Genomic DNA, 445,340 nt, shown 5'->3' with positions numbered 1-445,340 from the left:
TCTCTGTCAAATAAATAAATAAAATCTTAAAAAAAAAAAAATAAGTTAATGGAACTCTTGAAAAATCTCATTTAGTCCAGCTCAAAACGTGATATAGGAAGATCCTGAATCGACCTCCTCTCGCGGACAGACCGACTCTACAGTGGGTGAGAGGAGAGAGGGAAGCAGGCCTCTCAGAGTCCTTGACATTGCTGCATCCTCCCCCATCCTGCCACGATCGTGGTCTGCGTTAGTCTAGGACAGATGCTACGTGGGCTGGGCTTGGGCGGCTCGCCCTGGCTGTGCTCTGCCTGCTGTGCATTCCTGGGACCAGCCTGCAGCCTGTGAGCCTGTCTGCACCCCTATCCTAGCACACAACAAAGGTATCCAACCACCTGTGCCACTGTACCCAGACCAATGCCATCCTGGCCACCAAGCAGCTTGAAGGTCTGCTGGGCACCGCCAGAAGCCCACACCTGCTCTTACTCTGTGCCATGGACATACTCATCTGCACCATTCCTTCCAACAAGAGCACATTAAGTTCTGCGAGTCTATGTGCAAGTAGGCCCAGAGGCCTGCAAGCCCATCTTCCCCAGGTAAGCCACCTGTGGTCTGAGAGCCACGCCTACAAGGAGCTGCCATTTATGGCTGGGACACGTACATCTTTCACAAGGCCATCATCACCATGGACAGAGTGAATTTCCTATGGATCCTAGTAATGGAAACGGTAGCGGGGCAAGCAGTGAATGCTGCAAATGTAAACCTACTTGGGCTACACAGAGGACCTAGTGGCAAAGCAATTATAACTATGTCATTCAGGGAGGCTACAGGTAAGAGATAAAGACCAAAGGCCATGCTGTGCCTGCACTAATTGAGGTGAAGGAGCTTCTAAGGGCTTCCCTAATAAACATTGCAAGCACACCATTAACCTTTACAGCAATTCTGGCTGCCTATGTCCTCATTCATATCAATGAGTAGTATATCATTACGTGTTATGAAGGTGAGTGATGCTCCAGATTACTCTTGGTGGAAAAATATTGCTGAGAAATGGAAGGGTCAACTTTGTAAAAACTTAAGCACTGGGGTATGAAGCTCTGTCATCTTAGAGTAAAAGTGATTCTAGCCATAGTAATTCCACCCCGAGTCAGACATCTGGCAGGAACTCTAACCCCCTACAAGCACACAGCTAAACCCTGAAAGGCAAGAACAACAGTGAACTTCATATGAAGACTTGCATTGCTGGACTAGCGAAGGAAAATTGTACTGTTGAACATGATAATCTGTTATTTACCATATAAATGGGTATTACCTCTGCTTTTCTCTTTTTTTCTTCCCTTTTTTGTAGTCTGAGTTTGGATCCTTAAATATAATATACACATTCAACTTAACAACAAAAAAATACAATTTATAGCTAAATTGTGAAAAGTTAAAGACAAGGAGAGAATCTTAAAAGCAGTGAGGAAAACAAATTGTTACATACAAGGGAACCCCCATAAGACTATCACCAGATTTTTGAGCAGAAATCTTGCAGGCCAGAAGGGAGTGGTACCATATATTCAAAATGCTGAAAGGAAAATAATTCTGCCAACCAAGAATACTCTATCCAGGAAGCCTATCATTCAGAATAGAAGAGATCAACAGTTTCCCAAACAAAAGTTGAAGAAATTCATCACACCGGCTTATAACAAATGTTCAAGGGAACTCTTTGAGTGGAACAGAAAGACCATAAGCAGGAGTAAGAAAAGGGGAAGGACCAAAGCAGTAAAATTAAGAATATCTATAAAAATCAGTCCAGGGATTCACAAAATAGAAGGATGTAAAGTATGACATCATCTACATGAAATGTGGTGGGGGAGAGAAAATTTTTAGTTTTTATTTTATTTATTTTAGAGAGAGAGCATGCTCGAGTGTGGGGAAGGAACAGCGAGGGAAGGAGAAGGAAAGGGAAAGAATCTTAGGCAGACCCTACACTGAGCTCAGACCTCAGTCTCATGACACTGAGATCATAACCTGAGCTAAAACCAAGAGTCGGATGTCCAACTGACTGAGTCACCCAGGTGTCCCAAAATTTAGTGCTTTTAGAATGGATTCAAACTTAAACAACCATCAAATTAATATAGACTGCTAGATGCATAAGATGTTATGTATAAGTCTAATAGTAACCACAAATAAAAAACTGGTAATAGATATGCAAAAAATAAAGAGAAAGGAATCCAAGAGTATCAATAAAGAGCCAGCAAACCCACAAAAGAGAGCAAGAGAAGAATAGAACAGGGAAGAACTATGAAAACAACCATAAAGCAAGTAACAAAATGGCAATAAGCACATAAGTATAATAATTACTTTGAATGTAAATGGACTGAACACTCTAATCAAAAGACAGAGGGTGATGGAACGGATAAAAAAGCAAGATCCATCTATATGCTGCCTACACGAGACTCATTTCAGACCTAAAGACATTGTAGATTAAAAGTAAAGACATAGAGAAGCATCTATCATGCAAAGCTGGGGTAGCAATACTTATACTGGAAAAAATAGACTTTAAAACAAAGACTGTAGGGGCGCCTGGGTGACTCAGTTGGTTAAGCGACTGCCTTCGGCTCAGGTCATGGTCTCGGGGTCCTGGGATCGAGCCCCACATCGGGCTCCCTGCTCAGCGGGAAGCCTGCTTCTCCTTCTCCCACTCCCCCTGCTTGTGTTCCCTCTCTCGCTGTGTCTCTCTCTGTCAAATAAATAAATAAAATCTTTAAAAAAAACAAAGACTGTAACATGCAACAAAGAAGGACACAACATGACAACAAAGAGAACAGTCCAATAAGTAGATATAACAATTGTAAATGTTTATGCACCCAACATGGGAGCACCTAAATACATAAAGCAGTTAATAACAAACTTAAGGGAAGCAATTGATACCAATACAATTAACAAAGAAGCACCTAAATACATAAAGCAGTTAATAACAAACTTAAGAGAAGCAATTGATACTAATACAATTAATAGTAGAGGACTTACACACGCCATTTACATCAATGGATAGATCACCCAAACAGAAAAACAAGGAAACAGAAAGCTTTGAATAACACATTGGGCCAGATGCAACTAACAAATATATTCAGAACATTCCAGAATACATAATCTTTTCTAGTGAACATGGGACTATTCCCAGAATAGATCACATGTTAGACCACAGAACAAGTCACAACAAATTCAAAAAGATTGAAGTTTTATCATGCATCTTTTCCAACCACAATGCTATGAAACTAGAAATTAACCACAAGAAAAAATCTGGAAAGAATACAAATACATGGAGGTTAAATCACATGTTACTGAGCAATGAATGGGTCAACCAAGAAATCAAAGAGGAAATAAAAAATACATGGAGACAAATGAAAACACAATGATCCAGAATCTTTGGGATGCAGCAAAAGTTGTTCTAAGAAGGAAGTTTAGAGCAATACAGGCCTACCTCAAGAAGTAAGAAAAATCTCAAACAATCTAACCTTACACCTAAAGGAGCTAGAAAAGGAAGAACAAACAAAACCCAAAACCAGTAGAAGGAAGGAAATAATAAACAATAGAGCAGAAATAAACAAAATAGAAACAAACAAACAAACAAAAAGAACAGATCAATGATACCAGGAGCTGGCTGTATGAAAAGATCAAAATTGATAAACCTTTATCCAGACGAGAGAGAGAGAGAGAGATTCTAATAAATAAAATTAGAAATGAAAAAAAAGTAACACCACAGAGATACAAAGGATTATAAGAGAATATTATAAAAATTATATGCCAAAAAATTGAATAACCTAGAAGAAATGGATAAATTCCTAGAAACATAGCCTCATAGAACTGAATCAGGAAGAAATAGAAAATTTGAACAGACCAATTACCAGCAATGAAATTGAATCAGTAATCAAAAAATTCCCAACAAACGGGGTGCCTGGGTGGTTCAGTTGGTTAAATGGCTGCCTTCAGCTGAGGTCATGATCCCAAGGTCCTGGGATTGAGTGGAGCCCCGTGTCAGGCTCCCTGCTACGTGGGGAGCCTGCTTCTCCTTCTCCCCAGCTTGTGCTCTCTAGCACTCTATCAAATAAATAAATTAAATCTTTTAAAAAAATTCCCAACAGGGGCGCCTGGGTGGCTCAGTTGTTAGGCGTCTGCCTTCAGCTCAGGTCATGATCTCAGGGTCCTGGAATCGAGCCCCGCTTCGGGCTCCCTATTCAACGGGGAGCCTGTTTCTCCCTCTCCCACTCCCCCTGCTTGTGTTCCTGCTCTTGCTGTGTCTCTGTCAAATAAATAAAATCTTAAAAAAAAAAAAATTCCCAACAAACAAAAGTTCAGGACCAGATAGCTTGACAGGTAAATTCTACCAAATATTTAAAAGAGGAATACCTATTCTTCCCAAACTATTCCAAAAAATGGAAGAGGAAGGAGAACCTCCAAATTCATTTTATGAGGCCAGCATTACCCTGATACCAAAACCTGATAAAGACACTACAAAAAAAAAAAAGTGAACTATATACCAATATCTCTGATGAACAGATGTAAAACTCTTCAACAAAATATTAGCAAACTAAATCCAATAATACATTAAAAAAATTATTCACCATGATAAAGTGGGATTTATTCCTGGAATGCAGGTGTGGTTCAATATTTGCAAATCAATCAATGTGATACATCACATCAACGAGAAAGGATAAAAACCATATGATCATTTCAATAGATGCAGAAAAAGCATTTGACAAAATACAACATCCATTCGTGATAAAAACCCTCAACAAAGTAGGTTTAGAGGGAACATACCTCATCTTAATAAAGGCCATATGTGGAAAAACCCATAGCTAACATCATAATAGTGAAAAGCTGAGAACATTTTCCCTAAGAACAGGAAAAAGACAAGGATGTCCACTCTCACCCTTTTATTCAACATAGTACTGGAAGTCCTAGCCACAGCAAGCACACAAAAGAAAGGAATAAAAGGCATCCAAATTGGTAAGGAAGAAGTAAAACTGTCACTATTTGCAGATGACATGAGACTATATATAGAAAACCCTAAAAACTACCAAGAAACTAGAATAGATAAATGCATTCAATAAAGTTGCAGGATACAAAAATCAATATACAGAAACCTGTTGCATCTCTATACACTAATAACGAAGTAGCAGAAAGAGAAAGAAAAACAATCCCATTTACAATTGCACCAAAAATAAAATACCTAGGAATAAACCTAACCAAGAAGGAGAAACACCGATTTCTCACCCATTAATCTGGCTGCCCTTTCACCAGTATCAAACTGTTTGAATTAATTAAATAACAGAGTTTGATATGAATCTTTTCATTATTTGATGGTGTATCGCTGTTTCTTCTGAAGGGTTTCAGAACATGCCACCCCAAAATATGCCACTTTGGCACATGGATTATTTTGAGCTGAAGGCACTTGAGAAACCAAGTGTGGAGAAGGGTCTCTGGCTTCCCCCTTTCTACCTAAAAGGACACAAAATTTCCCCATGAGAAAGGTACCCTCCCTGTATAAGAAAAATTCATCAGCAGAGACTGGGAGTCGATGGTAAAATGGGACTTTCACAAACAAGTCTATGAAAATAACCCCGATTTTCCATTAGTTTCCCCATATATTTACTAGTCTCTATTCCACAATTTATCAGCCCTAACCCAATTTATATCTTATCACATTCCCACAATTTAATATTGTTTGTTTATAAAAAAGTATGTAGCTTTTGGGGCCTAAAGCCTTCTTTAGTTCATCATTGTCCTTCTGAAAATCCCCATGTACACATAAAAATATTAAATTTGTATGCCTTTCTCCTGCTAATCTGTCTTACATCAGTTTAACTCTTAGGCCCAGTCACAGGACTTGGCTAAAAGGACGCTTTACTTTCCCTACACTTTTTCCTGAAAGTTTTTATTTTTTTTTTAAAAGATTTTATTTATTTATTCATGAGAGACAGAAAGAGAGAGAGGCAGAGGCAGAGGGAGAAGCAGGCCCCATCCCAGGACCCCAGGATCATGACCTGGGCCGAAGGCAGACGCTTCATCTGAGCTACCCGGGCGCCGCTCCTGAAAGTTTTTAAAATAGAAACTTTCTTTATATTTACTTAGAAAATATTTTTAAGACGGTGAAAATAGAGGAAATGTTAAAGTCAGAAAAAAACTAAGTTTTTATTTTTATCAGGCTGCACATCAATCACTTAAATCAATGAATTCCATTTCAGAAACATGTTGATGGGTTTAGCATTCTTCTATACTCACATTATATATGGAATATATTGATATAGAATACATTTATTCTTGGAACAACCTATCCAATACTGTAGTCTCTATTCTCTTGAGTTTTTGGTGTTCTAAGAGAGAAACATCTAGCCTTTATTAAATTCTTTCTATGGCAGGCAATTTCCTAAGCCTTCTACATGTATTAATTTAAGCTGCCTAACAACTGTGAAGATAAATGCTGGTATCACCCCATTTTACACATGGGGAAACTAAGGCTCAGAGAGTTAGGTACCTTGACAATGTTACCCAGCTTATGAGCGGTGGAGTCAGAATCCAGACCCACACAGCCCACACTGGTGCTGTTAACCTCGTATTGTGGTAAACACTTTGATTTATTGTGGGACTTTCAGGGTCTTTCTGCCTTTCCCTCACCCTCCTTAAAAAGACACAAAAATCTCTAAGTTTTTTTTTTTAATTATAAAAAGTCACTATCTTAACCATTTTGATGTTAGGCACACAGTTCAGTAGTGTTAACTATATTCTCATTGTTGTACAGGAGATCTCTAGAGCTTTTTCATTCTGTAAGATTGAAACTCTGTACCCACTGAACAACTCCATTTCCTTTCCTCCCAGCCCCTGGCATCCACAATTCTTCTTTATAAGCTTGACTGCTTTAGATATCTCATCTAAATGGATTCATACACCTTCTTTTTGTGACTGGCTTATTTCACTTGGCAAAACGTCTTCAAGTTTCATCCATGTTGTAGCATTTGACAATATTTCCTTCCTTTTAAATATTCTGTTTTATGTATACAGCCACATCTTTATTCATTCTACCTCCTGGCTACTGCAAATAATACTGCTATGAACATGGGTGTGCAAATAGGTCTTCAAGATTATTCTGCTCTCGGGCGCCTGGGTGGCTCAGTTGGTTAAGCGACTGCCTTCGGCTCGGGTCATGATCCTGGAGTCCCGGGATGGAGTCCCGCATCGGGCTCCCTGCTCAGTGGGGGGTCTGCTTCTCCCTCTGACCCTCTTCCCTCTCGTGCTCTCTGTCTCTCTGTCTCTCTCAAATAAATAAATAAAATCTTAAAAAAAAAAAAAAAGATTATTCTGCTCTCAATTCTTTTGGATATATATTCAGAAGTAGGACTGCTGGATCATATGGTAATTCTATTTTTAATTCTTAGAAGAACATCATACTGTTTTCCATAGTGGCTGCACCATTTTACATTCCTACCACCAATACACTAAGGTTCTGATTTCTCCACATTCTTACCAACACTTTTTTTTTTTTTAATAGTGGCCATCCTAATGGGTGTAAGGTGGTATCTCGTGTGGTTTTGATTTGCATGGTGTTAACCATCTTTTCATACGCTTGTTGGTCATTTGTGTATCTTCTTTGGAGAAATGTCCATTCAAGTCTGTTGCCATTTATTTATTTATTCATTCATTTCAGTATAATTAACACAGTGTTATATTAGTTTCAGGTACACAATATAGTGATTCAACAATTCTATACATCACTCAGTGCTTATCATGGTAAGTGTACTCTTAATCTCCTTCATCTATTTCACCTATCCCCTCACCCCACCTCCCCACTGGTAACCACCAGTTTGTTCTTTATATTTAAGAGTCTGTTTTTTGTCTTTTTCTTTGTTTGTTTTATTGAATTCCACAAATGAGTGAAATCCTATGGTATTTGCCTTTCTCTGATTTCATTTAGCATTATACCCTCTAGGTCCATCCATGTTGTTGTAAACGGCAAGATTTTACTCTCCTTTATGGCTGAGTAATATTTCATTGTATAATATACACCATATCTTTCTTATCTATTCGTCTGTGGATGGACACTTGGGTTGCTTCCATAATTTGGCTCCGGTAAATAATGCTGCAATAAACAGGGGAGGACAAAGAGCTTTTCAAATTAATGTATTCTTTGAGTAAATATCCAGTAATAAAATTATTGGATCGTATAGTAATCCTATTTTTAATTTCGAGAAACCTCCATACTGTTTTTCAGAGTAGCTGCACGAGTTTGCATTGCCACCAACAGTGTGCAAGAATTCCTTTTTTTTGATTCTAGCCATTCTGACAGGTGTGAGGTGATAGCTCATTGTCGTTTTAATTTGCATTTCCCTGATGAGTGATGTTAAACATCTTTTCATGTGTCTGTTGGCCATCTGTAGGTCTTCTTTGGAGAAATGTCCATGTCTTCTGCTCATTTTTTAATTGGATTGTTTTTTGGTGTTGAGTCATAGAAATTCTTTATATATTTCAGATATTAACCCTTTATTGGATATATCATTTGCAAATATCTTCTCCCATTCAGTAGGTAGTCTTGTTTTGTTATTTCCTTTGCTGTGCAAAAACTTTTTATTTTGATGTAGTCCCAGTAGTTTGCATTTGCTTTTGTTTCCTTTGCCTCAGGAGACACATGTAGAAAAATGTTGCTACAGGGGTGCCTGGGTGGCTGAGTCAGTTAAGCGTCTGCCTTTGGCTCAGGTCATGTTCCAGGAGTCCCAGGATCTAGCCCCATGTCAGGATTCCTGCTCAGTGGGGAGTCTGTTTCTCCCTCTCCCTCTGCAGCTCCCCCTGCTCATGCTCTCTCTCTCTCTCTCTCTCTCTCTCAAATAAACAAATAAAATCTTAAAAAAAAAAAAGAAAGAAAAAGAAAAATGTTGCTATAGCTGGTGTCAGAAATGACTGCCTGTGCTCTCTTGTAGGATTTTTTATGGTTTCAGGCCCAACATTTAGACCTTAAATCCATTTTGAAGTTTTTGAGGTATATAGCGTAAGAAAGTGGTCTAGTTTCATTCTTTTGCATGTAGCTGTCCAATTTTTCCAACATTATTTGTTGAAGAGACTTTTTTTCCCATTACATATTCTTGCCTCCTTTGTTACAGATTAATGGGTTTATTTCTGGGCTCTGTATCCTGTTCTATTGATTTATACATGTATTTTTTGTGCCCATACCATACTGTTTTGATTACTGTAGCTTTGTAGTATATCTTGAAGTCTGGGATTGTGATACCTCCAGTCTTGTTCTTCTTTCTCGGGATTGCTTTGTCTATTCAGAGTTTTTTTTAATTCCATACAAATTTTAAGATTATTTGTTCTAGGTCTGAAAAATGCTGTTTATATTTGGATAGTGATTGCATTTAATCTATAGATGGCTATTATTAAAATGTCCATACTACCAAAAGCAATTACTCCAATCCATGAGCATGGTTTGGATCATCTTCAATTTCTTTCATCAATGTTTCATAGTTTTCAAAGTAAAGGTCTCTCACCCTCTTAAATTTATTCCTAGGTATTTCATTCTTTTTGGTGCAATTGTAAATGGGATTGCTTCCTTAATTTCTCTTTCAGTTACTTTGTTATTAGTATATAGAAACACGATGGATTTCTGTGTATTAATTTTATATCCTACAAGTTGACTGAATTTATTACTTCTAATAGTTTTTTGGTGGAGTATTTAGGGTTTTCTATGTGTCATATGTCATCTGCAAATAGGACTTTTTTTTTTTAAATAGTCACAGCTTAACTTCTTTCTTACAAATTTGGATGAATTTTATTTCTTTTTCTTGTCTGATTGCTGTAACTAGGACTCCTATTGAAATGAATTTTGTAAAACTAAGGGAATTTCTTGAAATAAGTAAGGAAATTTTATTTACAAATCATTATTTTGCTGAACTAATTTATACAATTGCATAAGATTATGAGGGAAAAAAACTGTCCCTCTAAATATTTAGAAGAAATATAGCAAATATATAGATGGCATTTTTACCACCATTTTCTTTTTCTTTTTTTTAAAGATTTTTATTTATTTATCTGACAGAGAGAGCAAGAAAGCACAAGCAGGGGGAACAGTAGAGGGAGAGGGAGAAGCAGGCTCCCTGCTTGGTAGGGAGCCTGATGCAGGGCTCGATCCCAGGACCCTGAGATCATGACCTGAGCTAAAGGCAGATGCTTAACCATCTGAGCCACCCAGGCGCCCCATGTACCACCATTTTCTTTACATGCCTAACAGACATGGCTAAAGAAATATGATATCTTTTTTTGTTGAACCCAGCTGGGCTTTCAAACCCTTCCCAACTCAGAGCTTCCCAAGCAACCACTCACAAGTGACTGAGGCAACATATTAGATGAAATGTATTTTTCATGTTGTCCTTGAAAACATTTACAAAAACACATTAGGTAAAGCAGAATTCCTCAGACATGCCACATTGAGAAAGTCATAGCTGCAGAGTCATAATGATTACAAGCATTTTAAACTCATGGAGAAATCCTCCCAGAAAGAAGTTACTTAACTGATTAATTCAGCATTTCCTAAATTAATTTGACCACAGATCATTTTCTCACATTATTCCTACTATAATACTATGACAGGTTATGAAATGGCTATTTGAAATATTGAAATAGGTCTCTGATATTTCCTATATAATGACCATTTGTAACATTGCTGTCAGTTCTCTGAAAAATGTTAGTTAACTTTAGCTTATTTTATCTCTTGTGGAATTTGGTTTCCACAAAAAGGTCTGATTTTTAAAGGTTAAAAAGCATTTTAAAAAAAAGGGGGTATAAGAATATCACCTTATCTTCAAACTAGGGGTAAAAAAATTTTTTTTAAAGATTTTATTTATTTATTTATTTGACAGAGAGAGACACAGCGAGAGAGGGAACACAAGCAGGGGGAGTGGGAGAGGGAGAAGCAGGTCTCCCGCTGAGCAGGGAGCCTGATGTGGGCCTTGATCCCAGGACCCTGGGACCACGACCTGAGCCGAAGGCAGACGCTTAACGACTGAGCCACCCAGGTGCCCCAAACTAGGAGTAAAATTTTTGATAGCATGAAAAAATTCTAAGACACTGTTCAATTTTTAGTGATTATTTTAAACCAAAAGATGAAAGAGATTGAATAACTAAACAAAAGGGATGTCATCTTTTAAAAAAAGATTTATGTATTTATTTGTCAGAGAGAGCTTGAGAGAGAGAGAGAGAAAGAGAGCACAAGCAGGGGGAGTGGCAGGCAGAGGGAAAAGCAGGCTCCCAGCTGAGCAGGAGGCTGAGCAGGGAGCCTGATGCAGGCTCCATTCCAGGACCCCGGGATCATGACCTGAGCTGAAGGCAGATGCTTAACCGACTGAGCCACCCAGATGCCCCAAAAGGGATGTCATTATTTATAGGATATCCACCTGGTATATTATACAAAGGAGGAACAGGCTACTCAGGCCAACTACCTGGAACCTGGCTCATTTTAGCTCTAGATATTTAGGTATTTACATAGATATGGTTTAGGGGGCACCTGGGTGGCTCAGTTGGTTAAGCAAGCACCTGCCTTCAGCTCAGGTCCTGATCTTGGGGTCCTAGGATTGAGCCCCACATCGCAGGCTCCCTGCTCAGCGGGAAGTCTGCTTCTCCGTCTCCTTCTGCCCCTCCTCACATTCTCTCTCAAATCTCTCTCAAATAAAATATATATTTTTTTAAGATTTATTTATTTGACAGAGAGAGAGACAGTGAGAGCAGAAACACAAGCAGGGGGAGTGGGAGAGGGAGAAGCAGGCTTTCTGCTGAGCAGGGAGCCCGACGAGGGGCTCGATCCCAGGACCCTGGGATCATGACCTGAGCCGAAGGCAGACGCTTAACCGACTGAGCCACATAGGCACCCCTCAAATAAATAAAATCTAAAAAAAAAAAGATGCAGTTTTGGTGAGCACTTATTAAATTGGTCCTTTTCAAGAGATTTTAGGAAATAAGTCATTAAAAATCATAGCAACAGTTGCTATGAACATGCAAGTTTGCAAAACATCTTAAGGCTTAATGGTTTTCATTCTCAGATATGTGTGTTCACAGGAATACCTGTTAAAAGAATTCAATGTAGCTTTTTTCAAACAGTAACGTATTATATGGTACTGAAACATAAGAGAGGATGTCTTAAGTATAACCTAGCATTGAAATAGAAGAATTCATGAAAATTGGTGTATAAATCCACAGTGGTTCTCCATATGTGATCCCAAATAAGCAACATCAGCATCACCTCGGAGCTTGTCAGAAATACAAATTCTTGGACTTCACCCTAGGTCTGATTCAGCATCTCTCTGAACAGATCCCAGCAATCTGTGTGTTTTAACAAACCTTCCAGGTGATTCCAATACACACAAGTTTGAGAACTGTTGCTCTTGTTCCTGTCTGCTACTAGTTAAATTCCCTGAGGCTTGATCACTCCCTGCGATCTTGGTAATAATGGAATTTCCCCACATTTGAGGAGAATACAGAGACAATTTTCCGAATGTAACATCTAATGAGCAATTAGAAATGACCCTCCCTCTGTAGCAAAAATAGAGTACAGAAGTTGTCTATGTATTTTTAGGACACAAAAAGAATTTGCTAGCATTTTCAGGAAAACAACTAAAAACGATTCATTTTCCTTTGTCACTAGATTTAGATGATTGGTCTATAAATAACAAATAAAAAAATAACAGGATAAGAGTATAACTATGAAGTTGACAAGTATCTCTGGCACTTTGAGAAAATAATGGAGCCACTCCCCAACTAAGAAAGAAATCACAACTTATAGAAAGAGGACATTTTAAGTAGTGGGGATGCCTCCAAGTTAAATAAAAGGGCATCTTTGCTCTTCCAGTTGGAGGGACATCCCACACCATGGGCAGATCCCAGTGGCTGAGCCTCTGTGGGAGGCTGTTTGCCATATAGCAGGACCATCTGGTACCAGGCATCTGGTGGCTTGAAGTCTCCAGTCACAACCACCATGTTCCAAGGGGTTCCTGAAAACTACCCACCCTTTTATAGACCTTTACATTCACCTTCATAGCAGTATGTGCTTAAAAAAAAAAAAAAAAAAAGTGTGTTCCTTAGCTAGGCAGGTCTTCAAAATCCTGGGTGATGTTTCCATTTTGAGGGACATTACAGTGTCCCTCTCTAGATTACAGTGACACTCTCTAGAGCAGGGTTTCTCTGCTTTGTCACTAGTGATATTTTGGGCTGGATATTTTTGATGTGAGAGTCTATCACATACACAGTAGGATGTTTAGCAGAATCCCTGGCCTGTACCCACTAGATGCCAGCAACAAGCCTATTTTGACAAAATGTCTCCGGACAGTGCCAAATATCCTGAGGGAGAGGATACACAATCTCTTCCGCATCCCAAGTTGAGAACCACTCCCCCAGAGAGCTATATTCTTTTTGTTAAAGAGGGTAGGAAAAAAATCCTCCCTTCTGTTCTTTAATCTTCATTAAGATGGCCACTCCTCTGATAGCCCTAATTCTTTTCCTATTTATCCCCTCTCCTCATGCTTCCTTCACCCCCTCCACACACAAAATCTTTACTTCCTTCCGTACATGGACCAGTCCTCTAAGGCTATCATTTCACTTAGTTTTTGGTCAATGTTCTACACTTCCTGGCCCCTCTGCCCTTTGATCTCACTTAACTCCAGAAATTCCCAGCTCTGGATGAGTTCAGCTCTCTGACAACCCAATTCCTACCCCAGGTTACCAAATATTGCTTGAGAAAACTGTAGGTCTGCATCAATTCACAATCTACCACTAACGAGCCTCAATGAAGCAACACAACGTTCTTGTTTCTCTTCACACACTTCAAACTTTCCCATCCCCACCTTGAGTGGGGAGCTCTTAATACACATAGAAAAGGTATTTGATATTAACAAAAAGTTTTTATTTGATTTGGTTTAGAGCCTACCTTATTAATACTTCACTTCGAAGAATGGAAAATGTGTGAGTGGAGGGAGAGGATCTTATGGAGAACTAACTATAAGTAGTGACCAACCATGGGGATCCACCCTTACTCTGCCATAATGAGCCAGGAATAGCCCTTTCCCCAGCCTTGACCATGAGGGGCACACTCAGGATGGATTTACTGGGAGAAGAGATGGGTAGACAAGAAAAAAAAAAAAAGGAGATGTCAAGGATAAGTTCCCTAGGGTTTTGTGAGTTCACTCTTCATTAGAAAATTTAAAACATAATAGCTGGCAGGAAAATGGCAGAGTAGGAGGACCCTGAGCTCACTTTGTCCCACAGACATACTAAGATTAACGACTACATCTATACAACTAACTTTGACAATGCACCTGAACCCTGGAAGGACAGATCTTCCACAGCTAGTTGTAGAGAGAAGGCCAGATGGAAAACGAGAGGAGGGGTGTGACACGGATGGGAACCAAACCTCCAATGCAACTAGCCACAAACAGAACATACATCACAAGCAGAGAACAGGATCAGAAATCACACCAGGCACTCTTGGTACAGGGACCCACACTAGAAGGATGAGTCCTCATTATGCCTAGCTTTGAAAAAAAAAAAAATCAGTGGGGCTTAACTCTGAGAGCTTTAAAAATCATTGGGATTAACTCCAGGAGAGCCAGAGGGCAATAGAAAACCAGTCCCTGCTCTTAGAGAGAGCATACTAAATAACTCAGCCCAGAAGATAGCACAAAGCAGCAGTTTGAAAAGCACCTGGGGTATATGTGAAGCAGATTTATTGACTAATCTTAGTACGTGTGCTGGAGGAGCAGGGATCTGCAGACTTCTCCAAAAACAAAAGTGGTGGAGGGCACCATTTCTTTCCCCTCCTCCACACTAGAGACTGGATGTTTTTGGGAGCCAGTGCTAACATTCTCCATCTACCATGCTAGTGCCTTGCTAGCACCACACGCAAGACCCAGGTGTTCCTCTGCAGAACTGTCCACCTTTGCAAATATCCCTTCAAAGTGGCTCCTGTCCCACCACATCTGAAAGGCAGCCATGGCCTGGATAAGGGGCTGGGAGGGGGAGGAGATAACCCCACATACCAGCATGCCTCCAGTTCCTGCAGCTAAGAGGGCTGGATGCTCAAGGAGCAAGCTCTGGCCTTGCTGTGCCTGCAGCTGCAGGCAGCTAAGTTGACTGCCCACCCAGCCCACCAATGAGCCCATGGCATCCACAGCCAGACCTCTCAACAGAATAGGAAGCAAACCCTGTGCTGTGTACTCACAGGAGGCAAATCAGGTCACTGCCATCAGCTGAGCTAAAGGCATTCATGATTCAGTCACAATAGAAGGGCACATAAAATCCCATATAGGGGACACCCCTGGTGCACCTGGTTCTGCTGACCAAGGAATATTATTCTATAGGGCACCACAGGACCTCTTAGGCACAAGACCACTACTTTCAAGACCAGGAGATGTAGCTGACCTACATAATACATAGAAATGAACACAAAGTTAGATAAGATGAGACAGGAGTATGTCCTAAATGAAGGAACAGGCAAAAAAAAAAAAAAAAAAAAAATCAAAGTAAAAGAGCTAAATGAAATGGAAATAGGCAATATGCCTGATTAAGAGTTCAAGGTAATGGCTATGAAGATGCTCACTGGACTTAAGAGTGAATGAACTCAATGAAAACTAAAATGAAGAGAAAATATTTTAAAAATACCATAGAAGAATTCAAACTAAAGAATAAAACACTAAAGGAAATCAACAGCAGATTAGAGGATGTAGAAGAATAGATCAGTGACCTGGAAGACAAGGTAATGGAAAGCAACCAAGCAGAAGAGCAATAGTAATAATAAATAATAAATTAATTAATAAATAATAATAATAATAAATGAGAATAGGTTAAGGGAACTCTGCAACATCAAGCCTAACAGCATTGCAATATAGGGATCCCAGAAGGAGGTGGGGGGCGGGCAGGAGAGGAGAAAACTTATTTGAAGAAATAGCTGAAAACTTCTCTTATCTGAGGAAGGAAACAGACATCCAGGTCCTGGAATCAGAGAGCCCTAAACAAGATGAACCCACAGAGGTCCACCCTACGACACATAATTAAAATGGCAGAATGGTAGTGTTGAGATAATCTTAAAAGCAGCATGGTAAAAGAAAACAGTGACATACAAGAGAAGCCCCATAAATCTATCAGCTGATTCCTCAGAAGAAGCTTTGCAGAGTAGAAGGGAGCGGCATGATATATTCAAAGTGCTTAAAGGAAAAAACCTACAACCCAGAACACTATCTGGCAAGATTATCTATCATTCAGAATTAAAGGAGAGATAAAGTTTCCTGGACAAAAGTTAAAGGAGTTCATCATCACTAAACCAGCCTTACAAAAAATGTTAAAGGGAATTCTCTAAATTAAATAAGGTCATAACTAGAAGAAAATTATGAAAGAGAAATATTTCACAGGTAAAAGCAAACATACCATCAATGTGGTAGATTAACCACTTATAAAGTCAGTATGGAGGTTAAAACTTAAGAGCAGTAATATCAATTATATTTATAAAAATTAGTCTAAGGATAAACAAAATAAGAAGATGTAAAATATGACATTATATGCATAAAATCTGGCAGGGGTGGTAGAAATGTAGTGCTTTTAGAATGTGTTTGAACTTAAGTGACCAGCAACTTAATATAGATTGCTATAGAATACACAAGAATGTTATATATGAACCTAATGGTAACAACAAATCAAAAACCTATGATATACAAAAAATTAAGAGAAAGAAATCCAAGTATAACACTAAAGAAAGCCAGCAAACAAGGGAAGAGACAAAGAGAAGAAAGGAATAGAGAGGAACTACAAAAATAATCAGAAGACAATTAACAAAATGGAAATAAGTCATAACCTATTAATAATCACTTTAATAAATGTACTAAATGCTCCAATCAAAAGACATAGGCTGACTGAATGGATAAAAAACAAAACCCATCTATATGCTGTCTTCAAGGGACTCCCTTCAGATCTAAAGACATACAGACTCAAAGTGAAGGGATGGAAATGCCTTGGAATGGATGATGTCAATGGAAGCAAAAACAAAACAAAAACAGGTGGCAATAGTTATATCAAAGTACACTTTAAAAAAAAAAGATTTTATTTATTTATTTGACAGAGACAGAGACAGCGAGAGCGGGAACACAACCAGGGGGAGTGGGAGAGGGAGAAGCAGGCCTCCCGCCGAGCAGGGAGCCCAATGTGGGGCTCGATCCCAGGACTCTGGGATCATGACCCGAGCCGAAGGCAGCCGCCTAACGACTGAGCCACCCAGGCGCCCCTCAAAGTACACTTTAAAACAAACAGGGACGTTGGCAGATTACAATGATCCTAAGCTAACTTCCTCCCATGAATACACCTAGATAGCACCCACATCAGTGTAACAAACCCAGAAAATGACCCAAATACTGGCAGACCAGACTGTCCACAGCTAATAGTCTAATAGTAGAGAAGAGGCCACATTAAAAAAAAGGGGGGGGGCAGGGCCACAATAGGGAACCAAACTAACCCATGAGACTATCTCCCAGAGGGAGGAACACCAAAAAGTATGGAGAAGAAAGGAGAGGAGCAGACCCCACCCCAGTCCCTTAGGCATGGGGACCCACACTGGGAAGACCAACCTCCATAATATTTGGCTTTGAAGACAAGAGGCACTTAACTTCACAAGTTCTTATAATCAGTGGGGCTCAACACTGGGAACTTGAAAAATCAGTGGGACTGGCTCTGGAGGAGTAGGAGGGCAATAGGAAAGTGAGTCCCCACCCTTAAAGGGCCAGCACAACAAAGAACCCTGCTGAGATACAGCATAGAAGCAGCAGTTTTAAAAAATTACTGAGGTATATAGAAGGAAGATTTGTTTACTAATCCCAGAACGTGTGCTGGAGGGCCAGGGATATCTAGGAGACTTCTCCAAGAGCCGGTCAGTGCCATTTCTCTCCCTCACTCCCCAGACTAGATGCATGGATACCTGCAGGAACCAGCACATCACAAAGACTCTCCACCTAGCTTGCTAACAGCATGCCCTGCCCCCTTGCCCTTCTGTAGACTCATCCCATCTATTCCAGCTTGGGCAGGAGTTCTCCCAGGCAGCTACAGTTCCTCTCCTGCAGCAGACCATCAGGGACCTGGCTGGTACTACGGGTCTTACCCCTATGTTCTCCTGCAGATCTGCCCCCTTCAAACACACTTGGCAGGAGTCCATCCAAAGTGGTGCCACAAACCTAACAGCATGCAAGCAGCCCCAACAAGGGGCCAGTACCATCCCAAAGTGACTCCTGCCCCAGGCACAGGGGAAGATAGTCATACACACTAATCCAACTGCAACCCCACTGCTAGGGGCAAACATCCGGTGACAGCAGGCCTGGCCACCAATGAAGGCTTCTCATTTAACAACATAGGGAGAACACCCTGAGGTTTGGTGCTACTGCATCTCTGGCAAACACCTGGTCTGACTCAACTCAAGGTCAAGGTGGCCCCAGACTAGCCCACTAACACAAGGACCAAACTCTGTCCACAACAGGCAAAGAAAGCCACGGCAGACAACTGAGCAGAAGGCAAATTTGGCTCAGCCACAACAGTAGGGCACACATAACACACAAAGGAGACATGCCTGAAGCGCCAGGTTCTGGTAAACTGGTGACATTATGCAGCAGGGCACTATAGGACCTCTTCTTCATAAGACCACTGCTTTCAAGAGCAGGAGACATAGCTGACTTTCCTAACACACAGAAACAGACACAGAGTTAGACAAAATGAGGAGACAGCAGAATATGTCTCAAAGGACAGAACAGGGCAAAAATCACAGCAAGAGGGTGAAACAAAATGGAGATTAGTAATGTGCTTGATAGAGAATTTAAAGTAACATTCATAAAAATACACTTTGGACTGGAGAAAATATAGAGGATCTTAATGATACCCTCAAAAAAGAGATAGAAAACAAAAAAGAAGTAATTTGGGATGGAAAACTCAGTAACTGAAATTAAAAATACACTAGTGGAATAAATAGACCAGAGAAAGCAGAAGAATGGATAAGTGACCTGGAGGACAGAGTGATAAAAAGCAATTAAGCTAAACAGGAGAGAGAAAAAATTAAAAAATGAAAATAGACTAAGGCAACTCAGTGACACCATTAACTGTAACAATATTCACATTATAGGGATCCCAGAAGGAGAAGAGAGAGAAAGGGAGACAGACAATTTATTTAAAGAACTAATAGCTGAAAAAACTTCCCAAATCTGGGGAAGGAAACAGACATCCAGATCCAGGAGGAACAGAGAACACCCAACAAAACCAACCCAAGGAGGTTCCTCACCAAGACATAGTTATGAAAATGGCAAAAAGTAGTGATAAAGAGAACTTTAAAAGCAACAAGAGAAAAGACATAGGAAAACCACATAAGACTATCAACTGAGTTTTCAGCAGAAACTTTCCAGGCCAAAAGAGAGTGGCATGATATATTCAAAGTGCTGAATGAAAAAAACCTGAAGCCAAGAATACTCTGTTCAGGAAGGCTATCATACAGAATAGGAGAGAGAAACTCTCTTCTAACAAAAGTTAAAGGAGTTCATTACCACTAAACCAGTCCTACAAGAAATGTTAAAGGGAACTCTGACTGGAAAGGAAAGACCATGAGCAGAAGTAAGAGAAGTAGGACACACAAAAGCAGTAAAACTAAATAGATCTATTAAAAAAAAAAAAAATCAGTGAAGAGATTCACAAAATAAAAGGGTGTAATGTAGGACAAAATATACCTAAAATGTAGGGAAGAGAGGAGTAAAGAACGGGTTCAAACTTAAATGGCCATCAACTAAATATAGACTGCTATTTGCAAAACAGGTTATATGAAAACCTAATGGTTAATCATATATTAATACCACTAATAAATAGGCAAAGAATAAAGAAAAAGACATCCAAATATATTACTAAAGAAAAATCAGCAAACCATGAAGGAGAGAAAGACCAGAAAGGATCAGAGAAAATCTTCAGAAACAACCACAAAACAGGTAATAAAATGGTAATAAATACATATCTATCAATGATTACTTTGAATGTAAGTAGACTAAATGCTCCAATCAAAAGACTCAGGGTAACCGAATGGATAAAAAACCAAGATGCATCTACATGCTGCCTACAAGAGAATCATTTCAGACCTGACGTCATCTGCAGACTGAAAGTGAGGAGATGGAGAAACATCTATGAGGCAAATGGATGTCAAAAGAAAGCTTGAGGGGCACCTGGGTGGCTCAGTCATTAAGCGTCTGCGTTTTGCTCAGGTCATGATCCCAGGGTCCTGGGATTGAGCCCCGCATCGGGCTCCCTGCTCCACGGGAAGCCTGCTTCTCCCTCTCCCACTCCCCCTGCTTGTGTTTCCTCTCTTGCTGTGTCTCTCTCTGTCAAATAAATAAAATCTTTAAAAAGAAAAGAAAAGAAAAGAAAAGAAAAGAAAGCTTGAGTAGCAATACTTATACTGGACAAAATAGAATTTAAAACAAAGACTGCAACAAGAGACAAAGAACACATAATAAAGGGGGACAATCCAAAAAGAAGATCTAACAATTGTAAATATTTATGTACCCAAATACATAAAACAGTTAATAACAAAGAACTAATCAAAAATAATAGTAGGGGACTCTAACACCACACTTACAAAATGGACAGTTCATCTAAACAGATAATCAACAAGGAAACAATGGCTTTGAATGACACGATGGAACAGATGGACTTAACAGATATATTCAGAACATTCCATCCTAAAACAGCAGAATATGCATTCTTTTCAAGTACACACAGAACATCCTCCAGAAGAGATCATAGAGGTCACAACACAAGCCTCAACGAATTCAAAAAGATTGAAGTCATACCATGCATCTTTTCTGACCACAATGCTATGAAACTAGAAATTAACCACAAGAAAAAATCTGGAAAGACCACAAATACACTGAGGCTAAATAACATGCTACTAAGCAATGAATGGGTCAACCAGGAAATAAAAACAAAAAAAAAAGTACATGAAAATGAAAACATAATGGCCTAAAATCTTTGGGAGGCAGCAAAAGCTATTCTAAGAGGGAAGTTTATAGCAATACAGGCCCACCTCAAGAAACAAGTAAAATTTCAAACAACCTAACCTTACACCTAAAGGAGCTAGAAAAAGAACAAACAAGACCTAAAACCAGCAGAAGGAAGGAAATAATAAAGATCAGAACAGAAATAAGTGACATAGAAACCAAACCAAACCAAACCAAAACAATAAACAGATAAATGAAACCAGGAGCTGGTTCTTTGAAGGAAAAAAAAAAAAAAAAAAAAAAAAGGAAAGGAAAGAAAACTAATGGCCTCCAGCCAGACTTATAGGAAAAAAAGAAAGGACTCAAAATCAGAAATGAAAGAGGAGAAATAACAGAAATATAAACAATTATAAGAGACTATTATGAAAAACTAAAGAGAATATTATGAAAATGCCAACAAATCGGACAAACTAGAAGAAATGGATAAATTCTTAGAAACATATACCCTGCCAAAACAGAAACAGGAAGAAATAGAGAATTTGAACAGACCTATTACTAGCAGTGAAATTGAATCAGTAATTCAGTAATTAAAAAAAACTCTCAAGAAACAAAAGTCCAGGACCAGATGTCTTCACATATGAATTTTACCAAACATTAAAAGAAGAGTTAATACCTATTCTCAAACTATTCCAAAAAATAGAAAAGAAAAACTTCCAAGTTCATTCTATGAAGCAAGAATTACCTTGATACCAAAACCTGATAAAGACACCACAAAAAAAAGAGAACTACAGGCCAATATCCCTCATGAACATGGATGCAAAAAAATTCTCAACAAAATACTAGCAAACCAAATCCAACAATACATTAAAACAATGATTCCCCACGATTAAGTGAAATTTATTCCTGGGTTGCGAGAGTGGCTCAATGCTCACAAATCACATCCAGAAGAGAAAGGTAAGAACCGTATGATTCATTTCAATAGGAACAAGAGAAGGATGTCCACTCTCACCCATTTTATTCAACATAGTAGTGGAAGTCCTAGCCACAGCAATCAGATGAGAGAAAGAAATAAAACTCACTGGTAAGGAAGAAGTAAAACTTCCACTATTTATAGATAACATGATACTATATATAGAAAACATGAAAGAGTCCAACAAAAAAAATTCTAGAACTGATAAATTCAGTAAAGTTGCAGGACACAAAATCAATATACAGAAATCTGTTGCATTTCTATACACTAATGATGAAGTAGTAGCAATTAAGAAAACAATCCCATTTACAATTAGACCAGAAAAATTAGTATTCTAGTTCTGTAAAAAAAAAAAAAAAAAAAAAAAATGCTGATGGTATTTTGATGGGGTTTGCATTGAATCTGTAGATTGCTTTGGGTAATAGGGATATTTTAACAATATTAATTCTATCAATCTACCATAAGCAGAAAATGTCTTTCAATTATTTGTGTCTTAAATTTTTCTCATCAATATCTCATAGTTTTCAGTGTACAACATAAGTGTGCATCAATAGATAAAAGGGTAAAGGAGAGTGTGTGTGTATACACACACACATATACATATACAAACACACACAGAAGGTGGGCTGGGGTACCTCTACTTACATCAGACAAAACAGGCATTAGGCCAAAAACTATAATAAAAGACAAATAAGGTCATTATATAATGAAGAGGTCAATTCTACTGAAGAATGTGTTCAAGAACTTATAGTGGTTTGAATTTCCCTGATGGCTAATGATGATGAAATTCAAATCAAAACCACATTGAGATACCACCTTACACCAGTTAGAATGGCAAAAATGGACAAGGCAAGAAATAACAAATGTTGGAGAGGTTGTGGAGAAAGGGGAACCCTCTTACCCTGTTGATGGGAATGCAAGTTGGTACAGCCACTTTGGAAAACAGTGTGGAGGTGCCTCAAAAATTTAAAAATAGAGCTACCCTATGACCCAGCAATTGCACTCCTGGATATTTACCCCAAAGACACAGATGTAGTGAAAAGAAGAGCCATATGCACCCCAATGTTCATAGCAGCAATGTCCGCAATAGCTAAACTGTGGAAAGAGCCGAGATGCCCTTCAACAGATGAATGGATAAAGAGGATGTGGTCCATATATACAATGGAATATTACTCAGCCATCAGAAAGGATGAATACCCAAATTTTACATCAACATGGATGGGACTGGAGGAGATTATGCTAAGTGAAATAAGTCAAGCAGAGAAAGTCAACTATCATATGGTTTCACTTATTTGTGGAACATAAGGAATAGCATGGAGGACATTAGGAGAAGGAAGGGAAAAATGAAGGGGGGGGGATATCAGAGGGAGAGATGAACCGTGAGAGACTATGGACTCTGAGAAACAATCTGAAGGTTTTAGAGGGGAGGAGGATGGGGGGATGGGTTAGCCCGGTGATGGGTATTAAGGAGGGCACGTACTGCATGGAGCACTGGGTGTTATACACAAACAATGAATCATGGATCACTACATCAAAAACTAATGATGTATTGTATGGTGGCTAACATAACATAATAAAATTTAAAAAAAAATTTTTTTTCCCTCCCCATAAATAGGAGAGAAAAAAAAGAAGTTATATTGGTAACTTTTCCTGCACTCAATATAGGAGTACCTAAATATTAACAGATCTGAAGGAAGAAATGGAGGTAGAGATATTCTAATCTCAGATTTCAAGATATACTACAAAACTAGTAATCAAAACAGTGTGGTACTGGCACAAAAACAGACACATAGATCAATGGAACAGGACAGAGAGCCCAGAAATGAACCCACGCTTATATGGTCAATTAATCTATGACAAAAGAAGCAAGAATATACAATGGGGAAAAGATAGTCTCTAATAAATGGTTCTGGGAAAACTGGACAGTTACATGTAGAAGAATGAAACTGGACCACTTTCTTACACCACACAAAAATAAACTTAAAATGGATTAAAGACATAAATGTGAGACCTGAAACCATAATACTTCTAGGAAAAAACATAGGTAGTAAGCTTTTGGACACTGGCCTTAGCAATATTTTTCTGGATCTGTTTCCCCAGGCCAGGGAAACAAAAGCAAAAATAAACTATAGGACTACATCAAACTAAAAAGTTTTGCACAATGAAGGAAACCATTAACAAAATGAAAAGACAAACTACTGAATGAGAAGAGTTATTGCAAAAGATATATCTGATGAGGGATTAATATCTAAATATATAAAGAACTCCTACAACTCACCACCACAAAAACCAAATAATTAAAAAATAGTTAGAGGACCTGAACAGACATTTTTCCAAAGAAAACATACAAATGGCTACCAGGTACATGAAAAGGTGCTCAACATCACTAATCATCAGGGAAATGCAAATCAATACTACAATGAGATGCCCCCTCATACCTGTTAGAATGGCTATTCTCAAAAAGTCAAGAGATAAAAGTGTTCATGAGGATGTGGAATAAGAATCCTTGATCACTGTTGGTGGGAATGTAAATTGGTGTAGTCACTATGAAAAACAGTATGGAGGTTCCTTAAAAATAGAATTACAGGGCCACCTAGATGGTACAGTTGGTTAAGTGACTGACTCTTGGTTTTGGCTCAAGTTGTGATCTCAGGGTCATAAGATCAAGCCCTGCCTCAGGCTTGGAGCTCAGTGTGGAGTCTGCTTGGGATTCTCTCTCCCTCTACCCCTCCCACTTGTGAGTTTTCTCTCTCTCTCAATCTCTCTAAAATAAATAAATAATCTTTTTTAAAAATTAAAAAAAATAGAATTACCATGTGATCCAGAAATTCCACTTCCGGGCATATATTTAAAGTTAATGAAATTTAAAAAAATAAAGTTAATGAAATTAGTATCTCAAAAAGATATCTGCATACCCATGTTCATTGCAGTTTTATTCACAGTAGCCAAATGTGGAAATAACCTAAGTGTCCATCAGTGAATGAATGGATAAAGAAAATGTGGTATCTATCATATTATTCAGACAAGAAAATCCTGCTATTTGTGACAACATCAATTAACCTGGAGGACATTATGCTAAGTGAAATAAGCCAGACACAGAAAAACAAATGCTGCATAGTCTCAATTAAATGGGGAATCTAAAAAATGGATAAGTAGATAATAAGAACAGAGAGTAGAATGGTGATTACCAAGGGCTGAGAGGTGGGGAGAGAAAGGGAGATGTTCTTCAAGAAGTATAAACTGTCAGGGGGAGGAATTAAGATGGCAGAGGAGTAGGGAACCCTAATTTCATCTGGTCCCTGGAATTCAGCTGCATGCTTATCAAATTGTTCTGGACACCTGCAAAATCAGGTCTGAGAAAAGAAATACTGCAATTCTACAAATAGAAAAGCAACCACTTTTTGGAAGGTAGGAAGTGCAGAGACTTGAATCTGGGGCAGAATATCAGAGGATATGGCTGAGGGGAGGGAGATGGCTAAAGGAGGCTGCCCCAAAGTATTATAAGAAGTGGAGGGCAAAATCAGAACTTTTAGAAGTCTGTGATAGTGGGGGACATCCTTGGCTTAAAGGTGCTCAAGTGGAGAAGCCAGGCAGAATCCCAGGTGGGAAAGCATGGTCTCAGGATCCCCAGCATCACAAGAAGAACAGGGTGCCTGAGTGCGGTAGAGTTCTCAAGCATCAGAGCTGAGAAGCTGGCTGAAAACTGTGAGTCCAATTATAGCTGAGAACTTCCTTAATCCGGGGAAGGAAACAGGCATTCAAGTTCAAGAGGTACAGAGAACCCCCCTCAAAATCAATAAAAAAGGTCAACATAAAATAGTGAAGCTTGTAAATTTCAGAGAAAAAGAGAAAATCCTGAAAGCCATTCAGGACAAGAGGTCTTTAACCTACAAGGGTAGAAACATAAGGCTGGCAGCAGACCTGTCCACACAGACCCAGTAGGCCAGAAAGGACTGGCATGATATACTCAAAGTGCTAAATAGGAAAAATATGCAGCCAAGAATACTTTATCTCTCCTCCTATTCTGAATGACAGCCTTTCTGGATAAAGAGCTTCCAGGACAAACAGAAACTAAAGGAATCTGTGAACACTAAGCCAGCCCTGCAAGAACTATTAAGGGGATCCTTTGAGCAAAGAGAGCCCAGAAGTACCAAAGACCAGAAAGGAACAGAGACAATCTACAGGAACAACGACTTTACAGGTAATACAAGGACACTAAATTCATATCTTTTATTAATTACTCTGAATGTAAATGGCATTTCACACAGTGTATCAGATTGGATAAACAAAACAAAACAAAACACGACCCATTGATATGTGGTTTGCAAAAGACTCATTTTAGACCCAAAGACAGCCCCAGATTGAAAATGAGGGGATAGAGAACTATTTATCATGCAATGGACATCAAAAGAAAGCTGGAGTAGCCATCCTTATATCAGACAAACTAGATTTTAAACCAAAGACTGTAATAAGAGATGAAAAAGAACACTATATCAAAATTAAAGGGTCTATCCAACAAGAAGATCTAACATCTGTAAATATTTATGCCTCTAACTTGGGAGCAGCCAATTATATAAACCAAAAATAACAAAATTAAAGAAACACATTGATAATAATACAATAATAGTAGGGAACTTCAACACCCCACTCACCACAATTGACTGATCATCTAAGCAGAAGATCAACAAAGAAACACAGGCTTTGAATGACACACTGGACCAGATGGACTTCACAGATATATTCAGAACATTCTATCCTAAAGCAACAGAATACACATTCTTCAAGTGCACGTGGAACATTCTCTAGAATAGATCACATACTGGGATACAAATCAGGTCTCAACCAGTACCAAAAGCTTGGGATCATTCCCTGCATATTTTCAGACCACAATGCTTTAAAACTTGAACTCAACTACAAGAAAAAGTTTGCAAGGACCACAAATACATGGAGCTTAAAGAGAATCCTACAAAAGAATGAATGGGTCAACCAGGAAATTAAAGAAGAATTAAAAAGAAAATACATGGAAACAAATGAAAATGAAAACAGACAGTTACATCATTTTGGATGAAACAAAGGTGGTCCTATGAGGGAAATATAGAGCTATACAGGCCTTCCTCAAGAAGCGAGAAAAATCTTAAATATATAACCTAACCTTACACCTAAAGGAGCTGGAAAAAGAACAGCAAATAAAGCCTAAATCCAGCAGGAGAAGAGAAATAATAAAGATTAGAGCAGAAATCAATGATATATAATTAAAAAAAAAAAAAACCAGTAGAACAGATCAATGAAACCAGGAGCTGGTTCTTTGAAAGAATTGATAAGATCAATAAACCCCTAGCCAGACTTATCAAAAAGAAAAGAGAAAGCGGGGGGGGGGGGGGGGGTGAGCCTGGGTGCCTCAGGCCATTAAGCATCTGACTCTTGGTTGCAGCTTGGTCATGATCTCAGGGACCTGGCATGGAGCCCTGCATTGGGTTCCTTGTTCAGTGGGGAGTCTGCTTCTCCCTTCCTCTGCCCTCCCCACCCCACTCCTGCACATGCTTTCTCATGTGTACTGTTTCAAAATAAATAAAATCTTAAAAAAAAGAAAAGATCCAAATACACAGAATCATGAATGAAAGAGGAGAGATGATAACCCACACTGAAGAAATACAAACAATAATGAGAATATTATGAGCAATTATATGCCAACAAATCCAGCAATCTGGAAGAAATGGATGCATTCTTAGAAACATACAAACTACCAAAACTGAAATAGGAAGAAATAGAAAACCTGAACAGACCCATAACCAGCAAGGAAATTGAAGCAGTAAGCAAAAATTTCCCAACAAGCAAGAGTCCAGGCCTGGATGGCTTCCCAGAAGAATTCTACCAAACATTTAAAGAAGAATTAATACCTATTTTTCTGAAACTGTTTTAAAAAATAGAAATGGAAGGAAAACTTCCAAACTCTTTCTATGAGGCTAGCATTACCTTGAACCCAAAACCAGACAAAGACCCCATAAAGGACAATTACAGACCAATATCCCTGATGAACATGAATGCAAAAATTCTCACCAAGATACTAACTAATAGGATCCAACAGTACATTAAAGGGATTATTCACCACGACCAAGTGGGATTTAGCCCTGGGCTGCAAGGGTGGTTCAACATCTGCAAATCAATGTGACACATCACATTAATAAAAGAAAGGACAAGAGCCATATACAAAAAACCCACAGTGAATATAGTCCTCAATGAGGAAAAACTGAGAGTTTTTCCCCTAAGGTCAGGAACATGGCAGGGATGTCCACTCTCACCACTATTGTTCAACATAGTACTAGAAGTCCTAGTCTCAGCAATTAGACAACAAAAAGAAATAAAAGGCATCCAAATTGTCAAGGAAGAAGTCAAATTCTTTTCACAGATGACATGATACTCTATGTAGGAAACCTAAAAGACTCCACCCCAAAATTGCTAGCACTCATGCAGGAATTCAGCAAGATGGCAGGATATAAAACCAGTGCACAGAAATCAGTTGCATTTTTATACAATAACAATGAGACAGAAAAAAGAGAAATTAAGGAGTCAATCGCATTTACAATTGCACCAAAACCCATAAGATACCTAGAAATAAACCTAACCAAAGAGGTAAAAGGATCTGTACTCTGAAAACTGTAGAACACTTATGAAAGAAATTGAGGAACACACAAAGAAATGGAAAAACATTCCATGCTCATGGATTGGAAGAACAAATATTGTTAAAATGTCTATGCTACCCAGAGCAATCTATACATTCAATGCAATCCCTATCAAAATACCATCAAAATTTTTCACAGAGCTGGAACAAACAATCCTAAAATTTGTATGGAACCAGAAAAGACCCAAATACCCAAGTACTTCTGAAAAAGAAAACCAAAGCTGGAGGCATTACAATTCTGAACTTCAAGCTCTATTACAAAGCTGTCATCAACAAGACAGTATGGTACTGGCACAAAAACAGACACATAGATCAATGGAACAGAATAGAGAGCCCAGAAATGGACCCTCAACTCTATGGTCAACTAATCTTCAACAAAGCAGGAAAGAATATCCAATGGAAAAAAGTCTCTTCAACAAATGGTGTTGGGAAAATTGGACAGCCACATACAGAAGAATGAAACTGGACCATTTCCTCATACCACACACAAAAATAGACTCCAAATGGTTGAAAGACCTAAATGTGAGATAGGAATCCATCAAAATCCTAGAGGAGAACACAGGCAGCAGCCTCTTTGACCTCAGCTGCAGCAACTTCTTGCTAGACACGTCTCCAAAGGCAAGGGAAACAAAAGCAAAAATGAACTATTGCAACTTCATCAAGATAAAAAGCTTCTGCACAGCAACAGAAACAGTCAACAAAACTAAAAGGCAACCTATGGAATGAGAGAAGATATTTGCAAATGATATATCAGATAAAGGGCTAGTATTCAAAAATCTATAATGAACTTACCAAATTCAACACCAAAAAAACAAAAAAACCAGTCAAGAAATGGGCAGAAGACATGAACAGACATTTCTCCAAAGAAGACATACAAATGGCCAACAGACACATGAAAAAGTGCTCAACATCACTCAGCAAACACAAATCAAATACAAATACAAATCAAAATCACAATGAGATACCACCTCACACGGGTCAGAATGGCTAAAATTAACAACTCAGGGAACAAAAGATGTTGGCAAGGATGTGGAAAAAGGGGAACTGTCTTACACTGTTGGTGGGAATGCAAGCTATTGCAGCCACTCTGGAAAACAGTGTGGAGGTTCTTCAAAAAGCTAAAAATAGAGCTACCTACGACCTGCAATTGCACTGCTAGGTATTTATCCAGAGGATACAAACAGTGATTCAAAGGGGCACATGCGCCCCAATGTTTATAGCAACAATGTCCACAATAGCCAAAGTATGGAAAGAGCCCAGATGTCCATGGACAGATGAATGGATAAAGAGGATGTGATATATATATTCCATTCCGTATATATATGGAATATATCATATATATGATGGAATATAATGGAATATTACTCAGCCATCAAAAAGAATGAAATCTTGCCATTTGCAACAATGTGGTTGGAGCTAGAGTGTATTATACTAAGCAAAATAAGACAGTCAGGGAAAGACAAATACCATATGATTTCACTCATATGTGGAATTTAAGAAACAAAGTAGATAAACATAGGGGAAGGGAAGGAAAAATAAAATAGGGTGAAAACAGAGAGGGAGGCAAACCATAAAAGACTCTTAATCCTAGGAAACAAACTGAGGGTTGCTGGAGGGGAGGTGGGTGGGGGATGGGGTAACTGGGTGATGGGCATTAAGGAGGGCACTTGAAGTAATGAGCACTGGGTATTGTATGCAACTGATGAATCACTAAATTCTACTTCTGAAACCAATAATATAGTATATGTTAATTAAATTGAATTTAAGTACAAAATTTTTTTAAAAAGTATAAACTGTCAGTTATAAGACGAGTAAGTTCTGGAGACCTAACATACAACATGGTGACTATAGTTCACAATGTACTGTATATTTAAATTTGCTAAGACAGTAGATCTCAAGTTCTCATCACACACACGAAAAGTGGTAATTGTGTGAGGTGATTGATATTTTAATTAGCTTGGTTATGGTAATCATATCACAATGTATATATATATCAAAACATATACACCTTAAATATATGAAATTTTTATCAAGCATAGAGCAACTAAACTAGAAAGAATTGTTGGAAATATACTAAAAATAAAACCAAAACCAAACAGTGAATCACTTAAATGGTAACATGTGTAATTTACATTTTATTTTAACCTAAAAAGTATGCCTCCATTTGTTAGTCGTCTGAGTTAGGACCATGGCATTTTGGAGGGATCTGTTAATGGGAGTTCTGCAGAAATCACACCAATGATTTCTCATTTGTGTGTCCAGTTTGAATTTCTGTAGGTGAAGCAATATGAGTGCAAAATCCTACTAGGCTTTTTCTTTTTTTTAGATCCAAATGTTTACAGTTGTGTTATCCACACCTACTTTAACAACAAAAAAGTGCAATTTGCCATTTTAAGATTTTTCCAAAGCTTAGCTTTCATAAAAAGAACAATTTTATTCTAAACTCTTCTTCCATCATTCTACATTATTCAATACAATGAGCACAACCAGAATGAACAGGTCACAAAGGGAAAAGGGTTCCTTTGGCAAGAGATTCTATGCAGAGCTCCTGCCACAAGTCCATTTCCTTCCACCAAGCCTACCAGCTAACCTGCATGCACAGCCATCCCTTCCACCTCCTTCCTGTCAAAACGATGGGGGCTCCTCTTCTTGACCGAAGAGCCCTTCGAGGCTTACATCTGGTCTCCCAACACCTCAGATTCTTCAGTCTACATCCTATTTTCAACATCTCCCTCTTTTCTACCCATTTTCTGGAATCTCATTCACTCCTAGAGCTTCCCCACCATGTAATTGCTTGTGATTTTTAAACCTGTGATTCCATCCTGATCTTTCTCTTTAGTTCCAGACCTTTATCTCCAAAAGCCTACTAATTAAATCCACCTATATATTCCAGAGGGACTTTAATCTCCACATTTCCAAAATGTAATTCATCACTTTGCCCTTCCTCCCCAATCAACTCTCCCTTCAGGGTCCCCTATTTTCCTATAGGGTATCAAGATTTACCCAGTTTCCAAACCAGAAACTTTTAAGCCATCACTGACTCATCATTCCCCTTACTCTATACATCTAATCAAATACATCATTTGATAAATATTTCTTGATCTGTATCAATTTGTCACAGGTTAGAATTTCCAATTTAGTAAATAAAAATACAGGACATCCAGTAAAATTTTAATTTCAGACAAATGATGAATAATTTTTTAGAGTAATTATAACCCCTACACTATTTAGGACATACTTTTACTAAAAAGTTATTTCCTGTTAATATGAAATTCAAATTTAACTGGGCATCCTATATTTTATCTGGCAATGCTATTATAGGTTTTCAATTCCAATTACTCATACCACCCTCAGTTTAAGATAAAAAAAATATATATATCAAACAAAAGCCACAACTGCAAAACTGATATTACAACACAAGCTATCTAGGCTCAATTTGTTATAATTAAAACTAGTTCATGCCCACAAGTTCCAAGATAAGTATTTTAACAGTAACTCCACAGTGACCCATGTGTCACAGTAAGATTGCTTACTGTTCTGGAACTGTTGTAACATAGGCTGGCTGCCATAACAAAATACCATAGACTAGGTGACTTAAACAACAGGAATTTACTGACTCACCATTCTAGAGGTTAGGAAATCCAAGATGGAGTTACCAGCATTTTCTGGTGAGCGCTCTCTTCTGGCTTGCAGACAGCTGCCCTATCCCTAAATACTCACACGTGATGAGAAAAGAGATCTTGCCAGCCCTCTGGTGCCTCTTCTTATAATGGCAATAATTCTATCATAAAGCCCCACCCTAATGACTTCATCTGAACTTAATTACCTCCCAAAAGCCCTACCTCCAAATACCATCACATTGAAGCTTAGGGCTCCAACATATGAATTTTGGGGGACACAATTCAGTTCATAAGACAGAAGCTTACCTAGTTTATAAATTGGACCTATCCCTGCCCAAATGTCAATTACTAACTTCCATCCACAAACTACTCATGACTAACCAGCATGCTAACCTCCCTGCTTTGAGACACTACTGGGATTCCATAAAGATGGTATATTCCCTTGCTCAACAGGGTTAATAAAATAAAATCTGATGTAGGGTCAAAACAGCACCATCACCTCTCTGCTTCCTAATGGTAAAGTAGTAGCCTCTTTCCCTCTCCCTACCCTTCTCCCTCTAATCTAACAGATCTCAAACATTAGCTACATCACAGTCACCTGGGAGAGTGTCTTAAAACCCAGATTGCTGGTCCCATCCTCATACCTGATGCAGTAAATGTAGGTTGGAGTTAGGGAATTTGCATTTCTAACAAGGTCCCAAGTGATATGATGCTGCTGGTCCAAAGACCACATTTTGAGAAGCTCTGCCTTAAAGATCCTCTGTGTCTGATGTGGGGATTGAGCATTGGTATTTTTTTTAAGCTCTCAGGTGATTCTAACAAGCAACAGGGTCGAGAATATTGTCCTAAAGCATTTTCCATGCTATAGCCAGTATGCTTTTTGGAAAGCCTAAATCTGAGAAAGGAACTCATCAGTTGAAAACATTGACTGGCATCTCATTTGCCCTCAGCATTAGACATAGCTTCTTACCAAGTCTTACAGAGCCTGTATAATGTGCTTCCATCTTACTTGTTTGCTGTTGCCTCTAGTCTCATGGCAGGCTAGCTCACCATTTCATGACATATAATCCAGGCTTACTGTCAATGGCAGTTCCCTGAAGTTGATCTTGTTCTTTTTCTCCCTGAGTCTTTGCACGTTCTGTGTCTTTCCTGGGAAAGTTCTCATCAACACACCTCTTCACCTGGCTAACCTTTCCTTTCCCTTTAGATCTTTACAACTAAGAAGTGTGATCCATAGACCAGCAGTATCAGCCTCTCCTGGGCACCTGTTAGAAATGCAGAATCTCAGGCCTCGCTCCAAACCTACTGAATCAGAATCTACATTTTAACAAGATCCCAGAGTGATTCATTTTTACATTAAAATTTGAGAAGTACTGTTTTTTTAACTCCTGTAGATGTATTTTCTCTGGCTTGATGTTTCTGATCCCCCAACACTCTGGCAGGTGCCTCTCCTCTGTGCCTGCATGGTAGTCTTCGCTAGCACCTAACACACTGCACCTGCATGCCCCATCATCCACTGGCCTGTGAGCTCTCTCGTGGCAAGACTGTATGTTTACTTGTATTCTCTACAGTAGCACAGGACCTGGCACATAACAGATGCTCAAAAATACTTGTTGATTAAATAAAAGCTTTTTATTTAAAAGATTTATTTATTTATTTACTTACTTACTTACTTATAAGAGAAAGACAGAGAGAGTGGGGGGCAGGAGAGGGAGAGAGAGAATCTTGAGCAGGTTCTGTGCTGAGCAGGGAGCCGGATGCAGGGCTCGATATCAAGACCCTGAGATCAGGACACGAGCCAAAACCAAGAGTCAGACACTCAACCAACTGAACCACCCAGTTGCCCCTAAATTAAAGCAAGTAGAGAAAGCATTAGTGTTCCTAAGAGATTAGGACTTAAATTCTTGCTTTGCCGCTTACTAGGTGTAGAATCTTGGACAAGTGACTCACCTTTTAGAACTTGCTAGTCACTGGTAAAATGAGAATCACATCAACTATCCTATAAAGTTGTTGTCAGGATTAACAATATAATACATATAAACCCAGAACACAATTCCTGCCACATCAGAATTGCACAGGAAGTGGGAGTGGTCTTCTCCCTTAGTTCACCCAAGTGGTCAGACTTGACTGAGCTTAGTAGAATACTACCCATTGATATAGAAAGACGGGCTATACTTGAGTGAAATGCCATTTTTCTTCCTGTTCTTTTCCCCACTGCATAAAAGCAAAAACAAGTCAGTAAAAGTGAGAATTGACCTGGAATCAGTGTTCTTCTCTGCTTTGTGTCAGAAAGACAAAACCCAAACTTGGGCCACCAGACACGCTGGTCTTTAAGGACCTACATAAGGGATCCCAGCCAGGTTCTGGGACCCCTGGATTTAGTTATTTATTTATTTATTTATTATTTATTTATTTTAATTTTTTTTAAAGATTTTATTTATTTATTTGAGAGAATGAGAGACAGCAGGAGAGGGAAGAGGGTCAGAGGGAGAAGCAGACCCCCTGCTGAGCAGGGAGCCCGATGTGGGACTCGATCCCAGGACTCCAGGATCATGACCTGAGCCGAAGGCAGTCGCTTAACCAATTGAGCCACCCAGGCGCCCTGGGTTTAGTTATTTAACCCTCTCTCCCCATTTCTGTCCACCAATGTCCTAAAGAAAAGTAAATAAAGGAACTTTTTATAATGTGATTCAAGGTGGGGCAGCAAACAAATGACCTATAAGCAGAATACTGTGTTTTAGATATATTAGCTGGAGGTTAAAATTTGCCCTAAGAAAAGTCACCATCTTTTTGATAATCCACCCTGAGGCCACTCTTATAACCTGCTCCCTCGTTCTCCAACCACATGATTCCAATCCCCTCAGTCTCTGGCTCTCAAACTTTTTCTAATAGTTGAGCTAATAAGGACAGAGGGGTGAAATTATCAACACCAGAATCAAAGGGTTAAAAGGGCAGAGTGAATTAGAGGAGAAAGTGGATAAGAGGAGAAAGAGAAGGCAAGGAGGGAATACTTTTCATCTACTGAAGACTTGACAATACATTGGCCATAAGGCCACCCCCAATCTTGGCTGTGCTCTTGGTTTTGTATGGGTCAGAAAACTGTATGACCTGACCTGAAGTCACATTCTCCTGAAGTGTTGTGCTAGACTGGCTAACCTGAAGATGGTTTTGTTGTAAATCATGCCACCCCCACTTCCACAAGAGCAGAATATAAAGCTAGAGTGACTAGATGAACCATAAATGTCTGAACAATGTTTCTTTCAACTGCTATATACAAACCAAATACTTTGCTAGGGTCTTGGCATAAACAACATTTGGATACACAAACATTTTATGTTTTAGTTATCTTTATCTGTGTAAGGGACAAAGTAATCCATCATCCACTGCATACTTTTGAAAAATTAATGGGTAGAAACAATTTCACGAGCTTTCTCAGCTACAAAAGCATCTCTGCAAAAAGTAAGTTATTGAAATTAATTATAAATAATATAGGGTGATGGTTAATTTTAGGTGTCATCTTGACTGGCTATGAGGTGCCCAGATAAAACAATATTTTTTTTAGATTTATTTATATTTTTATTTATTTGAGAGAGAGAGGACAAATGGTTGGGGGGTCAGAGGGAGAGAGAGAAGCAGACTCCCCGCTGCGCAGGGAGCACGATGCTGGGCTCAATCTCAGGACCCTGGGATCATAACCTGAGCTGAAGACAGATGCTCAACTGACTGAGCCACCCAGGTGCCCCTAGACATTTCCAAGTGTGTCTATGAAGTGTTTCTGGATGAGATTGATATTTGGATTTGTGGACTCAATAGATTTCCCCTTCCATTGTGTGTGGGCACCATCCAATCCATTGAGGACTGAAAGGAACAAAGGTGGAAGGAGGAATTAACCCCCTTTTTCTGCCTTTCTAAGCTGGACATTTCATCTCATCTTCTCCTACCCTTGGACTTGGATTTACACCGTTGGCTCCCCTGGTTCTCAGGTTTTTGGACTTAGATTGAATTACACTACAAGCTTTCCTGGGTCTCCAGCTTTGTACATGGCAGATCTTGGGTCTTCTCATCCCAAGATTTATTATGAGGAATTGGCTCATGTGATTGTGGAGGATGAGAAGACCCAAGTCTGCCATCTACAAGCTGGAGACCCAGGAAAAAATCCAGTGGCATGATTCAGTACACCAATAGGATAAAACATATATATCCTATTGTTTCTGTTTTCTCTGAAGAACTCTGACTTATAAGACAGGAAACCGCTTATCGAGATTGGATTAAAAGACTGACAGAAGAGAATAATGAGGCTCTTCTCCCTGCTTTGCCTTCCTGGAAACTTCCTGCACAGAAGAAATTTGATTTAAAATCTGTTGTGCCTTGATTGAGTTAAGTATAACTCTAGAGGATTTATGCAGACTTAGTTCTCATCTGCTTCCCTGAAGGGGGGAAATGTTAAAATCCCTGATATAAAGCCATCAAGTAATCCACCGGTGAGACATATTTGTGCCCCCCCCCCCCCCCCTTGCACATTGTAATTCCTTTTCTCTGGCTAGGTACTTCTATTCCTCCCATAGTAGAACCACATTTTTTTTTTTTTAAGATTTTATTTATTTATTTGACAGAGACACAGCGAGAGAGGGAACACAAGCAGGGGGACTGGGAGAGGGAGAAGCAGGCTCCCCGCAGAGCAGGGAGCCCGATGTAGGGCTCGATCCCAGGACCCCGGGATTTACCTGAGCCGAAGGCAGTCGCTTAACCAACTGAGCCACCCAGGCGCCCTAGAACCACATTTTTTAAGAAAAAAAATCAAAGAAGGCAATGGCCCAGTTGACTTAAATGCCTGACTGACTACCTGGGTCTCACATCTCTAGACAAGCCACTTCTACAGAATTTTTCAGGCCAGAGCAGCTGGCTCCATGCTTTGCTGCCTCTTCTCTCTCACTCACCTCTGTCTTTCCTTTTATCGGCCAGCTTTGGCTCCCGGCCGGCCCCTACTCCAACCAGAACAGCCTCTTAAGGCAATCTTATCAAATGCAGCGAGGAATGAATTATGTGGACCTCGTGCAGGGACACAGTGTTCATCCAGGGCTCAGCTCCGTTCCTTTTAGGAGAGAAGTCTATGGAGGTCAGTGCCCCAGGCAGCCTCAGCCAGTGCTGTCCTGAGGGCCACTCAAGGCTGTTGAGCCTCTCTCTAGTGCTGGTTTAGGCCTTATGGCTTCCTTGAGTATGAGACAAGTACCCTATTTCTTCGGTGTTGGCCAACCCCACTCCACCCCACAACCCCGCCCCTGTGGACCCGGCTGGCTTGTCTGATGGGCACCACTTGACCTGACCTCTGTTTCTTCTGATGCCTGGTTTTCACTGAGGCACTTGTGTACTCATCATAAATGTATGTTATCAATTAGCTGAGGCTTCTTGTCTAGATAAGCTTGTTAGAGTCTAACACTACAAAGTTTAGGACTGCTGCTTCAGTATAAATTGCCTGATGGATATGCGGGTCCATTCACATTCATCTACGCGTGCCCCACCCCCACCCCTGGGAGTCCATACTTTAGGCCTTGTAAATTAGCACACGCAGGACTGTAATCCCGGGCCCTCACAGAAAGAACAGCGCTTTGAATCTTCATCTAAGTCTTGAACAGAGACTTCCTTAATTACTGAGGCGATATTAAAATAATGTTTATTGGTGACGGAGTATTCCTGTAGCTATTTAAAAATGGCATTTCAGGCAAATTAAACTGCCATTTACATAAAATAATAAAATTTTAGGCAAATGTTAAGGTAAAATGGGCTAAATCTTTCTAGGTAGAAGTTTCTTGGTATTTTTGTATTACTGGCTTCGTACAGTAAGTACCCCAACAGGATGTCAGTGAAGGAGGTTATCCTCACAGTGAAAGAATCACTGCCCTGAACAATTCCTTGGGGGAAGTAAAAGAGAAATTTTAGAACCTTTATGAGATATTGATATATTCCAAGGAATTCTAGATTTTGATAAGCTTTACAAACAGCTACACTGAGGCTCTCAATAATCTTTTCTCATGTGAATAATAGGAAGATGCAAATACATGTCATTATTTTATTACTAAAGATAGCTATTTACCAGTTGCTCGTTCTTCTTCCAAAATGTAAGATCCTAGTTGATTCTCATTATTTGCAGTAGTTATATTCTATAAAGTCTCTGAGAATGCAGCAATTTAACAAATACTTGACAGTTTTCCTAGGGGAAATACAGGGTTAGGTTCCTGTGAGCTTCTGGTCACAACATTTTCATCAACCAATCAATACATAACTTTGTTTTTTGTGTGTTTCTGTTTAAAGATACCTTATTTAATGTATATTATTGATTCATTAACATCGAACCAGCAGCCAACAGCACTATATAATTCATGCCTGAATGAAGTTTCCTTAACACATGTTTTTTCTCTATAAAGTACACGACAGCCTCCTTGTGTGAAGGAACACCAGACAGCACTTTAACGCTACACTTGAGGGCCATTTAAACCATGAAATCACCAACCAAAAAAAAAAAAAAAAATCACCAATGTAAAAATCGGCACCATTATAGTCTGCAAAAAGGACACTTCATAGTATGAGAGCTGAAACAAGAAGGTAGAGCACCACTTTGTCCATTCTCAGCTTGGAACATGTCAGGTGACTCAAAGTTTTCATTGCTCTGTGAAAACCCACAAATGACCACAGAGCACCAAGAGGTTGATTTGGGGGATTACGAATAAACTTTAGTGAGTAGGTCAATTCACAAATAAGACACTTGTCAATAATGAAGACTGACTGTCTATTCTTGGTCCCCAGGCCACCTCTCCCTTAAATTTCCTCATTCTTGGGCTACTCAGTGGGTTACCTGATGGATTTAAATAACTTGCTTCTGGAACCCTACTGGGCCTGCTTTCCTGAAGCAAAGTCTTTAACAGGATCTCTTCCCTTACCCCAGTTAGTCGCCTAATAAATATCCCTCTCTGCAGCCAGGGGACGCTTGTCAGCTAGCAGGAGTTAGATACGGTAAATTCAGTCACATTTAAGAGGTCATAGCAGATATGACACCTGTTCCAGAGAGCACAATAAATTTGCAAAATCTGTTTGTTCCTTAATCATAGAGAATGAAATTTTAATAGGGTTTCAGAGCAGTGGGTAGATAATAGAGGAAATGAAGGTAAAGAAGGCACATTTCTGATATCATATCATATAAGGGAGCACCTGCTCTGGGAACTGAAGTTTCCCTCCTAGGCTCATGGTTATAAAACATGTCCTGTGAAAGTCCGTGATTCTGGACTTCTGTTTGGTGTCAACAGTCTCAGAACATGAGAATCCACTACCAATTTTCCTGGGGTCCCATGAGTATTTCAAGCTTCCATCCCAGTGTCCAAGGATATTGGCCCCAAGTTTTCAACCAGGCTGGTGCTGAGCATCTATTATACCACAGGAGATGCCTGGCCTTGAGAGTATCTCTTCCAGGAGCTGGCTGGACAGGAAACTGTGTTCCAGGACAGCTTTCAAATGTGGTCAAGATTCTTTAGCATGGTTTGGGCCTCCCACCTATTGTTTAAAGGTTTATCATTATGAAAAGATGACTCTAACCAGAGCCTGCCGAGATAAAAGCCACTGCCCCATCCCATGCTGGGAACTGTAAGTGGTATTTCAGTGGCTCTGTACACAGCTCTGTAAATCTATACCTTGGAATCAAGCCCAGCTAGAGAGTGAAACATTCCCTTGTAGGTCCTCCCTGAAAACCAGTCACATAGGCTCACGCATGAGAGAACAGCCTGGCAGCTCCCCACCTTGCAGAATTTCAGAAATGCCTGTGGCCTCATCAAAATGAACTTCCTGAACAAAAGGAGGTAGAAAGAATGAGAGGAGACTGGATGCTGGCTGATTTCTTGGCCTCTCCTTCCTCCCGCCCCCAGCCTCCTTCGCTACAGATGTTTTTGCTGAGCTTCTGTCAAGCCTTCTTGGCTTACTCTTTGGCTTGCTCCCCGGGGAACTCTACTCAAGCGAGTACGGCAAATCTTGCATGAATCAAGAAGAAAGATTGCCCTTTCCTAGCTAAGTAACTGTAGTTTTAGTTTACTTTCCAAATAACACCATTTTCTAATTACGAAAGTTGTCAGGCCCATTGCGAAAAAAATGTTGAAAAATGAAGATAAATAATGAAACAAATGACAGAAATCAAGTATGATCCCATTATGCAAATATAATAATTGTTGACACTTTTGTGGTTTTCTCTTAGCCTTTGTGAATCAATATGAATAAATATGTTTCCAATGGTATTATATTGGGTATAATGTCTGTGTACTGCCTTTCCCCCCCACTTGGCAATACATTCTACATATTTTCCATGATATCACGTATCTTCAGACCATCATTTTTTTTTTAAATAAACTTTATACTGTAGAGCAGTTTTTAGGTTCAGAGCAAACTTGAGTGGAAGGGGCAGAGATTTATCGTATGGCCCTGTGCCCCCACATATGCGTAGACTCCCTCATTATCAATATTGTCCAGACCACCAAGCTGCATGACCTTCTCATTTCCTAATTCTCTTAATCAATCCCTACTGTTGAGTTTTCACCTGATTTCCAGGGGTTATGCTCAAAACACATAGAAGACATTTAAAACCAACAGGCATAGACCAACTAATCAGAATGACCAGCCCGTCAGACAACAGCTGGGTTCTGGAGGCCCCAGGCTGTGCCAGGCAGGAACTTTAGTTTAGTGTTTAAACAGCAGGGGTCTATAGAGCAGGATGTAGAAAGCAGAGGAGGGCTTGCAGGGAGGGTTTCAAATAGCTCTATTTATCAGCCTAACAAAAGATTTTCAATATTTTAAGAATCCATAGGTGTTAATTTCCTGAATATCAGAATATTTGTTAAAATTTGTTAAAATGACAAATACGACAGCTATGAGCATCTTTGCGCAGAAATATCTTTGTGTTGATCTCTGGTTACTCCTAGATGGACATTTATTGGATCAAAACATGTGATACATTCTTAGGCCCTTTAGGATATACTCCTAAATTGTTTTTCAAAAGCTAACACAATTTATACCTTTACCAAGCTTAGTATCTTTTTTTTTTAAAACTGACTTTATCATTAAAACCTGTGTGCTGTGGGGTACATTTTTGGCCTCTTAATTCCTTTCAACCCAGTATTTCCACTTATAGATATGTATCCAAGAACGTAGTCTTGTATGTACACAAAGAGGCATGTACAGGGACATTCACCGTAATGTTGTTCATAGCAAGAGCAACAACCCAACTTTGTTCTTCTTTCTCAAGTTTGCTTTGGCTTTTCAGGGTCTTTTGTCGTTCCATACAAATTTTAGTATTACTTGTTCTAGTTCTGCGAAAAATGTTGTTGATATTTTAATAGGAATTGCATTTAATGTGTAGATTGCTTTGGGTAGTATGGACATCTTAACAATATTTGTTCTCCCAATCCATGAATATGGAATCTCTTTCCATTTGTTTAATGTCATCTTCAATTTCTTTCATCAGTGTTTTATAGTTTTCAGAGTACAGGTCTTTTACCTCCTTGATTAAGTTTATTCCTAGGTATTTTATTCTTTTTGGTGCAATTGTTAATGGGGCTATTTCCTTAATTTCTCTTTCTGCTACTTCATTATTTGTATAAAGAAATACAACAGATTTCTGTATATAAATTTTGTATCCTGTGACTTTACTGAATTTATTTATCAGTTCCAGTAGTTTTTTGGTGGAGTCTTTAGAGTTCTCTCTATGTAATGTCACATCATCCACAAATAGTGAGTTTTACTTCTTCTTTACTGATTTTGATGCCTTTAATTCCTTCTTCTTGTCTGATTGTTGTGGCTAGACTTCCAGTACCATATTGAATAAAAGTGGTGAAAGTGGATGTTTTTTCTTGTTCCTTATCTTAGAGGAAAATATCTCAGTTTTTCATCATTGATTATGATCTTAGCTGTGGAGTTTTCATATTTGGCCTTCACTATGTTCCCTCTAAACCAACTTTGTTGAGAGTTTTTATCATGAATGGATATTGTACTTTGTCAAGTGCTTTTTCTGCAACTATTGAAATGATCATATAGTTTTTATTCTTTCTCTTGTTGGTGTGATGTAACATACTGATTGATTTGCAAATACTGAACCACCTTTGAATCCTGGGAATAAATCCCACTTGACTGTGGTGAGTGATTTTTTAAAACATACTGTTGAATTCAGTTCGCTAATATTTTGTTGAGAATTTTTGCATCCATGTTCATGAGAGAAATTGGCCTGGACTTCTCTATTTTGTGGTGTCTTTATCTGGTTTTGTTTTCAGGGTAATGCTGGCCTCGTAGAATGAATTTGGAAGCTTTCCTTCCTCTTCTATATTTTGGAATAGTTTGAGAAGAATCAGTATTAACTCTTCCTTAAATGTTTGGTATAATTCACCTGTGAAGTCATCTTGTCCTGGACTTTTATTTGTTGGGAGTTTTCTGATTTCAGATTCAATTTCATTGCTAGTAATAGGTCTGTTCAAATGTTCTATTTTTTCCTGATTCAGTTTTGGAAGGTTATGTGCTTCTAGAAATTTATCCATTTCTCCTAGGTTGTCCAATTTGTTGGCATATAATTTTTCTTAATGTCCTCTTGAAAACAAATTAAATATTCAAGAATATGGAGACTGGATGGTTAAAATACTCTATGGAAGTTGATGGTATGAAATATTACACAATGATTAAAAAGAATGAAGAAGATGTACAAGACTGACTTAGAAGGTTCTGAGACATACTAAAAAAGGAAAGCATGTGTGGGACATAATATACAGTATGAGCACAGTAATATTATATAAAAAGCATTTGAATATGGGGGCACCTAGGTGGCTTGGTCAGTTAAGTGTCTGACTCTTGATCTCAGGATCATGAGTTCAAGCCCAGTGTTGGGCTCTGCACTGGGCAGGGAGCCTACTTAAAAAAAAAAAAAAAAGCATTTGAATATGTAAGGTAATGTATATATGACTACATGAGTATCTGAAAAGAATACACATCAAAATATTGATGTCTCTAAGGAGGAGAAGGATTATAAGGCAAGTTTTCTCATTTTTAGTTTATTTTTTTATAGTGTTTTAATTCTTCTTTTTTAAGATTTATTTATTTATTTATTTATTTATTTATTTATTTATTTATTTATTTGAGAGAGAGAGAGAGTGGGATGAGGGACAGAGGGAAAGGGACAATCTCAAGCAGACTCCATGCTGAGCATGGAGCCTGCCCTGGGGCTCAATCTCATGACCCTGAGATCATGACCTGAGCTGAAATCAAGAGTGGGACGCCTAAACGACTGAGCCACCCAGGCGCCCTGAAATCATAGCTTTTTTTTTTAAGATTTTATTTTATTTATTTATTTATTTATTTATTTTAAAGATTTTATTTATTTATTTGAGAGAGAGAGAATGAGAGAGCACATGAGAGGGGGAAGGATCAGAGGGAGAAGCAGACTCCCCGCTGAGCAGGGAGCCTGATGCAGAACTCAATCCCCGGACTCCAGGATCATGACCTGAGCCGAAGGCAGTCGTTTAACCAACTGAGCCACCCAGGCGCCCTTTTTTAAGATTTTATTTATTTATTTGACAGAGAGAGACACAGCGAGAGAGGAAACACAAGCAGGGGGAGGGGGAGAAGGAGAAGCAGACTCCCCGCCAAGCAGGGAGCCCAATGCGGGGCTCAATCCCAGGACCCTGAGATCCTGTCTTGAGCCGAAGGCAGATGCTTAACCAACTGAGCCACCCAGGCACCCCAAGAAACCACAACTTGAAATGACTGAGGATTGCAGGCAATATATGGGCTCTCATCTTTGCAGTCAAAAGCCTGCCAGTGCTAGAAACATCTATCCCACTTGTGTCTCACAGCCTTTCTTTCCAAATGTCTTCCTGATTTCTGTAGAAATTCCCTAAGATTACAGGTAAAGCCAAAATCTGCCTATGACATAATAAATGAAAACTCTAACTAGAAATCTTGATTAAACTTGAAATGTAATACTCTCATGTTATCTCCTCTCAGAGGAGGTAAGATGGCTGATGTTTCAGGGAGAGGATGACTAAGAGAAAATCTGCATGCTACGCTAGAATTTTTTTTTCCATTAGCAGAAAAAGTAAATTTCCTTTTTATGGCTTACTTTCTGGGGCTTCCAAATGATTCAATTTTTCTCATTCTGTGTCAGTTGAATTGTTAAATGTTTGAGAGAAGATTTTGTGCGCAGAAAAGATGAATTGCATCTGTCATACAAAAGGAAATGAAATGAGTTTCACAGGGCTTGTCTTGGAAAACCCACATCAGTGCCCAGAAACCACTGCTTCGTTTGCTAACAGCTTGCTTAGAAACCATCTATTCCTTTCTAAAACGCTGCCTGAAATTGCTGTGTTCCTAGAGCATGACTTGGGTCATGGCATGTCCTTTCACAGGAATCTTTGCTAATTCCCCATCACGGGCAGGCATGTCTGCCTTCCTTCCTTTCTTACCTCCTCTCTGAAATCTGCACTGGACAGAAAATCACAAAAATTCCCATTATTCCAAAAGAGCCACTTTTAACCTTTGGATGAACATCCTGTACATTATTACTCTATGAAAAGAAAAAGTATCAATATGGCTATAAATACGTATTGACGTAAACGTGTCTTTTATCATTGCCTTCTTTTCTGTTAATTGGTTAAAACAGCAATTAAATTACATCTGGATAAAAAACAATGAAATTTGTCAGGAAAACATCTCATCAAATTCTGGTTAAGCTCGAACTCTCTGCGTTGGCATGCCAACGTGTTTAAAACAGGTCCCACTCCCTAGAAAACTTTCTTCCCTATTCTTCATTTATCGGAACAACATTTGATGCAGTCACACGTATTATGGGAACCTCTTTAAAAGTAGTAGAAAAGGGGCGCCTGGGTGGCTCAGATGGTTAGGCGTCTGCCTTCGGCTCAGGTCATGGTCCCAGGGTCTGGGGATCGAGTCCCGCATCGGGCTCCCTGCTCCTTGGGAGCCTGCTTCTCCCTCTGCCTCTCTCTCTCTCTCTCTGTCTCTCATGAATAAATAAATAAAATCTTTAAAAAAAAAAAAAAGTAGTACAAAAGCCACCCTACCCCTAGGTAGGCGTCCTTCCAACAATCCCTTTGTTCTGCGATGCTACAACAATTTTGTAAATGCCACTCAACATATATTAAATGTTACTGTTTTTATCTTTCTCTAAGCTGAAGGTAAAGACTGTCTGTGACATCCTTTCTTCCTCTGCCTTACTTACCACAGGGCCCTAGATTCAATAAGCAGCTGGTAAATATTTGATAGTAGAGATGAGGATGCTGTTACCACCATATAAGAGGACTTCACACTGATGTTTTATTCCTAAATATCTGGGAAGCTGTAGGCACTACTTTACTTAATCTTTCTCATTATATGTGTTCTCTACCACTTCCTGCAACTCCAAATCTGACCTCCCTCTTGTTTAGGGTCTCATAAGAGAGTTTTGGCTTCTGAGACCTTTCCTGAATATCACAGGACACAGTAGTTTTCCTTTCTTTCTCTCTTTCTTTCAACTTTTTCTTTCTTAAAAACAGTGAGAATCATTTTATTAAAGGGCTGGGAGCCAGGGGTTTCCCAGATGTAGGATGACTAATGCTCTTCTTATCTTGGCGGTCAAGACCTTCACCACCTGAGGTTTCACATATTGTATTCCTCCAAGCTGTCATTTCTCTTTTTCAGTGCCTGCTGAATTCCAGAGATTGGACCAAATGCGTTATACACAATTATCCCGCTTCCTCCTCACAATAAGCCTGCGAGGTAGACATTTCCCTATTTTGTTCATGAGAAAAGGGAAGCTCAGAGATATTAAGTAACTCGCAGATATCTCTCTGTCCTGGCAAAGTTTAAAAAGAGGCACATTCCAGGCAGATTATTTGAGCTGACTACTGGCTTCATAACAATGTTAGTGTGTTAAAATAGTACAAAACCCTCCATGGAAAGGTATTCATTAAAAGGTTCTGATTAATAAACACGTATTTACTCCTTTCTAGGTTTAATTCCTGAAATCTCTGGGTTCTCAATGAGGCCTTTTGCCAATATATTCACAGCGTAGGGTTTTCACAGCAATCTAATGCCCCACACTTTTTAAAAGATTTTATTTATTTATTTGAGAGAGAGAGAGACACAGAGCACGAGCAGGGAGAGGGGCAGAAGAAAAGGGAGAAGGAGAGGGACAAGCAGACTTCCCACGGAGTGCAGAGCCTGACATGGGGCTTATCGTGAGGCTCGATTCCAGGACCCTGAGATCATGACCTGAGCTGAAATCAGATGTTTAACTGACTGAGCCACCCAGGTGCCCCTGTAATGCCCTTCTTGATGTAAGTGTCACATCTCTAGGCTGGAGGTGGCCTGGTGATGGACAGGGAGGTTAAACAAGGATCAGAACCAGAACCTCTTCCTGGGGTGGAACAAATGCTGGACAGTTAGACCTAGCCTCAGGCCTTGGGGGAAGGCTTTTTGAGCATTTAGAGATTATGACACTGGACTAGAAATAGTTCGAGAATGCTGCCCAGTCATGATATCCAAGATGCAACGATGGGGATGCCCTATGACGTCAGTAGTGGTTACTACTGCTTACAAGACCTTCCTGTGTGCCTGGAACTTCACTTACATTACCTATAATTTTTAAAAAGGATTTCCTGAAGTGTGGTTCATGAAACACAGTGCTTTGAGCATGGAAAAATCTCTGGGATCAAATAAGTGTGAAAAACAAAGTGTACTATTTCCACTCATCAAAGAAATTGGATTATTAAAGTAAATGCAAAAGTAAGCATCCAGGGCACCTGGGTGGCTCAGTTGGTTAAGCAGCTGCCTTCGGCTCAGGTCATGATCCCAGGGTCCTGGGATCAAGTCCCACATCAGGCTCCTTGCTCAGCAGGGAGTTTGCTTCTCCCCCTGCCTCTCCCCCTGCTCCTTCTCTCTCGATCACTCTCTCTCTCAAATAAATAAATAAAATCTTTAAAAAAAAAAAAAAGCATCCACTCCACCAAAGAAATTAGATTATTAAAGGCTCTAAAAATACAAAAAAAAAGCAAAAAAACCTTGTAATCAAGAAGCCATATTGGAAACATTTAGGGTAAGAGTATGTAACAAACAATAGAAATAGCAACTATAGTCAGCAACATTTTAAGAAATGCAGTAATGCAGGAGGCTGGGTCACTGCTCACAGAGGGAGCTGGCTGCATTTTGGGAGTGGGGCAGAGAGGGAAAGGAACCAAGCAAGACAGAAAACAGCTGTTGGCCCCATATGTCTGGGAGGCAACAAGAGATGTGTAAAGTTTTGCTGGGTAACAGTGAGAACCCAATGTGAAGAACAGTCATTTTTGAAAGGTGGTAAGAATTGGATTAGGTAATATATGTAAAACACTTAGAAGAGTGCCTGGCATATTAGTAAGTACTCAGTAAGTGTTAGCTGTTATTGTTGTTGTTATTAAATTGTGGTGGAGCCACTCATAAGAATCTTGTGATTTTTCTTTTTGTATCTGGTTTTTTTTTTTAAAGATTTTATTTATTTATTTGAGAGAGAGAACACAAGCGGGGGTGAGGGGCGGGGAGGGAGCGGAGGGAAAAGCAGACTCCCCCAGAGCAGAGAGCCCGATGCAGGGCTTAAACCCCAGGCCCCTGGGATCATGACCTGAGCCGAAACAGATGCTTAACCAACTGAGCCATCCAGGCGTCTGTGATTTTTCTTAAAGAAGCATAGGGTTACTTGGGACAACCAAAGGTATGAGCATAGTAGTGATATGAGGCAGGAACCCAAGACTGAAGATTGGCCCAGCAGGTACTATGGGAGGTCACAAGGTGATAGAGTCTGGGTTTCTAATTAGGTGGAGAGCATAGAAAGCCCAGAAGAAGAAAGGTGAGATATCTGACCTTGAGCTTTTAGCTGAGGAAATACTCAGGGTTATGACAAGACCTAAAATACTGACATGGAAAACATGGCTACCATATATGTATTCATTTCATTTCTTTGGCAAAATTTTTTTGAGTGCCTAGTAGGCAGCCACTCGCCTAGTGCTGGGGTACAGCAGTCAACAAAGTACCAGCCATCGCTGTCTTCATAGAGTCTGCATTCTGGCCAGAGCACTAGCAATCATGCATTATTGCCCTCATTATTGCCTTAATCTTCTTGACAAACCAAGTAGGCAGGTATTCTCAAACATGTTTTTTAGACAAAGAAATTATATTTTGCCACAAACCAAATAGCTAATAAAGGGCAAAGTCAGGTTTGAAACACTGACCTCATTCTAAAGTTCATGCTTATAAAAGTTGTTCTGATTTCATCACCATGCTGCTGAATAATGTTGGTAGTTGTAGAGGAAAACTTTAAGAGTTGGTGGCTTAGGACCCCTGAAGTCAGAATGTTAGCCCCCTCCAATGGGTGCTGAGTTCCCCAAGAATGAGGGGAGAAGACGAGGTGCCAAGGAAAATGTGAACTTGGCACTGAAGTCTTGGAAGAAGTGAAAGTGCGTGGTAGAGAATGGTAAGAGGAAGTATGGATTTCAAAGATGAATAGATGACAGAGCCATAAAGTAGGAGTAGCTCTGGTTTGCCAGATCAATGGCTTCCTCATTCCTGCTAAGTGGGGGGAAATGGGAGAAGTCATGTCCTCTATTGCAGAAGGTCTGTGATGCCTTGTTCAGACAAGGAGATGAAAGGAGCGGGCATGGCAGAAGCAGCTGAAGTTGGAAGAGCATCCCAGAGCATCATGTCGGTAGATAGATGGGCAGAGGGCTGGATTTAGTTTCCAAAGTGTTGGCAGGAGAAGCAAGGAAGCTGGGAGGCAAGCTGGAGATATAAGTTAAAAGAAAGCAGGAGAGCTCTGCACCCCTGGAACCTTGTGAGAGGGGGTTGAAGGGTTGCATGTGCCACATTCCACGTGGAATGTCAGAGAGGGCAAGTCCAACTGCAAACTCACCTGCCTAGGTGTGTACCACTCATAAATGGCCTCACCTCTGCCTTTGGCGCTGGGGAAAGGCGGATCTGGTATTACCAGAACTTTCCAGGGAAACTTAACTGTTGTTAGTCTACCCCACTGAATTGAGAGGTTATTTGTGATTGCCTAATCGGGAAGAACAAGATATCACCAGGCAGAGACATATTTCACAGCTCTACCATCTCACCACCACCTCACTCACCTGGCCAGAAGCCTATGGTGACATCAAATCCTTGATTATTTCAACCATGCTTTAAAATTTCTGGGAACCCAAATTGTCTGGCTAGCAGGTACTGAAGAGGGTGATCTGAGTGGTCAGGCCTGGAGAAAATCCCCCATGAAATGTAAGTTCCAGATTTCACCAGCTGTCTTTTAAAATAGTTTATCTGTTCCTTTTGAATAATGCTTGTCCAAATTTGTAATTTTATTTATATTTTTTAAAGATTTATTTTTTTATTTTAGAAAGAGAGAGATTGAGCATGGGGTCAGGGGAGAGGCAGAAGGGCAGAGGGAGAGGGAGAGAGAGAGAGAATCCCAAGCAGACTCTGCACTGAACATGCAGCCCAACATGGGGCTCGATCTCAGGACCCTGAGATCATGACCTGAGTTGAAACCAAGAGTCAGATGCTTAACCAACTGAGCCACCCAGGTGCCCCACCAAATTTGTAATTTTAAAGGTTTTGATGAGGTTGGGGAAAGGAGGAGGGATTCATTCCGGTTGTACCAAACAACCCTAGAAGTCAATGGTGTAAACATATAGGAATGAAGAGATAGGGTGTAGGATGGAGAAGACAGATTCGAGTTTCAAAGGTCTAGAGTTTGAATACTTCCAAACTTCAATACATATATGAATCACCTGGGATCTTGTGAAAATGCAGATGCTGATTCAGTGAGTTTAGGGTAGAACCTGAGATTCTGGGTGTTTATAGCAAGCTCCCGGATGGTGCTGATGCTGCTGGTCTGCAGACCATATTTTGAGTAGCAAGGATCAAAACTACATAACTAGTCAAGAGTTGACTTCAGGGGCACCTGACTGGCTTGCTGAGTAGCGCATATGATTCTTGATCTCCAGGTCTTGAGTTCAAGCCCCATGCTGGGTGTAGAGATTACTAAAAAAAAAAAAAAAAGGTAGCTTAAAAAGTTAGCTTGTTTTTGAGGTGAGAAGGCTATTAAGTAACCCATTAAAACATATTGGGCATCAAATGTATGTATAGTAGTAGGATAATTGCCACACTTGTAGCCAAAACTTGCAGGTGTAAATCCTGATTCTACCATTTTCTAGCAATAAAACTTTGGGCAAATCATGGGCCCTCTCTGAGTCTCAGTTTCTGCATCTAAAAAATAGAGGTTATAAGATCTGCCTGGGTTGCCTGACCATTCAGGGCAGATGTGAGAATCAAATGAAACAACTTAGTGAAAGTTTTTAATAAAGTAAAGTTGCTGCGTATGTGTAAGCATTATTTATTATTTATTATTTATTATTATTATTATTATTATTATTATTATTATTATTATTATTATTATTCTATTTGGAGTTCAAGAAACCTTACTAATAGCTCCCGTCTTTACTGTTTTTATTTTAATAGATAACATCGCCAAGTGTTTGCATCTATCTGACACTGTTAAGTACAATACGAATTATTTGATTTACTCCTCACAACTCTCTTAACACTAGTGATAGTAATGTTAGCTCAATTCTACCAATGAGAAAAGTAAGACCTAGAATATTAAGATTATGCCCAGCTGCTAAGAGTTGATGCTGTGGTATGAACTCAGCCTGACTCTCCAAAACTCAAATTCTTATTCACTACATCCAGTTGATTCATTGTAGAAAACACCCATCATCACAGAAGAAGGTGATGGTCTAGAACAGGGGTTGGCAAACTTTTTCCATAAAGATCAAGATCGTAACTATTTTAGGCTTTGTGTGCCAAATTTACATCCCTTGCAGCCATTCAACTCTGTCTTTGCAGCACAGAAACAGTCATAGACAATAGGAAAAGGAATGGGTGTGGTTGTGTTCCAATAAAATGTTATTTAGGACAAGTGACTGGATGGATTTGGCCTATAGGCTATAGTTTGCTGATTCCTGGTCTAGAAAATTCTGAGTTGTTCAATATGGTAGCCACCAGCCACACATGGCTATTTGAATTTAAATTTATTCAGGTTAAATTAAAATTTCAATTCCTCAGTTGCAATAGCCACATCTCAAATGCTCAATAGACACAGGGGGCTGGTGCCTACTGTACTGAACAGTATAGAGATTTCCAACATAACAAAGATTTATAGGGGAGCCCTGGTCTAGATCAGGGTGGAGGAGAAACCCCTTACAAGTAGCTGTGAGGACATGGAAATTCTGAGTCCTAGTTTTGCTAGTTAGCCAGCTGTATGACTCTAAGTCAATCACACCATCTCCCAGAGCTCCAGACCACACACACATAAAACAGGAATAATACCTTCCTCACCATGTTGTTGTGGGAACTGAATAAGATAATATGTGAAAAGCACTGTAATCTATTAGGAGCTGTACAAACATAAGCCATCATTAGGATTCTGTTGTTTGAAATAAGAGAGAATATATGGACGTAGAATTTGTGTAGGTACTTGAACTGAGAGAAACAGATTTTCTTTTAAATCACCCAATGGAAGCTATTAGGATGTCAAAAAATTACCAAAATAAGGAAATATTATTTGCACAGTATTCTAATTTTTGGACAGGAAAGAGACATGAAACCAGGCAGATTTCATGGCCATTCATCTTTCAGAGCTTGCATTTGCCTTAGTAATGCTTAACATTTTCAGGAAACAGATGAAACTGTCCAGATAGGAACAGTGATGAAATTGGGCAGGTCACAGTGTCCCTCCTGAAAGAGATCAAATTTTTATTCTTTTTTGTCACACTCAGAGTTAAGAAGGATGGAGCTATCTCACATCAAACATTCTAGTCTTTCCCTTTCCTCCTCCTTCACAGGAGTCCCCTTTGTACTACATCCATTGCAGATCCCCACACTGGTCAAACACAAAACAGAATTTTGCCACTGAGTGATGGACCAAGCCATTAGCTGCCCAGATTGTTCCAAAATCTTGGGTTCCCCAACCCTCAATACTCCTACCATTCCTCTTCCAGGGAAATCCCTGCTATCCCTTCCTTTCCATGAGTCTATAGTCCCCTCGATCCCTCAGGGACCCTGTCTCTTAGGGCCCTGGGGCCAGGCCACACTCCAGAGGAGAAAGTTTCCTCCTGTTTGGTGGTGGGTACTCCCTGTGATTCCTGCCAATAACTAGGAGTTATGTTTCATATGGATCCTTTCTTTTAGCTTTTCATATGAGCTTTCTAGAACCTGTCTCACACCTCTCTACCCCCTTTCTATTTCCTTTCACCTTTATATCTCTCAGCACTTCAGTACTCTAACAATTCACTCCTCTGCCACCTGCTAACACTTGCCTGCCTGGCTGGAACGAAAGTTCCCCTTCTCCTATACAGATGCTGGTGGTGTACAGTGGTTGAAACTTTAGAAAAGTAATTTGGGAATATTTTTCTAAATCTTTACAGGGACACTGGGTGGCTCAGTTGCTTGGGCATCCAACTCTTGACTTCAGCTCAGGGTCATGGGATCAAGTCCTGTGTCAGGCTCCGTGCTCAGTGGGGAGTCTGCTGGAGATTCTCTCTCTCCTTCTCCCTCTGCCCCTCCCCCTGCTCTAAATAAATAAATAAATAAATAAAATTAGAAAAGCATATACACTTTGGGGTGCCTGGGTGGCTTAGTCAGTTAAGTGACTGCCTCAGTTTCAGCTCAGATCATGATCTCATTGTTGTGAGATCAAGTCCTAAATTGGGCTCCATGTTGGGTGTGGATACTGCTTGGGATTCTCTCTCTCTCTCTCCCTCTACCCCTCTCCCCTACCCCACGCCCTCTCCCTCTCTAAAAAAAAAAAAAAAGCATATACACTTTGACCCAGTAGTTTTACTTCTAAAGAAGTATCCTAAGTAAATAATAGAGATGCACTGAAAATTACTAAGCAAGGATATTCATTACTATATTATTTATATTAGTAAAAACTTAGATATAACCTATTTGTCAACAATAGAAAAAGAATAAGACAAATATCAAATTTAGAAATGGAAATAAATACAACACAATATTAACAGTGGTTTTGTCTGGATATCTCCCTGGTGTCTCTGGTTATCTCCAGAGTACCAATGATTTCTAGTTCCTTCTTCTTTTCTATTTTTTTACAATGCATATATATATATGATCAGAAAGAGATTATGAAAGTGAAGTTTCCTGTCTCCCTAGCCTGGTTCTTTTATATTGCTGTCTAATAGTCCCATTCAAAGATTCAAAATACACATTTGCAGGCTCAGACAACCCTCATGTTCACCAGAGACATCCTAAGGAATAGCCACACACAGAAACTTTCCTGTATATATTTGAACAGAGTAACTTAAGAACTTACTCTGGGGTCCCTTACAACTGATGGTCAGTTTGGGTAGGAGAAGGGTTAATACACCTGCTCTCAGTGTATCAGCGAAGGGAATATAGTTGCCAATCCTGTGGTGAAAGCCATCTTGTTGCCATCATTGTCCCCGCAGTGCTGAAGAAATGGCGCTCATGAAGCTAAGTGACAGGACATCTCTGCAGATGATGACAGTTGGGAAGGAACAACAGTTGACCAAGAAAAACAATGGCTTTCTCCAAAATATGGATGTGGCTGAAGGTGCAATGCAGAAGTAAGTGAAGCCTGGGCCCTGGGGGCAGTTTTTGTGGTCCTGTCCGGACACTTCCTCGGGACAGCAGGATGCAAATAATGAGACTGCCAAGTTCAGGGGTGGGTTGACCGTCTTCTCTACGATTCTTCTAATTTTGACCTCATGAATATTTTTTGTGAGACACTAAAGGGGCCTATGGTCATGAACCAGGTGGACATCAGCTGAATAGAAATTGTCAAGGCTCTAATCTCAATTTGCAAAAATACTTTGATTGTTTTGTGCCTTTATTATCTTCACCTGCAAAATATATAAACCATTTTACAATGCTTTGTATAGTAGACAAAGCACAAAGTGTTCATGTAAATATACATATGCATTTGTTAGTACATGATAAAAATGTGTTATAATATAAACCAATGGTTAACAACCTTTTTAAATAGGGTGAAATTTATTAAAGTAAAAGATTTTCCAGAACACTTGTATGTCAAAAAAAGCTATTATGACATCAAAGATGTTTTTATTTTTATTTTTTTAAGTAGCTAAATAATCCTTTAATACAGCATTATGAATTATTAGTAATTATTTCCACAAGTGAAGATGAATCTATCAGTGTCATTAATGGTACTACATAACTTACTGTATTAGGGGAGATAATTTTTTTCATTAAAAATATTTTTTTTATTATGTTATGTTAGTCACCATACAGTACATCATTAGTTTTTGATGTAGTGTTCCATGATTCATTGTTTGCATATAACACCCAGTCCTCCACACAAAACGTGCCCTTCTTAATACCCATCACTGGGCTAACCCATATACATATACACACACACATGCCCTCCAGAAAACAACAGTGATCCGATAGGAAATGGGCAAAGGATATTAACACACTGTAGAAAACGAAATACAAATGAGTTTTATACACAGAGGCAAAGACGCTTAACCTCGCTAATAAAAAAAAGATTAAAACTGAAATGAGATACCAGTTTAAACATACGGAACTGGCAAAGATTAAAAACTTTAATAATACATGATTGTAGAAAAAGAGTGGAAAACAGGCACACTCATCATTTTTGCTGGAAGTGTAAATGGGTTCAACCTCTTTAAGGCATAACTCGGTAGCATTTATCAAAATTTAAAATATATGTATCTATTGACCCAGCAATTCTATTTGTAGGGTTATTCAATAGATATACTTGTACACATATACATCGACACATAGGTGTGTCGGGATGGTCATTACAGCATCGTTTGTAGTAGCAATTAACTGGAAAGAATCTACGTATGCATTAATAAAGAATTGATTCGCAAATTAGTGTATGGCCCCACAATGGAGTACCATATAACCATTTTTAAAATGAGGCAGGGGCACCTGGGTGGCTCAGTCAGTTAAGCGTCCTACTCTTGGTTTTGGCACAGGTCATGATCTCAGGGTTGTGAGATCAAGCCCCACATCCCGGCTCCAGGCTCAGTGGGGAGTCTGCTGGAGATTCTCTCTTCCTCCCCCTTCCCCCACTTGTGGTCTTTCTCTCTCTCTCTCTCTCTCTCAAATAAATGAATAAATCTCAATAAAATAAAATAAAATAAAATGAGGCAGCTCTGCATGTACTGATATGAAATGAACGCCAAGAGGCTGTTAAAAAAGAAATATAGGGTACAGAATAGTGTGTATAATATTCTCTCATATAGATTTAAAAGACATATATATTTACATAAGCATAGCTGCTTATTTAGGCATCGAATCTCTGTGAAAGAAGAAAGAAGAAACCAGCCAGTGTTGTGGGGAGGACATCTGGGGCTAGAGATCAAGATGGGATCGCAGACTTACTCCGTTCTGCATGGCCTTTGAACTACATGGCACTTTTTAACTCTACTTTTTTAAAAAGAGTGTTTATTATTTGTTTATTTTACACACACATTTGCACACACACAGCCACACAGCTGCAATGGCTTTGGAATTTGAAATCTCACTGTTCAATCTCTTCTAGATTCAGTCAGCAAATACTTACCCAGCCTCTCTATTCCCGTTTTGTGCAGCGTACTATGCCCGACGTGATTCACGCGGAGGCAGATCAGGTGGTCCTGGGCCCCGGGAAAGAGTCCAGCGTTCTCCCTCCAGAAATGTTTAGGGCAGGCCTATACTGTGCTCCTAAGGCATAATAACAGCATCTGTTTTGGCTGTGTGGCTTACAGTTTGCTAAGGGATTTTACCAAAATGGACCACATCTTGGACAGATCAGATGATAAGGACAACATTTTCTCCGAAAAGCCGCAAACCGACTTCCTTCATGAGACAGAGACTACAAAATGGGTAAGGGGGAGACTTAAATGTCACGGTGGGTGAAGAGAGTAACTTGCCATCTCCTACCTCAACGCGGTAAGGAAACACCTGAGGGTTTCCCTGGGGTCGGTGCAGGGTGTTCGGAGCTTGAAACCAGGAAGGAGGTAGTGTCTCCTCTGCGGGTTGCTGCTATCACATGAGGGACTTGCTAGCCCTCCCACACAATGACTTGTACATTATATGTTACTTCGGGCCTTGGGATCTGTGAAAACACTGTGACCTTTTCACCTCGGACTAAATTGCCATGCGTCAAATTGCCCCCTGCTCACAGATTGTCTTCCAACAGGAAGCATGAGAGAGATCTAGTTACTCTTCATTCAGTCTGAACATCTCTCGGTCTTTGAAATTCAGTCACCCAGCTGACGTGGAATGGAAGAAATTTCAACAAACGCCTGAGATTATCCTGGAAAGGGTTTATGTTTCCACCACCATTTAGATCAAAGCAAAATCATGGCTGAGACAGACCGAGTTTATTATCATTGAGCAAATCTCTCCATAAATTCCCCAGGCCATTGACCATTGGTTTCAACCAGTCCAAAAAACATGAAGGAAGGATAGTGTGGGAATGTTCACTCCCAGGCCTATGCAGCCCCAAAAGGAAGCTCAGGATCGAGCTCATTGTCTACTTGAGTACTTTGAATATATTTTGGATTCAGGGATGGCTAATTCTGTCAATCCATAGAAGGAAAGGCCACCAAAGAATATCTTAAGTTGGACCTTATCTTTAAGGATTCTTCAGTAAGCAAACAAAGAAATAGAAGGGGCTAGAAGGCATGAGGGGATGGAGTTAGAGATATGGAGAATAGATAAAATGAGACAGACAAGAAGTGAAAGGACAGACAGACAGAGCACCTTCTATGGGAAAAAAAAAATAGGAACTGAATGAGAAGGGGAGACTTAGGATGGGGTTTTTAGGAAGGCTGAAGATGAGAAAAGGAAATAGGGCAATTGAAGTATGAGGCCCTATGATCTTAGGGAACAAATGAAGGTATTATTCTATAAATAATATCATCTGATTTTGGGGGGGTGGGGGCCTCTGGCCTCCACGCAGGGGCTGCTGCCATTAAACCCACTTAGCCAGGACACCTTCCCTGCATGCACAGTGTAATGTGCCCTGCTGAATCCTGTCCATCAGTGAACATCACCTGTTGACCCAGTTCAAATCAGAGTAAGTCTAATTAGAGAATAAAATTATTCACTCTGTAAGAGTGAATTATTTTTACCAAATAGTCCACATTCTCATGGTATAAGGCAAAAAGACTATTTCTTACAAACTTCAAGTCAGGGTATAAGGTTTACCAAAAGGCTTTCTAAAAATTTTGGCTATATTTCTTTATATCAGTTTATTTATGCGGCAAATTCTACAATTATGTAAAAATAAATCACGTGCAATTATATAATTAACAGAAGTATTAATAAACTAGGCTCTTTGCTAGTAAAAGGACAAATATATGACTTCTTGAGAAAGAAATGGTTTCTTATTCTCTGGAAGCAAAACAGAAGGTCTTTAATTTGTATAATCTTACATTTGTTTTTTTTATAAGACCATACGATTTGAAGGTTCAGAAAAAGGACAGAATTAACAGAAGTTTTTTAAAAAAAATCAGTTGGTTTAATTAACAAAATAGACTTTAGCCAGGCTGCCAAAATTGCCATAGCTAACTGTCAAAGCCCCCAACATGTTTAGAAGTGAATGGTTTGCTCTGATTTCGCATTTTCCAATCTCTGGCATGGTATGTACAATGTTGATTTCAGGTGCCCAGTGAGTGAGCAGACTTTCCTATTTCCTGCTTTTGTCTGCATCTCTCACAAGCAGAATGTATTTCCTTACTTATGTAGTCTTTTTATTATTTTTTTTCATAACTGGAAGTTTGTACCTCTCCATTCCCTTCCTCTACTTCACTCCTGCCTTCTGGCAACCACTAGTTTTTTCTCTGTATTTATAAATCTGTTTATGTTTTGTTTTGTTTATTCATTTGTTTTGTTTTTTAGATTCTACATGTAAGTGAAATCATATGGTATTTGTCTTTCTCTGACTTATTTCTCCTAGCATAATACCCTCTAGGTCCATCCATGTTGTCGCAATTGGCCAGGTCTCATTCTTTTCCATGGTTGAGTAATATTCCATTGTGTGTATGTATGTGTGTGTGTGTATACACACACATATATACACACATATATATGTGTATATATATATACATATATATATATACACACACCACATCTTCTTTATCCATTCATATATTGATGTATGCTTAAGTTGCTTCCATATTTTGGCTATTGTAAATAGTGCTGCAGTAAACATTGAAGTCTATTCTAATACCACGTATTGAGCAACCACTATGTTCTAAGCGCTGTAAAGTGTTGAGGATATCTCTGCCTAAAATCCTTTGCCCTCAGTGAGCTCATACACGTGACTGCCTCTGTCTTCACATGACCTCCCCCTCTGTGTAGGTGCTTTCTGTCTCTCATTAGGACACTTGTCATTGGATTTAGGACCCAGGTAATTCAAGATAATCTCATTTTAGACCCTTAACTCAATTACATCCACAAAGACTCTTCCAAATAAGGTCACATTCTCGGGGTCTTAGCATTAGGACATGACCATATCTTTTTTGGAGTGACCACTTAACCCACTACAACATATGACCTTGGACCAATCATTAATGTGACTGACCTAGGGGATTTCAACACCTGACTTTATCCACGTCAAGTCTATCATGGGAATTAAAAGAAAGAAGGCACGTGAAAGAAGTTTGTAAAGAGTTACATGAATGTTAGTTATTCCTGGTGATGTGGCCAGTAATTTATCCAGACATTTCAATAACAGACTGATTTGCACTCCAACTTTTTCTCCTTCCAGTTTAAAAATAGTTTTGCTGAAACACAAGGATTTCAGACCAAACTTCTTCAAAGGACAGAGAAATATTTCACAATGTCATTACTAAAGAAGAGAAATGTTCAAAGATAAATTATTGTCAATTGTGTACATGCATAGAAATGAAATACCAGAAAATGCCTTGAATATTTTTCTAGAACAAGGCAAAGAATAAAGAAACAAAAAATAAATTTTGTGGGTCAAGCTGATAGAGTAGGCTTCCCCTCCCTTATTACTTCTTATTATGAAAAATTTTAAATAAAAAGAAAACTCAAGTGAATTATATGAAGATCAATCATATTCTCACACTTAGATTTTAAAATTGTTACCATGTTACATTTGCTTTATCTTTACATATGTAAATAGATGGAATTTTTTGAACCACTTAAAAGTAGGTCAAAGACAGCATGAGACTTTATCCCTGTTTATTTTCAGACAGCATTTTTAAAAATAAAGACTTTCTTCTACATAGCCAAGATTCCATCATCACATCAGGACAACTAACAATAATTCCATGATGTAACCTAATATCCTCAATTTTTGAGAATTCTAATTTTTTCAAGTGTCCCTCAAATGCCCATACTTTTATTTATTTATTTATTTAAAAATTTTTTTGGTGCCAAAACCCAGGAAATGCCTGTACTTTTAAAATCAGCATCGAAACAAGATCTATGCAATGTATTTAGCTGTTATATCTCTTTAGACTCTCTTAACATAAAACAGTTCCTTCCCCTTTTATTTTCCCTTCACATTGACTTTTTGGGAAACCAGTCATCTGGAGTGGAGTGCTAGAGTCCATGGTCGGGTGGAATTCTGTTGTTCATCAGCACTGAAAAGAGCTCTGCACGAGGACGCTGATGTTCTATGCATCCCTGCCCCAGCCTTCCTCTGTCAGTGGAGCAGGAGAGCATGTCTACTTATTTTATAAATGCAGTAGAAAGCTCCAGCCTCAGAGACGGCTGTGTGCTTGCCCCCAGAGAAAGGGGCATAAATAAGCTAAAGAGATCATCACCTCTTGTTATAACCCTTTTTTTCTGCTTTGCTTCTTTCATAATCTTTATCAGAATATGTTGGAGCTGGAGGCTGAGCATCACCAGGACCTACAGAATGAACAGGATGAACAAGAAACAAATCAGGTTCAACATGAGGATCCTCATGTATCCACATCTTTGCAGTTTTCCAAGGAGAACATCCCTGAACTGTAAGCCTTGACACATGCAAAAGGAATCATTTAATAATATTTTGTGGGTACAATGCTACGTGAAATAAGCCAGAGAAAGACAAATACCATAGGATTTCACTTATATGTAAAATTTAAGAAAAAAAACAAATGAACAAACAAACAAAAAAGACTCTTGAGTACAGGGAACAAACTGGTAGTTGTCAGAAGAGAGGTGAGTGGGGGGCTGAGTAAAATAGATAAATGGGATTAAGGGTACACTTATTGTGATGAGCACTGAATAACACATAGAACTCTTGAATCATTATATTGTACACTTGAAACTAATATAACACTGTATGTTAGTCATACTTTAAAGAAAAAAAGAAAATAATAATATTCTGTGGAGAAAATGAAATTTAGCAGAGCACTTTGGGAAAGCCTGGAAGATTTAAAATCCATATGTCTTAAACCTTTAAGCACTCAAAAAAACAAACAAACAAACAAACAAACCTTTAAGCACTCATATGCACAAGTAACTACCTACATATTCTAGTAAGAATATGGAGTAGAGGTATTTCTAGAGACATAGGCCGAGCCATAGGTTTCTCTTTGCAAACTCTTCTTTGGAGAGTGGAATTAATGCATATCTTGTCACTCTCAGATAATTTTCTAGATATGAAAAGAATTATGGGAGCTCCTCAGCGCAGCTCAGTGGGGTAAGCATCTGCCTTCAGCTCCGCTCATGATCCTGGGGTCCTGGGGTCCTGGGATCAAGCTCCCTGCTCAGTGGGGAGTCTGCTTCTCCCTCTCCCTCCCCCCACTTGTGCTCTCTCTCCCTCTCTCTCTCTCACACTCACTCTCTCTCTCAAATAAATAAGTAAAATCTTTTAAAAAAAAGAAAAGAATTATAATTCTCAATAGAAATGTATTGTTAAACCTTTGTAGACCCTTCGCCCTGTTGCATAGCTCTCTGCTTCTAACAAGAATATTCATTAGGATAGTGTAATTCTTAACATTCATTCCATGCAGGGAAATTAAAAATATATCATTATTTTTTACTAAATGTAAAATACATTTTATTTTCTCCAGTCTTATGAAGATCTGCTAAAATGGATATCAAATAAGTGCTCAAACTTTTTTCTTGAGGCCTAACTGCTTACCTGGCCCATTTTGGTGACAGGAAATGAATCAGCATACCAACTTGCCATTCAAAGAAAGAAGGTTTGGGGTCATTTGAAGATGTTTCCCATTTCTTACCTTAAAACTGATCATAATAATATTTCTGCAGGAGTCAGGAGAACACTTTCTTCCAACTAAACTACTGGAATACACAGATGGGTCTACAAGTGAAAGAACTTGGAGCTGATCACATAGGCTGGATGGAGAAAATCAACAATATTATACAAAAAATAAACCTAACAGAAAACACAATGAAGAGGTAATTTTAGGGTATTGGGTTTGATCAGAAAATATTGAAAATTTTCATAGCTTCAGAAACTCTGGGTTTAAGGTGGTAAAGTCTTTTAGGCAAGCCTTCAGAATAAGAAGTACCAAGTCTTACGTTTTGAAGTCAATGTCACAAAATCTCAAAGCCTGTTTCAAAGTTATCTGCATCTTTGCTCTCTCTTCTCTCAAGGAAAGGACTTCTCTCATTGGCTTTTTTTGGAAACTGTGTTAATGGCCATCCGAGGGAGGACTTCAAGTCTCCAATAACCCCTTGAGCTTTAGCCAGTATTGTCCAAAGGGATCCAACCTGCATGACATGAAAAAAGTATTAAAAAGTATGGTTGTTAAATTAATGCATATCTGAATTTAAGTGGAAAGTTTTAAGATGAAACTGAGAAGATAAGAGTAATTATTATTTTTCTAGTCACTGGTATAAAGAGAAGGGACTTTGGAGTCAAAGAAATTCCTTTCATTGGTGTTTTATATGTTCGGGGTACAGATATATCACATTTTGTTAGATTTGTGCCAAAGTATTTCATGCTTTTGGTGCCATTATACTTTAAATTTTAAAATTTCTAATTATTAATTGCCAGGATATAGAAATGCAATTAGTTTTTGTATATTGGTCTTGTGTCTTGTGACCTTGCTAACCTCATTTATTAGCTCCAAGTAGTTTTGTAAGTTATTTGGGATTTTCCACATAGATAATCATGTCATCTGCAAATAGAGAGAGCTTTATATCTTCTTTTTCTATCTGCATGTCTTTTACTTCTTTTTGCTGCCTTATCATATTGGCTAGAACTTGGGGTATGATGTTGAATAGGAGGAATGACAGCAGACACTAGACATATTTACCTTGTTTTCAGTCCTACAGAAAAAGCATTGTGATGTAAGGTGTTTTGCTTTTTTTTTTTTGAGATTGAGAAAGTGTTTTCTAATCTTAGTTTACTGAGATGTTTTTAAAATCAGGTATTATACTAAATTTTTTCAATAGCTTTTGTTGCATCTATGAATGATCATGTTGTTTGTTTGTTCATAGTCTCTTGATATGGCAAATTATAATGACTGATTTTTCAATGTTGAACCAGCCTTGGGTTTCCAGAATAAACCCCATTTGGTCATAATATATTATTCTTTTTATATATTGTTGGATACTGTTTATTAAAAGGGAATTTTTGGATGAATGTTAATGAGAAATATTGGCCTTTTTCTTTCTTGTATTAGTATCAGAAAACTTGCCTGATAGTAAAAATTGGGGCATTTTCCCACTTGTTCTATTTTCTGGATGAATTTGTGTAGAACTGGCATAATTTCTTCCTTAAATGTTTGATTGAATTCACCAGCAAAGCCATATTGCCTGGATATTTCATTAGAGTAAAATTTTTAACTACATAGTTAATTTCTTTAATGATATATAGGGCCATTCAGGCTACTGAACTGTTGGGTATATATTAGCGGTAGATTGTATCTTTTGAGGAATTTGCCCATTTCATCTTTCCTCAGCTTTTCCAAATGGTAATATCTTGTCCAACTCTAGTGTACCATCAAAACCAAGAAATTGACCTTGGTACTATGAATAGAGCTTATTTAGATTTTCCCAGTTATATGTATTCTCACTTGTGCATGTGAGTGTGTGTATAGTTCTGTGCAATTTTATTATATGGGTAGCCTTACATAACCACCACCACATCAAGAATCTGTTGTACCATTGCACAAGGCTCCTTTGTGTTAGCCCTTTGTAGCCACACCTAAGCTGACCCCTAATCTCCAGCAATGACAAATCATTTCCATATGTCTATAATTATGTTGTTTCATAAAGGTTAGCTATATCAAATCCTGCATTATGTAACCTTCTGAGATTTATTTTTTTCACTCAGCATAATTTTCCTAAGGTTCATCCAAGTTGTTGCCTGTATATCAATAGTTCCTTTCTTTTTGTTGCTGAGTAGTATTCCATGGTATGTGGATATAGAGAGAGAAAGAAAGTTTGGTTAACCATTCACCATCAAAGGACAAGTGTGTTATTCCTAGTTTTCAGCTATTATGAATAAAGCTACTTTGGATATTCATGTACAAATTCTTGTGTGAAAATAAGTCTTCATTTCTCTGGGATAATTTCCCAAGAATGAAATTTCTGGGTCACATGGTAAGTCTGTTTTTAGTTTTGACAGGAAGTGCCAAGCTATTTTCTGGAGCGGCTGTCCATTTTATGTTCCCACCACCAATGTCTGAGTGATCCAATTTCTCCACATCCTCACTAGCAGTTGGCATTATCACTGTTTTGCATCCTAGCCATTCTGATAAATTTGTAGTAATATATCATTATAGTCTTAATTTGAATTTCTCTAATGGCTAATGATGCTGAGCATCCTTTCATGTCTTTATTTGCCATTTATATATCTCCTTAGTGAAATGTCTGTGCATGTGTTTTGCTCATTTCTTAATTGGATAGTTTGGTTTTTTAATGTTGAGTTTTAAGAAGTTTTCATATATTCTAGGTATAAGACCTTTGCCAGATATTGACAAGTGAATCCATTTAACAGAGTCTTTGACCAAACAAAAGCTTTAAATTTTGATGAGGTCCAGTTTATCAATGTTCCCTCTTATAGGTAATGTTATTAGTGTCAAGTCTAAATCTTTGCCTAGTCGTAAGTCCCAAAGATTTTCTGTGGGTTTTTTTTTTCTAGAAATTTAGCTAAGCTTCCATTTTAATCATTTAAATTTTCTGCTCCTGTATCCAATTAGACCTTACATTTCTTTACTATTATCTAGATTATTTAGTGTTTTTTACCTTCTTGCATTGCATTTGTGACATCTCATTCCAACACAACCACAACGCAAGAGTCCTCTTATGTAAGAATAGGATATCATTCTTGAAAAATCACAAAAGATTGTCTATTGGGTGATTTTTCTTAATCCATAGGACTTAGTCCATCTCTTGGTCTGTTTGCAGCTTATTAAATGAGGTGATGTCTCTGGAAGACCAAATTGAAAAGCTGGAGTCACACCAAGACCTTGACCCTGATCAGGGAGAAAACATTGAGGTAAGCTAGAGGCTTGGAAAAGATAATCAGGGAGGTTGTGGGAACTCTGCCACCATTTCCCACCCCTTCTATTATTTAACAGACCACACTAAGAATTGAAACCCATCTTTTGTCATGAGGAGGATTGCTTTCTGGTGGTCAGTTCTGAGCACCTGTCATGTGGGTACCACCACTTCTATTCTCTGACAACGCAAAAAGACGAGTTTTTAATTCTACCTATAAACTCAGTTTGATAGGCTTATATCTTGGTGCCATCTTAAGACCATGATGAGTACCTTAACAGAAGACTTCTCTTCTTGATCTTTGTATCCCAGCACCTAACAGTTCAAGGAGACATCCAGGGATTAAATATTTATGAATAACTGCAACCTTAAAATGTAAGAGATATATTTGTGTTCATCTTTGATGCTTTCATGAAGAGTTCTTGTGTTGGTTTTCACAGTCTCCAGTTTTTCTGTAGTTTTCTTGCCTTGCACTGCCGAGAGACTCTTTTCTGAGAAAGGTTGAATTTCCCTTTTTAAAAGAGTCATAGGATGTTAGAAAGGTAGTGACCAACTTTGGATAAGAATTAGACTTCAGAGCCCTGGCTGACAGTACTTATAAACTTCATGCCTTTGAAAAACAATTCTCTAAGAAAGGAGAAACCCGTGTCTATCTACTTCCTCTGCTTTAGCTCAAACCAAAAAACTTAAAAAGTGAATTTTGGAGGAAATAAAGAAGAAATGTCTCTTTTATTGCAGGAAGGTAATGTTTATTTAGACCCCTCACATACTAAAAGTCAACTACAGATCAGCACAGATTTAACACCGGGGGTGGGGTGGGAGGGGAATACTTTTAGCCACGATTTAGTCCAAAATTTTGAAGTAGCAACCTCATTTTTAGTTAGATGAAAAGTCAAAAGTTTTTTTCACTATCTTTGGGCTTTGGAAATTGCAAATTATGAGAAAAGGGAAGAGGACAAAGCCAAGAAATATTCTGTCTTGGAAAATTTCTCCAAGAGTCAGCTGTGTTACAGGGATGTGGCTTTCAGTAGAAGGTAGGGTTAGGGAGGGATGGGTATCAAAGGAATGAGGAGAAAGATAGAAGAGCACAAAGATAAATGAAAATGAGATTTAAAAAAGAAACCAACAAAGGCTTGGGATAATACGAAAAGGGAAGGCATGACAAATACATATGGAGATTCTCTGGCCTGAAGATGCACAGCTTTGTATGCACTTTAAAAAAAAAACAGCATGACTTAAAAATTATAAACACACCAAATATCCACCAACCAGTATGTGGATAAACTGTGGTACATGTTATAGGATAGAATACTACTCAGCAAGAAGAAGGAATAGACTTCTTACTCATTCAACAACATGAAATAATTTCAAGTGCTTTATGCTGAGTGAAACAAGCCAGATCCAGAAGATTCATATTTCGTGATTGCACTTACATAACATTCTGAAAATGGCAAAACTATAGGAACAGAAAAGAGATCAGTGGTTGCTGGAATTGCATGGGGAAAGGGAGCGGAGGATTGACTAAGGGGCACAAGGAAATTTGGGGTATGATGGAAATATTACATATCTTGTTCTGTTGATTATGTCATAATTCATAGAACAGTACACTTTTAAAAAGTGAGTTTTACTATATGTAAATTATACCTCAGTACACATGGATTTTAAAAATGGACACAAGGTCTGTTCTCAATAAGTCTAAAGGGTGATGGGAAAGGCCCCATAAAAGCAAATGCAGTAATATAATAAGAAACTTCATCTATTTGTTATTTTTTTTAGATTTTATTTATTTATTTGTCAGAGAGAGAGAGCTAGCAAGTGCACAAGCAGGGGGGAGCAGCAGGCAAAGGGAGAAGCAGGCTCCCTGCAGAGCAGGGAGCCAGATGCGGGACTCGATCCCAGGACCCTGGGATCATGACCTGAGCTGAAGGCAGATGTTTAACCAACTGAGCCACCCAAGCGCCCCATAAAATGAATTTTATTTTATTATTTTAAAGATTTTATTTATTTATTTTACAGAGAGAGACACAGTGGGAGAGGGAACACGAGCAGGGGGAGTGGGAGAGGGAGAAGCAGGCTTCCTGCGGAGCAGGGAGCCCGATGCGGGGCTCGATCCCAGGACCCTGAGATCATGACCTGAGCCGAAGGCAGATGCTTAACTGACTGTGCCACCCAGGCGTCCCTAAATAAGAAATTTTAAATATAAGTATTACAGAAGCAAAGTCAGTAGGAATGGCTGTAGTTTCACTCTGGTAAAGGGAAATGAAGAGTTTTAGATATGGAAACAACAACCAAAGTGTGGTGTGGGCAAATTAAAGGAGAAATAAGCTAATAAAGTTAAAATAAAACCACATGTATTGGCTCATTTATATCTTGTGAAGAAATGGAATGACTCAGAAAGGAATGGAAGAGAGAGGAGGGAAAAATCGGTAAAATCACTTAAAAAATACACACACAGCAGAAACAAAATTAAAAGACCTTTAAGGTGAAGAAAGGACTTTGAGGTGGCCTTTGGCTGTTGCCTGATATTTAACCCCCAAATTCACGAAGCTTTCTGAGATCTCCATATCAACATGACTTGATATGAATGATAGACTTTCATTCTGCAACTGACTCCTATCTATTATCTTTGATGCAATTATCTTAGATAAGTACCATGTAAAGATATTTCTATATAAATAAACCAGGGTACCAAGTAAAATGTGATTAGAAGATCACAACTCCTTTCTAAATATTTAAGTCACACAATTCAGGGATTGGGGATGGATGAACTTGGTAAAAGAAGAGTGTAACTATACTTTCTCTGGAAGCTGGGTTTTTTTTTTTTTTAAAGATTTATTTATTTATTTGAGAGAGCGAGAATGAGAGAGAGAGAGAGTACATGAGAAGGGGGAGGGTTAGAGGGAGAAGCAGGCTCCCTGCCGAGCAGGGAGCCCGATGAGGGACTCGATCCAAGGACTCCAGGATCATCACCTGAGCCGAAGGCAGTCGCTTAACCAACTGAGCCACCCAGGCGCCCCGCTGGGTTTTTTTTTTTTTTTGAATAATACATTTTATTTTATCTTATTTTTAATTTTTTATTGTTATGTTAATCACCATACATTACATCATTAGTTTTAGATGTAGTGTTCCATGATTCATTGTTTGTGCATAACACCCAGTGCTCCATGCAGAACGTGCCCTCCCTAATATGCATCACCAGGCTAACCCATCCTCCCACCCCCCTCCCCTCTAGAACCCTCAGTTTGTTTTTCAGGGTCCATCGTCTCTCATGGTTCGTCTCCCCCTCCGTTTCCCCCCCCTTCATTCTTCCCCTCCTGCTATCTTCTTCTTTTTTTTTTCTTAACATATATTGCATTATTTGTTTTTTTTTTTTTAAGATTTTATTTATTCATTTAAGACAGAGAGATACAGAGAGAGAGCATGAGCAGGATGAGAGGCAGAAGGAGAGGGAGAAGCAGACTCCCCACTGAGCAGGGAGCCCAACACGGGTCTCAGGACCCAGAGATCCATGACCTGAGCTGAAGGCAGACGCTTAACCATCTGAGCCACCCAGGTGCCCCTTTCTGGAAACGGTTTGAGGGCAAATGCTCATTACATGTTTCCAACTAGCACAATGCCTAGCTCAAGGGCCACTTAACATAGGATGTGGACAACTGTATCTTGTTGATACAACTTAATATTGATTTTGGAGATCAATACCCAGAGCAGTATCAAGAAAAAACACAAAAAAACCCACAAAAAAAACAGTTGCTATTAAATCTCAAACTTTTTGATCATGAATGAGCTTTCTTCCAAAAATCTTCACTTTGTTTCAATTCCGCACATCATTCATTACAACTTTTGATTTATGCCCTTTTGTTTTAAAGGAGAAGATCATGGAAATTAAAAAGCAAATAGAAGAAACAGATAACAAATATGTCCAGGTAATAACATAATAGTGTTATAATTAAGGAAGAAAACCAGTTCTTCAAGGGAATCTCAGATCTAGGGAATTTTAGTGAATGGAATCCAAAATTGGATGAAAGATAGACTCAGTGTTTTAGACCTAGCAGGGAACTGTCTTGTAGTCTATACTCTCATTTTCAGAGGAGAAAAATGTAACTCAAAAACATGACATGATTTGCCCATATTTCTAGATGAAAAGACTAGTCTCATTCTTGCTCTCCTGTTAAAAAATAAAAATGTGTGTATTTTTTCTAACAAAAGTAATGCATGCTTATTTTAATAATTAAAACATAAAACTATTTCATATAAAAATGAAAAATAATCCCACTCCCTCAATGATAAACACAGTGAATATTTTATTTTTTTATTTTTTATTTATTTTTTTTTTTAAGAATTTTTTTTTTTATTTATTCATTTGAGACAGAGAGAGAGAGAGTAGGAGCAGTGGGGAGAGGCAGAGGGAGAGGGAGATGCAGACTCCCCGCTGAGCAGGGAGCCTGATGCGGGGCTCGATCCCAGGACCCTGAGATCATGACCTGAGCCGAAGGCAGACGCTTAACGACTGAGCCACCCAGGCGCCCCAACACAGTGAATATTTTAGTATATTTATATTCTTCTAAATTTTCCTATACATGTACTTACATGTTGTTGTTATAATTTAAATAGGATTATATTATATATATTGTTTTGCAACTTGCTGTTTTCCCTTAGCATTTTTCTTCAGCAACTTTCTATGCCACTAGTTGCCATTTTACCTTTTCATTGTTTATGTAAATGCAGGATTTGATTTTTGGATTTATTAAATTTATTTCATTGCATACTTGGGGCTTTATAATAAATGTGTGCTATTACAAATTTTGCCTCACCAATCCATATCTTTGCTTGCTTTTGCAAGTACTTGTTTAAGGAAAATTTCTAGAAATGGCACCTCTAGCACCCATCTTTCTTGAATCCCAGAACACTGTTCTTCCTGCTATAGCTTTGCCTTTCAAAGTATCCTGCAAGACTATTATAGAATGATTAATTAAAAACCTTACAAGAGTTATTTACTCCTGACATATGTATATTTGGCATCCTTATCTTAGAAAAGTTGCTTTCAGCCTGTCTCTTGAACTTACTGATAGAAACCAACACAAACCATCTGTTATCTCTACCTCATGACCTACAGGAGATGGGAAGAAAAGAGGAACCAGACATTTTTTATGGATAGCTCTTTTGCTAAACTATAAAGTCCAAATATTCAAACTAACATAACAAGAACTTATATTCATATATTATAAATTTTAAAATACTTAAAAGAAATACAATTTTCTTTTTTCTCTGAAACATACTTTTTCTCCAACTAGTGTCTTAGAAGTTTGTTTTCTTTTTAGAGAGAAGGAGCACGCATATGCACACAGGTGTGGGGAGAGGCAGAGGGAGAAGGAGAGGGAGAGAGAGAATCTTAAGCAGGCTCCACGTCCAGCATGGAGTCCAATATGGGGCTCAATTTTACAACCCTGAGATCATGACCTGAGCCAAAATCAAGAGTCAGACGCTTAACCAACTGAGCCACCCAGGAGCCCCTAGTGTCTTGGAAGATTTTTAAGGCACAAGGAGAGAATAATGAATAGAGAAAAAGATGATTTATCATAAGCTGCTATTGTATAAATTTATACTTCTAAAGTGTTAAAAATAATTATACTAATCTTTTAGTTTTTCTTCCTGCAATTTATCATGATTATATTATGAACTTGCTGTAAGAGGAAAGATTTTACTGAGTAAAAGTAAGCTTCAAAGAAGCCACTTTACAACTAAGTGGTGTCAACATGAGTGAGGTTTTATGGTATAAACCAGAAAAATATATTTCTATTTTACCCAAAATTGTGGGTGTCTTTTCAGGAAGATGCTTGTAATGAAGCTCATGAATTAAAGGAGAAACTCATTGCAAGAATAAAGGTAAGATTTCACAGTTACTCAAGTTCAAATAATGATAAAATCTAAATATAAGGATAATTCTTTTTCTAGAAGTTAGGGTTTTCCACCTACTGTTTTCTTTCTCTTTTATTATCACTTTTTTCTCCCCTTCCTGGCTCTCTGCTTTGGGTGGACAGAACATCTCATGGTCTGCTTCTACATCTCCTCCATTTAGAGCTTAGCCTCTATGTCGACATGTTATGTATTCTTCAAGGCTCAGCTCAAATGTCTTCGCCTCTTCCAGACCTCCCATAATCTGCCCTAGCCAGAAAAATAACTCCATATCTGAACTCCTCCCACAATATGTTGATGTAAATGTGAATGGGTGAAAGAAGCAATGAATGAGTGAGTCAACCTGTCACTTGTTCAGAGGTGCCTAATCATCCCACCTATCTGAAGTAGGTGTCCCACCAACAAACCTCAGCTACCCTATCTCATTGTCTTATTTATTTTCTCTTTAGCATGTATCCTAATCTATAGTATCTAATGTGTATATATATATATATATTTCGTAGTTTATTGCTTTTCCCCCAGTCCCTATAAACGTGCATGTAATTCCTTATCCATTTGGTTTAAAAATGCACATGTAATAGAATACACATTCCTTATCTATTTTGTTAACCACAGTATCCTAGAATAGTGCCTGGTGGGAGTCAATATGTTTTTCATAGATGAACAAATTGAACAGATGAATTCAATATAAGGATAATTATCTTCCTACATGAATAAGTCAGTAGTTAGAGATTAGCATGTGGGTCTACCATGCTGCTACCTTATTTTGTGAATGTGTAAGTCTCTTTCTACTAGGTGAGTATGCACTTGCCAATGATCTCCTCATGTGACTCACATGGGATTGGCAATGTGGGCTCCTGAGGTGTTCTGGAGGAAAACCACTGTGCATCATCTACAATAAGACTAGCAGACCTCTAAAATCATTTTTTAAAGTGACAGTTGATTGCTATTTTTTTTCAGAACTTTTACAAAGACATGACTCTGCTGAGTACAAAGCTGGGAACGTACCAAGGGCAAGAAGGGAAAACAGACTTTCAGAGTCCTGAAGAAATGGATATGGAAGAAATTGAGCCCCAGCTTCCTGAGGCTCCACCACCCCCTGTAGCGCAGAACACTCCTGCCAGCATTACAATGTGGTAAGTCAGAGAAAGGGGGCTTTGGGGCTGGACAAAGGCCCCAAAATGTATGAAGCATAGTATGATGAATTTCTTCAAGGAGTGACTAAAAATTTGTTTTACCTTCCTTTATAAATTATTTCTTCTTGTTCTTTAAAAGTCTATGTGTTTATTGGAGTCATAGTGTTTTTCATATTATTTTTAGCTGTAGATCTATTGCATTAGATATATAGATATAGATTTCTTTATTCTTGCTTTAGGTAACTATGTGTACATAAATCTTAAAAGATGGTGTCTGCAATCTATGATGCAGCCACCTTCACCAAAGGAACCTTCCTGCTAAGCAGATTTGGAAACCTTTGTTCACTGGACAGGATGCCTCTCACTTGTATGGTATTAAAGACATACATCTTAGCAAATTCTGACTCTTTGGATCCCTTTCTGAAGATGCCACACCATCATATATTCCTGGAGTAATACCCTCCTCTAAGAAAACTTTTCTGATTCTTTAGCCCCAACTACCAATCCAAGTAGAATGTTCAGCAATCTCTCTTGTGTGTGCATTCTACCTTACACATAATCCTGATGTAGAACCCACAGTATATTATTGCAATTAAATTATTTCAAATCTGTCTCCTCCTAATAATCCATGAGCTACAAGATGGCAGGCATCTTTATCATTTTGGGACATGAAATATAAAACATCTTCACCATGCTGAGCAATTATTAAATTAATAAGTGAGGAGTGATGTCAATGAAAATAGTGGAGTAAAGACCCCAGAAAATTTCTTCCTCCATAAAAATCAATGAAAGAGCTTGAAAAAAATAGTCAGAATCAACTTTTTCAGAACCCTGGAACTTAAGGATTTAGTATCCAGAATAGATAAAGAAGTCTTATGACTCAACAACAGAAAAGGGAACAACCCAACTTTTAAAATGAGCAAAGGACTTGAATAGACATTTCTTCAAAGAAGATACACAGATGGCAAACAAACACATGAAAAGATAGTCAACACCATCAGTGATTAGGGAAATACAAATCAAAATCATGAGCTACCACTCTACATCTCTAAGATAATTATAATTGAAAGGACAGGCGATAGCAAACATTGGAGAGGATGTGGAGAAATTAGAACCCTCAGACATTGCTAGAGGGATTGTAAAATGGTGCAGCCATTTTGGAAAACAGTTTGGCAGTTCCTGAAAATGTTAAATATAGAGCTACCATCTTACCCACTCCTAGGTATGCACCCAGAAGAATTGAAAATATATGTCCACACAAAAACTTGTACATGAATGTTCATAGCAGCATTATTCATAAAAATAGAAACAATACAAATATACATCAACTAATGAGTAGGTAAACAAAATGTGGTATATCCATACAATGGAGTATTGTTCATCCACAAAAAAGGACAAAGTACTAATGCATGCTACAATGTGGATGACCCTTGAAAACATGATGAAAGAAAGTCAGACACAAAAGGCCACCTATTATATGATTCCATTCCTGTGAAATGTCCAAAATAGGAAAATCCATGTAGACAGTAAGTAAATGAATAGTTCCAAGGCCTTAGGGTAGTGGGAAATAGGGAGTGACCGTTCATGGGTACAGGTTTTCTTTTTGGGGTGATGACAATTTCCTGGAATTAGATAATGGTGATGGTTGTACAACCCTGTGAATAAACTAAAAGCCACGGAATTATACACTTTAAAGGGTAAATTTTATGGCATGCAAATTATATCTCAAAAATCAAACGAGTAAGTAAATCTTTGTGTTTTTCTGGATCTTCCAGATCTTCTACCCTAATCATGTATTGCATTGATCATCACTTGATTGTGTTAAATGGGCAGATTACAATCCAGTTGAGTTGGCCATCTTTCATCACATCATTATATTCTAGTTAAGACCGCCTAAGGATTTGACCAATTTCTTTCTAAGAACTGGAAATGTACTGGTTCCACTGAAGCATACTTATACATTATCTTTTTGAGGAGGTTTATCTTGCAGACTTAGTCTATCATTGTGTCTCGGTTTTGTTGTTTTTAGGCTCAGAAGGTACCTCTTCCTGGCATAATCCCCAATTCCACAGTTCCCTTATAGACTTTCCACAAATAATGTGAACATTTTGGAAAAGATTAAAGGTTTTATGCATGGCTAATCTTGAAAAATAAACTAAATAGATACATAAACAGTATTTAAAAAGTCAAAGGAATAATTTTTATTCTTTAAAGAAGGTAAATTCAAAATGAATAAAATATTTAATGACACTAATATTTGGTTCCACACAAGTGATATGAAAGAAATTATTTTGTTGTTTTTTTCAAAGATTTTATTTATTTTTTTGAAGTCTGAGAGAGAGAGCACAAGCAGGGGGAAGGAGAAACAGGCTCCCCACTGAGCAGGGAGCCTGATGCGAGACTCAATCCCAGGACCCTGGGATCATGACCTGAGCCAAAGGCAGATGCTTAACTGACCGATTCACCCAGGCGTCCCTCAAAGAAATTATTTTGAATTAGTAGCTATGATGTTTTCCAAAGAAAGTCTGCACTTTAAAAAATAAATATTGCACATGTTCTTTTGTTTTATAATAGAAAATGTGAAAAATATTTTATGTTATATTGACTTGTAAATCAAAATCAAATGATTCAGTAGTGTCAAAAAATAAATCTGAAAGATAAATATATATAAATAAATGCATAAATCTGAACTCAACCATACCTAGAGTGTTCAGTGAAGGAAAGAAAAAACTGGAAGAACACACTCTAAGCCAAAAGCAAAACAAACAAAATAAAACAAAAAATTTAAAAAATTAATACAGGGCACCTGGGTGGCTCAGTTGGTTAAGCGACTGCCTTCGGCTCAGGTCATGATCCCAGGGTCCTGAGATCGAGTCCCACATCGGGCTCCCGGCTCAGCAGGAAGCCTGCTTCTCCCTCTCCCACTCCCCCTGCTTGTGTTCCTGCTCTCGCTGTCTCTGTCTCTGTCAAATAAATAAATAAAATCTTAAAAAAAAATAAATAAATAAAAATAAAAATAAAAAAAAGAAAACTGAGCTAATGATATTAGGGTGATGAGATTATAATTTTTTCATTTCTCTGTTTTCCAAATTATCTGTAATTTAGAAAAACTATTTTTCTCTTTAAAAAATATGTTAAAATGTTTCCCTTTGAAAATGTTCCAGTTTGGTATTTCCAGAGATGATTGGTTTTAGAATTTAAGAAGAACAGTGTTTATTTACTAGCTATGTTTTGGTAGTGAGTCATTTTTCTTTTCATAAGAAAAAACAAATCTAGATTTAGCACTTCTCGAGGGCAGGGCATCTCTGCTTCATCTTAGCAGCCCTCAAAGCTTCTTCTGACTAGAGTATTTTTCAAAACATTGGCTCTTTCATAAAATGTGTGATAGGGCACCTGGGTGGCGTAGTTGGTTAAACAACCAATTCCTGGTTTCAGCTCAGGTTATGATCTTGGGGTCGTGGAATTGAGCTCCACATGGTGGTCCACACTCAGTGCAGAGTCTGCTTGAGATTTCCTCTCCTTCTGCCCCTCCCGCTCATGTTCTCTCTCTCTCCCTCTCTCTCTGAAATAAATAAATAAATCTTTAATTGGGGCACCTGGGTGGCTCAGTCGTTAAGTGTCTTCCTTTGGCTCAGGTCATGATCCCAGGGTCCTGGGATCGAGTCCCGCGTCGGGCTCCCTGCTCTGCGGGGAGCCTGCTTCTCCCTCTCCCACTCCCCCTGCTTGTGTTCCCTCTCTCGCTGTGTCTCTCTCTGTCAAATAAATAAATAAATAAACAATCTTTAAAAAAAAAAATCTTTAATTGAAAAAAAATGTGTGAAATAGAAGCAATTATTTGCGTAACTACCAAGAGACAACCAGTGGCAATAATGCCAAACAACTTGGCTCAGGTTTACAGAATCCACTGAGTTGGATCACAAAATAGATCCATAGCTAGCTTTAACTGTGCTCTAAATTTTCTCTTCTAAAATACATTATTGATGGTCATTAGCTCCAGGTAGCTGGAGTATCTGTGACATTTCTTTCCTTCTTTGTGTTTTTCTGGATCTTCCAGATCTTCTACCCTAATCATGTATTGCATTGATAATTAGAAAATAATAATGGAAGGATTTAAAAGCAAATAAATGAAATAGATCATAGGCCCAGCCTAGGAGGAGGAGTCCTGAAAGACTTGAGAAAGTTTATATTACTTTAAAAGGGTAAGTCTGGTACCAGGATAAAACTAGTGGTAGAGCTAGACTCCATTTGTCACATTGCATTTTATATCCCCAGAAAATCTAACTGCCTGGTCCTTTATTTCCCTCTGAATCTGTGTCAGATACCTCACAAGTGAGGAAAAGGTATCAATAGTCTGCTAGAGTGTGAGAAGAGTATTTCAAAGGAAAGAGTCTCATAATTTTCAGGGTTTCATTGTTTCATGGCTATAAAACCTTAGAATTCCAATACCAGCCCTAGGAGGGACTTAAGTGCTCAACTACTCCAAGCTCCTTCTTTTGTGGATGTCAACTGAGGTCAAGAGAAGTTCAGTTACTTCCTTGACATTATAGAACTAACTGGGTGGAGGAACCAGGAGTCTCATCAGTGTGGTTTTCTTCAGAATGTTCTTAACACAGATGTTCGCTTTCCTTGCAGGAAACGTGCACTGAGGATTTTCATCATGTTTTATGTCCTCACCTTCACTGGACTTTCATGTTACATACTATTTTTTGATGCTACATTTATCTTTGAAAGCTTACTCCCAACAATGCTTGGACACCGCAGAATGTGGGAACTACGGGAGATCATTGCTCCTTTCTTGAACTTGGAAGTGGAAGACTTGTTACCCTCCTAAAGTTATAGAAGTTACTGTTTCCCTACTGACTCTCTCCTTAATAAAATTCTGGCTGTTCTTGTATTATGGTGGTTAACATATTTTTCAAAAAATACTATTGGATGTTTGGCAAAGGACACTGTAGTTCTATGGAAATGGCTTGTTCACAGACAGAAAATATGAAAGCTGTTTATCTTTACCTTTATGACTCACAATTACTTCTTGAATCATTCCACACGTTGTTTACACATTTACTTCAAAGCACTAGCCTCTTCTCCTCCAACCCTGAGAACATTGAGACTACCAAGAATTCGCTTCCTTGTTTTTTTTTCCCATTTTCCTCAAAAAGGAAAGCACAGAACTTCTATCATTGTCAGTTTTACTTCAGTTGGATTGGGGCCATATTTTGTGAGTAGTGGACATTTCTTGGTTTTGATCCTAACATTCACTTTCCCTTTTGGTAACAGCACCCTAATTTTGTTTTCAAAGAACTATCTTTACCCAGTGAGCATAATTGTAAGTGGTCTTTCAGTCAGTGTTCCCTGTCTTTCTATTAATAGCAGTTGGGAATATGTTGAATTAATCATTCTCTAAGAATGAGAATTTTGAGAAGAATCATACAAAGAAGGGAAATGATTGAAACTTCAATTTTGTGAACTAGCCTATACCTTTTTTTCTGCTTAAATTAGTCAGAGTTGGTTCTATTGCTTATAACAAAAGGAATTCTAATTGATAAAGAAGTTTGAATGCTAGACTGGAGCATTTTTATCCCTAATTTTGTCGGTAATGGGGAAACAGTAAACTTTATTTGCAATATGAAAAAACAGTTATAATTGAACTGTGCAAGATTAAAAGAACCATAAAGAATACATTGGAGTTAGGAGGGCAGATGGAGCATGAGGGATGAGTTAAAAGGCCATTCAGTGGTTCAGGTGAGCTAATGAGGGGGAGATGAGGCTAAAAAGGAGATGAGGGGTGATGTGGATATTGTAAGGGTGGATTCTACAATATTGGGTTGTATAATGAATGTGGGGTCGGAAGGGTGGTGATAGGGAATGTGGTCCCAATTCTTCCCACATTTGAATGGATCTTGAAGGACAGACAATATTTTCATGGCAGAGATGAGGAAAAGACATTTCAGAGAAAGAAGCATCTGAGTAAAACTTAGAAGCCATGAATATAAGGCAGAGTCAGGAAACTTGCTCAACATACCAGTTTATACGTTCTTTTTAAAAAACTCTGCCTCACTCATTTTTGTGGTCTCTGGAACAGTGATTCCCAAATAACTGGTCCATTGACTGGATGCATTGAAATCACTACAGGAGCCTTGTAGACTAAAGATTTTCAAACTCACCTCCAGATATTTAGATTCAGTAAAGCTAATGTGAGGTTCAGGAATTTTATTTTTAAAAAACTCCATAGGGCGCCTGGGTGGCTCAGTTGGTTAAGCGACTGCCTTCGGCTCAGGTCATGATCCTGGAGTCCCAGGATCGAGTCCCGCATCGGACTCCCTGCTCAGCAGGGAGTCTGCTTCTCCCTCTGATCCTCCCCCCTCTCATGCTCTCTCTCTCTCTGTCTCGTTCTCTCTCTAAAAAACAAAACAAAACAAAACAAAACAAAACAAAAAAAACCTCCATAGCTGGGGGCACCTGGGTGGAGCAATTAGGTAAGCCTCCGATTCTTGATTTCACCTCAGGTCATGATCCCAGGGTTGTGGAATCCAGCCCCACTTTGGGCTCCGCACTCAGCAGGGAGTCTGCTTGAGATTCCCTCTCTCCCTCTGCTCCTCTCCCCACTCACATGTGTGCTGTCTCTCTTTCTCTCTAAAATAAATAAATAAATCTTTTTAAAAAATCTCCCCAGCTGAACATAATACAAATCTAGATTTGGGAACCATGCCCTGGTACACTTTAGGACAATGCTGTGCACATAGTAGATACTCAATAAATACCTACTGAAGTAAATTAAATTATGTGTTTTTATCTTTGTGGTCTTCCTATCACCTCATCCTGTGCTACATTTAATATTTGCTCAATAATTTCCATCATAGCCATTTTCCCAATGGTACCTTCAACTCCTTTACTATCTTTTGGCTTTAGCATTCTAGAAATCACCTGGTCCTTCCAATTCTTCTACAGCAGTTTTTCTCAAACAGCTCCCATTCTTTACATTTATAATGTTTCTATTCTGATAGGCTTTATTATACAAATGGATTACTTCTGGGAAAAGTCAGCCTATTGTTTCCTCCTCCATAGACTATTATACACACAATGCTAGAAAAGAATAGACCCCAAATGCCACTTTCATCCCAACATTCTATGGCCAGAAAACTCTATCAGTTGCTAGAAATGTGAAATTTACTTGTGAGTGGTTCTCAGGCTGTGATACTTAACAGAATTCCACAAAGAGAAATTCAGTTATACATTTGTCTGAGCATCACCTCCAGAAATTCTGAATCTTTAGATCTAGGATGAATCTCTAATATCTCCTGTTGTAATAGATTCCCCTGACAAGTCTTAGGACTCAAAGTTTAAGAACCACCATGCTATGCTATGGGCAAAAGCTACCTGGGATTACAATTTGGCTGAGATCCCATACAAGGTTAATCATGAGGTGACTCCTTTTGCAGAGAGGGAGAAGGAAGTGAGTATGGGTGAGGGAGTTTCCAGGACTAACAGAAAAGGGAAAAAGCCAAAAGCTCTGGGAATGATGAGTAATATATTCAAAAGTTCATGTGATTGTGAGAGAATATGCTAACAGACAGACTTTTATTTTTCAAAATTTTAGATTTATTTACAAATATTAAAGGGACGATTCAGACTAATTGGTAGACAGAACTTGGCATATGTTTTTGATAATCTTCAGGAAAATTCCAATTACTGGATACAGTATCAGCTGCTTTGTTTATAAAACCAAAAAAAGAAGTATTGAGTTTAATTAGCTCAAGTAAACCTAAAAGTCCTACAATAATCATATAACACTAGTGATGAAAGTAAGGTAGGGAACTAGATTCTTTTAAGGATAAAATTAATATTTTATTAACTTCTAAGATATGTTTTATTAATATCTAAACTAAGATGGAATAATTTTCACTAGGGCATGTATAGCCTTAAAGTGGGAATGGTACTATTTTCTCATCGATTTATTTTCAATTTGTCAACATCTCAAGCTGGAAAGCTGGAGGTCACAATGTTCTACTCTACTGAGTAGAGTAGAACATTTAGGAAAGTACCATAATATTAAGATGATATAAATGTCTATATGTGGTAATTCAGTTAACTGCTTTGGTTGGTTGGGTTTTATTTCAGATCTTTAAATACCATATTCAATTGAGTCAACCACTATGCACACAATCACTTACTAAAAATGTCAGAATCATTTTACAAATATGGTCTTGGTTTTGGATTAGGAGAACAGAAAATAAATGGTCACAAAATCTCCATTTGTCACTTTTTTTTTAAGTGAAAACAGCTATATTGTAGTGAAAGGAGCTTTAAATTTGGATTCAAAGTTTACGTTAGAGTCATGATGTGCTGCCAACTGTGTGTTTGGTAGGGTCATCTACTCTCCACCCTCCCCCGCGCTGAAGGTGATCCAAGCACTTGTTCCCCAGCTGCCCAGAGTGTTGGCTGCTGAGAGTTTACAGCTAGGTTCTCCCGTTGGACTTGCCTTTGATCAAAGAGATCTCCTTTGCCTAAGTTCCTCTCCTTTCCCAAGGGTACCTTGCGTCCAACAACTGATCCAGGCCAGGGTACATTTCTAAAGGGCCAACCTGACTCAGAGTTCCCCATGAGACTGGTTAAAGCTCTAGTGCAACTGTGTCACAGCTCAGCTTCTCTGTCTGCCCCATCCTGTCCCCATCATCCCCTTCATGGGGGGGATGTCCCCAATAAATCTATACTTGAATCTGGACTTCAAAGTCCATTTCCCAGGGAACCTGACCTAAGACACCTGTAGAAATAAATGAAGACAAACCAAATGAGGACACCCAAAGACTAGTTATTTCAAACTTGCTATAACAAGGAAGTCAGCCACTATGACTTATATCTTAACAGAGACTCAAGAAAGGCAAAAGAGTGGGAAAACTTTACAGTGAAAAAAGAGGAAGACTTAGGTATGTCCTGATTGAAGGCTATTGGCATGAGGGAAATGTAGGTGGGCTAACTAGAAGGGGGGCGTCCTACATAATGGTTAGGGGTGCATATTTGGACTTTGCTGGTTGGTCCTAAGTTGGAAGTGAGGATAAAAATTAGGGAAGCTGTCAGTTATTAATCTTGTCTTTGTTCACACATGTATAAATAGTGGAAAAATAATACCTGCCTCATGAGATAGTCAGATTAAAGGACTCAACACTTAATAGGTTGTAGGGTATTATTATTATTACTACCGTGGACAATATTTTTAAACATGTGAGATTACCTAATTAAGAACCTTGGATCTGGGGTGCCTGGGTGGCTCAGTTGGTTGAGCGTCTGCCTTTGGCTCAGATCATGATCCCAGGGTCCTGGGATCGAGCCCCACGTCCAGCTCCCTGCTTGGTGGGGAGCCTGTTTCTCCCTCTCCCTCTGCAGCTCTCCCTAATTGTGCTCTCTCACTCTTGCGCTCTTTCTGTCAAATAATTGAAATCTTAAAAAAAAAAAAGGACTTTGGATCTACCTAATAGAGAAGAAGTGAATGTGAATACACTTCCTGATATACTATTTCTAGAAATGAAAGTCACAGGGGGTGCCTGGGTGGTTCAGTCGGTTAAGCACCAGACTCTTGATTTTGGCTCAGGTCATGATCCCAGGGTCTTGAGATCAATCCCCACATCTGGCTCCGTGCTCAGTGGGGAGTCTGCTTGAGATTCTCTCTCCCTCTCCCTCTGCCCCTTCACCCCTTCTCACTCTCTCGAAAGAAAGAAAGAAAGTCACTGAGCCACAGATTTTGATTCCTTTCTTTCTCTTGTTCCACTTGAGCTCTGGCAGGAAATCTTTTGGTTCTACCTTAAAACATATGCAGAATTCAAACACTCCTCACCACCTCCCTGATATCAACCGCCCTGTGTGTCACTGGTATTGCAAAAATATACCAATTCTCTCTTTGATTCTTCCTGATTCCACCCTTGTCCACATATAATTCAGCAGTCAGAATGATACTATTATGAGGTAGGTCAAATCACATCACCCCTCTGCTCCAAAATCCTTCAACGGCTTCCCACTTCTTTTAGAGTGAAACCAAAATCCTTACAATGGCCTTCAACAACCTATACTTGGCCCTCCGTTGGCTCTCACCTCATTCTGCTCTACTTGCCCCCTCGATCACACCACTCCACTTTCACTGTCCATCTTGCTATTGCTGGAGCACATCTGGCACACTCTCACCTCAAGGGCTTTGCCCTGGCTGCCCCTCTGCCTGCCAGTCTCTGCCCTGAATACTCATATGGCTCACTTCCACATTGCCTTTCAATTTTAGCTCAAATGTCATCTTCTTGACTATAATAAAAAAGGTAGATAATAACAAGTGTTAATGAGGATGTGGAGAAATTGGAAACTTGATGTATTACTGATGGCAAAGTAAAAAGAAATAGTCTCTTAAAAACAGTTCCTCAAAAAGTTAAGGTAGAGTTACCCTATGACCCAGTAATTTTACTCCTGGGTATATAGCCAAAAGAATTAAAAACATAAGTCCACACAAAAACCTGTAGATGAATGTTCCTAGCAGCATTTCATAACAGCTAAAAACTAGAAACAATCCATATCCATCAACCGATAGTAAGCAAAATATGGTATATCCATACAATGAAGTATTTGCTCAACCACAAAAAAAGAATGAAGTACTGAATTATGCCACAACATAGATGATCCTTGAAAACATTATGCTAAGTGAAGGAAGCCAGACACAAAAGGCGACATATTGTATGATTCCATTTACATGAACTGTCCAGAATAGGCAAATTCATGGAGACAAGGTAGATAAATGGCTGGGGGCAGGCGGGGAGGGAGTGACCACTAACGAGTACAGGATTTCTTTCTAGAGTGATGAAATATTCTGGAATTCAGTAGTGGTGATGGTTGCACAGCCTTGTCAACATACTAAAAATTACTGAATTTGTATACTTTAGAACAGTGAATTTTATGGTATGTGAATTATATCTCCACTTTTAAAAATGTCACCTTAATGAGACCTGTATGACCATCATGTTTCATATTGCAATCCTCCCATCCCTACTCCATCCCTCCCAATTGTTCTTTCCTGCTCTCTTTATCTTGCTATGATTTCTAACATATATAATTTATTCATTTGTTAGGTTTATAGTTCATCTGTCTCTTCCTGTTGAAACGTAAGCTCCACAAGAGCAGAGACTAAACTAGGACTACATGGATACCACATTACCTATACAAGTAGTATCAGAAAATATGTCCATGTGAAAGTGGGGACACGAGCATCATAATTCCTAAGAAAAATTCCCTGAGAGATTCTTTTGCTCTGAATGCTAAGAGGCTGAAGAGGAATGAGCTGTATCTAGGGTGAAGGAGTCAAAGTTTAAAAAGGATACGTAATCATGAAGGAAGAAAAGGGCTAGATCTGTGAGAGATTTGCACCTGAATAAAGGATTAGAGGAAGATGAGAAAAACATGCTCCATGTAGGGCAAATGAGTTTCCCAGTTAAGATGACTAAATTCATTCACATAGACTATGGAATCACCCTACGCTGGTGAGGAGAGAGCAAATTGGTGGGAACAAATGTACTAAAGTGTCTGGGACTTATTAAGTCCCAAGGAAGCAAAATTAAATTCACTGGCAGGTGGAATTGAGCCCAAGGTTACACTGCTCACCTTGGAGTAGAAGTAGATGAGACAATATCAGCAAATTAAGGGTCCCCAGGCCTGTCGCCCAGCAGAATTAAGGAAACGTAGAGATTTCCACAGGACATTTAGTTTGCAATGAGAGGTGATGTGTGTGAGGCTGGGTGGGTGTGAGAGAAGACAGCCCCTCTGTCAGAGGGCCTGTTAGTCACCTAGAAGATTAGCTTCAATTTTGTCATAACTTCATGAAGTCTGAAATCATCTTAGTATTTAATTATTTATTATTTTTTTTTTATTTCAGTTTTTGAATCTCTTTTTCTACATGTATTTGAGAAGACTCATTAATATTCTATGTCATAGAATAGTTACTGACCAAGTGACACATCAGTTTTGTTTGCTTGGGATGATGGCTTTTTCTCTCTTTCTCCTCAATTTAAAATTGGCTGATTTTACTGGTATAACCTCCAAGTGATATAGCCTAACAAATAAGGCAAAGTTCAGAATAATGTAGCAATGCCTATCCAACCACCACGACTCACTTCCCCTTCTTACTGTTGTGAGAGGTACCCTTGCCCTGTGCGACTGGGGATCAGATCCTAATTGGCCTAAGCAAGCCTCTGATCCCTTTGTTAATGATTGGTTTAGAAGTAAACATGTGATTCAATTCTGACCAGTGAGACCTGAGGGTATATCTACTAGGGGAGGGCAAGTGTCTGAGCAAGTTTCCTTTACCTTAAAAAGAGATAGAAGGAAAAATGTCTTATTTTATTTTCGGATTTCACTGTGCACACATTTGATGCTTGAAATTCCTTAGGTTGTCTTGCAACCATGAGAGGAATGTACAATCTAGTTTGGCCGTACAACCCTTAGGGCGAGGCTGAGGGATACCACAAGAGATAAAAATAGCCTGGATGCTCAATGCCATCAATGAACCACTAACAACCTAATCTACAGTCTATTGTATAAGCCTTCTTATTGTTCCAGACTCTTAGTTTTAGATCCAAAGAGGGGAACTGAGAAGGTGGAGACAGAGGTGGATCAGATAATTAGTTTTCAAAGTCCAGTTTGATTTTTAAAAAAATATATATGTAAATAAAATGAGTGAGCTTTATTTTCTTTCATGAGTAGATCCAGACTAATTTTACTTTATGGGTAACAGCCATCTTGGAATTAAATGGTAGCAAATAAAAGTTTTAATAAGTGTGTCATCAAGTACATAATTAAATGCATTTGAGTGCGATATGGCCTAGGTAGAGGAAGAACCTCTGCATGTTTGAATTAAGGGAGTTCCTTTAGTCCTTTACCAAATGCCTGTGTTGTTTGTGTGGTTATTTTCCTTTCCTGAATAAGAGCAAGGAGTAGTGTCTATTGTGACATTTGAGTTTCCCAAATGAAGAGCTCTTGACTAATAAGCAGTCTCATACATGGCCAAATGTCCTCCTGTACTTGTAACGATGAGATCCAGGCCTTTTCAAAATAATACCACATGTGATATTCTGTCCACACTGCACAGTGAATGTTATGTGTGGATGTAAGAATTTGTTCTCATTTTCTTATTTTCTTCCTCAAAAATATGGTCAGTAAAGCATTAGGGAGAAATAGAAAGATCTTTCATAGCAGATCAAGTGACTGAAAAGCCCCTGGCTTTTGGAATTTTTAATGACACAAATTCCTTCCCAGTGTGAATGGTATTTTCTTTGCATTTGGAAAAGTGCATTGTTACCTCTCAGATGGAAGTAATCTCTCCAGGTAAGAACATGGCTGATTTGAGGAAAGAATAGTCCTAGGGCTTCTGAGACCCTCACAGCCTCTCACACTCAAGCTTTCTTGTGCTTATGTGAAAGGTGTTGGGGAAAAAAGGGTAGTGAGTGCTTTTTGACGGCAAGACTATGAACACATCAACCTAACCTCTTTGGTGGCTTTGCAGATAAGGCTACACTCAGCTTTATGAGCAAAATTCTATCCTTCAGCACAAGAACACAAATGTAAATAGTAACAGTAACAATGATTGTTATTAACTGATAATATAACAATAACCACACATACAATAATAAAAAAATTAAAATAATGTTGCTTATCAATTACTATGTTTTATGCCCTATGTTAAACACTTCATATACATTTTATTATTTAACCCTCAGAGTTAATTGATAAGCCAGGTATTGTTGTTATCCCCATTCTTTTTTGTTGTTTTTTTTTTAAAGATTCATTTGTTTATTTTAGAGAGAGAGCACATGCAAGCAGGGGATGGGGCAGAAGGAGAGGGAGAGAAAGAAGCAGGCTCCCCACTGAGTGTGGACCCCAGTGCAGGGCTCGATCCTACAACCCTGAGACCATGACCTGAGCCAAAATCAACAGTAGGATGCCCAACCGACTGAGCCACCCAGGCACCCCATTATCCTCATTCTTCTACATGAGGTAACTGAGGCACAGGGAGGATAAATCACCTGTCCATGGTCCCACTGTAAATGGTAGAGTCAGGATTTGAATCTAGATCTGAGTGCAGTATCTATAGCCTTTTCATGTGCCACACAGCCTTCCAAAAATGGATTGTAAATTCTGTGAGAGCAGGAACAATGCCATGTTAAGCCCTGTATTTTCAGCATCTAGAACATTACTTAGACCAGAGCAAGTGTTCGATAAATGTTTATTAATGAATCAGGGAGCTAACCTTGACTGTCAAGTGCAGCCTCCAACAGTGCTGTAGCTTTCAGACACCACCTGCCACATTGCCATTCTCTGGCATCATCTCTGCCACTGATCACTACATCCAGAAGTCACACAGACTCAAAGGTCATAGGCTTGGAATGGCCAATGGCCTGCTTTTCACCCAGGCTATATGTGAGACACAGATACTGAGCTACAGTTTTTTCTGCTTCCTCCACTTCGTCTACTCCCCACATTGAATCCCCCTCTGGAAGCCAAAGCAAGTCTAAATCCCATTAATTATTCGAGACTCAGAGGTGCACCAGAGAGTAAGTTTGGCCCTCCCATTCTCAATTTCTGGGCGTGAAGCCCATACCACCTGTCCCAATCTAGAAACTTGTGTTCCCTTTAGCTTCTGGCTAGTGACCTCACCACATGCTCAAAACCCAGATTTGGTCCCATGACTTTTTCTTTTGGAAGAGCTTTTGCTACATGTGATTGATAAGTGAGCAGAGCAAATGGCCACATTATCTTGTTTAAAAATAGAGATTTAACTGTTGGGATACTTTTGGGATTTAACTGTTGGGATACTAAGCAATATTGGCTTAAAGAATAAGGACATTTATTACATCACATGACAAAATGTCTGCCCCTAGGCCGTTTCCAGGGTTGGTTAATTAAGCAGCTCAATGATACCGGTGCTCTGAATCATCTTATTTTCCATTCCCTTGGCTTTCCCTTCATGGTCCCAAGATGGCTACCACTGCATCAAACATCTTTGTGCATTTCAACATGCAACAAAAGAAAAGAACAGGAAAAAATCTTTCCCAGAAGTTTCCAGCAGACTTCTTGAGAACCATTGGCCACAGTAGATTACAGGCCCCCCCAAACCAATTACCGGCCCTGATCTGCCACCCTTCCTACTCCTCCGTCCTTGTGAGCTTAAGCACAATGAACACTTTCCCTGTCCAGCTGTCATGAAATAATTCTTTCCTGTGAAATAAATAAGGTATACATAAAAGGTCAACAGTAATCTCTGGGTGGTGGGATTGCAGGTGATTTTTCTTCAGAAAATTTTGTGCAATGTACACGTACTACTTTTTTTTTTTTAAAGTTTTTATTTTAAAATAATTTCAAACTTACAGAATATTTGCAAGAATAGAATGAGGTACTCCCACATATCCTTTGCCAAATTCATCAATATTTAATATTTTGCCACATTTGGGTTTTTTTTAAGTATTTTTATTTATTTATTTTTTAGAGAGAGGGGGAGAAAGAGAGAAAGAGAGAGAGAGAATGAGCAGGGGGGAGGGGCAGAGAGAGAAGCAGGCTCCCCGATGAGCAGGGAGCCTGAGGTGGGACTTGATCCCAGGACCCTGGGATCATGAGCTGAGCTGAAGGCAGACACTTAACTGACTGAGCTACCCAGGCGCCCCTTGCCACATTTGTTTTATTAATTTCTCTTTTTTTGGGGAACCATTTGCAAGTCTGTATATATCATTCCCTTTATTTCATATTTGAATGTGTTTATCCCAAGAACAAGAATATTCTTTCATAGGCCAATTGTATTGTTATAAAATTTAAGAAATTTAACATTGATACATTTCTTTGATCAACTACCCATGTTTTAATTTTGTTAATTGTCCCAATATTGTCCTTTATAGAAATTTTTCTATACAGGATCTAGTCCAGGATCATGTATTATTTATCTTTTTAAAAAATTGAAGTATAATTGACATACAAAATTATTAGTTTCAGTTGTACAACATAATAATTCAATATTTGTATATATTGTGAAATGATCATCACAATAAGCCTAGTTAACATCTGTCACCTTACATAGTTACAGAATTTTTTTCTTATGATGAGAACTTTTAAGATCCAGTCTCTTAACTTTCCAATATGCAATACATATTATTAACTATAGTCACATATCCATTTCCATGACTTATTTATTTTCTAAGTGGAATTTTGTACCTTTTTAAAAAAGATTTATTTATTTATTTTGGAGAGAGAGAGACAGTGTGGCAGGGCAGGGACAGGGAGAGAGGGAGAGAGAAAATCTCAAGCCGACTCCCCACTGAGCGGGAAGCCCCACGCAGGGCTCAATCCCACGACCCTGAGATCATGACCCAGAGCTGAAATCAAGAGTTGGATGCTTAACCAACTGAGCCACCCAGGCACCCCTGGAAGTTTCTTCCTTTTGACTCCATTTATCCATTTTGCCCACCCCCACCCCCAGCCTATGGCAACCACCGATCTGTTTCTATGAGCTTGGTAGGGTTTTTCTGTTTGTTTGTTTGTTTGTTTGTTTGTTTGTTTTCAAAGATTCCACATATAAGTGAGATTATAAGGTATTTGTCTTTCTCTGTCTGACTTACTTCACTTAGCACAATGCCCTCCAGTTCCATCTAGGATATCACAAATGGCAAGATTTCATTCTTTTTTTTTTTAAGGCTGAATAATATTCCATTCTATATATACCACATTTTTTTAATCCATTTATCTGTAGACATGGAAACACTTGTTTCCATATCTTGGTTATTGTAAATAATGCTGCAATGGACATGGGGGTGCAGATATCTTTATGAATTAACTTTTTATTTTCTTTGGATAAATACCCAGAAGTGGAATTGCTGGATCATATGGTAGTTCTATATTTGCTTTTTTGAGACCCTCTATACTGTTTTCCACAGTGGCTGCCCCAATTCACCTTCCCACCAATGGTGCACAAGGGTTCCTTCTCTCCACATCTTCACCAGCACTTGTCATCTCTTGTCTTTTTGATAACAGCCATTCTCACAAGTGTGAGGTGATATCTCATTGTGGTTTTGATTTGCATTTTTCTGATATTTAGTGATGTTGAGCATCTTTTCAGGTAACTGTTGGCAGTCTATGTCTTTGGAAAAATATCTATTCATATCCTTTGCCATTTTTTTAAATCAGATTGCTTTTTTGCCATTGAGTTGTATGAGGTTTTTTAAATATATATTTTGGATATTAACCCCTTACCAGATAAATGATTTCCAAATATTATCTTCCATTCAGTAGGTTGTTTTTTCATTCTGTTGATGGTTCCGTTTGCCATGCAGATGCTTTTTAGTTTGATGTAGTCCCACTTTCTTATTTTTGCTTTTGTTGCCATTTTTTGGTGTCAAATCCCCAAAATCATCGCCAAGACCAGTGTCAAGGAGGGTACCGCCTTTTTTCTAGGAGTTTGATGGTTTCAGGTTTTACATTCAAGTCTTTAATCCATGTTGAGTTTATTTTTGTGTGTGATGTCAGATAGCGGTCCAGTTTAATTCTTTTGCATGTGGCTGTTCAGTTTTCCCAACACCATTTATTGAAGAGACTGTCCTTTCCCCAATATCTATTCTTGGCTCTTTTGTCATAAATTAATTAACATATATGTGTGGGTTATTTATCTTTTTAACCTGCTTTCATCTGGATGGCTTCCTCAACCTTTCTTTCTCTTTCATGCCACTGACATTTTTAAGAGCAGGTCAATCATTTTGCAAAAGGCCCTCAATTTGGGTTTTTTGATGTTTCCCCATGATGAGATTCAGATTAGGCATCTTGGTACAGAATATCACCTATGTGGCGTTGTGTCCTTCTCAGGGCATTGTATGTGGAGGCATACAAAATCCATCTTCCCCTCATTAGTCATGTTAATTTTGATCATCTGGTCACAGTATTGTATGATTTTTCTAATCTTCCAGGAAAATGTCTTTTTAAAAACTAATAAATCATAAAAGGTCACATTCATAATTGGGAACTGAATATAAATGAAAAACTATATGCCATGCTCTCTTGTTTTTGCAAAGAGAACTTGCTACACCCCATCAACGATACTGAATTTGAGAGACAGGAATGGGACTTGAAAGTCTCATGTTGCAGAAAAGAAGGTTGAAGTCCGGAGAGGTAAAATACCTGCCCAACAATAGCTTCCGGGCCAGGGCTAAGACCAGAGATCTGTCCCTGATCTGCCACCCTTCCCACCCCACTGTACCTGTGAGCCAAAGCACAACATATGCTTTCCCTGCCCAGCAGTCACCAAGAACTCTTTCCTTTAAAAGAAGAAATCTGGTGCCCCACCATATTATAATACTGCCTGAGTCTTTAGTCCGGACTCCAGATCTGCTCACATTCAAACACTATCCATGTCCAAACTGGAAATGGGTTTCCTGTTTTATCATTTAAATGAGTTACCTTACTCCCCAGTTAATCTCCACAACCTCACTCCTCCCTGCTCATGCTCACAGCTTGGAGCCAGAGAAAGAATGAGATAAAACAGTGACACAGTGGTATGTTGGATGTATTCCACAGAGGTGCCTTTGTGTAACTTGTGAGGAGAAGGGTAATGATTTTTTTTTTTTTCCTGGCTAGAAACAGTCATCTGTGCTATTTTGAAATCTACCAAAGGCAAACAGTCCGGAACCTATCATTGTAGAGAGGGCCCATCTCTCCTGGCAGTGGTGTCTGTGTGTGTAGGTTGCGAAGGGCAGTACTGGGCCAGCAGTCGATTCCATGCCAGGAGAGCTGAGGTTTCAACCCAGTGCTGTCATCGTGCTAATACATTTCCTGTATTGCCATTTTGTTTCACGATAGCAAGTACCGACCTTTCTGGGCCTCAGCTTCTACTAGTGATAAGAAGAGACACTCTTACAACTTACATGGATATTTGTGAAGACACATAGAGAGTAATAAATGGAACAAATCTTAGAGTCTCTTCCCCTCACTGGTTGTTATGGGACTGTTATGGGTGGACTTGAGTCTCGGTGCGTCCTCTCCTTACAGCCCCCCCACCCCACCCCATTCGAATGTCAAAGACCTAATGCCTACTACCTCATAATGTGACTCTATTTGGAGATAGGGTCTTTATAGAGGTAATTAAGTCAAAATGAGGTCATTAGGATAGGCCTTAATCCTGAAGACCAGGCGAAGACAGAGAGGGCAGCCATCTACAAGCCAAGGAGAGAGGCTTCGGAAGAAATCAATCCTGTGACACTTTGATAGGACTTCCAGAATTGTGAGAAAATAAATTTCTGTTGCCTAAGGCACCCAATCTGTGGTACTTCATTATGGCAACCCTAGAAAACTAATAAAGGGACCTAGGGAAATTTACTCCTTCTAGAAAGGATAAACTATGTAATTTGTGGGACCCAGTGCAAAATAAAAATGTGGGGCCTCTTAAGGAATTACAAATTTCGAGATGGCGACAGTAGTAGGTTAAACTAAGAATGGGACCCCTCTAAGCAAGGGCCCTGTGTGACTCCACACATCTCCCACTCATGAAGCCAGTTCTGCTTCTAGACTTCAGTTTCCTTATCTGGAAGGTTGTGATAATAACTGCACCTACCTTTAGGTTTGCTGAGAAGATTAAATCAGGTTCTAGGACTAAGTTCTCAGAAAACACGAAAAGGTTACCAACAAAGGTGTTTAAAGTTTAACGTTAAATATCTTACAGAGGTTGAGTCACAGGATCACAAGAAAGAATAGTTTGGGGTTTTTTCTCTATTTATGGTCAGTGAGACAGTCAGTGGGAAGGGAGAGTGTATATGGGGAGTGGGCAGGGACATTTCAGAGCTGAGAGACTCTGCTGGGGTGAACAATGCAGACTGTTTGATAACTTGCTTATTTATAGTCTTAGGGTCCTTGCTGCAGGGCATATGATTTCTTTCTCCTCTCTCCTGCTCTGTAGGAAGCATGCTCCACTGAAAGTGGCATTTGGACCCAGGAGCATCCAAGTTGCTGCCTGACTTTCTGACAAAAGTGTTATTATTTCCACACATATGACTCTTTTATTCTATAAATAAATAAAGCTTTAGAAAGCAACTGAACACAACCCTGATATCTAAAATAGGACAGGACAAACAAAGCTGATCCTTATAAGATTAATCCTCATTAGGAGGTAAGTCAGGGGATTTTGAATGGAAGGGGATGATTCTTTTCTTTTACATGTTTATTACCTTCTAAGAGCATTTAAAAGCCAGTGCATTGAACAAATTACAATAAAATGTCCAGCGCTAACAACTTTTCAAACAATTACATCATACGGAAATAATTTTTAGTGCAACACATAAACTTCTAAATCTTCTACTGGTATTTCAGCAGATTTCAATTCCTTGCAACTCAGTCTAGGCTCCAACTTTTCCCCTTCTTAACACTCTGATGGAAGCACTGATTCACAATATCCACTGATTGCCCTTTTGAAAGCAAACCTCAGAACCTTGCAAATGAGCCCTGCAAGAAAGCATGACTGTCTTCATATCTGTGGTCACTCTCACAAATGTACTCAATAAAAGCAAAATGGGGTTCATTATAATTCGAATAAATCTAAACTCCTTCAATACCCTAAGTAATCTGGTTGCTATTGTGAGAAGTGGTGGAAAGATAAAACAACATTCAAGCTGCTTTTCTTTTGGTCTTTGTTCATTGCCTTTATAATCATAGCCTCTTCGCTCTAGTTGTTTAGGGAAGGAATGAGGTAGAACAGGGTCATGTAATTAATATAATTATATTTAATTAATATGTAATGATAATTACATGTTAAAAACTAACACATTCTAAAATTCCCACAGTGTGTGGAAAAATATACCACCAAGACGGACTGAGCCTGATGCAAAGCTATGTCACAGATCAATGTGATTAAGAAACAAATTCGCTCTTGATCACCAGACCAGATCTTCAGAACTTTCACCTATTTCAGAATAAAGACACTTCACTTTGTCCCATTTATTTCAGGGAAGGTAGAATGCTCTCACATTTATTGTCTCATTTGAAGTCACAGTGCTAGACTATTTCAAGTGTTCAGAATACCTCAGGTGGTGGAGATTTAGTGCGAGACTATCTGGGGAATGAAGGAAATGCAGGAAACCACTGAACCATCAAGCCTCCTAAGACCTAGAGCATGGTTAAATATTCAACAGTAATGCTGTGTCTATTATTCTTGTTAACTCAGCTTTTCTCTTAGCATAGACTTTAGTGCTCAACTGGGTTGAATCATGCTAGCATGTGACTTTGGGCAAGTTACTTAAGCTTTTTGTGGCATAGTTTCCTCATCTGTGAAATGGAAACAGACCTCAGAAGGTTGGAGTTAATATATTTATAGCATTTAAAATAGTACCAGACAGAAATTGGTGTTTCCTATTATCATCATTTTTATTATTGTCATTTTTTCTATTATTTCTGCAGCTACTTTCCATTACTCTTTTGGGGTCTACGGTCTCATGGTTCACTTTCTAGACTTCATGCTTCTACTTACTCATGCTTCTGCTTCTTGCCTTCATTCTATGTCCTTCTCTGCTTCTTTCTGCTTTATTCTATTCTCTGGGTTTTTTTTTTTTTTTTTTTAATATGTCTCACATTCAGTGTCTTGAGAGAGAATCTGATGGAGCTACTCAGTGACTGGTTAGTAGGCAGCTCTGCTGATGAGTTCCCATGCTTGTTTGCTCCAGGCTATTGGCAAGTTTATACTTGACTGTCTTTGATTCAGGTGGGAATCCATGGTCCAGTCAGTACCGTTCAAGGGTCTCGGGCTGTTAACTGAGAATTCTGTGTGTGAAGAACCATTTTGGACTCTGTCAGAAGGAAGCTGTGGGGGTGGCAGCATCCAGGGTTTTGTGGCTCCAGTCTAGTGCTTTCTTTAGCATTATTGTCATCCCATTTATAGATGATGAAGTGATCCTACATCTTATGTCAAGTGTCAAAAATGTCAAGTGATTCTACGTCTTAGAACTCAGCGCTTTATTTAATTTTACCAAAGAAGAGGTGTTATTTCTTACACTTCCTTTTATTCAGGAATGGGTGATGATCTTTTTCAGAAACAGCATCTTGCAGTAGAGAAGGTAATTCTATGGCTATTACACTATGATTAACTCAGAATTCAAGCAATATCAGCTCAAAGGGAAATTATATCAGGAGAAATAAGAGAAACAAGGTTCAAAGCACTTAAAGACAGACATATTGGTTGAGATGGTTGAGATACTTCCTCTTTGCTCCCTTAATACCCTGGCTAGTTTAACAAACCACAGTACTAATTACTGGCAATTCCCATGCTACACAGTCAGCATCCTTCAGTGAAGAGGCCTTTCTGGAGATAGAATCTGGAGGAGCTAGGGAAAGCAGGAGAGAGCCTCATTTTTATAGGATTTGGGAGATAAGATGGTCTAGCTTAAAGATTTGTTAATCTGCAACTTGTTTCAACTTGTCACAAAAGTTCCTTTAATGAAAGCATTTATTGAAACCAGTTGTCCCATCCTCCTTTTACCTCTGTTCTAACTAAAACTCATTCCTCTTAATACCCCTAGAAGTTTCTGGACTGAAATCTAACATGCCATTTAAAATGTAAATTCTAGTTAAGTAGAAAAATTCTAGTTAAGGATTAGGAGAGACTGAATAAAGCAACAGGAAATTAATGATTGTCCAGGTGAAAAGGTGAGTGGGGTAGAAATTAATGGATTAGTCTGAGGCCTGGGAATCATGTGGCACTGGTCCAGAGAATGGGGTACACTACAACTGTCAAGCTGGGTAAATTTTGATTAGTAGTGAGCCACGATATATTATTTAAAAATAATTGTGGCAGGTGAAAATCAAGGTGGGAGTTACTGGTTATGAATAATGCTCTGTTGTTGATTGGGCACATTCCCGGGACCTCTAAAAAGTCTTGTGCACAGTGCATGTTGGTAGCAAGGAATGGCAGTGACTTGTCACCCCTGGACAGCCTGGGTTTGACCTGCTTGGGAAGAACATCTGCATGGAATGGAAGAGAGGAATCGTTGCTGTGTACTGAAAGGACTGACTAGCCATCTTGTTAGCCTCTCTCAGAGTATAGAAGCCAGACATGCTTTTTAGGAAATTCAATTAACTATGTTTATAAACTGGCTTAACTGTTTAAGGGAATTCAATTTGTTTAGTTTAGCCATTAATTGAACATTAGTCAAAGACCAGGAGAAGCAATAGTCTCTATTTTTAATTAAAGTTGTTTTCCATTTATAAATAGAATAATGAAATGGGTAATTGAATGTAGCTGGGTTTTTGGATTTGCCTGGCAGGTAACCAGAGAATAATGAGGGCAATCTGGTTGCAAGGGAAGAGTGATTGAAATAAGACCCTGCTTGAAGAGAGATACTGGTCCTATTTCTAACCTGTCTCCATGGGCAGGAAGGGAATAGAGAGGAATGTTGGGTTCATAGATGATGTCAGTGGTGATAGCTGAGTCGTGGCTTATTATCCAGCCAAAGGATATTAAAATGGTGCCTGGGTTATCACCGATGCCATGCTTAGAATCAGATGGAATAAGCTGCAATTTCCTTTAGAAAGAATTCTAAAGCTAGGCTTGTTTCATTTGAATTTGGGTTCATGATTTATACCATGTGTCCAACTCACTCTGTGTTTAGCAGTGTGATTGGGATAAGAACAGTCTGAGGCACCCAGATCCTTTAAGACAACCCTGGTCCAGTTCTTCCTGAGCTTCTAAAGAGGTAGCTCCTGGCAGGTTAGAAGTTTTAAGCAAAAGACAGCATTCATTCATTCATTCAGTGAATTTCTATTGAATGTCTATAGGATGGAGCAGGGCTTTAGATTCCCTAAAGAACATAAAGATAACACAAATTGGCATCCTGTCCTCAGGAACTTAGTCAGTGAGGGACATAAGCCCTCTCTAAAAATAATAGTACAATTGTTTTGTGGCATAAGAAAAAGGAAAATATGTTTACTGATGTCTTACGTGTCAGGCAATGTGCTCTATCACCTTGCACATGGTGTCTCCTCAAATCCTCACAACAACCCTTTGAGGAAGATTTTACTAGAAATGGGCAAAAATCATCTTTAATTGAAGAAGAAACATTATTAGGGAATATGGGTGCAAAGTCACTCAGTTTGCACAGCATGGGAATACGAAGAAAAGTGGATCACTAAATGTAGAAAGGTAAGTTGGAGACCAGGATGTAAGGGATGTAAGGGCCTTTTGATGCCCAAAGAGAGTTTGGGCTTTGTTCCCTGGGAAAGGCACGTAGTGTTTTGAAAGGAGTCAAGAATGATCAGGACTGTGCTTTAGAGAGCGGCTGAGGGAAGCCTATAAAGACCAGACAGGCATGTGATGTGACCTTGATGAGTCAGGTGAACCTCTCTTGGTATCTGCATCTAAATAAACCAAGTGCGGGATGTGTCCTCATGTCTGCACAGGCTTGGGGATGCGGGAACAAAAAGTCAGCCTGCCCCCTGTTACTTGGGAGGACAGAACTGAAAAAGGGTAGATTGTGGACAAGCAAGGCTTTAGATGTATAAAGAAAAAATGGCTTGAAGTCAGAGACCTTGGTTTCAATTCCAGTTCTGGGTATTCTGGAGCAATTTACTTATATAACCTTGCTGAGTCTTTGATTCCTTATGTTAAAAGGGGGATAATAACATTCACCTTAATGAGTGCTTATGAGGATTAAATGAGACACAAGGCTGAGGTCTTTGGAGGAGAAAATCAGAAAAGCAGGATCTGCTTGCTAGGAGAAAGATCTTGAGTGGTGGGCTACTCTCTGAGTTTGTATGCTCCTTGTGAATCCAAGCAGGGCTTACAAGGAGGCTACTTGTCAGGAATGCTATAGAAGGGCTCCTTGCATCCAATAGGGGGTTGCATCAGATGACCTTTGGGGGCTATTTCAAGTTCTATTTTCGTTACTCTCTGCCGGTTTTCTCCTGCTTTCAAAATGTTGTTCTCCCCACCCACACCCCATAGTGTTAGTATCTGGCACAACTCATAGGTACTAAAGGTAAGGCTAACCGTAGGAATAACTAGGCAGAAAATAGATATCAAGACCTACAGAGCTAATTAGTGTTGAAACCATAAGAGTTGTAAATGGACTTTTCCATTAAGCCGGCTAGAATCCAGGATAGTGGGTAAACTCTGGGTGTCTGCTCACCAGGCATCCTATTTCGCTTCTGCTACATTGTTCCAATCCTTTGGGGCTTCTCAAAGCATATATATATATATTATATACACATATATAATATATATATACACACACACGTTTTTTACAAAAATGAAGCCTTAGGCTGAGCCTAAATGTAGAACAGAGAGAAGCTCTAACTCTCATTAAGGGGGAGCAGGGCGGAGGGTAGGAAGCAGGCTGAAATCTTGCCCACTGGTTCCTTCTCACCCACTCTGGAACCCCTGGTTTGAACACTACTGTTCCAGCCCCGGCCTGTTTTCAGCTTTCCTCTTGACTCTTTTGTTTTCTAGACTCTGAGGCCAGCTGTTATCACTCCAGCTGCAGAGGGGATGGGAGGCAACTTCCTGTTATTCTATCCTGCCATCCCTATGGGGGTGGGACAGTCCCTCCCCCATCTGCTGCCGGTTGTAGAATGTGAGCCTGGGTGCAGCCTTCCTATGACTGGGGCTGGATGAATGACCGACTGGTAGCCATCCGGCCACTGTTCCAAGGCATTTGGGGAGCAAAGCAGGCAACAGGCACTACTGACAAGTGTGTCCCTGACTGAGGGAGGGGAAGGATGAGTGGCTAAGAGGCAGGTCAAGGGGTTTGTGCAGAAAATAAGTTAAGGGTTGTTGCATGAATGATGGAAGAGTGGGAAAAGGGAAGGATTCTGGCCAATGTATGAGTGAGAGAGAGAGAGAGAGAGAGAGTGTGTGTGTGTGTGTGTGTGTGTGTTATGGTGAGATTATTTGGGTTCTGGGTGCATTCAGGTCAGGGGTGATATGATCCATTTTTCTGTAGTCCTATATTTTTAGTGAACTGGGTATAAGGAATACAAAGAGGATTAAGCATGGAGCTTGCTTAATCCTGTGGGAAGATAAGGAAATATATAAAACTGGACATATCTAACCATACGTTTGTACCTCTGGACAATCTCAATAACCCTTACAATTACCTTTGGTGTATTATCAGCCCCATTTTATAAAGGAGGTAATCGAGGTTTCTGATGTGGAAAGTTTTAGCTACTTGCCAGTTATACAGCAATTAAGTGCTAGAACTGGGCAATGGACCCCAAGCTCTTTTTCTGTCCACTATAGCACACAGGGAGGTCTAGGTCTTAGTTAGGGTTTGAGAGAAGGGCAAGACTTAACACACTGAAGAGCGGGGATTCCAGGTAGGCCAGAAGGTGAGAATCAAGCAGGGATCTGTGATAGACCAGTTTGACTATAGCAGAGGGTTTCCCGGGAGTGAAGTAGATTAAGGTGGGAAAGATAAATAGAGACCAGGTTAGGGAGGGTTTTAAACGGCTAGCTAAGAATTGTAGGGAAAGGGGACCTAATTTAGAGGGGAAGATGTCGATGGCCAAAAGCAAACAGTGTTTTAGAAAACTCACTTGGTGGTGATGCATAGAAAGACTTAGAGCTGGGGAAAAATGAAATGAGAAATAAGTTAGGATGTTGGCATAGCATAGGTCTGACACACAGCATAATGGTGATAATAGAAAGTAGATCTGTGAGAGCAGAGGCCTGGGTCTATGGATTTTTTTCAGCATTATAGTGTTTGAATGAGTGTCCATTGTGAGCAATCGCCACTGTAAAGAGAAAAAATGGTTGGGGGGGGGGCGGGGGTCAAATGGATCTTGGTTTCAACTCCAGTTCTGGATGTTCTGGAGTAATTTACTTACATTATCTGGCTGAGCCTTTGATTCCTTATGTTAAAGTGGGGCTAATAACACTTTACGGGATGGTTGTGAGGATCAAGTGAGACACAGTGTTTGACTCTGTGCATCTGTCTATAATTTTTGGCAGACTGGTGAAATGTAGGAGATGTTGTCATCAATCAAAAAACAAACAATACAAACCAACAGAAAACCAATACTTAATTTATTGTACTTCCATAAGATAATGGATAATATGCTATCTATAGCTCACATAAATAGAGTCACGGTTCACCATTCAGTTCTGTCTTATATCAGGTATTAGGCAAACTGAAAGAACCGTCTCCTGAGAATCATTCTGTTGTTAGCCAAGGGGATTATACAGCATGATATCCGTCAGGGGTAAATGTTAGTTAATTCTTAATTGATAGCTCAGCCACTGCAATTGGCTCCATTCAACAGTAATTATTCTCATGTGGCTTGTTGAACTCAATTGTGAGATTCTCCCCCTGCCCCCCCCCCCCCCGCTTTCAGGAGTGCAAGGAAAGCAACAGCTTTAAGGTACTTAAAAAGGTGAATAGTAATTTTTCTTACTTCGGAGATTCAATTTTATTTGCCCGGAAGCTCGTGGGGTGTGATTTTCACCGCTCAAAGCAAAAACAGCACATGGCTGATAACGCCACCAGTTAACAATTCAGAGCTGGGTCGCGGTTTCTAGGATTCTCTTCCCAACCTTTCCGGAGCTTTTGAAGTTCTAAATTCCCCATCTAAAGGAACACCCAGCAGCCCCAAGATAAAAGGGTAGAAGAGCGAGCTGGCGGTTTCCTTTATTTGCATGACTTAAAGCTAGCCATTTTCTGCTCCACGCGCCGCCGGACTCGTACTTGCCCGTGACACAGAGGCAATTGTTTTTCCTTAAAAAGGGGGCCGGGGTGGGTTAGTTTCGTTTCCGATCTGGGATGTAGTAAATGCACCAAGAGAAGTTCAAAACACGACCCGCAAGGTTCTTCCCCATACCATCACCTCCTTTTCTTAGAGATAACAGGAAAGGCAGCATTTTTTTCCTTTTCCACCGCCACCGCCACCCACTCCCAGCCCTGGTCTCGCTCGGCGAGGAATGTATAAAATTAGTTGACTCCTCTGAGTGACGGCCCCCGGGCCCAATCAGCGGGCGCCCGGGCGCGGCCGACCCCACCCCCTTGCGAACTCTCTTTGGCTAATTCCCGCAGGGAGGGAGGAGAGAAGGCGAGTGGGAGGTGGGAGGGGGAGGTACCTGGAACTGGGAGTGATGTCAGCTCCCAGCTCGGTGCCTGCCCGGATTCCTGACATGGTGTAGGGCCGAGAGGGTGGGGAAGACGGGAGCCGGACGGGAAAGGGCTCGGGCTGAGAGCCTGCGGCGGGGCAGCCGTGCCGGGGCTTTGAACTCGGACGGAAGGTGAACCAGAACTTTTGGAAGTAGTGCGGGCGGCTCTCCACCCCCCAGGTAAGGGCGTTTGGCTGCTCTCAGAGACCAGAGGGAAGTGGCACCGTTGTGTGGTTGCAGCTGGGTGTTGCAGCTGCTCCTCCTTTTCCCGGCTCGATTTCCTTTCCAACTCACTCCTGTTTCCCAGGGGGAACGGGAACTTTTTTGGGGGGGGGGGTGTAGGGCTTAACTCCTGGGGCTGCCAACTAGCTTATATGCGAAAAGTACCTCCAGGATGGACATGTAAGGTATTGTCTGTGTCCTTAGACCCCCACACCCTGGTCTCCCAGTAATACTTGAGAACCCCAATTAGAGAACTGTGTGAGTGTGCGTGTGTGTGTGTTGGGGGGCGGTATTTAAAGATGTCGCAAGTTTCGACTCAAAATTTATGCCCTTTGAGAGAGAACGAAAGGTTTGTATTTTTAGTTTCCCTGTGGCCTGTTACATGTTGATTTAAATGAAAGAATATCATTGTTATTCTTAATATTCTTATATATTAACGTAAAAAAGTCCTTTTATATGGTCCGGTCAGGATGTGAGAAATTCAGTTGGGGTATATTAATTATGAGCTGTGGGAAAACGCGTCTCTTGGGGGCACACTTCTAAAACTCCATCTCCTTTTCACTCTGACATTTTAACAGAATCCCTTTCATTGCCAACTTTGTGATCTGGAGAGGTTAGGAAAGCTGCTGAGAATCCTCAGATCTGTTCCCTGTGGCTGCTTGAGGAAAGGATGAGGGCTGGTAGTTGGGTTTTCCAGGATTATTTTTGGAGAAGAGAGTTTTCACAGGGAAATGGGGTGGAAGGCATGGCATACGAACTCTTAATTATAGGAACATGGCTTTTTCAACATGTGGGACCAAAACAATCCTTCCTTTCAACAAGAAGTGCAAAGAGCAATAGAAGAAGAGCTTGATTTAGTGTCCAAGTTCCGAAGTTAGGAAAAGCAACTGGCTGTTGGGAGGAAAAGATATTTTGAGAAGTGGAGGTGTAGAATTCTGGTTTTTGTTTATTTCCTGTTTGAAACCCTTTTTCCTGTTTGGAGATCTTGTGTGCCAGGTCACTAATTGGTGGTGATTGACTTTCTTGGGAAAAGAATTAACTCTATAAACTGATTCAGAACCCTCACTTATCAGTGTTTGAGGCTCTTTCTTTTGGAGAAGGAAAAAAACAAAACAAACACATGAGCTGAGACTTGGGAGTCAAGTTTCTCTTTTCATTCACTACTGTTCCTCAGCAGTGAAGATCCTTCTGTTGCCAGGTCAGGTGTGAACTTCATCGTGAGGCAAAATCTGCATCCCAGGTGCCTTGAGTGAAAGGGCATTTACAGGAGGTGAGGAAAGAAAGAAAAGCCACATTACATCTTATAAACCCATGGAGGGAAAAAGGGAACACAGGACTTCATAGACGGGGTTCTCCATCTTTCTAGCTGATGACAATCAGATTTCAGAGCTAGAAAGAAGTGTTTTGTTGTTTATAAAACACCTGGGTCTGTATTATTTTTACTTCTTGAAAAAATTAGTACAGAGTGGATAAGGAGCAGGCTTTTTGCAAAGGGAAGGTGTGTTTTACTGAAAAGGTCAGAACATTTTAATTTTGGTTTGTGTTTTGGGGCTAAGAAATAATTGCTTACTGGCTCTGAAATAGTGGTGAATGGGTCTTTTCTATTTATGTTCTGTGGGAAGTATATAAAACATACTGTATTTTCCAGTGTACGTTTTCAGTGGGAAAGAGAAGGTAATGTGAAATTCCTGTGGGCTAAAGTGAGCTCACTGGAGCCTTGGTTGATAGAGTGTTCAAACTGCAGTTTGTAATAACCAGTCAAGTAAAGAGCATTTTTATGATGTTGTCCTGATGTGCCAAATTCCAATTTATGCTTTCTTTCCGGGAAACTAGTCCTGGCTTAGGGACTTGAATATGCCAGTGTTTTAAATTTCATTCACAGTTTGAGTAATAACACTTATTTTATGTACTTAGCTTTAACCAATTTATTTCCCTTTATTTCCCTTTCTCTGTGTTTATAAGGCAGATAGGGCATAATAAAACAAAGTACTTTTAAAGGACAAAATTTGAAAGATATTTGAGTTATTGAGAAGTGTAGGATCAGGTTTTAGTTAAATTCTCTTTAACCAACAACTATCCTACTTCCGATAGCTACTTTAAAAAAAATAGGATAAACTGGCCTTTGTGGGCAAATAGATGTTGACTTGAAATGCAGAGCACAGTGTAGTTCCAGATCAATAGTGCCTAATTTCAAGGACATCATAGACATTTTTTGGAAACAAGTTCAGTGAGGGAGAGCTTAACTGCTTATGTAGTCTTTTTGTCACTCACTGTACCAGCATGAGATAAGTCCGAACAAGGTCACTTTTTCCCTGTTACTGACTAGCTGACTCCTTGTTAAAAACGTGCCTTTCATATTCAGGAACTATTTGTATTTTTATAGTTAATTTCAATTACGTTGGTAATTTGTTACATTAAAATTAACTTTTTGAGTTTTTCATCTTCCATTTAAAAAGGTTCCCAGGGGCGCCTGGGTGGCTTAGTTGGTTGAGGGTCTGACTCTTGGTTTCGGTTTACATCATAGTCTCAGGGTCCTGGGATCGAGCCCTGCATTGGGCTGCCCACTCAGTGGGGAATCTGCTTGGTATTCTCTCTCTCCCTCTCCCCCCGACCTGTGCTCGCTCTCTCAGAAAAGGTTCCCAAATCCCAAATAGCATATTGTTCAAACTCTTAACTGAAAGAAGACCTCATTCGTCTGATTCTGTCTTTTCAAAGATACTATTACATGTTTTTGACCTGATTTGAATTATCTTTTCAAAACAATGAGTGAAATAATGACTATTCATTCACATTTGGGTGTGTGTCTTGATTCTTTATTAAAGAAATACTGCTTCAAAGTGGAGACCTAGCCAAGAGATATTGCATAATGATGGCCTTTTTATTCCCAGAGATTTCCCTAGAAAGCCGTATTAGTTCTGAAATTAAGAAAAAGAAAAAGTCACAGTTGAGCAGCCAATTGTGAAATATTTCAGGGAGCTGAAAATTATTATTTTTTACCCATGGTTGAACAGATGGGTATAAGTATGAGATGCAAAGCTGTTAAGATCAGTGACACTGGGTGTTGTTTGGGGGATAAATGGAACAAAGTATCTGTCTTCTGTTCCCTTCAACTAAAGGTTGATAATTTCACAGTTAAATCAGTCATCAAACTGTTCAAAAACTGCTCTGGGCTTGTGCAGTTGCTTCATCTGTGGTGTATTCCATTTTTTCCTCAAACTCCTCACCGTGCATGTCAGAACCTTTTTCCGAGTCAAAAAGCCGACAGCTTTTGTCACATATATTACAGCCACAAAGACTGATGCTTTATTAATTGGAGGTAATGGCTTAAAAAAAACTAAATTGAACCAACCCACCCTACAAAAAATACAAAGACTCTTCTATTTCTTTTACGCTGTTTATTTTAAATCTAGTCATTATTGATCCCAGTTTGGCGTAAGTGGACAATGTTTCAAAAGGCCAAGTGGTGACTTTTGCTTCAATATTTTTTTCCATTTTGAAGGGTCTAAAATGCCAAACAACTGGATTTTAGATAAAAAAATGGGCTCTCCCAGGAGTTTCAGGTTTGCACCCTTGTTAAGCACTTTTGTGGGGGAGGGGAGGGTCTGAGTGAAATGTGTAGTGGTGGATACCCGTTAAAGAGCTTCTATTTCTGAAATGTGGCTTTGGACCCGGAGTGTGGTCCTGGTGGGTGTGGTGTCACAGTTTGTGACTGGACTTGGGTTTTGTGTCTCCCTAGAACTTGCTGTGACACACATTTTGACTGGCCCCCATGCAAATCCTTGTTTTCGTTGGCAAGTGTAAATGAGTTCAGAATAGAAAGATCATTTGGTGGTTTCTGTCCAGGGGTGTACCTGACAATATCCATGACTGAAGGAATTGTACCAACTTGAATTGTACTCGATATCAGTCATTCTGGCAAATGCTCATGGCTTGACTATGAATCCTGGAGGAAGAAGATCAAGTACTGTAACGCCTGGGGCTAGCTGTAGATTTTATGGACACCCCCTGAACTTCAGAGGAAGGTATTTTCACATCCCTTTTAATTTAGGGAAATCAAGCATTTGACATAAAAACAGACGCAAGTTCAAGAGAGCAGGTGGGCTGATTCCGTGTGTGTGTGTGTGTGCGTGTGTGTGTGTTTTAACAAGGGCAAACTTAATTTTACCTGGTAGGAGAGAGTAAAGATGCTGTTTTCATTGGCAAGCCCATTCATAAATGAGTGGCCAAATTCTTTAGGCAAGCAAGGGAGTTCTTGGGAAGAAGTACGAGGCCCGTTGGGAAGTGTATTCATTCATGCTATGCACGTAATACTCTACCATATCACTAAATATGCCTACGTTATCTTGTATCTCTGTATGTAGGATCTAGCTCACCGGATCTAGTCCTTTTTTGCTGGCTCTTTGTCACCTTTCTCTCTACAGTCCTTGCACAAATGTCGTCATCTTGCCACCACAGAGTTTTATGAGGTTTTTGTGAGGACGGTTTATGGAGTTTATTTGGGAGAAAGTGAAAACAAGGCTAGAACTCGATGGCCTACTTTCTTAATATTCTAACTTGTTGGTGTGGCTACCGTGGTTGCATAAGTCATGTTTCTGCGACCATTATCTGTGTCTAAAGATGCTGCTGCTTATAACAGCACATAGTAGAGAGTTTTATTTTGTTTGAATCAGAATTTGGACATTCTCCACTACTGATGAATGATAGAAGAGTTCAATGAGCCTATAGGGTCTCCTCTATATTAACTGGGAAGTGAAGTGAATGGGAGGAAGGGAAACAGTGGAGGACTCCGAGGGAACACTCCCGTTGAACCTGTGAGTTGGCCAGAGTAATTTGTGTGAAGTCACCTGGCTCTCAGTGTTTTTCCTCTGGATCAGCTGCTATGGATGCGTTCACATTCTTCCAGCCCCCACCCCCATCAGTTTGTGACTTTGCACAACCAGAAAGCTTCTAAATAGGGAGTTAAGGTTCTTTCATTGCTTTTTTTTCCTCCCCAGAGTACCTTGATTCTCTAGGGTGACTTGTGCTCTACATCACCGTCTGGGGCAGACCCAGCTAGATGCCAACCAGAATCCATCCCACCCACATCTTCCCTACAGCTAACCCCATTTTGTTTCATTTACACCATGGCCAGTTTAAAACAAAAACAAAAAACTTAATTTTTCCAGAATTCCTTGCAGGGTGTCTAAGTGCTATAGTCTTGGCCAGTGAGATGGAAGTAGGTGGATTGGGGCTCCCTCCCCACTTTCAAAAGCTCTTATAAGGGGATGGCCTCTCTGAGCTCACCTTTTGCCCTTTGTACTTTTTTCTCCTTGGAACATGAAGGCTGTTTTCTTTCTATTTTTTTTAAGATTTTATTCCTTTATTTGAGAGAGAGAGAGAAAGAGCATGAGCAGCGGGAAAGAGGAGGAGGGAGAGGGAGAAGCAGACTCCCCACTGAGCAAGGAGCCCCACATGGGGCTCTATCCCAGGACCCTGGGATCATGACCTGAGCCGAAGGCAGACGCTTAATCGACTGAGCCACCCAGGCGCCCCTGAAAGCTGTTTTCTAACTGGAGAAGCCATCTTGTGACCAAAGACAAGAAGCTTAAGGTTTTTTTTTTTTTTTTTTTTTTTAAAGATTTTATTTATTTATTTGTCAGAGACAGTGAGAGAGGGAACACAAGCAGGGGGAGTGGGAGAGGGAGAAGCAGGCTTCCCGCGGAGCAGGGAGCCCAACGCGGGGCTCGATCCCAGGACACTAGGATCATGACCTGAGCCGAAGGCAGATGCTTAACGACTGAGCCACCCAGGCGACCCCCTTTTTTTTTTTTAAAAAAAAAAAAGCTTAAGGGTTAAGCAAGCTGAGAAGCTGATGGCATTTTGGAACTCCTATACCAGACCTTGTCTGCCCATTTCTTGACTTTCTGGGAGAGAAAGAAAAATCTCTCTTTGGTTAGACCACAGAAGTTGGGTCTGTTACTTGGAGCCAGATGTAATCCTAACTGAGTCTAAATTTTAAAAAGTCATAGTTCATGTTTTCTGTAAGAATTGAAAGGCAGTATTCTGTACAACAAAACAGGGGCCGGTCTGGAGCCACACAGACCCTCGGCTTGAATCCTGACCTCGTTATGTATTATAGTCTAGTATTGGCACATAATTTAACTTCTCTGCATCTCGGTTTTCCCATCTTTAAAATGGTGGTGATGATATTTGTGTCATAGAATTTTTAGAAATAATTTCAAAATAATTAGAAATTATTAATAGAAATAATAACGGCACATTAGGCACAGAGATTTTCAACAAATGGTGGCAGCTACTCCCAAGGGAGAGTGTAGTGGGGAGCCTGTAGAGGAAGAGGCAAGTAGTTCAACTTCTGGCAGGTTCTCAGTAAACACAGATTGAAGGACTGAATGGTAGATTAGCTTTACAGCTGCAACCACTCGCCAGCGTGTCCTCGCCATTCGGCCAGTGCCCCTCTCTTATCCTCAGCCTCACCCACAAACACCAGAATACTTGGAGCTCTTCTGTCTTTAAACTTTGGTTGAAAAAGCAAAGGATGTCCTTATGAAAAATTTATTAGCTATAGCCTGGGGATGAAGAGTGTGGACTCTAGAGTCCGAGAAATGTAGAATAGAATCCCTTGTCCTTATTGGCTATGTGCTTTTGTCTTCTGTGAAATGGGAATACTCGGGTGGTTATGAGGACTCAGTATGATAATGTATGTGTTTAAGGAATTCTTGGCCTTGGTATGAGGTCCTCTTGAAGATGTAAGAACAAAACATGGCCTTTACCCTTGAGAATATTCACATATGGGGGATGGGGGCAGAAAGGAGATGGCACTCCTTACACAAAACCATAATAAAAAACAGATTTAGACTTCTGTTTAGCTGTTAAAATGGTTGCAAAAAAAGCCATGTTGATTTATACATATGTCTGTTATATATTAAGAAAAACTGCCAAGCAGTTATGTATAGTTTATACTTGGTAATGCATGAAAAATGATTAAATGGGGTGATTTATGGGAGGTAGATTAACATGGCAGGGAAGATGAAAGGGGCTTTAATTTTTTTAAAAAGCGTATTGATGTTTATTTTACAACATTCATGCATTAGTCCTGAAATATAAAAGGTATTAAAGTTCAAAAAATCGATTTGTTGGGTCTTTGGGAGGTAGGTGTGGGAAGATCGGGTGAGCTAGATGAGTCACTCGAACAAAGGGTTGGGTTTGGTGGGATCCCTAGAGGAGGTGGGATTTGAATGGGTCTGGAAGGAGTAGGAGATTTTGAGGAGGCAGCGGGGGGAGATGAGCATGCTGGGCTTTTGTATGAAATGTAGAATGTAGTGAGATTCATTTTAGAGGAAGATAAGATACAGAAATCATTATTAAGAGAAGTAAGATGTAATGGAGCCAGCCCTTAGATGATTTTTAAGAGAGTGACAAGATTATGCTTTAACATGAGATTTTTTTTTTTTTAAAGGTGGGGAGAATTATGAGAATTATGTTATAAAGGTGACTTCGGAAATAGTATGTTGGATGTTATCGGAATATAAGTGGTGAGGGGTGGGGAGAGGGGCAAGACATCTTTAATCAAGAAAGGCATCAGGGTACATGGATGGCTCAGTCAGTTAAGCGTCCGACTCTTGATTTTGGCTCAGGTCATGATCTCAGGACCCTGAAATCAAGCCCCATGTTGGGCTTTGTGCTCCGTGCAGAGTCTGCTTGGGATTCTATCCCTCTCCTTCTGACCCTCCCCCCCAACTCGAGTTGTGCACACATGCACAAGTCAAATAAAATAAATAAATAAAATCTTAAGAAAAATGGCACACAAGTGAAAGTTGAATTTTAATGGGAAATAGGAAGGATTAAGAATTGAACACCCGGAGTCTAAGATTCTATCATGACCCACAATAACTTACCTTTGTCTTCATTTCATTATATAAATGGGTAAAATAATAGTATCTGTCTTATTAGGTTTTTAGAATAAAGTAATAGCTATGCTTACACAGCACTTGGCACGTTCCAAGCACTATTCTAAGCACCTTACATATTTTAACTTAGATTTAATCTCTACATCAGCCCTAAGAAAAGATATTGTTATTATTCCTATACTACAGAGGAGGAATCTGAGGCACAGAGAGGCTAGATGAATTTCCCTAGACGGTGCATGTTGGACTCAGTATTTTTTTAAATTTAAATTCAATTATTTTTTAAAATTTAAATTCAATTAATTAACATATAATGTATTAGTTTCAGAGCTAGAGGTCAGTGATTCATCAGTCTTATATAATACCCAGTGCTCATTACATCATGTGACCTCCTTAATGTCCATCACCCAGTTAGCCCATCCCTCTACCACATCCCCTCCAGCAACCCTCAGTTTGTTTCCTATGATTAAGAGTCTCATGGTTTGTCTCCCTGATTTTGTCTTGTTTTATTTTTTCCTCTCTCTCCCTATGCTCCTCTGTTTTGTTTCTTAAATTCCAGATATGAGTGAGATCATATGGTAATTGTCTTTCTCTGATTGACTTATTTCGCTTAGTGTAATACCCTCTAGTTCTATCCACATTGTTGTAAATGACAAGGTTTCATTCTTTTTGATGGCTGAGTAGTATTCCATTGTGTGTGTGTGTGTATACACACACACACACATATATATATATATATATATATCACATCTTTATCCATTCATCTGTGGATGGACATCTGGGCTCTTTCCATAGTTTGGCTATTGTGGACATTGCTGCTGTAAACACTGGGGTCTAGTTGCCCCTTTGGATCACTGCATTTGTATGTTTGGGGTAAATACCCAGTAATGGAATTGCTGGGTCATAGGGTGGCTCTGTTTTCAACTTTTTGAGGAACCTCCATACTGTTTTCCAGAGGGTCTGCACCAGCTTGCATTCCCACCAACAGTGTAAGAGGTTTCCCTTTTTTCCTTACTCTTTATCCTCGCCAACATCTGTCATTTCCTGATTTGTTAATTTTAGCCATTCTGACTGGTGTGAGGTGGTATCTCATTGTGATTTTGATTTGTATTTCCCTGATGGCTAGTGATGTTGAGCATTTTTTCATGTGCCTGTTGGCCATTGGTATGTGTTCTTTAGAGAAATGTCTGTTCATGTCTTCTGCCTATTTCTTACCTGGATTTTTTTGTTCTTTGGGTGTTGAGTTTGATAAGTTCTTTATAGATTTTGGATACTAGTCCTTTATCTGCTAAGACATTTGCAAATATCTTCTCCCATTCTGTCAGTTGTCTTGGCTTTGTCTACTGTTCCTTTGCTATGCAAACATTTTTTATCTTGATGAAGTCCCAGTAGTTCGTTTTTGCCTTTGGAGACATGTCTAGCAAGAAGTAGCTGTGGCCGAGGTCACAGAGGTTGCTGCCTGTGTTCTCCTCTAGGATTTTGATGGACTCCTGTCTCACATTTAGGTCTTTCGTCCATTTGGAGTCTGTTTTTGTGTGTGGTGTAAGGAAATGGGCCAGTTTCATTCTTCTGCATGTGGCTGTCCAGTTTTCCCAACACCATTTGTTGAAGAGACTGTCTTTTTTCCACTGGACATTCTTTCCTGCTTTGTCAGAGATTAGTTGACCATAGAGTTGAGGGTCCATTTCTGGGCTCTCTGTTCTGTTCCATTGATTTATGTGTCTGTTTTTGTGCCAGTATCATGCTGTCTTGATGATGACAGCTTTGTAATAGAGCTGGAAGTCTGGAATTGTGATGCCACCAGCTTTGCTTTTCTTTTTCAACATTCCCCTGGCTATTTGGGGTCTTTAATGGTTCCATACAAATTTTAGGATTATTTGTCCCAGCTCTGTGAAAAAAGTTGATGGTATTTTGATAGGGATTGCATTGAATGTATAGATTGCTCTAGGTAGCGTAGACATTTTAACAATATTTGTTCTTCCAGTCCATGAGCATGGAATGTTTTTCCATTTCTTTGTGTGTTCCTCAATTTCTTTCATAAATGTTCTATAGTTTTCAGAGGACAGACCCTTTTACCTCTTTGGTTAGGTTTATTTCTAGGTATCTTATGGTTTTTGGTGCAATTGTAAATGGGATTGACTCCTTGATTTCTCTTTCTTTTGTTTCGTTGCTGTATAGAAATGCAACTGACTTCTGTGCATTGATTTTTTTTATATCCTGTGACTTTGCTGAATTCCTATATCAGTTCTAGCAATTTTGGGGTGGAGTCTTTTAGGTTTTCTACATAGGGTATCATGTCATCTGCAAAGAGTGAGAGTTTGACTTCTTTCTTGCCAATTTGGATGCCTTTTATTTCTTTTTGTTTGATTGCTGAGGCTAGGACTTCTAGTACTATGTTGAATAGCAGTGGTGGTAGTGGACATCCCTGCCGTGTTCCTGACCTTAGGAGAAAAGCTCTCAGTTTTTTTCTCATTGAGGATGATATTCACTGTGGGTTTTTTGTATATGGCTTTTATGATATTGAGATATGTACCCTCTATCCCTACACTGCAGAGTTTTTATCCAGAAAGGATGTTGTATTTTGTCAAATGCTCTTTCTGCATCTATGGAGAGGATCATATGGTTCTTGTCCTTTCTTTTATTAATGTGATGTATCACACTAATTGATTTGTGGATGTTGAACCACCCTTGCAGCCCAGGAGTAAATCCCACTTGGTTGTGGTGAATAATCCCTTTAATGTACTGTTGGATCCTATTACCTAGTATCTTGGTGAGAATTTTTGCATCCATGTTCATCAGGGATATTGGTCTGTAATTGTTCTTTTTGGTGGGGTCTTTGTCTGGTTTTGGGATCAAAGTAATGCTAGCCTCATAAAAACAGTTTGGAAGTTTTCCTTCCATTTCTCTTTTTTGGAACAGTTTCAGAAGAATATGTATTAATTCTTCTTAAAACGTCTGGTAGAATTCTGCTGGGAAGCCATCAAGGCCTGAACTCTTGTTTTTTGTGAGATTTTTGCTTACTGCTTCAGTTTCCTTGCTGGTTATGGGTCTGTTCAGGTTTTCTATTTCTTAATATTTCAGTTTTGATAGTTTATACGTCTCTAGGAATGCATCCATTTCTTCCAGATTTCCTGATTTGTTGGCATATAGTTGCTCATAATATGTACTTGTATTTCTTTGGTGTTGGTTGTGATCTCTCTTTTTTCTTTTTTTTAAAGATTTTTTATTTATTTATTTGAGAGAGAGAGAATGAGAGACAGAGAGCATGAGAGGGAGGAGGGTCAGAGGGAGAAGCAGACTCCCTGCTGAGCAGGGAGCCCGATGCGGGACTCGATCCCGGGACTCCAGGATCATGACCTGAGCCGAAGGCAGTCGCTCAACCAACTGAGCCACCCAGGCGCCCCAAGATCTCTCTTTTTTCATTCATGATTTTATTCTGGTCCTTACTCTTTTCTTTTTTGATAAGTCTGGCCAGGGGGTTATCAATCTTATTCTTTCAAAGAACCGGCTCCTAGTTTCGTTGACTTGTTCTACTGCTCTTTTGGTTTCTGTTTCATTTATTTCTGCTCTAATCTTTATTATTTCTCTTCTCCTGCTGGATTTAGGGTTTATTTACTGTTCTTTCTCCAGCTCCTTTAGGTGTAAGGTTAGGTTGTGTATTTGAGACCTTTCTTGTTTCTTGAGAAAGACTTGTATTGCTATATACTTCTCTCTTAGGACTGCCTTTGCTGCATCCCAAAGGTTTTGAACAGTTGTGTTTTCATTTTCATTTATTTCCATGAATTTTAAAAATTCTTTAATTTCCTGGTTGACCCATTCATTCTTTAGTAGGATGCTCTTTAGCCTCCAAGTATTTAAGTTCTTTCCAAATTTCCTCTTGTGATTGAGTTCCAGTTTCAAAGCATTTTGATCCAAAAATATGCAGGGAATGATCCCAGTCTTTTGGTACTGGTTGAAACCTGATTTGTGATCCAGTTTGTGATCTATTCTGGAGAACGTTCCATGTGCACTGAAGAAGAATGTGCATTCTGTTGCTTTAGGATGGAATGCTCTGAATATATCTGTGAAGTCCGCCTAGTTCAGTGTGTCATTCATAGCCCTTGTTTCCTTGTTGATCTTCTGCTTAGATGATCTGTCCATTGCAATGAGTGGGGTGTTAAAGTCCCCCACTATTATTGTATTATCCCTTCCTCATCTCTTATTACAGTCTTTGATATAAGATCTAATTTCTCTGATATAAGGATTGCTACCCCAGCTTTCTTTTTATGTCCATTAGCATGATAAATTGTTTTCCACCCCCTCACTTTCCATCTGGAGGTGACTTTGGGTCTAAAATGAGTCTGTAGCAGACAGCATGTCAATGGGTCTTTCTTTTTTATCCAGTCTGATTCCCTGTATGTTTTGATTGGAGCATTTAGTGCATTTACATTCAGAGTAACTATTGAAAGATATGAATTTAGTGCCATTGTATTACATGTAAAGTCACTGTTTCTGTATAATGTCTCTGTTCCTTTCTGGTCTGTGTTACTTTTGGACTCTCTCTTCGATTAAAGGATCCCTTTTATTATTTCTTGCAGGGCTGGTTTGGTGATCACAAATTCTTTCAGTTTTTGTTTGTCCTGGAAGCTTTTTATCACTCCTTCTATTTTGAATGATATCCTAGCTGGATAAAGTGTTCTTGGCTGCATATTTTTCTCATTTAGCACCCTGAATATATCATGCCAAGTCCTTTCTGGCCTGCCAGGTCTCTGTGGATAGGTCTGCTGCCAGTCTAATGTTTCTACCCTTGTAGGTTATAGACCTCTTGTCCTGAGCTGCTTTCAAGATTTTCTCTTTGTCTCTGAGATTTGCAAGTTTCACTATTATATGTCAGGGTGTTGACCTATTTTTATTGATTTTTGAGGGGGTTTCTGTGTGCCTCCTGGACTTCAGTGCCTGTTTCCTTCCCCAGATTAGGGAAGTTCTCAGCTATAATTTGGTCCGGTATACCTTCTGCCCTCACTTTCCTCTTCTTCTGGGATCCCAATTATTCTAATATTGTTTCACTTTATGGTATCAGTTATCTCTTGAATGCTCCCTTCATGATCCAGTAGTTGTTTATCTCTCTTTTTCTCAGGTTCTTTATTCTCCATCATTTTGTCTTCTATATCCAATTCTCTCTTCTGCCTCATTTATCCTAGCAGTTAGAGCCTCCATTTTTTATTGCATCTCATTAATAGCCTTTTAAATTTTGACTTGATTAGATTTTAGTTCTTTTATTTCTCCATAAAGGGATTCTTTAGTGTCTTCTATGCTTGTTTCAAGCCCAGCTAGTATGTTTATGATCCTTACTCTGAACTGTAGTTCCAACATCTTACTTATATCCATACAGATTAGGTCCCTGGCAGTCCGTACTGCCTTTTTTTTTAAAGATTTTATTTATTTGTCAGAGAGAGAGAGAGCAAGCACAAGTAGGGGGAGTGGCAGGGAGAGGGAGAAGCAGGCTTCCCGCTGAGCAGGGAGCCGGATGCGGGACTCGATCCCAGGACCCTGGGATCATGACCTGAGCCGAAGGCGGACGCTTAATGACTGAGCCACCCAGGCGTCCCAGTCCATACTGCCTCTTGTTCTCTCTCTCTTTTTTTTTGGATGTTTTTCTGTCTTGTCATTCGTGTAGAAAGTGGTCGCTTTTCTGTTTGTAGAGTTGCAACTTTTTTTAGCTCTCCTGTTGAGTTCACAGGTGTTCAGAATAATTTAATAGCTATCTAGCTGAATTTCTGGGACCAGATGAAACTAAGGTCTCCTATTCCTCTGCCATCTTGGACTGTCCTCTGTTGGAGTCAGTATTTAAATGCAGGTAGGTACAGTCTCTAGGGTCAGTATCTTCAACCACTTCCTAATACTGCCTCTGGCTTACTTATGTATTTGGCATGTTAAAAGCTATTAAGATCTATCTGTTAGTTGATTTTATCCACGTGAAGATGTTAAGAATTTGAAATTTAGGGGCACATGGGTGGCTCGGGTAGTGATCCCGGGGTCTTGGGATCAAGTCCCACATTGGGCTCCCTGCTCAGCCGGAGAGTCTACTCCCTCTCCTTTTGCTGCTCCCTTTGCTTGTGCTTTCTCTCATTCCCTCTCCCACTCTCTGTCAAATAAATAAATAAAATCTTTAAAAAAAATTTGAAATTTATGTTTAGAGTTTAGGCAAAATCCTAGATTGATGGATGATTTCCATGGAGCTTTTATATAACGAGTAAGATAGATGAACTCAGTAAAGAAGATGTCGAATAAAAAGAGAAGCAAGTATAGAACCTTCAGGGAACTCTTTTTTTTTTTTTTACACATTATATATATTAACATATTTACAATCAAATATTTTTAAAAGACTAGAAAATATGGGGCAAGGAAACATGACAGAACATGGCATGCTGAAGTTGATTTGAATCTAATGTTGATCAGTTTTTTGTAGGCCATGAAAGTTTTTAATATCAAGAAAAGATGTCCTCTGTTATGGATAAGTAATGAGTACAGCTTAATCTTTCATTTGATTTACTTTTGGAAATCTTAGAGAAATGCCCATAATCTGCAGAAACACAGCAAACCATAAGATACTTTAGAAACTAAAAAAGCAAAATTGAAAATTTAGTTATTTGCTGTTTGTTATGCTGTGTACAATATATCAAATATTCCCAATTTTATTAGTTTTATTCAATTTTTTATTGAAAGATAGTTGACATACAACATTATATTATTTTCAGGGGCACGCCATAGCAGTTCTGTCCACTCTGCAGTGCTCACCACAATAGGTGTAGTTACCATCTGTCACCAAACAGTGTTATTACAGTATTGTTGACCACATTCCCTTTGCTGTGATTCTAATCTCTGTGACTTATTTTACCCCTGGAAGTTTGTATCTCTTAATCCCCTCCACCTCTTTTGAAGAAGATGCAGAATAAAAAGAGAAACAAATATACAACCTTCAGGGAACTCTTGACATTTAGACATGATGAGGCTGAAGAAATTTATTAGAGGAGGAAGAGCAGGAGCGACCCGAGAAGGGGAAGATGGTGGTAGCAAAGGGAAGAGGCAGACCAACATACATGGACTGTGCTTGCCATCCAGCGCAACAGACCCGTTAGAAGGATGGGTCTGAGAAACTGCCCCTGGTCCAGCCGCCAGGTCATTCATGACCTTGGAGAGCGCAGTTTATGCAATTCAGAGTGCAAAAAACTGAGGATTGCAAGGGAGGGGATGCACTACAGGTGGCCCTATAGCCCAGCCTTTCAAGGACTCAACCCAGGAGAAGCATGCTGCGATAGATAGGTGTGAAGCAGGCACAGGTGGGGGCGGTGATGTGAAAGCAGCATGAACAATCAGGTGGAGAGTGGCCCATTAGCCCGGAACTCCGTAAGAGCCCTTCTTCAGATGGGCTAGAAGAAAGGATGGGGAAATAGAAACAAATGTGATCGGAAGGGTTAAGAGTGAGTAAGTTCACCGCAGGCAGTCTGCATTTTTTCAGTCGAATAGGAGGCAGTGAAAGGAAATTCATAGACAAGCCACTCAGGCTCCTGAGAGGCTGGCTGTCAGGATTATTGGTGCAGAGGAAAAATTTGAAAGAATGACAGAAGTCTCTCATCTAAACAATACAAACTGACACATTTGCCGGGATGTGTCTCTAGGCAGGAAGTTAATTTATCGAAGTGGAAAGTGGTACAAAACAGAAGAGAATGAACTGAGACAAAGGAAAACTTGACTGTATTTGATGGAGGCCTTTTTAGACAGCCAGACTTAGTGGTTCACAGAACCACTTCCCAGGGGAAACCCGAGCACTCTGAGTGGTGAGAAACAGCTTGAGTTTGGTTAAAACTGCACTGCCAAAGCTCGGGGGAAGCACTCTATAAAAAAGGGAGATGTCCAGCAGGGAGGTCTCTGCCTTAGATGCTACTCCGGGTAAGGTCTTGTGCAGTCTTCAGTTTAACTGATTGTCTCTAGAGCCATCTTTAGTTGGAATGACATCGGCTTGCACTATTTCAGATGTGTTGTTGTAATGACTTGAGGGGCCTGGGGGAAAAGGACTAAAGTGATTCAGTAATTATGAGCATGGAGCTAAAAAATCAGCACCCCCATCAATCCATCAGTGGGCCTTTTGGGGGTTGCTTTGAAAGACATCAGGAGGAACTTATCCAGGTGTTTGTAGTATTTTATTTTTTTTTAAGATTTTATTTACTTATTTGAGAGAGACAGTGCATGAGCAATGGTGGGCGGGGGTGGGGGACTAGAGGGGCAGAGGGAGAGGTAAGAGAGAATCCCAACCAGGCCCCACACCCAGTGTGGAGCCTGTCACAGGGCTCGGTCTCACTACGCTGAGCCAATGACCTGAGCTGAAACCAAGAATTGGACGCTCAACCGACTGTGCCACCCAGCTGCCCCGTGTGTAGCATTTTAGATAGTCATGATATTCTTGACTTCAGTGGTTCTCAGTGGGCTGGCCACATAATTTGTAGAGCCCTGTGTAAAATGAAAATGTGTGGCCCCTTGTTCAAAAAGCAGGAAAAAAAGCAATGTTAAAGGTACAGACATAAAAAGTTTTTCCTTCTACACTCTCTCCCTTGACTTGTCCTCATGTTTGCTCTTTAATATCGTTCTCAGTGAAGAGAAATTAAAAATTTAAGTAATTAGCATGATTTGTACTGTTTATATGCTGTGCAAGGCCAGTGTTAAATGCGAACATAAGAGCATTTGACACATCTGCAGAATTACTGAAATCACACACTTCGTATTTTGTAATTTGTATGTGCATATGTGTATTGTTCCTACCAGAACGTGAAAACACTGCCCAAAACTAACTACTTTTATTCACTTCTTGATACCTGCATTCTATTAGCCTTTGTCTTACAGAAGGAAGGGCTGGCTTTAAGGAAGGACTGAAAAGAAAAAGAACCATGGGTTGCCCTATCTTTCCTTTTCTTTCTGTGCCATTATTTTCACTGTACATGGTCAGCTAATACAGGGAAGTAATAGGAGTAAGAGGATATGATAGGGTTCCTTGGTTCTTTGTGTTTCTTGGAAAGACATTGCTTTGTTTCTACATATGCAAAGTGAGTTGTGGTTTCTTTGAATGGAAAGCATGGCTTCTGGGAGCTGTCAGCACCCACCCACCTACTCACTTAGTTGTCTTTGTAACACACTTACCTTGAACTAATCTTGCTGGACTCCCATGCATCATGAATCCACAGAAATTCTGTGCTTTTGGGTCATGGCAAACACTGTAAGAATGGTGGCCACACATACTAAACAGGATCTCCTCTGCTCACACGCATGCTCCGTTTCCCCATTAGACCGCACTTAACAAACCACAAGTTCAAAGTTAAATTAAGAATCTCAGAATGATGACAGCAGAGCATTAAACCAAGCATGGAGCATTTCTGGGCATGGGGTCCTGTGTGACAACATAGGTCACAAGTCCATGAAGATTTCCCTGTTCTCAGAGGTCAAAGAGCACACTTTTAAGCCTGTTTCCCTCTGGTCCTAAAGACTCCCCTTCATTATCAAAGTTTGCAATGGGTCAGGTTTGTGTCTGGTATCCCAGGGACCCTCTCCTGGCCATCAGCACTGTTATTTTTGCCTTTCATACATTTTTTGAATCACTCTCTATTACCTCTGCCATTGCCTTGGTTCACATCCCTGTCAGCTCTTATGTAGATCCTGTGGTGTCTACGTGGGGTGTCTCTCTCCATCAAATGAGGGCCCCCAAATGTGGGGTGATGATTGGGTCAAAGCCAGTGGTGCAAAAATTCACCTGAGGCAGAACAAAGGAGATAGAAGTTTATTGCATACACCACGGGGGGTTGGGGCAGCCAGGAGAGTAGAGGAGAGAGACTGTCAGCAACGAGGCAGTGGGTGGAGGCTGTTTTTAAAGTGGGGAGATGAGGAGGTATGGTGCTGTATGGAATTCTCCCATTTTTGGTAACTCTGCCTAATTGTAAATAGCCCATTGGTTGGTTAGGGCTGATGGATATATATATATTTTTAAAGATTTATTTATTTGAGAGATTGAAAGAGTGAGTGGGGGGGGGATAGTGGGGGTGGGAGCAGAGGGAGAGAATCCCCAAGCAGACTTCTCACTGAGTGCAGAGCCCAACGTGGGGCCGCATCTCATAACCCATGAGTCAGACGCTTAACCGACTGAGTCACCCAGGTGCCCCAGGCCAATGGATATTTTGAGGTGGGTCACCTGAGGGCCTGTTTGTATTCAACCAGGGGGTCGCTGCGGGCCCTTTCTACATTCCATTGCTCAAGCCTCCTGCCTAAAAGCAGTCCCTACACACCCTGCAGTTAGTTTCTTCCCTGTATTCTACGACACATTGCCAGACAAATCTTCCAAATAATATTGGGTATGAGGCTACCCTGCCTGCCCCAGAAAGCTTTATTTGACCTCCTGTGGGCTATGGCTAATGGCGGGGTTTTTATACTGGTGGTCCTGGGGTGGAGACTGCAGGGAGATAGGTTTGGTTTGACCTACACAGTATTTAAAGAAATTTAAGCCAATACTTAAAGTTTGGGAGATTTCACCTAATTGAAATCCAGATTTTAAAAACATGAAATCTGGCTACTCTGGGCTCGTGGTTTCCTTGTGTTGGGCTGATGCCCATAGAGAACAGGAGGACCTGTGGACTTGGGAAAGAAGACATTTAGATTTACTTTTAGGGCATATTGACTCATTGTTCTGGCACAATCATCACTTTCACTTATGTAAATTTAAAGCAAACATCTGCCTATTGTCCTCAGGGAATGCTGATCTTTTAGTCTGAGAAATTTTCTCCACCTTCATAATGGAATGTATGCTTTGTAGCAGCCCTTGCTTACTTTTTTTTCGGAGAAATATTTCTTAGGTCTCACCTGGTCAGTGTCAGCACAGGTCACCTGGAGGTCACTTTGTGACCTCAACTGGTCTTGACCTTTTTTTCCACGCTTGTCTTCCCCTGTCCTGCTGGGCTGAGACCCAGGCTCTGCCCCTCTGGAGTGCTTTAAGTTCACCCCACCTTTTCTCCTACTCCTACTGGCTCTTCTCTTTGTTTGAACCATTCCTTCTCTTTCCTCCAGGCCCACTTGAAGCAGTTCAGGAAACCTTTGCTGAGAGCCTCTGTCAGAGCTCAGCGCGCAAACTGTGCTGGAGGCAGGTAATGAAATTTTGGGATTTTGAGATGCTCAAGTACCAAGTGGGTGGTGAGTTCAGGGTGTTTCTGAGGATTCATTCCAGCCCGATGATTTTGAGATGTTCTAATCTGTGCAGTGCCGGTGCCTATATATGGCCAGGCATTTGGCATCTAGCTGTTTTTTGAAATCGTATTTCGTGAGAGGAGCTTGATTCGCACCCTCTCAGGGCATCATAAGGGCAACACTAGCATCAGTCTCCATTTTACAGATGAGGAAACCGTTTTCTTCAAAACTGGCACTCCAAATAGCTTTCCACACCTATGTCTTCTTTTTTTTTTTCCAATTAACAATTGATAATTTTTTTTAAATTTTTAAAATTTTATTATGTTAGTCACCATACAATTCATCATTAGTTTTTGATTCATTGTTTTCATATAATACCCAGTGCTCCATGCAGTATGTGCCCTCTTTAATACCCATCACCAGGCTAACCCATCCCCCCACCCCCCTCCCCTCTAGAACCCTCAGTTTGTTTCTCAGAGTCCATAGTCTCTCATGGTTCATCTCCCCCTCCGATTCCCCCCCTTCATTTTTCCCTTCCTTCTCGTAATGTCCTCCATGCTATTCCTTATGTTCCACAAATAAGTGAAACCATATGATAATTGACTTTCTCTGCTTGACTTATTTCACTTAGCATAATCTCCTCCAGTCCCATCCATGTTGATGTAAAAGTTGGGTATTCATCCTTTTTTTTAATCTGTTAGATTTTTTTTTTTATTATGTTCGCACCGTACATTACATCATTAGTTTTTGATGTAGTGTTCCATGATTCATTGTTTGCATATAACACCCAGTGCTCCATGCAGAACGTGCCCTCTTTAATACCCATCACCAGACTAACCCATCCTCCCACCCCCCTCCCCTCTAGAACCCTCAGTTTGTTTCTCAGAGTCCATCATCTCTCATGGTTCATCTCCCCCTCTGATTTCCTCCCCTTCATTCTTCCCCTCCTGCTAGCATCTTCTTCTTCTTCTTCTTTTTTTTTTTTAAACATATAATGTATTATTTGTTTCAGAGGTACAGATCTGTGATTCAACAGTCTTACACAATTCACAGCGCTCACCATAGCACATACCCGCCCCAATGTCCATCACCCAGCCACCCCCTCCCTCCCACCCCCCACCACTCCAGCAGCCCTCAGTTTGTTTCCTGAGATTAAGAATTCCTCTGGAGAGTGTTATGCTGAGCGAAATAAGTCAATCAGAGAAAGACATGTATCCACATCTATGTCTTCTTTCTTCAAATAGGTTATATACTTGTCGAAGGCCACGAGTGTGCTTTTGCCAGACTGTTATCTGTCATCATCCATAAATGTTTACGTGATGAGAGAAACGGTTTACTCGACCAGTGTGCACCAAGGCCGACTGGACAAGGCTCCATGGGGGTGGGTGCAGAGGAGACTCAAGTAGAAAAGATGGGTGTGTCTCATAAGTTATACTAGAAGATAGGCCTCCTGCCTGTGCACAAATACAGTACCGAGTTCTGGATCTCGAGCTTTGAAGTTAGATGGGCCTCGCTGTGTCTGTCTCCTCCTCTGCAAAATGCAGGCAACGAGAGCATGTAATTTGTACCAGTGGTTTTCAGCTGGGGTGATTTTTGCCCTGTGGGAGTCATTTGGCGATGTCAGGAAACCTTCTTCATGTTACAACTGGGGATGGAGGGAGGACCGACATTCAGTGAGTAGAGTCCAGGGATGCTGCTGAACACCCTACGGTGCAGGGGACAGAACAAGGAATTACAAAGAACTACACTGACAGGAGTGCTGAAGTTGAGAAACCCTGCCTCACTGGTTTGTAAAGATGAAGCCAGGTAATGGATGCCATCTCAAAGATTATAAAATCAGCTTTTAGGGGGGTGACCCCCAAAAGGCTCAATTTCCGTGGCATCTGTGATTCTTGCCAAGGAAAACCCTTTGTGATAAGGATTTTGAGCTCTCCTGCTGTTTAGAGGACTCACTGGGGATATTGTTTGTGTTACATTGTGTACTAACATGAGCTGGCTGGATTTATCGGAGCTGTAAAAACAATTGTTAATTTTTAGGGTGTTCCTGGTAAACTTCCTGCTTGCTTAACCAGTTTGTTCTGTGGAGATAATTTTGGTGTGTGGGTTTAAATCCTCTGATGGAAAATGTTTTGGTTAATGAATTTCCAAAATATATTTTGACAAGTGGGAGGTGAAAAGTTTTTGTTTTCACATCAAGACGCCTCATGTTTTTCTAGCCCTAGATTTAAAACAAAGCCTCTCTCCCCTCAGTTTACTGTCTTACCTGCCCACTGCACCCATTTGGGTATTTGTGGGAGTGGTTTGGAGGGCTGTTGGATTTCCATCTATTCTTTGTTGGGTTTGCAGGGGAGATTGTTATTTAAATTTTTTTGTAATTACTAAAGTAATATGCACCTTACAGAAGATTTTAGTAATATAGAAAAACCATAAAGATGTAGTAAAAAAAAAAAAAGTTATCGGTAATCCTACCACACAAAGGTATAACTACGTTGCTGTGTTTCTGTCCATTTTTAAAATTTATATATTTTTTCCATATTGTAATATTCTGAGTCTATGATTTGTGTTTCTGCCTTTTTATTTTACTTATTTTGTCTTTCCCCACACTACAAAAATAACTAAATATTATTTCTAAGGACTGTAAAATATTCCACCTAGGGATGTTTCATGATTAATCCGATTGCGGAGCCTGTTTTCAGTATTTGATGAATATCATATATCATTTGATGAATATCAATTATGCTGTCAGCATTTCCTGTCTTTCAGATCATTTTTATTTTTATCATAGATAACCAGAAGTAGAAAAAAGGATGGGCATGCATATGGATATCTTGATTGATATTGCTATTGGTTGCCAAAAATGTGTATACTGATTTTCGCCACCAGCAGCAGAGTGATAGTCTCATTTTAATAATATTTGGCAGTTTTCTAGGGGGAAAGATATTTCATTTTTCTTTTTTGTTTGATATTAATGAGATCAAATAGTTTATATGACTGTTAACTGCATTTCCTGTTTAACAAACTGTTCATGAACTTTACCCATTTATTATTTATTATTGGGGATTCATAGTTTTCTCATTTGTCATAGACTATGTTATTATTAACCCTTATTAACCTTCTCTCACATATTTTGACCTAGTTTTTTTTTTTCCTCTAATTTTCTATTTGGTTTGTCTTTCAATTTTGTTTTTAGTCGTATAGAAGTATAAAATTTTTATGTAGTCAAATCTTGATTTTTCTTCTTCGCGGTCTTCAACCTTCCTTTGTCTTTACTGAAATGAATGCTTTTCTGTTCTGGAGGTCACTATACTGAATTGTCAATGTTTAAAATTCTGCCCCCACTCTGCACCACTATAGAGTTTCTCAATGAGGATAAATGGGCCTCGAGTGCTTGATCCAATCTGGGCACCCACCATGAAAAAACCTCCCCATCTGTGTGTGTGTGGGGGGGTGTGTGTGGTGGGTGTGTGGGTGGGTGGGCATGAGTGAGTAGGGAAAGTTGATGAGAAAGGGTGGGGCTCCTATTGGGTCATGGCTTGTTTGGTCTTAATTTCCTTTCCCACAGGGTAGACGTGAGCTTCCCTGAAGGCAGGGGCTTCCATCCGTTCTTACATGCCTGAGTAACTGGGACCAGTACCTTGCCTAGCAAACTGTGGCAGTGCCTGGCACAGAGCTGGCCATGACCATTCTTTTATTTCTCTAGTGCCAGAGAAGGTTCACTGAGTAGAGACTGTGGCCAAGTCCCTTCCACTCCTTACGCCTTAAGTTTCATTCTCTTGGGCTCCAGACTCTGTTGCTCAGGCCTCATTAAGGTAATTCACTGCCATGTGGGTGGATTTCCCCTGGTGCCATTCACCAGCTGAAGCTTGAAGAGAAAGGTAATAATAGCAAATACAAATAGTGCTTACTTGTTTTGCAAAGTGCTTCGACTACAGCTTTTTTATATGCTTCTCCCCTCAACCTTAGGAGGTTAAATACTATTTTCATCTCCATTAATTTGGAGGAAACCACCACTCAATAGAAGCATAATTAAAATCTAGAGCTTCAGACCCCAGAGCTGATCCTCTGTACTTAGGAAACAATTCCGTCGTTGTAATTTCTGGTTGTAATTTCTTGGTGGTACTACTGGGCAGGAGGTAGGCAGCAACTTTGGGTTTTGGAGTCAGGCATATCTTGGATGGAATCCCAGTAGAGTCCTGTCTTAAGATTGTAACTTTGCGACTCGTCCAGCCTGAGCTGTGGTTTTTTGTCTGTAAATGGAAGCAACAGTGCCTACCTTGCAGGGATATGAGAAAGATTAAATTGAGGTTATATATACAAGATGCCTAGCACAGCACCTGGCTTACTCATTGCAGGAGCTCAGTAAGGATTGCTGCCTAGTCTTTAAAGCTAAAAATGCTTCTGTTCTTTTTTGTTAAAAAAAATTTTCAGAATAACTGGCAAACCTGCTCAGACTTGTGAAATTTTAGTAAATATTATTATATTTCAGTGCAAGAAACATTTATCTGGCCTATTTATTATCCTGTTGAATAGATGATTTTGTTTTCTGTTATGGATGTCAACTCCTTCTCTGAAATCCTTCTGCTTGGAGAACTTTGTGATGAATCCCCAGCTTAGGACTGTACTCACAGCCAAAATAAAACATGTTTTGTCTACATGTTTATGTAAAAAAGCACAGGCCGTTTTTTTGGAAGGGCCATAACCTAGTCATTCCTTTACACATAGTTGAGATTTTTGGCATCATTCATGTTACTTGTTACTTGCCCCATGTATCATAAACATTCAGGTAACAAAGCACTCTTAAAAAGGAAGTTGTAGGGAAGCCTGGGTGGCTCAATCATTTAAGCATCTGCCTTCAGCTCAGGTCATGATCCCAGGGTCCTGGGATCGAGTCCTTGGCTCAGGTCATGATCCCAGGGTCCTGGGATCGAGTCCTGCATTGGGCTCCTTGCGTAGTAGAGAGTCTGCTTCTCCCTCTGCCTGCTGCTCCCCCTGCTTGTGTGCTCATGCTCACTCACTCTCTCTCTTAAAAAAGAAAAAGTTGTAGAAAATCATGAGAGAAGAGAAAGTTGCTTAGGTAACTCAGGAGAACAGTTGTTACTTAAATTTCCATTTTTCATACCATATGTAAATTGAGTTGGATCTGATTGGTCCTTATGCTGGATTTTGTCATCCACATAAAAAGCCTCCACTAATATTATGAAATTCTGCCTAAAGAATTTCAACATGAGGATGGTCTTGCCATTTAACTTCTATTGTGTTTATTCAGATTTTTTTCACTTTAATAAATTGAACCAAGTAATTATAAATGTTAGCTTAGAGTTCTCTTATAATCCAATGCAGCCTTGTTTCTTACGGAGTTAAAGATAATGCCCTTTGTCAATCTTTTTTAAAATGTGTCTTACATCTTTTTACTTTTGTCCCTGAAGCCATGGTTGCATTTTCAACAATACACCATCTTAGGATTGGAATGGGGAAAGGTTAATGTGAGTGGGGCTTTATTGGGTTAATAACTAACCTCCTTGTTCTTATTCTGGGAGATTTAGTCTGTTGTCCTATGGTTTCTCCATCTCCCCTGGAATGGAGGAGACATGGTGGTAGGAATGGAGAGACAAAGATGGGAAAGCCTCTTTTTAATGTAATTTATAGAAGTTACATAAGTTAGAGTCATAAATTAGTTGCATTTTTATATAATTCATGCCATATGTATATGCTTTACATAACACATGGATACAGTTAAGTATCAATGATTAAGTGAAATTTACGTGATTTCTAAGTTCCTTATTTCTAGAGTTCAAGGACCAAAGTGAATGAACTGTTGGCAAAATCTTGTGACTATTGGGCGCCTGGGTGGCTCAGTTGGTTAAGCGACTGCCTTCGGCTCAGGTCATGATCCTGGAGTCCCGGGATCGAGTCCCATGTCGGGCTCCTTGCTCAGCAGGGGGTCTGCCTCTCCCTCTGCCCTCTTCCTTCTCGTGCTCTCTGTCTCTCATTCTCTCTCTCTCAAATAAATAAACAAAATCTTTAAAAAAAAAAAAAAATCTTGTGACTATTGTAAAGTGAGTGTAGGACATTGTAAAATGCCACACCCAGTTTTAATGGTAGGTAGGCAGTTGTTTTCCTAAAATTCAGGCCTAATGTTTGATTTCTTAATTTGCAGCCAAAGTGGACATTTGGGGGCAGAGGTGGGAGTGTTGATAACGGTAAAGAGAGTAGATTAAGCATGGAAGAATAAAATCGATGCTGATATGACTATTAATTTACAGGATACAAAGGCCTAAAGACTGTCTGTGCTTTGTGTTCTTGAGATAGCAATCTAGTTGGGCCGCCCTGAGCCCATCACTTCAGCCAGATCGTTTTGGCACCAGCCCTCTGAAACAAAGCCTGAGAATGTAGAGAGTTTTACCAGGCATTTCTTGTTGCTGGCTGGTTGGCTTATGGAGTAAATAGAGTAATTAGCTCTCATTAGCACTCCCACAAGCTGTAATGCATCCACCTGAGGCGAAGAGACGCTTGCTTCTGTTCCTGAAAATGTGAAAATCCCCATCTGATCTCTTCAGTCTGAGCATTTTTGCACTGCAGGAACAGAATGCCAACTTGGCAAGAATAAAATCGACCAAGTGTCTCAAATGACAGTAGCAAATCCTACTGACCAGGGTGGAAGGCTTTCCTAAGAGCGATGACTGTGTCTAAGAAATCGGTGAGCCTTAGATAGCCTTTTCTTCTCTCCCCCTCACCCCGCTTCTTGTGTATTTGACTAACACGAACCAGGTTAGTTCAGAGATTGAACACTGGTGGTCCTCTGACTTGATCTCCTTTGCCTCTTGTCAGCTGTAATTCAGAAGTTGTGGTATCAACAGAGTGTCTGGGTTGTTTCAAGTCTTTGAGAAAGAGAGACCTCTGAGGGTGGTTTGTGGCCCTGTTCAGGACCACCTGCCCTGGATAGTCCTTGTTCCTCTGAAATACAGATCTATAGTTATGAAGCTGGGGGCCAGAAGGCACATGGAGGAGGCAAAGTCTTGGGGCTTTGTACACAATCCTGGAGAAATATATCGAAAAACTGCAAATTGGCGGGTTTTATAGGAAAGAACCCTGAACCAAGAATCTGGCAATCTGATCCCAACATTGATTAGGTATGTGATCCTGGGCATAAAAGTGAGCTAATAAAACCAGCCCTGCCCTCAGAGGGAGAGCTGTGAGGGTCCAATGAGACATTGTGTAAAAAGCGATAAAACGTTAAGCAGGAGTGCGATTTTTAAGTTGAGTTTTTCATATGGAGTACGTTATCTGCATTTTTAACATTCTGAACCCAAACCTTTGGCAATAAGATACAGACACTGCAAATACCTGCTATTGCTCTGACTTCTACTTTTGTGACATCCCTCACTCCATCGCGGGCCCTCAACTGGGCTGGAGCCTGAATGACTGGTGGACGGTTCCTCAAGGGTTCCTGGAAGTTGGTACAGCCTCCTGGGCAATGCTATAGCGGTAGCTCTTGATTCTTGCTCAGGCCCGTCTGCCATCTGCTTTCTTGGGGATGCAGTAAATACCGCGACGTCGTCAATAACCTGTCAGCTCCACGAATTGTTCCCTCTTATTGAAAGTTTGAGATGCTGGGGATAAAGTGTTCAGGACTTCGTTTCATACTTCTATGTAGAACTGTTTAAGTAGCTTGAGACTGATTACCTAGTATTTGAGGTCCTGAAGCAAGTATGCCTTATGTGGGGAGGGGCAGGCTCCATTGGTTAAGGTTGAAAACATCAGACCCGGCATCCTGTGATCCGGTGTCAGTTTTCAGTGCCACATGACGTTGTGATGGGCACCTTGCTAGCCTGGCAATGTCTCACCTTACTTGTGACCCTGTGATATTCCTGGGCATTATTTAACTCCTGTCCCTGTTGATTGCCTTGGGTTGGTATTCAGAAAGTGATCTGGGCTATCAAAAACGTAATTATTTAAACCAAGTCATAACTATTTTTCAAAGATTGTTTTCGGCCTTCCTAGGACCTCTGATAGTATGTTGTGATAGAACATGTGTAGGGCCTGTAACTTCCTCAGTAGAATTGAAAAAAATAACTTTCTACACTTAGAAAACAGCAAACAGCCTGTCTTTGCTGAGATACACTGGATGCGTCCTGAGACCAGGAATTGGGTGCTGAGGGATTTTAGGGCTGAGGCAAAGGTAGTAGGATTCAGTGGAGGAGAAGCTGACCAGCAATGCAGTTGCAGTGGAGGCCCCAGCTGCCCTTATGGGGAGCTTTGGGTTGGGATGGCCCCAGTGGAGGCAAGGGACTGGACCTTTGTATTCCTGAATCAGCCCATTGCTGGCAACTGGCCACCCCCTCTGGTGGCTTAACCTTGATGACGCAATGTCCTGCAGCTGGCTGGGGGCCTTCCCGTTGAGCTGTCAGCAGCCAGGATGAGTGCAGCTGGTTCCAAAAATGGGGTTTGGGTGAAGCACACCAATGTCTACTCCCCTGTCCCAAAGAAGCTAACCCCTTAAAAAAGAAACAAACAGTAATAGATGGCACCAAAATAGCGGCATATGTGGTCTCTTTATCTGCAGAGTCAGAAAGTTTGGATCCCTTAGCAAAACCGAAGGAAGAGGTCATAGCCTTCTGTTAATGATAAACAGATCTCTAGTCTTTCAGAAATTTGTGAGATACTTGGGTAATATTTACACCTGATTGCGGTGTAGCCGGGGCCAGCTTCTGTATGTGTGAAATGGCTGGCCTGTAATTGAGTGATTTTTGCCTAAGTATGAATTACTGCAAGTTTAGAATGTTAATCCTGTGTGTACAGAAATGAATTTGTTTCCGGAATATTTAAACTCATGTTGAATTTATAGGATTGGTGGGTCACCACCACAAAAGTCAGGCAAAGCAGGTTAAGGCACACAAACCATCAACCCCAGAACTTTCCAGGGGACCCTGCGGCTGGAGGGCAACTATGGGAGAGTTCTAGCCTCTGCTGAAGTTCCAGTCACCTGATAGGGCTTTTTAATATGGTTGAGGATAATAATTTAGGAGTTATATTGCCAGAGGATAAGTTAATGTGCTTTGAAAAAAAGTGAACCAGTGTTCTGGCATTTCCAAAAGTCAGTTGTACTCAGCAAATGTCTGAAACTGTCTGGCATGGTCTGTGGTGTAAGTGGGGTGGGTAAACAAGGCCAAAGCCACCCTACATCTTTTCCAACCTCAGATTAAGTCATATCTGCAAAAGCGAACACAGTTCTTCCTCAATTTCCGCCTTCTAGTGAGTGAAGGAGGCAGTGGGTTCTGCCGACCCATCGTCTCAGTTTGTGTTGTGGGGCCCGGAGGTAGGGAAGTCTGATGATTTGGGCCTGGCACAGAGCAAAGGTGTGCGTTCTGACCAGTGGACCTCCCTTCCCAGAGACTCCCTGTCCACTGCTACGTAACCCTTGTATTCCTTGCCTTGCCACTCAGGAGCTCCGAAATGCCAAGTCATGCAAGGTGTGCTAACCTGTTTGTATTCCTAGTGGAGAGATAAATAGGTCACTGTTCCTTACTCAGAAACTGAACAGCTCCAGCTGCCTTCGTGGTAGGTTCTGTATTAGACACCCATCTCACCTCTCGGAGGGTTGTGGCAATTTGGTGATTGCACGTGAAGGAGGTGATCTGCCAGCCGGTTGATTGTATTGCCTGGAAATGGGAGATGGCATAAAATAAGCTTTCAAGGTTTCCTCAGATGAGAAGGAAGTTAATGTAGCATAGTGACTCTGCTGCAGAGGATGGGCTGAGGTGAGTCTGTCGAACACGTGCTCCGTGTCTTCTTGAACTCTCCACTGGATGGTCTTTCTCAGTGTGATCCCTCGAGTGGCAGGTGATCTGATAGTGCAGGGAGCCGGCAAGGCAAGCCATAATGTGGTTCGTGTTTTCTTCCGGCTTGTCTGTCTTTCTAACATGCCTACACGTGTGCATTGGCATTCTGGAAAGTTCAGATGGGGAATCTCCAACCACGGCTTTTCATTGTGACTCACATCTGCAAGGGATGAATCAAGAAGAGCTTCTTTGCCAAGAAGTGTGGTACTGTGTAGGGAGAAGTAACTCAACTTTGAAGAGCCAGAATTTTAAAAAAGGAAAAAGGTGGAGGAAGCCTATCAAGAAAAGGGAAAACCGGAGGTGATCTGGAGGGTGTTGCCTGGAGTTGTGGGAAATAAGTCAGGAATAAGAGAAACAGACAAAAGTCAAACAGAAAACATTGCCTGGGAGAGCCTGGGTGGCTCAGTCGGTTAAGCAGCTGCCTTCGGCTCAGGTCATGATCCTGAGGTCCTGGGATCGAGCCCCGCATCGGGCTCCTTGCTGAGCCCGCTCCTCCCTCTGCCTGCCGCTCCCCCTGCTTGTACTCTCTCCCTGTCTAATAAAAAAATAAAAAATCTTAAAAAAAAAAAAGAAAGGAAAAAGAAAACATTGCCTGTTAGGGCTGCCCCGAGTCTGAGGACCAAAGCAGCACCAAGGGCCTTGGAAATGCGCTGCACAGAAAACGGCCCCGCACATCTACCTGCTTTTGCCTCTGTTCACCTGGAGCAAAAGGGTCTGACACACTCCCGGAGAGGATGCTATTTGGTCATTTTGAAGGCAAGACCTTGAAGTGTGGGGGTGTCATGCTTCCTTCTCGAGCTGATGTGGCATCACCAGCCGGAGAGAGGACACAGTGATTAAGGGCACAGGCCTGGGAACCACACAGACTTTCGCCACTTAGGTGTGACTTCAACTTGGGGCCTCAGAAAACAGGCATGCGGATGAAGCTGGTTGTATTTCATGGGGTTATGGCGAAGGGTTTAGCGGAGCATAATGAAGTAAGTGCTTAAAACAAGGTAAGTGTTGTTACATGCCAGGAGTTGTTATGGGATTTGTAAAAGGCACCTTCCTACACTCTCTGGCCCCACTGTCGCGCTTTGATCCTGAGCTCGGTCTCCGCAGGGAGTTAGACACTATCAGGGCTCTGCTGGGGTATTAAGAGCAGCGGCAGGTCCTTGCCAAGGGCTCTGCATGTCCATACGTTGCCCCTCCTGAGAGTTCCTGTACTTAAACCCCTTGATCTTTTCTAGAGCCTTGATCTTTTCTCCAGCAAGGACAGCCACACACATTGGCTTGGAATGGGTCTGGGCACTATTTTTAAATCTCCATGGATAATGGGTTGCTCTGCTAAATATATGTAAATATTCACCTCCTAAGCATCTTTTGTACACAAGACACTGGGCCCATAAGGGTGCAGGATGAAGTGGTATATCAGGGCTGCCTGCTGTGTTAGGGGTTTGCATGATTATGTTACTGTGCCTTCCCACAACACTAAGAGAGGAAGGTGATATTACCAGTTTTCCAGGGATTAAATAACTTGCTCAAGATCAGAGATAATACCCAGTTTCACTGAATGTAAGACATGTTCCAATTTCAGCAGTGTTGGAATGTGAAAAAATATCTTCCAATCAATGAAAGGTAGTAAATAGAAGAACCTAGATGTTCATTCCTGCCTAATTTCAAAGCTTATGTCACACACAAGAACTTGTGGTCGATCTAGTTGGCGAAAATCAAACAAGCACAGATAAGAGGACACCTAATGTGTTAGGACTCAAAAGGGCAACAATATAATAGTTGGTGTTTATTGACTACTTATGATGTGGCAATGTTTTTATGTGCTCTAATTCATAAGAGCGTGGTGCTCTTTACAATTACTCTGAGGTGGATACTGTTCTCTTTCTCACAAACAAGGCAACGGAGATAGGTACTCTTATTCCCATTCAAATGAGGAAACCGACACACAGAAAATGTCCCAAGGTCACACGACTAGTTCTAAAAATAAATTCTATAACATGGTACTTAAGAGTTCAAGTTTATCTATAATCATGACAGATCTGGTTAAGGTTCCAGAAGAGTATAATCTGATAGAAGGCTGCTCATTGTCCTCTAGGAGCATCTGACCCAGACCTGCAGTCAGGAGGAATTCCCAAAGACAGTGAGTGGCACCTGAAAGAAAATGGGAATGTTTTTCTCTCCATCCCTAGCTGCTGTGATGCTAAAAATAATCGTGGTCACTCAAGGTTAGGAACCCCTGCTAGTACCATCTTTCTAAACTGGCACTGGCAAGAGGGAACTGAGTTTATTTATGAATAAAGTTCCAAAGAGCACCTGACGTGGTTTAGAGGAACGTTGTAAATCAGACAGTTGTTTGGGGCCTAGGAGGATGGCTGCATGGATGATCTTGGAAATCCAAAAAAATCGGGGTGAAAATACTCTTTGATGACTTTTGTATTTGAAGTCACTTACAGATGAACAGCCAAGTATTCTTTTTACAGTTTTTATGTCATGTTCTGCCTTCTCAGGCCATGGGAGAGCCCCATCTGTGTTCACATACTGGCTGGCCAAAATGTCTGTGGCAACTCAACTACTTGGCTTTTCATTTGTCTCTAATTCCTTTTATGGAATTAGTGATTTTTATCTCAAGTTGCTGTGTTGCTAAAGGATATGAAGATTGTGTGTCAAGCTGCCATCTAGAAATAAGGCAGAATATTTTTAAGTGGATAGTTTTTCTGTCATTTAAAAATAAATTTTGACAGCATCTGGCCCCTAAGTAGACAGGTGTTAGAAGACAGTGAAGGAGCCTGCAGAACGTGGAATCCTAATTGCTGAGTAGCAGACTGCATTCCAGGTGTGTGTTTGCTTTCTCAGGACTGGCTGACCCACGGTTTCCTTACCTTTAGAACAAAGGGTTAGGTAAGATATTCCCACATGTCTCTAAAATTCTTTTGACTCATACATTTCTAATCCTAGCATGGCTTTTGTTCTGACTAAATCACCTCTAATGCCAAATGTTGAATTTTTGGTCTCTGACTTCTGGGTGTATTTTCAATTTGGATCACCTGCGGATTGTATTTTTTTTAAGATTTTATTTTTTTATGTATTTGACAGAGTGCGTGTGCGAGTGAGAGAGAGAGAGTGAGCGAGTGCATGCTTGCGCACAAGCAGGGGGAGTGGCAGGCAGAGGGAGAGGGAGAAGCAGGCTCCCCACTGAGCTGGGAGCCCAAGGAGCCCAACCCAGGGACCTTGGGTCATGACCTGAGCCAAAGGCAGATACTTAACTGACTGAGAGACCCAGGCGCCCCCAGTGGGAGAGTGTTGTGGACATTTTCCTTGCACATCTTTTAAATAGACAGACTTACTGTTAATGAAGAGAAATGAACTGTGGTAGGTTTTGGGTCAGGGTGCCATTCTGCTGCCTTAATCCCTGACAGTCAACCTCAAAGTCAGCGTCTCGCTGAGTGGTTCTGAACTGTGGTCAGAACACTGACACTGTATATAGGTTTACTGAAGGGATGCCCGGAGCAGAGAACAACTGTTTGGGTTGTTTTGAGAGAGGCCCAGCAGTGGAGCTGTGGACCTCGAGGCTGGGACTAAGGCTCAGATGAGGCTGAGGATGGGGGAGGAAAAGTGTATACCTATCCAGCCCACTGTACCAGCAGCGGTGGGATTCTAGCTGTGGTTCCAAGTCCATGTCTCACAGAGGAAAAAGGGTCTTCTTTACTCTGGCTCAGGGCTGTCTGGTAACACTGAATTTAATCTGCTGTGGCCCGGCCCTGGTCACTGCCCTGGGTGGGGCTTACAGTGGACTTAGAGTGCTATGAAGAGAGCAGAACTTCTTCAAGTGGGTGACTGACTCTGAGCTCGCCCTCCATAATGCTGCCTCTATCATCACTGAGTCCAGCTGGGTTGGGGATTGTGCTCAGCGGGGCCCTGGGTGAATGCTGTTTTGTGCCCTGTTGTGTAGTGTCCTTCCACAGCCTTTTCTGGCTTACTGCTTTCTTAACTGTCCAGAGGCTGAAGGCCGTTGGCTGCCCTGCTGGAGAACCCATCTGCTTGTATGAGCTGACCTCATGCGTCGGCCTGCAGAAACACAAGGGTGCTCAGGAAAGCTTTCTGTGAATGTGACCCAAAATACTGTAGGACATGTGTTGGGAAAGCCCCTGGACCTTGATGAGTTCTCACCAAGGAGCCTTTATGTTCTGTGGCTAACTCTTTCGGGGTAATGGATTTCTGTGAATTGGTGATCTGTGAACTGAATAAAAAACCATTCTTGTCTGCAGAGTTTGTGATAAGGAGAAAGGTCCCTAAGAAAATACATTGATCACTTTGGGCCTTAGGCTCAGAGACTCAACATGCACAAGTCCAGAGAGTACCATTCACATCGTTCTTCTTGCTGGCCCTCATTGGATTCCCTTAGTCATTCTCCATACCTTTGAGAACATTTTCGGGGAGATCCTCTATTGGGACAGGGAGATAGAGCTGGCTGAGGCCAATAATCGAGTAGTTCCTACTTCTCCAGGTCTTCAAATTGAACGAGAGAATACTTTCTGAATTCTGTGTGTTATCTAAACAAATGATGGAAGAGGCACTTGATAAGCAACTCTTGCTTGTGCCTTGGATAAACCTGCTGTCTTACAGAACTTAATAGGACACAGAGAGGTGACTTTTGGGAATACCAGTGTTTCCACAATTTTGATACCAAGGGTGCTTAACAATTCCCGTCTGGTTAACATTTAGTGCTTAGATGTGTATTGATGGTAAATTACTTAAAACTGGCAACTTGTAGACGTAAGCTGGCAGTCCTGTTAAGACTTCTGTTATGTTCTGAAGATAACACATAGCCATGCACAATCAAGACAACTGTGGTGGAGGCATCAATTGAGCTGGTAGAGGTAGTGGTCATGCTCGGTCCAACAAAACAGTTGTGTGTGGTTTTTTTTTTTTTAAAGATTTATTTATTTTAGAGGTGGTGGGAGAGAGAGAGAGCAAACAGTGGGGAGGAGCAGAAGGAGAGGGAGAGAGAATCTTAAGCTGACTCCAAACTAAGCCCGGACTCTGACACCGGGCTTCATCTCGTGACCCTGAAGTCATGACCTGACCTGAAACCAAGAGTTGGTCCCTTAACCGACGGAGCCACCCACACGTCCCCCAACAAAACAGTTTTTTAAATTAATGAATTAACTAATTCATTAATTAAAAAGATTTTGTGAGAGAGCGCGAGCGAGCACAAACAGGGGGAGCGGGAGAGGGAGAAGCAGGGAGCCCGATGCAGGGCTCCATCCCAGGACCCTGGGATCATGACCTGAGCCAAAGGCAGACGCTTAACCGACTGAGCCACCCAGGCGCCCCCAACAAAACAGTTTTAAATGAATTATTACTTTCTTACATATTGCCATTCAGATTTCTCAGCCTCTGCTTAAAATGCTTGCTTTACGAAAACTGGTATTTTCTTTGGTAAAAAAAAAAAAAAAAAAAAGATGTGCAAAATGATTTGGAATTTCGAAGTGCTCACCACAGAGTTCATACTCAGCATTTTTATCAGTGATTGGGAATTGTGGTTGAAACAAAGCTGGGAGAGACCACTGGTGACAGAATTCAGAAAATAACCCTTATGAGAGGACATGGTGAAGTGAAGTGGATACTATTTTAATTAACAGGGCTATATGTTATGTTGTGAATTTACATTTAAAAACGTAACTAAAAATGAAGATGACTTGGTTGGACAAATGCTTCCTGGGGGTTGTCGTTGAGCGCAAATGTGTGATGCTCTGCTAACAGAGAGTTAAGGAAAGTTAACCTTACCATGTTTAGCAGATTTAATGGAAGTTAGTGTCCATTTTCCTGGAGAGAACATTCCCTTTGTGCTCCGTGTTGGAGATTCTTTTTTTTTTTTTTTAAGATTTTATTTTATTTACTCGACAGAGAGATGCAGCGAGAGAGGGAACACATGCAGGGGGAGTGGGAGAGGGAGAGCCGACTTCCCGCGGAGCAGCGAGCCCGATGTGGGGCTCGATCCCAGGACCCCGGGATCATGACCTGAGCTAAAGGCAGACGCTTAACGACTGAGCCACCCAGGCGCCCCCATGTTGGAGATTCTTGTGCTAGACTCCATACACTCCATTTTAAGGAATGTCGCCAAGTTGGAAGGTTGCCAGTGTTAGGGTGGGGAGATAGTACGACCAGAGGTCTGAAAATTGTGACCTAATCAGAGTGGTTTGAAGAACTGGAGTTTGAAGTCCTGGGAAGTTAAGGGAGACAGGGCTGCAGCTATAAAATTTTTGTCAGCTTACCACACAGAAGTATTGTTTTATCCCTGAGGACAGTCCTCATTGGAGATGAGGCTGGGGTGGGGTGGGCAAAATGACTCAGGGAAGGCAGGCCCTTCCAGTAACTGAAGGGGTCTAGCTATTTCAAGGGCGTGAGGGGATTCATTGAGATGTATCAGAAAATATTTAAACTTTGATAAGGTTCTATGATTTTGTAAAATAGCTGGTTCCTTCCGGTTCTTTTCAAAAATTGCTTTATTCAGGTGGAAGAAAGGCATCCCTCTTCCATGGCATAGGTTATAGAAAGTGCAACAACTGCTTGTTTCTGATGAGAGCTGAGAAAGCTCTGGAAATGTCTCTTAACATGGCTTTTCTTTTTCCTTATTTTTGCAGATCCTGCCAGGACTATAGATCCCTTATGCCTTTGTTTTGTTTTGTGTTTTACATGAGTGGGCTACATAAAAGTGACTAATTTATGCACAAAAGATTGCTCTTGGGTTCCCCCCCCCGCCCTCCCCCCTCCATGGGCAAGCTAAGCCTTGTGTCCCTCTGCTCAGCAGAAATTGTGCTTTTCTGGGGAAGAAATCATAAATCAGGATTGAAGGCAAAAGCTATTTTAACCCAAGTCTTCCCCCTTTCTCTAAAGAGTAACAATCTCTTGACTACGAGATAGCACTGCAAAGACAGAATTAAACGTTTTTACCTGTTGGCAAGCTTGTATTTTCACTGACTCACTCTTTTTAAGAAATAGTATTTTTTGGGGGGGGGGGCACCTGTTTTATGTTAATTGTCCTGATCTCTGTCTCCTGACTCCTGTGTATTTATTCTTTTAAGCATTTTGAGCACCATTTTACATAAGATTATGAATAACTTAAAAAATAGCCTTATGTTTGAAAGAGGCTGTGCATTGGGAAAAAAAAATTTTGTCCATGTTAAACTTACATTTAGTGTTGGGGTGCCTGGCTGGCTCAGTTGGTAGAGCGTGTGACTCCTGATCTCACAATCGTGAGTTTGAGCCCCACGTTGGGGGTAGAAGTTACTGAAATAAATAAAACTTCAAAATAAACTTACATTTAGGGTTTAGAACTTAAATTGTGAGACTTAAGTTGAATTATGAGTAACGAATACAGAATATTTTGAAATTAGCAATTAGCCCACCGAATAAAACTGCTTCCTGAACACATCTGTTACTTTTGGAGTATTTTTTGATATGATACCATGCTGGTTTTGAGTCATTTTGTTGTGGTTGATATGCTAGTTTCTGCTGGAGAAATGAAAGGTCTGGTATAGGTTTTTGATTTCCTACATGCCTAACTGTAAGGTTTCTGACCTACAGAAGGCTGATATGGACATCCCCATGGCCATCTGGGAGTGACTGTAAGCATTAACTTTCTGTATTTTAATGAAAGACCTAAATACTGGAACAAATGTTGTACGAGACTTTAATCTTTAACCGTGTTTCTGTTCTCTGCCAATGGTAACATTTGTTATCACGGAGTGAAAAACAAGTTTTGGGATATCCCCAAACAAACTTTGCCGGCAATTCCTAGAACATTGGTACCAGACTAGCTGCTGTTGTGGGCTTCACTTGCATTACTGGTTACACAGATTTTGTGAAAGATTTGGATGAGGTTAGGTTTACAGGAGCTAGGAATTCAAAATGATGTCTTCTGTTGATTGTTTCTTTCTCCCAAGAATTGAATGTTGTCCACAATAGAAATTGTTGTCATTTACTGAAGGAACAGGAACCTTCCATTCTGTCTAAATTTGTATTGTTTTGGAAGAGTTTTCTTCTTGCCTGCCACTCTTAGGCAAACGCAGCCCTAACATCTAGTCCTGACCAGGAGAAAGCCCGTCACAGAATTACTGATAAACCACCTAGCCTCTCTGCTTCAGATTTCAAACTTGTTACTTCTTGGAATTGTTGGAGGAGGCTAATAAATTAATCTGTGTAGGCCTGCATTTCTAAGAGAAGTGATTATTTTACATTTCCTCTGGAATATATATTTGGAGGGAGGGGGAGAGAGGGGTTAAGAGTCTTAAAATCTCAAAGGCCCCTTTTAGGTAACATCCTCCCTCCCCGAAAACTCAACTTTGTCTGAGTGTTTACTGACTTGGCTAAGTGACTTGGATTTTGTTTAATCTCAAAATCTGAAATTGCATCAACTCATGTTATTTGATAATCCTCCATGACTGACTTAATATGTATTTTTAGGAAAAAGAAAAAGGAGCCTGCTTTAGACATCTCATAGCTTAAGTTATTTTTAAATTAACGAAGGAAAATGTTTTCTCCTTTTGCTGAGCTTTTTTGTAAAAGTTTTGAGGAGTAACAATACTTCTACAAGTAAGGGAATATAAGGAAATATAAGGAAATACAAGGAAAGGGAATCATCTGGAAAATTAAAACATGAAGGTGGTTACCAAGTACCTAAAACGTCTGTAGAATGATACTTGACGTAGATTTTTACATGGATATATTTGCTACTTATAAGAGCTCTTTCTTTTGAACACTCATATTACTTTTATGGTTAGGTCAGTTCACAAAAAGCTTCCAACACTGTAGACATATTACATTTTGTCTAAGTGCTAAATGCCCCCCTATATGTTTTATATGAAAAATGAGTAGTGCAAATTTATTGGAGACAAACCTGGAATTACTGGAATGTGAACTGCCTTCTTCTATTTCTAAGCGCTCAGGAAAGTTCTCTCTCTCTCTCCCCTAGAGATTTCCAAATAGGTTCTCTAATTTTGTCTGTTTTCAGATAATCCTGTGCGCTGAGAATTACTCAGTTGTTTAAAGGATTCCATTTTATGTTGAAGCTCTATTCCTTTATTTCCTGGAGTCAATGTTTTGCATCAACATGGCCTTATCGTGCTCCATATGACTTTGGGTATTTGTGTACAATTATACGTTCATGGGATTTTTGTAATGCAGTAGGTATGTTTGAGTGGAAGTTGGCTCTTGAAATATTTTGGAATAAAATTATTAGGCATTTTATATTTTAGAAATGCTTGATTAGCATGTGTACCTACTCTGTTTCTCATAGATTTGTCTTTTCCCTAACACTTTCCTGGTGTTTCCAAGATTATTTGGTGTTTAGAACCAGTAACTGTGATTTTTATTTTTTATTTATTTTTATTATTTTTTGTAAAGATTTTATTTATTTGACAGAGAGAGACAGCGAGAGAGAGAACACAAGCAGGGAGAGTGGGAGAGGGAGAAGCAGGCTTCCCGCCGAGCAGGGAGCCCGATGCGGGGCTCAGTCCCAGGACCCTGGGATCATGCCCTGAGCTGAAGGCAGACGCTTAACGACTGAGCCACCCAGGCGCCCCGTAACTGTGATTTTTAAATGAACAGGGCTACTACCAGTTATTAGATCATACAACCAAGTATTGGGGGTGTTTATTTTCATTTTATTATCTCTCTCCTTCCCAGAATTAGAGCAGTACAGAAAAGTGGGAATATGTGTAGTTAAGCAGAATATTTGCATGTTATGTCTCACTATCCTATATAGGTCAAGAACTGTCTTACTCACTTTTTGAGGGTGGTTGGGGGAAAGCATTTGAGTATGTACTCCTTGCCCTGCCTCCCACCCCCACACACAAACACCACACACAAACACCAACATGCTGCTCAGACTTGAATACGACCTATAAAATGTCTATGTGTTTCATCTTCTGCAAAACGTAAGTGTAAAGGATCATGTGTAGAGTACATTGTGTGGCCTCACAGTAAGGAAGCTGTGTTATTGTAAAATCTTACTAGCATCCCTAGAGGTAATAAGCTTAAGCTGATTAAACTTGCCATTAACCTGTTTTGCTGGATGTAACTCATAGTCATAACAATGATTTTTAAGTATCGACAAGTATGTATGAAAACCTTATTGGTGCAAAATACTAATAACAGTTTGTGTTAGCTAAGTTTTTTGTTTGTTTTTTTTTTAAATTAAAAACACTTTTTTAACTCTTAAGATTTTTCTCATGATTCCTGAGGTTTGAGGAATGTGATAGTTCAAGGGGGGAAAAAAAAGCCAACCCAGTAATACAGTACCAGAACTCTCTGTTATTTTAAATTGGATCATAGGGATACCTATGGTATTTGAAAACCTAATTATAGTTATACCTCCCAGCATAATTATAAGCTCCTTTCCTCCCAGACATGAAAATTAAATGGTGAAATTTCTGTGCACACACACAACCCCAGTGTGGAACAAACCTTGCCATTTCTCTACACGAAAAATAAATGTAATGGGGCCAAGCTGACATTTGCTAGAGAGGACGCATTGGCCAGGAGATGGTAAAGTTCTTTTATGCCTCCTCCTCAGAAAACAAGGCACAAAAATTGTCCTTTAAACTAGAATGTCGAACGAAAGCGGCTGAGGCTTCCCTTAATGATTAAATGAAGTCTGTGTAATATTCTTCTCTGCCAAGAGAATTTGTATTGACATGATAGGTAAATATTACACACGGAAAGTTCTAGGTATTTGAATGTTTTCAAAATTTGTAGTCAGAAGTTTGTTCTTGTGTAAAATATATTATTATTTTTTTTAATCTTTGCAAATCCAGGATTTTTCCCCTCGATTCACAAGTAGCTGTCAGCCTGCATTTTAAGTTCAAATTTTTGGCTGTTTTAGATCACGACTAAAGAGGAAGAAAAGGTTTAAAGGAATAAAAAGGTTTGCCTGAGAGGTGAATTCATAAAATCTAAGGGATGAATTAAATGCAAAATTAGTCTGTTTTGGTGGTTTGGATTTGGTGTTCTTTACTGACAAATGGATCCTGTCAGTTTGGGTTTTGGTAGTTAAGCTACATTAGCCTGGTATTCTTGAGAGCGACTTGCAGAGGATAGATGAAAGGAAACAGCCCAGGTTAACACATGAGCCGTATCCAATGCATGCTATGGCTTACTCACACATATTAGCTGTTCCTTAAAGCAGATATGGTTGGTCTGTGCTTGGAGGTAATATGAGCAGAGACCACTCTGGGCTGGGGTGCTCTTATTATGAGCTGAGCTGAGTATTGAGTGTTTTACTTACATCCAGACAGCAGATGAGGTGGGTACTAGTGGACCTCCATTGAACCTAAATGTACTGAGGTGGACACGTATTAGGCAACTTGATGCATACAAAATCAAAAACTAAATCCAGGGACACCTGGGTGGCTCAGTCAGTTAAGCGGCTGCCTTCGGCCCAGGTCATGATCCCAGGGTCCTGGGATCAAGCCCCGCATCGGGCTCCCTGCTCAGCGGGGAACCTGCTTCTCCCTCTCTCTCCCTCTGCTTGTGCTCTCTCTGTCAAATAAATAAAATCTTTAAAAAAAAAAAAAAAAAACTAAATCCAGCCCTCCTGATCCAGAGCCAGACAACCTAACCATTTGTCCCAGGAGAACCACCCTTAGGGTCACTTTGGTGCACTTAAAAACCAACTTGATATCCTATGCACTGAACCTTTTCTTTTAAAATAATAAGTAAAACTAGGAAATGGAAATTTATAATCACCTCATCAGGAAGAAGTGATGATTATTCCTAGATTTGGTGTTTTGAACTTCAGTTCTTTATTTATGGATAAACAGTGCCGTTTTTCTTTTACGCAGAACTCTGATGGCTTTTCATCTCCCCCAGAAGGAAATCCCATCCAAAGTCTTCCCAGTGACACAAAACTCCTGCATCGTCCTCTTCCACGCCCAGCTTCTCTAACTTCACTGACCTCTCCTCCTCTTCCACACCTTGTTTATTTTGCTGCAGCCACAGTAGCCTCCCTTTTGTTCCTCTAATTCTGCAAGCCCACTCCTGCCCCACTTTCCATACCTTCTGCTTGGAATGCTTTCCCCCAGAGAATTGCCTGTCTCCCTCATTTTCTTCAGGACTGTGTTCTGATGGCACTATGTCAACTCAGCTTTCCCCGACCAGCTTATAAAGTAACATCCCTCCTCTCTGAGCTTCCTCTTTCCTCACTCTGCTTTATTCTCTCCATGGTATTATCACTATCTCTTATATTTTCACTTGTTTATTTATCTGCCGTTTCTAGGCAGGGACTTTGTTTCGTTTATTGCTTTATGCTCAGCAACTAGACAAGTGTCTGGTACATAGCAGATGCTTTGTAAATAGTTGTTGAGTAAAAGAAATAAGTGAAAGCATGTGTGTGTGAACATATACACGCCTGAGCACACACATACATGCACATTCTTCGATGTAGTATTCTGCTGCCTGCTTAGCATTAGCACTTGTAATCCCATGATATTGCTATTTTGTAATTTTTAAAGTTTTAAATTAATAAAATTAAGTTTTAATGTTTTAAACCTCAGTTTGTCCTTTAAGTGGTAGTTGGGTTTGATTTTATGTTGTCCTTCACCTTTAATTTACAGAATCAATTAGTTGCTAAATCCTGTTGGGTTTCCGTCTGTTCTTCTTTAAACATCATTATTCCTTATTCCTACTACTACCACCGAAACCACTCTTTTTTTAAAAGTCATAATTGTGCCATGCTTTCAGAAATATCAAAGGAAATGGGCTTTTTAAGATTGCTGAAACCAGATTTCATTCTGATTCTCCAGTTTCCAGCTCTTGTGTTCCCAGGCTGGTTAACTTCTGAGCCATAGTTTTGTTGATTGTAAAGGTGGTTATAATATTTCTTCAGCAGAGTTATTTGCAGGTTTGATCAAAATAACTCCTGTAAAAGCAGTGCCAGTTCATTATCATACTCTGAAAAATCCAGGTAGATTAGAATCTTTGGGTCAGCCCTTTTTTTTCCACCTCAGAATACAAATGGATGTGGCGGGCATCTTTCTAAAGATGCCCGCCCTAGGATGCCTGTCTTCTGGTTGTTCAGTCAAACATTAGGTACTGCTCTGAAGGAGCTTTGCTGATGGAATTAAGGTCAGTAATGAGCTGACCTTCAGATCGAGAGGGTAGTCTTGATTATCCAGATGGGCCTGAGGTAAGTAAGTAACAAGCCTTTAAAAGCCGAAGATTCAGTCAGAGAGATGGGGCAGAGAGGGAGGCAGTGGAGGGAGGCCGAGGGGGAGGCAGAGAGACTAGAGCATGAGGGGAACTCACTCACCATTGCTGACTTTGAAGGAGGCTGCAAGCCACGTGGTCTCTAGACCAACCCCCAGCCCCCAGCCAGCAAGGGAGTGGGGACCTCAATCTTAGAGCCACATGGGATTAATGCTGCCAACAATCCGAATGAGCTCATCTCCAGAGACTCCAGAAAGGAACACAGCCCTGCCGCCACGTTGATTTCGGCCTCTGAAGCCTGGAGCCAGGGACCCAGCTGCGCCCAGACTCCTCACCCAATGAAACTGTGAGATAACAAATAAGCGGTATCTTAGGCAGCCATGTCTGTGGTCATTTGTTGTGGCAGCAACAGAAAACTAATCCAGGGAGTTTGAGAAATAAGACCAATATTGGGAGGGCGTTTGGGCATAGCTGCGGGAAAAGACATTTAACGACCTTCAGCCGGTCCTGAATGAACATTGTCTCGGAGGGCATTCTCCTTCTCAGGGGTTGACCTGCTGGCAAGACTGGGAAGCTTCCATGGAATCAGTGAATGCATCAGCACTGGAGATAGAGGGACACCGATGCATCTCATAGTCTTAACTCTGCTTGGTCAGCAGCTTTTTCATCTCTGCACTTCCTCGGGACAAATATATTACATGTTCTTGGGTTGAAGTTTATCGTCTACACTTGATGTCCACCTTTTCAGGAAGGAACTTTGGCTTCTGGCTGAAATTTAGAAAGTGGACCTTAGGAACATTGCTGGAGATCTTCTGGAATTCCTGTGTTCAGGAATACCCTTTTTTTTTTAAAGATTTTGTTTTTAAGGAATCTCTGCACCCTACATGCGGCTTGAGCTTACAGCCTCGAGAGCGAGAGTTGCATACTCTACTGACTGAGCCAGACCGGTGCCCCAAGGAACACCTTTATTAGATGTCTTTCTTGCCCTGCCCATCACCTTTCTTTGTCCACATGCAGTATTTTCAGTCACTTCATGGAAGTTGAATTTGGGTCTGTAAGAAGAGAAAGAAACTTGCATGTTGTGGATAGCTGGGCCATTCTGGCTTCCCTTACCAGCCTGGGGACCCCTGCAGCCCTCAGCACACACGATTCCCATTCAGCCTTTGATATAGTCATGCATTAGTTCATGCCTGGGCCTTTGGGGCAGATCTTGAATCTTCAGGTTTGTACCTACCATACCTTTGGCTTTTTTTTTTTTTTTTTAAGATTTTATTTATTTATTCATGAGAGACAGAGAGGGGGAGGGAGGCAGAGGGAGAAGCAGGCTCCCCACAGAGCAGGGAGCCCAATGCGGGGCTTGATCCCAGGACTCCAGGATCATGACACGAGCTGAAGGCAGACGGTTAACCGACTGAGCCACCCAGGCGCCCCATACCTTTGGCTTTTTAATAGCCATCATGCAAAATGTTTTTACAGATTCTAGCTTCATCCATGTAATATTGATTTCTGTTAGCTATTTTTTTAACTTAATTCTTAAAACTCTTAAGTCACCAAAGCAGTCTGTGCTCATTGTGACATTCACATAATACCATAGTATTAAAAAATGAAAATCTTTGCCCTCACTCCTTTCTCATTTCTAATGGTCTGTAATGAACATAAATTAGAAATGGTTGGACTATTCTCCCAGACATGACAGTGATCATACACTCATAGGTATATCCAGAAATTTTTGTTGGCTATGAAACTGCTTTCATACTGAATTTTTTTTCTGGGGGGGGCAGCTTCCTTTTGTCCCCCCTCTAATGTTTTATAATGACAACATAGTTTTCCACTGGGTGGGTGTACTCTATTTATATTTAAATGGTTTCCAATTGCTACCTCTAAAATGTTGCAGTGTGCATCTAGGTACATAGATTGTTTTTTGTAGTCTTACAAGTGGAGTTGCTAGGCAACACGGTATGTGTATTTAAATGTTGATAGATGCTGCTGAACTGTCACTCAGTAACGTGTATCAATTTTGCACTCCTTCCTATGATTTAGTGGATTCTCTGAATGCCAACCAGGAAACTCTTACAGGTAGCTGGTTGCAAGGAGAGGAACTGGGTGTCTGGGGGCATAGGAGAGGGAAGGAGACTTAATTTTGAGAACAGCTTCTTTGCACCTTTTAAGCTTTGTGCCCTGAGCTTGGTGTTATCTATACGAGAACAATAACAACACTGTGAGACTTTCTGTTTTCCCACACCTTTGCAGATATTGTGTTGTAGGCTTTGTGGTATGTGAAATAAAGGGTCTCATTTTGATTTACATTTCTTTGATTCTTAGAAAGGTTGCTTTAGCTTCATTTTATTAAAGTTTAAAAAATAAAAAAAAATTATAAATGCATTCTCACTGTAAAGTAAGTCACTCAAGCATTGCAGATGAAGCTCCAAGTTTCCCCCATCATTCAGCCCTTATTGTTGTCTCCTGAGAGCGGCCAGGTTATCAATCTGGGTGTAACCGTGTAGAATTATTCTCTGCGTTTAACACGTCATTTTGTTTTGTGTGGGTTGTGTTTCCTTTAAACACAGAGGGACTTCGGGAGGGCCCTTTGGGGAGGGATTTAGGGAACCCAAAGGGATTTAGGGACTCAGGCACTTAGGGAACCCAAAGGTTCAGGCACTGGGCAAGCAGGTCATGAACACTGGCTTTCTTCCTTCCCTTATTACACGCATTTGCTGTGTGAGACACTAAGAATTTGCTAAACTTTGAACTTTTGATCTCCTTCCTTCTTCAAACCTCGAGACAATGTATACAGTCCTCTGCATATAAGGACAAAGAAGGAGTGTACTTTTTATCTTCCAAATCATAACTAAGGATGTTTGAAGGGAAGTCAAGTGTGTAGTTTAAAAATGGTCTTCCTCAACATTCACATGGCTCATTGCACAAAAATATAATTCTCTGAACCTATTTCATTATGATTTATGAAGTCTGGTCCTGTGTCCCTGGTTTTGTTTTTGTGTTTTCTTTTTTTCTTTCCATAAAAGAAAAATCTATTCCAGGTTATTTCTAGGAGTTGAATAGCAGGGAGATGAAGAAATACTAATGGTCAATTTTTGCGGGGCTAACTCCCTTTTGTACTAATTCTACTTGCTTTTACTTTCCTCCCCAAGTCTCTCAGCCCTTCCACTTAGCCTCGGATGTATGTCTCTCTAATGTGTTTATATAGGTCTTTCCCTCCTCCTCATCTACTCTTGGCTCCTGGGATGTCTCCCAGGCCACCAGCGCCTTCAGTCTCCTTACCCAGCACCCCCCCCAGCACCCTAGAACCTCTGTCTTCCTGTCGCCCGCCATGACTGCCCCGTGACCTCTGCTTCCAGGCTTTGGGCACTGCCAGGCAAAGTGACGAATCACAGCTCCCTCCATCAGACTAATAGATAACAATCCTTTGATTATTCATCTCCCGCTGACTTCCTAACCATTTCCTTCCATGAGTGTTACAATATTTTTTCACAGTTTCCAAGTCTCCGTCTATAGTCCCCACTTACTCTCTAAGGATGACATCATCGCTGCATTTGATTGAAAAGCTCTGGGTCAGGGGTCACAAACTCCACTGCCACGAGGTGCCATTGAAATTACCACGGTGGGGGGCGCCTGGGTGGCTCAGTCGGTTAAGCGACTGCCTTCGGCTCAGGTCATGATCCTGGAGTCCCTGGATCGAGTCCCGCATCGGGCTCCCTGCTTGGCAGGGAGTCCGCTTCTCCCTCTGACCCTCCCCCATCTCATGCTCTCTCTCTCATTCTCTCTGTCTCAAATAAATAAATAAAATCTTAAAAAAAAAAAAAAATTACCACGGTGGGTGTGGCCACCGGCGGGTTGGGGATACGTTGCCCGGCACCGACCACACCTCGGGTGTGGGCAGCCGCTGTGCTTGTCCTGTCGAAGCTGGGCCCGGTGGTGCCCGTCTTCTGTGTTCTCCAGAAAGATCCGATCTCTGGTTTTCTCGGTGAAATCTCTACAAGCTCAAATCACGTTTTTTGAAACTCTCTGTAGGCCAACAAAACCGATCTGACAGCTAGTCATCTTAATTTTTCAAGCTTTGCTTTCTTTGTTCACCCTCATGTTTTCGGTATTTCACTGGCCACCATTTCTTTGTCTCCTGGGTTAGCCCTTTTCTTTCTTGCCTCGGGTGTTCACTTGGTTCCTCCCCACTCCCTTTTATTTTCATAAAAAATTCAGACTGTCCTTTCCTGAAAATAATGGTTACAGTAGTGCCCACTCATCCACAGGCATACATTCCAAGACCGCCAGTGGATGCCTGAAACCACGATAGTACCAAACCCGTATATACGATGTTTTCTGTTTGCATACATACCTATGGTCACAGTTAAATTTATAAGCTAGGCACAGTAAGAGATTAATAATAATAGCTAATAATTTGAGTGCCTGGATGGCTCAGTCAGTTAAATGTCTGACCCGTAATTTGAGCTCAGGTCAAGATCTCAGGGTCGTGAGATGGAGCCCTGAGTCTGAGTCGGGCTCCATGCTCAGCAGGGAGTCTGTTGAAGATTCTCTCTGTCCCTCTGCCCCTCCCCGCACTGATCCTGCGCTCTCTCTCTAAAAAAGAATAATAACTAATAATAAAACAGGACAATTACGACAATATGCTGTAATAAAAGTTACATGGCTGTGGTCTCAAAGTATCTTATTAAACTGTAGTCCCCCTTCTTGTGATGATGTGAGATGATAAAGTGCCTGTGTGATGAGATGAAGGGAGCTGAAGGATGTAGGCATTGTGATGTAGTGTTAGTCTACTGTTGACTTTCTGATCATACGTCAGGAGGAGGATCACCTGCTTCTGGACCACTGTTAGTGTTTTTGTTTTTTGTTTTTTTAAAGATTTTATTTATTTGAGAGAGAGAGAATGAGAGAGAGAGAGAGCACATGATGGAGGGAGAGTCAGAGGGAGAAGCAGACTCCCTGCTGAGCAGGGAGCCCGGTGCAGACCTCGATCCTGGGAGTCCAGGATCATGACCTGAGCCGAAGGCAGTCGCTTAACCAACTGAGCCAACCAGGCACCCCATGGACCACTGTTGATTGGTGGTAACTGAAACCATGGAAAGCAAAATGGTTGCTAAGGCGAGACTACTGTATGCAACTCTTTCTTCAGTGCTCCTGCCTACACCCCCTCTTTTCTTTATTCTTTTATATTGAGTTATTAAATAAGGGGTCTCCATTCATTGCCTTCACTTCTTCACTCATTCCTTTAACCTCCACAATCTCTCTTTTGTCTTCATGACTCCTGAGAAGCTCTTTCATGCTTTGGATCCTATGATTTGTCCTACCCTAAATAGTTTTCTCTGAACACTACTTCTCCATCTATTTGCACTTGCTGCATCCTACACATACTACTTCTCCAAGATTCTCTCACTGGCCCTTTCTCCACACTCTTCCTGTTGGTGACGGTGGCCTGCTGTGTGTGTGCTGCTGGGACGTCAAAGTCAACATATTCAGAGGAGACTCATTGTGTCACCTCTCTTCCAACCCAGCTCTTTGAACTGACTTACAGTTTTGTTAATGGTGCCACTATTTTTTCCAGACCTTTAGGCTCCAAACACTGGAGCTGACTTTGAATTCTTTTTTCACTTCTGTCATTTCAGTCACCAAGTCATATTCTCTCCATCCACAATATAGCTGGTATTCATAGCTTTCTTTCTTCTGGACTTGACTCAGAGGTCCTTGACTTCTGAATCAGCAAACAGGTGGGCCCCTTGTATGCCTTCACCTCCGTGCATCCGTATTAATTTATATAAAACATGGCTCTGACTGTGCCACTCACTGGTTCAGAAAAACCTCAAAACCTCTCAATTACTTACCAAATCTAGTCCAGCCTCCTTACCACGACTCATCAAGGGCTTTTAGGATCTAGCCCCACTGGATCATTCTAGCCTCCTTTCTCACTGTCCCTTCATGTATCCTACACTTGAGCCAGAGTTACTGCCGTTCCCTAAATACCCCCACGCTTCGGCCCCCCTGCTCCTGTTTCCTTTGTCTGAAATTCTCCTTTTGCTTCTCCTAACCCTTCCTCTGGCATGTGGAAATCCTACACATTGTTCAATCTGTCATCTTACCTATTATCTCCTTTTTAAACAGCGCCCCTTATTTACCTTTATCTAAGTTATTTTTCCCACCTGATTTTTTCCTAGCATTTCATTTGAGACACTCATGGGACACTTATCATTATATTATGTTATATTACATTATAGATCATTAGTATACCTCTCTTCTCTCTTAATGGACTGCAGACTTTTTTTTCCAGAGACTGTGCCCTATTACTAATTTTTCACACCCCCCGCCCCCCCAGCATGTGGCCCAGTGTAGGCACTGAATACATACTTCAAATGAAAACTCTTGGGATGCCTGGGTGGCTCAGTTGGTTAAGCATCTGTTTGCGGTTCAGGTCATGATTTCGGAGTCCTGGGATCGGGCCCCGCATCAGGCACCCTGCTTGGTGGGGAGTCTGCTTCTCCCTGTGCCTCTGCTCCTCCCTACCGCTGGTGCTCTCTCTCGCTCACACTCTCTCAAATAAAATGAAATCTTTAAAAAAAACTCAGGTTATTAATAATTAAAACATAAAACCATTGGATTCCCACCCCCCCCCTTAAACCCCACTAGATTAGAAATCATGAAGTTGCTGGTGCTAAATGCCAGGTTTGGTACACGGTAAGCTCTTAGTATAAGGAAAAAAAAAATCTCTCACTTGAATGCTTTTTAAACAGCCAAGAAGTTTAGTTCTGTGACTGTTCAAGGATAGCTGATTCTCCTGCTGTTTGCAAAATATGGATGACATATCACACAGCAGGGGTGATTGTTCTGAAGTACCATTATAGATTATAGACAGAAATTGTCAAGAGCACAACTAAAGCAAAAAGTCTTTAGGGTAAAACTCAATTTAGAGTCGTTACTTAGTGGGGGAGGAAAAGAGGCAGTACCTCAAAGTTGAGCTTTAGTTTTGAGAGGGAGAGTTTCACTTTTAATTAGAGATAATGATTTAAAAACAATAATGATGACAGTCTTTTTTTTCGAGAGCTTAGCTGTGTGTCAAGCTCTTTCTCTGAATTTATCTTGGATTCTCACACAGTAGGAATGGAGTATGCTATGTCCCTTTTATGGATAAGGACTGTGAAGCACAGAAAAGTTAAGGAAGGTGATTGAAGACCACACGCTGGAGAGTGGTGGGGCTGGGATTCACCCCAACCTGCTTGCTCTGGAGCCCACGCTAATCTCTTTATAGTGTCAAGGGGAGTTGGAAAGGGAAGGTTTGGAACATTTGTTACCTATGCCTGTTCCTGTGACCTAAATACTACTTTATAAGCTCAGGCCCCAACTTCTCTTCCTGTCCCAAAGATAATTTTAGAGCATCCTTAGAACTTGTCTCTCGGTTTGTTTTCCATATTACTGAAGGCCAGCAGAATAGAAAAGCATCCTGGTTTTGTTCAGCGCACTGCAGGATATCTGTATCTATCAACAAGGGGCAGGAAAAAATTTAGCCAACTGAATTTTAAAGGTGAACTAAAACATGTTAAATTGTACCTGCCATTGCAGCCAGACTATGGGATACTCTGCAGGACAAACAACCCAGTTTCTTCAACCTAGTAATTTGCAAGGAGAAAGAAAAGAAATGAAGGGGGAAACCTATAGATTAAAAAATTGTTTAAAAAAATTTTTTTTTTAAAATACTTTGTTTATTTGAGAGAGAGAGAGCAAAAGAACACAAGCAGGGGGAAGGGGCAGAGGGAGAGGGAGAAGCAGGCTCCCCGCTGAGCAGGGAGCCTGATGTGGGGCTTGATCTCAGGACCCTGGGATCATGACCTGGGCTGAAGGCAGACTTTTTTTTTTTTTTTTAAGATTTTTTTTTCTTTTTTATTTGAGAGAGAGAGAGAGAGAGAGCGTGAGAGGCGGGAGGGTCAGAGGGAGAAGCAGACTCCCTGCTGAGCAGGGAGCCCGATGTGGGACTCGATCCCGGGACTCCAGGATCATGACCTGAGCTGAAGGCAGTTGCTTAACCAACTGAGCCACCCAGGTGCCCCGAAGGCAGACGTTTAACCAACTGAGCCACCCAGGTGCCCCGAAGGCAGACGTTTAACCAACTGAGCCACCCAGGTGCCCCAGATTAAAAAATTCTTAACAGAACTATCAGCCAACCACAGTGGTAAACCCTGATGAGAGCCTAATGCAAACAAGCAAATGGGTTTTTAAAATATGACTTTTATAAGACCTTTGGAAATGTGATCATTGATTGACTGGAAATGTGATGGTATTGAAATAGAAATTCCTGGGGCGCCTGGGTGGCTCAGTCGTTAAGCGTCTGCCTTCGGCTCAGGTCATGATCCCAGGGTCCTGGGATTGAGCCCTGCATCGGGCTCCCTGCTCGGCGGGAAGCCTGCTTCTCCCTCTCCCACTCTCCCTGCTTGTGTTCCCTCTCTCGCTGTGTCTCTCTCTGTCAAATAAATAAAAATCTTAAAAAAAAAAAATAGAAATTTCTCTTCCTAACAGTACGAATTATTACTCATTTTAAGATAATAGTCTTACAGTTATGGTCTCTTGTAGAGACATATACTGAAATATTCATGGAGGAAATGGTATCATTTCTGGGACTTGCTTCAAGGTAATATGGGGGTATGGGTGGGAGAGAATACAGATGGAACAAGATTGGCCATAAGGATTCATTATTGAAGCTGGTGATAGGTGCATGGCATTCATTGTGTTAATCCACTTATGTTTGTATACCTTTAAAATTTTCCATAATAAAAATTTTGGGGGGAAAAAAGCTATTTTTTTAGTCCGAGGCAGGTTGTTTAGCCTCCTTGAGGCTAAAATCTTGGCTCAGTATTCAGATAGATATGGTCAGAACACTGACCATAGATATAGATATTCAGTAGATATGGTCAGGACACCGAGACCCAAGATAAAGTTTATATCCCTTTATCATTATGGAGAAATTCCACATTATAAAAAAATTTTAAGGGCATTAGAAACAGTAAAACTTGGCTTTAGTCTAGCTTTTATTTATTTATTTATTTATTAAATATTTTATTTATTTATTTGACAGAGAGTGATAGCCAGAGCAGGAACACCAGCAGGGGGAGTGGGAGAGGGAGAAGCAGCCTTCCCGCCGAGCAGGAAGCCCAAGTGGGGCTTGATCTCAGGACCCTGGGATCATGACCTGAGCCAAAGGCAGACGCTTAACTGACTGAGCCACCCAGGCGCCCCTAGTCTAGCTTTTATATCCCCTTAGGAGAAGACATTGAACAGATCCATAGTTGCCTCAAAACGCCAAAGCCCCTCTTTACATCATGACGGAGGGCATTGGGGTCTGATGCGAAAGAGGAATCATTAGTGTTGGCCAGGCAGTTAAACAAATGTAGCAAGAGTAACATCAGAAGATATTTCTTCGTGTTTTCTGCATCCTAGGGAGGTTTTGTTCTTAATCTCAGAAAGCACTTTTACGTTCTTTTTATTAGATGACTATATAAAATCAAGGTTTTTAGGGAAAAAGTACTTTTTCTAGTAACGACATGATGCATTGTGTATGACAGCTTAATCGTAACGTGATTATGCTTATTCTCGCATTTCTGTAGGATATAAGGCTGCTGATACTATGCCTTTCTTTAGCAAGCTCATCTCTTTTCAACCTCTTACATGTGTAAGGGTAAGGGTAGCAGAGGGGCCTCATTTTGTTTTGGAAGCAGATGTGATGCGCAGGTGGAATCACTGTTGGCATGTGCACGTGGTTGGTCGCTTAGCTGTGTAGCCTTTGCCTTGCCAGCCTTCAGCATGTCGCAATTCCTCAGCCTCCTCATTCCACCCTCTCCTGAGCCTCTCCCATCTCTCAGACTCTTTCTTCCTTCCCAGACTTCTTTAATGGCTTTGCTTCCACGACCTATTCTGTTAATGCTGGTGCCCTTCCCATCAATCAGTCTTTAGGTATTCTCCCCCAGTGCGCTTATCAAAACTTAGCTTGTAAGTGACCACTTGTAAACAGATGAAGAAGCTCAGCCATGACTGAGCCCAGGCTCTTTGCTGAACTTTCCAGACCTGTTTTCCCAATTACATTGTATGCATTTACCCTGTGGTTCCAGGGCATTGTGATCTCAATGGATCAGAGTTTAATTATCATCGCGCCCCCCCCCCCCATATGCTTTGTTTTCTGTTCTCTTCTGAATTCCCTGTCGCCACAAGTCAGAAACTATCGCATCATTGTTGACTTCTGCTCCTTCATGTCTGATAAGTGTCCTAAATGCTTTTCTCAGCTTTCCTCTCCCTCCCTCGTCTCTGCCAGTTCAAGCCTTCAGAATCATAGCTGCACCCCTGCTCCAAATTCATCCCCTGATATTGCCTCCAGATAGGGCTTTTTGAAATGCAAATGTGATTGTTTTCTCCTGCCTTAAAGCCTTCTGCAATATTCTAAACTTTTGAGCAGGGTACTGCTGTCATGAAATTTGTGAGCATCTCCTTCAGTATGTGTATATATATTATAAATAACATACACATTTATCGCACTAATGTATTACATATTGTAAACACAAAAGTAGAAATTAAAAGGACATAAAAGTAGTGTTTTAAAAATAATTTTATATTCATTAATATTCAGTCCTTTAGTTTTTGGCATTTTTTTTTCCAAGTCAATGATAATTTTAGTGAGAATAATATGATTGCATTTGCTTCCTTATTTTTAAAAATCTATTTCCAGTTTGTGATACACTAATTTTAAGGTCTGTGTCAAGGTTCAGTTTATTTATATTCTTATTTTTTTTGGTTGTTACCATTGAAGAAGTTAGTTTATCTTAAGTATATGCAGATCCCAATGGGAGACATGCAGTGTTCACTGCTTGTTCATTTTTATCCACCAGCTGCACAAAGGTTCAGTTGAAATCAGCCAGTAAATTGTAATCTAGTATAGTATTCAGAGTGGGTAAGAACAGACCTTCCATGGTTCTGTTGCCTAGATTAGAATCCTGTCTTGCTTATTTAGTAGATTGGATAATTTGCTTAATCTCTCTGTCTCAGTTTCTCTATCTATGAAGTGAGATGATTATTACAGTCTCTCCATCAGGGATAGTGGTGAAGATTGAGTGATTAACACATATTGAGCACTGAGAACAGTGCCTGATCCATAAGCAGCAAGCCCTCAATAAATGGTAGCTTTATTTTCCTCTTTAAGAAAGAAGTTCAGTCATTTCTTTAAGAAAGAATGGGAACATGCCGCATTTTCCTACTTTTAATAGGACTTTAAAAACTAAGGCTCTTAATTTTGTAAATTTTAAGGCAGATTAGAAACTTCTCCGTCTATTTTTTAGAGAGTACAGATAGGAAAGGTTTTATGGATGTGATATTTTTTGGGGGAAATGACATAATGATGGAAATCTTTTCAAACTTCTATTTTCAAAATGTTTCTTTCAGAAACCTTTCTCACTATGACAATGTCCTCTTTACTTTAGAGGAACAAGGGCTGCTGTATGGTTATGTAGTTTGAACAAGTAGAGGTGTTAGATTCACGAGTGTATGCTCACTTGTGCTTACATTTTTGATGTTCTCATCCAGCTGTGGTTCCTGTAAACCACTTGTCCATTTCATGGGGGTCATTTTGGTTTTATTATAATGATAACATCATCCACCCATCCGTTTATGTGGGTACATGTAAACTGTAATACTTTGCAGTCATTGGAAGGACACAAGGAATGGAGGGTGCCTCATGGCAATGGAGCTCCCAGGCTGCCTTCAGAGACTTCTTTCGTGTGACTAGCTGCCATCTGGACTGAGAGAGGGTGTCATTGGCAATCCATTCATGAAATACTAGTAAAATTTGGTCTTCCTTTCTTCTTTAGAAATAGGAAGTCTGGTATTATCTACCACGCAATGGAAATAGTTGGCATGGCTGACCAACCACATCTTCTGGTCCAACTGCTGAGGGCGCCATGTTGGGCACCAAGCATCACTCTGCTTTTGAACTCACTGCTCCTCGGTCTAGAAGCCTCTCCTCCTTATTCCCCACACGTTTCTCCTCATCTTTTATTCCTATGTGTAGGTCTATATATTTTATATAGGGATAGAGTATAGATATTTTGAATTCTGTTGTTTTCACTTGAAAATGTATCAGACTATTTTGTTTCTCCATGGTCTTCAGTATGACAGTCTGGATGGTTTCCTAATTTTGTTGCTTTGACATGCCAGGATGAATTAAACCATTCACCATTCCTCTAACAGCAGATATTCAAATATTTCCATTTAGTTACTGTTATTTAGGATTCTGTCATGAACACCTTTTTGCATATTATTTGGCTTTAGGCACATTATTTCCTGCAGATAAATTCATTGGAAGAATTACTAACTCTTACTCTAATAAAGCCTAAATGCTTTACTAAAAGATTCATATGAAATATAGTGCTGTTAACAATGGAAGACCAGCAATTTCACTACAACACTGAAACTGTGTTGTGGCCTTTTGTTTGTTTTGGTATATGTAAAGTGGTAACTCAGGGCTGCTAAATATGCATTCTGTTACCATTGCAAAGAAAATTTTTCCCATGTTTTTATGTTTTTTTCTTCTGTGAGACTGGGGTTTGGATTTGTTTTTCTTAAAAGTATAAAAACTTTGGGGCACCTGGGTGGAGGCAGTTGGTTGAGTGTCTGATACTTGATTTCTGCTCTGGTCATGGTGTTGGGGTTGTGGGATTGAGCCCTGCTTGGGGTTCTGTGCTCAGCAGGGAGTCTGCTTGACATTTTCTTTCTCTCTCCCTCTGCCCCTCCCTCTGTGGGTATGCATGTGTACTCTCAAATCCTTTAAAAAAAAAAAAAAGTTTAAACACTTAAGTTTGTGTTTTACATAGTACATAATAATCATTTCCCTTATCCAATATGGAGTTTCTGTTCTTTATTTTTTATTTTTTTAAAGACTGTATTTATTTATTTAATTTAATTTTATTATGTTATGTTATGTTAATCACCATACATTACATCATTAGTTTTTGATGTACTGTTCCATGATTCATTGTTTGCATATAACACCCAGTGCTCGATTCAATACATGCCCTCCTTAATACCCATCACCAGGCTAACCCAGACCCCCACCCTTCTCCCCTCTAGAACCCTCAGTTTGTTTCTCAGAGTCCCTAGTCTCTCATGGTTCATCTAAATATTTTATTTATTTATTTAACAGAGAGAGACACAGCGAGAGAGAGAACACAAGCAGGGGGAGTGGGAAAGGGAGAAGCAGGCTTCCCGAGGAGCAGGGAGCCCAATGCAGGGCTCGATCGCAGGACCCTTGGATCATGACCTGAGCCGAAGGCAGATGCTTAACTACTGAGCCACCCAGGCACCCCTGTTAACTTCTTTAATAAAAAGATGGCTATAATATTATTTTGCCCATTTGTTGGATGGGAAACTTAGGTTAAATGACTTGATCATATAGCCAAAAATTTATGGACTTGTAATATTAAAACTCAGGCTTATCTGTCCCATATTCTATACTCTTAGTCTTCATGCTCTGCTCCCTTTGGCAAAATAATCTTTATTGTAAAATTATAAAATACAGATAAGCAAAAAGGAATATAAAACCACATTCATCCGAAATTCTGCCATACAGAGAATACAATACCACTGTGAGCATGTTGGAGTATAATCGCATATCTCAGAGGAGGGCAGGAGACCCTGACACAGATCCTGGGAGTGAGAGAGGGGTAAATGTGTATATACCTCTTCCTTCATCCCTGTCTAATTAAAGATGTGGACTGATAGACTGCTGTCGGCTCAGTGATGAAGAAGAAAGTGTTCAAAACCAGAGACTTTTTACCTTATGTATATATTTACAAAAGGGATCAATTAATAGGTCATGAATGTCCTTCTGTGTTATTAACCATTGGTACTCACCTTGGCAACCTTGGCCTGCTTAATCTGTCTAAGGGATAGACCTCAGTGGCACTATTGTTAGACATTTAGGTTGTTAGTCTCATAAATAACATTGTGAAAGTTATATATATATATCCTTTACTTATTTGTCCAATTATTTACTTTAGCTTAATTAATGTGGAATGCCGGGTCAAAGCTATTAGATTTTTAGGGCTTTTGATGATCATTGCCAGTGCCATTCTACCCTTGAAGAAAGCATCTTCCCATTTGGCCCTGTTAAAATAAGAAAGAGGGGCAAGGAGGAGAGAGGGAGAGAGGGAATTTTTTTTTTTTTATAATTTCTTACAATTCACCAGCATAATTCTTAGGAAGTCAGTCAGTCAGCCCACATGTATTTCTTTCTAAAACACACATGATGCAGAGATCAGGGTCCTAGTGACAGTGAAAATAAATTTAATCTATGTGGGACAGTTTAAGGGAAAGAGTCCTTGCTGTTCTGCTGGGTCAGCAATGACAGAGTTCATAATAAGCCAACCCACTTTCCAGAGCTGTGATGAGCTCTGTGGGGTATGTTGGTTCACAGAGTTCAGTTGCCATGATAAAGTGTTATATGCCAATGGACTAAAGTCATTGTTTGTATTCAAACAATTACTATACAAATTTCACATTAGTTCAGAATGCTTGTGGGATCAGAGTGGTTTGGCTTCATATTTTTTGAGTGATATTTGCAGTAACACATGAGCTAATGATATAGGTGGAAGGACTTGGTTCTACAAGATTTCTTGGGTATGAAAGCCAAGATTTTAGGGCTGGTGTGATTGTTTCTCCTACACTTTCAATAGGGATAGAACATATTTCAGATCAATTATAGAAGAGTTTTCCTTCCGAGAACATAAACGACTGTAGTCAGCAATCTCCAATTTCTACAAAACTATGCCCGTGCTCCAAGAAGTGTGTAAATAACAGGAATGTCTAAAGTTCTTGCCCAAAATTTAATTGAAATCAACTGTTTACAACACATTCTTAGGTAAATTTTACATTGTAGCTCATAATATTTGTTATATAAAGTTTGAATACATTGTTCTATAAAATTTTCACGATAGCCCATGAAGTATTTGCCACAAAGGAGATTGGTGTGTTAGGAAATTGCGCCATGTTCATTCCCTCCCCCCACCCTCCTGTCTCATGTCACACACAACTGTGCATGTTTATTTTTATATAAAACTTTACAGCAAGCCTTAATCATTTTAATTAATTCAGTCAAAACTTTGAAAGAATAACAACTTTTAAATCCCAAAATTGCTTAGAATCTTTGAATTAGAATCTTTCTCTGGGAAATAAATGATTTGCCAGCATTGGCAAAGAAAGCTGTGCATGAAAATGTTAAAGTTAAAAAGAAAAAGAAAAAAACAAGCCATTACTAAACACTACAAATATGATTGTGAAGCAACATGTTAATTTAAAGCCATGTGGGCTTTATTTGATGTAATATGTCAGTAGACATTGCAAATACTAAGATTTTGGAACCTTGAGGGAAATTTGACTACACTGAATTTGATTTTGGCTTAGAAAATGGGTTCACCAAGGACTTTGGGCCATCAGAGATTATAAGATTATCCTTTCAGCTAGTATTTACCTCATGGTGCTTGGTATTATGAGAACACTGTATGCTGTGCACTGAACCCTTTTAAAGCATAAGAGATGAATTCCAAGCCATTTGTCCAACCTCAGATTTGCAAATGTACTATAACATGTAATTTCTTCAACTCTCTAATGTCTGTTTTTTTGGCTAAGAGCCTTCACTGTCTGGTACTGCTTAACTTGATCTTTACTTCTATCATTAGCCCTAGCCGTGAGCTTTTTTCTGACCATCCCAGAAAGAAATAAGTTTTAAATCTGTTCATATGAGTTACTGGATAGGCAGAACATGAAGCCGTGTTGGAAGACTGATGTTTGTGGTTGGCTGGGCCCCACGTAACTCACCAGACAGCCCACACTTATAATTTAAATTGCTTCTCAGCTCAACTAGCACTACTTGTCAGGGACCTTGAACCTAAAATTTGAAAATGCCAAGGATCTGTTTGAAAGAATCCATTCTTCCATAACAAAGTCTTATTGAGGAGGCAAAACATACTTCTGGAATATTTGAACAGTGGTAATCAATATGTGCTTAAATGCCCAAATGAATGAATAAGTTGAAACACTAAATCTTGTTGGCAATGAGAGAAGGGGAAGACTCCGTAGGGACATAACACGAAAGGTTTAATTATTTGAGCAAGACCTGAGAACTGGATACAAATATGGTTTTGGGCATGGTTAGGCATCAACCTAACTTACTTGATCGTAACTCCTACACGCTCTGTTTATAGTCTGAGGGAGCCAGGATTTTGGACTCAGGCCTATCTGGCCCTGAAGTGTGTGATGTAAACCTTTATCCCATATGGTTACCCCTCCAACTTTATAAACTCAACACTCTGTCAGCTTCCCCCTTCCTTCAAGGTCCAACTCAGTGATGGCCTCTCTCTAACGTCTTTTTAGATCCTGTAATCTACGTCCTGTAGCACTTTCACATCTTTAATTATACAACTTTATTTAGTCTTTTGTGTACCTCTTTCCCCTGAGGGATTGTGAGGATCCAGTCCTCACAGGAAGTACAAATAATATCCCAAAGTATTGAGCACAGAAATTTGGCCTGTACACTGGATGTGGTGTTGGGAGTAGAAGAGAAAATGGAGTAAAGAATGAGTGTGGTTCAGAAGCAGGAGTAGAGGTGATGTGTGAAGGAGAAACAGACTGTCCTTGTTACATGAAAGACCAAAAATAGAAGGAGGTAAGATTGGAAAAGTCGCTAAGGGATAAGATGAGGAAAGCGTTAAATGTCAAAGTCAAGGATTTGGACTTGACTCTGCAGACATTACAAGCCAATGAAATACTAGCTTGACAGAAAAGAAGGTTAAGACCATCTCTATCTAAATGGGAAGTTGGTGATGAGTAACTTAGCAGTATATTTTCCCCTTATTTTATTTGGGTTGTATAAACCTGCCTTTCAGTCCAAAAGAGTACTGGGTCACATTTAGGTGACACATTTCCTCCAGACATCCTGGAGAACTTCAGGAAGTGGTGGGGATGATTCAGCAGGGGATGTCTTCCTGAACCATGCAGCGATTGGTATTTGGATAGAGTTATTCTTGCCAGGCTGTGAAGAAGTCTTTCCATAATTTATGTGGATGCTCACTCAGCCTTTTCCCAGATGGAAACCAGGCAGAGGATAAGACTAGATGGGAACAAATTTGGAATATTTGGGGTCCCTGATAAGTCTTTTTCCTGAAGGCTTTCTGAGGGTCCTGAAGTGGCCTTAACTTACCAAGGGGAAAGATAAGCATTGGTTAGTTAGTTTGGTTCTTTGATTACTTTGGTAAAAAATAGTATTGTGGACTTTTATGTTCCTCATACTCCAGGGTAAGCTCTAATTTTAGAATCAGAAGAACCTTGCAAGTCTATGGAAGTCCATTTATATTCTTATTTTAGGTACTTTGTCTTAAACTGTGCAGAGGTATACTTTACTACCTCTACTTAACATTTCTAACCTACAAACCTTTTGAGATTTCTTTTTATCATCTGTAACTTTTATAAAATTAAAAGTATTATTAGGATAGCACGGAGATTAATAATGCCAGCTCTGCACCCAGATTTCCTGAGTTCTGATCCTGATTTTTCCACTTAATAGCAGTGTGACCTTGGGCAATTATTTAAATACTCTGCCTCCGTTTCTTCATCTGTAATATGGGGAGGATAATTATTTACTTTCCATACTGCATTTTTGCCAGAATTAAATGAATGCATTATTCATTTATTAAAAGTAGAACTGTTAGAATAGTTCCTGGTACATAAGTTCCCAATAAATATTATCTATTGTATTATAAATGAGAAAATTAAAGCAGCTACAGGTTAAGTGACTTAGGAAGTTATCCAACAAGATGACTAAACCAGGATTAGTGTTTATTTCAACATTTAGTCAACTGTGAGTGTGTTTAACTGGTCAGCTGTGCTATACTGATGTAGAGACCAGAGGTCAGGAGACTTTTTCTTAAAGGGACAAATCAGTTAATAAATATTTTATACTTTGCAGGACTTAGAGTCTCTTCTGCAGCTACTCAGTTCTCATTATGTCCTTTAGAAGCAGCTATAGACAATATATAAATGAATAGGTATGGCTGTGTTTCAATAAAACTTTATTTACAAAAACAGGTTGCTGTTTTTTGCAGACCTCTGCTTCAGATACTTCAGTCATACCTGAATAGAGACTTTGGATTCCATTTAGTTTTGTTTTTTTTTTAAGATTTTTTTTTTAATTCATTTGAGAGAGAGCGAGAACGCGTGTGCACTCACGAGTGCCCCAGAGCATGAGCAGGGGGGAGGGGCGGGGGTGAGGGAGAAACAGACTCCCTGCTGAGCAGAGAGCTGAACGTGGGACTTGATCCCGGGACCCCAGGAACATGACCTGAGCTGAAGGCAGACACCCAGACACCCAACCGACTGAGCCACCCAGGTGCCCCTGGATTCCATTTAGTTTTTAAAGTATGAAATAGGTATTATTATAATAAACAATACTTTCACCTCCAAATGATTATGTCTAACATGTTATTCTCACTTATGATGGTCATGCTTTAGAAGATCAAAGGGATTTAGAGAATAAGCAATAATAGTAAATATGTTTTCCCATCTCAAAGGGATATCCAGCAGTCACTTAATGGTTTGGAGGATTATTCTTAGAATTTGAAATCTGATCTGGGCAAGATGCTAAGGGTTGTTTTATTAAATGAACACAAATAGGGGCGCCTGGGTGGGTCAGTCGGTTAAGCGTCTGCCTTTGGCTCAGGTCATGATCTCAGGGTCCTGGGATCGAGTCCCACATCGGGCTCCTTGCCCAGTGGGGAGTCTGCTTCTCCTGCTCCCTCTGCTGTTTCCTCTGCTTGTGCTCTCTGGCTCTCTCTTTCTGTCAAATAAATAAATAAAATAAAAATAAAATAAAACAAACATAAATACAGACTTTTTTGTTGTTGTAGTTAATTTTTGTGTAGGAAAAATGTGTGAGTCAAGTAACAGGCTATTTGTAATTATCCTTGTCATTACACAACAGGTTTTTCTGCTAGGAATGTTGTTTGCATGGGTTTGGATTTTTTGTGGCTTACTTTTCAGTTTAATAAAGTGTTCTTTTTAAATTAAACTTGTCAGTGAACTTCTCTTGTGAGTGGCTGTGTTGGTTAGTTCATATTTATAGCTTACGTCTGTTTCTGAGGAAATGACTAAAGTCTCTTGCATTCGATCAAAACTGTATAACAAAGGACATCTTTGACTTACTTAAACAAGGCTCATGATGGAAATTCAAAAAATCTAATGGTTCATGTTTATAAATGTTTTTATGTATTCAGTCTTGGTTGGTCCAAATAATCAGAGCTCTGTGCTAAGGGAGGGATTGAAAATACTCAGTGTTTCTCAATTGAATGGATTCCTCTGGAGCAAGTTCAGGCAACACTTTCTTACAAGTCTTTAACCTTTTTTATGTTTAGAATTGGGTTTTATAGAATATAGGTATATATTTTTTCTTCTCTTTAAACCATTCCACGGATTTTCTCCATCCTCATTTGTATCCTATAGGCCCTGACCTGTGTGACATCTAAACCTTGCACATGTAATTTCTAGCAAGGAGGCTGATGGGGATTGGAAAGGGGCCCCAGGGATGTAACTGACTCACAGAAACATGCTGTGTCTTGCTCCCTGTGGAGGTCCCTGTTTCCCCACCTCTGGAATATCCTCAGGCTCTCCACATCTTAGTCTTGTCCCCTCACTGTTGGTCCCTTCCTCCTGGCAATGTTGGCATCCTTCCTTCTGCTCTTTGCTCCAGGGCAAGAGATGAAGGCACAGGCTAGGCTCCCGTCTACTCAGACCCAGGTTGACCTGTGCTCTGGGACCCTGGCTAGAACTCACATTCCCCCACAAAGGCCCTGCTAGAAATGGTGGTTGGATTTTGCTATGATTATTGTTCTAGATCAGTTATGTTACACACTTATTGGAGTTTTCTGTGCTGTTAATGTAATCGTTAATTTCAGCCCTTTTATGAGCGCTCAAGGAAACCATTTCTCCAACCAAATCTAGGATCTAAGTCTAAGACAAGAGTGAAATTGCTGTGCTGGCCGTCCCACATCACTCCTCCTGCCTCCGTTCTCAGAAGCACGTATGGAGTAGGGTTCCTGCACACTCACTTGGAAAACTGTTGATGAACAGAACTCATTATTTTTGGAGCATAACTAGTCTTAAAATTGGGCTGGCCTGTGTATACCATTATTGCTTACAGTGCACCCGGATTGGTGTGTCTGTATGGGTTATATATGAAGCCAGCTTTAGGGGCAACCAGATGGAGAGATGCTTACCTGAGTTGAGAGATTTAAGACAGCCTCTATCGCCCATTCATGCCTGAAATTCCATGGCCAGTAATGCATTTTATTTCTGTGTTAAGCACCTGCTTCTTTTGAAGCTCTTTTTCAAAGGAAGATGTCCTTGGGAAAGATATCCATTAAGCCATTTGAACCTTAGCGCCGATCCTGTTGCTTCCCTACTTAATTAAACATCAGGGGTCACTGACTCCTCAAAAGGGTAGATAGAGAAAGAAGGAGCCACACTGCTACTTCATAATTTTGTCTGGGACTGGCTCTGACTATATACACATTTGATAAACCCATGTGAGGTAGCATCTCTAGTATTTAACTTGAAGGTACTTTGCTTTCTTATTTAGATGGAGGTAGTTATGAGGTATTTGAATAGTGAGCACCTCAAAAGGAACTTCTATTCCTAAATATTCCTTTCTACCAAAATATATTTTATTACCGTAATGCGGAGGATATACATGCCCATACATATAGTACTGGGATTTTTTTTTTTCCTGAGTATATGTTATTTACAAGAGGTAAGGAAATCAATCAAGTCTAGTTGTAAGTCTAGAACATGGCGTGTATATATTTCTACCATATTGTCTGCATATTGATTTTTTTATTGGTTGATTTCCCCTTTTTTTGATTAATTGATTTCCTTTTTTTTTTTTTAACCTTAATAACTAAATATTGTAAAACTGTGGTTTGTTTACTTACTCAACAAACATTCATAGAGTGCCTAACAAGGGGCAGGTACTTTGTGCTAGAAAAAAGAATGATGGTGGTTTTCTCCTGAAACTCAGGCTTCAAAGAATATTTGAAGTTGTCCAGCAACTGGGAACTAAGGAAGAAATAGAAGAAGGGAGTGCTGGGGGAAGAGGGGAGGAGAAGAAGGGGGAAGAAGGAAAGAAGGATAATTAGAAGAAAGTTAGTTAAATCTGTTAGTCCTTAACACATTTTTTCTTTTTTTAATTTTTTAATTTCTTTTTAATTTTTAAAGATTTTATTCATTTGAGAGAGAAGAGGGAGAGAGAGAGAGCACAAGCAGGGGGAGCGGCAGGCAGAGGGAGAGGAAGAAGCAGACCCCTCCCAGCTGAGCAGGGAGTCGGTCATGGGGCTCAATCCCAGAACCCCAGGATCATGACCTGAGCCGAAGGCAGACACTTAACCGACTGAGCCACCCAGGCGCCCCACATTTTCTTGTTTTTATTTTTATTTAAAGATTTTATTTATTTGAGAGAGAGAGAATGAGAGAGAGCAAGCACATGAGAGGGGGTAGGGTCAGAGGGAGAAGCAGACTCCCTGCCGAGCAGGGAGCCCGATGCGGGACTCCATCCAGGGACTCCAGGATCATGACCTGAGCCGAAGGCAGTCGCTTAACCAACTGAGCCACCCAGGCGCCCCATTTTCTTGTTTTTAATTACACATGTTACCTAGTTTGATGCTCTTTGTTGCTTATAGAATAATTTATCACCTATAGGCTTTATTTTTTTTCCTGGTGTGCTCTAATTTGAAATTAGTTTTAATTAATCTTTTTTATATTTGTTTCTTTTCAGTATAAAAGAATTTTATGGACCAGTTGGCTAATAAGTACGTGGAAGTTTTGAAGAGCTGAAGAAAAAAAATCAGTATTAGACTTGCTTTTTAAAATGTGAGTAAACTCTCTCTTCTCCATGGTTTATTTCTGATATCTTTAAAGCCTGCAGTTACCTTTCTGTATATTCAGTGTGTAAATTTTTCCCCAGTAGTAAAGTTCCTTGACTATGTCGGTCAACTCATTAAGTCTATGAGAATTGATGACCCACCCCCCTCTTGAAAAGTTTTTTAATTCTTGAAGTACTATGACTAACATAAGTGACTGTAGAATTTAGACGTGTTGTGGCAGTCAGTGGAGCAAATCTATTTGGCATCGAGAAGAAAAACACAGACCAGGTAGCACATGAAAAGCACCACCCTCTTCTCAAATCCTTTATTTGTCCCTCAGACCATTTCAGTGCCACATCGAAGTCAATGAGAATTGGGTCAACTTGTTAATGACCCTAGAGGCTTAGAAAAATGAGATGTTTTCACATAAGCTTATTTACTCCCTTCCTCCTTGCTACTCTTGTTCAGTAATAATAATAGCACTGAACTATTTATTGAGCATCTGCTAAGTGACAAGTACTTGACTCCTTCAAGTATTTAGTCAACAAATACTTTTTTCTGAATGTCTGCAATGTGCCAGGCACGGCTCTGACACCTTGTATTATTGTCATGGCAACCATGCAAGGTAGGAGTTAAGATTTCAGGGATCTACTTGAGGATCCTGAGGTTCAGAGAAAGGTAGGGAGTATGCTGACGGTCACACAACTGGTAAGTGGCAAAACCTAGAGTGTGACCACGGCGCCAACTTTTTCTCATTGGCCATATCCTAAATGGTGTTTAAAGTGCTCTTTCTGGCCCTGCTTTTGGTAGGAGACTGGAACCTTCTGGGTTGTATTCTTAATAGGAATATGATCCTAATCCTTCTAAACCTTGGCCGTAGTCACAACAAGGAAGGAAACTAGAGAAACATCCTCCCACATTTGAGAGGTAGCTTTGGTGCTTGGATGGGGGGGGGAGTTAAGAGATACAATGTCCAGTCCCAGCCCTTCCACGGATTTCCTGTGTGTCCTTGAGATAATTTAACGTACGTGGGAAACAATTACTTTTATTTATGCCAGCTGAGGAGAGCAGACCAGAAGTTCCCTGAGGTCTCTTTCAGTCAGCTTTTTATGGAAAAATGGAGGAAAGTGCACAAATCTTATTTTTAGTATATGTGCTGCCGAAGCGAGCACGGAAAGTGCACAAATCATAAGTGGATGGCTTGATGGAATAATTGTCACAAAGTGGACACACCTTTGTAACAGCACCCAGATTAATGGAAAATTGCCAGCACCCCAGAACCTGCCTCCTCTAATGCCCCTGGGAATAACCGATTGATTAGTTTTGCCTGTTTAAAAAATTCATGTGAATGGAATCATATACTATACTTTTGTGTCTGGCTGATTTTTCTTATTATATTTGTGAAATTTATCTACAATATTTATAGTATTTTTTTTCCACTCTCCTTGCAGTCTCAGTATTCAGTTATATATCTGTTTTACAGTTGCTGGACATTTTGGTAGTTATCCAGTTTGGATGAATAACAACGCTTCAGTGAATATTTTTGTGCCTATCTTCTGGTGATGATTGTATTTTGTTTGTTCAGGGACTACTCAGTAATTTAGATTCTGCAGATCTGGGGAGGGATGTTGGACGAAATAAATGTCTTTGAAGGCAGACACGTTGATTTTAGGTAGCTAGGTGATTTGTTTGCCTCAGCCTGACCGTCTGAGCATGCTAGTCAGGAACAGATGAAGATGTTTTCGCAGATTGCTCTTGAGGGTGTGGCCAGGTAGAACCTTCTCTGCTGTGTGTGGTGTGGGAGGCTTGCTCCCCTCAGAGCAAGGGCTCTGGTTGGATACAGGACGGGGTTACAGAGACGAAGAGAAACTAGATCCAGAAGAGATAGACGTCTGGGCTACCCTAGAAATCATTAGGATATCTCGTCAGCCAGATCAAGAGCTTGGAAAACTGACAACCCGGGGGAAGAATCTCTGCCGTGAGACCTAGAGAGTTTGCGGAGATGAATAAAGAAATAAATATTGATCCAGGCAGGCAGGCTGAATCTCAGAAGGAGCTCTCAAAGCATTTTCTGAACAAATTTACTCTGATTTTGTCAAATTTCTTTTTAAGTCTAATTTTCTTTTAAGGAAGCTTGGAAAAACCAGTCCCTAATGTATGAATCTTGAGCCAAGATGGACTTAATCAGTAGAATTACCAGACTGGGGGGAAAAATACGTATTTTCAAACAAGTGGGCCTGGGGGCCTTGCTGTGTGGCCATTCTGTGTTGTCACAGCTCCACTGCTTTCTTTTCCCACGATCTCTCGGGATTAGCTTGTCCCCTGTAAAACAGGGGTATTAATGTGCCGATCTGATAGGTTTGCTGAGACCGTTCATTGCTGTAGCACTAAGAATAATAGTCATTATTCCTACTATTTTTCTGAATCTTATTATGGATGTTGCCTGTTTGACTCTGTATTTATAGGAGTTTTCAGGTAATTTCTTTTAAAGTATAAGACTAGTTTCTTTTTTAAGTATGGTGAAACTAATAAATATTTTCCTACTTGCCCTGCTTTAAACTGAAATCAGAGGGAAGATGAAAGGAAGCGTTTGTCCATGGGTTCTTGGCAGGTCCCTCGCCAGGCTGAGTCAGTGAAGACACCCTTGGTTGTTGGAGCTGCTTTACTCAGTTCAAGAAGAGGCTGGTGGAGCTGAGAGTCATGGGGATGTCGGGTCATTTTGCACAAAGGAAAATCATAATTTTGTTTGAGAAAAATTGACTCTCAATTCTTGCCAGGCATTTTGCAAACAAGTTACTGGAGGGCTTTGGTGGGAGTCTCTGTGGGTGATTTACTTTTTTTTTTTTTTTAATTTTATTTATTTTATTTGAGAGAGATTGAGAGAACGAGTGGGAAGAGGAGCAGAGTGGAGAAGCAGACTCCCTGCAGAGCAGGGAGCCCGATGCGGGGCTCTATCCCGGGACTCTGGGATCCTGACCTGAGCTGAAGGCAGACACTTAACTGGCTGAGCCACTCAGGTGTCCTCTGTGGGTGATTTACTACACACCACCACACCCAGTATAGGGGACGCATCCTAACTGGTTGGGGTTGGTGAATCTTTTCACCTGTTAGTGATTCTGAACTAGCTGTAGGGGCACATGGTGTAGATTAAGCTCAGTTTTGCCCTCGGTGAGATTATGATCAAACAAGTGAATAATCTAGTGTTCTGAAAAGAAAACTTTTAGAGTGACTTGACCAAAGAGAACATTCTGAAATTCTAGTTCTGACTTTTCTACTAACTAGCTATGGCACTTCTGCTCTATCATTTACCGTGGGCCTCAGTTTCTTTGTCTATCAAATCAGGAAGCTAATTTAGATTGGCATTTTGAGGCAGAGTGGGGTTCTGTGAATTCTCTAAATGTAATACCTAGTTTTGGGTGTATTTGTGTTTTTCTAAGTGCTAGATTCTTTCACAGGTTCATCCCAAACCAGAAGTTCCTTTGACCTCAGATTTTGGTACTTAGGAAAGTGGGGTGGGTAAAGGACTGGTTTCAAGATATGACCTAAGTTCACAAAATAGTTAGTGTCCACAGCAAATAAAAAATTAAATGACCGGAGTCTTGTGACTGACTTAAGGCTATATGATTGTATTTAGATTTATTTTCACACCAACATTTGCTTTAATGAGCTCTAATACACATGCTGTGTTCATTAAAGGGTGTGTATATTTATATATAAGCTACATAAATAAATGTATTTAAATAAATGGCATAGCTGGATTACGAAAGCTGTACTTGGCCTTCTCTGCTATCTGTTTAAATTCTCACTTCCCACATGACACAGTTGGGAGTGTCCCACCCAAAACTGGATTTGTTTTGTTGATCCAGACATCAAAGCAAATGTTAATTTAAAAACATTTGGTAATTGTCATAGAAATGACATTGGATTTATAAAATAAGAATAAATAGCAAATCGTGTTATTACTTAATTATTACTTTTAAGTTCTGACCTCAGTCCTCTTATATCCAGGGGAATCTACATGAAGCTGATGCAGGAGGACATATAGGGAATGACTAAACTAAAAACTTTGGGATGTTTGTACTTCCAGTCATTTAGATGTTCTGGCAATTGATAAACAGAAGAAATAGCATTTGCCTCAGAGCGCAGGTAACACCCTTGTCTCTCCATTGTGTTCATGGTTCTCGAGATCTCGGGTGGTGGTGGCGAAAGCTGTCTGATTCTACCGCTTTGGAGGCTGAGTGGACACAAGAATAAGGTGGGGCCTCTGGTCTGGCTTTGTTGCTGCCTTCCCTTCTTCAGGCTGAGGAAGGCTGTGGGACTGTCCGGGTCATTACTCAGGCCTGCTTATGTCATCACTCCACCTCGTCATGTAGTGGGGTTTTTTGGATTTTGTTTTGTTTTGTATTAGATTTTATTTATTTATCTGAGAGAGAGAAAGAGATCGAGTGAGAGCACAAGCAGGGGGAGGGATAGAGGCAGAGGGAGAAGCAGGCTGCCCACTGAGCAAGGAGCCCGATGCGGGACTCTATCTCAGGACAGTGGGATCATGACCCGAGCCGAAGGCAGACGCTTAACTGACTGAGCCACCCAGGCGCCCTCATGTAGTGGGTTTTGAGCAAGCATTTGGTGTCCCAAAGAAAAGCAGCCCCCATAGCTCTGTTCCTCTGGGCCGTCTTTGTCCATACCCTGGTAATCTTTTTCACTTTAATTATCATACGGGGGTCAAAGTTTTCTGTCTCCCGACTGCCTTTTGTGGACCAAACATTCCCTATTCTAGGTAAATTCCTACTACAGATTCTCAAAGTGCTGCTGGGGGTTGGTGATCTTACTTGGAATCGTGTCACATATGTGTTCTGTCTTGAGCTTTATTGGTTCATTATAACTTGAGGCAATCACGTAAATGAATTTCCATTATGAGACTTACAAAAGATTTTTTATTTCCATTTCCCCCACCCCCTCTAGTCATCTCTCCCTCTTCCACCAAGTATCTAGGATCTCCTTTACAATCAAAGGGAGGTGTGGTTGGGCCTTTAGAATTCTGCCTTTTGGCTAAGATCAAGTGTAGAACTCTGCCTTTAAGCAGATGCTTCCTTTGTGTGTGAGGGTGTGGATGGAGTTTGAGGGCGACTTGAAGCTCTTTGCTCCACTGGGCCAAAGCCACAGCAGTCTTTTTATTCTCAGTTGCTTTGTTTTCTCCCCACCCCTGAGGAAATTGGCAGTTAGTGACTTTGATTTTTTTTCTCCTTGATACAGATATGCAAGGGTGCAACTGTAGACAAAGAAAAAGGAAATGTTTACACATTTAGCAAATAATCAAAATACGTGGAGGGTGTGTGTGCGCACATGCGGGACAGGTGTGTTTTTCTTTCAAGTGCTATGCATGTATGTATGTAATTAGAAGCACTTAGCACTTCTGATAGTACTTAGGCATATAGCCTCAGCAGTTTTTTTTTTTTTTTTAAGATTTTATTTATTTATTTGAGACAGAGAGAATGAGAGAGAGAGAGCACATGAGAGGGGGGAGGGTCAGAGGGAGAAGCAGACTCCCCGCCGAGCAGGGAGCCCGATCTCGATCCCGGGACTCCGGGATCATGACCTGAGCCGAAGGCAGTCGCTTAACCGACTGAGCCACCCAGGCACCCTAGCCTCAGCAGTTTTTTAAGAAGGAAGAGGGTCCGAGGGAACTTCGACTCTCATGTAGTGGATCTGTGGGTTAATATTATGGCATTTTTTGAAAAGCATGGTTCTGGCCCCAGAATTTCAATCAGCCAAGGCTCTCCATGGTTTAGGGAGCAAGGACGTGGGAGAAGGGATTTCAGTAGTTCTTAAATCTAATTTAGCAGTAGCTCAAGGCTTTGTGCATCATGATCAATGAAGTGAGGCTGTGTCCCCAGGGTGTGTTCTGTGTTCCTTGAATACCAAGATGCTGCCCTGTGCTTGACAAGGCACAGCCCTGAGCTTGGTCAGTCAAGAGGAGACTTAAATTAGGGGTGTGGTAATTTACAGCCATTGTAGCAGGACCCATTAGTCTTTAGGCAAAAAGTAAAACATGCTATCTCTTGAGATTATGGTAGCTTTCAGAGCTCGAAATAGCGACAACTTCCTACGACCATTACCTTGAACTGAGGTATAATCCCTCCCCAATGACTGATTTGTCAATACCATGCATTAATTATATTTGTCTTCTGTGTTTTAGTTTGTATTTCAAAACACAAATTGTCACTGTACCATCAGCTTTTCCTATTTTTATGTTTGTTTTTACTTTATTCCTTACATTTGTGGTAGTATTTCTGTGCTTGGTTTTAGATACATAGACTATTTGATACTGTGATATTAAGAGATTTTAGAAGAAAAGGTCATCAGCTGTCTTTCTGGACTATTCTGGGCATTTTGTACTATATTTATTTTGGGTCCAGCTTTTCCTGCCCTTGATTTCTGATTAGCTGTTCCTCCTCCTTGCCTTGGCCTCTCATCTTGCTTGGAAGCTTTTCAATAGGTCTGAACTTGGATGACTGTTTTGTTTAACAAATAAACACGATGTCAATCTTGGGAGAGAGGGAGACACAGGATGGAACTTTCCATGAATGCTTCTGGTTCTAATGCCTGGAATTTCTGGAGCCGGGTTGTTAGCTTCCAATACAACGGTGTCCGGAAGTTGTTTCCTGCTCGAGGGGATTAGCTTTTACAAAGGGAAACGTGAATCCTGGGGCGTTTGCAGAAGTTTTGGATGATTTGTGGGATTTATAGTGTCTTGCAATTTGTAAATTTTTAAAATTAAAAAATGGATTATTTGCGTACAGAAGGGGGCTTTTTGGTTCTTCATAGTGGAAATGGGTCCTGAGTGAGGTCTGGTGTACAACACCCCTTTCTGAGCCTTGCACCCAGATGGAGCCTCTTGTGTTGTTGGGATAGTGAAAAAACAAGCGTCAAGCAGGAAATAAATGGCCTTCAAGGAGTAGCAGACCTTCAAATGTAAGATTTCTCCCAACAGAAAATAGTGACACCCCAAACACCTATTTACATTGACCCACCCACAGCACCCCCTAGCCTGTTGGCCCTTTCTCTGGCCTCCCCTTGTTAGCCAGAGCAGCAGGCACTTCTCTGGGAGTCTGTGTCCGAGTGATTCTAGAGGGACAGAAAATACCCACTAATTCTACTGGAGTGTTGTAGGATTCAGAATGTGGTTTCCTTTTCCTCCCTTTGTGGCCCTCCTGAATCCTCAGAAGGTGGCGCTGAAAAAAATTGATGTGTTATGTGTGGTTGGTTGGTTGTACTCTTTACTTGATAGAATACAGTCGATTCTTGTTATTTGTAGTAGTTACAACGTTCTATAAACTCACCGCAAATACTGAGTTAGTGAATACTGAACCATTGGTTAAACCATGGTTTAATCAACTTAAACCATGTATAAGTTTAGGTTCCTGTGAGCCTCTGTCACATTTTCTCAGTTGATCAATACATAGCCTTGTTTCTTTTTTCTTGTTGTTTTAAAGATTTTACTTATTTGAGAGAGAGAGAGAGAGAGATGATGAGCAGGGGGGAGGAGTAGAGGGAGAAGCAGACTCCCCACTGAGCAGGGAGCCCGATGTGGGACTCGATCTCAGGACCCTGGGATCACGACCTGAGCTGAAGGCAGACGCTTAACTGACTGAGCCACCAAGGCGCCCTCCATAGCCTTGTTTCTGTTTTAAGGCACCTTATTTAATATTGTTGATTCATTAGCATTGAACTCACAATCAAGAGCGCTGTAACCCATGCCTGAACAGAGCTTATCTAACGTGTTTATAGTATAGTATGAAACACGTGTTTATAGTATGAATGCTGATCTGAAACAAGGCAGAGCATTGCCTTGTTCCACCTCAGCTGGGACCATGCTCGCAGGCCACTCAAATGTTTTGCTGCTCTGTGCATGTCCATGAATGTCCATTGAAAACACTGCTCATATTGATTTTGGGGTTACAAATGAATTTTGGCGAGTAGGCACATCCACAAATACCTATTATGTAACATAAGCAAAGTAATCCCAATTATTGCAGCAGGAACCCTTTTCAGTCCAGCTCTGTAGTTCATGTACCAGACTAATCATTTAAGGTAAAAAATTGAGTTACAAGTTGGTATTGTGACCATTACCCAGAACACATTTTTAAACAGCCTCGTGTAAGATGAAGACCGTTACGGACAGCTTGCCCAGTTGGTCATTCCTGTTGTTGAGCAAATGACAACACTTCTGCCAGGCTTTGAACACCTAGAGGAAAGGAACAATGTCTTGTGTATCCCCATGTCCTTGGCCTGGAAGATGATAATGGCAGGCACATGGTGGAACCCCAGTGAGGGAATGGCTACTAAAATGAACAGATGAATGAAAGAGCAAGGAGAAGTCTGCTTGGTAATGCCTGATAGTCTACTTCGGGGCACCTGAAGAGTCTGATGCATCTTTTCAGCTTAGATAATGTCCTGTCTCCTGTGTTTATTAAATTAACTCATGTAAATGCTTACTAATTATCAGAGAAAGTAGTGTCTAAGAGCTGATGTAGCACGGAGGGTGTTGCAGCTGGCCTGAGAGAGGAAGAGCAGGACCGCCAACCATACTGAGAAAACTACTTAAGGGCTAAAACCGCATTTTAGTCCTTCTTCCATCTCACCATGCAGCCTGGCTGGCCGTTTTTTCTTTTCTTTTTTGCTCTTATTCCTACTGCCAGCTTCTCTCCTCTTCAGGCCCATTGCCACACTGCTGTGATTAGAAACCTTTCTAGAACATGGATTTAATCATCTCAATAGCTTGCTTCAAAATCCCATTCTCCCCAGAAGATACAATTTAGAACTCCTTCATGATCTGGCTTCCATCCCAGCACGCTTCCGATTTCTGTCCCTTACCACCCTGTGCTTAAGCGAAACTGCACTTTGCACGGTTTGCCACGCATGCCTTTTAGGACTTTCGCTTTTGCATAGGCTGTTCCCTTTGCCAGTGTTGTCTGCTCCTTCTCCCAGATCTTCCCCTTTGCTGGCAAGATGCCCATCCCTCCGACAAGTATGAATCCTTCAAGGGAGGGGTCTATCTAACCATCTTGGTGCGCAGCCTCTAGCACGTTATGTTCAGTAAGTGTATTTGAATGGGTGAATGAATCTAAACATTATCTGGAGGGTTTGGAAATATGAAGACTTCAAAAAAAATCTTTTTGAAAAAAAGGGACGGTAGAGTGTCAGTATCTACTCAGACAAATAGAAAGATGTGACCGTTCACTAGCTTTGTCTGTTGTACAAAACTGACCTTTTCCACTCGGGAAACATCTACACTATACCACGCTCCCTGGCCCCCAATATAAATATCCAGGGACTAGACTTAATTAAAGTAGAAGCTAGTTAAATTTTATGTGAGAGGAAATGGCATGCAATTTCAGATATTATCTGTTTCAATTATTTCCTGCAGATAACCATTCATTTCACCATTTCATGGAGCTACCATGTCCAAGAAACTGGGCCAGGGGCTTTGGAGCATGAAAAGATAAGATAAGCAGAACACAGTTGCTTTTGTCTAGCGGGAGAGAAAGACAGGGCAGCACATTTCTGTAAAACAGGATAAAACGTACACATATTACAGGGAGAGCTATGGTAGCACAAAGGAAGGTGAGATTATTTCTAGCCTGCTCACTCCTGTAGAAGAGCTTGAATTTAACATGAGCCTTGAAAGGGTGCATTTAGGAGTCGGTAGGTAGCAGGGCAGACTAACATGGTTAGGGCATTTGCAAAGAGAGGGGACAGTATAAGCAAAGCACTCAGGCAGAAAAGTACAGGGTATGAGGGGCGAGTGCGGAGCATTATAAAATAAGACTGGAAAAGTACATTGGGATTTGATTTTAGAGAGATTTAATGACAGTTTGCTTGGACTTAATTCTGTAGGCATAAGGAGCTGTGGCAGATTTTTAACAGGAAGATTTTAAAAAGGAAATATGTGACAGCAGCTAGCAGCAGCTAAAATTTGTAAGCACATACTGCGTGCCAGGCACTTTTTCTAAACCCTCACCACAACACTTTGAGGTTAGTACTACCAGGATCATATTTTATAGATAAAATGGAAAGCCCAGATTGGTTAAGTAACTTACCAGCATCCATAGCAAATAAGAGGTAGACCTGGGACTTGAAGCCCGAAAGTTTTATTTGAGAAATTTGGGTTTTGAACCTGGTATTGAAGAATAGGATTCAAGGAGTCTCTGAACTTTATGAATTATTTGCGAAGTGTTAATATATGTGAATATATCTGATTTGTTTAAGGAAACTCTATAGCTTTAATCCTGTAAGAGGAAACACCAAAAAATGTTAATAAGGACTCTAGAAGCACCCTGTTTTGCTCTCACAAGTTCCCCAGTATATTCAGTGCATTATATGGTGACTGTATGCTTATGCTGTTTCTTAGGTTTGAAAAAGCCAAACACTCTCTCACTGCTGAAAATAAAAGGAAATGTCGAAAAAAGTCTGCAAGAATTAGTACTATAAAGTGACAGGCTGTTCCTTGATTTGTGAAAAACAGAAAACGTCCAAGAAGGTCTTTTTTGAAGGTAAACATGAGCTATCCAGACCTTGGGACTTTTGTGATAACTTGAACGAGAAGAGAGCCTAGCTCTCCATTGGGCAAAAATTATTCTTTTAAATTTCAACAAAAGCTAAAGAAACTTCTGAAATCTGAAAGTTTTTGAAAAATGCCTACATGCTAGTCTGCTTTCAACTGGATCAACTTACAGTTAGAGGGACTTGTGGGGTGAATATTTATTAACCCATGAGACTGAAAATTCCTTGCAGCCCGTGGTAGATCGAAAGGCAGGTGCCAGTATGAATGAATGAATCCAGATTAGAGAATTGCCTAGCCTGTATCATTTAGAAATCAATACCTAAGTTTCGTTTAAAGATTTTAATGCTTTAAATATGTACATCTTTAAGATACTATTATCACACAAGTATAGCAAATGCAGTATTTTATTTTCATAGCAAAGTTCTGGATTCCCTTCTTACTGGAGTTTTTCTTAAAATTTTCGCATCTTTGTTTATCATTTTCTATTTTATATTTTTTTCCTGGTCCATTTGGAAATAAGTTACCAATACCGTGATGCTTCACTCTTAATTTCCTAAGAACTAAGGACATTCTTTTACATAGCCATAATATTCTTATTACGCACAATAAAATGATCTAAGATACAGTTCATATTCAGATTTGTCCACCAATTAAAAATTTTTTTTATCATAGTTTTGAGAATTTGATGAACGATTTATTGAAGGATTATGAATAACAATTGGTCGTCATGTCTCTTTGGTCTCCTTTGTGAATTGTCTGGTCTCCTTGACTTTTTCGTTTTCTCTTATTTGGTATTTCATGATGTTAACATGTTTGAAAAGTCTCAGGTGGTTGTCTAGAAGAATTTCTTATATTCTGGATTCATCTGACTGTTGGATTCCTCATGATGAGATTCAGGGTAAACACACAGGGCTAACAACAGAAGGTACATGCATGATGTTGGTTCGACTGAATTGAATCATTTGGTTAATTAAGCTGGCGTTCACTAGTTCTCTCCATTGTAAAGGTACCTAATCCCCTTGAAAACTAATAAATAGTCTGCCGGGTAGTTCCCCGAGACCATGTGCATGTCTTGTTCTCTAAGAGCCCATTCACCCAATGGTTTTAGCATTTAATTTTTTTAAAGTTGTATTTAAATTCTAGTTAACATACAGGGTAATATTAGTTTCAGGTGTACAATGTAGTGATTCAGTGCTTCCACACAACACTCGGTGCTCATCACAGCAAGTGGGTTAGCATTCTTTTTTGATTCTTATGTGCATCTGTTGTTATGGTGGTAGTTGTGATAGAGTACTAACTTAATTTGTGGTCACTTTACTGGAGAAAAATTCTCCTTTTCATCCCTGTGCCTGTTTGGGGTAAAACCTAGGCCCCAGAGACAGAGGGCAGTGGAGGTGATGAAAGGGAAACATAAAAACAACTCTCCAAGCCTGTATTAACGATGAACTTGAACTTGTCCGGTGTTTTCCTTTTTAAGTGGGTGCACGGGAAAGTTCTGTGAGGAGAGGGAGATCTGTTTAGTTGTGGGGTTTGCACTTAAAATAATCAATCTTTATTGATACAGATGAGGACAAATGAAGTTAAATTGCCATTCTGATTTCCTTCTAGACCAAGAGAATTCAGTAATAATGAGTTTTCATTAAGCAGCCACAATCTGAATAGATACTTGATGTGTGTCCTCCCATTTGAAAATGCCTCAGAAATATTTCTTTGGGAAGCATAGTAGATTGAAATCCAAAGGGCATCAAAACCATGGAATTCCTTTGAAAGGTGGAATAGTCAACAAATTGTTTAGTAGGGGGATTTCTTGATCTAGGTTTATAATCCTTTTGGGAATTCATCTTAAGGCTTTTGTACCCACCTGACTCATGACTGGCTTGCTCAGTGATTCGGTGTTATCTGATGAGGATCTTATTTCACTTTTGTGAAAGGAGAGTGTTGTTCTCTTTGTTGGGGGATGAGGGGGTGAGGGGGTAGTGGGAAAAGGTTGACTCCAGGCGATGCAAAATAAGGCCTCCTCATCCATCTTGAAATTAGAGAGTACACTGCATGCAGTATACCTTCTTCCATATGCAACTCATAATGAAAAGACTTATTTTTGATGCAGTTAGCTATCCCTCCTGCCAAAACAAAACCGTTCTTAACTCTTGGGGTAAAAACCCTACCAGGCAGTCTTAGGAATTCATTTATAATTTGTTTCATTTTTCCTTTCATTGTTTGGTAAGAGGATTTTGGACACTGTTTTTGTGACCAGGTAGACCTAGACCTCTGTATCCTCGGGAGCCATGAACTTTCACATTACGTTACGTCTGAAGAAAATGATTTTGCCTTCATTTTGATGGTACGGTGCACACATTTTTTTCTGTCATGAGATCCTACTGAGTAAGAAATTGACATGGGGTGGGCTATAAAATTTATATTCGTCTATCTGATTCTGTGTGTGGAGAAAGCTGAATACTCTCTACGTTTGCTTGATAAGTTTTCACTGTATTCTGGCTCATTATGATGTTACAGATTCTAGAATATGAATATTTAAGGTAATACTTTGCTAGTTCGAGTAGCTGAGCTTTATGGGTTTCAGGTTGAGCAGTTCACTTGAAGGCATGGTTTTAGTTTTGGGTATTGAGATAATGGGAATCCCAAAATGTATTGTGTCTGGCAAGTGCAATCATTCGATGCTTAAGGTTATAGGAAAGGTAGGATCTTTCAGTGATCACTTCCATTTTGCTCTCGGTCCTTTTGATGTATAGTGGGCCTCCTCCAACCCCAGCCCCATGTATGTGACAAAAAGTGGAGAACCTGGTCATAGTTTAGCATGTAGCTAATAGCCTCATAGCATATTTGACACAATAATGAATGAGGAGGTATTGAAATATTTCCTATTTTTAAGCACTTCGACTTGCTTTCTGAGATGTAGCATGATAACCCTAAAGAATATTTCAAATTCTAATTCTTTACATAGAATATTTGTTGTAAAGGCTTATAAAGGACATTGTTTGGACTTTAGAGCTAAACCTCATACCCGTCAAGCAGGTTTATATAACACTGAAAAATAAGCACAAATATGTAAGAAATCTTGCTAATGAACAGGGCTCCTTATTCACCACGGGCCGTCTTTTGAGGTAGCTCATTTTGGTTGAGTTTTTCTTAGAGTTTGGCTTAATTATTGGAGAAAAAGTTAAAATAGCAGAGCTCTGGTTACTAGTGCTACGGTGGTAGTAGATGTCATCTTTTAGGCATGTCATACATCTAGTCTAAAGCAACATGAAGGCTCCATGTCTGTTCGTTGAATTAACATTTCAGATTAGTCGCTAACTTCCCCTGGTGTTAGGTTTCTCAGCCTGTGGGTCATCACCTCTCTTGACCTTCCACGGATTTCTGTTTTCTTCCTGCCTCCCCTCTTTCTACTCCCATGCCCGCTCTTAACTCTGTCCACCCTAACTTTTAACTTCAAGAATAGCAACTCTAAGCTATTGTATTTCACTTTTTAAAAAATTACATAGGAAAAAGTTGAAAGAAGTAAGATATATTAAAATCATTTTAAAAATTCATATAGCCAGACCACTCCATACCAGACACTGTGTTAGGATCCCGCCATAAAAAGGCACTAAGAAGTTAGTCTGTAGGCAAAATAGTTACATAAAGAGACTGAAAAGTACAAGTCACGGGGTGAAGGTGGCAGGATGGGGACTGGGGGATGGCTTAAGGAAGGATGTGGTCAACTTAAGCTGGAAGGATCGTTCTTGGCCTCATAGTAACTCGAGAGTGGAGTTTTTAAGGAAAAATTCCCCAGGGAGCTGGGGCGGGGGGGGACTTGAAAAGGCAGTGGGGGGGATTCTCCAGAAATGGAGAAAGTAATCCCTGTGTTTCATGTGTTGGCCCTTACTGTTGGGGAATGTGGTGACTATAGATTAAAGGAAGATCTGGAAAGGGCAAGGCTTTGTGAATGCTACTAGATGTGGTGGATATGCTGCAATTGAGGAAGGAGGTGCCTGGGTTGGATCTGGAAGGGACCGAAACTCATGAACAGGGGTTGGTAATGGGACTCAAAGTCTTGGTGAAGTCAAAGAGAAGTGGAGGTGGCGGAGGGCGTTGGAGGGAGCCAGTCAAATGGGAAGATGTTCTCAGAGAGTTGGATGAAGTGAGGAGTCTGCCTGTGAAGAAGCTCAGGATGTGACCATGAGCATATATTGCTAAGAAGGCCCTGTTGTTTGATTTCTTCCCTCCCACCATACTGTCATTCCTTGGGAAATATCATCCCCACTGTCTCTCACACATAACCAGTGAGGACTGCACAATTTAACACCACACCGATTTATCCAGCAGCTTCAAGTCCTCCACCTTTAACTCAAGCAACCTCAGACATGAAACTTTTAACAATCCACCTCCTCGTGTTGAATTGCTTATTTTTTAGTACTCAGTGTGTACCTCATACAGACTATCACCTGTAGCCTGTTCTAGTCATATGTTTACATGGCTTTATCTCTTGACTAATGAGCCACCTGAGCCCCAAGGATGGATTTTGTTTTTGTAAGTTAGAAAAGTACTTGGCACTTCTATGTGCTAAATATTTGTGGTAGGAAGGAAGGAAGAGAAGAAGGAAGGAGAAAAGGGAATTGAAATTGAAGAAAGGGAGGAATTTGAGATCAAAGAATCCCATGCTTTAGGCACATGAACTCTGCAGGTCATGTAGGCTGGTAGCAAAAGCTGAAGAAGGAGGGCTCTCAGGTAAGCCTGTGGGTGGATAAGGAGAGTGGTAGTGGTCGTGGGGAGGGGAGTTGATATCAGTAAGAGGGAGAGGTCAGAGCAAAAGGGTGAGAGATGAGTACAGTCTTCCTTAAAGAAGTTGAAATTTAGAGGAAAGTTTACTGCCAATTGTAAAGGAATTTCAGAAGACACAGTGGGGGAATGGACTGGGAGAGGACTCGCTTGAGTCAAGATCTGCAGAAACCCATAACTTTGGGTAAATATTGCTTCTGTGTGGGAGATATTTCCATGAGAATTACTCTTCAGCTCTCACTCTGGGATGTCCCTTGGATCGAGTTTTCTGGGGGAGATCCTCTGGAAAATGAATAGCGTCAGCAACAACGAAATTATCATTATCTCCGTTCTTGCAACAACCCTGTGAGGTTCATATTATCTTCCCCATCTTCTGAACGAGGAGGGTTAGACTTGGAGTGGTTAAGTAGATTCCCAATCCTCACATTCCGCCTGAGTGAGCCAACTTATTCTAGCCAATGCAACACACACTAGAACCAGTGATGTCCCCTGGGAACATCAGATCCGCCGTCTGAACTCCTGACACACTGCCAAACTGAAATCCACTCCCTGAGTGACTCAGTATCCTCTGCCAATTGTTCGAGCCCTAGAAGTTCAACTAAAACCACACTACCATCGTGGGAATCTGATGGGTTATACTGCTGCCTTCTGAAAATGGGCATTTGGGTTAATATTAAGAGGAAAATATTTAAAATTCGAGTAAAATACAGTAAGAAGGGAGGAGGAGAGCAAGAATGCCTTCAAATTAGGAAGGACAATACTACTTAAAATTCACAGAGAATATTCATCAGTCTTCTAGACAACATACAGACTTTCAGCCTGAGTCAAGATGGTGGGCTGGAAGAGGAAGACATGGATAATAAGAGTATGTGTTATATTTATTAGAAAACAGTTAACTCATGGGGATTGTAGAATAGGGGCTATCAAAAGGTTAAAACATCTGGCGATAGAGGGTGTCTTAATTCGAGGGCGTCTTGAGGTTGGATTCTCTTGCCTCTGTGAGAGAGTCTTTTCTTTTGTGCCAGCTGTTGGGGTCTCTCAGTGGCCTCCTCGGGGTGTGGTCTCCTGAGAAGCGAGGCGAGGACTTGCTGTCTTAGCCAGCGGAAGACCCCCCTGAAGTTCACACAGGAGAGGGCCTGTGTGCTGGAATGAGCGTCCTCCTCCTCTGGCTGACCGGATGAGACCGAGGAGGTCTCTATAGTGCTTGTCCTTTGGCTGCCAGTTGTCTGGCTTATCATCTGCCAAGAAAATGAAGGAGTTAAATATGCATAACCCAGACAACAATGGGGCCAATATTTACCCACTTACCGAATTCAAATCCTTTTGTCAAAAATAATCCAACTATAGGGCGCCTGGGTGGCTCAGTTGGTTGAGCGACTGCCTTCGGCTCAGGTCATGATCCTGGAGTCCCAGGATCGAGTCCCGCATCGGGCTCCCTGCTCGGTGGGTGGTCTGCTTCCCCCTCTGCCCTCTTCCCTCTCGTGCTCTCTGTCTCTCATTCTCTCTCTCTCTCAAATAAATAAATAAAAAATCTTAAAAAAAAAATAATCAACTATAAATGCAAAATTTTAATACGTCAACGAAAAACACAGGGCTGGGGGGTGGGGATGGGTATCATAACTGTTAGTCTTTTCTTAACTTCCCTCCCCTCTTTTCTCCTTCAGTGCTCCTCAGTATTTTCCCTTCAACTCTACCCTGACCCCTTTCCTTGCCTTCTCTCTCCATCTCCGGGCTGTGTCAGACCCTGAGGGAGGCTGGCCTTGCTTCAGAGCAAGTAATGCTCCATGCATTTCAAACTGGCCCCCCCAACCAGGTCCATCCCCTTTTTGCCTGTGAGGCATCTCTCTGCTCACCTCAGCAAGTTCATGTTCCCGAAGTCTTGGAGGAATCTGTGGAAACTGGATGATCCCTTCATGTTGGCAGGCGTGGGGCAAGTCCTGACAAGTATCATGTTCTTGATGACTGACCTGAGCTATGTCTGGAGGGGGGCTGCTGAACAACTGGAAATCTTCCTCCTGAGCAGATCCAGGGAAGGCAGAGTCACCACCTTCCTCGTCTTTCTGATGTTCTAGAAATTTCTCAAGCTTTTGCACTAGACTGTCCAGTTTGCTGAGAGTCAGTTGTGTGTTCTCTTCGGGGTACTTGTCTATCCACTGATTGCTTCCAGTTATGTCCCAACTGGCTATGGAGTCTGAATTGTTAGAGCCTACGTCAACATCCCAGGCCAGGGTGATGCTGAGTTTGCAAAACTGCTTTGGGTCGTCCCGAATTTGGTCTCGTCTCCTCAGGAGTCTGCCTGTACTTTCAGTCCTCCACGTCCCTTGGATAGGAGGGACAAGGATTGAAGGACCCTTGGGAGACATGTCTTCACAGGAGATGGTGTTCTCGTAAGAGAAGGTGTCTTCACAGGGGAAATAACCCACAGAGAGGCTCAGGTTTGATTCAGAGCTGCAGGCTGTGCTGTCTGATCCGTCGTTGCTGCAGGATGAGTATGCCATGTTGTTCAGGGACTCAAATCTCAGGTCTCTCTCAACTCAGGAATCTTCGAAAGAAAGGAAAAAATAGGTGGGACTGGGGAGGAGAGGGAAGTCATGATACTTAAACAATAACATTATTCATTCCTTTTTCTATTTGTAACTATGCCATTCTGGTAGAAGTTCTTCCTATTTTTGTATTCTTTAATGAAGGACAAAAAAGGCCACCCCCTCCCTTGAAGAAATGTCTTTCTTTGTATGACAACCCTCTTGACTAATCCTCCCCACCTGCTACCACTCGTCATCTGTCTTGCTGCAGTTGAAACAACTTGCGTTTTAAAAGAAAAAATGATCATTGTATAAAATTTGAAAAACACAGAAAAGTATGAAGATGAAATTAAATATGCTTATGATCCTACTGTCCAGAAATATGGATAACCATCACTGAAAACATTTTGGTGGATTTCCTTTTCTTTTTCTTTATACGGACATGTATGTGTACCTGTGTATTTGTACATATACATACACATACATATATGTGGATGTCACATCAGGTATTGAAGCTAAGATTATTATATTTTGTGGCATACCCTACAGTAAACATGTATATGGCTATTTTGTCATTTTTAACGACTTTCTTATTGATGACCATTAAGTGGTTGTTATTGTTTTAATAAATGTCCAGTAAACCCCCTTATCAATAAATCCTTGTGTCTCCCTCTATATTATCTGTGGCTTTAATGGATCAAAGATCACGGATAGATTAAACTGGAGTTGATATCAAATTGCTTTCCAGAAAGGTTATAGCCATTTAGATGCCCATCCTCCCACCATCTGTTGGCACTTTTTAGTGCAGCTTTTTCTGTGATGCCCCAGTAGGTACGTGGGGATGGGAGAATACACACACACACACACACACACAGTGTCATGCCCTGCTCTGGTGACTGCCCACATGAAAAAGGTGCTGCCAGCTCCTGAGCCCTAAACTGGGGATGTTAGAAATCCTTCAGGTCCTGACTCACAGTGGCTAGAAGTCCAACTGCCAGAAGTCTGTGTTCTGGGACTGTTGGTTACTATGGCAACACAAGGCCCCAAGTTAGAGTCAGAAATGTGGGAAGAGAAAAAAAAGGGATAGAAAGCCACAAGAGCTATCCCCTTCTAGTGTTCTATTCTGTGCTCATCCCGTCTTGGGCTGAAGAGGATCCCCCTTGAGGGCAGAAGAACAAATGCGATGGCAGGTCTTTCCCTCCCGTCACATGACCGTGGAAGATGGCTCCTGTCTTAAGGGAGTTTAGAGCCTGCTTGCTGAGGCGGACCTAAGCAGCCTGTTATAGGACAGAATGGTAAGTGCAGCAACAGGACGTAAAAATAATGTCAGGGGAGAATGAAAGGAGGTACCTCACGCAGCCAGGGTGAGATTGGGGTGGGGATGTCAGGAAAGGCCTCCTGGAGGAGAGTACTTCTGATCTGAGTATTTATGAGGGAGTAGAAGTTAGTGAGGTAAAAGGGGTAGAGGGGGCGCCCGGGTGGCTCAGTCGGTTAAGTGTCTGACTCTTAATTTGGGCTCAGGTTGTGAGATCAAGTCCTATGTAGGGCTCTCTGCTGAGTGTGGAGCCTGCTTAAGATTCTCTCTCTCTCCCTCTCCCCCTCCCCCTCCCCCTGCTCGTGCTCTTTCTTTCTTTCTTTTTTTTTTTTTAAGATTTTATTTATTTATTTGAGAGAGAGAGAATGAGAGACAGCACGAGAAGGAAGAGGGTCAGAGGGAGAAGCAGACCCCCTGCTGAGCAGGGAGCCCGATGCGGGACTCGATCCCGAGACTCCAGGATCATGACCTGAGCTGAAGGCAGTCGCTCAACCAACTGAGCCACCCAGGCGCCCTCGTGCTATCTCTTTCTTAAAAAGGTCGGGGGTTGGGGGGGAGAGGAGTTGGCGGAGAGGGCCTTTCCAACAGAGGGGACAGCTTGAGCAAGGACACCCAGGTGAAAAACAGCTTATTGTGTGGGGAGATCAAGCATGATGAGGTAAATGGGGGTCAGTGAGATCATGGAAGGCTTTCCACCCCTGTTAGGGAGCTTGGATTTTATCCTGTAAGGCTGTAGTCAGGATGGTGGTATTCATTTATCAGGCATTCTTCCAGGTAATTCAGAATATATTGAAATACTTGGCACGATTAAAACAAAACTTACAGTGAACTTGGCAGCATGGATGTTATTGGTTGACTTTCATGAGAATAGGATCAGTAGGTTTGCACGGCGTTGAGGAATGAATGAGAGGAAAGGATGTGAGAACAGTGAGTACAGACTATACTTTAGAAATGTCTGAATGAGAAAGTAAAAGAAAGAAGCAGAGTCAAGGTTAGTTTCTGCACCCACTCCCCAAATAAAAAAGGGGCAAGGAATCGATACAGGGGGGAGAGTTTCAAAATATAAGAGATTGCTGCTTTTGGAGAGAGTAAGGGTGGGATTCATGGCATGGGTAGAGGGATGGGTTATCCCCTGATATTAGAAGGAAGAAAGTGAAGATGGATATAGAGAAATTTGTAAGAATGCAATGCTGAAGACCTCCATTTTCTTCTTTGAGTTTCCCAGCTAGGCTTTTGTCTTATTGCAAGATTAAGTCTGCATTTTACACCAATTCTGTTAACTGGATAGAACTCTGTCCAGTTCTGTTAACTGCCTCCAGTAACATGAGGTGTCTTGGTCCTTTCTAGAATTGAAAGCAGTATCCCTTCTGTTCACCAAGCCCTCCTACTTCCCAGGCTGCTCTTCCCTTAACCACTGTTGTGAACCCTTCCCTTTCCAATGGCATCATGAAATTATTTGGGAATTGGTCAGATCATAGCTCCACAGTGATCCAGTCTGGTCACTTTGCCTTCACTGCTGTAGTATTCTCAGTGGGTAAACCGTAGTGGAGGTAGTAAATCTTTCATTGTTTCCAAATGTGCAATTCTGAGGACAAATGTGGGTCATATAGGATCAAAGGCTCTCAGTTGCATAGACTAAACCAAAAAAACTTCTACAGCAAAATCATCTTGATAAAGTCAGTATAGCAACCTCCAGCCTGGTGTAAACTGTGAGGCTATATGATACTGCTTTTTGGCCAATTCAGTGATTTTTAGGAAGGGACTAGGGCACCTACTCAGTTTCCTAGAGATAAAGCCTATGTGTACTTTGAACAAGTATATTCTTAAATTAACATTGCTTAGATTTGCTTTTGGTCCATTTTGTAAAAGTTTTAAATAGCGTTAAGAGAAACCATAAGGTTTTTACATTTATCAGAAAAAACACATGGATTTAAACACACACACACACCAAAAAAAAGCCAAGAAATACAAGTCTGACTTAAAAGAACCTCTCAACTCATTGGAATCTATCAGTTGCTTAAGATCCTTTCCAAATATTTTTCTTTATTTCCTTTTAACAAGATTACATTTTTTTTAAAGATTTTATTTATTTATTAGAGAGAGTGTGCATGTGCATGAGCAGCAGGAGGGGCAGAGGGAGAAGCAGGCTCCCTGCTGAGCAGGGAGCCCGATGTGGGGGGCGTGGCACTCTCGGGGCTCGATCCCATGACGCTGGGATCACCAGCTGAGTCGAAGGCAGACGTTCACCGACTGAGCCACCCAAGTGCCCCTAACACGATTACATTTAAAGCTTGCTGTGCCTCAGGTTTTTCACTGTTGTACTGGTTTAAATTTTAGGTTCTGTTAAATAAGATTGTTTTTAGGCAACTGTGTTTCAGGTGATGGAGTTGGGGAGAAAAACTGTATCTTCTACCCAACGGCTGGCGAGTGACCACAACTCCCATGAGTGCCTGGGGACCTGGGTTAATCCCAGGGGGGTGGAATTAGGACCTACAGACTCCCTAGCATTTATTGAGCATTTACTACATGCCAGGTCCTGTGCTAAGCACTTTATATGTGTTTGTTTAATCCTCACAGCAACCCCATCAGCTAAGTGTCATTATTTGTTCTGTTTTACAGATGAAGGAACCAAGGCATGAGCAGTTATGTAACTTGCTCACATTTCAAGATCATAAACCCTAGAACCTGAATTTAAACGTAGGAAGTCTGGCTCTAAAGCCCATACTCTTACTTTCTACACACTCTTGTCTCTCAGGGGGCTGACCGCCTCCCTCCTCCCTGGAAGATCCCTGGGAGAGTTGACACAGCCCAAAAGCAAACCCGTGTTCTGTTTCCATGAAAGAAACCACTTTGAGTGGAGCTGTGTGTTCTAAAAGACGTGCAGGAGTGTGTGTGGTACGTGGGACTGGCCCAAAACAATGGCATCCACATTTGGGGTGGGCTAAAAGATTTAAAATAGGTGTTCAGCTTCCTCTTTGGTATAATGAGACCTGGATCACTGTGCTCTGGCTTTTTCTAAAAACCCCTGTGACTGCCTCCCAGAGCACTGGGAATCTAGAAAAGCATTTGTGAATAGCTTTCTTTCCGTGAAGGTAAGGGAAAAGCCGTTTGTGGTACCGTTACCCATGGAAATGTAACACTTTGAACTAAATATAAACATTTGAATTGGAAAAATTATTTCCCAGCCTAAACCACCAACATTTAGAGTGATCCTGAAGATAAAAGAGTTTCAAATGGGGGAAGCTTCAGAAAAGACTTGAAAGTTTATTTATTTATACACTATTCTCTCTCTCCATGTTTACATATACATGTGCAATTGATACTTGAACAACACAGGGGTTAGGGTACTGACCATCCCCCCCACAGTTGCAAATCTGAGCATAACTTTTGACTCCCCCAAACTTAAATACTAATGGCCTTAAGAGATATTGTATTGGGAAAAAAAGTCCATGTATAAGTAGACCTGTGTAGATCAAAGCTATGTAAAGCTATGTTGTTCGGGCGTCAACTGTGTGTGCATATACATACATATATTTCACTTTAATGTACAACTCTTATAGTGAAAGTGTCTGAAACTCACCTTCTCTCTTGTCCCAGAAAAAAAGGGCATAGTTTGAGATATATATATATATATATATATATTTTATTCAGCTTTTTTTCCAAAGAAGCAGTGACCTAGAACCTCTTTAGGATGCCATGATGAGCAGTGTAGTCAATTCTAAAAGATGACTCAGCTTTCACCTGTAATAAGAGATCAGGGATTTTTGGTTCTTAACTAGCTTGTATTAATTTCTTTAAGGCCTTAATTTGATTTGCTGGTCAAGCTTCTCTTGGATCACAGTTAATCTAAATATGACCTGGCTCATCATAACCTTTTCTCTTAAAGTAAAATCATCCATAGTGAAACCTCCTGAGACTTTTAAATTTTTTTATTTTTTAAAAAGATTTTATTTATTTGAGAGCAAAAGGGAGGCGGGGGAGAGGGAGAGCAGACTGTTCACTGAGCAGGGAATCCAATGCAGGGCTCGATCCCAGGACCCTGGGATCATGACCTGAGCCGAAGGCAGACACTTAGCCGACTGAGCCACCCAGATGCCCCTAAGATTTTTTAAATGATAGTATGTCATGAATTTATAATGTTTTGGGCCTGAAGCTAGTAATAACGGTAACTTTAAAAATTGGAACACTTCCTAAAATCCACTTGGCTTGGTAGGATTTGGACCTGAATATACAGAGTAGGAAGTTTCTAATTTAGAAGTTAAGCTACTGTTAGAGTTCATTTTGTGTGTTGTCTTCACTGAACCATAGGGTACCCAGATATCTGATTAAATATTTTTTTGGACGTGTTTGTGGAGGTGTTTCTAAATGAGATTAACATTTGAATGGGTAGACTGGGTAAGGCAAATAGCTCTCTCCAGTGTGGGTAGCCATCAACCTAATCTTTTAAAGGCCTGACTAGAACAAAAAACTGAGTAAGGAAGAATTTGTTCTGTCTTTGAGTGAGGACGTTGGTCTTCCCCTGCCTTTGGACTCCGACTGGAGCTTATTCTATCAGTTCCCCTGGTTCTCAGGCCTCAGGCCTTGGACTGGAACTATACCACTGGCTCTCCAGCTTTCAGATGGCAGATCTTGGGACTTTTCAGTCTCCATAAATGCATGAGCCAATTCCTTATAATAAACCTGTGTGTGTGTACCCATACCCATATACATATATTTACTATTGGTCCTGTTTCTCTGGAGAACCCAGTCTGATATAGCTGCTTATTTTTTATCTTTTGAAATTATGAACTAGTTTAGCAATACAAAAATTATCACAGACTCTGTGATATGATACACTAAGGACACAGCATCATTTCTGTGGTAGTCTTGCCCATAATGCATAATCACAGCCTAAGAATGAGACGGTATCAGACAAACCCTGATTGTGAGCCGTTCAACGAAATAACTGACAAGTGTTGAGGTCATAAAAGACAAGGAAAGACTGAAAAACTGTCAAAGACTACAGAACACCAAGGAGAAATAACAACTACAAATGTACTGAGGGGAGCACCTGGGTGGTGCAGTTGGTAAATTGTCTGACTCTTGGTTTCAGCTCAGGTCCTGATCTCGGGTTGTGAGGTCCGGCCGCCTGGAGACCTGTGGGCTCTGCACCCAATGGGGTGTCTGCTTGAGATTCTCTTTCTCTCTCTCTGTCCCTCTGCCCCTGCCCACTCCTAAGTAAATAATAAATAAAAGAAAAAAAGTACTGAGGGATTCTGGGTAGGATCCAAGAATAGGAAAAGGACATTAATGGAAAACGTAGAGTGATTTCAATATGTTCTTTATTTAATAGTTTTATAATGGTATTATATCAGTTAATTTCCCTGTCTCATCATTGTCCTTGTTGCATAAGATATTGGTATTAGAGGGAGTAGGTGGGGGGATGTATAGATACTGTGTTTGCAACTTCTCTGTAACTGTAAAACATGGTCAAAAATAAAAATTTTTAAAAAGAATACATAAAAATATAGTAAATAAGAAACACCTATATACTTACAGCTCAGTTCAGTCAAGTCTTAACATTTTTCATATTTAATTTAAATTTTTTTTTAATTTATTTTAAGATTTTATTTATTTGAGAGAGAGCATAAGCTGGGGAGCGACAGAGGGAGAAGCAGGCTCCCTGCTGAGCAGGGACCCCAATGTGGGGCTCGATCCCAGGACCCCGAGACCATGACCTGAGCCAAAGGCAGACGCTTAACCAACTGAGCCACCCAGGTGCCCCTGATTTTTTTAAAGAAAAAACATTCTACATAAAACTTAAGACCCTTTGTATTCCTCCCTTTTCCCTTCTACCCAATTTTTCCCAGGATCACTCTCTTGAATTTGATGTTTATTCACCTTAGACATATTTTAATATCATCTTTACATGTTAATATATGGTTTTATTTTTGGAGACAAAAACCAATGTAAATATGAATTTAATTTTAATACTACTGAACTTTACACTAAAAAATTGTTAAGATGGTAAATTTTGTGTTGTGTGTATTTTACCACAAAAAGAAAAAAAAGTTGGGGGGGGGGACTCAGTGTAAACAGACTACAAGAGATGTTCTTTAGAAAACAGGAAGTCCCCTTCTTCCTTTAGCTTGTTTTGTTTTATAAGAATTATTGTGACAAGAGCATCCTTCTTCTAAACCAAATTCTTAGCTGAAATATTTAGTGTTTATTTTTGGGGGTAGGGAGAGGACACTGTACAATTTCCTACAGTCTAGTTACAGGTTTATTCCCAGACAAAACCTTATCAAAGCTCATGTACCTAATTCAAGGAGAACGGTGTTTTGGTGTAAAGCAAAGTTCAATGTTACTAAGCCTTTACCGATGCTACATACTCTGCTGGGAGCTTTCACATGCTTGGTCATTTAATTTAATTTAATTTAATTTAATTTAATTTAATTTAATTTCCATGACAACTGCCTGAGTTGTGTATTTTTATCCCAATCTTAACTTCTTTTTTTTTTTAAAGATTTTATTTATTTATTTGAGACAGAGAGAATGAGAGACAGAGAGCATGAGAGGGAGGAGGGTCAGAGGGAGAAGCAGACCCCCTGCCGAGCAGGGAGCCCGATGCGGGACTCGATCCAGGGACTCCAGGATCATGACCTGAGCTGAAGGCAGTCGCTTAACCAACTGAGCCACCCAAGCACCCCCAATCTTAACTTCTTGTACAGTTCAGATTACCCAGATCTGCCTTCAGAGTCCAGAGGCCCTCTGGAGGTAGGCTGCTGAGAACTAGCCCCAGCTGATTATACAGCTGGTGGACAGTGGCAGTAGATGAGGGCTGTAGGTCTCCCATATGCAAGCATTCAAGAGCAAGCAGGCACAAGAACTGCACACAGCCTTCTTTTGTAATAAGCTCCATAACTGCGCCATCCGACAGAGCAGCTACTAGCCACATGTGGCAATTAAAATTAAAATCAAATTAATAATTTGGTTCTTCAGTCACACTAGCCACATTTCAAGTGCTCAGTGACTGCCTGTACCTAGTGGCTAGCTTATCACAGGGCAGACAAAACATTTCCAGCATTGTAGCAAAGTTCTGTTGGACAGAGCTGCCTTAGAAGGTCTTTATGCTGTGTCCTTCTGTGTATTTGGGTAGCACTCTGAACAAAAAGTTTCCTTAGAGACAGATGGGACAATAGTCTAGCATCAGGATTTGACTTTCTTGTCAGGATCAGGTGACAAGATTTCCTTCAAAGCATCTAGAAAGAGGACTGGTGTCAATCTCCAGCAAGGCACCATTTTGAAAAGTTTAGACAACTGGGTTGGATAGATTCTTATTCCCACTTCAGCATAAACAGAATATATCTGTACAATACTTATAGCCCACCATGAACACCATTTGATTGATGAAAAATCATTTGTGGCAGCCATTAGACTAAGCAACAACGCCCTGGTGTTCAGCAGATAATTGACTTGATTTTCTGTTTACATAAAAAGAGGGATAGAGAGAGAGGTGGAGAGGTGGTGGGAGGAGCAGAGGGAGAGAAAATCCTAAGCAGGCTCCACACCCAGCACCGAGCCCTATGTGGGGCTCGATCTCACAACCCTGAGATCATGACCTGACCCAAAATCAAGAGTTGGATGCTTAACTGGCTGAGGCCACCCAGGCGCCCCTATATGAGCTTTTGATTAGTCATTCAAATGCTAACTGCCCCCAGAGTGTAGGTTAAAAATAATAATCCCCTTTGTGTCACAAGTGCCTAGGTTGAAGTATTTTGAAAAATAGCAGGCACTGTTAACAGCCTGTGTATATTTCTGTCTCATTCAGTCCTTACAACAGCCCATCTCATTGGTATTGCTGATATTAACTTCATTTGGGTCTGACTTTAATTCCCCAGGGGCCTGTGGCCAGACTCTTGCATGATGGAGACGGTTGCTTCTTTATTTGAGAACTAAATGCAAATTATTTATACAGTCGCCAAACAGATAGGCATGTAGCCTTTCTTGTTTTATTTCCTAATGTTAGGGCTTATACTTACCTTGGGCCAAAACTGGTAGTGCCTCCCACAACACCAAATGCGGGGAATCCATATAGTCTTCTCCTAGCTCTCTGTTAAAATACTTCCTGTACTTTTCCAGTTTTTATTAATTTAACAACTATGTGCCTACCAATTGGGTGCCTGTCAAATTCCAGATCACTTCTAGCAACAGCAAATCCATTTTTAACTTGGCTGTACTTCATCTACAAAATAGAGATAATCTTTTCTTGTAGAGTTTTGGTAATGATTAGAGATTATATATGTGGAATGCATGGTAAGTGTTCTTTTTTTTATTCCATAGTTAAGGAAACTGAAACTACTTCCTCTTTCATTGGCACTGCTTCTCTGGAGAAGATGTTTTTATTTTATTTTAAAATTTCAAACATAGGGGTGCCTGGGTGACACAGTTGGTTAAGCGTCCAGCTCTTGGTTTTGGCTCAGGTCATAATCTCAGGATTGTGGAGACTGGGCCCCTGAGTCTGGCTCCGTGCTCAGTGAGGAGTGTGCTTGTCCCGCTCCCTCCCTCTCTGTCCCTACCCTCACTGCTCATACTGTGTGCTCTCTCTCTTAAATAAATAAATAAAATCTTTTTTAAAAATTTCAAACATAGACTTGTTTCCAACTCTGTGTATCAGAATCCTGTGTGCATTTAATAATTATACTTGTGTTTATATGATTATCTGACCATCTCCTTCCCCTGGGCTGGAGTGTCCACAAGAGAAAGGTGGATCCTTGTGGTTGTCAGGCAGTTTCTACATCCATCAGCTTGGTGACTGGTCTGTGAGCCCCTCCAGGATTCTGACGGTCATAAGGAACCGCCGTAGTTATCATCCTTTCTCAGTGTTTCACTTGGGAACTGCACTGGAGACTTTCCATTTCTAGTACATTTTCCAGTCAGGGTGGAAATGCCTGGAAGGGATCCTTTTGGGGCTAAGCAGAGGCCTGGTGAAATGAATCCCATCCAATCTGGACATTTAGTTCTTCCTTTGCCATTATTCTGAATTGGGTAGATGGTTCTCTTGGTGGAGAGAGTTTTCCACAAGAAATCTTTGGGGTGGAGGATGGGGAGGATGTAGACTACTCCGCAGGTGCTTTTAGTTATCTCAGAGGAAACAAGAAACTACAGAGCCTAGTTGGCATTTTACTACAGTTCCTTAAAAGACTAGCAATAAAATGCTCAAAATGCAAAGGTTTTGTCCTGGTTCTCTGGGGTGTTGCAAAGGAAGGGGGCGGGGGGAGGTGGGAATGAGGTATAGAAATCTAGGGAGATGTGCTCAAGGTTGATAATCCAGAAGGACCCCGAGAGTTCAGAGGTAGAAAGACTAGCATGCAGCTCCCAAACTAAACCAATGGGAGAAAATGTGGGTAGGAGGTGGCCTACATTGTTTTCCTTAAGTTCTGCAAAATCAGAAAGATGGTATGCCGTAACTGGAGAATGAATAAAGAGTGAATGTGGATAGAAGCAGAAAATGTGAATACCTATTACAAATAATGACTAACTTCATTTTAATTAGAAGGGAATTAGGAGAAAAGAAGAATGGGAATAGGTGAGCCTAGTGTGGGGGCTTGGAGGAGATGCAGCTGGGATGTCTTGCTGCCTTTCTCTGGCCACTATCATTAGTCATCACAGAGCTCCCACTGGCAGACATTGCCCGTGGGCCCAAGCTTCCTGTCCTTGCTCCCCCTCCTACCTGTAAATGCTTTTTACATGTCTGTCCAAACTTTTCTTCACACAGATAAAGCTTTCTCTCCACTTCCCTAAAGATAAATAAAATTAAGCTACAGTCGGTTCCCCACCTCTGGCTCAGATCTCCCACAGCATCTTTGAGTAGAGCTGTTGTGTGTTTGCACAGTGGTCTCCATTCAGTTATGAACCACTTGCGCGTGCCTCCTTTGGAAGACCGTTTGTTACCCAGAATCCACTGGTGGTGGCGGTCCTACCAGCATTGGAACTGGTTAATGAAAATGACATTGGTTAATGAAGACTATAGGAAATGATCAGGCAAGGCATTTCCAGATCTTTCAAAGTTAAAAAAAGAACTATTTTTAGAACAGCACAAGATGATTATGGAAAATCAGAAGATAGAAGACAAAAGAGGAAATATTTTTTAGAGACCACCAAAAGAAAGACTTCAGGGTTAGAAATCAGATCACTGGGGCGCCTGGGTGGCTCAGTTGGTTAAGCGACTGCCTTCGGCTCAGGTCATGATCCTGGAGTCCCGGGATCGAGTCCCGCATCGGGCTCCCTGCTCGGCAGGGAGCCTGCTTCTCCATCTGATCCTCCCCCTTCTCATGTGCTCTCTCTCTCTCATTCTCTCTGTCTCAAATAAATAAATAAAATCTTAAAAAAAAAAAAAAAAAAAAGAAATCAGATCAGTGGTTGCCAGGAGCTGGGAGTGGACAAATGATATCTATTGCAAAGGGAGGAGAGGGAGCTCTTTGGGGGCTAGAAATAATCTCTAAAACATGGTCCAGTAAAAATGTAGTTTGAGCTACAAATGCAAGCCAGTAACTTGTAATTTTCTAATAGGCACATCAAAAAAGGAAAAAGAAACCAGTAAAATTAGTTTTACTATATTAATATTTAACTCACTATATGTAAAATATTATAATTTCACCATATATTAATAAGATCTTTTTTTTTTTTTTTTTTAACCAAGTCTTTGAAGTCTGGTGTGTATTTTATACTTACAGTACCTCTAATTTTTGGAGGAGCCACACTTCAGGGGCTCAGTAGCCGCATGTGGCAACTCTAATGGGCAACATAGTTCACTGTTTTGGTGGTGGTCACACAACTGTGTCATTCATCAAAAATCATCAAATCGTATATACCTAAAAAGGGTGACTTTCACTGTATATAAATTATACCTCGATTAAAAAAACAGGCACTTTCCTGTTAGGCAGAATGAACCATACAGGTTCCTTTCATGAGCATCTATTAAAATTATTCCCTTAAAATGAATCTCAGAAATAGAGTTTGGCAGTTTAAAAAAAATGAAAGTGAAGAGCATACATCAGAACCACCCAAGGCAAGTACTTCTCATAGATTTCAGATGTGTGTGTATATGTGCCAGTTTTTCCATTACAAAGTTTAGAAAGAGTGAAAATTTAATTAGACAGTGCTGCAATTTTAAAAACAGATTTGCATGTGTTTGACAAAATAAAGATGAGCACAGATTGTTTTGAGAAAGACCCAATGCTAATTCTAGGAAAGAGCTTGTTGTTTTCCCTTCTGTTTCATAGCTACTTCTCTTGCAATGGTATTAAAAACCGCTTGTCTCTGGACGCCTTTCTGCTTCTATTATGTAACGTGCTTTGTAGTAACTATTTTGGCTGTGGATCTGTCTGCAGGCATTTTTAGAGTATGTGTGGGGGTTGGGGTGGAGCTCACGTACCCACTTGAGAGGAAGAGGTTGTGGGGCAGTTGTGGGGTTGTGGGGGAGCAAGTTTAACTTTCATAACTATAGCCAGGAAATATTTTTGGCTGTGCAACAATGTGTCAGTAGTTATAAATAATTTCATTTGTTATTTGGCAGCTATATTAGTGTTTTCTTTTTGCACCAAAAATCCCCTGTTTAAATTTTGTTGAGGCTAATGTAAACATTCACAATTTACAGTTGAGTAAGTCTAAGAGAAGTAGGTGAAAAGGATATCTTCTAAATGGCCATGCAAAGCTCCGATATCTGGGCTGAACAAGATAAAAAGATTAAAAAAAAAAAAAAAGCTAAAACTCATTAGGTCTGAAAAGCAAATTCTGTAAGAGTAGGCTGGGAAATACATCCTGATAGTATATAGAGAGCATGGAGTGTGATGTGGCTTTAAAACTTCACAATCTACAGAGTACATTTAGGAAGTGGACCACGGGTCAGGAACCAAATAAGCTCTTCTCATTTTGTTTCAACGTAGTTCAGTGTCCTGTGCTCAAGAAGCAGTTAATTTAAGTCTGCAGTTCTTGAGATGGCAATTCATCTACAGCAGGACTGAGCAAACTTCAGTGTGCCTTGAAAATGCATAGCCCTGTGCCCAGAAATTTCTAGCTTAAGAGACTAGAAATGGGGCTTAGTATCTGTACTCTTCCCATGTACTTACAGTAGACTCCACCTTGAGACACACTGATTTAGACCAGACGCTTAGACTTTCATTAGGTTTTCTCTGTATATTAGATACTGATGAGTGCAAATAAAAGGCAGGTCCCTGTCGGGGACGTGCTATAGCTTGCAAAACAAGGCGGTATTCCAAGCCGTGCAGCCGGTATGAAGTGAAGGAACTCGGAGCAGGAGGGCAGGGACATCGACAATTGACTCAATGATATAGGCAGGATTCAGATTAGAGGAGATGAGACTGGGTGTCCAGACACCTTGAAGGAGATAGTGTGGCGGTCAAATGAGGAATGACATCACCTGGGGAAGGAGCTTTACGTAGACACAGACTGCTGTTTTGGAGTTCTGAAGAAATTTTAACAGGAAGAAGGATTATGGGCATTAGGAAGCAGTCGTGAAGGAAATGTAATTGATAGTGATTCCTAAACTTGGGTGTGCACCCAGAGGACTGGTTAAAGCACTGAGTGCTGAGTCCCACCCTCAGAATTTCTGAATCAGTAGGTCTGGGTTGGGGCCCGAGAATTTTAATTTCTAACAGATTCCCAAGTTCTGCTCAGGCTGCTTCCTCTGGGGCCATGCTCTGAGACTCACTGCTCTTAATGAATTTGGTAACTTAATCTGTCAAAAACCCGTAGATGAGGACTGGAACACATTGTGGGGGCAAGTTGGAGGACGGGATGGTAGCCACAGTGTTTTGTGACCTAGAACTCCTACCAGATAGGCTATCTTTTCTCCCCTTTCTTCTGAGATTTACTCTCAGAGCAACTGGTCCAACCAGAAATACTCTAAATGTATAGACAAGAATGTGGTCATGGAGAGTAATTTGAGAACTATAGTCCTAGTCCGAGTATGGCCAGAGTGCTTCTAAACTCTGATTAAAACTGTGTTTCTATGATTTTATAAAAAAAAATATATATATATGGTGTATCATACTTTAGTACCAGTGTTTACTAAAAGACATAGTAACCTGCTGTTTTATGGAAGTCTCAACTCTTAACACTGAACTCATGAGCTTAATCCCTCAAACTTGCTTCTCCTCCATTGTTCTTCACTAACAGCATCATGATCTGCCCAGTTTTTATGGCCTATGCTGGGAATCATCCTGGACATCATTCCTTCTCTTTCTCACTTTCAACTCTGCGTCCATTCATTCACAAAGTCCTGGTGATTCCATCTCCTGTTTTGTCCACCCCATTGCCGTCTCTTTGTCAACCAACTCTTACCTGTACCTTCTACATCCTCTCTCGTTCCATTCTGATTCATTGTCTACATGGAGCCAGAGAGAACTTTCTAGAAACAAAAACTACATCAGGTCACCCCTGTGGTTAAGACCCTTCAATGACATTTCTTTGTATTTAGGATAATCTTTAAATTCTCAAAATGGCCACCGTCAACATCTCCAGCCTCATTTTGAGTCACGCCCTCTTTGTTCTGTAAACTCCAGTCCTACTGACTATTTCACGTCCTGAACTAAACATGTTTAAAAGCATTGCCCTTTGCTCAGGTGATTGTGGACCTATATCCCAAGGATGTCCACGGAGAAGAAGGTGAATGTGGCCCTAGTCCTGAGAGAGCTTTTGTGTAATTAGAAAATGGTGGCCCTGCAGGCAGATACAGCCTCTGGGCCCGAAGAGACCAGATTTCAGCCTCCACTCACCAGGGCAGGGCACCCTGTGCAGATCACAACCTGCACAGCCAGAATGGTGACCCTGATTCAAGATGTCAGGTGGTTTGCTTCCAAATTAAAATAGGTCTGTTTGTCCTATTTAGAAGCAGAATCCTGGACAACTTCTGGAAATCCCTGAAAGCCTAATGATTTAGTAATGATTGCAAATGTGAGAAGACTTTTACCACGAAAGCTATAGAAATTGTTCTTTGCATGAGGAGGATAACGTGTGTGTCTTCCCGAGCTGGCGTGGCTACATCTGTGCTGCTTCTCATCGCTGTGTCTCATAGTTGAAGATCAGGAGTGATTTATAATCTAGAATGTCTCTATCTGCTAACCAGAGAAGCACAACATTCTTTCATAGGGCATGTTTGCTCTTGTGAAAATTACTTGAAGTGTTTGAGACCTGGCAGGAGAAGAAATGGGAGGGGACCTCGTTCTTGCTAGGCATGAATCATCTTATAAACATTTAAATTGAACATTTTATTAAGCAGTTTCATTGTTGGTACAGAACGATTCATCAATCCTAGATTGATGTACACGTTAGATATCCACACGTCCTCTGCCGGGATCCTAGCATAAATCTCTCTCTGAACAAACACTGAAAAAATATCATTATGATAATTTTGCCTTTGATTTGAGGGCAGTTTTGTTTCTTTTTTTTTAAAACTCGGTGTTGAATTTTTTTTTTTTTTTTGTCATTTTTCAGAATTATGGAAGTGCCTAAGTATTATAGGGGTGGGGGAGGGCCGTAAGGGAAAGTATGAAAAACAATCACGTATCTTCAGTACCTTGTCATTTCAAACACTGATGGGCTCTCTCTGAGAGAGGTCATTGCCAGGTCTCTCGGTAGGAATAGAATTTGAATCTGGCAGCAAATAATTGCTCTGTAAATGTTTGCTATGATATTGAAATTGCAAATATGCTGTCTCTAATCAAATTAGCTTCTCACGTACGTTACTGGGTCATAAAGGCAGTTGATGACTGTTGTCACTGAAAAGAATAGAACGTGGCCGGCCCATTGTTGCCTAGAAAACTTATTCTTCAAGGTAGAGCTGCAGCTGGATTTTCCAGGCCAGTTGCACTCTAAACTCCGCCTCATGGGATGCCCTGTGCCTTTGTGATCCTGGGTCATGTCACCCCTGGCAGTTGGCCAACCTGCTGCTGCCACAGCTCAGTGGTTCTTGTTAGGCCTCAGCCCCCCATGATCGTTTGCTGGGGCTGCCAAACAAGGTACCAAAATGAGGTGGCTTAAACAACAGAAATCTATTCTCTCACAGTTCCGGAGGCTGAAAATCCAAAATCAAAGTGTTGGCAAAGTTGGAGCCTCCTGAGGACTGTGAGGGAAGGAGCTGTTCCAAGCTTCTCTCCTTGGCTGGTAGACAGCCATCTTCTTATGTTTTCATATCGTCTTCTGTCCCTGCTTGTCTGTGTGTTCAAATACCCCCCCCCCGTTTTTTTATTGGGATACCAGTTATATTGGAATACGACCCGCTCTAATGATCCCATTTTAACTTGATTATTTCTGTAAAGACCCTATCTCCAAATAAGGTCATGTCCCGTGGTCCTGGGGGTTAGGACTTAAACATAGGAGTTTTGGGGGAGACACATTTCAACCCATCACACCACCTATACTTGAGCCTCCATATACATTAGCCTCAGAAATCTAGCTGCACTTAATTGTGGAGTATTCTATAAATCACCAAAAGAAATCTGTGAACTGCTAAATTTTAGCTCCTCTTTTTCCAATCCAGCATGAGTGCCTTAGTGTGGATGGTGCTGGTTCTGTAGTTCATGGTGCCCTTCCTTCTGTTCATTTCAGGAGTCATTAGATCCAAGTGTTAGGTAAAGGAAAACCAATATGACAGCAGCATCTTTAGCAAGGGGGCTTCAGCTGCTCCCTTTCTACCAGAATCCGTGGCCTATAAAATGTCCAACCCGTTCCAAGTTCTGAGGATCTAAGATATAACACATTGATGTGTAGTGTGTTTTTACTTGACGCCTGTTTTAATTACACCATCTTTGCATATCCTTTAGTTTCCATATAAGCCTGGTTTGGCTGAGTGGTTTTGACACTCACAGCTCTCCAATGCTTTGGACTGACTTTATTCTGAGAGCTTGCAGCTGAATTTTCTGGCAAGTCATTGTGATACTATCCAGTGATTACTTCAAAGATGGAGGTTTTTTGAGCTGAAGGATGTCTTCCTTTTCTCCTCTGGGCCTTTCCCAGTTTCTGGAAGATCAAGGCATCTGCCACGCCTCTGTCTCCGCAGACACCCAGCCCCTGTCATGTTTGTTTACCCCATCTGTATTTTTAGGTTTTCCCCATTTCCCCGTTCCCAAGCATGTCTTATTAGTGTGACTGTTGTGTACCTTCTTAGGCTTCTGGGCTTTGAGTCATAACCCATACTTCATTTCTCCTGGCCTAAGAGACCAGGATGGATGGGAATTTGTCTCCCTTTTCTACTAAATGAGGTAAATTTTGTCTCCCTGCAAGTCTGTTGTAAAATACCAGCAGTCTGGGGGCTCCTGGGTGGCTCAGTCGTTAGGCGTCTGCCTTCAGCTCAGGTCATGATCCCGGGGTCCTGGGATCGAGCCCCATGTGGGCTCCCTGCTCAGCGGGAAGCCTGCTTCTCCCTCTCCCACTCCCCCTGCTTGTGTTCCCTCTCTCGCTGTGTCTCTGTCAAATAAATAAATAAAATCTTAAAAAAAAAATAAAATAAAATACAAGCAGTCTGTTAGTAAAACTGCATATCCTGCAGGAAACAGAATTTGGGGCTGGTTGGATACTGCATGGCATCATTGGTATCCATACTTCTATAAGCTTGTAGCAGTGTGGAAGCCACCAAGGTCAAAGGTCCTTTCTGACTCTGTGTGAAAGTCTCCAGTAATCTTCACTATTAAGATGAAGTAGCAAATTATTTTTTTTTAAGATTTATTTATTTTAGAGAGAGAGAGAGAATGAGCAAGCCGCGGGGGTGGGGGAGTGGGGTGGCAGAGGGAGAGGGAGAGAATCTCCAGCAGAATCCCTGCTGAGCATGGAGCCTGACACAGGGATGCAGGGCTCGATCTCACAAGCCAGATATCATGACCTGAGCCAAAATCAAGAGTTGGATGCTTAACCGACTGAGCCACCCAGGCACCCCAAGGTAAAGTAGAAAATTATAAAAATTTTTCTAAATACTAATACATATATTTCCCTGAGATAAAAGGTCAGTTCTCTATTCCTTCTTTATACAGCCGACGCTCCCTTTTTCCTTCCTGTGCTCCCCGAAGAGTGAAAAACTTCTAAACTGGGAGTTTCTCACAGGTGAAGGTCCTTGGTCAGCTTAAGGATTGCTGCTCTGTTTTTGCCAAGTCTCTTTAAGAAAGGCACCTCTTTGGGGAATTCTCAGTGGAATCGGAACAAACATATGCATCTTTCCTCCACCTGACCTCTTGGTGTTAAAAAAGATTTGAGGAATGAGAGTCATTTTCTCTGCCATCCTCATGAGGGATGGGTTTCTTGGCTGAAACAGGTTTTCTGCCACTTGCTACCCAACCCCCATGCCAAGGGCCACATGTTTAACCAAACCAAGAAGCAATAAGTATATCAACCATCTCAGCTAGCCTTTAAAACGTTGATTTCTATTCCAGAAGTTTGTCTCTGACTGGTTTCTTTTTCTTCATGGAGCCTGGAGCTGATGTTATACCCAAGCAAAGGAAGGCCTGGGACCTCATCTCTCCAGAGGTCCTAGATTTGGATCATTCCAGTGCCAAGAACCAGAACCTCTTTGTGGCTACAATTGGATGCTTCCTGATTGCCATGCCTGGCTTCCCATTGGAGGAAGTCCCAGAGACTCCCAAGAAGCTCCAGAAAGGAGCCCAAGCTTTCCAACATCCGCCTGGTAACCTGATGGTTCTGGCATTTGACCTCTTCAAAAAAGACAAGCCTAAGGGATCCTCATGAATTCCAGTGTCCCAGGGGACTAAAATACTCTCCAGGGACAAGGATGTTTTAAATATTTCACCTAGAGATCTGTAGTATCAGGTAGTGGTCCTTTGGCCCTTGACATCAGTCCTCTGGGCTAGTTTTCCACTTTGGCTTAGAGATTGTCCTTGAGTAGTTATAGCTCCCTCCTACCTCCTCTCTTTTTAGGGAGCGGGGCGAGGAAACTAACTCCCGCTCCTTCCTTTGGGTAAATAGCTACCCCACCCTCTTTGCAAGCTTTGTTGGAGCTCTGTGACTCAGGCCTCACTCCACAGGTCTAAGACATTTCAAGTGGCCGCTGAGGTTTCATTTCTCTTTCTAGTCCCTGGTAAGATGTTTTCACAGAGATTTATCTCTGGCCTCTCTTTCCCTCTTGTCACTGTAGGAAGACTTCCTAACCTCCTTTAGCTTTTCGCCTGCACACTGGAGCCTCTGGCACGTGCAGACAAACTCAGGAAGCTCCTGAACGGTGGCGCTCATATACAGATGACAGTCCAGGGGCATGTGAATGGTTGGTTCTGCTCTAGCTGTGAGACGGGCTTCTCTCTCTCTTCACCGTCAGGGTCCTCGGCCACTAATGCTCCAGTTGTCACAGTTGGGCAAGCATTTAATACAAGTTATTTTCTGCTTTCCATTCTCCTTTTTCTTCCCTATTTCCCTCCTTCCTCTCCTTTTCATTCTTCCTTCCCTTCTTATACTCTTATTTCCATGGTTTTTAAGCATAATATGTAAGGTAGGGGATTTTTCCTGGGGTAGGGGTCTGTCGTGAGAAAATATTTATGGAACCAGCGAAGGGTGCTGAGCTCTTTGTAAAGATCAGATCAGCAGAAGGGGCATACATGAGAGGTTTTCAGTGGCTCCCAGGCAGGGGCAGAAATGGTAGTTACATATGCATTGTTTATTTGAATCCTTAAAATACACGAGGCCCACGCACAAGGCACGTCGCGCACATCTTCGCAAATCACTTTCTAAACTGCAAACTCAAGGAGCTGCTGCTTTCTACTGAAAAAGATCGCAGGCCTGTGCCCTCGTGGTAGAAATTAAGGGAGGACATGGGACTTCTGTCACCTTCAGCAGTAGGATTCTTTTATTTCATGAAACACAGTATTATTAGACCTCTGGGGATGGTTCTTCCCCCCCAACCCCCCGCCCTTTCAGTTTAGTTGTGTTGCACCCATATTCTATGGAATTTCTCTTATATTCTGATAAAAGGTGGTTTTTCCATCTTTGTTTTCAGCTTTTTTTTTTTTAATTGAGGTATAACTGACCACAACATTATATTAGTTCCAGGTGTGCAACATAATAATTCAATATTTGTATGTATTGTGAAATGATCAACTCTTAATAGCTTTCCAGTATGCAATACAGTATTATTAACTATAGTCATCATGCCGGCAATTACATTTCCATGACTTACTTATTTTATAACTGGAGGTTTGTACCTTTTGACCCATTTCGCCTACGCCTCAACTCCTTGCCTCTGGCAACCACCAATCTGTTCCCTGTATCTATGAGCTTGGTTTTGTTTTGTTTTTTTGGGGGGGTTGGATTCCACATATAAGTGAGATCATATGATATTTGTCTTTCTCTGTCTGACTTATTTCACTTAGCATGATACCCTCAAGGTATATATACATAATGCTTTCTTTATCCATTCCCCTGTTAATGGACACTCAGGTAGTTTCCCTGTCTTGGCCATTGCAAATAATGCTGCAGTGAACATGGGTGTGTGTGTGTGTATTTTTGAGTTAATGTTTTCAGTTTCTTTGGATAAATACACAGAAGTGGGATTGCTGGATCCTATGAAGTTCTATTTTTCATTTTTTGAGGAACCTCCATACTGTTTTCCATAGTGGAAGCGATAATTTGCATTCACAGCAAAGCTGCATAAGGGTTCCTTTTTTCTCCACATTTCACCAGAATTTGTTATTTCTTGTCTTTTTGATTCTAGCCATTCTGACAGGTGTAAGGTGGTATCTCTTTGTGGTTTTGATTTGCGTTTCCCTGATGATCAGGGATGTTGAGCTTCTTTTCATGCACCTGTTGACCATCTGTATGTCTTCTCTGGAAAAATTTCTGCCCATTTTTAAAATCAGATTTTTTTTTTCTTTTTACTATTCAGCTGTATGATGTTATATATTTTGGATATTAACCTCTTATCAGATACATGATTTGTGAATATTTTCTCCTGTTCTGTAGGTTACCTTTTCTGCTTGGAAGCTTTTTAGTTTGATGTAGTCCCACTGATTTAATTTTGCTTTTATTGCCTGGAGGATTTTTTTAAAATTATGAGATGAGTAGATGGCAGCCAAACTGGAGTGGGGAGTGGGTGAAGCAGTAGGTGGGGACCATTCGTTTCAAGGATGTAATCGTGAAGAGTCAGAGCTAGGTCTGGAACTTATGAAGGGTAAAGGGAAGGATTTGGGAATTTTTTGCTTTTTGGTTTTGGTTAGGATTTTTAGGTCCAGATTTTCGACATTTTATTGGCTGAGCACAAGGGAATAGGTGAATGGAAGAGATTGAAGATAGAAAAGAAGGAGGGAGCAGTTGTTTAAAAGGCTGGGATGAGATCAATAAAGGTGGCAAGTTTTCTTTCTTTTTTAAGATTTTATTTATTGATTTGAGAGCGAGACAGAGTGAGCACGAGCAGGGGTTGTGGCAGAGGGTGAAGCAAACTCCCCGCTGAGCAGGGAGCCCAACAGGGGGCTCAATCCCTGGACCCCACGATCATGACCTGAGCTGAAGTCAGATGCCCAAGTGACTGAGCCACCCAGTCACCCCAAGGTGGCAAGTTTTCTTATGACAGAAGGCAGCAACAGGCAAGTAAGGTAGAGGAGAGCTCCCCAGGAGTCTCTGTACATTAGGGTATAAAGTAATCTACTGAGATGAAGCGTGGGCAGCAATAGGAATAGATTAGGGGAGAGTTTTGTAGGGATTCTTAGAGACAGCCATCATGAAGAATGTGATAGGGAGGGAACTAATGATGAATACAATACTAACAATGGCTGAGTAACACTAAGTGCCCAGTCAAGATGAGATAGCAGGCATTGGAAGCTGAACCCCCCCACCAGCAGTATTGCTATGGCTGAATCGACACAGCCAGGAATCTCATAAGGAAAAAGACATTTTTGATACTATATTACTTTCTAATTTTGAAGCAAAGTTCTACCTGACATAGTAAAATATGAAAAATCCTGATTATATTGGTCATTTGGTAGCCCTGCCCTAGTCTTTCAATGTATAGCTCTTTCTCTCTTGATGGGTGTGAGTTGCCAGAACTTTTATTAAAGTGAAAACCAAATCCGGGTTGATGATCTAGGACACAAAAGAGCCGAACAAGTCCATTAATGTACCCTTCTTTCCCAAAGCAGTACTCTACAGCATGTTTGGTGGTGACTCATGAATAATTTTGTGTTGATGGATATAAATGGTTATTCGTTTATTTATCCAAACTTTACTTGAGCACTGTGTCCTGAGCTAAGCTTGGTAGAAATGATTAAGGGTGAGACCTTAGTTCTTAAAAAGCTCAGTCCAGTAGAGGTGACATTCCATAGACTTAGTTAAGTGAGCCTGCCTGCCAAGTATAGCATCTAGTAGAGATAACCAGTAGTTCTATATGGTACCTGGTAATAGAGGTTTAAAAAAAAAAAAAGTGCCATGGGAGTGTTTGATGCCATGGTCATGAATTTTGCTTGGGTAATCCGCCACGACATACAGCTTTCATGTACAAGATCTGGGTGTTTCATTAGGCTTTAGTGTAAAGGACAGCGGGTGATGATTTTGTAGTTCTTGCTTCCTTCCTTTGGTGGGTAGTGGAAGTACTTGTCATGCTCAGGCTTGGGAGTGGGCAGGTTAGACACCTCTGTAAATGGCCACTCCATCCTTCTATGGAGTAAGCCACAGCTCTTGACTCCTTTCTTTTTCCCAAACACTGTATCAAATTGTGGTAGCTTTTCCATCAAAACATACGCAAGATGATAAAAGTGTTGATATCTTTTTTTTGAAGATTTTATTTATTTATTTGAGAGAGAGCACAAGCAAGGGGAGCATCAGACAGAGGGAGAGGGAGAAGCAGGCTCCCCGCTGAGCAAGGAGCGCTATGCAGGACTTGATCCCAGAACCCTGGGATCGTGACCTGAGCCTAAGGCAGCCGCTTAACCGACTGAGCCATCCAGGTGCCCAAAAGTGTTGATGTCTTGTTGGGGTTATATTATGTAGGTGTTTGCATTCATCAGGACGCCTCAAACTGCACAGTTAAGACCTGTGCATTGCATTCTGCGTAAATTCCGCCCCCCCTTCCCTCCCTCAAATACAGACTCTTGACCTTTGTACGTTTCTATATGTTGTTTGTTCCTCCATGGAAGCTCTTCCTATACATTCACGTGACCTTCCCCCTCACCTCTTACCAGGCTTTGACCAGTATCACTTTATCATTGGGGTCTTCCCTGATTATCATATTAAAATTGTGACTCCCTGCCATTCCCTTTCTGCACAAAGAGCCATCACAGTGTGTAATTAAGAGCATAGGCTCTGGAGTCGGGCTGTCTGGCTCCAAATCCTTTTTCTAAGCTATATGACTTGGGTGACCTTTCTGTGGCTCAGTTTTTTTTTTAGGATTTTATTTATTTATTTGACAGAGAGAGACATAGTGAGAGCAGGAACACAAGCAGGGGGAGTGGGAGAGGGAGAAGCAGGCTTCCTGATGAGCAGGGAGCCTGATGTGGGGCTCCATCCCAGGACCCTGGGATCATGACCTGAGCCGAAGGCAGACGCTTAACGACTGAGCCACCCAGGTGCCCTCTGTGGCTCAGTTTTATCACTTATAAAATGGGGATAAATATTGTGTCAGTAGGGTTATGGAGAGGATTCGATGGATTAGTACATGAAGAGCACTTAAAACGGTGCCTGGTACATAGTAAGTTAATGTTAACTTAATTCCCCTTCCTTGCTTTGTTTTTCCCATATGTCATTTACTATATATTTAAACTATCTGTGTATGATTTCTTGCCATTGGAGGAACAACTTTTCTTCTACTCTTTTTTCTTTTTCTTCACTACTATATCCTCATTACTTATAATTGTGCCTGATATATAATAGGTACTTAAATAGTCAGTGGGTGAATGAGCAGATAGGAGAGGGTTCTGTGGACTTTCAGGAGGCTGTGGGATGGGTTGGGGCAGGGGTTGGTGCACACTTTTTCTGCAAAGGGCCAGATAGGAAATACTTCAGGCTTTGTGAGTTACAACTACTCAGATCTGCTGCTGGACGAGAAAGCAGCACAGATGATACATAAACGAACGACTTTATTGACAAAAACAGGCAGGGGACCAGAGTTGGCTTACGGGCTGCCGTTTCCCAGCTCTTGGGTTGGGAAATAATTCTTGGTCTTGCTTTCCTCATTCTCTTTACCCCTCCTCTAAGCCATCTCCCACTGCAGCATTTAGTGCTGATCATTCAGAACTGAAATAGAAGTAGTTTGCAAAACATTGTATTACCCATTAATACTTGGCTCAGTATTCATTAACTGTACAAAATTTCTGTATGTCTTTTTACTATTTTAATAATGAATAACAATGTTAAGAATATATTTTGTACTTTTTTTTTTTTTAAGATTTTATTTATTTATTTGACAGAGAGAGAGATAGTGAGATCAGGAACACAGCAGGGGGAGTGGGAGAGGGAGAAGCAGACTTCCCGATGAGCAGGGAGCCCAACGCGGGGCTCGATCCCAGGACCCTGGGATCATGACCTGAGCCGAAGGCAGACGCTTAACGACTGAGCCACCCAGGCGCCCCTATTTTGTACTTTCAACTGTGTCATTTCAGGTCCCTGGTTTTGATTTTTTTTTGTCCAACAGCCAAGGACACATCTATACCGCTGATAATGGCCAGACACATAAATGCTGTTAATGAACAAGTGGACATTCCACTTACCGAGCAGCAGACACTGTAGCTAAATCCTAATTGAAATAGAAGCCAACAGAAATTATCCACTAGACAGTTTCATTGTTAAAATTATTATAGAGTCTTATTTCTCCACAAAACTGTTCCCTAGCCCACAATTTCTACCACTCTTCCCAATCAATTTGGTATGCTGGCAGGATTCTTCCATTTTTAAATACAGTACATTTTTGGTCATGTTGTATGAGTGACAAACTATGACAAGTTAGCATGAACTGCAAAGCCTTTATTGCTATAATGAAATCAAAGTGGATCAGAAATTATGTGTTTTGCTGCTGTGATGCATTGTAATTAGGCATATAAGTTCAAGTATATGACTGCCATTGATATGAATTTTATATAACCAAAATGTTTCTTGTTTCACTTCTTCTGAATTTAACCATATGTCCTTATCAGCGCTAATGGTTTTCCACTTGCTGTTTAATTATTTTCATCATGGGACATGTGTGCAGAGAGAACCTGACCCGTACTCCCCAGGTGTTAGGGTTCTCTTACTCCCTGTGTTGTCTCCTCTCTGTCCGTGACCCACGGCTGCAGTTTCCAATCAAAGTAATATGTTCACACTCCCAAGACACCTGCTCCTTGTGTCCTCCAGAGTGGTGCTTCTCCAGCCACCTCTGGGAAAGGACCAGGTTTTTTCCCCCTTGTTTCCAATTCATCATGGATTGATTCTTTCTGTAAAATGCAATTTAAAAAAATCGAGCGGGCCAGCAAAATGATCACATAATTGGATATCATAACAAGGCCAAGTTGCTACAAAATTTTCTAAATAATTTCTGTACTTAACTCACAGTTGACCATAATAGTGAACCAGTTCACAGACCACATTTTATTTTTTTTAAATTTTTTTTATTTTTAAAGACTTTATTTTTTTGAGAGAGACAGAGAAAGAGCGGTGGGAAGGGTCAGAGTGAGAGAGAGAGAGAGAGAGAGAGAGATGCAGACTCCCCGCCGAGCAGGAAGCATCAGCAGGAAGCCCCATGCGGGGCTGGATCCCAGGACCCGGAGTCCACAACCGAGCTGAAGGCAGACGCTCAACCGACTGAGCCACCCAGGCGCCCCCACAGACCACATTTTAAATCACACTACTTCAGAGCAGTCTTTCTCAAATGGTTTTGGCCCAGTGTAAGGAACACTTTCTTGGGACGCCTGGGTGGCTCAGTCGATTAAACATCTGCCTTCGGCTCAGATCATGATCCCAGGGTCCTGGGATCAAGCACCAGGTCAGGTTCCTTGCTCAGTGGAGAGTCTGCTTCTCCCTCCCCCTCTCCTTCCATCCCTCCCCAGCTTGTGTGCTCTCTCTCTCTGTCCCAAATAAATAGAAAATCTTAAAAAAAAAAAAAAAAGATATACTTTTTTTACATCAATATGCAATACATATGCATGCCTGCCTCCTCCCCACTACACTGAAATCATGGGAATGTCAGCTACCTAAAGGCAGAGGTATTTTTCTTTTTTTTTTTCCTTGTCGTTTTCACTGTTCTGTCTCCCATACCTGGCACATGGTAGGCCTTCAATCAGTATTTATTACATGCAGATGTGTATATATATAACTGAAAAGTTTCACAAAACAGTACTTAACCTTTTCTTCCTGTGAGACTCTCTGATGTTTTCTGTTTTGTTCAAATAAACGTTGATTGCAATCTGCTAAATTTATTTCACTACCTTCTAATTGTAGGGGTCATGACCCACAGTTGAGCAAACCCTCCTTTAGAGGGTGTGTATAGTAGACAACTTGTCCTTTCCCTCCCTCTTAGAGCTCTGAGTAGCTGTGACCCACCCCGCCCTCTGTAGGCGACAATCTGGGTCTTACAGATCCCGGAACTGCTGACCTCTTACCAGCTCAGGCTAGGTTGGTAGACCTGCCAGAAAACTAGGAGACATAGGAATCCCCAGATTTTTAAGAACTAGAAAGAAGAGATGGGTGGAGGTTAGGTTAGAGTAGATGGAAAAATCAGAAGTTAAAACCTGCTCAGACCCCCTAATACTCCTCCATATTCTATTGGGAACTAAGTTTGCAAACTCTTATAAATAAAATCATCACAATGGATTTAGTTTACCTGCATTTTGAAGAGTGTGAAAATTCATTTTGTTAGATTGTAGGTGATAGCAACAATCCATTTCATCCAAATTTATCTTAAAGGTCAGGGTGAGGAGACAGGTTTTTGACACATGCACCTAAGAGGAAGGTCACACTATTCTCTGAAACATATAGGAGACTATGTTTATATACTCCCTATATAAAGAATATATATAGGAATCTGGGAGCTAGAATCATTCCGTCAGAGGTGTGCCTATTCGAAGAGCCACGGAAACACAGCGCCATGCTGAGAGCATGCTACCACATGAGCTGCTGAGGATGCGGCCGTCAGACGTAGTCTCCATTTCACGGAGCTCACAGCTTAGTCAAGGAGACGAATACTACAAAATTAAGGCTCTCATGGACTCATGCCCAGGGTGCTCTGAGAGGGGCAACAAGGCCTTGGCGGCAAGGATGCCTGAGCTGAGTCTTGAAAGTAAGTGTCGCGGGTAGGGGGATGAGGTAACTGGGTTATGGACATCAAAGAGGGCAAGTGATGTAATGAGCACTGGGTGTTATATGCAACTGATGAATCACTAAGTTCTACCTCTGAAACTAAGAATATACTATATGTTAATTAATTGAATTTAAATAAAATTATTTAAAAAGAAAAAAAGTAAGTGTCCCAGGGCATCTGAGGGTGGTCCAAGCAGGGAGGAGCAGCTCTCATGACCACACAGAGGGAAGAGGGCAGGTGCTGCGTGCTCAGGGAAGGGTATATTGTGCAGCGTGACAGGCAGGGATGGGTGCCTTGGAGGTAGTAATTAATCTGGGTTAAAAGCTCATGAAAAGGGTCAAGGTTGGCAGTCCTAGTCAGGGCTGAGTAGCTGTTTGATAAATACCTTTTGAGAACAACATGGGTTTGGGGCTTAAATCATACTTCTTGAGGACCTTGGACAAATTCATAACTTCTTCTTGCAGTCATAATAGCTAATAACAGTAGATAAGGAGAAAGGGACATTCTTTAACTTTCTCAGAAGATCTTCAGATTTACCGATATTTAATACAATCCACTTTTCAAATAGCAGCAGTGTCCTTTTATTCAAGAAGTAAAGGATCTTGGCTTATTGTGTGCACAATTTTATCAATTCCCTTGAGGTTATCCTTCCTAAATATTAATAGCTTTGAGCTGAGAAACTCATTTCCTTTTATCTTGTCCTGTTTTCCCTGGCTGTTTCATTTATCTGAATGCTTACCAGCTGGGCCCCATCATCTTTTGTAGCTTTTCATTTTAGTGAGCAAGAGAAGTAACTTTCACTAAGGTGCAGTCATTAATACTTGCTCTTTATGCTCTGCTTGACAAATTCTCTGTGAGAGGCCGTTTCTGAGCATGTGTTTTTGTTTATGCAGGTGGTTAAAATAAGTATTTTCTTATTTGCTTTGTAAATATTTGGTGAGCCCTCGGTGTGCTTGAGGTCATGATAGAAAAATAAAATATTTAAGACAACATATCATGTTCAAGGGTGTTTGAAAATCCTATTTTCTAAAGATACAGATGAAAAAATATAAATATTTGATTATGGAAATATATAATATAAATATTATGATTATGGAAAATCTCAAATATATAAAAGTGTACAAAGAATAGTATAATGTTACCCCACATACTTATCACCCACCTTCAACAATCATGGCTAATCTTGTTTCATCTATATCTTTACCCTTATTCCCTTCCCTTTATTATCTTAAAGCAAATTCCAGAGGTATCATTTTATCAGGGAATATTTTGCTAATAATCTCTAAAAAAAAAAAAGTAAGAACTCTTAAAAAATAACTATTATAACTTAAAAATTAAAATAATTCCCTAATATCATCAGTGTTCAAACTTTCAATTGTATCATCAATATTACACCTACTTTACAGTTTGACAGATTTTAAAATGTATGTTTTAACATTAGATATCACCCCTGCTGCCAACAGCCCCAGTCTCTTCTGTTTTCAACACTTCCCATGCACCTTGACCTCCACTTCTTCCTTGCCTTTTCAAGTGATTCTGAATTAATTTTCTAGGTATGTTAGAGCAGATTGGAGGTGAAAAGGATTTGAACTAATATAGTAGAGAGGAGAAAGTATGTGATGACAGCTACATAGCAGAGAACCAGAAAGCAAGGAGGATTGTGTAAGAATCATAAAATGTTGTGGACATAAGGACTTAGTAGTTGAAGTTTAAAGGGAGAGAGTTTTCGGGTTGAAACCTGAATTGCTTATTCAGAGCTGTTATTTTGGGATCAAAAGAAACAGTGAGTGGGGAGAGGAGTTCTATCCTTGTTTACCTTGGTAACCAGTTCCAACCTTGTCTTGGGTGGAGCTTGTAGTCCTAAAAGGAAAGATGGCCTCTTATGCTCTAGCACAGTGATTGAGTGTGCACCACGATCATCTGGACAGCTTGTAAAAACCCAGATTGCTGGGCCCTGCCCCTAGAGTTTCTCATTCAGTAAGTTTTGGGTGTGGCCCAAGGATTTGCATGCTAACTAGCTTCCAGGTGATGCTGCTGCTGGTCCAGGAACCACACCTTGAGAACCACTGATAGTCCTAACTTCTCTCTTTTCGTCTTTCCATTTTTTTGCTGCATACATTGGGAATCATTGTATAATTGATGAATGTCCCTAATGAGCATCTGGGGGGGGGAGGAATTGATGAGAAGTCTGTGGGTAATTTATGTGAAAATACATTATTTTCATAATGGCCACATAATAATATGGCACTCTACCCAGTCTAGTGGAATGTTTGTAAACATTCTCTCAAATGGAGGGATTCCTTCTTTTAAGTGCGTTGTATTGGTCTCGGCACTAACTTAGAAGTTCTCTTTCAAACCTAAACATTTTAGCTAAGGAAAGCTGAGAAAGCTAGGACAGATGTCATTTTTGCCCAAGTTTAGAACAAACTTACTAATTTTCTTAGTCTTTTTTTTTTTTTCTTTCTTCACAGAGAGACTGGGCAGCTAGCCTGCCCTAAAACATCAGTCAGTCAGCAACCCAGGAAAAAGTGTGGTTTTCTGCCAACTCTTTAGCTACCACGCCCATTGTTGGAACTTTCCTTAATACTCTATCCCGTACACATCTACTCTAAATGGGTCCTGACCAAGCTTGAAATATACCCAAAACATGCTTCTATTGGGTCTTTCTTTTTATCCTTTACTATAACATATAATATATGACTGTTTCCCTAGGAGATTACTTTTCTAAGACTTCTCTAAACTTTTTTTTATTGAGCCACTGGAATAGGAAACCACCAGACTGAGGACTCCTGCAAACAGAGCTGATCTCTGTTTACATTATCCAACAAATAGGGCTTTCTCAAATTTGAGCTATGACCTTAAACCCAAACCCCACTCCTTTGTTGTGGTGGTTGTATTTTCTGGTACTTTTTCCCTTCAGCAAGTCATTCAAAGAAGTATATTATTAGCTATTTAGAATTCAGAAATGAATTTGCTATCGTATGAGAATTACTAGTTGTTGAAGGTTTAATTTTCTAAATGGTTTTATGCACCCAGAAGGCTAAATTATAATCAGCAGGTTTCTGGGTAAGCAAAGAATTAGAACAAAGGGACTTGGATATTCTGAGTCTTTTATTTTGGGGGCGCCTGGGTGGCTCAGTTGGTTAAGTGACTGCCTTCGGCTCGGGTCATGATCCTGGAGTCCCGGGATCAAGTCCTGCATTGGGCTCCCTGCTCAGCGGGGAGTCTGCTTCTCCTCTGACCCTCCTCCCTCTCATGCTCTCTGTCTCTCATTCTCTCTCTCGCAAATAAATAAAATCTTAAAAAAAAAACCAAAAAACAAAACCGAGTCTTTTATTTTGGACCTCAAGTCTATAATTGGGTTATTCATTATCCTTGATTTATGACATCATTATAAGTCCACGCATTTCCTACTTATTACTAATCCACTTACTTAGTTCATTTTAAAACTACAGTTTCATCTTTAATTACTAGCAGTCTTCATTCCTAATTTTTAAAATTTGAGATGAAATTTACATACAGTGAAATGCACGCATCTTAAGTGTACAGTTGAATGAGTTCTGACAAACGTATAAACTTGTATAGCCAACTACTCAATCAGCATATTGAAGAGGAGGTCCCCCAGGATCATTTGCCACTTCCTGTAAGTAACTGTTTTCCTACTTTCTATCACTATAGATTGCCTGTTCTCGATTCATATAGAAGGGATCATATAGTACATCATCGTTGATGTCTGGCTTCGTTTGTCAGCATAATATTGCCTGTGTCAGCACTTCAGTCTTTTCTATTGTGGAGTAACATTCCACTCACTGTGTTTGCAGTAATATTAAGTATGGAGGGATGTCCAGGGGAATCTTCGTCTCAGAAATGTTTCTGGGGATGTAGGAAAATCTTTATAGAGCATAGGATTTTCTGAAGTCTTTCCATTTAGGCTTTCTATTTTTTTTTTTTAAAGATTTATTTTATTTATTTGACAGAGAGAGAGATAGCAAGAGCAGGAACACAAGCAGGGGGAGTGGGAGAGGGAGAAGCAGGCTTCCCACCAAGCAGGGAGCCCGATGTAGGGCTCGATCCCAGGACCCTGGGACCATGACCTGAGCCGAAGGCAGCTGCTTAACAACTGAGCCACCCAGGTGCCCCTAGGCTTTCTATTTTTAAAAATACTTTGCCCCAGCCATGAAAGTTGACATAGTTTTATCAACACAGATGCTCATTAAATTAGGCTGCCTCTAAAATAACTCAAGGCATGAGCAAGTCAGAATTTTAATAAACAATAAATATGGAAATTCTGTTTTAATATTAGTACTTTACCACTTCAGTTTGCTGTTCTTACTCTTCCGTGTAGTCTTTTGAAGTCCATTTGGAATTTATTGAGACTTTGTTGCTTTGCATATATGGACTATCCTGATGAATATAACATGACTTAAAAAGAATGTATATTTTGCATTTGGGTGTTTTCTTATATAAATCAAATTAGGTCAGGATGGTTGAAGCTGTTGTTCAAATCTTCTATGCTATTGCTGGACTTTTTTCCTACCTTGTACCTACCTTTGCTATTCTGAAAGAGATTTGAAAATGACAGGTGGGACAAAACAAAACAAAACAAAGGACAGGACCATACACTTAAATCTAGCCATATCAAAAATTACATCAAATATAAATGACTTAATGTAATTCTCCTTTAATTGTGTTGGGTTTTGCCTTATATATTTGGAAGTTCTGTTATTAGTTGCAAAAACATTTGCAGTTGTTATGACTTCCTGATGAATTGATCATTATAAAATATCTCTTTCTAGTAATACTTCTCAATTGAAAGCCATTTTTCTTATATTAATATAGCCACTCCTGGGGCGCCTGGGTGGCTCAGTCGTTCAGCGTCTGCCTTCGGCTCAGGTCATGATCCCAGGGTCCTGGGATCGAGCCCCGCATCGGGCTCCCTGCTAGGTGGGAAGCCTGCTTCTCCCTCTCCTTCTCCCTCTCCCTCTCCCTCTCCCCTGCTTGTGATCCTGCTCTCACTGTGTCTCTCTCTGTCAAATAAATAAATAAAATCTTTAAAAAAAAAAAAAAATATATATATATAGCCACTCCTTTCTTAGGCTTACTATGTATATGGCATTTCATTTTGCATCCTTTTATTTTTATATTTCTTTAAAGTATACCTCTATTAACAGCATATAGTTAGGTCTTTTTTTTTTTTGCTAGTCTGGCAGTCTCTGGCTTTTAATAGTGTTCATTCTGTTTATATTTAATATAATTATTTATATGATTGAATTTAAATCTACCATCTTGCCATTTGATTTTTGTTTCTCCCATCTGTTCATTGTTCCATTATTGCCTCCTTTTGAATTGAGGATTTTATTAGTATTCCATTTCATTAACCTAATTGGCTTTTTACTAATACCTCTTTATTTTGTAATCTTAATGGATTACATTGTATATTCTTAACTTATCACTGTCTACCATGAATTAGTATTAAACATCTTTGTTTATAATGTAAGAGGTTTATTTACCCCTTTCTTCCTTTTGAGCCAATAAGACTTTGATATTCTTCATGATCCTAGCTACTCTCCATCCCATGGACTGGGGAGTGCCCACAGGTAAAAGATGTATAAACACGAATCTCACTCATTATGGTTCCCTTTACTCGAGAGCTGAATTCCCTTCCGTTTCTACCAGCTTTTGTTCACTCTCCAGTTTCTTCAAAACTGTTTTTATATTTTATCCAGTGTTTTGTATTGCTATTTGTGGGGTAGTTTGTCCTATAAAATCTACACCGTTATCAGAAGTGGAGTTCTCACTGCGCCTGGGTGGCTCAGTCATTAAGCGTCTGCCTTCGGCTCAGATCAGGATCCCAGGGTCCTGGGATCGAGCCCCGCATCGGGCTCCCTGCTGTGCGGGAAGCCTGCTTCTCCCTCTCCCACTCCCCCTGCTTCTGTTCCCTCTCTCTCTGTGTCTCTGTCAAATAAATAAATAAAATCTTTAAAAAAAGAAGTGGAGTTCTCATTTTGCCATTTTTAATAATGTACTAAGCACTCTTCTGAATCCATTACCTAACTCAAAAACCTGACAGTAATCTTTATTTAACTATGTAACTCTTCCTCTCAGTCTATCCCCCCATATCCCTGACTTGAGGTAGCCATCATTCTGAATTTCATGTTACTATTTCCTCTTTTCTGTTTGTGTAGTTATGTTGAATCTATATGTATTTCTAAAATATATTTATATTTGTATTGTTTTAATTTTAAAAAGTCTCACTGAATTTATTGGAGAGTTATTTTTATTTGCTATTCTACTGCATAGATTTATTCATACCACACATTGCTTTAGTTTGTCTTGACAAGTGTATGTAATTACATTGTGTAAATACACCAGTTTATTAATCTTCTCTGTGTTGGACATTTGGTTTGTGTCCACGATTTTGGCCTTGCAGAGAGTCCTACCATGAACATTTGTGTGTGTCCATGATTATGTGCCTTGGTGTAAATATTGTTAGAGCAAAAATGAATATGTTTAATTTTAGATGACAATGCCAAACTTATTCCAACTGGTTAAGCCATTTTACATTCCCACCGCCATTCTGTAAGAGATTCTTTGAATCAACATCCTCTGTAATACTGGCTAATGTCAAATTTTTTTTTTTTTAACCAGTTGACTAGGTATAAAATGGTATCACATTGTTGTCTAAAATTCCTTGTGTTGATGACATTAAGTCTCTATGTGTTTATCGGCCAAAGATATTTTCTGTTATACATCTGTTCATGTCCTCACCTCTCCTCTTTTTAAATCAATTTGTAGGAATTCTATCCTTTGAATACCACTGAACCAGACCACCTCTAGTGACTACGTTTAATTTATGAAACAGATCTTAGGCCTTTGAATCCATCATTCTCTCATACTACCCTATTTGATTTGCAAACCCTTCTAAACTCTTGACCCCCTTTTCCTGCTCCATTTTTCCCCTTTAACACCTACCACCTTTGCAATATTAAATACATTTTTATTGACTGTTTTACTGTCTTCCCCTTTCTTTTTTTTTAAAGATTTTATTTATTTATTTGAAAGAGAGAGAATGAGAGAGAGAGAGAGAGCACATGAGAGGGGGGAGGGTCAGAGGGAGAAGCAGACTCCCCACCAAGCAGGGAGCCTGATGCGGGACTCGATCCCGGGACTCCAGGATCATGACCTGAGCCGAAGGCAGTCGCTTAACCAACTGAGCCACCCAGGCGCCCCTGTCTTCCCCTTTCTATTACATGCAGGCTGCTACATGATAAGTATAGAGATTGAGATAAGCATTTATTAACATTTATTGCAATTTAATATTGTCATTTGTTAAAGGACTGGAAATTAAAAAAACAACTTTGAAAACCACAGTCTAAGTTCTCATACCTCCATGTCAGAACGTTTGAAAGGCTCATTGAACAGAACGAGAAGAAGTATATAACTACCTGTCATAGGTGAAAAAAGTGTTCATGCTATACACAAATACAGTTGCTAACAAAGATGAATATTTGTTTTTCTAAGTTAATGAGGTGGTGAGTTTTTCTAATATGAGCATTAGCCATTGTTATAGCTGAGCCTGGCTTGTATCTCTTTGTGTTATTTTTATATTTATCATAGTATCTATATCTCTTTGAAGAGCTACTTTTAAAATGAAAGGGAATGCAGGCCACTTAATTATATGAAATTCAGGGACTGCATGGTCTCCGCTTAAACCTTTATATTCTCAGTCGTCACTGAGTTTTGAGTTTTCATCCTGAAGTGTGACTATTAAGTTTGCTTCCTACCTCTCTGGACTGTGCAAGTAAATATCTGAGAACTACCTAAGTTCTTAACGTTGCTTTGTTAACTCCCTTACTTCTGGGTGGCTGTAAACACTTGCCTTGAGTACTTTTGTGCTGTAGTTTTCCACATAAAATGATACAATATTTTACAACTTCTGAAGTTGAGTAAAGTTCTGGGAAATCTGAGACGAAATCTCTAAAAACTATAAAATCAAAGTAATGTTTCACAACTTTAATATGGCATTTTATCAGAATGAATGCAGAGTAGAGAACTGATACAAGAAGCTGTTTATCAGAGCTGTAAATATGTTTATAAAAGTAAAGTGGTGAGATCTGGCTGCTTGGAAAATGTGGGCAAAGTTTTCTTTTAAAGAGCATACCCTTTATTTCCCAGCTATTTGCTACACCACAATATCTGCAAAGTAGCTAAGGTCTTATTTAGGCCTTTTGGGAGAATTTACATGGGTGCTTAGTCTGGAACTTGAAGTGTATTAATTTATATTGGAAATCACATAGCCTTGAGTTTTTCTTGTTCATAATTAAATTTTTTGCAAGAATAATTCCAATATATTTGTAACAGATAAAAGAATGAGTAGATTGTGTCATAATTTCAGCATAAACCTATTTTTCAGATAAGATGAGATAAACAGAAATTTAATATGTATTATAGTGGAGGTCAGACAGACCTAGGTTAAAACCTGGCCTTTACCATGTATATTTATGTGCTGTGTTTCTATGCAAAAACCAACAAACATCTTTGATATCACCTATCTAATAGAGACAAGTGTATCCATTTTATTGGGCTGTTGTCATGATTAGGGATTATGAATAATTTATGTACATGTAGAGGGACCACCATAGACCCTTGTACATGGTAGTTGTTGTTATATTACAAAATACCGTGGCTGTGTGTGTGTTTACTATATATGCTAGTAAACCCTTTTCTTAGCTAAGTCCTATGGTAAATCCTTATACAGAGGAAAAAAAAACAAAAACAAAGGCAAAATTGAAAGAGCAGAAATTGGGTGGGGCTGGTGCAGGCAGAAAAAAAATCTCACCTACTGAGCATTCCTGATGGCCCTCAGGAAGTTTCCACAGCCATCCCTGGTGCCCTTCACGGAGGCCTCGAGCTCTGTAGAGTGCATCATGGAAACTGTTCTACTGGACTTTAAACACCTTGCGTGCAATAGCTGAAACTTATTTTATTACCTGGTAGAGCATGTGGTCTTGCAGTACGGTAGACGGCCGGCCACAGCGTGTTAAGTGACTCAGGTAATTCAGCTCTGCTACTACAGAAATTCTCTCTCCCTATCTGACGTCTAGGTGGGGTTGTAATTTGACGTTGAGCTATCCCACCTGCCAGGAAGCATGTGTCATTTAAAGGCTATAATGGTAACATCATTGTTTTTTCAGATCTAGGTTGAAATTTGCCCTTGACGGATACCAAAATGATGAGTGACGCAAGTGACATGTTGGCAGCGGCGTTGGAGCAGATGGATGGGATTATAGCAGGTAATCTGCGTCCTCTGAAGGACGGACTCAGGACGTTTACACTGCACTCTTGGCTTTTCCATTCCGACTCTTTTATTACCTTTCCACTTTCTTATTTTCATTTATTGGCTGCCTCTAGATTCCCTGTGGTTTCATCTTGGTCCCTCTTCTCCATTTTATACCAGTATTATTCTCAAACTTTATTTTAAAATGTCAAATTCCATTTCCATCCTAGAGTTCTGACTCAAGGATAAACTGCATCTCACGTGATTTCGGTGCAGGTAGTCTGTGGGCCACACTGAGGGATACTGCTCTACCCAGTATCCATGGATATTCTGATCTGTTCCCTTGAATTCGACATTTACTTTCCCACCAATGACTCTCACTTCTATTTACTTTCTCAATTCTCTGCTAAGCTTTGGGTCTCTAACTGCCAATCAGGTATCTCCTTTGAAATAGCCTATATGCACATCCGTGTCATCAGGTAAAGCTTTGAGCTCATTTTCTTTCCTCAGAAGCCTCTCTAGTAGTCTTTATCTCATCTAATTTCATAACCTTCCATCCACGCAGTTTCCTAAATAGAAATTTAAGTCACTCTAGACCTTTGTCCCTCATAGTCCCTGCTTAGTCAAGTTTTATCACTTCTTTCTCCCTTTAAATTCAACATTCCCTTTGATTCCCTCTAAAATCTGTCCTGTCTGTGCTTACCTCTGCCCTGCTTTATCCTAGCAACCCTCTTCCTTGATGTTCTTGACACTCTTGCTTTCCCGGTCTACTCCATCATTTTCTAGACTACCGCAATTTCCTTTCTGAAACACATATCTGGTCGTATTCCTCACTTGTTAAGAATCTTGAGTGATTCTGTGTTGTGGAAGTGGAGCAAAAACAATGTAGACCATGACCTCCTTGTTTTCTCATCATGACCAAAGGGACTGACCAGTAGGTGAACCCTTTCATGCCCTTGTGGTCTCCCAGGGGTAGTGGCTCCCTAAGGTCTCATGTCACATTTTGTGTTTTGTCATAGGAGAAGTACCTTTATGTATTTAGGAACCCATGGTCATGAAGAGAGGGTTGAAGGAGCTAGTGGGTGGGGTTGTCATCCACCTGATGGTCAGGGTCAAGATGCTCTTAGCCTCTACTGCTCCTCCATTCTAGCTATTCTGGCCCCTGTTGCTTATCTTCTCTGGTCATAAATTTGACCCTACTCTGTTTTAGTGGTTCGAAGAAACCACAGGGGTTTTCCTTGTCAGAGGTTCTTCCCTTGAGGGACATGGCATGTCATAGTTTGGCCTCCTTTGTTGTACTTGTATATCCCAAGACCAGATTTTAATTTGTCCTCCTTTGTAGATTAGACCACATCTTGTGTACTGTATTCAGTTCTTGGAATACCAATTTCAAAGAGGTTATTGGTAAAACTTAAGAGGAGGCAAACATGAAGGTGAAGAATTTAACAACCTCATCTGGTAAGGAAGGAGCTGGTTAAGTTTAACCTGGAAAAGTATATTCTTGCTCAAGGCGTGAGAGATACTTTCACACAGTTGAAGGACTATTAGGTGGAAAAGAGATTGGACTTACTGTGTCATAGTTTCAAAAAATATAACCAGAGCCAGATCTAAGCTATTATCAGAGGCTATAACCTTAAACTCTTAGTGAAACTCTAGTCAAGAGAAGTGGTATTTCTGGACAGTAGTTGAGGGTTGACATTTTATATACTCCACTAGATGAGTGTATTTGTTCCTTAACCCTGGTAGGGCTTCAGGACCAACATTAGAGTTATTCAGAAAATCAAGATTTCCTGGGTCCCACCTCACCCTGAGTCGGTCAATAGGTTAATGGGTAGGACCTGGGTTTATGTTCTCAAATTAATATCAGTAGCTCTCCACCTAAGGTAGGAGGGAGATATGACTGCAAATATTTGAGGAGTTTTTCTATATACACATCTCTCCCCTATACCCCACTTTGTTTTGTGATGGAGACTTAACAGAGTAGAAGGTTATTGTGGGCACATCTATTTTTAATGTATTATTGGGTGATCCTAATGCTTAAAACTGCTGGAATAGGACATTATAGTCTGCTTTGTTTTTAATGCTCTTCTGTTCTTCCCTTTCCCTAACATACTCTCCTCAATTTCTATTTTTCTGGATTCTCCTCTCAGCCTTACATGGTTTCTGAGGGGATTGATGCAGAGGTTATGTGAAGCATTTAGCATTGGGCCTAGCATATCAATGGTTACCATTATTATGGTTTGGCAGATTTTGGTCCAGATCATTTGGTCCAGTTTTAAGGAAGGTCAGTGGAATGGACTAACTGAAAGAAAATTCCTCTCCCCATGGTTGGAATTGATCAAAGCTGTATGGCCAACTGGTGAGAGAATTTATACATCGGTTCACAGTTTTCTTCCAATTATAAGACCCTCAGATTAATGAGGTGGTAGTCTAAATATCATAATTATTGACACTTAAATATGAAGTTAGTACATATATTAATAGTATGTATATTTGGCAGACCAGAAAATAAAAATCAAAGAGATGAAGAGGTATATATGAGTGCTTTCTGAACAGGCTCTGGGTGAGTTATGTAGATTTAAGTCATAGAATGCTTTCCTTTATAAGTAATAGGAAAAAAATGACTGTAAAACTATTTTTTAAAGCTGATATTAGCAAGAGCATTTGATGCTATGCTGCAAATAAAATCATGGGAGAAAATGTTAATACATACACACTCATTCATATATACACAAATGTATACATGTAATTCATTGAACTTCTCCAGAGATGAAATTCTGGTAAATTAACTGGGAGTTGGTCCTGTTACCCTTGACATTATGTTATGCAATTTCCACCTCAATGTGCAAACTTTTTTTAAAGGAATTTCTCAAAACTTTATGGTACCTAAATTTATATTTTGGGAGTACTTGGCTCTATCCAAGCTGATCTGCTACCTTCTTAGCCCTTATTTCCATGAAGTCAGCACATCTTTCACCAAAGCCCATTCATTATATTCTTACTGTACTACACAGTTGGCCTCCCAATTAGGTATTTGGCGATTGATATTTACCATCAATTATGTGGGTTTTATTTTTTGCACCAAATCACTATGACTTGGAAATGATTGAATTATTTTCTTTTCCTTTTTGCTTGTTTTGATTATCCCTCACTGTGACTGGACTTGCTTGCCACCCTCAGCTTTAGTATATTATCTAATATAAATCCTGTTGCTCTCTCTGTGATTTTGTGGGTTTTTTTGTTTGTTTTTTTTAAACCCAGGTTCTAAGGCCCTGGAATATTCCAATGGGATTTTTGATTGCCAGTCTCCCACCTCCCCATTCATGGGAAGCCTTCGAGCTCTGCACCTTGTGGAAGACCTGCGTGGCTTATTAGAGATGATGGACACAGATGAAAAGGAAGGTTTGAGATGCCAGATCCCAGATTCAACAGCAGAAACGGTCGTCGAATGGCTTCAGAGTCAAATGGTAGATATCGGCACGTTACAGATCCCATGCTGTGAATCTTTTGTTGCTTATTCCAGAATTTAGAACATAGAGTAACTGATGAGAACAAGAAAAAAAAAGTACAGGGCAACAGGTTTGCTGTGATTTTTATCCCTTAATGCATCCCAATTCCCTTTAAGGATAATGTTAATGTACATTTCATGGGTTCCAGCACATCACCTCGTTTTGCCTATAAAGGTGGACTGACTAGCTTTCAAATTTTGCTTGGATGACCTGCTGTGGCCCAAAACAAATTGTCCTGTAAGGGAAAGAACCTTGCACGTAATAAATGCTTTCTCAGTACTATTGGGAGGTCCTATAAAAAGGACCCAATAACAATTCAAGTATGAAGTACAGTGAATAGACGCTTCCAAAAGCAGCGATGTGGAGGTCTGCAGCAGTATTTGATATAAGGTGCCATCTAGCGGTCTATGGGGGTCATGCCAGTTCTAGTGCGTGAGGGAAGTTGTAGAATTGGGCTTTAAATGGCGTTCTTCTTCATTGAACAATGAGGCCCCTTTCTAGGCATCCGTCTCAAAGATGGATGGTGTGGCAGATCTGCCCTTTCCCTGAATACAGTGGTAAATACCATGGTTTTAATACGTGTAGAACAAATAAAATCTAAAGAATGCCACTAAAAATATTCAAAGAAGATAGAAAAAGTGTTCATTCTGTAATACAGTAATGCCACCGAACAATACACTTAAGAATGGTAAAAATGATAAATTTTCTGTGTGTATATTACCACCACCAAAAATGAGAACATTAATAGTGTGATAAAATTGATGGTTGGATTGTATCTTGGCATTTACCAATGCAGGTGCTGGAGACGGCAGGCCTGAATTTTGATTTTGGCACTGATCTTAGAGGCTTGTATAATTTGGGGGAAATTTTTTAAACTGTTTGTCTCAAGTTTCCTCATTTGTGAAATGGGGACGATAGCTTCTGCCACATGGGATTGTGAGTCCCATGAGCTAATTTATGAGTGCTTGTCAGTGAGCCTGGTGGATGAGTCAAAAATGTAATACACTGAAGAGTGGATTGTAGAGAGTGGAGGGAAAATCATGGGATTCCTTTGCAAAGAGGGAAAGAGAGTGTTGGCTCCAATTACACGTTACTCATACGTAATTCACTTTTTTGACAAGAGTACAGACATTTTTCAGACTATGGAGAAGCTTTCACAATATTTTGGAAAGACTTATTACTAGTGGCATAATTAAGATTTCATTTATGTTTAATGATAGCCAATTTGGGAGTTCACGTACTTAAGACTGATACTGATCTTCTCATTAGTGCAACTGGGCATTTGCAGTTCTAATTACTTCGCCTGGGCCAGGGAGATCCCCTGGTTTCCTGTTGGATGTCACTTCTTCCTTCCCTACTGATTTCTGTTGCCTGTGTTGTTGTTTCATATGATCAGAAGCTGGATGAGAAGAAAGAAAATAGTCACGCTAGTCGTTTGTTACTGGAGAAGGGATATTAAATCTATAAGAATGAATTTGTTTTAATAAAGTAGCTATAGCTGTAGCCTTCTAAACACCGACAAGTTTAAGACTCAGAAGTTCCTCTCCTGTGGTTAAAAAAAAAAAAAAAATCTATTGACTATGCCGTATTTGGTCAAGTACTGAGGTAGAATTCTTTGTTTTGATTGTGAAATGTTATCCTGTTAATACAAATATTAATGATGGAGAATTACATGCTTTATCAAGCTCTAAGTTTAAGAGGGCAAATAGAAAAAATATGTCAAATTGTTTGAGCCAAGCAAGCAGTTTCCGTTTGCTTTAGGTCTAACTCCGTGAGTTGCCTAGAACATTCATACAGTGCTTTTCCCAATAGATGAAGTTGAGGATCATGACCTTGATCAGGGCATGAAATATCCCACAAGTGTCTGGTTATTTGGCGGTTTTAATATGAGGCATTCTCAAAATCAGGAGAAATGACAAAAGTACAGTTTTCAACAAAGTGAGTGGAAATGCGATGACAGAAGTCCAAACCAGGCATCGTGGCTGATGAGATAAAGTGAAGTGTGCCTCCCTGGCTTCTGACCTGATAAGTCTCAATACATTTCTGTCTTATTCCTACATTTAAAAAATTAGTGATATTAATTGCAAGTGTATCTTTTTCAAAAATTTTTTAGGAGAAGTTTCATAAAAATAAATACCCATAATTTAAAGAGTTCAGAAGTGAGGCACGTTTTCTCCAGGCCCCTGACTCTCCTCCACGTGACCCATTCCAGGCCCGCCATCCTCAGATCCCCCGCTGCTCTCTGCCCAGCTTCTCTTTTCATGTGTGCCTCCAGGGAATGTTTGTTCAAGCCTTGGCAAACAAGGCACATCTTAAGATTGTATTCTGTACGGGGTCACAAATTATCTGAGTTATGCAGTGTCTCACTAAGACGTCCTTGCTAACGTGAAGACTGCTTTCCCCCTTCTGGCACCAGGCTTCTGGTAAACTCCCATGAAAAGCATCCACAGATACAAGACAACGAATGGAGCGAGTCAGCAGAATTCTTGGGAGAAGCCAGAGCAGTGTGATAAGTGAGAGATGCACTTTTAATGAAATCCCTGGTGACCGGTGTTGGTGAGGACTGAATGGAAAGAGATGTGTCTGTTCTTTCATGAAAGTGAGTCAAGAAAGGCTAAGTGGCAAGAAAAACAGGGACAGCCTTTTTTCTTGATCTCGTGTTATCCTTCTCAAAGTAGAAGATTCTCTTGCTATATCTGCATCCTGTCACATTGCTGGCTTTCGGGAAATATTGGAAACGAAGGAATAATGGGTGAGCATATGAATATTGTAAGCTACTCGAATAGAGCTGGGCCTTAGCTTCTAGGGCTCTTCTAGTCTTCATCCTTCTGTAGCTCAGAGGGCTTGGGAGTATCCCTGCGACCAGGATAGCATAGTCTCAACATGTACCCTTCTCCGCCCTGCAGAAGCTTCAGGGAACATGGTGGTGTGCATGAAAATGAGGTGAGGAAGGGCCAGAACACATCTCCCCTACTTAAGTAAGGTGTCTAAGAGAACCTTTTAGGAAACACTAAAGATAGCCATCAAACTCTGCACTGGCCACGGAGGCACAAATAAGGGCTACGCATGCATCCGCTGGATCATGGCCTAGCCACTGGAGCTTGGCAACAGATAACCAGATACTTCCAGGGACGCTCCCTCAAGATATTTCTAATGAGATTGGCAGATGAAAGCACTTGGCATCTGCGGCTCTTACAGGCCTTTGGGATGTAGTTCCATTTGTGGAGTAGTGCATCCTAGAAGTTGGCCTGCTGCTGGGATCCTTCTTACCCCAGAGCACGTGTTTTTGCTCCCGTTGGCTATTGATTGAAGAAGGTGCTTTCTGTTTCTGGGAAACAAGCACTGAGAAAATTAAAACCCAGAAATAAGAGCCATAATCTGATTTTGACCATGTCTGCAATCTCGACTTGGAAAGTACGTAAGATATTCAGGCTTCTCCTGAGCGTCGGGCTTCGATGCACTTTCTGCTGACATTGAATAAATGGGCATTTTTTCTAGGAGAGCATCACGCTTGGGCTTTTTGGGTGTGTTGAAGTGTATATGAGCTTGATTTCTTCCTTTGGTTTTCTTTTTGAGCGGAGATGTTGAGATTTTGGAATAAATAGAGGGCTTCCTGAAAAGGTTGTCCCCGTTGCCCTGGTCTCGTATTTATTTTTTAGAGCCGTAACAGAAATTTCAGAGGGAAAAATAAATGGGGTGTTTCAAGATTGATGGAGGCAGAGGTGCGATAATACGTAGGGGTACCAGCCAACCAGAAGGGATGCTCCAGTGGCTCCCAGTGGTAGTGGTGTTGCCCCGAGATCATTATGTACAGTACCAGGAGAGAACCTCACCACCCTGATTCCATCACACTTGGTGAGAGGACAGGGGAGCCTGGTGGCTTGATTTCCAGCACTGTTGAGAATCACGTTCGTTGGTTCTTTGGACAGTAGCATATGGGTAGCGTATGAGATTCCTTCTTGTGCTGTTAGACCCCAGTGAAACGTGACTGTGATGTTCATGGCTTTCCAGTTTTTCTCCATCTTTCCTCCTACTGCAGTGTCTAGTAGAGGGCAGGCAACGAATTTCTGCACCCAGTGGTGGAGATGTAATGCTGATTAGGATGCATGAGGCCCTTGTAGGAGACAGTTCTTTGGGTAGCTGGAGATAACATTTAATTAAAAGAGCTTTAGCAGGCTTCGCCTTCCTTTTTCTTTCTTGATATGGAATTTTGAAAAATGTAATCATGAAATCAAAAACTGGATGGCAGTTTTTAAAACTCATTTAAAAAATAAGTGTATTGACTTCGGTGGAGAGTGTGTGTGTTGGGGGCGCGGTGCGTGTGTATGTGTTACAACACCAGTCCGACTATTTCTTAACATTTGTTGTCCTTATAAAATTGAACCAATTTTCTTTTCCCCGTTTTAATTTAGCTACTCACCACTCTGATTTGGGAATGTTATATTCAAACTGGGTTCTATGTTACAACATAAGTAAGTGTAATTGTCGCAAATCACTGCTTGTTGGTTGATTCGGGATTTAGACAGGACAACAGAGCTCAGGAAAGAAGGATAAAGCAAAACAAAGGTTGGGGGGAGAGGGGAGACAACTGGAGCCCAATGCAAACCAACAGAACTAAGAAAATTAAAGGAAAACATAGCATGATGCTTTAAGTAAAAATAACGGGCAAAATGTTCCTGCCTAGCTTGAAGTAATAACTGTTGATATCGTGTGATGGGTATCTAAGGTCTCTACTTTTATAAATAAAATGAAATTTTGTGTAATAAAATGTTTTTTGAAAGGGAGGCACAGAAGGTAAGATGCTAACATTTATTACATCTTTATACTTGATAATTAAAAGGAAATTAATATAAATAGAAGCGCTTCTATTTAGGTGATAATGGGTGAGGTATAGTGTGCCTTTAACATTGTATGGAGCATCTGCCATGTGAATCCAGGCAATTCATATTCCCAGGTGTGATTGCTCACTAACTTTAGGATTCTATAATTCTGTAAGGAATAGAGCTTTTTAGACATTTTCCCCCTGTCATGCCAGGAAAATCTGGCAAACACTATGAGTTCCTCAATTACAGTATCACTGTTACATCGAGCTGGATCCCTTGCCCTTCCTTTCCCTCCCTAGTGTCCCATATCCCCCTCCACACACACACTATTAGTTGGATGCTATATACTATTAAAATCCTGAAGTTGATGCCACTTTTGACTTAAACTTCCAGTTGGATCAAATGTGGTCAATAAGGGGTTGCATCATGAGTTAAAGTAGGAAGAGTTATTTTGAAGGCATCTCTGGGATTTTGAGTAATTTAGGCTGGTGTTCAGTGCTTTGGATGTCAAATCGACTCAACAAGAGTTGATACTCAATGTGTTTTTAATTCTATCCTACGATTTTGTAAGAATCTTGGGAGAATCAAGAGAAATGTAAGATAGTTTTGCCCTGAGGGACCATTACGAAGAATAAGTGACCAACTCTCATAAGATCACTAGTAAGCCATCCATGGCAGAATATGATGAAAAGCTAAATGATGAAGAATAAGACAAGACACAGAACGGAAGCCAGTGTAGGGAGAAAAGGGAATATGGCACAAGAAGGGGAGGTGGGAACTGGCTGTGAAAAATGGATTTGTAGAGGCAGAGAGGAACGGGGGGGGGGGGCGGTGAATATAGTGGTGGACACAGAGCCTTGGAGTAGATTTTGGAGAGGGGAATGGAAGAAAGTTCATTAGGAGGAAGAAATTGAGAATGGTAAGGGTAGAGGTGATAATTATAAGGGAAGCAGGAAATCAAGGTTCCAAAGGTTATATGGAATAATGAGCTTTTAGAAGGAGTTTAGACTCAATTTCCCCAAGATTGGCAGGAGGAAAGAGGAGGAGGACGTCAGGGGATATTTACTGTGCTTTGGAGAAGATAGTACATAAGGGAGTTCATGCAAGGTAGTCTCAAGTATAGTCCATTAAAAAGGCTCTGAGAACACCTCCTAAACATGGTAGGAAGAGGGACTACAGGCTTGAGGTCAACCACTGAGTACGTGTCAGGTTGTAGGGAAAACATGAATAAAAGTCTTGCTGAGAAGCAAGAGGGCCAAGTTACAACCAAGCATTCATCTTGTATTCATCCAGCGTTTATTGAACACTATCATTCATTGTTCATTCTGCAGTCATTTGGTTCGAACTCAACTGTGTGTCAGATGCAAAGGCAAACCTACTCACTAAGAAGACAGTTTGTTGGACGAGAGGAATATATATGTAGCCAAGTCTAACCTAATTCGTTCATTGTGATGCCTGCCGTGATGAGCGTTCATCCGGAATCTCTAGCTGGCATATGAGTGAACGGGTAATTCAAGGAAGACTTCACAGACCAAGCCCGGATTGAGCTGGACTTCAAGGATGAGGAAGGATGAGGAAAGGGCGGGAAATACTGTCCATGCAGAAAGAATAGAATTTAGAGAGCACGCCATGTCTGGGGAGGTTTTGAGTGGTCTGGTAGGTAAAGCATGGGAGTTGGAGGAAAAATAGAGGTGGTAGGGTATTTGCCTCATGTCATTTACCTCTCGCTAATATTTTTAAGGCAAAGGTAACAGAATTGGCAGAAATACAAATAAATGTGTGAAGAGACTAGACCTTTACCTGCTTGAATAAGTCAACACACTACTTTAAAAGTATTTAACTACTCCACTGGTGCCTCTTAACTTTTGCTTTATTTTGCAATGGTGACCTGTGGTGTTTAAAAAAAAAAAAATTTGCTCAAGCATTATGAGCTCTCATAAATATCACTAGTCTTGAGAAGTGTGAGCATGCTCATTGTGAGTCAATTTTTAGTATTTTGATTTTAAGATCATTTTGTGATACTGATTTTGGGACATCTGATTTCCATATCATGTGCAGTAGCTTCGTGAAACCCTTCTAGAACTTGCTATAGCAACACTTCTAATCTTTCTATAATTTCCTTCAGTCAGAAGAAATAACAACTTTTGCTTTTTATCCTCAGTGAACAGAAACCTTTTTTTTTCTACCTAATGAAATATATGTTTAGGGGCGCCTGGGTGGCTCAGTTGTTAAGCGTCTGCCTTCGGCTCGGGTCATGGTCCCAGGGTCCTGGGATCGAGCCCCGCATTGGGCTCCCTGCTCGGCGGGAAACCTGTTTCTCCCTCTCCCACTCCCCCTGCTTGTGTTCCCTCTCTCGCTGTGTCTCTCTGTCAAATAAATAAATAAAATCTTAAAAAAAAAAAAAAAGAAATATATGTTTATAAAACTTCGCTTATGTGGGGCTTTAAAAGCAGATGCATGCTAACCTTCATAATCAGAATGAGGAATTTAAAGCTGTATAGGGCCAGTCTGAGCACTTCCTTAGATTGAGAACATGTATTGTACATCCTGGCTCTGTTCCAAAAAACTGTCCTCAAGAAGTTACATAAATTTCATTTTCATGGTAGTCCCCAGTGTTGGAAGTCTTTCAGGCCACTCTATCCAACTCCTCCTAGTATTTGTAATTTAATTCTGGGTACTTTACTTTACAATATGAACAGAATTATGCTGTGGTAAATGTGCAGGTATGTGGTCAAGCAGCTGATGTTAAAAACTTTATCCACTCTAAATACACGTTGCAGGCTTCCTTCCTCAGTTAGATTCTAATTCTTTTGTGGCTTCATGGGGAATATATCCAGTGCATCTGAATTTTTAGAAGCAACATCCTGAAATTTCCTTTTGCGTTAAAGCTCACGTGAGTGTGTGTGTGTGTGTGTTTTCTTCTCAACACATGCCTTTTGTTATTCCCAGAATTTATATGGGAAACTGCATTATTTGGAAAGGTAGAATAATAATACCAGTTATTTCTGGAATAATAGATGTCACATCTGCCATGTCCTGGGCGGTAAGGATGAGTGTGTTTCTCTGGTTTTAAAACCTGAAGTTATTGCCTTTTTTTTTTTTTTTTAAGATTTTATTTATTTGAGAGAGACAGACAGACAGAGATAGCGAGAGAGAGCATGAGCAGGGAGGAGAGGGAGAAGCAGGCTCACCACTGAGCAGGGAGCCCAGTGAGGGGCTCAACCCCAGGACCCTGGGATCATGACCTGAGCCGAAGGCAAACGCTTAACCGACTGAGCCACCCAGGCGCCCCTGAAGTTATTTGCTTTTTTGATTGAACTCTGGATGGCCCCATCTAACCAGTTTGAGCTCCACTGGCTTTTATTTCTGTTGTATTTGAAGGAGGAATCAGGAAATTCTATTGGGATTACCCATTATATGATTATGAACTATTTAAATGAGATAACAAGGGACATACCACATATACTGCTATATTTCAAAGTGACGTTTTTATGCTGTCTGCTCTCTCTGAGCCTTTTCATGTGTCTCCTTAATGACTTTTATATATGAGACAGCTGAGGGGAAAAAATGTGACTCGCTTTCCCAATCTGTGCTTCCTTCGGCATTTTACCGTGCATAAACATGTCCGAATCTGATTAAAAGGTGCGGGGCCAGAGGGAGGGGAAGAAAGAGAGCACGAGTCTAAGCAGAGCACCGGGCTAGTGCTGTGGTTGCAGGATGACACCTGTTTCCAGGCTCTGTGCAGGAGCTTGGCATAACATTATAGAATGGAGCAAACTCACAAGAAGTTAGTCAAGTCAGGATGGGACCTGATAAAGTGCCCATGAGGAGGGCTAGTCAGTGCTGCGGGGGGGACGTCATTGTGGACTGATTCCTAAGCTTCCAGGGCAAGAAAGAAAGGCTTCAAAGACAAAGGGAAGACTTGCCCTGTGATTTGGTCCTGAGTAGCAGGGAAGAAGCTGGTGTGAGCTGCCCCGCATCCCCGATGCAGGCATTTGCAGTCCTGGATTTGAAACTTGGGAGGAGAGGGGAGGGACGTAAGGGCATCTCAGGACATTCCCACTGTCCCCACTCAGAATTAGTAGCACTGAGCATTCAGGGGGTAATTAGGGATTTTGTGCCTGAGCACACACTCGCAAAACTTGGCGTGACCCGGCTGTGCATCCACGGCCAATGAATGTTAGTAACCACTGTTCCTTTTAGGTCATGATTTTCTGCTTGATGAGAAGTTGTCTGGCTTGGTGATAACATGCCTAAATGCGTAGCATGCCTGTTTTACCTATTTTGAGGTAAATGAACCAAGTTGCAGTCTCATATTTTCGATTAGTGGCAGCAAGAGCTGGGCTGAATTCCATTCAGGTTCCTTGGATTAAAAACGTATGCCATCACACAATACATCACCAGTTTTTGATGCAGTGATGTGTTGTATGGTGACTAACGTAACATAATAAAATAAAATTTAAGAAAAGAAAAGAAAATCCACTGCAAGATTCTGGGGGAAAAAAAAATATGCCATTTTATTTGCCCACAGTAGTTTCAGTTTTAAAGAGAGTGAAGCCTTACCCATACTACTTCATCTTTTTTTAAAAAATTTTTTTATTGTTATTACATCATTAGTTTTACATTACATCATTAGTTTTAGATGTAGTGTTCCATGATTCATTGTGTGTGCATAACACCCAGTGCTCCATGCAGAACGTGCCCTCCTCAATACCCATCACCAGGCTAACCCATCCTCCCACCCCCCTCCCCTCTAGAGCCCTCAGTTTGTTTTTCAGAGTCCATCGTCTCTCATGGTTTGTCTACCCCTCCAATTTCCCCCCCTTCATTCTTTCCCTCCTGCTACCTTCTTCTTCTTCTTTTTTTTTTTCTTAACATATATTGCATTATTTGTTTCAGAGGTACAGATCTGAGATTCAACAGTCTTGCACAATTCACAGTGCTTACCAGAGCACATACCCTCCCCAGTGTCTATCACCCAGTCACCCCATCCCTCCCACCCCACCCCCCACTCCAGCAACCCTCAGTTTCCTGAGATTAAGAATTCCTCATATCAGTGGGGTCATATGATACATGTCTTTCTCTGTTTGACTTATTTCGCTCAGCAAAACACCCTCCAGTTCCATCCATGTCGTTGCAACTGGCAAGATCTCATTCCTTTTGATGGCTGCATAATATTCCATTGTATATATATACCACATCTTTATCCATTCATCTGTCGATGGACATCTTGGCTCTTTCCACAGCTTGGCTATTGTGGACATTGCTGCTATAAACATCAGGATGCACATACCCTTTCGGATCCCTACTTTTGTATCTTTGGGGTAAATACCCAGTAGTGCAATTGCTGGATCATATGGTAGCTCTATTTTCAACTTTTTGAGGAACCTCCATACGGTTTTCCAGAGTGGCTGCACCAGCTTGCATTCCCACCAACAGTGTAGGAGGGTTCCCCTTTCTCCGCATCCCCGCCAGCATCTGTCATTTCCTGACTTGTTAATTTTAGCCATTCTGACTGGTGTGAGGTGGTATCTCATTGAGGTTTTGATTTGGATTTCCCTGATGCCGAGTGATGTTGAGCACTTTTTCATGTGTCTGTTGGCCATTTGGATGTCTTCTCATACTACTTCATCTTTTCAGACAAATGGACACCTGCCCGGGAATGGAGAGGTGTATCAAGAAAGGCTAGCACGTTTAGAAAATGATAAAGAATCTCTCGTTCTTCAGGCAAGTGATTTTAAAATGCTGTTCTTTCTTCATGACATATTCACAAAGGCCACTTTAAATTGGGATGGCATATTCAGATGCTTCTAGGAGCCACTAATAGAAATAAGTGCGTAGGCCATCTGTACACAATAGGGAGTGGTGGGGACTGTGGCAGCACAAGGGTATGCTTACCCTGTCTAGAGTGAGCAGCCTGGACTCTCTGATGACAGACACAGTGTCATCTAAGCTGATTTTCTGATCTGATCTGTCATCTTATTTGATCTGATTTTTTTTAATATACAGCACAAATTGCAATTTTATACTATAGATATTCATAAACCTGAATATTTCTGAATCTGAATATATTTAATTTTTCAACTTTAAAAATGATACCATGAGCCAAACAGAACATGAGTGAGTAATGGAGTCTGGTTTAATGGCTAAATTTGAGTTTTCCTCTTCATAATGTTTTAAATGCATGACAAATATTTTTATTTTGGTATTTTGAGCTAACTAAATTGCAGTAGATTTACTAGACTGGTGATCATTGGGGAAAAACCCACGTTTTCTTTTTTTTTTTTTTTAAGACTTTATTTATTTATTTGACAGAGAGAGAGCGCGAGAGAGGGAACACAAGCAGGGGGAGAGGGAGAAGCAGGCTCTCCGCGGAGCAGGGAGCCCGATGCGGGGCTCGATCCCAGGACCCTGGGATCGTGACCTGAGCCGAAGGCAGACGCTTAACTGACTGAGCCACCCAGGCACCCCGACTCACATTTTCAATAAGCACCAAGGATAAAAGACTAATCCAGTGTCTCCTTGTGGATCTTTGAGTTACATCTTAGATTTGAACACACTTGTGGATAATGTAATCAGGAAAGATCTCATGGAATTTGAATTCCCTGGGTCCTTTTCTTTATTCTTCATGAAGTATCAGACTTGAATAGTCCTTGACAGCTTCTCTTTCAAACATAACTCCATTTCCTCTCTTAATCTCTAATACTACTTCCCACTCCCATCCCATTCCCCCCAAAAAGGATGATCTGTGCACATGCTCTCTTGCATATAATGGTTGAAATGATGTTAACCTATAAATACAAGGTATTGCATATCCCCAGTCAGCCCTAAACACCTTAAAAATTGGAGGCCTCAGATCCATAAGCATCACTTAAATAGGATTGTGAAGGACTGCTGTCTTACCCACAGCATTTCTTTTCTTTACAACCAAATGGGGAATGACATCATTCCAGTTTTTGTTCTATTTAGAGAAATAAAAGTTTGTAGTGGGACCCAAATTCTTCCTAATCTATTGCATATTTTGCTCTTAATACAGGTAAGTGTGTTAACAGACCAGGTAGAGGCTCAAGGAGAGAAGATTCGAGATTTGGAGTTTTGTCTTGAAGAGCACAGGGAAAAGCTGAATGCTACAGAAGAAATGCTGCAGCAGGTATGTTCAGAAGCCTGCACTGAGGTGGAATTTTCTTGCTGACCTGTTTGAAGTGCTGCATTTGTATGTCGTGTTCACTCTGATGCAGGAATAAAGTTCATGATTCACCTAGACTGGCATATTTTAAGCAAAAACCTAGAGTAGCAGGGTCTCAAAACACATGCACACAATAGAAAGTAATTAGAATCTGGAATAAAATATTGATAGTACTGTAGGTAATTTTAATGTTCTTCTTTAAACTTTGATATGGTTTCCTAACCCCCAAACACGAGCATATATTTTATGATTAAGAAAAAAGATAAGTACCATATATGACTTCTACTGGGAAAAAAAAAAAAAACCAAACTTGTAATGTACACACACACATGGTGCTCGTGGACGAGAGGACCTATAATATAGTGGATAGGGTACGCACTGGAGGGAGGCTGTTTCAGTTTGAGTCCTCACTCTGCCATTTCCTTGCTATATGACTTTTGGCAAGTTCTTAACCTCTCTGTTCCTCACCTTCCTCATTTGTTGAACAAGGATAATTCGTGAGTTATCTTTAGGAGTTTCCACTTTATAAGGTTATTTTGAGGATCGAGCCACTTAAAACATGTCATCATCAGTGTTCTCTTCAGGCTTAGCAGCATTTCAGGTTTATATATATGTGTGTATCTATATAATGTACGTCTCCCCAGTAAGCAAGCGTACATTTAGTTCTCAATGAAGGTTAACTGAAGCAAATAATTTTTTCAAATTTTATCTGTCTAGTGATTAATCTTTACCACATTCTTGACTTGATAGTTACTGCTTTGCAGTTGTGAGACACATCCGTATGTGTCTGTTTATAATAAAACAACTTTTGAGTGTATTTCTTAAATTGTAACAGGAGCTTCTGAGTAGGACATCCTTAGAAACTCAGAAGTTGGATCTGATGGCTGAAATATCTAACTTGAAGCTAAAACTGACAGCTGTAGAGAAGGACAGATTGGATTATGAAGATAGGTTCAGAGACACCGAGGTAAGTGACAACCCCCGCTTTATATACATATGCGTGTGTGTGTGTATATGTCATACACATATTTCCAGAGCAAGTTGAAATTCCTTGTAGGCGTGAGGGAGAGGCAGCTAATTACTACATGCTCTCGTTCATCCGTGCTTCTTTTTAAGAATAATCTTTAATTACATTGACTTTTTTTACATTGACTATCACTAAATGCTCATGGAAATATTTATTGTGAGACTGTTGATGTGAAATTTTTTTTTTTTTTAAAGATTTTATTTATTTATTTGACAGAGAGAGGCACAGCAAGAGAGGGAACACAAGCAGGGGGAGTGGGAAAGGGAGAAGCAGGCTTCCCGCTGAGCAGGGAGCCCGACGCAGGGCCTGATCCCAGGACCCTGGGACCATGACCTGAGCCAAAGGCAGACGCTTAATGACTGAGCCACCCAGGCGCCCCTGTTGATGTGAAATATTAATCCTTTCATTAGTCTTTAGAAATAACTTTCAACTTTATGACATTTGCAGCTTCTCTCTATTCATCTGTCTGTCCTTCTGTCCATCTATAGTGGTTTTCTTCATTATGAAAATAATGGGTTTAAGTGTATCACTTTACTAATAGCTCTCTTTAAGTTATACTGATTATTTGCTATATAATAAGTAGGTTTTAAAATGCGTACAGAGAACATGCTTTCATTATATAATCATAAAAATCAGATTTTTAGAGTTTATTTCATTTGGCCTTCTACTTTTGGTCTATTCCACACATAAATCATTCCAAATAAATAAAGCTCACTATACTTTTGTGAAAAGTACCCATTTCTGTGGTTAACCATGCTTTGTTCTTTGTACTGTTTTATTGTTAATCCGGGTCTTTTATTTGCTTATTATTTGTTGTTGGGGAAAGAGAGCCTATCCATTTGAAATGTTTATTTGGAAAGAAATATGAAGAGCTGCAGGACTTTGTTATCTCCTAGGGGTGTCTCTTCTTTTTTCTCTCTTTTGTTTCCTCGGTTGGCATATGGAGAGTTCTCATACTGTATTAGAAAGTGGGTACAAGGAAGGGGAGAGGAGAATAAATCATTTAAGTATTTTCCCCCTCTATTTTCATTTCAAGCCAACTCTGTACCATCATGATACGAGATACATTACATATGTTCTCCACTGTATGCAAGTCCTACGTAGACTGGATTTAGTGAGATTAACTCCATTGCTGTTTTCAAAATTAAATTTCCTGCCAAAGACGGAGCTCTAATGGAAAGTCTCGGCATATGTATTACTTCCTCAGCAGCAAAAGGAAATCCCTGACTTAGTTCACGTTTAATCTTCTAAAGCTCTTTGTCAGTCACCTATATGAGCATGTTTCTCACTTGATTGAGACTAGAGCTCTTAAAACAGAACTTAGAAAGTTACCCAATTTCTCTAAAATTGTCCCTTTTGTGCTTTCTTGAAAAATCTGTTTGGATATTTTCCTCTTTTTCCTCTCTCTCGTTCCCTGACCCCACAGTTGCGATAGAATTCAGTCAACAGTTGGACAACATGCTGTGGAGCTTACTCTGGTGCAGGGAAAGAAGTTACAGTATTCAGGTCCAGAGTTGGCCTTTTCCATTGTATGCATAAAATTTAGGGGGAGTCTTAACCTGCAGAACTGGTTAATTTGGATCCAAGATGTTAACCAAACAATGGGACTAAATCGAAGTGGATGCGTTATGATTTTTTTGTAAGACTCCAGAGCAATATTTACATCTCTTGAGTTTGTCTGTGTTTTTAAAAAAGATGTTATTTATTTATTTGAGAGAGAGAGAAAAAGAGTGCACTCGCGTGAGTGGGAGGATGGGCAGAGGGAGAAGGGAAGAGAGAATCTCAAGAGACTCTGCGCTGAGCATGGACTCTGTCATGGGACTCTATCCCATGACTCTGAGCCGAAGAGCAAGTCAGAGGCTTAACTGACTGAGCCACCCAGGCACCTCTGTCTGCATTTTTTTTTATAAAACTTTTTTTTCTGGTGCTTCCTTGCTTCACTCATGCATTTTCAATCATAAGCAAAGTGATCCTGTCATCAAACTTTCAATAAACTCAATCCTTGATAATTTTCTAATAAATATTCAGTACTATTGGTAAAAAATAATATGCATACCGAGAGATTATAAACTATAATCTGATCAACTTTGTTACATATGACAATAAATAAAACAGTCCTCAAAATTAAAACTGAATTGAATATGCTCATTTTCCTATTCTTGTTCCCTTAATAAAAATAAAATGTTTGGGGGGGGTGCCTGCCTTGCTCAGTCAGTAGAGCATGCAACTCTTGATCTCAGGGTCATGAGTTCAAGCCCCTTGTTGGGTCTGGAGCCTCCTTTTTAAAAAAAGTTTCCCTGGCTGTTTCATGAATCCAAAATTCTTTGTCTTAGAACTTTAGATTATTTGGAGATTAATTTCTAAGAAAATATTGGAATGGAGAAGAAATATAGGCACTTCCTAAAGATTAGGGGTAAAAACCTTGAAATCCTGGAATTTTGAAGACTTGCCTGTCCCAGGAATGGCTGATAGAAGATGCTTAGCATTATTCAACAGTGCCCCCTTCTGGTAAGAGTACAGATGCCAGAAATTGAGTTTTCTGTAGAGCCTGAGTTTCTCTGAGAAGGAAAAGGGAACAGTAACAGGGATTTTCTTTTTAAAAAGAACTGAAATTCTGATAAGAAATTAGTTAGAAATAATTTGAATTCCATTTTTTTTAAAGTTTTGTATCAAGGAGCTATTTTCAGATTTTCCAGCTTGAGTTATTAGGGGAAAACAGGACTTTTTTCAGGTTGGAGATTTACATTCATAGTTACAGTGTTGCCACAAGGGATATTTGGGTAGGGCTTTTTTTTCTTTAAGAGAAAAATTATTTCAATTTATAATTCTGTTTTCTTCAATTACTTGTTTTTTGCAAATTGTAACTATTTCTTTTTTTTAATACTATTTTTATTTTATTTATTTATTTGACAGAGAGAAAGACAGCGAGAGAGGGAACACAAGCAGTGGGAGTGGGAAAGGGAGAAGCAGGCTTCCCTCTGAGCAGGGAGCCCGATGCGGGGCTCGATCCCAGGACCCTGAGATCATGACCTGAGCCAAAGGCAGTCGCTTAACTGACTGAGCCACCCAGGCGCCCCTGCAAATTGTAACTATTTCTAAAAAAAGTGGTAAAATAAAACAATACCAAATAGGAATTCAAAGCTGCTAGCCATGAGAAAGTGGAAAGATATATATTAAAAAGACCAGGCAGATGAAGGAAGATCACTAAGAATTCATAGTATGCAAGGATGATTAATAAATGGAAGGTAAATAAACAGGAGAAACTGACTTTTTCCTTAGACTTGAATTCTGAACACGTCTAGAATGTTATTAAATGATGTTAAACAGTTCCTGACCTCAAAGGAAAATAGATATTCCTTTACTGAGACGCTGTGTTAATAACAATTATAATAGGGGTGCCTGGATGGCCCAGTCGGTTAAGCCTCTGACTCAATTTTGGCTCAGGTCAGGAGCTCATGGAGCCTCGCCTAAGGCTCCGTGCTCAGCGGGGAGTCTGCTTGAAAATTCTCTCCTTCTGCCTCTCGCCACGTGCATGCACATGTGTGTGCTCTTTAGAAAAAAAAAGAAAATAATTATAACTAATGAGTAATTATGATACACTACTGTTAAGTAATTATATAATTAGGAAAGGCATCCCTTTCCCTATGTGTGAATCATTACGCATAGAAGTTTAGTAAGAAAGGTTTATTTCTTCTAGTGTTGTTTGTTTCTTTTTTGTGGCATTTTTGTATAATTCTGTCATCTGTTAAGTTGCGGCTCAGGAATAGAGGACTTGTAAAAATGAGGAATAAAAACACATTAACCTTTGGTGGGGTCTTGATGGCTTGTAGTAAAAAATAAATCCTCTCCACAATATTTGAAGTTGGTATTGTGTGGCATTCTGATTCCCTTTTCCTACTGTCTGGGCTCTGGACAGAAATATGTTACTATTTCTCAAAACACTTAGACAAGTTTTACAAGCAAATTATTTTTTTTTTTAAAGTGGAAGTAGGAAAAGCATCTGGCTGTATTTGTATTATGAAAACCTTAAGATTATTTTCCTTTTCCTATTCTAAATATAACATTATATTATGACAATGTATTTGTAAATTACAGGGCCGTCATCCACCTTCAAGTTGAGAATCCTTGGTTTAAAAGATTCACATTTCAAAAAAACAAAAAAAGATTTAAATTCCATTCCATTCTCCCAGACTGGGTTGATGAACAATCTATATTTTTGTTAGACAAAGGAAGAAATCATAAAAATGTTTTTCATAAATAATCCACATATCACTGAAAAGGCCCTAAAAGTAGATGGCTTTACTAAAGAAAATTTTTCTAGTTAATTTTAAAAGATGGAATCTATATGGTGATTTTTAGTCCAGGAATAGCTGATGATTGATGGTACATGATTAGCTACCTTTCTTAATCAAAATTGAAAGTCACCTTTTAACTCTTAATCATAGGAAACAAACTGAGGGTTGCTGGAGGGGTGGTGGGTGGGGGGATGGGGTAATAGGGTGATGGGCATTAAGGAGGGCATATGATGTAATGAGCACTGGGTGTTACATAAGACTGATGAATCACTGACCTCTACCTCTGAAACTAATAATACATTATATGTTAATTAATTTAAATTTTTAAAAATTACCTTTTATTTCCATAATCCCATCATTGTGGGCCAGAGGCATTGAGAATTTAGTGTTTTAACTAGAAAGATGCTTTGGGTCTCAGGGAGATACACGTTTATTTCCATTTGTCTGATCCAATTCGTACAACTTGAACTTAGACACTGTCGACTTCATATCTCCAAGCTGCTATTTTGGCATAGATAGGTGTGTTGCCACTTTCCTAATGTATTTCATTGTTTCTTCTTTGACAGGGGCTAATGCAAGAGATCAATGATTTGAGGTTAAGAGTCAGTGAAATGGACAATGAAAAACTTCAGTATGAAAAAAAGCTGAAATCAACTAAAGTAAGTTTTCTCAAAGGCAAAAATTTGTAAACACATGACTCACTTATCTATGATCGATAATATAAGTTTTCAACTCAATAGATGATAAAGAAGGTATTTTACAAGTGAATGAAATTTTCCCCCAAGCTGGAGACCTTCTTGAATTTGGACACCACTATTCTGAATAAAAATCGGGGCTTTAACTAGTCTAGTAAAATATAACCTGTTATTTCTCTTAGTTAACCTAACCTCCTTTATAAACCGATACTATTTTCTTGGATATTTAGGCTTGTCTTTTTCTATCTGTGGTTTCTTTCACACCTCTGTCTCTCTACCAGTCTTTAATGGCCAAACTTTCTAGCATGAAAATCAAGGTGGGTCAGATGCAGTATGAAAAGCAGCGGATGGAGCAAAAATGGGAGTCACTGAAGGTGTAGTAGACTTTGGGTACTGGGGTCCTGGGCCTGTTTGCTTTCTGGCTTGTGCTGTTTTGCCGTGATAGTGTTTTTAGTAGCATGTGCATTCATCGTGTGTGTGTCATCTATTTTTTAAAAATACATTTAAAGCTGATGAAAGGGACAGTGAGATCCCTGTTTTCAGAAACATATTAAATAATTAATGAAAAATAATAAAAGTATTCATTAATAAATTAGATCTCACCCTCTTAGAGTATCTGAGACCCAAGCATATGGTAAAATAGTTGCAAAAATGCCACCTGTGGGGGAAAAAAAACTATATCATGGCAGTGAGTTGAAATTACTGCTTAAAAGAAGCTTCTTGCGGGGCGCCTGGGTGGCTCAGTCGTTAGGCGTCTGCCTTCGGCTCAGGTCATGATCCCAGGGTCCTGGAATCGAGCCCCGCATCGGGCTCCCTGCTCAGCGGAAAGCCTGCTTCTCCCTCTCCCGCTTCCCCCGCTTTGTTCCCTCTCTTGCTGTGTCTCTGTCAAATAAATAAATAAAACCTTTAAAAAAAAAAGAAGCTTCTTGCCAGTGCTACTGAAAAAAAATTCCCTGTACTTGGGATCCACGCCTATCATAAGTAAAAAGTATAGGGCCAGCTTTCTTGTTTCATTGGAGATCTTCTCATAGTACTAACATAATACATACATTTAGAGACTGAAAATAAAATGTTTATCAAATATAAAAGTACATTTATTAGCACTGCATAGCTTTATTTTCTGTGTAAATACAGCCAGCAAAATTTCAGTGCTAAAGCTAATTCTTCACCAAAATTAAACTGAAAATTAAAACATTAGTAAATAGAACACTGGACTGGAATCTTTAATAGCTAGGTAGTAAAAAAGAAGGGGGGGGGGTTCAAATCTGTTTGTTAAATCTTTTTTTCCATTCTTGTAGGAGCCTCTGTTCTTTTATTTTGGTGATAAGGATGAATTACTTAGTCCCATGATTTGCCTAACATTGTTCATCACCTGCTACTTTACCCATTAATTAAGCTCTGCCTTGTCCAGGGAACATGAGTGCCATCTTGAAATACTAAATAAATCTCAGTCAAGTCTTAATACATATTTTCCAATTTGCGTTTTATTTTGCTTTTAGGACACTAAGTGTCTAATTTGATTATCATCCTTGATTAACTTGGGGAGATTTTATTTAACATAAGATTTAAACCTTAGGGCTACCCTGGTCCTAATTATACTTGAAAAGATTTTGTTTTAATTCGGTCACAAAGAAACTTGAAACACTATGCCAGAATTATTATACATTGACCTTCATTAATTGTCTTGCTTCCTGCTTCCCATTGCCACTGTCTGGTTTCTGAAGTCTGCATCTAGATTCCTATCGTTTTTTGTTTCATTCCCCAAAAACTAATTATTGATTTAAGAGTTAACATGCTCCCTGAATAGCCTCTTTTAGTCATAATCTGCTGTTTTGAAATGAATTTATCGTTTGTAGGACGAACTGGCATCTTTAAAAGAGCAACTGGAGGAGAAGGAATCTGAAGTAAAAAGGCTACAAGAAAAATTGGTGTGCAAGATGAAAGGAGAAGGGGTGGAAATTCTTGATCGAGGTGGGTACATACATTTGACATTTGTTCTCTTTGTTAGAATCCTTCCTATGCAACCCTCTCTCCCTTACTCCTTTACATCTTTTACATCTGCAAAAGAGCCCAGTGTTAGCCATGTGTCATTTCAGAGAAGGGGGAAGGCTAGCAGACATCAGCTAAGCCCAGGACAGCAGAGACTCCTCGGAGACTCTTTCCTATGCCTGGGGATCTATTAGCTTCCTCTTCAGCAGCTGGAGAAGGGCAACTCTGTACTTTATCGGGTGTTTATTTTAGATTACTAAGTTGTAAATTCTCCCAAGAGAGTTCTTGTTCAGATCGTGGTACAAGGGAGTGACAGAGAACATTAAAAGGAATGATTATTATGTCCCAGGATTATTTCCCTCTGAACTGAACGTGAAACAGCACGAAGTAAGAGATTTAGAAACCTTTCCTCTTGAGAGAAGAGAGGAAAAGACTTTGCATCTTTGGAAAATCAATGAAAATTTCTTATAATGGATTGAGCCCTCGACCTGCTAGAAAGCAAAAATAGGCTAATTCTGTTTTTTGAAAACGTGTGTGAATTTATCAAAAATTTTTCTCGTAATTGAGGAGGTTTGTTTTGAATATTGTATGGACTGTAATTTTTAATGTACGTCATACTTGATAGAAAATAACTTGAATGGAATGTGTTTTTTATGTTATATTTGGAAATATAAATGCACGTAACACCTGACAACACTAGGTTCGGTTTAACCTTTCCTTGCTATTATAAATCACTGTGGCATGCAAGCTACCAAAGCAGCTTCTGATTCTTTTGAAACAAAAAATTCCATTTAGTGTAGCTTTAGTACACTTTTATATATCATGTGAACATTGGTAACCTCACAGTCTGAACAGTGAAGGGGTTGAATTAGGTTACCTGTGATGTCTTTCTTGGCTCTAGAAAACCCTGGCTTTATATCCCTGTAGTTGCAATTCCCTATGGATCAGAAAGCTCAAGTCATCAACCATTGAAGGAAATGGATTTTTTTTTCCTTTGTGTATTTTGGCATATATAGAATTGTTGTTGTGTGTTTTTTTGTTTAAGTAAGCTCTACATTCAACGTGGGGCTTGAACTCACCACCCTGAGATCAAAAATCACATACTGTACCAACTGAGCCAGTCAGGCACCCTTAGAATTGTGTGTTTTTAAAGGACATCCACAGTTAGGTCGTGTTTTGGGGTTTTAAGAATAAAATGGAATTATCGGACTTGTGGCCAGAGGATGTGGTAGATTAGTGGTGCCCAAAGATGGACACTGGTCTGTGAACTGCTTGTCACCAACGCACAGCCAGATAAATACAAGGGTCGAGAGCAATGTTTAGAAAGTTCATGGCAATCTGATGTTGGCAAAACATCTAACTGTGTGATTAGTGGACTCATCTCATTAAACGGGGGATACACTGTGTCAGTGTCGTTGAATTTGAGTGGTGAGTTTCATGTGTCCTAAGCAGTGTGCTGGGCACGTTCAGGAAGGCCATGTGTTGAGCTGTAACAGAAATGTAAGAACAACCAAATCATCACTAACGGTATTTTCACCACGTAGAGCATAAGGAGTGCTTGTACTCCATAGATCTAATTTTAATATACAAGAAAATCAAGGTTCACAAAGATGAAGTGAAAGAGGTAGGAGCTCAAATTTAGGTCTTTGGATGAATGATATTCTCTTTCTAACCTTACACAGAGCATAGTGTATTGTAGTACTATTCCTAAAGTCACAAAATAGTGTTTAATATTCAGTTTTTATAGGGTTAGAGTTTCTTTATTTTAGGTTAAAGACTAAATAATATTGCTTTTAAAATATTTATTGTTGTAAGTATATACTAACTTCCAATTCGATGGGTTTTCCTGCACAGATGAAAATTTTAAAAAGAAGCTCAAAGACAAAAGTAAGGTTTTTGGTGTATTTCCATCAGCCTTTACATTCACCAAAAGTACTACTTGGACTGTTCTTTGCATGTGTTTTAAAACATTTCTCTCACCAAAGATGTGAAGTTGCTTCATCGATAAGCTCTCCATTTCTTCAGAGTGTACAAAATAGAGTGTACAAAACAATAAAAACAAAGAGTAGAAGGTCATTTTGCTAATTTTCTGATTCAGCCCTTTGGCTCCACAGGATACAACAGAGCACTCAGAGTAGTGGAAGTGAGAAGCATTTTCTTTGTAGTTCAGGAGACAGAGGGTCAGAAGAGAAAGTTACTTTTCAATGTCTTGTAGCCCACTTTTTCACTGATATCTATCTGTTAGGAATTAGACACACCCTCTCAGTGTTACAAAAGAGATTGTACCCAGGCTGATTAACAGAACCCAGATTATATAATATCGTAAAGATAAGTCCTTAATTAATAGGTTCTTCCCTCCAGATATTGAATTCTTAAGTCAAGAGAATTTGGCACCAAAAAAAAAAGGCAGTTTCTACAGAATATACCTTAATTGAAAATGTTATATCAGTGGTGAGCAATGCACCACTATTTTAAAAATTATCTTAAGTAGTAGTTTTTTGTTTGTTTTTTTTTCCCTCAGAAGCAGGTAACCTTAGCTTGAGTTTTTTAAATTTGTGATTTCATTTTAGGTTGGATGTTACATCTTAAAATATTGGTTCTTTTATTATTAAAGTAATGTGCTTTTGTATTTGTCAAATTTTAAGCAAAAATCACATTTTACCTTACTTTGGCTTTACATTTTAAAAGTGTTGGAGATGATGTTTATAGATGAAGCAAAGTACTTATTATCCTTCTGTATGGAACCTACAACCAGCTTCTTAGCATGACTACTCCTATAAATGCCACATTCCATCAGGCTCTTGCCATTCATGTCTCCATCTTGGTTAAAACTGAGTATCATTTTCTCTGCTTATATCATCATGTACACTCTTCATTGCTTTCCCCCACTGCTCTCTAGGTTTTTTTTTTTTTTCTTTTTTTTGAAAAGTCCGTGTTTTCGTGGTTATGGCACTGAAATTTCACTTTCAGTGTTCTCATGAAGATTTTGTTGTTGCCTCAAGAGAGGGTAGTTAGCTCTCTCCCTTACTGTTTACTTTCTGGAGTGATGACCATTCAGGTGATATGGAAAGTGTTCATTTTTCAGATTTTCCCCAAAAGAGGATATGGATGGTAAACGTTTCCTTAAAACATTTCAGTCTGCAGACTCAGCCTCTTGTTATTGTCACACACATTAACGAAACTGACTTCTGATGTGATGTTGTGATATTTTCAGATATTGAAGTGCAAAAAATGAAAAAGGCTGTGGAGTCTTTGATGGCAGCAAATGAAGAAAAGGTATCTAGATGAAATTAAAGTATTTATGTGGATGTGTACCACCATTTTGATCATTCCCTGCGTTTTTTGGAGATATGTCAGTTTGGAAGAACATACCCTACACCCTACTGAGGTGGAGGGACAAGCATTCTCCCTTTCTGCCCTCGTGTGCCCGCTCTCGGTGGTGGCAGTTGTCATTGTGACTGTGTGTAGAATGGGGACCAGCAGCATTGGCTCCACTGAGAACTGCCTCCCCCTCCTCCCCATGAATCTGGAAAAATGTACAAGCCCTCAGATCATTTCTTTATATTCAGGTGGGAAATGAGAGAAAGGATACCATCCATAGGGCATGCATTCTGGGCCAACATGAACTCTGAAAGGGGTTGCCCTTGACGACCTCAGCTTCATGATGGGGTTGATGTTATTCCTATTATCTCCTTCACACTCCTGGATTCTTTCACATCAGGCATTGTCTCTGTTCTCCTGAGAGGTGAGCTAGGAGAACAGAGGTATGGGCACTGGGAAATCACATATGGCCCTAGGCTCTGTTTTAGCTACGTTGGCCAAACGCCAAGGTCTCCAGGTTCTTCACTCCAGTTGCTTCATTCTGCTTAGAGCAGGGAAACAGTGACCTCTAAAGCAAGGTGTTTCTTCACGGCCTACCTGATCAGCCATATATCCAGCTGGCATCAGCAGTCATGTTCAGCTCCTGTCATCAGAACTATTCCTACCTCATGTTACTTAATGAATAGAACAAGAAGGCATTTTCCCAAGAAAAGGGTCATTTCAAGGAAGTAAAAAAAAAAAAAGCAAATGCCAAAGAACTTTGTCTTGATCTTTTTCTCTCATCCTGTTTCTTTCTCTAATTCTTGTCTTCTCTGTTTTACTTGTCTATATATTTTTGCCTTTCATTCTCTTTATTTGCTCTTTATTAGGAAATAAACTCATTGTCCCATCCGCCTACCCATATATAGGTTTCTTTTTGCTAGTCTTTCCCACTGTGGAATAAAAAAAGGAAAGTTATTAATTAGCAAGGGGCCCACGTAGCTTTTACTTTTTTTTTTTTTTTTTTTTAAGATTTCATTTATTTATTTGAGAGAGAGACCGAGAGCAGGGAGCCTGATGCAGGGCTTGATCCCAGGACTCTGGGATCATGACCTGAGCCGAAGGCAGACGCATAACTGACTGAGCCCCCTAGGTGCCCCCATAGCTTTTACTTTTTAAAAATAATCACTGAAATTCATTTAGTTTTAATTTCTCTCTCTCAAAAAGCATCAGTAACAAACAAATCTCCCAATGTTGACCGAGGGCTTACTAGATGTTCAAACGGCTTTAGGAGCACCAAGGGTGACATAAGTTTTTAGTAGTTCCAGAAGGCTTCGAAGAGGCCATGTTTGAGCAAAATCTGAGGAAAAGCAAGAGTTGTTCATCAGGAAAATGAAAGCTTCTAAGGAAAGTATCTACGAGCCAAACCATGTCTCAAAAACCTAGGCTCAGAACAGCCCAGTGCATGCTGGGAAAGTTCAGAATGAGATAAGGTGGAGGGGTATATGAAGCTGATATTTACACAGGTTGACAAGATTTTTTTAAAAAATTTTGGATTTGAGGGCTCCTGGGTGGTTCAGTTGGTTAAGCATCTGCCTTCGGCTCAGGTCATGATCCCAGAGTCCTGGGATCGAGCCCTACATCGGGCTCCCTGCTCAGCGGGAAGCCTGCTTCTCCTCTCCCTCTCCCTCTGCCCCTTTCCCTTGCTCGTCCTCTCTCACTCTCACTCTCTCTCTGTCTCAAATAAATAAAATCTTTTAAAAAAATTTTTTTGGATTTGAGAGTAAGTTTCTAGTTTGAGTAACAAGGTGAATGATAGTGCCCTCAAAGAGTTAAGGGAATCTAAGCAGAGGCTCAAGTAACAGGGGCAAATAATGAGCTTAATTTTAGAGACATTCACTTCGATGTGCTCATGGGACATTTAAAAGGCGATTTCTCATAGAAAGTTGAAAAGTGAATCTAAATTTTGGGATTAATGTATAATTATAGATTGGGTAGGGAATGAACCCCATCAATTTTAGGAGAAATACAGAATTGTAGATTTTCGGGGACTAAACTGTAGTTGATACATAAATTAGCTTTTGCTCCATGACAAATCACATTTATTATTTCTCATTCTTCTGATGGTTGGCTACGTGGTTCTTCTGGTCTGGGCTGGCTTTGCTGATCTCTACAGTTAGCTGGTGGGTGGGATGGGGCTGGATGGTCTAGGATGGTGTGACTCACATGTCTAGATTAACAGACTTGCGTAGGTTGGTCCCATCTGGGGTGTCTCTTCTCCAAATGATCTCTCATCTTCTAGTAGACTAGTCTGTGCTTCTTCACATAGTGCTCACAAGGTTTCCTAGAGCAGAGAGAGAGGGCAAGCCCTTATGTGCAAAGACCTTTCAAGCCTTTACTTGCACTACATTTGTTGATACCTCTTTGGCTAAAGCAAGTCACATGTCCAGGCCCAAAACCAGTGAGGGGAGAGCTAGGGAACCCATTTTTAGAATCCACCAGAGTGAGGGTAAAGGACAAAATCTTAAAGCACTAACATTTTATAGTCTGGGCTGGGTAGATAGTGGGGATAGTGGAAGTAGACTATCTATCTGGTCAAGGAATTAAGAAATCAGAATAGAAGAAAAGAAAGAGTGGAAAGAAAAACGAAAAGAAGGAAAGAGTGGGGTCAATCAAGTACCAGAGGTCAAATTAGAAAAAGGATGAAAAGTTCTCTTTATTTTTAATAAATAGAAAGTCTGTGATGACTAACTGATGAAGCTTTAGCTGAGTGTTTTGAGGAGAGAAAAACCAGATTGTGATTGATGACAGCTGATAAAGACAATAGGTATAAATCTTTCTTTCAAGACCTGCCCCATAAGTTGGAGAGGAGAATAATTAAAGTTGATTTTTTTCTTGGTTTTTTGTTTTGTTTTGTATCTTATTACCTTGTTTTGTTTTTGTTTTTTAAAGATGGCAGCTGAAGGATAGGATCTCTAAATTTAGAGGTACTTTTTCTCTATCTCTGATGTACGTAGGAAAACTATTCTAGATATTACCAGTTCTACTAAAGTTTAGAAGTATTCCTTGAATAATGTAAATAATTCATGTCTCCCTATTCTTTGTGTTGCAGTTACTTTTACTGTTTAAAGTCATAATTTAAAGGTGACAATTTATTTTATTAATAGGATCGGAAAATAGAAGATCTTCGACAGTGCCTGAATAGGTACAAGAAAATGCAAGATACGGTGGTACTGCCCCAAGGTAAAAAAGGTAGTGTAGCTCTATAGGTTTTTCTACTTTACTGGATTTTAAGCGGCTGTGAACTTTAACATTTGGTTTCATTTTCCTGGATTATCCATTATTCCAAATTAGACAGTTCATTCGTTCATTCATTCAACAATATCATTAGGCATCTGTTCTCTACACACTTTCTTGGTGTGTAGGCCGATGAGAATACTGTAGATTGGTTGGTCAGGGAGAACCTCTGTGTGGAGTTCATGAGATAGCATTCCAGACAGAAAGAACAGTGTGTTCAAGAGACTATGGGGAGGGGCGCCTGGGTGGCTCAGCTGGTTAAGCCTTCAGCTTAGGTCGTGATCCCAGGTTCCCTCATTGGGCTCCCTGACCAGCAGAGAGTCTGCTTCTCCTTCTACCCTTCCCTTCTGTTCATGCTTTCTCTCTCTCTCTCTCAAAAATAAATAAATAAAATCTTAAAAAAAAAAAAGAGCATTTGGGGAAAAAGGGCTTGGTGTATTTAAGAAGTCAAAAGACCATTGTGACTGACCGGAAGGTAGTGAGCAGGGAGAGAATGAGATGAGATGAGCAGAGCTGTTAGAAGTTAGTGTTGGCCAGGTCAGGCAATGTGAGGCGTTCAGCTCTGTCAGCCCAGAGGGATCCACTGAAGGGTTTTCACAAGTCCGCGGCATCTACATAACAAATGGACCATAATGGGAGAAGGGAGCAGTACTGGAAGGAAGAGAAGCCAATCAAGAGACTCTCGCAGGATTCCAAGTGGAATGATATGATGGTACTGATTGGAAATATATTTTGGTGTTTGAATTAACACAGTGGTGTGATGAATTAGATGAAAGTGAAGAAGAGGAATGAATCAAGAAAGATTGACTTTTTTTTTTTAAAGATTTTATTTATTTATTTGACAGAGATAGAGCACAAGTAGGCAGAGAGGCAGGCAGAGGGAGAGGGAGAAGCAGACTCCCTGCTGAGCAGGGAGCCCGATGCGGGACTCGATCCCAGAACCCTGGGATCATGCCCTGAGCTGAAGGCAGCCGCTTAACCACCTGAGCCACCCAGGCACCCAAGATTGACATTTTTGACTAAAGCAAACCAGGTGGATGATGATTCCACTTACCAAGATAGAGAAGCCTAGTGAGGGAGCATTGAAATGGTTAAGGGGGGATTGTGTTCAGCTTTGAATGTGTTAAGTTAAAAAAAAAAAAAAAGGCAAAACCATAAGACATCTAAGTAAAAATAATCATGCTTTGATGGGGATTGAGGAGTGCACTTGTTGGGATGAGCACAGGGTGATGTTTGGAAGTGTTGAATTACTATAATGTAAGCCTGAAACTAATATTACACTGTATTGTAATTAGAATTAAAAACTTAAAAAAATAGTCATGCCTTTTGATGTATTATTATTTTATCTATGCATGGTCCAGTTGGCCATCCTCAAATGTGGAAAATCCCTGGGAGTCATTTAAAACAAAATTGTTGAGAATTTTGAAGTTTTCTTGTTCATTAGCAGTGCATAGGTGGGGTTATTTGCTCTGAAAGTAATAAATCTTTTCAAGGTACTTGTGAAATACTCAGATTTTGGAATTTCAATTTTGATGAGTTCAAAAAGAAGGAAAATCCTATTTTGGATGAGGATTTCTGAGGGAAAAAAAATGGATCTTCATCTTATTGTCCACAGGGTTTAGCATATGTTAAGATTTTGTAAATACCCAAATGAGCAAGCAAATGAACCTCTACCAGTGTTCTGACAGCAATTCCCATCACTCAGCATTTTCTATGCCTTCAAGAGAGTGTCTCTTTTTAGACAATATTATAAATTCACAAGTAATTAATTTTTACATAGTCATAGCATTTAAAACAGTGTTTGATTTTATAGAATCTCAACATTGTAATTCTTATATTTAAAAATCAAGGGAAAACATTAATTTCTGTGATTACAAAACATGTAGAAAATAGAGAAAAGTGGTAAATATTGTTCATAATTGCACTGGCGTGATCACTTTTGTCAGTTTCATGGGGGGTTTTTGTTTATTCTGTTTTTGTTTTAAAGTAGACTCCATGCCCAATGTGGAGCCCAACATGGGGCTTGAACTCACGACCCTGAGATCAAGACCTGAGCTGAGGTCAAGAGTTGGACACTTGGGGCACCTGGGTGGCTCAGTTGGTTAAGCGTCTGACTCTTGGTTTTGAGCTCAGATCATGATCTTTTTTTTTTTTTAAGATTTTGTTTATTTATTTGACAGAGAGATAGAGAGCACAGATAGGCAAGATCGGCAGGCAGAGGGAGAGGGAGAAGCAGGCTCTCCACTGAGCAGGGAGCCCGATGCGGGGCTCAATCCCAGGACTGTGGGATCATGACCTGAGCTGAAGGCAGCCACTTAACTGACTGAACCACCCAGGTGCCCCTCAGGTCACGGTCTTACGTGTCGTGAGATCAAGCCTTGCCTTGGCTCCGCACTCAGCTGGGAGTCTACTTGAAGATTCTCTCCCTCTGCCCCTGGCCTGTGCGCGCACGCTCTATCTCTCAAATAAATAAATAAATAAAACTTAAAAAAAAAAAAAAGTAAAAAGAATCAGACAGTTAACCAACTGAGATACCCAGGCACCCCTCATGTATTTTTTCATCTTTTTTAATGCATATAAAATGTGTAGCAAAAAGAGGTAGTTTTTAACCACTGTTGAAAATTATGTCCTGTTCTAATGAAGAGTTTATAAACAGTGATTTCTCACTAGCATTTATATTTACTTAGTCCTTAGAGAATGCTAATAATACCTACATTTTAATGAAATTAGAATAAATAATAAAATCTAAATTAAGCTAAGTCTAGTTAATAACTTTAAATGAGTATATGATTTGCCATTTTGTGTTATTCAGAGAATAGTGTTTTAAGCATCATTTTTTGGTTTTAAAAAAGAATATCTGGCGCAGTTTTTTCAGCACCTAATCCTTTTCATTGCTGGAGATGTAAAAGAAATTCTCAAAGTTGGCCGCATTGCTGGATATGTGGTTACCTTTGTCCCTAAGGCTATTCTTTCTGCTTTAAAATAAATGGCACAGAAAGATCATCTTAAGGAATCAAAAGATTGCCTTTTTTTTTTTTTCTTTTCCTCTTTCTGTTATTTTTTTTTAAGAACACAGTAGTGGTGAATATTGAGTTGTTTCATGGTGACTGTGTTGCTATTCAGAATTAGTTTATTGTACCACTGGTATTCTCCAGCTTGGTTATTTCTGAACTGAAATTTGTAAAGCCCCGAATTCTGAAACAAAATTAGGGAGGGTTGTTGGACTAAATTAACTTCTAATTTCAATGCTGTGAGTCTGTGATGGTATCTATTAATACCACCCCCAGGCCTCAGGCCTCATAATTTAACATGTTGTTTCCTAGGGGCCCTGTTGTTATTTTTCTAGGGATTTCAGGAGAAGCTGACTCTTTGATTTTTGAGGGTGAGAAAAATTTTTATATTCAGTTGGTATTCTTCCTCTAAAAGTGAAATGTAAATGAAAAGCTGCCGTTGTCCTCCTTTTGCTTTGTCTTTACCCAGGCCAAGATGACGACTTTGAAGATCTGCTCACTTCCGGTTCCATCTCTACTTTGCTGGATGTGCAGGGTTTTAGTGACCTGGAGAAAAGTCTATCACCTACACCAGTCATGGGATCTCCCAGTCGTGACCCATTTAACACAAGTGTTCCAGAAGAGGTATTTACAGACTCTTTTCATAGTGAAGAGACTGTGTCATTGAAGGTTAAAATGCTGTTGACAGCATGAAAGACATGGGATCTTTTCTCAGTGCGACTACTGACTGAGTCTTGGCAATTTTTGTGTCAAGACTCAGAGTCTCATAGGACTTTTTGTGAAAGGTGTGTTTTTTTCCCCCCTCTCTTTAATAAATAAATACCTTGGGCAATGTCAAAATTGCTTAAATTATTCAGGAAAAACATGGGAGAAAGATTTCATCCTAAATAGATTACAATCTACATAATAATAATCTTTATTGTTAAAGAATAAATAGAGAATACAAGAAGGGAGATAAAGTGAGATTATATAAAGAGGTTGGTTTTAGTCACTTCTGATGGTGCCTCTGAAAAATGCTGGAGTAAAATTTCCCTGACTTCTTCAGACTTGGGGAAAAAAGCAACTGGACAGGAATATTTAGTCTTCAAATCATTTACTTTTCTTTCACATCATACTGGTGCCAAAATCTGTTTCCATTATCTATTGACAACCACCCCAAAAATTTGTGGCTTGAATGACAACGTTTATTTTGCTAACAAATCTGTGATTTGGGCAAGGCTCAGCAGGAACATTTCTTCTTCGCTCCACTGGGCATCGGTCAGGATGGCGCAAAGGTTGGGGGCTTGAGTCACCTGAAGGCTACCCATTTGTATATCGCATGGTTGGGGCTACTGTTGGCCAGGACCTCAGCTGAGGCCCTGGCTGGAAATACACATGACTGCTTGGCTTTCTCCTAGCATAGTGTTTAGATCCTAAGGATGAACATCCCAAGAAGAGGACTAGGCAAATTTATATCACCTTTTTGATACGACTCAGAAGTCATGGTACATCTCTTCTCCTGTAGTCACAAATCCACACACATTCACAGAGAGGAAACATAGACCCTACCTCTTGATGACGAGTAACAATATCACATTTAAGAAGAACACGTGGGGGGCACCTGGGTGGCTCAGTCGTTAAGCTTCTGCCTTCGGCTCAGGTCATGATCCCAGGGTCCTGGGATCGAGCCCCGCATCGGGCTCCCTGCTCAGCGGGAAGCCTGCTTCTCCCTCTCCAGCTCCCCCTGCTTGTGTTCCCTCTCTCACTGTCTCTCTCTCTCAAATAAAATCTTTAAAAAAATTAAAAAAAAAAAAAAGAAGAACACGTGGGATGGCATATACCCGTGCAACCATATTCGAAGAGTACAATCTGCCCCTCCACTCTGTGGCTACAATCATCTACATCCCTCTCCCATGCAAAATATACTCATCCCCTCTTCAAAGACCTCTTGGTCTCATTCCAGTTAGGCATCAGCATCCCAGGACCTTGTCATCCAGACCAGGCCAAGATGTAGGTGCAGCTCCTCGGGCACGACTTCTTGAGTAGCACTCCATTCCATTTAAAGAACCAGGACATGTTTGTCCCCTACACACCTGACATACAGTGGTGGGATAGGCATAATAACTGCTAGGCATTCCCATTAGAAAGAAGAGGGAAAATGGAAGACACACTGGTGTCATCAGTCCACAGCAGTTCCAAAATCCAACCAGGCCCATGTGGCCAGCTCCTTGACAGGGCCCAGTCCTTTGGGCTCTTGGTTCTTCCTGTGAGTCATCTTTCCATTTCCAGGAGAAGGAACCTGTAATTGCAGATGAGTTGTTTTCTGTAAAAAGTGTCTATACAGGTCAAGGGCCTTCTACCTTCTGCTGTCTCTGTCCCTGTTGGTCTAATATGGTGTAATATTTTACTCATTTGGAATTTCTCATGAATCAATTTACGATCCACTCCATCAGGTAAAGCATACCCGCAGATATCTTCACAATTAGCCTTGCCCTATCTTAAGTTTTCTGTAAGGCTGCCATGGAATATCGCTCTACTTTCAGAGTTGTTGATCTTTTTGAAGGTTTCAATGAGACAGCACTACCTCAAGTCTTCCTGAGGTCTTAACCAAGGCACACCTCCCTCTTTGCCCTGAAACTGTTTCTTACTTTTAGTGCAGTGTGCTGTCTAGAGAAACGAGGAATGGGAAAGGTGGTTTTTGTATTTTAACTAAACAACCTCGGCTCCCTTATGTTTTCCAGTTCCTCTTCTGTTCATCTTTTCTTTAACATTTTACTGTAGGTGGTGAGAGGAAACCAAGTGGCATCTTTCCTTTTCATATCTGTTCCTTCTAATTACCTAATGAGAAAATGAAGGTTGAATTGAATGAAAATGAATTCAAGGAGGAAACGAGTAACATTTCTCTCTTCAATGTAGGAGTGGGCTACAAGATGTCATTCGTAAGGAATTAGTGGGTAGGGGAAATTGGAGGAAGGTGGTGAAACGGTACAGACTTCCAGTTATTAGACAGACGAGTGCTGGGGGTATAAGGTACAACATGATGACTATGGTTAACCCTGCTGTCTGGTATGGTGGAAAGTTGCTAAGAGAGAAGATCCGGAAAGTTCTCATCGCAAGGGAAAAAAAAAATGTGTTTTCTGTTTTTTTGTTTTAATTTATACAGTACTGCATGTTCGTGATATCTCAATAAAGTTGGAAGAAAGAGGCAAGGGATTAGTTAAGGAATAAATATTTTAGAGGGGAAAAAAAAAAAATCCCCTGATTGTTTTATTTATACTGAAGGGAAAAATAACATCTGACAGCCAGTGCGTGTGCTTGCTGCCTGTTTACAGAACAGCAGCTGTTACATAGGCATTGCTGGTTGGTTAAAGTTGGGTTACTTTCCTTATGTACAGCAAAGGGAAGTCTTGGAGGGGGGTCAGGTAACTTGCGCAGAGCAGGCAAGTGCTGACTGGTTGACCGAGGCCTGCCTTTTCTGGGAGTGCTGAGCACAGAAACTTAGCTAAGTTTGGGTTTGCTGACATGGAGCTTGACGCAAGACACTCTGTCTTGGGCCCAGTCAGATTATTTTAATAGACTTCACATGTTATAACCTCTTAGTGTCAAGGGATGAGACACCACTCAATAACTGGAACAAAAAATCACAAAGCTAAATGTATTGCTTATTTAGTTAGCTAGGTGGACTTTGTTGGTCAAGGACAGTCTCTTTGATCAAATGTGGGGTGTGGGGGATGGTTGGAGCTCAGGGATTGATGGACTCTCAGAGGCTGGAGTGAGTTGACATCAGCTGTGGATGTGTGGTTACAAAGGCGAGACTGTCGTTGATTGATTGGCGTCTAGAAGTGTGTTCACGGGTGTGAGTCCCTCCCTTCCTGTCTGACTTCAGAAGGGAGACACAGTCACTAATTGGTTGACTGGCAAAGTGAATTCACTGAGGTGAATTTTGTTTATTTTTTAATTTTTTTTAAAGATCTTGTTTATTTATTTGACAGAGAGAGAGACAGCGAGAGCAGGAACACAAGCAGGGGGAGCGGGAGAGGGAGAAGCAGGCTTCCTGCCGAGCAGGGAGCCCGATGTGGGACTTGATCCCACGACCCTGGGATCATGACCTGAGCTGAAGGCAGACGCTTAACGACTGAGCCACCCAGGCACCCAATTTTGTTTATTTTTTTATCACAATATCTTTTAAGTGTTTAACTTACTAGTTTATGGTGAGCTCTCACACCGTACTGCTCTGCGGTCGTCGGAAATTATTTAACACCAGAGTATAAAATTTCTTTCATAGATTCCATCCTTAGGATACACAAAGCATTTGCTTGGGAAGATGTATTAGGCATATTGCTGCTGTAATATTGTTATTAAGCAAAGTGTCTTAAGTGGTATCCACAAAGAACTGGTTTGAACAACATTCTATGTTAGACTAGTGGTAGAAAACAAAGTGAAAACAGAGGTGTGTTTACAAAGCACTTTACCAAAATCTCATCTCAAATCGTGACAACCCTGCAAGGTAGGCATTGCCATTCTCAGTTTACAGAGGAGAAAACTGGTGCCCAGTTAAGTGGCTTACCTAAGGTTAGAACCAAGATTTTAACTAGGGCTTAAAGTTGTCAAGGATCAGCTATTGACTTACTTGATGGTATTTATTATGTTTTATTCAGAACCAAGTTCAAAAATGACCTTCCTCCAGAATGTTTTCTCTGATGAACACTTGTTGATGTTTATATCCCGAGACCATTTTATAAATGTAAGAATAGTGTTCTAAACACAGGTGTATGAAATTTTATTAATAGACCATGTCATTGTCTCACCAGTTTTTTTTTTTCCTCTGTGACTTATGTCTTGTTTGATGGATTTTTGACTTTCTATAATTACATTACAGTTCCACACCAGCATCTTGGAAGTTTCAATCCCTTCATCACTGCCAGCATCTAAGGGCTTGGAAGCTTCTGAAAAAGCAAAATTGCCTCCTCAACCAGACACTTCATTTGAAGAAAGGTATGTCATTTATGACCCAAGATTGCAATATAAATGTTCAACAGAGTAGATCAAGCAAACACCAGGGTGCATTGCTTTTATTTACAGACATAGGTTTTACCCTGAGGCAAGAAACAGTAAGGCATGTGCCAAGGGACCAGTGTGAATCAATAACTGCAGTCAGTTCTGTATTATTGAAATGAAGGGTGTGAAGCAAGAAGTCATAGGAGATGAGACTGGGGAGGTGTGATGGTCAGGTTAGAGAGGGATTTTAGAGCACTTGGGTTTTATGTCCTAAGTCACGGGGGAGGGGTTGGGGGGGACGCGTCAACGGGGCTCAAGCCCCATAGCAACGATCATCTGCCTGAGGTTGTTTGGAAGAAAGATTCAGGTCAGGGATACAATAGTTTCTCCACTGACAAGTAGAATTTTGAGGGAACACATTCTCAATTACTTAATCTTACAATTAGACCAAATAAAAGAAAATATAATAGAATAATTTAAAAGAGAGGGGCACCTGCAAGGCTCAGTAGGTTTAGCAGCTGACTCTTGATCTTAGCTCAGGTCTTGATCTCAGGTTTGTGCGTCCAAGCCCCAGGCTGGGCATGGAGCCTACTTAAAAAAAAAAAAAAAAAAAAAAAAAGGATATTTTAGAAGAGAAATAGCTTCCCTAGCACAATTTTTTGTTTTTGACAGTTCTGTTTACTCAGAATATATAAGTCTTTTATATGGTCTTTTACTCGTGAAGCACACACATTCCCCCTTTTTTTTTTTTTTTCCTTTTAGCGATGGAAAAATAATCCTTGGTGCTGCTGTTGAAACCGAGCCTTGTGATAGTCTTTCGTAAGTTATGTTACTGAATGTGAAAAATGTCATTGATACCGGAGAGAGAGGAAGCTTCTGTTACACTAACAATAACCACTATGAGAAGTGCATGACTGAGGCCTGAATACATTAATGCAGGTGTAATGGCTGGATGTGGAGGGAGGTGGGGGAGTTGTGAGTTAACAAAGAAATACTTGCTTATCGACCATTGTCTGTTTTCTTGTGCCAAGTGTGGCACGTCTGTAGCCTTCCTTTATCAGTTTTCATGTGAAGTGCAATGCTTTGAATTTCAGGTTTGCACTGGCTTGCATTTTGACTCTAGCAGAAAAGAGTCACAGAGAATGATGTGATGGCTAGAGAGCCTGCGATGGTTTTTTGCACTCTCCGTATAGTAAGCCGGCCCAGTATCTATGTTTACCCAAGTTCAAGTCTGGATTAAGTTAGGAGAATCTATTTTCAGAGCAGTACTCAAAGATGGGATCTTTTCTTTTCTCGCCATTATCGTTTACTTTATTTGGTACTGGACATGTCTAGCAACTTATGTACACATAAGTACATGAGAATTGCCTTTTAAAAGTTTGTTTGTATATGTATGTTATTCTACCTCTTAGAGCAGAGATACTACTTTTTTCTGTCTCTTTCTAAACTGGTCACCTATTCCTGCCTTCAATCTCTGAGAAGACCACCCTAGATAGTTGAATCTCTGGAAGTTTACGGTGTCACTTTGCCTTTACAAAGATAGCAAATGAATTATTATGGGCAGCAATAGGGATTTTTCTTGTATGCCTTGATCAGAACTATAAAATGAAGTACTTGGCCAGATTCAGAAAATGGATTCCTTTGTGAATTGAAAAATAACTCTTTCATCCTTTATTTTAATTACAAGGATTATATGGAAATAGTATGTGAGTATTTTAGAAGTTCCCTGGCATATTAACTATAAAATTGAAATAAAAATTAAAAATAAAAATAAAAAAAAAGTTCCTGGTCTAAATGTATACATGAAGGGACGCACCACTAGTCCATGGAAAAACGCTGGTTTATTTTCAAATATTGACATCACAAGGAGAGTCCTAAGTGTTTTTCCAGCTATTCTAACATGTGCGAGACATTCAGAGTTATTGGCAGGACAGTTAACCACCTCTGTTTTTAAAAGAACTCAACATTATAATTTAGTTAAGCACATAAGTGAGTGCCTGAATCCAGATTTTCTTTTATGACCAGGATTCAACCCACACACAGTTTTAGTTTCTTTCCAAGATATTCTCCTAAGAAACAGCGGCACCAGAGCCACTTATCATTAATCCTAATTACTATTATTGTTATTTTTAGAACTTCAAGTCTGCAAAAGTCCAGCAGCCTGGGCAATCTGAAGAAAGAGTCATCAGACGGGGTTGGTCCTGTGTTTTTTTCTGTCCGTTACCCTGAGACGAAAATATTTAGGGACGTTCACATTTTTCCATCTTAAAAATAAAACTCGTAAGAAGAGCTTGTGGTTTCTATAATGCAAATTTATTAGATACCATGGCTAATGGCAAATATTAAGAAGCATGAATATGAAGGGTTGAAAGTAGTGTATACAATCAAAACTGAAGACTTCAACCATTATTGGAAATAAATGGAACTGAGATTGTGTAGTTTAGAAGTAGATGTAAGTTTATTTTAATTTCTGGAATTGTATGTGACAGTGTGAATATATAAAGCCATTCCTGTAACAATCTGAAATATTGTTGTTTTGAACAGGAAAAGGAGTCTGTTCAGAAGCCTTCAGAGGTAATTTTTATGTCCAGATTACAATGTAAAAATGTTTGAGACATCTGATACATGTGATTGTTTAAATGTGTCCAAAAAACCCAAACTCAGAACCTCCAAAACATGTTACATGAAAGAAGCCAGACACAAAAGATCAGATAGTACATGATTCCATTTATGTGAAATATGCAGAGTAGATAAATCTATAGAGACAGAACACAGCTTGGTGGTTGCCAGAGACGGAGAGGGAGGAATGGAGAGAAACTGCTTCCTGGGTAAGGGGTTTTATTTAGAACGATGGAAACATTTTGGAAGTAGGTGGAGGTGGCAGATGCACACCACTGTGAATGTACTAAATGTCACTGAATTGTTCAATTTAGAATAGTTACTTTTTATGTTTCACTTCAATAAACTGTTGGGGGAAAAAAAAAAAAGCCCAAACTCTCAATCAGGCTATTGATGTTCTTGGTGATCATATTTGGGCTTCCTGAGACCTCACGAAAAGTCCTTAGATCACCCATCTGAGTTATTTATTTATTTAATATAATTTAAATTTATTTATTTATTTAATATATTTATTTATTTAATATAACCACTGTCTGTTTACAGCAACCATTTTGGTGTTTTGTTTTTTTAAGACCTCATCCAGAAGGGTCTGGTTCTTCTTTCCTCTAGTTTTCAACCGTTGCCTTTGTGAAGGCTACATTCTGGTAGACAGGCTGCTTCCAGATGCACTCCCTCGACTGTTGGCTCTGAATGCCTTCAGTCGTAATGTAGGTATCCCTGATGAGGCACAGGCCGTACACACAGCTGTAATTCCAGGCATCCTCTGTCCTTTTTTGTCTCGCCAGTTCAATAAATGATTAAATGATTTTGACACCTGCATTGATACATAGGTAATAGTAGCACTAAACTGTGGCATCTATAAACTTGTAGTTAACGATGAGCAGTAAATATGTAGGATAAAATAACCACCTTAAAAGCCTGTACCCCCTCTCCCCTTTGTCCACCTCTGCAAAAAAAGAAACACAGGGTAGGAGATGTTAGAGGAATGAGAGCATGCAAGCAAAAGCATCTTTGGATCATACTAAAACAATATAATAAATCATGTTACTGTAACTGCAAACAAATAATGAGAAAGCTGAAAAGTAAACAGCTTAGTACTTAGAACCATAACTTAATTACAGTTAAGGTTCTCGATAAAGACCTTGAAATATAGACAGCCAAAGTGTCTTCTGAATCGACGAAGAAAAATTTAATTATAGCAAGTTTAGTTTTGATGGTAAGTGTATCTGAATTTATCATAGTCTTTGAAAATTGGTGATCCGTGTTGGGTAACTTGCAGGCAAGATAATGAATATATCTCAGAACACCCTTTCAAAAAAAAAAAAAAGTTTAACAGTCACTGATTGTGTCCTCATTTGACTATTAATTCCTTGAGAAGAATATTTAAAATAACTGGAGTAGAATCTTTCTGCTGTTGGTGTAGAAGCTTGGGGCTAATGCCTGCTTTGCAGAGTGATTATATTATGTTGGGCTTCTACTGATGCAGTTACAGTACAAAGACTGTGAACTGTATTATAGCCCAATCTGTGTCATAATTGTTAGAAAAATAAGTCTGCTGGTATTCTGGTTATGTAATATCTTATTTCCATGTCTTTGGGGGAATGAGGCAAATAAAATTCAAATAAAGCTTGAGAATTTCTTTCTTTTTTAAGATTTTATTTATTTATTTGACAGAGAGGGACAGCGAGAGGGTGAACACATGCAGGGGGAGTGAGAGAGGGAGAAGCAGGCTCCTCACTGAGCAGGGAGCCTGATGGGGGGGCTCCATCCCAGGACCCTGGGATCATGACCTGAGCCAAAGGCAGACGCTTAACGACTGAGCCACCCAGGTGCCCCAAGCTTGAGAATTTCTATATCCTAAATATTTCACGTCCTAAGCATGCATGCGGGTTATAGATCAGTGAAGAGCATGTTTTTGGTGCTGCTGCTGCCATTGCTTCTTAAGTAGCTTTCAGAATTGACTTTCTAAACGTCTAATATGGCGCCAGATGTTCATAATCAACTTGTTAGTTCCGTGATTCTTTTAAATAAAATCACATGTGTAACATAGCAGGTGTTGCGCCCAGCGCGTACTCATAATCATGCACAGCAGTGCTGTGTTCCATTTATTAATTACTTCTCTCTCAGGATAAAGCTCCAGTAGAAAGCAGCCCGTTAGGGAGCCTCCCTCCGAAAGCTCCAGGACATGATGCCTCCATGGACGACAACCCTTTTGGCACTCGGAAAGCCAGATCTTCCTTTGGACGTGGCTTTTTTAAAATAAAAAATAACAAGAGGACTGCGAGTGCACCAAACTTGGGTACGTATGGGCAACGTGCCTTTGCCTTAATTCGCTCAGAGTGAGGACAAGGTCGATCTCTTCCCTTCCCTTGTTCATCGGCCTGTGCGTTTCTTTTTCTCAGTAATGGAGGTGAATGAGTTGGGGGGAAAGTTTGAAAGAAACCACCCCCATGGGTTTAATTCAGTGGTCAAGGTAGCTCTGTGTAGGCTGTCACCCTGCCCTCCTTGTTGGAGCAGGAATTAGAGGAAAGACCAAAAGCCGTGACCCTCTGTGACTTCACTGTAAACAGCTTCTCACCTGTTTTGAAAGTGGGCAGATTGGCCCCATATTGACCCTGCTGATGGAGTCTGCGTTGTTGGAAGCACAGCACCGTGCTTGCCTGTCCTCCCACTGTGTGTATTTTGTGAGTAGGAGTTTGATCTGTGTTTCATTTTGTCATTCTCCTGTGTTCTCTCCATTGGGCTGCGTGTGATTGTGTGCGTTGTTGGGATCTCGGAAGATCGTAAACGAAGTGCCAGTGCACCCACCTTAGGTATCGTACCCCTGCATGCCAGCCCTCGCCAGTGCTGTCCTCCAGACTGAGCTAATCCTTGCTCTTGGCATCCGTGATCTCTAGAAAGCGGGCTGGCAGCGATCAGAAAATGTCCTCTACTCCAGAGAGTTCCTTCCACCTGCTGCTAAAATGGACTCTCTGGGGAGCCTTTGCTTCCCAGCCTAAATGCTGTTTTAACCCCTGCTAATGACACTTCGCGAGGAGCTCTGGGAGGCCCCAGAAGTGCACAGCACCCTTGGAGTCCAGGGCAGGACTCTCCTGCCTCATTTGTGCACCCCAGCTTTCTCACCCTTCCAGTCCGTCCTGTCTCACGCTAACTCCCAGGTCCTGGCGGTCCCTTCTTCATGTCTCCGTTATCCCCAGAGAGAAATGTTTTCAGCCAAATAGGGAAGTCTTTAGAAGATATTGCAAATGATTGTTTTAGACTGACCTTTTTCTTTTTTTTATCTTTTATTTATTTATTTGACAGAGAGAGAGAGAGCAAGAACAGGAACACAAGCAGGGGGAGTGGGAGAGGGAGAAGCAGGCTTCCCACTGAGCAAAGAGCCCGATGTGGGGCTTGATCCCAGGACGCTGGGATCATGACCTGAGCCACCCAGGTGCCCCAAGACTGACTTTTCTTAAGGGAACATTCTTCTGACATTTATTGCTTTGAAGATGGAGGTGACGTTTAGTGACACCAGAGGAAGCTTTCTGCGATATCCAAGGAGTCGCCCCCAAAGTGATTTTAGGAGAGGGGAAGCTCAGTTTTCTTTTTTAAAAGTGTGGGGCACAGGAGGGAAGAAACATCCTCAAAACAAAAAATGAAAATAGGATGCTTTTAAAATGAAGGTGAGTTAGGCAACATTTTCTGGGACACCCGTACCCATGATGGCTTTAGGGTTTGGATGGAAAGCTTCCTTTGGATTTTCCCTGTGGATTTTATTATCTTATGTAGATACCCTATACCTATTCATATGGGTCAGCACAGGTGACTTGTCTCCCTTTGTGGATACATGGGATAAATAAAATCCAGACAACTATTTTCAAGTGTTTTTGCATCTTTCTTAGAAGAAATACATTGTTAATGCTAAGAGCCGAGTGCTGCTTATTATAACCTATAATCACAGCTGTGCTTTGTAGAAAAGTCAACCTTTATATCTTGCTGAAACACCATTTCTGTGATTTTGGTACAACTTTTACTTTCCCTAAAAAGTGTAGTCTCACATTGAGGAAACAGTACCCTTTGTTGTGTTTGTTAGCGTGGGATCATGTATTAAGGGACAGATAAAAGAATTAAGATAGTTAATGCTGGGAGATCTGGGCTTAGCAAATTTGGATGTTACTCTTTCAAGGCAGAATCAACAGGCACTGGCTTTATATCAAAAGAAAAATTTATGCAGATCCAGTTCATTCTTTTCTCAGTAGGACATAGCAAGTTATAAATAGGAATAACTCTCTTGAAAAAAGAATTGCCAGCACTTGGTAACTGAGGTTTGATGTAAATGCCAAAGGAGAGGAGGGAGTGAAAAGAAAATGACAAAGAGTATGAACTGGAGTAACAGGAAGAATATTAATTAGTATTAAGGGAATATTAAATAAGAAAATTTAAGAGAAGCCTCTGGAAAATTGGATGGATTTGTTGAGTCCAAGATGTTCCTGGCACACCAAATGGGGAATATCCATAGACCTTCAGATCCTGAGTTTGGGGAGAGAGATTAGGTCCAGAGATTGTGCTACCAGCTGCTTATGTATGAGGGAAGCCGTCATTTAGTGCCGGGCGTGGAGTGGGTGAGCTTGTCCAGAAATCCTGTGGGGGGAACCTACTACAGAATCTCGGAGTGGAAGAGGAAGAGAAAACAGGTCCTATAGCAGAGAAGAAACTATCAGCTGACAGATCTGAGAGAGTGTCATAACAAGCAGATGAAGGAGATGATTTTGAAGAATGTGGGAGGGAGTCAGCAGCACCAAGTGCTACAGGAAGATCGAGAATAATTTCATTATGTATTCAAATCACTCAAGGAAAGAATGTGGCAATCCTATCCCACCTTTGAATCTCAAAGAGGTGGTAATTTGTGAGTAAATGAATTTAGGCACAGTATTCTACAGGATATTCTACACAACGTTAATTGATAAACAACAGACTGTAAAGCAGAACATACATTTGTGTTCCATTTTTAATATCTGTAGGGTGCTGTTTGTAAATTACTGCTTTACAGACCAACAGAAGAAGAATTTGTTAACCATTGCTAAAACCAGGGAGGTTAGCATCTAGTCCTGTTCATTCCATATTTAAAACTCACCAAGTATGTATTCTGTTCTTGGAATAGCTGAAACAGAGAAGGAGACAGCTGAGCACCTAGATCTGGCTGGTGTATCTTCCCGGCCAAAAGATTCGCAGGGAAGCAGTCCCTTCCAGATATCTCCACCATCGCCGGATTCCAAAAAGAAATCCAGAGGTATCATGAAACTCTTTGGAAAGTAAGTAACAGTGGAGACAAATGGAGTGGGCTTTGTATTGTATGTTGCTCAAATGTAGAAATAAATGGAAGATTGGCTGGAAATGAGTATGGAATTGTAAGGCTTTGGTGTTCCTTTTATGGAAGGAAGATTGTGATCTGGGATTCACTAACTCATTGGGTCTCAGCTGAAGTGTAAATCCAGATGTCTATTCTTTCCATACATAAGCAGTGTTCTGATTCACTTTAAAGTCTAAGGTCTCCTTAGGTCTCATACAAGGCAATGTGGTGTTGTGTCTTCTGTTCAGACTTAGGAGAAGTCAGTCAACTACATTCAACCCGGATGACATGTCTGAGCCCGAATTCAAAAGAGGAGGGACAAGGGCAACTGCAGGACCACGACTGGGTTGGTCTCGAGATTTGGGACAGTCTAACAGGTGAGAACAACTGAACGAATGGACTTTGACATCTACCCAAGTGTCAAGGCTGTGAGCACCTGCACTGTTAGTATTGTCCCTGGGCTCAACAGCAGACTCCATTGCTTACTTCTGTGCCGGGCTTGGAAGGGTCCGTCATCTTTAGAGCAGTGCATGTTGGCAGTGGTTGGTGAAAATCATGCAGAAGATGAGGGCTGTGTGAGCCCAGGGAGGAGCCAGAGCTAAAATGTCAGCAACATCTGTGCTAGGATGATTCTTGGACTTAAATTTAACCAAGAAAATCATGACTCTACTCTAAAGCATAGCTCCAGAGAGATGGAAGAACCTAGTGGTTAAGAGTAAGTTCCAGAGACAGACTGCTTGGATCTGATTCCTGGCCTTGCTGCTTCCTATAACCTGGGTGACCTTTGAGCAGCTGCATCCATGCTCTGTGCCTCTGTTTCCCATGGTATTAATTAGCCCATTCCCCCAAAAGTTAATCATGAAGATTAAATGAGTTAATACGTGTTAAGTATCTGGTAAATAGTAACTGTTCAGTGAAGGTTAATGATTGATGGATTCTGTGAAAGCACCTACAGACATAAATTCTATCAGAATTCCTAAATTTATCAGGACTGTAATGTCTTATCTGTTAAGACTCTTACGAACTTTTCCTACACCCTTATCACAATTTAGGGCTGGTTTGAAATTACTATACTGACCTACTAAGCATGAAGAGGGTGGGGTTGGCAAACATCTAGCACAAATCATTGACACTAAATCTCTGGAACATGGCCCCTCCCACCCTCGAAGAAGACTGGGCACAGGTTTCATCGAGGAAGAAAACTGGCTTTCTCCAAACACATGAAGAGTCTCATTTGCCATATGTTCTCTTTGTACACAGAAGAGGAGCTCCTTGTGCTGCTTAAGAAAAAAAAAAAGTCTTGTTTATCTACACACTTTTTTCCCCCAAAGAGGGACACAATTTACGTGTCAAAGTAAAAAACCAGAAATTTGCTATGATTATATTTTCCTATACTCAATGATGGCATGTTGCTCTCTTCTCATTGATACCCATTGGAGAGAAACCATAATTCTGCTACAGTTAATTCAAGTAAGACTTGATTTCTTTACATCTAACCTAGTGTTTTCTGTTTGGGAATTCAGTCTTCAAACCACGTTGATTGAAACTAGCACAGTGACTTGACTTGTTGGTTCAACTTGATTTTCATCCATACGACATGTTTCTTGCTCAGTCACATCGAATCTTTTGTGGTTTCATTTGAAATGAAAGCCGTGGTCCTCTGAGGTAACTTCCAACGCCAGGACCACCTCCTCCTCCTCCAAATATGTACTGAAAAGTAAGCTTTTCACGGTCAAGCGGGCGTAACCATGGGATTCCCGTATCCATTCAGTATACAGTTGGTCAACCTCGATAAGCCACAGGGTTGGCTTTGAGTTGTTTTTCATGCAGTTGTTCATTTTTTTACAGTGACTTGGATATGCCATTTGCCAAATGGACCAAGGAGCAGGTTTGCAGTTGGCTTGTGGAACAAGGCTTGGGGTCCTACCTGAATTCTGGCAAGCACTGGATTGCATCTGGCCAAACCCTTCTGCAGGCTTCTCAACAAGATCTGGAGAAGGTGACTGCTTCTCTATTTTGTTTAGAAAATGGATACTGGGAAAGAGAATATGAATGTAGGATTGTTTTATACTCTGGAAAGGGGAGTGGGTAGAGCCAGTAAGTACTCTTGAAAAACTGTGTGTTTTCTATTTCACGCTTTTTTTTTTTTTTTTTTTAATTTCATGGACTTAACAAGAAGGACCGGGTCTTAATGATTCCTTATGAAACATGTAAGCCACTGGGCACTGTAGTAAGAAATAATTGTATAGACATAATAACAAACCTTAAACTCGTATTTCTCAGAATCATTGTGTGGCTTTAGCATTGGCCCAACTTCTCAATGTTAATGTATGCAATTCAAGTTTACTTTGCAAAAAGGAAAAAGAAAGAGCCCTACATCTTATGTCTAATTATTTACACTTTTCCTACTTATTTAACATTTTGTACAAAAAGTAGAATTCCGGTCTTACCAAGGAAGGAGCCTGCTAGGGAAGAGCACACACCACTAAACTAGTTGCCGTGGTCTTGGCTTGCTAGGCGCTTCATTTGGGGGGAATTGGCATCTTTTGCCAGTGGCATCCAGCCCATATTGACAGAATGGTCAAGCCAGGGTTTCTGCTTATTATTTCAGGAACTTGGAATTAAGCATTCACTTCATCGAAAGAAACTCCAGCTGGCACTGCAAGCCCTGGGGTCCGAAGAAGAAACCAACCATGGAAAGCTGGATTTCAACTGGGTCACTAGTAAGAGGTTTTAAATTCACATATTCATTCATTCATGAATGAATGAATGAATGAATAAATAAATAAAGCTGCTTTTTCTTTTTAACCACAAATACAACACCAATTTCTCTCCTGTAGGATGGTTGGATGATATCGGTCTCCCCCAGTACAAGACCCAGTTTGACGAAGGACGGGTAGATGGTCGAATGCTCCATTACATGACTGTTGTAAGTGGTTTACTCCTGGGAATTGGGGGGAGGGGGTGTCAAATTGTTTTTCTCTGAAAAACACAGAAATAGTGAGCAAAATACATTGTTTTCACAATGATTCCACCAGAGTTTCAGGGTGTTGCCTTAACTTGAGAAGAGCAGGAATATTTTCTGTTAAGTTGAAGTCAGAGGATTTGATGATTACAATACCGTGGGAAATTGAAAACACTGATTTAAGCTGTGTGAAACCTAATCTAAACTCAGCTATCCAGGAAGATGGTTTTATGTATATTCAACAATGTAGACACTGAAACACACATTTTGGGTAAATTTTCTAGTATATGAATTGTATCTCCTAAAGACTTTTATTTTATTTTATTTTAGGCTTTATTCATTTATTAGAGAGAGAGAGCACGAGCAGGGGGAGGGTCAGAGAGAGCAGCAGACTTTCCACTGAGCAGGGAGCCTGATGCGGGGCTTGATTCTGGGACCCTGGGATCATGACCTGAGCCAAAGGCAGACGCTTAACCGACCGAGCCACCCAGGCGCCCCTCTCCTAAAGATGTTTAAAAAATAGAATGTAGAGTTCTAAAGCCGTGGCAGTTTTTGAGTTACACGTTCCTATATGCAGTGACTGCTCAGAAGAGACCATCCTTTTGACCTGACTTCTAGAGACTTGTCTCCTCTCCTCCCTTCCACTTTTGGGAATGTTACCTGAAACCTTCCTTTCTCTCTTCAGCCCCATTCCACTAGGGCAAGATTCACAGAGCTGAAGAAGTAGGGCGAGGTAGACTCTCTCTGATTCCTTCATTATTGTTCCATATTTTTATCCTTCCATCCAAGAGGTAGAAGGACTTTACAACAGTGGGGAGAGAGGGTTTGTTTCCAGGAGAACTTGTTCTGGATTCCATAGTCCTGTTAGTGTACTACTCATTAGATGCTTTTATTTAAACAGCCTTTTGTGAGCTAGGCTCTGGAACCAACTACCATAAGTATCTTCTTTAAATAAGTTGAAAATTTCAAACAGCTAATTTTCCATTGTCAGAGAAATGTGGGGTTCCTCTCATGGGATTTGTTTTCTTCTCTGTTGTTGAACCAAAGTCCGTACCTTGGTGGGCACATAGCATAAACCTGCTTGCAATAACACCAACATGTGGCACATTGCACATTTACTCTGTCAAGCTCCGTACTCCTATTAATACTCAAGTCTCAGCGAGCCTTGAGGTAGCATTGCTGTTATCCCCAGTATTTAGATGAGGGAATGAAAAAATTGAGAAACTGGGTAACTTGACCAAGTTTCCACAGCTAGAAAGTAGTCGAAAGTCACAGGGTGGTTGAACCTAGGATGTTTCCAGATTCCTGCTCTTACTAGCTCAGCCTGAAACAAAGTCAGTAAATACTTGCCCGCCTGTCTAGGTGTAGGTTTGCTCCTGCAGGAACGTGAGCAGATTCAGGCTTTAAAAAAAAAAAAAAGTGCGTATAACTTCTGTGGCTATAAAAGAATAAATCGTCTTAGGAAGTTTGACCCCAGAAGTTATAAGTCACAAAAAACCTGTTTGAACGTGGTATCCTGGGCTGGATCCTGGAACAGAGAAAGGACCTAGTGGAAAAACTCATAAAATTTGGGTAAAGTCTGTAGCTTAGTTATCATTTTTTGTTGTCTATGTTAATTCCTTAGTTTTGATGACTATATTATTGTTATAGAAGCTGTTAACATTAGGGGAAACAGACTGAAGGGCATATGGGACTATCTTCTATCTTTGGTGGCTCTTTGGTAAATCTAAAATTACTTAAAAATAAAAGATTTTTTTAAATCTAAAAAATATCTGTTTTGATTTAGAAGAAAACAGCCCCTACTTTTAAAATCTCTCAAGCTAAAATAATTTGCCTTGTGTTTACATTGCAATCATTATGTATTTAGATTTTTTTAATCTGATAGACTTAAATTAGTTGAAAATAGCCCACATGGAAAGGTTTTGAATGGGTGTCTCAATCTTAGATTAAAATGTGTTAAATGCCTTCTAACTTAAGGCACTGCCTTTAAGAAATTGATCCAGAAAAAATTCAGGAAATAATTTTGCTCAGTAGCTTTAAGAATTTAAGCTGATCGTCTAATATTTTTATTTAAAAACTATTTCCGTAATAGATTACCACCAACACCCCCCCACCACCACCCCCAAGAAATGCGTTATCAGTGAGGTGTGTCTAAGATGGATGTTTTTCTTGTTTTATTTTCTGGGTGTGTTTGGAAATAGACTGGTGCTTATCTTGACACGGCCCTCCAAATCACCTTCTGAAATAATTTGTTTTGGTGTGTTCGGTATGGTTGAAATGTTCCCAATAACCACAGACTGGCGAAAGTTATACCTTGAAGGAATTGATGGTGATACATGTTGCTACTTATAACTTCTTCATTTCTCCTTTCTCTTTAACTCTCTCACCAATCAGTTTGCATCGATCGACACAATTTTCCGAAAGTTGTTCTCAGTGTCTGCTAGATAAAGCATAATAATCCAGGACTAGAGATTTCTTGAGGCTTGGGGAATCGTATAACAGAGATACTCTTCTGGTTTTCCCCCAAATGGTGATGTGCCTTAGCTCAGAAAACCCAGCTCTGCTCGTCACTGAACATCATGTGCTCTTAGCTCTCTGCTTTATCACATCAAAGGGGATCACTTTTTGCAGTGACCCAGGAAGTGCCTTTCAAACTGTGTTCTACAGAGCTGTGGGGTCCCACGATCCTATCGCAAAATGTCTGGAAGAGAGAGAAACAGGTGAAACTTGGCTTCTGTTGGCACAACATTAATTTAGAGAGAGAGAGAGAGAGAGAGGTCCTGGAGAGGATTTTGTTTAGAACAGGAAAAAGGTTGTTACCAAATAAGGGGTTTGAAAACACAAGCACTCGAGGCCTGTTGGTAGAGGGGCTCTTCTACTTTTACTTGTGTTTTCTGAAATTTCCCCGAGAAGGTTAGCTCAGTGAGCTCCTCTTTTTGTTCTTTTTTTTTTTTTTTTTTTTACAGGATGACTTACTGTCTTTGAAAGTCGTGAGTGTGCTACACCATCTCAGTATCAAAAGGGCTATCCAGGTCCTGAGGATCAATAACTTTGAACCCAACTGTCTGCGGAGGCGGCCCTCTGACGAGGTAGCACCTGAGGTTGAGATTTACACAGCACGCGCTCCCCGTGCGTGTGGCTGGCTGTGTGTGCAAAACAAACACCCGTTTCTTCGTGGGGCCTGCAGGAAGAGCTCCTGCTTTCCTGAGAACCTCAAATCCAGCCTCATTACCTTCTTGAGCTTTATTTTCCTATATTCCTCCCATCCCCCCCACCCCCATGATGGTTCCACCTGTGTAACTAGAGTCAAAGATTATTTTTTAATTTCCTTTCCTCCTTTCCTTGGGTGTATTTTATTTTCCTGCCTCCTTAAGCCACCGAGTTAAATATCGCTCTAAAGACTTGCTTTCCTAAAGCACTGCTTTATGAGTGTAAAAAAGCTTGGGACAGTGACATGGATGCCTCAAAACAAAATTCAGATTAGCAAACACCTTTTCACCCTTTCTGTAAACACTCAGTGGAATGTCGAGTAAGTGTGCTCTGTAAGGCTGACTTTTTAGAATGTGCAGTTTTAGTGTTTGGAATCCCGTAGTCAATGACTGAAGCTCTTGGTGGTGGTTTGTTCTCATAGAACAGCATCACCCCATCAGAAGTTCAGCAGTGGACCAACCATCGGGTGATGGAGTGGCTGCGCTCCGTGGACTTGGCAGAATATGCCCCCAATCTCAGAGGCAGTGGTGTCCATGGTGGGCTCATGGTAAAACTCTCTTTTTATCTAAAAACTGACTTCTTATCATTTTGTTTCCATTAGTCTAATGAGTTGGATATTATCAGTTTGCTTGTCATAATCCTAGCGTCATCAAACTGAACCCTCCTGTACCATTTCTAGTGAGTCTTTACTTTCTGAGTATTTTTTTCCCATCTTTTTTATTTGTATCACATAAGGCTAGATCAGATTTAAAACCGTCTCTCGTTTATTGTCTTTTATCTTGTGTGACATCTGACTCCTGGCTCTCATATGATCCTGTTTTGAAATACCTGCAACATACAGATTATATTTCTGCACATTGACGTAAGGAGTTGCCTTCCAAAGGCATGCCGAAGGCTCCACTTCAGAGAGCTACAAGCCCTAACTTTGGAATGCGGATGTCAGGAATGGTTCTCCTTCTCACTAGCTTAGGAAGAATAAAGATATATAGCTTGAAGATTGAAGTCCATGCTGTCTGTTTCACTGGGCTATTGTGGGATCATTTGTGATGACTGAATGAAGGAGCTTTGCAAATTATGAAGCACAATGCAGACATGTATGATATATGGTGCCTTAGACAACTGTAATTTTTTTTATAGGTTCTAGAACCTCGTTTTAATGTAGAAACAATGGCTCAGTTATTGAACATCCCACCAAGTAAGACCCTCTTGCGAAGACATTTGGCTACTCACTTCAACCTTCTGATCGGTGCTGAGGCCCAGCACCAAAAGCGTGATGCCATGGAGTTACCAGATTATGTACTGCTAACAGCCACTGCCAAAGTGAAGGTTGGTTCAAGCTTGTGTCTTCTAATAATTGGTTAAAGCAAAAACTAAAGCTGCAATTTGGTTTTGACCTATCCCATTTTTTGGAGTTTACTGAGTCTTGTGGATGGGTTAATGGTCTGTGCATCTTGAGGAGTAATTAAGAAAATGCATTTTTGCAAGTGTCTTTCTGGGGAAATCTCTGCTCAAATCATTTATTTTATTAGAGTTAACAGTAATGAAGAGTGTGATGTTGGCATACAGTCAACATATTGCCAATGCAGAGAGTCCGTGACTTGGGCTCAAATATTAATTGCAGTTGTTCTATGGATAAATCCAGTATAAGAGGAGGATTTTTTCTCAGACAGATTCAATTTGTCTGGCTTAAAATTGACCAGTCTTGCAAGTTAGAAAAAGATACTTAAGAAACAATTCAAGGTAGACCAGGAGACAATGGCTATTTCCAGATTTACCCAGATTCGTGGGTCAAACCAAATTCAGATTACTTTTCCTTCTTTTTTTTTTTTGGTTTATCATTTCCTCTTTTTTTTTAATTTAAAATTTTTTAACTTTTTTTTTTTTTAATTTTTATTATACCAGATAAAACACAGAACTTGTTCTCTTCTCTGAGGGATTTATTGTTCCCTGTGAAGCCTGAGAAGGTGGCCACAACACTCATGTCCAAAGAATAACAACCCACATTTGTCTTTTCAGTCTTGTAGTATCCTCAGGACTGAAGTCTGTCAATGTCCATTTGTCTGTCCAGAACATCCAAAAGTCCCATGCTTGTTCTGGTGTCCTGGGGACATGGACAGAAGATGACAAATTCACAGGTAGTACTTTCAATCAACACGAAAGACCTTTCCTTTGGGGTCTGAAAGGATGACTACATCCCAACAAGCAGTGCTGATGCCGATGACCATCTGCATAATAGTCCCTGGACCACGGGGGAATCCCAGCTTTATGGGCTTCCGCGCCACCCAGTACACGTACCCTCCCGCCCCTATCAGCCCCGCCCCTGAAAGCACGTGACAGCTCCAGCAGTTATTAAATAGAGGGGCTTCTGCTGGAGAGGTCGGTGCTCCAGGTGCAGGGAGGGGCAGCAACTCGGCAGAGTTGGTGGCCTCAGGAGGCGCAGGGACCTTGATCGGCTGCAGAGGCTGGGACAGGAAAGAACCCATGTTCAGGAGCTTGGCTTCAGCGATGGGAGTCTACTTTTCCTTCTTTTAAATCATTTCTCTCTGAACTCTTCTGAGGCTGTTATTATCTCAGCCAACTTAATGGGGAGTTAGAGTTTATCAGCTCCTCCACAGATTTGTACCAAGTTCTTTATATACATAAATACTGATACATTTCTCTTTTTATTTTTTATTTTTTTTAACCACCTCTACCTGCCCAACACTTTCTCTTTAGCTTCCTTGCTCCCTTAAAATCTGTGCTAGATTTGAAACTTCTGAGAGATACTGTTCTATTTAAATTCTCAGCATCAGCCTGATCACCATCTGCTTAACAGATAGTCTCAGGGACTGTTCGGTGACTAAGATGGAGTTTCTCTTCCAAGTTTCACTGCAAGTTCTCTCTCCAAACGAGTGAGGATTCCTTTAGCTGCCACCAGTTACATTATGGATAATCATAGCTTCACCCAAAAGGAAAACACAGGACCATTTTCTTTTCCTGATCTTAGATGGGGAAACCTTGCAAGATTGGATTCATCCCTGAGAAATATCATTGCATTAAGTCCTGTTTAATCAAAACTAAGGCTCTTGGCATTTTTTGCTTATCACAGTGACTACCCAGCTAATTGGTGTGAATAAGGAGAACAATCCTAATCTTCTGAGATTCATAATTAGGATCATTTATTATATTTGGGTGCATCAATCATACACCCAGGATGCTTTTATTTTTGCCACACCAATTTAATCATCCAATTGCTTTTCTCTGTGGTTGGAATGAATAATTGAATTATGCATGTTATCAATCCTTTGCCATAAGAATTTTGTTAAATCCCTGGATGTTTGCTCTTCGTTTAAAGCCAAAGAAACTTACCTTCAGCAATTTTGGGAATCTGAGAAAGAAGAAACAGGAAGATGGGGAAGAATATGTTTGTCCAATGGAATTGGGACAGGCTTCAGGAAGTACCTCTAAGAAAGGATTTAAACCTGGATTGGACATGCGCCTATATGACGAAGATGATTTGGACCGGTTAGAGCAGGTAAAGGCAACACAATATACCTATTTTATTTAAAGTTCCTCCAGTGGGGCACCTGGGTGGCTCAGTCATTAAGCGTCTGCCTTCGGCCCAGGTTGTGATCCCAGGGTCCTGGGATCGAGTCCTACATCGGGCTCCCTGCTCAGCGGGAAGCCTGCTTCTCCCTCTCCCACTCCCCCTGCTTGTGTTCCCTCTCTCTCTGTCTCTCTCTCTGTCAAATAAATAAAATCTTTAAAAAATAAAAATAAATAAAAATAAAGTTCCTCCAGCAATGAAACACTAAATGGAAACTTGGTGCACTGTGTCTACTAATCAGTTTTTCCTCAAATACCTGAAAATAAAGATAATAATAAAATAATAGTGAACAACTTCCAGGTTGCTTACTATGTCCCAGGCACTGTCCTCAGCACTGAACATATATCAGCTTTCACGGTGACCCTAAAACATACAGAGTGTTGTTACCCTCATTTTAGAGGGAAGGAAACTGAGGCACAGATAGGTTAAGTAACTTACCCAAGATAGAAGAGCTGCTAGAAGAACTGGGGTTCCAAGCTGCCAGGCCAGCTCCAAAGTCTGGCTCTTCACCTACGTTATACTGTCTCTGTATTATGGAAATCTGTGTTTTAAATCAAGTCAGAAATACACAGCTCATTTAGTCTTTTCAGTGCGAAGTCCTGGATTTGAATATTGTCCCTTAGTCACCGATCCTTTGAGGTCATTGTCAACATCAGAGCATTAGGCTAGATGTGCCAGTAAAATGTCGTTTGTCTCATTTTTAGCATCTGGTTGCTGTAACAAAAGGAGGTATCATCAGAAGTGTTCTGTTGCTCCCAGCCCGTTCAGTATCACTTGCATTATTTCCTCTTAGACTTTTGCTCATTTTGCTGTACTTTCTTTGAAATTACACAAATGAGTCGGTCATGTGATGGTGTGTTCTTTGCAGATGGAGGATTCAGAAGGGACGGTGAGACAGATAGGAGCGTTCTCTGAAGGCATCAACAATCTAACAGTAAGTCTGTAAAACGAAGTTAAAATGTTATTCTAAAGGGGCGCCTGGCTGGCTCCGTTGGTGGAGCGTGCGACTCTTGATCCCTGGGGTTGTGAGTTCGAGCCGCACGTTGGGGGTAGAGATTACTTAAAAATAAAATCTTTAAAAATAATAATAAGATAAAAAATAAAATGTCATTCTAAAAAGATGTTTAAAAATAACCCCAAAGGACTGCATGTTTAGTGGAGGATGTGTTGTGCCAAGCTCCTGGCTCCCAGGGTGCGTGACCCCCATCTCCTTGTTTTCCAGCACATGTTAAAGGAGGATGACATGTTTCGAGATTTTGCCGCCCGTTCCCCCAGCGCCAGCATTACTGACGAGGACTCCAACGTTTAAGCCAAGCACTTGGTTGAGCATGAGGAGCCCCTCGTCTTTTCTCCACCTGATTTCTCAAACAGCTCGCAGAAGATCTAATAAGCAGCAGATTGTATACAGTTTATCATTCCACCTTCTCAGAAGTGGAAACGGGAAGCGGGGGGGTGGGTACCTATTTTGAAGATGCCATGAAAAATGAGACACTGGTGAATGAGAGTATAATTGTCCTCTATATTTAATGTAAAAATATGTGATATATTTAAAGTGTTGCATTTAATTCGAGTGTTTTACCTAGCGTTTCACGTTCACATTCAGCAGTATGCAGGATTTGGGAAGCGGGAAGCAGTGCGTGGATGATCTTGTCACGTCTGTGTGACTGCCCTGCGGCCATCAAAGCAGGACATTACATGCTTCCAAAAGCAGTATGTGGGATTTCTTCATGCGTTCAGTGTGCCCGCTAAATGCCAGCCACACCTCCACTTGCCTCTTATTGTCCTATTTTATATATTTTTCTAAATACGTGTATATATTTAGTACATAGAAAATAGAACTTTTATTTTGTGACATACGGAAGATGGTGAAAAGCAAATACAGTGATCAAAATGGTCATATACCAGCTGGTCCTTGGAAAGGTTGGGATGATCTCTCCTTCTCCACAACTGAATTTTAATGATATTACTATCGATCATCCCAACTAAATTAAGATATATGAAATACCCCTTCTTTGATGACACATCACCCAATGTTGAAGAGTTAAAAAAGTTTCAACCTCCATCTTGGATCCTTTCACCTCAAAAGGAAGAACGCCAGGGATGTTTAAATACTATTAACGCGAATGCATTCAGAAGTTCCCCCCAAATTTGTAGAAATGATTTCTGAAGAAACCAAACCTAAACAAAAACCTTTACAGTATTAAGCTGCTTATTTTCCTTCTTGCTAAATATATCATTACATCAAAATACTAACAATGTACCTACTGTTATTGATTGTACATTTCTCAGGCTATCAATGAATGGGATTTTGTTAAGCTGAATATTCGTCTGAACATTTTGTCTCAGAGTTCAATAACGCTGAGGCTGCAAAATGAGTTTTAGAATGGCTATACTGTGATGAGAAAATGTAGTTCATGTTTTTCTATAGCACAGGGCCCAGACAGCATCTCTAAAGGGGAGAGCCGTGGCAAAAACTTACTGTGTTTATCATTTTTTTTAGGGGAATTCAAAAAAAATCCTATTTTTTATTCACTACTACATCACTTCTCACAATAGCCAACTTCGTAAAGACAGGTTTTCATAAATTGGCATGGGGATGGGCAGTTCAGTGTGTGCCAGTGGATTTGCTTATAAATTATATTTAAATGTCAGTGGTGTGATCTTGCAAGCTATTAGCAGGTTACCAAGCTTTCCAACAAGGGCCTGTAATACCAAATTACTGTTTATTCATGACTAAAATGATCTGATGCTAATTAATAGTCTTTTGCTCCCTACCATTCATCGTTTGGTATCTTACATATTAGTGCTTTATTTTAATGTGAACATATGTCACCATTTGAAAAACAATTTCTTATTCAAACCTGGTTAAAAAAAAATACCAGGAGACTGTTATAGATGCCAAATATTCTTTATTCAGGGCAGTGTAACATAACTGATGATACGTGATAAAGTTAAAATTTTTTTGATGATATATATTTTATTTACAAAACATTGTACACTGCTGGTATTACCATATGAAAAGAAATAAAGTCAATTGATAATTGTCTCCCTGTTTTTATGGTCTGATACTTTATTTTCCTTTGTTCAGAATACCCAGTTGGCTTTATTTCTGATATATAGAACAGTGACACAAACGCTTTATAATTTGCAAACTCCCATAAATTTATTAGGGGAAGGGTTATAGCGTATATCAACAGGTAGAAATTTGAGAACTCTGAGGAATTTCTGTACAAAAGGAAACAAGCAGCTGGGCTGGGTGGTAAGGAATCACGGCGGAGGGATTATTAGAAAAGCAAAGGGAAATGACTCGCCAGCAAAGTTGAAGAAGTTAGTTTTAGAAGGAGGCGTATGGTTCTTCAAAGAACTCAATACTATTTTTAATTTAAGTCAAATTTGAAAAGCAGAAACCTATCTTGGAAGAGATTGCCCAATATTAGAAGTAGAGTGAATATCACTAGAGAAGAACGGATGTTTTCAGTCAGAGTTAATCATCTCTAACTTAATAAACCAGCAGGAAATCTGTATGAATACAACACACCTCGTTGGCAAACAGGGACACCTAACATGTTTGTTTAGCTGTGTGTATATATGCTCAGCTACACCACTCTTTTCGTCAATGTTGAGTCGGTAAACTGGGACCGCATTAATAGACGTGACTTCGTGGTAAAAACTTTTACTCTGAAGAAGTCCTTCTGAATGAGCTTCACATGTTTGATCTCTGGAAGCAGTATTGATTGGGTGCAGACAAAATGGGGCAAAACTCATCGCAACAGTTGCCTCTGAAGGACAGCAAAGAGGTTTCCAGCGTCTGTGAGGTCGTCAGCGAGGCTATAGTCCATGCAGCTCAGAAAGTGAAGGAGTATCTTGGATTTGAAGATCCTCTGAGCAATCTGTGCCCGGCTTCCAACACTCTGAATGAGATCTTCTTAATCCACTTTGTCTCTTTCTGCCAAGACAAGGGAGTGGACGAGTGGCTCACCACCACCAAGATGACCAAGCACCAAGCTGTACTGTTTGGGGCAGACTGGATTTGGACCTTCTGGGGATCCGAGAAACAGATCAGGCTTCAGCTGGCGGTGCAAACTCTGCAAATGTCTTCTCTCCCTCCTATGGAATCTAAGCCCTGTGACTTCTCACCTCCGGAATCCAGGGCAGAGGAGCCCTCCAGGAAAAGTAGATTTGATAAGCTGGAAGAATTCTGTAAGTTGATAGGAGAGGATTGTCTGGGCCTGTTTATCATCTTTGGGGTGCCGGGTAAGCCCAAAGACATCAGAGGAGTTGCCCTGGACAGTGTCAAAGGTGAGACCGTGCGGGGCCAGCTGCCAGGACGGAAGGCCGTGGCACAGTTTGTCCTGGAAACTGAAGATTGTGTCTCCATCAGAGAGCTGCTTGGAAACTGTCTGAGTAAGACAGACGGGCTGAGAGAGGTGGGCAAGGTTTATATTAGCATCCTCTGAACTGGATGTGCCCAGTGAGACTGGCCTGTAAGGCAAAAAGGAAGAATATTTTATTTTAGTCGGCAAGCTCATCCACTTGCATCATCCCAGTGTGGGATTTTTTTTTTTCCTATCCACCCTCCATTGAGAGAAAATGATCACTTGGGTCAAAACATATAATGTCATGACAACAGGAAAAAACCCAGCCCATATTGCAGGGAAAATTTATTCAATAATAAAAATGGGAGGAGAGGATAATAAAGTCAGCCTTGAAGTTTGATTTGCTAAAAAAAAAAAAAAATGCGTCTTTGTTTAATAAGTCTAGAACCCGGAAGTGTAAAATATTTTACTGCTGTGGGTGGACGGCAGGCGGGGTAAGGAGGTACGTGAGACTACAGAACAGGTTTAATTCCATTGACAATGCCAGTTTCAATTCAACTCAAGCAAAACCTCATTCCTCCCTCTTCCTCTAAGCTCTGCCCTTGCTCCCACCTCCTCCCCGGCCACTTTCTCTGTGCACAGAGACTCTTGGTAGGATTCACTTTGGGACTTGCTGGAGTGTCTGCTTCCCCTATGCTTTAAACACAGTGGCCCCTATAGCAAACCCTTGTAATGATGATTAACATTTGTTTAGCAATTGCAGTAAGTAAAAGGTATTCACTTATAAAAACCATCTTTGCTTAAAAGCCTGGCTGGAATTATAATAGTGCTATAAGGGAGGAAAACTAATAGAAGCAAAAAGTGCTTACGAATGTAAATGAAAGATTCATTCACATGATTGGTAAAGGCTTATTTTGTTAGGCCCTGTCCTGCACCCTCCCAATCCAGCAGTAAAAAGAACAAAGTCCCTACTCTTGGCCAGTTTCTCTTTTAATGGTGGAAGATTGACAATAAACAAATATATGAATATATATTTAAAATGCATCTTAAAAAATATGTCAGGTGTTATGTGAAAATAAAGCACGGATGAAGGGATAGAGGGTGAAGGAGGTGCTACTTTATTTGGGGTGGGTAAAGAAGACCTCTGAGAATCAGGGTATAATTGACCAGAGATCTGAATGAAAAGGGAGAGCATTAGTACAGATAAATCTGGGAAAGAATGATCTAGGCTTAGAGAGCTACAAAGACAAAAAGGGGCCTGAAATGATGTGTGTGAAGTATAGCAGAGGAGGCTGGTGTGAACGGAGTTGAGTGAGCCACGCGGAGAGTGATAGGAGCCGAGATCATAGAAGTAGCCAGCAAATAAAATAAGCAGATCATACTTGTGAGGACTCGATTTTATTGTGAGTGATAAAGGGACTGATATGCCTTGATCAGACTTAGAGTTAACCTCACTTGAATGGTGGGTGGCCACTAGGTTGTAGGGAGGAAGGAGTGAAATCAGAGCCCATGGGAGCAGCTGGGAAGCTATTATAAGAGAGAAAAGGGTGGCCTGGATCAAAGTGGTACAGGAGGAGGGGTGAACAGGTCAGATCTAGGAAGAGTTGAAGGTAAAGCAAACGGCACTTGCTGATGATTAGATGAAGGGTAGGAGATATATCACAGAATGCTGTATTTCCGAACGTCTTTTATTAAGGATGCAAGGGAAGAAATAAAGGCACACACTTTGAATGTGCCTGGAAGGTACCCAAACACCCAATTAATGTTTCCTTGGCCAATAGGGACCCCTATCTGTAGCAATGCTGTGTAGAGGAAGCTATCAAGAAGGTGGTTAGTAAAAATAACATTCAGCTTAAAATCAGATGTGGGTTTGGGTTGAATTATCTTTTTTTTTTTTTTAGATTTTATTTATTTATTTATTTGAGAGAGAGAATGAGAGAGAGAGAGCACATGAGAGGGGGGAGGGTCAGAGGGAGAAGCAGACTCCCTGCCGAGCAGGGAGCCCGATGCGGGACTCGATCCAGGGACTCCAGGATCATGACCCGAGCTGAAGGCAGTCACTTAACCAACTGAGCCACCCAGGCGTCCTGGGTTGAATTATCTTAAGAGCAGAGTCTGGTGACTTAACTCTTCGTCTTTTTACCTGTAAATGGGAATGAGTTCGACTAATACGAAGGAGACAATGCTTGTGATAACACTTTACATGCTAAATTGTAAGCTAAGGAAAATTGTGAAGACTCTAGTACAAATTGTAAATATTCATGTTCTAAACAGCTGGAAGATATAAATCAAAGACTTACCATGTCTTTTTTTTTTTATGAAAATAAAAATGTGAAGCTTTTGCTGATTTAAAAAATACTATATTTTTAAAAATCTGCATTCTGCTGTAAAAAAATATGGAAGTATAGAAAGTTAAGCCTTCAGGAGTCTCAGCTCCTCTCTCCATACCCATCCTCTCCAGTTTGCTGTTTGCCTTACAGAATGTGTACTGCATATTAGGAATATTTTACACAAATGGAATCCTATGATCCACAACCTGCATTTTTTTTAGAACAACTATATGTTGTAGACAATATTCCATGCTAATAGATTTATATCCTCTTTAAGGCTGACATCAATGGTTCTCAGTCCTGCCTACAGATTAGATTCACTTGGGGAACTTAAAAGCAAAAAGCAAAAACAAAAACTCAATACATTTCAGAGTGAAGGCCAGGACCATTTTTCTTAAATCTCTTGAGGTAGTAATTCTAACCTGCAACCAGGATTAGGTTTCCATGTGTCCAAGTAGTACTCTATGTCTTATGTACACATCATAGTATATTTAAGCCATACTGTTTTGATGGATATTTAGATTGCAAGGTCCATTCACATACCTGGATATTGTCTGTTTGCCATGCCTGTAAGTAGACAAACTGTTCACTCACATTTTTTTTTTCTTTTTCTTCACTCACTTTTTATAAAGAAGTTAGTTTTGTCTAAAAGTAGCTCTCTGACAGAAAGTCACTGCACTAATCTGGGTTTTAGATATAATAAAAACCCGTTATAAAAACCCTTAATATTTAGAATTGTTCCACACAGCACTGGCTACATAATTTGTTGGGCCATAATTTGGTCATGAAAGCTGAAGAAAAGCTTTTTTTTTTTAAGCTTTATTTTATTTTTTTTATTAACATATAATGTATTATTTGTTTCGGGGGTACAGGTCTGTGATTCATCAGTCTTACACAATTCACTGCGCTCACCATAGCACATACCCTCCCCAATGTCCATCACCCAGCCACCCCATCCCTCCCACTCCCCACCACTCCAGCACCCTCAGTTTGTTTCCTGAGATTAAGAATTCCTCATATCAGTGAGGTCATATGATACATGTCTTTCTCTGATTGACTTATTTCGCTTAGCATAATACCCTCTAGTTCCATCCATGTCGTTGCAAATGGCAAGATTTCATTTTTTGATGGCTGCATAATATTCCATTGTATATATATACCACATTGAAGAAAAGATTTTTATAAGTGAGCAACTACACTTTTAAGAACTTTTCCAATTGAAAAATCTTGTAATTCTTAGTGACTTAGGTACATGCTTTACTGTTTACACTGCATGAAACATATTATTGCCTGCTGACAGCTTTACAAATGAGTTAACTTTTAATATAGAATGAACCTTATTGTTCTTGATGCCTGGGAAAACAATAAGTATTTCTCTAGTTCCTCTGGTCATATCCGTCCACTGATGTCTTAGGGAGACAAAAAGACAACACAGGAAGGCAAGGTGAGGACCTAAGTCTGAACTTCTTGCTCAGAAATTGAGAAATCTCTGAATATAAACTAATTCCATAAGGATTTGTACTTTTTGTCCCTAAATTTGTATGGTATAGGTCTTGTACTTCATCGTACTAAAATATACAAACTGGAGAGAGCAAAAATCACTCTGTATTGACCATGAGCTTAATTCCAATGGCCACCATTTATATTCTTCCTTCTGCAACATAACTACTTAATCACAACAGCCCTGAGGAAGATATTATTGTTCCCATTTTCCATGAAACTGAAGCTCAGAGATGTTAGGTGGATTTTCCCCAGAACACAAAGAAACAGAGCCTGGATTCAAACCCCACATCCATCTGACTAAAAGGCTGTGCTTTTAATCTTAAAAATAGAGGTGAGGGTAGAACACCGTGTGAAGACAGAAGCAGAGACTGGAGTCACGTGTTACAAGCTAATGATTGTCGGCAGACCATCAGAAGTGAGGAGGCAGGGAGACATAAACAGACTGTCTCTCAGAACTTCCAGAAGGAACTGTTAAACTTAAAACCGTTAGTTATTTTACCAGCAAAAATGGGTTTACTAGGGATTAGCAGAGAATTGCAGTTCAGGACAAAGCATTGGCAAGTCTAGAGAACAAAGGAGAAGACTGCTTTATTACAGAGAAAAGAAGGGAGTTGGGAGGGACTGTTACCAATGAAAAATGCATGGGAGTAAACTGGGAGTTTACTGGGAGTAAACTGGGAGTAAACTGGGTGCCTTTTCATTGGCTGAATCGTGACAGTCTCTTATTGGCTGGGCTGTTGCTGGGGTAGGAGAACAACTTCCTTCTCCTGCAGGGCTTAGTACAGCGGTATCCACTTGCAAGACTTGCTAGGTACTCTCTGTTCCTTTGGGGTCTGTACTTGCTGGCTAGTGGTAGGATGTGAGAGCTCCCCCATCTGGCTTCTAGACTTCATTTTAAATGATATTTCCTTTTATTAATTTTCACAGAACCAACCCTGCTAAAACCTGGATTTTGGGTTTTTAGCATCTAGAACTGGTGGGAGAATAAATGTCTGTTATTTTATGTCACTCAATTTGTGGTACTTTGTTATAGCAGTCCTAGGAAACTAGTACACCTAACACACTGTACTGCTTTGGAACAATTATGGGATGGTAAAAGGCCAGAAAAGATGAGAATGGTGATTATCACAAATACTTGTCCCTATCTGCCAGTTATCTTCTCCTCTCCTCCCCCCCCCCCCCCCCCCCCCCCCCCCCCCCCCGCCAATACTGATTGATGTCCATAGCACACTGAATGCTTGCATACACACTACTCTGGGACATCGGCATCCCCCTGCTCTACTTGGTATGCTTACCAAGAGTCAGTCGTGTTTGTTCCCAGTTATTCTTGTTACCACAATTTTGTACTTTGGTTAAATATGATAGTACCTATTAAAAAAATAGAGGATAACTTTATTAATGGTTGTACGTTAATTCATCCCAGTGTAGAGGTTGTCAAAATAGGTTCCAATCCAAGATGCCTTGAGGTAGGAAGACCTTGAACTCACCTCCTCCACAGACACAAATATCTACACCTTTTTATAGAAATAGAGTAGGGTAGAAAAGAAGAGATCTCATTTAAAGAATGGCCATTATTTTCGAGGTCCTGACGAGTTCTAACTTTTTGTAACTCTAACCTGATCTACAAAGGCATTAATGACCTTTGGAGCCTATGCACGCAGGGTGCTCACTGCATGCTAATAGTACACCCAGAGCTTTGTCTGTATTTACTTGATTAGTCAACCCAGGCAAGAAAAAATGAAGTCAAGTTTTAAACACGAGTAGTTTGGCTAGAACTACTCTCAGATACTGTCTCGCCCTTAGAGTGTATCACTTGCACCAGCTCAAGACTTCTTTAAACCGACAAAGTGTGGAAAAGCAGCAGTTGCACAGGAGGAGGGCCCTGAGGTAAACTGCCAGACTCCCGGGTCATCTGAAATCCCACCCGGATCACATTTGCCCTCTGTAAGCCACATTTCCCCCATCCCTTATGGTCCTCGTTGAACTCACTGCTTCGATTTTTTTTTTTAACCTTTTTGTTTTCTTTTCATTCGTTTTTTCTATTTTGGGGTTACCTTCTTGCACGTTTGACTCGGCGCTGACTTTGCAGGCGCACCTGTCTCCTGTTTCTCCACCCTAGGGGCGGGGCAAGGCGGGGCGAACGTGCGCGGTAGCGGCCTCAGCCCCGCCCCTGACTCCCGACTGCGCATGTCCCATCCGCCTTGCCGTCTTCGCAGCCATGGCGGCTGCCGCGCTCCCCGCGTGGCCGGCCCTGCAGCCGGGGGCCGGGAGCCTGCGTGCCTTCTGTACGTCCGTGTCTCTGGCCACGCGCTCTGCGATACCAAGCCCGCGTGAGTGTGTGTCGCGTCGCCTCCGGGCTTTGGGGGAGGTGAGGGCGGAATACCGAATCCATGATGGCCGCCGCGCTGGCGGAGTCCGCACCGCCTGGGGGAAGCTGGGACGTCCTCTGCCAGCCTGTCGCTGGCCCTCCCAGTAGAAAAGCCGCAGGTGTGGGTCTCTTCTCTGCGCCCGTGTCACCGGCTTTCTAGTCGCCGACTTCTGCTTCCGGGTGCTCTGGGCGCGGTGAGCTTGCTCCGCCCACCCCCTTAGAGCGACCCGCGCTCTCTGGTGCTCCCTTGCGCGGCCACTGGCACAGGGTCACTCTAGTTACTGGTGCCCGGTCGTGTTTGTTGGGCAGTGTTAAACCATGGGTCTTCTCGAACGTTAAGAGAAGCATACAGCTGTCCTGGGACAAACTGCCGCTTTGAATTCCAGCCCTAACTATGCCACCAAATGGGATGACCTTCATTCAACAGGCATTATTGAGATGACCTTCATTCAAGATACTGTTCTTGCCTTGGAAGAGTCTATGGACAAGGCAGATTTGTTAACGCAGTCACACTGTATGCAGTGTGAGGTGCTGTAAGGGAAGCGTGAATAGAGTAACACGGGGGCACTGACGAAGAGCCCACGGGAGTCAGGGAAAGCCGTGTCAAAGAGGGGGCGTGTCCAGTCATTCACCAGGTGCTATCCACGCTACCTTCTGTCACATCTCTAATCTTCGTATTAGCAACAGATGAGTCTAGGCCACCGTCTCTCACTTCTGCAGTAGTTTCTTTACGGGTCCCTATTTCTGCTCTTGCTCTCCTGCCTTGAATTCTCACAACCAGACTGAAGTATTCAAAAAGCGAATCTTACCTTGCCACTCCCTTGTTCAAAATCTTCGAATGATTTCTCATTGCTTTAAGATAGGATAAATTCCTAAATTCCTTAATTTGTCAGAGTGGCCCTTTATAGTCTTAATGCTTGTATCTTGTAAGTTTTTTATTCATTTTGTAAATACTTAACTCCTACTGTGTGCTGGGTAGTGTTCTAGATACTGGGATATGGCAAGGTCTCTCACCTCCTGAAGTTTACAATCTTTTGGGAAGGTCAGACAAAACAATGTCAGTACAGTGTCAGGTGGTGATTAGTGCTTCGAAGAAAAATAAAGCAGGTATTGAGAATGATGGATTGGAGGGGTACTGGCTACAGAGTAGGAAAAGATTGGGTAGACAGGAAAGCCCTCCTTGGGGAAGTGACATTTGAGCAGAGCCCATGGTATATACCATGCCAAGATCGGCGGGGGGAAGGGCATTGTTGGCATAGGGATCTGCAAGTACAAAGGCCCAGAAGTGAGAACAAGCTTAGGGAGGTGATCAAGGAACAGAAACAAAGTCGACTTGGAGGTAAGTGAACATAGGTGATGGTAGTCTAAGGTGTTGGAAATATAAGTAATGATCAGATCTCACAATGGCTTTTAGGCATTTGGCTTGGATTTTATTATAAGTTTGGGATTATACTGGAAGGTTTTGAACATGGAAGTGATATAATGTGATTTATACTTCTTTAAAAATTATTTATTTATTATTTAGCTTGGGCTGGAGCAGAGGGAAAGGAACAAGCCGACTGTGCTGAGTGTGGAGCCTGACACAGGGATTGATCCCATGACCCTGAGATCATGACCTAAGCCGAAATCAAGAGTCAGATGCTTAACCGACTGAGCCACGCAGGCGCCCCTGATTTATACTTTTAAAAGTTCACTGACCACTGGGGCACCTGGGTGGCTCATTCGGGTAAGCATCTGCCTTCTTAGGCTCGGGTCATTATCCTGGGGTCCTGGGATTGAGCCCCCATCGGGCTCCACATTGGGCTCCCTGCTCTGTGGGGAGCCTGCTTCTCCCTCTGCCCGCTGCTCTCCCTGCTTGTGCTCTCTCTGTCTGTCAAATAAATAAATAAAATATTTAAAAAAAAGTCACTGACTACTGTGTGGAGAACCAACTTTAGTGGGGTAAGAGTGGAATCCAGGAGATCAGTTTGGAATCTTTTGCAGTAGTCCAAATGAAATGATGGTGAGTTGGATTGAGGTAATAGCAGAGAAGGTGGCGTGGTTGGATATGGGATATATTTTAAAGGTATAGCTGGGAGGACTTACTGATGGATTTGATATGGGGCATGAGGAAAAGTCTCCGGAAGCAGGTTAGATTCTTATCCGGAGTAATCGGATAAATAGCAGTATCATTTACAGGGATCAGGAAGACTGGAAGAAGAATATCAAGAGCTCTGTCAATGATGTTTTATAGTTGAGGTGCTTATTAAATATTTGCAACCTCTTTTCTCAGTGTTCTTTCTGTTCTAATCTTAAATTTCAGCCATATTGAACTGTTCCCATTGATTTTTCCATCTCCTTTTCTCTGTAGAAACTTTCTCACTTGCCTGTTCCCAGGGCTACCTCTTGCTTATCGTTAAGGTTTAGGCTTAACATCCAGTTCTTCAAGGAGATTTTCTCCAACTAATGACTAAGTTTGGTCCCCCGCTATATGTTGCCATTAATATTACGACTATTTATTGAAATTATTTGTTAAATAGTTATCTTATTTGACAGACTACATTCTGTGAAAGCAAGGTCTGTGTTTCTCTTACTCATTGCTGCCTTCTCTGTTTCTGGTACACAATATCACTCAAATGATTTTTGAGTGAATAAATGAATTACTATCAAGGGATGAATAAGAATTTGTCAGATAAAGAAATGAGATGGGGAGGCAGAAGGGGACAGAAGCCAGACAGATAGAAGGGATGCACATTCCAGCAGAGAGAACAGTAAGTTTGGAGACAGTCCAAAGGCTCTGGTACTGGAAGTTTAACTATGAAGGGAGATGAAGCTAGAGATAAAAGTGGTTCAGAGTGTGAAGAGTCCTATATGCAATGCTATTGTCGCCCTGACTCTTTGATTCTTAGTTTTCTTGGCTCTAAATGACCTCTAAGGATAATAATAGTACTTACAGTTACTGTGAACAATAAGATTGAGATAATGAAAAGCACATAGCACAGTGTCTGGCTATTGTTACTGTAATGTAGCAAAACAGGCATAAGGTAATATTTTGAAAGGTATATACTGTATGTAAATAATTTACTCTCTCTCTTTTTTTTTTAAGATTTTATTTATTTATTTGACAGAGAGAGAGACAGCGAGAGAGGGAACACAAGCAGAGGGAGTGGGAGAGGGAGAAGCAGCTTCCTGCCAAGCGGGGAGCCTAATGCAGGGCTTGATCCCAGGACCCTGGGATCATGACCTATGCCAAAGACAGACACTTAACGACTGAGCCATCCAGGCCCCCCTAATTTACTCTCTTATATGGTTGTATGATTTATTAGGAATGGCTATGATTTGTGTTGTTACTGGCATTATTGTAGCATTGGCAGTTCTAATATGCAATACAGAAGGAGAAACAAGGGTTTGTTTTGGTGGAACCAAATAATTCCAAATACGAGAAGTGTATTTATAGTTAAAACATTTCAAATCAGCTATCTTTTTTTTTTTTTTAATTTTTTTTTTTTTTTAAAGATTTTATTTATTTATTCATGAGAGACAGAGAGAGAGAGAGAGAGAGGCAGAGGGAGAAGCAGGCTCCCAAGGAGCAGGGAGCCCGATGTGGGACTCGATCCCAGGACCCTGGGATCATGACCTGAGCCGAAGGCAGACGCTTAACCATCTGAGCCACCCAGGCGCCCTCAAATCAGCTATCTTTAAAGATGTAAAATACTTATTTCTAACTAGATATTTTAATTTGGGAAAGTGAGTTTGACTATGAACCTTAAAATTTATTGAAAATATTTCTTTAGATGATGAATTCACTATATCATCAATCACAATGCACTTTACATTTATTTTTTTTATTTTTAAGATTTTACTCATTTGCTAGAGAGAGAGAGCATGGGCGAGAGAGAGTGAGCGAGAGCACAAGCAGGGGGAGCTGCAGGCAGAGGGAGAAGCAGGCTCCCCTGCTGAGCATGGAGCCCGATGTGGGGCTAGATCCCAGGACCCCGAGATCATGACCTGAGCCGAAGGCAGACGCTTAACCGACTGAGCCACCCAGGTGTCTCTGCACTTTACATTTAAATAACTCTGGACTTTTAACTATTTCTGACTTTTCATTAAGATGATTTAGTCCCAGAGCTTACAGAAAATGGATTATTGTTTCATTTTTGTATTACTGAATACCTGAAATAATCTGAGAGTTATGGGATCATGATCAGTGTTGAACAACTGTACATTATTCAGCTCTCTATAACTACTGTGTTGTCTTTTAGGTACAGCAGACAGAACATCCAGATATGAAAGACCACTGAGAAGAAAGGTAAACAATTAATGTAGTCTATACTATCTTAATGATTTCTGAAGTTCTAAAGTGAGGCATATATTCATGATCAGGCAGAAGAGTGCTGCCCAAGAAAGCTTCACAAGGGGATGTGTACTTGGTGACTGCCAGAGCCTTGGCTCTAGTCTTTGACTGGTTTTTGCAGTACCCCAAAAAATGGATCATCTTTAAGAGATGGACTCACTCACACACGCCTGGGAAATAAGTGTATATTAAACTAGAATATAGAATTTTTTTTTTTTTAAGATTTTATTTATTTATTTGACGGAGACATAGTGAGAGAGGGAACACAAGCAGGGGAAATGGGAGAGGGAGAAGCAGGCTTCCCACTAAGCAGGGAGCCCGGTGTGGAGCTCAATCCCAGGACCCTGGGATCATCACCTGAGCCGAAGGCAGACGCTCAATGACTGAGCCACCCAGGTGCCCCTAGAATTATTTTTGATGATGCTTTTAATAATCATGAAGCCTGGGATGTGTGTATTAATCTCACTAGTTTGGTCTCACCCTGTAGGCAAGTCAGTGGAAGAATCCAAATCCTAAGGTCACTTGTTGAGGATGGAGTCAGAACAGAGACAAATTATTAGATGGAAGTTAAATGGTACCAAATTGTAATTATCTAGAGTAGTTGTTTTCATAGGAATATTACCTTCTTCCAGGGCGTACAGTACACTGGTTTTGATATTGCATTGTTGGTCATTGCCAGATTTTGCTTCTTTAAACCCTACTTTTGTATTCTGGCCATCCCCTTCTAATGAATACAGTTTTTTTAAAAAAAAAAAAAATGTGTATGTTAATGTGATTGACTAAACTGTCACATAGCTGTTCTCTGGAACTAGGAGACATAATTTCTCATTATGTACGTATTCAGTTAGTTTAACTCATTTACTTATTTCCAAGTTCTTGTTATTTATTTCTTATTTCCTTTATTTCAAATTTTCAGTGTCCCCTCATGTACTGACTTCCATCAGAAAAGTTCTAAAAACTAAAGACAGTCACCAGCTTACAGTGGTTCAGCTTACAATTTTTCAACTTTATGGTGGTGAGAAAGCAGTACACATTCAGTAGAAACCGTGCTAGGAATTTTGAATTTCATCGTTTCCTGGGCTAGCATGATGCGGTGTGAAACTTGCACAGTGCCAGGCAGTGGCAGTTAGGCATAGCTGCCAGTCAGCCACGCAGTCATGAGGGTAAATACCCAAGACACTTAATAACAAACCTGGACCCATAGAACCGTTTTTTGTTTTTTTTTTTACTTTCAGTACAGTATTCAGTAAATTGTATGATATATTCAACACTTTACTATAAAATAGGCTTTGTTTTAGATGGTTTTACCCAAATGTAAGCTAATGTAAGTGTTCTGAGCACATTTAAGGCAGACTAGGCTAAGCTATGCTGTTCGGTAGGTTAGGTGTATTAAAAGCATTTTTGACTTATGGAGTTTTCAACTTACAATGGGTTTATTGGGACACTCAATCAATGTAAACACTCACTGTTCCAGTAAACCCATTGTGAGTTGAGGAAGATCTGTATTTCAGAATACGTTGTTACTTGGACATAAGCCCATCATGAGTTGAGGAAGATCTGTATTTCAAAATACATTGTTACTCTTTCACAAAATATTAAAAATTTGCTAAAAGTCTAAATCCACAGAAATTTTTAGTGAAGGAAATGTGCTGTTAAAGGGGATTCTTAACAGAGGGTTTGTAGAAACAGTGCAAAAATATTAGGTAGGTTTGGTGTTTTTTCATTTGAATAGCAACAGCTTTATAAGAGGTCAGATTTTACGTAGGTTGCAATTCTGCTTATGTTTCTTTTAATTGTAGCTCTTTTTGCTTTAAAATTAAAGATTGTGTTCATATTTAAAATACTAAACTATTTTATATTCCGTAGGCACTACCTCCTAGGACAGAGAAAATGACTGTTGACCAAGACTGGCCTAGTGTTTATCCTGTTGCAGCACCATTTAAACCCTCTGCTGTACCTCTTCCCATTCGAATGGGTTATCCAGTAAAAAGGGGGGTGCCCATGGCAAAGGAGGGAAATCTAGAACTTTTAAAGGTAAGATAAATTGCTGATTCATTGGCTAAGACTTATATCTAAATAAATGCTGATCCTCTTCCACTCCTACCCTGCCTTGTACTCAGGGTTCATTATGTAGCAGCAGCTTATTGTATTTTAGTTAAAAATTTTTTTTTCGGGTAATAATGGATGATATATTCTGATTGTCCATGGTGAAGAAGACTCAAAGAGTCCTGGGCATTTGAGAATATAATCAGTTGGTCCTATGGCTTCCCTTTTGGTTTTTCCTTTTCTATTGTATTTTTTCTGTCTTGTATCTTTCGAGTGGAACTAGGAAAAGTGAAATAACCTAATTTGAGATTGAGAATTGGGGGCTGAAATGTACTTTTTTTTAAAAAAGATCTTATTTATTTGAGAGAGAGTGAGGGAGAGGAAGCGCGCACGCAAGAGAGCACCAACGGCGGGGAGAGGCAGAGGGTACAGGGCTCGATCCCATGAACTGAGCTGAAGGCAGACGCTTAACCAACTGAGCCACCCAGCGGTCCCTGAATCTACTTTTAAAAGAAAGATTTTAAAACTTTCTATCCAGAAAAGTACAACATTATTTAATATTGTTATGGTCCTTAAACTTCTTTATTTCTTGAAGCAAAATATGTCATATTAAATGCTTCAGTTGGTAGCATCTATAATGATTTATGAACTATAAGCTTTTTTTTCCTTAAGATTTTATTTATTTATTTTTGCGAGAGAGATCGCGAGTGAGCGGGGGGGTCGGGGGGCGGGGGCTCAGGGAGGGGAGGAGCAGAGGGAGAAGCAGGCTCCTTGCTGAGCAGGGAGCCCGATGCAGGGGTCGATCCCAAGACCCAGGGATCATGACCTGAGCTGAAGGCAGACACTTAACTAACTGAGCCATCCAGGCACTGTGAACTATAAGCATTTTTAAAGAAAATACGAATATGCTTAGCCTGAGAATACGTATCTTAGATGGTTCATGTTACATACGTATATAATTGTCATAAACTGTGTTTTCCACTTTTTTTTTTATTGAAGTATAGTTGACACACAATTTTACATTAGTTTCAGGTGTACAACGTAGTGATTCCACAAGCCTGTGTGTTATGCTATGCTCACCACGAGTGTAGCTACCATCTGTCACCATACAGCACTATTACAGTATTATTGACTGTATTTTCTATGCTCTACCTTTTATCCCTATGACTTATTTATTCCATAACTGGAAGCCTGTATCTCCCACTCCCCTTTACCCATTTCTTCCATCCCTTCATGCCCCTTCCCCTCTGGCAACCATCAGTTTGTTCTCTGTATTTACCGGTCTGTTTCTGCTTTTTGTTTATTTTGTTTTTTAGATTCCACATATAAGTGAAATCATATGGTGTTTGTCCTTTTCTGACTTATTTCACTTAGCATATATATGACAGTCTTGAAAAACAGAAAAAATTTTGCTAAAAGATGATGGTAAAAAATGAGATGGTAACGTGGAGAAGGAGTTGTCTGCTGCTAGAGACGGGTAAATGAAATTTGGAAATCTGAATGTTTCAAGAGATATAAGGAAACAAACATTGAGGAAACTAATCTTTTCTTTAAATGAAAGAAGAGAACTTAGTTTAGGGGCGCCTGGGTAGCACAGTTGGTTGAGTGTCTGACTCCTCGTTTCAACTCAGATCATGATTTCAGGGTCATGAGATCAAGCCCTACATTGGGTTTGCACTCAGCATGGAGTCTGCTTGAGATTCCCTCTCTCTCTGCCCCTCCCAGTCCTTTGCGCTTATGTGCGCGCTTCTCTCTCTCAAATAAATCTTTAAAAAACAGTTTCTGGAAAAGTATGAATCCATTTATGTAAAATTGCATATGTATATCTATTTTTTAAAGAGATGTCTAGAAGGATGTTAACCAAAGTGTTAAGAGTGTAGGACCTTGAATAGTTTTTATTTCTTTTTGTATTCCAGGAAAATTAGAATGATTAAACAATAATCTCTCCTTAAGTGCTTTCAGTTTTATAAGGAAAATATGTATACCTGTAGATTTGTGGCAGGAAGAGTACTATAAAAACAGCATTTATTGGGGCGCCTGGGTGGCTCAGATTGTTGAGCGTCTGCCTTCGGCTCGGGTCATGATCCCAGGGTCCTGGGATCAAGTCCCGCATCGGGCTCTCTGCTCCTTGGGAGCCTGCTTCTCCCTCTGCCTCTCTCTCTCTCTGTCTCTCATGAATAAATAAATAAAAATCTTTAAAAAAAAAAAAACAGCATTTATTTTTCCCCACTATGGTCATCATAAGATACATCATGAATCTATATTTCAAGGAATTCATTACACATGTGACATAAATTAATATTGTAAAAACTAAATTTTATTATAAGGTTTATTGTGCTTAGGATTTAGTTTTATGAAAAAATTCTTTTTTATGTTTTTGAGACAGTAGGCTAATTTATCCTTTGAATTTCTCTATTTTAGATACCCAATTTTCTGCATTTAACTCCTGTAGCGATTAAAAAGCACTGTGAAGCTCTTAAAGGTAAGTGGTTGTTTTAGTATATGAACTTAATATTGACTAACAGAACTAAAGGGAGAAACAGATGGTAATACAACAGTAGGGGACTTCAATACACTATTTTCAACAATAGATAGATCATCCAGACAGAAAATCAGTAAGGAAACACTGGATGTAAACTATATGTTAGACTGGATGGGTTTAACAGATGTTTACAGAACATTCCATCCAAAAGAAGCAGAGTACAGATTCTTCTCAAGCACACCTGAAGCATTCTCCAGAACAGATCATATGTCAGGCCAAAAGACAAATCTTAACAAATTGTAAAATACTGAAGTCATACCAGGCACCTTTTCTGTTCACAATGGTATAAAACTAGAAATGTATTATAAGAAGAAAACTGGAAAATTCACAAATATATGGAGATTGAACATGTCCCTAAACAACCATTGGTTCAAGGAAAAATATCAAAAGGAAAGTTAAAAAAATCTTGAGACAAATATAAATGGAAGCAACATACCAAAACTTATGAGATGCAACAAAAACAGTTCTAAGAGGGAAGTTGATAGCGTACATTAAGAAAAAAGAGATCTCAAATAAACAACTCCATATACACCTCAAGGAACTAGAAAAAGAACTAAGCCCAAAGTTAGTAGAAGGAAGGAAATAACAAAGATTAGAATGGAAATACAGACTAAAAAGGCAAGAAAAAAGATGAACGAAACTAAAAGCTGGTTTTTTGAAGAGATAACAATATACACAAACCTTTAATTAGACACATCAGGAAAAAAGAGAGGACTCAAATAAAATTGTAAATAAAAGAGTAGACGTTACAGTTGATTCCTCAGAAATACAAAGGATCATAAGGGACTACTGTGAACAATTACATGCCAACTAATTTGACGACCTAGAAGAAATGGATAAATTTTTAGAAACAGACAACCGACCAAGACTGAATCATGAAGAAATAGAAAATCTGGGGCGCCTGGGTGGCTCAGTTGGTTAAGCGTCTGCCTCCCACTCAGGTCATGATCCTGGAGTCCCAGGATCGAGTCCTGCGTCAGGCTCCTTGCTCAGCATGGAGTCTGCTTCTCCCTCTGTCCCTCACCCTGCTCTCATGCTCTCTCACTCACTCACTCTCTCAAATAAACAAATAAAATCTTTAAAAAAAAGAAATAGAAAATCTGAACAGACCCATTACTAGTAAGAAGATTGAATCAGTAATCAAGAACCTCCCAACAGGGGGGCCTGGGTGGCTCAGATGGTTAAGTGTCTGCCTTCAGCTCAGGTCATGATCCCAGGGTCCTGGGATCAAGCCTTGCATCGGGCTCCCTGCTTGGCGGGGAGCCTGCTTCTCCCTCTCCCTCTACTGTTCCCCCTGCTGTGCTCTCTCACTCTCTCTGTCAAATAAATAAAATCTTTAGAAAAAATAAAGAACCTCCCCAAAACAACAAAAAAATCCAAGATCAGATGGCTTAACCTGCAAATTCTAATCATTTAAAGAGATAGTACCAGGGCGCCTGGGTGGCTCAGTTGGTTAAGCAACTGCCTTCGGCTCACGTCATGATCCTGGAGTCCCTGGATCGAGTCCCGCATCGGGCTCCCTGCTCGGCAGGGAGCCTGCTTCTGCCTCTGACCCTCCCCCCTCTCATGTGCTCTCTCTCTCTCATTCTCTCTGTCTCAAATAAATAAATAAAAATCTTAAAAAAAAAATAAATAAATAAAAATAAAAAAATAAAGAGATAGTACCAGTATTTCTCAAATTCTTCCAAAAAAGGGGTGCCAGCGTGGCTCAGTCGGTTAAGCGTCTGCCTTTCACTCGTCGGGATCCCGGGGTCCTGGGATCGAGCCCTTCATTGGGCTCCCTGCTCAGTGTGGAGTCTGCTTATTCCTCTCCCTCTGTTTCCCCCCACACACACACTCATGCTCTCTCCCTCTCTCTCTCAAATCAATAAATAAAATCTTGTTTAAAGAAAAATTCTTCCAAAAAAGAAGAGGAGGGAACACTTCCAAACTCATTTTAGGAAGCCAGCATTTACCCTGATGACCAAAACCAGACAAGGATACTATAAGAAGTATTACAGGCCAAATTCCTTCATTAACACTGATACAAAAATCCTCAACAAAATATTACTAAACCAAATTCAACAGTACATTAAAAAGATCATGTCAGATCAAGTGGGATTTATTTCAGGGATGCAAGGATGGTCCAACATAAAAATCAGTCAGTGTGATATATCACATTAACAGAACAAAATTAGAAGAAAACATAGGCAGTAAGCTCCTTGACATGGGTCTTGGCAGTGATTTTTGGATTTGATACCAATAGCAAAGGCAACAAAAGCAAAAATAAACAGGTGGGACTACATCAAACTATAAAGCTACTGCACAGCAAAGAAAACCATTGACAAAAGGAAAGGGCAACCTACAGAATGGGAGAAAATATTTGCAAACCTCGGGTCAGAGGTTAATATCCAAAATATAAAAAGAATTCATGCAACTCAATAGCAAAAAATCCCAGACAATCCAATTAAAAAATAAGCAGAGGATTGGAAGAATTAATATTGTTAAAATGTTCATACTATCCAAATCAAACTACAGATTGAATATAATCCGGATCAAAATAGCAACAGCATTTTTCACAGAACTAGAAGGAAGAATCCTAAAATTTGTATGGAACCACAAAAGTTCCTGAATAGCCAAACCAATCTTGAGAAAGACCAAAGCTGAAGGTATCACAGTCTCAGATTTCAAGATATACGACAAGCTATAGTAATCAAAACAATATGATATCAGCACAAAAATAGACACCTAAGTTAATGGAACAAGATAGAGAGCCCAGAAATAAGCCCACACTTAAATAGTCAATTCATGTATGACAAAGGAGGCAAGAATATGCAATGAGGAAAGGACAGTCTCTTTGATAAATGGTGCTGGGAAAATGGGACAGCTATATGCAAAAGAATGAAACTGGACCACTTTCTTATGCCACACAAAAATAAACTCAGAATGCATTAAAGTATACATAAAACATAAATGTGGACCTGAAATCATAAAACTGCTTAAAACATAGGCAGTTATTTCTTTGACATTGGTCATAGGAATATTTTTCTTGATATGTCTCCTTGGGAAGGGAAACAAAAGCAAAAATAAACTTGAGACCACCAAAATAAAAATTTTTTGCACAATGAAGGAAACCATCAACAAAATGAAAAGGCAACCTACTGAATGGGAGAAGGTATTTGCAAATGATATATCTAATAAGGGGTATATAAAATACATAAAGAACTTACACAACTCAACACCAAAATAACCCAAATAATTTGATTTAAAAATGGGCAGAGGACCTGAATAGACATCTTTCCAAGGAAGACGTAGATCGTCAATGGACACATGAAAAGATGGATCAACATCACTGATCATGGAAAGATTAGTGCAAATCAAAACCACAGGAGCTATTACCTCTCACCTGCTAGAAATGGCTATCATCAAGAAGGCAAGAGATACCAAGTGTTGGTGAAGATGTGGAGAAAAGGGAATCCCTTTTGTACTGTTGGCTAGAGATGTAAATTGGTATAGCCGCTATGGGATATATATATATTCAAAAGAGGGGCGCCTGGGTGGCCCAATTGGTTAAGCGACTGCTTTCGGCTCAGGTCATGATCCTGGAGTCCCCTGCTCAGCAGGGAGTTTACTTCTCCCTCTGACCCTCCCCCCTCTCATGTGCTCTCTCTCTCTCATTCTCGCTCTCTCAAATGAATAAATAAATAAATTCTTTAAGAAAAAAAAAAATGAAAACAAGGTATTGAAGAGATATCTGTACTCCTATGTTCACTGCAGCATTATTTACTACAGCCAAGAAATGGAAACAACCTAAGTTGGTGATTGGATAAAGAAGTGGTGTGTGTGTTTAATATTATTTAGTTATGAGAAGGAAGGACATCCTGCCATTTGTGACAACATAGATGGGCCTTCAGGGCGTTATGCTAAATGAAATAAGACAAAGACAATTAGGTTATGATTTCACTTACATGTGAAATCTAAAAAAGCTGAACTCAGAATAGTAGGGACTGAGAGGTGAGGGGGAAGGGAGATGTTGGTCAAAGAATGCAAACTTCCAGTTTTATGATAAGTTCTGGGGATCTAGCCTACAGAATAGTGATTATAGTTATTAATACTGTGTTATATAACTGAAAGTTGCTAAGAGAATAGATCTTTAATATTCTTACCACAGAAAGAAAGGGTAATTACATGACACTGGTGTTAGCTAGTGTTATGATTGTAATCATTTTGCAATATACATAAGTGCATCTAATCAACATATTGTATACATTAAACTTACACAATGTTTTATGTCAAGTATCTCAATAAAGATGGAGGAACAAAACCTCATTTTTAATATATTAAATCGCCTTATATTCTGAGTCATTGCTAGTTTCTCCTTTTTTTAGAAAAATTTTCAAGTTTTCAGTGAATTGTTAAGATGTCAAATCTGCAAGTTTTTTTTTTTGTTGTTGTTGTTTTTTTTCAGACTACAAGTGGCTATGAATAAAAATAGAACCAGAAATCATAGTCCTTGTTCAGGTAGGTTAGGGACTTCATTGTTACATTATAGATAGCACATACATAAAAAGACTGAAGAAAATATTGTAGAGTATTGCCAGTAGATACAAATCAATATAATCCAAACGAGATAATGTAGAAAGATGCTGAGTAGAATAGTCAGTGGAGTCAGTAATGGGATACTTTGCAGAGAGTTTTCTTGAAATTGTTTAAAATAAGAACTTCATAGTGATACATAGATGTGGTAACATCAAGTAGCAGAAGGCTGATGATGAAGAGCAATAATCTTATATTTCTCCTTTCCCACCTGGCCCCTCATTTTAGAAGTGTTCTCTTTTAATCATTGTTTAGGTCTGATAATTACTTGCTGAGAGTGTATTTGCTTATTTTTCCATATAGTCTCTTTCTATATAATATTTATATTCTTTCTCTATATTTTATATATGTTTAGTTATATTAGTATATATATTTTTTCGTATACATGTATAAGATGGGAGTAATCACCAGACCACGATTATATCTCCAGTTCTAAATTTATTGAGTTTGAACAATATTTATTGATTCCTAGATATAAACAGATTTTACTCACTTATTCCCTTCTTTTTAAGATTTATTTATTTGAGAGAGAGAGAGAGAGATCAGAGGGGAGGGAGAAAGGGAGAGGGAAAGAGAAACTCAAGCAGACTGCGCTGAGTGCAAAGCCTCACAGGGGGCTCGGGATCTCATGACCCTGAGATCATGACCTGAGCCAAAAACCCAAGAGTCGGATGCTTAACTGACTGCCACCCAGACACCCCTGACTCACTTATTCTTTCTCCTTCCCACATGCACAGAGGTAAAGGCAAAGAACTTTTTTTTTCATAGTTTTATGAGTGTTTTCATACATATACATATTCTGACTCAATTTCTGATCTAATTTGCATTGGACTACATACAGAAGAAGGACATTGGAATTGTTTTAGGTTCACAGCTGTTAGTGATTGGTTGTGTAGTTTAATTCAAGAGTTAGTACCTTTGGATGAATTCTTAAATTCATGCTAATTAAGAAGGAGATGTATAAATGCTCAGTACACTTGTTAAGGCTTTTCAGGAAAGAAAATGAAATCTAAAAACTCTTGACAGGCAGCCTGATATTGCTAGAAGGAGAAATAGTATAGTGATCATGATTATGATGAAATTTGAGCTTTTGGAAGGGCCTTTTATTGAAAAACATAAGGAAGAGATAAAGAAGTCCTAAAAAGTAGGAAGAATGACCTTACTCTTGAAATGAGGGAAGAACAATCTTTCCTATCTCCTTTCATGTATGTGGCCTTCTTTTTGGGTTAGTAGGATGCATTTCTGTCCTTTTAGATTGTATGTTTCTATTTTCACAGGTGTCTGGTGATAGACTGACGCTGATCATTATTCCAAATTTGTACCCTGTTTGGCACAAACCATGTGTCACTTTTTGATCCTTTGTGAAGCCAGTTACGGAATGTATTACACTGTGATAAATCTCATTTTTTTCCTTTTTAAGCATTATTTTTAAGTGTGCATTTATAATGTAGAAACTGGGTTTTTTAATGAGGTATTTCTAAAATACTTCATAATTCTTAAATGAAAGGCTTTCATATAGCACATTCAGAAGAGTAGCATTATAATTTAAGTATTTAAGTAAGTGCTTTAATCTTTCTTTAATTTTGTCTTTACACTTTTGCCAGCCTCTAGATTTAGATTGTATCTTCCAAATAACTCAAAGGCTTTTAAAACTATTTCTTCTCAATTTTCTTTCAAAGTAGGTCAGTTCAGATTTTATATCTAACTTGCAAGTGGAAAATCTGAAGCACAGGAAAGTTAGGTAATTTACCCAAACTTTAATAATCAGTGGTAGAAGTTAAGTAAAAACCAAGGTCCTCCGAAGTCTAGTCTGTTGCTCTACCTATCAGATGAATAGGGGTCTATTATGTACTTTCCAGTTGGCTGTATTTTTTAGACATATAATCCGGTAATTTAAAAGTTGTAATTATCATCTGGTTATTGAAATGACTTCCTCAAAGTTATAAAACATAAAAGACTCAGTACAAACCCAAGAACTCATAAAATTCTCCAGACTCGTCTCTCTTATAAAGTGCTTGGCAGTGTTGCATCTTATAGTGCAGGATATTGGAATTATTCCATGATGGGAATAAAATTTAACTTCAGTAATCATGCCCTTTTCATTTTATTTAAATGTCAGAATGTTCTTAATTGCAGAGATACTTCTTTCCCCTCAAAGTGTGTGAGTATTGCTCTCTTAAGCAGTGTGTTTAGGGAATGGTGTGAGCTATACTTAATTTGCTAACATATATTTAGTTGTAGATCTTGGAGAGTCTCTGTAACCCAGAATGACATTTTGCTGACTGATATTAAAGCCTAAAAGAGAGCTAAATATAGTACCTACTGTAAGAAAATTGTTACCTCTAGGAAGTGTTACTGACAAAGTACCTTTCACTGCCCCTTACATCATCACGTGGAAGAGTTCCCGCATGTGCCTGTGACCAGCCTCTCCTGCAGTCGTGCTTTTTGGAGAAAGCACAGACCCCATGAGGTTTAATGTGTTTGACCTAAGAAACCAATTACTTTTAGGTATTCTTAGAATGAGGTTTTTAAGGATGAAATTTCCATGGTGGGGCCATGATAGTGCCAGAAGTTTTCATTTCAAGCTGAGAGCCCTCTCTACCACACTAACTTTATAGGAACAGGGCAGAAGGAAATCAGCTACCTTCTTATGTAGTCCCTCAATACAGATAGCTGTAGGACATGCTGGGAGCTCTTTTCCTTTTAAGTCCCATCTCCCCTAACCCCCACCACTTGAGGCCCGAGTTTATATCTCTGTGCTGTGGGGATGGATTGATGCGCCACTTTCTTGTTCACAGTGCTTGGAACTTTCTGTTGGTGGCCCAGTTCTCAGAGCCAGTCCAGCCTCCCCTCTAGGCTATTCTTGTTGCCTGAATATGAGGACAAGTCTGTTCCTCTTTCCATTTAGCCCCATTGGCACAGAAGTCACATAGAGGAAACATGAATTACTGTAAGGATCTATTTAATAATGCCCTAGACATTTGTACCTGTTCAGTTTGAGGCCCTATTCAACTCAATTTCTGAGAGAATGTAGACCATATCTCACTTTGTTCTAAGAGCTTTTTCAGAGCTGCTTTCAGTTCCCTTCAGTAGACCTTTGGTAACTTTCATTTGGAAATTAATTACTATTAACTGTTGCTTTTTTCAAAAACAGTAACGCTCTGAGCACTATGAACTGTTTGCTTTCAGTTGGTGAGGGGGACTTAAACTGTCCCATAATGGGGTATGTGCAAAGCTATAATAAGCTTTCATCAAGTCATAGTTCCTTTTTAACCTAACTTACTGCTCCCCACCAAACTCAAGCTACCTAAATCATTCATTTAATTACATTCCCTAATTAGGATTCATCTAAGAAGAAAAGGGTTAAAGGATGATGATGTGTTTGTGAAGTGCAGAAGGGAGTCTGTTCTTTCATTTCATGTAACTCTAGAGTCATCTCCCTCAATAATTTGATTTTGTCTGGTAGCACACATTGCAATGAGAATTTACTGGGCAAAACTATACTTGAGATAATTTTTCTTAATTCTCAGATTTCTGCACTGAGTGGCCAGCTGCACTGGACAGTGATGAGAAATGCGAGAAGCATTTTCCCATTGAAATTGACACAACCGATTATGTTTCAGCCGGACCATCTATTCGAAACCCCAGAGCACGAGTAGTAACCTTAAGGGTAAGAAATATTTTTTTAAAAGTAAGAATTATTATAGTACATTATTTCAAAATAGCATTTTGTATGTATGATTATAAAACTGATACTATCATAGAAAATTTGTGAAATACGAGTTTTAAAGTATTAAATAAAATTGCCTATAATTCTACCACTTATAAATAACCTTGACTACTGGAGTTCATTTTAGTATATATAGTCAACCTTTGTGTATATTAATAGGATGATACTATATTTGATTAGTTATCTCCTCTTTTTTATTTAACAATATGAATTAAAAATTTTCCAAGGTTATTAAACATTCTTTAATTTTTTTATTGAAGTTTAGTTGACATACATTATTACACTAATTCCAGGTGTACAACCTAATGACAATTATATACGTTACAAAATACTCACTGTGGTAAGTTTAGTTACCATTAGTCACCATACAAAGTTATCACTCTGTAATATTATTTTAATTTTTTAAAATTATTTTTAAGTAATCTCCATACCCGTGTGGGGCTTGAACTCACAACCCCGAGATCAAGAGTCACATGCTCTCCTGAATGAGCCAGCCAGGTGTCCCTCTTTAATATTATTTTTAATGGCTACATAGAATAACATGTAAATCAGGGTCTGTTCTGTGCTAAGAGAGTGTTTGAGGTTGGGGGTGAACATTGGTATATATAGTAAGAGACTGAAATCTGAAAGTTTGGGCTTTTTGTTCACTCTTTTCAGAGATTTCTTAGGAAATAAATGATAAATAATAGTGGTTTTATTTCCCCTTTCTAAGTATCTATAGCTTGTTTTTTCTTTTCTTTTTGTCTTTTTCATTAGATGAAATTTCTAAAATAATGTTTATGTAGTCCCTTATGCTGTTCTGTACTTCAATGGGTGTGCCTCTGGTTTTTAGCCTCTAAGTATAAATTGGTATTCAGCTTGAGATAATAGCCTCTATTATGTTAACGATCTGCCCTGTTCCTATAGCATTTTTGAGATGATCTCCTTTGAATCATTGTAGTAATGAATTATACTGTTAGGTTTTCAATTACTGAAGCGTTCTGAACCCGGATTATTTCATAGTACATCATTCTTTCACTTTACTCTGGTTTGCTTTGTTAGCGTTTTATTTAGGATCGTTTGTCCTCATCTCATGTTGCTTTGGAGAAACATTAAATCCTCGCTCTTTCTCATCAGGAGCATGCCACATACCATTGCACTTCCAGGTGTCTTGCTGTAGGAACTTCCACGTTAGTATTTGAAACCACTGTTAGTTTCCTCCGGTAAGAGTCTTGATCCACACGGCGTAGCTTTCTCACAGAGCAGTCACAGAGCATTTACCTGATGGGTTTTTTTTTTTTTTTTAACTAAAAAGGTTTTAGATTTATAAAAAAGTTTCAAGGATAGTTAACACCAAATTTCTCATGTTAACATCTTTATTATTGTACATTTATTACAACTGAGCCAATATTGATACATTAATAAAGTTCATACTTGATTCAGATTTTCTTTTTAAAGATTTTATTTATTTTATTTATTTATTTATTTATTTATTTATTTATTTATTTGAGAGAGCATGCACTAGAGAGAACATGAGTTGTGGGGGCACGGGGGAGGGAGAGGCAGACTCCCCACTGAACAGGGAGCCCTGTTGACACCAGGCTCTATCCCAGGACCCTGGGATCCTGATCTGAGCCAAAGGCAGATGCTTAACGGACTGAGCCACCCAGGAGCCCCTACTCAGATTTCTTTAGGCACCTCTTGGCTGTGGTGGTTTCTCAGAATTTCCTTGTTTTTGGTGACCTTGACAGTTTTGAGAAATACTGGTTATGTATTTTATGGAATGTACTTCATTTTAGATTGGTTTGATGTTCTTCGCATGCTTAGACTGGTATGTATTTTTGGGAGGAAAACTTCACCAGTAAAGTGCCATTTTCATCACATCATAGCAAGGGTAGAGGCTCCTAACATGCCATTACTAATGGTGAAGCCTTGATCACCTGGCTGAGGTACTGTTTGCAAGTTTTCTTCACTATGAAAGTACTCTTTTTCTTTCTTTCTGAACTGTCCCCTTTAGAAGGAATTCACTATGCATAGCCCATACTTACGGAGGAATTAAAAGTTATGCTACACCTTCTGCAGAGAGAAATATCACATAAATTGTTTGTAATTCTTCCATATGGGAGATTTGTCTGTTTTCTTCCATTTATCTGTTTATTCAACCATTTATATCAGTATGGACTCATAGATTATTTATTTTAGCATTTGGATTATAATCCAATAATACATTATTTTGTTGCTCAAATTGTTCCAGTTTTGGCCATTGATAACGCTTTCAGTTGGCTACTCTGTTACTTTGCAGTGCCCCATCATTTGTTTTTTTAAATACTTTTTATTTTTGGGCACCACAGAATGCTCCAGGCTTAAAATACACATTCCCTCTCCCAGTCCTAGAATCAACCGTTTCTCTGGTGAGCCTTGACTAATGTACTTTTGATTCATCTATTCTGGAGGATGACTGCCCCCTTTTTGAGATGCCTTCCAGGACCCTCAAAAAATTAGTTTTTGTACTCCATGTAGTGTGTATTTCAAATCAGAACAGTCCATGTGTGGGGCGCTTGAGTGGCTTAGTTGGTTAAGCGACTGCCTTCGGCTAGGGTCATGATCCCAGAGTCCTGGGATCAAGTTCTGCATCGGGCTCCTTGCTCAATGGGGAGCCTGCTTTTCCCTCTGCTCATGCATGCTCTATCCCTCCCTCTCTCTCTCTCTCAAATAAGTAAAATCTTAAAAAAAAAAAGGACCATTCCATGTGGACTGCAAAAATATGTTGACAGTCTCTGCAACCATTTTTACACTATAAGGTAACAAATAGATAAACTTCAATTTCTAGAAATTTTTCAGGGATACATCAGTGTTTGATTTGTAATTTTCTTTCTTTGCTAGGTGTTGGTATCAGGATTATGCCTTCTTTGTGAAATAAATTTACAAAGCTTGTCAGCCTTTTTTTATTCCCTAGAATAGTTTAAATAGCAATATATTTATGTGTTTAGAGAAATTTAAAATATTTAAAATCACAAAAGACAATACATGTTTAGTGTATAAATTTTAGAAAATCTAGATAAAAGTAAAAAAAAAAACAAACCTTAATATCCTGCTTGGCCAACACTCCACAGGTTAATATAAAGTACCTAGGGAGTGAGGCGCCAGATTCATTCAGTCAAAGGAGCGTGTGACTCTTGATCTCAGGGATGTGAGTTTGAGCCCCTTGGGTGTAGAGATTACCTGAAAATTAAAAAAAAAATTTTAAGTACTTAGGGGTAATTAATATCTGATATATTTTTAATAACTTAGTAAATGTTGCCTCCTGTTAATAATAATGATAATAATAATAACCGTTGTTGAGCTCTCTGTTAGGTGATAAAAAAATCTCTGAGCTCAGAATCAGGAAATCTAGATTTTTGCCTTACTTTTTGTGGGCCTTAGTCTTCAGTACCAGAATAGACATCTGGTTCCCTCCTTGTTCTGTTTGCTTATTTTATTTTACATAAAAATAATCCGATTGCATTATTTGAAGTATACCACAAGATACCGCTTACCATATCAGGCCACCATCCTCTCTTGTCTCCTTTTTGTCTTAAGCTACGATGTGATACCTTCATCACTTCTTTGTGTTCTTTTCCCCTGACTCGTGTCTGCCCTTCTTGGACTCTTCACTCTACCCACTGACGGTTGAAGCTCAGTGGTGGTGTCCTGAATGGTGTCATGTAGTTCAAGGGTAAAAGTAGGTAAAATAGTGGGACTAAAGCATGTGCATTCCGGCATGACTTTTTTAAATTTTTATTTATTTGGGAGTGGGGAGGGAGAGAGAGAGAGAGAGAATCCCAAGCAGTCTCCATGCCCAGCGCAGAGCCCAGTGTGAGGCTTGATCTCATGACCCCAATTTCATGACCAAAATCAAGAGTCAGACGCTCAACCAGGCGCCCCCTGGCATGATTTAAAGTAATAATTGTGAAGCCAGTCAAATATTATAAAGTATTATATAAAGAGATACTCAAATTTTTAAATTCAGAGAAAGAAAGATGGTATCATATTTTTCTTGATACTCATAAAGGTAGTTCAGAATTAAAAACAACTTAATATTTGTATAGGACTTTTCTTTAAAGATGTTTTCTTCTGTTTATTCTCATTTATTCCTGACAAAAGTCCTGTGAGTCCCTTCTGTTTGTAAATGAGGAAACAGACAATAAGATCAAATGATTTGTTTAAGGTTGCTTAGCAAATAAAGTAGCAAATCTAGAAATCAAACCCAGGTCTTGTCTTTTGTATAGAACTATATAGTTCTTTAACTAACTGTACTGTGCTTCTAAATAGAGAAGATAGTTGACACAATTAGACATTTCTCAGTTTATGTAGCTTTTAATTAAAATATGGGCATTTGAAAATACATACACATAACCATGACCTCCTATGATTTGAAATGTCAGTGTTGTTTTGGGGACAATGTTAATAGTATGGTATTGATTCTTTAAAATGTAGCAAATTGAAAAAAGAAAAGTCCAAGCATTCTTTTGAATTCTGGGAAAAGAATGGTCGTGAATGCTGCTCAACTTCAGAGTCAGACTATTAGTCAGGTTAAAGACTACAGTTTTGCAGTGCCGTTCAGTGCTAGCAGGTGGCGTGAGTGTACCACATAGCTCTTTCTAAAATATTTGAGTTTCTGGCATAAACTCAATATAATTTTTTAGTATTAAAATGTTAATGTGAATGTAAGTTTTAAAGCAGTTACAGTAATCAGCATTGCTGCCATTTTTTGGACTACTTACATAAAAGGCTAGAACACTTAAATTTTTTAAATGGTAAATTTTTAAATTTATTGATGAACATAACTACATTGAAGGGAGTTTTAAAAGGAAAAAATCATTCCATTCTCTTATTCTAATGTAAGAACTATCGTTTCTCTATACTGTATCTGTATGCATGCATATGTACAAATATTTTTATAATTATAATGTAGATTCATTTTACTATTTTCTTATAAGTAATTCTTATTGTTAATAATCAGAATTATAGTAATTCTTATTTTATCCCTCAAGCTGATAACCTAGTTGTTGATACATGTTCTTTCCAGGGGACTGTGGTAATTTGCACTGCCTGCACATAGGACCATTCTATTGGGTTGATACTTAATAGTCAATGTTTTTCCTGCATATGTTCTTTAAAAATGTATTTCTAATTATTTATTTATTTCCTATATTTTCTGTAGTTCAAATAAAAATTCATGGTGCTTAAAAAAAATAATGTGTCCTTTCTTTTTTCCATTTATGTGTTCATTCAACAAATACATGTCGTATGTTATTTAAGTGCTAGGCCATTGCCAAAAATAGGACGGATACCATTCTTATCCTCAAGGGCTTGCAGTCTAGTGGGAAAAATGGAAAAATAAATAAGCTCTTATGCTATAATGTCTTGAGGGAAGTGCAGGGTTATTGAAGCTAGAGAGAAGTGGATGTGATTTTAAAACCTTAGTAACCTTTTTTTTTCTTCATATAGTTATGGATCTTTCTTATTCTTTAATGCTGTCCATGGAAAACAGTCTGTGGTTTACCTTATCTAACTGTATTCTAGTACCTAACCTATTTTTCTGTGTCAAGCCTAGTCATCTTTTAGATACCTTCAACCCATGCCATAATTCTCTGCAAATTAAAAAGTGTGTTCATGTGGTCCAGCATTTTCCAAAATACATTTTAGGGAAGACTGATTCCCTGAACTGTCCCTTGAAACATAGAATATGAGGTCAAATAAATTTGGGAATTGTTACATGAGAACCCTGCATCTTGAAATTTCAGAATGCTCATTAGCATATTACCTCTTCTAAGAAATCCTTCTATAAAGAACCCAATTTAACTCCATATTTTCTGAATGTATTCAACAAAAATAGCTTTTTTAGAGAAATAATTCTTCTTGGCAGTCTCTGGGACTAGTATTAACATTTTGAGAAATGTTGAACTGAATTATCTCAAATGTTTTGATCCTTCATGAATGCTGTATTCCAGCCTCCATGAGATACCTGTACCTTTTAAAATAAATACCCCTAAACTAGTTGCAATGATAAAGGTCTCATAATTGCATGGTGGAAATGTGTTAAAGCCTTTTTGTTTTATCCATTTATTCTTATATTCCAGCTTTACTAATACTAATTGAGTTTAATTCTTCGTGCTACTCATAAGCTGTAATTTCATTTATTTAAGAGATTTGTTATTGGTTCTTTCAGGAAAGGTGCTAATGCCCAGAACTTACGAAGAACTCGAAACAGTTTACTCTGCCTCTCTTTTTTTCCATAAGTAAGATAAGGCTTCATAATGCATGCCAGTTGCTAACTCTGTATAGACAAGAGTGCAGCTGCAGCGTGGCAAAAGTTTCTTTTTGGTTGGTTTAACGCTAATATAAATAATATCGCTACTGTTTTTTTTTTTCACTAAACAAACTATCTGAAATAATTCTTTTCAAATAACTTTTTCTTGTATTTTTAAGGTTAAACTTTCCAGTTTGAATTTAGATGATCATGCAAAGAAAAAACTTATTAAACTTGTGGGAGAGCGATACTGCAAGACTACAGATGTACTTACTATCAGAACAGACAGGTAAAGAAAAGTTCAGCAGAGGGGCGCTTGGGTGGCTCAGTCGGTTAAGCGGCTGCCTTTGGCTCGGGTCATGATCCTGGGGTCCTGGGATCGAGCCCCACGTCCGGCTCCCTGCTCAGCAGAGAGCCTGCTTCTCCCTCTCCCTCTGCCTGCCATTCTGCCTACTTGTGCTTTCTGTCTGTCGAATAAATAAATAAAATCTTAAAAAAAAAAGAAAGTTCAGCAGATGGTCACTGTGTTGTTTTATTGTCTTCTAGTCCCCTGGCAGTCCTTTTCTTAAGAAATGATATTGAAAATCGGGGTAGCCTTTTATATCAACTTTCATTAACGTATTAGGTCAGTGAAGTTGTCCAATTTATGTGTTTAATATCTTCACACTAGTCTACTGTTGATATCCTCTTTATGGACATGGAGAGGCTTGCCTAACTGCCTTGTTAAATTATTGTTGTTATTTTTCAGTATTGATTCTAATATATCCATGCATGTAAGACCCAGGGAAGATGTTAGAAGAGAACAAAAGTATGATTTGTTAGTGATTAAGGTTTAAACAGGTTTTTACAAAGTCAAAGATCTTACAGTTCAAAATTTAAATGATTAAATACGGAAATTTAATTTACCTAGGCAATTTTGTAAATAAGTATTTTAGTGAATTTACTTCATAAAGACAGTATTAAATTTATAAATTAGGTCATTTGAGGTGAAGATGGGTTATTGGTATGTTTTTACAAAAGGGTTATTTTATTTCTTTTTGTAGAAGGGGGAAGGGCAGAGGGGAAAGGGAGAGAGAGAATCTTAAGCAGGCTCCATGCCTAGCACGGAGCCCGACACGGGGCTTGATCTCATTACTCCAAGATCATGACCTGAGCAAAATCAAGAGTCAGACACTTAACCGACTGAGTCACCCAAGTGTCCCAGGGTTATTTTATTTCTATCTTATCATATTTGGCTGTTTCTAAATTATGTCAAAATATAAAGACCTGCCTTTAGAGAAAAGCAAGTGGGAGATAAATCTTCTCTCCCTATTCCAATTTCAAAGCATTTGGAGGTGTCAATATCAGTTAGGTTTTATATCCTCCTTCTTAGTGGTGGGAAGAAGCATGGCATATATAAATGATTGCAACAATGTGGGGTGGAAAGAGCTTGGGAACCCTGGTTTCAGATTATTACTGTAGGGGGGAAAATAGATTGGAAATATATTAGTAATATTCTTTTTTAGTTTGTGCAACTTAAAAATACCTTTAAAATGTTGCTCTTTGAAATTCTATAAATATTTGACAAGTTTTTTTCCCCTAAGTTTTCAAGTGTCAGTGTGTGTGTGCTTTATGGTAGCAACTATTTAGAGAACTATTAAACCTAAGTATAGAATAAGAGTACCATTAAAGTCATTTGTCACATGGGTTTTTTTTTTTTAAGGTTTTATTTATTTATTTGACAGAGAGAGAGGGAGAGAGGGAACACAAGCAGGGGGAGTGGGAGAGGGAGAAGCAGGCTTTCCATGGAGCAGGGAGCCCGATCCGGGGCTTGATCCCAGGACCCTGGGACCATGACCTGAGCTGAAGGCAGACGCTTAACCTTCTGAGCCATCCAGGCGCCCCTGTCATATGATGGTTTTATTTTATATTTAAAGAAATTGGAATTAATGATTTCCTTTTCTACATTATTTTATTAATCTAAAAGCTAAACTTGCTATCTCATATTTATGTAGAAGTTTTATCTAATATTAGGTCTTTAATTCCATTTTAAATACAGCAACGTCAATACAGCATTGAATAGTGTAGCTCATTTTTTAAAAACTTGGCTCTGGAGAAGTCAAGATGAGCATTTTGATTAGCATCTGTCATCAGTCTATCTCTGTTTTTAAAATGAACTCAGTAGATATGCTCACACTGTCCAGCAGACTGTTAGCCCTGAGATTGTAAAGGGCACCTGAATTGGACACAGTCATATTAAAAATAGTATAAAACTATTATCAGATACAAATAGCTCCATTAGTGATGAAAGCAAAGAGAATTAAAAAAAATACATACAAAATAAATCAAAGCAACACCAGTTTTCAATAACCTTAAGTGGTGACTGACGTAGACTTCTCTTAGTCCAAGAACACAATTTTCCTAAAGGCAGGATATTTCCTGAAGATAGGGAATACCTGAATATAAGTTATCCTTTGTATTTAGTATTTGTGTATTTTGCAAATTATTTTATGTACTGAATTTTTAAAATTTTGACTTCCCTCTCTTTCTCTTACAGGTGCCCTTTAAAGAGACAGAATTATGATTATGCAATGTATCTGCTAACAGTTTTATACCATGAGTCTTGGGTAAGTGATTGTGTGTGAATGTTTAATAATTTTGTCAGTGTAATTTAGATGGTGTTAACATTTCAAAACAGTCTGGTAAGTACTCAGTTGAGGGTTTAATGAGCCACTAAACTACGGATGTATGAAATGTTATAAATAACTTCTACTGACATTGAAAATGAGGACCTTGAAATAGATTACACAGTCCATCTCTGGACCTTACAGAAATCAGATGACTAAATGCCTTTAAAATTCAGTTTCTGTCTTTGGTTGGAAGATTTAAATTTTTTTTTTTTTTCTTTCGTTTGACTTTGGCTGAAAGTTATCAAAGTTATGGAAGAGAGTTCATCTGTATAACTTGAGAATTTAGAATGCATCCTGCTGTTCAAATAAACTGTATAACAAAGCCCCAAAACTTTAAAGAAAGGTATTTTAAATATTTATTAAAATTTTTAGTTAATATATAGCCTTTTGTATGAACATTTCACTACATACATTAGGGACAGTTAAGGGCAATTAATTATTTAAGTAGTATTAAAAATATTCTTGTCTGACTGGGTTTATTGAGTTTTAATAGAAGCAATAGGGAAACAGACTTTTTCACTGAGTACAAACTTTCTAAGAGAGTCCTCTAAAGATGGAGTAGGCTACTTTTTTTTTTTTTTTTTAAGATTTTATTTATTTGACAGAGCACAAGCAGAGGAAGAGAGAGGGATGTGGGACTCGGTCTCAGGACCCTGTGATCATGACCTGGGCCGAAGGCAGCCGCTTAACCGACTGAGCCACCCAGGCGTCCTTGGGCTACTTTTAATAGGTAGAGAACGTTCCATCCATTGGGTACTTAGTGGGATTATGGTGGTGAGAGGATCACTCTCTTTGGATAGGTAGTTGGATTAGAAGCCCTTGGGAATCTCCTGCCATCCCAGAGATAATACAATTGAGTGAACACATGCGACCATTCTCCAGACTGCTCACAGCATTCCCTTCATATGAATAGTAAAACTGTAGCACAAGAGCATAAGTGGAAAATAAAAGAAAATAAAATTCTGTTACCAGGTTAGTAAAGAACAAAAAGTAGCTGGTAGCTTTTCTTCTGAGGTATTCTAATTATCATAATTCATCCGGATTTTCTAGTTCCTGGCTTCAGGAGCAACATCATAATAGCAGTTAATCTCTCTTTCCTGTCAGTTGATTTTATAAATGCCTTTTTGGCTTAACGTAATTAAGTTCTCTTTTGAACCAGCAACATGGCTGAATTAGCTACAGCTCTATGGCTGATCCTGAAAGAGTTAATATCAAACAATAAAAGCCAACCAGTTTTGAACCTCTTTTGCCAGCAGCCTGTAAAATGAATTTGCCCCAAAGGAAATGACAGGCATAACTAAATTCAGTGAAAGTTGACTTACTGGATTCTTTCTGTGGTTCCATGACATAGAATCCAAACAAGTTTGGATCAGCGTAAGTGGTCTTTGATCTTTAATGCTAATTACTTTGATGCCAGAATAAGTAGCCACATACATCTGTCCTAAACAGATATAGTTAAAGAATTTCTATATTAAACTTGGCTCTTGATCCTTTCTAAATAAGTACCATCAGTGTAGAAGCTTTAAGAGAATGCAGATGAGCCGTGAAATTTTGCAGAGCTGGTGGAACAGAATTTTTATTGAATTGAAGTTCTTTTTTCCTTCACTTCCCTTCCTTGGAGATTCAGACTTGAAATTGATGTTACCACCTGGTATTTAATCAAATATTTTGAGGAGCCCCCTTTTAATCCATTTCTTTATTTTTTAACTAGTTTCAGAGTATTTAATACCTAAAAGTAAGCTGCTCTTGATTTTCTGGCTTTTTAACCTTTTTGTGGAGGTTACCTCTAAGTGTTGAGGGAAAAGTAGTTGGTAGTTTTATGTATCACACAATTTGGAAACTTCTATGAAAACGTGCTCATCTAGACCTCAGGATAAGGAATTTACTAGTGTATTCTATTCTAAACCGTTTAACTTTGGAAGTATCAAAGTAGACTTCAAAAAGCATAGATTTCACATACCATAGACTTCAAGCAATGTGTTAAAGAATGGTTATGGCACTGCTAGGAGGTGGTAAGAGACAGACACCCTAGACCATTTATCCTTTGGTAGTTCAAAGCAAAGAGAGTTTTAGAAATTTGTTTCAGTATTTCAGTATGACATGTTGTTAGCATAGGAGTGAATTAAGCTTTATCCTGTGGAACCTGATAGACCTGGATGGATATGATGGATTTGAATTCCATTACTTCTTACTTATGTAGCTTTGGCCAGCCATTTGGCCTCTGAGGTTCAGTTTTCTTCTAAGGGTTTTTGGATAGAATTTGCATGAAATTTCTGGCAAGTAGTGGGCTCTCAGTAAATGGTGGCTATTAATATTGTTAATACTAAAAGGAAGAAAGATTTATCTTCAGATTTCAAATTCATGTATTCCCATTTAACTTGACAGATTTTAGGTAATCAGATCTGTGCGATGTTGTATTTGAATTTTTAGAACAGGTATCCTACTGAGCATTCTGACATGACTGATAATAACAAAACTTCCTAAATTTTAACATTGTTGAATGATATTCTTTAAACCTTCCACAAGTAATTTGGTTAAGCAATGATCAGATGAAACATTTTGCAAAATGATTTGCACAAAAGATAGACACTGGGGCAAGAAAAAAGCACTTAAAAATGAAGAGATCTGAAATCAAATTCCAAGGGTTCTTGAATGATTTTGATATTTAATTACTAATAGTTCCTTTTTTAAATTTGAACTTTTGACTGTCTTATTTGGATTCCATAATAGTCTTATTGCCATTCAAAAATACATCTAGCTTTGGGGTGTCTGGGTGGCTCAGTCATTAAGTGTCTGCCTTTGGCTCAGGTCATGATCCCAGGGTCCTGGGATCAAGCCCCACAATTGGTCTCCCTGCTCGGCGGGAAGCCTGCTTCTCCCTCTCCCACTCCCCCTGCTTGTGTTCCCTCTCTCGCTGTGTCTCTCTCTGTCAAATAAATAAGTCTTAAAAAAAAGAATACATCTAGCTTTGTAATAAATAGGTTCTTAAAAGTCATGTAACAAAAACTTCTGAGTCAGATAATTTCATAATCAGTAAGAGTTCATTTTTGAAGTAAAGAGATCATTTTAAAGTAAAGAGTTCAGGGGCGCCTGGGTGGCTCAGTAGGTTAAGTGTCTGTCTTCGGCTCAGTTCATGATCCCAGTCCTGGGATTGAGCCCCATGTCAGGCTCCCTGCTCAGTGGGGATCCTGCTTTTCCCTCTCTCTCTATCAAATAATAAAATTTTTTAAACAAAGAGTTCATTTTTAAAGGGGACCTTATGGCAAATATGTCTGATAAAAATGAAGAGTCCTTTTGCAGCTCCCTACTCACCATTTAATTTGTTGGTTTATGAGTTCATTGTGATGTGTGTGCTCACATACACATACATTTCCAGGTTATATTAAAGAACTCTTGAATGATGTTTGTAATGTTGTTTACTCTTCCCTGCATTCAACAATGATTTTGTTCTTGTGTACCAGGTACAGTGATAGGTATTGCTCGGACTATGAAAATGAAAGAGCCGCTCTGCCTTTAGGTACCTTTATTTCTGGAGAGAACCAGTGGTTATAATACAGTCTGTTTCACTCAGTAACAAAGGTAGGAACACAGTGCTGGGAGAGGCACCATCAAGGATTAATTCTCCCTGGAAGCTTCTCAAGAAGTGGTGACTGGTTTTGGAAGATAAGTAGGAGTATGTATTAGAGAAGTGGGTGAAGGACTCTCGCGTTGTGGATGTAGAGAGCAGGCAGAAGTTTGGTGTGGCTGGGGTGTAAGACTGACAGGGCAGAGGTAAGGAGGTGAGACTAGAAAAACAAGTCAGAGCCAGATTGTGAACAGGTTGTATAGCTTATTTACAGAGTGTAGAATTGTATCCAGGGGGCAAAATTGAGCCGAGGTAGCATTTTACTAGTTGTTTGAAAAGGTACCTCTTTCACTTTTTTAATGTTTATGAAATAGTAAACCATCCATATGGCAAGTGTCAGGTGTGCTTTCATTAAAATGAACTGTTTATTGATTGATGGGTGAGTATTTACTGGTTGCCTATTATTTGCTTGGTGTTGTTGCATATGGGGATTAATATATAAGGAGGAAGACTTTGTCTTTTCCATTGAGGAACACTAGTAGAACTAAGGTTTAGTAGTAAATATTACAGAAGTGTTGTTGTATAGTTTATTTTTTAATTTTTTCTACTTAATATCCTTCAAGGCTTCAGTTGATACCTGCTTTGAGCCTATTTTTTTGTGATATAATTGGTGTATAACATTATATTAGTTTCAGGTATAAAGCATAATGCTTCAATACATATATATTGTGAAATAATCACAGTATGTCTAGTTAACATTCATCACTACGTATAGTTACAAATGTTTTTTTCTTGTGTTGAGAACTTCTGAAATTTACTCTTAGCAACTTTCAAATACACAGTACAGTGTTAGTGACTATAGTCACCATGGTGTATATTACATCCCCATGATTTACTTTATAATTGGAAGTTTGTACCTTTTAACCATCTTCACTCACTTTGCTCAATCCCAACCTCTGGCAACTACCAATTTGTTCTGTTTCTGTGAGTCGAGGTTTTTTAGATTCCACAGATGAATAAGATTATATGGTATTTATCTTTCTCTTTTTTCACTTAGTATAATGCCTTCAAGACATTCATGTTGTCACAGATGGCAGGAGTTCCTTCTTTTTTATGGCTGAATAATAGTCCATAGTGTTTATGTATGTATGTTTACACACACACACTTAATTCTTTATCCATTTATCCATCAGTGGACACTTAGATTGTTTCCATGTCTTGGCTACTGTAAATAATGTTGCAGTGAACTTGAGGGTGCAGGTATCTTTTCAGGTTAATGTTCCTTTTCTTCGGAATTATACCCAGAAGTGGAATTGCTAGATCTTATGATAGTTCTATTTTTAATTTCTTGAGGAACCTCCATACTGTTTTCCACAGCGGCTGCACCAGTTTACATTCCCACCAACAGTGCACAAGGGTTCTGTTTTCTCTACATCCTTATCAATACTTGTTATTTCTTGTCTTTTTGAGAATAACCATTTTAACAGGTGTGAAGTATTCTTTCATTGTGCTTTTGATTTGCATTTCACTGATGACTGATACGGAGCATCTTTTCATGTGTCTTTTGGCCATCTGTATGTCTTTGGAAAAATGGGTATTCAGATCTTCTCATTTTTAAATTGTTTTTCTGCTTGAGTTGTTATGAGTTCTTTATGTATTTTGGATATTAACTCAACAGATGTATTTGAGCCTCTTATTCTTTGTGTAATTCCTACTTCACATAAATAGCAAGTTATACTGTCTTATCTTCTATGTTGGTTACTAGGGCCCTTGACAACAGATGACTGTGCCATGGACTGTTTTCCATGTGTGTTTTTGTTGTTCCATGTATGTTTTGTCTTTCTAACTAATCATAAGGGCCTCATTAGCATGTATCCAATCTTATTCTCTTTTGTTCTTCAGAGTGTCTAGGTCAGTGCTAGATAAGAACACTAAATGTTTAAAACAGCTGTTCATTCTTTTAGATTTCCATGGACTTTTGAAGTAGAAGGTTTTCATCTTCAAAAATGCGGTGACAAAGTAACCAACTCCCTTTTTAGTAATATAAAATGTAGCCTACTTGTTAGATGTTAGCAATAATTAGCTTACTGGTATAAATTAATAATTCTCTATTAATAAAATTATTAATAATCAATCATAATTGTGCCCAGTTTATAAGAAATATCTTTGTAACAGTTTGAGATACTTAATTTTCATGGATGTATGATTTATTATGTAGGTTTGTTTTTCATTTGATTATGTTTTTTCAAATACTTAAAAAGTATTCTTAATTCTTCATTGTTTTGGAAGTTCTCCACAAATGTTTGCTTCTATGAGTTTATTTTCTTTTTTTTTTTTAAGATTTTATTTATTTATTTGACAGAGAGAGACACAGCGAGAGCAGGAACGCAAGCAGGGGGAGTAGGAGAGGGAGAAGCAGGCTTCCCACAGAGCAGGGAGCCCCATGCGGGGCTCGATCCCAGGACCTTGGGATCATGACCTGAGCCGAAGGCAGACGCTTAACCACTGAGCCACCCAGGCGCCCTCTATGAGTTTATTTCCTGATGCTAATTTATATTTGACAATGTCAATATCCTCTATGTCCTAGAAAAATAATGGCTGCTCTAACAGGGTGCATCTCTTTCATGTGAAATGTATTTATGCATAAACTTCTGTGTAAACTATGCATAAACTAATACTACAGTGTTTATTAAAAAAAATAACTAAACGCATTAATTGAATTCCCATGATGAGTGTGAGCATTTGTGGTAGACCAATAACAATAAAGAATGCTTACTTGCTACCTTTTCCTTGATTCCAAATAGCACATCTGGCCTTTGTTTTATTTATTTTATTATTGTTATTGTTATTATCATCATTATAATTTTTAGAGAGGGAGCAGAGAGGCAGAGGGAGAGAAAAAGAGTCTTAAGCAGGCTCCATGTCCAGCGCCAAACCAGATGCGGGGCTTGATATCACAACCCTGAGATCATGACCTGAGCCAGGATCACGAGTCAGACACTTAACTGACTGAGCCACCCAGGCTCCCCTTGGCCTTTGTTTTATAGTGTTGCTCTGAGAGTCACCTGTGTCTCTGACTTCTTTTTTACCTCTGCTTTCCAAATGATCACCTTGGATGAAAATAAAAAGGAAACCAAAAAGAGGGTGAGGGATGGGAGAGAAGCTCCATTTTTTTTTTAATTAATTAATTTGTTATTATTTTTTAATTACCATATAATGTATTATTTGTTTCAGGGGTACCGGTCTATGATTCATCAGTCTTACACAATTCACAGCGGAGAAGCTCCATTTTTAAAAAGTGCTTTAAAATGCTGTCTTTTTTCTGAACACAAAAGCGTTTAATGTGTCCACCCATTTTAAATTAGTACTGACTTTGAAGATCAGGAATCACATTTATCTGTTACAACCTCTTCATGATATAAATTGAGAAATCAAGATTTAGAGATACGTACTTTGCTCAAGGTTACAGAGTTTGTTAGCTGAGGGACTCAAGACTTGAACTGCAGCTTCAAAGTTTTATATTCTTCCCATGGTATCATATTTAGTGTTGTTCAACTTTGACTTCCATTAAAAAGATGAAATAAGAGATGAAATCAAACCTGAACTGTAGCTGCTAGTTTACTATCTTCTCAAACTGAACAGTTGACAGTTGAAAATTTATTTCCAGGGGCACCTGGGTGGCTCAGTCGGTTAAGTGTCTTCCTTCAGCTGAGGTCATGATCCCGGGGTCCTCGGATCGAGCCCCGCATCGGGCTCCCTGCTCAGCGGGGAGCCTGCTTCTCCCTCTCCCTCTGCTGCTCCCCCTGCTTGTGCTCTCTCCCTGTCAAATAAATAAATAAAATCCTAAAAAAAAAAAGAAAGAAAGAAAATTTATCTCTGTAACCTGTTTTCAGCTGGGGGTTGCATTAGACTCACCTGGCAAGCTTTTTTAAACTACAGATATGTGAACACTACAGAATTAAAATCTCTAGTGGTGAGACTCGGGAGGGTTTCGTTTCAAAGTCTCCACAAGTGAGTCTGATGTAAGTTCTGATTGTGAATAATTTCCCCAGTCTTTGGGTCTTGTTAATAAAGAAACTAATTAGAAGGCTGGTGTATCTCTTTTAAGACGGTTTTTGTATATGTATCTAGTATCAGAGCGAAGGGTGCGGGATGGGAATTAGAATGAGAAGGGCAAGAAAATTTGTCTGGGTACAAACAGACTTTTTTGACTTGATGTTTTCAGGCAGTAGGCAGGTGTTTTAGGTTCTTGGATGATGGTACAGTGAAGATGACACATCTCTTTGCTGTCAGGCAGGACGTCATATTACATCCTTTAAAACTATTTTCTCCTCTTGATGCCTGCTGCTGCCACCCTAATGGGAGTCTTCATCATCTTTTAACTGTAATAGCCTTATTGATTTTCCCCCTCTCATCCGTCTTCTGGATTGCTGTTAAAGGAATTGTTTCTAAAAAGCAAGTCTGTTGTGTCTTACTCCTTTATAAAGTCCTTCAGTGAGTGGTGTGCTCTTACCCAGGATAAAATCTGAACTACTTAGCCTGTCTGTTCACAACAATTTGCCACCTCATTACCAGTTACTCAGGAAATATAGGCTGTATATTCTATATCTCAGCCATAATGAACATAATGTGTTCTTTTATAACTTTGTATATGCTGTTCTTTCTGCTTATGATCCCTTTTTCAGATTGATCAGCCTTGCAAATTCATAGGAATCTTTTTAATACATTCCCGATGTAACCTGTCTTAGAAGTTATCTGTGCATCCTTTTCCACTCCTCCTGTTAGCATTCTTACTACTTTTATGGTAATTGTCCATATGCCTATCTGGCTGGCCCTGTTAGACTGTGAGATTGCTGAGGGCAAGGACTGTACATTTCATTTATCATTGTATTCCCAACCCCTAGTACAATGTCTGGCCAAATAGCATTCAGTAAATTTTTTAAAAACCAATCTGAATTAACTTGAGTTCCTTGACATATTCAGTTAAACATTTGGCCGTGGTAACTGAAAGAATTGGCAGGGTTTTTTTTCTTTTTTAATCCATTATGGATATTTACCTCTCTTCTTATTTTTTATGATTTTTCAGATAACTTGGATTTTTTCTAATGGTTAAACTGTTTTTCCTCATATAGCACAATGCCTTACTTGTAATCATGAGAAGTGGAATATTACTATGATTCATGTTCTAGGCAAAGGGAGCTGTAAATAAGATGGTCGAAGGTAACAACTTTGTGTGTTCAGTGGAACAGCTATTTCTTTGCCTTCTGTTACATCAGAATACACTGACCAGGGGCGCCTGGGTGGCTCAGTCATTAAGCGTCTGCCTTCGGCTCAGGTCATGATCCCAGGGTCCTGGGATCAAGCCCCGCATCAGGCACCCTGCTCCGTGGGAAGCCTGCTTCTCCCTCTCCCACTCCCCCTGCTTGTGTTCCCTCTTTTGCTGTCTCTCTGTCAAATAAATAGATAAAATCTTAAAAAAAAAAAGAATACTTAAAGGGGAAAAAAGGTGATAGGTTCAATTAAATTATTCTTTTGGGTCTTTATATTCTTTTTTACAGTGTCTCTGTTCCTTGGAATATGTTGTTCTACCACGAACAAGCAGTGTGATTTGGGCAAATTATTTAACTGCTCTGGGCTTCATTCTTTTGGTCTGTAAAACAGGTAGTAATAGTACTACCTCATAGGGTTGTTTTGGAAGTTAAGTGAATTAATGTATGTAAGGTGCTGATGTACATAGTAAGTATTCAAAAGTAAGTATTCTAATAGCTATTCAGACTCATCCCATGCTACTTTCCTCACCTTGGCCTTCATTCGATTCCCTGAATGTACTGAGCTCTTTGCTACCTCCAGGTCTTTGTGGATGCTGTTTTCTCTGCTGGGATCACAGTCTTCCATCTGACTGGCTCCTACTCACCTCCAGGTTTCCTACTAGACTGGCAGTTCCAGGATGGCACAGTTGTGTGCCTGGCACAGTTGTGCAATAAATATTTATTGAGTGAATGAATAATTGAACCAATTGTAGAAAAGAAAACAGATCATGTGGAATGGAAGGTTGCTTCCTCTAGGGTTGTAGTCAGAGCAGGTTCTCTCATTGTAGGCAGGGAAGAAAAGAGAGCCCAGACATATGTGTATATATCATATACACACTCACACTTACAATTAAATGCTAAAATTATGAATCTTTAGTGGTTAAAGTATTAAAATAGTCTACAGGTTAATCAAACTCTTTGCCTAAATGGTGATCAATTTGAGCTTAGTGGTATTTTTAATTGCCACCCAGTAATTTGAATATGCTATTATTTATACTTTAAAATTAATACATTGAACTACACTTCAAAAGAAGAAACTCTTGGGGTGCCTGGGTGGCTCAGTCAGTTAAGCGTCTGCCTTCAGCTTAGGTCATGATCCCAGAGTCCCGGGATCGAGCCCTGAATTGGCTTCCCTGCTCAGGCAGGAGTCTGCTTCTCCCTCTGCCCCTTACCCCACTGGTGCTCTCTCTCTCTCGCTCTCTCTTAAATAAATAAAATCTCTGAAAAAAAAAAAGCGAGAGAGAGACTGGTTGATGGGTACATGAGAGTTTACATAGTGCTATTCTCTTTTGTATGTGTTTGAAATTTTCTGTAATAGACTTCTTCAAATCACAAAAACAAAATGTATTTAGCCTCATAGAAAATGATTAGCTTAGGGGTGCGTGGGTGGCTCAGTCAGTTGAGTGTTAGACTCTTGATTTTGGCTCAGGTCATGATCTCTGGGTCATAGGATCGAGCCCCCAGTTGGGCTCCATGCTGCACTAAGTCTGCTTGTCCCTCTTCCTCTGCTCCTCCCCCTGCTAGCACGTGCCCTCTCTCTCTCTATAAGAAAGAAGGGAGGGGAGGGAGGGAGGGAGGGAAGGAAGGAAGGAAGGAAGGAAGGAAGGAATTGATTAGAAAAAAAAAAGAATGATTAGCTTATAAATTGGATTTTGTCCCACTATCAGTATTAATTGTATTTGAATAATGAGGTATTTTTTGGTTTTGCCAGCCCTGTTTTTTATTTCATCTGAAGGGGAGTTTCAGCGGATGCCTAATACAATCAAGCATATGTACCCTTTTTCTAAAATATTTGGGTATGGAAACATTAGTTTTTAGCCAGGGTGCCTAGAGACATCCTGTTTCTCCTAGTACTGCCTAGCACATAGTAGGTTCTCAGTAAATGTTTTTTGAAAGAGTGCCCAGGAACAGTCACAAACCAAAAGGGAGCTTTGTCTATTGAGCTCTTTCCTTGCAATTTATTTGTTGAAGAAATCTTGGAGTTTTGTTTGCTGTCGGCTTTCCCATCATTTGAATTTTGCTGATTGTATCACCATAGTGTAATTTTTTAAATTGATAGTTGGATCTAGAGGCTTAGTCAGATTCTATTTTGATTTTTTTTAAACTGCTGCATAATTAGTATTGTGTTCTTCCACCAGGAAGTACATGGTATCTGATTATTTTTGTGAATTTAGCACCATAACTTTTTTAAGTTAGAAATTATAGAAAAATTATATTTTTGATAGTGACAATTATAGGTTTTTAAATAAATACACTTATTTAAGAAACACTGATCCAGACTAAATTTCCCAAAATCTGTTATTGCAAACTTAAAAAATAAGTTTTAATTTTTATTTGTATAAGACATTGTCTTATTCCATTTAGGCTGCTGTAACACAATACCACAGACTGGTCTGTTTATAAACAACAGAAATTTGTTTCTTGCTTTTCTGAAGGCTGCGATATCTAAGATCAAGGCATTGGCAGATTTGGTGTCTAGTGAGGGCTCACTTCCTGTTTCATAAACAACTGTCATCTTGCTGTGTCTTCACATGGCAGAAGGGGCAAGGGCTTTCTCTGGAATCTCTTTCATAAGGGCATTAATCTCATTCATGAGGGCTTCACCTCATGACCTAAACATCTCCCAATGACCCTACCTTCAATGCCACCACTTTGGAAGTTCATTCTAACAAGAATGGCCTGGCGGGGGCGCGGAGTGGGGAGATCCAAGCATTCGGTCTATAAGAAATATGTAAGAGTTGTCCTCCCAAGATTAGTTTTAACTTGTTAACTAGAATCCCTGGGAATCTTGGAGTTAATCAGTAAAATATAAAAAAGATTTCAGAATCTCATAGTTATAATCCCATAGTACAGATCTGATATATGTAACAATATAGTTTTGTGTTGCTCTGTTTTTGCATTTACTAATTCTGACTTCTGCTGTATCTAGACTGTTATTAATCTCATCCAGTGATTTATTAATTTTAGATATTGTGTTTTTCAATTCCAGATGTTCATTTAATTGCTCTTTCTTTATGGATACCAATTCTGTGTTGAAGTTCTTCATTATTTCATTCGTATTGATTATCTTTTCCTCTTTTTTCTTTAACACATTTATTCTTAGTCATTTTAAAGTTCTTGTCTGCTAACTTCATTATCTGGATCATCTGGAGTTCTGCTATTATTTGTTTTCCCTTGGTTATTAATTACATTTTTTTTTCTTTTTTTTTTTTTTTAAGATTTTATTTATTCATTTGAGACAGAGAGAATGAGAGAGAGAGAGCACATGAGAGGGGGGAGGGTCAGAGGCAGAAGCAGGCTCCCTGCCGAGCAGGGAGCCCGATGCGGGACTCGATCCCGGGACTCCAGGATCATGACCTGAGCCGAAGGCAGTCGCTTAACCAACTGAGCCACCCAGGTGCCCCACATTTTTTTTTTTCTTTTCAAATGTTTCAAATGTCGAGTAACTTTCTTGCATGCTAGACATTAATAAATCATTGGATGGGATTAATAACAGTCTAGATACAGCAGAAGTCAGAATTAGTAAATGCAAAGGAGAGCAACACAAAACTATATTGTTACATAGATCTGTACTAAGGGATTATAACTATGGGATTCTGAAATCTTTTTTATATTTTACTAATTCACTCCAAGATTCCCGGGGATTCTACTTAACAAGTTCCAACAAATCTTGGGAGGACAACTCTTACATAGATGCTCCAACTGCAGTCATCCATCAGAAAGAATTTCCTCTTTTTTTGTTTTAGGCAGAGAGGTTCAGGGATTTATCATTTTAATCCAGTCATGATTTAGCTAGACCAGGGCTGGGCTGCAGTTTTTGTTAAGATTTAGTCCAGCTCTGATTTGTTCCTTTTTCTTAGGCATAACCTTCAAGGCTTTTGATTGGGAACTTGGTGAATCAGCTTCCACATCTGCTGAAGAGTCATTTGTACTCTTCAGAAATTTTGAGCTTAGCTTGGTAACTCTAACCTTGCAGCAAAATCTGGCAGGTGTTTTAAAAGGGAGATTGGTTGTGCGTTTAAAACACACTTCCTCCCTCTAGTGGGACTTTGTCTCCTAAACACTATGAGATTATGGGGGATTTTACTGTGCTTTTTAGAGACCTGATTCTGACTCCCCAACTTCCCCATAAATAACCCCAGAATGAAAACCAGTCATGTTTGGGGCTCTTCAGTTCCAGTCTGTTTTACAAAGCCCTGGGGAACAGCTCAAACTTCACTTATTTCTCTTTTCCCAAGTAGAATCCTGCATGAGCCAAGTGGCCAGTCTTACACAGAATTGGAAAATGCCCTCAGGAAAGAAAATGGGGATTTTTAGAAGGATTCTCCTCATATCCTTGCAGCCTAGAATTCACATTCATCTAGGCATCACTGATTCTCTGTCTGATATCTTTTTTTTTTAGATTTATTTATTATTTTAGAGAGAGAGTGAGAGTCGGGGAGGGACAGAAGGAGAGGGATAGAGAGAATCCCAAGTAGACTCCCGGCTGAGGAGGGAGCCCGACTCAGGGCTCGATCTCAGGACCCTGATATCATGACCTAAGCTGAAATCAAGAGTTGGACATTTAACTGACTGAGCCACCCAGGCGCCCCAAGGATTATCTTTATACCTCTCAGAAATGAAAAATACTCTAACGTGACAAGCACTATGGACAGTATTACTGCTTTTATATCACTGACAAAGATTAGAAAATGTTTTCGAATAGCTTTTTAATGTCATTTATAGACCAGCATTTCTTTCAGTTAGTTCTGTTCTCTCTTCACTGACAAGCTCTATTTGGTTGATCCTCATCTTGTATATATTGACTAGAAAACTTATATATTGACTAGAAAAGATTGCCCTCAAAAAAGAAATATATTGTTAATAATTAGCTTTTATTTTTCCTTCTTGAAATAGACATTCTAAAGATGTTGTAAAGATATTTTCTTACTCTTAATATAGGACTTCAAAAAAATAAATTTCTTTTTTAAATTGTTCTTTTTTTTTTACAGGAATGCTATTTTTTTTGTGTGTGTGTGTTTTCTAATCTATGATTAGACATAAAAAGCCTATACCCAAAGGAGACTGCAGGAAAACTGGAGATAACTTAGTTATTTTTAAGAACAGGCAATTAACTGGGAAAATTTAATCAATGATAACATTTATCAAAAAGACATGAAGTAACAAGCATCATGAAAAACATTACCTTTATATCAGTGATAAATAAAGACCTCTTGTTTCTGTAACTATTTTATCTAACATTATAAAAATCAGTGATACAATTTTGTGTGAATAACTGCAGAACATTTGGACAGTTTGGTATGTGTTTATATTTATGTTGAAAGTTTCAATTTACTGTTTGATAGGGGTAGTGATGCCCTTGACATAGAAACATATTTTGTAGGTAGGCTAACAAGGATTTGAATCCCACTCTCTTTCATTCGTCTTAATAAGCTGTGTTATTAGTAGCAAGCATTTATTTAGTGTTTACTATGAGCCAGATGCTCTAAGTACATGGATATTCCTTATCTCTTTTAATCCACAGAAGAATCCATGGAGCCACTTCTAGAAACACAAGCCTACATAGTAGTAAGTGATGAAGCTAGGATCTAAACTGAGTTCCGTAAAATGCCAAAGCCCATATTAAATATTGTATCATACCACCTCCCTGTGTGATCCTGAGCATAACACACATATACACCCCCCTAACTCTGAAACCCAAAAAGCTTTGGAAACTGCTAGTTGTTTATAACCTATTTGGTGGCAAAATGAGACCTGAATGGATGAAAAATTATTTATAGCCTTTGTTTATCCCGTTTAGTATGACTGCATACACGTTGCTGCAAAAATGGTAATGTATTTGATTTAGGGAGTCCGGCGGTAGACCTTCTCTGGAAATGTTACAAAATATATGGTATATGCACTGTATTGATTTTCTAAAATACAAAAAATTCTGAAATCTGAAACATTCGCAGGTGGCTGTGGCCCCCTACTTAACTTCCATAATACTTAATTTTCTTTCCGTAGAGATGTTAATATCTAATCCAGTAGGTTTTAATGGGAATTGTATGAAATAATGTATGTAAGCATTTCAGGTCCATGGCATGTAAGTATTTAATTTATTGGTATTGTTACTATCATTATCTTGGAATTTATATTCAACTGTGCAGAGTTTGGATACTAAAGTTACTAGAATTGTTGAAAACATGGGTTTTGTTTAGCTTGCAGCTGAAGCCTGACACTGCTTTGTGTCTGTATAGGATTAGTAGGAAGCCATGCCTTCTACAGAATGTAGTTACTTTCACTCACCGCTGACTATTTGAAATAGTACTAATTTTCTCCTGTAAATGTACGTTATCCCTTAGTGCAGGATTTCCTAACCTTTTTTGTGTCACTACACAGAAAATTCTTTACTGAGATGAATGAAGGAGGAGGGTGCTCGCGCTCCTCCAGGCTCACCTGGCCGCCTGAGGGCTGAGGGAATCAATATCATGGTGCACCTGTAACGCTTTGGCAGAGCAGTCTAGAATTGCATATACCAAATGTAAGCAGAAGATAAATGAAATGTTGGAAATTACTAGTGAATTTCCTTTGGTTACCTCTTTCTCTTAAGTGTCCATTTCAGAGTAGGTAAGAAAATCCACAAAACCTGGGTAAAAGTTAAAATTTTTTAAATCTCTTAATTGCTTCTCTTGTTTTCTAGCAGTCAAGAATGAAGTAGATTAGGAATTTTTTTTTAAAGTATAAGATAGATTGACTGTTTTACTTAATGCTTATATAATGTATTTGTTGGCGTCTTAAAGATACTTCATTTGTCAGAATTATGAAGAAACTATGACACTGTCTTAGCATTTAAAGCCCTACCAAGAGTAGATAGGACCAAGGATACATTTAATTTAGGGCATTTGTTTTTTTTTTTAAGGGGCTAACATTTATTTCTTCCCCAGATATTATAGAAAAATTAGGTGGGGTAGGATAATTTTGTCAGTTTTCTTTTTAATGTAAAATTCGGAGTTTGGCCATTAGAAGTTATTTGCAACAGGCTTGTACTCACAGGGCACAAGAAGTTATTTCACATTATCCACCCACCCCGCCCCCAGCCACGCCTATAGCCTCACTACCAGATTAAAAAAAAGGGGTATAGAGTTGATTCTCAACCAGGTAATATATTTCTAGAACATTAGTTGAGACATTTTCCTCAGCCATAAATTCAGGATCGGGAGGTGGAGCAAACAGTATGTAAGGAGTTGTGAGTACAGATACCCCACTTTGGCTAAGGGATTTGAGGGTCAGAGGAAACACTCCACATCCTTTTGGTTTATCTTGAAGGAAAGGATACTCAGTTTGAAGGATTAAAAGAGGATTTCTTTTTCTTGTGGTTCTCTGTGGTGGAGGAGACTCTTTCCTGGCCTCCAGTGACCCCGAATGGGGTTAGCTGAGTCCATGGCATACCCAGTGGCCTGTTTGCAGTTGGCAGGGTTCCTCTTTACCCTTTGAGGGACAAATTTCCAGTGCTTTTTCTCTTTTCATGGTCTCTAACAGTGAGGTTGGGGACGGGAGGGAGGCAGAAGTGGACGCTGTCTCACTTAATTCTAAGCAGACTTGGAGCTCTGTCTACTCAAGTTGGGGTCTCTTTCAAGAGGAGTTTTCAGAGACAAAATATTTTTGACAGCCTTACGAATCTGTCTTTCTTTTAATACTTCAAAAATGTTATAATTTGAGGGGTTTACCACCTTCAAAGGTTTTAAGAATATTGGATGATTCTATAATAGCATATAGCTCAGAATATGTTATGTGTTAGTTTGGAAAGAATGTGGCTGGCATTCAGCACTTCATTGAACCAGGACATATTATTTATTAACTGTGTTCCTTGATTTTTCACAGAATGTTATATCTTCAACTAAATCATAAATCTGAGTTATATTACTATAAAACCTAACAGTGTTCCCTAGAATAGCATAGTAGTAATTTTTATAAGAAAAAACAAGTAGTAACAAAAACTGTTTCCATTATAAGGAACAGAAAATAAGGATAATAACAAAATAAAATTCCAGAATATATGAAGTCATTATGACTAAAAATCATGTATTACACATATATTTTATATTTTTTATTTTATTATAATAATTGGTGTTCCTTGTCATCCCCACAGGCATGTTACAAAGATAAATACAGTCTCTTCTCAACTCTTTATTATTTTTAACCTCAGAAATGTGAAATGTTGATGTGTTAGAGTTTAGGGATTAGAAAGCTGCAAAAATGAGTTTTCTGTATCTTTTGGGAAACAGTATTGATTGTGAGTGAAATTTGCAAGGCAGATAAAATAGAAATTCTGTGGGTAGAATTAGTGAGTGGTAACAGAGTAGTCACATCGTAGAGTGTGGGGTCCTGAAACAGTTGGTGCAGGTGAATAGCAGTGCTGTAAGGGAGGGAAATCAAAGTTTACATGCAGAGTGTCGACAGGGACTCTCCACATTTTGCAGATTCTCTTTCCCTAAAACAAAAAACAAAACTTTGTTTTTTCGGATAGTATTTCTCAGATTTCAGAACTCATTTTTTCCTTTCAGAAAACCGAAGAATGGGAGAAAGATAAGACTGAAGCAGACATGGAAGAGTATGTATGGAACAATAGCTCCTCTGAAAAAAATATCCTGGAAACACTTCTCCAAATGAAAGCTGCTGAGAAAAATCTGGAAGTAAATAAAGAAGAGCTCCTTGCTACAAAAGAAGTTGAAGAATACAAAAAGTCTGTTGTTAGTCTTAAGAACGAGGGGGACAATGAAAATACCCTTTCTCAGTACAAAGAATCAGTGAAGAAACTATTAAATCTAACGTGATTTATTTAGAAAAATCTCCTTGATTTGTTAATTTTATGATATATCTGTAATCATTATCTCATTTTATATAAATTTGAAAAATTTGCCAAAAAAACCTATTGTTTCACATGTTTAAAATTTTTTTTATTAGTTTCAGATGTAGAGTTTAGTGATTCATCAGTTGCATATAACACCCAGGGCTCATTCCATCAGTTGCCCTCCTTAATACCCATTACCCAGTTACTTCCTTCTCCCACGCCCCTCCCCTCCAGCAACCCTCAGTTTGTTCCCTAAAGTTCAGTGTCTCTTATGGTTTGCCTCCCTGTCAATTTTCATCTTACTTTATTTTTCCTTTCCTTCCCCTATGTTCACCTGTTTTATTTCTTAAATTCCACATATGAATGAAATCATATGGTATTTGTCTTTCTCTGACTGATTTATTTCACTTAGCATCTTCTTTATCCATTCATCTGTCAGTGGACATCTGGGCTTTTTCCATATTTTGGCTGTTGTGAACATTGCTGCTATAAACATTAGGGTACATGTGCCCCTTCAGGTCACTGTGTTTGTATCCTTTGGATAAATACCCAGTAATGCAATTGCTGGGTCATAGGGTAGTTCTATTTTAACTTTTTGAGGAACCTCCATACTGTTTTCCACAGCGGCTGCACCAGTTTGCATTCCCAGCAACAGTGTAAGAGGGTTCCCCTTTCCCTACATCTTCGCCAACATCTGTTGTTCCTGACTTGTTAATTTTAGCCATGTTGACTGGGGTGAGGTGGTATCTCATTGAGGTTTTGATTTATATTTCCCTGATACTGTCTGTTGGCCATTTGTATGTCTTTGGAGTAATGTCTGTTCATGCCTTCTGGCTATTTCTTGACTGGATTTTTTGTTTTTTGGGTGTTGAGTTTAATAAGTTCTTTATAGATTTTGGATACTAGCCCTTTATCTGATAAGACATTTGCAGATATCTTCTCCCATTCTCTCAGTTGTCTTGGCTTTGTCTACTGTTTCCTCTGCTGTGCAAAAGCTTTTTATCTTGATGAAGTCTCAATAGTACATTTTTGCTTTTGTTTCCCTTGCCTTTAGAGACGTGTCTAGCAGTTGTTGCAGCTGAGGTCAAAGAGGTTGCTGCCTGTATTTTCCTCTAGGATTTTGATGGATTCCTATCTCACATTTAGGTCTTTCATCCTGTTTTGAGTCTATTTTTGTGAATGGTGTAAGGAAGTGGTCCAGTTTCATTCTTCTGCATGTGGCTGTCCAATTTTCCCAGCACCATTTGTTGAAGAGATGGTCTTTTTTCCATTGGATATTCTTTCCTGCTTTGTCAAAGATTAGTTGATCATAGAGCTGAGTGTCCATTTCTGGGCTCTCTTATTCTGTTCTATTGATGTATGTGTCTGTTTTTGTGCCAGGACCATACTGTCTTGATGATTACAGCTTTGTAATAGAGCTGTAATACATGACAGAATTGTGATGCCTCCAGCTTTGGTTTTCTTTTTTCAGAATTACTTGGGTATTCAGGGTCTTTTCTGGTTCCATACAAATTTTAGGATTGTTTTGTTCCAGCTTTGTGAAAAATGTTGATGGTATTTTGATAGGGATTGCATTGAATGTGCAGATTGCTCTGGGTAGCATAGACATTTTAACAGTATTCTTCCAATCCATGAGCATGGAATGTTTTTCCATTTCTTTGTGTCTTCCTCAGTTTTTTTCATAAGTGCTCTATCGTTTTCAGAGTACAGATCCTTTACCTCTTTGGTTAGGCTTCTTCCTAGCTTTCTTCTGGGTTTTGGTGCAATTGTAAATGGGATCAATTCCTTGATTTCTCTTTCTTCAGCTTCATTGTTAGTGTATAGAAATGTAACTGACTTCTGTGCATTTATCTCATATCCTGCAACTTTGCAGAATTCCTGTATCCATTCTGGCAATTTTGGGGTGGAGTATTTTCCACATAGAGTATCATGTCGTCTGTGAAGAGTGAAAGTTTGACTTCTTCCTTGCCGATTCCAATGCCTTTTATTTCTTTTTGTTGTCTAATTGCTGAGACTGGGACTTCTAGTACTATGTTGAGCAATAGTGGTGAGAGTGGACATCCCTGCTGTGTTCTGACCTTAGAGGACAAGCTCTGTTTTTCCTCGTTGAGGATATTAGCTGTGGGTTTTTTGTTTATGGCTTTTATGATATTGAGGTACATTCCTTCTATCTCTACAGTGCAGAGAGTTTTTATCAAGAAAGGATGCTGTACTTTGTCAAATGCTTTTTCTGCATCTATGGAGAGGATCATATGGTTCTTGTCCTTTCTTTTATTTATGTAGTGTATCACATTGATTGACTGATGGATTTGTGAATGATTGAACCACCCTTGCAGCCCAGGAATAAATCCCACTTGGTTGTGGTGAATAATCCTTTTAATGTAATGTTGGATCCTATTGGCTAGTATTTTGGTGAGAATTTTTGCATCCATGTTTATCAGGGATATTGGTCTGTAGTTCTCCTTTTTGTTGGGGTCTTTGTCTGATTGGGGGTTCGAGGTAATGCTGGCCTCATAGAACGAGTTTGGAAGTTTTCCTTCCATTTCTATTTTTTTAAACAATTTCAGAAGAATAGGTATTAATTCTTCTTTAAGTGTTTGGTAACCAAATTCCCCTGGAAGGCATCCGGTCCTGGACTCTTGTTTGTTGGGAGATTTTTGATTACTGATTCATTTTCTTTACTGGTGATGGGTCTATTCAGGTTTTCTGTTTCTTCCTGTTTCAGCTTTGGTAGTTTATATGTTTCTAGGAATGCATCCATTTTTTCCAGATTGCCTGATCTGTTGGCATATAATTGTTCATAATATTCTCTCATAATTGTATTTCTTCAGTGTTGGTTGTGATCGCTCCTTTTTCATTCATGATTCTATTGGGTGCTTTCTCTTTTCTTTTTGATAAGTCTGGCTAGGGGGTTTATCGATCTTCTTAATTCGAAGTACCAGCTCCTAGTTTTGTTGATCTGTTCTGTTTTTTTTAATTTGTTTCATTGATTTCTGCCCTAATCTATATTATTTCTCTTCTCTCGCTGGATTTAGGCTTTATTTGCTGTTCTTTTTCCAGCTCCTTTAGTGTACGGTTAGGTTGTGTACTTGGGACTTTTCTTGTTTCTTGAGAAAGGCTTGTATTGCTATATGCTTCCGTCTTAGGACCACCTTTGCTGCATCCCAAAGGTTCTGAACTGTCCTGTTTTCATTTTCATTTGTTTCCATATATTTTTTGAATTCTTTAATTTCCTGATTGACCCATTCATTCTTTAGTAGGATGCTCTTTAACCAACATGTATTTGTGTTCCTTCCAAATTTTCTCTTGTGATTGAGTTCAAGTTTTAACGCCTTGTGGTCTGAAAACATGCATGGTATGATCTCGATCTTTCTGTACCAGTTGAGACCTGATTTTTGACACAGTATGTGATCTACTCTGGAGAATGTTCCATGTGCACTCAAGAAGAATGTGTATTCTGTTGCTTTAAGATGAAATGCTCTAAATATACCTATTAAGTCCGTCTGGTCTGGTGTGTAATTCAAAGACCTTGTTTCCTTGTTGATCTGCTTAGATGATCTGCCCATTGCAGTGAGGGAGGTGTTGAAGTCCCCTACTATTATTGTACTATTATCAATGTGTTTCTTTAATTTTGTTATTAATTGGTTTGTATAATTGGCCGCTTCCAAGTTAGGGGCATAAATATTTACAATTGTTAGATCTTCTTGTTGGGTAGACCCTTTTATTATGATAGAGTGTCCTTTTTCATCTCTTATTACAGTCTTTGGTTTAAAATCTAGTTTGATATAAGGATGGCTACTCCAGCTTTCTTTTGATGTCCGTTATCATGATAGATGGTGCTCCACCCCCTCACTCTCAATTTGGAGGTGTCTTTGGGTCTAAAATGAGTCTCTTGTAGACAGCATATCAATGGGTCTTGTTTTTTATCCACTCTGATATCCTGTGTCTTTTAATGGGAACATTTAGTCCATTTATGTTCAAAGTAATTAGTGAAAGATAGGAAGTTAGTTACCATTGTATTATTTGTAAAGTCACTGTTTCTGTAGATTGTCACTGTCCTTTCTGCTGTTTGTTACTTTTGGGCTCTCTCTTCCCTTGAAGGATTCCCTTTAATATTTCTTGCAGGGCTGGTGTAGTGATCACAAATTCCTTTAGATTTGTTTAACCTGGACACTCTTTTTTTTTTTTTTTTTAAAGATTTTATTTATTTATTTGAGAGAGAGAACATGAGAGGGGTTAGGGTCAGAGGGAGAAGCAGGCTCCCTTCCGAGCAGGGAGCCTGATGCGGGACTCGATCCAGGGACTCCAGGATCATGACCTGAGCCGAAGGCAGTCGCTTAACCAACTGAGCCACCCAGGCGCCCCTAACCTGGACACTCTTTATCTCTCCTATTCTGAATGACAGCCTTGCTGGATAAAGTATTCTTGGTTGCATATTTTTCTCATTTGTTACCTTGAATATATCATGCCACTTCTTCCTGGCCTGCCAGGTCTCTGTGGACAGTTCTGCTGCCAGCTTTATGTTTCTACCCTTGTAGGTTGCAGACCTCTTGTCCTGAGCTGCTTTCAGGTTTTTTCTTTGTCTCTGAAATTTGCAAGCTTCACTATTGTATGTCAAGGTGTTGACCTCTTTTTATTGATTTTGAGGGGGCGTCTCTGTCCCTCCTGGACTTGAATGCCTGTTTCCTTCCCCCTTCACCTTCTGGGACCCCCTATTATCTGGATATTATTTCACTTTATGGAATCACTGATTTCTGGAAGTCTTCCTTCGTGATCCAATAGTTGTCTTTCTCTCTTCAGCTTTCTTATTTTCCATTATTTTGTCTTCTATATCACTGACTCTCTCCTCTGCCTCATTTATCATCTCTGTTAGAGCCTCCATTTTTACTGCATTTCAGTAATAGCATTTTTAATTTTGGCCTGATTGTATTTTAGTTCTTTTATTTCTACAGTAAGGGATTCTCTATTATCTTCCATGCTTTTTTCAAACCCAGCTCGTATCTTTTTTTTTAAATTTTTAAAATTTTTTTAAAGATTTTTATTTATTTATTTGACAGAGAGAGACACAGCGAGAGAGGGAACACAAGCAGGGGGAGTGGGAGAGGGAAAAGCAGGCTTCCTGCCGAGCAGGGAGCCCAATGTGGGGCTCCATCCCAGGACCCTGAGATCACGACCTGAGCTGAAGGCAGATGCTTAACAGCTCAGCCACCCAGGCACCCCAACCCAGCTCGTATCTTTATAATCATTTTAAGTTCTAGTTCAGACCTGTTACTTATATCCATATTGATTAAATCCCTGGCAGTGAGTGCTACCTCCTGTTAAGTTTCTCCGTCTCATCATTATGTCCAGAAAAGAATAGAAGAAAGAGAGAGAGAGAAAAGACAACAATACTTCCAAAAAGTGGCTGCTTTTCTATTTGTAGCATTGCAGCATTTCTTTTATCACATCTCCAGTTGATATTGCAAGTGTTCAGAATGATTTGATAATTATCTAGCTGAATTCCAGGCACAAGACAAACATAGGGTCCTCTCCTCCTCTGCCATGTTAACTCCCAAGCCACATCACATTTAAAATACTTTTTCATATTAATGCATTATAGCAATGATTATTCAACAGTTTTCTTATTTGTACAATGTGGCAGTAGAACTAATTAGAAGATCTATGTGATTCTTTCTGGTTTGAAAGTTTTTATTTCTGCCATCACTTTAATATTCATGTATATACATATATTGTTATTTTGTCTCTTATTTCTTTCCCTACAAATTAGCACCTATTGGTTGCTTTTGAATACACATCTTCCTCAACTTATGATGTGGTTATGTCCCAATAAGTCCATTTTAAGATGAAAATATTGTAAGTTGAAAATACATTTAATACACCTAACCTACCAAACATCATAGCTTAGCCCAGCCTACTTTAAACATGCTTAGAACACTTCACATTAGCCTGCAGTTGGGCAGAATCATCTAACAAAAAGCCTATTTTATAATGAAGTGTTGAATATCTCATATAATTTACTGAATACTGTACTGAAAGTGAAAGAATGGTTTTATGGGTACAAAGTGGTTGTCAGTATACCAGTTATTTACCCTTAAATTGCATGGCTGGATAGGAGCTTTGACTGCCGCTGCCCAGCATCATGAAAATGTATCATCACATACCACTAGTCTGGGAAAAGATAAAAATTCAAAATTTGAAGTGTGGTTTCCTTAGAATGTGTTATTGCTTTCACATCATTGTAAAGTCAAAAAATCGTAAGCTGAGTCATAAGTCAGGACCAGCTGTAATGACTGGTTATTTGGGAAGAATCCAGTCCCCTGAATATAGTTCAGTGCTTTTTTACATAACTGCTGTCTACCCAATGCATTTTTCACAGATGCCAATTCTGATTAGAAACAGGTTCTTGGAAGTATTTTCTAACCTGAAAAGTTTGCTCCATTCCTCTCTTTTGGTTTCACTTTATGTTAATTCAACTCTGTTTCGCATCTTCCTTTCTGCTTTCTGGGGCTCATTTCTACAAGCCCATGCTTGCAGAAAAGTGGAAATGGAGATTAACTGGTATTCATCTCTCTAGATTCCCCAGTTAGAGTTTCTGCAGCTCAGAAAAGAGATGAGTTGTAAGGACCTTGAAATTAATTGGAGTAAATGACGAAATAACTGTCCTATGAAACATTCCATTCAATTTAGCTGTCAATTCAGTATTTTAAAGTATAGCTGTTATTTCTTACCACTTCCAAAGTTGTAAGTGATTAAGTTAAATTAAAATAGAGGAATTATTGAGTTTGTTACTTGTCTAAGACTTATTTTGCCTAACAGAATTAGAGAACATAAAGCCAGAAAGAATTTGAAAACAGTTACCCAAAGGATTTATATGAAATGAAGGTATGATTTGGTATTAGCAAGGCCAAGAATCTGTATGTTATTAAGTACAATAATATGATCTTGATTGAAAAAAGAGATACATTGTAATCCACTGCATAGAAATAGTAAATGAAAAGCAAAGTTAAGTAACTTTTAGATCACGTTTAAAGCATACTTTATGTGTGTTGAAATGATGTATTTCTTAGAGATTCATGGAGTTTAGGGAAATTCAGATGCAGAAACAGGATTGAAGACAGGAACATTTCGAAAATAGAGGTTGAGGAGAAATGATCATTTGGGAACATGTAAATAGGTAGTAGATTAGTGTCATCTGTCCTGTAGTAATAATACAGGGCAGATGAAAACAGAGGAAGTAATGATGTATAATAAAGAATCTGACCTGGCCCAAAGAGAGGTCTGGCCTTTGTCTGCAGCTTCTAGGAGGTAATCTATGTCATACCTCATAGGAATATCTTTGTTTAGGGTGAGAGCCAGTCACAATGGATTTTAGGGTGGGGCTGGCCACACCTAACAGTCTTAGCCATGCCAGAAAAACCACATGATTTAGAGCAAGGGGCACTGGGTCAGCTGGGATCAGTCCACCTGCAAGCTGAGATCAACCACCCAGGTAATCACTCAGTCATACCCGTGTAATAGAGCCTCTATAAAATCTTTGAACGTTGAAGTTCGGGCAGGTTTCCCTGGTTGGCAACACTCGAGGCGTATTATCATACACTGGTACAGGAAAAGTAACACAGCTTGCCTCCAGGGGGAGAAGACACCAGAAGCTATGACTTTGGAACCCTCTGGGACTTCATGCTATGTGTTTCTTCCCTTGGCTGATTTTAATCCATATCCTTTCCCTGTGATAAACCATAACCATGAGTATAACAGCTTACCTTGAGTTCTGCGAAATAGTCTAGTGAATTATCAAACCTGAGGGTGGTTTTCAGACAGACCTCCCCACTCCAGATTTAAACTCAGTGTCTTGTCTTGTAGAGCACTGTACCCTCTAGTCTTTGCAGTTTGGCTATCTCCAGGCAACTGACCTGAAGACAGGCTGTAGCACTGACACCTAACGGCAAAATCTTAGAGCTGTAAGATTAATACAGATCTGCCTCAAATGGAAAGCAGATGTGATCATTGTAATTTTAGCAATAAATAGCCCTCTTTTTCATTAATCAGATCTTTATCTGTTAAACTATTAATTGAGCCAATATATACAATGAACATGATCATATTTATCCTTATAATGAGTCTAAGGGGTATTTGCTGAATTGATACAAATTCACTGCTGACGTCAAACTCTTAAAATTACAAAACTCAGAAGTTGCTTAAACACGTAGGCAACTAAGAAATAGGACAAATCTGTTCCCTTAATTGCGGCATGCTTTATAGTTCTTTCTTTCTTTGCGTATAGCCTTCCCAGCATTGGTAAGTATTTCATAATACTGGACAGTTACAGACTTTTTAAAAGAGGTCTGGCCAGTTACAATGTTGGGAAGATTTCAGTGTCATGGCTACTTTGCAATTGAGTGTAACAGTCTTGGCCTTGGTTGTTGACTGGGCCTTGAGAATCTCTGATTGTTTCTTAAGAAAGTTTTAAATTCTATTCAGAAGTTCTCCTTTGGTCCTTGTGGCTTCCAGGGAGGGCATGGTTTCTAGGCTCGGCAATTTTTGCTTCCTGGCTGACTCTGGTCTGGTTGTGTCTACAGTCGAATAAATGTCCTCAGTTTATCTGATGGTCACAGGTAGTGGCTGAAGAAGAGGAGTATAAGTTTGTTTTCTTACAAAGGTAAATATGTTTTCTCAAATTATGGTCATTTCTATAAAACTATCAATTTTAGGAAATGAGCAAATTCTGAGAAACCCCAAGGAAGAAAAGCCTTTTTCTAGCAGCCCTGGTTTTTTGGGAAACCTTTAAGCAACTTGTATATATTTTAAAGAAAAATAATCTTTTAAAAGACTGTACAAATAATTTTTAAAGGCTCCTTTCTGAATTATTTACTTAAATATAATTTTAGGATAATTTAAATCTTTATATCCTCCCTACATAGTGTGAACATTTTTCCCCCTAATGAATTAGGAAGGAAACTGATAAAATTTATGATATTTAATATCATGACTAGCAAATAAGGGTAAATTGATGAAATTTTTAAATTCAGATTTTTATTTGTGGCTAATATTCTACTGATATTTTGTATATTTCTTTCTTATGTTAAAAAAAGAAATAGACATTTTTTCTCCCACAAGTATCAACACTAGGGAAAGAAACAGAAACACCTCTTAAGCCACTGGACAATTTGTTTTAACATATGAGAGAACAGTACTATTTTATTAATCCTATAATAGGATTTCCTCTTCTCTATTCTTCATGCTTATTGGCTGTCTTTTAATATCTGTCCTCACATTTAAAAAGAGTTTCAAGGATTAGATTAAGGGTCTAAAGTTTAAAATCACTGGAGACTTGATTGAATTAAAGTGTCTGCACTTCAGGGTGGGGGTGGACAGAGCTCAAATACCTACAGCTAATATTTGCACCTAGGAAACAGTGCATACACGTGAGGGATGTAAACTAAAACTTGCAAGCTTTATTCAACAGAGATAACACAAAACTCAAAGATTGCAGTACCAGAGTTATTTAAAGTCATGTCAGCTTTAAAAAAATGAAGATGGCTTAGGATTAAAAGGAATTAATCAATTGAACATTAAAACTGTATAAAAAAAGGCAGCGTTTGCACATGGGTTAGTAACTCTAATAATATCGCTCTTCTGTCCAAACCACTAAAAGGTTTTATTAACATACATGACAATAATTTGACCTTAACAGGAGATAAATATGATGTTATGTTGTTTTCCTCTCTGTATCTTTTTTCCATGCTTTTTGGGAAAATGGAAGCTTTTAATCTAACTGATTTCAAGCATGAACTTTTGAATCAGCTTACCTATTAAGTCCTGCCTTCACTACTTATTAGCTGTGTGATTTTAGGGAAGATATTTAGCCTCTCTCTTCTCATTTTCCTCATCTGTACAATGTGATAATAATACTATAATGGTTAATAAAAGTATACCTAATTCATAAAATTATATCCATGAATGAATACATATACAGCACTTAGAAGCATATCTCTCATGCAGTGCTAAATAACTGCAGGAGTCAGAATTTTGGAACTTTGGCAAAGGGTACTAGAAATAATCCAAAAAAGCACTTAAGTTTATCAAGCATTTGGCCTTTTTTAGAGACTGGTAGGAGTGATAATCCTGTGCAATTATTTTTTTTTAACCAAAGAGCCCTTGTCTTACAGAAAACTAAAAATGATACTCTTGAAAGTTTACAATCTCCCTGTAACTTTTGCTATTAAGAGTCCTCCTTTAGACTGTTAAATTTTTTAATATGCTTGGATCCTGACTTTCTCTGTCCTGGCTTATACTGGCCCTGCTGCTTTCTACAGCATCCAGATGCCAGGATGATTATACAACAGCAAAGAAAGATGACAGAGGTACAGAGGGCCACCGGAGCCAGCCACATCTTTGAAGTCACAGATGCCCATTCAGGTGTCATGTCTTCATTCTCACATGTGTGGTTTCTGCTGTTGGACCCCTTGGTTTTGTTTAGTAATTGCTTGCTACTGTTGACTTGGGATGGAATAGGCCTATGAAAAAGTTTCGTGTCTATGGGAACAAAGAAAGGAGAAATAGTCTTGTTATCTGGGTTATTGATGAAATCAGTGCTGTGTGACACCATATTTACCTCTGTGGTAATGGAGTCATTCAGGGAAATGAGTCTTGCCCAGGAATCTGTGGTTAATTCCTTGGAATACCTGGTATTGTTTGTGTTGACAACCAAATCTTGATGTGGGGTTGATGATGGTGCCTCTGTTGATGGTAGCATTTGGTTTATCACGGTAGTTTGTTGTTTATCTAAATGTGTAGCTTTTAAAATCCTTAGTCTGTCCCATGTGTTAGATGAAGAACGGGTATTTAGATATGTGGGAGGTGATTGTTCAAAAACCAGCAAATCTGGATCTATACCTGAAAGATAAATAAAGCATCATTCATTTTATTTTTTATTTCAATGAGAGAAGCTCAAAGCACAGGTTGGAGAAGCCTTGGGTTTGCCACTGAGTTAGTGAACTAAGCTTAAGTTCAAATTCTACTATTGCATACTTCTGAAAAGGCTTAGAAACATACTGACCACATTTGAATTTATCTTAACTTTCTAGAACACTTTCTGTTATAAACAACTTTGGCTACATCATAGAAGATTCTTTGTGTCTGCCTGGGCAACAATAGCCAATGTTAGTGCAAGAATTGCAAAAGACAGTAACCATTTGAGATATATAGCATCTTAAAGTTTTAAAAAATAATACAGAAGTGTAACTGTATTCAAAATCATGAGCAAAGCCCTCCGACTCCTCCCTATCCCAGTCCGTGAGGGTCCTGACTTTGTCTTCAGTATTTTCTCTCTTGTAAAGAAACTCCTTTCCCTCTGACTTCAGACACAGGCAAACATTGCTCCATCTGTAAAGGGGAAGAAAAAACCTCTCAACAGCTTTTCACTTGTCTCTCCTGTCAGTTTCTGTCTCTCTCCCTCTCTCCCTCTAGACACACCAACATCCATTTCCTTTCTTTGTTGTTTGCCTTCTGCCATCTTGTTCCATCCTCGCTATTCTGTCAGAATTATGCTTCTGAGGTAATCACTAGTTTCCATATTTCCTGTTCAACCTCATTGCTTTGACTTCTCTTTTATCCTCAATACTGCTGGCCATCCTTTCCTTAAAATTCCCCCTCCGTGACTCCCTGGAACACAGACTCTCTTGGCACTTTACCTCAGACTGCCTGCTTCTCATTTTTTCTTTCTTTAGCTAGTTCTCTCCTTGGTCCAAACTGGTTGTGTGCTTTCCACAATCTTTAGTCCTTTGTCTTCTGCTGAATTTTCCCTTCATCTCATCCATTCACCACACACACACGAGAATCCTCATCAACTGTCACCACTGCATCAGTGACACCGAAATCCACATGACCAGTTATTTCCTCTGTCTTGGTCTCCGGTCTCATTTCTCCTGTGCTCTACGGAGGGTTCTCACCTAGACATCTCATGTCATCACTGAACATTCCCAAAGCCAAAATCATTTTGTCTGGCTCTCTGTCTCTTTCAGTGAGCTCACCAATCTTCCATCATCCATGCTGGAATCTGTATGTACATAGAGGAATCGTTGACTCCTCTCTCTTCTTTTCCTTCATCCAAGAAGTAACTAGGTCCTATCCAGTTCCCTCCCAAAGTGCTGGTAGTCATCCCTCCTGTTCATGTGCAGTTATGGTCACCTTCTCCAGATCTAATGCTTCCCTGACTAGATATTCTAATTTGCATCCCGCATATAATTTTCCTAGACTAAAGACAACCACACTCATCACTTTCATGATGGCATTTTCTCATTAAATGCCTTTGCTGGTTCTCTCTTGCTGACAAAGTCAAACCAAAACACTGCTCTGTCCAAAGCCCTTTTGTAACCTGACCTACCCTATCTTACCCAGATTTTCGTTGCAACCCCAAATGTGCCCCTTCTGTAGCCAGACCTGTTTTCTTACTTTCCAGTGGTGTGACACAGAACTCCTTATCTTGTCTCTGCCAGGCCTCTTCCACAAAGCTGCCTCTGAATTTAGCTTTCTTTAGTCTCCTCTTCTTTTGAGTGCTTGTACTTGAGGCAGTATCACACGTTTTGGTATTCAGTTACACATTGTACACTAATGGTGAGATTTGTCACATCAACTAGATTGTAATAAACTCGAGGGCAGAGATATGGCTGCCATCTTCTGCAGTGCTGCTCCCAGCCTGAATTAGCTGTTCGGTAAGTACAAATCGATGACGAAATTTATCGCCTTTGTATTTGGATGGCAAAAATCTATTCTTTCGTGTTTACCAATTTGCAGCCTGAGTTTATATACATGAGCAAGGGACACTTGAGTGTGTATTTATCTAAAATAATGGATATCTTGGTTATCTTGGGACCATTGGTATGCTAATGTATGTTCATAAGTGCATTTCCTTGTCCTTGACATCCATCTTTGTAGAATCCTTGTATGCAGTGTCGATGGACCTCAAAATTGCCATGAAGCATTTTCTTTATTGCTGGTAGCACCCTTAGCACCCCCAGTAGAAATGCCTTCTTTGGCTCTTGCTGGGGGCTCCTGGAATAAATGTAATGCTTAAGCTCTTCCTCAATCACATACGATTTGTTACCATCTGGAATGAACTCATCATTCCCGAGCATGCCAAACTAAAGCGAATTTACTTTTAGTTTTCTGCCCTGGATGCCCAAACCTTTTCCAGATAGAGATTGCTGGAAAATAATGATTCAGGTTGTTGCCAGCCAGTTTCTAGGGTTATACATCTCTACTAGAGCATTACCAACATTCTTCAACATAAATACAAAATACATAAATCATTACCTTCTGTTATGTTGTATAAAATGGCACTGGTTCCGGGCTCTAATATGCAGCTCTCCAGCGTGGGGCAGTGAATATGGAGGCAGTTGACATTGTCATGAATAGGATCATGGTAGAAGACAGCCACGTTACAGGAAACTGAAAGGAAAAGTGCATCTGCAGATGGTTTTGGTTTCTCCCAGCTTGATGAGCTCTGAGTAACTTATATTTCTTTCAAGAACATTGGATTAACAGCAGTATATTGCAGGGCTATGTCCAGACACCTTACAGAACATTGTGAACTACAGTAACTGGTTTCCCCGAATATGGAAAATGCCCTTTTAAAAGAAACTATCCACTGATTTTCTCTAACCTTTCACACATTCCATTCCACACAGGATTACCCGGAATCATTTTCCAATCCCAGTATTTTATGTTCATGAAAAGTTCAATTGGCTACAGAAGCCCCTCGGGCTTATCAGATTTATTGTTGCAGTGCCCTCTCAGAATGCTAAGGCACTGGAGTTCACCAGAGAAAGAAATAAGAAAATAAAGTGACAGATGTTGTAACAAAAGAGGGAGTCATGGGAAGGCAAAAACTGCAATTACTGGGAGAGGCCCAGATGGTGGAAAGGCAGCAGGCCAGGTGAACACTACCCTGATCCTGATTATAGGGGAACACTAGTCCCATGTTGCAAATCACATCCAATGAAAAGCCTATTCAGAGTCCTTTAAAGAGGAAGAGAGTCTACTGACAAGGATGTGAGCATTTGGAATTCTAATGGGTAGGGGTACATCACTGATGCTATCCCCCTTCTACTAAATAAGTTTGCTCCATAAAACGGACGATGTTATTTCTGGAAAACCTGAAGAGTGATTTGCTGAGTGCCAGTCTTCAGTCTGTCCTCCCCAAAGTGCAAAACAGGCTTTCCTCCTGCTGCAGTGTAGTAGGGACCATGCACTGGGAAATATCCATTGACCAAAGGTATCAACTTCTTTAATAAAATAAGATTACAGAGGAATAGCATACAATTACTAGACCTCAGAGTATGCCTAAAGCTGTTGTGGAATTGCCATTGGCAAAACCTTTGCTGCCTCTGTGTAAGGTTAACTGTGGGGAGCTTCATCCCCCCCCACCCCGTTACTTCTGGGGCATCCAGGAGGATAAAGAAGAGGGCAGAATTCAATAATACATTGCTAATACATTTTAGATTACAAATGCATTCCCTAAAGACTGGGCTGTCAAGTTCAAGGGAAAGGACTAAAAAATATTCAAATTTAGACATCTAAATTTTTGATAAGAAAATAATTGATGCTGTAAAGAGAGCAATTTTAAAAGATGTTTTATATTCCTCTTTGTGTACACTTTAGAGTTCCAGTTCCGAACAGGTTAGCTATTGCAGGACTGTGGCTTTTTAAAGTTCTGGCTTCCAGCTAAAAACAGAGACGTGTGTTCGTGCCCTTTCTTTTGGAGGAAAAAAACCACAACTTGGAAGCTACAGAGGCTCTAAAATCATGGAATTCTACTGGATGCTTATAGTATCCCTGGAAGTCGAGAGAACAAAGTTTCCCTGCGATGGACAGTCAGGTAAATTGATGCCATGGGAAAATGCTGAAAGATATCCCCCCACCCACCCACCTTCCTCAAGGCTTATGGGAATTAGAAGCATCTCTAAGGTGAAAATCTGGATTGGCAACCTTTTCAAAAAGATTCCCCTTTAGGGGCACCTGGGTGGCTCAGTCAGTTAAGCCTCTGCCTTCGGCTCAGGTCATGATCCCAGGGTCCTGAGATCGAGCCCCACATTGGGCTCCCTGCTCAAAGGGGAGTCTGCTTCTCCTTTCCCTTTGCCGCTCCCCCTGCTTGTGTGCTCTGTTGTGCTCTCTCTCTCTCTCAAATAAATAAATAAATTCTTAAAAAAAAAAGATTTCCCTTTAATAAATTAATTGTTTTCTTGTGTGCCTGATTAACTTTTGAGGGCTTAGCCTGGGGCAGCTTCTCACACTGTGGTCGGTTTACACCCTCCGGTAGCCTCAATCTGCATCCCAGAAATCTTCCATGCAGACTTGGATAGGAGGCACTGGCAATTAATAAGTTGGTATCAAACCACGGAAAGAAAGTATGGAAGAACCAAGGGAATTATTTTAAAGTGTTGTGTTGCTTTTGCTGTTTCTTTCCAAGTAGCTTTAAAGTCTTGGAAAAATGAAAAACAAATGAAAGAAGTCTTTAGACGATTGTAACTGGAAATTCTGCAATAATGAAATGTTTTCCTCATTATAAGCCTTGATCATATTACATGGATGATGCTCTGATTCTGGATTTTGGACAAAAAAAATCAGAATATTTAATATATATATTTCTTTTCTTTTTTTTTTTTGCTATTTGACATATAGCTACCTATGTCTTTCAAAACATCAGTCACAATCAAAATTCCTGCTCAGTGCAACCCGCATTTGCTCAACACAAGCAAGCACATTTCAAAAATTTGAAATACCAATATCACCAAAAGAACTTTGAAAAGGAAATTATTATAAATATTTTTGAAATCAAAGATGCCATATTTGGGGGCTATGGAAATATTGTTAGTTAACCATTGAGGAAATAGTTTCATTTAGCACTTTAGTGAAGAAAAGAAGATTCTCTGTTACCTGTGGGTTCCATGGCATTCTGGATCATTACCAGATTTGTAAACTGAGCCAGCACTGACCCAAACAGCAAAGTCAGTCTCAATCTCTCTCCCGCTCTCCCCCATCCCCATGTCTCTCCCTCACCTTCCCTAGTCCTGTTCATCTGTTTGTTCACTGGAACCTCTGCCTAGGGCTCCTTACTTAGATCTTCATTTTATAAGTTTCTCCTGATTTTTGCGCAGGCATATCATTAATACTTACCATCCTTCCTAAGGCAGCAGCTCCTGCTGCATTTCTGGCCTGTGCTTTCAGAATAATACTTCAGGAACTGAGCTCCCAGCTTCTGAGACTCCTCCAGGTCAATCAGAAGCCCTGGGAAGCGACGGATCCAACAGTCTCTGTAAAAAATGGTGGGTGAGCAGAGAGAGTCTGAGGTCCACCCCATGCTTAGGAGCAGTATCAAGGCTGTTGCCACCACCACGATATGCATTTCCCTGGTAGAAAGACCGGGCAAGAAGTTCAAGTTCCAGACAGACGCCGAAGCTGACCATCAGGGTTTAGGACAGTTTCTGGAACTTCGAGACTGTTGCTAAGGGACTCTCCTGGAGGGTCACCTTCTAGAAAAATGAAGCCATTCTTTGACTGCATAGTGATTTTTCTTTTGTTTCTTCCCAGCTGAGCCCTAGGTGAACATTTGACTTTCTGACGTTAATGTTGAACATTTTCCAGGCCATTTTGATACTCTGTCCCTTACCCTCTTGAAGACACAGATTCTCTCCTCTGTTTTTCTTCTTTTTCTGAAAGTGAATAGTCACAGACACCTCTTACTAAGTAAATATAAAGACAAGTGGAAACCCTAGCCAAGAGTCTTTCTGAGGAAAACAATAATTTAGTCACTTGACATCAGATAAAGGAAGGATCCATTTCACCAGAAACAAGACATGGTTTTGTAAGGGGACTGATGTATGGTTTCAAAGGAACCTGTGACTGCAGATTTTTTTAAATTGTCTTTTTTTTTTTTTCCCTGTGTATTTAAGTTCTGGTATTTACATTCACCAGAAAACCAGTTTGTGCACTAGTTTAAATTTTTTGTTTTTACTAAACTGAACAAAATAACCACAAAAAAACCTTGAAAGTAAATGAAAACTGAAAATTTAAAAAAAGTTACATTTTAATTTTGCAGTGATTTTGAAAACATTGAATGTGGATATATGGATCCTGGTCACTTCCTGGAGCCAGGCACTTTTCTTCCCCCCACCCCCCGCCCCAAAAGGCCAGCCACAGGCTTTCTTTAAGAAGAGCAAATGAAAAGCATTACAGTGAAAATTGTGAAGAAGTTCAAAATGGGTGCTATCTAATCTGTTTTCTGAGATTCATGTTTGCAAGTTATAAAGGATACTTCTTTGTGAAGCATATACAAAAAGACATAGTATCTCTGACTGAAGCAGAAATAGTTGCTAAGAAACGTGTATTAGGGAAATGATGAAATGGTTTTAAATTTCTAAATATTAATAAAATCACTTCAATTGCAATGCCAAACATTTGAAAAGATACTAAAGGAAGCAAAAATGGCCTCTCACTTTTGTGAAGATTGTCATTTCTATATGCCATGATGATGTCCAAGATGACAAATTAGTTCAAAGCATGAAACTGTTGCTTTTTTGTACCCATTTTTAGAGCAAGCATAAGTGAAAATCAGCTTTTGGCATAGAGTACGGCTGAACTGCTCTTTTCAAAAAAATTTTAAAAATGATGAAGTTTTTTCTAACCTGTGATCTGGGTTTCTTTCATACCTTTTGCACAATGACTCATTCATTTGACACAAAAATGTTAACATTTTTTGGATTCAAAATTCTTTGAATTTTCATTTCCCCACCTGTTTCATAATAATAGCCTATCACATACCCTTTGATTTTTAGAGACATATGATTTAATCAATAATAAGAAAATATTCAAAAGGCTGAATAACTTTAAAAACAAAACATTTTACTTTCTCCTAAGCAAAAATTATAACATGGATTAACTCCTAACCTTGCATAAGCCACATAAAATACACTAAAAATGATAAATATGTTATTCTATTGAACTTCTCATAGAAAGCAAGTTTCAGTTGCTTACCTGCAAATAATCAGACTATTCTATCTGTTCCAAGGGGAGAGGGAAGAGAGGTTTCCTAATGGCAAAGCAAGCAACAGGTGAGGAACAAAAGATTACTCCCTGTTTCTCAGTGAGGTTCCATAGATATTGCGATTAGTTCATGCCCTGGGGACATAAACCGAAAAGTCGGCTTTCTAACCTTCTAACCTCCGTGTTTTTCAATCACAGTAAATGCGTTTCTTTCCTGTGATATATAATTCCTTGAAGTTCTCATGTATCCTGCAGGGATAATGGAACAACCCACAATTGCTTAATCCTTTTGCTGTCAAATGGTGTTCAAGTAAAGATCAAAGTTGCACTTTAAAGAATCTCCAAGTTCCGATGTAAAAGCATGCTTTAAAATTTTTAAAACAATTTTTTTGGGCGATTGCATAAACATTCAGTCTGGAAACCAGGAACTTCCTGGAGCCAAGTATTTTGAAAAGGAGAGATAGAAACTGGACTGCAGGGGCAGAGGGAGGAATCCACAACGGGCTGAGATTTGTGGCCCAGAAACACCTAGTCTCAAAACTTGTCCAAGTGAGATGAAATTGCAGAAACCAGAAAGCAATTCCAACTCTGAATAAAAAATTGCTATATAGCCTTTGTATAGATTTTATCAAATACTCAGAACTGTTACACTGTTGCAATGCAGTGATATATTGTACGTATTTCCAACTGGCTGCTCCTGAGAGGAGTTTACAAATTGGATTCTTACCTTAAAATCTCTCTTCTCTTCCAAGAGCCTGAATCAGTTGCTCTAGTGTGGGAACCAGAATTCTTGTAAGTGTCCCAGGTGATTTACTAAGATGTTTGGAAAACACTGACGTAACACTGACTGAAAGAAAATGGAAGTTTTGCTTACATGAAGATGCTCAATCTGAATTAAGTATGAGCCATTTTATTTTTTTAAAGATGTATCTATTTGAGAGGGAGAATGCACACATGGGGTGGAGGGGAGAAAGAGGGAGAGGAAAAACAGACTCCCTGCTGAGCCGGGGCCTGACCTGGGTGGGGGGGTGTAAAGTGGAAGGGGGTTGGATCTCCTGTCCCAACCCAGAGATCATGACCTGAGCCGAAGCCAAAAGTTGGATATTCAACCCACTGAGAACCACCCAGGCGCCTCTGAGCCATTTTTAAAGAACTGTGCTACTTTAAACTCATTTAAATTGTCCCATATGCTTTCATGAAAGGAAAATATTTCAGTTTTGCTTGTTAAAAAAGGAAAGGAAATAATTTTTCTTAAAATGTTTTGCTTTTTATTAAATTGATGTATATTTCACTTTAAAAATCCAAACTGTACAGAAAAGTACAAAAAGAAATAAAAACTACAGTCCTATAGTCTTTTTTTTTTTAAGATTTTATTTATTTATTTGACAGAGACACAGCAAGAGAGGGAACAGAAGCAGGGGGAGTGGGAGAGGGAGAAGCAGGCTTCCCGCTGAGCAGGGAGCCCGATGCGGGGCTCAGTCCCAGGACCCTGGGACCATGACCTGAGCCGAAGGCAGATGCTTAATGACTGAGCCACCCAGAGGCCCGTACAGTCCTATAGTCTTAACACTTTCGTTAACATCCTTCTAGACATCTCTATAAAAAATAGATACATATATACCATTTTACATAAATGGATTCATAGTGTTCCAGAAACTGTTTTTTAAAGATTTATTTATTTATTTTAGAGACAGAGAACATGAGTGGGAGGGCAGAGGGAGAAAGAATCTCAAGCTGACTCCACACTGAGCACAGAACCCACTTGGGGTTCGATCCCATGACCCTGAGATCACAACCTGACCTGAAACCAAGAGTCTGATGCTTAACCGACAATGCCACCCAGATGCCTCTCCAGACACTGTTTTTTAAAAATCCGGTGTAGGGGCGCCTGGGTGGCTCAGTTGGTTAAGCGACTGCCTTCGGCTCAGGTCATGATCCTGGAGTCCCGCATCGGGCTCCCTGCTCGGCAGGGAGTCTGCTTCTCCCTCTGACCCTCCCCCCTCTCATGCTCTCTCTATCTCATTCTCTCTCTCAAATAAATAAATAAAATCTTTAAAAAAAAAAATAAAAAATAAAAAATAAAAATCCGGTGTAAAATTATATTTTTCAGGGTTTCTAAAGAAAGATCTACATGTATATCCAAAGTTGTAAAGGCTCTACGGTATTTCATTCTACACATGTACCAAAATTTACTCTGCACTTCAGCTTCCTCAGCTGTAAAACAGAATAAAAAAAATACTGTAATCCATGAAAACCACTGCCAGTGGTGCCTGGCATATAATAAACCTTCAATAAATGTTAGCTACTATTACTGTTAGACATTGTGTTCCATTTTTTTATTATTAAAAGCAACACTGTGATAAACATCTTGTACTTAAATATTTATTTTTCATTCTCGGTCACAAGATGTATTTTCCATAAATTCTTAAAGAAACGGCCTATGTCTGACTCTTACTGTAGTCTTTTGTAGAAAGATCATAATATAAAGTGTCTGAAGTGAGTCATAGCACCACAAAAGCCAGTCTTTATTATTCATTGTTCAGTCAATAACAGATCTATAAAATTATACCACCAGTTACATATAAGCAATATTTTCATGAGGCTTAGAAATAATGCTTTAGATCTTTCGTAAATGAGTTTATATTGCTTTGACTTTGCATTCCTAGCTGAACAGAAAGCTTACTGTGTGAGTTACAAAAGTGGTTTGATCTTTTAAGATACTTCCAATCCTAGATGACCTTATTATCATATCAGGGCCGAAAAAGCTTACAGGTTCAGTGCCCGGTATTGTCAGACTCACACCCCAGATTCCCTGCCCAAGCTAATCTTACTCTGATAATATTACTGTGTGTGAATTGCCTTTTGGATGTGCATCATTCTTTGAGTGTGATTTTTTGGGTCTGTTTTTAGAAGGCAAGAAAATACCAGTCTGAGGCATATCTATGACGTTTGGAAACAAAAGCATCCATTGGTGAAAGATTCTAAAAGGACAGAGAAGAGACTAAGAGCCTGTTCTTGGCTGACCCACTGAATCTGGCATTGTTGCGAACGGAGGCACAAATAAATCCCAAGTCCGAGCCTCTCTCTTTGATGGAGGGTGTGCCCTCCAGCAAAATTCCCCAGCGTAAGGCCTAATACTGGGGGTGGCACTACTTTCCTAAAGAGGTTGCTAGATTCTTGGTCACTCCCCACCTAAGAACTTCAGAATGTCTTGACTGCACCCTTATTGAAAACAGAAGTGTGAGAAATTGGTTGAGAATGGAGTTTTATCAGTAATGATTTAAAGGCCAAGTGAAACAAGGCGAAAAGCTAAAAGTTGTTCACAGAATTAAAAAGAAAAATAGATGAATGAAGCAGATCATAGATCCATCCTTGTCTCCTTCACTTTTCCCAGGGAGGTCAGAATCTACTAGGATTTTTTCCTATGTCTTTAAAACTTTAGTTCCTTATTCATGGTGTTTTATAAAGAAAATAATGGAGGACAACACCTCACAATGAGGCAGCTAAGTTACGTAGTGAAAAGCACAAATTAACCAAAAAGGTGCTGAACGGATTTCATGCTTTACCAAGATGACTTTCTTCTCTGGTTTTTAACCGTTCCCCCTTCCTCAAGTAAAACGTTAATCAGTATTGTAGGAGGTATCTTGTTTCAAAAAGTGGAAATGTACTTAAGAAGAAGGTGTCATTTAACAACTTGCCATTCAAGAAGACAGCTGAAGCTTGTAATAATAAAAATAAAGCCCAAACACATCTTCTCCCCAAGTTCAGGACTATGATAGAAGAATCTTGGTCTGGGGAAATTTTCAAGGGTTTTTTGTAGGATAAGTGCCGGCTCCCTCCCAATCCTTATCCCTCCATCTACCCAAAGCTAACCTAACAGTATCCCCCTCACCCCCTTCTAAGATTAATTCATATCTCATGAGTAACACGAGGTCCTCATTATTTGGGGTGAGCTTTCTATGCATTTCTTTGCAACGTTCAGTGAGAGAAGACCGGGAAGAAGTGGTCCCTCCTTAAGTAGTCCTCAGCCGGCAGAGGGCATGGGCAGGGGAACACAGGGTGGCAAGAAAAGCCACGTCTGTAGGCCAGTATGACCAAAAGCGGCCAGACCTTCTGCCCAAAGGATCACGTTAGGTCGTGGCTGGCCCAACCAAACTGAAGTAACTTAAATTGAGTTGCACTCCTGTCTTTCTTTCAATAGCATAAAGAGGATTAACAGGCCCTAGCAGCAAATACAAGCTCCTCTGCTTCCCGACCCTTTTCATCTGCTGTACTGTGCACCCCAGTGAGCCCTGCAGAACCTGCTGCCATCTGCCCGGACCTTCTTTCTGCAAGATGGCTCCCACACGCTGACCATGGCGAAGAATCAGCTCTAGGTGTCACCTGCGTGGGCAGAGACGGCCTACGTGCCTCATCCCCCCTGGGACACTATGCCGGACTGGGCTAGATGGGCGATCCCAGATGCGATGTCATTTTGACTCCCAGGACCCCAGACTCCCTTCATCCCGGTCCCCCCCACGCCTGTTTCTTCTTCTCTCGCTCCCCGCGCTTGTAAAGCAGCGTGGAAGAAAGAGCGGACTGGCTTCACCTCGTCTCCCGTCCCCTCCTCCACCCTCGGCGCGTCGCCGCGCACCCCGCAGGCCGCAGAGCCGCTGCGCCCGGCGCGCGGGGGAGGCTTGCGGGGACGCGGCCGCGGCCCGGGCGCCGGGGCCCGCAGCCCTCCTGCCCTCCCGAGAGCCCAAAGCCGGATCCGGCTCGCGGGTCTGGCGGGCAGCAGGGGTCCTGCGGGCGGAAGTGAGAGGCGAGGCGTGGGAGGGGGCCGCAGGCTGGGGGCTGGGATCCCCTCGGCGGCTGACGCGGCCCCAGACCCCGAGCGAGGACGGCGGCCGCCTCCCGACGCCCGGCGCGCGCCCGCCGGGCCTCTTTCGGCGCTGAGCGGGAGCGGACGGGCAGGGCCGCCGCTCTGGGGGAGCGAGGCTGAGCCGCCGCGCCCGGCACCCGGAGGAGGGGCTGCGCCGGGGGCGCCGCCGCGACCCAGATAGGCTGGGCGAACGCGGGAGCGGGCGGCGGCCCGTCGCCCCCCTCCTCCTCGGCGGCGCCGTCCCTCGGCGCGCGCAACCCGGAACCCGGCGAGCGCGTGGGGGCGGGGAGGCGAGCGCGCAGAGCTGGCGGGCACGCCCGCGGCCCCCGGGCCCCCAGCCATGTCGGCCGAGGAGATGGTGCAGATCCGCCTGGAGGACCGCTGCTACCCGGTGAGCAAGAGGAAGCTCATCGAGCAGAGCGACTACTTCCGCGCCCTCTACCGCTCCGGCATGCGCGAGGCCCTGAGCCAGGAGGCCGGCGGCCCCGAGGTGCAGCAGCTGCGCGGCCTCAGCGCCCCGGGCCTGCGCCTGGTGCTGGACTTCATCAACGCCGGCGGGGCCCGCGAAGGCTGGCTCCTGGGCCCGCGGGCGGAGAAGGGCGGTGGGCTGGAGGACGAAGAGGAGATGGACGAGGTGAGCCTGCTGGCGGAGCTGGTGGAAGCGGCCTCCTTCCTGCAGGTCACGTCTCTGCTGCAGCTGCTGCTGTCCCAGGTGCGGCTCACCAACTGCCTGGAGCTGTACCGCCTGGCGCAGGTGTACGGACTGCCCGACCTGCAGGAGGCCTGCCTGCGCTTCATGGTGGTCCACTTCCACGAGGTGCTGTGCAAGCCCCAGTTCCACCTCCTGGGGGCTCCTCCTCAAGCCCCCGGCGATGTCAGCCTGAAGCAGAGGCTGAGAGAGGCCCGGATGGCCGGGACTCCCGTCCTCGTAGCCCTGGGGGATTTCTTGGGGGGACCCCTGGCCCCTCACCCCTACCAAGGGGAGCCCCCGTCCATGCTCAGGTATGAGGAGATGACTGAACGTTGGTTCCCGCTGGCCAACAACCTTCCTCCCGACCTGGTGAACGTCAGGGGTTACGGGTCCGCCATCCTGGACAACTACCTCTTCATAGTGGGCGGGTATAGGATCACTAGCCAGGAGATCTCGGCTGCGCACTCCTACAACCCCAGCACCAACGAGTGGCTCCAGGTGGCCTCCATGAACCAGAAGAGGTAAGCACCCAGCCGTGCTGCTTCTTTCCCGTTCCCATTCGTTCACTTGCTCATTAGTTAATTCACTCCCCTGGCGCTTACTGGGCAGTCACAGGAGGTTGTGCTGAGGTGGGAATGACATCTTCAGGAGTGTCGCTGGCCTTGACTCTGGCAAAGTTCCCAAGGAACGGAGAACTTGCGAGGAAGAAGTGGTCCCTGTGAGGTCAACTAGCTGAGTAGTCTCCTTGCAGGTATTGTGCTTTGAGACGAACTGCCCTTTTTTTTTTGCCTCTCTCCCGGGGGGGGGGGGGGGGGGGGGAGATGTCTGATGTCTGTGGTTTCCTAAAAGGATACGTTAAAAAAAAAAACTTTTTAAAGTTTGCCTTCATTTTTACCTTTTTTATTTTTTAGGCTCTAATCCTCATTACAGTGACACACTGGGCAGTGGCCTGTAATGCTGTCTTGGGAAGATTTTGTTGTTGTGATTGACTTTGAAGCTTTCCACACTGGGGCCCCAATCTGTGCTCAGGAGATAACCATTAGAATTGTACATCGGATTGCCTTTCTTATTTTGTATCCTCTCTTTTGCATCTCCCTTCCTTCCCAGACAGTTTCGTCACTGATCCAAAATTTGAGCCTGGCAGTGGTCACCTACAGAATTAGAACATTTCAGTCCACCCAACCTTCTCCCTTCCCATCCTCAAATCCCTCCCAACATGCCCTTGGGTGACTTGAAGACAGGAAAAGGAGGAGGGGTGGGGAAGGAGAGTAGGGAATGGAGCTAGGAAAGGAAAAGGAAGGGGAAAAAAAGAGCAGAGCAGATACAGGGAGAGATGGTAGGAAAGAAAGATGGTAGGACTCAAGATGGCCTGGAGCCATTCACACACAAGTTGGGAGAAGAATCAGTGTGACCCACAAAAGGACAGGACTACTTTTTCTTCTGGTCCACTTGTATCCATCTCAACCCCCACATGGGCCCTACTCTGAAGTGTGGAACAAGTAGTTGGGGGACTCACCACCAGGCAAAGAAAGTCGTAACAGGAATTGGAAGACCATTACACATACGTACTTGACTTACGGTTACCCAAGGCCAGGAGGGACCAGTGGCCTTATTTCTACTATAACATAAAATTCCTTCAGGAAAGTGTTCTTTTTTTTCTGATGATGAAAATAATACATAATTATTCTAAAAAAGTGGAAAAATGGAAAAGAATCAAGAAACAGAAAGACTATCACTCCTATTCCCTCCCTCACAGAGGCAATACCATGTACAGGTTGGCATGTTTTCTTCCAAGCCCTTTTTAGTGTATTATTTATACCACTGAGATGATACTGTGTTTAAGATTTGGTATCAGAAGTGTTATTTTTAAAGCAAATTCTAAGAGCTTTAATTTGAAGTATCAAAGACCATTCAGTGGTTATGGATGGCGCTCAGATTCGGGGTGGAAGGCCTAGCAGGTTGTCTATCACCTCTACACACATGTCTCCAGCTGTATCAGCTGGTGCTCAATAGGCTTCCCCCCCCATCCAGCTTGAACTCTAACACCTCACAGAATTCTTTTTTTTTTTTAGAGAAAGGGGGAGGGGCAGAGGGAGAGAGAGAGAGAGAGAGAATCTTAAGCAGGCTCCATGTCCAGCACAGAGCCTGTTGCGGGGCTCCATCTCATGACGCTGACACATCATGACCTGAGCCAAAATCAAGAGTCAGATGCTTAACCAGCTGAGCCACCCAGTGTCCCCTTTGCTTTCTTTACAAATCCTTGGTAGTCTTTTTTTCTTTTTTCTTTTTCTATATACGAATATCCTTTCTGTCCTTGGGGGAAAAAAAGGTATTCAAGTAATGCATGAATACATACTTAGAAAAATTACGAATGACGTGAAAAACCACAGAGTGTATGATATGTGTATCTATTGATATATATTTATATATTATACATTTGTAAATATATGTTGTAAATGTGCACTTATATAAATATAAGTATGTTGATAATTGTTAGCAGGGAAAAATGTACATATGCATGTACATGTAAGGGTGTGTATGCATTTTATATATATTTTTACCTTAGAGTTAATTAGGCTGTGCTTATTATTATGACCATTAATATTTCCACTTGGAGAGTTTTTTCTATATCAACAAATGTAGAGCCGTCTCACTCTCATTAAGAGCTGTATAGTATTCCAGCCTATGGCTGTACCATAATGTAATCAGCCCCTCCCTTATTCATAAGCATTTAAGTTGCTTCTATTTGCCATTCTTAACAATGCTATATTGGGACGCCTGGGTGGCTCAGTCGGTTAAGCATCTTAAGCATCTGCCGTCGGCTCAGGTCATGATCCCTGGGTCCTGGGATCGAGTCCTATGTCAGGCTCCCTGCTCCTCAGGGAGTCTGCTTCTCCCTTTCCCTCTGCCCCTCCCCCCACTCGTGCTCTCTCACTCGCTCACTCTCTCTCTCAAATAAATAAGATCTTAAAAAAAAATGCTATATTGAACATCTTGGCATATATGTGCCTTTCTTAGCAGGCATATATCAGTAGTCCTATATGGCAAATTCCTGGAATCCCTGTATAGGTAGGCCAAAGTGTATATACGTTTTAAATTTTGGTAGCTCCTGCCAAATTGCCCATTAAAACATTGTTCAGATTTCCTCTCCTATCAACAGTGTCTGAGCTTGCCAGTTCCTATACTCTTGCCAAGACAAGATATTATCATCATTTTTTATTTTTACCAATCCAATGGGCAAACACTGATGTGACTCTTTCTGCTTGGAAGAGAAATTTTTCCTCTCAGATGTCTATTGGCCTTTTGTATATATTTTATAAGTGGCCTTTGCCAATGAAAAAGAAAATTGGTTTATCTTTTTCATATTCTTTTTAAAAATTCTATTTACATATGTAGAATTAATCTCTTGTCTCTTAGGCAGTGTTGCACTGTTTCCCCCGCCTTTATTTTACTGGAAGGCCTCAAAAATGAAATCCCTAAAGTGACCAGGCTGGTGAAGTCAATGAGTAGAGGGGTGGGTTGGAGTGATGATGAAGCAGAGAGCTACCGCCCCACCACAAGAGGGCCCCTCCTCTCTCAGCCACAGCTCGTTGCTGCCCCCTAGAAGTGAGGAATGGCATTGCCAGACAGCCAGATGCCCTGATTTTTAAAGGCTGGCAATTTACTGCATTGAAAAAACCAACATCAACAATAACAAAAACCTTGCAGACTGAACAAATCGTAGGACAACACCGGCATTGTGAGCCTCCAGTTTTGGACGTCAGGTTTATCATGTATTCTTACATGAAGAAATTTAAATGTTTTTGGAGTCAAATTTGTCATGTATATCCTGTTCACTTTTAATCTTGCACAGGAAAGGCTTCTACAAGTTAAGAATATACAAATATCTGTCTTATAATCTATATTACTTTTATGGTTTTGCCTTTTTACATTTATATCTGAATGTGTTTGGGATTTATTTTTATGTAAGGTATAATGTAAAGTTATAACATGTTTTCTAAATGTCCCGGTGGCCTCAATCCTCACTGTGATTTGTACAACCAGTTATCAGACGCTAATTTTCCTGTTTCCATATTGACAGATTTGCCATTCCTTTACCAATAGCACACTTTTAAATTATTGTAGCTTGGTAAACTATTTTGTTGTCTTGTGTAACGGAGACCCATTTTTTTTCTGTTTTATTTTGATTCTCTTAGCTGTTCTTTGTACATTTTCCCCTTCAGATAAACTTTAGAATCAGCTTGGGGCACCTGGGTGGCTCAGTCGTTAAGCGTCTGCCTTCGGCTCAGGTCATGATCCCAGGGTCCTGGGATCGAGCCCCGCATCGGGCTCTCTGCTCGGCGGGAAGCCTGCTTCTCTCTCTCTCACTCCCCCGCTTGTGTTCCCTCTCCCTCTCTCTCTCTCTATCTGTCAAATAAATAAATAAAATCTTAAAAACAACAACAACAACAAAAAAAACAACTTTAGAATCAGCTTGTCAAGTCCTGTTGGAATTTTAATTGGGATTACATTGTATTTATCAATTAAGCTGGAGGAGGATTTATAGTTTCATAATACTTTGCAGCTAGAAAAATGGTTTGTTTTTCCATGTATTTAGGTCTTTTGGTCCTTCAGGAAAAGTTTATTTTATTATCTTTGTTATAGTCTGTATATTTTTTATTGCAGTTATTCTCAGGTATTTTCTAGTTATTTTCTTTTTCTTTTTTTTTAATAACTTTCATTTATTTATTTATTTTTAAGTAGGTTCTAGGCCCAGGGTGGGGCTTGAACTCACAACCCTGAGATTAAGAGTTGCATGCTTCACTGACTGAGCCAGCCAGGCACCCCCGAGTTACTTTTTTTTTTTTTTTCTACACAGATATTTTTTCCCACCAAATTTTAAAATTGGATGCCATACTGGAATTTGTAACCTTCTTTATCTCTCTCGTACTTTGACTCAGATTTGACGTCAACTCAACTGGGAGTCCCTTCCTGAACTCTCAATTGGACTAGATATTCAAATTCTGTGCTTCTCTAGCACACTCTCCACCTTGAATTGAAATTTTCTGCTTATGTTTGTTTCTCTCCCTTCCAATCAGGTCCAACTCATTGCTTCTGTATACTCCTACTGCTAACATGGTGTCCAATAAATAATAGATGCTTAAAATGCATCAATGTTTTGAATTATGGAATATATCATACATTATTGTAATAAAAGTGAATATATGATTTTATTTTTAAAAGTGTAACATTGTGAATATTTTTATCTTGTAACAGTCATTATCGTTATTTAGAATAGCTGAAAAATAATAATAGGTAACATTTAATTGAACATTTACTTTGTACTAGGTACTGTTCTTACTGCTTTGCATGTATTATCTCACTTATTCTTCACAAAGACTATATCAGGCAGGTTCCCATTTTATAGAATCAGAAACTGAGGCATAGAAAGTTAACTAAATTGCTAAGGTGTGTAATAAGTAGAGTAACCAAAATGTAAATATCCATCGAATAGATATAACCATTTAGAGTATTTACAATTTGGCTTATAAACTGGCAATGACCATCTTCATGCACATTTTTAAAATTTTCTTAAAAATTAGTTTCTTTAGGGGAGTGGGGTGCAAATACTTTGTGGTGCTCTGCTACTTTTTAAACTTTCATTACGTTGTGTTTCAACTTCACCACAGCCTTTATGTCTAGCATCTTTCTAGTCACTATTGGGTGAACAACAAAGACGACATGGTTCCAGTCCTCAAGGAGTTTATAATTGAGTTTAGATGATGAAACAAGTAAAAATGAAACCTAGAATGGGATTGTTCCCGGATAATGTGTCTAACACAGTTTCTGGAAACACCAGAGGAAACTTAGAACCTTGAGGAAAAGCAGATTTTGGCCTCTGGCTACACAGCATTTCACATCTGCCTTGATTCACTGCCTTTGTGATGTACCTGGACTGTTTTACTTTGACAAAGCGGTCAAATGCAGAGCAGCCCATATTCCCCAGTGACTGAATAGGGTGGTGATCTCAGAATCTTAAATAGTAAGGGACAGGCAGGAACGCTAGGATTGAGAAATGCTGTAAAGCCCTTTGCACCCTGGAGAAAATGGTGCTGTATGACCAGTAATGCTCTCCCCCACCCTCCAACAAGAAGAAGGGAAGAAAGAGATATTAGTGTCGTGCCCGCACACTTGAAAATGGCAGTATGCGTACATAGCAGTCTTTGAGAGGATGCTTTGAAGTCCAGGGATGCAACACTGCCCAGTGGTCTGCATGTGGATTTGATCTCAGGAGTTGTCAGGACATAACTCTTTACATGTAGAAGCCTGTGTGCCCACAAAATTGCTTGCCTTCCCTCCTCACTTTAATTGGTGATAACTTGCAGGAACTGGCCACTCTTGCAGAAATCCGTTCATTAATTTTTCCATTTCTGACATCTCTAGTCTCTCTGATTGCCCTGCACTTTTGCTCTGCAATTGTTCTGTGTGTGAATACAGCAAAGCCGGGAGAGAGTTAAACAAGTCTCCTGGCAGAGATGGAATTATAGTCGTCAGCCTTAGCTGTCCCCTTTTTCTCTGAGCCAGAGTATAGTATTTTAGGGCATTTCTAGAGTCGTGGAACCCTCGAGAGATTCTGTCCTTTCTGGTTAGGTTGCAGTGAAGCTGGAGAATAGTGTGAAGGAAAGAAATCTATTCACTCCCCACCCGCCCTCTGATTTTGGCCAATAGTTGCTTTGTGTGCTCTAGAGAGACACACACACTAGGTTAATCCATAGGGAAGTGGCAGAAGGTAGGCAGCAGAAGGGGAAGGAGGGGACACAAGGACCCGAGTGCTCCACAGACCTTACAAGCCTTTTCTGAGTGGTTGAGAAAAGATGTGAGAAAAGATCTTGCCATTTCTCTCTGATGTTTACTCTAATGGCAACAAACTTTTCTATGTAGCAAGCTGTAACAATGGTTTCTATTTCTTGGGCTCTTACTCTGAGCTGCAGGTTGTAGATGCTGTTCTAGATGTCACTTCCTATTTCATGCACACAGCATCTCTTTGGGATAAGTATTATTATTGGCTTCATCTCCCCAAAGGGGAAACTGAGGCTCAGTTTCATAAGCTTGCACAGTTATAGGGCCAGCACTTGAAGGCACTCAGACCTCTGTGTCACCTGCCGCCCTACAATTGTATACGGCTACCCTTAATCTGTGTACCAGTGTTCAGCATGTTTCATGTCACTTAGTTTTTAAGGATTTACTGAGTTCTTTATTTCCTCGGAGTGAAGTAGTAATTAAATCAGCATCTTTTTTTTTTTTTTCACTTTTATTTCTATTTACTGTAAGTCAGTCAAGGATATAGCTACAACACATCATTATTTGGTTTAAAAATGCTTCTTTTTACCCTCCTGAGGGTAGTATGTCAGGGATCAATATCAAGAAAACACTAGAGATAGGGCGCCTAGGTGGCTCAGTTGGTTAAGCAACTGCCTTCGGCTCAGGTCATGATCCTGGAGTCCCTGGATCGAGTCCCGCATCGGGCTCCCTGCTCGGCAGGGAGTCTGCTTCTCCCTCTGACCCTCCTCCCTCTCATGCTCTCTGTATCTCATTCTCTCTGTCTCAAATAAATAAATAAAATCTTTAAAAAAAAAAAACACTAGAGATGATAATTTAAAAAAAAAAACACAATAGCTTGGATTGATACTTTCACCATTCAGGAGGTGAAGAGTGAAAGAGTTATTTTCAGAAAGTAGGAAATGAGGTGCTACATGGTGAGAATTTATGGATGAGAGAACACTTTGTATGTAATTCAGAATACATTCTAGCCAGTGACTGTTGCAGTTAACAAATGAAAAACAGACCCTCTCAGAGTTAAGAAACTGAGGCTTATGACGTGTAGAAAAGCATTCCCTCTCGTGACCCCTTTCTGCAAGTGTTCCCCTTTTCAACTCTTACTGTGTGTGATATGTGCTTTTCCCCACTTCACAGATAGGGAAACTTAGTCTCAGATGAACTGAGATTCAGTGACTTGTCCAAGGTCACATAACAGTTGGGTAGTGGAGCTGAGATTTCCCTGTATAAGCCTGGGCTCATAATCCTTAGCAGTATGCCTCTTCACTAAGTGGTCTGTTTTGGGGTGGCAATTTCATCTTCAACTCAATATTGAAAAGCTGCTTCTCTTCAAGTGAATTTGAGCATGCTGGGGTCTGGAGAGATGGAATTGTTTACTTTTAACTGCCTATTCATCCAGCCCTTACATGTTTACTTAGGACAAATGATTATGCTGGATGAATATTAAAAACTGTTTTGATCTTAAAAAATTTACTATCTGTGTACCTTTGGGGAGCAAAAACAAATAGCGGGCTGGTAAAATTTAGTGCTTATTTGTAAGCTTTATTTCCTTTGGTTCCCCAAATTTGCACACACAGAGAGGGCACCATGGTCAGATTTTAAGGACCATTGGCAGCAGGAAAAGTAAGCAACATGAAGCAGAGACCCCCCAGTAACTGCCACCCCAGCGAAGTCTGTTGGCATGAAATATGAATGTCTGGCTAGGTTTAATGGACAATATGAGGTTCTTGTTGAAGAGTGCTCTGTTCACTCTCTGATTTGAAAAACAAAACAAAACTGAGACTCATTTAAATGTACACATTACAGGCACCTTTGAAAACATCTTACTGTTTTAGTAGGTGGCTATTCCCAGCATGTCCTACGTCATTGTGCATCAGTGGGATTGGACACCTGTTAGGAGATCACACATGGACGACTCATTCCCTGTTTCTTCCTTATCTACCCTCTTAAGTGCATATGTGGCCTCTACCCCCATTCTTTCTTAGGATATTGTTACTTTTGAAGACATTGTTGTATTGGCAGTAGATGTGGTCTCTAAAATTTACCTGGTCTACTTTCTTTATTTCAAACACTAGAAAACTGAGAAATTACCTTGATAGTATCTTATCTCAGTGTAGTACTTACTGATAAACTGTTGGCTGTAATTGTCTTGACCATCCTGTGATGGGTATTATCCCCATACCAGCAATGGCAAAGTGGGGTGTTTGGGCTAGGGTCAGAGAGCTGCTTCAGGTCTTTCTGTTGCATCGTGCTCTGCTCACAGTCCTGTAAACTTGGGACTGCTGCACCGATCAGGGAGACTGGCCCAAATGTGTGTCCTGTCTAGTCTTCAAGGAGTCCATTAATCTCTGTGCACTACATTGAAACAAATTAATTTTTTTCTTTTCAATTCAAAAGTTATGAGACTTTAATCTAGCATCTGAAACTGATGAGCAGTGTTTAATTGTATTACTGAATATGGGGCTTAAAACCAGTGTATTCTCTTTTTAAAATTATTTTCTTTATTTTTTGAGACAGACAGAGATAGCGAAAGAGAGCATGAGCAGGAAGGAGGGGGAAAAGCAGACTCCCTGCTAAGCAGGGAGTCTAACATGGGGCTCCATCCCAGGACCCTGGGATCATGACCTGAGCTGAAGGCAGACGCTCAACAGACTGAGCCACCCAGGCGCCCCTAAAATTATTTTCTATTATGATAAATGAGCATTTGTTGATTTAAGTATTTGTTGAGTTAACATGTGTAGACCCCCTAAGAGTGCTGGATCAAAATATGTTTAGTTCAGTGCTTATGTAGCCCTATGTTGTGTGTTGTGAAACAATATAAAGATGCCCTCCTATGGAGTGGGGGCGGGCGGGGGGCAAGTGATCTGCCTGGTATGCTTGTGGTGAAGGGGTCTTTGAACTACCCTTTAGCAACCACCCTTAGCATATGCCTGTCTGTGTAGGAGGTGCTATAGTGTGTATCTAACACAGAGCCTACCCACTAAGTAGGAAGAATGGGGAACATTCTGAGTAGAGACACAAGGGAGGGAGGTGGTTATGCATTCTTCCCTTAGCACTTGCTCCCACTGCTGAAAGAAATATTAAGCCTACTATATACAGAATATCTGTGGTTCTTGGCATAAGGCTAAGCAAGACTACTCTTGGTTATATTGAATTGCTTATCTCCAATTGCTAAAATTTGGAAAATGCATCATTCTTGTGAATTCTAGGGTAGGAGTGAAATTTGAGGTATCATTTGGTCATTCCTCTGTCCCCAGGCAGAATGGCACCCAACTTGGAGAGCTAATTTTCTTTAGATATCCGGCACATTCCTCAGTCTGCTTTAGCAGTTCATGCCATTGCCTTCTTGTCAAGTCAAAAATGTCAAGTCAATGTCAAGTCAAGAAAATGTCAAGTTAAAAAAACTGACTCTCTGGGCCTTTGTATCTCTCTTTCAGGTCTAACTTCAAACTTGTGGCTGTTAATTCAAAACTCTATGCCATTGGTGGGCAGGCCGTTTCTAATGTTGAGTGTTACAATCCTGAGCAGGATGCCTGGAATTTTGTGGCACCCTTACCAAATCCTTTGGCTGAGTTCTCTGCGTGTGAGTGTAAGGGAAAAATTTACGTCATTGGAGGATATACCACCAGAGGTAAGTGAAGGGGCCAAGTAAGTGATCCTCTTCTATGTGAGCTTCTGCAGCCTGGGGAAGGGCAGGAGGGTGCCAAGGAAACACTCTGGTGTACATATTGTAACTTCATACGTTATATACTGGATATTTACATATCTGGAAGGAAGAGAGTTGTGTATTACAGGGGTGGTTTGGACAGGAGGGACCTTTGATGCCTTTGTGTGAGCATGAAAATTGAACGGGGTAGAGGATGCTATGAAGAGAATATGTATTTTCTTTCTGCTCTGGAAACTCAGCCTTGTGACCAGCTGTCTTGTGACTTGACTGGGTAACTGCCATCCTTCTCCCAAACACATTTAACACTATGGAATTTAGGGCTAGAACATCCTTGTGGATCTTTGTTTTCACTTTCTTCCTTCTTGAGCACAAACATATCAGACAGTTTCCAGAAACTCAGCTCAAGGCTGTTGTTCACATATCCTAAGAGGATTATAAGAGACATGAATGTAAGAGAATTCTTTCCTGGCCAGAGGTGGGAGGCGGTTGTGTTATTTATTAAACTGTACTTTTTTTGGTGGGTATTTGGTATTAATAATTTGGAAATAAGTTTCTCCAGTAGGTTTTATACTGCCGTTCTTGGTAGGAAGCATCTCACGTGATAGTGATAATAAACAGCTTGGTTGTGTTGAGAAAGGCAGGGGTGGGCCACCAGGAAGAGGTGTGTCTTTCCTTTTATCTCTCTCCCCCGCTTGTGTCCAAGTTACCTCTTAGCCAAAGAAATTTATTCTTTTAATTTTTTAAAAAGATTTTATTTATTTATTTGACAGAGAGAGACACAGCGAGAGAGGGAGCACAAGCAGGGGGAGTGGGAGAGGGAGAAGCAGGCCTCCCGCGGAGCAGGGAGCCTGATGCGGGGCTCGATCCCAGGACTCTGGGATCATGACCTGAGCCGAAGGCAGACGCTTAACTGACTGAGCCACCCAGGCGCCCCTTGGCCAAAGAAATTTATTTCTTCATTTGGTTTATCTGACTGTAAAATGCCCAGAACTTATAGAAAAGGTATAACAGCACTCTTAGGACTTTTAATCACATTGAGGTAGTAGAGTTACCGTTATATCTGACATAGTGAAATAACCTCTCTCTCCTTTATGGTACAACATGGGAGGACAGAGCTCCAGCCCCGCTGACAATAAGTATGGAGAAAGGATGCTGATAGGTAACTTTGTAAAGGACAGAAATCCACATGCTAGTAGAGTGTAGGTGCCAAAAAATCTTTTCACCAAATATGTCTTGTTTGGGGGTTTTATGTTAGAGGAAGTTAAATGTCAAGTGTTTTATGAGCATCCGATTTACTGTGTGTGCAAAAGATCCTGAGTAACACTTCTTAGAGTATCTCTAAGCAGTTGCTGTGGTGGGGAGGATGGTGAGTGGTGGCGTAGTTTCCTAGGGCTGACTTAACAGACAACCACAGCTTGGTGGCCCAAGACAATAGAAGTGTGTTCTCTCAGATTTCTAGAAGCCAGAAGTCTGAAATCAAGGTGTGGGAGGTCACATCCCATCTGAAGGTGCTGGGGGACAATCCTTCCCTGCCTCTTCCAGCTTTGGTGGTTCGAGGTGCTCCTTGGCTGGTGGCCGCATCACTCCAGGCTCTGCCTCTGTCTTCACGCATCTTCTCCTCTGTCCTTTCCGCTTCTGTCTCTTACAAAGACACATTCCTCATTGGATTTTAGAGCCCACCTGGGTAATCTAGGATGATCTCATGTTGAGATCCTTAACTTCATGTCATCTTCAAAGCCCCTTTTTCCAAGTAAGGTCACAGTCAAAGGTTTTGGGGTTAGGGGATAGACATATCTTTTTGGGGGCCACTGTTGAACTCAGTACAAGTGCTGTGTTTATGCATTTAAGGAGAGGCAGTGACCAGGAGGAGTGCATGGGAAGCAGTGAGCTTTTTTTTTTTTTTAATGCCCTCAAGTTTTCATCCCTGTGGAGCTATTCCCCGTGCCCCTCTCTAGTGACTTTCCACTGAAGATAAGATAATTGCCAGCTTTTTTTGGTGACAAATAATTGAAAAAAGAGAGAGAGAGAGATCTAGCAGCCATTTCTTTTACCTTCAACTTTGGTGTTCGGGTACAGTGGTCAACTTCATGTGCTTAACGACACCATAGCCCCCAGAGAATTGCTGTGTGTGTATGTACCTCTGTGTGTCTGTGTGCCTCTGCTCCTAGGAAAGTAAATACAGTTATTTGCTTTTGAACATTTCTAAGAATTCTGATTCCTCCCTCGATTTTGTAACACAGAATGCACCCTGTGGGCTGACATAATGCACACATATCCCTTGGCTTCTCTTGTGACCAGGAGCTGGGAAGCACTGACAGGCAGCACTGTAACCCAAGGAGTACTCTGCTGGTAGATTTCCTAGTTTTTCCATGACCCTGGCTGAGCAAATGTTCTTTAGATTTGACCTGGAAAACCCTTGCTTGTGTGTTTTCTAGTTTCTCAAGCCACTATTAATGTACCTTCTTCACTTGGGCCACCCATGGTGATTCCTGCCCCGGATTCCCCAAGCCAAATACCTGTGATGGGATGGTTGGGTGATGTGGATGGATGGATGTTTGTGTAAGGGTTGAAAATGGGCTTTCTGAGATGAGAGGGCGGGACAGTTCCTTGTACTCTGAAACACCCCTCCTCTTCTGCGTGGGATCTTTCCAGCACTTCCTAATAGTTACCTGGATTTAAAATAAGGAATCATAATTGTCATAAAGCAAAATGCAGGGCTCAAAGTTGGGTTCTTGGCCTGCTAACTTCTTAAGTTAGGTAGACTTTTAAAATTTAGGAAGTAATAGTTCACGATTTTTATGGTAGCTGTTTGATTATATTAATTCCATAGTAGGCACTGAGGAAATTAAAAGAAATTCAATAGAAAGCAGTAGTAACCACTCAAGGGAAGAAGGGTGATTTGTTAAAGTTCAGAATCACCTCTCAACGTAAAAGCAAAAAGGTTATTCCACCAACTCAAACCACCTCATCATGGTCTGAGCCCTTGTTGGGTGAGGAGAGAAAACATTTACAGAAGACCTGGGGAGACCTTCAGACCTGGAACTGAGAAATACAGGGAAGCCTCACTAGAATAAGTCCTTTATTCATGTGGTGGGAAGCCGGGTTACTAAGGAGCACTTTTTGATCGATTGGAACCAAACTCCCTTGGACTGTCTCCGGAATGAGTTCTATTACAATAGCTACAATAAAAAGAAATACAGGGAGGTATTAGTGGGGGTGGAAAAGAGAGGGACAGTTTCCTAAAGCTGTAGCAATTCTGAAATTTCTACAGGCATGGGGACATGTGCACACACAGGGTTCAGTCTCCTTTCTGTTCTTTCTGTGCCCTCTTATGAGGCACTTGACTTGGTACCAGCAGTGGTGGTGGAGCTCCTTCAGCCTTGCTAACTTCGGGTGTGTCCTTTTGTGTCAGGAGGAAGCGTTGTACCCTTTAGTTCCACGTCTGTTCCCAAGCTGGCTTGTCTCTTACGCTGATGGATTTTGTTGTTTGTTTAAACAACAGCAACAAACAGAAAGTTCATTCTTTCTGATAACTCAGAGCATTTTTTTCTTCTGCTGAGGCTAAAATATGCCACTTATTCTTTCCTAGAGGAGAAGAGGATAAAAAAGAACAATTAAAAAAGGAAAAATGAAACTAGATATTTTAAATTTTACGAGCGTTTTTTTCAAAACGAGAGTAGGCAGTATTTTTCCTTAAAGCAGCTATGAATTCAAGATAATGTTAGAGGAGCCTTTGATTGACTTTCTGATTTTATCCACACAAGAACTAGCCATCTCTTGGGAAGCAGGCACGGGGAGAGGGGGGTGAGGGAGGGGCCTTTGTGAGTATGTCTCTGCTGTTAGAGTTGGGACATGGAATTGCCAAGTGATTCCACGGCTTGAAGGCCACAGGTGAGACTTTCTGGGGTTTCTCCTGACTTGGAATTGTGTGTTATTTCCTTTACACTAGCCCCTGAAGATCTTGCGTGGCTCACTTGTCTTATTTAGTAGAGTCGGTTGTCAAGAGTAGATCCCCTTGGGGCTCTGCCTGTCATCTGTATTAAGAAGTCAGTAAATCTGAGCTATTGAGGAGAGTTCCAAGGCTCTGATTCTTTTTACCTTGGACTGGTGGTTCTAAAAGGCTCCAACCACAGCGGGCCGTGGCCTGGCCCTCTTGATTCCGAGAGCCTCCCAGGGAGGGGACTCGCCTGATGCGGATAAGGGGGATGATTCTAAACAGATCTCCCCCCAGCCATTTGGAAAACCGTTGTCCCAACCTCTGCTTCTCTGGAATAGTTTTGCCTCTGTGTGACCAGATGATTCAGGTGGGGGCAGATGTTTATCACAGCGTAGACGGGCAGTGGTGTTCCTTGTGGCTGTGACCTCATTTGGCTTCTTTCTTCCTTTCAGACCGCAACATGAACATTCTGCAGTACTGCCCCTCGGCCGACATCTGGACCCTCTTGGAAACCTGTGACGTCCACATTCGCAAGCAGCAGATGGTATCTGTTGAGGAGACCATCTACATCGTGGGCGGCTGTCTGCACGAGCTGGGACCCAACCGGAGGAGCAGCCAGAGTGAGGACATGCTCACTGTGCAGTCCTACAACACGGTCACGCGACAGTGGCTCTACCTCAAAGAGAACACATCCAAATCGGGTCTTAACTTGACTTGCGCGCTTCACAACGACGGCATCTACATCATGAGCAGAGACGTGACCCTGTCCACCAGCCTGGAACATCGAGTTTTCCTCAAGTACAACATCTTCTCAGACAGTTGGGAAGCATTCAGGCGTTTCCCAGCCTTTGGACACAACTTGCTGGTCTCCTCTCTTTATCTGCCCAATAAAGCAGAAACATGACTGAACTGACTTAGGATTTAAAAGAAACCTGGTTCAAGGCAGAAAAAGAAAAAAAAAAAAAATGTAGCGTCCCATTTCCAGGGAGGCCGATTTCTAAGAGGAAAACGTGGGTGGAAGTAGGTCACATGTACAATAGCTGTAAATAAGCTTACTTGAACTAATTACTTGAAAACTTGTGGAGAAAAGAGACCAACTTTATTATTTTTTTAATTATTGATTTTTAAATGATGGGAGCAAATCCATGATAATATTTTCTTCCAAATATGGTACCCTTGGGCCAGTGACTGAAACTGATCATCAAAAAGAAGATTCATTGTGTCTGCATTAGTAAAGGGCCAAAGTCAATAGTTGACGTGAATGGTAAAGATCATTTTAAAATCCGTTTCATTTAGGTCACTTGAAATATCATTAATACCTTAAGGGAGAGATTTTTATTGTTGTTGTTATTCATTTACTTGACAAACACCTATATTAACACTGTCATTCACCCCTTTTCTCCCCTATTCATACCCACATATACTTCCAGTGGTTTAAAAATAGGGTTCTGTGTTTAATTATTTTATTTGCACACTACTTTCCAGGAAACTTACAATAATGGAGCCCTACAGTGAGTCCTTGCAAGCATCCAGTCCTCCCAGAACCTTTCTTAAAAACGTTCTCAGCTATTTTTCCAAACTTTTTTGCAATTATGTGTACTGAATAGACAGATGTAACCTCTTATTTCATTTAGGTGGTAGATTGCAAATTTATGTGGTCAGATAAGTTGCATTGCTAGGCATTCCGTATTGTTTAAAAGAGAGGATATATTGTTTAGAAGGATGGATATATATATATATTTTTGAAATCAAGTCTTAGGTTTAAATGGGAAGGGAAGGAAAGACCAAATAAGAACAAAAATTGCCTTTAAGGTTACTTTTAATGAATGTATTTGACTTAGTTCTGTTTATAAGGTAAAAATAGATAACTTTATCACCTTTAGATCAGGCATCTTTCTAATTTAATCTTAGCCTTTTAATTCATGCTTTGCTTTTATGAGGGAAGGTGAGGATAGCTGTGGAACTTTGGTGCTGGAGAGGGAAGGAGCTTTTGTAGAAGAGGAATGGCCTCTGGGGGTATCTTTGAAATTTGGTAAGGTGCTCTACTTGTCTCGGTCATTGAATCAGATGGAACCCAGCTCCAGCAGTTGTCAGTAAGTCAGTTGACATGAATAAAAAGCTTCTGCCAATCCTAGCTCCATCCCTTTAAAAATGTATACTTACAGAAATGTTATTCTTTCTGAACTTCTCTGATCTTTTGTAATGGAATCAGTGAAGCTGGAAGCTGGAGTCCATCCTTCTGCTCTAACTTTCCAGTGACAGTGCGCCTCATTTTAAGACGTCCGCAGAACAACAACAACAAAAAACGATCGTGGCAAATCTGTGTGTCCCGCAGACATTATCCAGTACCTCCTGTAGGCATTTGCCGCGCAGACGTGGTGCAGAGGGTTGATCACTTCAGCGGAGTTCCCCACGTTCTCACAAGGTCTCTACAGGGTTTCTTGATGACCATGGCCTGCGAGGAGAGTGGAATTCAGGGTCTGGTTGTAAAAATTCTATTTGCACAACTTTTCAGGAATACTTGTATTAAGTAAATTGAGGCAAGCCTTTATTGTGGACCTGGAGACAGCTCTTGAATCTTGTCACCAAATAATCATATCACTACTCTACTTATACTACTTAAGGGTTTCTAAGCCATACCCATTCATTCTCAAATACTTAGCCTTTTTTTTTTTTTAAACTCTGAACTGAAATCTTCTTGGGGATGGTACTTTAATAATAGATTTATATTAATTTATATTCATTATGGAATTGAATTTCCAGTGACCTATAATTTCACTGCATATATTTAAAAATCTAATTTATTTTAGATAGTGTTAACTTTTGTTGCTACAGATCTTAACTTTTTTTAAAGCTTAACCTTGTATATTCAGAAGATTCTAGCCAGTTGAATTAGTTCTGGACGATTAGACCTTAGCTTGTAAATAACCACATCATATAAAATGTAATATTGTTGCTGCCAACCAGTTCTCTTCCTGCTTACATTCTTTGGGTCTGTTTTCCTCATGCCAACAATTAGATTCTTGGACCAAGTGAAGGCATACTCTGATCCACAAAGCTCTTTTTATAAACCAGGTTTGATGTGTGTGTATATGTGCTTATTATCTGTGCATGCGTGCGTGTGTGTGTGCGTGTGCGTGCACGCGCGTCCTGGCATATTATATCTCTAAGATATACAGACTTCTAACAAAGTTTTTGTTACTCTGGACTGCCAGCAGTACTTGGGCAAGGTGGAATGTGCAATAGGAACAGATCTGTGGGTTTGGGTCATGCTTCCTGCTGTGCACATCAGCTATGTTGGCATTTTAAGGATAATTTTAATTTAGCTCTGTTCTCATGTTGGTGCCAATGTTGTAGTGAAGACTCTACCTATGATGAGGGAATGTTGTTTTGAAAATCCCCTGTCATCCCCCAGGACTTTGCTTTTTTTTTTTTTCCCAATTAAGTGTGTATTTTAATTCCAGTATAGTTAACATACAGTGTTGTATTAGTTTCAGATGTATAATATAGTACTCTTTGATAATATCCCTCTGTTTTCTTCCTCTCTCTAAATGCTTCATCCTTCTTTTCTGACATGCTTCTGAGGAGTGCCAACCTCCCACTATGGCAAGGGGAGTTAACGGGAAGACCCCTGCTAGTGGGAGCCACCTTGCCAGAAGCAACCTATTTTACGAAGAATGGTCTGAGTGGCAGAGTGAGTCCTGAGTGTGGAATGGTAGAGGGAGGTTGGTTCTCCCTGTCATTCTTTCAGGCTTTCTTCTTAACACCCTTGGTTTCAGAGGCCTTTCCTCTTAGCATCCTTGAAAGTTTTTCTGATGAAAGTGTAGGAGTTGATTATTTCAACAGTGTGAGTTAAGTCATAACAATGAAGTACTGAGAAGGTTATGGATTCTATTAAAAAACAAATCGATTAAGCATGAATACCAAAGAGAATTGAGCTTGGCCATGTTTTTTTGAACCAAAATCCCAAGTATTTGCAAATGCCTTAGATGTCAGTTAAAGTTGTACTGAGATGCCCAAAGCTCTTTCTCTCCAGAGGGAATTAGGAGGAAATGCTTGTTTTCTTTCCGTAAAGGATTACTTAATGAGCATTGTAGATGCCATGTTTTCAGATTTCCAGGTGAAGTCATGGCCGTATCTGTTTGGCCACACAGGTCAATCGAGTGGAAAGGCCTTGGCCTTCTTGATCAAGCAGCGTCTAATGAGCAGTGGCTTCACGCGGAGCACTTGTGAGGCAGCGTAGTGACAGGAAGGGAGCTTGGGTGCGTTGTCGGGAGGCCTTTTTCCTAGACCAGGGCTGGGGGATATGTGACGTGTGTGCCTCCATCCTCTGATGGTGGCATCATGAATGAGTAGTACTCCTTTCCTCTGTGCTAGGAACTGGTCTCACAGTCCATGTCATCAGTGCTGCCAGGCATCCATCCATTGCCCATCCATGAGAGTGAGATGAATGGAGTCTATTTCTCATCCTGCCTTAGACAGAGGAGTGAATGAATTAGGTGAGTAGATACCACCCAGAATGGCTTTGAAAGCACTGAGCTGATTCAGCTCCGTTCCCTGGTTCCCAGAAATACTTACTGAAAGTCTGTTGTGTGCAGGACAGTATTAAGAACTAGGGATATAGACGTAAATGAACCATGTCCCCTGATCTGGAAGAGCTTACAGCCTTGTAAAAATGTTTGCCGTAATCATTATAACCCATGTCCTCAAAGATGCCTACCTTTGTCAGGCATACCGGGGCTCTCTGGCCCGGCCGCCTCTTCAGTCCTGACCCAGTCTGTCCACTGCTTCATGATCTACTAACAATTCTAATGAACCAGCTTTTCTCTAAATTTGAACATCACAACCTATGTTTCTGTTTTAATGGTATGCTTTTTTTTCTCACTACTTTTCATAGTCTTCTCTGTACTTCATCTTTCAAAAAAAAAGTGGTATGTGATCTGCTTTAAAGAGAATTACTAGGCACACAGCCTATTTGGCTAAGGGCTCAGCAGCTTGACCCCGTGAGAAGGGGGAGCAAAGTCAGGGAAGTGAGTGTTGGGAGAGAGGCGAGCTGTTCACGTGTGTGTTTGTACATATGCCTTTAAAACACTTCCATAAAAAGCATTACTAAGTGGTCCTTAAGACACTAGTCCTGACTGAAAGTCAGTTGTTGCCTGTGTGATCACTATCCAAGAGTGGTTTTCTGTCCTTATGTTTCATTCATGTAAGAATATTTGCTGTTTCTCATTTTCTTGTGTTGATTTAGGAACACGATATAAAATACACACCAGTTGATATAATGCTAACTTCTGCACTTGATATAACCATTTTTATCCATTCCTCTAGGACACGTTAAATGTAAAAGATGGTCAATTTTGAGGAGCAAAAGGCCGCTGAGGTGACTTTGGTAGTGTTGGCTGGTACTTTCTCAAATGGATGTCATAGTTTATTACTAGTAAAGAAAAGGAAAATGTAATTTGCATTATTGTGTCATTTTTCTAAGAAAAATCTTAATAGGGGGTTCTTTAGATGTCTCTACAATGTTTTTATATCTAGTGGTCATTTTAGGAAAATTGATAGTCTGTAGAATGAACAATTATGTTTTGTTATGACTGACACTTTGTTAAAAAGGTTGTATTGTGTCTTCAAGTGTGGCTTAAAATGTAAACATTATGGTATGATTCATTCAAATACAATGATGCCTATGATGCACTCACTCAAATAGCATTTGTTCTATGTTTATAACTAGAACCATAGAAGAAAATCTCTTCAAATAAAATAGTTCAAAATCTTAACAAGCCAAATTGTTGTCCGTTAGGTACCGTGTACCAGCTGTGTGGTCAGGGCTGTGCCAGAGCAGAGAGGACACGGATCCGTCAGGTGGGGGGCTCCTGACTCACTGGGAAGGCTGGACTAGCATACGGGAACCAACTAGAGAGGTGGTAGTCCTGTTGGAAGATGGGCCAAATGGGGTAACAGGTTGCGAGAGACTTTAGTGTTTGGAGAAGAGGGATCTGGGAGGAGGATCTCTGAATCCTTAGAATTTTGCAGTTTCAATCCAGCCATTCAGCAATTACAGCCCACCATGATCTGTTCCACCCTGTTTTCTAATGTTTCCCACTGTTTCCTTTAAGCACCCATCACTCCAGGAAAACTGGAACACACAACTCCTTGCCTTTTTTTTTTTTTAAGATTTATTTATTTGTTTGAGAGCGGGGGAGGGGGAAGAGAGGGACAGAGGAGAGAGAATCCCAAGCGGATTCCCCACTGAGTGCAGAGCCCGATGTGGGGCTCGGTCTCATGACCCTGAGATCACAACCTGAGCCAAACCCAAGAGTAGGAGGCTTCACCAACTGTGCCACCCAGATGCCCCACATCTTCTTTTGAGGTAGGGGGAGTAGCTGGGAGGGCAGCATCACAAAATGGGGTTCAGTTACTAGATGACATCCCACGGATGTCCATTCCCTTCCATCCTTTGATTGCCCCACGTGCAGGAACCCACCTGCCCACACATGCCCTCCTTATATGTACAATTTTAAGAATGATCCAACTTAAAACAGCACTGCTACCTTGTAAGAAACCTGACATACCCACCTTTACACCAAGGGAAGCAGTCAAAAATCAGATCCAGCCACTGCATCCAAAGGTGACATCACAGCTCACCGCATCCCAAGTCCAGGGTTGTCAGGGGATATCCATCCCGAACCCCCATGGGTGACCGCTCAGTTCTGACAATCTATCATGAATAATTCAGATTATTTCCTACACACCCAAGACACACCAAAACAACCACACCCAGCATGAATTGAGCTCCTACTCTGTAAGGAACTCTAAGCATTTTTAAAATTGAACTGATTTCATCATCACAACAATCCCATGTGGTAAATACAAATATTATCCCACGTTACAATCGGGGAACCTGAGGCACTGCAGGTCACACATTCCTATTTGGGAAAAGGGAGAAGGAAAAACGGCAGTCACTGGTCCAAACTGTATACTTCTTCCTGCAGGCAAGGGCTAGCGAGGGTTCCCTGCTCCAAAGGTGGAGTCGGTGCCTGGTCAGCTAATCTGGGAACCCTTGCTTCTGCCTTGCAGCAGGATGTTCTGGAGGCCTGCCTGGGTGCTGTGCCCATGCGGTAGCCCTCTTCCTATGGGAACAGTTATTGCAGGGGGTGATGTGTGGGGAGAAGCTGAGAATTTCTGTAGAGGCTGGGGGATCCTCTGTTCGCAGGCCATTGACATTTCCTTGGCGATAAAACCCCTTTAAGAGCCCGGTTAGAGCTTGGCAGATCTGATCTCTGGCAACTCTGTGGGCTAAAGGCCCAGATCTAGTAGGGCCTGGTTTTTTAAACTTGAAGCCCATCTTTGTGGTATTTGTCTTCCTGCCCATACTCTTTACCCTTAGCTTAATGGCCCAATCTTTTCCTCAGCTTTGGGAAAACCTACAACAATAGGGATCTGCCCTTGCCAGGGTATATCCCAAGGAATGCTGCTTTCATAGAAATGCTTGCCTCTCTGTGGCAGGAGGTGTTTGGGAGGGGTTCTGGGCATGATTGCCCACTCTGTTTCTTTGCCTGTTCCAAAGGCCCAGTCCTGCTATATTTTCCTGTTTGTTCGTGCACCTTTGATGGAAACAGAGGCTCTAGATCTTGCAGTTCTGCAAGGCACACATTATCTGACCCTTTGCCATTGCCTGGCTGCAGGCAGAAGGGTGAAAAGCCTGGGCAACAGAGCAAGACTGGCTGAGTCAGCTTCCCAGTTCTGCACTTTATAGCTGTATAGCCTTGGTCAGGTAACTGCTCTCCCTGGGCCTTGGGGTTTGTTTTTGTTTTTTAACTGTAAAGTAGGGATGACAACTATCTCTACTCTGTGGAATTATTGTGCAAATTGAATGAGGAAATCCATGTGAAGCGCTCAGTGAACATGAGCTGTTATGACTACCAGAGCTGTTGGCTGTTTTCTGTATACCTTCAAATGGGCTAGCGTGGCCAGCAGCTTATGACCTTCTTAAAATACCTTACTGAAGCCATTGAGAAGTAGCTAACAAATTCCAAGATCCTGATGTGTTTCTGTCATTTCTCCCAAAGAACTGGCTTGAAGGGTTTGAGTCCCAAGATAGAGCAGTATCATCAGTTGCCCTGCTTCTCGCGTAAGGATAATGATGGGGAATCCTACCTATTCCACCCCTCATCTTTACTTAGTTGGTCCTGTATTTCAGTGTTAGATAGTTGGAACATCCCATCCCAAGTACCAAACTCCTTATCAGGACTTTGATGGGACCAGCTCAGGTCATGTGTCCATTCCTAGGGTAACCACCGTAGCTGGGGGTTTGGAGGGAAAGCTCCAGGCTCAACCACATGGAATGGATGAATACCAGATAAGAGGGGTTCCTCCTGCCAGAAGGGGTGTCAACTGTTGTATCCTGAAAAGACCATCTGAACAATCTGTTGCTTGAACAGAACTAAACTCTTTATGCTTACTGCAGTGAGGGAGGGACATCACCTTGAGTCTTAGCCATGTCTCAGAAGGAGGACTTCAGATTTTCAGGCCTGGGCTGGATGATCTTAAAGCAGATGTTGGGACTGGGCAGCTTATGATATGAGAGCTTTGGGCGCAGCACTTTGTGGGCGTACTGCAGTGAGATCTTGCAGCTGGCCTTGATGAGTAAGCTGTTAGTCTTGGTGAAGTAAGCTACGTACTGGCTCCATAGTGTTATGAAAGATAAATCCTTATGACAATTACATAATAGTTCTTATGTGTGTTTCTTATTCCTGTTCTAGATTGTAGTTTCCTTGATGATACAGTGTCGTATTCATTTTTTATCATCCTAAGTCAGGGAATACAACAAAGCCTTGTACACAGCAGATGCTTAACATATTTGTTGAATTTGGAAGATCTTGAAGCCTAGTTAGGTTTTCTAAAAAGAAATGTAGGTTTTGGTGTATCCAGCCATAACATTTCCTTAAAGGAATTAATTTAGTGGTTTTGTTTGTTTTGTTTTGTTTTTTGATCAGCAACTTTTATTAGAAGTACCTTGCAGTGTACTTTTCTCTTCTACTAATGTACATAACCCATCAAACAGGTGGGAGAAGTTTCAGCTCTGGTTGGGGCTGGAAGGGAAATTTGCCCACACACACCCTAGTGGTGCTGGTGCTTAGGAGCCCAGGAGCACTGCAGGAAAAGGGGCATCGAGCCCCATCGCTTTGTTATCTTCTTGTGAATGGAATCAATATCAGGGCTTGGGCGATAGTATTGTCACTTAGAGAAGTGACTTCTTTTTGTAAAATCTGAGTTGAATGCCACAAATACACAGTTTCCGGAATTTGAATACTAGATGGAAAGAGAAGTAGAAAACTAGACAGATATTGTTGCTGGAAAGTGTGTTGACTCAGTGACAGAGGGCCAGTTTCCCGCCTGTGGTCTGATTCCCACACCCCCCAACTCCCCTCGCCCCGGGGCCTGGGAAGGGCTTCCTGAAGGGTGAGGAAGTCCATGGAATGGAGAGTGCACTGCTCACATCATATCCAGCCCTGGCAGATGTCAAGGTGGCAGTGGGTGGAGGACAAGGGATCTAAGAAGAGATACTGTGATACAAGCAGTGTGTGGCTACAGGTGATTTTTCTCATGGTCTGGTGTGTTTGTAAATGTTTGCCTGCTTGCCTTATTTTATCAATTCTGCCACTGAAGCAATGTATTTTTGAAAGTCTGGGGAGGGGGGTATTGTATTAGGCTTCTATAAAAACATCACAAAGTGGGTAGCTTAAAGCAACCGAAACTTACTGTCTGACAGTTTGAGGCTGGAAGTCCAGAATCAAGGTTTCAGTAGGGCCACACTCCCTCTGAAACCTGTAAAGGATTCCTTCCTTGCTTCTTCCCAGCTTGCAGTGGTTTGCTGGCAACCTGGGGCTCCTTGGTGTGTAGCTTTATTAATCCAGTCTCTGCCATCATCCTCACGTGGTGTTCTCCTTGTATTTCATGGCCACCTTAGGAAGTCACCCTGGACTAGGAGCCCACCCCACTTGAGTGTGATCAGACCATAACTAGCAACAGCTGCAACAACTCTACTTGCCAAAGAAGCTCCATTCCTTGGTACCTGGGGGTAGGACTTCAACATCTTTTTCTGAGGGGAACACGATTCAACCAATAACAAATACTATGTCTTCTTCTAAAACTTTTTAGTTGTCGCTGTTTTCTACATAATGCCATTAGTGGAGAGGGGGCCCAGTTCATGAAAGGAGGTCTGCTTTGATTTGCCTACTTCCCCCCAGCTCTCCACCTCCTCATCAGGGAGCATCTTTTAGTAATTATAAATCTAAAATAACAGAATAGATTAGTCCCCTACTGTTACTTGTGCTTTGATTTCTATTTAATGAATGAATTTTGATTTCTATTTTTAGTGACAAACAAGGTATCTTTCTTAGCTAAGTGCATGAGTTAGCAGGTTTACATGATGTTCGTGAATTTATTGCCATCAGTGTCCAGTGTCCCACACAGAATAATTTCTGCTAACCTTGAATACCTGGAAGGTACCCGCCAATCAGAATTCTTTTAAAAGCACCAGATATTGACTCTTGCTAACTGAAGGAGAAGATGAAGATGATGAAGATGAAGAAGAAGAAGAAGAAGAAGAAGAAGAGGAAGGGGGAGGGGAAGAGGAGGAAGAGGAAGGAGAGGAAGGAGAAGGGGAAGAAAGGGAAGAGGAGGAAGAGGAAGAGGAAGGGGAAGGGGAAGAGAAAGAAGAGGAAGAAGAAGAAGAAGAAGAAGAAGAAGGGGAAGTAGTAGTAGTAGTGGTAGTAGTAGTAGTAGGGGAGGAGGAGGAAGAAGAGGAAGAGGAAGAGGAAAAAGAAGAAGGAGGAGGAGAAAGAAGGAGAAGAAGAAGAAGGAGAAGAAGGGGAAGAGGAGGAGGAGGAGGAAGAGGTAGTAGAGGAGGAGGAGGAAGAAGAAGAAGAAAAAGAAGAAGAAGAGGAAGAGGAGGAGGAGAGGAAGGGGAGGAAGAGGAAGAGGAAAAAAGAAAAAGGAGAAGGAGGAGGAGGAGAAGAAGAAAGAAAAATTACTAAAAAGATATGGGTCAGCTCAATATTTAAAAGGAAATCAAAGAAGCTGTGGAACTATGGCAGCTCTGGCAACTGGGAACTCAAGCACAATCTCCTCAGGACTCTGCCCAGGAGGTAGAGGAACTCTAATTGACTTCAGGACCGACATCACCAGCTCGACATGGAAATTCAAGGAGTGAGCATCCTGACTGTCCAGCTGGAGCCCCGTGCCCACACCAGGACAGGGCAGGGCACCTTGATGGAAAGTTCTACCAAGACTGTGCCCGGGGTGGGAAGGTGATTCTCCAGAATAAAACCAACTGTTAGGTAATGGAGTCAGGGCAGCCCTGTTCCCATCCTAGGAACCACCTGACACATTTGTCGTATGTTTCCGAGTACCAGACATGGTAAATCTCTAGTTCTGTGGGGGCACTCATGGGAAAAGAGAGGTCACCGGAGGCCTGTTCCGTAACTACTTTAAGAAAATTTAAGAAACAGATCCACTACCAGGGCTCTAGTGTGTTAGATATCCTAACAGCGGCTGCTGATTTATTCAGTTTTCTTATCTAAATAGCCAATCAGGGGATAAAGAACAGATAAGGGGTATTCATCAACCCTGTTTATTATTATCATCACTGGACTATCCTGTAGCCCAAGCTCTGACAGTCTTCTGGGACTTCACTGGGAACACACTCTCTTTAACCCAAAGCACCCAATTGTGAGGGAACATTTGAACTTTTTTCCATCTGGTTGGTGCCCACAGCAATGCCATCTACTTCTACTACCTTAGTCTGGGCTGCATAATGACTTTTATAGGAGGACCTTGGCACTTTTGCCTTCATGTGCCTCCTTTTCTGTAAAGGATATTAAAAATTATATTTTTGATTATGTGGGTGTAAAGACAAACGTAATTCAGGATAGAGCCATTATTATATATGTCTTCTGATATTAAAAGAAATTACAAGTAAAACATTTTTATCGGCCGCTAAAAGCGCTGTGGCACTGAGCCCAGGGTGCCTCCTGGCAAGGTCAGCCCTGTGCTCACTCAGTCTGAGACATGCCTGCCTCATCTCTCTGCCTCAGCCCTACTCTGCGAAGGATCCGGAAGCCACAGCCAGCCCCTTTCCGAGAAGTCTGTACTCAGGCAGCCTGAATGCAAACAGCCGGCGACTTGGCCTCAGAGCCCCCGCCCTCGGTCTCCTCATTTGTGGGGTGCAGGTAATGATATGAGGTACCTCACTGATTTCTTATCAAGATCACCTGAGAACATGTACATACTTCCCACAGGCTCTCCCATATGGCAGACACTCCACGGAGGATGACTGCACCTACTTCTTGTGACCACTCTCCCTAGGTTGTGAGTGCCATAGCCCCCCAGAAGGGACCCCTGAAGGAAATCTGGCTGAAGACTTGATGACTTGACCCCTTCCATGACCTGACACATCTGCAGAAGGGGTCTGATGAGGAAGTCCAGGTGGATCATATGTAGTCAAAGCCATTCCTCCAAAACAGCTTCGACACCAGGAGATGGAGGAGGACCTTGAACTCCATGGTATATATATATATTTTTTTAAAATTTTTTTATTGTTATGTTAATCACCATACATTACATCATTAGTTTTTGATGTAGTGTTCCATGATTCATTGTTTGTGCATAACACCCAGTGCTCCATGCAGAACATGCCCTCTTTAATACGCATCACCAGACTAACCCATCCTCCCACCCCCGCCCCTCTAGAACCCTCAGTTTGTTTTTCAGAGTCCATCGTCTCTCATGGTTTGTCTCCCTATCCGATTTCCCCCTCTTCAACCTTCCCCTCCTGCTATCTTCTTTTTTTTCTTTTTTTTTTTCTTAACATATATTGCATTATTTGTTTCAGAGGTACAGATTTGTGATTCAACAGTCTTGCACAATTCACAGTGCTCACCATAGCACATATCCTCCCCAATGTCTATCACCCAGCCACCCCATCCCTCCCACCCACCCCCCCAATTCCAGCAACCCTGTTTGTTTCCTGAGCTTAAGAATTCCTCATATTAGTGAGGTCATATGATACATGTCTTTCTCAGATTGACTTATTTCGCTCAACATAACACCCTCCAGTTCCATCCACATCATTGCAAATGGCAAGATCTCATTCCTTTTGATGGCTGCATAATATTCCATTGTATATATATACCACATCTTCTTTATCCATTCATCTGTTGATGGACATCTTGGCGCTTTCCACAGTTTGGCTATTGTGGACATTGCTGCTATAAACATCGGGGTGTACATACACCTTCGGATCCCTACATTTGGGGTAAATACCCAGTAGTGCAATTGCTGGATCATATGGTAGCTCTATTTTCAACTTTTTGAGGAACCTCCCTATTGTTTTCCAGAGTGGTTGCACCAGCTTGCATTCCCACCAATAGTGTAGGAGGGTTCCCCTTTCTCCGCATCCCTGCCAACATCTGTTGTTTCCTGACTTGTTAATTTTAACCATTCTGACTGGTGTGAGGTGGTATTTCATTGAGGTTTTGATTTGGATTTCCCTGATGCCAAGTGATGGGGAGCACTTTTTCATGTGTCTATTGGCCATTTGGATGTCTTCTTTGGAAAAATGTCTGCTCATGTCTTCTGCCTATTTCTTGATTGGATTATTTGTTCTTTGGGTCTTGAGTTTGATAAATTCCCTATAGATTTTGGATACTAGCCCTTTATCTGATATGTCATTTGCAAATTTCTTCTCCCATTCTGTCGGTTGTCTTTTGGTTTTGTTGACTGTTTCTTTTGCTGTGCAAAAGCTTTTTATCTTGATGAGGTCCCAATAGTTCATTTTTGCCCTTGCTTCCCTTGCCTTTGGCGATGTTTCTAGGAAGAAGTTGCTGCGGCTGAGGTCAAAGAGGTTGCTGCCTGTGTTCTCTTTTAGGATTTTGATGGACTCCTGTCTCACATTTGGAGTCTATTTTTGTGTGTGGTGTAAGGAAATGGTCCAGTTTCATTTTTCTGCATGTGGCTGTCCAATTTTCCTAGTACCATTTGTTGAAGAGACTGTCTTTTTTCCACTGGACATTCTTTCCTGCTTTGTCAAAGATTAGTTGACCATAGAGTTGAGGCTCCATTTCTGGGCTCTCTATTCTGTCCCATTGATCTATGTGTCTGTTTTTGTGCCAGTACCATACAGTCTTGATGATGACAGCTTTGTCATAGAGCTGGAAGTCCGGAATTGTGATGCCACCAGCTTTGCTTTTCTTTTTCAACATTCCTCTGGCTATGCGGAGTCTTTTCTGGTTCCATACAGATTTTAGGATTATTTGTTCCATTTCTTTGAAAAAAGTGGATGGTATTTTGATGGGGATTGCATTGAATGTGTAGATTGCTCTAGGTAGCATTGACATCTTCACAATATTTGTTCTTCCAATCCATGAGCATGGAACGTTTTGCCATTTCTTTGTGTCTTCCTCAATTTCTTTCATGAGTATTTTATAGTTTTCTGAGTACAGATCCTTTGCCTCTTTGGTTGGATTTATTCCTAGGTATCTTATGGCTTTGGGTGCAATTGTAAATGGGATCGACTCCTTAATTTCTCTTTCTTCTGTCTTGTTGTTGGTGTATAGGAATGCCACTGATTTCTATGCATTGATTTTATATCCTGCCACTTTACTGAATTCCTGTATGAGTTCTAGCAGTTTTGGGGTGGAGTCTTTTGGGTTTTCCACGTAAAGTATCATATCATCTGCAAACAGTGAGAGTTTGACTTCTTCTTTGCCAACTTGGATGCCTTTGATTTCTTTTTGTTGTCTGATTCATGTGGCTAGGACTTCCAATACTATGTTGAATAGCAGTGGTGATAGTGGACATCCCTGCTGTGTTCCTGACCTTAGGGGGAAAGCTCTCAGTTTTTCCCCGTTGAGAATGATATTTGCTGTGGGTTTTTCATAGATGGCTTTTATGATATTGAGGTATGTACCCTCTATCCCTATACTCTGAAGAGTTTTGATCAAGAAAGGATGCTGTACTTTGTCAAATGCTTTTTCTGCATCTATTGAGAGAATCATATGATTCTTGTTTTTTCTTTCATTAATGTATTGTATCACGTTGATTGATCTGCGGATGTTGAACCAAACTTGCAGCCCAGGGATAAATCCCACTTGGTCATGGTGAATAATCCTTTTAATGTACTGTTGGATCCTATTGGCTAGTATTTTGGTGAGAATTTTTGCATCCATGTTCATCAAGGATATTGGTCTGTAATTCTCCTTTTTGATGGGGTCTTTGGTTTTGGGATCAAGGTAATGGTGGCCTCATAAAACGAGTTTGGAAGTTTTCCTCCCATTTCTATTTTTTGGAACAGTTTCAGAAGAATAGGTATTAATTCTTCTTGAAATGTTTGGTAGAATTCCCCTGGGAAGCCATCTGGCCCTGGGCTTTGGTTTGTTGGGAGATTTTTGATGACTGCTTCAATTTCCTTAGTGGTTATAGGTCTGTTCAGGTTTTCTATTTCATCCTGGTTCAGTTTTGGTATTGGATACATCTCTAGGAATGCATCCATTTCTTCCAGGTTATCTAATTTGCTGGCATAGAGTTGCTCATAATATGTTCTTATACTTGTTTGTATTTCTTTAGTGTTGGTTGTGATCTCTCCTCTTTCATTCATGATTTTGTTGATTTGGGTCATTTCTCTTCTTTTTGATAAGTCTGGCCAGGTGTTTATCAATCTTGTTAATTCTTTCAAAGAACCAGCTCCTAGTTTCGTTGATCTGTTCTACTGTTCTTTTGGTTTCTATTTCATTGATTTCTGCTCTGATCTTTATTATTTCTCTTCTCCTGCTGGGTCTAGGCTTTATTTGCTGTTTTTTCTCTAGCTCCTTTAGGTGTAGGGTTAGGTTGTGTATTTGAGACCTTTCTTGTTTCTTGAGAGAGTCTTGTATTGCTATATACTTTCCTCTTAGGACTGCCTTTGCTGCATCCCAAAGATTTTGAACAGTTGTGTTTTCATTGTCATTGGTTTCCATGAATTTTTTTAATTCTTCTTTAAATTCCTGGTTGACCCATTCATTCTTTAGTAGGATGCTCTTTAGCCTCCATGTATTTGAGTTCTTTCCGACTTTCCTCTTGTGATTGAGTTCTAGTTTCAAAGCATTGTGGTCTGAAAATATGCAGGGAAAAATCCCAATCTTTTGGTACTGGTTGAGACCTATTTGTGACCTAGGATGTGATCTATTCTGGAGAATGTTCCATGGGCACTAGAGAAGAATGTGTATTCCGTTGCTTTGGGATGGAATGTTCTGAATATGTCTGTGAAGTCCATTTGGTCCAATGTGTCATTTAAAGTCTTTATTTCCTTGTTGATCTTTTGCTTAGACGATCTGTCCATTTCAGTGAGGGGGGTGTTAAAGTCCCCCACTATTATTGTATTGTTGTCAATGTGTTTCTTTGCTTTTGTTATTAATTGCCTTATATAATTGGCTGCTCCCATGTTAGGGTCATAGATATTTACAATTGTTAGATCTTCTTGTTGGATAGACCCTTTAAGTAGGATATAGTGTCTTTCCTCATCTCTTAGTACAGTCTTTGGTTTAAAATCTAATTTGTCTGATATAAGGATTGCCACCCCAGCTTTCTTTTGGCGTCCATTAGCATGGTAAATGGTTTTCCACCCCCTCACTTTCAAGCTGGGGGTGTCTTTGGGACTAAAATGAGTCTCTTGCAGACAGCATATCGATGGGTCTTGTTTTTTAATCCAATCTGATAGCCTGTGTCTTTTGATTGGGGCATTTAGCCCATTTACATAGGGTAACTATTGAAAGGTATGAATTTAGTGCCATTGTCTTGCCTATAAGGTGACTGTTACTGTATATTATCTGTGTTCCTTTCTGGTCTATGTTGCTTTTAGGCTCTCTCTTTGCTTAGAGGACCCCTTTCAAGATTTCTTGTAGGGCTGGTTTCATGTTTGCAAATTCCTTTAGTTTTTGTTTGTCCTGGAAGCTTTTTATCTCTCCTTCTGTTTTCAATGACAGCCTAGCTGGACATAGTATTCTTGGCTGCATATTTTTCTTGTTTAGTGCTCTGAATATATCATGCCAGTCCTTTCTGGCCTGCCAGGTCTCTGTGGATAGGTCTGTTGCCAATCTAATGTTTCTACCATTGTAGGTTACAGATCTCCTCTCCCAAGCTGCTTTCAGGATTTTCTCTTTGTCTCTGAGACTCATAAGTTTTACTATTAGATGTCGGGGTGTTGACCTATTTTTGTTGATTTTGAGAGGGGTTTTCTGTGCCTCCTGGATTTTGATGCCTGTTTCCTTCCCCAAATTAGGGAAGTTCTCTGCTATAATTTGCTCCAATATACCTTCTGCCCCCCTCTCTCTTTCTTCTTCTTCTGGGATCCCAATTATTCTAATGTTGTTTCGTCTTATGGTATCGCTTATCTCTTGAATTCTGCTCTCAGGATCCAGTAGTTGTTTATCTCTCTTTTTCTCAGCTTCTTTATTTTCCATCATTTGGTCTTCTATATCACTGATTCTCTCTTTTGCCTCATTAATATTTATTTATAAATATTATAGACATATTTATCCTAGCAGTTAGTGCCCCCATTTTTGATTGCACCTCATTAATAGCCTTTTTGATTTCGACTTGGTTAGATTTTAGTTCTTTTATTTCTCCAGAAAGGGTTTCTCTAATACCTTCCATGCTTTTTTCAAGCGCAGCTAGTATCTTTAAAATCATGATTCTGAATTCTAGGTCTGACATCGTACTAATGTCCATATTGAGTAGGTCCCTGGCAGACGGTACTACCTCTTATTCTTTTTGTTGAGGTGATTTTTTTCCATCTTGTCATTTTGTCCAGAGGAGAATAGATGAATGAGAGAACAAAATGCTAACAGGGTAAAAATGTCCCCAGAAAACATACTCTAAACAAATCAGAAAAGACCTGAAACTGGGGAAAAGAAAGGGAAAGAAAGAAAAAAGAAAAAGAAAAAAAGGAAAAGAAAAAGATAAAAACAAACAAAAACAGAACAAAACAAAACAAAAAAGAGAATATGATCAAATATGATCAGGCTGGTGCATAGATCAGTGCCACACACTAGATTTTGGGTGTATTTTGGTCTGTTAGAAGAAAGTGCCTCCTAAAATTTTAAAGAAAGAAATACTTATATATGTATAAAAATAAGGGTTGATACGATGAAGGGATGGAATATGACTGTAAAGGTGATAATTATAAAAAAATTTATAAAAGGAATTGATAAGATAAGAAGTTGTTTGAAAAAAGAAAGAAGAGGAGTAAAAAAAAAAAAAGAAAAAAAAGGGAGAGACTGTGATCAGGCAGGAGACTAGAACAAAGCCGTACACTAGAGATTTAGGGTATATTTTGATCTGTTAGAAGAAACTATCTCAAAATTTTAAAGAGAGAACAACTTATATATATATATGCCAAAAATAAGGGTAACTACTATGAAGGGATAGAATATGACTCTAACAATTAAAAATGAAAATGTTTTTTTAAAAAAGGGATTGATAAGATGTTGGTTGAAAAAGGGAAAAAGAAAAATTAAAAAAAAAAAAAAGACAGTTAAAAAAATTAACTTTGAAAGACTGAAGAATCATGGTAAAAAAGCCATGATTTCTATGTGCAGTATTCCCCTAGTGCTGGAGTTCTGCCGTTCTCATTGATCGGTAAACTTGGTCTTGGCTGGCTGTTCTCGCTGATCTTCTGGGGAGGGGCCTGTTGCCGTGGTTTCCAAATGTCTCTGCCGGAGGCGGAATTGCCCCGCCCTTGCCCCCTCCCGGCTGAGTCATCTGCTCGGGTTTGCTCTTGGGACCTTTTGTTCCCTGCAAGCTTTCCATACAGCTTTGGAGGCGGAGAGTGAAAATGGCGCCTCCCAATCTCCGCGCCCCGGAGGAGCCGAGAACTCGGGGCCCCGCTCCTCAGTGTGCCCCCAGAGAAAAGCCGACAGTCACTCCCGTCTCCCCGGTCTCCGGCCGCACTCCGTGCTCGCCCGGCTTGTGACTGCACATTTCTATCTCTGGCACCCGACTTGGTGTGGAGTCTCCAAACCCAGCAGATCCCTGCGGTGCGCTCCCGCGCGGCTCCTCCTGGGGGAGGAAGGGGAGTCTCCCCGGATCTGCCGCTTGTTGGGTCCCTGCTGGAGGAGCAGTGGCCCGACTGTGCCGCGGATCACGGTTTATGGCGACCCCGAGCTGAGAGCCCACGCCTCAGCTCCGTCTCTGCAGCCGGCTTCCCCGCTCCGATACCTGGGAGCTCTGCTGCACTCAGGCACCCCCGGTCTTTCTGTGACCCCGAGGGTCCTGAGACCACACTGTCCCGTGAGGGTTCCACCCCCCACTTAGCCACTGGAGTGATGTCCCTCAGCGGAGCTGACTCCTAAAAGTTCCCATTTTGCGCTCCCACTGCTCTATCACTGGCCAGAAGCGGCCGACGGAGGCCCCTCCCCCGCCGTCTATCCTCCCGAATATCGCCTCGGATTCACTTCTCTGCACGTCCTACCTTCCAGAAAGTGGCCGCTTTTCTGATGAGAGAGTTATTGCTATTCCTTTCTTCGATCTCCTGTTGAGTTCGTAGGTGTTCAGAATGGTTTGATCCCTATCCAGCTGAATTCCTGGGACCAGACGAAATCCAGGTCTCCTACTCCTCCGCCATCTTGCTCCGCCTCCACGGTGTATTTTGAAGAGATGCCAGAGCGCAGCGAGCGGAAGCAGTGAATGAGACTGTGTGTGCTGGGACTGCCGGGGCCACTGTTGGGTTCCAGGTTCAGGTAAGGACATCAGCCTGTCATGTCACAGAGCAGCCTGCGCCCCCGGTACAAATGTCTGTTGCGGAGAGGGGATGCCGTTCCGCCGCTAGCTCCGGGCTCCGGGCTGGGGGTAGATGTCCAGCCCCTCCGCTGCGGCAGATTCATGCACGGTGATCCTGCGCTACTAAAATCTAAGGAACGAGGCTCGGCCTCTGGTGTTTTCTCAGCTCCGTTTTCACAGAGGTGAATAGGTATTTCCTGGTCGTGCTGAGGTGTTTTTGTTCTGCAGCGTCTTCTGCTCTGTCGTGGGTCTGCTAGTCTTCAGAGGCAGCTTTGTCAAGAGGGGCTTTCCTGTCACATAGTCCTGGCTTTGTTGCATGGCTTCAAATGTTTCCCGTCACCGGGCCGCCCCGAGGTCTCTGTCAAGCACGGCGATGCCAGTTTCTCTGGCAGTCACTCTGCTGTGTCCTTCTGAGGTTTGTAGGGTGAGTCAGGCTCTGCTGTCTAAGGAGCTGGGGTGAATCTTACCGAGAGGCGGCTGGGATGAAGCAGCCCCTGCTGGGGGCGCGTGCAAGGCAAACCGTGGCACCGTAGCCCCCCGTTCTGTTTAGGGCCGGACCCGTCCAGCACATAGAAAAACCCATGGCAAGAAAAACTCAGTGTTGACAGAGAAAACTGGAGAAAATCCCCCTAGGCTCAGGTTTGTCTGCATGCAACAGAAACCCTAAAATAACAATACCACAAATAAGGTGGAGGTTCTTTTTTCTCTGACGAAACAGAAGCCTGGAGGGGCGCCTGGGTGGCTCAGTCGTTAAGCGTCTGCCTTCGGCTCAGGTCATGATCCCGGGGTCCTGGGATCGAGCCCCACAATTGGTCTCCCTGCTCGGCGGGAAGCCTGCTTCTCCCTCTCCCACTCCCCCTGCTTGTGTTCCCTCTCTCACTGTGTCTCTCTGTCAAATAAGTAAATAAAATCTGAAAGAAAAGAAAAGAAAAGAAAGAGAGAAAGAGAGAAAGGAAGGAAGGAAGGAAGGAAGAAGGGAGGGAGGGAGGGAGGGAGGAAGGAAAGAAAGAAAAAAAGAAAGAAACAGAAGCCTGAACGTGGGCAGCCCAGAGCTAAGCCAGCGGCTGGGGCTGGCTTGTTCCAGCTTTTGAGAACCGACTGCTGGCATCCCTGCCCAACTCTAAGTTCGATGATGTCACAGCGGCAACTTGAAACTGGCCAGGGTGGAGTATTTATATCACAGAAATTAGCAAATGCTACAAATCAGGGTTTTGCCTTCCTGAGAGCCCCTGGTTTAGCATTTAACAGCACACCACTGAGTATGGTTCTGTAGAGGGTTAGGGACCCAGGTTCTTTCGATCCTGCTGCTCCACCATCTTTGCATGTGGCTCCCATTCTGATGGTCCAAGTTGCTACGAAAGTTCCAGACATAAATTACACATTCCAGCTGGCAAGAAGGAATCAAGAACAGAGGGGATGTATAGCTATTGGGCAGCAATGGCATTTTAAAGAGGTTTCTGGGAAGCTGCTATACAACACTTTTTTGGTCAGCACTTAGATACATGGCTGTACCTAGCTATAAGGGAGGCTGGGAAGTGTAGTCTTTATTTGGGGATCCACCCATCAAGCTTAAAGGTAGGGGTCTGTGGTAGACAGAGCTATAAGATACTCCAGGGCTCTCCACCCTGTATAATCTCCTCCGCTTGAGTGTGGGTGGATCTTGCAAATATGATACCACTCCTGTGATTATGTTATGTTCCAAATTAATTGGCTTTAAGATAGGGAGATTATCCAGGTAGGCCTGAGCTCTAAATCGGGTCTAGAGTTCAGAGATGGAGGAAGTTAGAGATTAGCAGCACGGAAAGATTCAACCTGTCATTGCTGACTTGAAGACTGGGGGCGGGGGGTGCTCTGAAGCAAGGAATGCAGGCAGATCTAGGAGCTAAAATCAAGGTGTCAGCCAGGTTGGGCAGGCTTTGTGAGTTAGTTAATGGGGGCTGTTTTAAGCTGCTAAATTTGTGGTAAATTGTTCTGCAACAAATGAAAACAATATAGGATCTATTACTATGGAAGAAAAGAAAAGTAGGTTTTAGAATATGCAACTTGCAGTCTTTGACTCAAAGCACTAAAACCCCCAAATGTGTTGAATGTGTTGGAAGCAGAGGTCGGTGAGACCTAACTCCCTGCAGGCATCTGTGGCCAAGATTAGGTTCTTGCAAGACTTTAATGTGGAGAACACTAGTGTCTCTCACGTTTGGGGTCCTTGGCCAGACCATACACCCTGAGCCCCTACTTCCTTTCCTGCTCTGGAAATCTGTGTCCCATCAGCTGGAGGTCTGTAGTCAAGTAGCTTTTCAAGCTGTCTTTCTGCTAGTCCAAGTTGTTTTAATGTGGAGGGAGCCACCCAAGGAGAAGCCCTCCTGCCCCTCATTCAGTTGTGCAAGAGAGGAGGATGGAGTGTGTCCAGGGGAGGGGAGAGAGGTTTGGCCCCTTTGCTCCTCTACTAAGAGCTCTGCCCTCAGTGTGTCTTTGCTCTGGGTCCCTCTTCCTGTTGGAGTGAAGAGAAGCAAGGGTGTGGTCAAAAGAGGACTCTGTATTTCCATTTCTTAAAGCTTAGGACTTGGGGTTTCATTAGTCACAGGGCCCCAAATCCTCTTTGTGTGACAAAAATCTCCTTTACCTGGAACTATTACTTTTTATGCTTTCCCCTCACCCTCAAATTTCTATAATGACTCTGAGGACCTCCAGCTCTTTGAAAATTTTTGGAGAAAATTGTAGAGGTGATGCTGAGATACTTCAAGTCACCTTATTAGTCATAAGGAGCATCAAAAGAATAGCTGCCACACACTGAGCTCCAATTGTGTACCAAGCATGGTGCTACATGCTCTGAATTATCACAATATACTCCAGATGATGCATATTATTAAGTAACTTTCCCAGGTATACCCACTACTAATCGACAGAGCTGGGACTTGAACCCCTGTCTGGTTCCAAAGCCCATCCTCTCAACTACCGTGTGATTCCCAGAGGAACTGCTCAGTCTGAGACAATGGAGGGGTCTGGGATGCATTTCCCTGATAACAACAAAGAATTGATGCTCAGGCAACAGAAAGAGAGGTGTGAGCAGATGGAGAGTAAGTTGGAATAGGGATGATTTTTTTTTTTTTTTTAAAGATTTTACTTATTTATTTGACAGAGAGAGACACAGCGAGAGAGGGAACACAAGCAGGGGGAGTGGGAGAGGGAGAATCAGACTCCCCATGGAGCAGGGAGCCCGATGTGGGGCTCAATCCCAGGACCCTGGGATCATGACCTGAGCCGAAGGCAGACGCTTAACTGACTGAGCCACCCAGGTGCCCCTGGAGTAAGGATGATTTTTAAAGCAGCTGGATTAATCTGAGATTTCTTGTGTAGGTGAGCCTTTCCAGAAGAATCACAAACATGACACCAAAATCCTTGATGAATGAGAATAATAATGAAAATCTTCAATATAGATATTCTTGGAGGTGGAGTGAGAAAGGAAGGAGCATACCATACAATGCACCGTGAAATGACCGTTGTCTTTACTGTCGCCTCTGCCAGGGTGCCACATGGCAGTCCTGTGTCCTGATCTCACCTGTCCCCTTTTAATCTCCCCAATTCCTCAGTCTCCCTTCTCTTTCCCACCTTCTTACCTCTTCTTCAGCAGGTAGCTCCATACCCTTACTAACATGACTCAATTGGCCTCTCCCTCAGATATTTCCAATAGCTCCACACACTGTCCTCCTCAGAACCAGAGTGACCCAATGGCCAGGCCCAAGAACTCCCTTGAAAGGTTGGGAAAGCAAGAAGCTGTGAAAGGTTTACTGCAATATATTTGTGCCCATCCCATTAGGAACTAGAGCCATTTTCAGTGCACTGAGTGTAGGTATGTGGATACCTGGACACCTGACATGGGGCATATATCTCAGGATCTTGGCCTCAAACATGTGGTGTCCTAGTATGCGCCAGGTGCACTGCTGGGTGTCAGACCTTCAGTAGTGTCCCAAACAGACATGGCATCAGCCCTTGGGGGTACACTCTTGAGGGTGGGGGTGGGGATACAAATTGTGAACGATGCTATAAGGTGAGAGAAAACCATGTTATTGAAGTGAATAATAGGAGGGGAATCACCCTTTTTAGGAAGGGATGCTGAAGCTGAGGGATGAGAAGGATCCAGCCAGGAAAAGAGATTCTGTTACCTAACGGATAGAACAGCCTGTTGAAGGCCTGGAGGAAGTTAGGGCCTTGGTGAATTAGGGGAGTGGAAAGGACAAAGCAGGCTTTGGCTTGATAAGCAGGTGTGGGGAACAGGCAGCACATGCAAGGCTTTAGGTCACACTGAGATAGAGTAAGCTTTCTAAAATTGGTGTTTAGATATGATTTTAAAAAATCTGCATATTCCTGGGGCTGCTGTAACAAAGTACCACAAACTGTATGGCTTAAAACAACAGAAACTTGGGCGCCTGGGTGGCTCAGTCGTTAAGCGTCTGCCTTCAGCTCAGGTCATGATCCCAGGGTCCTGGGATCGAGGCCTGCATCGGGCTCCCTGCTCCGCGGGAATCCTGCTTCTCCCTCTCCCACTCCCCCTGCTTGTGTTCCCTCTCTGCTGTGTCTCTCTCTGTCAAATAAATAAATAAAATCTTTAAAAACAAAAACAAAAACAAAAACAGAAACTTATTTTGTCTTGGTTCTGTAGGCTAAAAGTCTCAAATCAAGGTCTCAGCAGAGCCATGCTCTCTCTGCAACTCTGGATAGAATCCTTCTTTGCCCCTTCGAACTTCTGGTTGTGGCCTGAAATCCTTGGCATTCCTTAGCTTGTGGCTATGACGTTCCAACTACATTCATGCTCGTATGGCATTCTCTCTCATGACAACAGGCATGTTAGACTAAGGGCCCGTCCTGCTCTAGTATGACCTTATTTTATCTGATTACGTCTGCAATGACCCCATTCCCCTAGAAGACCGTAGTCTGAGGTACTGGTGGTTTGGTCTTCAACATATCTTTTTGGGGGACATAATTCTACCCAGAACAACTGGTGAGGATATAGTATATTCTACCATGTAATGCAGAAATTGGCTCTTTTTCCCTAGATACTTAATTATTCCAAAGCTGTCGGTGTCTTAAGTTCTAGCATATTTTGTGCTAACTCAAATATGGTAAATTCCTAAGCAACATGTGGAATTTGTTGCAACTACAGTTGACCCTTGAACAACACGGGTTTGAACTGTGTGGGTCCACTTATACACAGATTTTTTTTACAGTACAGCACTGTAAATGTATTTTCTTCCTCATTTTCTTAATAACCTTTTCTTTTCTCTAGTTTACTGTACTATAAGAATATCATATGTAAGATGCATAACATATAAAACATATATTATTTGACTGTTTATGTTATTTTTAAGGCTTCCAGTCCACAGTAGGCTGTTAGTAGTTGAGTTTTGGGGGAGGTCGAAAGTTATACATACATTTTTGACCATGTGAGGTTGGAGGAGGGTCAGTGCCATCAACCCCTGCATTATTGAAGGGTCACCTGTATATTATCATCATGACTGCCATTGGAATACAAACTAAATAGAAGCCTATCTCCTAAGAGCAGCTTGCAACCTAGTTCAGGGCAGACAGGGACATTAATGCAATTAGAGAAAAGAGAGTGTCCATAATTTTGCATTATGTTCCGATCCAGAAATGGGTGCAGTAGAGCCTAGAAAAGTATGTTAATTGTGGAATGCGGACTGCATTTGCCAAGATGTTTTTGACTATCAGAGAAAACTCAAAATTAGCTGGCATGAACAGTAAAGGGGATTCTGAGATAGAAGATAAATGAAAGCTCTGAGCATGTGATGTGTAATTGATTGAAGTATAGAGAAGTGGAGGCAGGAAGATCAATGAGCAAGCTTTGAGGTAATACCCACAAGAGGTTCTGAAGTCCTGAAACAGGAACGTAGTGGTGAAAAAGGATGTTTTTGGAGACATGATGAGGGAAGATCTCCAGCATTTGATGAGGGGTGACAGGGGAATCAATGATTATTTCAAGATGTTGACTCTGAAAGATGAAAAGTACTGCAGTGTTACTAACAAAGAATGAGGGCTGGGGAGGAAAGCTGGTTTATGGGACAGAGAGAGAAGGAATGGTGGGTTTCAGCCACTTTGACTTTAAAATAACAGCAGACTATCAACAGGGAGCTGGATAAATGTAGCTAGAGAGAAAAGTGTCAGGTCAAGAAGTGAACCTCAGGGACACCCGTGGAGGAGAGGTGGAAAGAAACAAGGACAGTGCCATGTCAAAGTCAAGAAAGGGATTTCCAGAATGAAGTGGGGGAAATTGGAGGGGTGGACGAACCATGAGAGACGATGGACTCTGAAAAACAAACTGGGGGTTCTAGAGGGGAGGAGGGTGGGAGGATGGCTTGGCCTGGTGGTGGGTATTGAGGAGGGCACGTTCTGCATGGAGCACTGGGTGTTATGCACAAACAATGAATCATGGAACACTTCATCTAAAACTAATGATGTAATGTATGGGGATTAACATAAGAATAAAAAAATTAAAAAAAAAGATAAAAAAAAAAAAGAAAGAAAGGGATTTCCAAGGGGAGTGGTGTCAAAGAAGATGAATTCATGATCTCTGTGGATTTAAGTTTCAGGCCTAGAGATTAGACATAAGGAAGATAATAAAACATGGAAGAAGGTAAAAAATGGTCTATATACAAAAGAAATGAAATCAAACATGACTGGTATGGTAGAAGCTGTTGGTTACCTCCACCATAAATATTCCTCAATTCTCCCTTGATGTATTAGTTATCTATTGCTGTGTAACAAATTGCCAAAAAACTTTGTGACTTAAATCAACACACAGTGATCATCCCACAGTTTCTGTGGAAAAGTTTGGGTATGACTTAGCTGGGTCCTTTCTTTAGGGTCTCACAGAGCTGGAGTCGAGGTGTTATCTGTCTGCATTCATATCTGGAGACTTGACTGGGGAAGAATCCACTTCTAAGGTCAGTCAGGTTGTTAGCAGAATTTATTTCCTATGATTGTAGAACTGAGAATCCTGGCTTGTTGCTGGCTCAGCTCCTAGAGACCATCCTCAGCGCTTTGCCATGTGAGCCTCCTAACATGGCCACTTATTTCTTCAAAGCTAGTTTGGAGGAGAGAGTCTCTAGAATGAGTCTTAGCAAGATAGAGTCGTATATGATGTAACATAATCACAGAGCTAACAATCCATCACTTTTCCATATTCTGTTGGCTGGAAGCAAGTCACAGGTCCTGCCCACACTCAAGGAGAAGGAATTACACAAGAGTGAAAAAGCCAGAAGGTGGGGATCTTTGGGGGTTATCTCATTACCATACTTAATGACCTCAATTTTGTTTGGGATCTTCATGTATCTAGTTCTAGATCATGGTTGATCTAAGCTGTGATACTGTTTCCTGCTTTCTCAGTCTCTCTTGCTGTGAGAAGGGGTCATATGAACCATGTATGGCAATGACAACTAAGTACAAGTCTCTTTGGAGGTTCTGGAAATCTTTTGGGCTCACTGTATAAATGGTAAGGGATACAGTTGGCATCACTCTTTCTCCTTTTTAAGTCGCAAATGTGTATGTGATAACTGGAACTACAGCAGCACAGGACCAAGAAGAGCAAGAGGCCAAGAGAATCACAGAGATTATAGCCTTAGGACTGATGAGCTGCTGAACTCACACTAGTAATGCATATAGCTGGACTTCTTGGTATGTCAGAATAATTCATTTTCATTTGTTTAAGCCACTGTAGCATGTTCTGTGGTACTTGCAGCCCAAAGCATTCCTAACTGATGCAGTTGGCCATGATTTTTCTGCCCTCAGCTCTGAGTAACTATGTTAGTAGTTACTACAATTTTGAGGATATCCACTGAGACTGGGATCTATGTTCTCTGAGCATCTTGGCATATGAAAATGACCAGTTCGGCTCTGGTCATAGCTGGTTGAACCAGGAATGCACTCTTGACCCAAACTGGACCAATCTGATTTTCTTTGCATTTAAACTGAGAGACACGAGAATAGGTTGTTGAGAGTTGAGTCACATTAATTCCAGAGCTTTGAAGTAAAGGTTTGTGAACTTCTGCAACTGAGTTCCTGGAGGAAATTTCCAGCCCTTACTGAGGCCTGGCTGTTCAGTTTTTCACTGGATTCCACGAGAGGCATCTGTATCCTCATAGGCAATTCTCTGCTTGAGCAAGATAAATTCTCTACTTATAAGGAGTGTCAGCTGGGAAACGTGGTGTACTGAGTGCTTTGCAGTTTGGTGTTTGCCTCTTTCTTGGGCCACATTTCCTTCACTCATTCTCAGTTCCAGAACACTCTTCTCAGCAAATCCTTCCTTGAATCCAAAAGGGAAGACAGTTGGTGTCTCTCCACTACACCTGCACATCACCTACTATTATCTGACTTAGAAGGTAGAGACTGTGTCTTTTCCATTGTCGCATTTCCAGAATATAGCATGCTCTTGCACTTAGTAGGTACTCAGTAAATGTTTCCTGAATGAATAAAGACAGAGTTGGGGGTTTCTAACTAATGTAACAGTACCAACATAACCACAAGAGAGTTGAAGTACATGGGATTCTTTGCTCCTGGAGGGCATGTCTTACTCAGTTTAGCACAGTATTTGGTACATAGTAGGCATTTAGTAGAAGTTTGATGAACTGAACTGCACTGTGCATTGTTTTTTTAGAGATTGCTGAGTGTCCCTATGGGGCTGGAGCATAATTGCTGTGCAGACGTGTGTCAGTGAGTGTGTAGAAGGTGGTGGTGGATGAGGGGCATAGTGGAGATGAGATGAGAAAGATAGACTAGGGCCAGACTATGGAAAGCTTTGCACACAAGGCTAGGGTTCTTGGCATTTATTTTATATGCGACAAAGAAATGTAAAAGAATTTTATGCACAGATGTAATTGGAGCGGGGGGTACACAGAGTAATTTATAAGCTTCTAAATAGCTCAGAAAATACACGACAAGTGACTGAAGTAGGGTGGCAGCAGTAGAAATATAAAGGAGCACTGGCTCTCAAGAGCTTATTGTGAAATTTTCAGCAATTTTACAAGCCAGATGTTAAACTTTTGGTAGTTTTAAATTGGCCATAGTGGGAATATTTGCATCACAGAAATTGGCAAACACTACAAATTAGGGCTTTAAAAAATCTCATTTTTTTTGGAAGTCATTTTACTAGCACACCACTGAGAAAGATTTCAGAGAGACATTTGGGTAGAACAGACAGGCTTTGATAATTGGTTAAGGTGCATGTGAGGTTGAAAAGTTGTTAAAGATCACTCTGAATTTCTTATCTGAAGTTGTAATGCTGAGTGACTGGGAGGATAAGGATGTTGTTAGCCAACAGTGGGAACACCAACGGGAGACCAAGTTTTAGGGGCAAGATGATGAATGTGATTTGCTGCATGTATCTGGGGTATAACACGACATAGATGTGGCTCATCCAAAAAAGAAATTGAAGGCTGTATTTGATGCTCAGATCTGTCAGACCTGGAGTGTAGACTTGGAATCAGCTGCATAGAAATGGCGGGTGAAGCTTTAGGAATGGATTCATCTTGCAAAGATGAGGATTAGAATGAGACAGCACTGGGAACACCTACATTTAACAAAGGGGCAGGCAGGAGAAGAGGGCATTGAAGGAGACTGAGAAGTCAAGGGCCACCTGTCCACAGAACAGAGGCACATCCTCCTTTTCAAGTCTTTATTCTAGTTTTTCTGCTGGACATTTGCTTGGTCTTTTGCTCTCCTTTGGATCCTAGGTTCTGGAGAAATTGCCTATATCTGTGGCCCCAACTCTATTAGACTCAACACTTCTTTTGCATTGTATCTTGTAATATTTCCTTTACTACTCTGAGATGTAGTAGAATATAGCCACCCTACACACTTCATTAAAATTCAGTATGATGCCCTGTTGGGAAGAGAAAGAAAAAAAGGGAAATGATTTATAATTAAAGAATGTTTATCAACATGTAAAGGTTGGGGCACAACTGCCCTAAAGGGGTGAAGCAGTCAGAGAATGAACATGAAGTGAAGGGTATTTATATAGAGTATTATCTATTTTTCTCGCATACACCGAGAGGTCTAACACATACCAGTGAATTCTTAAGGGAATAAGCAGCGTACTTTTCCAAGAGGTGAATTAACTCCAGCCTCAAAGGCAGTATGTGAGTAGCCCACATTTCTTTGGGTCCACTGACCCCAGAGAGGAATGACAGAACCTCAGGTGACCACCCATGGCCCCTGTGGCTACATAGGCTGGGATTTGTCTGGCTAACCCGTCAAAAGAGGTTTGCAGCCTCTCAATGTCAGCGTTTTGAAGTGAAGCAGTCAGAGAATTCTACCTACCAACAGCCCTTGCCCTTTGACAGCTGCAAAAGCAGACTGATAAAGGTTGTACCCGTGACTCAGACACCTGTGATGCCTTGCAGCTGGGGACATGGATTTCCACAACCGTAAACAACTCTTGGCAAAATTTTGAGTGGAAGAAAAGGACCATCTTCTCTTGATTTATGCAGTAGATGTATTCCTAGAAAGTTCACTGTACTACTGAATTACTATGCAAGAAATAGTGATGCCTACCTGTAAAGTAAACTTAGATTCTAGGTAAGAAAATAATACACAGAATTTTTCACCTGTGGATGTCTTTGGACCACACAAAATTTCGAAGGATGCTGGACAATTCATTGTATGAGACTGTTGTACACTAAGTGGAGGAAAGCAAACGGCTAAAACACCCCAGGGGCCAGTGTCCAAAATGCCCTCTGTGGGGCAATACCGTCTCCATTGAGAATCCCCGGTCCTGCTCAGCCGTTTTGGTGATAAAAAGGCGGAGATCAGGCCGCACTAACCATAGCGTGTAGACACCTCCCATTTCTGGGGAACTTGGAGCAGATGGATCTGCGAATCGACCTGCCAAGAGGAATAGGCAAAGGCTGGTTAGTTGGAAGGCAGGCTGCTCCTTCAAAAGTAAAGAGCCTTTGGTAGAGACCGTGAGGACTTGAGTTTAAAAACATTCTTAAAAAGAAAATAATAACAATGCAAGCTTATTGTAAAACCCACCTCTTCTCCCTCACAGAGAATCAAGAAGGCAGCAAAGGCATTTACTGCAGATGCCTCTCACCCTCTTACTTTCTTCTCCTGCCTTTAACAAGACTTAAGAACATAAAAAAAACCGGGGCGCCTGGGTGGCTCAGTTGGTTAAGCAACAGCCTTCGGCTCAGGGCATGATCCTGGAGTCCTAGGATCGAGTCCCACGTTGGGCTCCCTGCTCAGCGGGAGGTCTGCTTCTCCCTCTGACCCTCTTCCCTCTCGTGCTCTCTCTCTCTCATTCTCTCTCTCTCAAATAAATAAATAAAATCTTTAAAAAAAAAAAAGAACATAAAAAAACCTATATTAGCTCTAATTCCTGTCATTAACTTTGTAAGATGAATATCAAACAGGTTCCAGAGAGATGTTATCTCGACCTGAGACCCCCCCCAGGCTTCTGCCCACAGTGTAAAGAAAGGGCTGGGAATAGTTGCACACTCCCCTTGCGCTTCACCCCTTCTCACTCACCGTCTTATGACCAGTGGATTCTCTTCTGTCTGCCGGGGTTCAGAACTGTCAGCCCCAACTCGGCAGCCGCTCTGGAGAGAGGGCAGTGGGAGCGAGGGTGGCAGCACATGGACCCTCTTGCAAATCACCTCCTTCTCCAAGTCTTAATTTCACAAGCCCATACTTCCACGGCTGCTAAAAACACACATTGCTTCTTGGCATCTAAAGAATGCATTTTAGTTTAGTTTAGTTTAGTTATGGATTAATCTGAAAAGGGGAGACAAATGAATAACTTTGAACAGGTATCTTTGGAAAGAGGCAAATTGCTGATGTGTACTATTTTGTCCATAGGATCAGATGTTTGAGGAAAATACTTCTTGTTTTCTGTTATTCGTGTTATGCTTTCCTTTGCTTTGGGATAAGAAGATTTACTTTACCCCCAAGACCACACACAAAAAAGGTCCTACCTCTACTACTTACTACTCACTGTAGAGAAGCATGATTCCTCTTAATGTATCAGCAATATTGCATCAGTGGCCCATTTGAATGTTAAATTGGCACTCCATTGTCACTTGTCAACTTCTTCTGTCCTTGCAAGCACAGTCACTCCTAATACCTAACTCCTTAATCCTGTGATTGTTTTCCTCATCAGATGTATTGCCAAGGGTAGCCCTTCTCAGACATTAATGTGCATCTAATTCACCCGGTTTTCTTGTTAAAATGCAGATTCTTATTCAGTAGATTGAGATGGAACTTGGATTCTGCTTTTCTAATAAGATCCTAGTTGATAGAGATGCTGCAGGTCAGAGACCCAGGCTCTCCCGTAGAAAGGTGTAGTGCAGGAATGACAGATGGAGCTAAAAGGGAAGATTACTTTTTTGAGCCACAAACCACCTGGGAAAGTAAGATACGAGGAAGAGGTGAGAAGAGGTGTGTTTATGTGATGAAATACTTATGTATATGAATGTATAAGATATGCATGAGTATATAAACGATCTCTGTTTAAAAATGGCATCATTCAGGGGCGCCTGGGTGGCTCAGTTGGTTAAGCGACTGCCTTCGGCTCAGGTCATGATCCTGGAGTCCCTGGATCGAGTCCCGCATCGGGCTCCCTGCTCGGCGAGGAGCCTGCTTCTCCCTCTAACCCTCCCCCCTCTCATGTACTCTCTCTCTCTCTCTCATTCTCGCTCTCTCAAATAAATAAATAAATCTTTAAAAAAAAATGGCATCATTCAATAGATGTTTTGCAAAAACATTTAAAAAGGAGGTATGAAGCTATTTAGGGATGTTTGATAGCTAGTCTTTAATACTTAATGTGTCATAGCTTAAAATTAGTTAAGATCTATAAAACGCTTAGCGTAGTGCCTGGCATACTTTAAGCCCAATGTCGTCAGCATTACTTATGTTTATTACTATTGTTATAGTTTTATGCTGGTTCTAGAATTCAAAGGTCTAGGAAGAGAACAGAAAGGAGTTTCTTGGAGAAAGAAATTGTTCATGATTGATAAAGGGCAGCCTTCTGCCTCACAATGATCATCTAAGACTGAGGAGGGACTGGGAAGTAAGATCTTCCTGGAGTTGGCGGGACGTGGATTAGCCTCAGCGTGAGAGGCTGCAGTGGCTTCTAACCTCAGTCACATTTACAGTCTGAGACTCTCCTGACAACTGAAACTCCGTGTATAAAAAAAAAAAAAAGGGCGGGGGGTTGGTTAGAGTTTCCCTCTTAAAAATTGAAAAAGTAAAATCAAGATTAGATTCGACAATAATCAGCAATAATTGAATTTTGGTGAGAAAGGCACCAAATTACAGCAATTTGCAAAAAGTTTCTCTTTGTCCCAAATCGGATTAGTTCTTATGCTTACTTAGGAAATCAGAAAGCATAATTAGGTGGGATTTGGTGTTATAAATGAGACTTTTTTATTCTACATGGTTTTATTGTTCTCACAGCCCTTTTAAATTATGAAGTCTTGTTTTCCAGTGGAGCTCGTAGCCTTTAATTAGAGCTGGCAAAACTGACTTTATAAACTTAAATGTTTATCAGTTCCTAGGGAAAGCTTACCAGTTATTCAGCGAAACCATTAGCATACAAAGCACTACCATCCACCTAGTGGTAAAAATCTGGATTGCAAGCATTACGCTGACATTGAGAGGCTGCAAACCGCTTTTGATGGGTTAGCCAGACAAATCCCAGCCTATGTAGCCACAGGGGCCATGGGTGGTCACCTGAGGTTCTGTCATTCCTCTCTGTGGTCACTGGACCCAAAGAAATGTGGCTACTCACACACTGTCTTTGAGGCTGGAGTTAATTCACCTCTTGGAAAAGTACGCTGCTTATTCCCTTAAGAATTCACTGGTATGTGTTAGACCTCTCGGTGTATGCGAGAAAAATAGATAATACTCTAATTATCATGACTGCACTCAAAATTATGTAGTACCCTCCCAAGTTTGTAAATAGAACAGAAGAAATGAAAGAAATATTTAAAAGCTATTACTACTGATAAAGCTTATCTGAATTGCAGTGACAGATCATAGTAAAAGTCAGGAGTAGGCAGCCCACAGGATGTTTTAAACCATTTAAATTCCTCCTTACTGCTTCTTATTGGGAGGCAGTGAATATGATAGAAAGAGAACTGGTAATGCATCAACTTGGTTGGAGGGCTTTGGCAAACTCTCTGAGCCTCAGTTTCTTCATTTTTAAAAAAATGGGATAATGATATGGAACATGAACTGTTACGAGATTCACATATGTAAAACAATTAGTACAGTGTGATCACAGAGCCTTGTTCAGGGAGCAATGGCCAAGGCCCTAAGTTTTTACTTAGTTTTTGTCTATTTGCGAGGAGTTCAGCACCTCCAGGAACACTATCCCCGACACCACCTAGGTTCATGAGCTCAGCATTGAGTCAGAGGAAAGGAGGTCGCTTTCTGATTCATGGTTCCACTTCCTGAGGTTCCTTAGTCATCTGACTCGGTCCAGACGAGCCTGCCCCTACTGAGCAATGTTCATGTTCTGTTTTGAGTCAAGTTACATTATTTACTGATAGTCTTGCCTGGATGTAAATGGTGTTTGTGTATTGGTGCACAGTGTGGCCAAGGTAACACGTATGTTCTTCCGAAGCTGGCTTGTATTTCTCTGGAGAGAGTTATGACTAGCTGTGGAGAACTGGAAACCGTCTTGCAGCTTGGAGGAACAGCGGAAGTTGGTGATAGGTGGAGCAGAAGTGACTAACTTGCCAAGTAACCTCGGGGGAGGTGTCCCCTGACCTCTTGGTTTGCCACCTGTGCAGTAAAAGCGAGGGTTGCTGCCCGCTGCTGGGAGGGGTGATTTACACAGTGGTTTCCAAGCACTTTTACTCAACATTGCATTTCAGTAACGATGGCCACATTCACGGCTGTCAGCACTCGACGATTGTGGTGGTGAACAATTTGATGTGAATTTTGATTTATGATTCGAATAAAAAGAATGCATGGCCACAAGAGTTATAACTAAAAGTGTAAAGTGTCTTTGAAAAAAATGGTGAGCACGCTGTCGTTCTTCTTATTAAAACAGTACATGCTCAAGGCAGAACATTTGGTGTATGCGCAGCATAATAAAACCCATCGTCCACAGTTAGGGCATACGTCCTAGTGCGCCTGGGACCGTCCCAGTCCGGTTAGCACCTCCTTCGCTCTCAACAGTCTGCCTTTAGGACAATAGCTGATGTAGCCATTCTCTCCTTCTCCTCTTGCCCAGAGCTAACTACATGCTCATGTCAGTCAATGTCTCTAGATTCCTTTTTCCAACAAAAGGTCATAGCAGAGGGATAAGGAGTCTACGTGCCAAGGAGTCCAATAAACCAGTTCTGTTGTTTTCTTGGGCCACTTACAGCCCTGTGAGTTTAAGCAAAGACCTAAAAAAAAATGAATTATTTTCTTGTTACTTAAAATGCATCAAATAGTAAGATACAGTATATCATTTCTAATAGTGTAAAAGAACACACGATGCATCTTACTCTACTTTTCTACCTGACTCCCCAGAGGTAGTCATCTTTGGTTGGACTGGTTATTTCACCTTTTTGCACCTCAGTCTCTCATCTGTAAAATGGGCATTATAGGCTCATCTCACATATACTCATCTATACAGACCTACGGTCCTAGCACAGGTCCTGATGTATAGTAACTGCTAACAAATGGCTATTAATTCTATGCTGACTGGCATGCTCTTTTGTAGTCTGCTTATTTGCACTTAGCAAGTATACAGAATGGTTTCTGAATCTCATTTATAATAAACAAATCCCCCAGTAAATATGGAAATGTGAGTTTTCTGAGGGGCCTCTATTCAAATATTGTCCTCAAGCAAATATTACCAGGCTCAATAAGCATCGAAATGGAACTGTCCTCTCCGTGCTAGAAGCTGGTCCTTCCAGGTGGGGTTTGGGGCAGTCTGGGTGTGTGGGAGGCAGCGGGGTGGAACATTTACACTGCTGTTTGTGGTGTACCTGTGCAGTCGTAAACAGAGAGCTTTAGTTTCCATCTGGTTCCTCTTACTGGCACTCAACTCCCATTAAAAAGAAAGAGAGAAAGAAAGCAATGAAAAAGAAAGAACTTTAAACTGCTCCATGGATAGGACCAAAAACAAACTTGGTCCCGCAGTCCCAGGTTCTAATGTGGTCAGCATGAGGCAGGAGACGAAGTTTTCTAAAATAAAAGAACCCAAGGGAGACGCATTTTTGACCGGCAAGAAGATCAGTTCTTGTCAATTCTCAGTGACGAGAGCTACTCACTCTGTAGTCAAAACATCCCGCTGAAACTGGGGATTGCTGACAAGCATGTCCTCCCTTTCCTGTTGCTTTACTTAGTTACAGTCAGTTACAGCTTGTTTTGTCACATCAGGCACTAGGGAGATGGCTCCGTTATCCTCAACAGAATGGAAACTTTGGTTCAGAGAATTTACTCTTTTTAGGCTCTTCCAGCCCCCTGTCTCTCCTCTCCCAGGCTCCACCCTGACTGTCTGTCACATTGGGTTTGAAAACCCTTTCCTGAGGTTGGGGATCCAGAGTTTGAGCTATGGCAATTAGAACACCCACCTCCCGCCTTCACTCACTCCTATATTTTTTTCTTGGGCTCTTTTAAGTGGATTGAAATCCAGTCTCCCCTTTAATCCCGGGTTGGAAGCATGCAAAATAATAAACACTAGCATGTTTTCTAATTTAGAGCTGTTCTGGCACCAAATGTATATCAAGAGGAGTTTATTCATTAGACATTTTGGCACACCAGTAAGAGCAAAGGATTTTTACCTACCCGAAGACTAAAGGGGTGTGGGCCTGTGTTCCTTTCTCCAGAGGTGGCACCTTGACTCTAGATGTTCATGACTCCGTATGTTCATGACCTTTATGTACAGAGAGTGACATGTAGCAAATGATTATATTCCATATCTTTTAGTAAAATACATCTTTAGATAATAAATCCTTTTGACCACACATTTTTTTAAAAGATTTTATTTATTTATTTGACAGAGAGAGAGAGAGAGCACAAGTAGGCAGAGAAGCAGGCAGAGGGAGAGGGAGAAGCAGGCTCCTCGCTGAGTGGGGAGCCCGATGCGGGGCTCGATCCCAAGACCCCAGGATCATGACCTGAGCCAAAGGCAGATGCTTAACCAACTGAGCCACCCAGGTGCCCCCAGACATTCGTTTTTAACCACATTAATGTGACACTTCAAAGATGTTCTTCTGTATTTGCTATCTTTATTTGTTATCTATTGCTGCATAACAAATTACTCCAAAGCTTACAACTTAAAACACCAAACACTTATTATTCACACACTTTATGAGGTTCAGGAATCCAGGAGCAACTTAGTTGGGTAATATTTACCCAGAACCTCTTGTGAGGTTTCCGTCATGATGATGGCTGGGACTGCAGTTGTCTAAAAACTTGACTGGGCTGAAGGATCCCCTTTTTAGCTTAGTCACATGACTGTTGGCCGGAGGCTTCCGTTTTTCACCACATAGGCTTTTCCATGGTTCTGTTCCCAACATGGCAGTTGGCTTTCCCCAGAGTGAGTGTCCAAGAGTGACAGAACAAGACAGATGCCACAGTATCCTTTATAACCTAATCCCAGAAGTGATATAACAGCACTTCTATAGTCTGTTGGTCACACAGACAAATTCTGGTACAATGTAGAAGGAGATTGTACTTGGATGTGATTGATAAGGTGCCATCTTGGAATCTGGCCACCACGGTCCTAATGATTCACATCCTTTCCACATGCAAAATACACTCATCCTGCTTTTAAAGTCCCCCAAAGTCTCATCCAATCATAGCATTCTCTCAAAATCTAGGATCTTGTCATCTAAATCAGGTCTGGGTGCAGATGAAGCTTGTCAGGTATAGTTTCCTTTGTATAGCTTCTTGAGTGCTCTTCCTCTTTCTTTGCATATCTGTGAATTAAAAGATAAACTCTCTGCCCCACACTCTCAACATGCAATGTTTACATAGATATAGGATAACCACTATAGATACTTCTACTAAAAAATGGGGAAAGTGGGAGGCACTCAGGAGTCCCTAGCAGTACTGAAATCCAACCGGGCAAATGTGGAAGTTCATTGATTAGGATTCAGTCATGCTCCTGACTAGAGTTACTTTACATTACTCTTGGCTCTGCCTTCTGGACTCTTGGCTTTGCACACTCAGTCCTCCTTTTTTCATGAGAATTAGCATGTGTTTGCAGCTGATGTTTTTCTCAACTGCTTCTTGTCAGTAGAGATTTTGGGGTCCAGTGACCTCTTTTCACTTTGTCCTCTTCTCTGTGTTCTCTTTTTAGTCAAGGCTGAAGTCATTCTTTAAAAAATTTTATGGGCCTTCTATGAATGCTATTGGGGTTTACTTCATTAAATAAAAACCCATAAGTCTCTCCAAGAGACACCCTTCATTGCTTTAAACTTCTAGTGAGGGACAATGTCCCTAAGCATCTTAAAAGTCCTGAAGTTTGAATGAATCTGTGAGTAAAACTCTTAAAATCCTTATGGAGCCTTTAGTCTGAATGAACAGTACTCTGAGGCACAATGTCTTCCTGGAAGTATTCTGTATTTGATCTTGGCTTGAAAGCCCTTTCCCAAATTTATCATGGTTTGTCATCTGGAATGTTCAAATCCATTGTTTTTAATGGTTTCCCAGTGTGTTCAATTTAATAGTCTTTCATAGAACAGCCTTACCTCCTATAAGCAGCAGGAGGAGACCAGGTATCACTTTAACACTCTGGTGGGAACTCTCATCAGCTAGAGCCCCCAGTTCATTGTTTCTACTTCCCCTGTAGCTACAGGTGACAGTGTTGCTAAACTTCCTGCTGTTATCCTAACAAAGATCTCCTGTCATCTCGTTTCTAATAAGATTTTTTTTAAAGGTTTTATTTATTTATTTGACAGAGAGAGAGAGATAGCGAGAGCAGGAACACAAGCAGGGGGAGTGCGAGAGGGAGAAGCAGACTCCCCGCAGAGCAGGGAGTCCGATGCGGTACTCAACCCCAGGACCCTGGGATCATGACCTGAGCCGGAGGCAGTCACTTAACAACTGAGCCACACAGGCGCCCCTTTAATAAGATTTTCTTCAATTTCATTTAAGTCCTCAGTGACAGTGTCCTCAAAATCCAAAATGATGTGAGCGGTGTATCCGAGGCACTTTAATTTTTTACTAACACTTTCCTCAAAATCCTTACAACTTTTCCAGTTTCCACCCACTGTTCTGTTCCAAAGCCATTCCCACATTTTAGATTTTGCTTTGGTACTCCACTCCACACAACAAAATCTTTGTAACAGTTATTCAGAAGAATATTTTTATTCCCGATTCCCAACATGTTTGGGGAATGAAGACTCAGGGGGTCGTGACTTGCTCAAGGTCACACAGCCAGGTTGTGGAAGAACTGTGACTCAAACCTAAGAACAATCAGCTCCAAAGCACATCTTTTCATAGTACCATGCTCTCGCTGGAAGAAAAAAGGCAGACAATTTATAAACAATGTGGAATTGCTGAAGTCTTAACAGGAACATCAAATTACACAATTCTAGGTGGCACCATTAAAAGGTTGTATTCCACTGTTTTTATTTTTCAGTGCAGAGGCCCTGGTCTATAGATGGCTCCATTTTATAAATGAAGAAACTCTGATTTCTCAGGATCACACAGCTAAGAATTAGTAGAGTCAAGATTTAAACAAGGTTCAACTGACTTCAAAAATAATTCTTCTTCCCAAGTGTCCAACCCAGCACATCACACCTTATTCATTCATATTTGAATGAATGTCCAAGGCTTTATGTTTATGAAGGAGGGACAAAATGACCAAGTCTTTTTTTTTTTTTTAAAGATTTTATTTATTTATTTGAGAGAGAGAATGAGATAGAGAGAGAGTATGGGAAGGGGGAGGGTCAGAGGGAGAAGCAGACTCCCTGCTGAGCAGGGAGCTTGATGCGGGACTCGATCCCAGGACTCCAGGATCATGACCTGAGCCGAAGGCAGTCGCTTAACCAACTGAGCCACCCAGGCTCCCAGGAGGGACAAAATGAGACTCAATATATGACCTTAAATTCTTTGAACTTGGGGTTCCTCATCTCTAAAAAAGGGGGAAAATGGTGGGTTTCCCAGAGGGTATTGTCATGAGTGAATGAAGCAAGGCATGTAAAGCTTAGCACAGCTCAGCCTGTTGTAAGCTTTCTATAAATGTCCTCATATAGTCAGTACTCAGGAGATTTGTATTGTAAGCCCCAGGATTGGCTGGTTACCTCAAATAGTCAAGGCCCTGCTTTAGATATGCTTCAAAACAAAGAGGAAATGATTCATTCTGGGTGTCATGGAGATTTGACAAGGAAAAATGAAATGAGTTATATGACGAGTATTGAGTTCTTCAGCGCAAAGTTATTCCAGAAGTCTGGCCTTCTATATCACCATCTCAGAGGGTATGAAAGAACCTCATTCTGAGTCTGTAATGCCCCTTTGGCTCCAGCCAGGAGCCCGCGCTTCATTAAAAACTGTGAGCTGTGCCAATTTGTCTGGGGCTTTATGAGGGAGATGAAAGGGGGCCTCGGAAGAGACTATCAGTTGCAGCCTGGCTCAGGCTGGGTGTTTGCCCCCAGACCCGGGTGGTGGGATGAGGGCACCAGCTCACCCACTTCGCTTCAGGCGGGGCTGCCCTCAAGGGCCAGGGCATTGATCCTGCTTGGCATGTGGCTCCAACCTTGTCCCCAGGCTTCTTGAGGCTCCACAGTCAGCCTCACACGTTCACGGGTTTATTCCTGGTGGCAACTGGTCTTACAAGGTAGGAAAGTATGAATTTGGAGCTTTGCGGTCATTTTTATGTAACAATGTTTTAATACATAAGATGTTAGAGTCAAGCTTTCTATGCTTTCCAAACGGTGTCTGTATTTTGGTTTTTTAATGTGCTCCTGAGCAAGGCCGTCTGCCAGCTCAGGCCAAATCTGGTTAAGAAGGGCTCCTGTACCTGGAAAGGGTCCCTTGAGAAAGCACTTCAAGTCATTTATCCAGTGCTGGCTGGCTTTGCTCTTGGCTTGGAGACTGTCAACTTTCCACCAGACCTGCCGCATAGTAGAGCACATCCTCTCCGAGAGGGCAGGAGAACCAAGGAGAGAGCAGGTTGCAGGAACGTCGGCTATAAAGCAGATGTTATTAGTGGGCCTTGGGTGAGGTGGGGAGGCTGAGTACAGTAAGTTTATTTCAGCCTCCAAGGTGGGCCACAAGACTGTGGTCGAGAAGGAAAGCTGCTCCCATTTGGCCAAGCCTGGCATCCTGAGAATCCCCAGATGAAGAAACACTTCTGCCTGGTTTGTAAATTCAGAGCCTGGGTCTGGAAGGAGTGATGTTGATGAAATGCAACATTTGGGCCACAGCCTTGAAAGCTGTCAAAAAGACACCAGTGGAGAACTAGGAGCAAGCAGTTCAAATGTCTCATGACCACCCAGTTTTCATTTTGCTTTGATTATTCTTAAAGTTAGAAGCCTGATTAGTGACAAAAACAGAAAGGAAGGAAGGGAGGAAGGGAGGAAGGAAGGAAGGGAGGGAGGGAGGGAGGGAGGAAAGAAGGAAGGAAGGAAGGAAGGAAGGAAGGAAGGAAATCAGAACTGGTGGAAACTTGTTTTCTGTCATTCAGTGGGGGGCCTCACTGTGTGAGTTACAACCATGTTGTTGGGACTGTAATTGAGGTTAGGCTATATGCCCCACATTTGATATGGGGAACTCAAGGTCTTCCTCCTATAACTCTGACAACTCTGATGTCTTTACTCTGGAAGGGAATGTGGGTAATTCAGTGTCCCCACCCCCCTCACCTGTGGAGTCTAGAGAGACTCTTTGGTATATGGTGACATATACTCACTGGTACCCACTGGATAACTGAACACTTGCCTAATACTTTGTGTTTGGATTCTCTTTCCTCCCGGAGAATTAAAATCCAGGATAATTCTTTGATCCTGAATTTGACCCAGCTTTAGATAAGATTACCCTACATCTTCAGGGGCCTGCAGTTCCTCTGAGTACTTTCTGACCAACCCCCTGGTTAAAGGTCTTCCTTGATATTTCACCTTGCCAAGGTCTCCCTCCCACCCCTTTTATTCACATATCCCCTTCGGATGATTCTAGTAAAATGCTCTGATGATTATTTCTAGAATTGGAACCACACAATGAAACAGAATGAAATATCTCATTGAGCTGTGTTTATCTCAGACTCAGGTTATTGACTCTGTATGTATAACGGACAACAAACTTGAGGATACCCAGAGCGATTTATGCATAGTGCTGTATAGAATACATAGGTGGAAATGTTTCTTATTGATTTGTCTGTTGTGCAAAATTACCTTTTCGAAAATAATTTTTTGTTACCCTTTTAAAAATTCATTATTTATTTATTTATTTATTTTTTATTTTTTTAAAGATTTTATTTATTTGAGAGAGAGAGAATGAGAGAGAACACATGAGAGGGGATAGGGTCAGAGGGCAAAGCAGACTCCCTGCCGAGCAAGGAGCCCGATGCGGGACTCGATCCAGGGACTCCAGGATCATGACCTGAGCCGAAGGCAGTCGCTTAACCAACTGAGCCACCCAGGCGCCCCAAAATTCATTTTTTAAATGAAGCATATTGACATACGATGTTAGTTTCTGGTGTACAATATGATTCAACAATTCTATACATTACTCAGTGCTCATCAGGACGAGTACACTCCGTAATCCCCCTCACCTATTTCACCCATCCCCCACCCACCCCCCTTTGGCAACCACAAGTTTGTTCTCTATATGTAGGAGTCTGTTTTTTGTCTCATTTATGTTGTTGTTCATTTGTTTCTTAAATTCTACATATGAGTGAAATCATAGGGTACTTGTCTTTTCTTTGGCTGACTTACTTCACTTAGCATTATATCCTCTGGATCCATCATGTTGGTGCAAATTTTTGCCACCCTTTTGACCTTATGGAAATCAGGACTGGTTTGTGAGGCTCTGTTTTGTCTTTCAGGCCAATCCCTGGAAGTGAACTCTGTGCAGTGGTACAACTCCTTAGGCTGGATGGGGTGTTTAATTGGGAGAGGGTTGAAAGGACGTATCTTCTACTTTCTGTATCTCCTCGAGGGGTCCAGCTGTAGTGCTCCAAAGCCTACATGTATAAAACAGGAAGCACTGAGACAGACTGGAAGCCAGGGCACATCCACGAGAAGTATTTTTAGCCTCCGGACTTCAAGTGTATCGTTGTTGAACCCTGAACTCACTGCTCTGCGCATTCGATCATTTTGCGGTGTTTTCCTTCTGTACTCAGCATTATCAGTTCTAGTGTTCAGAATCGTTTCTTTTCCTGTTGTGATCTGTGATCATTAACTGCAGCGTTTTGTTGGTTCAGAGTTAGGAGTGGGCAAATAACCCTTCCAAATGTAACCAGAGTGGAGATTAACCTAGAATAAATAAGGCTGGGCTTTAATGTAGAGAGCAGCATGGAACTAGGACGTTGGAGATAAAGCTGGGCTGGGGGAAAAAACCTGAAAGCCAGATCTTTGGTCTCTTTTTCTCCACCTTTCTGCATTGTTCCTCTCACACAGAGTGCAGTTCGTGTGCTGTCTCTGTCCTGCCATCATTTGAAACACAAGTCCATACTAAGGTAACAGTGATGGAATGTGTCTTCCTTCCCAGGGGCTTCAGGGTAGAAAGAGTACTGAGTGCAGAGGACACTGCTTAACTCCAGCAGAAAATGTCTAATGATGGACTTTGATGGCATTTAGTTAACAAAGGCTGCTTGAAGGGTAGACTTTTACAGCGAGTTCTAAAATCTACTAGAGAATTGTCAACTCAGATCATTTGTATACCAGCCTACTCAGAGCTTCATATATTTTATCTCTGTGTGACATAAAGGTGGACAATAAATTGGCAACTTCCCCACTAATTAACACATAGGAAATTGAGGGAACTGAATTTAGAGACTAAGAAGAGACTAGAAACCATCACTGATTTTTGTTTGTTTGTTTGTTTTTGAGGGTGGAGGTTCAAAACAACAGAAACATATTCTCTCATGGTTTTGGAGGCTAGAAGTCCAAAATCAGGTGTTGGTGGGGTCATGTTCTCTCTGAAGGCTCTAGGGGAGGATCCTTCCTTGCTTCTTCCAGTTTCTCATGGAAACCATCAGTGATTTTTTTTTTTTAAATTGAAGTGTAGTTGACACAATGTTACTTTAGTTTGAGGTGCACAACATAGTGATTCAACAAGTCTACCATCTATCACCATACAATGCTATTACAGTACCATTGATTATATTCCCTGTGCTGTGCCTTTCATCCCCATGGCTTATTCATTCCATAACTGGAAGCCTGTATCTCTCACCCTTTCATTCATTTCTCCCATTCACCACCCCATTCCCTCTAGCAACCATCAAATTCTCTGTATTTATGGGTCTGTTTCTGCTTATTTATGAATTTGCTTTATTTTTTAGATTCCACATATAAGTGAAATGATATATTTGTCTTCCTCTGAGTTATTTCACTTAGCATAAATATAATACTTTCTAGGTCCATCCATATTGCTGCAAATAGCAAGATTTCATTCCCTTTTATGGCTGAGTAATATTCCATTCTCTATATATACTACGTCTTTTTTATCCTTTCATCTATGGATGGACCCTTGGGTTTCTTCCATATCTTGGCTATTGTAAATAATGCTGCAATAAATATAAAGGTGCACATATCTTTTCAAATTAGTGTTTTTGTTTTCTTTGGGTAAATACCCAGTAGTGAAATTACTGGATCATGTGGTAATTCCATTTTTAATTTTTTGAGGAGCCTCCACACTGTTTTCCACAGTGGCTGCACCAGTTTGCATTCCCACCAACAGGAGGCTTCCTTTGTCTCTACATCCTCGCCAACACTTGTCATTTTTTTTGATTTTAGTCATTCTGACAGGTGACATCTTATTGTGGCTTTGAATTGAATTTCTCTGATGATTAGTGGTGTTGAGCATCTTTTCATGTACCTGTTTGCCACCATCACTGGTTTTTAAGCTAATTTCTTTCCGTTGTGTGACCTCAACACCTACCTGGTGATTTCCAGGAAGTAGATCTCAGACTCTCTTAGATGAAGGCTTTTCATGAGGTGTTAGCAAATTAGTATTGCGGGATCGCTGGCAAAATTACCTCTCTGCACTCCCACTATGATTACAAGAATTTTGAATTACTGCTTTCTTTAATTATGATCAGGTATTAAATATATATTTCTTTCTCCAATTTGCATATTCTGAGAATTTCTAATTATATCAGATGTTTGTTTCTGATACAAACTGACATATATGAGTTAGCTGTTGAAAATTACTGTATTATGAATGAAGATGAATGGTTCAAATATTGTTTTGATAAACTGAAAACCAATGTATAGAATTCTTTGAACCTTCTGCTAGGGATTATATATCAGTTTTCAGTATTTGGTAGTCTGTTGTAGTGTACTATTTTAAAGTACCAAATTATCACATTTTACTTGGTGTAGTATGTTATTATTTAAAATAGTTGAAATCTGAATCAATTCTGTCTCAAGATCAAGAGCAATGACTCACTTTTTCAACTGAAAGGAAAAGAATCTGATGCACAGTCTACAAGTCTAGACAGATCTTTTTGTGGACGATGCAATAAGCAACTGTATTGTGTTAAAAAGTTCTGTTGCAAGAATATTTCTCATTCTTGTTGAAAGGTTTTTCAGGCCAGTGGAATATGAACACAGCAGTACTGATTCCTAAACATGATGAAACAAAGAAGATGAAACAAGCCATAAATTCATTCTTTGAAACAAAAGCTATAGGTTGGTATCAATAAAAGAGTTTTTACAAAAAAAATGTTCAAAAAAGATCATAGAATTATTAAATGGGAGATAGTATTTGAAGATGTAAAAACCAAAGGAAAATATTTGACGCTGGCTCATAATTATCTTCTCTCTAATCTTCAGACTATTAGAGTCAGAAAAAGCTTTTTTCAGAAGCTGGAAAATTTTTCATGAAAATGTGTGATTTAAAGATGACAAGCTGCTTTTTTTTTTTTAACAGCATTGAAGAATATGAAATAATAGCAATTTCTTAACTTCTTACTGTTCATTACATGTTTTCATTTTCATGTCAGTGACTTCATTTTTGAACATGAATTTATTTGGAAGTACTTTATTTTAGAATGATAATGTGTACTTAATGTTTACATTTATGTAAATAAATTTTTACAGGAGATGATTTTAGTTTATAAATGTTCTATTTGAATGTATTTTATAGTTTTACTGTCATTTTATAGGAGATAATTTAAGTACAGTTTAAGTCATTTTGTCCCATGTTGTAATCAATACTGATTTCTGCTCAGAAATATGCTAATTTTGATTTTAAAAAGAGCTTTGACTTCAAAAATTATTTCAGGCTCAATCCACTACTCAAATAATTTGCATTCAAAGTTTAAAAAAATATCTGTTGGGGTGCCTGGGTGGCCCAGTTGGGTAAGCATCTGACTTTTATTTTTTTTTTTAGAGAAATTGAGAGAGAGAGGGTGAGGAGGGGCAGAGGGAGAGAAAGAATTTTTTAAAGATTTTATTTATTTATTTGAGAGAGAGAAAGAGCACAAGTGGGGTTGTGGGGGCAAAGGGAGAAATAGGGGGCCCCTGGCCCTCCATTCCAGGGCCCTGAGATCATGACCTGAGCTTAAGTTAGATGCTTAACAAGCTGAGCCACCCAGGCATCTCTGGAGAGAGAAGAGAGAGAATCTTAAGCAGGCTCCACAGGGCTCGATCTCACTCATTAAGAGTCAGGCGTCACTCTTAATTTTAGCTCAGGTCATGATCTCAGGGTGGTGAGATCCAGACCCCCAACCAGTTCCATGCTGGCCATTGGAACCTAATTAAGATCCTCTCTCCCTCTGCCCCTCCCCCTTCTCACGTGTGCTCTCTCTCTCTCTCTTAAGGAAAAAAAAAAGAAAGATATCTGTTAGTACAATATGTGTTCAAAGAATTTTATCATCACCATATTACCAATATGGAAACCGGGAGCTGTGGGATACATGTGGGATACTAATGGTCATGTTTATGTAGTTATTGGTATAATTTAATAATTTATACATGCTATTTCATAAAAAATCATTAGAGCCCATGACACTATTAATCTTCCCATGACACTATTAATTCTAATGGACTGAAAAATTAAATTTTTATCAAAATATTATCTACAAGTAGTTTTGAAAAGTCAAATAATGTTAAATGGCTTATTATAGACAACAGTAGTTGCTTGTTTTTCCACCCTTACCCTGTCCTGATCCCCAGAAGCAATAATTTTGAACTCTTTTATATGTATTTTTTGACATTATCTTAAATTTCAAAGTCTTCTCAATTTTATATATTATTTGACTTCCTTCAGTATACTCCTCAATTTCTGCTCAACATAACAGTCTTTCCATTGTTATGACCATGTTAATATTTGCCCACTAAGCCTAGTAGTAGGCTATGGTTATTTTCCTTTTGAACAACTTTTCCTTCTACCTGGAGGTAATAGTATCATAATGACGTCATTTTATCTGTTTAGTTTTCTAAGAACACCTGATGAAGTCTCCCTCTAACTCCCAATAGCTTCACAGAAAGCTTATCAGTACTTTTTGTGCACAGCAACCCTGACAGATACTTTTTTTTTTTAAGATTTTATTTATTTGAGAGAGAGAGAGAGAGCACAAGCAGGAGGAGGGGCAAAGGGAGAGGGAGAAGCAGGCTCCCCACTGAGCAGGGAGCCCGACGTGGGACTCAATCCCAGGACCCTGGGATCATGACCTGAGCCGAAGGCAGACGCCTAACCCGACTGAGCCACCCAGGCGCCCCTGGCGGATACTTCCTTACTTCCATCCCTCTCAGCTCCACTGGAGGGGGAAGGCTCTGAAGGCAGCATCTGTTTACTGTGTACATTACCCGCTGCTTCTCTGAACCTCTTGTCTGGAGTCTCCCTGATCAGTTTCTCCAGGGGAAAACACCCGCACCTTCTATGGCAGGGGGAGGGGAAGAGCGCCCTGGTAGGGTAAGGTGGGAGCAGGAACAGCAAGGCCTAAGTGTTCCTTATGTAGACTTTTAGAGAGGCCCTCTCTTTTCAGTCACTGGCCTCATCTCTAACAGGTGCCTTGAATGCTGAAGTTTTCCAGGAGTTTTTTCTTAAAGCCCTATCTGCCCTCCACACACCCCCTGCCTTACCATTTCAGGTTCTGAGTGTAACGTTTCCCCAACGCTAAGTCATTTGCAGTTCTCCTATTCACTATTATTGTTTTGATTCAGGACTATAGGTGATTTTAGTTTCATCAAAAATACATAGTAGTTTGCTCTTTATTGGCCTTGTTTTGAGATTTTTGAGAAGGGATTGGAGCTTTGTTCTTCCAACCTAGAACTGGATGCCTTTTATAGATTTTTTTTTAAAAGGCTTTTTTTTTTTTTAAAGTATAGTTGACACACAATGTTACATTAGTTGCAGATGAATAGCACCTTCTCTATGCTATGCTAGGCTCACCACAAGTGTAGTTACCATCTGTCATCCAACAACAATCAACTATATTCCCTTAAAGGCTTTGTTTCTATTTTCTGGCCTGCAGCCTATGGTGTGATGGTCCAGTGGTCCTTCACGCATAGGGACGCATAGGATTTCTTTATATTCAGGAGTTGTTCTGGTTTGGGCTCTTTGGTAGCAAACAACGGGTAATTGAAGCTCACAAAATCTAAGGACGAGCTGAGCAGCCAGGTCTCAGAAACGGCCAAGACTAGGGAAGCTCAAAGCATCTAAGTAGCAGGAGCTCCTGGGCGGTTTTGAGAGGATCGCGCCCCAACCACCCCTGTTCTGTTGTCACTTCACTCAAGAGTCAGATTCCAAGCAGAAAAAAATCTGATTGTCCAAACCAGGATCGCAAGCCCATTGCATGAGCATTCTTAGCCAAAAGAAGGAGAAGGGTTGTTGGCAGTCAAACAAAGCAAATAAATAAATCGATGTCCACCCAGGTGATAATTTTATAGGGTTGGAAAGGTTAATGGAAGCTGGCTTTGCTTTTTTGAGATCTTTCAGGCAAAATTCCCCTTGGCATGGGCTAGGGCTACTGGCAGGTCACTTTTATTACAATGTGCCTGCTCATTACAGGCCGTGCGCTGAGAGACCCAGTGCACTTGCCACCAAAAACTCATCCGAATTTGCTGAGGCAGGCCTCTTGAAATGGTTTCCATAGGCTGTTTCGGGCTGGAATTCTTTGGAGCAGAATTAAGAAATCTTTCTAGGAAGAAAGGATTTATTGACTTATTTGAATTAATTTGTTAACTATTATTTTTTCACTCAAGTTTGAACAGTTCATTTCTAGGAAAAGTCCCTGATATAATCTTACAGTTTTCAGTGGGGGAGAAAGCGTAGCTTTCTACTCCAGGTTCCTGTGAGGGCTCAGGGTCACACGTTTCAAATTTGCGGGGCGGTCAACAGAGCGCTTTATGACCCAAAGCTTTAGGAGTCAGCTTGACTCGGTCATTTGAGAGAGGGAAGAACAATCAGGCATGTTTTCCTAAGTCCTTCTCTTCGCAGATGAAATGGTAAGCTTTGTAGCCAGGCACCCATCTAAAATAACATCAATATTTCAGTCTCGAGGGGCAAACCAATCTCAAACGTTTGTGAATTGTCAGCATAATTAAACCAAGAGTCTGGCGTAGCCCGAAGACATTTCCCAGAAACTTTAGGCCCCAGAGAAGAGTTATGTCAAGCAGATAGAACAGTTTCAGATTTCTTGAGAAAAGGAAAATTACAGTAATATTTATAAGGGGAATCTGAACAAATCCAGTGTTTTCCTAAAGTCATCACTTCTCAGACTTCAGCATGAGAGCGCTTTTGAATAAATAATCTGGAGTTGGTGTGAATTTTTGGTGTTTGGAAAATTTATTAGCAAAGTTAACCTCAGGAACATTGCCCTCTTCTGGAAGTACTATTTAATATCTTTTCTACAAAAAGGCAGAATAATACAATATGAACTTAACAGATACCAGGTCTTTTTTCTAAACCTCACCAATCAAATGAACATGTTTCAGCCAACCAGCAGTTGAGATACAAATAGAAATGTCGAGTTTGAAATGGTGCCAAAGTTAGGGCTCAAGAATGGTAATACATGCTGACCCATTTAGCTGTTTTCAAAAGACTTGGCTGTTGGCAGATTGCTGTACAACATTATTTATCTTAGATAGCCCAAACAATCCATAGTATAATTCTTATTTTCTAGAAAAGGAAGCTGAGCTAGCAAGGGAAAATATGAGAGACAAGTATCGAATCTAAGGAAGGAATGAGGCAGGCCCCCAAATGATTTCAGTTTGTTGTTGCCATTGGATGTGACATGGCCCCGAGCCCTACTTGGAAGATAACGTGACCTGAATGAAATGGACTGAATTCAGCCAAGAGCAAACGTAGATTAATGGTCAGGGAGATTTCCCAGTTAGCACAATTGTACAGAAGATAGGAAGAGATTTGTTTTTCTTGCTGGATTTTTAAAAGACAATGGCATTGAGATGGGGTTTGATCAGTCTTGTCAGCTAAGTGGCCTGAAAGAGGTGGAGTAATTACCTTGGGTTGCAACCACCTGGAATGAAGTACCTTGCCTTGCTGAGCTGTAAGAAGTCCTAAGTAAGGAATTTGTCCTTTTCTGACGTTAGCCTCAACAATTCCATGATGACAGGATGATTTCTGATAATTTCTGGATAAAAACAAATTCAAATGAATTTCGCCTCAACATTATCATGCTGTTATGTTTTATGTGTCCTAATTCGGATCAGTGAATATTTTTGAGCACCTCCAATTTTTTTTTTTACTAACCCTAGTGTTAATATCAATGCTTCTAGAGTATTTACAATAATGAATTTCTTGTGAAACATAGCATGCAGGTCATTAATCCCTTTAAAGTACAATTTAGTGCAATGTTTCATGACAGGAAGTGAGCAGGATAATAAAAAGCTTTACCACTTAATACCACACTTAATATTTTTATGGCCTAGTTGGCCTGACAAAATAGTCTCTGTGAGTCATCACTTCAAAGTGGGTCCTGGGGACTTATTAAAGACATAACAGCAGGCCTCATGTCCATTATATATGGTCCTCACAAACTTGAACTGCTCAGGCAAGACCTTTTAAGAGGAACACTGTAGAATGTCCTCATGTGTCCCATGGTCTAGGAAACCATGTGACCAGGTGCCTTTATTTTAAAACTTTCAATCACATTTCTGACAGCTTAGCCTTGTATGGTTTTACATTTACGTATAACTGACCATATTCTACTGACTAAAGAAATCATAAAGCCTTACATGATCCTGTATAGCTTGTTGGAGTTGAAATAATTCTGTCAAGTTCATTAAGATGAAGATTTAACTTGGGGCCCTTTGCAAAATATGGGTTGAGAGAAGAACCAATTTGCAATGAACCAGTCATCACCCCAGTATTTGGGCAATAGCCAAGACAGCCCTAGCACCACTTTTAAACTGAAATAAGAGCAAGGACAGGAATATAGAAGTCTCTTTGGTTTGTACATAGGACTTTCTAACCTTACGGCCACTATTGTTAACAGTAATATCTTAGTCTCTTTTCTTATAAAGCTCTAGGGTCAGAAATCCTCATAGTTTACATTGATACTCTCGATAATGTAGCAAAGTGTTCATAGTAAGAGATATGTTCTATTCACCTTATCTAAATCTTACAATTTGAGCTATTTCCTCTTCTCTTTAGATTTCAAAGGAAATGCATTCTCTCATAACTTCAATATTATTGATTGAGTATGCTCCGTGCACTAGATGCTGTTCTAGGCACAGGAGGTTGAGTGGGGACAAATGGAGTCCCTGCCTGATAGAACTTACATTCTGGTGAATGTTGACTTATGTAGTATATTCCTTTTTACCTGTGAATTTGACGAGCCAGAAGCCTCTGTTGCCCATTTGCAGCCTTCCAATTTCCTTAAAGGAAGACATTTATTAAAACTAAATGATTATAATCTGGCTTTCTTCTCTCTTCACAACTTTTCAACCTTTTTTGAGCTATCCCAAATGTGTACGTTGCCTCTTTTTTTTTTTATTCTTCTAATACCCTAAAAAAGAAAAGAAAGTAGAAGGCAAACAAACACAAAAAGCCCATAGAAACAGATGCTTGGGAATGTTGTTATCCATCCTATGTCTTTAGGAATAGAAGCATTTTGAAAGCAGAAGCTAGGCCTATTTTTAAGTAGACCCACCTGGGTTTTTTCGTTCATTCATTCATACAGTAAACATTCAAAATTATTTATAGGAATGTCTAAACTGTAGAAATGTACAAGGAGAAAATAACATTCACTCAGAGTCCCACCCCACAGAATTAACTCCACTTAACATCTTGGCATAATTGCTCCCGGTCTTATAAGCATTTAATGTGGGGAATAAGAGCAACCATCACCCTAATAATAAATGCTAACCCTGCTCAACAGTATTTAACTCAGTCACGGTACCCATTAGGTGCTTAATTATATTCATTTACTAAGAAGCAGAATGAATGGTTTTCATGGAAGTTTCTAAAAACATTGTTTCTCTGAGATGCAGCTAAATGGCTTGCTGGAGCTCTTACTGCAAAATCCTCACATCCCAAGTCCCACTTCAGGCTCCTCACCACTCCGCCACAGAGCTTGTCTGTGTACATACAAGTATAACCCGGCAATGGCTCTTCTGTTATCTACAAAATATTTGGGTGTGGGTTTGGCGGTTGGACTCTACTGAACTCAAAGACTCTTGTGAATGCAGACTTAACCACAAATGATTAAATACACATACACACACTCTCTCTCTCTCTCCACACACACACACACACACACACACACACACACACCATTGGCTAAAATAATTACAAAATGTTTAAAATAAATCATTTTTGACAGTGATTGCCCCTGGGGGAGGGGTAGCAAGTTACATTGGGAACTGCCCCAATTTCTTCTCAAGTCATGTATCCACTGGCTGGGAGGAATTTCCCAGCAAGCCTCTCCCACCCATTTGATCCCCTGGCAGTCTTATTTCAGGGATTGAGTGTGTCTGAGGTCAGCCCTGATAAGTGACACAGAGGGAGAAGATACAGGGCTGCTGATGCCTCTTGCAGGGAAAGGGATATTTTTCTGTCTGGGTTGGGGTTGTGGTGGGGTGTTAAGAAGGGCAGATTAGCTCCAGGTACAGCTTGTTTCATATCTTGCCTTCTCTCCTCCTTTCTGAACCAAGTATAGGACCAGACGTGTTTGGTCTACCTTTTCCCCTGCCCAAGTGGCAGATCGGGCCAGTGGAGCTGATGGGGCTGAAGGCAGTGAGAATCCTGATCTGAAGCCCTTGTTTGACTGCAGGCCAAGCGTTTCAAACAGCAGGCCTTTCATAGCTGGGAAAACCCCTGCTAGACCTGCTGGACATGCCATACAACCACATACGGCTCAGCTCGTGTCAACAGAACTGATAACCAAATTGGGCTTCTTGGCTTCCTGTCCCTGGTGGCCTTGCCAACCCGCTACCCTCCAAGTCCCAATTAACACGCGGCTATGCTAGAACCATGAGGTGGGAGCTGAGGGTTTGTTTACCACATAGTTAACAGGCAAATACAACTTAATCACAAGGAAAACAGCTTTTATGAGAATCATCTTGAAGTCCTTCTACAGCCCTAGTAAACCCTCCAGGAAGCCAAAATCTAGAGTTCCCTCTTGATTTTTTTGCTGTTGGAGGGGAGGGCAGTAGGGACAGGTGGAAAGGTCAAGGGTCTTGCTTTTTGACCGTCTACAGCCATCTGGCTAAGCGAACGTCTCTCCTCATTCTGGAGGCCTAAGTGATCACCCTACAGGAGCCCTCTGTGGTGGGCTGCAGGTGACTGGAAAGAAACACAAGGTCGTGGAGGAAAAAAAAATCTATCTTTTAACCAGACCCCACTGAGCACCAGGCAGTTTTCACATACTCTCTCTGTCCTTATTCTGTACGCCTTGTTTATTCTTCTTTACAAAGGAGAAAAGGCTTGGTGAGGTGAGTCACTTCTGAAGATTGCACGGTTTTTAGTGCAAACCTAGGATTTGAACCCAGGTCAGGCAAACCCCAAACTCCACTTATTTCCATTCCACTTCTTGTTCTATCAGAATATCTGGGTTCTAGTTTGGGCCCAGGAGTTATTAGTCACGGGATGCTAGACAATAGCTTAGCATCAATTTCTTTATCAGTAAAATGTGGTTGTGGGAGAATCAGATTTACCAATGTAAAGTTGTCATACATTGTGCCAAGCCCGGGGGTATTACTCTTATTAAAGAAAGAAGCACTGCAGGGCTGGGTAGTGGCCTCTCAGAGTCACAATTTATTATTGCAAGACTTGGGTTAAAAACAAAGAGTGGATGTTTTATTTGAAATTCCAATTTTTTTTAATTAGTAAACATTTTATTAAACATCAAGATAGGTTTTAAGACCTAGGGTACTTATGAATAGAAATAATGTCTGTCTTTTGGGTTTATAATATAATCCTTGGGAACTCAAACTTAAGTATTCAAAAAGTGAGAGGTGGTTGACTGCAGATGTTCTTAGTTACTTGCCCAGCACCATTTTCCTTTCTCTTTCCTAATAAGACCTTAATTTTGTTCATTTAACCTCACACCTGCATACTCACCCCATCCCTAGGTCCAGATACAAAGATAATGTGAGGAGAGGTTTGCTGGGCTTTCTGGGAGAGCTGAAATTTCAGCCCAGGTTGGAAGAAATGATCATTTCTCAGACTGTGTAATTTATACCTACTGAAGTTTTACACAAAGGTTTAAATCATCTTCCCATGTAAAGAATTATTTTCTCTCCTTTTCATGTATACAAATAGAATTGTATCAATATTATCATTTATTAAAGCTAATTTTTAGCATTATCAAAACATGAGAATATAAACAAAGTCACAGTCTTGCAATTAGGTTTTCTGGTTTTAAGGCAGTGGTAACATACATAATCCCCAAACTGAATAACTTTACAGTGCTGCTGGTCTATGGGATTAAGGGCAAAAGGGTGGCACTAGAGATTATTACTACGGTTCTAAGAAGAGACGGGATTGAAGGAGTTGAGGGACAAAGAGAGTCTTAGTTGGGATCTCGAAGGATGATTAGAATTTGTGTGGTTGAAGAGGCAAGGAAGGTCTTTTCAGATTGGGAAAACAGCTTAACAAAAATCACAGAGATAGGAACAAGAAAGGCATTTCTGAAAAAGAGTTGATTCCTCGTTTTGGAAGATTGATTGGCTAGGCCCTTGAGTACCTCATTAAGGAATACTGATTTCCATCACTGGAGGGCTCTTTAAAGTTTCTGAGTGAGGAGTTACATGATGAAACCATTGTTTTGGGAAACTCAACTGAGGATACTGGACATTAGTCCCCCAAAGTGTATCAGTGCTATGGGCTGTTATTAATTCCCTACATAATAATTTCTTTTAGGTTTGTGGGACTTTTTTTCCAGGTCACTTAGGCTTTTGGAGCTGTGTTAATATGTAGCATGCTGGCTGAGTAATGCTCATTTGCTCTTTTCAGTTTCTTACTTTCTTTTACTTTGTCTCTGCCTCTCTTCATCTCTAACACACTCATATGATGATACCCCCCCACATACACGTATCCCTCTCCCCTCTCTCCACCCCACCTCCATCAAACAGACTTGCCTTTCCTTATTACCGTCCATACCCTCCATCTTTGATTCCTTATTTCCCTGGTCAGTTCTTTTTTAAAAAGATCAAAAGAGACGAACCATGAGAGACGATGGACTCTGAAAAACAAACAGGGTTCTAGAGGGGAGGGGGGTGGGAGGATGGGTTAGTCTGGTGATGCGTATTAAAGAGGGCACGTACCGAATGGAGCACTGGGTGTTATAGCAAACAATGAATCATGGAACACTACATCTAAAACTAATGATGTAATGTATGGGGATTAACATAAGAATAAAAATAAATAAATAAATTAATTAAAAAAAAAGATCAAAAGAAGAAAATCCTGGAATTGATTTCCTTTTTAAAATATTTCATTTATTCAGAGCCTCTTGTGTGCCAGGTAATATGGTTGCTTCTGGAGGCACCAAGTTAAGACATGGTACCTATCTTTTAGTGTCAGTATAGTGGGGAAGATGAACAGTACAATGTGATAAGAACTCCATTTAGAAGTGTGAACAAGAAGTATGAATCCATCACTGCATTGATCCAAAGAGGCCAGCTCCATGTTTGTTTTTCTTCCAGGAAACCAGGGCACAATAATGTCTAGATTTGGCTAGTCAGATGTCTTTCCTCAGGACTTGAGATCTTGATTTAGTGAAGCAAAGAAACTAGGAAAGAAAGAATTCATTTTAGGCAGAATTATTGCAGTGCTAAGAATGTCAGTGGCAGCATCCATTGACCAGCACTGCTGTTGACTGTTGTACCATTATCTTTATTACCAGACTGGTCCTCTGAGGGTAATTCTAGCAGTGACCCTGGCTGCTTTGGTGCTCTTTGTTCCTACTAGTTTACTGAGTTTGTCCTAAAGACTCTTCAGCAATTCTGGGGGGCAACCTCTTATATCTTAATACATTTTTATTTTTGGCTGAGATCAGTGTGGCTTACAACTAAGCATCCCAGCTATTACTATAATGAGTGGCCACAAACTGTCAAGGAGATTAGTGCAGGGGAATTTGAGTCTTGGACTAAAAGCAGTGAAAAATCCAGCAAAATTTAAGGGATGGCAAACCGTAGCACATGAAATACAAAGAAGAAATAACTAAGTTATGGTTTATAGTATTGGGTAATAAAGTGTGCATTGAAGGCCACTACCATAGACCAGGATGATGGGCATGAGAAATTCAACAGCCAAAATGTTAGAGAGTTACTTCTAGTGGCCCTGAATGGCTTCAAGAAAGAGAATGTGAAGTTCAAGCTCCTAAATTATTAGCTTAGAAGAGAGGTGAAAATAAAACAAGATTTTATTTGTCTCCCCAGAGAGGGAGACAAACCATAAGAGACTCTTAACCATAGGAAACAAACTGAGGGTTGCTGGAGGGGAGGTGATGGGTGGTTGGGGTAACTGGGTGATGGACATTAAGAAGGGCATGTAATGTAATGAGCACTGGGTATTATATAAGACTAATGAATCACAGGCCTGTACCTCTGAAACCAACAATATATGTTAATTAATTGAATTTAAATTAAAAAATGTTTTCTAAAAAGAATACTCTTTAAGGTGATGGATATGGTAACTACCTCGATAGTGGTGATTATTTCACAATGTATACATATATCAAAACATCGAGTTGTATACCTTAAATATATACAATTTTTATTTGTCAATTATATCTCAATAAAGCTGGAAAAAAGAATACCTTTTATACCCTCCCCCCCCAAAAAGAACTGCAGCCTGAAATTTAGGGAATTTCTATGATTGTGCTGAAATAATTCCTTATCTCCTTCAGCTACAGAGCTGAGGTTACTATGGACTAAACAGATTTGATCTGGGTTGTGCTAAATTACAAAATCAGTTGAATCTGCAACCTTACCAGGTCTTTTATTTAACAATGAAGATGTACATTGGGAAAGAATGGGATCCAGAGAATTGAAAAGAAAGGTCATCCAACCTCAAGTAAGTTCCATTTGCTAGTTGTGGTAGATAGAATAATACTCCCAGACGTCTTAATCCTGGAACCTACGAATATGTTACTTTACATAGCAAAACGGATTTTGCAGATATAATTAAGGCTAAGGACCTTGAGATGTGGAGATTATCCAGAGAAGCCCAGTCTAATCACATGAATCCTTAAATGTGAAGAACCTTTCCCAGCTGTGGTGAGAGGGAGACAGGACTATGCAAGAAGGGTCAGAGAGGGATGTAGCACTGCTGACTTTGAATATGGAGGAAGGGATCACAAGCTAAGAAATGGGGGCAACCTCTTGAAATTGGAAAAGACAAGAAAATGGATTCTCTCATAGAGTCACCAGAAGAAAATACAGACACCTTGATTTAAGCTCTGTGAAACTCATGTTGGACTTCTATCCTACAGAACTGTGAGATAATACATTTTGGTAATTTGTTACAGTGACAATAGAAAATATACCACCCAAAGAAGTTCCTTCTCCATCTTCTGATAAGGCTGTTCCTTCTTAGATCATATAACTCTTTCACCTAAGGGATTAACTTACAAGGAGAAACCATTTATCCTTATGTCTGCCATATCTACCATTTATTTTCTTTGGATCTATAAGCAAAGTTACATCCTAGTATGGCAAAATATAGACTCACACTTGGAGAAGAGTGTTACACACCAATAAAGTAAGATTAAAAAAATTATATCAGCAAAAGTCTGGAGAATATGTGTGGGCATGGATCTTGAAGGGGTTAAACCATGGAGAGATGAGTATAATTTTAAGTCAGCCTAATTTCTTAAGGTGGTGCAATTCCCAGGGAGTTCAAATTCAGTTTGACCAGCTTGAACAACTGGGTGAATTCTTATTGACTGCTCACTTGAGTGAGTAAAACTCAGACCCGGTGATGTCCTATTTTGGGTTAAATGCAGATGTCATAAATTCCTTGGTATAAAATGGTGGAAGGAATTCTAAGGTTTAGCAAGATAAGAAGAGTTGGAATGGATTCACCATAAATGACTTACCTGTCACAAGAGAGCCCAGAAGATGTTTCCTTTTCCAAGACTTTAGTAAATATATCATTTTATTTACTTTGAATGGTGCTTTAGTAAATGTTTTCTATAGTCCAGGAGTGCTGGTGGGAGATTCTATATTTAAAAGGAGCTCCTGGGTCTCCATGAAAATGGGAGGAGCTCAGGATGGCAGAAGCCAAGTAAAGTCATTTACACAGGGGACATTGTCACCAGAATGTTCCTCAGGATAACTAATGAGCATATGGTCCCCACTCCTGACATAGATGGGCAGCCCCCTAATATTCTGCTTGATTTGTATAATAGAAAAAACTAATGAATAGAGATCTGACCTGACCACCCTGGTAGAGAGCACTCTGCTTCTTCCAATCCCATGCTTGGGTGAATTTGTAGATGGAGAGCCCCTGAGTAAAGAGGAGGCTAGTGCTTTTGAAGGTGGATATTAAAAACAAACAAAAAAATATACTCTGAATCTTCCTACTATTTCTCCTTAAAGGGCACTGTTCCCATGTACTGGGTAATTGTGAATCAGGGAAAGGATTATATCAAGGCTGTTCACGGTTTTTGGACACTGGCTTGGAGCTAACACCAATTTATGTGACTTATAACATCACTGTGGGCTACCAGCCAGAGTGAAATCTTATAAGCATCAGATGAAAAATGGAGCTGGACCTGAATAGGCTCAATGTTAGGTCTAGCTAGACCCTGAATCACCCCCAGGTTATCTTCCTAGATCATGAATAAATCACCAAAGCAAATACTCTTAACATCAGGCAGAGTTCTCACATGGGCTATTTTGATGTGAAAGACCAGACAAATTTCAAATGAAAAGTAAAATAGCAGTAGCAAATAGTAAGTCAAAAGTAAAACTGCGTCCTGGGGAAACTTTAATATGCATATATCCCTTCACTTTGCCTATCTGGCCTGCATAGAATATGGATGGGTTTTGAAGAAAGGCAGAGCAAGCTTATGTAGGTGTTGGCTTTAATTATGGTTGCTGTTACTGGTGATGCCTCTTTTCTGGATAGTGTAGTCCTTAACACCTGTTACACAGTTATTAAGCCATCTGATGTTTACTCCTGGATTCCAGCAAGCAGACAACATCAGAGAAAACATCAGCTTTCCTCTGGTTGCCTTAAGATTATAACAACTCTGACTCTATGGCACAGTTTAGTCCCCAAGGATCTTTGTAGTCTCACCATCCTTCAACATCTACTGGTCTGCTACATCAATTATACCATCTGACTATCCCAGAGGGAAGGAGGAAACAAGATATAATCTTATTGCAGCGTGGGAGAAAACTCCCATGAAACACAAAGACTGACAGTGTCCTTTCTAAAGTCCAGTGGTCAGTGGGCATGTTAGACTAGCTCTTCCAGTGAATCCCAAGGAGATATCCATTAAATCAGAGGCGCGATATTTGGTGGGGCCTTTGGGTTTGGGAGAGAACATGCACCACCTTTGGATGTGTGGCTTGCAACTATTTACCAAGGGACCCAAAAAGCTAACAACTTTGAATGGAACCCAGAGCAGGAAGGCTCTCCAGCTAGTCTGGGGTGCAGTACAAGCAGCTCTGCCACTTGGCGCTTCTTGCAGTGGATGTGTGAATACCAGAATGCTGGAATGGAACCTATGGGAAAGCTTGACCCCTGTGTCACCACAGCAGGAACCCAAAAGACTTGGAATAAGTCATGCTTTCTTTAGCAGGTAACTTTTTCCTTTTGAGAAATAGCTTTAAGTTAGCTTTTGGGTACTCTTCTCCTTGAAACTAATGGTTTTGCTGCTTTAGAACTTTTGTCACAACAAGGAAAGAATGCTTCTGTCAGGCTGTGTAGGTTGAACACTGCACACTCCATGGGTGATATACTTTGTAGCTTGCTTTATCCATATTAGATTCAGTGCTAATGTGGTTTTGGGTTGTCTCCCTTTGCAGAGTGTCTGAATATATTTGTGGATATATGTAGGAACAGTTGAATTCTGTTAAACATAAAAATTATTTTTGTTCTTTGTAGTTTAAAAATGGAAAGATCTATTTTCATCGACAGTTGTCATTTTTTAGCAGCTGCCTATCACATAAGCTCATTTTTTGTTTTCTCATGAAGGTTGACGGGAGGCTGAGTCTGCCTCCCATTACAAGGTTGAGAAAACCAGCCACTTTTTCTCTGGCTTCTCTGGAACTCAGGGTCCAGTGATGTGACCTCACATGGCAGCCAATCAATCCCACTCACAGGATATTGAATCTGGACCAAGTGATGCAAATGAGAAAGGTGGTAGAGAATTTATTCTGCAGGTAGCAGCAATGACCGCAATATCTAGCTTGTGGCAGAGACAGTGACAGAGGAACCAGCAGCAGTTCCTAGGGCCCAAAGCTGTCTTGGGTGCCATTACAGTGTCTAGTATTTGCTGAAAGAGGCAGCTGTTCTCCAGGGACTGGCTTGGTAGTATGGTTTTGGCTGCGGTTTTGGCTGCCTGGCCTCCCTTTGTTCCCACCTGTCTTCTGAGCCTGGTTTTCTAGCCTTCCCAGAGATCCCGTGGGCTTCCCAGTATTCTCTCAGTAAATTATTTTACTTCTTAAGTCATCTAGACTTAGTTTATGTTACATGCAACTGAGAACCTTGACTTGGAGGAATGCAGAGAAACAAGATGAAGCTGGAGAGGTAGATTAGAATCATGTAATCAGATGAGGGTTTTAAAATCATCTTTTTGATAACAATGTACAGAATAGATTGGAAAGAGGGAGGAAATGAAGGTGGGGGGAGCAATTAGGAGGATATTGTAATAATTTAGGTGACATATGATGATGACATAGAAAAATCACAGTGGTAGAGGAGCTGGAGAGGGAGGGTAGATTAAAAGATATTTAGGAGATAGGCCGTCAGGAGTTGACTGGATTTGTAGGGTACAAGAGAATGAAGATTCAAGATGACTTCAAAGTTTCTAATTAAACTTAATTCAGTGGATAGTGGTGCCTTTGATTGAGTTAGGAAGGGCAAGAAAACAAGTGGATTTTGGGGAGAAGAGAATTTAAGGTGTGTTCAGTTTGAGAGGCTCTTCTCCAGGTGGAGAGGCTCTTTAAGGAGTTGGAAACATGGATCAAGGATTCAGCAGAAATGAGTCACTGGGAGTCATTGTTGCAGTGTTAGTTGGAGCCAAGTAAGTAGAGGAGATTCTCAAGGAGAGCAGAAAAAATACAAACTTCTTTATGAATCTGAAGATCCTGAATTGATGAGAACCGCTTATTTGTTATGTCTTTGTATATGATGCTGTAAGTGCCACAGTGCCTTATCATGACTTTCACGGGCCCTAGTTGCCTCTGAATGCCCACACACTGCTACATCTCCTCAGCACTCACCATTCCAGGACACAGCACCTGTGGCTCTGCCTGTCAGTCCACACCAAGGTAGGCCAGAAGCAGCAGGGAGCAGCCCTCAGCGATGAAGGATGAATACCAAAAGATAAATATCCCAGATTCCTTACTCCTCCTATGGAATGACTTGGAGGCATATTCCACTGTGTGTCCCAGAGTTACCCAGCAGGAATGACCCTCAGTTTCCCTTATACACTATTGATTTTGGGCACTTCCTTGTACTCTTCTCATTCCCCACTAGCACTTCTTGGGATCACCTCCCAAGTAAACTACTTGCGCTCAAATCCCTGTCTAAGGATCTGCTTCTGGGGGAATCCAAACTAAGCCAGCCTTCCTCTTCTTCCTGGTCTTCCGAGGGCAAACCACTTGAAATGTATAAACTGCTTATATCCTTTCTCATCTGCTGCCATATTTTCTGTCTTATCCTATGCCATTTTCTCAATGCTACCCATCTATAATCTCTCAAAACAGACCTAAAATTATAAATGAACCTTCTTGACCCAAAAGACACAAAGGGATAATAGACACCTGGATAAAAAGTCCCTCACCTATTCTAGGAAACAGGTGTAATGATAATCATATTTTGTATTTACTAAATCTTTCCTTCTGAGGAGTTCAAAGTGTTCCTTATGAATCCCCTGTGGGTAAGAACAGTACTGGCTTTTAACACAACTCTAAATTATGTAAAGTGCAAATTATATGAAATTGGGCTTTAGAAACTGTTCTGTTTTCCCTTCAAGTGGCCTTCTCTCTGCTCCCTTGCACCCTGGCACCTGGACCCCTTCTTGCAGCCTCATTTCTGTTTTCACCTACCTTATTCCTTCCTATAGTGACTTTTTCTTAATCAGCTTTTGGCCAACCTCAGTTTAAGGGGTGATTATTAATATTATTAATATGGGTTTATATTCTCCAGAAGTTTTTGCTTTTTTTTTTTTTTAAGATTTTATTTATTTTACAGAGACACAGCGAGAGAGGGAACACAAGCAGGGGGAGTGGGAGAGGGAGAAGCAGGCTTCCTGCTGAGCAGGGAGCCCGATGCGGGGCTCGATCCCAGGACCCTGGGATCATGACCTGAGCTGAAGGCAGACGCTTAACGACTGAGCCACCCAGGCGCCCCGAGTTTTTGCATTTTAATAGGACACATTTACAAACTGAAAATCCAAAGAAATGAAATTGAGTAGCAGGGTCATAGAAGATAAGAACTTTTGATCAAAAATAGTATTTGACCATTTAGTAATCTACATGTCTCAAACTGATTGATGGGGGAACTTTCAAGAGGAAAAGCCTAGGTTCAAGTAGCTCCAGCTATTTCTGTTTCAGAGACAAGTTTAAAAAACAAAAATGGAACCAAAAATGGTGGGGGAGATCCCACGTAAAAAATTCTGTACATTTGATTACTCAGAGTGAATTAAACTTGTGTTTTAGATTAAGCCTTATTGAATATTTCCTGTGTGCAAGGCACTTGTGAGGGGCAGACAGAGAATGCTAATGGATGACCACATGCCCTGTGTTGTTGGAGCTTACTTGTGACACCTTTTCTTTATCTTGGAGTTCTTTATCTTGGAGTAGAAAGAAGACTTCAGCTTTCAAAATGAGCTCCAAAATCGGCCCACAGGAGAGGTGGGGACTTCAGATCTGATTGGAATTTAGAGTGTCTGTCTGAGTTAAAGAAAATGCTGCATTTCCAAATAAGAGAGTTTTTAAAAGGCATCTCCCTTTCTTTAAGCCCTACACTCAGGAAGAAAGGGTATAGTGCTTAAAGAGCATAAAGAAGCCATATCCTTCCACAATCTCTTTTCAAAAATAATGAAGGTGAGAGGGTAGAAAACTCCTCCCAAATACGTCTCCCTGAAAATGTACTCCACCAAAGAAAGATATTGATTGAAAAACAGCACAAACACATTGTTTTCCTCTTCCTCTCCCAAATATGAAACACCAACTTCAGGAAAAAAATGTTATGCCAGCAACTTAACAACACAAACAACCAACTTCAAACCTAAGAGGAATTTCCCTGCCTTGGGGAGGAGAGCTCCCTCTTTGCTGGGTACAGTCAGGTCTTCCTGTTACAGACAACTGTTCAGTGCTGCTTCTCAACACTGTGGAACAAATGCTTTGTTAATCCAATGCCCCAGAATGAAGTCAGCAGAAAGTTTATTTTCAAAATGTTTAAAGGCTGGAGAAGCAGCCACCCCATGTTGGGGCTTTCTACACCCCTAGGCCTTCTCTGACCAAATTGATCCAAAGTCTATGAAAAAAATATATACTTTTTTCCCCCCAGTGACCATAACAACTATTTCCATAAAGAGGTCCAGATGTTTAATTTTTCCAAAAGAAATTTTAACAAAAACAAAATAAAAGTAACTGAGGAAGGATCATTTTTCCATTGACTTCTTAACCCAAATGGGACTGGTTACGCCAGTCAAAACCACAGATTCACTTCTCCCAAGTACTCATCCTTTCGTCTTTCCTGGTTTCTGCCTTGACACAGGTGCTTTCCCAGAATGCCTCTAGCCAGGCGCTTGCAGCGCTGTATTTAATTTCAAGAAGCTGTTTTTCAAAGGCTAGCTGTGGACAGCTGTACGTTGTCACACTTTCTCTCCAGCGCTCTGGGCCTAATAATAAGTAGAACATGGTTTCATCAGCTTGAGCTACATTTTCCTAAGTCAGTTAGGAAATCCCCTCATCTAGTGCTCTGCAAAAACAAATGCAGTTTTAGAAAGAACTGGTTTTCAAATAGGCATTGACCCATTCGTATCTCCCATTAGTAGGAAGCGTTGGTTTGGGGAGATGAGAATAAATTGGGTTAAGGGACCAGAGTGGGAAACAGTCATTTAAAATAGCACCAAACCAACCCAGCCATAAAGTCATGCTTTGGAGTTTTTATTGCTCTCCTAATTTTGATGTCTAAGCTTAGAAGGAGTTTCTCCTCCTGAAGACTCCAAACCTTCTTACGATTTTTGTTAAGATTAATTTCTGTGGGAACAGTGAAGGCTGGAGGCCTCTCTGTGAGCAGTAGGATACCTGGACACCTACCTGGACCTTCTTGCCATCCAGCACCATAAAAATAAGAGATGTCTGTGGGTGTCCCATAGCTTGTTTGGTTAATGCAATGGTTCATAACTAAAATGCCAGTTTAACCACCAGTTTGTTTTGCTGGTGTTTGGTTTATACATAAACATGAGTGGGAAGGGACCAACATTTTTTTTAAGTATGAATTTTATTTTTATTACTGCTGCTTTGTTTTTTGTTTCAAAGGGATGGCATGGACTCAGGGTACAACAGCTGTACTCAGCCCAGCTGGAAGGCCCTGGATTTTGAACTCCTATTTCTTAAAAAGGGGTTGTGTGTTGAACATTCAAGGGCTGTTAACCATCTCTATTTTATTTGCCCTACAGCTCCTTGTAGAGCAGAATCCAAGACCACTTCCAGCTCAGACAGATGGAAAGGGCTGAGGAACTGGAACATGCAATTTAGACCATGACATCTCTTGAGGAGTTGGGCTGCTATCCTCAAGGCTCTTCCCACATGCCCTTATTATTCAGGGGTACATTAAAGCTTTGTTTTTGCATCCCTCCTGTCCTCTCCCTACCTCATATATTATATCCCTGAGGAATATAGTTTTGGTCCAGCTTGTCACATCATCTTAATACGTTGTGTCCATTAGAGGTATAAGTGGAGTAACGTGGACTATAATACACACAAAGTAGACACTTGATAAGTACTGGCTGACTTACATGTTGGATCACAAAACTATTTGAACAATGAATGGGTATTCCCAAGCAAAAAACCTAGTTTCTATGTTATTCCCCAAGGCCATTCAATATTTCTTAAAAGGTCAGACCCACAGGCCTAACCCTGATCAAATCTAATGCCAAGGTAGACCTAGAACAAGATGGGGTGGGAGATGGGGAGTGGGAGGGGTGCAGCATTGAATTATCTTTCTTGTTTTGTGTTCCTTTAAAATTTTTCAAAGTATAAGTACTCCTTTATCAAATTAAAATCCTGAGTGTAGTGACTGGTAATTCAGTGACAAAATGTGGTTTATGATGATAAATTTGAGCCCAGATGAAATAATCTAGTGAAATTTTAAAGATTAATTTTTCCAAATGATCTCATCAGTCCTCATAGACAAGAGGGAATCAAGGTTCCTGTGGTCCAGAATGAGTTTCTACTGGGGATTCTGGCCTGAGCCAAGCATATTTCTTGAGGATAGGTTATTATGTGGAGTCAAGGGGGTTAATACAAGATGTAGCCTCTTACGCAGAGGATGAAGCTGAGGCCGACTTTCCGAATGAGTTGTCCATTTGAAAGGACTGGGAAATCATGGAAAAATCTGTGTACATGCTAATGAGATGAAAGCCAGAGAGATTAGACTAGAATGAAAGTCCAAAACAGGGAATAAATGGCAAAGTTGAGAAATAGCCTGAATGGTGAGAAGGTAATGGCAGCAATTTTTTATGGGATGGTAGGGGTTTGGGGTGTGGCCCAGGAGAAAGCCACTAAATGCCCCACTTGGTGTGAACACTTCTTAAATTTGTTTCTAGGAAAAACAGATTGGAAAATCAATTAACTAAGAATTATGGGAAGATGAAAACAATGAGCAGGATCAAAAAAGCAAGGGAAATAAAAGAGAATATAGTTAGAAGGTGGCTCATCCCATTGGAATAAAAATATAGTATGCAAGTGATTTTGCAGCAGTACAATCAAGCTTCCAGAGTAAGCAGTTTTTATTCTCCTACCAGTGTGGACCAGTGTAAGGCACAATTATGGGTTATTTGGAAGGAGTTGCAGTATTAGCAGACTAAAGGTAAACTATTCAATAATTGCCCTGGTGGGAAAAGACTTCAATTTTTATTTTCTTCTATTTTTAGAGATTTTTCTCTAAGTTGTAGGAGCTCTACCCAAGATAGGGGACACATCAAGTATAGACTTAAAGACCACTTGATCTAACTTACAGTGACTGATGATGACTTACAGGCAGGGCCCAGAAATGTGTTCCTTCATGGTTGCTATTAAAAGTTTTTATAGGGGCGCCTGGGTGGCTCAGTCGGTTAAGCGGCTGCCTTCAGCTCAGGTCGTGATCCCAGGGTCCTGGGATCAAGCCCCGCATTGGGCTCCCTGCTTGGTGGGGAGCCTGCTTCTCCCTCTCCCTCTGCCTACTTGTTCTCTCTCTCTATCTCTCTGTCAAATAAATAAAATCTTAAAAAAAAAAGTTTTTATAGTTAGAGCATTTTAACCTTTTGGATAGAAACAGTTTATTAATTTCAAATTATCCTAGTCACCAGTACTTTTAATATGTGTCTAATTTTGTGCTTTAAAAGTATATATTTTACCTTAATCTGTTTCCATATATGTTAATATAAATTTGAATGACCATCTATTATTTTCTGGTTAGAAAACAAATATACATGCTCATAAAAAAAAAAACAAAAACCTCCAAATAATACAGAGGTGTATAAATTTAAAAGTCTTCACTAATTACCACTACCCCAGGTAACAATTATTATGGTTTAGGTCAATAAATATCCGTGGAGCACCTACTACATGTTAGGCTCTGAGCCAAGGTCTGGGATAAAACAACAAACGGGAAACAGCTGCTGCCCTCAAAAAGTTACCATTTAGAACAAGTTTTCAACCGAGGATTCATATTGGAGTCATTTAGAATCCATTTAAAAATGTAGATATCTCTGTCCCTCTAGAGCTACTGAGAAAAATCCTCAATGAGCACACCAAGTTAAAAATTACTCAGCTCTCTGGTTCTTTGAAAAGATAAACAAAAATCAATAGACCTCTCGCGAGACTCATCAAGGAAAAAATAGAGGGGGTCCAAATAAATAAAATCAGAAATGAAAGAGGGGAAGTTACACTTGACACCATGGAAATATAAAAGATCATAAGAGACTATGAACAACTGTATGCCAACAAATTGGAAAATCCAGAAGAAATGGATAAATTCCTAGAAACACACAACCTTCCAAGACTGAATCATGAAGAAATAGAATATCTGAATAAATCAATTACAAATAGTAAAATTCAATCAGTAATTTAAAAACATCTGCAAATCAACATGATACACCACATTAACAAAATAAATAATTAAAATGATGTATCATTTCAGTAGATGCCAAAAAAGCACTTGACAAAATCCAACATCCATTTATGATAAAAACTCTCAACAAAGTGGATATAGAAGGAATGTATCTCAACATAATAAAGGCCATATATGACAACTCATAGCTAACATCATACACAACAGTGAAAAGCTGAAAGCTTGTTCATGTGACCAGGGACCTGACAAGGATTCTACCCTCTCCACTTTTTTTTCTCTGAATTACATAGTAGGAACTTTACTCAAGATATTGGACACATCAGGTGTAGAACCTACTATTAGAAGTCTTTTCCATAGTAATTAGGCAAGAAAAAAGAAAAGGCATACAAATTGGAAAGGAGGAAGTAAAATACTGTCACTATTTGCAGATGACATAATACTGTATAGAGAGAACCCAAAAGACTACACCAAAAAACTATTAGAACTAATAAATGAATTAAGTAAAGTCACAGGATATAAAATTGACATACAGAAATTGGTTATATTTATTTACACTAATATTGAGTTATCAGAAAGAAAAATTAACAAAACAATCAGTTGCAATTTCATAAAAAAGAATAAAATACCTAGGAATACATTTAACCAAGGAGGCAAAAGATCTGTACTCTGAAAACTCTTAAGACATTGATGAGAGAAATTGAAGATGACACAAATAAACGGGAAGACATACTGTGTTCATGGATTGGAAGAATAAATATTGTTAAAATATCTATACTACCCAAAGCAATCTACAGATTCAGTGCAATCCCCATCAGAATACCAATGGCACTTTTCACAGAACTAGAACAAAGGATCTTAAAATATGTATGGACCCACAAAAGACCCCAAATAGCCAAAGCTGGAGGTATCCTGCTCCCTTATTTCAAAGTATATTACAAAGCTATAGTGATCAAAACAGTGGGATACTGGCACAAAAACAAGCACATAGATCAATGCATTGAGTAGAGAGCTCAGAAATAAACCTACATCTATATAGTCAATCAATGACAAAGGAGGCAAGAATGTGCAGTGGGGAAAAGATAGTCTCTTCAATAAATGGTATTGGTAAAATTGGATAGCTTCTTGCAAAGGAATGAAACTGGACCACTTTCTTACACCATATACAAAAATAAATTAAAAATGGATTAGATTTGAATGTAAGACCTCAAATCATAAAACTCCTGGAAGAAAACATAGGCGGTAAGCTATTTGACATTGGTCTTAGCAATATTTTTTTTGGACCAGTCTTTTCTGATGAGGGCAACAAAAGTTAAAATAACAAATGAGACTACGTCATACTAAAAAGCTTTTGCACAGCCAAAAAAATTAAATAATTTTAAAAATCAACAAAACCAAAATCCAACCTATAAAATGGGAGAGGATACTTGTAAATCATATATCTGATAATGGATTAATGTCCAAAATGTATAAAGAACTTACACAATTTCTCAAAAAACCAAGCAACTCAATTAAAAATGGCTAGAAGACATTTTTTCCAAAGAAGACATACAGATGGCCAGCAAGCATATCAAAAAGTCCTTAACATCACTCCTCATCAGGGAAATGCAAATCAAAACCACAGTGGATAGCACTTCACATTTGTCAGATTGGTTATTATCAAAAAGACAGAAAATAGCAAGTGTTGGCAAGGATGTGGAGAAAAGGGAATTCTTTTGCCCTGTTGGTGTGGATGTAAATTGGTGCAGCTACTGTGGAAAACAGTATCGAGTTTCCTCCAAAAATTAAAAATAGAACTACCATATGATCCAGCAATTCCTCTGCTGGGTATTTACCCAAAGAAAACAAAAATATCAACTGGAAGAGATATATACACACCTATGTTTATTGCAGCAGTATTTACAATAGCCAAGATATGGAAGCAACCTAAGTGTCCATCGATAGATGAATGGATAAAAAAGAAGTGGTATCTATCTCTCTCTCTAGCTAGCTGGCTATCTATCTATCTATCTATCTATCTATCTATCTATCTATCCATCTAAAATGGAATATTACTCATAGAAAGGAATGAAATCTTGCCATTTGAGACAACAGAGATGGACCTAGAGGATATTATGCTAAGTGAAATAAGTCAGACAGAGAAAGACAAATACTGTATGATTTCACTTATATGTGGAATCTAAAGAACAAACCTGCCAACCAAAACAGAAACAGACTAATAGATATAGGAAACAAGTTGTTGGTTACCAGAGAGGGGAGTGGTTGTAAGGTGGGTGGCTCTTATTAAGAGGTATAAACCTCCAGTTATAAAATAAGTAATGGGAATGTCATGTACAGCATAGGGAACATGGTCAATAATATAACTTTGTACGGGGCGCCTGGGTGGCTCAGTCGTTAAGTGTCTGCCTTTGGCTCAGGTCATGATCCCAGGGTCCTGGGATCGAGCCCCGCATCGGGCTCCCTGCTCGGCGGGAAGCCTGCTTCTCCCTCTCCCATTCCCCCTGCTTGTGTTCCCTCTCTCGCTGTGTCTCTCTCTGTCAAATAAATAAATAAAATCTTTAAAAAAATATATATATATAACTTTGTATGGTGACAGATGGTAACTAGACTTATCATGGGGATCATTTTTTAATGTCTAAAAATGCCAAATAATTATGATGTACACCTAAAACTAGTAGGATATTGTATTAATGTATTTCAGTTATACTTTAAAAAAATTACCCAGATTTAGAGTGCCAAGAACAATTAAATAAGTGTTCACTTTTCCTTCGCATCAAATTTTATTTATATGAGTGGTTTTTAGAACCTTGAAAAGTTTTGCAACTCTTGTATCTGTGGCTGTTAAAAAGGCTTGGAGTGATGTTATTTTGCCTCTGCAAATGGGAAGGAGTCAAAGATAGTAAAATCATTATTATAGTGAGGTTGTAAAGTTTCCATGTCTTACTATTCACATTTGAGGATAGTGATCACCAAGAGTGTTACCTATAGGAAGAGAAGGTAATAAAGTTTATACCTGTATATACATTGAAGTACTTCATAATTTTAATGAACTACTATGAATATTTAACCAAATCATTGAGTTATATAATGAACTCTAATCTCTTTAAAGACTAAATTATTATTCTTTACTGGGGAACATTTACTTTTTTTTTTTTTTTTGATGCCTGTTGAGCTTTTATGGTCCTTATAGGTAATCAACTATGTGTAATATTACAGAAAAATTGGAACATTTTACTGCTACTTTGGATTCTGGTTCACTTGTTTACTCATTCAACAAACATTCTTTTTTTTTTTTTTTTTTTATTTTATTATGTTATGTTAGTCACCATACAATACATCATTAGTTTTTGATGTGGTGATCCACAGTTCATTGTTTTCGTATTACACCCAGTGCTCCATGCAGTACATGCCCTCCTTAATAACCATCACCAGGCTAACCCATCCCCCGCCCCCTTCCCCTCTAAAACCCTCAGTTTGTTTCTCAGAGTCCATAGTCTCATGGTTCATCTCTCCCTCCGATTTCCCCCTTCATTTTTCCTTCCTTCTCCTAATGTCCTCCATGCTATTCCTTATATGATAATTGACTTTCTCTGCTTGACTTATTTCACTTAGCATAATCTCCTCCAGTCCCATCCATGTTGATGTAAAAGTTGGGTATTCATCCTTTCTGATGGCTGAGTAATATTCCATTCTATATATGGACCACATCTTCTTTATCCATTCATCTGTTGAAGGGCATCTCAGCTCTTTCCACAGTTTGGCTATTGTGGACATTACTGCTATGAACATTGGGGTATATATGGCCCGATTTTCACTACATCTGTGTCTTTGGGGTAAATACCTAGGAGTGCAATTGCTGGGTCATAGGGTAGCTCTATTTTTAATTTTTTGAGGCACCTCCACACTGTTTTCCAAAGTGGCCGTACCACTTGCATACCAACAGTGTAAGAGGGTTCCCCTTTCTCCACAACCTCTCCAACATTTGTTGTTTCTTTCCCTGTCCATTTTTGCTATTCTAACTGGTGTAAGGTGGTATCTCAATGTGGTTTTGATTTGAATTTCCCTGATGGCTAATGATGATGAACATTTTTTCATGTGTCTGTTAGCCATTTGTATGTCTTTTTTGGAGAAGTGTCTGTTCATGTCTTCTGCCCATTTTTTGACTGGATTATTTGTTTTTTGGGTGTTGAGTTTGAGAAGATCTTTATAGATCTTGGATACCAGCCCTTTATCTGTAGTGTCATTTGCAAATATCTTCTCCCATTCTGTGGGTTGCCTCTTTGTTTTGTTGACTGTTTCCTTTGCTGTGCAGTGATCAAAAACCTCCCAAAAAACAGGAGTCCAGGGCCTGATGGATTCCCTGGGGAATTCTACCAAACATTCAAAGAAGAAATGATACCTATTCTCCTCCATCTAATTGGAGATGTATCTTGAAAGAAGTTGCTGTGGCCAATGTCAAAGAGGTTATTGCCTATGTTCTCCTCCAGGATTTTGATGGATTCCTGTCTCACTTTGAGGTATTTCAACCATTTTGAGTTTATCTTTGTGTATGGTGTTAGAGAATGGTTGCATTTCATTCTTCTGCATATGGCTGTCCAATTTTCCCAGCACCATTTATTGAAGAGACTGTCTTTTTTCCATTGCATGTTTTTTCCTGCTTTGTCAAAGATTATTTGACCATAGAGTTGAGGGTCCATATCTGGACTCTCTATTCTGTTCCATTTGTCTATATGTCTGTTTTTGTGCCAGTACCATGCTGTCTTGGTGATCACTGATTTGTAATATAGCTTGAAATGGGGCAACGTGATGCCCCCAGCTTTGTTTTTCTTTTTCAACATCTCCTTGGCAATTCAGGGTCTTTTCTGATTCCATACATAAAAATTTTAGGATTGTTTGTTCCAGCACTTTGAAAAATGTCATTGGAATTTTGATCGGGATGGCATTGAAGGTATAGATTGTTCTGGGTAGCACAGACATTTTAACAATGTTTATTCTTCTGATCCATGAGCATGGAATGTTTTTCCATCTTTTTGTATCTTCTTCAATTTCTTTCATGAGTGTTCTGTAGTTCCTAGAGTATAGATCCTTTACCTCTTTGGTTAGGTTTATTCCGAGGTATCTTATGGTTTTTGGTATAAATGGAATCGTTTCTCTAATTTCTCTTTCTACAGTTGCATTGTTAGTGTATAAGAAAGCAACTGATTTCTGTGGATTGATTTTGTATCCTGCCACATTACTGAATTGCTGTATGAGTTCTAGTAATTTGGGCGTGGAGTCTTTTGGGTTTTCCACATAAAGTATCATGTCATCTGTGAAAAGAGAGAGTTTGACTTCTTCTTTGCCAATTTGAACACCTTTTATTTCTTTTTGTTGTCTGATTGCTGTTGCTAGGACTTCTAGTACTATGTTGAACAATAGTGGCAAGAGTGGGCATCCTTGACATGTTCCTGATCTTAAGGGAAAGACTCTCAGCTTTTCCCCATTGAGGATGATATTTGCTGTGGGTTTTTCATAGATGGATTTTATGAACTTGAGGAATGTTCCCTCTATCCCTATACTCTGAAGAGTTTTAATCAGGAAAGGATGCTGTATTTTGTCAAATGCTTTTTCTGCATCAATTGAGGGGACCATACAGTTCTCTCTCCTCTTATTAATTAATGTGTTCTATCACATTGATTGATTTGCAAATGTTGAACCACCTTTGCATCCCAGGGATAAATCCCACTTGGTCGTGGTGGATGATCCTTTTAATGTATTGTTGGATCCTATTAGCTAGGATTTTGTTGAGGATTTTGGAATCCATATTCATCAAGGTTATCGGTCTGAAATTCTCCTTTTTGATGGGGTCTTTGCCTAGTTTGGGGATTAAGGTAATGCTGGCCTCATAGAACGAGTCTGGAAGCTTTCTTCTGTTTCTATTTTTTGAAACAGCTTCAGGAGAATAGGTATTATTTCTTCTTTGAATGTTGGGTAGAATTCCCCAGGGAATCCATCAGGCCCTGGACTCCTGTTTTTTGGGAGGTTTTTGATCACTGCTTCAACCTCGTTACTGGTTATTGGCCTATTCAGGTTGTCAATTTCTTCCTGTTTCAGTCGTGGCAGTTTATAGGTTTCCAGGAAGGCATCCATTTCATCCAGATTGCTCAGTTTATTGGCATATAGTTGTTGATAATAATTTCTAATAATTGTTTCTATTTCTTTGGTGTTAGTCGTGATCTCTCCCCTTTCATTCATAATTTTATTAATTTGAGTCCTTTCTCTTATCTTTTGGTAAAGTCTGGCCAATGGTTTATCAATCTTATTAATTCTTTCAAAGAATCAGCTGCTAGTTTTGTTGATCTGATCTACTGTGTTTCTGGTTTCTAATTCATTGATCTCTGCTCTAATCTTAATTATTTCTCTTCTAATGCATGCCTTAGGCATCGTTTGTTGCTTTTTCTCTAGTTCTTTAAGGTGTAGAGTTAGTTGGTGAATTCGGGATTTTTCTATTTTTTTGAGTGAGGCTTGGATGGCTATGTATTTCTCCCTTAAGACTGCCTTTGCAGTATCCCATAGGTTTTGGACCGATGTGTTTCATTCTCATTGGTTTTCATGAATTGTTTAAGTTCTTCGTTGATTTCCTGGTTGACCCAAACATTCTTGAGCAGAGTGGTCTTTAGCTTCCAAGTGTTTGAATTTCTGCCAAATTTTTTCTTGTGATTGAGTTCCAGTTTTAAAGCATCATGATCTGAGAATATGCAGTCTTTTGGTATCAGTTGAGACCTGATTTGTGACCCAGTATGTGGTCTATTCTGGAGAAAGTTCCATGTGTGCTTGAGAAGCATGAGTGTTCTGTTGTTTTAGGGTGGAATGTTCTGTATATAACTGTGAGGTCCATTTGGTCTAGTGTGTCATTCAAAGCTCTTGTTTCTTTGTTGGTTTTCTGCTTAGATGATCTGTCTATTGCTGAGAGTGGAGTATTGAGGTCTCCTACAATTAACATATTGTTATCAATATGACTCTTTATTTTGGTTAACAGTTGGCTTATGTAGATAGCTGCTCCCATGTTGGGGCATAGATATTTACAATTGTTAGATCTTCTTGTTGGATAGACCCTTTAAGAATGATATAGTGTCCTCCTGTGTCTCTAACTACAGTCTTTAGTTTAAAATCTAATTTGTCTGATATAAGAATTGGTACCCCAGCTTTCTTTTGAGGTCCATTGGCATGGAAGATGGATCTCCATCCCTTCATTTTCAGTCTGGATGTATCTTTAGGTTCAAAATGAGTCTCTTGTAGACAGCATATGGATAGGTCCTGTCTTTTTATCCATTCTGCAACCCTGTGCCATTTTATGGGAGCATTTAAGCCGTTCACATTGAGAGTGATTATTGAAAGATATGAATTTATTGTCATCATGTTGCCTGTGAAGACCTTGTTTTTATAGATTGTCCCTGTAAATTTCTGTTCTATATCACTCTATGGGTCTTTCTCCTTTTATAGAACCCCCCTTAATATGTCTTGCAGGGCTGGCTTAGTGGTCACATATTCTTTCAGTTTCTGCTGGTCATGGAAGCTCTGCATCTCTCCATCCATTCTAAATGACAGCCTTGCTGGTAAAATATTCTTGGCTGCATGTTCTTCCTGTTTAGTACCCTGAATATGTCTTGCTAGGCCTTTCTGGCTTGCCAGGTCTCTGTGGATAGGTCAGATGTTATTCTGATGTTCCTCTCTCTGTACATAAGGAATCTCTTCCCCCTAACTGCCCTTAAGATGGTTTCCTTGGTTCTAAGATTTGCGAGTTTTACTGTTACATGCCGGGGTGTTGGCCTGTTTTCCTTGATCCTGGGAGGGGTCCTCTCTGCCTCTAGGACACAAATGTTTGTTTCATTCCCCAGATTAGGGAAGTTCTTAGCTACGATTTGCTCAAATATATCCTCTAGTCTCCTCTCTCTCCACCCACTCCGGGATTCCAATAATTCTGACATTGGAACACTTCATGGTGTCACTTGTTTCTCTGATTCTATTTTCATGGATTCTGAGTTGTTTTTCCCTGGCCTCCTCTTTTCCCTTTTTCTCTGTTAAATGGTCTTCCAGGTCACTAATTCGTTCTTCTGCCTCGCTGTTAGATTATCTAGCTGTTAGATTATCTAGATTAGATTGGATCTCATTGATAGCATTTATATATATATATATATTTAAAGATTTTATTTATTTATTTGAGACAGAATGAGAGAGAGAGAGAGAGCACATGAGAGGGGGGAGGGTCAGAGGGAGAAGCAGGCTTCCTGCCGAGCAGGGAGCCCGATGCGGGACTCGATCCAGGGACTCCAGGACCATGACCTGAGCTGAAGGCAGTCGCTTAACCAACTGAGCCACTCAGGCGCCCCTCACTGATAGCATTTTTAAGTTCTGCCAATTCAGCTTTCATTTCTGCCCTTAGAGACTCTATGTTGCCATTAATTGATTTCTCCATTCTAGCTATTGTCTTCACATTTGCTAGCCTGAATTCCATCTCCGACATCTTGGTTATATCTGAATTCATTTGTAAATCTGTGGCATAAATCATAATCTCTGAGTCTTTCCTCTTTTGGGGGTTCCTCCTTCTAGTCATTCTGTTGATGGATGGTTGAGGGAATGTATAGAGTCTAAATTACTGACCACAACCCAAGCAAGATGCACCTTTTTTTTAGGGACCTTAGGGTTGTTGGCCTCTTGTTTTCCCAGCCTGTCTTCTGGGGGAGGGGCCTGCTGTGCTGTTACTCAGGCAACCCTGTTTGGGCAGAGTTGTTCTGCCCCCTGTGGTGGGGGATGGGCTCAGTGAAAGCCGGTTTTGGGGGGCTTTTGTTCTCTGGCGGCTTTCCTTAGTGGTTTTCCGAGTCTCTTCCAAGAGTCAGAGCAGAAGAGACCCTCTGCCTCAGAGCGGAGAGATCACAGTCTGTTCTTCAGTGAGCTCTCCAGACCACACTATCTCTGTTTCTCTCTGTGCCGCTATAAACTGCAGCGTCTTGGGTTGTGCACCCTTCTGCATCACTCCCAGTCCTGCCTCCAGGTCCGGGCTCCTTTCTGCATTTTGTGCTTCTAAAACCACCAGCCGCCCCCAGTTCCCTTGCACGGCCCTGCCACTCCGGGTTTCAGTCCGGGGGGGGGGGAGCTGCCCCAAAGTGGCGGCTTCTCCGCCACTACCAGTCTGCGAATCTGTGCCCAGTCCCCAATGTAGGAGGCTATTGCTCACTGGTGGTGTAGGATCCCAATGGCCAGGCTCCCTCCCACTGCCATTTATCCTCCGATATCTGCCTGCGGAATCATGGCTCCCTGCTTCATCCCTGGAAACCAACTGCCTGCGATATTCTGTTTATAGAGATCCAAATCTATCTTCTTACATCTCAGGTTGATTTCGTGGGTGCTCAGAGTGGTCTGGTAGATATCCAGCTCAACTCCGGGGACCAGTTGGAATAGGGTCCCCTACTTCTCTGCCATCTTTTCCTCCTCCTCAGCAAACATTCTTTTGCATACACCACATGCCAGGTACTCTACTGGTTGCTGTAGAAACAGTGGCATAAAAGACAGACATGCTTCCTTCCTACCAAGCTTACAGTCTAGCAGCAAGCACAATTAATATTCAAGTATGATGAAAACTCAAGGTGCTAAGAACATTTAGCAGGAGTCCTGACTGACCTAGTAGGTCTAGTGTGGTGGGCAGGGAACATTCAAGAGGAAATAACTTGTAAGAGGAGATCTAAATGATAAAGGGCATGGAGTGTCCCACTCAGGGAGGAAACAGCCTTTGCAAAGGCCCAGAGGCAACAGGAAGCTTGATATATGTATGAGGAATGGAAAGAAGTGCAGAAGTACAGTATGACTGGATCATAGAGTGTGAAGAAATAGATAGGAGCCTATCCTGGAGTGCATAAAAGGGCCATGTTAAAGATTTTCATTTTTATCTTTAAGGGAAATGGGAAGCTAGTGAACTTTTTTTTTTTTTTCCCATCAATGGAGTGACTTACTCATGTTTTTGAAAGATCTTTGATTGCAAAGTAGAGAATGGGTTAGTAAAGAGCCAGCCTGGACACAGGAGACCAGTTAGAAGTGTTGCAGAAATGTGGATGAGAGATGCTCGTAGTCCACAGCAGCCATTAGCAGACTGAAGCCAGATCCCACCTGCTGCCTGCTCATTTGCTCACATATTTCTGTGGCTGCTTTTGTACTACGACAACGGAGTTGAGTAGTTGCAACAGAGACTGTTTGACCCACAGAGTCT

General features: G+C 40.3%; 7 protein-coding genes across 21 annotated transcripts; 5 read left to right on the top strand and 2 right to left on the bottom strand.

Annotated features, from left to right (window-relative positions):
• The first annotated feature begins 53,829 nt into the window (after window positions 1-53,829).
• Window positions 53,830-76,866, top strand: SMCO2 (single-pass membrane protein with coiled-coil domains 2). Its single transcript, XM_045868596.3, has 8 exons — window positions 53,830-53,957; window positions 56,130-56,247; window positions 60,220-60,356; window positions 61,606-61,755; window positions 64,717-64,811; window positions 70,640-70,692; window positions 71,683-71,858; window positions 76,491-76,866. The coding sequence occupies exons 1-8, from the start codon at window positions 53,830-53,832 to the stop codon at window positions 76,687-76,689; spliced, it is 1,056 nt and encodes a 351-aa protein (XP_045724552.1). The 3' UTR covers window positions 76,690-76,866.
• Window positions 76,867-99,971: 23,105 nt separating this feature from the next.
• Window positions 99,972-277,885, top strand: PPFIBP1 (PPFIA binding protein 1). Of its 11 annotated transcripts, XM_054507134.2 has the most exons (33): window positions 99,973-100,167; window positions 119,196-119,272; window positions 164,220-164,314; window positions 168,316-168,453; window positions 218,936-219,034; window positions 222,280-222,485; window positions 232,991-233,077; window positions 234,387-234,500; window positions 235,372-235,503; window positions 240,425-240,517; window positions 240,835-240,927; window positions 242,410-242,524; window positions 244,397-244,429; window positions 245,757-245,818; window positions 249,010-249,094; window positions 252,620-252,774; window positions 257,009-257,124; window positions 257,890-257,946; window positions 259,261-259,321; window positions 259,672-259,701; window positions 261,874-262,045; window positions 262,527-262,559; window positions 264,890-265,040; window positions 265,327-265,455; window positions 266,927-267,077; window positions 267,690-267,801; window positions 267,919-268,007; window positions 271,010-271,132; window positions 271,675-271,800; window positions 272,391-272,579; window positions 274,588-274,767; window positions 275,708-275,773; window positions 276,062-277,885. In XM_054507134.2, exons 5-33 carry the CDS (start codon window positions 218,971-218,973, stop codon window positions 276,146-276,148), a joined length of 3,111 nt encoding a protein of 1,036 aa, XP_054363109.1. In that variant the 5' UTR covers window positions 99,973-100,167; window positions 119,196-119,272; window positions 164,220-164,314; window positions 168,316-168,453; window positions 218,936-218,970; the 3' UTR covers window positions 276,149-277,885. The 11 variants fall into 11 exon arrangements, with proteins under 11 accessions (XP_045729664.1, XP_054363109.1, XP_064447540.1 ...); XM_064591470.1 differs by lacking the exon at window positions 119,196-119,272; XM_045873705.3 differs by lacking the exon at window positions 168,316-168,453 and having other exon boundaries at window positions 249,010-249,085.
• On the bottom strand, window positions 180,574-182,148 carry CUNH12orf71 (chromosome unknown C12orf71 homolog). Its single transcript, XM_045869531.1, has 2 exons — window positions 181,618-182,148; window positions 180,574-180,888 (listed from the first exon to the last, which is right to left on the bottom strand). Exons 1-2 carry the CDS (start codon window positions 182,146-182,148, stop codon window positions 180,574-180,576), a joined length of 846 nt encoding a protein of 281 aa, XP_045725487.1.
• A 551-nt stretch (window positions 277,886-278,436) lies between the features above and the next one.
• REP15 (RAB15 effector protein) lies at window positions 278,437-281,097 on the top strand. Its single transcript, XM_045873713.3, has one exon. It carries the CDS (start codon window positions 278,589-278,591, stop codon window positions 279,294-279,296), a length of 708 nt encoding a protein of 235 aa, XP_045729669.1. The 5' UTR covers window positions 278,437-278,588; the 3' UTR covers window positions 279,297-281,097.
• Window positions 281,098-285,155: 4,058 nt separating this feature from the next.
• On the top strand, window positions 285,156-336,009 carry MRPS35 (mitochondrial ribosomal protein S35). 4 transcript variants are annotated; one of them, XM_045873701.2, is made up of 8 exons: window positions 285,156-285,318; window positions 289,598-289,644; window positions 291,556-291,723; window positions 294,157-294,217; window positions 302,383-302,522; window positions 309,033-309,142; window positions 311,390-311,459; window positions 328,943-336,009. In XM_045873701.2, exons 1-8 carry the CDS (start codon window positions 285,207-285,209, stop codon window positions 329,210-329,212), a joined length of 978 nt encoding a protein of 325 aa, XP_045729657.1. In that variant the 5' UTR covers window positions 285,156-285,206; the 3' UTR covers window positions 329,213-336,009. The 4 variants fall into 4 exon arrangements, with proteins under 4 accessions (XP_045729657.1, XP_064447542.1, XP_064447541.1 ...); XM_064591471.1 differs by having other exon boundaries at window positions 285,170-285,318; window positions 289,604-289,644; XM_054507132.2 differs by having other exon boundaries at window positions 285,183-285,273.
• A 3,439-nt stretch (window positions 336,010-339,448) lies between these two features.
• Window positions 339,449-352,471, bottom strand: MANSC4 (MANSC domain containing 4). Its single transcript, XM_064590284.1, has 6 exons — window positions 351,857-352,471; window positions 350,194-350,249; window positions 347,465-347,517; window positions 345,403-345,513; window positions 342,541-342,675; window positions 339,449-340,122 (listed from the first exon to the last, which is right to left on the bottom strand). Exons 1-6 carry the CDS (start codon window positions 352,469-352,471, stop codon window positions 339,449-339,451), a joined length of 1,644 nt encoding a protein of 547 aa, XP_064446354.1.
• Window positions 351,919-373,020, top strand: KLHL42 (kelch like family member 42). 2 transcript variants are annotated; one of them, XR_006790660.3, is made up of 4 exons: window positions 351,919-353,341; window positions 363,074-363,267; window positions 367,693-368,504; window positions 371,618-373,020. XR_006790660.3 is itself a non-coding variant. In XM_045873700.3 (3 exons), exons 1-3 carry the CDS (start codon window positions 352,470-352,472, stop codon window positions 368,142-368,144), a joined length of 1,518 nt encoding a protein of 505 aa, XP_045729656.1. In that variant the 5' UTR covers window positions 351,919-352,469; the 3' UTR covers window positions 368,145-373,020. The 2 variants fall into 2 exon arrangements, 1 of the variants encoding a protein (XP_045729656.1); XM_045873700.3 differs by having other exon boundaries at window positions 367,693-373,020.
• The last annotated feature ends 72,320 nt before the right edge of the window (window positions 373,021-445,340 follow it).

The sequence above is a fragment of the Mirounga angustirostris genome, unplaced genomic scaffold, assembly GCF_029215605.1.
Source record: "Mirounga angustirostris isolate CCGP_5_RB_7025 unplaced genomic scaffold, mMirAng1.0.hap1 SCAF_5, whole genome shotgun sequence".
In the NCBI taxonomy this organism is placed as follows: domain Eukaryota; kingdom Metazoa; phylum Chordata; class Mammalia; order Carnivora; family Phocidae; genus Mirounga; species Mirounga angustirostris.
Note: the sequence above shows the minus strand (reverse complement) of the source record. Positions and strands in the feature narration are given on the sequence as shown.

Coding starts and splice junctions, on each gene's coding strand:
- SMCO2 (XM_045868596.3), top strand. CDS start 53,830: ATGGCGCTCATGAAGCTAAGTGACAGGACATCTCTGCAGATGATGACA. Junction 53,958..56,129: donor GCTGAAGGTGCAATGCAGAA/GTAAGTGAAGCC, acceptor TGTGGCTTACAG/TTTGCTAAGGGATTTTACCA. Junction 71,859..76,490: donor CCTGCCAGCATTACAATGTG/GTAAGTCAGAGA, acceptor CTTTCCTTGCAG/GAAACGTGCACTGAGGATTT.
- CUNH12orf71 (XM_045869531.1), bottom strand. CDS start 182,148: ATGGCATACTCATCCTGCAGCAACGACGGATCAGACAGCACAGCCTGC. Junction 180,889..181,617: donor CCCCTCCAGACATAGCTCAG/GTCAGTCATCAA, acceptor TTTTCTTGGCAG/ATGATAAGCCAGACAACTGG.
- PPFIBP1 (XM_045873703.3), top strand. CDS start 218,971: ATGATGAGTGACGCAAGTGACATGTTGGCAGCGGCGTTGGAGCAGATG. Junction 242,525..244,396: donor GGTGGAAATTCTTGATCGAG/GTGGGTACATAC, acceptor TTTCCTGCACAG/ATGAAAATTTTAAAAAGAAG. Junction 262,046..262,526: donor TGCGAGTGCACCAAACTTGG/GTACGTATGGGC, acceptor GGATCTCGGAAG/ATCGTAAACGAAGTGCCAGT.
- REP15 (XM_045873713.3), top strand. CDS start 278,589: ATGGGGCAAAACTCATCGCAACAGTTGCCTCTGAAGGACAGCAAAGAG.
- MRPS35 (XM_045873701.2), top strand. CDS start 285,207: ATGGCGGCTGCCGCGCTCCCCGCGTGGCCGGCCCTGCAGCCGGGGGCC. Junction 291,724..294,156: donor GAAATCTAGAACTTTTAAAG/GTAAGATAAATT, acceptor TCTCTATTTTAG/ATACCCAATTTTCTGCATTT. Junction 294,218..302,382: donor GCACTGTGAAGCTCTTAAAG/GTAAGTGGTTGT, acceptor CTTAATTCTCAG/ATTTCTGCACTGAGTGGCCA.
- KLHL42 (XM_045873700.3), top strand. CDS start 352,470: ATGTCGGCCGAGGAGATGGTGCAGATCCGCCTGGAGGACCGCTGCTAC. Junction 353,342..363,073: donor GCCTCCATGAACCAGAAGAG/GTAAGCACCCAG, acceptor TCTCTCTTTCAG/GTCTAACTTCAAACTTGTGG. Junction 363,268..367,692: donor TGGAGGATATACCACCAGAG/GTAAGTGAAGGG, acceptor TCTTCCTTTCAG/ACCGCAACATGAACATTCTG.
- MANSC4 (XM_064590284.1), bottom strand. CDS start 352,471: ATGGCTGGGGGCCCGGGGGCCGCGGGCGTGCCCGCCAGCTCTGCGCGC. Junction 345,514..347,464: donor AGGAAAGAAACGCATTTACT/GTGATTGAAAAA, acceptor GTCGCTTCCCAG/GGCTTCTGATTGACCTGGAG. Junction 342,676..345,402: donor CTGCTGCCTTAGGAAGGATG/GTAAGTATTAAT, acceptor TTTTCCTTTCAG/TTTCCTGTAACGTGGCTGTC.